We start from the raw sequence: 576,716 nt of genomic DNA on the forward strand, positions 1-576,716 counted from the left end.
CAACACCTTGTCCAGTTCTAGAAATGAATTGATTCACATTTTGGAGCCAGAAATTTTCTCAACAATAAAAAGTACACACTCATTTCAATTAAATTAAAAAAGTTGAAAAGTTGTACATTTTAAAATGTTAAATGTTTTATTTTAATTTGTGACATTTGAAAGTATTGCAAATTAAACAAAAAAGGGTAATCCTGCATCATGTTCTTACACTCTTAATGCTAAAATTACAGTAGCCAAAGTTTTTTTTTTTTTTTCCCAAACACATTCATCAAAAGAGATACAGGGCTACATGGGCTTACACAACTCCAAAGAAGAAAATTAAATATTGATATAAATAAATAAATGAATAAATAAATATTAAATAAAAAAAATTGTGTCCTGCATTGGTCATACAAACCGATAGTTCACCAATTGTTGCACCTGGATAAACTTCCACACTTATTTAGCACTGGATACAACATTCATCACCTGTGTCATCCTACGCTGTTTGAAAGCAATCTAAAAATCTATGGACAAGCTGAAACATAACACGTACTGAAGTCTGTAATCATCAGACTTCAAAAACAAATCTGAACAAACTTTTACAGAGCTTACACTTTGAGTTAAAAGTCAGCACTCTGAGTTTAACACACAACTTGTGAATTCATTTAGGTGCAAGTGTTTAACTTGTTTCTAAGATGTTTCTGTTACTTAGGCTAACTGTATCTTTAGGTCAGTTTTACCTCCAAAATTACCCCATACATAACATAAAGCCATTAAAAAACATTTTGTAATGCTCCATTCTTGCTTTCATCATATATATTTTTCTTGTTCAGTAAAATATACTAATCAAGTAATCTGATCAATAACAGAGTGGGAAGCACAATTTCAAATTTCTTCACTGAAGGCTACATTCCTGTGGGTGTGTAAGGAATCTGGGATATACTCGTGTTTATTTAGATCATTAATAAAGCACAGTATTTCAAATGGCAGCAGTTTAAAGCAAACATTGCTATTTTTTAATCATTTTTACTTAATAAAAATAACACATTTTACATACACTCATTTAATATAACTCAATAAAATAATTCTGGTATAATTAAAAAAAATGTAGGATACTTTCTAAAAATAAAGTAAGCTTCATGTTTAATTTTTTCTCTTTTTTTGCGAATGAATTTTTAAAAAAATCTACTCTAAGAATCAGTTATACATTTAAAAATAAAAATTTGATAGAAAATATTCAATTTTCATAATTACAGTTTTCGGTATACTGCTTACTTGAAAAAAAACTGAAATGATGAACTTTTATGAATTATTATGAACCGAAAGTTGATCACATGATCAGTTCTCGTGGATCATGTGACCGTGTGACGTAGCGTGTTGCAGTGCTGTGATCCTCTGCCTCCATGCTGCCTTTGCTTCCTGTCTGTTTTCATTCCTGTTTGGAGTTTGGACGCGGTCTGGAGGTTGTAAACTGGTTGTGTCTCACAGGAAAGCTTTGAGGTAAGAAGATAAAATGAATGTCATCGCCCAAAGCTTCCCCGTTAAAGCTGGAAGGGTCTGTGTGGAAAGATTAGCTTTAGCTTAGCACAGCTGCTAGCAGGGTTGCTGTCAGAGTTCATAACTTAGGGGAAGTTTGTCAGACTGTTAGCAGGCTTTCATGTAGCTTCACAAATTACCTGAGTGTAAAAGCGCCACTGGGCGAGGAGGAAAATCGACTCTCAAATGGCGACTTAGGTTTTTGTCCTGCCTTTGGTGTTTTTGTGGCACCCTTTACTACCCTCCAGTGACAAAAAACCTTAGTAGTTTCAAATAAAACAATAATAATGTCTTGCATTACATTTACATCGAGACAGGACAAGTCAAACTGTAGTTTTCCTGCTGCTGTTTTAAGTAAAATATGAAACTTGCACTCAACATTAAAGAAGAAATTGTTGTGAAAGAAAGTTTTTCACAATCTAATGGATATATAAATACAGACGCGTTTTATTTAATTCAATTAGGTCTGATCACGTCATTTAAATCTACAAAAAAATCTCAGCATTGTAATGTAGCAAAGTAGATGATGATGTGTGATACTGTTCCAACTCAAATTCTTTAGTCATAAAAAATAAAAATTGACAGGAAACACCTGAATGTTTGCATCATGCAATAACCTCATACACCTGATTTGAGTCCGCTTGTCCTCTACGAGTGAGAATCTAGCTTTATCCATAGGTGAAATATTACTATGGTGACAGATAGATGTGGTTTTTCCAGGACTAAAATACTTCCAGGAGTCTTACAAGGCTCTGAACAGTTACTGAATGAACTGATTGGTGCAAAAATAGAGTGAATCTGGTGGTGTTAACTTTTATGGAAGATGTCTATACCCACTGTGTTAACAAGCACCCTCACGGCTTACACTGAGAAACCAAGTATTTAAAACTTTTAGGAGACAGTGTTTCATGTCTGCAGTCTAAGTCTAAAGCAGCAAAAATAAAGATAACCCAACTTTTAGTTCAAGCTAATCAAGAAAAACTTTCCAACATTTCCCATAAGGCAACTGCAAAAAGAAACAAGACCTGTTTAATTCATTTACATGTATTTCTGAAACACATCTAGTGTTAACTCAGCAAAGCTGCTTGTTTGACAGATGAACAGTGAAAACTTCACCCTGAGTGAGAGGATAGTATCCTCATCCTACGTGCGGCAGGGCAGCCAGGCACGCCGAACCCATGAGCAGCTCATCAGACACTTACTGGAACAGGTAAGGTCAGCAGCTGCCTGCTTGTTTTTCTAAAACTCGCTTCACTTGCTGCAGATTCTTGAATTTTTTATGCTGTGTATGTTGCAGGGGAAGTGTCCTGAGGAGGGATGGAGTGAGAGCACCATAGAGCTCTTTCTTAATGAGCTGGCAGTGATGGACAGCAACAACTTCCTTGGAAACTGTGGTGTGGGAGAAAGGGAGGGCAGAGTGGCTTCCAGTCTTGTAGCGAGAAGACATTACAGGTTCTTTGTGATGTTGACCTTAAAGTGATACTCCGGGATGGAACAAGTTGGGTCCTATCACAAGGTTTAGGGCAGAAATTACCCCTACAGCAGTGTTTTTGTGCAGCAGAAGCCCAGAGCGCTCGCACCAAACACCCCCTCCCTGCTCCTCTGACGGTTTCCTCTGCACTCAGACGGGGCCATATTTTACTTGACCAAAAACACAAATAAACGGACTCCCACCGGAAAAATCTGATATCGGTCTGCATTCACACTTTATTTAGAGAATTTTCAGCGCGTTACTTTCACACAAAAACACTGCTAAATAAAGCTCTAGTTCTCATCGTGGCGTAAAACGGCGCTACCTCCGCTGCAGAGCCACAGCAAAACAACAAAACAATCAGACTTTATGACCTAATGCTGCAGCCAGTCAGCATGGGCTCTGGATATTTTGGCTTGTCTTTTGAGAAGGTGTCACGTCATCAATCCTTTCACTCAGTGTATGCATGTTATTTAAAGACCCTTCAGTTAGTGGTTTGACTGAAAAACAGAGTAACTCTGTATCATCTTGTGAGCTTTACAGTCATACATGGTTCCTGTTGTGATGTTCAGCTGTTTCGTGCAGGCTGATCCATGGCATCGGCCGATCAGGTGACATCGCTGCTATTCAGCCCAAAGCAGCAGGATCCAGTCTGCTGAACAAACTCACCAATTCAGTTGTACTGGACATCTTAAAGCTCTCAGGTATCATTGTCTTACTTTTAAACTACTTTTATATACTTAGTTTGAAAATTATCTTTTTTTTTTAAGTTTTTAAAGATTGGTAGAAAACACAACCTGTAAGACTCGATCTATGTACTGTTGAATCAAAGTGTTTGTAAAAATTGCTATAGGCTCATCGATGTCTCACAATCTGAGCATATTTTCTTGCATTCTAATTTTTTAAGAATTAAACGAAATATATTTTGGAAGGGCAAAATTCAAGGCCTACTCAAGCCGGGAAGGCAACAGTCGGAGGTAATTGTCATCTAGAAACATGATGGTCAAGAGAAAACAGTTTGTTGTATCTACAGTATGTTGTTCCTACTTAACTATCTCAAGTCTCCGAACTTTCCAGATTACAAAGTTTTTCTGACACGCTAATGGTTTCTAAAGCAGGCTTTGGGTATCAAATTATAAATCCTAATTCTAACTCCAATTATACCTATAAACGTATCAGGGTTGTGTTTTAAAACTTTCTTCTGAAGTTGCAAAGAGAAGACTCAGAACAGATGTTTTGATGCAGAGTAAATTCTGCTGTATGTGCCAAATACTAAGTTTTTTAAATGGATCAAAAACACTCCTCCTCTTTTTCTCTCTTGATACCAGGTGTCAGGAGTGTGGCGAGCTGCTTTGTAGTCCCCATGGCCACAGGAATGAGCTTGACCCTCTGTTTCCTGACCCTTCGTCACCGGAGACCCAAGGCTCGCTTCATCATATGGCCTCGCATCGACCAGAAGTCCTGTTTCAAAGCCATGATCACAGCAGGTGATAAAGACAAAACCTCTCACTCTTTTTGTTCAAGGACCAAATGTGCCAACATTCAGGGACTCTGTGATCTTAGACTTTGATGCTCAAAACCATCTATGAATCTTTTCTCAGGGTTTGAACCGGTGGTGGTTGAAAATGTTCTTGAAGGCGATGAGTTGCGGACAGATGTAGAAGCAGTTGAGCGCAAAATTACTGAGCTTGGTGCTGAGAATGTACTGTGTGTGCACTCCACAACGTCCTGCTTTGCCCCACGGGTCCCCGACAGGTACAAAAGAAAAACATCCTCCTTTACTTCCTTAAAAGTAAAGATATAAAATCTCTGATGAATTACTGTACATGTTTTACAGGCTTGAGGAGCTGGCCACTGTTTGTGCCAAATACAACATTCCACATATAGTGAACAATGCATACGGAGTACAGTCATCTAAATGTATGCACCTTATCCAGCAGGTGGGCACTGATCCTCTTATAATGTTTATTTTATGTTTAAACCAACATAAACAATCACTGCATCAGCTTATTTAACTCTTCAGATTTTCTACCTGGTCTGATGCAGTGTTCTTAATCTGGACTTTCTCATCAGGGAGCTCGAGTTGGGAGAATAGACGCCTTTGTACAAAGCTTGGACAAGAACTTCATGGTTCCAGTAGGTGGCGCCATAATCGCAGGCTTTGATGAGTCCTTCATACAGGAGATAAGCAAGATGTACCCAGGTAAGAAAAAACATCATATCTCATTAAATGGAGTCATGCAGGTGAAGTTTGTCTGCATATGAGTAGCATCAGTCCTGTTATTCATTATTTACCCAGTAGTAGATTTCTTTGTGGGATGAGAAAGCCATTTTGCTTTTATTTTTATTCTGCAACAATTACAACAATCGTGTTAAAATTTCCATTGTTTTGCATTGGAGAACTGTTTTTGAAAGTCTTTATTAAAGGCAAAGCTGTTCTAACCAGTGGCTCGTGTTGAGAATCAAATGAATGAAACTTCACATTATCAGCTGATCTGCAGCTAATTTAGCAAGCACTGGGGTTAAAATCTTTTTTTTTTGGAAGCGCAATATTCAGGAGCGCAGTTATAATGTTTTCTATCACAGTAGGAACGATGCTCATTGACTCAAGTATGGTGTCCCTAAGAGAACAAGGCAGTAAAATGAAGATAGCTGTAAGGGCTGTAAGGGTGTAACTGTTAGGGGTGGGAGAAAAAACTGATGCATTGAAAGATCAGGATTTTGTGTTTAGCGAATTAAAATTGTGATTTTTGTTCAATTTTTTTTTCTTCAGATTAAAATCCTTAATTTTAGTCTGTCTTTATGAGCTGAGCTGGAAAAAAGTTACGATGTAAGATCCCCTAAACAAATCCTAAAAACTGACTCACATGTGACATGCATTTTTGGGGAAAATATGGCTCCTAGTATAGTCTGTACACATCATCATCATCATCATCATTCAACTTATTTACATGGCCGCCTTTAAAAAACAAACTAAAAAAAAAAAAAATTGGAAATATCAAAGAATTTTAAATTAGGGATGCACGATATTATCGGCACAATATCGGTATCGGCTGATAAAAGCTTAAAAACACGTTTATCGGTATCGGCAGATATGAAAATTTCTGCCGATAAGCACAGCCGATAAGGTGCTATTCAGTTAGGGTTATTATTATTTTCAATCTGAAAAATAAGCTCCTTGAATAAAATGTAGCTCAGTGTCTGTCACCAGGTTGTTACAGTAGCTCTAAAATAATCAAAGGCAACTTGGTTATGTTTAAAAATGCATTGTACATTTAAAGTTCATGTGATCTAAAGAAATTATTTTTCTGTATTTCAATACTGAATGTCTTGAGTTTGAAAAAATAATAAATTTCTTATTTCTAGGAAAAAACTTTTTTTTTTGTCTTGTTTTATGTGTGTTTCTTAAACAAATAAGACTGTCACAATAAGAGTAACATATAAATTCCAGTACAGGATAGACTTAGCTTTCTTTACAGTGAAAAAAAAAACAAACAAACTTGTGATTATCGGTATCGGTATCGGCCAAAAGGGGTTTCGATATATCGGCATATCGGATATCGGCAAAAATCCAATATCGTGCATCCCTAATTTTATTGGTGCTTTTTTTTTATGTTGTGGACTGGGATTGACCTGAGACACACTGAAGGCCTTCCTAATATAAAATTACCTCACATTATGCAGCTGCATCGCTCAGTTTGTGGTTTGAAAAGCTGTTGATAGAGCAAATGCTGAGCTCAGTGACACATAGCACAAAGGGAAAACTGTAATAAGTTGATGTTTTTGATGCCACATTGTGAAAAATATACCTCATTGAACTTTTGCTTTTGATTATTTTTTGCAATCATAGAGAAGAGACACATTTGGCCCCAAATGGTAACACTTTGACTCATTTCTATCTGTTTTGGAAAGTCACCTCTTGCCCTCTTTCACTCCAGGTCGAGCATCAGCCTCCCCCTCCCTCGACGTCCTCATCACCCTTCTCACTCTGGGCGCCAGCGGCTACAAGAAACTCCTGTCAGAACGAAAGGTGAGCACTCGCATGCATCACTGTGGAAAGCTGAATATGGTAATGCATTAAAACACTGCAGCAAAGTCAGCCTGGGTATGTTCCTGTGCATGCTGTGTCGACATCTTTCCCCTGGAAGCCTAAAAAACCCATCTTACATAAGTCGTATTGGATTGCAGTGCATCACATGTCATGCCTGCGTGTGTTCAGCTCTTTGTTTACCTGCATTCTGACTGAGAGGTGCGCTCTGTGGAGGGGGGAGTAAGCTATAGCAAGATAAAATTGATCCAGAAGTTTCAGAAAGCCTCCCCTGGTGGCTCTTTGCTTTTAAAGCCGAGTTGCTCACAATGCAGCAGTACCCCTCTTCAAATGCTCAGCACTGCAGCATTCTCACACCTCACAACTGCTGTACTAAAGATGTACTGTTAATGTGCTGGAGTACATCACTGAAAAATGACTCTTTTTGAAGACTTTTTTTTTTAGAAAGGAGATAAATTAAACCTTTTTTGCTCTTAAACCTTGTAATGACTGATCTTACTGGACAATGCCATACGATACCCCAAATAACATTAGTGTAAAACCAACTTTAAAGCAGAACACACATTTTGGTGATTCCTCTGCCCTCTCACATGACCTGACGCCATCACTGAGTATTGATTTCTCTAGGTCCAAACGATGCATAATTCATGCCAAAGCCCAGTTTTCCATAATGTCTGCAGAACTGAGTGATTTCCTCACATCTCCCCAGGGGTCCAAAGCTTTAAATAATTCAGTCATTTCATCTGCGAAGATTCATTTACAGCCTGGCATCACCATTTCAGCTCACACTTAGAGAGAAGCAGCAGATGATGTGTGTGTTTTTTTTTTTTCTTGCACACACTCTTATTGTCCGCAGAGTTGTAGCCACGCACCCTCTCCACCGCTTGCACCCGTCCCTCTCCAAGAAAAAGAAGTCACCCATTGTTGTTGGAGAACAAGGGACACTTGGTGACATCATTGTAAGGCTGTTTGTGTTTGACTCATGACAGAAAGAAAAAAAAACATTATCCCTTTGAGATGTTTTTAGATTAGAAAAGTATGAGTCAGCAGCTTACACACCCCCACAGTTGCAGATCCTGTGAGATGCTTCACTGGGGGGCCAAGCAGAAACCTCAACATTGGGATTTGTATAGAGCTGAAACGATTCCTCGAATGATTCGAGGTACTCGATTACAAAAAATACTCGAGTAATTTTCTCCGCCTCGAGGAATCGTTTAATTCTAAAAAAGATCAAAGAGTGGTATTTCAAATAGAGCTGAGGCCATATTAAGAGAGTTTTCAGACCCCTCAAGCTACCTCTTATACAAAATAGCGACTAGCAACAAATCTAGCTTCTTTTCTGGAGTTTGGAGACTAATGGGTCATTCTACGAAACGGGTGCCATTTGGGTCCACAACATTTGATGAGATGTACAAGGCACAAAAAATGTGTCAAAGTGTGTTTACAAATTTTGGAGCTACCAAAGCAAGTGCTCTTATTGACATGCTGTATCAGAAAATTATATTTCTTAAAGAGAAAAATTTTCATTTGAAAAATAACTGCTCTTTAACTAAACAAAAATGTATTTTATCCGATTACTCGATAAATCGATGGGATTTTCAGTAGAATACTCGAATACTAAAATATTCGATAGCTGCAGCCCTAGATTTGTAGTTTCACTGTCTGTGTCTGGGCTTTACTTCGATGCACGTGCTGCTTTTAAACTCTGATCTAAACTCACTTTGTCAGCACATTTTAAACATGTAGATGTTTAAATCTAAGGATAAGAGCACATCTTCCTCCTCTCCTGTTTCTCTAATTGATCCCTGAGGTGGATGAGTTAAGATACTTGCCAGAGATGGAGGGGAAGTGAGCATCAACTTGTGCTTAAGGAAGGGAAGCACACTCATAGTGGGGAAAGCTCAGAAAGAAAGGGACGGGAGGGGTCTGCAAGCAGATAGATTTGCTTGATTAGCAATGAAAGCCAAAGCTGCTGCTTCTGCTGTTTCTAAAATAAGGCTGTGGCAGAATCTGAAAGAAGAGTTGTGTATCTATTTATAGCTCTATCGTATGGCCCCCACTCTCTCTAGATCCGTCTCTTCATGTTTTTTCTCTGTGTCTGCATGTCTTGCAGGAAATGTATTTGTTGCTGGCTCAGGAGCTGAAGAGTCTGGCCTCTGCACACGGGGAGAGATTGCTCCACACCCCACATAACCCCATTTCACTGGGTAAGCTCACAGGGCTAGTGGCTGTGGTTGGCAGTGATGCTTCAGGAGTGAAAGTAATAACAAGCGTCGTAGTTAAAGTAATAACAATGTGTCCCGGGCGTGGCCTTCCTCTCCCACAGCTATGTCTCTGGATGGTCTCCAGGCCGGGAGCGACAAGGCGGTGACTCAGCTGGGCTCCATGTTGTTCACTCGGCAAGTGTCAGGAGCCAGGTATGAGAAACTCAGAGAGAGAAAACAAGAGGATGTGGAGGTGGGAGTGAGTCTGCGTTTTAGGAAAAAAAAGAAAAACGTGTTAGTCTTTGTCCTTTAGCAATGACAGGATGAGCTGTGCACGGCCAAACAAAATGGCCAGTGAGAGTCAGCAATCAGCCTGATGGATCTGCTGAATATGGCAGAGCAGGAACTACTCTAGTTGATTAGTCTGCCGATCCTATCAGGGACGTCTCCTTGTTTATCTGGATGTTTCCATTAGGATACACAGAGCAATGTTGTGTCTACTGGGACAGCGTGGACCCACAAAACAATCCTGTTGTTTTTGTCATCTCTTAGCTTTAGGGAGCAGGATTTGCCAATTCTGCATTGTCTCAATAGCAGATCTTTGTACCAACAAAAACACAGAAATACATTTCTGGGAGCGCTTTTGTTTTTCCATTTTATCCTCCGATGATTTTTGACCAAATGTGGAAGCCATCTAAATATTTAAAATATCCCAAATGAATGATTTATCTGGGTCATTCTGTTGTGCCTGTTTGGTTTTGTTCCGATTTTAATGCACTCTTGGCTCAATCGCACTTTAAAGGATTTTTTTGTTTCTGTCACGAGCGTTCGTCCATGTCCAAAAGTCAGAGGTTAGGTAAACCATCTCCCTTCATACCTCAGAGGAGGTATGAAGGGAGATGGTTTCTGTAGCCCTAGACACCACACTAACAGTGATGTACTGTCTCATCAAGTAGAATAGATTAACAGAGACCTTCTTCTTATTCCAACGCATTTCTCTGTCTCCCTCCCAATGTTCTCTCTCGTACTCGAATCGCTGTCCAGTAATTGATTTCACATTAAAGGGAGTCTAAGCTGTGCTGACAGAGGTGAAACTCTGCCAAATAGTAGATGCATGTGTATTGTGTACAGCGTTGGAGACTTGAAACCACCCACAGATAAATACTTTTGCTGTTGATTCTTTCAAATATCTACCACTGAAACAAAAGGGTTCTTGTATGAACACACAGCACTGCTTTACATCTTCAGTTTGTACATTTTTAGAGAATTACAAGTTTGTAAAGGAGTTAAAGCTTTTTATTTTGAAAAGTGAGTACTTGATTTGGCCAGTTTTCAGGATAACGTCAATACGGGGACCTTGAAACAGGAATCACTGAATAGATGTATGTACTATGTACCACATGACATCTTAATGAGGTTAAATAAACTCATACTGACCAACTAGTGACTGCATTAAATTATCAACAATAGGAACACACTTCCATGTTGTAAGAAAGTGAAGCTATAAAACCTCTGTGGCAGATGCTGACATTTTGCTTCACTGTTTTGTTTTGGAGTCCCGCACCGTCAGCCATGCAAATCATACATTACCTTACAGATTATAACAAGCTCAATAAAAACAAACTAATCCCAGAGATCATGTTTGAGAAGAAATCTTTGTGTCAAGTATTCAAGTTATAAGGGTTATGTCCCATATGTCAACATGGAGCAGCAGGCTGTGGTTTTTCAGTGCAGCCCGTCAATTACCTTTAGAAATTGGTTGAGACCAAAAACAGAGCCAGAAAAAGCAAAACACCAGACTGTAATGCTTCTTTCTAAGAGTATAGTTTCAAATTAGGAAGATTGTTTTTAAATACACAAATCCCACTGAAATCATAAGATCAAAGTATTTCCCCTGAAGTGACATTTAGGGATGGGTAGCTTTTACATTTGAAATGATATGGTACCAATGCCCGGTACCTGGCAATTGGTATCAGTACTCAACGGTCCAATTTTCTGTACTGTTTTGTGTTTTTATGATAAAATATATCAATTTCTTTAACAATAAAATCTCAAAGTTTTTCAATTTAACATATTTATTTTGTAATATATAACCTTGCAATGCTGTGTTGATGTCCAGCATGGAAAATCACCCACTCTTCCACTCCCTCACAGTCACTAGTATGTGTTTAGATACCTAAACATGGTACCTTTTGATTTTACATAAATCGGTACCCGGTACTTTTGACAGAATTCGGTTGGTACCTATAAAAGTACCTAATTTAGTACTAGGGATAGACTGATTATCAGCCGTGCCGATTATTTGGGGTCGATATTTGGCATTTTGAAGCATATCGGCATCTGCCTTTTTTTTTTTATCCGTCAGCCGACTCTGATGCAGCCGCTCCGCTGTCTGCAGTCACTACTCAGTCCCCAGAACTGTCCCACCCACAGTACCATCTGATTGGTTACAAGCTGAGCCATGGCTTGGGAAACAGCCAATCAGCAGGGCAGTTATTACAGTTATTGCAGTTACATTGAAATTTTGGGAAACTTTATTTACTGTAGAAAACTTTGGCTATTTATTTTTTTTAGTTTTCATTTAACTTTATAAAACATGCTGCTAAGCCTGGGAGCTGTTTAATGAACATATGCTTAAAGGTATTTGAATGAAGTTAAGTGTTAGAGTTTGTATTTTTCAAAATTTTGACACCAATATTATCACTTTGACTGCAAATTAATATCCGCTTCAAACATCGGTCATTGGCCTCCTTGACTACACATAATCAGTATTGGCCTGGAAAAATCCATGTCGGTCTATCTCTAAACAGTACCCATCCCTAGTGGTATTATAAGTTCAAGCATTTTCCTGCATAAAGGCAACTCATCTCTGAAGAACTCCTGTACGTACAGTTTACAAGATTTCCATAACTATCTGGTTAAAGTGTCACGGGAGCTCATTTTGGTGGGTAATCTTTGAATATCACTCTGCAATATATTAAAGTTCATGTCAGGAATGTTTTGTTTGTGTCACTTTGGCACCCCTTGTGGACAAAGTGATACCTCTTAAATCTTGCAGGTCATTTCCTGTACAGTTTTAAACTTTAATCTGATGATAAAAATTGGAAAAGGTAAATTGTTCGTCTTTTTTTAATGGTTTAGTTTTCTAAAAACGGTCTCATAAAACAGTATCTGTCAGTTTCAGCCTGTTTTCAAAATCAAATCAGCTAAAAATTCCTCACAGGAAGAAAATATTATAAAGTGGAAATATTCTTAATACATGAGTGAGAGCCTTTAGCTTTAGCCAGATCATTGTAGTAATATCATACACTATAATTGTTTCCCTTAGTGTTACACCATTGTTATTGCTCTACACTTATGTTTCCAGGGTGATACCACTCGGCAAAGAGCAGACCATAAGTGGACACAAGTTCTGCGGCTTCATGTCTCACTCTGAAGCATACCCCTGTCCTTACCTCAACGCGGCCTCAGCTGTGGGGATCACTCGGGATGATGTGACTCTGTGCATCAAGAGGCTTGATAAGTGCCTGAAGACCTTAAAGAAAGAGGGGAGTGCTGTGAAAAGTAGTCCCCAAGACCTTCCATCTTGCCAGGAGGATGGAACTGGAGAAGCAGCTGAGCAACAATAAAGACATTTCTGCAGGCGAAGAGGAGAAATATGAGAAACGAGGAAATTTAAACAAGCTGTATAGAAGTGTGACATCAGAGTCAATTTCAATGTGAGCAATTTTAATTTGGCCCAAATTTTGGCCATTTAATTGTCTGTATATGCTGAAAATGCTGTCTTACATTATAGACTTTGAACTCTGGATGGTTGCGCTGACCTTTTCTTTCTGTTTGTGATTTTTCTTAACCAAAGCCTAAAGCCTCCAGACTGCTGCTACGGGGTGAAATATTCTATAAATTAGCTGGCCTGACTTGTGTCTTGGGAACACATTAGCATTTCCAACCATCGATTTATAGAGAGATGCTGCTTTATGAAGTCGAATGTTGTGCCATGTCTTCTGCAGTGTGTTGTAATGTGATACGAATGACGCTGAGCCATTAGCTCCCATTTGAACCCACTCTACTGGACATTTACTTTCCTCTGAAACGCATGGCCAGGATGAAAAGATCAATGATGCCAACTAAACACAGATCACTGTGTTTGGTAAAGGTATTTGTGCACTGTAAAAACCTGCTGCTTAAGTAGTATTAACAATTTAAGAGGTAGATACTCAAGTGTTAGTGTTGCACAGTTTGGTGTGTGTTCTACATTCAATCACAGCTTCATCTGGGAATCGATCTGTAATTACACAAATCTCCTCTATGTTTGCACATTCCAGAGGTTTTCCTACATGTTTCGTATTCCTGTCTGCTTTTCAGTCATTAAGACGCAGAGTGGCTCATACCCTGAGGCACAAAAATAGACTCCTACTAAAGCCTCACTGACTGATGACTAATCTATATTTCGATACCGCAAAGTCCAAGTTCTTCCTCTTCCTTTCCTTTTATCTACTGCAAATTACAGAGAATGACTGCTCTTTCAAAGCTTCAGGCCCTGTGAAGAAGATGCTGCAGTATGCTCTGGATGGGAAATGGTTATGTGTGGCTCACAACTTGAAACACCAGCTGTTGTGTTCTCTGTGCAAGGCCCAGGTGTGCAAGCGATGTACGTTCCCTCGGCGCATGCAGACTTTTTCACTGCAGTTTGAAGCAGCTCTGAATCCAACCCACACAGCAGCCTTTTGGAACTGGGCTGGAGTCGGACAGATATAGGTGCTGCGTCAGCACATATTTATTGTTCCCACGGTTCGGCTAGACTGAGCCATTTCCAAAATATAATGAAAGCACACTGCACTGTTAGTGCTGGATCAGTGCAGCAGGGTAATAGCAAAAGGAGGAGACACAGAGAGGCTTTTTCCCCTCGTATGGTTCATCTCAGTCAGGATCAAAACTAACCAGCTGCTTAATTTGACTGGCTGATTTTGCATATGGAGCGCCATTTTTCTGGTTAATGGTCCCATATTATGCTCATTGATGTCTTCATGAAATGGTAGTAACATGTTTTGGTCCAAAAAGCCAATAAATCAAGCACAGCTGCATTGTTTCCAGGCTCTCATAGCCCCTCTGTTCAGAACGCTCTGATTTAGTGGGCGTGACCTTCATATGTAAATGAGCCACCGCTGATACCGCCCAGCTCTTCCACATCACTGAGAGCGGCGCCACGAGCTCTGAGTGCACAATGTTAAGAAAAAAGCGAAGCTCGTTTATTGTAACATTACAGGCTAAAACAACAGGCTGACTGCAGCTAAATTTAGCATCCTGAAGCTAACTCAGAGACAGGGGGGGCACTGAAGAGGCTCTTACATCTGCTCCACAGCACACAGCATTTAAAATACTTACATTTTCAGGGTCTGAGGTTTGTTGTTTGGATGGTTGGTAATGCGCCTGGATTCAGGACCAGTCTATTCGCTAGCCCTCTGCAGTCGGCCACTCTAGCCACTTAGTCTTGTCTTCTCCCGAGATGGGAAGTTTGTGCATGGAACTATGTGGCTGTTTACAGCCAAAAACAGAGCAGTGATGGCTTTTCAACTTTGGCATTTTCCTCCCCGCTGCTGGAGAGATTTATCTCCAGCAGGGGGGAGAGGAGTGGGCGGGGAGGAGGTTCGGTGGTATTTGCTCTGGTGGACCAATCAGGTCAGACTTGCTCCTGATTGGTCAAAAAAGGGAATCGCTGACGTCAGCAAATCCCCAAAATCCATACAGCTCATTTTAGGTCAGGATTTTACATTCACAGGCACTACTAAGTACAGGTTTTATCATTAAATATCACATTTTTTGGGCTGGGAGGAAAGACAAAGACCCACAAATTGTACTAAAAGACTTAATAAAGAGATTTTTGCATAATATGGGCCCTTTAACATGCACAAAGCTTACCACCTCTTTATAGGACTGTTAAGCAAATTTTCTTTCTCCAGACAGGATTGGGAAAATGACAGTTTTACATGTTTCCTTCTCCTCTTTCCTTCCCCTGTCACCAGTTTGCACTGCTTTCCTATGTTCTGCTGAAGTTGCAAAGTTCCTACCAAAATTAAGAGTCAGACCACCTTTTATGAGCTGGCCAGCTTTTAAACCCCTTGTATTGATCAATCTGCTGCAGTGTATAAATCAGAAAAATGGCCAGCACTGAAAAACTTGCACCCAGCATCACCATCTGTTTTTATGCACTACAGCAGCTATTTAGGTAACATGGTATTGTCAGCCTTGCAAAAGAAAAAAAAGAAACAGCCCACACAATACAACTACACATTTTGACTATAATCTTGTAGCCTCTTGTTCTCAAAAAACCCAAATGATTGTTTACTGTCTTCTCTCCTCACCAAAATAGACTGCCTTTAAAAATACTCCCCCTGAATCTGCACGCAACCCACTCAATCATCAGCCCAAGTACCCCAAGGATGTTCCTGGATGACAAATGGCCCCTCGCTTTGAGCTCTCGGCAGCTGTCGGGTAAAGTTCAGCAATGATGGAGGGCTTCAGAGACACGAACAGAGGCAAAGATTAAAAGAAAGCCAAATACGGGGCTGAAGTTTACCAACAGGGTCGTGGATGGAACCACAATGGTTCCTGCAGGGAAATCACACGCCACAGGAACCAGCATGGCTCTGTAAGTGTCAGGGTTCCTCTACAGTGTTGACCTTTATCTCACAGGAAAGTCCAAACAACAGCAGAAAAGTTAACTCTTCTTGTCGTAGCTGAAACACTGTGAATAACACAAGTTAAAGGCCCCAAACTGCAACTCTCAACTCATTTATCTTGGAACCAAAGGCCATGACAAGTGAACCGAAGAACAAGGACCCTCATTTTTTCTCATACTCTTTTAGTATTGCAGATTTACAAACACTAAGGAGAAAGGAGCAGAAAGGAGGTTGCGCAGGTGTTTAGGTTTGGTTTCTGTGTCATGAAGGGATGAGAATAGTGCAAAGACAAAAGGTCAAAAGCTGTTGATTTCATATCTGATACTTGTATGAAATAGCTGTGACAGGGGCATGGGTAACATTTTATTGCATCATCTCTTCTTTTAGTCACAGTTTGTAATATTTTTTGACCAAGGAGGCCAGTTTCTAGGTTTTGAAACTGAAGAAGTGTCCCATTCTTTCTGACAGAGTTTTGTGACTCTTTTGGAGTAGTCTCTCTATCTTAACCCTGTGAAGCCCGACCCGTCAAAAAGTAACCAGGAAATTTGATTTTTTTGGAACTGAGATGTTTATTGACTCTTTTAACAAAATCCACAAAGAAATATTGCTATAACATGATGTTTATAGAATAGAATAGACTAGAATAGAATAGACCTTTATTGTCATTGTAACAAGTACAATGAAACTGAAGTCACAGCAGAAATCAAGAAAACAACAGAAAGTGCAAAAAAGGTCCATAAGAAAATAGATGATGACAGCTTGTCCATCGTTGTCCAGTTCAGCCAGCCTCCACCTCCACAGGGTCCAGGACTGAGCTTCTTCAGTCATGCTCCATCTCTGTCTCCTGGATCCTGTCTGCTCACAGCAGGTGAAGCTCTTCCAATGTGGCGTTGGTGTCTGATGTTAGCTCCATTAGCCATGTCTGTGAATAGCATGATGCTACTCTGCCCTCTGGTATTCCCTCTCATGCTGGGTTAGCACAGCTAGCTCTTCCATCTTATTGGAGATAGATCTTACGTTCCCAATAACGATGGATGGAAGGACAGGTCCATGTCGTCACTTCTTAGCTCACTCCTGAGAACCAGCACGTCGTCCTCACCTCCTTCTCCTCACCTTGTGGGAAGACATCAGGCCTTACACCACTTAGCATTGACATGCTACAGGCTGCTAACAGCTGAGCTCACATGTAAACAATGCAGCCATGGTTACATGTAGGATCTCCAGACAAACACAAGAGAAAAATGGCACTGAAGCCACAAAAAGTTTGGTGTCCATGACCAACAAATGAGCCAGACAAAGTAATGATCCACTCCAAAATCAAAGATTACAAAAAAGAGACGAAAAAATTACTAGAAACTGACAAAGAAGAGAGAGCTGCTGCAAAAGGCAGCCATAGCCAACAAGGCGGTGCCAAGCAAAACATTTATTATATATATTATGTATCATATTAAGCACAGTGGGTGATTTTGGCAACTATTTTGGTAAATATAAGTTCTGTAAATGCAGAAAATACTAAAAAATGAGTAATAATTTAGATGTTATTTTTACTGCAATAGCCTTTTTGATAAGGTCCAAACTACAACTTCAGCTGCCTGTAGTGGAATGATAATCTTCAAGGGGGTATGAAACATTTTTTGTTGTTGCTGTTGTTTTCAATTTGAACAGTTTTTCAAGAAAACTATTTATCATGTTGATGAGACAGAGGTCTTGAAGTATGATATGTTTGACAATATGGGGTTAAGTAATTTTCTTTGCACATTACAGATTAAACCTGTGTTTGTGGATGCAGAAACACACTATCAAAGACAGCATGTTCTGGAAGTGACTTTGAGCCCTGCAGTGACTTCCACTACAGAGTCTGTTTTTAATGCAGCTACCCCTAAAGATCACAGCCATTCAATATTGCTTTTTAGTTTTGTTCCTGCTGAACAGCAATTGCTTGACATTTTGTGAAACTTTTAATGATGGTTTCTTGCATTTTAGCTGGTTAAGCTAATCTGACAGTATCTCTAGGGAATTCATATGAACTCAAACAATTTTCCGATTTAATATTAGTCTTGTTTGTTTACAGTTTTTAGTATCTTTTTTTTTTTTTTAATTTCATTGTGGAAAACATAATGGAAAAAAGCTCTAAAACTAGATAATGTGAAGACAGGAGCGCTGTCCATGGTGCTGCAGTTCTGCGCCTGTGTATGGAGGAGGGGGCTGTAACTGTCCTATGCAACAATAAATCTATTACTGGCGACGCAACTTCAGAGAGACACGTCCATATTTTGCTCTCTTTAGGTGCCCAAACACGGCCGGAAAATTATGTAACAACCGTCAACAAACTGTTTTTAATTCTGACGTCATTTTTAATGTTATAGTTGGAAAATCATTAGCCCTACATGCTTGGTAGCCACTTAATTAGTAAAGCTTTATTACGTTGAATATAACGGAGGCCATGTTCTAAAATACTCATATTGCAAGTTTTTTCCTCTTTCTTTCTTTTTTTTTTTTTTTAAGTGACAGAAACATGAAAGGCTCAGGTTAGCAGGTCATGTGTGGCCTTGTTTTTCTCATTGTACGCTGCGTGGTTGTTTAACCAACAGTTCTGCGCGCGGAGCCGTGACTTAATAAATAATGAAAGCGGACGGAGGGGAGCTGCAGCTGATTTGCTGATGTCAGGGGGAGCCAGTGCAGCATTTCATGGTGCAGGGTGGAAACGCGCGCTGCCATCTGCCTCCATCGACGCTCTCAGCAAAGCTCACACATGCGAGCCCGGCAAGAAAGATGCTGCCAACTCTCAAGATTTGGGCATTGTTTTCTTTGTCGCTCTGCTTACTGTGTCAACCGGCTGATTTAAAGAAGGCTTTCCGATGTCCTTCAACATGCAGCTGCTCCAGGGAGTCCATCATTTGCGTCGGGTCCTCCTATGTCCCAAGGATTACCCCCAACGACGTCAATTCTTTGTGAGTAGCCTCTCTATACCATGTTTTGCTATGTAGTACACGCATATGCAGCAGTATTTGCCTTCTTAAATTACAATCTTGTTACCATACCTATTCAGGCTGTGCACCATCTTAACAACAAGGAGAGATGTTGCCAAGCAATGCAGATAAACCACCTCTGATTGATCACTTTTTGCATGTGACTTGCTTTTGGTTGCGTTGGTGATTTTTTTTTTTTTTTTGCTTCGTCCTCACAGGAGCATCGTCAATGGGACTTTTTCGGAGGTCAAAGAGGCAATGTTTTCTCACATGCCATCCCTCCAGCTACTGTAAGGATGCTACTACTACATGTCATTCCTCTGTACTGTAAGATTGTCTTTATTTATGGTGGAAAACCTCCCTTTTCCAGTCGAAACTATAGTAAATCATCATAAAAGTAATTGAGGATTAGATTTTACACATGTTTAACATTAGTTGTGCACATATAAAATGCACATGATAGTGAGCTGACAGTCAAAATCTAACTGATTAAAAAATTGTCTTTAGCCTCTTTAATAATAAACTTTGCATGTATCATATCATTTTGTATTAAGTAAAATTATGTTGTGAAGACAAAGTAACCACGCTTTTAGTACGTTTATATGCACACATGTTATCAGGAGGGTGTCACTGAGGCTTGAAAATTTTCACTTAAGATATTAAATGTCAGCTGTTATGTCACACAACACTCTGTTCATCAAAGGACACCCGCCATGTATGTTTCTGCCAGAGACAAAGCTTCGTTAACAGCACAAACAAAGGCGTGGCAGATAGGCCTATAGATGATTTAGCCAAAGTTCCGTCACACAAAGTGATTTACACCTAGAAGTATGTTGTTGTGAACAGTTACAGCCCAGAATTACCCTTGTTTTATCATCCCTTTGAAAATATCCACATAAAATCTGAATTTTATTGTAGTCAGAAAGGAGAGGTTGTATCGTAGCACAATATCTCTTTCTCTGTTTGGGTCTTGAATGAGAAGAAATGTTTTTTTGACTTTTCTGGTACAATAATGTTCTGAAATACTAAAGAGGCTATAAATTAAAGTGATTTATCTCCGGATTTCAAATGTGTTGACAGTTATGGAGTCAAACTGAGATTTGTCTATGTTTTTAACTGTTGTACCGACTTGCTTGAAACTCACAATTTGAAGCTCTGTTTTTTTTTGTTGTTGTTTGTTTTTGTTTTTGCAGTAAGTGGTCATTAAAGTCAATGTTTTTTGTTTTTTGCTATCTTTTCAGGCTTCTGAATTCTAACTCCCTCACTACAGTAAGGGATGATGCATTCTCAGGCCTTCCACATCTAGAGTATCTGTAAGTCCCTGTTTTTCTTTTTATCAGAGAGGCACATAGATTTACTAAATTTGTGCCATTACGTCGATGAAACAGAGTACACTGAATGAGATGTAACTGGACAAACCTGACCTCATAATCAAACAACACAAAATAGACTTCTGGGAAATGTTATCAGCATGAGGTTATGTGGTTAGATGCTTTTTTCCCCTAATGTGGAAGAGGCAAGAAGTATCATCCGCACACCCTCTAGTGGCTCAGTCTGAACAAGAAGAGAATTCTAATCATACCAATGCCTTTCCAATACCTTCAGTTTTTGTTGAGAAGACAGGAATGTAAGCAAATTATATTTTTGATTTAGTATTATATATTGTTATGCACATGAATTAATGTAGATGGGTGAAGTATTTATTCTGATGTGAGTTAATATCTGCATAAAGTTGACCCCATGTAGTTTAACGATAAACCACTGAGCATTTCTTTTTTAACATGTTCTTTTGTCTTCAACAGGTTCATCGAAAGTAATAAATTAGAGACTACATCCAAATATTCCTTCAGAGGACTCAGGGACTTGACTCACTTGTATGTTTCAACCTTAATAGTTTCTAATGATAAACTCTTGTTCTTTTCTTAAAATTTCCTTTTTATAGAGAGTGCATAAGGGCAGTTACTGTTTTCTTGGTATTTATCTAGCTATGTCATGCTCAAGTATTTTTAATGTTAGAGCAAACCAGATGATGTGTTGTCTGCTGTTTTATATATTTAAGGGAATGTTGTTGTTGTACACGTTCTTATTTGTTTCTGTTTTTTCCTGTATTAACTGTATGCTGTCATTCATAGGTCATTGGCAAACAACAACATTAAAGCCTTGCCCAGGGACATCTTCACAGACTTGGACTCTCTGATTGAGCTGTATGTTTATCAATCATTTAAAAAATTAATCATGTTTCTTCTTTTGCTTTTGACAAATTTAGTTTACCTTTAATGATTTACCTACTTGATTTTTTCCTCTTCTGCAGGGACCTTCGAGGCAATGCCTTTGAGTGCGACTGTCGTGCCAAGTGGCTGATGACTTGGCTGAAGAACACCAATGCCACAGTGTCGGATGTTGTGTGTGCCGGACCGGAGGACATGAAGGACAAGCGTCTCAACGATATGACCAGCCTGCACAATGAGTGCATCTCAACGGGTGAGAAACACCTGAGCCACTTGGCCTTGTGTTTGGTCTCATTGTCATCAATGTCAGGCAGCACAATGGAGTGATCCAACGAGTGGCAAAGAAAAAGGAGACTGTACTTCTTTTGATTCTCTTGTTCACATGCACTGCAATCGTTAAAGTATTGCTCAAGGGGTTCAAGAATAAATGTAAATGATTGGATCTGTTTATCACAACTTCAGCTCATTTTCCGAGAAAATTTCAGAAGCTGAAAGTCCTGAAACTGCTGAGAAATTCTAAGTCATTCATGTGCAAAAGAGACTTAAGTTTACTACTGTAACGCAGAATTGTTTTTACATTTATTCCCGCAGATTTCGTGCTCCATCAGTCCATCGCATCAGAGTCTCTGTCCGTTGACACGTTCAGCTATAAGAATGATGTCTATGTGACTATCGCTGCACCCAGCACAGACAGCTGTATGGTTTATCAATGGGACCACATAGAGATGAACTTCAGGACTTATGATAACATCACAGGTACAGCAATGACTACACCATTTGAGAATCACCTGGTTAATGTAAACGTGGTTGACCTCTTTCGTTACTTTGCCCTTTCCTTTCAGGTCAATCCATTGTTGGGTGCAAGTCAGTCGTCATTCTGGACCAAGTGTTTGTCATCGTGGCTCAGCTTTTTGGTGGTTCCCACATCTACAAGTTTGATGAAGACCAAAGCAGATTCAGCAAGTTCCAGGACATCGAGGTGTCCAAGATCTCCAAGCCCAATGATATCGAGGCTTTCCAGATTGGTTCTGACTGGTTCTTTGTGATTGCTGACAGCTCCAAAGCAGGCCTGTCCACCCTTTACAAGTGGAACGATAAGGGCTTTTATTCATACCAGTCGCTGCATGAATGGTATCGGGATACAGATGCAGAGTTCTTGGACTTGGACGGGAAAGCCCACCTTGTCTTGGCAAGCCGCTCACAGGTGCCAGTGATCTACCAGTGGAGCCGGAGCAACCAAAAGTTTGTTCTGCAAGGCGAGATCCCAAACATGGAGGATGTTGTAGCTGTGAAACACTTCCGGATCAAGGAAGAACTTTACTTGGCTATGACACGATACATTGGTGACTCCAAAGTTCTACGTTGGGGTGCTAAACAGTTTGCAGAGGTCCAAGCCTTGCCCTCCAGAGGGTCCATGATTCTTCAGCCGTTCTATTTCAAAGATCGCTACTACCTGGCCTTGGGAAGTGATTACACCTTCTCGCAAATCTACCTGTGGGATGATGAGGAGAAACTCTTTGAACGCTTCAAGGAGGTTTACATCCAGGCACCACGCTCCTTCACTGTGGTTTCCACTGACCGCAGAGACTTCATCTTCACGTCAAGCTTCAAGGGGAACACACAGATCTTTGAGCACATCATCATTGACTTGAGCTTGTGAGGGCTGCCTTACCTACCCTTCTGCAATCGAACGTCTTCCACTATAAAATACTTTTTCAAGGGGACAGAAAGGACCAGAGCTGACTTGATGATCTCTTATCTTTATGAGTTCTAGTAAGTGATTTGTAATGCATATGAGCTGGGTCTGTAGTGCTTTGAATCACTTTGTATAGTACCTATTCCTGAGAAATGGAAAGAGCTAAATTTTAATTTGATCTTTTTGGATGTACAGAATTTTATTGTGTTGATGGTTTGGTACCCCTAAAAGATACATCAGGAACTTAAAAAGAGACCCTTTTTCTTTCAAAGGTGTTGGAGGTATAGTTGCTCCTTGCCTCCTTATACCCTGTGGTAATGTACAGTATGTTGCCTTATCAGCACTGGGGATCTGTGTTCTGATGGGCCTGCAGTGCCTCCCACTGGCCACTATAAAGTATCACACCCCTTTGCTTTTCTGAAACAGGGAATATCTTGAAAGCACAAACCTTTAAGTATAGTTATAGCGAGACCCCAGACCTTAGAGTGTAGTTGTTTAGTGGAAATGTAACTGTAGGTGCTATAGATAACTGCATACAGTGAAAAAAGAATGGGGTTGTTGTGTTTGGAGAATAAAAGTTCAAAGCTAAGGCTAGTTCCAGAAATATATGATTAGAAACAACTCATCTACATGTAGTAAACCTTGTAGTTCAGAGTGCTGGGAAAGCAGGTAAAAGCTCTTTATTCATTCAGTGTTCAAGTGTTGTCAGGGAAATTAAAAACAACTCAAGTTTAAAAAGTAACCACAGTTGTTGGAACATAATTTAGCTTTCCTCAAACTTAAAAAGTCTCTTCTGAGCAAAAGTCATAGACTCAGATCTATAAAACTTGGCAGGATGTGAAAATTGTTCTGTTTAAAAAAAAAAAAAAAAAAAAAGCGGGAGAATATGAGGTTTGTGTAAATATATCCACTTGAGTTGACAGGAGTTCTTTGCTCTCTCATTTTGTTCTTTGAAAATACCGAATGTTAACTTTCAAGCTCCAAGATGTACATAAAACAAAGACTGCAATGCCACCTGTCACAAAAGAAGTCTGAACAGATCTTTGCACTTAATTTCAAATAGTTGAAATGTTACTGCAACTTGCAAGAGCATGACATACAAAAAGATGTTTGCCAAATTCATTTTCTAGATGAACCTATCAGACTCAGAGGTCTAAAAGTGCTTCTTTACTCTTTAAGTGAATGGTATTGCAACTAAAAAAATGTAATGGAATATGCAAGCTTTACCACATGCCGATTATTTTGTAAGAATTTGTTTAATGCATATTGAATGTTACTCTTAAAGTACACTGTAATTTTAGTCATTTGAGTATCAAAATAAATGTTTGAAGGTATGAGAGTAAAAAGTGTTTCATCATTTATTAAGCTTTAGGATTGGGGCACTGGAAGCTTTCTTCACACTCATGTTAAAGAAACTGAACATGGTCATTGTGTTGTCAGCTGTTGAGCCAGAAGTGAACACATCTGGGCAAGAAAGGAGCACTGGATATAAGCAAGGACACAAGGTGTTCTAAGCTAAAAAGTCAGTGCCAGTGATCGATTTATTAACCGTCCAGTGAAGTATTAAACCATCAAGTTTTCCACAGAACGGGCTCCAACAGTAGTGGTAGCTGTTGTGAGTCGTTCATTTCTCAGCCCAAAGACAATGATGTACGTGGAATGTAAGACTACAATGTTTGCTTGCCCAACTTACAATTTGTGAGACTACAACAGGAGGTCAATCTTTGGAGACAGTCACTTATAGTGTGTCAATATTTGTCCGATTTTTGCATTAAAAAGTGTCAATGAATGAATCATTGTTCAAGAAAATATGTCAGAGAGAAGTCCAGTTGGTGATTTCACTGCAGTTATATATAACAGATAACTAGCAATTACCCTAAATGACTATAACTGTGCTGAACACTCAGTCCTGACATGACTTTAGCAGGTTTTACATGAAAAAATGGTACCCAGTACAGTAATTAATGCAGAAAACTGCCAATGTGAAAGGGTTAGATTCCAGTCTTGTTTTGCTTTTTGTTACAGAGCTGCAGTTTTTATGCATGTACTTCTACATTGTCTACATTGTCAGCTTGAGTGGTAGCTTTTATTTTAACTCTTGCTCTTGAACAGCTTTTTGTCCCAAGGAGGAAAAAGAATTGTGATTGGGAAAACAATATGATAAAGAAACTGTTTTACTGCCAACATGAAGTATGATGGGATGTTAAAGCTGCCAATAATGGATGTGAAAATAAAAATGAAAATAATAATGTCAAAAACTTGTTTCCTCCACTGTACATGCAAAAGTCAGGGCTACCTATAGCCTGCAGGGAAAAAAGTGGGGCTAAAAAGTTCAACATTGCACATAAAACATTGGTGGCGAGGGCATACCAAATTGCTTTTGACTCAGATAGCAATTGGAAGACTGGACATCAAGGTGTATACCACTACAGACTTTAGAAACCAACTCAGCCATATCTTTTCAAACCTGGAGACAAGTAGTGAGAGGTAATGAAGCAGTCTGATGGACAGCAAAAGAGGAAGTCACACCACAGAGGAAACTACAACTTAGGTTTAGTAAAAATAATAATAATAATAATAGTAATAAAAAATGTGCAGTCTTCTGACAATTTAATTCAAAACATACTAAAATGTTTAAAATGTTGATTAGGAACCTGATGTGATGGTTTGCAAACCACTTATACATTGAATCTTGTCAAAAAAAATTATCAAACATTGAAACTGGGATATGGAAATGTTTACTGTTGGGTTGCATCATCTCGTTTTTGAAACAACACAAACAACACTCACTCTTAGCACCAGAGCTGGTATTTTGTCCTTGAGGCTAAGCTAGGGGCAGAAAGTTGTAACTTGTATGGAAAACATCAAACACAGTAGGTTGACACCCTGAGTCACTGCATCAACATTTTAATGAACTCTTTTGGATTGTGATTTGAAAATCCTGTGTGGGCAGGAAACTGCACAGACTTCACACTGAAAATAAACTTTGATAACCACACCCAAAGCTTGCCTTACCTGCCTTAACTTTACGGAAGAGGAACAAACAAGAAAGATTAGTTTCACTGACATACATTTAAGACAATGCTCAGCTCTGCGAAGGGATTTATCTGACATTCTTCTGCTGATACCACACCCCAAACGTGTAAGTTTCTTTTCTTATCCTGATTTATTGAACTATGCTGTAAATATAAACTGTATATAACACCATATTTTGCTCAGGTTACACAAGCTGCTTCTTTAATGAAGACCTTTGCTCAATCACTCCGGTGTGATAGTTATTTGACATTCTAATGATAAGGTGCGTCCATATTGTTAAAGTTGTTTGTAGTCAAGGACATTTATAGTTTTATTCATTTTTAAGGTTAATATTGTAAGTAAAAAGTCAAGGTGTGTCTCTCTTGGTGAGTTTGCAAGTCATAACAAGTATCATGACGTGCTAACACGAGCATTAGCATTCAAAAAATGTAGGTGAAGAACACTCCGATAGTTGTGTCCTAATAAACTTGCACTTGTTAACCTTAAATACTATGATAAACCATATAAAAATAAAGGATTGTTTTCAAGTAGAGTAATAAAATTAGTCATCTCACATGTACTCATCTGGTCAGGCGTGTTAAAAAACAGCTGTTTTATTTCCTGTTTACTTGCGCAGCACTATATATCCCTGGACACTAGATTAAATGCTGCCAGGCTCAAATGATCCCCCTTAACACGCTGTAAGGAAATATTATTTTCTTTCAAGGTCTGCAGGAATTTTTATTACTTGTTTGTAAACACAAATTTAAACCGGGCCCCTCCACCTTGGATCAGTGCCAGTGGCAGCACACACACACTGCCTTCAACCATGACTATGTCAACATTCTCACTAGTCCAGCAACCACCTCCAGCATGGTGTTTCTGTTTTGTTTTCACAGAACAAATGGTACAATGTTTTAACTAATAAAACCATTTTTGATCATAATTTTTTAATTGTTTTTTTTTTTACATAGGTTCTCTGAAGCAAAGACATGGATCCAAAGGTCAACCTCTTCCCACAGTTTCTATTCAAGTTAAATGTAAAAGAAACACATCCGATTATACAGTGTATCATTGACAACAACGCTGAGGAGCTGAAAAAATTGCTAAAAGACACCAACATTAATGAACTTTACCCATGCACCAAATACGATGACTATATAACACCACTGATCGCTTCTGTTGCAAACAACAAGAGGAATATTTGTGCCTTTCTTCTGAAGGAGGGTGCAGACCCAAATCTTTCTTCCAAAAGATGCCTCACACCTCTGCAGTATGCCTCAATGTTCAAAGCTCCCCTTCTTTTTGTGGAGAAACTGCTCAAAGCAAAAGCTGATCCAAATGGACACGAAATACACATCTCACCTCTGCAAATTGCTGCCATCAGTGATAGGGATGATGTTTTTAAGGCACTGATTTCTGCTGGGAGTCTGGTAACACCATTGCCTCCTGATTATCCTAATCATCGCACAGAGAATAAAAAAATAGTTCAGAAGATCCGTGGCCTTGCATCCAAAGGAGATGAGATATGCTCCAAAGTCAAACCTTTTCTGGATTTGCAACTTGCTGTGCAGGAGAATCCGCCTGAAGATGTGTTCAAGAAATTTCACAGCCTGATGTTGCAGGAGCATCCCCAGACTCATCTGACTGGGATTGAGACACTTTTTAATGTGACTGGACCAGATGAAGAAAAGTACCGCCAGGAAAGTATCAAATGGCTGAAGGACACTGGAAATGTGGACACCTACATTCAAAGTGTAGTCAGTCGCTTTTCAAACGTGCCCCATCGATATTTAAATATATCCATTTTAAGTTTACATGTTGTTTTGAATTCTGTTGAACAGGTACAAAATGACCAAGCATGCGTCCTTATCCCACGGCTACTGAAGCAGCTTGGCTCAGAACAGATACCTGCTACAGATGATCTCATTCTGCAAACTCTCTATGTGATAACACAGAAAATAAAAGACAAAAATGGATTTGATCCTGGCTTAACTGAGCAGCTATGTAAAAAAATAGCTCTTTTAACAGACAAGAAACATTCAACAGACACAAGAGTCTTCTCCTACGGCATATTTGGAAACTTGCTCTCATTCCAAAATGCAGTTGACTTCATCACATCAGCAGGGATAACGTCAGTGCCTGATGACATTCTTGCACACGTAGAAATGCTCATGCTGAAAGATCTTAAAGAAGTGATCAGACTACTGAGAAGTCATCTGAGCAAACCAAACACAGAGTGTGAAGATAAACCTGGATCCAAGAAAAAGAGGCAAAAGAAGAAAAAGAAAGGGAAACAAGGAGATCCAAATGACAAAGAAGCAACCTCAACACAACGCAGATGGCATCAAGTCAGTGAGAGGTGGAGAGAAAAACTAGAGAAGCTCCATGAAATGGGTGAAAGTGAAGTAACCAGAGTGGGGAGCATGATTTATATAGACAAAGATGAATTTCGCATCGCCCAGGGTAGTGATGGGACTGAAGTCTTTTTGGGGCTGAGAGATGATGGCACTGAAGTTGCTATTAAGAAAATGACTAAATTAAACTATCAGGTGCTGAAGAAGGAAAAGGAAATTTTACAAACTCCAAAGCTGAATCATCAATCCATCGTGCAGTATGTTGACTTTGCAGAGGAAGAGAAATTTGGATATCTGGGTCTCCAACTATGTGAATACACCCTGGAAGAACACATCAACACCAACAAAGATGGTGGTCTGCAGAAGAAGAAACTTGTCCATGAGGTCCTGGAGGGTTTAAGTGTGCTTCATCAAGATCCTCAAATTCTCCACCGAGACCTCAAACCACAAAATGTTTTGATTGGTAAGACAAGTTAGAGATACAGAGACAGTAAATGGTACCATGGAAAAGTAAACCATTTCCATTTGTTGTCACACGTGTCAATCTTTACTTATTTTTTTCCTGCAGATGTAACTGGGAGGGCAAGATTAGCTGATTTTGGCATCAGCAGACGGATAGACAAAGGCCAAAAGACACATCGCACTGTGACTGCTGGAACAAAGTGCTGGAAGGCTCGAGAGGCTATAAAGGCAAAAGTTAATGTGCCATACAAAGACAAAACTGATGTACAGGCAAGTTCTGTTTCACAGACTTCACTGGTTTCCTGAAAAATCACTTCTTTTGTTAATGCTTCTGTTAATTCTTAAGGTGGCAGGGATGCTGATTTATTACATCCTCTCTGGAACTCACCATCCATTTGGTGATGAAGATTACAAATGTGAGTACAACATTGCTGAAGGGAAGTACACTCTGGACCATGTTCAAGATGTGGTGGCAAAGGATCTCATTGAGTGGATGATCCATGAAGAACCAGTGAGGAGACCGACAGTTGGAGAATGTCTGAATCATCCTTTCTTCTGGAAACGGGACATGTAAGAAAAACACTGATGAACTGATAGAGCAGTCTTTTTAATACGTTGTTAAGCAGCTGATCATTTGTCTGACATTGCATGACAAATTCAGATGTTTGTTTGGTCTAAACATTTAGTCTAGAGTTACATATAAATTGGGGAAATACGTATTGAACGTGTCAACTTGTTTCTCATCACATTTATTTCCAAAGCTGCAATTTAAACGAAATTTCAACCAAACATTGGTTTTAACTCAAATAATCTATACATGAAAAGAAATCACAATGTTCAGGTCCATAAATAATGGTTATGAGGAATGAAGTACGATAACACAGGAAAAAAGTATTGAACACACCATGGAAAGGCTGTATACTTTGGCAAGGAAATGCACCACACACCTAAAATCTGTCAGTAATTATTACTTGAACTTCCAATTAGTGCAAACAAACATCAGCTGGGCTACAGCAAATTGATGGTCCTATAAAAAAGGTAGTTTTTTCACCAAGCAGTTAAATACCACACACCTCATGATGGGTAAAGACAAAGAGCTCTCTGAAGACATTCGTAACCTGATTGTTGCTCAGCATCAGAATGGAACTGGTTACAGACTTTTATCAAAGCACCTGAATATTCCAGTCAGCACCGTTGGGGCCATTATTAGCAAGTGGAAGAAGCACCACCTTATCATCAACAGGCCACACACAGGAGCTCCTTCAAGATTTCTGGCCAGGGATTCATAAGATAGTCAAAAGTGTACTCAATGAGCCAAGGACCACCCTGAAAGTGCTCCAGAAAGACTTGGAGGCAGCAGGTACAATTGTTACAGAGAAAACAATAGGCAATGCACTATGGCCTCTATGGATGCTCAGCCCACAAGACTCCATTCCTCAAGAAAAGGCATGTTGAAGCTCGTTTAAAGTTTGCTAAACAGCATCTTGACAAGCCTGTAGAACACTGGGAGATATTAGAATTCTGGGGATACTTTTGGGCTGTCATACTACAAACCATGTTTGGAGGAGAAATGGCACTGCAGATCAGCCAAAAAACACAACACCAACAGTGAAGTTTGGAGGTGGAAGCATCATGGCGTGGGGTTGTTTCTCATCTCATGGTATTGGCAAACTTCATATAATTGACAGAGCAATGAATGGAGCCATGTATGGGGAAATTCTTGATCTGAATCTGCTGCCATCCACCAGGATGATGAAGATGAGACGTGGCTGGACCTTCCAGCAGGACAACGATCCAAAGCACACTGCAAAGTTGACTCTCAAATGGTTTCAACAAAAGAAAATCAATCTGTTAGAATGGCCTAGTCCATCACCTGACTTAAATCCAACTGAACATTTGTGCAAAGAACTAAAGAAAAGGGTTCACCAGAGGGCACCAAAGAATATTCCAGATTTAAAGACAACCTGTGCAGAGGAATGGACCAAAATCACACCTGAGCAGTGTGGGCTATTAGTTAAAACATACAAGAAGCGTCTGGAAGCTGTCAATGCAAACAAAGGCTTCTCCACTTAGTATTAGATGAGTCTCAGTTGGCGCGTTCAATCCTTTGTCCTGTGTTATCGTACTTAATTCCACATGATCATTATTTATGGATCTGAATGTTTTGATTTCTTTTGTGTGTGGATTATCTGAGTTAAAACTAATGTCTGGTAGAAATTTCGTTGAATTGCATCTTTAGAAATAAATGTGATGAGGAAAAAGTTGACTCGTTCAATACTTATTTCCCCCACTGTATAATGTACTTGCTTTTTTTTTAAAATTTATTGATAAAAATGCCACAAAAATGGCAACCCTAAAAATATTAAAGTCATATCAAATTTCAACAAAATTGCCCCTTTTCAATGAATTTTGCAGTGTCAAATTTACAACCCCCATATTCCAGAATGTGTTCTCTTATAAGATTTCCAATTTAGGAGGTTGAATAATTTTGATACTGACAAAAGTGTCCTTGTTCTGCATCACTCACTTTAAAACACTCCCTCTGACTCACTACACACTTGTTGATACCAGCTGAAAAGTTCTGATGTCACTGAAGCTGAGCCTTAATGTAACACCATTGTCTATAAAAAGTCTGGATAGGATTAAGAACATGTTTGTTGTTCATGTATTTTTCAAACATTTTCAATTCCGCTCATTTAGGAGAGAAGAGTATTTGAGGAAGATTGGAAACCAAAAGGAAGTGGCAAAATATAAAGATGCTGATCCAGAATTACTTTCTTCTATGGAAAAATGTGCCATAGGGGAATCCTTCAGAGAGTGGAAAAATCAGGTGAGACGAGGGATGGATACCTTTTACATTTGAAACCATATGGTACTGATGCCCAGTATCTGGCAATTGTGTTTAGGTGGTAATAAATGTACATTTTTTAAATAACAAAATCTCAGTTTTTTCATTTAACATACTTAATCTTTATTGCAATGCTGTGTAAATGTCCAGCATGGAAAATTGCCTACTCTTCCCCTCCCTCACAGTTACAATGATGCGTTAAGGTACCTAAATCAATCAAAATGCAGCTCAATTGTATTTCTTAATTTCAAAATAAAAGCATAACTATAACTTCTTTTTTGTGTAACAGTTCCCACCAGAAGTGGTCCAGAAACTGGATGGCAAGAAGAACGTCTACTCTGACAACATTTTGGGACTGCTGCGCTTCATGAGAAACCTCCAGGAACACTAGTAAGAGCAAAGGAGTTAAAATTTCAGCCCTGTATTTTTACCACACTGATATCATTATGGTTTTCTATCCCATCTTCTTTTTCTTTATTAACCAGCATCAAACCTTTCAATAGCATGATTATTTTCCTCCACGTGTGCTGCTCCTCATTGTAGCCAAATACAAAGTTGTTATTATCTTTTTTCAGCAGATCTGATTTGGAAATACTGGCATAACCTTCTAATCTCGGATATTCTTTATGATATATTTCTTTATTTTCAGTGAAGAGGATGCCGCCAAACTTGACGTGATCTCAATGTTTCCTGCACTATTTGGATGTGTATATATTTTTGCCAAAAGTCAAGGGTGGAATTCGAGGCCAGTCCTGAAGAAAATGCTGAAAACAGAAGAGTTTTCAGGAGGAGACAACGCCACCGAAGCAGCATTGGAACCAACAGACTCTGAGGAACATGTTGATTTCCCAGTTCAAGAAACTTATCCAGTATCCACAACACCATATGGGAAGTAACCACCAGCTCACTGACTACGCCATTTGGTTTTGCAGCAAATCTTATTTCAATGTAAATGAAAATTTGCTGCCTCACGATGATTTAAATGACTGTTGGTTGTTTTTTTTAGGAGAGCAAATCCTAGATTCACCCACTGCTGTGGGAGTACAAGTACAAGTGTACTATGGTAGTGTATGATTCCCATGAAATGTTTCAGATAATTGTAACATCATGTCTCAGCTAATCCCCTCAGAACAAAAATCTGTAAGTCCAGGCTGTGGATGACTTTTTCTGGTTCTATTTTTTTAATTTTACCTCTTCTTTTTGTCATATTTTACATTTTGAAGAGAAATGCATTGTTCATAAGATACTGTTAATTACTCTTAACTGCCTATCCTTCAAAATCACCATAAAAAGACTTATAAGTGAAGACTTTTTAGTGAAATGGACTTAAAAATCTTACTTTTTTTTTTTTTACCTAACCTGTTGGCGGCTTGCTCTCAGTCAGCTCAGAACCAGAGGTGACCACATTTTGATGTGTGATTGGCTCTGGACTAGAGCAAGGGGTTGGCAGACAGCAAGTTCTCAAAGCTGACTGCTCTGAGCTCATATCAGCTTAACAATGAATCAGTTGACCATTGTGTTCCCCACAGATTTTTTGTTGTTGTTTTGAGACCAAAGGATCTAATAGAGTATTTTGAATGTTAAGAATATGCTGCTTACTTTAACGCCTTTCATCTCTGGACTTCAAAACTGGCCAACGCACTTGTGGGATGGTCCTAAATGCAAAGCAGGCTGTAGGATTTGTTGAATATGTGCATAAATATTTCTTACAAATGACAATATATATATATATATATATATATATATATGTATATATATATATAAACATATATATATATATATATATACATATATGCCAGTGAGGTCAAATGAAGCAACCATATATTTTGTTGTTACACCTCTCGGACAGCTATATACAAAAAAAAAAAAAAAAGATGTTGGTCTCAAAGGCCTATGAATGTTGTTTCAGATTCAGCCCTCAGTCAGAGTTTGTGGTGCTATCCACCCAACACCTACAGCTCCAACACCTTTACTGTTGTAGTCCAGGCTCCAACACTCAGAACATAGTTGTGACCATAATATTTTACTGAAAATTTTTTTTATTGTGTTTTCAGCTATTGAATATTACTCAGTGTTGCAAGTTTTTCTGTAAAGTGTTAAACATGTCGTTACATGCTTAATACTCTTTTTACGTTTTTTTTTTCTATAAATATTTACACTTTTAGCAAAAGGATGTATTTTCCTGTTTATATTTTTAAGTTCACTCTTGGGTGCATTTATCCTCCAGTGATCCTCTTGAAATATTTTTTGTATATCTGTTTTATGTAATGACTTTTTTGTTGTTTTGAAACTACTTTGATTTGTGTTTGTAGCCTTGTTAGAGCCTGAAATGTACAACAACAATGACCCAAAATGTAAAAAATGAAATAAAGCCTGAAATGTAATAACTGGCTGATTATGTAACAAATGTACTGAATCGGATATGTAATAAAAACAAAATGTAATGAAAACCTGAAACTTAATAACTGAGCCAAAATGTAACAAGTTGTTTAATTTTGGGCAGAAAGTTAGAGTTCAGAGTTTGAGTCACATTTTATTTTCTGTTTCTCTTTATATGAGGATATATTAGTCAAGAATGTTACTGTCTTCCTTTGACACAATGGATTCATTAAAAGTTAAACTGAGTTGACCAGAGAGTTGCTGAAAGTGAGAATTAACGCCACACCTGCAACTTTGTTTTGACACCGTAACTGCTCATGTTGATGTTGTTACACTGGATGGCGTCATGGCATCATTGAAAACTTTGATGGAGGAACATAGGGAAACCAACATCAGCCAGTGTCAACATGCACAGCAGAGGATTTGCTCAATGAAATACTCATGGTAGAGACAGCAACAGGGACCTTCAGTAGAGACCAACTGACACATTGTTGTGAAAATTCTGTTTTGTACATATTTCAGAGTGAAAATCTCCTGAGAAATGTAAATAAGGGAAAAAAGTCGATGTCTGGTTGCTTATCTAGATAAAAAGCTTCTCTAAATGCATATCTCCCCTGTCACAACACCTGAGGCCCACTCCAGTTCACACTGAGCTTGATTTGAATTTTAAACTACACTTCTTTTTCAGATTTACACATTTTAATCAAGTAGTAAAATGACAGATTGTCCTTTTTTGACTAGTTCTGTCATAAAGGTAATTTAACTTCTGCATTGATATACAAGCTTTTGTTCAATTTTAGTTACCATATAAATAGAGCTCTTGATGGAAGAGAAAGGATAAAAAAGAACTGTATTTTGCTTTTTATTCTCCTGGCATACTTACCTGTAGTAGGCTTAAGGAATAAACAATAATAATAAACCTACCTGATACTGACCTTTTTTTGAAACATCAATCCCAAATGATAATTTTAACCTAAGATCATTTTCTTTATCCACTCCATTTTTTAACATGCTTCATGGTCCCCCAAAGGATGTGTGACTTAACTGAATGAAAATGTGTTTGCATCCACAGCCGTATTAACTCCAAAGTTACGGCAGCCTGTATGTAGCCTGAGAAGCAGGAACATGGGGGAAAAGGCTTCAAAATACCTTGAAAACATTTTTATTGAATCGCTTTTGGCTCAGTTTGCAATCCATAAACAGGACAACAAAGTAATGTGGGCAGATTCAAATGAACAACCAGAGCACATGTGTGTAACTTTGAGGAGGAAGAGGAAGAGGAGGAAACAGATGAGGGAGTGTGAGTAAAAGAGAGATGCACACAGAGCAACAAGTTGGAAGGACAGCTGTAAGTTTGTTTTTAATTCACTTGGTCAATGCTAAAATTCAAAATCTATCCTAAAAACATTAAATGTATTAAGAAATAACAAGTTAGACTTTATAGTTTGTTTTGCTTGTAGTCAGACATGTGCCATCTTTGGGAGAATTCATTTACAGATTTGTTTTCTCACCCAACTCTTGTGTTAACTAGCAGCTACTTTAGGTTTTTGAAGTGGAAGAATGAAACTATTCACCTTAGTGTAATTGTGATCTTTGATGTGTTTTTGAAGATCAGTTATTTCCTGATGACTTGTTCTGAACAGGAGCCTTTTGTTTCCTGAATGAGTTTCCTTAAGATTGCATCACCTAAATGTCAGAGTATTTGTTAATTTGTTTGAGCTTCTTACTGTTTAAAAAGTTTTCAGTTGAAATAAAATGAAAAATTAGAAAATTCTGTGTGAGTAGGAAACCACACAGACTTTACACTTGACTTGACTTAACTTTGACAGCCACACCCAGAGCTTCCTGCACTTTTCAGAAGAGGAAGTAAAGAGTGAAGAAACAGTGGCATACGAATAAGACAAAGCTCAGCACAGAATTGAGATAGATCAACTCAGCTCAGTGTGGAGAACTATACTAAAAATATAAATGTATGTAAGAGCGTATTTTGTTCAGATAAGAGAAGCTTTAAAGGGATAGTTCAGTTTTTTTGAAGTGGGGTTGTATGAGCTCTATGTGACCACTAAGGACATTAAATACAGTAGAAAGTTGTCTCCTCTCCCTCAGTAAGACACAGACTGTAATCGATGGTGATGAGGAAATAGATGCTAACAGGGAAAGACCGTACCAGATTCAAAGGCTATTTTCTCTGCCTACAAGAACTAAAATCAAAAAGTAATACCACAGTTTAAGAGTACGCTACATAAAATATTTTTTAAGTGCATTGAGTCTTCGGAAATATAAACATTTATCCGGACCTAACTAACTGGCCATGTATCCTTCCGCGCAGCGCTAGTGTGCTCCGTCCCCCCTCCTCCTTTCAGCTGTAGGGAATGTAAACAAGCTATGCTTCGGCGCCAGTTGTAGCCTTGTGTAAGTTTGATCAAGTATCGTAATTCTTTTGTTTGTACTTTAAGGATTGTGAGGCAGCGTAGGAAATTCAAAATGAGTGACTGTGACAGCGACGATGAAGTTCCATTCACTTTGGAACCAAAAGGATACCTGTATGAACCGGAGCACACAGAGCTGCTACAGATGGCAACTGAAAGGAACACAGAGGAAACATCCGCGGACACTGGACATCAAGATAGAGTCGGAAATACTCAGTGGTGTAAATGTCTGAGCTGTGACTCAATGCCCACAGATGCTGAGTGTTACTGCTGTCACGAGTGGAACTTGGTTACAGACACTCTTCAGGATTTGTCTGAGGACACTGCTGGCTCTCAAGCCGTCTGTATAACTCATCACACAGATTTCCCTGCTCTTCTAAATTCTGGAGTGTCCAGCAACAACGACAACAGTCGTGGCAGCAGTAACACTCAGCATCTTGATGTCCAGTGTCCGTGGATGTTTCCTCTGTATTCCTTTCAGTCACCATCTGTAGCAGCTCTGTGTGCTCCGGTTCATTCAGGTATCCTTTTGGTTCCAAAGTGAATGGAACTTCATCGTCGCTGTCATAGTCACTCATTTTGAATTTCCTACGCTGCCTCACAATCCTTAGAGTACAAACAAAAGAATTACGATACTTGATCAAACTTACACAAGGCTACAACCGGCGTGAAGCATAGCTTGTTTAGATTCCCTACAGCTGAAAGGAGGAGGGGGGACGGAGCGCACTAGCGCTGCGCGGAAGGATAAATGACCAGTTAGTTAGGTCCGAATAAATGTTTATATTTCCGAAGACTTAATGCACTTAAAAAATATTTTATGTAGCGTACTCTTAAACTGTGGTATTACTTTATGATTTTAGTTCTTGTAGGCAGAGAAAATAGCCTTTGAATTTGGTACGGTCTTTCCCTGTTAGCGTCTATTTCCTCATCACCATCGATTACAGTCTGTGTCTTACTGAGGGAGAGGAGACAACTTTCTACTGTATCTAATGTCCTTAGTGGTCACATAGAGCTCATACAACCCCACTTCCAAAAAACTGAACTATCCCTTTAAGACATTTGCTTGACCACTACAGTGTAATAGTTATTTGATATTTCCATGTTTCATATGTGAATCCATATTGTTGAAAATTGTTTGTAGTCAAGGAAGTGAAGTTGTATTCAGTTGTATTCAGTATTCTCTAATACAAAGTGGAGGTGTGAGTTTGCAAGTCATGACCAGAATCCTGACATGCTAACATTAACGTTAGCATTCAAAAAATGTAGGCCCAGAGCCTGCAACCCTGGCTGTTTTGTCCTAATTGACTTGCAGCTAACTGGAAAATAAAAGACTGTGTATATGTAGTATAATAAAAGTAGTTGAATCACATATATTCATCAGGTTAGACGTGTTACAGAAACAGGTTTTTCTTTTCTTGTTTTTTTCATGCAGCACTGTAGCCTTCCGGTCTCTGAATGAAATGCTAACAGGTTCAAAATATCCTTCTAAATACATAGTTAGACAGCATAGTTTTGTTTAAGCTTCTCAATGCATTTATCATGTACACTTGAAGAAAATTATCAGAAGAAGCCTCTGACCAAGAGCAATGTTCTTTTTATAGTTGTTGTTGTTGTTGTTGTTGTTGTTGTTGTTGTTGTTGTTGTTGTTGTGTTTTTTTTTGTTTTGTTTCCTGTTTTTAATTTAAAACAACACAAAATGTTTTAACTAATTAAAACATTATTGGATTGGTTTTTTTTTACACAGGTTCTCTGAAGCAAAGAAATGGATCCAATGGACCAGCTCCTCCAGTTTCTATCTGAGCTCAGTGTAAAAGAAGAACATCCTATTATACAGTGTATCATAGACAACAACGTTGAGGAGTTGAAGAAATTACTGATAGACACCAACATTAATGAACTTTACCCGTGTACCAAGTATGATGACTGTATAACACCACTAATCACATCTGTTGCAAACCACAAGAGGGAGATTTGTGCCTTTCTTCTGAAGGAGGGTGCAGACCCAAATCTTTCTTCCCAAACAGGCCTCACACCTCTGCAGTATGCTTCAATGTTCAATGCTCCCCTTCTTTTTGTGGAGAAACTGCTTGAAGCAGAAGCTGATCCAAATGGACATAAAATACACATCTCACCTCTGCAAATTGCTGCTATTAACAACAGGGATGATGTTTTCAAGGCACTGATTTCTGCTGGGAGTCTGGTAACACCATTGCCTCCTGATTATCCCAATCATCGCACAGAGAATAAAAAACTAGTTCGGAAGATCTGTGACTTTGCATCCAAAGGAGATGAGTTATGCTCCAAAGTCAAACCTTTTCTGGATTTGGAACTTGCTGTGCGGGAGAATCGGCCTGAAGATGTGTTCAAGAAATTTCACTGCCTAATGTTGCAGGAGCATCCCCAGACTCATCTGACTGTGATTGAGACACTTTTTAATGTGACTGGACCACTCGCAGAAAAGTACCGCCAGGAAAGTATCAAATGGCTGTATGATACTGGAAATGGGGACACCTACATTCAAAGTGTAGTCAGTCGCTTTCCAAACATGCCCCATGGGTTTTTAAATCAAGCAGTTTTGAGTTTACATGTTGTTTTAAATTCTGTTGAACACATACAAAATGATCAAGCATGCGTCCTTATCCCACGGCTACTGAAGCAGCTTGGCTCAGAACAGATACCTCTTGTACGAACCGTTATTCTGCAAACTCTGTATGTGATAACGCAGAAAATAAAAGACAAAAACGGATTTGATCCTGTCTTGACTGAGCAGCTCAGCAGAAATATAGCTTCTTTTATGCATGAGAAACATTCTGCTCGCAGAAGAGTTTTCTCTTATGGCATATTTGGAAACTTGCTCTCATTTCCAAGTGCTGTTCACTTCATCACATCAGCAGGGATAACGTCAGTGCCTGATGACATTCTGGCACACGTAGAAATGCTCATGCTAAAAGATCTTAAAGAAGTGATCAGACAGCTGAGAAGTCATCTGAGCAAACCAAACACAGAGTGTGAAGATAAACCTGGATCCAAGAAAAAGAGGAAAAAGAAGAAAAAGAAAGGGAAACAAGGAGATCCAAATGACAAAGAAGCAACCTCAACACAACGCAGATGGCATCAAGTCAGTGAGTGGTGGAGAGAAAAACTAGAGAAGCTCCATGAAATGGGTGAAAGTGAAGTAACCAGAGTAGGGAGCATGATTTATATAGACAAGGATGAATTTCGCATCGCCCAGGGTAGTGATGGGACTGAAGTCTTTTTGGGGCTGAGAGATGATGGCACTGAAGTTGCTATTAAGAAAATGACTAAATTAAACTATCAGGTGCTGAAGAAGGAGGAAGAAATTTTACGAACTCCGAAGCTGAATCATCAATCCATCGTGCAGTATGTTGACTTTGCAGAGGAAGAGAAATTTGGATATCTTGTTCTCCAACTTTGTGAATACACCCTGGAAGAATACATCAAGGACAACAAGGATGGTGGTCCACAGAAGAAGAAACTTGTCCATGAGGTCCTGGAGGGTTTGAGTGTGCTTCATCAAGATCCTCAAATTCTCCACCGAGACCTCAAACCACAAAATGTTTTGATTGGTAAGACAAGTTAGAGATACAGAGACAGTAAATGGTACCATGGAAAAGTAAACCATTTCCATTTGTTGTCACGTGTCAATCTTTACTTATATTTTTCTGCAGATGTAACTGGGAGGGCAAGATTAGCTGATTTTGGCATCAGCAGACGGATAGACAAAGGCCAAAAGACACATCGCACTGTGACTGCTGGGACAAAGTGCTGGAAGGCTCGAGAGGCTATAAAGGCAAAAGTTAATGTGCCATACAAAGACAAAACTGATGTACAGGCAAGTTCTGTTTCACAGACTTCACTGATTTCCTGAAAAATCCCTTCTTTTGTTAATGCTTCTGTTAATTCTTAAGGTGGCAGGGATGCTGATTTATTACATCCTCTCTGGAGGTCACCATCCATTTGGTGATGAAGATTATGAATGTGAGTATAACATTGCTGAAGGGAAGTACACTCTGGACCATGTTCAAGATGTGGTGGCAAAGGATCTCATTGAGTGGATGATCCATGAAGAACCAGTGAGGAGACCGACAGTTGGAGAATGCCTGAATCATCCTTTCTTCTGGAGCCAAGAGAAGTAAGATGTGAATAATATTGAACTTAGAGATCAATTTATTTGATACCCCACCACCCTGTTTTTCTATATCTATTGAAAGGCGTTGTCAGGTTTTTGGATGGTCTGCAATCTTTTTTCCAGAGACAAACATCTCTAAATCTAGATATCTAAAGGGGCCAGTTGTTCAAAGTATTTAATCCGGATCAAAATGACCCAGATTTGGAAATCCCATTTCTTGCTAACCAGGATCAGGTAGTCCATCTCAGTTTTACACCATTTTTTCAAAGCAACATTGGATTGGATCACCCTGATCCGCATACACAGTTTTCAAGATTACCAAATCTGGATTAGCAGTGTTCTAAATGGGATAACATATCATAATGTGGGCCACCAGCTCTGTAAAGAATAACAGGTGGAAGAGCCAACATGGAGTCATTGTAGCTGTTTTTTTATTGAGAATAAAACAAAAACAAAAATAACATTAAAATCCACTTCTATTTTTAATTTCTTTATGACCCCTGAGCCACATCAACTGAATAACTGATAAACATAAAAAATTACAAAGTGGATATTTTGAAAATGTCTGAAATGTAAAAAAAAAAAAAAAAGGCTAAATTTCTAAAAGTTAGCGAAATAATAATCAAAAAAATGTCCACGGTTCTTCTTCATCTGTGAAGGAGAGTCCAGCGTCTTTAAGCTCTGCTGTCAGATGGCGGATTTAAAATTTTTCTCTAGTTTGCTGCAGTCTGGTCAGTTTGATTTGTTCCTCTGCCAGAAGTATCTGTGCTTCTGCTCTGTCAGTTTCTCTTTGTTTTTACTTTACTGTACTGAAAGGCTTCATTGGTAGCCTGAGTTAACTTTATTTACTTTATCACTGTAATGAGTAAACAAGTCAAGTGCAAAATACAAATAAAAGTTTCGACAACAAATTGTACAAACCAAAGGTCTGATTAAAACTATTGGATTACGTGATCTAAGAATTTCATTCAATATGATAACCAAAACTTGATTGGTTTACCTTTGAACAACTAAACTAAATGTGTCTTTAGTTTTAGCTCCCCTGCTCCCTGGCATACAAAAGATTTTTATGCCTTCATTCAAAGAGGGTGGGACAGTGGATAAAGTAAGAAACTGGGTTGGGGAGTAGGGAGGTGATATCCAGTTTAAGAGCAACAGGCTGGAATCAAACTCATGACTATATCCTCTTTAAATGCCTCTACTTCACCATGAGGCTATCCCATCACCCCATCAGTTTGGTTTTTCACTGTGTATCTATCGTTTGCCTTAAATGTCAAATTTCACTTTTTCAGCAGGGTAAATTATCTGAAAGAGATCGGAAACCTGGAATTTACAAAGCATCAAAATGCTGAAAATACTGATGAGAGATTGGATTCATGGGTGTACGATTGTACCCAGAAAGGGCTCTTCAGTGAGTGGAAAAGTCAGGTGTGAGCAATATAACTTTTTTTTTTTTTTTTCATTTTATCTGTTTTTTTTTCTTTTTTCAAAGCTGGACTGCTTTCTGAATAAAATTATCTTTCCCTGAGTACAACTAATAGCTCTTGTTTGTGTTAAGTTTTCATCAGAGTTGGTCGAGGACATGGAGAAATGGAGACGCCGTCCCTATGATGACCACATTCTGGATCTACTGCGCTTCATTCGAAACGCCATCGGTCACAGGTTAGTTTAAATTGTCCAAATGCTGAGAAATGCTGGCATAAAGAAGTCTACTTTAATGACACAGATACTTGTTGGTAACATAGTTTTACTTTTCTTTTTTTGTAGGCGTATAAAAGTAGCAGAACTTTATCAGATGAAGATGTTTCCTGCTCTGCTTGTACATGTATTCACATTTGCAAAAAAGGTAGGATGGAATTCAGATCCAGCCCTGAAGGGAATGTTTCAATGGGGACAGGTTCAAGAGGATGTGAGGCCTCCACAGCTACAGTGTCATCTACAAACTTAGATGAACATGTCATGATCCCAGTTCAAGAATCTCAAGGACCATCCACCAAACCAACTTGAAAAGCGACACCAGGCTTTAAGCCCCAGCCATCTGATTTAGTTGGGTTTTAATCAGAATCTTAATGAGGTCTGCTGTCACCAAGTGGATTAAAATTAACTGCAGCTGATATAAAACCCTTTGCTGTGTGGTTATCTGAACAGGGAATTCTACATTTATCTATTACTATAGAAGTACAAACATTAGGGGCCTGGTTCTTTGAAAATGAGTGAACAATTGTATATAATGAACACCAAAACATAGTATATGTGCTCTTAAGGCAGTCATATGAAGCAATCTAAAAACAAATTAAGAATAAAAGACTAAAGTCTGGTGAAGAGGTGGTAATGAATCAAGCCTAACAAGTTTACCAAGAGCATGAAAGAGGAACTCTAGAATGTAATTAATTTTTTCTGTGTTTTTTGTAGATCTCCTAATTTTACAGTTAAAAGACATTTAAAATATATGTAGGTTAGAGTATATTACACTAAAAGGTTGTATATCATTTTTAATAGCTTGTACTACAAAGTGCTTTGTTCTAGGTCAAGACCTCTCCTCTTCAGTAAAAGTGTGCGTTCATGTCTTGCCTAACTGCAATTTTTGAAATGTGAGTGCCTGGAGATACATGACGAATCACCCAGCCAGCTTCAAATGAGAGGGTGTGCCATCTGCTGATATGAATGTTAATGTGAATAATTTGTTGTCCTAAGTGGATACAATTATTGGGATTTTGCTTGTTTGTTTTATTTTTTTTCAACATATTATGCTATTTTAGAATTTTTTATATGCTACAAAGACACTGATAAATGTTACATGCAGTAAGAAATTGTTTTACAATCATTTTTCCAAGAAAATGCACAAGTGAATGTTTGAGAAATATAATAAAGCTTTTTTGTGGCACATATGACTGCGACTTCATTATTATAACATTTAGGGTTGCATTTGAAATTACTAAAAATTTATTTTAATTAAGATTGGATTTGAGCAAATTACTTTTCCTCATGTAGTAGTTGTAATATGCATCTTAGCTTATCGTCAAACGTTGTGCTTTTATTACGAAGGAACCTTTAACTACTTCCGTTTTGTTGTTAGACAGACAGTATTAAACGTTACCGACCTTTTTTTCTTATTTTTCACGAACACACTGATGCTTGGTGAATAAAATATAAGGCTGTTTTTATTCGCAGGCAACTGAGTAGTTGAATTGAAGATTTTGCTTAAGCTTGCGTTCAATAACGTAAAATTTGTATCTTTTATTTTTTTTATCTTTACCGGAAGTCATATCGCCTCTCGTCACGGGTGACTTGATAAACAGCTATAAAAGAAAAAAGTGACGTTGCAAGATAAACAAAAAGAGGAGAAGCATCCTGGACGGAGGCGGAGAGGCACCTTGTTGCACTCTGACATTTTTTATAGATATTTCGGACAATGCAGTCTTCCAAGAGAAGTGAGAGCGACTGGCAGGGGCTTGTTAGCGAGGTGAGTGAGAGTGAAGAGGACCGTTGACAGCTGTTGCGGACACGGACTGATTTTTCTCGTCGGCTCCGCCGTCCATATGGGAAGAGCACTGTGCTCTTTGGAGAGGTAGACTAAGGAGCTGTTCCACATCACTATGAAAAAGCGCGTATTATCTTGAACCTCTGTTAGAAAGGGTTGTTTCGTTGACGGTGTAAGCTAGCACGCAGGCCGACAGCATCCGAGCCTCTTGGGTTTGAAATGCGGGGACACTCCTTCTGCCCACCTCTTAAACACGCAAGGTGCCCTAACAGATAAAACCCACCTGTGGGGCTACATGCTATCGTTGCTAGCATCAATGTATACAATAAATTGACTGACTAGAGTGTAGTTTAGAGATGCTAAGGTACTGCATGTCTTTTTTTCTTTTCTTCAAATATATGTCACCCTGTAAGACAAAATTTAAAGAGGTGGGAATTGAAGGGTATCTCACATGCCTGAAACATTGCCCATGACAACGATATTATCGCGACGTAGCCCTTCTGCTTTACTTAAATAAATGGCAACCACCATGCAGGCTGTAACATATCTTATTATATGATGCTCTGAAGAAAATTAGATGCATGTAAAAAGGCAGGGTTTGTGTCAGTAGTGCCACCACATGTGTCATGAAGTAATGACGTGGCAAAATTAAAGATAATTGTGTACAGGACTGTATCATTGCACTGGTAATCTATTTGGTGCCAGTATTGCATGAGTAATGACAGCGAAATATATGCTCTACAGATTAAACAATATTTACAATGTTATTCCCTAGTTGGGGAAAAAAAAAGTTGATAGCTTTAATGAACTTTAAATGGCACCATATTAAATAAACTACTGCACTTTTAGCTTCATGGCAGTGGCAGCTGTTAAATTTGGTTATGAGCTGGTCTGCCAGCTATCAGGGTTTTCTCTTGTTCTTTCATCCAGTCTTATCTAAACTTTCAACACTCGGCTCCTGTGTGTTTTCCACCTGAAAGGAACTGGATGCCATAATTTGTACAGCTGAGTCATTTGACCATTTCAGCCTTTGCTGTCTGTTCTGTCTGTTTGTGACGCGTCCTGTAGTTCCTGGTGTGCAAACGCAAGCTGGAGAGCAAGAAAGAGGCTCTCCTCATTCTGTCCAAGGAGCTGGACACCTGTCAACAGGAAAGAGACCAGTACAAGCTGATGGCCAACCAGCTGAGGGAGCGCCATCAGGGACTGAAGAAAAAGTACAGGGAACTTATCGTGAGTGGTTCAGGCCTTTAATGATAACATCTTTCAGTGTTAAGTTAGCTAAACCAGTGGTTCCAAAAAGTGGGGGCCATGAAACAATGATAAGGGGGTCACAAAATGCTTTCCAAAGAAATTTTCCACTATGGTAAAAATATACACAAAGTAGAGCTTATTTTGCATCAAATTATGCAAATAGAAAAAAAAGGTTTTCTGCATTACTTTGTTGCCACTGGGAGAAAAGTTGTTTTATATGTCTAAAGGCTGAGAAATCTGTACACTATGCAGTCTACTTTAAAGACAGATACTTTTTGGGAAGAAAGTTTCACTTTTTCTGTTAATAGGGGCAGCCATATTTGCTCTGATGTCAGTGCAAAAAACATTATTCAATTATTTGTAATATTGGGCCAAAATTCTGGAAATTTTGTTGCTGTGACCCAGTGTTTAGCAGTGAGAAAAGGTTGTGTTGATTTTTTTGCCCAATATTTTCTTGTGTTTTCTTACCTTTAGACAAGCCAGTTAGTCTGAGTTTGCATGTAAATACTAATGAAACACCCCTTGTGCACAGAAATATCTAAAAATGTTTTTTTTTGTTGTAACTAAAGCACAGAAAGAATAATCCAACTGGTTTTATTTTTCAGGATGGAGACACGTCTTTGCCACCAGAAAAACGTAACCAAGTAAGTTTCAGTTTATGCCTGCTGCTTATGCCAGAAGTGCTTAGCATAATTTAAGTTTTGTTTTTGTTCTCTCTTATTTTGTTACACCAATTTAGTGTGGTTAGGATAACCAATTATTTATTACAAGATCTTTTGTGAACAAACATGTCTGTATACTTAAACAATACAGATCATATGCTTGCTTTATGGCACCAAGTCAAACAGTAATTTAGTGAGTTCTGTCTGTGACCTGGCAATTCTTTAATTACACACTGCAAAAAAAAAGCTGAAATCTTATCTAGTGTTTTTGTCTTATTTTCAGTAGAAAATGTCTGTTTAGACTTAATATGAGCCACGTTTACCTGACTGGTCCAGAAAAATGTCTTGTTTTAAGTTATTTAAGACAAAAATGAGGTCTGAATTGCTTGAAACAAGTAAAAAAAATCTGTCAATGGAACAAGAGAAAAGTACCTTGTATTAAGACATTATTCTAGTTTCAAGTAAATTTTCTAGTAAATTTTTCTTGTACCATTGGCAGATTTTTTTTACTCGTTGCAAGCAATGAAGACCTTGTTTTTGTCTTAAAATAACTTGAAACAAGACATTTTCCTGGACTGATCAATTAAATGTGGCTCATATTATTTTTACTTAAAATAAGACAAAACACTTGGTAAGAATTCAGTTTTTAGAAGTGCACAGGAAAAACAGCCATGACAAGTTGATGACCCTGTTGCTTTGATGACACAGAGCCACCAGTTTAAGAGTTTCCTGAATATATAGTGATTAAAAAAAACACATTTTCATTTTGAAGGACAGACTGGTGATGTCAACAACTTAAAAAAGTTCCTTCTCAACTGTTTCTCCATAGTTATAAATGCTTCTGAGCTGATTTTGGCTTTTGCTTAATGGCCCTATTTTGCTGCCACCAGCTGTTCCACAACTTTCCAATGTTTTGCTTCAGGCTGTCTGTCTGCTTCACCTCATTCTCTCCTCTCAACCTTCTCCTCAGGTGAACCTGGCTCAGCTGTTGAGAGACTCGCGGGATCGAGCAAAGCAGCTTGCTGAAGAGGTGAAGGAGCTGACACAGAGGCTGGCGGAGGCCCAGGGAGATAACAAGGTAAAGTCACTTGTAGCTGCATGCACACAAAGACACGTCAGTGTCATTCAAGGAGAAGCAGCCCAGTGTGTGATTTAATGTGTCTGAGAAAAGAAGCAAATTTACAATGTGATTTTTTTTTCTTCTACAGCTCTTGAGGATGACAATTACGAGACAGAGGCTAGGGGATGAAGAGGTTGGGGCACGCCATTTCCCTGCACATGAGCGAGAGGATCTTGTTCGCCAGCTTGAGAGTGCAGGACTCCAGGTTGGAACACATCCTTCTGTTCTTAAAACGGATCCTTAAAAAAAAGTATGCACAGAATGTTATTACAGCTCTTAGCTTTTCAGTGCCTAAGACTTAATAGATGTATTGAAACTGTTCCACGTCAAAGAAAAACTATCTTGATGTCAGATGAGACCATGTAAAGGGTCCATGAACCTAATTGAAAGTTAAAAACTATTTGACTATACTGCAAAAACTTGTCTTGATATTTGAAAAAACAAATATTGAGTATGTGAATCAGTTTTACTACTATGACAGAGCTTCTTTTGTCCTTCAAAGACTGTAGCTGCTGATGCTCTTGACCAAAGACTTACCTCAGATCTGCTCTAGTGAAGCCACTTTCTCAGCTGAAAACATTCACAGGACAGGTTTTATAATAGAAAGCCCTGAAGTTGCCGATTGTAGGAACAAGTGTTTGCACTCTCAGCTAACTCTACATTATGAAAGCAAAGCTCTAAAAAATCTCTTAAAGCTCACAAACATTTTGTTGCCTGGCTTGCTTTTTACAGATGGAGGAAATGGAGCACAACATGAAGGCTCTGACAGACGAGCTGCAGGATGTGAAAGCCGAGCGAAACGTGTTCAGGGAGAAGGCGTATAGAGTTAATGTGGAGCTCAACCACATTTTGGGCAACCATGAGGCACGCATTATCGATATAGATGCCCTCTGCATGGAGAACAGGTGAGTGGAACAAACTGTGATCTCATTTAAAGAACTTCCTCTGTGTCTAGTGGCAGTCTGTCTCTGGCTGTCCAATATTAAATGGTATGAATGTTTCCTACCAGCTGCAGCTTTCCAGAAAGTAAAAAAACACACGCATACTCAAAAATCCCTTCCTCTTTGAAAACTTAAATAAAGTAAATTAAGACAAAGAAAAACCCAAGTCAGATAGCCTTTTGCTGATTTCCTGCTAAAATGTTTCACGGCAAACAGAAAAACATGAGATAATGATGAATTGAACAAGTACAATTGACTAATTTTGAATACAGATAATCTATATCACATAAATTACCAATGACTGGGACTTGATTTTACTCTTCAAGATAGAAGCGTCAATGTTTGTGAAAAATTTATTCAACATTTAATTTCAGAGTTAGACCCAAGTTCCATCTGTTCCATCCATTTTTTCATACAGCCTCCCTACAGTCCCTCTTGTCTCTCACTGTGGCAAAGGTGTTTTTAGTCTTAAAGCTATGGTCTACGATCTGAAACCCAGTTTGGCTGATGAGACACATTTGAAAAACGCAGCCTCACTCATCCCGCCCGCCAGCTCATATCGCCCTTCTTCGCCTTCTAACAACACGCCCCCTCCAACAGAGCAAGAAGCTGGCGGGCAGAAAATGTAACAAACAAGACAGTCACCCTCTTTGTAACACACAGTGGTAGCTTCTTCAATTGGACCGGCGCAATCAAAACCATGAATTAGCCGGCGAAGCAGGTCTGGCGTTGCCACTGCCAGCTGATCAGAGCAGAGCCGACTGTGGGCTTTACCTTTCTCGGCGTGTCTTCACCAGCTCAGTTTACAAGGCTAAAGATGTGTGGCTAACTTGTGCTAAAATCTATTGACAGAGCCGACCCGTTCCGACCAGCAGCGTTCAGTCCTTAGCCAGTACAGGCACAGACTAACCAGAATTATTCAGCTGAAATCTCCCACTGTGGTAACCAAAGTCATCACCTGTTTAACAGAAACTCAGCTGTCTCAACGTCAGTCTTCAGTCCCAAATCCCTCTGTAGCTTTTTCCACCGGTCTTACATTTCTCCAATATTCAGTCTCTGTTGGCACCTGTATCGCTCATAATTCTTCCTTGCTTCAGCCTTTTCCTTAAAACTTTTTCGTTTTCTTCCCTTCCCTGTGGAGGGTAACAGTAACAGCTTCCTGGTTTCGGTCTTCTCTGGCTCTATGACGCTTCGGTAGCTGAGCAGCTAGCTGACGTGAGAGGGGTAGTGGGGATGGACGAGGTGGGACCATGGGCATGACGGTGCAAAGCGAGGGAGACAGGGGATTGGATGGACTCATGGACCAATCTGAACCACGCATGCCATGCGCAGTTCGGATTGGTCAACTAGTATGCAGCTTTGCAGCAGATATACTGAATGGATTTTTTTTCATTCTTTTTGGTCTTTATATTGTGTAGATTGGACCATAGGACCATAACAGCCCCTATAAACGGTGTTATTAAGATGTACAAAGCTTCCAAATTGTACACCATAGCTTTAATGGCGAGCAGATGATGGATGACTCTGTCATGCTTAATATCAACCCAGTAATATTAAGCTCCAGTTGATTATTTATGTTCCTCCTTGAAACAAAACCCTGTACTACGCCACTGGCTCTTTCAACATATTTTACTGTTACATCTTTCCTGGCAAAATTCAGAGTTTTCTTTCATTTCCCTTTGCTCTCTTCAGATCTACTGAGAAATTTCTGACAGCTTCTTCTGATTTGTGTTCAGTAAAAATTAAAAGTGCCATGGTGCTTTCACACCAAACCCAAATAAAATCAACGAGAGTAAATTTCATTTAAAACCATGTAAAGACACAAGGTCTTTTCTGACTGGGGGAGGATCAGACTGCCCTAAAGCCTCATCATCCAGAGGGTGACAGAAAAAAGGGATGTTTCGGTGCCTTTGCATTTTATCTACAGTTGTTAGATTTAAAATCATATTTATGACCACTGTGCCCCATCACACCACATGGCCTCTAACTCACAGATGGATCTGGAAGGTGGAACATTTTCTTTCATATTGCTCAGTGCATGATTGGCATTGAAAATCAAGCAATTTCACCTCCAAAGACCAAAATGAAATCTGAACTTTGTGTTTATCGTTTGTGTTTCATGACATAAACTTAAGTTCATTCAGCTCTTGAAATTCTTGTTCCGGTGTGCCCCAAAAACACTACACATATCTGCCTCTAAGATCACAAACTGCATCTGTATTATACATCTGTAATGTTTTGCAGCTCAACCTTGTTGGATGACAACAGACCAGAATGGAGTTTGAAGATCACCCTCCCCTCTCAAAAAGTTTGAGTTTTGTGTCACTTGATGATTTGCACAAATAACCTGCTTCATCACAGAGTGCCTAGAAGCAGTGGTGTGTTCGCACACTTAAAATTCTAGTGATGCAAGAGGAGCCAAAATAAAAACTGGTCATGAAGAATGCTTGAGCTTTAGGTGAAAATTAAACCATCAAACCTATCACAGAAAATACTCTCAATTTTATCTTCGCATTGTTCTTCATTCTCTCAGCGTCATATCAAAACTACAAATGTCTTACAGGTATTTGCACGAGCGTTTTGGCCAACTACAGGAGGAGGTGAACCTGCTGAAATCCAACATCATGAAGTACAAGGTAGAGATAAAAAGCTTCTACTCAGACACGGACAGATTGTGAATCTTGACTAAATTTGTATTCTTGTGCATGTGCTCTGAAAGAACAAGAGGTTCCTTTAATTTATATCGCACATCAAACACAGCTTTCTTTGGTCTCCCACAGACGGCTCTTGAGAGGAGGAAAAACTCCAGCACATATGGAAAATCAAACAGCAGCCCTCTCACTGGAGTCCTCTCAGCCAAACAAGGTGAAAATTCAAACCTTTTAAAGCAGAGCAGCTGTTCTGGAAAAGGTTGAAGGCCCCCTGAAATGTTCTTCCTCACCTCGTTTTTGATCACGTAAACTTTGTGTTTCAGTTTCCTTTCTTTGTCTCTCGCTGTCTTATTGCATTATTCAATAACTTTTGTCTTTTGCCAATCCCTCAAGCCAGTGCCTGGACTCCAGCTGTGCTACTAATTGTATTCTGAGTGGTGGAGAGCACCACTGGCAGGAAAATGAGCCTGCCATGATGACTGACAGTCGCTGGCAGAAGCAGCACAGTGGGCTACGGAGTTAAAGTTAGGAGAGTGTCACCTAGTAGACAGCTGTTTGTAATGCTCCATCTCTGTCTTCCTCATGTCATGCTGTTTTCCTACTCTGATGGTATATCACCCCTGTTGTAGCTCTAATCTATGTTTTAAGGCTAAATGTGAAAGTTTTATTACTAAATTATTTTGAAATTTAATGTTAGAACTTAATGTCTTCTTGCTAATTCTGCACAAAAAAAGAATCTTTACCAAATGGCCTCAATATTCAGCATAACAAGTGCCCTTATTTCCTTTTCGGAAAAGTTTGTAGCCCAAGTAGAAATGACCAATCACATTTCAGAAGACTTTGTGTATGCTGGAAAAAAATGTTTGTGTAGAGAGCAAAGCAGTGGAACGCAAACAACCAAGCCATCTGGTGCCCATCGGCAGTAAATCAGAGATGATTGATGCAACCTCTGTTCAATGAACATTTTAAAAGTTGTTTTTTTTCTCTTCTTAAGGACAGACTTGACAATTTTGCACATTTGTCACAGTTGTTATTTCAGCAAACTTGAGATGAGGAAATTAAAGTTAGTCTCAGAAACACAGGCTGTGTTTTCAGTTTCGTTGCTTAAAAAATAACCCTTAATTGTTCACCTGTGCATGTTCATTTCAGTTACTTGTTTCAAAATTACAGAATAAACAGTTAAGTGGGATAGTCTTGAGTTAACAAACATCGAGGTAGAAGGTTCAATTAATCATGATTTTGTTTTTTGCCATCATCGCCCAGCCCCACATGGAAAACAGCTAAGGAGAGAGTGTCCTTGCTGAATTTCATTTTTGTAACCAGTCTGTAATGTTTTCATGAGCTAACTTCTGCCGTACAAGCCAGAAAATGAAAGTGTTTCTTTGGTAATTTACTGGCATCTAACAGATCTTAAGTTGGTCAAATTAAGAAATTTATGATGCAGATTTGTAAAAAGCTAGTGTTACCTTTGTCGGGTGTGTCCTCAAGAGAGGAAGCAAGTTTCTTTAAAAATGCTTGTGTGATGGATCCTGGAAAATCAGTCATCATGGAGACTGGTTGCTTTTGTTGAAATTTCTGGTCAAGAACAGTTTTTTTTTATTGCAATTGCACGCAGAAACCTGTTTTTATGTATTAAAATGTATTAAGTTATTGGCATTGGATTAGTGACGATGGGAACCAGGCTTGCTTTCCACCTGCTTATTTCACCAAACCCTAGTAGTATTTGTCAATGCTGTTTGGATTAAAACACCACTAGTAATGGATTCTAAAACACTCCTCATCCTTAAATTCAGACCCCAGAGTACAGATGTGACTTTTATTTATGGAGACTGTAAACAGAGATCAGTTTCTGACAAATGCTCTTTATTGTGAACTATGGACTCTTTACCTATTTTCCCTTCCATCCTTTGTTTCCACTTTATTCCACTTTATGTTTAGTCCAAGAGATGCTTCTGGAAGAGCAGGGCTGCAGTCTTCCAGCCACGCCTCAGTCCATATCCGACCTCAAGTCCTTGGCCACGGCTCTGCTGGAGACCATTCATGAGAAGAACCTGGTCATCCAGCACCAGAGGCACACCAACAGGTGATCTCTTGCAGCTTGTAAAAAATAATTTCCTAATTTAACCCAGACTGACACTTAAAATATTTGCCCACCCATCCTGAGAATCCTGCTCCTCCACCCTCAAAGCAAACACTGTCACACAAATACACTCAAGCATTGCCATCATTTCCCTGCAAGCTGACACGTAGCGCTTGGTCCACAGGATCTTGGGAAACAGAGTTGCAGATTTGGAAAGGAAGCTGAAGACCTTGGAGGTTTCGGGACTCTGGAGTCTTCCAGGTAACCAACTGTGAAAGTCTCTATAGAAAATGAAACATTTAGGCTCTACAACATCAGTTTCCATGTTAAATCCTGAAACAACCTGTTTGCTAAATACAGAGAAGTTACAGTATTTTCAGGGTTTTTACAACTTTTATACAGACTTTGTGCACACAACAGATCTCTTTTATACTATTTTTTTGTCTTTTTAACCAGTGGTGCTTGGCTTCTACCCACTGATACAAAAATGCTAATAACCCCAACTATTAATAAATGTCAACCTCCATGAAAGGGGAGGTGGCTCCTATTGAAAAGCTCATTCGCAAAATTCACCAAAACAAAACAAAATGTTTATTTTCAAGTGACTACACAAACTTAATCATACTCTTGAAAACTGTATTCCATTTCTACTAATTCAGTTTTGCCAAATGCTGCTTCATACTGCATTTTAAAACGTGCCCCCTGCACAGAGGCTGTTGGACTGGTTGGACTCCTTGTCCCAACTCTTCTTCTGCATCTCTTCCCCAAATCTACTTTCCTTATTGTCTGTCTCCTGTTAGCTCTCTTGTCTGATACAACGGAACATGGCCCACTGACAAATCAAGGATTTTTTATCACTTTAATCAGATATTTTTATGTTTCCTTTATGATTCCATAAAGTATGAATATAAGTCATCTGTGAGGATGATGTAGCAGTCTTAACCTCCACTCTCACAACACCTTTTTGACTTCTCTGTTTATGATTTGACCTGGTTGGTACCTCTAACTGCTGCACGCCTTCTGCAAACATGACCTCATGATTAGAGGGGTGTTTGTGTTGGTGTGTTAGCAAGCCTGTCATTCCTGTCGTTTACAGTTAATGATTTACTAAAGACTGCATCTGAAAATAGAGCAAAGAAAAATGACAAAAGAATGACTGATTTTAAAAATATATGCAAATTGTAAACTGGATGCATGCAACACATTGCAAAACCGTCGGGAGATTGACATAAAAAGCACCTGCAGGAACATCTTTCAGTTAAAAAAGGTTAAAGGTAGGGTCTGCTGGAATTTTTCGTTACTTGTTAGTAAAAACAACATTCAAACTTGGCTCCTCCTCCTTGGCTCAGTGCCAGCAGCAGCGCACACCCACCCACACTGCCGTGACTTCGTGAACACACTCACTAGCCCAGCAACCACCAGTGGCATCGCATTTCTATGTGTGAGACTCAAGAGTCATACACCTGACTTGGCATGTTAGCACAAGCTAATCACTGGTTTATTTGACACATATCTGTTTATAGTGAAAAGCCAACCAAAAATTCTCTCCAAGCACTGGAAATCAGGTGAAAGCTGAGCCAAGCTTCGGCTCAACTGTTTAGGGTTTCTTTTTACTTTGATTGCGTTTTTCTTGCTCCATGCAACGTCAAGTATTGTAGCCACTTAGGGTAGCTTTTTCCACTTGCTAATCAACACACCAAGTTACTTGTACACTGGGCGTACTGTGATTGGCTGAGGTAACCATGCTTACTCCTAACACAACTAAAACATTAGCATACAGGCTGAGCAGAGGGTTTGAGGCGGACACAGACACTGACATATGTGTATAGAGGTTTAGAAGTGACGATTGAGCTGGATTATTCCTGTAAAAGTTCATGTTTTATCTTTAGGGAAAATCCTGTGGACTCCACTTTTAATTTGGAACAGGTTTATAACATGAATGAGTTTAATAAGAGCATTTCAGAGAGGCTGGGTATCACAGAAGTAAAGGTAAGAAGAGGTTCATCACTAGTTTTACAGTTTCACATTGATGATCCTCTAGTGATGATTTAAATCCGGATGGCTGTGATTTCCGGGCTGTCAGAGGGCTCTGGGTTTAAAACAGATATGAGTCAGCAGTGGAAACCTTTGAGCAGCTGAAGTCCAGTATCAGGAAAACATGGGATATCATTCAGCTTTTGAACAGGTCTCCTCAGCTCCCAAACATTTACAGATTGTTTCAAGAACAGGAGGTAAAACGTGACGGTGAACAGGCTATCGTCCCAAATTAGTGCGCATGTATGTTTCACATTTTTTTTTTCAGTTTCAACTTTTAATGCATTGTCGTTGCACTGAATTAAATATAGTGTTTGGAATTATGTTGGTTTCTCAAACTGATTTCACTCTGTTTTTAAATCTAAAAACATATGGTGACTTTTTCACTGATAATAATGTGTGTTTTCTCTCTTTGGCTGCATCTCAGGCTTGACCTACCACATATCTGTTGGAATTGGGAGTATGTATTCCTTCTACCCCACTTAGCCCATTCATGCCCTCCACTGTCTCATGCCAGGACAAATCTGGGCAGATACCCAGAAAATTTGTCACCTCAAACCTACCGTTCACTATGTGTCATCCCCATTAACCCATCTGCTCATGTGTCAGTCCATGAAACCAGTGATCCTCCTGATCAGTGGATGTCTCCCCATGTCAACACTTTTTTTAACTATCACGAGTTTTTCATTTATAAGGGTGAGAGAGACCTCATCTGTAAATACAATGGAGTAATATTTCCATCAACATGCCTCCTTTAAATGCTGTAAAACAGGTCTTGCGTACAACTTTTAAAACATTTACACTTTCAGACAATTGGTTATTTTAAAAAAGCATAGACTTGAAACTTTCATAAATGTTTTCTAAATTTGGTTTTCTGTCAAAAAAGAAGATCAAAATCCAACAAGACAACCTAACTGGCGAAAATGGTTTCGTGCTTTGTCCACTAGAGGGAGATGTTGTGCCATGTATAAACAACACTGCGATGTGGCAGTGCTGCAGCTGAATGGAGGTGCCCTGTCATGAGACCGTCATTCTCACCGCTATAAAACTGACAAGCATCCATTACTGAAAATGATTGCCCACATTACAAACACATTTAGGGGAATGTGCCGTTATTAGGGAATTTGTAGGCGAGGGGGGCCCAGATTGCCTGACGACCGCGCTGTCCACCACAGTTAGGGAGACAGAAATATAGAGAGAGATGTGAGCGCGTGCGGCCTTGATGTGATGTGAAGTTCGGCTGATGGATATTAGAGCTAAACAGGATAGGATGGAAGGCCTTGGCTGCCTACCTGAGGCCCCGAAAACACTTGAGGTGACTATGTTGTCTCCGGATGAGGGAGAGCCAAAAACAATAACAATGTCGTGGACGCAGTGAGTCAGATAAAGTTGTGATTGATAGATCCCTGCCAGCCCACCCTTCTGAATGAGTGCAACCCAGAACGTAACACAGCAATTGAAAGCCTGTCAGTGTGCATCAGCTATTGAAAAGACAGAGGTGGATACAGAGTGCAGCCATAAAAGTCTGTTTTGGTGGAGTTACAGACTTCTCCAAAGAAGAAGAAAGGTATTACCTTGTCACTCTGAAGCTAGCTTGTACACAGTGTAGAGTTCAAACATGGGACTGTTTGACAGACTTCTCTATAAAGCTTGTGATCTGGTATTTCAGTATCATATGATGCGGAACAGCCTGTTATCTTTGTGGCATATACATCTATAGTTTGTTGTAATTGCATGAGAGTGAAGAGAAGATAGAAACCTTCTGTGTCTGAGTGCTGCTTTGCTTTTGTAGATGCGTATCTCTGCAAAGTCTGGACTCTACAACCCAATAATCAAACCACTATCCAAGTATAGGCTTTGAAACAACAGAACTTCTTTATTACTCTTATTTCAAAACTTGAAGGTAACCTAGTCCTAAAGCTAACAGGTCAGCTAAGCTTCTTCAATTTCAGAGGCTTCTCTGAATCTTCACTGAACAAAAACGTAGAATTACAAATAAGATGGAAAATTTTATCCATATTCACTTCGTCTTACCCTCACACTGTAAGGAGTTTAAATCTTTCCTTGTACTGTGTTACACTGAATCTTTGGAGGACACAAACATAGAGATAAGTTATAGTGAGCAGGTGGTTCTGCAAAGTAGAATTCCTTAAAGCAGGGGTCAACAACGTGGTGCAGTGTTGTGGGCACCTGGGTGCTCGCAAGAACCACTTAAGATGCCTGCGAGGCATGTTCCAAAAAACAGCACTGGTCACAATTGAGCACCTTCCTACCATCATTGTTCCGTAAATCCATCCATTTTCTATACCGCTTATCCTGTTCAGGGTCGCGGGTGGCTAGAGTCTATCTCAGCTGTCATTGGGCGAGAGGTGGGGTATACCCTGGACTAGTCTCTAGTCAATCGCAGGGCTGACACATAGAGACAGACAACCATTCACTCACACACTCACACCAAGGGACAATTTAGAGTGAGCATGTGAGCATGTTTTTGGACTGTGGCAGGAAACCAGAGTACCTGGAGAGAACCCGCGCATGCACCGGGGAGAACATGCAAACTCCACACAGAAAGGCCCACCGGCCGAGGTGGGGATTAGAACCAGTGACCTTCACGCTGTGAGGCTGCAGCGCTAACTGTAACAACCATAAATCTGTAAATCATTGAAAATAATTTTACAATAATTAACATTGACCTGTTAGCAGTCTCTTCACATAGTTTTACCTCTTCTACTAATGTTATTAAAAAGTAGCCTTTTGTGTCACTCACTTCCCATGAGGTAGCCCTCGGTCTCAAAAAGGTTGGTGACCCCTGCCTTAAAGGTTGAACAAGCCTTTGATGCAAAGCAGAGGGACCCTACTCATTGTGCAATTAGCATAATTAATATAAACAAGTCAAATTATTGTTCCTGGGTTTGACCAATCAGAATTGAGAACAGATAGATAAGTAGTGTATTGTTTTTGTAGATTCCAGAGAATTTTATTTGATCTTGGACTTGAATTATTCCATCCATTGTAACAGTATCACCATTAAACACTTGCTAACAGCTGTTTAAATCTCATCATTTAGAGGAAACAGCGGTTACTGCGGGGTTGCAGAATGTTAAATGCCGAAGCGCAAAATGGACATTTAGGCAAGCATGAAAATCATTCAACAGTAGCCACGCCAGCAGGACTACCTTGTTGATTGTATGTTATCAGCTTGGTCAGTGCTGTTTATCTAGAAATAACCAAGCTGGTTTATCGTCCAGTGTATTTCAAGAAGCATCAAAGTCTGATGCTTATATCAATTGATACCACTCGAACATTTTTCAAAAGTGTCTTTAAGTTATAATTTTACTTTTAATTTTACATGAGATATTTGAAACTTTCCTTTTTAAGAGTAAGTTTTTATGAAACAAGATAACGAGTTACATTGTCTGTGCACATGTTCCAGCCTAATGCTAATGTTAGCTTTCTAATATGCTCAGAACCTATACTGTGAAAAAGGATGGATGACAAAACAGCTCCTCAATAGAGAAGCCATTAGATCTAGAGCTTTTCCTGGTGACTTGCTGCAGTTAAAGTTAAATCCACCTCCAGTATGGGAACAGATGGGAGATGAATCAAATTCACATCAAATGCAAGTTGTTGTTTTTTTAAGTTAGTCCTGAGCTCGCTGATCAAGGTCTAAAAATCCAATTTTCTTTTAAATTCAGTTTTAGTGGTTTGGCTAAGTTTTAGCCCAGGGTCCGGTTTCATTCTGCAGCTATTGCATCACTAGAATTATTGAATAAGCAGATAAGAAGAATGATGGGAGTTGTCAAAACAAACACTAAGACGAGAATCACTGAACTTATTGTCACTGTGAGCTCTGATTCAACACAAACAGCTGTTATGTCATGGACTGTACCAGCCTAAGAGGACTTTGCCATTTAAATGTTAAATAGCAAAACTTGAGTGCAAGTTGCATCAACACCAAATGCACAGGTTGTCAGCCCCCTGCTGGGCTATCTTGGCATCACTTTGGCAGTACTTCTACTTCCTCCCCCTGTGACAAAGAGTCCATCTTTATATTTTATCAGTCACTCAAATAACAATACTGGTATTTAGCATAATGTCTATCATATTAATATCTCTGTTTATAATGTAAGCATGCTAACATTTGCTAATGAGCAATAAACACAAGCTACAGCTCATGGTAATATCAGTAGCTTGGAGTGTACTCAGTGATAAACAAACCAAAGTAATTGATGAATTAAAAATTTGACATTTCACTCAAATTCACAAATGTCAACACTTTAAGTTGTGAGAAAGAAGTTTTTGAGAAACTTTTTTTTCTTGACACTCAGCCTCCAGCCCACCCTCCCACTCACTGCTCCCACATCAGTGTCAGCACTGAGCATCCATAACAATATGGACCACATTCATAACAATATGGTCTCCGTTCACCATTCATGATTCTCACGCATCGTGTCACCCAGCCATCCATTTTCCCATTCTTCTGTTTGTTTTTGAGCCTCACACTCGAATGGTCAGAAACAGGCCTATTCACAGGCTCTTTGTGAAAGAAAAGGCTGATGTGCACACTCAGAAACCCAAGCGTGCGCATGTGTGTGTGAAAACAGTCCCGTGTGTGTATGCGTGATGTCTGGTTTATAGTACAGAGTCTGCTATGAGTAGCATATGGTGTCAGCCTAAGAGGCGTGCAGCCATCACTAATGAAGACAGATGACAGGGAAGTGAAGCCACTTCCTGTGAGCTCTGCAAAGCATACGTGCGTGTGTGTGTGTGTGAGTGTGTTTGTAAGCTACCCGACATGCATGTGCTTGGATGAGCTCCATCCAATCTTCATACCTCTCTCTTACTTTGTGTTTTTGTCTCTGGTGGACTCACAGGTACACGAGAAATCCCGCTTAGTGAAAACCTGCAACCAGAGCTGCATCCAACACGTGTCACATCTCAGCCCCTAGTGCTGCCACCCAAAGGTGAGTTAATTGTGTGGAAGTGGCTTTCAAGAGCACCCAAAGCTAACGGCATAAACACGGCACACTGTAATTAGCCGCTACGTGCTAAATTCTCCTACTACCCTCCATGTTTAACCCGAGTCCTTCCCCATCCGGCCTGCACTCCTCTCTGCCTCTCATTGGTGCAAGCTGCCCAAATGCCATGGCATTTTGGAAATGTGAGGCAAATTCTCGCCCGCTGACATTCAGAAACTTCTGCCGTGTTCTCTTTGAAAGGAGGAAGGGGGGAGGGGGCCCCATAAATATGGATGCCAGCTCAAGTAGTGTTGCTTTCTTCCAGTGTCTTTTTGCATGCATGCATGGGTGTTTGTGAGTGTGTTTGTGTGTGGGTTTTGTGCGTGTTTGGGGAAAGGTGGCTGGGACTCCATGTGCAGTATTTAACCTTTTTGCCTGCACATCCACAAATATGGGTCAGTAATCCCCAAAGTGAGAGCATATTTTGGCAAAGAAGCAGAACTAAGCTGTTGCTGTCGTGAGATGCGGGGCGTCACACTCGTCTTGCGTCCCCTTGTCTGGGGCACTGCTGCTATATTTAGCCTGTTGCCATGGAAGCACTTCAGTCACATAAGTAATTGAAATAACTTTCTGTGTTGACACAGTGGTTGGACTTGAAAAGAGGAAAGTTTGTTTAGTGTTTTCTTTTGAATGTTCTCCCACTGGTTTGATGTTACAGCCCTGGTCTGTCAGAACTCTCTTTGTAAAAGTTGTTTTCTCCATTTTTTTCACACTGTCTATGCCCTTCATGAACAACCCTAAATCCAAATAAAGCTGAATAAAATGCTGATTAAAAAAATTGGAATTCAGATTAAAATTTAGCTTTTACTTAAAGAATGTCAAAATTAATTCTTCCAACCACATGATAGCTCCATGTCAGTCCATGTTGACTAAGTTCAGGCCCATAGAAGTTTTTTGTTTGATAATACCAAAATCAGGATTCTTTTTCAAAAATTGATTTTTTTTTTCTAATTCAAATTCTTCATTTCAGTCTTTGTTTATAAACTGGATTGGGAAAAAGTTACCACTTTTCTCCAGCAGAGGGTGAAATTTTTCTCTGACTCACATGATATGCATTTTATGGGAAAATATGGCTCCTGATATAGTCTGTAGACACACATGGTTTGCTGCTAAAAAAAAAAAAAAACTAAACCAAAAAAAAACAACTAAAAATCGGAAATATCCAAGAATCGTAATTTAAATCAAATCAGCACTCTAAAAATTTTAAAGGAATGAATGCATGTCCCTTTTCATTCCCAGCCATAATACTATGTGGATAATGTTCCCCTAGGTTTTTCATCATGAGCAAATATTTTTCCATTAGATAATGATAAGAGTCTTCTATATTTGATATGTTGTCTTTGCACTTTTACCAAATAATTATTGTGTTTAAAGGATTTGGAAACCATAATTTATTTAAATTATTTAAAAAAAAAACAACAACAACAAAAAAAAAACATTTTATCCAGTTCGCTTACTTTTGGGGAATGAGAGTGTAACTCTGAATAGTTCTTTAGTTCTGGTGCCCCCTTGTGGTCAGAGCTATACCTTGACGCAAAATTCTTCCTTTCTCCTAACTTTATTTTTTATCTTTGCAGTGTAAACTGAAATTACAAAAAAGGCCAAAATAATGGATATAAATACACTTTTTTAAAAGGTCAATAATCTTTGTATCTTGAATCAAATCTGGAGTCTTGTCCTTAAATGTATTATAGTGTGCTCTGAGACTGTTTTGTCCCTTCTTGAGACAGTCGGTGTTTAGTTTTGTAAGCATAAGCACAAAACAAACAAGAGATGGAATAGGAAAAGACAGAGGAGATGCACCAAGAAAAATTGGTATTTTATATTTTTAAATACAAATGCGTAGTAAATCAATAAAGTAATTAAATTCTGGCTTTTTTATATAAAGGAAAATAAGCAATTTAAAAATGTCAGCTCAGTGCACTTTGAAACTTTAATTGGCTTCCTTTAAACCAACTCTTAAAAAAAAAAATCATCAAACGATTCACCCACAGTGAAGGTATTAGTCAAGGGTATTTAAGATGCTGCTTTTGTTTTTCACAGTTAAGGCCATGGCCCCTTTAGAGGAACCAAAAAGGACAAAGATTCTTATTTTCTAGTGTTACTGTGGCTTCAGGTCAAGTGTGCAAAATGACCACTTGTCTCATCTCTCCTCTCTCAGCTGTGTCAGACAACAGAAGTTCCCATGAATCATTGTGGGAATGCCACACCGCTGGCATCCACCTTGGCACAGATGGTGTCAGCAGGGAAGACCCACCTGCACTTCTCAGCAGACTGCAGCCCCTCGTGGGTGTGGAGACGAATGGGATTGACAGCAGTTTTGGAGAAATCGTGACCCTAGCTGGGGATGGAGGCTCCTCGGAGCCGGAGGAAGGACGGAGTCCCGTGGAGGAGGCGGGGCATGAGGTAGAAGGAATTGAGGTCGAGGAACTGGGATCAACAGTGGAGGAAGGTGAGGAGGCAGCTCTGGCGTTGGGTGTGCCTAACACTGAATCTGACCTTCCTTGGCTTCAAATCAAAAATGACAGTGTGGATCATACAGAGGTGGTTCAGCAGCCCTGTGAATCCCAGGACAATGAAGCACCTGAACCAGCACCAGAATCAGAAAGCCAAACCACAGAGGTATCAAGCACAGGGGACTTGGACATTCACTGTCGATCTTCTGAGAAACACCTGTCATTGTGACCACTTGGCATCACTTAAAGACTTAAGAAGCTTATTTAAATCCCTCTCCTGCTTATTCTTATTGATAACTGCATTAATCACCCTTTGTACTTTTCTCACAATACACCTGCAGACACTGTTTTTGTCAGGAAAACAGAAAGCACTTTCCCAGCCACCATTCACAGAGCTGGAGTTGCACTTTTTTGTATCCAGACAGGCTTTTTTTTCTCTGCAACAGCCAATTCTGATATCAATGGAGTTGCAAACTTCATACCCTGAAGGACAAACTTAGCTTGAAAAATAATAAATATGGCAGCTTTAACCCTCTTTCCTCTGTGTTGAGATAATCCCCACTGTTTGCTTTTTCTTTTCTTTGGGGATGCCAGTAATGTCAGTGCTGCATTTTGTTATTAATCTCACAAGGGGGACAATTTGACTTAGAAAATCTTGTGATGAATGTGCTGTACATGTGTGTAAGTTCTTACTATTAATATTAGAGAGTCTATGGATATCTGTTTATCTGTACAAATGAATCTTACTAATCAGATGCTGTTTATTTTTCTCATGTAAACTAAATGTGCCTTGATATTTATTAATACAACTACATGCACCTGCTTTGTAGCTTTGAACATAGTCTTTTCATCCACTCACAAACACCTCACGTGTACAGAAAAAAATGTGAGGTGTTCTTGAGTAAAATTACATGCCAACCTTTATTTTTGTATCAGCAGAAAACAACACAAGCAGAATTGTCCAATCAAAACTTGAACTCCAGAAGCTGACTTTGTGAACTTGTTGCCATAATTGTTTGAGCTTTCACACACAAATTAGATGTGTCTGATAGTCATGTTCTGAACCGGAAAATGAGCCCGTATCGGCAGAAAATCACTCTGGATGATTTCTAAAGTTGGTCTCTCATTAATTCTCAATGCAGCAGCCTGAGTCTTTTGATTGTTTTACAGATTAGAGCAGCTTAACTTGATTCTCTTCTTCCCAGCATTGATGGAGAATTGATCAAGCGTGAAACTTTCATACTTGGTCGGGGTTAATCATAAAAACACTTATATTCTCTTTTGAGCTTAACTTTTGGAAAGATGTACTTTTGAATTGGCAGTATTTGTCTTTTTTGGGGTTTGATTGTGCTAAAACAGGGTCAACTTTAGGTTGTAGGGGATAAGTATCTTCAAAAACAATAACCTGTATGTCTCTTTTTTTATTGTATATCTTTATAATATAAGGTAAAGACACCATAGATTCTCAGCACTGTTAACTGTATGTGCGAACACGACCGTTCCATCTCTCAGCCAAAGCCCAGAGCTCACTGTGTGTTCAGAATCAGTGTTGAGGCCTACTCTTCCTGCATGCAGGTGACAGCTGGCCTCTCCAGGCAAACACAGCGTCAAAGCCAGAATCCATGAACTGCTTATTCTGCAGAAGGCCACTTGCTATTTTTAATCTCTGACATAAAATAAGAGGCGAAGGGAGAGAAAGGATTCGAGTTGGGAAGCTATGGTGAGCACCCAGTGTCGGAACTGTGCCAGGCAGCTGATTTGGCACGCTGTTGAAGGCCTTTTTTCTCCCTGAAGAGTTTAAAGTATATAAACCAGATGGAGTCTTAACTAATGAAATTTCAAAATGACACCAGCTTGCCTTCGAATTCCTTATAAAGTCTTTAAATAATTAATGTAATTAGCATGCCTATAGATGCTTTGTAAGCTTCCATCAGCATGCAAGAAAAAAGTTAGACGTAACTAGACATAATTGTAAAAGTGAGGTAGTACAAAACAGTAACACATTAAAATGGGTATGACTAAAATTGTTTCGGCAATACACAAGATGCTCTCCCAGACATCTTATTTCACGTTTTTGATGAGAATTTAAAATCTTACCAGTCTAAAAGTAAGAGGCATACGAGGCATAATCTGCCATCTGTACTGTTTACATCGGGGTAGTAGAGCTCTATACGTTATAGCAGGAGCCATTAACTTAAGTGAAAGCTCTAGTGAGTGGTGGGTGGGTTCACAGAGCTTAGACACTAGCATAGCCAGCATTTCAGGTCTACATTCATAAAAATGCTAATATTCAGTTCAACTGACTGGTATAACTGCCACATAAAAGCCTAAGTAACAATGTTTAATGGCTCTGCTCTATCACAGCTATGGATCAGATAGGTTTCTATTGAGGTCAGTCTGTCAACTTACACTGGATCTGCTTTGTTGTGGTCCAGCTTCATTGCAGTTGCTGGAGTTGTGACACACAAATTCACCATAGGGAAGATAGAGCAGGACAGGAAGTCAAGCACAGGAACTTTTTAAAACAGTCAGTGACTTTCAAAATAAATCAAACCATGTCAAAACCAGATTGTATGTAGCTTGACAGTGATTACAAACTGACATCACAAGTGGAGCCAGACAAGGAGTTACTAGGTTTGAAGCGCAAGAACTCCTCTGTCTCATAACTCCAGCTGTCTGTTTGACGTGCAGCTTGCTGGACTGAACGTGCAGTTGGTGTGAGTTGAACACAGTCAACACACAATGGAGTGGATCCAAACTGCAGACATATCTGGTGTATTAGAGACTCCAATGTGCACATCCCTAATCTACAAACAAACACACTTACAGTCGAAAGGAAATCAAGTACAAAAAAGGAACTGGCCCCCCAAATTTGTTGGTTGTAGCATTCCCATTATTACCTCCAGACAAATGTTCCTACAATGTAACTGACTGTTGTCCAGTCCCTTGTTATATCCCCAGCAAAAATGAGTGTCATGATAATCCCAATAAACATCAAACACCTTCTAAAATTATGGGGTCACTCCAACGAGTCCTTGATGTGTTACAAGCTCACCAGCTCACACCATAACCTAACCTGGGCCAAACATCAGGGCCCAAGAATCCTGTGAGTGGCAGAACCTGTCCTTAGAAACCGGAATACACCAGTCTTAGATAAGTCGCATACCATTGTTGGAACTGGCATGCCAGTTTAAAAACTGGACTTTGCCACTTGGGAATTGGCAGATTCTCCTCAGCCGCAAGTGGCATGCCGAATACCACTTTTCGTTCTCAGCCCTGCTGGGAGTCTGTAGTGCAGAGGTGGCCAACCAGTCAAAGACCAAGAGCCACAAATATTGCTGTGGTGCTACAGAAAGCCACATCATGCACGGGGTCTTACAAACACACTCACACAAAAACGAAACGACACAAAATTAAAACCAATGCATTTCCAATTTTCAAAGTGAGGTTTATTGTGTTTGTTAGTTTGTTTGAATTTGTACTAGAGAAGAGAAACTGAAACTTAAGTATCAGTGTGTGCACCCAAATATTGATCAACACGGATCCCAACGTTGGCATCAGTATATCAAAATTTTAGATTGATCAGCACATCACTACTCAGAACTCTATATATGTTTTCATGAGTGGCTTGCAAGCCGCAAGTTGGCCACACCTGCTGTAGTGTGAGCTTTAGAGATGCATTTATGTACCAGAAATAGAAAGATCTTTGCTGGAAGGTTTTTATGACATACTACAACTACATGAGCATTCTTACTTACTAAAGTTCAATCTCAGACTCCTGTCAGGATTTTATTGCCCAGTGTTTGATCTTGTCGCACAGCCGAAAGATTTAGCCCCCCTGCCCTCCGACAGAGAGCAAGAGAGGACTCCTTAGAGCTGATGTAGCCAATCATCACCGCTAGGGATAAAATGAACCAGCAACTAGCCTCTGCCAAAACTAATCTCAGCTCCTTATCTGTGACAGTGACATCCCTCATAGGGGGCAAGTATAAAAATGTGCTTCTAACGGCTGCGTTCTGCTTAAATCACTCAGGTGAGTGCTATACCGTATTGGTGCTTGAAAAAGAGATCATTGAAAGAATACTTTGTGCATGACTTTAGTGGTGATACTCTTTTATGTCTTAGGTTTGAGGATAGGTTGTACCGTATGATTTATATACCTCTAATCTTTCCACAGTGTCAACTTGTTTTGTTCTGATCCCCAGCCCTCCCCTCTCATCCTACCCTGGAGCTCGGATAGTGGGAGAGACCAGCCGTGTCACAGCAATGCTCACTGGCTCTAATAAGTGTGACCAGTGAGGGTTTGACATCCCATCATCCCTGGGCCCCTCTGAAGGTTTGAAGGATGGGGGTGGACAGGGGCATGTGGAGCCAGCAGTTTCCAAGCCAACCACTCAGCAGGGTTAATTACTATACCAACCAGACGCCCCTTCCAGTGATGGTCAGTGCACTTATGATCCGGGCTTCATTCACACACCTTGCTTTTTTACGCTTACCTGAGTTTTATCATGTGGTGCCTCGGAGATGCTAGCAGAGGCCCTGCAGGTTTGCTCCGCAGGGGCTCGTTCTGAAAAGTGTAACTTTCTGCTCTGTTGCTGACAAGACTGTTATTATCTGAGATAATAGAGGAGGAGAGAGAAGCAGCCAAAATATGTCAGTCGTCTTATTTCCTGCCTCTTACATGTTGTGTTAATAATTAATGCATAGTTGATACAATATGCATGGCTGCATTACCATCTCCATTTGCACTTATATACAGATTCTTTAACACTGCAAAATTCACATTATTAATTAACTGTCAAGAATTGATATGGAATAATGTGATGCAGATGGGTAAAATTTGTCAGCCTAAGTCTTTACCCCATCTTGTTAAGGCTAGGAAGTTGAGATATTAATTTTCACGTTTTCATTTCGATACTCAAAAGTTTAAAGAGAGCAAACAGCTCAACATTTTACAAAGTGCATCTGTTCAATAAATTGCTGACTGTCAGGTGAGAAAATTGACATATCACTTCCATATGTTTAAGGCAAAAATAAAAAAATTGCTAGTTAGCTTAGCATTTATTTTTTTTGACACTGAAAAAATGCTCATTTAGCACTGGAAACATAACAGTAAGCATTATTGGGGATGAGCAGTTGGAGTCTGAAAATTTTATTTTTTCCACAGGAACAAATGAAACCATATGCCATTTTAATGCTAAGCTAGCCCTACTGTCATTTGCCCCACATATACTTCAATTTTTCTTGACATGCTGTTTCCAGTGATTCATTGTACTGTCACAGTATCTTTCTAGAGGCTTGACTGAAACTGACAGCTAGAGCAACAACAACAACAAGGCTACCAAGGCTCTGCTGGAAAGCAAGGCTGACAAAGTCGCACAATGTTGTGAGGAGTGTGTGCTTGTGGACAGCCAATAAGCAGGAGGTCAGCTCAAAGCCACAGTACGAGAACAATCCTGCCTAAGGATCATTTATTAATCAGAGCCTAGTACTGGCCCACAGCCTTCTTAGGGTAGACAGTGTCGTATTCAATTTATAATGAGAGTAGTCAAAGTTAGCAGAGCTAGGACCACCAGCTTTTAGTCCCCGATGCAGGCTAATATGACACCCAAATGTCAGGGCTCATAATTTTTAATCTAATAAAGTAAACCAGAAAACCCCTGCGGATAGCTTTTTTTTTCCAGATTAAAATAATACAAAACTGTGCCATGCTGTGAGTTGAATCCTTGAGTACACCAAATGACCATGTTCTTAATTTTTAGTCTCTTTGTGATCTTTTTTTGTTCATTTATTGTTTTGTCGGTTGGTAGTTGCCTTTTTTGTAACTATTTTAGGTGTCTCTGTATTTGTTTAGTGAATATCAAACACTTAAGTTTCTCAATGTTTGGTGTTTCTCTTCAAAGTTGTGTTTTATTGATTTGTAATTCTAGCATCTCAGTAATTTAGTATTTTTGCAGTCATCTCTCTTTTCTATTTGTGAAAAATAGAAAAGTCTCTGGACCTCTTATTTTCATTTCAGGGCCATTGTTGCCTGACTTTGGCTTTTTGTTTTTTTTCTTTGCCTTATTTTTTTGTGTGGCTATTTTGTATCTTGATGTTGTTATTTATATTGTCTTAGTAGTTCTTTAGTTTAACTTTGGTTTGATGTTTCTTTGTGGTTGTTTTAAGCCTCTTTTGGAAAGGTTATTGCTACCCTCTGATCTATTTCATACTCTCTTCTATAAAGTTTAGGGTTGCTAGTGCAGCCACATTTGAGCTGAGTATCCCCATTATTGTCCAGGCTCTCACAACGATCCCTTCAGCTATGTTTGCCAGAGCTATTTCATACACAATTGAGCCGTTACTTAATAGTCTGTGAAAGAGAGATGGACAGAAATGTGGAAAATCCCCAGTATTTTAAATCATCCTTGTATGTTATAGCATTATGATGACTTTGTAGTAACGTTGACTTCTCCTTAACCATCACCATCAATCCCCCATAAGCAATGAGCCATTTGCCATTATGCAGCTTGTTAGCAATGTCCAGGCTGTGTAATTACCTGTGTCAATGGCAATGATTGTCTTCAGTGACACATTATTCATCACTTTATAATTGCAGGGGTTGAAGGAAAGGATTTCACATCTTCTAACTGCTGAGAAGTAAAGACTTTTGGGCTCATCACTTTTCAAAGTATCATCTAAGTAAAGAATAAAGACACTTCCTACCTTCTCAGGGTAGTAAATCCAAATCCATCACCACCCAGAAATTGATGAGGGAAAAGCCTGGTGGCCTAAATGTTTCGGGCTGATGATGAGTAATAGTATTAGTTAGGCTTATGAATTATTGGGTTACTGAATAACTTTGTATCATTGCGCAAACATACATTGTAATGGTCAAAGCTGGAAACAGGCCCTTATTCTGAGCTCACTATTCTGTTAACTCATGCAAACAACTGAATCCATATTGCTGGTCATTTATTTGCTTCTACATATGTTTGAACATGGATATGGGACAATGACGAATAAGGATTGCATGGTGTCCAAATCAAAAAATGTTTCTATAAACTTGTTGAAAAACCATGCCTATTTAAATGTATAATTTGTATTTCTGTTGTCATATTTCTATTGTTTATTGTTTTTTTTTATTTAATTGTTTTTTATAACAATTATAAATCAGTGCCATTAAATTGTCAAATGGTGTAACCACAAAAGCGTAGTATCAAATAATTTACTTTCATAGTAGTTATGTAGGTGTACTGATCTAGTAAGTTATTTGATTTTAAATCAAAAAAAGTTGTTTCATTTCTAAACTTGATTATACAGGTTTTATTGTACTGAGCAAGTCAGTGTGCCATAGACATCAATGATTTCTCCCTGTTATTAGGTACGTTGGTTTAAAAACATTTTGAATTTCATTTTTACAGTGTAATGGACTGCTAAAATCATATTCATAGTAACTTTTTGCCCAATATAAGATTTTTATGAGAACTATTGGTTGCACCAACTTGCCACATCTTTCACCCATAAAAAGTAGAAATGTTGGATGTTAGTACTAAAGGTGTACAAATTTTCAAAAATATTGTCATTGATAAACTTTGCCAGTTTGTAAAATGTAAAAATGTAGAAATCACAGGTAGTTTGTACTACATGGATTGGTCAGGTTGTCCATGACTACTGAGAAATAGAATTCAGAAATTAGAAAAAAACAATTTGGGCGCTGGTAATGTCATTTTGAATTGTGGTTCATGAAAAGGCAAATATATAAAAGTGATTACATTTTAAAAATGTAATTTTAATAAAGCCACCCCTGCAAGGCAAAATTGGGCCACCACAGTCGAGCAGTCTGGACGCGCCCCTGCTGTTTCTCGAAACGGACCAGGCGCCTGTGTGTACTGCAGCAAGCCTGGACATTTGAACTGAAGGAGGCGTGTCACTCGTTGGCCGGTCCAACTCAGAGGGTGCACACACCCCCAGCATCCTCCCCCTTATCCCTGAACCCCTGCATTCTGCTGGATGGAGATGTGTTAGGCTTTCATTCAGCATCATGTGGAGTACTCTGTAACTCTGGGACCTTTGTCCGCGAAGTGATCGCTTAGTCTTGCATCAGAAAACGCAGCTTTCAAATCATTTCTTGAAAGAATAATTATCATGAGGTAAGAGCCATATGGCTACCTTCTTCTAAGGGCTGCTCAAAATGTTTAGCAAGAAGTTGATGTCAAAGCGACCTCTTTTAGATGCGGGTTATGATGAATTTTCAGAGATAGGTTTTGTTCGCTGTGGGAGCATCAGCCCTGATACTGTAGCTCTGCTTGCTGCATGCTGCTCTGTTGTTATCCTGTTGCTAACAAGCTGAACGTGGATGATATTAGCTCCAAGCAAATTTAGCCAGAGGTTAACACTGACCAGGATGGAAACTGATCATTTAATAGTGTAGCAACTTGATAATATAATATAACTTGATAGTTTAATCAATACGAGGCATAAAAAGGCTTTGAGAGGCCAGTGCAGTTAATTAGACATGCAGCTAATGTGGCTAGTGTACCGCTTTTTAACCTAGCAAAGAGGCAAGAGCCAGCAGGCTAACGGGCAGGCTAACCTGTGATGGTTTAAGTGCTCTGTCACCTTATTACACAAGTTCATGACACAAAGTCCTCTTGTTTTATGTAACTCTTAATTATTATGGTTTGTGGCTGTAAAAAAGAACGAAGAAAGAGCGATGAAGCCTGACGAGGAGGGAGACATAAGGTAGCCTGATGCTAGTTTTCCACAACAGCCTTCATGTTGGTGTGTACAGGACTTCAGCAACAAAAACAAGGCTTGACAGCTGAGTGTCACAGGGTTTGACCTTACTCGAGAGATGAGGGATATTTGATACGACCTTGGGATGAATGATATGACATGCTAGAAAAGTTACAGTAGAGCAGAGCTGGCATGGTCTGACAGCACACTGCAGCTTCTTCACTGTCAAGGACATGGATGCAGGAGATGATGTAGACTAGCAGGGTGCCGGTGCTCTGTGTTTTTTGTCGCAATACCTTGTTGAAATCTTAACCTGACCTTTTTTCTTTTTCAGGCGTGACAGAGACAGAAATAGAGGCCACAACGAACAGTTGAGAGACAGAGATCATGACAGGGATCGAGACCGAGACAGGGACAGAAATGTGAAATCATTTGGTGGAGGCGTCCTCAGACAAAACCCCATACAGCAGCAGCAGATCAACCCCTTCACCAACCTGCCCCACACACCGCGCTACTATGAGATCCTGAAGAAGAGGCTGCAGCTGCCCGTCTGGGAGTACAGAGAGAGTTTCACTGACATCCTGATGCAGAACCAGTCTTTTGTGCTGGTGGGAGAGACAGGATCTGGAAAGACCACACAGGTGAAAAGCTGATTGTACAGCATCAATACATGGAAATGCGCAAAAGATGTAGCTTACTCACTTGACATTTTTTACAATAGCAACTGAATTAAATAATTCAGGGTACAAGAAAACTGTCAAGTGATAGACTTAGTATAACTGACTTTACACATTATCTGGAAGTAGACCTGAGCATGGCTTGCTCGGCAGAGCAGTTCTGTGCTACAATTACAAATTAGGGATGGGTACCTTTTACATATGAAACGATACGGTACCGATGCCAACCGGAACCGGTACTCAACGTTACCATTTTTCAGTACTTTTTTGTGCTTTGTGAAATTTCAAATATAAACACCTGAAACAGCAATGTGATACCAGTGCTATTTTGTCCATCAGCCAACCTGCTCCCCAATAATTACTTGTCTAAAAACTGATATCAGTTCACTACTGTTGATGATGCCAGGAGACACAGAAATAATACAAAGTCTTTATGAGAATAAAGTTGTGAATTTATGATAAAAGAACATAGTTTTAGGGTTTTTTTTAAAGAGGGTTATCAGGAAATTGGGGTCAGGGTCAGTTATTTATTTCTATGAAGTACAACTATTTCTTCCAGACACACAACTTTTTACTCACAACTTATGAAATAAAGTTTATTCTCCTACTTTTAGGAAAATTAAGCTTACACTCCTGCTTTTAGGATTACATTTTTGTAATCATACAACTTTATTCAAATTTTTAATTATACAACTGAATTCAGAAAAGTCTCTTTTTTATCCATATTGTGCTCTCAACCAGTCTAGTATAAAACATAACTTCCCATTGAAAAAAAATACTTGTTCTTTAATAAACAAGAATACAAAATTACATTCCCTTTGAATAAACTTAAAAGCTCCCTAAATTATAGTTAAAAGTTCACATCAGGTTTCTGGCAGCGCTCCCTTAAAAAATGTTCTTAATGCTCTAATCAGTCAGTATTTCAGCCATCACATCTCGGTGATTAGGGTTATGTCCTGTATTTACCACAAACAGATTTTAATACTAACTTTGGAATGATTATCACCTGCAAACCTGTCATCTGCATTTATTTGTTCCTCTGATTGGCTGACATTTTAGAATCTAAATCATCTCCACAGGGCAGTTATCCAATCCTCATGCCCAATGGTGTGGAAGTAAAACTCTCTATGTTGAGGCAGCTCTGAGCAAAGTGAAGAGCTTAAAGCTCTAAAGAAGAGCATGCTGTTGGTGAAAGTGCTGACAGGTATATACACAGATAAATCATCTGCAGGACTAGCCAACTGTACTTATCCCCTTTAAATACAAGTTACATCATTAAATCATGACTTCTTAATCGTGTTTAGAATTCCTCTCATGTTTTTAAACCCGACTCGCTCTCTCTATCCAGATTCCTCAGTGGTGTGTGGACATGGTGCGATCAATGCCGGGGCCGAAGAGAGCAGTGGCCTGCACCCAGCCCAGGAGAGTGGCAGCCATGAGCGTCGCCCAGAGAGTAGCTGATGAGATGGATGTCATGCTAGGCCAAGAGGTGGGCTACTCCATCAGGTTTGAGGACTGCAGCTCTGCCAAGACGGTACTCAAGTAAGACAGCTTTTTAAACATGTTTCTCTTGACTTCAAAACTTGTGGCTGAATTCAAAAATAAGATTTTAGCTGGAGCCTTTTAGCTTATCTGGAATCTTTTCAAGGAATAATTAAAACTTCTTATTCACAAACTTGGTGAGTCAAACACTGTTAGTACATAAGAGCCCTGCTGCGTTGAACCTGCTGAAAGCTCAGTGAAGTGAGCCAAGACCCTAACTTTAAAGCCAAATATTTTTACAAAGAGGGAGGTTATCACAGATACACATCACATCTAAATGTTAAAAAAATGTTGTTTGTCATGTTGAAATTTGAAAAATAAAATTTACACAATTCTGTAAGGTCATAAACCTTGATTCAGACTGTCCTGCTCCTAAAGAAGTCACACACAGTCTTTAGAATTCGTTCTGGCTTTTTGACTTTTTTTTCCAGCTGCAGCATTCAGGTTGTGCCATGTTTCCTGAGAATATCTTGTGTATTTAATTTTACAGGTACATGACAGATGGAATGCTGCTACGAGAGGCCATGAATGATCCTCTGCTAGAGCGCTATGGTGTGGTCATTCTGGACGAAGCGCATGAACGCACATTAGCCACAGATATCCTCATGGGGGTCCTGAAGGAGGTGGTCCGCCAGAGGCAAGATCTTAAGGTAAAAGCAGATCTAGAAAAGAGTTGAAGGAGGAGATTTTTAAAAAGTTTTTTTTTTTTTTTTTTAACTTGGTTTCAAAATAGGAAATTACCAGTCTGGCACTTTTTAATCTGCATGCAGTCTCAGAGACCAGTGTTAAGGCAAATTCTCAACTCTGGGCTTTCCTGTGGAGTCAGTACTTACCAATAAACAAATTTCAGCCATGAAATATGAGCTGCATGGTCTGCAGTCCATTTAGGATTCTAATGAATGCTTCACACACTAAGTCTGTAGTCAAAGTTTCTGCTGTCAGCCTGGTCTCCCCCTGTAAGTTTTACCCAAAATGGAGCCATATCTTGGCTTTGTCAGTATCATCAGGGTAGATTCTTTACAGGAAAAGGTGAAGAGCTGCTTGAGCTTCTGCAAATAATGTAAATGAAATGTAGAAAATTTTAAAAAATCTCAATTTGTTTGCAGACACACATGTACTCACTGGAGGGGAAAGGAGAGGTCATACTGGAATATATACCCCATAACCTTTGTGTGATTTTATTAGGGCTGCTGCTATTGAGTATTTTAGTATTCGAGTATTCTACTGATAATCCCATCAATGAATCGAGTAATCGGATAAAATACATTTTTGTTTAGTTAAAGAGCAGTTATTTTTCAAATGAAAATTTTTCTCTATAAGAAATGGAGTTTTCTTATACAGCATGTCAATAAGAGCACTTGCTTTGGTAGCTCCAAAATTTGTAAACACACTTTGACACATTTTTTGTGCCTTGTACATCTCATCAAATGTTGCGGACCCAAATGGCACCCGTTTCTTAGAATGACCCATTAGTCTCCAAACTCCAGAAAAGAAGCTAGATTTGTTGCTAGTTGCTATTTTGTATAAGAGTTAGCTTGAGGGGTCTGAAAACTCTCTTAATATGGCCTCAGCTCTATTTGAAATACCACTCTTTGATCTTTTTTAAAATCAAACGATTCCTCGAGGCGGAGAAAATTACTCGAGTAATTTTTGTAATCGAGTACCTCGAATTATTCGAGGAATCGTTTTAGCTCTAGATTTCATCAGTGAAATTTTGTTAACACAAAAGAAATCTCTCATTTTGTGGGTCATAGCATCTCCCAGAGTAGATTTTGTGAGTCTGTTTCTGGTGAGTCTCAGTTCCGCTGAGGCTTTACTCTGGATTGCTTGTACCAACTAAACCCAAACCTAAAGCAACTTTCTTAACATGGTCTTATGGTATATTTTAAAGATTACTAGGACTTAACTTTTTTAGGTATAGTTGTTGAAAATGTTCTGGCACTAGGTGCTAATCTAGAAAATTATTGGGATTCATTAAGAAATAAATCTCTAACCAATAACTAATAATACACTTAGTTTTACCCTCACATGTGACCAAATTACACTGCTCCCGCTCATCTGAGGGAACTCATCTCTTCGCTGTTGCAATTAGCTTGCTTTGCAATCATGTTCTACATGTAATGGTCGTGTCTAGCTATCCAGCTCTCTCCCTGCTCTTTGTGCCATCATGCCCACAGAGATGACTGGTGAAAATTACAGCTTGTCAGTCTTCTATTTCCTAACAGCAGCAGATTTGGCTGCAGAAACAGCGGATTGCGTTTTTGATGAGCTGTGGTGGAGTCTTGATTGTATCCTCTGCTCAGTTTCCCCAGGACTGGTTCACCTACTTGGCCCAAAAAGCTGAAAACTCAGCTTTGTCTGGCACCCAGAGACATACCCTCCACTGCACTGGGAATCTCATGTACCTGATTGAGTGGAAAAAAGTGTAATAAATGATAAAAGGAACCCAGAATTAAGAGACCATTTGAGATGATTTATTTTCAGATGCTGGAATTTCTTTGTCCTCTGAATTAGAGTCAGGGGAAGTATATATTGTTATAGCCATCTATGTTGCTCCATGTTGTGTTGTGACTGTTGTCATGTAGGGCTGCAGCTATCGAATATTTTAGTATTCTACTGAAAATCCCATTGATTAATCGAGTAATCAGATAAAATACATTTTTGTTTATTTAAAGAGCAGTTATTTTTCGAATGAAAATTTTTCTCTTTAAGAAATTGAATTTTCTGATACAGCATGTCAATAAGAGCACTTGCTTTGGTGGCTCCAAAATTTGTAAACACACTTTGACACAATTTTTTGTGCCTTGTACATCTCATCAAATGTTGCGGACCCAAATGGCACCCGTTTCGTAGAATGACCCATTAGTCTCCAAACTCCAGAAAAGAAGCTAGATTTGTTGCTAGTTGCTATTTTGTATAAGAGGTAGCTTGAGGGGTCTGAAAACTCTCTTAATATGGCCTCAGCTCTATTTGAAATACCACTCTTTGATCTTTTTTAAAATCAAACGATTCCTCGAGGCGGAGAAAATTACTCGAGTAATTTTTGTAATCAAGTACCTCGAATCATTCGAGGAATCGTTTCAGCTCTATTGTCATGGTTAGGTTGAATGACTCATGTCAATCATAACTACGCCCCCGCAGTCCTGATAACTGCTCTCAACTAGAAAGAGGCTGTAATTGAACAGAGTTTTCTCATGTTTTTCAATGTGTATGCGTAATGGCACATTGATTTCTATATTCTTTGGATTTTAATGCTCAGTCACATTCTTAGTCACTCGACGCAGGTATGTTTGGAGTAAAAGTCTGATTTATTTGCACAAACACGTCCCACTTAATGCTTACGAAACTCTGTTAAAGCTGTAAATATTTCCTCCCCTGGTGGATCGATTCAGTGACAGCTAGTGTGAATGTCCCTCTTCTGTCACTGCTTCATTTTGTCACATTTCTCCCGACAGTGTCCCCATGTTTGACAGCTGTGGATCTGCTCAGGGTGGAGAAATTGCTGCTGTTGATCTCAGAAATGCACATCTTTCTGCACCGAAGCACTCGGGGAGATTGTTCCCAGAGTCAGCCTCTTTTCAAGGCCGGGAGGGAGAGCCGCAACTCGTGGATGTGGATGGTCGTGTACAGGCAGGCAGAAATTTTACAGGCAGAGTGTGCCAGACATATTTCTCATAAAGCAGATGGATAATGACTAGTTGTTTGTCAGCGTGGAATCAAAGGTTAGATTGTTGTTCGCCGACTGTTAAATGAGGTCTAGGTTATTGGGAATGATCATCCACCCACACCCCTCTATCTCCTTCATCCCTATCCCCTTCCAAATTGGAAAGTTTAATTTGCCTTGATTAAGAGCAATTATGATGTCTCGCAGAGCGTAAAGCGAAATGCCGAGACACTGGCCCCTGAAAATGTTTGAGATTGAAAATGGGAGACGTGTTTCCCATCAGAATCCTAATGTGCTACATCTAATGGCTCCGGAGAGAACATTGTGTACCAAACATCAGGAACAAGGACTGTCATAGCTGCGTGTAGGTCAGCGACTCTGAGTCCAACGCCAGCTTTTACACTGTAAATGCCATCTTGGGTTAGTTCCAACGCCGTTATTCAAAATTCTGATTAGGAGCCTCATCGTTCTCTGGATAGCTTTCTGCACCCTCCATCTATTTTCTATGTAGCTGCACCCTTATCTGCTTCGTATATGTCCTTATCCCTAATTATCATCAAGCAATATAAAATGTTAACTCATCTTACGCCTGGGCGCTCACTTCGTTAATCACCGCTGTCATAGACACTCTGCTGTCTTCTACTTTTATCTCTCCTTTCACCTCTTTTATGAACACATCGTCCCTCAAAGACTTTGCTTTTAAATGCCTCCTCTCTCTACAGGTCATCGTCATGAGCGCCACGCTCGATGCTGGGAAGTTTCAGGTTTACTTTGACAGCTGCCCGCTGCTGACAATCCCTGGACGCACTCACCCCGTGGAGATTTTCTACACCCCAGAACCAGAGCGGGACTACCTGGAGGCGGCTATACGGACGGTGATACAGATCCACATGTGTGAGGCAGATGAAGGAGACGTTCTGCTCTTCCTCACCGGACAAGAGGTAAAACCAGTGAAATTCACCGAAGGGGTTTTATGGAGTTTTTTTTTTAAATTCTCTCACAGGACGGGGTATAGTGGTTATGGTCATTATTGATCAGCAACTTGGTACAGTCAGGAATCTTCACCTTGTAGCCTTTGGGTCAAATCTGGCCTTTCAGCAAACTCATTCCAGCTCTGCAGTTAGTTCAAGCGATTCATATTTAGAAAAGAAAATCCATACATTACACAAAAAGTAAGACAGCTTGTGTTTGATGGATAAGTTTTCTTTGTTGTCATAATTTTTCTTGGCAGTGAGTCTTGTACCGTTGTGAATCCTGTTTGTTTTCCTTTCAAAAGGTGCTACATAAAGAACGTGCATTTGTAAGATGAGCAGCAGCACTGAGTTTACTGGTTGTGCCTGACTCTAAACTTAAAGAAATAAGTACTTTGATGGTTGGGGGTAAAATTTATGCTTTGAAGATGATCTTTTTTAATTGCACTCCCTCGCCACCTTGTGGTTCGGAGTCTCTGCACACTGACGTATATTTCTTTTAGCGAGGTGTGTGTTTGTTTTAGAATTAAATGGAGATCGGATCAAAACAAATTTTCTTTGTTCAGGACAACTTTTTACTGGATACAACACGCCGAGGTAAGGTATTTATCATTACAATTATGTAGCAACACCGTTTGAAACGTGACATTGAACAAACGTTGTAGCCGCCGACATATCTGTAGGCTAACATGACAACAAGTAATCACTGTTAGTTTGGAAGTAGCTTAGTAGCCGTTTAGATTTAGCACAGCTGGCAGTCCAGAGCTCTAAGAAATGTCCATAATACCAAGCAGAGCTAATGTAACCTCACTCTTCATTTTATTGATAGACTCTCAAGTTTGAACAGACCACTGCAGAATAACTGCTGACTGTGGGTTGGAATGAACATTATCACAAACAGTTAAGCCCCTGTGTTGTAGAGTGATCCAGCCAGAGCTAAAGGCTAATTTGGCTTTCTTCTACCCTTCTGTCCTTTTTCTGTCAGACAGTTAGGCTTCTGTGTTCACCATCACTACAAAATTAATCACAGAAATCATTTTCAGCGAAGAATATCACAGATCCCTCTTCTCACTACTACACTTTGTCAACCAGCGGTGTTGTCATAGAGTCCTGGTCGACCCGCACTGGAAGCTAAGAAGTAGCAATTTAAAATAATAACAACAGCAATACTGGCGCTGATCATCTCATTTTAAAGTGTGAATTACGATCAGGCATATATCTAGATGGGAGACTTTTTCAAGATCACTTTCAAACTCCTCACAGCCCCTTTAAAGAGATAGTTCAGTTTTTTGTGTAGTTGTATGAGGTTCTTGTAGGAAGTGTATTTCTTGCAGTGGATGCAGGTCAGCTTGGTTTTGTTGTTGAAAAGGCGAGTGGAGAACATTTGGCTCTTAAAATGATCTGAAGCTGAGATGCACTGAAAAAAATCAGGTTGACATGACCATCACAAAGAACAGGGTTTCTTAACAAAAGGGTCAAGCACCTCACACAGCCCCACTGAAAAGTATCTGAACTAGCCCTTTAATGCTGTTAGCAGTGTCCTAAAAACGGTCATGGCAGAGACATTTCTAGAATCAAATGAAAAAGCAGAAATGCTAAAAGGTTCTTTGAGTCTGGCTGACACAGAGTTTAGAGTCTGACAGCCTCGTCCATTAACTGTGAAACAAACAAACGTTTGGTTTTTACTCAGTTTAAGAGAAAGCTTTTTTATGGCTCCCAGTAGCATGGAACTTAAAGGCTGCAGCACTTAGGGGGCCAGTTTAGCCCAGTGGTCAAAGCATGCAACCCATATACGGAGAGGACAGTGCTCGTCACAGCGCCACGAGTTTCATTCCTGTGCTGAAAATCATTCTCCACTCTCTGCTCCCAAACTTCTCTGCTTTACTCCTTCTGTCCCATCAAGTGAAATGCAACACAAAATCAAAATGGACACAAAATAACACTGAAAGAAGCAGGGTAAACGCTAACAGACAATACTTTATAATTGAAAGCACAAAAATCCTTTTTTCCCTATACCAAACTTTTATTGTAAGAGAACCATCAGCTTGGGAACAGGTTTATTAGCCTTTTAACACAGGAGCTAAGTTACAAAATTATGTTAAATGCTGCATTCAAATAAAAACACAGTTTATTTTTGAGACAAGAATATTGTTCCAACAATCACCTTTTCTTTGTTCTCCTAACTCAGCCACAACAGACACAGCTGCATATGAAATATCCATCTAAAAGACCTCCCACAGTGGACGGCATGGCATACACCAAGGTGTAGTGTAGGCCAGATTTTTACAGTAGTCCAGTTTTTCAGGAGCTAAATGAAATGCATAAAACTAAGTTGTACTTATCAATGCAAGAACATAAACAATGAAATAAAAATGTCTTTGTTTAGATTGAAAAGATGCACTAAGCTTCTTCACTTGACATTTTTCAAGGCCTCGGGACTTCTGAAGTGATCTTGAAATAGCATCACTTCAATATGCCTGTTCATAATCCACGATTTAAAATGAGATTATCAGCACCATAATTTGTTATTTCTGACTAATATTTCTGAGCATCCATGGTAAGGTAGAGCACAGATCCATCTACGGCACGTAGACTAAAATCCCCAATGACAACACTACATCAGCCAGCAAAGTTTAGCAGTGAGAAGTAAGATCCATCTTTTTATCGGAAGAAAAGTATTTTTCAGATCTATTTGGTAGAAATGTTGGACACTGTAGCTGGACTGGCAAAAAAAGCCACGTGCAGCAGTTATTCTGCAGTGGTCTGTTCAAACTTGAGTCTATCACTTAAATCAAGAGCCAGGTTAGAGTAGCTCTGCTTGGTGAGGTTGGAGTTGGTAGATGAGCAGTGGTACGACATAACCAGGATTCACATCACTGATACGTCTCAGAGCAACAGGCTAAGTAACACATAACAGTCTGTTCTCCTTCTGTGCACTCTACTACAAAACAAACTGAGGCCCCGTTTACACGGAGACTCCCGTAAAGATTCTTCCATTGCGTTTCCAAAAGCCACCCGCGTTTACATGAGGACGGCGTGAAAACGATCCGCGTTCATATGACTCCAGGAGGAGAAGTCTCTTCTTCTGTTCTTTCTTTTTCTGCCGTTTTGTTGTGTGAGACGGTCGGCAATCCAACCATGACGCGCATTACCGCCACCTACTGAGCCAGAATGGTTCAACTGGAAATGTGGCTGCGCGCGGAGCCTTCACCTGAAACTGCGAGTGCGCATGCCGTGACGTCAGCGTTTCACCCTGAAACGCTCTGCACTGTGTTTCCACGAGGCTGGATGGAGGAGCGGATTCAAATCTTTCCACTCTGGGGAGCGTTTTCAAAAGTTTGCGTTTTCACTGAAAACGCAACGTGGTCTCATCTAAACGGAAGGCCAAAACGCAACGAAATGTTTGCGGAATTGACCGTTTTCGGCATCATGTAAACAGGGCCTAAGTTTATAAAGTTTGCTTGTTTTCACGTTTTAACAATAGAGCTTCATAACTACATGTTAATAAATTACTTTGTCACCTTGCATCATGCAAAAAGTCTTCTTGAACAAAGAAAAGTAGCGTTAAAAAGAGAAGCTGCTCTCCATTTGTTTGCCTCCAAAACAAATGCACCCCTCAGCAAGAGTCACATCCTTACAACAGTGAGTGATAGTGCTCATGGGAAATGGTATCTTTACTCCTGATAGTCCTCAAAGCATCTTGAAGATAGTTATTCTAAATCAGGCCCTTCTAGGAAAGCAGCTGAAGTGGTCAGCATTAAAAAGTCAAAGATTGAACCAAATATTAGCCCACAAGTAAGTTTTCAAATTGCATATTCCAAAAAAAAAAATCTAGTCAGTGATGTCAGGCACATCCTCGGTTAGGACTGTGCATGTTATTCTTATTACGTTGCTGAGTTACCCACATACAGTGTTGTGAGCGCAGACACACAAATGCACTCTCTGCACAGAAAATGATTAATCCTCAGATGTTAGATGTTAATGCATGTGAGAGTGGCTGTCTGGGAAACCACCAGGAGTTGCACAACGTAGGGAGAGGAAAAAACACGAGGAGTGACCCAGATTCTGCCCTCCCCACGAATCTCTGAAATTAAGTCATTTATTATTTTTTTCCCTCCCTGCAAATGTTGTCCACTGATGTGTAATGGAGGGCAGGGTTCATGCCCAAAATGATGAATTTGGTCACAGTAGGGTGGACACACACACACACACACCCACACACACTGATTCAAACACACAGAAATGCTGCAATAAATGTTTCAGTGTCCGGATCGTTGGATGGGTGAGGCCTGTCAGAGCGCAGAGAGCCTGTGCTGGTGTGATTTTTCTCTCAGCACGCTAAAAAAAACAGTATTAGAGATCATGTGATCACCTGGGTTTGTGTAGATGTAACAAGTTGTTCTGTGAGCTTGAATAAGATGTTGGACTTTGATATTTTACACTAAAGTGGCAGAAAACCAATTTTCCATCTGGACCAGGAATCTTCAGAAGCGCTGGTGTGTCCTTGTTGTTTATTAGCTGTAATTATTTGTCACTCAACAGCAGCTCGACTGTGTTAGAGCACCTACGTCAGTTTTCATTTGCCAAAGCAGGATCAATATGCGGCTTGTTACAAAGGGGATAAAGTCATCGGAGGGCACGGTGTTTGAAGTGGGCTCCACCGCGAGCTGCTGATTGATTTTAGATTTAGCTGGATCCCAGCTGCTCACATGGCCAGAGACACCGATCGGCGCCGTTTTGAATGTGTAGGAGAGTGTGAGATATTTACATGCTATGTGTTAGGATTTTTTCTGTACTTAGATGTAATTTGTTGATTTATATTCCACCCCCCTGCACTGTGTCAAGCCAAGGCATTACCCAGAGCACTCCCACGGTGAGTTCATTATCGCCCCCTCCTAATTGGGTTAAAGAAGTTAATGTGTGGTAGGTCTGGCAGAGATGGGTGTTCAAAGAGTGCTGCAGCGCATCCCTGCAGCTCTCCTTAACCTCTTCAGTCTCCCAGCAACTTTGATGTAGACTAATGATCGGGAGGCAGATCCATGGCCGAGCCGCGGCTTGGACTTTTTCCTCATTTGTATCAGACCAAAGCAAAACGCACACGACCCTCTCTCCTCCCTCTTCAGTCTTTCTCTTTTTTTTCTGTGAGATATTTCACTTCCACAAACAAATAGAGCTGAAGCACCAGCTCCAAACAAGAAAGTCGAAACTTATCACAGCTGTTGAGCAAAGATAAGTCCTAATATTTAAGCTTCCCCCTCAGCTGCTAACATCAAAACACGGGGATTGGCAGGGGAGGGGTTGTTTGCTAGTCAAGAGGAGTGCCTAAATGTGTCGGTTATTAGCTTGGCTGTAGATTGTTGCTGCTGGGGTCGCAGGGAGAGCTGGTGGACAGGTTCCCAACACTGGCCAACTGCCCCTCTGTGTTTGCTCACACACACAGGCACACATGCAGACACACACAACCCTTCTCCCACACATGCACACTCTGTCTTGATGTCCCTAAGGGACAGACAGCCAGCTTGCTTGCAGCGCTTTGGCAAAGAGGTCCCCTTTTTTTCTCCCTCCATGGCAGCTGCTGCATCCAGAGGCTTGATAGGCTATTAATACCCCAGCTAATTTTACCAATCCATTCAGATTTACCGTTTTCCACTTGTCAGTGTGTTGATTAAGAGGCACATGGCCATCAGCGGGGTTTGACTTAATGCGATGAACGAGGGGACAAACGGGGCTAATAACACAGTCGCGGTCCAGAAGGAAAACAGGAAATGTCACCCCGGTGCTTTCTCATGTCGAGGCAAGTGTTCCTGGCTTTGGATTAAGTCACTTTCGATCAAGCTTGAGTCGTTAGGGCACAGAATGCTTCCAGAATAGGAAACAAAGCATCCATAATATTTTAACGGTTTGCTTTGTCTCCCTAATAATTAACAAGCATGCGTGTAGAGCTCTGATGGAGCCTGTTGTAAAGTTCAAACAGTGAGCAGCTGTGAAATAATTTTGTGATCCTGGTTATGACTGCTCTCGTTGTCTTTCCTCTGCATGAAAACCTGCTGCATTGCTCCCGTGGGCCTGCAGGTGGTGCAACAGTATAGGCTGTGATATGACTCTGTTAGTAAGTGCTGCTTTATGAGGATTAAATGATTGTTGTTAGCAGAAGAAAGACAATCACTCCAATCAGCAGGGGTTGAAAAGGAGGAAAAGTCTCTCAGTGGACGACAAAGCAGACCACAACAAAGTGTGATCATGAAATGTGTTGTGTGATAAAGGGGCGGGTAAAACAGAACAAGTTCTTTGTGTAAATGAGTTAAATTAGGGGGTACCTGTGGAATATGAAGGCGTATTTAGTACATTATCAGAACATTTCAATAAGCCTCCTGAGAATAGGCCATAGCACCATGCTCACTATCATGCTTTCTTATTCCTGGCGCTGCTCAGGTCCTCAGTCTGTCTGCCAGCCCAGCGGCTCTAGAACGTTCAGCTTCACTAAACTGATCTGCCATGATTTGCCGCTGGTTATGCATCAGCGCTGCAGTCTCATCTCACATTCCCCCTCTACAATACTGCACTGTGGAATAATGAACCCTGTTTGAGTCTGTCTGGCTCTGTGTGTGTGTGTGTGTGTGTGTGTCCATGTTTTCCATGATTGCTGCATTTGACAACAGAGCCACGGGGAGCTCAGCAAAGCATACTGCAGTCCAGGTTTAATTTCCTCTGTCAGATGGAGCGATAGTTAGAGAACAAATGTACTGTAGCAGGGAACCATGGTTTTCCCCGGCCACCTCCCGTCATCTCCACCTCCACTTCCACTTCCACAATCATCCAAATTCACAGCTATTGTCCGTCCAGGTGTTCTTCAGAACCTGTTTGATTTGCTCTTTGCAGGCAGCACCTGGATTTATCGTCGCTCTTTCTGTGTTGCAGGAAATCGACGAAGCTTGCAAGCGAATCAAGAGGGAGATCGACGACCTGGGCCATGAAGTCGGCGATATCAAAATCATCCCTCTGTACTCCACGCTGCCTCCACAGCAACAGCAAAGGATCTTTGAGCCGCCTCCACCCAATAAACCAAATGGTGCCATCGGAAGAAAGGTATGAATGTAGAAACACTCACCAGGGGGGAGGAGGCGGGAAACAGAGCGGGGTTGATGTAGAAAGGCCAGATGGGGAATAAGGTGTGAGAGCTGGAAGGTAGGGACTGCAACTTTTTTCTCTCCCCTCTTTCTCAGCTTTAGCGCAGAACTGACTCACACAACATATGCTGCTTTTGTCAGCATGCGATTCCCTGCTCTAAATTATAACTGGGGTATTACTCACGCCCTCTGAGCCTGAGGAAAGTACTGCATTCTCAGTCATTTTTATCTTTCCACTACATTTGCACAGGCCCTGCTGCTGCTCAGAAAGGAGTCCTCAGACTTCTGCCTGTCTGGAAACATGTGAACAGAACACATAATATGAACTGATCACAAACAAGTCACCTCTGGGTGTGCATAAAAACAGCCTCCTCCTTCCTCCCCAGTCACTTAATCTCAGAGGAGTGCATGATCCTCTTATTGATACAGACACAAGACAATCCCTCTCTTTCGTGTGACAGCTTCTATTCAGATGGGCTCATCACCGGAGCAGCAGCACCACCTGCGCTGCCACACTGTTGGCCAGGGATCTGACAGAGTATCAGAATATCATCACTGCCAGTGAGTGAGCAAACGTTCACCCCTAGCATCTGATAGGGGACGATGTTGATGAATGACTCAACAGAACAAGCCCTCTAATTGAGACAGATCAGACCGACATGTGAGCTGGGAAATCATTCAGGGGATGTCAGAGTTAAATACTCTACAGTGGCTCTAAAACAACCAAGAGAGTTTTGTAAAAGTAGAATTCTCCACAATCTGAATTCATGACTGAGGATTATCTGTTTGGCGTTAGTTGCAGTGACACCTTTAGCCAGAACCAGAAGTGTTTCTTTCTTGATGGTTTCTTTCTGTGGCAATGTTTCTCAAAGTGGGGTCCACAAACCTAACCTGACATGCCAGACGGACAGTTTCATATATCCGCCACGGAAATATTTCATCTGGGTAGCAGCTCTTCCGATTTGTTTTCAGAGGTGGAAAAATCCACAGCTGGTGATTGGACAACTGTTCTGATTAACACACTCACCACGGACCAATCCACATCAAGCCACGGTATGACGTAGCTTATGTGAGCCGATGCTTCTAAGAAACAATAGATGAACAACTACTGAATCACGAGAAACAGCTGTGAAAAAGGCGTTAGACGACAGCTTCTGTTTTTATAAACTTAACTTAAGAATCAAAGGAACGCTGACAAGTACAAAAGTCTGCTGACGTCACGTCTGCTCCCACAGCTCCCGCCTCTCTTCCCTGATTGGGCCGGTTAGAATTTAGCCGAGTGAATTCGTTGGTCAATGGAGCCTGGCAAGATGGACCTGCAGGTGTTCAGAAACTGAATCAGGCAGGTCCGTCTGCTCTGCAAGGTTACCACAAACCATAGATTGGGATAATTTAAAAACAATGGTAAAAGTGTGCTCAATCATTGGAAGAGCGCATCAACAAACTGGGATCTCTTGCAGCAATAAAGTCAGCTGTATTTTCCAGTACTCTCTCCCAGTTTAGTTTTTTTACCTTGATGCAGTGGCATGCACAGACTTTTTGAAGAGCAGGGGCAAAAAGAAGAAAAAAATGCACTCGGGACATGCATTTTTGTCACCCAAGAGGGCAGTTTATCCTATTTTAACCACCGGCAAGGGCAGTTAAGAGTGTTTTGCCAACCAGGAGGGCACTTTGGCACATGCTTTGGCTCCAAAGAAGGCACGTCAGCATGTGTTTTCACAAGCGGTAACCTCTGGTCTAAGAATATGAGACAATGCAGAAGTGCTAAAACCTGCTGTTTCTCAAGTGTTCGCTTGAGGCTGGCTCCGGAAGTACAAGAAGTCACATACACACCAAGCCAAAAAAAGCCGTTTTCAAAGCAGAAGTTAACCTTTTTACAGCCTGGTTCAAAAACGTCTCCTGTATTGCTAATTTCACTAACAGCACCCACTGTACGGGGGGTGAATTGTTTTCTAACTCAGCCGTTCAGAGGATATTAGGATTGCAAGCTCCCCAAATAAGAGGCACAGCTGAGGGTCATGTGACCAACAGGCGCCCTATAGCTGTAGGCGAAGCCCTTGCCACTACCAATATGGCCGCTTTAGCCAATGTGCTTCATTTTCCGTTTCAGAAAGAGACGGGTGACGTTGGCGAGGCTACGTCTATGTTCTTACAGTCTTTGGTTTTGCAACTATTGGGCCCTCCCTCTGTGCACACCACTGCCCCAAGTTGGAGTTTTCACGTTGGAGTCAAAATTTGTTCAAAGTTTACAAAATTAATTATTTGGAAAGTATAAACGTAAATTATATTTTTGCAAAATACATGATTGAATAGTATTGATATTATGTTAACCAATGTTACGATAATGAGGGGGTCACCGGAATAATGTCTAACCTGAAAGTGGTCCGTGGTCAAAAAAAGTTTGAGAACCCCTGACATATGGGAACAGTCAACCACTGTCACTAGGGCGTAACTTATGACAAGATGTGTTTGTTTTGGAAGCAAATGATTGGAGAGTAGATCTTCTTTTTAGTACTACTTCCCTTTGTTTAAGTCGACTTTTGACAAATGTCATTGTTGACAGCAAATTCTGATTTAGTCTTAGTGTTAGCCTTTTGAACAACACACCATTACTATTTAAATAATGTACGGGGGTTTCCAGGCAACATTGTGTTTTCTCTTACATTTTGCTGTACTCGTTACAGCCTCTCCAGCTGAAGTTTCTTTTCCATCCAGCAGCTCGTCTTGGTGAAGTGTTACTAAGTTTGGCACCTTTGTGACGTCAGACTCTAATGCTTTTCTTTTGTTATCTCTGGCTTTCTCAGCACCACCTTTGATCTTCTTACTGTCCATATTCTTGTGTTTGTACCAAAGACTGTGTAATGATCAATGTTTGTACCCGCTCTCATGATCATCTGACAAGCACAGCTGCAGCTGCGCATGCACAAACGTGTTGTCAAGGTAACGGGCAATTTGGTGTGTGCATGTGCAGGCAGTCCAGGGACAGTGTTGTCAGCTTCCTTGATACTTTTCAACCCGGTGCCACTCCAAGTTTTCATCAGTTTTTGACTTTTTATTTAGTTTTTGTTTAGTTTTCATACATTAAAAAGGTTCATTGAAAAATATTTTTCGTCATAGTAGCCAAGGAAATAAAGCAAGTTTATGTATTTATTTGTAGTTACATAGTGCTTGTCTTTAAAATATGACCTCAAGTAAACTTTGTAACCTCAGTTTGTGGCGTGAAATTGTGTCCAGAAGGTGAGCAGTTGGAAATCTTGTTGTGTTCTACCTGTGCTTACAACTTCAACAAGCAGAGCTAATGTAACCTCACTCTTCATTTAATTGATAGATTCAAGTTTGAACAGACTACTGCAGAATAACTGCTGACTGTGGGTTGGAATGAACATTATCACCAACAGCTTAAACCATGTTTTGACTCATGATCTGTCACTTTCCTGTTTAGGTTTCTTCTTCTCTTCTGTCCTTTTTCTTTTTACCAACCCAGCTTCAGTGTCCAACATTTCTAAAAAATTAATTCAGGTATCATTTTCTGCAAAGGAAAGGGAGGATATTGCTTCTCATTGCTAAACTTTGCTGGCCTGTGTAGTATCATCAAAAGGACTTTTGGTCTATCTCCCATAAATAGATTCATGTTTTTCTAGGAAATTCCAACCTGACCACGAATACTGAGGAGTAGCCTTTGGAAAAGACCAATTTTGGTGCTGATAAAATCAATTCAAGTCATGGATTATAAGCAGAAAACAGGCAAAAAGGAGAGTATTTTAAGATCACTTACAAAGTCCTCACAGGGCCTTTAAAACATGGCCCACTGGGAATGTTCTTAAAATCTGAACACTTTGCATCTAGGATCTAGTGAAGGCCTAGTTAATATCTTGATGGAAATTCCAGCCTGAGAAATTGTAACACCACAGGCATGCTTGTAATAGACCCTACGTGTTAACCAATGCTCTGGTCTCCTAAATCTTGATTCATTTCATTTGTCTGACGGTGACATTTTTAGATATTCAGAGGCCATGGTTGTTTGGCCCAACACGTATTACAAAAATCAAAGATGCCATGAGGAGGATCTGTTTTGATTGCACTCCTCGCCACCTTCTGGCCCGGAGTCTCACGCACTGTCGTAAGTTACTTTTAGCGAGATATGTTTTGGAATTAAATGGAGATTGGATCAAAACAAATTTTCTCTGTTCAAGATAGGCCTGTCGCAATAACAGATTTTGCTAGACGATAATTTCCAAAATATTATTGCCGATAAATGATATTATTGTCAATATTATTTTGATTTTTTCAATTTTTTCATTGATGTATTTATGATAAATGGGATAGTAAAGTGAGTACACCATATCAAAAGCATAAAACTTTAATGTCTTAAGAGTATTTAACTGTAATTAAAAGGTCAGGATCTTTTAAATAAAATAAATTAAACAAAAAATATAATAAATTTAACAAACAAGAAAGAGAAAAAAAAAACAGTGAAAATGAAATGGACTCTCTTTTAGAAAAAAATATATGTTAATGAAAATAATTAATACTAATCAAAAAAAATAAAACATAGACCCTGTCTCTAAAGACAAAAACGAAACTCCAAAAAAAAACAACAATAAAAACTATAGTCTAAAAGGGAGTTTATACAGTTCCTGAATTGTTTGTAACATGTCCTTTTTCCCAGTCAATCTGTACTGTCTGTCAAACATTTTTAACATTTCTGGCTTTCAACCGTATTGAAGCGCTGCATTTCTTTGGCAATGTATCTGTCTTTGAGCGCCCACCATTTGGTGCTTTTATTTCTATTTACTTTGCCGACCAAAGCCTCAGTAAGAGCGGATTGTCAAAGAACAAGGCTCCGCTGACCTCCCCCTCTTCTTCTTCGTCGCCACTATTTTCAAACAAATGCGACATATCAGCTCGTTGGTGTTCATGAGCTCACACTTTGTTCATTCTGATAAAAAACAAAGTATTCCCAAACTGGGACTGTGGCAGGCGGCTTAAGAACCATATCTTTGGTGCCATCACTCATATTAGAGTGTGTTTCCTCCTTACCCCTCAGGACGCTCGCTTCAGCTCTCTCCGTGTGTACGCGCTAGCAGCCCCGTCTTCACCCCATAGATCGCATTTTTGACAGATGCTCACGCCGCTATAAATCTGCTAAATCCGCTATAGAACCTATGCACCCCGATGTTAGGAAAGATAGACGTAGTGAGCCATCTTCTCATTCAGCCTCTTTGGTCTAAAGAGAGGAGGAAAACAAACATGCATGCACGTGTCAGTTTATCCAGGCTGGCAAACTTACTGAGGACGTTTTTATTTATTGTTCGGTTAATTGATTTATTGATTATGGTGACAGGCCTAGTTCAAGACAACTTTTTACTGGATGCAATATGCCGAGGTAAAGGACTCGTCAGCACAGTTTTGTAGCGCTAGGGTTTGAAAAGTGACATCAAGCAGATGCTGTGGTAGTCGGCTATATGTAGTGATATGGTGTTGTTTACTGACACTTGTTGTCATCAGAAGATAAATCTTGATAACCTCCTAAAGTTGGGCACACACTAAACACAAATTTAGGGCCTAACTCGCTTTTCCCAGTATCCAAATACGCTCCTTTCTTTCGTTTTTTGTTTCCCTTTTTTGTCTTGTTGTTTTGGCCAGCACCATCACGTGGCTTACCACTTGGTATGACATGGTGATTGTGTGGCCTAGAGCGGAGCCAGCAGGTTGGAGAAGCCGAGCAATGCTAGCCAGCTGGCCCTCTGGTGGTGGGGTGGGGTGGGGTGGGGTGTTGTGATTACCTGTCGGTCAATTTTTTTTATTTATTTTTTTTTGATCTCTTGCATGATCTTTGTCTGGCTTTGGGAGCTACACACAGAGCTCTTGCTCCTTTTAGCTCACTGGCTTACTACTTAAAAAGAGGAAAAAGACTTGGTATACAGAAAGTAAAGAGCCAGCCCTGATTGAGAATTCTGCATGTGAATAGTATGTCATCAGCCACAGGTAGGCTGGTACTGGAGTATGGAAACAAGAAAAATAAGGAAGGAGTTGTTGAGGCTTCATATTGAACAGCTGATCCCAGAGTTCTCTCTGCCCTAAGAGCACCATCTTCCTTGACAGTGATTTTATAGATTCATCTCTACCAGCTTTCTTTCAGACTAGTGTGTGCTGTGTGTGTGTGTGCAGCGCAGCGTTCTGAGTCGTGTGATTAGTCAGTGTTGGATAAGATCTTTTTCAAAAGTTAAAATATCACTCCCAGTGTTTGCCTCTGCTTTTCAAAGCGATGTAGCCATGAAAGCGGGTGATAGTTGTGCAGGGACAGGTTTAAATACCACTTGGCTTGTGCGGTGGAAGCAGCACGATACAGTAAGTTTGCATACATGAGTTTAGGAGGGAAAAAAGGATTTTCCACTGGAAGCAGACTTTCTGAATAACAGCGGATCCTCTACTTGGTAAACATCCTGCAGCAACTTCTCCCTGATTCCCCTGAGTTTAGTTACAGAGAATATAAAAGCCCGTATAGTGACACTGTGACCTCTGAACTGTCAACCCAGCTGCCACTTTTAGCACAGCCGATGCCCTTTTTCTTTTTTTTCCTCCACATCAATTTGTCAGGCGCTTGTTGAAATGGCGGAGCTGGCATCTGAAGCTGCTGCGCGTGAAGAAAATGTGCTTCTCCTCCATGACTGCCTTAGCGACTCATCAAGTGAAAAACGCAGCGATGTCATCCCAGCCAGCCCAGGAGAAAGTGGTGAAAAAGAATTAAGGGTTCGCCGCGTCTGCCGCCGCGCATGCTAATGACTGCATTAGGAACCCCTTGATTAACATAAAGCACTTGCTCGTCATCGCTCTATTTCTGCAGGAAAGCCACTGATCTTCTATTTTTGAACAGTATAGTCATTTAACGCCAAGGCAGCAATTGGCTAATTACAAACAAAGATTATAATCTCACTTTGCTTTGCAGGGCTTTGAAGTGCTGTGTTTGGTTTGTTTTTAGCATAGTCACGTTTTGAATATTCCTGCAAATGTCACTCCAAATCCGACACATCCCCATTTCGGTGAGCTTTAAATGTTGGTGCAGCTCAAAGCACGCTCTCCTTTTTTCCCAGCCAGGGAAAAGCTTTTATTTGTCAACACGGCTGCGTGTCCCAGCAGGGAGCGTGAAAGATGCTCAGCGTTAGCTGTAGTACTTGCTCCCCTGCAGGTAATAACCCAGAAATAACATGCAGAGATGATGCTCTAATGATATTACTGATGAAGAAGCCAGGATTATCCAGCGCTGCAACAGACTGGAAGGAGCCGGCCTATGTTTCGGCGTAATGGCCCCAGCCAGGATAATCCTTCAGAATCAATGCAGTCAATGAGGCCACCCATATGATGGTGAAATGTGAGAGGGTGTCGCATGTGGCATCTGCTGGAGCACCGACTGTGTCCCAACACGCAGGACAACCTCAGCTAGACCATTTTTCAGATGGACTTTGAAGCATTCCAAACCTTTCATTTCTCGCTGGGAAGGTGGTTTCTGGCATATAGTGTCTGTCACAAGACACCGTCTGATAGTCTGCTCTCTTTTTTTTTTCAGGCCACTTTAATTTCAGAGTGCCACAGTGTGACTAATTGGTTTCGTAAAGATGTGATTTCTCTTTAGCTCTGAGCCATTGATGGCCCTTCTCGACTGCAGGAACTTAACATCCTTTTACCTGGGGCTTCTTCTAAACCAAACTTTCAGAAACCTTTGATTCTTTACTAACTACGCTCTGTCTCATTTCCCTGTTTTTAAATCTGATGATTTGATTTTGCACAAAAATAACTGTTTGTGGCACCCCTGTACATGTACTCAGAAAATTATGTTTATAAATGTTGGCTTCGGAAGTATTTGCTGTGATGCCACCACATCGAGGCCTGTCACGATAATCAGTAAATCGATTAACCGAACAATAAATAAAAACGCCCTTGGTAAGTTTTCCAGTCTCGATAAACTGACACGTGCATGCATGTTTGTTTTCCTCCTCTCTTTCAACCAAAGAGGCTGGATTTATAGCAGAGTGAGCATCTGTCAAAAATGCGATCTTTGGCTCGCGCATACACACGGAGAGAGCTGAAGCAAGCGTCCTGAGGGGTAAGGAGGAAACACGCTAATATGAGTGATGGCACCAAAGATACGGTTCTTAAGCCGCCTGCCACAGTCCCAGTGTGGGAATATTTTGTTTTTTTTCTCAGAATGAACAAAGTGTAAGCTCATGAACACCAACGAGCTGATATGTCACATTTGTTTGAAAATGGTGGCGACGAAGAAGAAGAAGAAGGTGCAGCGGAGCTTTGTTCTTTGACAATCCGCTCTTACTGAGGCTTTTGGTCTGCAAAGTAAATGGAAATAAAAGCACCAAATGGTGGGCGCTCAAAGACAGCTACATTGCCAAAGAAATGCAGCCCTTCAATACAGTTGAAGGCAGAAATGTTAAAAATGTTTGACAGACAGTACGGATTGACTGGGAAAAAGTACATGTTACGAACAATTCAGGAACTTTATAAACTCCCTTTTATTTAGGCTATAGTTTTTATTGTTGTTTTTTTTTGGAGTTTTGTTTTTTCTTTAGAGACAGGGTCTATGTTTTATTGTTTTTGATTAATATTAATTGTTTTCATTGACATGTATTTTTTTTCTAAAAGAGAGTCCATTTCGTTTTCATTGTATTTTTTTCTCTTTCTTGTTTGTTAAATTTATTATATTTTTTGTTTAATTTATTTTATTTAAAAGATCCTGACCTTTTAATTACAGTTAAATACTCTTAAGAAATTAAAGTTTATTGCTTTTGATATGGTGTACTCACTTAATTATCCCATTTATCATAATTACATCAATGAAAAAATGGAAAAAAAATCAAAATAATATTGACAATAATATTGTTTATCGGCAATAATATTTTGGAAAATTATCGTCTAGCAAAATTTGTTATCGTGACAGGCCTAACCACATCAGTTGCACAGGTCAGCCAGGTGGCTAATTAGACACAAGATCAGGGCAAATAAAGGTGAGTATGTAGCAAGGGCTTCAGGTTATGCTATGTGTTGTTGTGCTTGTTGGTCTTGGTGCAACCTCACCAAGCAGGCTGCTATTTTCAGACGTCTGTCAAAATTAAGCAACTCAGATTTATCTTGGAGTCTCATGTCAATCAGAACTAGACCGCCATTCATCCAAGAAATTCATGAATAACAACCCAACCATACGCCACATCCTGCTGTTTGATCAGTTTCATACAGGCATTTATTGCCAGCTCTTCATTCCTCAGCTTGAATGCTAAGGGGAAAGTGTCCTTCCACAGGTGAATTACTCCAGGTCGAGGGCTGAGCGTAGGGGGGAAAAAAGGCCCTCCCTGGCATTAATAACTAAACAGTCAGGCATTCTCAGGCTGGAGAGAAATCCTCGCTTAAAAGGTGGGATTTAAAAGTCTGTAAGGCTCACAGCTTGAAGACAGCTGAAGAGGCAAGCTACAAAGAAAGTGTGTCAAGTGTGCAAAATTGGTTCTGTGGACCTGTATCAGCAAAGACTACAGAGAACTGTTTAGTTTTGTGCTTGGCATTTTATCATAAAGGCGACCGAGAAAGCTCACAGCTCTGGCCAAATGTCCACACAGGTCAGCCTGAGCCGTGTTCCCGTCTCTGTAGATGTTGAGCAAGTGAGTGAGGAAAAGATATTGAAGTGTGAAGGAGCATTTTTCCCCAGCACCCACTTGTATATTAAACTATGACGCTGGAGTGGCAGTTGCCAGTAAGAGTGGGCTGTGACCCGGCCACCGCAGTCTCAAGTGCTATGATGAATCTAAAGGGCTTCTCTGTCCAGTCTGTTTCAGCTGTTATATAAGGAGAACTCATCCTAGCGGCGGTCAAGGTTCGCATGAGAGCAGATGCAAATCTGTCTCCCCCTCCTCCCCCCTGGTTTGTGTATATTCTGACAGCAAGAGACCCATAGGGTGAAGTGACTCATTTGATATTTTATTTTGCTCTGAATCAGCTGTCATTTCTCATGAACTGCTCTGCTGTTTGGATAACTGTAATAGGAGAAGATCTGAGACTGGGAGAAACTCAGCTGTTTGACTACCAACTTCATTTCCAGAAACCATGCAGCATTTTTTTCAGTGGTTCATCCTCTGGTTGCATGAGAAAAATGTCCTGCTTGTAAAGAAATAAAACTTGCAACTGTCCTAAAGAAGGCGTCAAGGCACTCTGCAGTACTCATGTAGAATTAAATGCCTTCATTTGCAAGATTTTTGGTTAAAAACAAGAAAGCAATTTTTCATCCAGTCCCTATTTGTTCTTGAGTGTTAAGTCTACACTGTCCAGTGTGGAGCCAAAACAGTGATTCTAATGTTTGGTATTGAAAATAAAATTTTGCATTGAAATACATATTCTGAAACTGAAAAAAAGAACAATGGCATTAAAAAATGTGTATTATAAAATTGTAAAATGGCATTGATAATGTTTTAGTATACGCTATATAGTAAAACATTTGTTGCTGTGATTTGAACTTCAGCAAAATGTTATCAATGCCATTACTGATTTTGATGCCATCATAATTTTTTACGATACACATTTTTCAGTGCCAAATGTTATTGTTAGAGGTCCCATATTCTGCTCCTTTTCTGCAGTTTAATATGGATCATTGATGTCTTCATGAAATGGTAGCAACATGTTTTGGTCCTAAAAGCCAATAAATCAAGCACAGCAGCATTGTTTCCAGGCTCTCATAGCCCCTCTGTTCAGAACACTCTGATTTTATTTAAAACAGCCAAGCTTGTTTACGGTAACATTAAATGCTAAACCAACAGGCTAACGGCAGCTAAAGTTAGCATCCTGAAGCTAACACAGAGACATTTCCTTGGTAAATGAACTCTAGCCTCTTTGTCTTGTCTTTTTCAGAGATGGGAAGCTTGTGCATGGAACTATGTGGCTGTTTACAGCCAAAAACAAAGCAGTGAAGGCTCTTCAACTTTGGCATTCTGGAGAGAGTGGGCAGGGAGGAGGTTGGGGGGTATCTTCTCCGGTGAACCAATCAGGTCAGACTTGCTCCTGATTGGTCAAAAAAGGGAATCGCTGACGACGTCAAATCCCCAAAATCCAAACAGCTCGTTTTAGGTCAGGATTTTACATTCACAACTACTAAATACAGGTTTTGTCATTAATTATCTGATTTTGGGGGCTGGGAGGAAAACCAAAGACCCACAAATTTCACTAAAAGACTTAAAGTGATTTTTGCATAATATGTGACCTTTAAGACTCAGATGCAGGTGGACAGAGCAAGTAAGGAGAACCCAGATGAAAAGTAGCTGCTGTGGGCTGCTAGCTTAAGGTTTGGACACAGAACTTTTATGACTACAGAATAACAATAAGGAAATATATACAGAGAACACCACTTACTTTTAGTGGTTCAGATGCTCTGATAAGAAAGTTATCTTATCGTTATCTTAACGTGTGTTTCCAGGAAAGTGTCTCTTACTCCTAAAAACCATGATGTCTGCCATCACAACAATTGAGTAAGACTGTATGCATCCCCCACCATCTTTCTATATCACAAAGCAAATAATAAACTGTAAACACACTCACCATTGAGACTATAATTAGAGCACAATACAGCGTGATCACGTACAATACATCCAATTAGTGCAGTGCTGGTAGCAACAGGGGGAATCCACTGCCTCACTATGATCAGCCATCTAATCTATCAAGTATTAATCCAGCTTCATAATTGGCAGGACTTGCCATGACTTCATAACACCTGCACCCAAGGGTGAATGGATCATCTGCTTTGAGTTCAGTTGGTTTTCTGTGTTTTCATTCACAAATCCTTACAATAAGTAGATTTATTGTATAGTTACCAAATTATTAAAGGTTGGATGCATACAGATTGGGGTAGAAGTTTACTTCCCTAGCATCCATTAATCATTTAACCACTTATCAATATTCTGCTTGAGGTTGGCAACAGAAACACTGAAAACCACACGCACACCAAGCCAAAAGTCCATTTTGACTTGACTGACAGGCTACAGCTGTCTGCAGAGAGGCTAAGGGCTCTTCTCTGTGCCGCGTCCCAAGTTGAACAAAACTAGGTGTATCTCAGCCACCCTTGGCCACCTGCGAAGATAAGCTTTAAAACTCTGAAGCAAAAAATACAATAGTGATGTCATGGATGCTTGACTGGTCCATACTCAAATTTTCCAGTTTGTTACAAAAATGTTGTATAATATATTGCTAGCATTTTCTGCTTGATTTGCATCTAAGTTAGTCTCAAACTGTGGGTTCTTCATAATATAGTCTAGATTGACATTATCACATATACGCACACAAATTCAGCCAATAAACAGTTCTAGATCAGTAATTTGAAGTTAAGATAAATCTCTCCTATTCTGGATATCTGTTTCACTCTGTGAAGCCAAATCCTGTGAGTGTTGAGGTTTTCTGTGTCTTCTAAAAACATTGATCTATTTTGTAGTCCAAAATCAAGGGTTTGTAGTTTCTTTCCCTCAGGGCTGATGAAGATTTTAAATTTTCACAAAATCTGCATCATTCTGTTAATTCTGCCAATAAAAAAATTAGTCAAGACAAGAAAACAGTTTAGTTTTTTTGTCAGGTTTATACTGCACAAGTGAGCCAGAATGTAACCTCTGCTTGGCAGATTATCAGCAAAACAGCGCTCCCTCTACTGGAGGCTTCTTCTCTTGATCCAAACACATGTTTGCTTCTCACTGATTGAACTGTGCGAAGCATTGTGTAGAGACGCAAGAGTGCCGTCTTCACAGAAATGCGCTAACAGTTTCGCGTAATGTCATCAGATGCTAGCTTTGCGCTGAGTTCGAGCCAGTCGGGGGAAATAATACGCACAGTCTGCCCATTTGCACACAGCAGGGTTGCGGATTTCTGGTAGTAATGATGGATTCACAGGAGAAATCTTTTTGGCTCTAATGTTCAGTGGAAGAAAAGCAGGATGGATAAAAGCAGTGACCGTTGAAGAGCTCTCAATGTGTTTTTGAAAGCACAGGCCCCTTAAGAGGAACCATTACATCAACTCTCGCCTATGATTTCAGAAAAGATTCTGGGAACAGCTCTCCAACACAGGGAACCTGACATCTCAACAAAAGCGCATCATGCTGAGGACAGTGGGATAGAACCCCATCCCCCCAAACATCAGAGGCGCACACACAGAGACAGACACACACAGGCTGAGCACAAAGGGGCCAGAGGTAATGCATTTGGATGGGACGCTGAGCACCGAGCTAGCTCTCTCTCTGATAGCACATTGAAGTTGATTGCAGACACTGTTGTGGTACTCCCCTGTTGGGTTGCATTAGGCAGCGAGTGTACAGTGCACTGAAGTGACATCTCTACAAGCTTCTTCAGTCAACTGGCTCACATCAGGGAATATGTTTCAAGTTAAAGCAGAGCAGATATCTGCACTTGTTTTTCTCAGTTCTTACTCATGCTTAAGAATTAAAATGACTTTAACTCAACAAGACTGCAGGAACAAATTATATTTGCATGTTCTGATTGAAAAAAGCACATCTGTACATTTTAATAATGGACTCATGGACTTTATTTTCTAATAGTGCAACAGAGACATGACCCTCATTCCTAGAATGAATTTAAGATGTTGATTTGCAAGCATGTAAATGTTTGCATGAAGGGCTTCATTTACTACAATGATAAGAAGCTGTATCTTAGATTGACTTTGAACATTTCCTGTAAGGTTTTGTGAATGCCTTTAACCCTACAGGATGATCATGTCTTAACCCATCCGTTTTTATTTCCACAGGTCGTCGTGTCAACAAACATCGCAGAGACATCCCTGACCATCGACGGCGTCGTCTTTGTAATTGATCCTGGATTTGCCAAGCAAAAGGTTAGTTCCCCCCGACCAGTCCCTTCTCCCTCCACCTCTTATCTGCAGCGATCATCTGTGTCTGTTTCCCAAGAATCCCCAGATAAACACAAGCACTGCACACCTGACAGCAGCAAAGATGGAGAAGGCAGTTATTTATTCCTCTGACATTTCTCCAGCCTAGAGCCAAGTCATACACGTGGTGCTAAAAGGGATTATATATGCAGCATGGTGGATTGTGTCTATGTGTCATTGTACTATTTATTTATTTATAAGCTGCTTAAATGTATGGTTTACTAAGGTATGTGTGAGCTTAACTTTTTTCCTCGACGAAGTCAACCTATTTTGAGCTTTGTTTCGCACCTGAAATTCCTCCTTCCTGTTCCCATCAGGTGTATAACCCACGCATCAGAGTGGAATCCCTCTTGGTCACAGCCATCAGCAAGGCCTCAGCTCAGCAGAGGGCAGGCCGCGCTGGACGAACACGCCCAGGAAAGTGTTTCCGCCTTTACACTGAGAAAGCTTACAAAGCAGAAATGCAGGTAAGAAACAACGCAGTTAGGAAAATCTATGAGCTGTTTGATTCTCACATTCTTTTAACGCCAGCAGCACTTTGTATTCCCCTGAAGCAGCCCTCTAGCTGGAAAAAAAGCTCTCTATTATACAATATTTGCTCTTTGAACTCTATGATTCCCAGGTCAGCTGAATTATAATTCCAGGAGCTTGCTGCTTAACCACACTGCTTCCACCCTTCTTCTCCCAACCTGAAGAAACAGCTGCCTTGTGACAAATGAACCTGCTGAGGCCCAGTTCTCCTCTTTAACAGGCTAATTCTTTCACGTCACGCCGAGTGGCACAGGGAATTTTTTAAACAAGTTAAATAGCCCTTCAGATGCCCTCGACTGCCGGTCTCTGTTCAAGTTGACATATGAGCGATGCATGAGGAGATAATAAGTGCCCTGACTAATTCATTCTGAATTGTCCCTCTGGTTTCTCTGGCACCTCTTAACTGACTCAGGACAACACGTATCCAGAGATCCTCCGGTCCAATCTTGGCTCTGTGGTGCTGCAGCTGAAGAAACTGGGTATTGACGACTTGGTGCACTTTGACTTCATGGACCCACCAGGTGAGTGTCCTTTAAAGCTTGTGATAGCTTGTTGAAATGACAGATATTGTATTTGCAGAGTCTGCAACTAGTAAATAATTGTAAAAAAACAGAATCATTCCAGAATTTATTGTAAAGTCTACAAATCTTAAGAAATTGTGGAAATTACTCAGATCACAGGCCAGATCCTTTTTAATGTGACCACAATCTGAACAGCCAGGTTAGAATACATGTGACCAGAATCACAATTCTGTGCTGGGGGAGAAGTAAGTCACTCATAATCAGTAAGTTGTCATTAAATTGTCATCATGGTCTAAACGACTGAAATACAGCAGATGTGTCGTCAGTCAGATCAAACAGATCAAATAGGTTTCCATAAAAGTCAATGTGTCAACTTACTCTGGATCCGTTACCATTGCAGTCTATCTGCATGGCTGGTCCTATATGTTGCAGGTAATACGCAGCCATCCTACTTTTGCCAGATGCGGAAGAAAAGATCGTGCGGAACAGGAAGTCGTGACCAGAAACTACCTAAAAACACCCAGTGACTTTCAAAATAAAATAAATTCCTGTAAAAATCGGCACGTACTTAGCTTGACTACAACGATAAACGGGCATAATGAGTGAAGCCAGACCAGGAGTCAACAGGTTTGAGGTTTTATTATTATTAATTATTATCAATTAATTAATTAATTTTTATTTGTTTGATTAGGACAGTGCAACAATTTTGTTATACACATTGTAAATTTGCTGTAATTAGCACAATAGCTAAATTTCATCCATTGTCCTAAGGCATGTGATCAAACAGAAAAAAAATTAAAATAACACTTTCCACAAGACAGTAAACAAAAACATGCAATTTCAACAAACAAGATCGACACAATGTGTAAACAACGGATAACTCACAATTAGGGATGCACGATATTATCGGCACAATATCGGTATCGGCTGATAAAAGCTTAAAAACATGTTTATTGGTATCGGCAGATAGGAAAATTTCTGCCGATATGCACAGCCTATAAGGTGCTATTCAGTTAGGATTATTATTATTTTCCATCTGAAAAATAAGCTCACCCGGTCCGGACACGGAAATTATTGACAGACTAAAATGTAGCACTTCATTTATTTGCACGGCAGAGCTCTGTGTCTGTCACCAGGTTGTTACAGTAGCTAATAATCAAATGCAACTTGGTTATGTTTAAAAATGCATTGTACATTTAAAGTTGTGATCTAAAGAAATTATTTTTCTGTATTTCAATACTGAATGTCTTGAGTTTGAAAAAATAATTCATTTCTTATTTATGGTAAAATCAAATGTTTTTTGTCTTGTTTTATGTGTGTTTCTTAAACAAATAAGACCGTCACAATAAGAGTAACATCCAGTACAGGATAGACTTAGCTTTCTTTACTGTGAAAACAAACTTGTGATTATCTGTACCAGTATCGGTATCGGTATTGGCCAAAAGGGGTTTTGATTTATCGGCATATCGGATATCAGCAAAAATCCAATATTGTGCATCCCTACTCACAATTTATCTAAAAAACAGGAAACATCAAGCTCTCAGTAGCCGCATCAGCAGCAATGGAGGAGAACATTATGTATGATTACATGACTGGTTTGTTTTCAACCAATGTTTAACTTTGCTTTTAAATGTTAAATAGTTTTCACTGTCTCTGACTTGTGCTGGTAATCTGTTCAACGAATGTACTCCTTTAATAGACGCCACCCTCTGGCTAAACTCTGTCCTACGCCTTGGTATGTTGCAGTCTCCTCTGGTCTGTGCTCTGGTATTCATGCTGGTGTCCTTTTTCTGAATAAAATTATTCAATGGTGGGGGAGCAGGTCCGTTCAATACCTTAAAAATAAGACGAGTATATTTGGTAAGAGTCAAAATTCAAAATATTATACTTACTAATGGTATTACAATAATGGAAATGAAATGGTTTCCAGCCCAACATGAATGAAAAGAGGCTTACCAATGGAGTTGGAAGCACAGGAACTCCTCAGTCTCACGACTCCAGCTGTCTGTTAGTCATGCAGCTTGTTGGACTGAACATGCAGCCGGTGTGAGTTCACAAACCCAGTCAACATGCAACAAAACGGAGTCAGACTGCAGGTGTATCTGGTGTAACTAGGCGGAAGAGTCCAAAGTGACATTAAATGGCACACTGGCCTCTTTTGCTCCAACCACCTCTATATGTGGTGGTTGACATGACAAAGAAAGCAGCAAACTCTCACCTTAAGAGCTTGCGATGAATGTCAAGTCTGAGTTTAGCCCCAATCAAGACATACCTGCCAACATTAGATGCCCCCCAGCCGTGTCTCAACATTTCTTCTGTGGTTTGTGTATTTTCATATTTACCTCTGTGTGCTGTGCTGAATTCTGCACACGATTTTCACTGCCAATTTGGGTTGCCAGGTCTGACGTCATGTATCCTGCACAATACCCAGTCTGGAAATAAATGGCAATGCAGAAGTGATAAAATCTGCAGTTCGTCAAGTGTCTGCTGGCTCCAAAGTACTGAAAACCACAAACACACCAAGCCACAAAAACATTTTCACAGCAAAATGGGGTTACCAATTGTTACTCACTGTGAATAAATGCACCTGTAGCTCTTAAACAGTTTTTTCTGACAAAGTGTTTTCAGAAGTTTTGTATTACCCTTGCATCTGCTACAAAACCAAAAATAACTCAAATGGAAAACTCCTTCAATATATCAAATAAATTAAAGGTCTTCATTTGGATCAGTGTCGTCTAGATACACATGCAGTTTAAAGCTGTTATTGAAGCTACATTTAGTGGAACTGTGGTTGTTCACAGAACCAAATCTGGGTTGCCTGAGTCTCTTGGGAACTCAAGGAAAAAATGACAAACCAAAGATTGAATGATCATATCAAATACTGAATATTGGATATTTGGAGATGGTATGTAAGCACTCTGACAGACATGGTTGACACCAAAGTTAGTTGGAAATGCAGTTTTCATGAGCAGTCTATTTTAAGATGTGATTATTATTGTTCAAAGTGTGAAAAAAGTCGTGGCGTAGGAAGTTTAGATTCAGGCGGATAAATCATGTTTCCATCTATTTTTTATTCCTCGAACATCTGAGTCATGCCAGATCTAGGCCAAAAACAGATCTGGTTTCACTGAGGCATCAAGTTGTGGTGAGAGAGCCTTCCTACACCTTGCAGAAGAGACCACCCCTCCTTCCCCCAGCCTGAACCTCCTCCCTCCCTCCCCCTTTTTTTCTCACCATAATATAGTTTTCATCTCACCTCTGAGATTAAACCCATCTCTCCCCGTCCACTGTGGCAAACGCCATTTTGAGAATGAAATTGGTTACATCAATAGCAGCACTATCACCTTAGCTATTGCCTTCCCTTTATATTCCTCCAGTGAAACGTGACCGACCTCTGCCACCCACCCCCACATTTCTCACAAAACGAGAGGGTAAGCAGCAACATATGGGATTGGCCTTGTCTGCTGAGTCTAACTGGGAACAGTGAGGTGAAGGGAAAGAGGAGGATTACCTGTTATTTATTTGATCCACTCACAGCAGAAGGTTTCTCCTAACTAGCTGAGAGGGCGTGATGGAATCTGGAGCTAGTTCAGGGCAATGAAGGAGTCTATTAGAGCTCCTGGACTGCAGCTTTAAAGCTTCTACTGATATGCTGGATCAATTTTGATATTTGCTGTGTCACTGCCTCTTCTCAGAGTAAATTGACAGGTCAGAGAGGTGACTCAGGAGAACACTAAACAAAGAGTTTTTTTAGTCGTTACGCCCAGGTGGTTACCGTGGTGATCACAGGGACGTAACAAAATGTCCTTGAGTTTAAATCAGATGTGGAGCAAAGCTCAACCTTTTAGAAAAGTCTCTATCATCAATTCTTTGATTTTTTTTTGCATTACCAAGAGTAGTGCCAGTTCATCTGTTTCTGGTGAGTCTCAGTTTCACAGTTAAACTAAGTAAAACAAAGGCTTCACTCTGACGTTTTTAATTGGTATCAACTTGAAAAGGGAAAGAAGATTTTCTTGTGTTTTACTTTCATTTCCTGCTTCTTGCCTTTGCACCAGCTAATCCTGTTTCTGGTTAGTCTCAGTTTCACTGTTGACACTAAGGAACACAGAGGCTTCACTCCGGCTTTCTTTACAAGGACGAACTGGAAAAGGAAAACAATTTCCTTGTGACCTTGTGATTTCTATGGCTTGCATCTGGTCTTATGTTTCTGGTTAGTCTCAGCTTCACTGTAAATAGTCAGTAACAGAGGCTGTAATCTGGCTTATCTAAAAAAGTAAACAGATTTTCTTGTGATTTAGTCACAGACATGGGGTTTGTAGTTTGTTTGGTGCACTGCATGAGTTTGTTACCTTCACTTGCATCTGCTTTTATAATTAAGTCACTACTATCGATTGAGATGTGCCAGTTTTTCTCTCTGAAAGTAATTATTCATGTCAAAGCTCTCTGATGTATGATTGGTCAGTATCACTCAGAGTAGAATTATACAACAATTTGAAACCAGGACTCTTCTCATGTCTTCCTCTAAATGATACTCCACATATTCTTCACAGAGTTCAGGTCAGGCTTGTTTGGTGGCCAATCGAGCACAGTGATGTCATAATGAGCAAGCTGTTTGGTAGTTTTGGCACTGTGGGCAGGTGCTCAGTCTTGGTGTAAAAGGAAATTGGTGGAAGCAACCCTCCTAGGAGACGGCTGCTTGACTTTTGACTTGACCAACACCAGCAAATGACATGGCACCCCAAATCATCACAGATTCTCTCTTGGCCTCAAACATCTTGGATTCAGTGCCATCCCTCCACCATTCTTCTTACTCTAAGGCTTTTCCTGAAGACTTGCGTGTGTGCTGGTTCTTAATGTACTGGCACCAAGCGGTAACCTCTGGTCTAAGAATATGAGACAATGCGGAAGTGCTAAAATCTGCTGTTTCTCAAGTATTCGCTTGAGGCTGACTCTGGAAGTACCAAAAGTCACATACACACCAAGCCAAAAAAAGCTGTTTTCAAAGCAGAAATTAACCTATTTACAGTCTGGTTCATAAATGTCTCCTGTCTGAATCACCAATTTTACTATTGGCACACACTGTACAGGGGGGGAATTTTTTTCTAACGCGGCTGTTCAGAGGATATTAAGATCGCAAGCTCCCCCAATAAGAGGCACAGCTGAGGGTCACTTGACGGCCGGCGCCCTACGGCTGTAGGCGAAGCCCTTGCTACTACCAATATGGCCGCTATAGCCGATGTGCTTCATTTTCCGTTTCAGAAACAGACTGGTGTCGTCGGCGAGACTAAGTCCATGTCCTTACAGTCTATGACCAGCACCAGCTTCAGTCCGCTCCTTGTGGAGCTCTCCCAAGTTCCTGAATCAACTTAAAGCTTTTGATTATCGCAGAGCAAATCTTATTGGAACAGAAGTCATATTTCGATATTAAAATGTTTCTTTCAGAACAAATGTTGTGCCTCTTTAGGAGTTGCACTTCACTTCTTGACTTCTAATCTTTTACTTCACTTGTGTTTCTCATATGGTTATCAGGAGTTTAGGGTCATAAAAGGGCAAAATCACGGCTTTACAAAGAACAAGCAAGGACAATCCCGTTCTTAATTTAAAACTTAAGACAGAAACTTTAACTTATAAATCTTGATTATCTCCTTTTACACTGAAATGCTCACATATCCAGTCTGTTTCTCTCATCCTTCGCTTAACAGAAGCAGCATAAGCCAGCCAACCAAATGGAAAATCCAAAAGAAATCAGCAGTAATTTACACAGGGACTTGCCTGGGTGGGATTCATTTGCCTGGTGACATTTCCAAAGAAGAACCTTTCGAAGCCAATGTGGTTTAATGTACCTTTAGCCTTTTGTCTCATTGATTTGGCCCTCGGTTAATATATCGGATTCTTGTGTGTTGAGGCAGTCAATACTTACTTTCTGATGAGTTGCGTTGTATATAGATTGAATTTCCACACTGGTTCATCATGCTAGCAGTACTTGGAAATCAGATTTTCACCTTTTGTTTAGCCCCACACAAGCCGTTGGTGTGGTAAGTAATGTGGCCTGCTCTCACTTTGTGGAGAAAAAAAAAGAGTGTTGATGCCCCAAATCAATATTTGTTAATCATAAAAAAATGCCTCCCTGCTTTTTGAAATTGAATTCTTTTTTCTTTTGGAGCACTTGAGAGGACTGAAAGTGAACGAGCAGCGCAGCCAGAGCTTGAAGCTAATTTTCAGTTAACATGCAACTGGTCATTAGGCTTCAGCTCACGGGAGCCAAAGGTCAATAATTGCATCTGGAGGAAAAATCTTTTAACCAAACGGTGGAAGCCTTTTGTGTTGGAGCATTAAGTAGAAAGTTTCCCCTTGTAATTGCATTCGTTGTTAAGGATTGCTGAAGTGAGGGGATGAAAAACGAGCTCTGCCATGATCACTTCTCCACTAAGCTGCTGTCTGCTCTAACTCACATACAGAGAGCTGACCAAGAGAGCTGACCAAGAGAGCTGACCAAGAGAGCCTCTCGTTACGATTGATCCGAGTGCCACCAAACCACCAGACCTGTGTCTCTCTTTAACTCACATTTGTACATTATTAAAGGGTCATGCACTGCAGGCAATGCAGGTTTCGAGCATGCATGAGAAAATGTGAAGTGAGCAGGTAGTTATGAATGTTAGAATCCCAACAAGGTGAGCAAGACTTCAATACAAAGTAGAGTCTTCTTGTCTCACCCTGAATGGATTCTAATTAGTATAACATGCTGGCATATTAAACTGACACCAATTTAAAAAATGGTTTTGTTTGTACACCATGGCAACAGGTTACATGTGGGGCGAATTACTATTATTGACCTGAATTTTTTGATTTACGGTCAAGGTAAAACATTAGCCTGCTTAGTCATTCTCCTCCCTCTCTGAGCTTTACATGAATGAGGCTGTTAACACAACAACAGTTTCAGGGCGAACTGGAAAGTTTTGTCGCATTTTAGCTTCGCATTTACATGGAAACGGCGTTTCAGCAGACCTAATGCAAACTTTGAAAAACAGCCTCCAGAGTGGGATTTTTCTGATACCCTGCCGACACCGTTGCTGTGTAAACAGCAAGCCGGCATTTTCAGTGGAAACACTGACGTTACACTCCGCTTCGCGCAAGCACATACAACAGGGCAACAGTACAGTTGTTACGATCGTCGCAAACTACCTTGTTGTGCTTGTGCTGCTCTAGATGCTGTATCTGCTGACTGTCTTCATACAAAAAGTACATCTGTTGCTCCACTTTTGCACTTAGTATTCCCCAATACATCAGATAATTGGCTAAACTCTTCTCTAGTGGAGCTCTCCCAAAAGCTGCTTCTGGACAAGACTGTTATAGCACCACCTACAGGCCTGGCATGCTTACTACAGCGTTTTCACTCCTTCTGCATTTCCATTTTTTCACTGCATTTTAGGGTTTTCAAATGAAACATTGTCAAGTAAACGGGGCCTTAGTGTGACAACTTTTTAATTTTGTTGCAAATGTCACTACCATAGACTGTATAAAACATGGAAGCAGTCCTGCTGAGTCGCCTGTCACCTGTCTGTTTCTGAAACCGAAAATTAAGCACATTGGCTATAGCGGCCATATTGGTAGTGGCAAGGGCTTCGCCTACAGCCATAGGGCACCTGTCGGGTCACGTGACCCTCAGCTGTGCCTCTTATTGGGGGTGCTTGGGATCTTAATATCCTCTGAATGGCTGAGTTAGAAAAAAATTCACCCCCTGTACAGTGGGTGCTGATAGTAAAATTAGCGACTCAGACAGGAGACGTTTTATGAACCAGGCTGTAAATATGTTAATTTCTGCTTTGAAAACAGCTTTTTTTGGCTTGGTGTTCACGTGACCTCCGGTACTTCCAGAGCCAGCCTCAAGCGAACACTCGAGAAACAGCAGATTTTAGCACTTCCGCATTGTCTTATATTCTTAGACCGGAGGTTGCTGCTTGGTCACTACCAGTCTGGATGGCAGGACAAGATCTTTCTTTACTCTTCTCAATAAGAGAAAACTAGGGGTCGTGTAGCCCCCTCAGACTGCTCACACATTTTAGCTCAATAAATGCAAATATTTCTGTAGTCTTGAGACCAGCCTGGAACAGAAAGTAACTTTTTTGTCACAGAGTCAAGGGGGGACAGGGAGACATGGTCTAGCCTTTTTTTTTGCGAGTTGCAGAGTTTTGCTTCTGCTATAAAGATTTAAAAACCATCATCATGGGGTTTTGACCAATCAAAATTAATTTTATAATACAGCTGGGCCAACAACAACCTAAACCCTTTTTCTTCTCTTTTTTTAAAAATTTTATTCTATTTTCATTTTTTAACCATTTCAAAAAAGTGTTTTGGAGCGCAGATGGCCCAGTGGCTTAGTTCACACTCTATGGGGTTCACCTTGGCGTGGGGGACCTGCCTGTGGCCTCTTTCCCAAGTTACTCCCCACTCTAACACTGTTTGTCTTTTTTTAACGAATCAAGATAAGTAATGTGAGCTCTTCTTCACTTAAACACATACAGTACACTCACCGGCCATTCCTTTTAGGTATACCTTAGTAGTATTGGTTTGGACCCCTTTTGCATTCTGAAATGCCTTCATTCTTCATGGTATAGATCCCCCAGTGACTTTGCTCCATGTTGACATGACAGCATCACACAGTTGCTGCAGATTTGTCAGCTGAACATCCATGATGAGAATCTCGAGTTCCACCACATCCCAAAGGTGCTCTATTGGATTGAGATGTGGGGACTGTGGAGGACATTTGAGTACAGGGAACTCATTGTCATGTTGAAGAAACCAGTTTAAGACAATTTGGGCTTTGTGACACAGATTGTTTCTTGTATGAATAACTGCCATAAGAACTTGTTTTTGTGTTGTTTTTGGTGCCCCCTTTGGGCAAAATTTACCTCTCACATCTTTCCTGTTCTTTTCTTGTCTATTTTTAAGTCATATTGAAGCAGCATGCTATGGATACTTACCAAAGAAAAACTAATCAAAAAGAAAATAAGTTTTTTTCTTACTTTGTGGTACTTTCTTGATTATTCATGCAGGTCACAAAGAGGCTTTACTGATAATTCCTGTCTTTTATAACCTGCTAAAAACTTCTCACAGGAGCTCAAATCACGTTGAACTGAGGACAAAAACTGGATTTTTGACTATTTTCATCACACTACGAGCCAAATTAACCAAAACAGAATGTCTGCTCTGTTTGAAAAAACATATAAACAATACCACAAATGCTTCAAGAGTTGAAATCTGTGAAAAGATATTTGGTGGACCCCTACAGAGGCTGTGTGAATCAGCCTACAAAAAAAAAAAAAAAAATCACTTAAAGGCTGACTAGCAGCATCGTTTCAGACCTGACTTGTGCTTTCAGCACTAAATAGGAACTTGAGATACAGGATACCACATTTTCATAAGGTCAAACCGAAGCACTCTTTTGTACACTGGTTATTGTGATATTTCAGATCAGGCCAACATGAAAGGCCACTGAATTTAATAAGTTCTCAGTGTAGCTGCTGAAATCAGCCATTGGTTGGCATTTGTGTATAAAAAGTTACATAAAAGAGATTCATTTTTTGATCCACTGGGAATAGTTTTCTCCAGATTGATTAAAACTTTCAGATTAAGTTTAAATATGCAGCACGAGAGCATTAATCACTCCTGACACAGGTGTAAGAAAAGGCTCCAAATTGTTCGGATGTAAAAATGGCAGATTTGCTCTATCAGTGTTACCTCTGTGTGTTTTGCCCACGGGCTTGGAGCATAAACATTTACGACCCATCTCTTCGCATTTCTGTCTCCTCCAGCTCCAGAGACCCTGATGCGAGCCCTGGAGTTGCTGAACTACCTGGCGGCGCTCAATGACGACGGCGATCTGACCGAGCTGGGCTCCATGATGGCCGAGTTCCCTCTGGACCCCCAGCTGGCCAAGATGGTCATCGCCAGCTGTGAATTCAACTGTTCCAACGAAGTCCTGTCCATCACCGCCATGCTGTCAGGTAATTCTCAGGGCCAGTCTGCTGTGTGGGGGGCCAAGCTACTACTCTCCATTTTCTAAGCTGATGGGTGGTGGCTTTATATTTAATTCCAGATCTTCTGAGTGAAAAGGTCATATCACAAGAGTAAAATGATCATATGCTGTGATTTTCACTCAAAAACTTTCTTATTAACTCTTCATTTTTCTGCCATCCATTAGTGTACCCCAATTTTTGCACATAATGAAACTTAAATAAATGTAATTTGATTTTAATCCACAATAACAGTTTCATCAAACACAACAAAAACTTTCTCTTTTTGAAAAAAAATAATTTTGGGGGGGGCTTTTCATGCCTTAAATGTGATAAGAGAGGATAGTGGATAAAGTAGGAAAGGGGACAAGAGCGGGAAGGCTGCCTGTTGGAGGACTCACTTTCTGGGCCATGCAATCTAGACCGCTAGGCCACACCTCCTTCTGTCAATATGGAACAAAGTTGCTGAAATTGTTATTTAGAGGTCAATTAGTTTCAAATTAAGATGAATTAACCCCTTTTTCATATAAGCATGGTCCACAAATAAAAGGTTACATTCAGGTTACATGCTAAAACTTAACATTTGTTGACAGCCTCAATTCCAAATCCAGCCTGGTGGAGGAGATTTCATTGATCTGTGAAGGGTGAGTGCTGCAGGCAATTAAACTCCCAGACTCTGACTCCAGAGCCATGATGCTATAAGACACAAAGAATGAAGTTTGGCATTTTCTTGCTGAGATATGAAAGTTCTTAGATATCAGCACACATCGGCAAAAAAATTTGTGTGTCAAATTTTGTTTAGTCAGACAGCAGGTTTCCACGTAGTCCATCTAAAGTGGGCTCAGGTTAAGAGAAGTCGCCAATGTGTCATATTTATTAATGGGTTCCTCTTAAACTTGCATGGGCAAAATGTTTTGACAGAAAAAACGTCTTTGGCTCTGATTTTGAGCCCATGCAGCGATTCCCACTACAGAGTCACCTGTTTTTAATGCACATTCTGGGTAAGATTATTTCTAAGGTTGCTTTGTTTTATTTTCACAATTTGCCACCTTCTTCATTGTTTTTTTGTTCTTGTCCGAACCATAGACTGTATATAGAGTGGACAGTGGGGCTCTACCCCCGTCACAGGCGAAGCCATTGTAGCAGTTGTGCAGTCAGAGTCTGTGCAGTAGAGACGATGAGGGATTCTGGGAGAATCTGAGTGGAGCTGGGTGACAAATTAATATATATTTTTTTCTTTCGAGAGTCTAATCCATGCATGGGCAAACTACGGTTTAACGTTTTAATCTGGCCCGCCGAACTTGAAAAAATTAAATGAATAAGCCTTGTTAATGTTTTATTTTCCCTGCAATTCTGAAGTTTTCTCACTAGATGGCGCACTGTAGAGACATTGGCTTTGTTGAGGTGAAGCGTAGGCCTATTACTCCACGTTTGCACTTTACCCTCTGACCCATCAGCCCTTCTGTATGAGATGAACGAACCTAAGAAAAGGAAAGTGGACAAAACAAAACTCATTGAAACACATGGAAGTGCGCATATGCGCGCGGATAAGATGGAGTGGATCGTCAGCGATCTGTTACTTATTAAAAAAAAAAAAAAAAAAGCTCAGGAACATGTCTGTATAAACCTTCAACAATGACACAATCTTTTATTATTTTTTGTTTTTTCATTTTTAAAACCAGGACAGAAAAAAACGTGTTTTTCTGTAATTCCGTTTTTCCGTTTTGGTTTTAAAACAGAAAAACAAAAAAACAAGTCAATTTTTTCGTTTTTTTTTTTTTAATTTTTAATTTTGTTTTGAAACAGAATAATGAAAGAACAAGTCGTTATCCGTTTACCGATTTTGGATTCTAAAACGGATATGGAATGAACGAATGATACCCTGATAGTTACCAAAGCACTCCATCCATCTGCTCCTGGTTCGGCCCCTTTGTCAAATGTTAGAACCCATTGTGGCCCACGAATCAAAAAGTTTGCCCACCCCTGATCTAATCACTTCTTGACTCTACGCATGAGAACGGCAGCTGTCAATCATCGTTAAACCTTACGTGAAGCCTTGTTTTTAATCTCTTATAACTAATGAAAACAACATTTTTCAGAAAAAAGAGGACTTGAATACAAGGCAGCCAAATGATATCTTCAAACCACCACAACAACCGGACGTGAGAAACATTTCTATGAGGAGTATTAATTTTTCAAAGTTTGACCACAGCCCATCTGGAATGATCGGAGAGACAGATTTTTTAACCTATACTGCAGCCAGCCACCAGGAGGAGCACTCATAGTGGAGACCTCACTTCGAGCCGAGCAAGCGGACGTCCATTTTTGTTTACAGTCTATGGTCCGAACCTGTTATCAAACCTGTTGTGGTATCCAGTGCCCTAACATTTTTTAAAACTTAAAAAAAAAACCACAAAAGAAGTAATTAGAGGAGTTTTAGAAATGCTAAAATATATGGTAAACTCCTAAGAAATTTAATCAACGAGCTAAATCTGTGTTCCACCAAACAGGCCTTAAAAGTAGATCAGGTGAAGTTAAATATAAGGCGAGTTTGGGGTAAAGTCAGCAGTGTCAGCTCTTATTTGTATCAAAGGGGGTGAAATAAACATCTGTAACACGTATAGGAATCACAGCAGCATGCTACAGCAGTAATTGCACTTTGGGCTTGCCAAAGCAGAATGCTGCTCATTGAGATGAATCTTGGCGCCTTTGAAGGGAGTGCGAGGGGTCTTTGAGAGCGGGGAAATGGATTTAACTAGCTGTTTGAACGTGGCATGCACTTAAAGCAGGTGTTTCAGGATGGCAGCTTTTTGCTGAGTTGATTAGAGTAAGCAGCAGGAGCACACCTGAGTACTGTGCCGCCACTGCAACCAACCATGAGACTCAATAAACGCAGCTTTCAGCCATTACAGCCACAGCCGAGCAGGTTTGACGTTAAGCAATTCAGTTCACAGAGGAGATGGATGAGTAAACTCCACACCACTGTTTTATTTAGCTGCAGTATCAGGTCTGTAAGATAGGGCTCTTGTCTGGGCCATGTGTGCTGTGTCTTGTTAAAGTCATACTAGAACATTACAGGTCAGAAAATCCATCCTTTCACTCCTCTTTGACCCCTTTCCCACCACACACACTTCACACACAGTGTTCCCCGTGAAGTGCTCTGTGCCTCTCTTCAGCTGAGGCCTTGTTCCTCTCTGTGGGGTTTGCTTAACTTATCCCTATGGGCGGCTGTGTTGGGGCCTATACCAACCTTGTCTAGTCCCACAGTGCTTTGTCCGACCCACGGAGGCGAGGAAGATGGCGGATGAGTCCAAGCTGCGCTTTGCCCACGTGGATGGAGACCATTTGACGTTGCTCAACGTCTACCACGCTTTCAAACAGAGTGAGTGTCACATCCTGCACTAGTTTAGAGCTTAAAGCTTAAGAAAGTGTCCTCATGTCTCGATTGTCCTTGCCTCACACAGACCACGAGTCTACTCAATGGTGCTACGATAATTTCGTCAACTACCGATCGCTGATGTCAGCTGACAACGTGCGACAGCAGCTGTCCAGGATCATGGAGCGCTTCAACCTGCCGAGGCGGAGCACCGAGTTCAGCAGCAGAGATTATTACTTCAACATCCGCAGAGCACTGGTCACTGGATTCTTCATGCAGGTCAGTCGCAGCAGCATATTTTTTTCCTTTTATATTATTCTCTTCTTTAAGTTTCTTTAAATCCTTTAATTTAAAATACATCCTTCACATTAGGCTCCACTTCCTCTTGACGCTTTTTCAAATCAACCCCCATTTCGTTTGATCGTTTGAAAGAGAAGTGGTCACAGCCTAAATGTTTGTGGTAATGGATAACCACCTTCAAATTAAAAAACAGAGGCACTAACACACTCACACACACACAGGTTAGCGCACACAGAGCAGCTTTCTTTTGTTCAAACACAACATAAATACGAAATCGAGTCAATTTGCTTCTTGCTCAAGGAAACAAATGGCATTTTGCAAGAAGCCATTTTCGGGGCCACCTGAAAACAAGCAACCTGACAAGTTGAATTATGGTGTTAATATTTAAGTATTTGTCAACATTAACCTTTATCCCGGAGACAAATTTGCGGCCCATGTTGGGGCTTTCGCAGTGTTTGAAACCATGTCTTTACTGGGCTCTGAATTTATTGAGACTGATTGCGTTGGTTAATCACAACAGCCACTGCAGCTCTACCTGGTGCCGACAAAGAAAGGAGAAAAGTCTTGCTCTGCCTGATTACAAACAAGTTTGTTTTCAATTATTAATGCGAGTTGATGGATCAACATGTTTAAATTACAGGCAGAAATTGAATTACGCACCAACAGGGCTCTTTTCATGCCTGTGTTTTTCTTCTCTTTTTCTGCCTGAGTTGGAACTTCAGCTTTTATTTTTCATGCGCTGACCCTCTTTTCTCCTTCTGTGGTGTGAACAGATCGCTCACCTGGAGCGCACCGGACATTACCTGACCGTGAAGGACAACCAGGTGGTCCAGCTGCACCCATCCACTGTGCTGGACCACAAGCCGGAGTGGGTGCTTTACAACGAATTTGTGCTCACCAGCAAGAACTACATCCGCACGTGCACTGACATCAAACCAGAGTGGTGGGTTTCATTTGAAGCTATGCTTCGTCGTGATTATAAAACAAACTTTAAGGAAATAAGTGTGTGCATTAGATTAGGAGCTGTGTACATAGCTCCTCAAAGCTTTGTTCATAGCTCCAGGTGTTTCTCTCTGAACTGCTCTTGGTTTCATCCACAGCTCTTACATAGAAAGCTATTCAAGTCTACAGGTCAGCAAACACTGATGTTTCCAGCCTCTTTGGTGTCTCATTAAGATACATGAGGAACTTTGGGTGTGTTGCCGACAGACAGAGGAAGGAGTCACCTGGTCCCTTTGTGCTGCCTTTTAGCCTTGACCTACAGACTGCTAGCTGTGAGCCACAAAATCCATAACTACTGAAAGAAATGTGTTTCAGACTCAAGACCTAACCCACCCAACTAAAACATCTACATTTCACCCCACAGCCAAGGGAAACTCTGGTTGCTTAATTTTCACTTATTGCAGTCTACAGTTGCAGCTACTTTCTTTTATGGGTTCAGGCCCAGTTGCCAGTGTTTCTGGATCTTGTTTATTATGGTTTCTTCTTGATACAGTGTAAATAGTGATTTCTAAGGGTGATTTTGAGCCTATGCTGTGATTTCCACTATAGAGTCATACCTGTTTTTTTAAATCAATGTTGACTCACACACAGGAAAAACAGGGCCGTAGCCAGGATTTTGGAATAGGTGAGGTCATTTTGTCATGATGGCAGAAAACTTTTTGATGTTTATTTATTTATTTATTTTTATTTTATTTTATTTTATTATTTTTATTATGATTTCATTTTTTTAGTTTTTTTTAGCAATTTTTAAGCGAATCTTTCTTGTTACATTGGCACTTTTTTTTCCTGGCAAACAGTTTAGACCTCATTTGTGTTTTTAAATAACTTAAAACAAAACATTTTTCTGGACTGACCAGCTGAATGTGGCTCTTATCAAGTATAACAGGACAGTTTCAGGCGTGTTTTTGGGCTTATATCCTTTGTACTGAGATTTCTCCAGATTATCTGAAAACTTAAATTATATTTTGTCAAAGTTATTTGCAAACCTTCAAGTTTTATTTTTTTTTATTAACATTTTATACTCTTATGGCATATGGGCTGGAGAACACTAACCTGTTTGCACTAGAAGTGGGACGATATGCTATTCTCGCGATTTCATTCTATTACGTTTTTTGGGGTGCCAATTCGATTTTAATTGTGATTCTTAGAAGTTTATGATTTTTGCGATTTTTAGTTTGCTTTTTTAACACCAGATCATGAGAAAAAGTTAAATGATGATGATAATATTTACAGACTACATCAGGAGCCATATTTTCCATATTTTATCATGTGAGTCAGAGAGAAAAATTTCACCCCCTGCTGGAGAAAAGTGGTAACTTTTTTCAATCCAGTTTATAAACAAAGACTGAAATGAAGAATTTGAACTTCAAAAAAAGAATCAACTTTTTTTATACTGTCAAATAAAAAAATCCCAATACATCAAATTTTTTTTGGTCTTCCACCCCTTGTTTGCACACACTTGTTTCACCTGTGTTATGTCTCCCCTCTGACCTTGTACAATTAGGCATTAAGCCTGCTCTGGTAGTCAGCATGTGAACCTTGAAAAAGAGCACTCTCCCCCAAGTAAACACCAAAGACACTTTTTGTGACTAATGTTTACTCACTTTTCTTTCTAGGTTGCTGAAAATTGCCCCGCAGTACTATGAGATGAGTAACTTCCCCCAGTGTGAAGCAAAGAGACAGTTGGAGCGCATTATTGCAAAGGTCTCATCCAAGGAATACACTCAGTACTAAGAAGGATTTGCAAAGTGGAATCTGAACTCCATTTGATCTGCTGTTTTTTCTCTGTTTATTTGAATTCCAACAACTTTGTTCTGAATTTCTTTTTACTTTTCTGTATCTAATTTACTTTTCTGTGTCACTTTGTTACACAAGAGGGTTAAGCACTACTTGAAATGTCCGGTAAATGGTTGATTATCAGGTATTTCATCATTTACTCTGTTAAATGCATGATATTTTATGCAAATTTCAACATCCCTCCAAAGACGACCACACTGAGTCACAGCTTTGGATTTCTGGACATTTTTTGCTTCTGCAGAAGCGGCATTAGTTCACTGAGAGGAGCTGTTAAACAAACATCATTTATACTGTAGGCATAATGTATTGTTCCCCTGTCATGGAGATATGAAGCAGGACAGCCTGCCCACATTTCCTGTCACTGCTCAACTTAATAAAAATGACTTTGTAATAAAACATTTTCCCAGTGTCAGCATTAAAATAACAGGATAATCTGCACATAAACTTTTCACTTAACCCTCACACTCGCACACACAAATGCACTGAGCAATCACGTTTTGACCTGCTAAATCCAGCTCGTTTCCTGGCTCTTCAGGGAAGTTAAATCTTCTTACTGGGATATTGATAGCTTCAGAAACAGTCGGAGTGAGGGGGAATGTTAATTACAAATGTTTCGGAACAAGATCAGTGTGAAATCCCCGCTGTGCTGGAGCCTGTGCTGGCTGTTCTGCTTTGTATCAGTGCCTCTCAAATGTGGAAGGTAAAGCTTGCTGTTGGGAGAAGCATGAGTGCTAAGCTCCTCAGTGATCTAAATAACCAGAATAAATGTCAATGACATAACTTAATTATGTGTTTGGTTTGACTAACATCAAATCACAACTGTTGTTTTCAAAAAGAAATGTTTCATTTATGATCAAACTGGAAATTTTGAAGTATCTTAAAGCTCCTGTGAGGAGTTTTTTGGTTTTCATACAACAGACTGAAGTGTATATAGATGGTTCTTAATAATCTGCAAAGACCATTAGGATAAAAAATTTACTATTTTTTTTATAGTTGTGGTGTTTGTCGGAATCCACTGGCGGAGGGTAGGTGCCAGTTGTAGTGATTAGACTGAGGCCACGTGTACACAACGCCAAAAACCGTCAAATCCGATAATATTACGTTGTGTTTTGGCCTTGTGTTTAGATGAGACAGCGTTGCGTTTTGTCCGAAAACGGAAACTTTTGAAAACGCTCTCCAGAATGGAGAGTTTTCAAAACGCTCCTCCATCCATCCTGGTATAAACAAAGAGCAGAGCAGGGTGAAACGCTGACATCACCGCATGCGCACTCGCAGTTTCAGGTGAAAGTTGCGCGCATAGCCACAACTTCCTGCTAAGCCATTCCGGTCCGGTTTGTGGCAGTAATGCACCTCAAGGTTGGATTGCCAACCATCTCACACAATAAAATGGCAGAAAGAGAAAGAACAACCACAACAATGATGGCGATTTCCGGGTAGCACTTATACACACATATATCCACATCGCCAACTACTGGCCTGTCATGGCCACTACATTGTTGTGACTTATCCTCCTGGAGTCGTGTGAACACAGGTCGTTTTCATGCCGTTCGTATGTAAACGTGAGTGGCTTTTGGAAACGCGAAGGAAGAATCTTTGCGGGAGCCTCCGTGTAAACGTTGCCTGAAACTTTTGCATCGTGCAGATTCTTTGATAAGTGTTCTGGTGACAGTATTAGAAGTTTTGCTTCTGCCACAGGGGGCGCCATAATCAACATTAAAAAAAGTTCCTCACAAGAGCTTTACGTAAAACCGCCAGAGTATTAAATGAATTACTACCAAGAGATCTAAATGACAAATGATGAAGGCTCCATTCAAAAAAGTGGGGGAAACAAATCAAGGTTTCTTCTTCAAATTAAGGCCATTGGGACCCCAACTAAATAATTTTTGAAAGTCAAATCAAAAGGCAGCATCCTGCCAAAATCTTTAAAAACTCTGTTGATTCTGTTGAATAACAAAGTGATACATGTGCTCCTTTGTAACTCTTTAAATCAAGGGTTAATAAAATGTCAGAATTCATGTAAAACATGGAGGAAATCTGAGTGATGTCATCCATTGGTTTCTGAATAGAGGTTTTGAAATAGAACGGCAGCAGTCACCATATTGGAAATGCTTGTTCACCCTAAATGTCTGCAGACAAAAAAGTGGGGCTGAGGCAGGCCTGAAGTCTCCAGGTTAACAGCTGCAAAGCACCTGTCAGTCCACCCAGCCACGCCCTCTCAAGGACAATCAAGGAACAGCAAGTTATTGGAATTCCGAATTAAGATTCCTGCTTGGTCAGAGTATAGCAAAAAAAAAAAAAAAAAATGTTACAGTCTTCTCAAACAGCAGAAGATATGAAGTTTAATTTCAAATATGTCAAATTAAAAGTAATTTGAAACAATTTGAAAGTTAAAGAATTATGTATCACTGTTTCATATTCACTTTTTGGCAACTGACAGATCTGTGAACTGGTATAAACTTGTAGCACTTCTTGCTCTATCTCCAGCTGCATGGATTATACACAAGAGTTGGAGGCATGAAAAAGCAAGATTATTCTTTTATCAGCTAACTTTGAGCTATACCTTGTCTGGGCACAATGACAAATGCAAATCAAAGGCCCTATTCTGTTTTCATCTGTCTTCTCCATCGCTTTTTAAAAAAGCAATTTATTTAACTGCTTCTAATCCAAATTTCTTTTGTTCGGGGCAGCAGCCTTTATGATAGCGTAACCTTACCTTCCTCTGTTCTGCATCTCATATTAACATCAATTGTAAGGGAATATACATAACATTGACCTGAGGATAGAGGCAGAAATGAGGCAGTAAGCATTTTTCACAATCTCTGTAGTGTCTGGAGGTAGGCAGGCTGAGATACTGGACCTGCTAAGGGAGTTTTAAATTAAGCCTGCAGATTCTGTAAAATGCTAAGTCAGGAAATTAGCATGTGTGCTTTAATATTTTTTGGACTGTTGGGAGTCAAGTTTCTAGATTGGATGGCCTTTTGCTGGGGAACACACACAGAAGCACTGAATAGTGCCAGGGAGATTAGTCTCTCTGCAAAGTGAAGCCAATAGAAAACCCATTAGTTTGAGCTGATCTGGAAATTATATGGAATTGATCCTGAGGTAAGGACAGTTTTTCATGCTCAGTGCTGCCCATTGATTCACACTTCCATAATTACAAATGAAAATCATTATGTCTCCAAGTTGTATTTTGTTAGTGTCTGATGTGAGGGTACAAGACCATTGTATGCAGTTGTACTTCTTCTGCCTTTTATCCTGTTTTTTTTTCTACCAAAAGCACCAAGAACTTTTGGTCCCAAGGGCTTTAGGTGATGGCAGAAAGTTTTTTTCAGGCCCATTGTTATCCTCACTCACTGTAGTCTTTACAGCTGCTAATGCAGAAAGTTCTTATACGTTCTGAAAGCACAAAACCTTCAGCAGAGACCTTTGGGTTGTAAAATGAAGTCACTGAGAAATAGAGTTCCTGGGACATCTAGTCTGTGATCCCTGAGGGAGCATCATACGTACCTCTTTACCATCCAAAAAAACAGGTATTTGTGTATCGGTGCTAGTGCTTAGTTGGTTATAATCATGTTCTTCCTAAGAAACTATTTGGTTTTCCATCAGCAAGGCATACCTTACGGTTTACCCAAGGATGCTTGCGCCACACTGAAGCCCACAAAGCTCATTGTATGTTGATGCTTCAATCTTGCCTCTATTTCAAGTTTTGAATGAGAAAGGTCAACAAAACTAGACGACTGGTTTGGCAGCTTTATTTTAAAAAACGGCTGTGTCCCATCGCCAGTTGTTGGGTTAAATTTCTTTGTAGGAAACAAATTAATAAATTCCCTTCAAGGCCGGGAAGTATTGTATTCAAAGCTTAGGTAAAATGAGAAAATAAGATATTATTGCGGTGGAAATGCACTAGTACCCTAAAGTACCTTGTCTTTTGAATAAGTTCCTGTGGGGAAAAAACATCAGTACGGCCCCTTTTCAAGGACTACAATATTCCTTTGAGATGACTTTTTGGGAATAAAGTCTAGCACTTGAGACTTTATCTCAACCATGGTCCCTGTAGTGGAAAAGCTTTTTATAGTTTGAAAGTTGATCAGAAAAGCTCCAAGGTGATAAAGTCAGTAATTATCTGGAAATTTCCCTGCAATGGAGACAATCTACTATACTTTTGGAAAGCTCTACACTCCTAACAGGAACCTTTTGGGTGATAAAATTTAATCCCTGAAAAATACGGTACCTGGAACTTAATTAAGTTTTGTTACAATTTTTTAACAACATGAGCTTTTGGGAAGTTTATGGTGCAGTAACTAATCCAAACTTTCCACAGTCCAGAGCTTGCGGTGGCCCTGAAAGGCAATGGGAATGAATATTTCAAAAGCCCAAAATAAATTTCAGAAGCACTAATACATTTTACAAACCACAAATATATTTTAAAAAAAAGCACAAAAACAATTTGAAGAATGCAAATTAAAATCACGGATCACAAATTAAAGTAACTGATCACAAATAAATTTTAGGACCACAGAATAAATTTCACCCATCCTAAATTAAATTCACCGAGCACAAAATAAATTTCACCAATCACAAAATAAATGTTACCCATCAAAATATGAATTTCCCCCATCCTAAATTAAATTTCACTGATCACAAAATAAATTATACGAATCACAAAATAAATCTCTCTAATCACAAAATAAATTTCGCCAATCACAAAATAAATTTCAGCGATTACAAAATAAATTTCAGCGATCACAAAATAAATTTCATGAAACCGGAAAGGGTAGGACCATGCTACTTGTCTCTGATTGGCTAATCGAAGCATGTCAATTGCATCAGTCGTCTATCATTTCCTGTTAACATTGATCAGTGAAATTTATTTTGTGATTGGTAAAGTTTATTTTGTCATCAGTTACTTTAATTTGTGATCTGTGATTTTTATTTGCATTCTTCGAATTGTTTTTGTGTGTGTTTTTTTTTTTATATATTTGTGGTTTGTGAAATGTATAAGTGCTTCTGAAATGTATTTTGCACTTTTGAAATATTTATTCCCATTGCCCTTCAGGGCCACCGTATGAGCCCCTTGGAAAAGTTCCTGCCATGAAAAAGTAAAAAGTTCTTTCTAAAGTCTGTTGTCTTGGGAAAAGTTCCCAGGTCTATGCAGCCACACTGTAGTAGCTTTATTGTGTTGGACCAAGAAGTTTACCTTTTGTTTGGCTACTCAAGCTGAAAAGTTCTCAAAGGTCACGGATATACTGTACATTTCCTCCCACAGCTCTTCATAACACCCATCTTTGCAACCTGTGCTGCTGTAAGAGGCCATTTTATGTGGCTTTTTGACAGTAACTCACAAAAAGTAGCAAACACAAACAAATACCAGACAGGTATTGTTCAGCCTGTTTCCAAACAGTGTGAATCACCACCTCACTCCAGCTCAATCTCCCACCACCCACAGAGTCCGAGATGGTGCCTCATCATCATTTGAGACCGTGGGTAGGAAACTTTATTGCCGAACACCTCAGCATTTCAGGAAATCCATCCCCACACCCATTCCTCCTCCCATCCCACGCTGGTCCTTTCTCCCCCCCTAACCACCACCACCAAACGCCCCGCCACCAATCGGAGCCCAGACAGGTGTCTTATCTCCATCACACAGCACAAGCACAGCCAATCTTCCAGGAAGATGGCGACTGGAATGTGACAAATCCATCTGTCCTGGTTTGAATTTGTATGCTAATTTGAAGTAATAGCCCCTCTGGTGACAGTGCAAGGGAACAATTCAATCATGCCATCTATGACAGTTGCTTTCCAGCCTTCTCTGTGATAGGGGAGTATATGCACGTACCGCCGGGTTAGGCTTGATAAATTGGTTATGTAGGGGAGATGTAGCATGTAGACTGCATGTTTAAAATGGGCTGCCAGTTTGAAATGAACGACTACTCTGGGCACCTGTGCAGGAATGTTCTCTCCTACCTGTAGGGAAGGAGGAAGACAATATTTGCCTTGACCTATTTATTCCTCCACATCGGGAGCCGTCCTGAACTTTCACCCGATTTCACTGCTGCAGCTTCGATGATATGTGTGGGAATGATAGAAATACCCCCACATAAAATCACACTGACACAATTGTTTCATTGTCACACTGAATTATCTCAGGCTGTTGATTTGGTTCCGTGAAAAGCTTTCATGTTTCAGTGGGAAAAAGAAGAGGAAACAGATCAGAGGAACCAGCAGAAATAAACGAACAAGCTGAGCTGTGCTGTATATTCCAAAGCAAAGTGTGTGTACGATTTGTAATTCCTCTTCTGCCTTGGCACTTTCCTGCACCGTGCAAATGTATGGCACTCCATAATCTTTAAATTAATCTACAGCACAGGACAGATTATGATCGATGGTGACAGATAAGGCTAAAGAACAAACTGCTCTTCATTTTGCTTGCATCATTCTTTTTCTCAACCTCCAGAGCAGGGCCTGCTTTCCCTTTACTCAGTTTGTTCACCATATTTTCCCCCCAATCATGCATTTCCATTCAAATGAGAAACACACTAATAAAAAGGCATAAAATCACTCAAATCCATGCTCAAAAATGATGTATTTTATTCATATCCAAAGGAAACAAGGCCATAAATGTTTTCGATTTTCAGTTTTACATTGCTTTCAAGTCTTGTTAAGGGTGAATAGATATGTAGGTTATGCTGTAGTCATTCCTCTTCTGTCTTCCTTCAGTCTCACTACTGCAGTAAACTCTCCCCAGTTTTGCACAGTGCTCTGCCAATTGACCACACTTCAAACGGGTGCAGATCACGCGTGGCAAACTCATCTGATCAAACAAGAAGGCCAGCGAGGAAAAGTGATGAACAAAAAAAAAGACTCGTCTTGCCGCATGGCTCACATCACAGTAAAAAGTGTGCTAAAAGACAGGCGTCCAAATGAGCCCTGCTAGCGTGGCTGCTTGTACAGTTTCAGGGAATTGAAAGATACTCTGTGCTCAGCAAGGCTGCACATGGTGAATGAATTCTGTAGTACACTACTGCACTGGGTTTTCCAACAAGGGGAGGGTTTCTTAACACTTACTCTAATAGCTGACTTTCCTCTCATTTTCTTCAAAAGCAGCATGGATATAATGTACCCTTATTGCGTCAGGTTTTCCAAGATTAGACCATTAGATAGAGCTTGAAGAAAACATACTTAATTGTCTGTTGGAGCTGAATTGGTTTGAACAACAAATAAAAATGCATTTAAATGCCACATCAGATAAATTAAGAGAGCCACTATGTAAGTTTTGATGTGGCAAAAAAGGTTTGTGAAAAACACAAAATATTGTTGTCATCTGCAAATGTTTAATAATAGTTTCACATTTCTGAGCAGAATTTCCTATTATCAAAAATAAAACAAAATAAAATATTAAAAGCTAAATATGTGCACTTGAGTCAGTTTTTGTAAAGTAATTTTACTGCACAGGCCCCGGGACACTGAAGTTTAAATTAAAGTTAAAAACTAGTGATCAATCCATTTCAGTTAAACAGTATGGTAAGGGGACTTGAACGGGTTCAATGTTTTGCCCAAAGCCTGGAGGTGCTGGGATTGAACCCCTAACCTTCTGATAGAAAGAAGACTGACTCTACATTGAACCTGTTTATAATCCTGACGATTTAAGCTAAGAAGCTTTTGGCCATTGCCACTTTGGATTTTTTTTTAATTATTTAAATAAATAATAATTAAAAAAAATATATTAAAAAATACATATACTTTTTAAACCCACAGTTATTGGATATATGAAGGCAGAGGTGAACAATGACTTCCAGTTTATGCAACCCATTGAAAGTCCCACATCTTTGGAACATCTCCTTTTCCTACAGCAGTTGCTGTCCTGTCCGTAGCGAAGCGCTTTTTCCTATAAGAACCAGTCTGTAGCTAATAGCTAACCTCCAAAAACACTTATTTTAAAACTGTTTTAAGGCCAGACCACAGACTGTATAATATATGGATTTAGTCTCCCCTGCCTCCTCTCTGCTCCTGAACAGAAAGATGAAGCCAATTGTCAGCAGGGGCCATATTGGAAATGAGGCACTGGCACATAGGTTTCATTAAAAAAAATAAAATAAAATAATGGATGTTGCTCCTTGGGCCAGACCACTGTAAAAGCAACACTGTTGCACAAAACTACCATCTCCACTGTGGACACTTAGGCAGCCAGGAAACATTCAGCATTTTCCTGACAGTGCTAGCCCAAGTTGCAGCTGTTCTACAGAAATTAAAAGATGAAGCTTTTAAATAATGTTATGCAACTCTACCGCTCGTGGTACTTTGTACGTTGACTTTTATCAGTTATTAATTATGTGACGTTCTTTCTATCGTTCACTTCACAGGCTCCTAATTTGGGAATAACAAGATGCTAGTTAGCTTCAGGCTACATGTATCTGATGGAATGGTCTGTGTTATATTTTGTGTTGTTTAAAAATGAAGGTCAGTACAATGAAAGTGGGATGAAGACAAAGGCTACTTGTTTATTGATTAGACCTCTACTCTCTCTGAAATACATGCTTAAGAGAAACAAACAACAGGTGGGAAAAGAAAAAAAAACTGCTTCCTGTTTGTTTCAAGTCAGACAGAACTTCAAGTCAGAAATTGTGAACACTGACTGTCCAGCAAGCTGTGAAGGGAAATTACTGTTAAGCTCTCTCCATCGTGTCTGGGGGGCTTCTGAACCCACTTTGACACTTTTCATGCGGTCCGCGGTCCTCACTTTGGAAGCCATCACCCTCGGAAGCATCCCACTTTGTTTTTCTTTTTTTGGGGAGAAGACGCCCACGTGACGAAGGAAGCTGCAGCCAGCTCACCGCGCGCGCTGCTGGTTTGAGAGCTTGCACGGCGCCGGGCGGAGAAGGCACGCGGGGCAGAGCGAGACACACGCACGCACACACACCCACATATAGACAGACAGAGGCAGAGACACTCGTCGAGGGAAGACAAACAGAAGACACAAATCTCTGTTTGCAGCACAAGAGCTCCGCAGACTCCTCCGACCGAGACGGCTGGCACACACGATGGACGGTTATGCCCGGACCGAAGATGAGCTGTTCTCCTCGTGCCTCCTGAACCTCACCTGGGAGAACTGCTACGAGCAGGTAGGACACCAGACTCTCCAACGAAACTGTATCACTTTTGGGGAAAATGAGCGTGGCTGTGTCTGTGATGAACACACTGTGATAAAAATAGCCTGAGAAGTTTAGGGGTACACTCCTACATTTTTCGGCACGTGAAGTTGACATAAGAAACTTCAATTTAACTTATTTTTCACTCAATTAACGACCAGGAGCGTCCTGGAAAGTTCTAGTCTGCTTGCTTGTAATTCACCACCAACAACTAAGTTTTGCAGTTCGACATTACAGCAATAATGGGACGGAAAAGTAGCCGACAGAGTGTCTCCTGTCTACTTTTCTGAAAGGTTTCCTTCCCGAAACTTCTCTCTGTAAAGGCTCACACATCCTGCCCTTGGAATCAATAATGAATTAACCTGGTACACAAAATAAATCTAATGCCAGGAATTCCATAAATAAATAAAAGGCAAACACAAACTTAGCATTCCTTTGAAGAAAGTGAAGTGCGTCATGTTCAGTATTATATTACTTCAGTGAGTGATGTGAGTGATGCTTTTCACGCAGAGATCAGAAGACAGGAGTTCTTTCATTTTCCTGGATCCTGACACCCATGGGTTGCCAGGTCTGTGCTAAAATCAGGTAACTACAAACTTTGAGTTTGTAGTGGGGAACAGACTTGATGCTGAGCACTTTGATCCCTGAGTGTCAGGGCCTGTTCTTCTCACACAGCAGAGCGGCGGTGGCGTCTGCTCTGAGATAATTACCTAATTCCTCCCTCTCCCCTCAAGCTTAATCAGTTCTGCCTTTAAAACACACTTATCGTGCTGTATGAAATCCCTCTTAATTCTCACATTCCAATTTGTGTGAGGAATGTGTGCGGCTAAAGTCATCTGCCACAAGAATGCCAATGAAATCATTCACTATGAATGCTAAGAGGGCTCCCAGCTACTTAGCAATTTATGCTCAGTGATTGATGCCAAAATATTTGTACAGTGATTTTTATGGTAATTTACTTGAATGCCACCATGAGAGCTCAGGATATATATACAGGATATTTATTCCTGTTATCAGTATCCTGGTTGCAAAACAGTGAGGGAGGACATTCAAACAATAAATCTCCTGTGGTTTAGTGGGCTACCATTTTGAATTACAAGTAATCACAAATTAAAGAGGATTAGACTCTTAATGCTTGAGCCTGCGATTGGCACTGCTAAGAGTCATATTGTATGAGTTATTTAGGCACAGCAAACAAAAAAGCACCCCAAACATGATTCAGAATTGCAAAGTCATTGTGAATGGCTTTTTAAATGTGCAACAATTAAGCCTCAGCAGTTTCTGCTGCAAAATGGATTTTGGCTCATCAATTGGGAGCCGCACACTTACAAACTTAAGACAGTTAAATCCACAATGAAGAATTGACTAAGCAGCAGAGATTTTGGCTGCGTAGACAAACATCCCTTGTTTTCAACTCGAGGGTTTAAAAATAAAAGGTCATGGCTTTGCTTTGTGGTCCTTAAAGCCCCTGTTTGTGGACCCTGGAGCGTACCCCTCTAATCTTTCTTCTTATCGTGCCCTGTACATGTGTAAGTAGTGTTTCCTCATCCTGCTTTATGTATCCTGACATATCTACTGTGAATCTTGGCCATGGAAAGTGCCAATGATGGCTTTTGTTAGCCTTCTCTTCATCCTTGATCCAGATGTAGCTTTAAATGATAAGTCCGGTTTATACAGCTTTTACATTGTTTATAGAATGAAGTAGAACAAAATACACACCCAGAAGGCTTTCCTGATCCAAGCAGTGCTTCAGGAGATATTTAGATCCAAAATCGTGCAGCGGACGTCCGTATAATGGGATCCATCGGGGCATAGACAGCGCTGCTCCTAAAACTGCATTAATCGTCCAAAAACTCATGTTTTTCACCAATATTCCATCATGGTCCGCTCCGGGTAAGTCCACTGCTGCAGTCTGTGTCACTCCAGACAGCGTTGTGTGGCTGTAATGACCTCTGAACTGACGAAGACTTAGTTTATGTTTGCCCCTCAAAGAAAGGAGAAAGTGGAGTCAGCTCTCCAGAGAGTACTGCGCATACGCGGAGGGGCAAATGTAAACAAAGTCTTCGTCAGTTCAGAGGTCATTACAGCCACACAGTGCTGTCTGGAGTGACACAGTCTGCAGCAGAGGACTAACCCGGAGCGGACCATGATGGAATTTTGGTGAAAAACACGAGTTTTTGGACGATTAATGCAGTTTTAGGAGCGGCCCTGTCTATGCCCCGATGGATCCCATTATACGGACGATCTAGATATCTCCCAAAGCACTGCTTGGATCAGGAAAACCCTCTGGTTGAGTATATTGTTCTACTTCATTCTATAAACAATATAAAAGCTGTATAAACCGAACTTATCCTTTAAGTCAGACTCCGTAAACACTATCACCCTGGCTGCTTAGCGCAAGAATTACAACGCATTCAAAAAACTGATTTTATACTTTTATCATTTTTGGGCTAACAGTTGTCCTAAGTTGTGTCTAAGCTGTAGCACAGCTACTTCCCAAATCCCAGGGCTGTAGCTCCAGTTAATGACCACTATAAAGCTCTACTACCTGGATGTAAACAAGCACAGATGATGGATGCATCAAGCGATTCAGCAATATTTTGAAAAAAACAAAACAAAACCTTGTATGTAACCTGTGTGTGGTTGAATTAGCATGTTATCACTGCTCAGAGTAATGTGTTAGAGAATATGCTTATGGATGTTAACTTGTAGGGGCTGAAGGCTGGTGATGCCAACTCCTCTAACATTAGCGATATTTAGCTAACTGATTTGACATCAGTTACCTACAGACTAGAGATGGGTATTAATGACAATGAATTGACTTTACTGGTTTTTTGAGTTTATAAGTAAATACATATGACATAACACTCTTGGTATTTAACCCCATGTTGACGAATACTTGAACATGTTAGTGGTGTTGCCACCCTTTTTCATGATACTAAAGCACTGCACAACTGCACTTTGTGTTGTTTGTGTCCTTTTTGGTAAAGTGAAGCCAAGCTTTTGGTCACTTCGATCTCTTCATCAGTGTCTTGGAAGTTCTGCTGCTGACTGACGAGGGTGATTGATGTGTGGCAGGTCATGTGATGTCAACATAAGGTCCGGCCGCTGATTCTGATGTAAAGACTCAATAAAGGAATCGTTAAGCATAAAGGCTAATGATGTCGATGGATTGAACTATTTTTAATCTATTCTTATGGGGAACCGGTTATCAATACCCATCCATACAGCAGACTCTGTGATCCCATGTTTAGCTGTGTGATGAAATGGCTTTAGGTGCTTTCAAACATCTCTAACATTCAGAGATATGAAAGATTAAGATGAGTTTGTACTAGGGCTGAACGATTTTGGAAAATCTAATTGTGATTTTTTAGACCAATATTGCGATTTAGCTTACAATTTTTTGGGGGAAGGTTTATCTTCTTTATTGTTCACTTAACACAAGTTTTAAGTAATTTTATAGTATGAGTAACCAACAAAAGATACTGTTAGTACTTAAACAAGTCTTTTTTGCATTTCTTAATTGAAAAAGAAAAAGGAACACTGAAATTTTACTGACCTCCAGTTGTCAGTAAGAGTAACAAACCATAGAGAAAAAAAGTGATCAAGGGGTAAGGCTCTACGATCTACTGGATGGATCTTTGTAGCCCACAGGTTTTTTTGCCAGAAAAAAACAACATTTTGAACAAGCAAGGGAGAACAAGTACAAGTTACTATATTCCCCCTGCTCTGTGTACATGAAACTCTTTTTTTTTTTTTTAATTGCAGCCTTTGTGATTTGAAAATTGCATTCTATTACATTGCAATGGTTTAAAATCAATTAATTGTTCAGCCCTAGTTTGTACCTCTGAATGGTTCAGATTTGTCTTCTGAGAAGTCACTGTCACAGTATGATTTCTACAAATTTGAAGTTGGTTAGGCTTTAGTTCCTTTTGTCTACATAAGTCAGTATTAAACATAAAGGGATGACGTCCATCAGCTAGTTATTAGGCACATGAAGAACCAAATTCAACACTGACCTTTTCACCTTTGCAGCTTAAAGTAATATATTCTATTATAAACTGAACATTTGAAGCTTTGGAGTGAACTAAACGCCCACTCAGATTCAACTCCACGTTGCTTTCTCAGAACTTGTCAACAGTGAAGCACAATTCTGCCAATCCAGGATGCTGCTTCTGAAAAAGTACAAGAAGACACATGAAAACATGAGTTGTGAGAATGCGTGTGACTGCTTTTTTTTTTCTTTTGTTGCGATATCTTTTCAAGGCGACATTGCTGGAATAGCGAGGGAGGTTATTAGCTGTATTTTGATGTTATAAAGAAAGTCAGAGCTATATTCAGGTTTGCGAAACAACCCTTTCATCTCTGAAATTCACTTTGGTACAGTCCACACTCTTCCCTGTAGAAAACCTGGTACAGAATAAAAGTGGACCTCTTGAAAGCAGGTCATCTGCTCGACCAGCATGTTGTTAGCCATGCACATATCCTCCCTTGCCCTCCCTGAGTCCTACGGCAGGCGGGCGGGTAAATAAATAAATAAGGAAGTAAAGGGAAATGTTGACACAGCCTGTCCTTGTGGCCAGATTATCCACTCATGCTTGAGCGCTGGGTAAAGGCCCTGCATTATTCAGCCCGAGACACAGAGACGAGGGGAAAAACTGTGGAAAAGCTGGGTCTTGCCGCAGGAGTGTTTGGCGTGTTTGTGTGTCTGTTTGGGGAAAGGCGTCTCCACTTTTCAAAGAGCAGGCATGGGGATAGCTGAAACGCGTGGGGTGGGAAAGATGATGTCTTTGCTTAATTATCAAATGAACTCGCTGCCTCCCACTTCACTCCATCTCTCAGTGTTTTTTTTTTTCCACCCTCTGCCTCTCACACTCCACTCGTCAGGCTTCTCGGAGGCTGCTGCTGTCCGTGGTGCTGAAAGTTTCATCACACATTTTGTGCATGGTCTTTTTAGAATTCCAGTCTCCAATCCTCTTCCCCGGCCGTCGTCGCTCTTCAAAAGCAATGAATTCAGTTTGTCTGGACAAAAAGCGTGCCAGCACTCGGCAGTCTGGCTCAAAAAAGGGGCGAAGCCGATCATTCAAGACGTTTAAAAAAAAAAAAAAGCTGCAGGTAACACAGCGTGCCTCTCAGAAGCAGTAAGGTCTAATGCACTTTTTTATGTCTGCCTCTGCCTACAGCATGTTTCATCACAGCCCGGCTCAAGTTACGTTCGTCCTCACTCCGTGGCTCGGTTAAATGAAAGCTCCTTTGTGTGCGCTCTTATGTACAGTATTTGATCCATGCGAGTCACTTCTGCCTGTGTAATGAGTCTGTAGCCTGAGTGGATCCAGTGGAGGCACAAGGAAAATGCTAAAACATTGAAAATACTTGGTTTTGTGACTATTTGAGACTTCCTCCTCCAATAACACCCTCAGCAGAGAGGCAGATTCAGAGTAATTGATGAGAGATGTAAGTAAAGATTGATTTTTTTTTTCAGAAGCTATTTTAACACACTGTTCTCGTGAATTCAAGCAAAAGCTGCTTCTCTGTTTATAAGTTTTGGTGATACAACAATCTCAGGCATTTAAACGTGTTTCCCTGGACAAAGATGCTAACCGTGGGCAGCATGTTTCAGTGTTCTCTGGTGTTTTTTAAAAAGCCAGATAATAAACCAGTTGGAGAAATCAATGGTATGATTGATAGATGAGCACTTTCCTTTTGAATCCAGCCCTTCTGGCACACATCACTGCAGAGACCAACTTTCAGCTCCTGCGGTGCCACTTCAGTGCCACCACCAGCTTGGTCGGGTGCCACTTCACACACAGTTGGCAGCGTTTGTGAGGGAGAGAAGCCAGTAAGAGATCATGATTTCAACTCTTACTGGTTCACATAGGCCCCGTTCTGCGGGAGCACAAGATTCAGCGTGTGTCAGAGCTGAAACGATTCCTCGAATGATTCGAGGTACTCGATTACAAAAATTACTCGAGTAATTTTCTCTGCCTCGAGGAATCGTTTAATTTTAAAAAAAGATCAAAGAGAGGTATTTCAAATAGAGCTGAGGCCATATTAAGAGAGTTTTCAGACCCCTCAAGCTACCTCTTATACAAAATAGCAACTAGCGACAAATCTAGCTTCTTTTCTGGAGTCTGGAGACTAATGGGTCATTCTACGAAACGGGTGCCATTTGGGTCCGCAACATTTGACGAGATGTACAAGGCACAAAAAATGTGTCAAAGTGTGTTTATAGATTTTGAAAAATAACTACTCTTTAACTAAACAAAAATGTATTTTATCCGATTACTCGATTAATCGATGGGATTTTCAGTTGAATACTCGAATACTAAAATATTCGATAGCTGCAGCCCTATTATGTGTCATACACGGTGAATGAGAGATGCAGAGATGGACTGAGGGTTATACTGCTCCATATGTATCAGCAGGGACTCAGGGTCGTGTCTCAAAGCTGCACAGATGCAGTGATGAGCTGCTGCAGGTTCCAGGAAGCCTTTCACTCTGCTGTGCCATAGTTTCAGCTCGTAGTCTGCTCTGCACCCAGAACTACTCCCACCTTTTACAACAACCCCCAAAGGAGTGTATCCAATTTCCATGTTGGCACATCTTTTCTTTAATCAACAAGTGTGTATCTGCTCAACACCTTGCTTTTTGATAGCAGCCCACAGGAGCAGGGCCCGTTGGCAGTTTAATGAGAAGTGTGTTGTTCCCTTGCAGCATATTGCCAAGATATGGATGGGTAATTATCTAATCAAGACTTTGTGAAAGTGCTGCTCCTGACTCGCAGCTGACCTGCTAACCGTCTGCCAGAGTTTTAACTGCAGGATGTTTACACACTGAGTTTACTCATGCTCTTTACATACTTCTTCCTTCATAGAGCTGACAGTGCCCTGGGAGGACTCTGTGGAGGAGGCGTTTGAAAGGGAAGGGCTCAGATATGCAGAGTTGGCAGCACAAAGTGAACGGTGAGGATGGAAAGTTTGGGTTTGTCCAGTAGAAGTAGGATGCAGAGGGTTTGAAGAACGATGAACTAACTGATTAATGAGAGAATCAGGACATTTCTAATGAACTAAAAAAATGAGTAGACCTGGAGGAGGAGGAATACTGTCAATCGAGGGCTGAAACAATAGAAAGAGAAAAGTGTTGATCTTTTTTTGCCACTCTAATTCCTCCTCAGTGTTAACTGTTGTGTTTCACTCTGTGGTTTTTCTCTTTCTTTGTTTTTGTGTTTGGGTAAGAAAGGAGGTGAAAGCTAACTGTTCAGTGTCCCTGAGGTGTCGTGGGCTAAGCTTGATGAAACACCAGTTTAAGGGGAGGCTGCTTGATAATCTCAGGGAGGTACCAGCTGGCATTGTCCCATCTAACTTGTGTTGTAGAGCAGTGTTTTGGGGATGGTCATTTCAAGCAAAAGAGCTATTTGATATTCGATCGGAACTATTCAAAGATTGTCTCCGCCCACTCACATACATGTACCTGCCAACATTAGACTTTGACAAAGATGGAGAGGACTGTTATGCTCTACACGTCGATCATCGAACGTACTTCTTCTGACGAAGCTGAACACTGACTGTTGATCTGCAGACACTACCGCACTTTGTGCTGCATGCCTCGCTCTCACATGGCAGCGCAGTTGTTGACGACTTGTGATACAGGGTGTCCGCGGGGTCTTAAAAAGTATTAAAAGTTGATAAATCAGTTGTGGGAAAACTAAGGCCCTTAAAAAGTATTAAAAAGTCTTGATCGTAGTGTTATGAGGTACTAAATTTTATTGGTATTCAAGCTTTGACTCCAAATGTATCCATTAATATTTATTTTCCTCCTTGAAACTGTTACAAACTAATCTGACACGCCGGACGGACAGCTCCATATATCCGCCACAGAAATAGTCCACCTGGTTAGAAAATGTTTTCAGGGTCTGAACCTTCAAAAATAACCACGCCTGGTGATTGGACGATCATTTTGCTCGTCACACTCATCACAGACCAGCATGAGGATCTGGAAAAAGCTTTAGCGTCTCAAAATATTTCACTCTAGATCACAAGAGTTTCTCAAATCTCCTGAGAAAATTTCTCAAACTTTTGATGACCTGGGATTTTGGATTCTTACGATTTAGAGAAGGCTTCCCCTGATCTCAGTTGTTTTGGAACAAATTTTCTTTGTTCAAATCACCTTTTTACTGGATACTACGTGATGAGATAAGGTATTTATCAATACAGTTACGTAGCGCTATTGTTTGAGACGTGACAACAAGCAAAGTTGTAATTTTACGAGGCGTGGGCTATATGTAGCGCTAGCAGCCTAACATATCCGTAGGCTAATGTGACAACAAACTCAGTTCGTACAGTACTTTAGTAGCCGTCTGATGTATTTTCTGCAAGTTGGCCTTAAATAACTGTTACTTGTTGTGGTAATGGGAATGTCAATTAACCTGCCTTTGGTTTCATTTATACTTTCAAGCTTTATTCCTTCTCAGTTTACCTCATTTATGTTAAAATGCAAACTACAACTGTCAAAGATTGTTGCTAACAGCAGCTTAAAGTTGCAATAAGGTTTTTAAAAAAGTCTTAAAAAGGTATTGAATTTAACCTCAGGATTTCAGCCTATACCCTGTGATATGCTAGACTAACCTTGCAGAGTTTGCTCTGTTGGCTACCTCAATTCATTCATTTTATCGAAGGAGTTCCTGCACTTCCCAATCCATATTTGTACGTCTCCTCGTTCTTGTTTTGGCTATAAATCATCCAACCTGTTTACGTTAGGTCTAGCTCCATCATTATATCAGTTTATTGCCGTGGTCAAGTAAAATACAATCTGGTTTGGACACAGTTTGTTTCATTTTGAAAATCATTGGACATTTTAGATAGTTTCTGTGCACAACTTCCTGTCCAGCTCAACCTGCTTTTTGTGGCATTGACGTGTAACAGCTCCAGCATCCTGCATAAAACTGCAATCTGCCACAGACAGGACAAAGCGATCTTCACATGAACTATTTGATCTTTTTGATGTTAATGACTTTTTGAATATTCCAAAATCATTGCCCATCCTTAGTTTGTTTAGGGAACATTTGGGGAAAAAGAGGGCAAGCTTGCTGGGACTCACTCAGAACAAGATTCTTCCCATTGAGTTGGAGGTTTATGGGTAAGTAGGTCTACCTACATGAGCAGTAGCTGCAATGTTTATGATACAGCTGGTGTGTGTGGGGCTTTAGTCACTGACTGAGGAGTTCCTGCACTTTCTACCTCATTGATAAGCCTCTATTCATCTATGGCCGTAAAACCTCCAACCTGTCGACTCCTGGGCTGGTTTGTAAATGTCATTTCTTTGTTGTAATCAGGCTAAATCACTCTGGTTTTGATCATATACTTTAAAAAAATGGACATCATCTTGCTCGGGTCGAAGTGAGGTCGCCACAAAGACTGCTCCCCCTGGTGGCTGGCTGCAGTATAGGTCAAAAAATCTGTCTCTCCAGTCATTCCAGATGAGCTGTGGTCAAACTTTGAAAAATGAATACACCTCGTAGAAATGTTTCTCACTGACTGTTGTGGTGATATGAAGATATTGGGCTGCCTTTTATTCAAGTCCTCATTTTTCTGAAAAGTTTCCTTTTCATTAGTTATACAAGGTTAAAAACAAGGCTTTACATCATGTTTAACGATAGTTGACAGCTGCCGTTTTCGTGCATCTTTTTCCGGGATAGTAAAATATGTCAGGAGGTAGAGTCAAGAAGTGATTAGACTCTTGAAAGAAAAAAAATATATTATTTTTGTCACCCAGCTCCACTCAGATTCTCCCAGAATCCCTCACAGTCTCTTCTGCGCAGACTCTGGCTGCACAACTGCTACCAATGGCTACGGCTGTGACGGGGTATTTTGGCTTCAAGACTGTAGAATGGTAAATGGTGGGGCCACTCTATGGTTTTGACATGGTTTATTTCATTTTGAACTTATTTTTTCTTTTTAAGGTAGCTTCCATGCCCAACTTCCTGTCCTTCCTGAATAGATGCATCACAGCTTCTGCCGAAGCAAAAATAGGATTGTTGTGTGTCTGCTGCGACCTGCTGGAAATACCAGTTTGTTGTCTAAGCTGTTGTTGTTGATGGGCTATGTAGCTTGGTGGTCTCTGAGTTTTTTTTTGGGGGGGGGGATAAGTGGTCGTTGGTCTGAAACAATTTGAAAAAAAACTCTTGAAGAGGTCATCAGGAGTCAGGTTTCTTCGCTGAGTGCTCAGTTCCTCGTGTTTATTCAAACTCTAAAGGCTGCATTTTGCCTCTGCAGCATGTCGTCTGAACTTTGTTGAAGAGAACTGGACTCTACACAGTTTGTGCGCTGAGAAAGTAATTCAAAAGACAAACTTTTATCTTTTTAATATAGTTATTTTTTTGCAGTTGCTCAGGGTGGAAAATGTTTGTATTTCTGCACAGAGCTCAGACAGTTTTTAAATGATTTAAACAGCAGCGTCGCGCTTGGTACTTATTTATATACAGACATGCCGATGCCCAAGTGAGGATGTGATCCTCAGTCGTTGCTGTCTTGTCTCCGTGGTCATCTTTAAAGATTTAACAGAGCAGAGGGAGCACAAAGGAAGAAGACAGACTGGCTTTCCTAGCAGGGTATAAAAGAGGTGAACACATTATAAATACAAATCTACTCAAAGCACAGTTTACTTCAAAACCTCAGGGAAATATGAGCCACCAGAGGGAGCAACAAGCTTTGATTTCTTACAGAGCTGTAAAATTAGTCATGTCATTAGTTAAATGTAGTGTAAAGATTTTCTAAAGGAGGCTTTTAACTCCCCCATGACTGAAAACACACTGTGTTTCAGTGTTTTAGTCTTCAGAAACCTCCAAGAAAGGCTGAATGGAATATCTTTGAGCTTGGTTTTTAGTCCTCATTGTTTCCCTTTGAGGTGCTCATTTCAGGCTTGAATTAATGTAATCAGAGTATTAGCCTTCAGAGATATTCATCTTGTTTTCTAGCCTCCCCACACTGAGCTGTCTGAATCAACATCATAACAGAGGGAGCGCAGACACTCCAGACTGCATTCTTTGATTATGTGTGGGAAAACGTCTTCCTCGCCATTGACAATCTGTTGATACCTTGCAAAATCTGAGATGAAAGCGAACGCAGCTTAGACTGTGAAAAATCCTTGCCTGCTCACCGGGAGGTAAAAGTACTCTCACAAACATTGAATTGTACATCAGAAGTGTTATCAATTCCACCTGAAACGGAGGGGCCCCGGTGGCAGCGCCGAACCCCCCCTGCTTTTGATCGCACCAGCAGCGCCTGTAAACAAGTATTTTCCCATCTCCCTCTCTGTCTGTCTCTCTGCTTCCTCCTCTCTCCGTCTCTCCTTCTCTTTCTCTCTCTTCCTCCCCCACCAAGGTGTCTAGAGGGGGAGGTTCCTTTGATTATCTCCGCCGTGGATTAATTGCTTTTCTTAACCTCTGCACAGACGTGCTCCTACACCGCCCTGGAGCCCGCCGCACGCGCCCAGATGGACCCCTGCCAGGAGAAAAACAAACCACACCACGCTTCTATCTCCCCACCTCCTCTCAATTACTGACCTTCATCCTTTCATTTCGCCTTGGATGTTATCATCGGCATTATCAGTGTATTTACTTTGTTTGTTTAGCTGCTTACTTGGCGCACTGCAGCATCCTGGCTATATTTTAAGCAGACGGAGCACGTGTGAGAGGTGTATTAATTTCTGAGAAGAGTTACAGCAGTAGATGAGATGAGTGTGTGTTGTCAGGTAAAGTGTATTGTGTGTCATAAAGTGGCTGCGGGTCACCAAGGAAGGCGGAGGGGCAGTTTTTATGCAGGAATATTATTACACTGCTTCTTTTTGGACTGTCTCTACTCCATGATTAAGTAGATTTTGGCCTTGAGATGTGCTGGCCAAGCAATTTCAGTCACGTTTTTCCTTTTTTCTTTTTTTTTTCCCCGTCCAACCCTGAGTGCTCTTTTCCATCTCACTTTGCCTTTGACACGCATGTGCATCACATCTCTGAAAAGGTCCCAGCCCCTGCCTCCAAACACTATCATAAAGCGAAAACTCAGCTTGCCTCCTTCAGACCTTGGCCTTTTTTTTTTTTTTTTTTTTTTCCCTTTTCGGACATCCTGAAAGCCATCCATATGATTTATGCACTGTTTTCACATGCGGACCACCTCAGGTACCCTCACAGTTTGGAGGATGTTCTAAGGACAGTTCCCAGTGTGTGAACAGTGATTGCTACAGGAGTAAAGAAAAGTTTTAATCGATTTTTTTTCTTTTTCTCTTGTCGGTTGTGACTGAGAGTTCAATTTAGACATGAAGAAGTTTCTTCTCTAGCCCAGAGTTGTTGGCGAAAAAGTGTAAGTATATAACCTCTCTCATTTCTGTCAGCAATTTCATTATCCATAACTTACACTCTCTGGTCTTGGTCTCACTCCAGTGCATCATTTTTATCTCACTAAGTGAATCCAAACAACTCCTAACTTCAGTTTTGCATGACTGTTTATGACATTACTGTAAGTGGCTTTAGGCTTTTTTTTCAGTGTAGCCTAATTGGTTCAGGTGTTTGATACAGCGAGCACTGTGGGGCTCCAGTCACACCGAGATGAGCCAGCCCACACATACACACACACACACACAAGGATACACAAATGCAAAATCTGCATGTGAGACATGAGCAGACGCGTAATGCGCACACTGACTCCTTCATTCACTCTCTAACAGGCTCGACTCCCCGGACTGTGCGGTACAGTGTGCCGGTGCTGATTTTCCCCATCAGCAGAAAGCCGAGATGAGCTGAGCTAATTGAGCTGGGAGGCCCGGCGGGGGGAACGGGGTCCCTCTACGCACAGGCTCGTCACTTCCTTTCTTTATCCAACCACCACTGAGTCTAAAGTCCCACGTCACCAATCAGCGCTACACAAAGAAAACTGTGCTTATGCATGATTCAATACAGGGCTGCAGCTATCGAATATTTTAGTATTCGAGTATTCTACTGAAAATCCCATTGATTAATCGAGTAATTGGATAAAATACATTCTTGTTAAGTTAAAGAGCAGTTATTTTTCAAATGAAATTTTTTCTCTTTGAAAGGAACCCCGACTGTAAGGACTAATAGGCATAAAAATGCTTAAATGCTTGTCTCAAACAAGAATTTGTTGTTAAAAGACATAAAGTATTGTTTTTTCTTTAAAAAAAAAAACAGATAAAAACACCATTTCTATCCTTCAGGTGCAGCCATTGTTTTATTCTTGGTTGATGACGTAGATTGGCTGTTTGGTGCCGAGGGTCTGGATTTCGTCATTTACTCACTACTAGTTGTCGTAAGTCACTAGGTTTCAGGAGGGGAAAAAACTATTATAATGCCACATTGCGCTGCTTTTGGATGCACTTTTCAGTTGAAAGGAAACAAGGAGACTGATGTTAGTCTGCACAGCTTCCCAAAAGACAAGAAAAAAAGGAAGTTGTGGGAAATCGCTTGTGGGCGTAAACAACTTCTATTGGACAACATCAAGTCGTCGGTCATCCTCATGTAAAAAACACAACAGTGAAGGATTCTAGTGACTGAAATTATTTTTGATAGCATTAATTTATTTAAAGGACAGTTAGATATTATTACCTTGAACGGCTGATGATAGAAAGTGAACCTCCTTACGGCAGACGCTCTCCCTCTCTGTTGACATAGCTATGCAGCAGCCGCAAGCACACCAGCGACTTTGGCTGGCTCTCGCCTCTTCTTTGTTTGATTGTCTGTTTTCAGTATTATCATTTTCACTTACGTTTCTCTCCAGTTTAAACTGAAATGGTTGAACAGACGACATGACTTTGCATCGTGAGGTTAAATCTTATATGAGATTGAGACCGGTGCAACCATGACATCACTACCCAGATGTCATTGCAGCGTAAACAATGGCGACCTACGAGTGAAAATATTTTTTCAAAATTTATACAAACTAAGATATTTTGAGAGATTTTATTATCGTTCCTATGTAGCTGGTTAAAAAACTGATCATTTAGAAAAATGACGTTCTGGTAGCCAGGGTTCCCTTTAAGAAATAGAATTTTCTGATACAGATATACTGATAAGAGCACTTGCTTTGGTAGCTCCAAAATTTGTAAACACACTTTGACACATTTTTTGTGCCTTGTACATCTCATCAAATGTTGCGGACCCAAATGGCACCCGTTTCGTAGAATGACCCATTAGTCTCCAAACTCCAGAAAAGAAGCTAGATTTGTTGCTAGTTGCTATTTTGTATAAGAGGTAGCTTGAGGGGTCTGAAAACTCTCTTAATATGGCCTCAGCTCTATTTGAAATACCACTCTTTGATCTTTTTAAAATGAAACGATTCCTCGAGGCAGAGAAAATTACTCAAGTATTTTTTGTAATCGAGTACCTCGAATCATTCGAGGAATCGTTTCAGCTCTAATTCAATATTTCAATCATGCCTCATACACACTTGCATGATCTAAAATAGGATTTAAACGCACAGGCTTCATACTAAACACACAGTAGTGCAGGTTTGTATTGCCTTACTCATATCTACATCACCAGTCTGAATGGTTTCTGTATTAAACTACGCTTAGTACTATAAATACACCTTGCACCTGCACCAGCCTGCACATACATACTCATTGTGTTAGGATGTTGTTTTTCAGCACCGTGCTGGACCTAAACAGCATTACGAGCCCAAATGGATAAACTGCATTGTCTGCCTCACAGCGGACAAGCCGACAACAAAAGCAGATTACCTGTTCTATTTGAGGGATATTAAGATGTTACATGGCATCCGATGGGCCCTCGGAGGCCCGTCATAAAAGCCACAGCAAGCTGTTGAGACGCAGCCTCAGAGTTGTTTCCATCTTTTAGCTGCACTTGGGGACTGATTATGGTCAAGCAAACGGCCTTTACCTGGAAAGTCACTTTCACTTTCTCGTCCACCATTTGTTAGTATGGCTAATGTCTCATTAAGTCCCTCATAGGGGAAATGATGTGCTCTTTGGGTGAAGGTTAGGCTCCCGGCTTATCATGAGACAAAAGAGAGACTGATTATGGTGGCGCAGGCGTGTCTTAGCTTGTGTCTTTCACAACAAGTCCTATTTGTGTAACTGCAGGAGCTGCTTCATTACCCATAATCTATTAGCCCTCCCTCCACCTCCCTCCAATGAAAGTTAAAACATTTGGGCTAAATGATGAATGCTTGATCACTTTTGCGTGGTGCTCTGTGGAAAGGAGTGGACAAAAAAGGAGGTGGGGGGTAAATTTTACATTATCGAGGAGATAATTACAAAGCAATCATAAGCGGTTTCCGGTAAAGCGGTAAACAAGCCAAGGGCTTGTGCTCTTTTCCCAAGAATAATTAAAAGTCGCTTTGCATTCTCTGCATCAGTGTCCTCTACTCAGCGACCACCTCTTGGCAGAATTAAGCTGGCAGAGTTTCATTTTGAACAAGAGGTCATCTGATGTGGTTTAGTTTATTTTTGAATATTCTAGATCTGTCAGAAACTTCATCTTTAAACCACGTTCTGCTATTTTCTTTTATTTTTCTGCAGCAATCGAGCAATTCTGACCAGCTGTGACTGTCTGTGTCACAAAGCAGGAGTGTTTCCAGATATGGATGACTACTCCATACTTTTTCTTTCATCGCCCGAGTAACAAGTTCTTTCATTGATCGGCCTAGTCTGGAGAGGATGAGGGCTCGCCAGAGGAGGTGTAGGAATATTTGATGAGAAACCTCTCCTTTTGGCTGAATTCTCAACCATGGAAATAGCAATCAACTTTTACTTCAAGTGACACTAAGAAAAAGTGAATTCATATGCAGTGTGCATTCCAGTCAGGACTCAATACTGTAAAACAGCTCAAAGAGCAACGCAAACAAAATCATTTTATCCTGGGGCGCACTTTGTTTTAGTGAAGTTCTCTGAAACTTTCTCTCAATTCAGGTGTTTCCAATAAGTGTTTCCACTTCCTGCCACAGTCTTGCATGCTAAATCTGTTGCTGTATACTAAATTTGTGCAACGTTACAACAGCAATCCGAAATGAAGATAGATGTTTGAAATGTTGGCGAAATAGAATTTAAAGGTCTGTAATTTATACCCCGTATTTAATTGAAAATACTGAAACGACAACAAATCAAATCCTGAAACGACCAGCATTCATTTCAAACTTGTTGCGGTGTGTTTTCAAAGCAGCTGGGACAGGAACAACAAACAGTCTGAGAGCATCTGAAGCCAATTCTTTTATTGTTTTATGATTCTAAGTTGAGCCTCCTCACTGGAAGAAGCTGTTAGCACTACATGTTTCCATGAACGCTGAAATACTCCTCTAGAACACGAGTGCAGCGTGATCTGTATGATAGATGGATCGTCTATTTCCAGTCCCAGAAACGTACGAAAAAACAACAAAAGTTATTTTTTTCATGTATGACATCAGGATTTTAAAAAAAATTTTAAATAAGATTTTTCTGATGTTTTCTGCTTGGTTGTTTGACTGCAAGTTTTAATGTACTATGTCATCTTGAAGCTAATGCATGTAACCATGTATCATGTGGAGATTCTGAGAATTCTGGAAACACAGACAAAAAAAACAAGACTGAAGCTGCGTTTCGGAAAAGATACCTTTCACATCTGAAACGATATGATACCGATACCCGGTACCTGACAATTGGTACTGGTACTCAACTGTACCAATTTTCTGTACTTTTTTTGTGTTTATGTGGTAAACTATATCAATTTGTTTGATAATAAAACATATATTTTTTTCAAGTTATTTATTCACCAATATGTAATCTTGCAATGTTGTGTTCATGTCCAGCATGGAAAATCCCCTACTCCTCCACTCCCTCAGAGTCACAAGAAAGCATTTAGGTACCTAAACATGGTACCTTTTGATTTTACATGAATCGGTACGATATGCTATTTGCAATTCGATTCTGTAACAATTTTTGAGGCGCCTATTCAATTTAAATTGCAATATTTATGGATTTGCCATTTTTAGTTTGCTTGTTTTGCACCAGACCATGGGAAAAATTGCCCCATAAATTGCACATCATGTGAGTCAGAGTGAAACATTTCACCCTCTGCTGGAGAAAAGTGGTAACTTTTTCCAATTCAGTTTATAAACAAAGACTGAGATGAAGAATTTGAATTTGACATTTAATTTAACATGCCTCTGTCCCATCTTTTTAAAGGTGTGCTGCTTGCATCAGATTAATTTGTTTTTCATAAATTACACTATTTTAGTTTCAATGTTTTATAAGCCGTCATTGTTTTTAATAAAAAGGCTTTAAATGATTGGCGAACCTATAAATGCAGTTTGTGTATCAGCATGTGGACGACGTAAAAAGTCTCATGGAATCAGGGTTGTAATTTCCTGTGTCACTTAACGAGCTGTGTCTATAACTTAAGATGCCCGTGGGCCATGTCACATCTCAGCGCTGACAGGTAGTCGTTACTCAACTTCTAACAACACCAGAATCAGTCAATTATCTGTGGGATCGATCAACATAACCCCACCTTCACTCATTTCAAAGAGCCAATCAATCTGCATGAGCCTTTCTCTATTTTCATTGCTGTGTTACAAGCATTTGTGTGTGTGTGTGTGTTAGGCACCGTGATGGATCTACAGGAGTGACATCTTGTTGTCTGATTTATGATTGTTTGTTGCTGGAGAAAGGCTGGATTTGACCCTTTTCCACTTCCTGTGATGCCTGTAAAGCTGCACGTCGAGCTGCATGATTGCCCTGCTGACCAAGACGGTGTCAGGGTGTCGAGTTTGTGTCTTTGTGGACACCTTCACTTTAAGCATTTGTTCTCTTAACTTTGACTCACCTACTTCTACGTTGATATGTTGGTGTGTGCCGCCTGCACTCACCAACTCCTCGGTGAGTTCATTACTAAATGAAGCGGCCCATAATTCCACATTGCAGCGTGATAAATGCTTCTAGCGACAGTCTGCGAGGCAGCGAGGGTGGGATGGGGATAGGGGGACACTGCGTCCTCCCTACCTGATGACATGCAAGGTTTATCACGTCGAGCAGAGACATGGTCACCTTACCCCGGGCCTCATTGTGACAGCCAGCAAGTCACTGGAGAGCACCATTGGAAATCAATAAGCCCCTGCTCTTTAATTGTTAGAAAAAACGCTTCCCTGTTTACAGCAGCACATCATCAGTCAGGACAGCCTGACTTTCATTTCTTTTTGCCTTTTCCTGTCTTCCGCCTCCTCCTCTATTGCTCCTCTCCTCTGTGGGATGTGCTTGCCAGTTGATTGTTGGGGAGATTACGTAACAGGAGCCGGCTGGTTTTTATTTTGGGGAACCTGTTTGATATGTATACAGAGAGCTTTTCTGATTAACTTTAGGCCGCTTAAGGCATTTGTGTGTCTTATCTGGGAGAGTGTTTGCCTCCTCTGCTGTTTTCACACTAAGATGGGGCATGTGCTCGCTTCTGTCCTCTGTTGACTTCAAGGTGCAACTGCTCCACTGTGTGTTGAATATGCTGAGTGGGGGATCAGGTAACTTCTGTTGAACTTTCCACTCTGCAGTCTCTTAGAGCAGACGCTGAGTCTTACCCTTTGTACTCAGGTAAATTCTTATCCTGGTTTTTTCCACAGGATTCATTGTGTGTATCATTTGTCAAGCATTTCAACCAAATACTGGTGTACTTGTGTATTATGTTGTGTCTAAAGTCAAACTTGAAGGTTACATTTCTTATAAATCTAATATTTGTAAGTAGGCCTGTCACTATAATCAATAAATCAATTAACCGAACGATAAATAAAAGCGTCCTCGGTAAGTTTGCCAGCCTCGATAAACTGACACGTGCGTGCATGTTTGTTTTCCTCCTCTCTTTCGACCAAAGAGGCTAAATGAGAAGATGGCTCACTATGTCTATCTTTCCTAACATCGGGGTTCATAGGTTCTATAGCGGATTTATAGCAGAGTGAGCATCAGTCAAAAATGCGATCTTTGGCATCTTTTGCGACGGGGCTGCTCGCACCTACACACGGAGAGAGCTGAAGCGAGCGTCCTGAGGGGTAAGGAGGAAACACGCTAATATGAGTGATGACACGAAAGATACGGTTCTTAAGCTGCCTGCCACAGTCCCAGTGTGGGAATGTTTTGTTTTTTATCTTAATGTAGCTGTCTTTGACCATTTGACGCTTTTATTTCTATTTACTTTGCAGACCAAAAGCCTCAGTAAGAGCGGATTGTCAAAGAACAAGGCTCCGCTGCACCTCCCCTTCTTCTTCTTCGTCGCCACAGTTTTCAAACAAATGCGACATATCAGCTCGTTGGTGTTCATGAGCTCACACTTTGTTCATTCTGATAAGAAACAAAATATTCCCACTCTGGGACTGTGGCAGGCGGCTTTAGAACCGTATCTTTCGTGCCATCACTCATATTAGCGTGTGTTTCCTCCTTACCCCTCAGGACGCTCGCTTCAGCTCTCTCCGTGTACAGCCCCATCTTCACCCCAAAGATCGTATTTTTGACAGATGCTCACTCCACTATAAATCCGCTAAATCAGCTATAGAACCTATGTCCCCCGATGTTAGGAAAGATAGACGTAGTGAGCCATCTTCTCATTCAGCCTCTTTGGTCGAAAGAGAGGAGGAAAACAAACATGCATGCACGTGTCAGTTTATCAAGGCTGGCAAACTTACCCATTTCATGTTGTAAAATTCAGCTTTATCACCTGTTTTCTTGTAACTGTAGAAATTAAGAACTAATACTATAGATTTACTGATGCTAGTCATAAAACACATGCCAACAAAGCAAGAAGAGGAGCACTTTACCACTTGAGGAGCTGGTTTTACAAGTATCTGATATTTGTACTTGGCAGGACTCAGAGTCTTTTCCCACCGCTGTCGATAACTGCTACCTCAACTTGCTCTGCTCTGCCGGCATGAACACTGTCCAGCAGTGTTTTCTGATGTGCAGCAGGTGGTTGAAGCAGCTCCTGTCTGTCTGTGTTTATGCTCTGTGTGACTCTTTAGGTGTTAAAACAAGCTTCAAGTGAAAGAAAGTTTCAGCGACTGTCTTTTTACAAGACAAAGTTGTTTAAGCTGTAAGAAAAGCAGTGAGAACATTTAGTTAAATAATTTATTGACAATCTATTCTGTCTTAAACAATGTCCATATGTCTATTCATACATGAATGCCAGCTGCCAGTCACAATTAAAATCGGACAATGACAAAAACATTTCAGGAAAAAAGCACAAAGTAATAAATAAGATGTGAGAAAACACCATTGAAGCCTCTACATGCTAACATGAAGGGTTGCTTTCTAATACGTCTTAATATGCGTGCGCCCTGTGACCAGTAGGGGCGTTCATTTCAAAATGACCCTCTTTACTCTCAGGTCAAACCAGGTAATTATGGGATACTCATGACTTTCTTTTTGAGAAGCCCAAAGCCTGTAGTTACCATGTCTCCACACTCCTCCCTCCATCTGTGTCTCCACAAGCTTCTCCTATTAGTGTGTTACCTGGGGAGGACCACGGCTCCAAAACTCTGATTAGGCCCTCTCTGGCTAATTAACTGCTCGGGCCACAGTTGGCCATTTGCAGCGTTTAATGGAGGGACGACGGCGCAGCTGTCCTTCGTCTGTCATTCATCTGATTTGTGCCCTTTATGCCACAATTTGTGCCATAAAATTTATAAATAGCCAAAGCTAGCATAGCATTTATCACTCTCATTAAAGTGACAAAATATAGTGCATATTACATCTTTATGTAAGGAGTGAAGGCTGGTTCAATTATGAGAGACAGAGTCAAAGGCTTTTGTCCTAGTGGACGGGATTCCTGGTGGTTCCTTGAGAGGGAACCTAATAATGAAATGTTGTGGTGGTTTAAAATGCAGGAAGCTCGGCTCGTCACTGTGTCCTCCTTCTGGAGGATTTAATTCTACCAGTCTGTTAAAGGGGCTGTGAGGAGTTTCTAAGTGATCTTTAAAAAAGTCTCCCTTCTAGATGTACGCCTGATCGTAATCCCCACTTTAAAATGAGATTATCAGCGTCAATATTGCAGGTTACATGTTATTTTAAATGGCTTCTTCTTAGCTTCCAGTTCTGGTCGTCCAGAACCAGATTGATTTACGGTACATCTAGGTCTCTATGACAACACCACATAGACTGATGAAGTTTAGTAGTGAGAAGAGATAAACAACAGAGATCTGTTTTTTCCTCTGCTAGAAAGAATTTCTGTGATTAATTTTGTAGTGATGGTGGACACAGGAGCCAAACTGTCAGACAGAAAAAGGACAGATGTGCAGAAGAAAGCTAAACGTGAGAGTGACACAGCCCAAGCTAAAGGCTAATTAGCCTATAACACAGGGGCTAATCTGTTTATAATAATGTTGATTCCAACCCACAGTCAGCAGTTATTCTGCAGTGGTCTGTTCAAACTTGAGAGTCTATCAATAAAATGAAGAGTGAGGTTACGTTAGCTCTGCTTGGTAGATGACTGGCAGGACATAGCTAACCAGGATTTAACGTTACACATTACAGACATTTCTTAGAGCACCGGACTGTCAGCTGTGCTAAATATAGACAGCTTTTAAACTGCTTACAAACTGACAGTGATTACTTGTTGTCACGTTAGCATACAGATAGGTCGGATCTGATGGCTGCTACAACATTTACTTGATGTCTCAACTCAACTCAACTCAAACTTTATTTATAGAGCACATTTAAAACAACCGAAGTTGACCAAAGTGCTGTACAAACACAAACAACACATTTGGTTTAAACTATCTAAAACATAAGCAAAAGTCAGTATTCATTAAAATACATTAAAACACATAAAACACACAAAAATTAAATTTCAAACCGTAGTGCTACGTAACTGTACTGATAAGTCCCTTACCTTGGCTCATAGTATCCAATAAAAAGTTGTCAAGAACAAAGAAAATTTGTTTTGATCTGATCTCCATTTAATTCCAAAACAAATACATGCTCACTAAAAGCAACTTACGACAGTGTGCTGAGACTCCGGGCCACAAGGTGGCGAGGGAGTACAATCAAAACAGATCTTCCCAATCTCCCCTTTTATGATCAAAGCCTGCAAAGGCCAGATTGTCTGATGTCTGCAAATTACATTGTGAGTGATTTTCCCATAGTGTGGGGTGTGTAAGGGGCTTGGACGATATGCTCTTCTCAGGATTCCATTCTATTAAGATTTTTGGGGATCCTGATTTGATTTAAATTGCTATTCTTGATAATTACAATTTTTGCAATTTTTGCAATTTTTTTTGGCCAGACCATGTGAAAAAGTTAAATGATGGTGACAATTTCTACAGACGATATCATGAGCCATATTTTCCCATAAAATGCACATCACATGAGTCAGAGAGAAACATTTCTCCCTCTGCTGGAGAAAAGTGGTAACTTTTTTTCCAATCCAGTTTTCAAACAAAGACTGACATGAAGAATTTGAATTTGAAAAAAAATAAAAAAAGATTTTTTGACAAAGAATCCTGATTTGGATATTGCCAAACAAAACATCCTGATATATATCGTAAAATGAGTTTTTCTCCCACACCTAGTTGAAAGTGATTTTGTCCGGTCAGAGCCGCTCAGAAGGCCTCTGATTGAGAGATGTAATACTTGTTACGACTTTACTGACCTCCAACATGCATTGTTACTCATACAGCCCATATCCCCGTTGTCTCCACAACTTTTTCCAGAATTGTTTTTCTTCTTTTGTGTTTTTTTTTTTTTGTTTTGAAATTTTAGAGGTCGAAAACAATCATCATTGCTTTTTCCCGTTCGTCCATCATGTTTGTTCTGAAGTAACGTTTACTACACAAGATTTGGAATATTGAGTGTGCTGCTGAAGAATCGGTTCTTGCACACCACACACTTTAAGGTCAGAAGAGAGGTCTTGTGCGATCTGTCTTTTGTTATCAAGTGTGTGGTCTCCAGATGTGTGTAAGTTTGAAGAATCCTGTAATAGCACTGGCCTTAAGAGTTTAAAAATCAGTAAAGACTCTTCACATACACATCAGAGGAAAACTAATGTCCTCCTCTTCAGAGTTTACTTTGGACTTAAACTCTGAAACCCATCACTCTATCCAGTCAGACCGGTGCAGAAACAGAAGAATACAGCTGAAGTGATGGCTTCTTTTCTCTTCTAACTGCTTGCAACTTTGCATCAGCATCAACACACTCAGAATAAACCCTCTGAAGCTGCAGTCTGTGTTTATATTCACTTATCAACCCAGTTACTCACACAAGCCCCGGGCGCTTTAGCATCATCCAGTTGTTGTGTGTTCATTAAGCAGAGAGAGTGTTTGCCCACTCTGGCCTAATGTGTGCAAAGAAACGTCCAAATATTTTATGTTTTCTCAACAAGTGCTGCTGGATTATTTTGGACTTGTTTGGTTTCATTTCTTCTCGAGGCCATCTTTTACATTCCACCTGCGTAAAATTCTGCTAAAGCATGTTTGCAGAGCGAGTGTGTTTGAAGCGCTCATGCACAGATGAATTTTATATGGAAATGATGCTGCTCGTGGTCAAGTTTCAAACTCAGTCCTCATATTAGTTCATGTTTCAAGCATCTTCTCCCCTCCCATGCTGGATGTTTATTTCTAACATTGTTTTCTTGTGTCTGTGGCCAGCCTGCACTTTTTCTCCTGCGTCCCGAGGGGAAGCGGATAGCACATGTGAGCGGATCACTTCTGATTAGTGGGGCTGCTTTAAAAAGACGCCCGTAGTGTTTTTCTCCAGAAACAAACAGTGGTGTGGCCTCCCCAGGGAAGACTGCCATTTCCTCAGCACAGCACAGCCCCCGAGAAAAGTTGTTTTATCTCCCAAGTGCTGTTAACTTTGGGCTTTAAACTGTGTGCTTGCCTGTGCCTTGTTTTTCACATCACAAGATGATGATATCGCACAGAACGGCGACAGCTGATTAAAAAAAACAACTGTCGGATTCATCTCTCCTTCACAGCAGAGGATGGCTTTTTTAATTTCATAACAGCCTCACAACATAAACTCTCTGTCATTCAATTCTCACTGCAAATTTACATATAAAGTGTCTGATAAGCAGATTTGTGTGTCGCTGGTGCATATTTGCACTATTTGCAGAAAAACATAAAGGTTGAAAGAAATTTGACTTTGTTTTGAATAAATTTAACCCGTGTGGTGTTTTGTGTGAGAGGAAGCAGAGAGAGGGAGCACGGGGGAAGTAGGTAAATAGCACGGGCGGGTGGGGAGTAGGAGCAGGCGACTGATTCGCCTCCGTTCTGTCGAGAGGATTTACGGTGCGAGTGTGTTGAGCCATCAATCAATTGTGGCGCACTCCAAGGACAACTTTGTCTCTTTATGCAATTTGTAAGGCTGTCCAGTCAAATTGATTCCTTAACCAGGAGCCGTCCAGCGTACCCACCCTCCACCCCCCTTCATGAAAAGAACATCAACCTCAGTGTTTGCAGTAAAACAGGCAATAAATGATAGCACTGTTGACTATCGATGGCCAGAATCCAACTGCAAAACAAAGTGAGTGACAAAATAACAGGATTAGAAGTGATCGCAGGAGTGATTTGATTAAATGTGATTAAATGCGAACAAGTGATGCTGTCGAGTCCCTGTGACAAATTGTTCTGCCATTGTGATTGTTTTACTGTCAGTCCTTCATGGATTATCTACAGGACAAAAGCAAATTATGATTACAACCAAATATGGACGCTTAATCTGTTTAACAACCTGTACACATGAACAACTTGTTGTGCACATAGTATTAGCACAGGACGGTACTCTAAGGTTGAATAATGTCTGAATGAACATGCTGTGCATGTGCCGTGGTCATGTTATAGCTAGAAAACATAGGACATGGGGGGTGCTGATTTTTTTGACTGTTCTATTTTTATTTCCAGCCTGAAAAAAGAAAACTTGTTCCATTTATCCCCAAGAAGATTTGAAAATGAAAGTGATACTCTGGGATGGAACAAGTTGGGTCCTATCACAAGGTTTAGGGCAGAAATTACCCCTACAGCACTGTTTTTGTGCAGCAGAAGCCCAGGGCGCACGCACCAAACACCCCCTCCCTGCTCCTCTGCCGGTTTCCTCTGCACTCAGACGGGGCCAAAATTTACCTGACCAAAAACACAAATAAACGGACTCCCACCGAAAAAATCTGATATCGGTCTGCATCCACGCTTTATTTAGAGAATTTTCAGTGCTTTTCCCTACTACATAAGGCTCTAGTTCTCATCGTGTCGTAAAACGGCGCTACCTCCGCTGCAGAGCCACAGCTGGCTACGAGGCGCTCGCCGCTTAGTGTATCAGTCCGCGCATGTGGCGTTACAGATATAAACAAACGCAGGTAGTCTGCCAGGATGAAGAGACACGATGAGAACTAGAGCCTTATTTAGTGTGTTTTTGTGTGAAAGTAACTCGCTGAAAATTCTCTGAATAAAGCGTGAATCCAGACCGATATCATATTTTTTCGGTGGGAGTCTGTTTATTTGTGGGCCCAGTGTTACAGTCGGAATCACATTTGGGGATCCCATAGTGCTGCATCAATATTACCAGCAACTGTCCTCTGTTATTGATTTAACCTGGCTATGTTTTTTCTTCTATGTCATGAGCTTTCTTCTTTAATGTTTAATTTAGCTAGCTTACTTTTTTGCTACCGAATGAATTTTGCCTCTTCTTGACTATTTCATCTACAAGCAATCAGTCAATCGATCTTTATCTATATAGTGCCAAATCATAACAGACGTTATCTCACGACACTTTCCTAAAACCACTAACAGATCTAGACCTTTTCATGTGAATGAAATTCAATTTTATTTACAGAAACCAAACATTAGGACAGGATGAGAAGTCTGATTTAGTCTTAACCCACCATGAGCATAGCACTTTGCAGCATTCAGTAAGTTACGATGGCAAAAAAAACGTACCTGTAAGAGGCAGAAACCAGAAACCGGGCAGGACCAGACTTTCAATGAAAATATAATGCAGCTAGCTTTCTTCTTTTTGCTATCCTGTAGAGTTTGCTCACTTCTTTCTACCCCTTCCTCTTGTTATCTTATTTAGTTAGTGAACTTCTTTTTTGTCTTTTGCAGTTTGTGCACTTCTTCTTTGCCATCTGTGCAGTTTGCATTCAGTTTTTCTCCGTATTTGATAGTTATTAGCATTTTTTTTTTCATGTGTTCAGCAAACAGCTTTGAGTTGTGCCACAGCCATTGGTCTGGTGGTATTACTGATTTACAACCAGGCGCTGGTGCAAAAAAAAAGAGGAAAAATAAACATTGAACATGTGATAAATTTCCAGCCCTTTGATTTGTCTTGTTTATAACTTTTCAAAATTAGAACAATAGTGACCAATCCGTGGTAGCCACTAGAATGTAGACGTTTTGTTAATCAGACCAACTTCAAATGAAGAAAACTAAAAAGCGCATGACTGGTGCCAGAGGAAACCCCATCCCACCATTTCCTGCTGAGCACACAGCCGACCTCCCTCCGTGTGGACTCTGGTGATTTGGGACGTTTAGCGGACAATAGGGGAGCGATTACAGAAACAGGCTGTACACTTGAATAATTGATGCCGGAAATCATGCTCAGCTTTTCAGAATTCATAATGAGACTCACCCTTATTCTTTACCCTCACACACACAAACGCACACACACACACACGTGTATCACAGATATTCAATTTGTGTACAGACACCTACAACAAACTGCTGTGACTCACTTTCCTGGGTGCCCTGATTACATTAATGTAGAGATAATAAAAAAAATTCAACATTAATGGCATATGATGAATTACGCCACTGAGTGAATGTCTTAGCATTGCTTTAATATCGTCTTTAAGACTTCAGATTAGCATCCCCTCATTTTTCTACTGTGAAAATCAAATTCAAAGGAACATTTCCTTTCCATTTCACTGACTGAAATGACTCCAAACATAAATATAGAAACAAATTGAGTCAAAGATTATCTAATGGAGCATGCGTCAGTGCAGTTTGTCACAAGCTTTATATAAGAGTATTGCTCAATGGCTTCAGTTCTTTAACTACCAAAAACATTTTATTCACGGCGTAGCACAAGTTTAGAGCTGTTCCGGTGCACTTTATCATTCATTTAAGACATGAAACCATTCTGCCGCCAGTAAGCCTTGACAGCTGGCACAAGGCACACATCAAATCTATGTGAGGAGTGGCAGAATTTATGACAACAAATAGCCTCAAAATATAGTTCATTTCAGCTTGATCAAGAAAAAACCCTTCCATCTGAAGGCTGTCTGACAACCAGCACCATGACATGTCAACCTCGCTGCACATTTTGTGTGTGATAAGAAAAATCTAGAGGGAGGGAGATCTACTATTAACAACAGTGGCTTCCTTCACAAAAGAGATTTGAGAGACTTTCTGGTGTGACATCCCCAGCAGTTGTTGAAAGCTGAAGAATATCAGTGATATGCTTTCTTGCCATGGACAGAGATTGCTGCGGAAAGATCTCTAAATTTTATATGTAGTGATATCTGGGGAACACCATGTACGGATTTCACTTCATTTTGTCAGAAGCCAACTTTATCTTTTGTGGTTTTTGGTGAAAAAAGTTAGTTTTGAGTCAAAAATTGTTAAAACTCATGAAACTTTTACTGTTTTTAAAAAAATTGACTAAAAATCACAAAGACTGACATGAACTAACATGCAGTTTCAGTCCTGCCTATTTAGCCAGGAATAACACTTTTCAAACCCACCATACATAAATTATGGAACAAGATTCCTAACCTCTGACTTCAATTCCCTTTATAATAGTTCTTTACAATTATGATCAATTTAACAGAGGAAATGCCCGAACAGTATTATTTTTTACGTTTACACTTTTTAGTTCAAGCTCATCACATCACTCAACAGTTCAAAAACAGACAAATGAGGCAAGATACATCTTTATTTGTACCAAAACTGGATAATTTACAGATAACTAATTTACAATAAGAATATATCAAATTGAATAATATAATAAGAATAACTTATCTTTGTCCTGTCCACCCACAGTGGTAGAAATCCCCCTCATGTGTCATTAATGTCCAATGTTAGCGCCTTGTCTCTGTGAATAGCATGATACTCTCTCCCTGTATTCCTTCTGGTGCTGGGTTAGCACGATAGCCTGTTCATGTTATTGGATGTAGATCGTACATTCCCCATAACAATAGATGGAAGCACATGGTCCTCGCCTCCTTCCCCTCAGCTTGTAGGAAACATTGGGCACCGTTGGCATTAGCATGCTAGAGGCTGCTAGCAGCGGATCTTGTGTGTAAACAATACAACCTTGTTAACAGGTAGACACAAATTAACACAGACAGGAACAAACAAAGTAGGGATGCACGATATTGGATTTTTGCTGATATCCCATATGCCAATATATCAAAGCCCCTTTTGGCCGATACCGATACCGATAATCACAAGTTTGTTTGTTTTTTTCAGTGTACAGAAAGCTAAGTCTATCCTGTACTGGAATTTATATGTTACTCTAATTGTGACGTCTTATTTGTTTAAGAAACACACATCAAACAAGACAAAAAAACATTTGATTTTACCATTAATAAGAAATGTATTATTTTTTCAAACTCAAGACATTCAGTATTGAAATACAGAAAAATAATTTCTTTAGATCACATGAACTTTAAATGTACAATGCATTTTTAAACATAACCAAGTTGCATTTGATTATTTTAGAGCTACTGTAACAACCTGGTGACAGACACAGAGCTCTGCAGTGCAAATAAATGAAGTGCTACATTTTATTTAAGGAGCTTATTTTTCAGATGGAAAATAATAATAATCCTAACTGAATAGCACCTTATCGGCTGTGCATATCGGCAGAAATTTTCATATCTGCCGATACCGATAAACGTGTTTTTAAGCTTTTATCAGCCGATACCGATATTGTGCTGGTAACATACTGCATCCCTAAAACAAAGTAAAAACACCACTGCAGACGTAACCAGTTAGGTGTGAATGGAAAACAAATGAGCTTTAAAATGTTAGTACAGACTTGAAATGCAAAGATGATAATATATAAACAGAAAGTTTAAAAAAAGGACAATGCAGAGGGTGTGTGGCGAAGCTAGGCAAGTGGCGCTTAGCAACAAATCTCAGTCAGAGTTTGGAAGAGTAACATGTCATTTTGGCCCATTTTGCCCTAGCTCAGTTTAAAAAGAGCTGAATCTCAATTAAGCAGGTTTAAATGTGGCAAATAGGTCGCTCTTTGTTAATTTGCCATATTTGACAGGTTTGGAAGGGAACCTTTTCCATTAATGCGTCTGAACTCAGGTGGAGAGTTTTTCACAGTGAACAAACAAACATTCTTTTATTCTCTAATCTCAGTCAACAGCTCTGAACTCCGGCCCCAGGTAAAGGACAACAAAACAACCCATTCTGTTAAAAAATAAATCTTGCTTTAGTAATTCTGGAGTAGTTTTACCATTCAACACCAAAGCTGACGATTTGTCTGGACCTCCCCGCTCACAGAAGCTTTTTCTGCTTCCTGTCTGCAGCCCTGCACATCACAGCTGACTCCTGGCTCTATTAGGGAGCTGGTCTTTGTTCAACCCCGTCTCTCGCTGCTTATTTGACATTCTGCTCACCTGTGCAATTGCCAGCGAGACATTGTGTTGCTATTGATCAGCCAGGACCTGGTCAGTCAGGAAGAGTGTGTGCCCTCCAGGTTATCAGTGACATCACTCCTCGGAAAATCCGCGTTTGCCTCTCTTTTCTCTTATCGATAGTTAGGGGAGTGCATTAAGAGTGGCTGCTCAGTCTGATTTATTGAGACACGCCAGCGCCTCCCTGCACTGCCCCACAGGCCACTGGGTAACAACCCAGTCTCACTTCCTTTCCCTGCAAACAGTATTTATTTGCTCACTCTCAGGGAGGCAATGACGGCCGCTCCGACAGACAAACAATCTTATGATGCAGCCTTCATGTCAGGACTGGATTTCTTCTCTCTCCCACCATCCTCCCTCCCTTCACAATGTCTCAGTCAGTTGTCAGTCCTTTTCTCCCCAGCCATGGGCCCTGTTGACACGGGAATCCGTCACTCCTCGCACGAGGGAGAGCGGGACATGTTGGCGACCATTACTATTCATGAGGCGGTGTGATCCACTCTGTCACCCGTTGTCAGCAAGAGGTGTCTGTCTGCACTGCCGCTCCCTTTACTCTCTTTATCAGCCAGGGGTGGCTAATGAGAAGCACCAGGTTAATACCACCACTAGAACAGCAATGGCTTTAAACCTCTTAATTCATTTAGACACTGCTAATTGAAACCCATGTGAACTACACTCTGGACACCATCCATTTTCCTGCAAGCTACCCACTGAAAGTGGGATGTGATTTGATCTAATTTTTGAAACAGATCCCAGGATTAACTCCTTATGCCAGATCATTTCCTGTTTGAATTTGCATTTTCTCCTTTTCTGAGCTCGTCACAGTCCAGGACGTATTAGCCATCCAGTCAAAACAAAGTCTAGGTGGGAAATGTCAGGAGACAACCACAACCAAACAGACTCAGACCCAGCAGTGACATGCAACACCAAAATAACCAGCTTTACATAGTCAGAAAACATCGTAGTCCAATTACAGCGAGTAAAAACAGCAGCCATGACTAATACTAGACAACCTCCTGGATGTGGCAGAGAGTAAATTAAAAATTCACCCTGCAGTTGTCAGACATGACTTAGTCATCCTGCACTTGAGTGTTTAATCAGCATGCAGTGAACACTGTGCGCTCGTAGGCTAAAACCCGGAGTTCTCACTCTTCCTGCTTCCACCTCCTTCAGCCTTCATGCATATTTATCCTCGCGGCTTTTGTCAATGCTGCTGGAAATGAATATTGACAACAGTGAGAGGGCGTTTTCCAAATTCCATCCCACCACACGGTCAACTCGGTGCACCTGGCACCTCGAGGGCCTTCTTTTGCTCCCTGTGCTTCTGCCTGAGCACACAGCGAGCTGACGTCTTTCCCCTCACGTTTACTGCTGTCTTTGATGCATCTTTATTCTACACTGCAGGGCCGTGGCCTAATGATGGGAGATCATTCCACCTCCCTAAGATGCAGCTGTAAATATTCAAATGAGCCATCATGTGTCGACGGCGTGAGAGATAACGGGTCCATCTTTTACCTGCCCCTTCTTGTGTGCGACAGCCGGATATATTTAGTCGACTGCATCGTCGTCCCCAAAAGCGCTTGATTTGCCGGCATAAATTTCCGCAGACACGCATCCCTCCCCGCGCCCGCAGAGGCAAATGCTTATTCATTTACCCGTTTGTCATTTCAATAGTTATTTTATGGTGCTGCTGTATTAATTGAACTGCTTCTGCTGCACAACAATTCAAGGCCCAGTGAATCTATTACAAAGGGAGTGTGCAGGAAACATCGCTGAACGGGCTCACAAATCAGCCTAAGCTGAGAGGGGAACCTCACAATAATGTAACACAATCGCACTAATCTTTCATTTGCAATGTGCGCCTTCCTCAGCCATGCAGGGAAAATGTCTCGAAGCCCTAAGTGACTGCTGAGGAAAAACTAGATTGGTGTGCGGGAGTTCCACTGGATTGTTGTGGTTTTGTAGAAGTTGCGACTTTGTGGGAAGAAATATCCTAAAGGTTAAAGCAAAATTCATGAGAACTAACCTTCCAGGTTCATGTTGTTTGACGCTTTTAATTTTACATCAATTTCAAAGTGGCGGGGAATCTGCAACTAGAAATATTTTGACTCTTGTTGCCTTTCCTGTGCTAGCAAAAAACCTTAACCCCACCCCAAGTGCATGCAAGACCTCTACCTGTACACCTACCTTGTTAAGTCATGAATCACCAAAGAAACACACAAATAATGACTTATTTAGAAAATTCTAAAGACACACAAGAATATAAAAACAAATAACTATCAAAAAGTTGGGAAGACCCAACAGCTGGTATTACTTGTTATATGTAAACACAAGTAAATACTTTTAACAAACTAAGAGCCCCTTTAAAATAAATCAAAAACACATCAGAAAAACTGGACAAACTGGAGTAAGAAATTAGAAGTAGTTGAAATTGGGCGGGTGTTTATTGTGGTATTTAAGAGCAAAAAAACAATATTAACAATTACAGCTTGGCGCTCAAGAAGACACTCGATACAGATGCAAATTCTTGTCCTAAGTTCTTCAATAGAGCAGCCTAATTACACACTCTTGCCACCTACTGACCTGCTGTGCTTTTTCAAAATTTTCAAAAATACCTTTGTAAGAACAGCAGGGTGTTCATTAGTTTATTGATTAAAATCTTTTATTTTTGTCCTTTTGACTCTACTTAACAGAAATATTATTGCCGATAAACAATATTATTGTCAATATTATTATTTTTTTTTTCCATTTTTTCGTTGATGTAATTATGATAAATGGGAAAATAAAGTGAGTACACCATATCAAAAGCAAGAAACTTTAATTTCTTAAGAGTATTTAACTGTAATTAAAAGGTCAGGATCTTTTAGATAAAATAAATTAAACAAAAAATATAATACTTTTAACAAACAAGAAAGAGAAAAAAAATACATTATCAAAGAACAAGGCTCTGCTGCACCTCCCCTTCTTCTTCGTCGCCACTATTTTCAAACAAATGGGACATATCAGCTCGTTGGTGTTCATAAGCTCACACTTTGTTCATTCTGATAAAAAACAAATCTTTAAAAAGATTCATATCTGTGCAGATTTAACTGGCACTAATTGGGTTTGGATGTTATGGTTGCTGACGAGTGTTGACCTTTTGGTTGCTGCAAGTCATTCTGCAAAGAAGTGCATTATTTGAATTAAAAAAATGGCGAAGCATTCATGAGTGAATTTCTACACGCTTAGATGTATTCACTCTCCTTCCTTTCTCCTTTGTAAACTCAAACCTCCGGAGAAAATCTGGCCCCCTGGTAACACTTTCCTGGTAAAAGACCTCAGGGAAGTTTTACATGGCGGTGTTGTGCCTGTAATTCTCTGTGGAAAGTGACGCAGCATAAAAGCTAAAGTGCCGAAATGTAACTGTGTGAATGTCTCTTTAGATTCTTTGGAGGTTGTCAAGGTCCAACCCATCTATGGAGTCTCCAAGAACCACATTTCAAGCCTACTCTGCGACTAGGAGACTCTGCAGACTGATTAATTTTTGAAGCCTTTAGTGTGACAAAACTAATGTGCTCATAACCCCAATCACTCAGACTCTGTCAGAGTCCACATCATCAGTCTCCTGCCTGTTATCAGTGGCACTGCTGTGTAACCTGACATCACGTATTCAAGTCACTTCAAGCTTTTCCACACTACTGCCAAACTGAAAACCATTTGAAAGATGTGAATTTATCTTAAATATGAATTGAAGCTCAACAGTGTTTTGATTTCTCATTTTCTTAATAAAACTAGGAAGAAAAAAAAGAGATGGCAGCCTCCCGCTCACTTTGTCACTTTAATTCATCTGTTATCTCCTCAAAGACTTAATAATACTTCTGTGACTCAGCACTCGGTTCCCTAAAACAAACAACATGCTCCGGAGCTGATGGGGACATCCAATTTAACTGCCATCTTAATGGAATCTATAATAAGCACAGGGGCACAATAATGGCAAAGCACTGCATCTTCTGATAACACAGCGAGCATCAAACCCCCCTGTGATCACCAAACAAGTCCAGTTTCTTTCCCCCCTTCAGAAGAGCAAAGAACAAAATGTCTGGATGTCAGTGTCAAGTTGCTGGTAACGTATTCCCCGCGGGCTCCTCGCAGGGGGCTGCCTCCGCTCTCCAGTGGCCGCTACGCTGTATAGGAAATAATCTGTCCTGTCCAGCAGAAGAGCGTCTCTGCATTTCCTCAACGCAGTTCTGAAAACCTCCTGAGTTTCATTTCACGGGCACCTGTTCCCTCATGTGCTGAAGACTCTTTCATATGAGCGCTGAGAGGGAGAGAAGAGGAGAGATGCGTGCAATATGAAGAGCTTCTCTGCTGACACGTGGAGCCGTGTTCCACAAAGACGAATTTGCGCTGGTGTTTGTCATCTAAAGACGCCGCCTCAGCGCGTTAGCTTGACGTACAGCCATGACATGAAGATGATGAAGCAAGCAGGAGTATACGCCAAGCTTGAGCCTGCTGTGGGATTTCCAGGGGCTGCAAACAGCTTGCATGAAAGACTCTTCGAACATCCTTCTTAGATCTTGTGGAAGAAGCCAAAGGTGGACGAAAGCTCAAAGTTGGTTCAAAGTAAACAAAAAGATTGCGGTGACCATCAGATGGAACAGGGCAGACGCAAGCACCAAGCAACAGCGTGATGAAACGATAGCAACATTGGCGCCTCATCAAATATTCAAATGAGATTACATGAAAGCCAGAGGAATGACAGATGAATGGACACAAATCAGGTTTCATTTGTTTACTCCTCTGCAATTGTGTTAGACTCCCCCTTCTGGCTCCTGAGGTAATGATTGTGGTGGGACCAGCTCAAAGGCTGTAGTCAGCTGTTTAGTGGAGCTCTGCTAGCAGAGATTAGCTGCAGCTGCTTGGCGACAGACTTGTTCAGGAATGGAGAAAAACATCTCAACGGAGGGTTTCATTGTCTCAAACCAAAAGCACCTTGATGAGGAAGGATCTCAACAACAGGAGGCAGTATGAGCACAGAGGATTGGCAGGCTTTGTTTTCCCCAAATCACATCAAAACTCAGTCACCAGTCTGTTGTCTTCCCTCCCCCTTCCTTTTCTTCAGCTCTCCCTCCTTTCTTGGTGGCGCACGGATGGCGAGCTGTTGCAGATGTTTCCCGTAATGATGCAGACGGCTCATGGAGTCACACAGAACGGAAGCAGAGCTAGCTGAAATTAGTAAAAATTACTTTCTCATTACCTCCCTCATTGCTCCTGTAAGTAGTCTGAGTTTCCGCACGATTAGGAGAACGAGCCGCCGAGCACCGAGCCTGAACACACACAAGCCCGCAGACAAACACACACCCACTGTGGGGAATAAAAAGTAAGCCAGGTTGTTCTTACTTCAGCCATTTCTACACCCTGCCCTGATCACTCATCACCTCGCATCACCTTTGCTCTAATCGCTGAATAAGCACCGTGTCAGAGGCAGGAGACGATTAGGCTTCACGCGGCTGTGCCATGCTCAACACTTAGGTCTCACTCTCTGTTTTTTCCTCCCTCTTTATAACTTTAATGCGTCAACTACTCAACCAGCAACCTTTCTTGGGCCTGACGGGAGCTAATTATTGCATGAACATGAATGAATTCAGTGAAGCTATTTGTCCTTGTCTGGAAACAATCAGACTCTCTGTTGGCTCAGTTTTACAAAGCCTGAGGCCAAATACATCTGAATAAAATCACATGGTGAATGACCTGGATGTTTTAGGACTTTAAACGAGTGAGATTCATAAACCTGGGGTGCTCTAATAACGCTTCGATACTGAGACTTAAAGGAGAAGTTTGGTTTATACAGCTTTTATATTGTTTATAGAATGAAGTAGAACAAAATACTCACCCAGAAGGCTTTCCTGATCCAAGCAGTGCTTTGGGAGATATTTAGATCCTAAATCATGCAGCGGATGTCCGTATAATGGGATCCATCGGGGCATAGACAGCGCCGCTCCTAAAACTGCATTAATCATCCAAAAACTCGTGTTTTTCACCAATATTCCATCATGGTCCGCTCCGGGTTAGTCCTCTGCTGCAGTCTGTGTCACTCCAGACAGCGCTGTGTGGCTGTACTGACCTCTGAACTGACAAAGACTTTGTTTACAATTGCCCCTCAAAGAAAGGAGAAAGTGCAGTCAGCTCTCCATAGAGTACTGCGCATGCACGGAGGGACAAATGTAAACAAAGTCTTTGTCAGTTCAGAGGTCATTACAGCCACACAGCGCTGTCTGGAGTGGCACAGACTGCAGCAGAGGACTAACCCGGAGCGGACCATGATGGAATATTGGTGAAAAACATGAGTTTTTGCACGCTGTCTATGCCCCGATGGATCCCATTATACGGACGTCTGCTGCACGATTTTTGATCTGAATATCTCCTGAAGCACTGCTTGGATCAGGGAAGTCTTCTGGGTGTGTATTTTGTTCTACTTCATTCTATAAACAATGTAAAAGCCGTATAAACTGAACTTATCCTTTTAGACTTGTATTTTTACTTGGGAGCTTTAAGGACCTTTTTTTGCATGTGGTCTCTGTTGAAAGGACAAAAATCAGGATGAAATGTCCCATTGTGTTCCTCTTCTAAAACCTGCCAACCTGGAAGATCTAAAAAGGTGCAGCTGGCATGGCCGAGTAATGGATCACCCCGGAACAGCGATGTGCCAGGATCGCTTTACACGGAACCCAGGAACAGAGAAACTGCAAGGTCCGCACAAATCTGTGCAACAGGAAACCCCGGAAACTGTTCGCTTGTGAACCACAGACAAAACTCAATTTTTGCTTCTTTTTATAGGAACGACCACCTTCTTCTTCTTTTTTTTCTCCCTCCTCTCTTTGTTCTGAGTACATGACTGAAATGTGCAAGGTGTGCTGTGTGAATCTAGGACATGGCTTTACGCCCAGGAAGGCGCTGATAATGTAATGAGGCTCTCTGTGAAGACGATGTGCGCGCGAGTTAGAGAAATGTGTCCATCTGAATTTGCAATGTGTTCCTGAACGAGACTGTTCCATTTTTCAGTTAATGTGCGGTCATTTTATCCTGTTTTCTGCAAAAACACACGCTTTCATTTATTGGAATAATAAACTGGATGTGTGCAGGAGTTCTCTTATTTTAACGGTGGAGGAAGGTAATGAAATCATACTGTCAGGGACGGCTTTGGACGACTTCGTCATGTCACAAGCTGTAAAAAAGACCTGTTTTTTTTAGAAGCAGGGAACAATATTACACCCACAAAATTAGACTTGTTATCCGGCCAAAACCACCTCTGTGATTGTATGTAGGATACACACATTATAGCACCTGTCTCTGGCTGCAGGAACACGTACAGTGTCAGATGTGTCATTCCCCATTTCTTCCAACTGTGTGGTATTTCTTTCCGCTGTGCCTGGTGCCTTGTAAAGCATCCCCCAAAAATAACTTCTCCGCTGGAATGCAGGAATAGGAGGGAATTGTGTTCACCCAGTTAAAATTATCTCCAGTCACTCTCTTGGAACCCACGCACCCACATCCTAAAATACTCCCGCCTTGCGTCACGGCTGGACCTTAACATAGCTTCAGAGGGGGAAACTGTTGCCAGATCCAGCAAGCGCGTGAAGCTCCTGCAGCCCGTGCCAAGGTCTCATGGTGCAGGAACAGTGCCAGCTGACTCCCCACCATGTAATGAAAAGTGGCTGTGCTGATTTTTTTGGTTTGTCTTTGCAGGTCACGAGGTGGAGTCAGCTGAACTGCACTGTTGATCCCCTCTAGGAAAGCTGTTTCCTAAGCAGCCAACTGTACTTGTTGTGTCGTATAGAGCCATGTAGGGGCATTTGTGTCAGCGCTCTGTCATATGGTGATGTAATAGAGCCATGCTGCATCTTTGCAACACATTTCAGGCGAGTTACACTGTGACTTTGTTTTGTGACTTTCTGCCTGGCACAAGTTTAACCGATTATTACCTCCACCAAGGAAGACATGTTATTGGGAGAGTTTGTTTTTCTGTCTGTGAACAACATAACTCAAAAAGTAACAAATGGATCTTGATGAAATTTTCAGGAAATGTTCAAAATGGGATAAGGAAGAAGTTTTTAAATTTTGGAGGTGATCCAGATTAACCTTTATCATTGTGAGATAGGGCAATTTTCACTATATGTGAATATAACTCCACAATAAATGGTCGGGTTGCTTTGCAAAACAATACAATAATTTCTGACAGATGTAAAAGTATGATCCAGATCCTGGCAATATTCTGGATACTAAGATCTGAAATATGAAATGTGTACTGTGTCATCATCATTTTCAACACTGTCAGGTAACAAATTATGGTACAAACCTGCAGCTAACACCAAATTGTAGCAGACAGTCTGCTGAAGTATAACATTAAAGTAGGACTAAAGTGTTGCGTGACAATCACGATACGCTTGGCGGTGGTCTGCGCTCTCTGATTGCTTTTCTAGTTCAGAACCAATACCTTGTATAGGCACTCACCATCCATTTTACAAGTATACCTTGCTAGTGGTGCTGGTGTGGACCCCTTTGTCCATCAAAACTGCCCCAATTCTTTCAGGTATAGATTCAACAAAGTGTTGGAAACGTTCCCCACAAATTTTGCTCCATTTTGACAAGATCACTACATAATTTTGATTTTGTCAACTGAACATCCATGGTGAGAATCTCCTGCTTCACCAAATCCTAATGAAGCTCTTTTGGATTGAGATCTAGTGACTGTGGAGGCCATTGGATTACAGGGAACTCTTGTTCTTGAAGATGTCTCACCTCTCTTGTGGAAGGCTTCTTTAGTTCTAACTGACTGGTGGGTTTTTGCTGGTGGGCATTAGCAGAGTCTACCTAGTTCTGAAGCTGTAAGGGTTTTTGGTCATCTGAGTCATCCTAAGCAGAGCCTTATCTGACAATTGTTTGGAACATTTCGTCTTTTACAAAGCTAATCCGGTGGGTCCAGAACATTTTACGCAGGCACCCTTTTCGTATTTGAACATTTTGAAGGCGCCTCTTCCTCCAACCATACACATCAACACCAAAAAATATGTCCATGTCAATAACTGTGTAACACAGACAGAACACATCCGCACTTCTCACATTGAAACGTGAGGCTACAGTACAGCCATAATCCAGAAGCGATGGCTCTGAGACTACAAGGGAAGCTCAGCATCCCCTAAAATGACCCCCTGAAAAGTGTACATTTCATTGACAAAATATGCGCTAGAATTCCTTCATCTTTTGTTCAGAATCAGCTACCTATCACAGGTAACTGGCTCCACCTCCTTCTCATCCCCACAGCGTCTCAGTGCTTTAACACAGTCAGACACTGAGTGTCTTCTGACTTCAGCGGGGAAGTGTAGAGTGGATTGTTCCACTGTGGAAACTGGACGGTCATTGGATAAATGCTGGGTTTTGTCCCGCCCATCGGACGCTCAGTGTCTCTGGGGGTCTATGAGGCAGTGGGTTGGCCTGGAAGCTCGGCCTCTGCATGATGATTGGATGATCTGTCTGAGGCCGAATCCCTTTTAGATTGACAGTGAAATAAGCCAGTCAGGGATCTTGAAGTATAACCCTCCACCAGAGCATCTTTTCAGTTGATCTGGACTGATGCGGAGGCTTTATCGATCCCCAGCGAGTTTCCCCTTTCTTAAAAATGACGAGCACTGGTAAAATCCCTCGAAAAAAACACCTGGTTGGTATGACAGGGTCACAGATCATTTTGTTGAAAAGGAATGGAGGGTAGAATTTACGTTTAAATAAATAAACAAATTTATGATGTAGGCCGGAAAAAATGAGCTTCCCCTCCTTGACTGACCAGCAGCTGCCACTGCCTTAATCCATACTGAGACATGTATCAGCGGAGCTTGGGGACATCACACCTTCAAACCAAAACAGACATTAAACCAGGTGTTAAAACCTCAGAGATTGCTCAGATTGGTACTGTTCACAGCAGGGACTCTTATGTTAGAATTCAAAAATCCATAACAACCCTTGTCATATCTGATATCTACAGGAGCTTTGTCAAGCAAGCTTAACCAAAAAAAGCCTGGGCATGTTGCAATCCCTTCTTGGTATACTCCAATAATGTAATAAAACCAAGGAACACCAGTACTGTTCAAAATTGTGCCCAAAGGAACTCTGTATATCTGTTTTGTCAATCGTAAATCATTTAAAACTTTAATTATAATATTTGTATGAAAGATGCTTTGATTGCAAAGATGATTTTTTTGCTTTAAAACCAAAAGAGAATAATATGAAATCAGTAAAGACACATCTAGTTCATTATGCTTCTTATAATCCATATATTGCTTCATGAAAGACAAATCTGTTTTTCACCGCCCTTTGTTTTCATAAGAAATGCCCGTGCTGTTTAATACAGCCTGAATATGGACGCCTACAAAGATGCCTTGGCACCCGGCACCTTGCTTCAAGCAGTGACCAATAAATGATGGTCATTTTTTAATTTGCAGTGGCCCTTTCATTTGGCTCGCTGTGGGGGTATTGTAGAACAACTGATGATTTAAGACCATCTTTGATTACTCTGTTGCTCCCCCAGCATTCTCCACATTCACTCACACAGGACTAATTAATTTGGTATAGATCAGATTCTTTTTTCTTTTAATTAATGTAGCATTAAAATCTGAATTAGACTGCATTTCCAAATGATCTCAGTGGATGGATACGCTCGGATACTCACAGTGTGTTTAAGTGGGTGTTATCTTTACTATTTAAAGGCAGATGTACAATCACAGGGAATGAACACAATTATATAGGATGTTATCTAATCAAGATGGGAAAACAGTAGGGAGGAGGGTCTAGCAAATTACTTATGAACAATGAAGTTATAGAACACACAGATCACTCAGAGGGGGCAGTTTATTCAAGCAGTGCTGTAGGAATTTGTTTGGCTTTAGCACCGTATGTCGGCAAACTGCGACTCTGATGCTGATCAAATCTCAGTGACAGCTAGTGACATTTCAGCTGTGCTTTCAGGCACCACTGAACGAACCCTCACTCCTCTGAAGGCCTGGTCAAACTGATGAATCTGTGAAAGCACCTACAAGCGATTGATACTCAAACAATCTTAACCTTCAGGATTACCCAATCCTGTCTAAACAGAAAGTTATGTCAGAATTAATCTGCATTATGAGGTCACTCAAACAAGGTTGACATTTTGCCTGCCTGTATCGCCTCCCTGTCGCTTTGTGTTTGTGATACCAGCCTATGTAAATAAGGGAGCTCTGCTCTTCTGTTCCGCTTTGCCTCAGAATTTGTTTAGGATTAGAAATCTCATTTTGCCCCAAGCCCTGCTTGCTTTAGATCAGTCAGCTCATCTGCAGATCTCTGCGCAGATAAACACCGCCGTTCTCTGGGCCTCAGCGTTTTTTTTAACATTCTGCAATTTGCAGAGAACCAGTGTGCTCTGTTCCTGTCACATCACAAGCAGAATGGGAGAACAAGTGTGAGGGGGGGAGTTGGAAGATGAGGAGGCGGTGGCACACCTGCAGGTCGTGACAAGTGTGCGAGGCATGGCAGAAAGAGTAAGCGCTCCAGGGGTTATCTACCTAATTTCAAATCCATTCTGTGAGGAAAGCCCAGGCGCTACTCCCATCTTTACAGAAAGATTTAGAGCGAGTCAGTTGACAGGGCAAAAGGCAAGGACAGCCTTTGTGTGGGAGATGAGTGACAAAATGAGTCATGGCCATCAGTTGGGTTATGGACTGTGATGAGGAACAAAGAGACTGTAGACCTGTCAGAGAGCTAAGCTAACCGAGGAAATCTCCCCCCAGAACCTGGATGTTAGATTACGAGCTGACAAAGTAGTTTATCTCTAAAAAACTGGATATTTTTATAAATCGTTCCAATATGGGCTGAAATCTTAAAACAGGAAAAAAGTGAGACAAGATGCTGAAGTGATATCTCCTGCAGCTTTTGTTTTCTCACACCTCTCCGTTGCTGTCACCCATCTCTCCCCAGCTCTGTCCCAGGCTCACCGTGCTATTTCTGGGTGCAAAATGTGGATGTTACATAACTTTTTTTTCCTTCAAGTAACACAGGTTGCACTCGAGGGGGGCTTCACCTCACCACAATGCAGAAACCAAACTGGAAACGTCCTGGGGCAGAGCAGCACTGAATGTCCCCGCTTTGCGCGGCACACCAATCTGTTGGGGTTGAGTCAGAACGGCCACCCACGACCAACTTCCTCTGTGTCCAACCACACGCCGGCCACTCACTGTGAGACGTCAGCCGCTAATCTAGCATAGCGGGGACTGAAAATGAAGCGGACCAGAGAGTGTCGAGGTATTAGCATTTGAGCGTGGCGTGCGAGAAGGAAAAGCTTTTTACCAGCCCACTGCACCCATATGGCATTAGCACATAAAATGCTACTGTTGACATTTTGGAGGCTTGGTGCTTCTGTAAGTGCAGGGCATTGATATTAGAGTCATTAGAGAGGGTGCTTGATCCCATATTGATGGTGAAACAGTCAAGTGCCACCTAGCCAAAAGACTCCCAGCTCCTGCTGGTGCTTTCGGCTGATTTTCCATGCTGGGAAATTGATGCAGCGCTCCTAAGAGCCATGTTTCCCTGAGCTTTGAGTAATTAAATGGCAAGCTGAGATATCCAGCTTATATCTCTTTACCTCCACTTAGAGGAATTCTCATATTTATGTGGATTTTAAACGTGGCCGCTGCAGGATTATACCCCTGCAATCATTACTTAGCTGTTTGCTCCATGTCATCCTGCTGCAAATCCTACTCTTGATAGAAGCAACAAATTAAAGCTCCTTAAAGGTCACTTAAAGGTGGCAGGCTCTCATCAGCAGCTCCCTGGGTCTTCATAGGTATGCTTTTTATCGATTTGGTGTTTTTTTTACATCAGAAATGAACACATCTTCTGTTAGGTTTTGGTCTGGGAGGGCAGACACATTGATTAGGTCCAGAGTGTCTAATAGACACATGATGGTTCTTTTAAGTTTGTCAAAATGATGACGTGCAAAAGATTTCAAGTATCCTCTTTTTTAAGAGTTGAAGAATCACATAATAAGAGTTAGCTTAGCATAGCTACAAAAAAAACTTCCAGTCCAGAGCTGGACCGGTTTTGCACAGCCAACCAAATAAGTTCTTTCCCAGCTTTTTAATATCTTTACTTCATTTAACTAATTTATATTTCCAGTGTATCCTCTCAGCCCTATTTGTATAATACTATTGGCCATGGTTGACTTTAACTTAATATCTCCAAAGGTGGCATGACACAAGTCTGACTAAAACTAACTAAGGTATCATCAGTAACAGAAAGCATGTCTGAGGAAAATATATTTGATGCGTACTTTGATTTTCTACTTTCACCGTGTCCTATCCCCCAAAATTAAAGATCTGTACTGCAGCCAGTCACCAGGGGGAGCTCTAAATGTTATCTCTGCTGTTATACTGTCCATTTGAAACAGTCTACAGACTTTTATTAAAGGTCATCAGTGTGGACTGAATGGACCATAACTTAGTCACCAATCTGAATTGAGGATCATGGATTAAGTTGATTAATAGTTGTGTTTTCTTGAAATCTTGCGTTGTTATTTTCCCCTACCCTGTCAAAAAAAAGCCTGAATTTGATCCCAATTTTATTTTTTTTATTTATGATATGAAGTCAAATTTGCTTTATTTTTATGAATAAAGGCAGAATTAGACTGCGTTATATGTAAGAAAATGAAGTCAGACACACAACACAGTTTTACCTTTAAATTCAGCTTAACAAACAATAAGGATGCCTTGGATCTAGAGCTGCAGAGAATGATCAATAGATATCTATGGTTCTACAATTCTACAATTTCATTTAGCAGACTCTTTACCCAAAGCAACGTCCAATGCAAGCAGGAATCTAGACAGAAGAGAAAAATTTAATTTTCCCTTAACAATCAATTTTAAAAAATGTCAATGTGCAACTATTGTACCACTTAGTGTTCAGTTTATTTGTTTTCCTCATTTTTGTTGGATTATTTGGCAGTTGGCAACTTGCTGAAAGTGTGTTACCGTCACCTACTTGCCTGTAGCGTTGATTGTACAACTCGCTTGGCTGCGAGACTCTTTCCTCACATGTAAACAGATGAGCATGGCGGAGTAAAAGACAGAGAACACTGTTTAAATATTTCCAAAACTTGGGAGTATTTAATGCTAAATAAAAATACATGGCGTTTTTTTTTTTATTGGAAAATTTGCAAAAATTACCTGGCATGGCACGGCAGTATGACTGCAGTAACACAGCGCCTGAAACATAAACAAACTGGGCTCATCGGTAAAGAGGTGAGGAGCTTGACAGCGAGATGAGTCACTACATGATCCCACATCCGCTCCTTTAACAAACTTTGAAATGCATAGTGTGTCTCTCAGAACTTGTCTTGTTTTTGTTTCAGATTGTCAACCCATTTGACTACTCCAAAAAATTCATTAAACTGACGTTCGCATTACTGTTAGCTGCTACCGACTGTGGTAGAGGGAATGGGGTGTCCTCAGTGACCTGCAGGTAAAAGTATTGAGGACACATTTTCATTAAACTGCCTTTTGACTGACCTAGCTCTTAATCTGATGTCTCACCAGTATATTTTCTATTATTTTGCTAGTATTGTTGAAAATAGTTCATAATCCAGCTATTTATAATTTTTTACAATTTTGTCCTTTATTCCAAAAAATGTGAGCTATACAGATTTCTAAAATCAAAAATAATCATCAGAGTAATCAATTACTCAGATTACTGTTAGTTGCAGCCCTATTTGGACCTAACCATTTGGTTGTACTTTCTAAAGCAGTGTGTAAACTCCTTTACCTACCTCAACACTTCAGCACACCTTCGCTTGTGATGAACAATGCTAACACCTTAGCCTCTTCCCTTGCATCTCCCAACCTCTCCCCCACTAAATAATCTCCTGATAAGAAATAACACAGCTGATGATTAATTACAGTCATTGTGCTTGTGGACTGATATACTCCCTCCTCACATCCATCTTTAACCCCCCTGCTCCTCCACTCTCTGGCTCCTCCACGTGACCATTTGGCTGTGAGGATAGTTTTCACAGAGACATAAAAGGTAGTCAGCTGTAGAGCTAAATGAAAGTCGTTTTCTCTGCACATAGTCCACTAATGTAACATGCAGCTTTAGGGACTATTGGTCTTTCTGTAGTTATAAAGCAACTCATTCTTTAAGGCGCTGCTTCATAATTGAAAGTGATGGAAGGGAACAAAATTAGAATGGGCATAATTTAATGATCGAGTGTTCATTCCTCTTTTTCTCCTTCTCTCCATCCCTGCACTGTCTTATTCCTCTCCTCCTTTTCTGCCCTTTTCCAATTGAGAATCTCAGATAAATGGCGACAGTAATTTAGTTTTCCATTCGTGTATCGCTCTTCATTCAGCTTGTTTTTGGTGCTTGTTGGCAGCGTTTGTCAGCGCGCATTGTTTGTTTCGCTCAATTGATTAAAAAAAGATGTTGTCTCATGCATTGTGACGGAGTATTTCCTCCAGAGATTGCAGAGTTATTACAGAGCGGCGGTGTGGACACCCGTTGATGTATTGTGCTGGGCTTTGGGACAAGGCGAGGTGAGGAGGAGGAGGAGAAGCAGAGCACGGAGAGGACGGGAGGCCGCGCTCACTTAGGAGTTAAAGAAAAACAAGTTGCTCGCAGACGCACCAACTTCATCACACACCTCTCAAAATGACAGCGACTAGGGCTGCGTGTCTTTTGCCATGTTCCATCCCCTCAATCATCCTTCCATCAAACGCCCCCCCCCCACACTCATGTACACGTACACACACACACACACACACACTGCCTTCTTAACAGGTTGTCATAGCAGTGCCGCGTGGTTGTCAGTGTCAAGGAATCTCCGTATGTCTCGGATGGAGGATGTGGAGAGGATAGTTTGTGTTGTCACTGACAACACCTTGTCTGAGCTATCCTGAGACATGAGACCGGAAAATATTGCAGGAGCGAGAAGTCACAACACAACCCAGGTAGGATAATAATCAGTGTGATCTCAAAATGAGTGTTATATCACTCTTGGTAACCTCGATGAGCTCTTCACAAGTCTTTAATAAGAAGGCCTCTGTGGACCTCTTTTACTTTCCAAACTGTTTCTTTCCTGTTGTGTCTCCACCTCAGATTAGAGGTGGCAAAAACATAGTTTTCTTAGCAACTTGAGAATACTCCTAAAATGCAACTGGTGGTATGGCTACATTTTCAAAATGAGACACTACAGCCACCTTCAAGGCATCATATGGTGACATTTTATTAGCTAACGTTAAGTTACAACAATAGGATTTATTTCATTTTGAAATTGCGGTTAAAGAGAAGGAGAGAAATTTGACAAATTTCTGTACAACACAAGCGTATCAACAGTTGAAATACCAACAATGCATTGTGCCTGCAACACTGATTGGTCATATTAATGTCAATCACAGTCACTGCTCAGCCTGTTGCTGATGCAATTTCAAGACAAACAGCAAAGTTACAGCCCAAAACAAGACGCAGCAGACCAGGAAACAATTTTCAAATCTTCTATTGTTCAGTTTTAGTGAATGGGAACAAACTTTGGCCTCAGTTTCCTGTTCTTAACTGTCAAGAGTAGTACCCAGTGTGGTCTTCTGCTGCTGTAGCGCATCTGCTTCAAGTGTTGTGTGTTCAGTGATAGTTTTCTGCATACCTTGGTCATAACTAGTGATTATTTTGCCTTTCAAACCTGACCATCCATTTTTCTCTGACCTCTGGCATCAACAAGGCTTTTTCTCACTGAGAACTGGATATTTTCTCTCTTTTGGACTAGAGGTGTGATATTTCAACTCTTAATACTGATATTTTTGTTAGATGAAAATTCGGTAACACTTTGCTTTTTTAGAAGTCCACAAATTTCATTCCACTGAGGTAATAATTATTAAGAATCAATAATAATTAGACAAAGTTTTCTCTATCTTCTTTGAAATTACAACAAAACTTCTTTAAAATTAGCACACAACTTCTGTAAAATAATATCCAAATTTATTGTTGCAAGTCAGAATTGGTTGGTTACTTTTTTTTCCAGTTTCTTTGAAATTTACTCCAAATTGCAAGGTAAGAAGGTGAGGATTAGCAAGTAATTTATTTGAAATTAAATCACAACCCACCACAAAATGTTATTAGAAGTATCCCAACGTTTCTGCTATTTCCAGAGAAACAGGTGATAAATAGCTGCTTATTTCTTGAAAAAAGAGGTTAGCTTCATTGTTTCCTCTGATAATTACCTTTGAAATGTTCAGTGAATAATTAAATTTCCCAGTAAGCAGTTGATAGTTAGCTATTTGTTATTTAATTCCACCAAGTGCTTTAGTACCCAGTTTGTTAATATCCATAATTGAGATCACATGCAAAATGATAAACCTTTATGATTAGGCCTATTATGTTTTACATGATACAACTGAAGGCTTCAGATGTGATATTCACCAAGAGTGGGGTTGTAAATTGGTCTTACCTGATTGTGATAGACACTGTGAGTTCAGGCACTGCTAAACAGAATCTGGCCAAAAGTTATGTGCTAATTTTCACCAAATTCTCATAAAATTTCAGAGGTAGTTTCAAAGAAATAGTAACAAACTTTGTCTAAATATTACCTAAGTGCGATGAACTTTGCGGACCTCTAAAGTAAAGCGAAAATTCATATTATAGGTGAGTATTTAACATGAATACATCTTCTGTACATTCACTGCGGTGGACGGCGAAGAGCTACTCCACTGTGTGTTGCCCATATACTCTATAATAAATATGATCTTAAAGTATTTTGAAAATATTTTTTTTTCTAAACTAGATGATGTGGGTTTTGATGTTGTAAACAATTCTTCCTCTCTATTTTTGGGTCAGTCAGTCTAAAATCATTTTAAGTTTAATTTTATAGTGTACTAAAACTGATGAAATAATAATCAATCACATTTTGAGCAATATTAGATTTATTATGAGTAACATTGGTTACACCAAGTGACATGTATCAGTCTCCCCAACTGACCATAACTTTCACTCAATAATATTTTGGTACTATTAGTTTACTGTCACAGTATGTGACAGACTTGACACACTTTATGTTTTCAAGTTAAGTGTTTGTATGAAACACTGCATCTGACTCTCATTATTTCAAACACAATAAGATAGAAAAGTTGTTTTCAGTCAAATAGTTAACTACGTTGAATAACGCAGTATATTTCAATATTGTGATATTGTGATATTATCGTATCGTGACTCAAGCATCGTGATGCATGTCTTATTGTGATGGTTGTGTGTAAAATTCTCAGTAGATCAGTAGTTTCTGAAATACCCAGAACAGCCTGTCTTCCACCAGCAACTATTTTATGTCCGAAGTCTCCAAAATCTCTTTCTTAATAATAATATCTACTTAATAAATTATATCTAATTGTTAGATATTTTCTCTTTTAACAGTGTTTGTATGGAGTCTGTCAAAGAGCCACTTTCTTAAACTCAACTCTTGAAAAGCAGATTGTGCCAGAATCCAGGTGCTCAGGGAAAGCAGGAAATGCAGGTCAGTGGGCAGGCAGCTTGAGGTGCATTTGTTTTACTGGCTCTGTTTTCTGCTTCTGTGACTGCCTTGTAACAGTGTCTGTGTTTACTGCAGCCTAGTTTCTCCTACATACCCTTATGCTGGCACCACATGAAAGGTTTTCCAGGGCTGCCTTGGAAATGGTGTTTTTTGAAAAGTTGTGCACAGATTCGATTTGACAATGTATGATGTTGATTTTAAACCATTCACTTTATGAGATAGAAGCAAAATTGAAAGAGAGCTCAGATCATTTGAATTTTAAAGATGAAATATAATGGTTCCCAAATTAAGATGAAAAAAATTAAACTTGGTACACTGAAGATGGAAGACAGACTCAGGCATGGGTTTTATTGAAGACTCTTCATTGAAGGCAGTGTGTTTTGTGTGATATTGAATTTCTAAGAATCTGTCTCAGATTTTATAGCTAATGACAGTTCAAACTGAAGATCTGTAGAATTTGATTTGAGCATGAAATGCTTATTTCACAACACTGAATCTAAAAGGCTTTGGTGCTGACAGGTACAGTAAATCTCAATCAGTCTTTTTTGTTTAAAAGTGATGGAGAAATGAAAAGATTTCTCCTTTTTATACTCATCACATTTACCAGAACTGGCAGTCTTTTGTGATTCTTGTATTTGATTTCTTTCAACTTTCCATCTTTTTCAAAAAAGAGCCACTGCTTAATCTCACAACACCACATTTCATGTTTTACTGATTGTCTCATGTTCTATGTAAAATCGACTTATTGCTGTCAAAACATCTCCGAGCACAGAAATCATCTCCATTTAGATTTGCTGTTTGTTCCTGCATCTCATACATTTTAAAATGTGGTTTGAATAAATGACAACTCCTTCACAGACTGATGTAATACCTTCTGCTCAACATTTTTTTATCGTATGAAACAGTTCAGAAACATTTGCCGCACTACTCTGAGATGAAACGAGCCTCTTTGAGTCACACAGACCTGTGCTGCTGCTGCCACAGGGAGGCATAAGGACGGACACAGGCAATCAGGAAATTGAATCTCACATGTGCATGACAATGGGAAGTGTCCAGGTGACCTCCAGATGAACAGCCATCCATTCATCCCTGCCATCACCTTCTTAAGCCATAACTGATGCTAGTTTCATTAGACTCCGCCCCGGCGCCTCCTTCCTGTGCCTGTATCAGCAGCAGATGTTTGATCGGAGATAAGCATGCAGGTCAATGCCGACCTCATCACCACGGGGCCGCTTTCGCCCATCATGCCAATAACTGCCAGGCGATGGGTCCTCCCCTTTTGCTGCGCTCTGATTGACAGCTCTCCACTGACAAGGTTTATGGGGGTCAGGACCTTCCTCTCTGTCACCTCTAATTGGAGCACCGTGCCATTAGCGGGTGGACCCAGGCCTTGGCTGGCAGTGACTTGGACAGGTTATCCTCTTCAAGTGAAAGACCATGGAACCCCTCTGATGAACAGCACGGCCACGCTCGTCCTTTGAAGACCACTTTTTGAGCGATCAGCATCTCCTCTGTAAGCACAGGTGTGTGTTCAATCAATCGTTGAGGGGAAACTACCCTGCGTGGGCCGTTAGCAGAGCAAATACCCAAGTAAGTCAAGGCTAGCGTTGATAAAGCAGAAGCACTCAGCCCTAAACAAACAAATCAGCCCGAGTGATTGACCTTCAGGCTGCGTTACTCTGTTAACCCAACCTGCTGGGAGTTAAACCTCAACTGTGATTCCCCGCTTCCCCCGCTGTGGCGGTGATTCCACACTACACGCGTCACCTCACACACAAACACGGCAGGTGAGCGGAGGAAATTTGCATAAGTCCATGTAACCGTGTAAGTGTGCAACCCCTGCTAAGCAGAGGTGAGGAGAGTTCCCCTAAACCACCAAGTGAAGGGAATGCACAGCAGCTCAGTGTAAATGTACAGTGTTTCCTATAGCAGATTGTGGCTTTGTGCAGGATTACAGCTAAATCTTATAGTTAGCATGAAAGGCCAGTAGGGGGTGGAGACCAGGTGTAGAGAATGAATATGGGAATATGGACATGGGGCCTTACTTCCCCTTTATCCCCCTAGACATGCTTATTCCTCATCAGGCCCTTTGGCAGTGTAATTTGTGCTTGTCTGAAAAGTTTGTCTTCCAAATCGTTTTTTGGTTAAGGAAAAAGGAGAATCTTATTGAGAAAACAAATCTGACCCTGAAGAGAAGTTGATGGAGCATATTTGGTCATTTTCAAGCATGAAAAAAAAATCAGTCACAGAGAGTGGTCTGTTTTTGGCCATAGGTTTGGAGATTTGAAAGCTGGAATGAAGAAGAGTGAAAGCTTGAATCAAGACCTGAAAATACTTGAAACATAGAATCCATTAAAAAACTTTAGATACAACTCAGTCAAACCAGTTTAGACTCAACAGCTTCACCCTGTTTGGCCCATCTTTAGCTGTATTTACCTGACCTTGACCCTGTAGTGCCATGTGCTTGCCTTGTCCTACTATCAAAAAGCACATTGCATTATGCAGTATGTTTTGTATCATGGCAGAGTAAATTTGATATTATTGACCATTACTGACTGAAGGTAATGTATCATGGCCCATGTCGTCACCCATGAATTTTCAACAAATTATGCCTCATTACCTTTGTGTTACAAAAATTATCTCCTGGCTCGTGTGTCATGAAAAATATCACCCCATGTACTCTGGTGTTTCCTGTATCAGGGCCTATGTATCAAAGTATATTTGTATCATGGCTAACATGTAGATCCTGCACTATTGCCCATTCGTCATGATAGGTGATGTATTATTGCCCATTTATTATGTAATTGAGAGGGATAATATTTGCTGCTACTATCTTAAGAAACAAAGGTGTTGGTAGAAACATTGGTTCAATATTATTTTATTTATTTAAGATTATTTCTTTAAATGACTTCTCAGATAAATCAAGATTTTAAAACTGATTCTAGGGTAGTTAGCGTTTCACAATGGCAATGGATTCTGGCACAATTTTTAATGCCTTTTTTAAAATTTTCTCTGTAAAGACTGAGGCCTCGTTTACATGACAACGTTTCATCTGAAATTGCAGAGAAAACGCAGTGACAAAATCTGCGTTGATACAGAAACGCTGATGGACTGAAAACGCTGTAGTAAGCATGCCAGGCCTGTAGGTGGTGCTAAAACTGTCTTGTCCAGAAGCCGCTTTTGGGAGATCTCCGCTGAAGTAGAGTTGAGCTGGTCATCTGGTATACTAAGTTAAAAAGTGGAGCAACAGATGCACATTTTGTTGAAAGACAGTCAGCAGATACAGCAGATTGAGCAGCACAAGCACAATACGAGAGTCCTCAACAATACTGTTGTCCTGTTGTATGCGCGTGCGCGAGGCGGTGTATGACATCAGCGTTTCCACTGAAAACACTGGCTTACTGTTTAGACGGCAACGGTGTCGGGAGCGTTTCAGAAAAATCCCACTCTGGAGGCCTTTTTCAAAAGTTTGCGTTTTAGTTTGGCTGAAACGCCGTTTCCGTGTAAATGCGTGGCTGAAACCCAACAAAACTTTTGCGTTTCACCCTAAAACTGTTGTCCTGTAAATGGCCCCTGAAACCTACAGTTGCACTCTGCTGTCTTTGCTATGATTGCCAGAATAAGATTGCTCCAGTATAAGAATATCCATGTTGTTTAATGGGCCGAATTAGCATGCTAGCTAGCAATATGATGCTAACGGTCAAGTGTTGTGTAGAACACGCTGAGGTTGCTGAACTCATTTGTGCAGATTGATTTGACTTAATGTGGGACCAGTTAGCCTCTGGCGTTGCTCATGTCAGTGAAAGTCAATAGGAGTCATCAGGACATTTTGGCCAATCAGACTCAAGCATCTTACACAGCAGATACCCACTGCACTGTTACCCTTGTACCACATTACATATCACGGGAGGTTCATTCCGACCATTACCTGCTGTCATATAACTTGAAATTTTTGCATTCAGACGTGAAGCCCTAAATTGTCCTCCTGGTTTCTTTTTGCTCCTCCAGTAACACCACTGTGTCAGTCGTTGTATTGGTTACGTAAGGGAACACTCAGTCCCAGCAGCTACCAAGACAATTAGGCAGCAACTGTCCTACCCATGCAGCCTGTTATGAAAATTAACTTTGATCACTTTCTCTTAATTGACAGGATGCTAATTTAGCTGTTGATTTGAGGTTGGATCACAGCAGTCATTTGAGGGATTTGCAACCACGGATAATTGAGAGGAACAAAGATGCATGGGTTTGATGTAGATTCATGTTGTGTCATCTTTTGAGTAACGTGCTGTCCTACTTAGAGGTACTGATACGCAGTCAGGCTTTGTACGCCATTTCTGTCAGCGTCTCGGCTTTCTTAGGAGTTATTTATTTCAGTAATCACAGGAAATAACATACAGTGTAGTTCCTGGTGAAGTTTGTGATATCCCAGGTGTTTTTCAGAGATTTTTCAAATCAAGCATGCTGCATTAAAACTTTTAATTTGAAATTGGACTTTGCCTGGTTTGATAAATATTTATTCGCTCATGTTTGGTCATATCAAAGTTTTCCAGAGTTACGATAAACCTGAGGTGAAAATTAGCCGTGTAATCACAAATGGATTATGCAAATGAAAGATCAATTGCTTTCCCATGTTTTCCAGGAAATATAGAGACTTTGTTTGGGGGAAAAAAAGCCTTTTGGCCATCAAGGTGAGTTTGCAGAGAGCCAGCGGGGTTCCTCACCCCCTTCCAGCGGGTAACAAGCTTATTTTCCATACGTAGCCAGGTGCATGTTTTAAGATAGAGCCTTAACAGCGTGGCGTGGCGGTGAATTCCAATTGAGCCCGAGCCCAGGTACAATAACGCCGTTATGAATGCAGCGCGTGATGTTGATGGCATCCATATCACACTCTGAGGGACGAGGAGGGAAGGGAAAAAAAAGAGGCTGACATCTGTTTCAAGCACACTCCAGCCTTTACATCTCCCCACAAAGTCATGGGTTGGGAGGCACGCGTCTGGCTTTCCTAGATTAAAATGTGTCAACAAGCTTAACTGCAGGCTTTGAAACTTGCCTCTCTGCCTTTTGTAATTCCCTTGATGGTTGGTGAATTTCCATTTTCTTAAGCATATGGTTAACACAATGATACGCACAGCCTTTTACATGATAGCCCTGGCTGATTTCCAAAACCTCAACGTTGGTGATAGAGTCAAAAAGAAAACACCTTGATGTCACTTTTTAGTAACAACCTGATTCATGTGACTTTTGCTTCTCCTCAACACAATACCTCTTTATAGTAGTACAATAGCTGTGTTGAAAGTTGCTATTCAGGAAGATATTAAGTGATGTTCATTTCCATGTGTATGCTAATCCCACACAGTAGTCCTGAAGAAAGAAGCGCTGTTGTTTGCCATCATGCCAGTGCTTTGGCTACCTCATCCTGTTGGACTTTTTTTTTTTTGGTTTAGTTATGGGGATTACTCTTTTGGACGAGCTTTAAAGACTACAGTGGGAAGAGGAGAGGGAGAGGCAGCTGGGCTTAAGGATAGGATAAAACAGAGGGAAAAAATAAAAGATGAAGAAAGAGAAAGACAGAGGTGTTTGGTTGCTGAGGAAACATTCTCCTTCTCTGTGGCCCTCTCTTCTTTTCATGGTTGAAGGTCAGGATAAATAATCGATAGCATTAAAAAGAGCTCCCCTGTCCCTCTTGGTCTATTGTGCCTGAGACTCTGTCCCCTTTGACAATTAAAGGCCCCTGAGTCATTAATGTTCAAGTAGCCTGGAAACCCCTTAGCATTGTTCCTTCTGAATGAGAGGAAATCCAATGCAGGCTTGAGGTTTGCCACCGCTGGGTCGTGACATTGACTAGGGGGCGGAAAGGCTGGATGATTTTCTGCAACACTGTTTACTACCCCCCCCCCAAAAAAAAAAAAAAAAAAAAAAAGCACTAAAGAGAGGACGCCACCTTCTCAGACAGCCCCGCCTCACCCCGCTTGACTTTACAGTTATTTTTAAAACGGGTGAAAACGACTCCATCGGCCTCGCTAGACGGAGCACGAACGAGAGCGGCGGAGGCAGAGACGGAGGGAGCGCAAAACAAAATGTGAAGGCTGGCTCCTTCTCACTGGGCTGTGTCACTATCAATAGTGACACCTTGAACAATTCAGTCAGTGATATTGAAAGTGCTGTGTGTCAGCAACCCTCGCCTGTGACACTCCCAGAAGGCAGCGGCTCCCCCGGTGGCAGGTCACACTATAAAAAGAACAATCAGAGTGGCCTGATGGAACTAATTTCATCTGGCCTTTAATGTTCCTATCCCTCCCTTCTTTCCCTCACACATCCACACACACGTGCACACACATTTATGCCTCCTTGTCTTTCCTCAACTCCTCCTCATGCCTCCCCCTTTTTGTCTCCAAGTGTCTCTGTTTCTCTCCCGCCTGTCTCACCTCTCTGTACCCACCGTCCTCCTCCTCCTCCTCCTCTCTTGCTCCGTCTCATCTCCTCGCCCCTCTGTTCTTGTCAGGCTTTCCTTTTACCTTTTGCTTTGCAGTCACGTTTCATCTCTGTGCATGACTCATTCTGCTCAATAAGCTCCAAAGTAAGCAGATTTGTCCATCCTCCCCCCCTTCTCTCTGTCTCTCTTTCTCTCTTCTCCCCCTCCTCCCTAAGAAGGCTATTGTGATTCACGGAGGAAACCCTTCAGAGCAAATATTCTCCGGGCATTTCATGTATAAACATGCCTGACTTTCTATCACTGGAGGGAGGAAAAAAATAAAACTTGAAAAAAGAAAAAAGCTTTGTGTAACGCAGCGATTCAGTACGTAACAACCAACAAATGTTTTGATGCATTGGTCTGAGCCGACCGGTCGAGTTAATGCCAAGTGTGATAAATAGATTAGTCTCTAGATGGTGGCCTCAAACGAGTTTCCCCCATCGCTTAAGGCCGACTTGTCATTCCAGCTAATTTGTTAGGATTTTGCCTGCCAACAGTCCAACTGGTGATGAAAGAAGTCAGCCCCTTTAGCATTTAGACAGAAATAAACAAATTCATACTCTCTATTAATGTATATGTATCTTAACTGGATGTGAAATCCTCCCTGCGAGTGCCATTGTCAGGATTAAGGGTCAGAAAATGCAATCTGAGTTGAATTAAAGAAAGCAACCTCGGTGTCATACTCACAGAGAGCACGCTCTAAAAAAAAGTCAGCATTAACATTCACACATTTGCATAACACTCCTATATATAAATCAAGTGTTGTGGAGAGCTTTTGGAGTGACTAACATGTACAGAAACGCAGCAGGATGAGTGGGTTGATTCAAAGCAAAAAGGGGGTGTAATCATCCTGCAACATGGCAGAAACAGAAAACACAGGAAAGGTTTTTTTTTTTCACCTTTTTCATCCGTGTTTCATCAGCTGCCCGGCTCCTAAATTATAAGAGATGATTAGGAATGTCGACAGTACGATATAATACGACCCTGGCAGCGCCCTGCAGAAAGTGCCTCACTAAGCAATGCAAACAACAACTTCAATTATGCTTTTTTTTCCTCTGTCACACAGCCATTTATTGCCTCAGATGATGTACAGTACGCTGTGCTGGGACATGCATATGGAACAGCTTGAGGACTTTAGATTAAAATTGATTTTTCCTCCCCTTGGGAAGTGGAAAAAGTCAAAAATTGTTACATGCACATTTATGAAACAGATTTAGTCTGTTGACATTGAAGGCTATTTGATAAGTAATTAAATCGCCTTTACATAAGACAAGGTGACGGGTAAGTCTTTGTCATCCCCCCCTGTGTGGAGCCGCTCTGTAATGATGATATACAGCGCTGAGCGGCTTGTTTTGTGCCTCATACTGTAAAGGGAATACATCATATTTTGTGGTTGCAGCAGATGATTGCGTTACAGTTTGTCAGCTGTGGTCATTTGTGCCAATTATTGAAGCGTCTTGGGTTGAGATTGTGACAGAAGAGAGCAGGAAATATATGCATTCTGTCAATTAACATACAGTTTGTACTGCAGGCTGAAACACTTGGCGGCGGTTGCAGCTTCTGTTTGGCAGGGTCCGTTGATTAATGAGCTATCCCAGGCTCGAAGCCTCGGACGGGCAAGAGGCCACACATCTGTGTGTCACTCAGGTCTGACACCTTCTCCCAGCCCGGCTGCCAGCCGCTCGCCAAGGGATTCTCCAGATGTTCCAAGGTTTCTGTGCGCGGCACGAGGGCCACTGTCGCCGAATCACCACCCTACCCTGACATTGTGTTTGCATGTAACTCCTGCGAAGTTTAAAGTACATCAAAGCAGTTTTTGCTTCACTCAGAAACCCTTTTTTTTGTACCAGATGTTGACTTGACTTGCAGGTGGAAGTGATAGAAACAGCTGCCTGTGATTTCATGTTTCATTTGAGATTAATTGGTGTCGTTAGTTGGCTCAGTTTGTCAGCTTTCAGAGGAAGATGTAATTTCAGCTCCTTTTCCTCCATCCACGCAGCAGCTCAGTCTCACATGAAGCAGTCAGGCCCGGCTCAGAATAGGACCTGTGGGTATCAAGTATCAATAGCGTATGATAAAAGTTCAGCAAGCAAAGCTGATGCATTGTTTCCGTCCCCAAAGGGAGGGTGATTTATAAAACCATGTCCTCTGCTACCTTTTGTGAACATAGCGGCTTTTACACTGGAGCCACAGCTTCTAAGCAGCCACTGTATGTTGATGTCATTTTTATAATCTCACTTTTCCCTTATTTCCCACAAATAAAGGAGGGGAAAAACTCATAATGGAATTCAGCCAAGGCATTGGATTATAAATGAGGTCTGCGCCAGGCTTCATAACGTTATTTAGATTCCTGTGTACAGAGACCCGTGTTCCAACTCCCATCAGCACTGCGACAGAATCAAATGTGAATATAAGCTGATATAGGGAAATTGGTTTGTAATGTGCTGATGCTTTGGAGACCCTGTGCGGAGGCAGAAAAAGGAGGAAAACAGCAGTTCTTTGGCACATGCAGAGTGATGTTTTAATTACTTGAATTGGAATGATAACCAGCGCCCCTCCCATCCCTGAATGAAACAAATTAAAAGGCTAACACACAGAGTCACCTCATTCTTTAAGGAAAGCCTCACATTGGATATCTGCCTCAGCTCAATTTGTTTCAAACTCACTTTGAATGTTTGAAATTTCTACTTACATTAAGCAGTGAATTAAAAAGTGAGTGATATTCGACTCACTCTGTTTGCAGACAAAGAACATATGCGTGTCCCGCTCTGCGTCTCTCACTGTGCTTAATAATGAATACACGTCCAAACCTTTCTGTTCATTACCCAGCCTTTTAAGATTTTCCATTTGATGTTCAAAATGTTGCTCAGCTTTGATCATATACTGCCAGAAAAGTGATGTCCGTCTTTTTTTTTTTTTTTTTTAATTTCAGCGAGTGGTAGATTCAAGTTCTCAGTGGAAGTAAACAAAGTAGTGGAAGTTTATTAAAGTGCATGACTGGAAAACACTCTCCTTTGTCCTTGTTGGAAATTACTTATAACAGTATGTAACACATTCAAGCCTTTCTGAAATCCTAACATATTTAAAAGAGCTGCTTTATCAGGTGGCTTGACCAATTTACTATTGCTGTATCACAAAAGAAATGGGGACGATAGAAGAGTTAAGAAGAATTAAAGATATTGCATTTGTTTTTAATGTTTGCTCTGGGACTATAAAATAATTTTCTCTAACTTTTACTATGATTTAACTTAACTGACCTACATTCATGAAATATAGGTTGAAATTAAGCACGAAAGTCCTTTTCAGTGTGACATCACAATATCTGTTTGCCCTTGCCTTGACGGCAAAGACAATGTTACTCTTGTCTACAAATTCCCTGTGGTTACCCGTAATCTACATATTCAACCATGATAACCTCCTATTGTGCAGTGAAGTGTACAAATCTGTGAGACAAGGTGAATGTAACTTTCTATCCGCTGGGTATCGATAACTGTTTAAATCAATAAAGCTCCAGCATTTTGGTTTTGCTCATCAGAACCTGAAAGTAATATCAGTTTTTCAGGATTTAACCCCAATCAGAAATCTGCAGTGTACTTCAGTTTGTCTAATTGGTGCAGTGTTAGATTAAAGTACATCACATATGATGCAGCATGTCAACCAAAAAAAGATTATGACCATCCTAAACAGTTGCTCTGTGGTTTGGCTAAACTTTGCTAATAATTATTCCTACACTGCAAGGGAGAAAGTTTGAGGGAGGTCATCCATAGACTATAAAAAAATTTTGACGCCATCTTGCTCAGCTCGAAGTGAGGTCGCCACAAAAACTACTCAACCTGGTGGCTGGCATAGTATAGGTAAAAAAAAAATCAAGCTCACCATTCATTCCAGATGGGCTGTGGTCAAACTATGAAAAATGAATACATATGGTAGAAAAGTTTCTCATGTCCGATTGCTGTGGTGATTTGAAGATATTATTAGGCTGCCTTGTTTTCAAGTCTTCTTTTTTCTAAAAGGTTTCTTTTTTTTGACAGCTGTTGTTCTTGTGTATTTTTTCGTGGATTGTAAAATATGTCGGGAGGGAGAGCCAAGATTAGACCAGAGGTGGCCAACCTGTGGCTCGCGAGCCACATGTGGCTCTTTGCCTTTCAGTGTGTGGCTCTTCAATCCATTCATAAAAAAATACATATAGTTATGAGTAGTGGTGTGCCGATCAATCTAAACTATATATAAATATGGATGCAAACATTGGGATAAATTGGAATTGATACTTAAGTTTCAGTTTTTTTTCTCCAGTACGAATTTAAATACACTTAAAAACACAATCAACCTCGCTTTAAAAATTGGAAATCTATTGATATTTATTTTATGTCATTTTTTTTTACGTGTGAGAGGAAGTGTTTTTGTAAGACCCTGTGCGTGATGTGACTCTCTGTAGTAGCATGGTCATTTTTGTGGCTCTTGGTCTCTGACTGGTTGGCCACCACTGGATTAGACTCTGAAAAAAAAAAAAAATATATATATATATATATATATATATATATATATACACATATATTTGTCACCTGGCTCCACTCAGATTCTCTTCAATGCTAAATGGTGGAGCCACGCTGTGCACTCTATGTACAGTCTATGAGGTCTTTGATGCTGAGCGGTCTCCAGTTCATTAAAATGTCATTACCACAGCTGTTGTAAGGACTTATCTTAGAACAAAATGAACCACATCATTCACATTTATATGAAACAAACAAATCACACTTGCCACAACTGCTAAACTACAGAAACTGGAACCAGTAGGGCCTTATAAACAGGGCAACAACACCTGTCTAGGAAAGTTTCACACTCCACTACTTCTGTTGTCCCTTTGCCCTGTGTCGCTCTGCGTAAACACTATTTAACAGAAAAAAATCTGAATTGCAAACCCAATGTGGCTGAATTTATCGTAACAGAAAATGCTACATAATTTCATGAACACTGCATGTTGTGGACTTTGCTGGATGCATAGACATTTTCTCAACTAAAGCCTTTACCAAACCAAAAATGGTCTGTGCCTCTAATATTGGCAAGCCTTATATTCCCGATCGATGGTAGATCAGTGACATACTCAGCAGCTTAATAATGCTTTGTTGTCAACACTTTGAAATAATGAGTCCGTCTGAAGGTTATTAATTATGACGCACAAACTTTTCCATCAGGGCACACAGGATAAACAGAGGAGAATAACTTTTGACAGTATTGTGGGAAGATGAGACAGTCTTTCATCCTTCGGCACAAAAGGACTCATAACTTCAGCACTTTGGCAGCATTTCTTCTTTTTTTTTGGTATAATTCTCTTCAAGAATCTAAGAACATTGAAGCAGAGGAAAAGCAGTGTGACATGTCTGAGCTGTTGTGCAGAGATGCAAGACATTTAGTTTTTTCCACCTTACTTGCTGCCGGGTTAACTTTGGGGAATTTTGATGGAGGCAAACATCGCCTTGTTTTGGCAGCCAGACCTTGTACACCTCTGAGGCTTGTCCCGAGAAAAAAAAACAAGCAGTGTTTCCCTGCAGTTCCATCTCAGTTCACATGCTCAGCTGCATAACATGCAAACTGAATGGACTGGGTGTCTAATCCATCCATTAAATGTAATTGAGACTGAAACGCTGCATTAGAGCCAGTCTGTAGGATTGAGCTCAGAGACGAAAATTGCAGGGATTATAAAAATCTCAAATATATGTATATTCTTGTATTTTCCTCAGACTGCAGAGGTCTTTCAGTAGAGCAACTAAAATTACGTTGTCAATCGCTGAGCAGCTGCACACGAGTTTTCTGCTCGTCTCGCTGGCACACAAAGAAACAAGGGATGTAAAAGGGTCAAAACAAGCTCTGTTTGGATGGCTTTCAGGGCCATGTGTCTAATGGATGGGTTTTAATGAGAAGAGGCTGTGACGCCTGATTTAAAAACGCAGTGACAGCCCGTCAGAGGAAAAAGCAGCCCCCACAAACACCAGAAACTGCACCACCATCATTTGTTGTCACTATGCAGACAACGTTCCAACGAAAATAGCAGAAAAACTGCAAACAAAGTCAAGGCTCATCCATTTCTTTTTTTTTTTCCTAAAGTTGTCGGCTTTCTGTCAATGGTGTGCTTAAGACTTCTACTTACAAGCTTCTGCAAATGTAAATCTGAACCTCCAGTTGCCTGAGAGCTTTAGGGGATAACAAAAGAACAATTTGTCTGTACAGTACCTTCCCTCTGTGTTTTTTAATGTGGCAAAATTAGCACAGCAGAGGGAAAACGATGCAAAAAAAATTCAAGGCAATCCGCCGAATGATCACAGCGTAGTGATGAAATGAGATGGTATAAAGATAAATCATATTATGGATCTCCAGGGTAATACACATTGCAAATGGATAGCCTACTTTGATACTTACATTCCCCAGGAAACACAATCCTAATGTTGTACTGAGGGGGAAATGGGAATATCTTTTTTACTCTCTTCCACTGCAAAATGTCCGAATAGATTTACACATTTGTCTCGTCAACTTACATGCTCCCATACTTCTGTTCTAACTAAAGGTCCCACATTATGGTACATTTAGTGAGTTTACAACATGTCCAAGTCGTCTTTTAAGCTCATTCTTTAAAGCCAGTTGCAAATAAACCCCACAAATTTGACCTTTGATTTGCTGCTTTTTGGTTTCTGATCTCATTATCCATTCAGTGATCGAAGCAGACGGGATTTGATGATAATGAGGCACTGCGCTGTTTGGCTGACTGAATGTTGTCCGAGTGGAGAGAGTTCAGACTGATGCCAGTGGGTGCAGAGGTAGAAAAACACCAAAACAGACATGGCAAGCTCTTCAGAAGAGCTGACGCTGGTGTATTGAAGTGCTGCAGCTGCTTTAACAACAGCATGTTTCTAAGTGGTACTTTCAAGTTTGAGTGTTATTTCCACTTTCTTGTCTCTCCATGCAGTGTTTCCCCAAGGTTTATAGCCTTGGGGGGGGCAATGACATTGTCATCAGCAGGGGGTGGTGATGTTGTCGGCAGCGGGGCAAGAGACTGAGTGTTGCATCTTCACAGGGAAGGTGCTGGAAAATGTTTCTTGTGGTAGTTTTCCAGCTCTCTGTCCGCTATACAGAATGTGCTTGTCTGTGTGTGTAAATGAGCACACGCGTTTGTGTGTCTGTGAACACATTGGGGCGAAACTTCACCCTGCTCGAAATAGCGTGAGGGAAAATGTGACCGTGACAATGTACAAATGACATCCCCTCATGTAAACTACATGAACAACATAAGGCTATTTAGTCTGTTAAATTAAAGAAACTTGGTTTAGACCTGATTCATGAGAGGGGTAACTCTATATCACTTCTGCTGTGATCTGGCGCTAAATGAAAATAAAGTAACTTGACTTCCTGGGGGTGGGGTGCCTCTGTTAGGGGTGCGGGCCACCCCCCCAGACAATGGTAGGGGAAACACTGCTGAGTAACGACAACAAATTCATCTCTGGTTTGGTAGAATCAGATCTAGCTGGGTTTCCATTTAAATCAATGCATCAACTCACACTGCCTCTGCTGTGTTGTGTGCTAGCTGCATATCAGCTTCAGTATTAGCTACAAGTTAGATATGCAAGCCTTCTACTTTTGCTGGGTTCTGAGCATGTGTTTTAATTTGCATAAAGCAGACTGAGTGGGGGCAGTCTTTGCCCCAAGTGGAGGAGTTCAAGTACCTCGAGTTCTTGTTCAAGAGTGAAGGGAAAATGCAGCAAGAGATTGACAGACGGATCGGGGTGGTGTCGGCAGTGATGTGGACACTATACTAGGGCTGCACGATTATCGCAATCGCAATTGCAATGTCAGCACATGCAATTACGTAATCGCAAAAGAGGATATCGCAATCGCAATGTCAGCACATGCAATTCAGATTTTTCTCCATGATAACCAAGCAAGTCAGTAGACTCATCATGACACAACTTTTTTTATTAAATCGCAAGCACAATCGCAATCGCAATATTGTCCACCTAATCGCAAATCGCACCTTTTCCCCAAATCGTGCAGCACTACACTATACCAGTCCGTTATAGTGAATAGAGAGTTGAGCCAGAAGGCAAGGCTCTCATTTTACTGGTCAGTCTATGTTCCAACCCTCACCTATGACCACAAGCCATGGGCTGTGACCGAAAGCACAAGATTGCATATAAAAGCGGCTGAAGTGAGCTTTCTCTGCAGGGTGTCTGGGCCTAGCCTTAAAGACAGGGTTTTGGAGCTCTGGGGAGGCGTTTTGGGCATGTCCGGCTGGGAGGAGACCCAGTGGCAGACCCAGAACACGTTGGAGAGATTATATCTCTCGACTGGTCTGGGAACGCCTTGGTATCCCTTCAGAGGAGCTGGTGGAAGTGGCCAGGGTCAGAGGCCACTGGTCTGCTGCCATGACCCTGACCCGGATAAACAGTGGAAAATGAGATGTGATGAGATTGAGGAGGACAGGAAGCAGTCCTTTCAAACCCCTTGAAACATAGTTTGTTGTCAACTTTACCAAAACAACAAACTGACATTAAGAGTGGATCCAGACAGGTTTGAGGTTTCACAGCCAACATGAATGAGAGGCTCATTATTGCCATAAGAAGCACAGGAACTCCGTGGTTTCATGATTTCAGCTGTCTTGTTGTCCTTCTTCTTGTCGGACAGATGTTGGATGAGAGGGCACACTTTCAACATGCAACAGAGGAGACTGAATGGACACAGATCTAGAGTTCCCAGCGTAACTTCATTGCGCTCGCATGTCAGTAATGGTGGAGTGGTGGTGATTTTGTGATAATGTCTTTGCAACTGACTTCTGGCATTATGTCAGTACCAGCTGTTTCCCTAAAGGTTGGCTACAGAAACAATGTGGAGGCACGAGTTGGAAACAACTTACTTACATTAGTTGAATATCAACAAAACTGCTGTAAAATACTCACTCTGAAACTCTTAGATCAGCTGCAATTGATGCAAGTGAGCTCACCCCGGTGTGATTTTTTTGCTAAAGGCGACTGCAAGTATCATCAGCCCAAACTGTGATCTCATCAGACGGGGTCGCCACTGAGGAAAGGCAGCACAACCTCACCTATTTACCCGGAGGCAGTCCGTCCTTTTTATCTCATCATATATTTCAATCACAAGAGGCAGCTTTTAGAAACTGCGGCAAACGCTTGACCCTCATCAGCCTTCCATCTTCTTGGAAAGGCTGCGCCATCCACCTGATTGCTCAAATTGTGCTCATCAACAGGAGAAATGTACAAGAGCTGGATCAAAAAATACAGCACATTCTCTGCATTAGGACAGGCTGCCAACCAGAGCTCTATAATAACATGTTCGGCAGACTCCTGCAGAAGTGAAAGGGACATAATGGGGATCTCCTTCTCTATTTAGCACAAACATGCCACCCTGTTAGACGATCAAGTTCGGGGATGATCATTATTACAAGCCCAAACCCCCTTGGCCTGGCACACACACACACACACTTACATACCCATCCTGGATAAATACGCCATGGGTAATTATAGCGGGGAAGCGTGTCTTAGTGGAGCTGTCAGAACTGTAATTGCTAGAGGGATGGTGGGCTATCGAGAAGCAAAATCGCGCCGCAAGTGCAATGCTGGCAGTGGCGAGCGACTTTGATTATAAGGAAAAGGGGGTAAGAGATGGAGGTTATCACCAAACCTCTTCTCATATCTCACACACTATGAACGAGGCTGTCTATTCAACACAAGATAAGCTAAATGCTCAAGAAAAGTGGCACAGTAAATACTACACATGTATCACCTAGGCTGTGAAGTGACTTCCCTTTTTTTACCTCTGCTCCATCTCCTTTCCTCCGTCTCCTTCTCTAGAATATAGTCATGCCAAAGTATTTAGTCTAGAGGGATATTACAGAGCACTTGTCAGGGCTTAAAAAGGCAGCATCCATACCTGTATCACATCAAACATGAGACCAAGCACACCTCTCATCTTGTTTAAGAAAATTGCCACGGGTAAATGTGCGCACTTGTGTGCTCACTCAGCTCTGCCGTCATGAATTGGCCATTTCTGCGCCAGAAGCTTTAGGGGGGGAGAAGAAAAAGGGAAAAAGGGATTGAACTGGTGCCAAAAATGGGATTTTAATTTCTTAGAAATTCCCATCTGTTTGTGTATGCGTGTGCACGGGGGAGTAGGAGGACAGAGAGAGACTACCATACACCCAGGGTGAAGGAGAGAAGTGAAATCATGACTTTCAAATGAACAGCATGCTGCTTCTCATGGAGATTGCTTGTGAAAATTACAAGTCATAATGTCATCAGGAAATCAATGGGGACTATAAAGGTAATCATAACAGTGTGGTGTGTGTATGTGTGTGTGTGCTGGGGCCAAATTGCCACTCGCTTTGCCACTTCCCCCTCTGCAGATAATTGCACTGGACAACCTGAATCAAGTCTATTCATGCCGAAACACTTTACATATATCTCCCCGTGCCATGAAGCTAATTGCATTTCAAAAACTTATTGTGCCACAACACCAAATATTGATTGAATGCTAAACACGCAATCTGCAAGTGTAGGCAAATAGCTAATTTGATTCCAGTTGTCGTGGGCTAACCTCTCCTGTCAACACCGAGTTTGAATCAAGATATGAGACTCACTGCATGGTTAGCTTTAAAATCCCTCCAAATATCTCAATTGTGCACTTTTGCAAAGGAGAAAATGAGCTTAATTGAAAGTGGCACACAATTGGCCAGCTGTAATCTAGCGTGAAATTTGTCTTCAGCTATCCTGGGCAGGGTCGAGCGCCAACTTTGCCACATTATCTTCAGAGTGACTGGACGATTTGTAATTGGTTATGATCATTATGGCATGAGGTGGCTGCTCCCCAACACCCCAAAAATGTCAGCAACTAGAAATGAGAAGTTTTCAGATCAAAATAAAATCTCTAAGAACTAAGTCATTTATTAGTTAAAGAAGAAGCTCCTCTTTAATACATTTAGCATTAGCATTAGCATTAGCATTGGGCAGAGCACTCAAGAGAAAGGCTGTTTTTCAACTGACTTACAGCTTCTGTGAGTAGTTTTCAGTTTGTGTTGATTTTGGAGCGTTCCGTGGATGAGATAAACATTGAAACACTACTGAACCTCTTTTTTTTTTTTTTTTTTGCAAACAGCACCAACCCATTCACAGTAGTTACAGGAATTAAAATTAGAATTGAAGTGTTTTACCTATATAATCTACCTATTTATTGCTTTTTTACCTTGTCAGCCTTTGTAGGTCTATCTGCTTCTAGTTGAAATGTGACCTGGTTAGAGTAAAATCATTTTTAGTACCCATGTCTGCCCCATGTGGTGTGATTTGTTTTCACTTCTTTAAAAGGAAATACTTTAATATGGGTTTTGTAACTTTTACAGGAGACTTGAAAAAAGAAACTTTTAAATGTCTGTGGATATTTTCTAGAAACACACTTGTTCAGACAAGTTTCTGAAAAGTTTCTTGGTGTTCTGATAAGATTTGCTGCCTTGTTAAGAAAAGCCACCATAGCTGCTTGACCAATTTAGTACACTTTTGATGTAACCTTTATATTAATAAATAAATAAATAAATAAAAATAAAATAATAAAAGAAATGATGAAAAAAATAAAAGAAAAAAGTTTGATTTTTCTCTTCTTTTTTTACAGTGTGAACCACAAATTTGTAAAAAAAAAAAAATAAAGATAAAAAAAAAAAATTCCATTGCTTTGAATGCAAATAAAAATTGTAAATTCTGTGTAAATTAAGCAAACGGCACAGTTCCTTGGTGTTTTCGTACAGCTATTTACAATCATTTACAAAACCATTAGGCGTCAACAAGATTTCACAGAATAACTGTCAAAAATCACCTCATTGCTCTGACAAACAAAACAAAAAACTAGATGACACACTAAACTCACTACATTGCACTACACACCCTAAAATTCACCAATAGATCAAAACTCTATTTTGCGCATGTTGTTTCTCTCCCATTGTCGTAACTCCCAAAGCTTCCCCATTCTCTTAGCAACTATATAATTTTGTAATTGGCTGATGTGGTGCACTTTCGACCAATAGGAAAGCAGTGTTATGTTTTTTTGTTGTTTTTCTTGCTAACACTTTCCGCTCACTTGCACTCTCCAAAAACGTACCTGTTTTTAAGGTTTCATCCTGCACTAACTGCAACATCATTCAGTATAAAGCATGGCGTTTGTTATTTATCTTAGGCTTGGCTTATTAACACAATGCTGCTCTTGCCCTTGGTGCTTCTTCATCTGAAATCAGTCGCATCATTTGGATGGGACGAAATGTCCAGCTACTTAAGGGGGATTAATTGGCCCTGCTCAGTTATGTCCTGTGGTGAATTTACTTCATATCATCCTCCATTCTCTCTCACTCCAGTTGCATTGATGGAGTATGTAGAGCATCTTTTGACTGACATATCAAATGCAATGATCCAAAAGCATGTCCAGATATGAATGGAGCTGACTGGACGCACATCTTAGTGGGCAGCCCACAGTAATGGAACCAAACTACCAAACAAATGAAAAAAACGCTCCTCTTTAATGATTTCAAAGAGTTGAATCAGTGAGTCAACAACAAATGGTTTTATTTGGATTGAATGCTGATACCAGATTGTCTCATTTTGTGTTTACATAAACTGTGAGGTTGGACTCTCAGATATGGATGAAAGAAATGTTCCACATGCAAACATTACTACAGATTGCATCTTTATTTTGTGGCATGCAAAATAGAATATATGAGGATGGAAAGGGTTTACCTAGTCTTTACAATAAAAAAAAGTTTAGTTTGAAGTCTTGATGCGTACATCGGTTCATTTTTATTTGTTGGTAGAAGCAGAAACTTGTGAAATCTTCAAATGTTTGGAGCTTCTGTGAAGTGCTGATATGTTGGCCAAAGCATGGCATCGATCTTTCTCTCCTCTTTGCATCGTCTTGGACTGAAACTAATGCAAAAATAAGCATGCATGTATAAAATTCAAATGGTCTGAAAAAAAGTCATTTGCATCAAATAGAGGATCTCAGATGCTTTGAGTTAGCGTGAGCTCCATCCTGCTGTGCGTTTAGTATTTCATCACAGATAACTTTGTCTGTTTACTCAGGCTGCGCCGCTTTCTTTCTGCCACATGCCATCTTATTACTGGAGACACTTGTAGCAGCTCTCAACAAACATCATGTTGTCACACATGGACGCCAATAATTGTGAACTCCACAAAGCGTGGGGCCCTCACCAGAAACGCAGATGCCACCGCCTGCCGCCTCCTGCCACGCGGAAGAAGGAGTCTGTTTGTGCAGGGAGAGATGAAGGGGACGCCTCACTGTCACAGTAACCTAACCATCTCTGATTGCATTCTTCAAATAGTGTGTTTTCATATGCTGTTGTTTTGAACAGATGTGTTGTTCAGGGCAGATAAGAGCGAAAGTCTGATGTGAACATGTGTTACATCCTGCCTTCTAATGATCTCTCTGTATCTTCCTCCTTCCATGAGCTTGCTCCGGCAACAGGTAGCAGGCACGGCTCTGTTTACGCCGTAACGGCGGCATGCGAGATGAAGCCTTTGAAATGGAAACTTCACATGCTTTCTTTCTTCTAGGCTTCCTTGAAGTCGACTTTTGAATTCAATCTGGAGACCCCATTCTTGTTTCATGATAATCAAGTAATACACAAGACACTGCCTGCGTGATTTCCTCGACGGAGCTGCAGCACATAATCCAATGCACAGACTCTAACGGTGCTATAAATATTACACGTTCAACGAAGCTGGGCCACTGTGTAATGTACTCATGAGGGATTCGTCAGCAGCTTGACTGATGGATGGCACTGGAAGGTAAACAGGAGCAGAAATGGTAGCGTGGCGTACAGTTTCTCATGCGCTCGAAGTGCCATCTTCCCTGCGTGCACGCCACTCTTCATTTCTTACTCATTGGGACACCAGGCAGCGTTCAATCATCACAGGAACTGATGGTTGTAAATTGTATTTGCACAGCAAAAATACATAATCAACAGCAGCACTTCCCTCTTCATGATCTCCTCTGTTTGGTTGATGCATTCACTTTCTGTGTTCCTCGACTGAAGGGGCAGCAGGGCTTTATCCTCCACCCATCAACCCCCAGTTGTCTCTATTTGCAGCATTTTGGTGTTTATCAGTAATGTTTTGGTGTACAGTGCACTCTTTTTTTTCTTTGTAGATATCCCTCTGCTGCTTTGCCTGCAAAAGTCTGCACTGCTCAGCATGCTGGTTTGCATGTCCACGCTATGATTAGTGTGTGTTTGCAAGGCATGCCATGTTCAGAGTCTTCTTTTTATAGTGGTTGTCGCCTCACCACAGTTCACCTGGCTGAATCAGGGAAATGTTATATTCATGAGCCCGTGTGCACCAGTCTTTGTCGACAAATGGCCCTTGTGGCAGCATCGGGATTCAGATAGCGAAGGCTGCATGTGGACACGCGTGGCACCCTGCTGCGAGACATAAGAAGACTCCTCCTTTGGCCACAACAAACATTTTTGGAATATGTCAGAGTGAGATTTCTGTGTTGATGTGAAATTGAGTGCACTAACCGGGTCACAGTGGACCTATAAAAAAGTAAGATTAGGCATGCTTCTCTGCATACTGATTTACGCAAATTTGATTCTGATGCAAACGACTTGAGAAATACGCATATTGTGTATCTTCCATCTCACCAGTGACTCTTACCTTATACATTTTTATATTGCAGTTCATCTTGGCTTAAAGAAGACACTTTCCTAAAAACTCTTTAAAAAGACCTGACATTTTGTGCATTTTTCTCAAATATTATCTAACATACAGAATTATGCAGAACTACGGATGGGTACCGAATTAGGTACTTTTATAGGTACAGACCAAATATTATCATAAGTACCGGGTACCGGTTCATGTTAAATCAAAAGGTACCATGTTTAGGTACCTAAATGCATCCTTGTGACTGTGAGGGAGTGGAAGGGTAGCCAATTTTCCATGCTGGACATAAACACAGCATTGCAAGGGTATTTAATGAAGAATAAATATGTGTAGTCAAAAAAAAAAAAAAGTATTTTATTACTAAACAAATTGGTATTATTTACCGCAGAAATACAAAAAAGTACCGAAAATTGGTACCCCTGTGTACCGGGTACCGATTGCCAGGTACCGAGCATCGGTACCGTATGGTTTCAAATGTGAAAGGTACCCATCCCTATGCAGAACACGATTTTGCACTGAAATTGATCAGGCCATTCTCTCCATTTTGACTCATTGGATTAGATGCTTCCTGAGGAAAGACTGGCTGTAGTAGAAATTTCCATGCAAAGCAACAAGTGTCGTGTTAACTGCATTCAGGGGCTGATAGTTTTGTAAAGTAGGGATAGACTGATTATCGGCTGGGCCAATTAGCGGGGCCAATATTTGGCATTTTGGGGCATATCAGCATCTGCCTTCTTTTTAATCCAACAGCTGATTTGAAACAAATTCAAAACTGTGTTGTTTCCTGCACTGTGTTGGAGGTTGTAGTGTTCAAAATTTTTACGCCAATATTTTCACTTTGACTGCAAAGTAATACCGGCTTCAAATATCGGTTATCTGCCTCCTTGCCTTCTAATAATCGGTATTGGCCCCAAAAAATCCATATTGGTCTATCTCTATTGTAAAAGTAAAGGTATAAACAGACATAACAAAAGGATACGTTCCTGCCAGCTGTTATGTGAGGTAGGGATGCACTGATCCAACTTATCATGTCCGTATACCAATACTGATACCTGGGTTTTGGGTATCGACCAATACCGGTTCTGATTTGATACCAGTGTTAAATGATAAGCCGCATGCCCTGCTGTGGGAAAAGATAGAGGATGTTTTGAGTAAAAGACAAACATGTGTACGTATGGAATTACTGAAGTTGATATTTCCTTAACCTATAAGTGTTTAAATGTTAAACAGCAGTTTGGTTAAAATAGTGACTCAGAACTTACAACAACAACTATTTAATTGTAAATTTTTATACCCTGTATACTGAATCATAGTTTAGCCTTGGTGTCAAGTCTGGACCAATCCTTTCCCACTGATACGAGATCCAGCTTTTAGGGGGTGTATCTGGGCCGATACCCAATACCAGGATCGGATCCGTGCATCTCTAATGTGAGGCAGCGTTAGCATTTTACACCTTGGCATCAGACGTTCTGACATTTTCTTGGTATTTTCAGAACGTGCAGGTCCTGGGACTGGAAACTCAAAATACTCTGGTTCAGGTGGCCTGGTCAAAGCAGACTTCTTAACGGTGACTGTCCCTGTGCTGTGAATTTGGAAGTTTTTTGTACTACAGACTCAACAACAGGTGACAGCATCCTGGCAGCTTGTGAGAGTCTGAAGCAATGTGACAGAGACAGTGAGCAGCTATGGCTTTACAGAGTTGTGATACAGCTGTATAAAAGTCTTTGCTTGGAATTTTATGAATTTACAGTCTTACACATCTTACTTTAGTACATTTGCATGCTAGCAGTTAGCATGCTAATGGTGGACATTTGACGTGACAATGGCGCCGCTTTAGAGTTATTTGAGCAGCAAAGTGACCAATTGGCCAACTGCCAAATTGGCTCCCTGAGCTAAGCTAAAGCTAAAAAGCTAGAGATTGGTGTGTAGCTGAAGATACCAGAAGGAATTGTGTTAAACTAAAAGCCTGTCCGTCCTGACATTGGCACTAGAAGTGCTCTCTGCTGGGATTTGTGAGACAGAGGATCTTCGCTGTAGATGAGAGAAAAGGCCAGCTGTGGGCAGCTTGAAGTCTGTCTTGCAGTCTTTCCAGCTTTCTGTAAAGTCTCTAATCAGAGCCGTGAGTCGAACTGTCCTCATCACAGACCAATCCCGTCCTCCCTCGCTCTGTGCCCTCAGCTCTGCTGTCCTCTTGACCTCTTCTTCTTCCTGATAGATTTTGCTTTATATTTCCCTCCCCTGCTTTTATGGTCTTTTCCCTCTTCTCTCTGATTTCCCCCTTGGAGAGGTCATCCCTTCGCTCTTTGCCAGGCATTCACTCCTGAGATTACCTCTTCATTTACACACCCGTGTAGACACCCACCCACTATCCCACCCACTGACACACACGTACACAGAAACCTCTTTTCCCTTGAGCTGCAGCAGCATTTCGTCCTTCAAACCTGCATCTCATAATTCAACCCCCCATACACACATTTTTTACCCTCATACTGACCATGCTTCAATGTTAATAGTGTCAGTTTTGCTCTGCTTTAATTATAGTTGCCTCCAAAACCTTTAAATTGTAATTTGTTTCAGAATAACAAACTTTAGATTGGAAATAATGAAATACCTTTATGCTGTTTACTGTTCTAAAGTTTTTGAGTATTTGGGCTGTTGTGACTATTTAAGTGGAGGTTGATTAAAAGTGTGTGGAGTTCTCAAAACAAATTAGGTTTCTCATATGGTTACTTACTGAAGAGAAGTCGATGATTTTTCCTCAAATACTGGACAGGAAATGATATTTATGAGTTTGAAAATGGTTACATTTCTTGTAAAAATAATAAATCTCTGATAGAAGGTATAAAAAAAAAAAACCCAACTCAAAATACACAGGGTGTCTGATATCTTGACTGTTATATCTAAGTCTATTATTGTTGTGGACAAATTTGATCTCTGAAATCCCTTTCCTAGATTCTGATTGGTTCCTGGTAGTTAAATGACATTGACTCGTGCAGAAGTTTTCAAAACTCACTATTATTTTCAACTTAGAGCCTTGAGTGTAAGGTGTACAGTGCTGAAAACTGCATTGGTTTAGTGTAGATGACAGGAAAAAACTCCTTAATGGAAACAGGCCCTTACAGTTTTATGTTTCGAATTTAAACCTTTGACTTTACCACCTCTACGATATGATACAGAATATAAAAAACTCATGGTTAATCCTCCACTAGTGACTTTCAGAAACTTCTACCTCTCATTATTTATGCACAACCTTCTATTGTTTGTTTCAGGATAATCCCAGTCACAGTTCAGAAGTGTAAAACCCTCTTCTGCGCAAAAGTTTTGAAAACTTTGAACCAACCAGTCAACTCAGCTTCTCTTTCCATCTGCTGTGCTCAGACTTACTTCATTCTCCCGACATAACCCCAAGGGCAAATTATAAAGGCCTTAATGGTGCGCAAGGCTGAGAATGCAGGTTCAGACAGGTCTGCTCAACAACAGATTAAGTAGTGGATGCTCTCTCAAGAGAACAATAACAAATTCTGCATTCCCTAACAGCATGTTGTCTATTGTGTATTTAGGCTGCAGCTGTTAGAGACTTTGTTTTCTCTCTTCAGCTTTGAGTTATTTGCCTTGATGAGGCCTTACTTAACGGCTGAATCAATGAGAGATGGCTGCCAAACTTTTTAAATGAAAAGAACTACGGCTATAAATGACTGTTTTTTTCTCCCTTAGAAAACTATTGTTTTCTTAAGATGTTCATGAAAAAAAGAAATGTTAGTTTTAGGCTGGTTCACACTTAGGAATGCACTAATCTGATTGGATATCAGACTGTTATCAGCTCAAGTCAAGCTAATAGGGATGATGGGCCGATCTATCAGGATTCAGTGGATCATCTGTATTCTGGTGGCTTGTGTAGTTCGTGTGGCAGAGCAAACAAAGCAATTGGGAGTCTAAAGGTGTGGTTATAGTGGCCATCTGAAGCGTGCCGTACTCAAGCACGATAACCTCCCCAGCAGCGCCTTTCCCCCACTTTCCAGTACAGTCTGTGGTCACACTTCTCCAATATGAACCAGACTTCAGGTACACTCATGGCCGCCTACATGGGGAAGTCCAATGGGGAACGGAGAACAATGTGAAAACTTTAGTGACTTTTTGGCTTATGTTTGCTGAGCAGGGCACACTTGGAGTCACACTGGCCCAACAAACTGGACACTAGTTTTGACCTAATCTGACTCATATCAGAAGAAGAAGTAAATATAAAGTTCACCCAGTTCATAAGAGAAATATTCCAGCGATGGTAAGAGGAAAGTTCATGGATTAATTGTTTTGAATTAGCAATCCTTGCAAGTCAAAAAACAGGTAATTGTAGGGATGGGAATCAAAAACCAGTTCCTGTTGAGAATCGATAAGAAATGTTCCAATCCATCGATATCATTAGCCTTTGTGCTTGACGATTCCCTTATCTATTCTTTACATTGTGCCTGAGCCACTGGGCCTTACGTCGACTAGTCTGCTGCAGCTATCTTAGCTTAGCAGTTAGACAACTTTTCACAAGAAAACTCTGATTCAGAATTTTATCTTGAAGTTCTACTGAAGAACTGACTTCATAAAGAAATGTTCATTCCTCTCTCTCAGGAGATTCATATTCAGTCCATTCAAAATGGTATAAATTACCTTATTTACCAATATAACAAAATAGCGCAAGCTTGAAGCCAACGTGTATGGGAAACTGCATTGATATGCTAGCAGTTTGCATACATCAGTATAACTTCAGCTTCAGAATAGAATTTCAACTTTCATCACAGAAACATATCACATCAACTCTTCGTAAAAAATACTGAGAATGTCGAAAGCTAACAGGCAATTGAAAGGCTCATGGCTGACTTCATAACTACGGAAATCTTCAAAACAACTTAAACCATTGCTATAACCACTTTGAGACACTAGATGGCACATGTACATCAACGTCACATTGTGTGCAGTTTTTACCTGTTTCTGTATAATTGTGCCCAGAAATATCCAGACTCAGGGAGCAATTACATTTTATTCACTTACAGTTTAAACTCAATTAAATGTTGTTGACACAGAAAACCTGTAAAGCTACTTTTTGTACCAAAAAAATTCACCACAGGAATTGATAAGGGAATCGATAAAGAATCAGATCCAAAAGCAGAATCGATAAGGGCATCGATATTGACAAAATCTTTTCAATTCCCATCTCTAAGTAATTGTGCTGCCTGGTTGAAGAAAAACAGTTTAATTTACAGTTTAATGACAAACACAGTCATTTACATCTGTTTTGTCAGGACAAAAATTAAAAGTCAGTACATGCATAGCTCAAATTTGCAGTGTAAGTGAGTGTAGCTTTAACTTGTTAATACAGCACTTCAAAGAATGAATACAGAAATACAAATTGTAATATTTTGATAGTGTAGGGAACTTCTGTTTTCTTACACCCCTACATCAAATAATAGCAACATTTTGTCTTATAGCCCACTTTTAAAAAGAACATTACATTAACTGTCATTAAAATCTTGTCATAAATATTTTTTTATCACTTGAGTAAAATAGCAAAACATCCATGCTACAGCTGCTCAGATGTGGCAGGAAGGTTGACTGCAGTTTGGTTGAAACACTTTATGACACTGTATCAGTTTCCCCTGTGTGTGCACCTGGCTGGAGATACACTCAGGTCAATATATCATGCCTCATGAGATAGGTCAGAGCTTGGCTTTTATCTCTGCAGTTGTAGCTAAAAGCAGATTGTGGTGCAGGAAATATTTATATGTAAGGATCCAGCTCGGGCTGTCATTGGAGGGTATCACACCATACTGCAGCTACAGAGGAACAGTTTTAAGATCTAATGTGCGCTTATGACGGACAAATTTACAAAGACTGGATAGGTGACCTCAGGACCAGCTGTTTCCCCCTCATTGTACAACATGAGCACAAAGCAGAATGGCGGTAATTACTACCCTAGCTTCACCTCATTGAGCCATACTGCACAGTGTAGAACACACTGCTAATGTAATCACACTATGCGACACACTCTTATGGGCCAGGCTTAATGTCAAGTGTGTGTCATTTGAGAGCCTGGCTGTCACAGTAAGAGGTTCCGGCTGGTTTATAAAGGCACATGTTTATTGTATCATGCATTAGGGCCATTAGCCCCCGTGCTAGCCGAACCCAGCTGCTTCCCGGGGTCATTCCTCAATGTGAAACTGAACTGCATGACATGGCCAAAATTGACTCTCCTCAGAATACTCCACAGCTAATGGACATCTCTGTAATTGACATCAATACCTGGGAAAGAGCCGGTGCAGCGGAGTCAGCCCCTAACAGCGAGTCTATTTCTGTCCTCATATCTCATGTTTGATTTGTGTTTACATGTGAGGGCAGGAGGAAGATACTCGTTCTACTGGGTCATCATTTTCTTCAAAAGCAAATGAGTTTAAGCAGTGATCAAATAAAAGTAGCTGATGCTGAGCTGTACATCAAAAGTTTCAGTGGTGCAACAGTGTTTTCTTACACATAATCAATGATTCCTCTTTACTCATATAAAAAAGAGTGAGGAGGAAAACAGTCCTCCCAGCAGGGATTCAAAAGCTCTAGAGGCTTCGCCAAGCGGCCCATGATGCTGATGCGCTACAATATTAATGCTTATGGAGCCCATCAACTCTAATTACGCCTGCCTTCCTCAAATCCAACCAAGAGTACCACTGAATATTAATGTTAGGCAACTCCTAACAGCAACGTCACTTAATCAGTGAAATAACATCATTAACAGTGGTGAGCTCCTGAATAGTGATTGGTCTTGGGGTTTGGAGAGGTCCAAGGTTAGCTGAAGATGTGCATTTTGGGATTTCTCTTGGCTTTTCTATTAGATCAGAACAAGGGGGATTCACTGTCTTCGAGGTACACAACCATCATCCCAGCTCTTTCTCCTGACGGGCCAAATTTAATCAGTACTTGTATGTTTACCTTAATTTATCCTCACACAGAGGAAGCAGCACGCCATTATCATGCAGGGAAACATTTGTTGTCGCTTGATTACGCTAATGGGGGAAGCACACACGAATATAAAATGTTGAACGTTATTGAAATTAGGCTTAATTGCTGATGGCATCTCAGGTTAATTTGTATTCCCGCGGTATGAAATGTGTCTGTGCGGGGTGTTTGTTTTTGTGAGCTGAGCTGCGTCTAAGTGAGTGTACATGCACAATACGCTCAGAGTGAAATCACCAGGGTTTTTCCACTCTTAATAAAAATAAATAAATTAATTAAAGTTGTTTGGAGATGCTGTAAAAAAAAAAAAAGCCCTGAATATCATTAATGATAAATGCGCCCCCCTTATGGATCCTCTTGTTCAAGCTCTTCAGTCCGCCATGATGCCAGGTCATCAGGGTACACCGAAGGGTAGGCGGAGTCGGAAGGAAGCACGTTTAGCCGCCTCACCGGGGATAATGATTAAAAAGCACTTCAGTGCAGAGGCTCACACAATCCAGATGAGGTTTCCTCTCACTGAAGACCTCTTTATAACCAGCAAAGAAAAAAAAACAGCCCGATCATTTAAAGTGGCTTTTTAATCACTCCATTTGACTGTTATGCTTTTGTCTTTGGCTTCTTAATTATTGATGTTGATGCGTCTCACTTCCCGCCAAGCTCTCCATTAAAGACTTGTGTCTTAATAGTAGAGGTGGAAAAAAAAGATAAAAGAAATGCAATTTACTCCCAGCTTCAGTGAGGCACACCTGATGTGTGGTGTTGTAAATTAACTATGGAAATTTACCAGTGTAATAATGTACAAAGTTTCCTTTTGATGTTTGCGAAATAATGTCATGCTTTACTTCACTGATTGTTTTTTTTTTTTTCATAAAGTAAGATATACTTACCAAAAAAACATATTACTAATATTAAAATAATGAAGAAACATTAATGAAACAATGATACCTGACATGTAATACATGAGAAAAAGATATTAACTGAATAGATCGTTTGTTTCCTTTGTCACTTACTGTCCTTCTGGCAGTGAAACAACTTTAATTAGATGTTTTGTTACTTTGACGACAAATAATGGAAGTGAATTGGAAAATTGATTATGCATGTAGCATGTTATCGACATATGTACCATTAAATCAGTATACAAGATGCAGTGCATCACAGTATCCCAGCATTCTTTAAGCAGCAAAGTAAACAATTGCAGTGTGCAATGAACTGGGGTGAATTTTTCACCCCTTTTGTTCAGTTTTACAGAGTCGCACTCAGAGACTGTAAAAAAAATAGATGTAATCTTGTTCGACTCAAAATGAGGTCGCCACAAAAACTGCTCCCCCTGGTGGCTGGCTGCAGTATAGGTCAGAAAAATCTGGCTCTTCTGTCATTCCAGATGAGCTGTGGTCAAACTTTAAAAAATTAAAAAGCCTCATAGAAATGTTTCTCTCGTCTGATTGTTGTGGTAATTTGAAAATATTATTTGGCTTTCTTGTATCCAAGTCCTCTTTTTTTCTGAAAAGTTTCTTTTTTCAATAGTTAGTTAAGGTTAAAAATGAGGTTTTAAATTACATTTGATGATTGACAGCTGCTGTTCTTGTGTATCGTAAAATATGTCGGGAGGTAGAGTCAAGACGAGATTAGACTCTTGAAAGAAAAAGGTAATTATTATTTTCGTCATCAGGCTCCACTCAGATTCTTCCAGAATTTCTCACAGTCTCTACTGCACAGACTCTGGCTGCACAACCAATGGCTGTGCCTGTGACGAGGGTATTTTGGCTTCAAAACCGTACAGAAGTTAATGGTGGAGCCACGCTTTCCACTCTATATACAGTCTGTGCACTATTGTGAACGATTGAGCTAAACTACTGTGCTTGTAGCAAACAGGACAACAGGGCTCAGGCAGTGATAACAGATGGTACCAAGGCGCTGTCACACTGGCTGTCCATACTCAAGCACGATTGGTCCTCTGCAGCGCAGTTCCCCTCCTGGCCAGTTTGGCCCGTGGTCACACATTTTTCCAACATGACCCAGACAGAAGCCATTTGCCTCATGTACATGTCATCACGCTGTAATGCGACACAAGCATGGCCCACCTATGTTATCATGAAGCGTTTCTTTACAAGAAGGTCTCATCAGAGACACCACGATGGAAAACATAGAGAACATGGCTACGACTGTAGTTACCTCTGAGATTTTGTGCTTTATCCATTTGAATCTACCCTAACTTCCAATCATGTCCCTAACTCTGCATCGCACTACTCTGATTCCTTTGTCGACACTGTTTAAAATGATTGTTCAGATGAGTGGTTGCAGCGGTAATACATCATGTCCTTGTTGCATCTGCGTGCTTGGAGTGTACCGTGCTGAAGCACACCTCTTGAAGTGTGTCAAAGTCAAGGAAGTGTACCGTGCCTGTACAGTGTGTACAGTGCAAAGCGGTCACTCTGGCCAGACAAACTGTACTTTAGATTTGAAGCACGTTTTGGTCTTGTAGGTCTTGAGTAACTGATCATTAGATGTTGTTTTACTGCTCTTGCTGCTGAAATGACTTCACACACGTCTTTAAACAGCAGCAAGATGGCAAACAACAACAAGCAGAAGGAGATACTGTCACTGGTGTAGTCCATACCAAAGCCTTTACTCACATGCTTTTATGACTCCAGTGTAATGTGGCAATGGTACCCAACTATCAGCTAATAAAATACAGTGATCCACGACAATTATATGTGAACGTGGTTCTGTGCAGCCGCGTGGAAGAGAAAGCAGGGCTGAAATAAGCAGAAGGGGAGAATTTAGCCTATCTGTGTCAATTATCCAATGTGTGACAGGTCAGAAGGACGATAATGGCTCAGAGTTGTCATGCAGAACAGAGTCATAAATGTATGAATCAGTGAAGCAGGAGAAAATAAAGATTAGCCCTGTAAGATGAGAAGATGTTCTGAACAAAGAGTCAGCGTGCAACCATTATTCCTCCTCTTGTCTTGAAATAAAGGGTTCGTTTTTGTAAATCATCAAAAACATTGTTTGGGTCAATCCTATTATTTAGAGTTGAGCTCTTTGAAATGAGTTTGACTCCTTCCATCAAAACTAACACGTGAATCACAATAAGTTAGTCAGAACACGTTGGATTGCTGCTTCGCTTTTTAAAAGCAATTTCCTCCTGATTTCCCCACAGGGATGCACAGATGAAACAACTGCTTCATTAAAACTCCTTCTCTTCATCTTCTTCATCATCTTCATATTATTTCAGAACATTCTGGAAGCTTCAAATAAATGCAGCCCATGCTCGTGGAGCACACGTTACAGTTGAAGTTGACTTTTATTTTATGCTGAGCCATCTCTTGGGCGTGATGATAGAAACTCTGGGCTATCTTGTTGAACCTCCTGTCTGCTCTCCTCTGGTCCCAGCTGAGTGCCTTCATCATCTCAAGGAAGGCCTCTGAAAGGATGTTTACACATCCAGACTGTGTACATAGTCCTCAGTGCTTCTCTGTTCAAAGGATTCCTTTTCCCAGCTTGCACCGGGGTCTGGCCTGTGAGGGCAGATAGGCGTGCGGGCAGTGACCCGTCTGCCTCTCTGAAAAGTCCAGACTTCACTCGTCTGAAGCCGCAGGGAGGGCGACGGAGGGATGGACTCAGAGTGGGGAACAGGATGCTAAGTTCAAGCTTTAATTTATAAATCTTTGTGGATGTCTCTCAGTGTGTAGCTGTGGACGAGGAAAAAAGGATGTAAGGAAAAGGCAAGAGAGGGAGAGAGAAAATCACTTTCTTTGGCTTGGACAGACGCTTTCAGAACACCTGCTGGATTTGTCTGCCCTGTCTGGTCCAGGCGACTGGAGGACAACCTCAGAATAATTCATTTTACACCTCCTCCGCTGTGGCCTCTACTCTGATTCTCTCCTCCTTTTTTAAGGAAATACCTTGTTAGCTGTGCCTGAGAGGCAAGCGGATCACACTGAAAGTGGACTTATAACGCCTCCAACTCTAAAAGAAAATATTATATTGAAGGATCTGCCAGTGGGCAGCAATTGACAAATCATTCAAGACACTGTACCTGTGTGTGTAAGTCAAAACAAGCTGAACTTTTACCTTCTCTTCTTCTGTTTTAATGTTTTTTTGAAAAACAGACTAATCTGCATTGAAGCATCGTGAAAGTGATGCTGGCTCAAGAGATGTTTTCCCCGCTGATAAAGACAGTACTGCAGACAGAAAAAGCAAAGTATAGCCTGAGTTCTGGAAACAGGAGGGGGAGTGGAGAGAGAGTGTGGACTGAAAGCTCAACAATAACACAGTAATCTGCAACTCTGCCACTTTTTTGTGCCTCCCTTACTGGGAGACAGCTGCTCTACCTAGCTATTCCCTGGTGGTTTTGATGGATTCTTCGCCTCAGAAGAGGCAATGACTCCTTGGCTTTAACGCAGCGTGCAGCATGCTGAGGCCCAGCAGCGTTTACACAGGAATGAGTCTGGGAGATATACTATTGAAGCTAGAATACATTCAGCAGTCCTCCAGAAAAAAAAAAAAAAAAACTCTGTGCAACTGAAAAAAGTTTGATTTTTCTCAACAATATTTGAATATGTCTGAAATGCTGAACAAATTTGGAGCCAGGTCAGATGAAAAATACAGTTTTGGAGACTTTTGAAATTAACTTGGTTGAAAATTGAACTGGAAATTTCTTCCCGTTTACTTTTGTTGATTGAAAACATCGAAAAAGCAAAACCTGATCAAACATGGGCAGTTTTCACTTTGCCTCAGTCTATCTTAAACCAGCTTAAATCCTGAAAAGTTGCAGGATATTTAGGTGGATGTTTAGCCAAGGTTTTTTTTTTTTTTTTTTTGCACAAACTGCAGTTTACTGAAGCAGTTTTGCAGTGATTTCCACTACAGAGTCATGTTTGCAGAGAAGCTTGAGGGCCCAAAGGTTACAGCCATTCAAGAACGATTTTTAGTCTTGTCAGTTTTGTACAGAAATGTCTTCAGATTCTCTGAATCTTCTTATCGTTGAGCTGTTTGCTCACACAGTCTCTCACTGTGGCTTTTTCATCGTCTTGTCCCTGTTATGTTTTTTTAAACGTGTTTTTAACATCAGATTAAAAAGGAGCATATAATTTCAGTACAAAAATAAAATCTATGATCCAACTCTGGCACTTCGGAACAAAACCCCACTCATATCTAGTGTTTTGATAAAAAAAAAAGGAAACATCGGATTTCTAAGATTTTAGAACTCATTCTCACTTTCACACTTCTTCTTTTTTTAAATTTCAATTGTAATTTTTTTATTTTACTAAAATGAGAAACCAACTTTTCGAGGCCTATAAAGAGGGAAACAAACTAAACTAGAAAAGCACTCAGAGAGAGCGGACTCCGCCAAGCATATTGTGATTGTCACCAACACTTAAGTCCTACTTTAATGTTATACTCCCTTTCAGTAGACTGTCTGCTACAATTTGGTGTTAGTTGCAGATTTGTACTATAATTTGTTACCTGACAGTGTTGAAAATTATGATGACCCAGTACATATTTCATATTCCAGATCTTAGTATCCAGAATATTGCCAGGATCTGGATCAAACTTTTACATCTGTCATAAATTATGGTGACCTTGTCTTGTATTGATTTGCAAAGCAATCCGACCATTTATCATAGAGTTATATACACATATGGTGAAAATGGCCCTGTCTCACAATGATATAGAGCCCTTTAAAAAAGTCCTGGATCCAGACCGTGATCCAGATCACCTCCAAAACTTAATCACTTCTTTCTTATCCCATTTTGAACATTTCCTGAAAATCTCCCCAAGATCCGTTTGTTACTTTTTGAGTTATGTTGTTCACAAACAGACAAACAAACTCTCCCAGAAATATAACCTCCTTGGCCGAGGTAATTATTTACTTTGTCTTTGCAACATTGTACGGGAATCTGTGTAATTCAAAAGAAAATAGCCGGCTGCACCACAGCATTCCTGTAGAAGAACTCTCAAGTATTTGTTGAATAATGTATGCTACAGAATAAGACGGGCAGCTGCTGATACACAGGGTCTGAGACTTGAGATTACAGTGGACCGGATGACCTTTCCTTTCATGAAAAATTAAGCGGTGTGATATTGAGCAGATGAGGCTTTATTTAGCGCTAACCTCCTATGAAAACTGAGAAACAGTTGTTATCAACCTGTCTCTTTCTATCATAAAATCTGACCACTTTTCAGACCGTTTGTCTATTTAAAGCAGGAGTTGATTAGTGGCTGTTGTTCCATTAAGTTTCCTGCCTTTTGTCTTATTTGTCGAATACTGATGCACTATAAAGGTTCCCATGAGCCATTGTGTTTCCAGTCTCCACTGAGAGCTTGTCCACAGATGTATAATACAAAAAAGGCAGCTTGGTGAGTAAACAGCCTGCCAGTGCCAGCCTGTAGGTGCCAATCTGCCTGCCAGTTTGATGTTCGAAAACCCTAAGACATTCTCCAGTGCATCAGAATACTGTATCTCTCCCCCAAATCCAAAATTCGTTCCGCGTTCTCTATGCTTGTTTTCAAAGCGCCCAGTGCTTTTAAAAATTCCAAACTTCCTCCAACTAGTTCTGCTGCTCAGGCAGGTATAAAATCAGCAGCGCTTTGATGTCATAAAAAAGTTAGTCCCCCCTCTCGCCGTCATTTTCCTTTGCCAAATGAGTCACAGATGAAAAATACCATATTATACAGCGGGGCCGTCAAGCTGTCACTTAGGTAATGAAGTTGGTCCAAACCATTTGTCTTATTTTGTCACGCTTTTTCCCCATTAGTCATACCGCGCTAACCATTAGCTCCTCGGGAACCCCCTTCACCCAAGGACACTTAGACTCTCTCTCCCGGTACGGCTGAGGCCGGCTGATGCACCGTGGAAGATGACACAAGGGGGAGAAAAAAAAGAGGATGGAGGGAGTGAAGACTGACACCAGAAGAAGAGAAGAGCGGCAGAGCATGTTAGGGAGACTTGAGGCCTGTCTGCAAGTGAAGACAGGTTGATTAATCTGTCAGAGCTGACTGTTTATTTAAGTAAATGCTCATATTTTCAAATCAAAACTGCACCGTATGATATTTAAATTGTGGCTAAGCAGGATTTAAATGTGTGAGAAAAAAAAAAAAAATCCTGAGAAAGTTGTTCGGTTGGCTGCGGGGAGGGCGACAGGAACGGAGGAGATAAGTGAGACCAGACAGTAAAGGATGAACACAAAGAGAGTGGAACTGGGAAAAAAAGGAAGAATGGGAAGAGAGATGTAAAGAGACCTGACCAGGACTGAGTTCCTGAGCTCTATCTTCAGGGTACAGTGAGTGTGTTTGTCCTACGACAGGGTTATTACTCAGCCAAGTGTGGTAAACACTAACTGCTTTATGAAAGCCGCAGGCAGGGCCACACAAAGTGCAGTAAAAGTAAAGTGCTTTTGTTGTGTTATAGCATGTTTTACAGCATATCCATATTGAGGTATTGATGGTGCATGGCATACTTTCATTAGAGGACTTTTTTAAAGCCCTGCTGAGGAATTGGACTCCAGGGAGAGCAGTTTTTCTTCAGTTTTGTACAGTTTAATGTAGCAGTAGGAAATGTTCAGGCGCAAAATTGCATGTATACTGTGGCACACGCGATGTGGTCCTCCCACAGGAGGGACGACAGATGAAAGGGTTTGAAGACTGTGTCCCATACAGCGTCTTTTCAGAGGTCTTGGTCAAACTGTGTGAAAAGCAGATGAGAAAAGTAAGAGTTGTCGCACTTCAAGTGATTTTATATCATTTATCACACATCTGAAACCAGGTGTGTGTTTAACTGCAGGTGTGTGATTAAATAAAGCCTAATGCCTCTAACTGAGCCGCGTCCTGAGAGCTGGACGAGGGCCACGTGCACTGTTAGCCGCTGCTCCGACAGATGCCAGGGGGCGAGCACAAGGGAGGGGACTAATTACCGGACAGCTGCCCAGCAGACCCTCACCCTGCCCTGGGGACGGCCATCTATCTCACTCCCCTGTCCTCCAACCCTGGACCTGAGACCTGGCACCGATGTTGCCAATTCTGCTCCACCTCCGGGAGTTACGACGGTTCACCCTCGACTGTCAAACAGGGGCACCGGTTTACGCACATAATTTCTTATCCCCCAATCCCTTGATGAATAAAACAACCCCTGAATGAGGAAAAAAGTTGGAGTGAGTTCTCACTTTGTGCTGCCAAAGTCGACTTAGGATGCTACCTCAAAAGCTACAGGTTTGACTGAATGAACCCTGAAACCCAACACAGGAATTCAATTTATGTTTCAAATGCTGATTGGTTGCATCAGCCAATTTACCATTTGACCACTGCTTATTCCCAATATGGATATAAATATTTCATAGTTTGGTGCCACCGCAGACTAATAATATCTCAATTGCTGCTTTGAGTAGACTGCGTCCTTCACCCTTCACTGGGATGGGTAAGAAAGGTATTTGTAAGAAAATTGAGGTCAGCGCTGAGAGGAGGGCTGGCTGTAGGCCCAAAAAATATCGAGTGTTGGAGAGGTTCAGGCAGGCTCATTTTGTGGAATTGAGGGGCTACCGAGCAGACTGCTCATCTTGCTGTTGGCATAAGCGTGGGAAGAGGAGCTAAAGGTTGAAATTATGCACCCAGAAAGCATTTGGCTCGGGTGAGGAAAAAGTGCAATGCAATAATTAAGCGGCACAATAAAAATGATTAGAACTGCTTTTGACATTCTCGTTGCGAATAACTTGCGTTTAATTGCAATCACAAATTTTAAATGCCAGTTTTATGTTCCATGGCTATAAGCTGTTTAAAGTTCAATAGCTATATTCTTTAAATCTCCTTCCAATTTCTGCTGGGAGGCAGCAACATGGAATGGTTGCAGAGAAGAGGAGAGGAGACAAAGTATGTAAAATCAGTGTCTCAAAGGAAAGTAGAAGAATGAGGGGATATCTTTCACCATTAAGTGCTGGACGGTGCTGCTCGCCGGCCTGGAGGAGGACCTGTGCGGCTCGGCTCGAGGCTAGTTAACTATTCAGCCACAGCATCTGTTGCAGGCTAATGGATGTTATAACCTCATAAACGTCATGAAATTGGACATTATCCCTTAATTAAAAGAACAGAGATGCATTACAATGATTAGAGTGGCACTTCAGCGGACCTGCCACACGCTTTCAGTAATGTTTGTGGAGGACACACGGCTCGTGAGCAAGGTGTTGGCCTGAGAGGGGGGCATGTTGTAATGTGAACCAGTCGATTGCTGTTGGTCGCAAAAAAGATCCCGAGACATCATCTTGACCTTTTCCTCACCCATTTCCTGCTTGGGGAATGACTCCAAACTTGTCCATCTTGCATTTTTCTCATGTTTATTAGTATTTCAGGAGCTTCTGATGGTGATTCTTGTGCCTTTACGGTGATTATGTGCACAGAGTTAGCTCAGCAGAAACAGCTGTGCTATAAAGCAGGTATAAAAACAAAGCTTGATGCTTGTGTTCCACAGCACCTGGGCCATCAGTGCCCAATAAATAGCAGCAACCAATCAATCTGGCTGCCTGGCATGCTTAGGAGCTTAATGAAACCTTATGTGGGATACCAAGGATCTGGCCTATATAGGCTGCATGCGAAGATATGGGACGCATTAACCCTCAGTCTGGCCTTTATGTATAGCCAATCAAAGGCCAGCACTGTGGTAGAAATTCCTTGAGTGTATCTTTAAGAGCGCTTTAAAGGTCACAAGAGGCTCACACTTGTGTTTCCCATCAAGTGACCTCTGCATGAGAATGTTGCATTGTCTGAGAAAGCTGCGTGACGCACAGGTGTGTGTTGACCTCCTCTGCAAACCTTTGCAGCACATGATGCCATGTGTTCACGACGGTCCCCAGGGTACTGTAAACGCCTTTCTCTATTATCTGGTGTATGACTGGCAGGCATTGTGACAGCAACCCTGTATTGTGCAAAAAAAAAAAAAAAAAAAACCTTAATGTATCACTGCATGCATTTGGTTGAACCAATTACATGCTAACATTCACAAGACATGTCAGTGATATTGCAGGAGCTATGTGAGCGCAATCTTGATGCCACTCTCGGCTCGGCGGGAATCCACGTGAAAAGTAATTGCGGCTTTCTCATTTATGTGCAAGGCAGTCTGTCTTCGCTATGATCTATTCTCTATCGAGACAGACACAATAATATAACACCGAGCAAGGCCTGATAAAGAGTCTATTTCTGCTCAAAGCTCCCTCCCCTTGAATGAGAATGAATGTAGGCATGTTGCAGTGGTAATGTATCAACATAAAATATTGAAATAGCCCAACCAAGGGCAAACTGCATGTAATTGAAACTCTCTCTGTACTGAGAACAAGGAACCGGTGTGCTTGCATTTGAGATTTGGCAGAAGGGCTTTCAGAAGGCATTTGTTTCAGGTTACTCCTCTTCTCCCCCCTCCCTTCCCTGGAGTTAATTGCCCTTTTTGAGAAATTTGTATCGCAAGTGTTTGGTTTCTCCCGGCGTATTATTTATAACCCTTATTTTCTGACAAGAAGGGCACTTTTTCCCCCTCTTCTCGCTGCAACTAAGATGATTGATTTGTCCCGTTTAACCTTGATAAGAGAGGAAATAGAAAAACAAATTGCAGTATTGACACTGTGCTGTGATGGCTTGATGTTTGCGCAGGTGACCTGGAGGTGAGTCAGAGGTGAGTCGAAAGAGACAGGGCGGCTGAGCTGTGCTTTTCTGACTGACTCCTCTATTTAATTTCTGCTTTTTTTCTCCTGAATTTGTTTGAAATCTTGGCCTCTAATGATTACACTTGTGCCTAAACCAGCCATGACAATGCTCTGCTTTTTAGAATTTCCTTCATATTCAGACTGTGTCACACAGCTTTCGAATAATGAGGTATGGAATAGAAGTCAATCTCTTAAAATATGTTTTGAATTACCAGCAAGGTGTCATCAAAGCAAGGTGATTCATTATTTAAGGATTATTTTGCATATTCAAGAGATTTAGGTGTTGTTGCTCACGAAAACACCATTATTAGAACCTCTACACACCTTCAGCTAGTCATCCTTTGGTGTTTTTCCTCTCTTCGCTGTCATGTAATTCTTTGAAGAATCAACACCCCTGCCTGTGTCTGTCCCCTTGCTCCTTCGACGGCTGCTTTGTCCTCTCCCAGCTTCGTGAAGAGCACCATGGGCTGGTCACCCTCTCCAGAGTCCCTACATCTGGCAGCACCATTAATCTTCCGCAGCAGCTGTGCCCCTGTACCTGTCTCTCTTTGTGTAAAGGAGATGGAAAGTCATTTTCAGTCATTATCTTCCCCCTGGCATATGCTCATTTCGCTTATCGCACTTAACCTGCACTTTGACGTCCAGACTCAGCCGCTCACTTGGATTCACTCGCACTGAAGTTGACCCCTAAAATGTCCGGTGTGAAAGCTCTGCTGTTGCAGAGGTGAAGTCATAGAAGTTGTTCTCTTTCTGTGCCATAGATGATGTTTGTGAGTTCGACTTAAGAAGAGGGAGGCTGTCCTGGTCCTCAGGGGGGCAGCAGGCCTTTAAGAATCTCTAAAAGAAAGTGGACAGCTGAAGGACCACAACAGGGTCAAAGCCTGAGACATGGCAGACTGCCCTCCTCATAGTATCAGGTTCAACAGCGTGTTGCACTTGGAGGATAAACACATGGAAACCAAAGTAGCCATCTTGTTGCACTGCCTCTTTGATGTGCACTCATCTGTCTCTGGGCAGACTGTGTGTTCGCCTCTAATTAACTGCTGACACTGAGGAATGAGAAATACAGTGTTTGTGAAGTTTTGCACATACTTGGAGGCTGTTTGAACAAGCTGGGGTTAAAGAATGATTAAAACTGGGATATAATGTGGCTGGATTTATGCTAGCTCTTGCTGGCACCCTTAAAATTTTACCAGTGTATTTAATCAGTGTAACAACTTCAGTCTCAAAGAAAGATGCAGTCTCAGATCTTTAACATCATGATCCAACTGCTGACTGCCCTACCCACTGAGAACATTTACACCTTATTTTAGACACATTTCCTAAGTGAGCCAATCACAACTTATGTGAGGGATCTACCTGCCCTGTTTGGTTTAGTCTACACACATACACTCCAGTCTACATCAGAGACACAAGTTTAGTTTTATCTTATTGGAGATAGATCATATGTTCCCAATAACGATGGATGGAAGGACAGGTCCGTGTCGTCACTTCTTAGCTCGCACCTGAGAACCAGCACGTCGTCCTCACCTCCTTCTCCTCACCTTGTGGGAAGACATCAGGCCTTACACCAGTTAGCATTGACATGCTACAGGCTGCTAACAGCTGAGTTCACATGTAGACAATGCAGCCATGGTTCCATGTAGGATCTCCAGACAAACACAGGAGAAAAAGTAGTAAAAATATCACTGAAGCCACAAAAAGTTTGGTGTCCATGACCAATAAATGAGCCATACAAAGTAATGATCCACTCCAAATACAAAGATTACTAAAAAGAGACAAAAATTTACAAGAAACGGACAAAGAAGAGAGAGCTGCTGCAAAAGGCAGCCATAGCCAACAAGGCGGCGCCTAGCTTAATAATCCATAGGGATTATTGGTTCAATTTGGTAAGTAAATAGTATTAATATGTTTCTTGGCTCACTGAATCTTAACCTTTCTTACTCTAAGTTGTGTACACACTACGAAATTCAAAGATACAAAGATTTACTTTATAAGTAAAATCTGTAGCCTTATCATTATCAGCGAGATCAGCTGGTTTATAATTGGCATTTGCCAAAATTGTATCCATAACAAGCATCTGTTTTAATAATCAGGTTTTAATGATCAGTAGGATTGTGGAGCTAGTTGAGCCTGTTCCACACTTAAGCCCATTTGTCTTGTATTGTATTGTATTGATCCTGTTGTATCATGTCATATTGATCTTATCCTATTATATCATATGATATTGTACTGATTGTATTGTTTCGTAGCATATCTTATGATGTCATATCTTATTAGTAATATTTAATTGTATCATATCTGACATTGTATCATATATATATATATGTATATATATATATATATATATATATATTTTTTTTTTTTGTTATCCAAAAAAGGCAACAGTAGACTCATTGATAATCATTATGGCAGTATGGTCACTGTCTTGTCTAGAACCTCTCAGATGGTCATTGGTAATACTTTTTTTTTTTAACCTGTTTTTTAATTTTCCTTTTATGTTTCAAAATATGTCAATACTTAGTTTAGTTTAGTTTATTTTGGTCACTTTAATATAAAAACCTATATGCACAGTGAAGTGAAAATGAAAACATGTTGGGCTAATGCTATTTCTGCATCATCACCAAAAAGTCAACAATAACAACAACAAAAAAGGAAATCAACAAAGCATAAACGTGTTTTAAGAATATGCAAATATTGTACATGCAAAAAAACAAAAAAAAACAAGGATAAAATCCCACCTTAAACTTAAGCAGTCAGAAGGAGGACATCTTTTGATCAAGTATTGACAAAAATACCTGGAAAGTTGGCTCATTGAGACAGAGGGCTAGACAGAGCAGACATCATTCACAACAATGCAGTGCAGTGATTATACAGGTGTGTCAAAGAAGAACATTGGTAGGTAGAACACAGATCCCTTCCTCCTTATTTGAATTAATGTTAACAAAAAATCCAGTCTGGAGTGGAGTCACACTGGTATCACATTGAGGCTCGTAAAGATAACAGAGGAATTCTTTTGCACGAACCCATGAGACGCAGAGATTCAGTTTCCTTTCACAAATGGTCGTAAAAGACACATTTGGAGATGTCTTAAAGGCTGAAGAGAACAGCTGTACATAAGACTGTCCACTTGTCATTGGGTTACTTAAGACGCATGTTTACACCAGGTGTTAACAACCCCTCAGTTGTCAATCAAATCGGACATCCACGGAAGAAGAAATCATTAACTGATGATGGATCTGTTGGCTTCTACTTCTCCTATACTGAGCCTTTGAACTGCTCCCTTCCCACGCTTCATCATCACGCCTGACTTTCATGTGCTGTGTGTGCACATGCCTGCGTTCTTGTGCATGCATGTATATGCAAGTGGCTTTCAAAGGGGTGTCCACTCAAAGCACAATCCATCACCATATCCAAAGGGGTCAGCTGTAATCAATGCACAAAGTTTAGGTGGCGGCTTACCTTCTGGCCTCTGCTGCCCAGCTGGCTGCTGTTGGTGGCTTTCCAGGTGGCCGTGGGGATTACCCAGGTTGTGTTAGTTTTGTCTGCAGCTAATTAGATCAGGGAGGGAAAGGTTCCTGTGGCTAAACCCTCAAAGACTGGAGGTTTATTGACATTGCCACAACAGCAATATCTGCTAATGCCAATCCAATCTTACTAACTACAAACAGGAACACAGTGGTACTGTAGCAGTCTTGAGCAATACAGCTGAGCTGTGAAGACTTTACTGTAAGGGCTTTTTATCCAGCTCTACATCTCTGAAAAGAATTCATGAAGAGGATTGTATTTTGAAGGAAACTGTAAAGAAATCCTATTTCAGACTTTCAATGAGAGCAACAAACAACAGTATTCAACAGGAGAAAGTTGGAGAAAGTTTATTTTCTGCCTTGCTGGGAGCATGGCTCTAAACATATTGCTGTAAAGTGGTTCATTTACTGCCTGAGTGTGTCTGAAAATATACAAAAAACTATAGCTATAAAGTGATAGCTAACCCCAAAGATTAATCACAGAGAGGGAATTCTCTGGTGATTCCAGAGGTGATTGTCAATCGTAGTTGTAGTATCTGAAAGGATCCTGGCCAGTTCAGGCCCTGTTAAGAAATTGGTAGGAAAAATTACATAGAAGCTAGGTTAACATCTTATTGAGATGAGGTCAGCTGTACCATGAAATTTAGATAGCTTTAAGAAACTCAAACCTAAACACGAATGTTTGTGCAAGTTAATGCTATTATTGGAAATGTTCAACCCTTTCTGTCAAAAATCCTCGTTAAGCTGACCAAGATCTCTTGTGGTTAATGCACTTAATATTAAAAAGTACTGTGAAACCCCAATTGAAGAATGTCAGATCTGCACTTTCAAGTGTTCATAGCTTCATAGCAAACTGTTAATTTAGCATTCTTTAATGTTGTTATTATGGGTAATGTGACTTTTTGGCAGGAACACAGCACTGTGGCACTAGACAGCACCTGCACTGGAGAAGGCAGGGGTCTATATGTTAGTAGAAAAGCACTAGGCTTGAGTACTAGCTGTAGTTCATCCTATTGGTATGATGAAGACTGAAGAGTCGTTTGGAAGCTTAAAGGGATAGTTCAGTTTTTTTGAAGTGGGGTTGTATGAGCTCTATGTGACCACTAAGAACATTAGATACAGTAGAAAGTTGTCTCCTCTCCCTCAGTAAGACACAGACTGTAATCGATGGTGACGAGGGAATAGGCGCTAACAGGGAGAGACCGTACCAAATTCAAAGGCTATTTTACTTGATGTCCAGTGTCCGTGGATGTTTCCTCTGTATTCCTTTCAGTCGCCATCTGTAGCAGCTCTTCTTCTGTGTACTCCGGTTCATACAGGTATCCTTTTGGTTCCAAAGTGAATGGAACTTCATCGTCACTGTCATAGTCACTCATATTGAATTTCCTACGCTGCCTCACAATCCTTAGAGTACAAACAAAAGAATTACGATACTTGATCAAACTTACACGAGGCTACAACCGGCGCCCGAAGCATAGCTTGTTTACATTCCCTACAGCTGAAAGGAAGAGAGGGGACAGAGCGCACTAGCGCTGCGCGGAAGGATACATGACTAGTCAGCTAGGTCCGGATAAATGTTTATATTTCCGAAGACTTGATGCACTTAAAAATATTTTATGTAGCGTACTCTTAAACTGTGGTATTACTTTTTGATTTTAGTTCTTGTAGGCAGAGAAAATAGCCTTTGAATTTGGTACCGTCTCTTCCTGTTAGCGCCTATTTCCTCGTAACCATCGATTACAGTCTGTGTCTTACTGAGGGAGAGGAGACAACTTTCTACTGTATCTAATGTCCTTAGTGGTCACATAGAGCTCATACAACCCCACTTCAAAAAAACTGAACTATCCCTTTAAAGAGTCAGTTCTTGCTGAGCCAAATTATCTAGAGCAATTAAAAAAGCTGGTACTCCCAAAAAGAAGGACCCAAACCCTGCGTATTTTAGATTTGATGTAATCTGCAGTTGTTTATGGATCTAGTCGAATTTGAATTAAAAATTTTACTAGACTTAGATTATGTACTCTTTCAGTGCCAGCTGTTGATTTTTTTAACATAAATGTTTATTTCCTGCCTCTTGCCCAATGACAGCTGGGATAGGCTCCAGCCACCTGCGACCCTGAACAGGATAAGCGGTTAAGAAAATGAATGAATGAAGTGTTAACTTACCAGAATTTTGAATGGAATTAAAACATTAACTGTCATTTCAACTAAATTCTTAGTTATCAGATTATCAATTGACATGGTTAAATTTTGATAAATCTACCCACCCCCACAGATTTCCATCCATTATTGGTACAGACTTAAATATTAGTAAGTAACAAATATATGAATATATTTTCTAATTCAGAAATCTTGATGCACCCCTGAGCTTTGTGGTCAGTTTTTCCAAAAGTTTTTTTTTACATAGTTGTTGTCTCTACTACATCTGTTTACCAGGGCATCTTGTGTAATTAAGAACCCACATCAGATGACAGTAGTGTGAACCAATCCGTCAACATGCAGCGCTATATTTTTATGTTGTTGGCTCTGAGGAGGCACTTAACATCAACACCTTTGCTCCTGTTGGACATGTTGTTATTTTACCTCTAAAATACTGATGCTACCACAGACCTGGGTGCTTTGTGAGGAGGCTGGGTATGTCCTCAGTGTGACGTAAATGGAATTTATGATGTTGTCTTCATGAAAAATATCAAACTACTCAGGCCACCTTGGAGGGAATCCCATTAGATTTGACAAGACAGCTTCAGAAACAGCTGTAAAAATTGGGAATTTAATATATTTTTTGTTGAGGATCTACAAGGTTAAGTTCAAATTATGCAACATTTAATAAGTCTGTTTTGGGATACCTGAAAAACAATCTAATGATCACAGGTGATCTGTGAAGATTCTCGCTCGCTTTGGAAACCACTCTCACAGCAAAGCTTAAAACCCTGATTCAAGAACAATCCCGCTGAACCTCCCAAAGCTGTTTTAGCTCATCAGCATTTAATGTTGTTGTCCACTTGGATGAATGCCATGTGTAACATTGCTGTCATCAGATAAACAAAGCTCCAGTTCTCTTAGTGACGAGGTCAGAGGGTTCACCCAAGGCGCCAATGGGAGGCCCAGCCACCAGGAGTCTGGAGGTTATGCATCCATCGCCTGCTCTGTCAGCCGATGCCACCTGATAGCGTCTAATGAGAAAACACGATGGTGCTGTCTCCATTCACTTGGCTCCCAAGCCATCCGACAAGCCTGCAATCTGATCTTGTTGTCTGACCGGTCTGATACTGACGCTCCTCTTACTTGAGTCAGACTGTTATCAGATCGCAACTTCCAGTGTAAAAACGATGGTTTTATAGCTGCATTCCTTGAAGTGTGTGGCTGCTGCAATGCTATATTTACATGGCGCCTCTTCAAACTAGACTTCACAAAGTGCTTTGCGACAGAAAAGAAAAGCTGGGTGCTGAACAAAAATACCAGAAACCCAAACAATAGGCATAAAGACAAGCTGAATAAAGTCAATGTGCTGTGAAGATAAAGTTAAAGCAGGATGACAGGCTCAAAAACAGGGTAAAAGATGACTGGGTACAGTAAAAGAAATACAAGAAATACTCAAACGTGAACAATAATCCAACATAAATTACATGAACTAACATTCTCATCTAGAAGCAGCCACTGATTCTGTGAGCCTTATTTCCTCCAGCAAAAACCAACTGATCCTGATGGCAAAAGTATGGTGGCCTGAAGATTTAAGCCTCAACTTTGTAACACCCATGAGGAGGATCTAAGGCTGCACGCTGGCTGTGGTGGCAACATGTTTGCTTTGTAGCTTTGGGCTGGGCCCAGAAGTGCTTTGAAAGTGACCAGCAGAATCTTAAATCAAGGCTTAATCTGACAGGAAGCCAATAGAGGAAACATGGATTTGGGACCAGAAAGAACCCGGGTTGCTGAAAAGAAGTGGGAGTTTAGATATTTTCAAACAGAAGGGGGTTAAGGTAGCTGTGCACTGTGTGTTTGACATATTTTAGAAAGCTTCAGTTGGATTCTGGTGGGAGTTTGTGGTTAAGGGAAGTGTAATGACTACTTTCTGGTCACCATGATGCAAAGGTTGCATTTGAATTTGGTATTTGGTAATACCGCCTAATTTTGGCCATGGGTATCAAATTAGCAGATAAGGCTTCAAAGCCAGTTTTGATGGTAGTGTTGCTGTTTGGGGTTCAAAAAGACTCCTGATTTTGTTTTGGGTTTGAGAAAATTATGTGACAGAAGTTGACAAAAAGCTTGGTTTGGCTATTTATTCAGCTGGAAGCAGGATAGGAAGGCATTTGCAATGCATCAAGTAAAGTTTTGTGTATAATAAGTGGGTTGACCAGGCAGATTATGAGGGGCTGGTGTTTAACATTATCTGCAACTTTTGCTACTTTTACTTAAGACTTAGAATAAAAAAAAAAAAAAAAAAAAAAAAAAAACACTTTTATGACTAACACATACATGAGCAGGGAAAGATGTCATTAACATTAGCGTGTTATTTTTAATGATATGTCCAAATTGTACATATAACAAACAGATGTGTACCGTAAATGACTGAAAGCTGATGTTACTGATTGAAAAACTATGTACTTGCTGTTGACACATCTTTAAACATACATGAGTCAAATGTCAAAGGTTTTTAGCATTACGTTTTTATCACTGCCACTTCTGGTTGTCGTTACAAAGGATCAGCAACTGGGAGATAATCGTACAAGTAAGTTTCCAACTCAGAAAAGCTTGCATTGGAATTTTTTTTTTTTTTTTTTTTGCAACAGTGTTTAACAATGTGAGGAATTCTGAAGGACACTAACATTTTGCTCGTGTCAGCATGCAGTGGTTAAAGTTTCAGGACAGTGAATTGGTTTGATCTGACGGGTGTGAATCAAGCAGCAACCTTCAGTCTGAAACAGTAAAGCATGTGGAATTGCTGAAACCTGCAGTTCCTTGAGTGTCCACTTGAGACTGGCTCTGGAAGTACCAGAAACACATTTTCACAGCAGTTTACTGCAGAAATTTTTCTAACTCAGCAGTTTTGAAGATATTAAGAATACAAGTTTGTCAAATCAGAGGCAGAACTCAGCTAATTGACAGGCAGGAGCCCTGAGTTTTGATTATTTGTTTCAAAACTCAGTTTCAGAAACAGATGGGTGACTTTACAAAGATTATGTCCATTTGTTGTAGAGTCTAAGCTGGTGCTGAACACACTGGCTCTTTCCCAAACCTCCTACTACGTACTATATATGAATGTAGTATGTAGTACGTACACCAAAAGTTATATTGTTTACTAAATAAATAAATCTGGAAGGGATTTTGTATTTTTACAGCCGTTGGAAAAATCACTTTCATAAATCTGAATTGGTGGTTTAAATAGGCTTTAATGAATTGTGAGAAGTAAATTTCTCTTTTTTAACTGGAAGTTACAAGATTGACTTGTCTTTCTTTCGCATCACTTTAATTCTGTCTTGCGGACTGCAACGTTAGTGCTGTTGTATTGTAGTTATAATGCTGACTCATTCCAGTAGATGGCAGTAATTCACCAAAACCTGCCAACTGCGTTGTAGGAAACAGTATGCCAGGTAGACTGGCCTAGTGCATACTGAGAAATTTTCCTGGATCAGTAGGACATCAGGGGATTTTTCGTTTAACAGCAGATTTTGCAATTTTTGCGTACTGACGACTACATACTGAGTTAAGGCCAAAACAGTAGGCACTACTTGTGTAGTAGGTGGTGTGAAAAATGGCCACTGTCTCTTGAACCACTTTAGTTGTTAAGGATTAAGATCAGTAAGATCCAAGTATTTAGCACACCAAATTCAAGAGAAGTATCTTGCATTTGAGTGTACATTGGCACAACACTTTGAACGGAAACTTCTTTGTTCCTGAGGGAAAGAACCTCTCACTGGAGTCCTCTTTTAGCTACCAAACAGCAGTCAGCCTTACACTTTCCTTCTCCAAGAGATGATGCTCACACATCCACTTGATGAACACAGGCCTTGGAACTCATCATCCTTATCAATCCCTCTCTCCTTCCTCAAGGTTCCCATTATAATCAAACCTCTGAAACACGCCAGGGCTCAACTCAACTTGTATTCCCCCCTTCAGGTCGATAAATCAGACTTGTCGCCTTGGTCAGTGGTCACTTAAAGGCAGCTTGTAGACGAGGAGAAGAAAGCAAGCGGTGCGGTGTGTGTTGTATCCTGTGGACCATTCAGCCGGAGTGTGGTGCCTGAGCTGTGAAGTGTGGCAAGCGACACACTCAAGGAGTTGGATCTCCTCCTTGCAAAAGTGGAGAAAAAGCAGCTGTAAACACACTTGTCTGGAAAAGGTGAAGAAAAGAGTTCTGAAACACTGAAAGGAGAGCTGAAAGATGGAGAAAGAGTGGACTTGATGGCAAAGTTAAACAGGAGAAGGTGTGGGATCGTTTCCAGCAGGCCGAGTATTAATTAAAAGAGCAGGGGAAGTCAAACAGGGGAAGTTTGTTTTGTTACATCCAACGACTTCAGTGGTTTTAAAAACAGCCGAGAGGTGAGGCAGTTACACAGCATGCATCTGTTCTGTCTGTGCTCAATCTCCTCATGAGCTCAAACACACACAAAGTTCTCTTTATGAGGTCGCTGAGTGAGAGGCACCCATTGTCTCTGTATGAGGCTGATTCAAAATGGCCGCCCTCAGCACTCAAATTGATCATAATTGTATTCCCGAACTCTTGCTCAGCAGGGCATTACATTTTGTGTTATTGACTTTAAAAACACATTCAGCGATTCTAGTTGCAATTTCATTACACCGCTGTCAATTACCGCCCTGTGAACAAAAGCATGCCCCGCAAATAAAATGTATGAGGTAATTTTCCAAATGCCACTTAGGAGGTGCCGCCGTCTGAGCGATGGGCATGTTTAATTTGCGCACTTGCTTACTGCAAATCTGGTTATGCATATGCAGGCGTGCACATTTCATTAAAACAACACAGGAGGCTCAGGGTGATTGCCCCTGTGTTTTCACATCAATACATAAACCGCCGGCCAGACCCAGGTAATTAAGCATTATACCCGTTTGGAAAAAGGAAATTCTTTATCCTTCTTTTTTCTGTGTGTGTGTGTGTGTGTTCAGAGGGAATAAGCACAGAATTTATGAATCATAAATCACACTAACTAGAACAATTACCTTGCACATCCGCTTTCTTGCTCCTCCGGGAAGTGTTTGTTGGTGTTTCCTCTCTGGGGTGTCCTCCGCTCTGCCTTAAAAGGGAAATAAACGGTGCCAGAGTGGCTGATTTTGCAACCTCAGTGTCACGCTTTTCTTTCTTACCTTACCTTACTTTGGTTTAAACTAGGGCTGGGCAACGATTAAAACTTTTAATTGTAATTAATCACATGATTTCCCTGATTAATCATAATTAATTGCATTATAAATTCAAAATCTAATGATGAATTCAAAAGCAGTGTATAGTGCACTTTTATTGGAATGTTCTGCCATATGAACGAAAGTGCCATAACATCTGTAATGCAGACACTAAATCAGTACTTGTTTTACAGTAATAGTTAAATCACATATTTAGTGCAAATCAAATTTACAAAATGTAAATACAAAATTAAAGCTTATTGCCACTGTCAGGGCATTAAAGTGATACTCCGGGATGGAACAAGTTGGGTCCTATCACAAGGTTTAGGGCAGAAATTACCCCTACAGCAGTGTTTTTGTGCAGCAGAAGCCCAGGGCGCTCTCACCAAACACCCCCTCCCTGCTCCTCTGACGGTTTCCTCTGCACTCAGACGGGGCCATATTTTATTTGACCAAAAACACAAATAAACGGACTCCCACCAAAAAACTCTGATATCAGTCTGCATTCACGCTTTATTCAGAGAATTTTCAGCGTGTTACTTTCACACAAAAACACCGCTAAATAAGGCTCAAGTTCTCATCGTGTCTCTTCGTCCTGGCAGACTACCTGTGTTTGTTTATACCTGGCACGCCTTGCGCGGACTGATACACTAAGCGGCGAGCGCCTTTAAGTTCCGTGGCGTTGCCCCTCTTCTCCATGCTTGTTTTGGTTACTCATCATGTTTTTCTGCCAATTTCACTTCCGGTTCCACCGCGGTCAGCAACAAACATTTACAAAATAAAAGCATGTGAGCAACATGCACTAATGTGCGATTGCCCAGCACTAGCTTAAACCTATCCTCCTTTTCTGGTGAGTGTGTGTGTGTGTCGGTGTGTGTGTGTGTGTGTGTGTGTGTGTGTGTGTACATATACTTCTCTTCTTGCAGAGATATTTGCTCATATCTGTAAAATACAGAGGTCATGTGTGAGTTGATGACAGGGTTTGAGGGCATGGAGGTGCTGGAGGTCGCTGATAAGCGCTCAGGGAAGGAGTATCCACCTCTTCTGGAGAAAGAAGAAACCAGAAGACGTGTCTCTTACATACAGTCGAACGTGACTTCTAGCTGTATCCACTGGCAGCCCCTGTGATTACTCCGGTGTGTGTGTGTGAGTGCTTTCTGTCTGCACATCTGATGACTTTGACGGATAGTGTGTTCGTCTGTGTGTAGTCTTCATAAAGGAGAGCGCAGGGGACGAGGGCTTTCTGTTTCTGAGCCCGGCGAAAAGTGCTGAAATGGGCCGTATTGATCGCCGGCGAGGGGAGTCAAAACAATCACCATGAATTAAACTCCTCAAGGTCTTAGGCAAAAGGGGATTAACAAAATTATCTGGCCTCTATTCTGGCCATTTATTGTGTTGACAAAAGCTCAGGGAGGAAAAAAAAAGGCAGTGAAAGCAGTCACGGATGGAGGTGGGAGGAGGGAGCACTGTAATGAGGGAAGCGTTCTTGATGAGAAACTAACAACAATGTAAACACAGCAGATAAGTGCTTTCTTGGCCTGGCAGTATTGATCATGAATAGGCTTGATGCTCAACTTTCCAGGGTGAATTGTATTTTCCTGCTGGGTTTTGATAGCCAGCTGTTAACACAGTGCAATTACAGGCTGCAAAAACTGCTTTTTTTTGTTTCTGTTTGTTGTGATGAGAGGAGGGAGGCTACGGTTAAATGTGCAGCCTCATTACAAAATGCGTGTAAGTGGATGTGAAGCGCAATTAAAAAGTGAAGCAAAGCCTTTGTCTCAAATCATCAGCAATGAAACCCGGAATTATCATCAGCGCCACGGGTGTGTTTGGTTGCAGAAACATTCTTGAATCATCTGCTTTTGCGTCTGTCTTTGGTCCTGTGGCCTTTTTTCCTTCTCCCTCTCTCCTCTTACCCGTGGACTCGACTCGCAGCTAATTAATTTGCAAATTTTATTCTCAATAAAGTGCTTACAAAAAGATAATTGTGAGTTTATTAACAGTTTCTTGGGCAGCAGATGGTGTTCTGCAGGCCTGCCATGTTGAATTAGTGATGACGCTGTCGTTTTATGCGCTCTCTACTGTGGCAACCCATAAAACTCCTAATTAAGGCGACAAATTAATACTACTTCTTCCTAACATTATACCAAGTCATTTCACCCTACATTTGAGTAAACAAATGCAAATAAACAGGTAAGCCTGCTATTAATATGCACCTCTTCATTGTTTACAGTAGCTGCATTGATGTAAGGAATCCCTGGTATTATAACCATTTGTTCTATATTAAGGGCAATTAAATGCCTATTAAAGATGCCAAAGCGTTTGTTGGCGTGTTTGTGCTCAGCGTTTACAAGACGTGCACTTCCTTGGAGCCAAATCTCAGTAAACTCCATCGACTTAATCCCTCAGATGTTTTATTAAAAACAAATTATGTCCGACTCCACCGCCGGTAATCCAGCGCATCAAGTATTGGTAACCGCCTGAAGGAGAAGTGCTTGCATTTTAATTAAGAGCCCAAGTAACGAGGCAGCAAAGTGTGCGGATTAGTGTGTTTACTTGGGAAGAGCAGAAGACAAAAAAAAAGATCATTTCATTTTTTAATCTGGGCTTGGATCAGCTCCAAGTGTACAGTGACTTGACATATTTCAGGGATTGAGACAGTGATCTTGTTTGGCAGAGAACAGAGACCTGCTAGGTGTTGGAACATTTTATAAATTTGTCTGTTTTGAAAGCCCAGGCTCTTATTAATGGCACTTTCCATTCAGACTTGTTCGTATAATGTGAAATACTTAACATAAATACATTTCTTAAACTAATGAACTCTTCACACTTGACAAATTTAAAACACATTTGTGTTTTCCTTTAAACTTGTCGCATATGATGTACTGGGGACTCTTTGGCACTGCTGGAATTTGAAACTCTACTCTGGCTTTTATTTTGAAGGACTCCTTTTTTTCGCAACCATGGCTTGAATGACATATGTATCTGTCAAAAATCACCCAAACTCTCAACATACATATGGGTTTGAATTAGGGATATACGATATTGGATTTTTGCTGATATCCCATATGCCGATATATCGAAACCCCTTTTGGCCAATACCAATACCGATAATCACAAGTTTGTTTTTTTCACTGTAAAGAAAGCTAAGTCTTTCCTGTACTGGAATTTATATGTTACTCTTATTGTGACGGTCTTATTTGTTTAAGAAACACACATAAAACAAGACAAAAAACAATTGATTTTACCATAAATAAGAAATGTATTATTTTTTCAAACTCAAGACATTCAGTATTGAAATACAGAAAAATAATTTCTTTAGATCACATGAACTTTAAATGTACAATGCATTTTTAAACATAACCAAGTTGCATTTGATTATTTTAGAGCTACTGTAACAACCTGGTGACAGACACAGAGCTCTGCAGTGCAAATAAATGAAGTGCTTCATTTTATTTAAGGAGCTTATTTTTCAGATGGAAAATAATAATAATCCTAACTGAATAGCACCTTATCGGCTGTGCATATCGGCAGAAATTTTCATATCTGCCGATACCGATAAACATGTTTTTAAGCTTTTATCAGCCGATACCAATATTGCGCCGATAATATCGTGCATCCCTAATTTGAATGATAGTCAAAGCTTCTGTGAGGAGTTTTGTTTGTGTAAGTTTTAGTGCCCCCTGTGACCAAAACGATACCTCTTACATAACTGACAAAAAAATCTCATCCTGCTGTACACTATTCAAAAAGTTGGTACACAAACTAAATGATGTGTCAGATGTTTTCAATGGCCAGGTTAGTGCCTGTACTTTTTTGTTTTGCCATGAGGTTGTAACTGATGCAGAATGTGGATTGGTATTGCCTGCTGTTACAGGCATCATCTGAATGACAGCTGCCCATAAACCTGTTTCTGTTATTCAGTACTCCATTGTTGACTCGGCATCCCTGATTATCAAAAACAGTGTTCATTTGTCGTACCACTCAATACAAACTGTGTTTGTAAACAGTTTTTCAGTTATGATTTTAGGCACATGCAGGGACTTCCACTGCAGAGTCATGTTTGTTTTAGTGTAGTGGCAGCTGAGGGCTGGAAGATCACAGCTTTCACAGCTGTCACTCACTGGCCATTGTCCCTTTTGCTCAGAGATTCCTCCAGATTATTTGAATCTTTTGATGGTTTTATGTGCCTTAAATAGTGAAATCTACAATACCCTTGCAATTTTCTGCTGAGGAGCTTTAGTTTGAAATTGTTGAAACTTGCTCAGACAGTAAGTCACCTCTTTATATCACAGCCTCTCTGGCCATTTCGCCCTTTTATTCTCTTAGTATGTTGCTTATCGGTTGCATATAGTGATTCGTATTGAATAAGGTTATTTTATTTTCCATGCTGGACATGAGCACAGCATTGCAGGTTGATGTACTGAGAAATAAATATGTTAAATTGAAAATCTTTGAGATTTTATTATTAAACAAATTAATATTTATTACTACATTAACACATACTAGTTAGCGAAAATTGGTACCTTTGAGTACCAACACCGATTTCCAGGTACTGGGCATTGGTACCGTTTCGTTTCAAATGTGAAAGGTACCTATCCCGAGTTGCATAGAACAATTTTAAGTATTTTGTTGTCTTACTCTCGACTTTTTTGATGGTGTTGCTTGCATCTGATTGAAAATTAACTGTAACTGTAACTGTAACTGTAAAATCCTTTATTTTTCATATATTTTACTCAGCATCCCACCTTTTTTTTTTTTTTTCTGGGGAATTGTGGTTGTTTATGTGCCATGAGCTGTAAACATTTGCTATAGAGGTAAACCAGTGTTTTTCTTCACTTTGCTTTAAATTGCGTCCTCTGATACCTGGCTCCCTTGAAGCAGTGACATCAAAAAACACAGTCTTAAACACTGATGGTCATTTTGCAGTTTGTCTGTTTTGCGTTTTTAGGACTATGCAGAGGCATCACTGTTATTTTCAGTCTATTTTATAAACTGTAATCTGTTGTACTATAAACTAATTAAAACTCTTTGCAGGAAATGTAATCCTTGTTAAGGCCAGGAACTTAATGCTTTATACTGCACCTTGTGTTTGGTTCAACATATTCAGGGGACAATCTAGAATTGGCACCAAGTCTTTGTCTTCCTACAGGAGTGTATCCAACTTCTCATTACAAGAGCAGTAAAGTGGATCCAATACAAATGAAACTCAATCAGTACAGCTATATATGATCCATTATACATCATACTCCTAATTTAGTGCCAAGGGGTTGTCACTGTGGCATTATCATCTCAAATGTTCATATAAAGCTATAAAATGCTATAAATCAATGCTATAATGTTTTGTTATTTATGGAGTTCTTTTGGCACAAGCTCAGCAGAACCTTCTGTTTCCGAGCCAAGGTGGGATCAGAAAGCTGCAGAGATTGGCAGATCCTACCCTCGAGTAGCTCTGCGTACATACCATAATTGACATACTCAGACATAATCCCTTGTGGGACTTCCACACTGTTCCCAGACTTCAGTGGGAGATTGCTGCTTCTTGAAGAAGTCATGACCACTGTTTGATCAAAGGGGCTCTGCTCCCAACGCCCACTGCTTTCTGCCAGTGCTTGATCTGGATCGATGCAGGGGTTAGTGTACAAAATCCCCAGCTTCCTCCAGCTCTGCAAACCCACTTTTACCATTCAGAAACAGGAAGTCATGTTAAGTTCATGTGCACACAGGTTCCAGTGTGTTTCTGAGGCTGACTGGTATTTTTGTTTGTCTGTGGCTTTGCAGCTTTGTTTAAGAAAAGCATCAGAAGTCAGAGAAATGTAATTTTTTTTCAGAGCAAAGCAAGACTCTGTTTCAAATGTAGATTATTTACATCAAGTGACTCTAATAGGCCAAAAATATTGGCCTAATGAATCAATCACATTCCTCCATGAATGCAGCAGTTTATTCCACCCCCAGCTGCAGGATGTTTGATACCACTGTATATGAGCTTCTGCCTGCAATTACAATCCAGAAGAGTTCTAACAGGCAGTTTTATTGTTTGTCTTAACTTTTCTAATAGCAGGCACAAAGCCAGGCTTTGACTCCGTATAAATGCTTCCTATTACCGTTAAAAATCTGTCTTTAGCCCAAGAAACGCCAAACCAGCTCAGCTCGTTCCTTTATCAGCTTACAACCAGAGTTCTCTGGGTGCTTATAAATCCAGTGAATATTGTTCATTGTGAGTTTCTCCGTCTTACCAAACAAGAATAACAAGAAAAGACCCATAATTACAGAATTTACTGCAGTTTGAGAACCGCACCAAAAAACTTTTCTGTTCCCATTAATGGAAAATATGGTAATTAGTTTTTCATATTCCCTCATACATATGAGGTTGATATAACTTATTCATGACAGTGAAAACAAGAATTGCAGTGTGCTGTCCGTTTTCCTTTAGCAGTGCACTTTGGAGCTTTTTGCCTCTGTCCTTTTTTTTGTTGTAAGATACCAACCAGATATAAATCAACAGCATCATTAAGCTGGGCTTTGTTTCATCAGAGCATGAGTCAAGCTCAAAAGACTCTGAAGGGAACATAATCAGTTTGAGGGACCGAGGTTTATTTATTGCAAACAAAATGAAATTACTCTGCCTCCTGAGTGACATTTATGTGTGCTGCTACCTGCTGACATGTTTACAAAGTGACTAAGTAAATAAAAAAAAAAAAAAAAAAAAGAAGAAGCATGCTCCAGTTTGTTCCTTAGATTTTGGAGATATACTGAACACTGTCATTTAAAATACAAGGCTTACAATAATCTGCTTTTATCTTTTATTGTCAACAAATGCCAAAACAGACCAGGGCTAAAAACACAAACTTGGAAGCTCTTTACATCTAAGCTCCATAACAGTCTTAAAACTACATCTTTGTACTGATAGACCTTCATTTGTCAAAATTAAACCTTTGAAATCATGATGTGTCTTGCACATAAAGTGAAATGTTGCCTTGATGCATTTACTCTTAAGAGGAAACTTATAAAAATCTTACTGAGCAAACTGAACTTTACAGTACAGACAGAGGATCTGCCAATTAGACCAGCTTTTTGTCCAGTGATCACTTATATGAATATTTATGAGAAAGTTTTACTGAGCCACGTTACTCATTCACACAAACTTTAGCCTCAGCAGGTGGGTTGAAGAGGCTCGGCTTCTTCTCATTGCTTACCTGGTTCCCAAAAGGAGGATAGAATATGTCCTGCTTTAATCCAGGACTAGTTGGGACAGGCTCTCTCTTCAGGAAACCTGTTGCTCAGCTTGGCTGTCCTTTGGTTTGTAAATCTTTCCAGCTCGCATCAATCCCAGAAAATTCACTGTTAATCCATTCTTCAGTTAGGAGGATTTATGATCCTTTTTCGGAGAGTAGCAAGCTCATTGTTTTCTTAACTTTCCTTTTCTTGGCAAATCCTGCACACTTCTCAATTATCCACCCTTTGTTGTCCAACCATCCAGCAGGCTGTTTATTAGAAGTCTCAATCCAAGTCTTTTGCTGTTTCAACCACAGGACCTTTACCCCTGAATGATGTGCTAATCAACCTGACAAGCTAGAGTCTAAATGCATTTCTGTAGTAATAAATTTAACCTTGAAAGTGGCTCCATCTGGGGGGTAGTACTTCACAGATGTACAGGAACTAGCTCTATCCAATAGTGCTTGTTGTATTTCATGTGTCAACAAATCAGTCTGCAGTGCAATAAAGCACAATTGAAGCCAGCATATGCTGAATATCCACCATGCTTACATGGCTAACTGTGGTGCTACACAGTGTGGTATAGGAGCAAGAGTCAGGTAATGTGAAATGTCATAGGGTTAAATGACGATTCTCCACGTCCATGTAACGTTATTAGAAAAAAAAGTAATGCTAATATTTTCTTCTAACAATTAATTGATCGAAAGATGCATCTAGTTTTGCATATGCTTTTGTCATCGTTTCCACGTACGCAGAGACTACAACAGAAGAAAAATAAGGAGAAAGCCAAAATAAGAAATACGTTTTTTTTTTGTTGTTTTCAGAGAAATTCTTGTGTCAACAGTCATTGTTAGTATCTGATATTGGCTGGCAGTCCTCTCAGCTATTTACACTTCATGTTAGATCCTAAAAAATCTTCTTCATTGCCTGTCTTCTGTAATTGTCCAACTAAAGAAGCTCTGCCCTTGATGGTAATGTAAGTTTAGACCATATGCACATTTCTGGAGACTAAGCCTCATCAGCAGTCTGTTCAGTCTCTGTCTCCTGGATCCTGTCTGCTCACAGCAGGTGAAGTTCCTCCAATGTGGCTTTCGTTTCCAGTGTTAGCTCCGTTAGCCATGTCTGTGAATAGCATGATGCTACTCTGCCTTCTGGTATTCCCTCTGTTGCTTGGTTAGCACGGCTCACCGCCTTCCCCTCACCTTGTGGGTAAACATCAGGCCTTGCACCAGTTAGCATTGACATGCTACGGGCTGCTAACAGCTGATTTCACATGTAAACAATGCAGCCATGGTTACATGTAGGATCTCATGACAAACACAGGAGCAAAAATAATAACCATGACCAACAAATGAGCCATACAAAGTAATGATCCACTCCAAATACAAAGATTACGAAAAAGAGACGAAAAAATTACAGGAAACAGACAAAGAAGAGAGAGCAGCCACAACCAACAGGGCGGCAACAAGCAACCTACTACCTAAACTACCTACAACTACCTTAAGCTGTTATCTTGGCCAGGACTCCCTTGTAAAAGAGATCTTACATCTCAATGGGATCATTCTTGGTAAAATAAAGGTTGGTTAAATAAATAAATAAATAGATAAATAAAAAAGTAGATAAATAAATAAACAGATAAATAAATACATACTCCTGCTGTGATCTGGCACTGGTGGACCTCTAGCGGACTACACTTTGAAAAACACTGGTCTGGACAACAACCTTCACTTCTGTCGTTTCTTGCTTTCATTAATCTGCTGCTTCTCATATCCCCTTCTCCCATCTTGATGACCCAGCTCCAAGTAAATTGTGTCACGTTGTTTGCCGACAATTGCTCATTATCTACCACTCCCCTGATTCCTCTTCTTGGGGATTATTCCCTCAATTAAGTGTTATTTCGCCTCCTCCTGGAGGTGACGTGGCCCTGGTTTGAACCTGCTCACAGCGCCAGAGGACAAGCCAATGACCCCAGTGAATGAGAGGGGAAAAAAAGAAAAAATCAGTATGTTTGGCCTCCTCAGCATAAAAAATGACTGTTTCATGAAGTGTGCATGGTTAGATATGTCTCTATTAGGAATGGAGAAGCAGTGGTTGCATAAAGGCCTCGGATATTGTGGCTTCCTAACTAATGAAGAGGTGGGTAAGAGTTGGACGTGCGGGTGACATAGCAGAGCGAACAATGTGCCATTGTCGCCGCTAAGGCTGGGCTGTCACACGCTGCTCTGATCATTACTTACCCACAGACGTCCAATGTCACGCACAATATCCCCAGGTTTGCCCTTCATAGGTTGTTGTGCATCCTCCATCGCTCCAGTTCGCTTAATGATAACAGGCAGCAATTACACTCACATGCCTCCACACACACACACATACACACACATGCTTGCTCACAGTACTGTACTGCAGGAAAACAAACACTTCCCCTCTTGCTTCCTTACCTTATCCCTTGGCCTTTTTGTGTAGGAAGGAAGATAAATATCCTCATAATAGAAAAACCCTTCCCCTGATGCATTTTCAACAGTCCACCGCTTCAATACATGTATTTACTTACAAGTCTGGATTTATTCTCTGCCCGCCGCAGTCCGATTTGTTTTGAATGGTAAATGAAAAGATCTGCGCTTCTATTGTGGCAATATTTAACGCTCTGCCTCGCCGGCACACCTACCAATGAACTTTATGTGCTGGATTTGTTTGATAAATCAACAAGGAGGGGGCGAGGCAGTACAGGCAGGTGGCTCTGGTGCAACTACAGTGCGCTACAATGAAAAGACCAGTTTATAAACTGCCTGAAAGACCCCTTCAATACGGGGGGATTAGAGGCGAGGCCGGGATATTACTCACCCATGGTGTGTGAGTCCACACTGTACTGCAGGAGTGTGTTAAAGCAGTCACACCACTGCTTCCCCGACTGGAAATGTTGGCAGTATGCAAAGCCATCTTTTTTCACCGCAGTTAGATTTCATGGGACTGTGGGCATATAATATCAGAGTGTGGATATCAGGGGACACGACTGAGCTGGTGTGCTGGTAGGGTGGCACGCTTATTGAGATCATGATTATAGCTGTGTCTAAACTCCGGTCCCTTTGTGACAGAGCCATTAGCAGGCTGTCACACTCTTCAGCGCGCTCTATGTATGTGACCGCTAATGCTAATACACTGACTACAGCTCACATTCACAAACTAGATTATGCCCAACACTGCTGCTGACCCAGGACACTTAGACATTTTAAGAGGACATTAAAGCATCATCAAAACCATTTTTTGCCAAATTAGCTGCCATTTTTAGCATGTGTTTTGTTTCTCCAATGTCATACACACCCTGGTAAGCCGTCCACCATGTCTCCACATGCTTTCTATGGCTCCAAACCCTGGGTTTATACAAGCAGGACCAAGCAATGCAAGCCTGCAAAGTCACATTGCCAAATTGATTGCCCATTTAAAAGGATTGTGGCTTTTACAAGGTTTGGCCTCCTCCAGTCGAGTGCAAATCGAGTGCCACTATATTAAGTGGTAAGACCAGGGCGCTGATAGATTACCTTCGGCCACTCTGTTTAATTGTTGGACTTTGTTGGCAAACCTGTTCAAAGAAAAAAAAAAAAGAAGAGAGGGAAAAAAGGGCAGAGCTAAATCGAGAATGTTAAATATTGAAGCGCTTGCCGGAGGGCTAATGAAATTAACAATGCAAGTAAACAGCCCCTTGGAAGTGCCAGTGCCACATCCTCCTCCTCCTCCTACCCCCTCCTTCTTCCTCGCTCCATCCCTCGCCCTCATTGGCTTATCATGAGGAGGGCTTCAGGGCTGAGTGTGTGTGTGTGTGTGTTTGTGCTCACAGGTAGCCATGCATGCAGGTTTAAAGCGGGTGATCCAAGGTCAGAAAGTCCACCAGATCTCCACTGTGCTGCATCAGCTCTATTATACTGTCACCCATAATCCCCTTCTCTGCCTTTACCTCTGGTCAAACAGCATAACTGAGCTTCAAAGGGTCATAACAAAGCTAAATTGATGCTTTATCTCTGATTTGACTGCCAGTCGTCACTTTTACTGATTGTTTCTCTTAAAGATGAGGAGCTGAGCACTTCTTTGCTGTACATTTTACCAAAATTGTGACTTGAAACGACTTTGACCATGACTGTTTTTCCTCTAATTTGTTGTCGCAGAGAGATGGAGCACAGCCGTGTTTTCTTATCTTTGTGAAGGCTGTGATTGAGCAGTGGGAGAGCTTTGACAATCGCGTTTCAACTTGAAATGGCTCAGTGTGACATAATTATGTCAGCACCGGCTTACTGCTGCTGCTTTCTCATATGAGGCTGTTAGCTGTTGGGCAGCTAGCTGTGGCCCTGGTTTGAATGCGTTTTTGTTTGTGGATTTTTTTTTTCTTTTAGTTTAACCAGGCCACACACATGCATGCATGTAGTCACAGTAACACACACACACATACGCACACATACATACACAAACCTGGAACAGATCTGCAGTAAAGCCCCGAGAAGCCAGGAGAAGGAGCTTATCCACATTACACATTCTTCCTGAAGGCAGCCCTGGACAGCTGGCACCTCGACTGCACAGTGAACACTGACAAATGCACAGACGGACATGAATCCACATGCATACGCTCATACATTGTCTCACACCTGTGCAGACTTAATCTACACAGAAACCACATTTATGAACACACACACAAACACACACACACTAGAGATGTGAAAAAATATACATACAGCAAAATATTGTGATAATTTGACCTGTGATAGAATATAAGTATTTCAACTCTCAATATCAATAATTTTATTAAAACAAAAATTCATATTTTAGGTTGTTTTGAAGTACAAAACATCTTTCACACTTCGATCTACTGTGGTAGATGGTGAAGAGCTACTTCGCTGTATGTTGTCCATTAACTGTATAAAAAAAATAACCTCAAAGTATATTCAAAATATTTTATTCCTAAACTTGATGATGTGGGTTTTGAAGTGGTAAACATGAACTCTTTCTCTCTATACTTGGGTCAGTTAGTTTAAAATCATTTTAAGTTTAATTTCTACAGTGTAGTAGACTGATAAATAGGGATTTTCTGTACTTTTTTATGTTTGTGTGCTTAAAAATATCAAATTTTTATCATAAAATATGCATTTTTTACACATTTATTCTTCAATATACAATAAATATATAAATTTGCAATGTCGAGTTCATGTCCAGCATGGAAAATTGCCTACTCTTTCAGTCCCTTATAGTCACAAGGATGTGGCACCTAAACATGGTACCTTTTGATGTTATGTGAATCGGTACTCGGTACTTTTGACAGAATTTGGTCGGTACCTATAAAAGTACCTAATTCGGTACCCATCCTTTCTGATATAATAATAATAATCATAGTCATGTGTTGTGCAATATAGATATTTGAAGTATAGATATTTTTTGAGTAACATTGGTTACACCCATAGACTGTAAAAAAAAAGAAAAAAAAAGAATGTCATCTTGTTCGGCTCGAAGTGAGGTTGCCACAAAATCTGCTCCCCCTGGTGGCTGGCTGCTGTATAGGTAAAAAAAATCTGTCTCTCCAGTCATTCCAGATGAGCTGTGGCCACTTTAAAAAATTAATACACCTGGTAGAAATGTTTCACATGTCCGATTGTTGTGGTGATTTGAAGATGTCATTGGGCTGCCTTGTATTCAAGTCTTCGTTTCCATTAGTTATGAGAGGTTAAAAAACAAGGCTTTAAGTCACGTTTGATAATAAATGACAGCTGCAAAATATGTCAGGAGAGAGTCAAGAAGAGAAAAGACTCTCAAAAGAAAAAATATGATTATCATTTTTGTCACCCAGCTCTACTCAGATTCTCCCAGAATCCCTCACAGTCTCTACTGCGCAGACTCTGGCTGCACAACTGCTACCAATGGCTGCGCCTGTGACGGGGGAATTTGGCTTCAAAACCATACAATGGTAAATGGTGGAGCCACGCTGTCCACTCTATATACAGTCTGTGGTTACATCAGGTTCATCAGTGTCACCAACTGACCACGTCTTTCAACCAATAATTATTTTGTAACATTAGTTCAGTTCCAGAGTTGGAGGGTCCCCCCTGACCTGAAGAGGACAGGCTCACAGCTGATGTGCATCTCTGGGGCTTGATCTGAAATCCTGTTCGACGGCTCCCACCCGTGAAAAGAGAGAAGCTTAACAAATCAATTCCTCACAGATTAATCAGCTTTGGGATTCTTTTGTCATTCTCACTCTTGCTGTTGTCTTTCAGTTCACATTAAGAAGCAGAAACCCTGGGCTGATGATAATGGAAGCAGGAACAGTTTATCTTTTATTAATCATCAGCTAACAAGTGGTTCTTCTACTTCTTATCAACAGTTGAATAGTTGTAATAATTTACCAGCACAGCCTGCAGGGTTCAAAGTTAATAGTTAGATGGTGATCAGTGTTTAATAATCAATTTAGAGATCTTTAAAGCTCCTGGGAGGAGTTTTGTAACTGTTCATGAAACAGACTGAAATTAACAGTGATGTGTCTTTGTGACTTAGAAAAGTAAACTAGATTATTATTAGATTTGTTTATTTATTTATTTTATAATATATTTTTAAAATTTAATTTAGTTTCATATTTTTATGCCTTTTATGATGTGAGGGGGGTAGGAGTCAGATGAAGTGAATCAGCACAATGAAGAAAAACTCTTTTCTACTATTGCCAAAGCAAACATCCACAGTGAATGATCCTTTTTGTCTTTTAATGCCTTTATTCAGAGAGGACAGGACAGTGGAGGTAGCAGGATAAAAGTGGGAAGTGACATGCAGGAAAGAGGTCACAGGTTGGATCAAAACTCCGTCCACCTGGGCGAAGGCCAGCCTCATGGGGCGTGTAACCTAACTACAAGTCCATAACGGCACCTATTGGAACATCTTTGCTTTTTTTCTGATAGAATTCCCGATCCGCTCTCGTTAAAAATCAGATGTAAGACATCTCTTTTACAACAGGGGGCCTCACTAAGTTCCCTACAGGATAATAACTTCCCCCTGACTTTTTGTTTTCTTGTTCCAAACAATCAATCTATGTGAAAAAAGAATTTGACACACCAAAAAATACAATTCTGTAGTAATTGTTTTAAGTAAACGTAAAGCCACAAAACACAAACTGAGTGATCAAAGAAAGCCTGGGCTCAACCAATCAATGCAATTTGGCAGCAGTTACAGCCCAACGTTTTTTGTGGATTTAGAACAATGTTGCTCCACTCTGCCTATGATACTCTGAAATTAAGCAATAAAACCATTGCTTTCAGTCAACCCTGTATGGAAGCCTAAGTTGGACAACCATCCTCAATTTTCTTTTCTCAGTTTTGCTGAACAATGAATAATTTGAGGTCAGGACTACAGGGAGCAACAATTGGAGAATTGCAAATTTTCTTTCTTTTTTTCTTTCTTTTCTTTCCTTTTTTCTTTCTTTTCTCTTCTTTTTTTCTTTTCTTTTCTTTTTTTTCTTTTTTTCTTTTTTCCTTTTTTTCCTTTCTTTCTTTTTTCCTTTTTTTCCTTTCTTTCTTTTTTCCTTTTTTTCCTTTCTTTCTTTTTTCCTTTTTTTCCTTTCTTTCTTTTTTCATTTTTTTCCTTTTTCTTTTTTCTTTCTTTCTTTCATTCTTTCTTTCTTTTCTTTTCTTTTCTTTCTTTTTTCTTTCTTTCTTTCTTTCTTTCTTTCTTTCTTTCTTTCTTTCTTTCTTTCATTTTCTTTCTTTCTTTCTTTCTTTCTTTCTTTCTTTCTTTCTTTCTTTCTTTCTTTCTTTCTTTCTTTTTAAATCACCATATAATGTTACTGTGATTACCAGAAAACAAACACTACCCTGATAAATAAGAGAGAAAGCTAGATATGTTTTAATTTTGAGAACACAACTAAAAATATGTTATAGGACAAAAAAGAAAGTGAAATTTCTCCATAGAGCCTCTGTAACTCAGTAAGTATGATTCTTAAATTATTTAGAAATAAGGGCAAAAATTTGATATATCTTTTTGCAAAACATTACCCCTATCTTTATGTATAGCCTATAAAGTCACAGTAAAACTGGCAGCTTTAAAACCTTCTTTTTCTGTTTTCTTCACGCTTAAGGACATAAAATTCACACTTCGGGACATAAAAATTTATCACCTCAGGGCCTCAATTAACAGCCATCTCACATGGAGGCTTTTCTCTGACCCGCTGTCGCTGCTTCAGCACGGAGCTCAGCTTATGTTTGAGAGGTAAACAGCATTTCAGAAACACTGTTTCTTGAAGCCAGCCTTTTTAGCATCATTCCCACCACTGGTGGCAACCATCTTAGCAGGCTGGGATCCAAAGCCCCCTCCAGAGAGCGCACTCTTTTCTCGAACACGAGCATGGGATTTGGTTTCACTAACAAAGCCTTTTTCACAGTTTGTTGTGGTACACATGAATATTCATGCAGGAGTGCTTGGCTCACTAGGTCCTCATGAAACACACAATAGTTTTTACTCCGTCTCTCCTTCCTCTTATTCCATTATTTCATGAGCAGTTTTGTGGGCATGTGGAGAGACAGTTGTTCAGGGTTGACAGTGAGAGGATTTTACTTCCCAAATAATAATTTCCTATGCTTGAATTTTCTTGGACTATTTTCTGAGGTGAGAAAAAAATGTGTGAATACTTTTATCAATTTTTAGCACAGCATTGGCTCCAAATATACACAGCTAAAAAGAGCCTTATACACAGCCGTTAACATTGGTGGTTCAGACCAAGTGCTTCATTTAAAGTCATCACCTTTCACAACTAAATATCACAAATGGTGCACTTAGAAGTTTTTATCTTCAACTTTAAAACAAAAAAAAGTCCATATCTGTCTTTTAATGTTCCATGAGGAACATTAAAACTTTAAGGCCAAACTTGAACACAAGGATCAGTCATTAACTTATTTCCATTTTGAAAAGTCTCCCTGCTCATTTTTTTTTTTTTTTTAAAAAGAACTTCTGAAACCAAATCTAGCTCAATCTTGAAACTAGTCAGCCATCAATTCAAATTCATCAGTCTAAAAACAAACTTACCTTGAGGTGCATCACTTTGTTGGGATGTCATAGATTTTTAGTTATAGAAATGTATATATAGATAGGATTGATCATGAACAGTTCCAAAAACATTGAAAACTCTTTGTTGCACATTACAGTGTAACAAACTAGTTTCTGTTTTTGTTTCTTGTTTTTTGTTTTTTTTGTCAGGTAGTTGTTGGTTCATTCAGGATTCTGAGTAAATGCAGCGAGAAAGAGATGATTGCTGGTGATGCTAGCTCTGCTAGTGTTAGCTACACTCTGCAAACCAATTTGACATTGTTTTTGATCGGGGTGGGGGAAAAACTGTTGTATCATAGTATCAGGATTTTTTTAACATTTTCTTTTTAACACTTTTTTTTTTTTTTTTTTAAACCCAAATCCTTCTTTTTGGTCTTTGTTTAAAAGCTGGGTTGGGAAAAAGTGAAGATGTCGGATCTCCTTTTTTGGAAAATATGGCTCCTGATATTTATATGTATATTTATGATATTATAGTATGTAGAAATCATCATCATCATCATCCAACTTTTTCACAAGGTCTGGTGTTAAGAAGCAAACTAAAAATCTCAAAAATTGTAAATATCAAAAAATTGCAATTTAGATCAAATTGGCACTGCAAAAATTGTACCAGAATCGAATCGGGAGGAAATCATAATGTCACAGCCCCACTTAATGACTGTGTTTGTTTTCTGGTTGTTTTCACTCTTAGACTACTTTATTTGTTAGAATTGAAACACCTGTTAACACTAACACAAAATCTCCACAATATACTGTATATATAAAACATAGTCAAAACTTTTCTTAAAGGAAGGTTACAAAATATGTTTGGTTCTTGCTTCTGATTATAATTCTTTAAAGAATTATCTAATTGGCCAGAATAAAATCAGCCTCTACTAAATCAAAACTCAGAATCAGGATGTCTCTTTATTTGAGATGATTCAGGCTCAAAGGCATTGGTTTTAAAATAAAAGCTAATTTAGTCACACTCAGCATTTCATCACAAGTTGGACAGTGATGCATCTATTTCTAATGTAAACATGTAAAGACCATATTGTTCAGCAGAGGTAGTAGTAGACAACTGTGCATCAAATTAATCCATCCAAAATTTGGTTATTAAACTATGCACTGAAAGCAGAGGTTGAAATTGCATTAATGTTTCTAAAAACTCCTCTCTTTCAAAGGGATAAGATCAAGCCTTGATTTCTTGTCTTTTGAGAGAAAAAATGGTGTTTGATAGTTGCATCTTAAGACTGTGTCCCTGCTACAAACCTCGCCTGTCCCCTTTCTTCATTATTTCGAGAGCCGTCGAGAGCGCTGCTTGAAGTTGGTGATTGATTTCTCAGCCCCTGCTGTGTTTGGAGCTCCCATGTCACACTATCTGTCTTCTCTTTGTAGAAGTTGTTTTTGAACTGACAGTGGTCAGGGAAAGGCAACACACCTCAAAGCTGTGGCCTTGTAAGAAAACAAAACCCATCTACTGATGGCGACAGGGGTTTTGGATGCTCCGTCTTGCTCTAATTTCATCGGTGCTTGGCAGTTTTAATTGCATGTTTACACTGAATTTTCCTTTAGTTTCTCATTCTACAGTCTAGAAAACTGTGTGACCTCTTTTGTGTTGTCATTTCAATCTTGAGGATGTTTTATAAAATACTTTTCATCCTTTGGAAAAGTCTCTAAGCTCTCGAACTTCACACCCACAAAGTGAAAAGCTGTATTCTGATTACTTCTGAGTGATCAGAGAAAGCATTTGACTTCATGATGCATTATCAAACCAACATTTTACATCTCATTTTCAGTGAGACTGTGCGGGGTAACAAGCATGAAGCCTCGTTTGACTCTAAAGCACAGCAGAAAATATTCCACCGACTTACTGAAAGACTTCACAGAGATGTTTCCTCTGTTTTATGCACACCCTGTAACCCCCAATTTCCCCTTTCTCACTCACCTCCTCTGCTAGCTATCTAGCTCTGCATTACCTTCAGCTGTTTTTAGTCGGGGATTAACATAGCATTAACAGCTTACATCGTTTTCCTCTGTTGGTCTCTCACTCTTTGTTTTTTTCCCTCCTTCCTCCATCTCCCAAAACCTTTTACTTTTCCGAGTTAAAATAGAGGATTTGATTTTTCATGCACAAATCAGAGCAGAGCCAAAATGAAGATGCCAGTTACATTAGGACAGATTCCACAGGGGGCTGGAGGCGAAGTGCGCTTCTGTGAGTAAGAAACACTGAGGCTCGGCACGGCGCCCCCAGAGGACCTGCCTAGTGTCTGATGTTGATTTAGCTGTAGAGTGCAGGTTATTCCTGCACGCCACCGAATCCAGTTGTGATTGTGTTGAATTAATTTGGCAGGCCTCTGAAGGAAACACAACAGAGGAGTAAAAAATGAGTTTTATTTCAATTGAGGTAGAGGATTAAAGAGAGAGGCCGTCAAAATTAGATTAAAACAGGTTTTTTTTAGTTGTGTGCAGAGGCGTAGCAAAGTATTCAGGGGCCCTGTGGGCTGGCCATCTCTGTCAGCCCCCCTCTGGCCCCCCTACTAATTTACGAGTCTGTCCAAGCCTTTTTTTTTTTTTATTACCAAGGACCTCCTTTCCTAGGATTGAGAATGGTATCCTGGTTAACCCCTTTTGTAGTTCATCTCCTACTTTTCTACTGAGATTGTACTCCCAGAATATTCCATACCTGCTTGCTGCATGGCACAGCGAACACGTTTTATTTTAACCATATTAGCAAGAAACTGCCCTCATGTCATGCTAGAAAAAAAAGGAATGAAGCTTCTTTGTTTCACATTTGCACGAAAGAGGCAAGGGCGGACTGGCGTACGGGGATACCGGGGATTTCCCTGATGGACCGGTGGGCCGCAGCCGCAACATGAGAGAGAGGGGGCAGGGCGGATCAGGCTGTGGCAGAGTCGCGTGTCAACCACACTTCTCGAATGGGGGACAGTGCCAGACAGTGTTGTTGGAGGATTTGAAGATTGCGTAATCTGCAGGGACAAGGTGGCTATTGGCCTTTGCCCGAACGGCCGGTCTTTTCCAGACCCTAACCGGCCAGTTATTTTTTAATTTGACGTCAGGGGCAGACCGGTCATCTTGATGTTCTGGAGAATACCAGAACGGCCGGTGCTGCCAGTCGGTCAATGGCAAATGTGTCCCGTTGTTGTGGGCTGGGCCGAGTCAAAGTCCCAGGCTGTTTTTCAGTCCTATCCACCACTGGAAAGAGGTCTTTGGTTTTTTACACCTAGTCAAGTTTTCTCATGCCTATCACCTTCCTTCAAGGTAGCTCCGTATTTTTATAAAAGTTTTTTATTTGTCTGTTTTGTACACATATACATTTTGAGTGTTCAGCAGGAATGCAGTTGTAAGATATGAGTGGCAGTATAATGCAGATCTGGTCTGTTGTCAGATACTGGTGCCTGTTCTCTATAGATGCACAGATGCCCTTCACTTGTTTCCACATAAAACATACGACTATTTTTACTCCATAATGCTCACTCAATTCTCAATTTGGTCCAATTCCTGCCTGTGACACTTTAGTTCTCCTCATCCATCCTGTTCTTTCAGGTTGCTTGCTTGTGCATGAGCCTTTTTTCTTTTTTTTTACAGCCTGTTTGCGCTGCTGAACTCCAACATAAGCCGTGTTTAATTGCTCTTGATGCACAGCGGGCGAGGATCCCCCGGGCCAGGGCCTGTATGCATGGGTGCCCAGGAAAGACATCTGCCCCATCAACCACCTCAATGCCACCAAACACACACTCACACACACCTTCGTTTGCAACCACACAGAGGGCTCCTGTGGATCATCATTACATGTGTTAGGGTTCCCTACAGAATCCCGCCTCTGTCACACTCAAGTTAAGTACTTGAGTTATAGAACCTGGGAGTTTATGCAGTGATTAAGTTCAATTATAAGGTGTAATTAATGGTGTTGAACTGATAACTGTATGCCAAACGCTTCCTTTTAGTGTTCCTAATAATAGTTTTCAGCAGATTTACGCGTGAAGGCGTCTCCTCCTTTTTCGATTTACTCTTGCTGGTACCTGTGCAGGTAAAGAACTCACATGTACTGCAGCAGCATTCATTGTACTGTAGGCAGAATTCAACAGCAATAGTGGCTCCTCTGTGGAAACCTCCCATGACTTCCTGAGCCGGGGACAGAGGTCACCAGCTCTCATGGTCCTCGACAAGCGGCAGCTGATTGCCCTTGTTTCCCTGAGGAGAGCTGAATGCCACAAACACAGCTTCCCCATGTGAAAACAAATTGGCCGCTCAGTGACTCCTGTCATTTTGAACACTCCTTAAAAGCCTGAATCACTGACTGAACCTATACGGACGCGAGTTCCTGCTCCCTGAGCTGGAGGGCGATTCCAGTAGTGCACTGGGAAATGAATTGAGATGCATTCATCACTCAGGATTGAGCAGAGGTTTGTCAGATAAGAGAGAAAATGGGAGAGATACGGTGTATGTGTGTGTGTATGTGCCTGTGAGTAAGAGTTTGAAAACATGGCATGAAATGAAACATCTGTCTTTCTCCCTGCATTGCCCCAGGGCCTAAGGAGACATTTATAGCAAGCAGCAAAGCAACGGTTTCGTTTGTCATGTAAGTTACCAGAACCGCACGATAAAGTCATTACTCCAGGGCGCCCCCCTCCCTCTCACCCCCTTTCTTGTCAAAAGCTACACAGTGTCCCTCTAAGCACAGTGGTACTTTATGGCATATACAAGAAATAAAGCGCAATCATCACACCAGCAACACACCCGACAGGAACAGGCTGCAGATTCATTATGACAGGATGAAGCCGTATGCCTTTTTTCTCTCCTCCTACGTCTCCGTGTTGAAACGGTAAGTCAATTTGTTGGCTTTGTCAATCCCAGGGGACCTTTTTGAATGTGTCACATCAGCGTTAATTGCCATAGACGTATGAAACAGCAGCACCCCTCTTTCTGCTCTGGAGCTCGACAGCCCCCTCCCCAGCGGCAATGACATTAAGTGCACCCCTGTGTTCCTCCCCGCACGGCTCCTCTGACGATGTATTCTAAACAGGCTTTGACAAGGCGACTTATGTTTGACTATGATGATTGCTTCCTTCCTTAGTTGACAAGCAAGACATTTTGCCAGTAAACAAAGTAGAGAGAAAAAGTCTCCCAGCATTATCTGATCCTTTTAGAGATCGGTTTATTACAGAGAAACTGAAAGACGGACAGTTTCCTTGTCGAAAGCATGAATGTCAAGGAAAGTTTTCAGTCTTTGCAAAACTGCCTAAAGTGGAGGGAACTGCATAGACACAAGCCGGATCTACGGAAGACGCTTTTTTTTGGAGGGTTGGCAGGGACAGAATCCTGTACCACAGCTATCATCACAAGACAGAGGACTTTCTTCACCTTTTAATTAAACATGGAGGAAACAGAGTGGCGCCAGAGGCCCAATGCCCTTAATCAAGCGCTGTAAGGTCAATGCAGAATGCTGGACCACTGCTAAAAAGGAGTCTGTCTAGATGGTCGACAAAGTGAGAATGAATGAGCAAGGGAGGAATGTGCAGGGCTTTTAAGGGCTCAGATTTCAGCGGGTCGCTCCTGGAAACGGCTGCATCCAGCACACGGCGGCACAGTGTGGAGGAAACCACGATGCAGGGAAAGAAGGCGAGTGTTAAGGATGAAAAATTTGAGGGTCATTTGTCTGAAGTAAAAGAGAAGTTTCCTGAAAGACTTCAACCACATCATGAAAAGGAGAGCATGTAGTAGCAGTAAGGGTGAATGTTGGGCGAGGTCTGTTCATGGATTAATTGTTAAGTAAGACCCACCACCCACCACCATGAGCCTGGTGCAGATAGGACCGGGCGCGCAGCTTGTATAGACAGCAAAAGAGATTGCACTCTGATGAAAAAATGGGTGAACTATCCTGCCATAAAACATAAAGAGATGCTATCTAGCATGGTGTACAAGAATAGGCTGATGGTGCCGGCCGGTGTGTGACTGCGAGTCTGTGTAAGGGAGGGGTCCACTGTGATTTATTACCACTGTGGGGCTCAGCAACAAGTCAGCTGTTGGTGTTTTGACCAGGTGGCCAGGGACAAAAAGGGCATTCCCCCTCAAGAATCGGCAAGGATTCACACTGCGTGCATGCCTGTGTATGCAAATCTGTCTAATTTAGCTGTCTCTGCAAGGACACGTGGATTCAAGCTGCTCTTTCGCAGCCTTCAGCGACAATTGCACCACAGTGTTGTGCATACGTTAGAAACGGCATGCGGCGGCCATTTCCTCTAAACGTGTCAACAGGATGCTGTTCTCACACTGTGCCTCCCAGAAGATTGATAATGAACGATTGGCTCATTAACAGGGACTATTAGCCATGTCCACATGTGCAGTCCCATGAGTGGGTAGAACTCTCGCTGAATGGACACACTACAATATGAAGACTAATTGCCTTTGAAGACAGAGAGTGTATTTTCTCCTCTAATTCTCAACGGGCCCACAGGCAGGCCTTAAGTCTGCAATAATTGCTGCAATTTTCAGTGTCATTTACCCATTTCATCAGTGACACGAGCATTCCAAGACTTGTTCTTGTGCAACATGTCGGGCCGATACTCAGATGAACCCAAGTCTAGATCAAAGACAATAGCACCTGGAGATAAATCCAAAGAATGCCAAAGAAAACCATCTATGTGAAGTCAGAAAGCTTTTGAGATTTTTAAATAACCTTGTCAGATCAGATCTAAAACAGTGTAAGGACTCTAAAAGCACTTTTTCAGACATTATCTCTGCAACAAATCTAATCAAAACTAAAGAAAAGATGTAGTACAGTTGACCTGGACATCCTCCATCCCCTTTCTCAGGTAAACCACACCTTTGTTGTGTTGCTGCCAAGCTTGTGTGCATTCGACCCCTGACTCAGCTGACCCCGTGGAGTCAGATACTGAAATGCTGACAGGCGAGCAGCATCAGGAGGTTTCACAGAGAAAAAAAAAAACAGTGGGAGAGGGAGAGTGAGACAGAGGAAGATCTGTCAGCTTCAGGCTTTGTTTGTGGGTAGCGAGTATTGCCATAACAACATATGGCCGCCAAGCTGTAGATTCACTGAGCTTGGATGTGCACTTGGTTGGTCAATATTGCCTCAGATGACATTGGCAGGTTTATTGTGTGAGGAATTAACCAATTTGTAGAGCTGAAAATCAGGCTGTTGCGCAGTTGTTTGCTGTAATGTATCAGTACAGAAACAGTTTGAGAGGTTTGAACAGGTGCTGTGTTCTGGATCGCCTCAGTCTGGACTATACTGGGAAAGAGTGAAAATCTTCAGTTCTAGTGTGTGGACTAATTTCAAGCACAAGGAGATAGAGTTAAATTTAATGTGGCATTACAGTTTTACGTACAGTTTATCCTGTATGAGCTGGGACATACTGACTTAAAACTGAATTGATTTGTCCCAATGGGGTACCACTAGTCCTACAGTCTGACCTTACTCTAAAGCAGGGGGAGGCAACCTAGGGCATAGGTGCTGTAGCTGGCACGTGAGGCTATTCATGTGGCACGCAGAGAATAAATACAAGGAGGCAGATGAAAAAATAAATAAAAAAATAATAAAAATATTGTGTTGTATTCTGTTTAACATGCCACTACAGATTGAGCACACTATAAATGTTCTTACATGAAAATTTTACAAATAATGTTAAATGATAAACTTAGATCAATTAGTGTGTGAATGTGTCTTGCAAGTGCATCACCGCAAATCTCTTGAGAGTTCAGTCTGCTCGCTCGCAATCGTATCCATTTAGCAGTGTAATCAAGGCAAAACAAAAACAAGTTCCAGTCGTTCTTCCCGACATAGTTGGACAAAGGAGTATGGATTTATTGCCAGAGGAGATTATGCAATATGCACCCTTTGCTATGAAACTGGTACGTAGGACAGGGGTGGTCAACTTATAGCTCGTGAGCCACATGTGGCTCTTTGCCTTTCGATCCATTCATAAAAAAATATATATGGTTATGAGTAGTGGTGTGCTGTTCAATCTAAACTGTGTGTATATATATATATATATATATATATATATAGAGAGAGAGAGAGAGAGAGAGAGAGAGAGAGACAGAGACAGTGACAGAGAGAGAGAGAGGTTTGAACAGGTGCTGCTTATGGATTAATACTTAAGTTTCAGTTTCTCTTCTGTAGTACGAATTGAAACACACCAACACAGTGCATCTCGTTTTAAAAATTGGAAATGTATTAATTTTTATTTTATGTCATTTTGTTTATGTGTGAGAGGAAGTGTGTTTGTTTGCAAGACCACGTGTGTTGCGTGGCTCTCCGTAGTACCACGGTAATTTTTGTGACTCTTGGTCTCTGACGGGTTGGCCACCCTTGACGTAGGACATCAGGTGCGCATTGTCTTTTAGGGACCAACAGGAAAACAGTGTTAGCAATACTGTTCTACCATTTCTCACTGCACAGTGAAGCATGGAAAACCATTTAAGGAGACTTTCCTTTCAACTGTCAATGATTTTATGAAAGAAGTAAGTATTGGTACTTTGGGCATGAGTGTGCTTTAAAGTGGCTTGAGTCATGGAAAAGATTGCCTACCCTTGCTCTAAAGTGACTCTGTAGTCACACCTAAAAAGTTTTGTTCATGTTGCTCTGTTGCCTTCTCATGCACAGTTCTTTGGTAAATGTGGATAAACTGGTGAAAAAGAAATGACTTTGCTACTACAACAAGAAAATAAGACATGGGTGAAGACGTGGCATTTTATTCCATCTGCAAATGCCATTAAACCATAAAGGTGGTTACATCTTGTTTGCTAACTTCAGTATATTGAAAGGTCATTCAAAAATTAGCACCAATTTGTAGCATACACTGAACATACGAACAGTCAAGTATAACTACTGTGTTCATGAACTTACCAAGGATCCCTTAAGAAAGGACTCAAGAAAGACAATAGGAAACATCTAGGACCAGTTTGGGATCAGGTCCAAAATTCACACCCATTGGAAACAGTCTTGCGGTTATGGATGACTGTTCTTGAGCAAAGCCTGCATCTCCCTCCCTCCCTTCCCTTCCCCTTGGTCCCAGGACAGTAAAGTGTAGAAACAGGACTTGCATCTCTTTTTTTTTTTCCATTGTGACAGGTATGATAAATAACAAGCCATGTCTTGCCAGTATGATATCAGGTCTTTGGAGAAAAAAGGGCATTTCCTCCTTTCTTGTCGGGAAATGACTGAGAGTTGGAAAAGGCAACTCTGATTTTCTGTCCAAATTCCCAGTGACGGCTTGGACACATGAAAAGACATCTTGCTGCGTGAGTGCAAGAGTGAGACGAGACCTTGTCGTCTCAAAGCCCCCCTGTGGTAATTTATGACGTCCGTTCGGGGCCTGTCATTACCTCTCTGCCAATGCTTTCTTCCACTGTCCACGAAGAGAGACGGTGAGATAATTAATGCATTTGTGAGTCCTCGCACTACCCTGACACACTTGACTCCGTTTAATAAATGATGTCCCATATTTTCCCATTCATTATAATGTCATTAAGACATATTAATTCCCCCTGCTGCTTTAACCTTTTAGCCCGCGTTACCACAGTCGCCCCTCTCCGTAGCTAGCCCCAGTCCCTTGTTCTACACCTCTCACATGTTGTACCACTTAAATCACAGAGCCCTCAATGGGCAGTTATGCAATAAGCCCATTTAGACACAAACGAGGACAACACTCAGTGGCGGACGCAAGCACTCACACAGAAAGCGAGCATTTTCAGATGTTTTACAGAGTGCATGAAAGTCAAACTTCACAGAACGTGTTAAGTGCTTTCAGCCTGCAGGTACAAGGAGAGACTCCTTGACAGGAAAAAGCGCAGCTACAGTCTGTTGACCTAATTCAAAGCCCACTTTTCATGTAGCAGATGTAAGAGATGCTCTTTTTAAACACTGGAATGTACAGTGTTAAGATGCCTTTGGCAACACTGGGTTGGTTAGTTATGAAGAACACAGATTTGTGATTCATTACCCAGAACAAGGACAAGTCTACACAAAAACGTCAGAGTCATTTATAACTACTTAAGCTCTTTGAGTTGTCAGGGTGGTTGTATGTGTAATAGAGCAGATCTGTTCAAACCCTGCAGTGATAAATGACCTTTTTGGATTCCCTTTTGGGTTGACTTCGTACACAGGTCAGTCATTGGACATCATTTGGCCTTGTAACACACCTAGCACAGCAACACCTTGCAAACACTAACTGCTAAAGAGAGGGTGTAAATCCAACACAGGTGGGGCGGCTTCAAAAGAGAGAAGGGGAAGAGTGTGATGGTGTGTGTGTGTAACTGCTTGTGCCCTTGAATTGGTGCGGGACCACCAACGCTTGACTTGTTTAACTGCTCATTTATAACAGGTGGGCAGTATTAAACACTGCAGGTCCAAAGTCTGTTCTCCCATTCCATTTTCATGCCTTAATCATAGCCGACTAAAAACCCTAATCTGTCTCCAGATCAGTGGCCAGGGACTCATTTTATCTAGCCCCGCTAAACATATTGTGCAAAAACCCATTTGCTTTAAATTGCAGCTATTAATCGTCAACTCAAACAGGCACCTGCATTGTCGGCTGTTTGGGTAGAATAAATTATAGACATATCTCAGTTATAAAGCCCTTACCACCAATAAGACTAAAAGTGTAAAAGTATTAATCACACAACTTCAATTTTGTAACCAGAGTTAAAAGATTTCCTCAGCCTTATCAGGCTCTTTTCTCATGTACACCGACCACTGACAAGTGAATGAAATAACACTGATTATCTCTCAATAATAGCTCATGTCTGTGGGTGGGATACATTCAGAAGACGGGAACATTTTTCCCTGAAGCTGACATGTTGGCAGGCCTTGATTTCACTGTTACAGCATTTTCAAAACTGCAGTTCTTCTGAGGTGTTCTCCATCTCCAGTGGTCACCTGCTGAAAGTGGTCCGAGAAACAAAACCGGTGAACTTGGGACAGAGTAGTGGGTGGCTAAAGCTCATTGGTGAGAGTAGAGAGTGAAAGTAGCTGTGGTGCAATCCAACAAAAGAGCCACTGGAGCTCAACTTGCTGAAACAGGTGTGTTAGAATAGACTGTGAAATACATGTTGCATTTGGGGTTCCATTATAGCTGCAGTCGGCTGCAGGAAAGTGCCGACAATCAGCACTTTAGCATCAGAACTGGACCATGGAGCATTGTTAGAAAGTGGGCTGAAAGAACACAACATGTTCAAGGTGTTGACCTGGTCACCTCTTTCCCCAAAACTCAAACCAGCATCTACGGGATGCACTTTCCATCAAGTTTTTTTGCCAAACTCTAGGACTCTGAGGATTTGCAGTTAATGTCTTGGTGTCAGGTACCACAACACAGGCTGTGTCAAGTGCATGTCTCATTACTGACGTCATCTTCAGGGGCCTTTGCAGGGCTCCTTATTGAAGACAATGCTACGTTAGAGCATGTCAGAGCTTATGTTAGAGAAATCAGTGCGAACCATAGGATAAATCAACTTTTTAACCAGTGAAAGAGTTGTCAACACCTAAAAAAATACAAAACGAAAAAAAGAAAACAGCTAAGGATCTGATAAACTTTTCATCAACAAGTGCTGCACAGTTACCTGTCTCTGTCTCTGAGGTCTCCTGCAGCGTTTTTGGATCAAACCATCTAAGAGAGAGAGGGGTGGCTGGTTTTTGAGTATTCAACTATAACGTCCAAGTACAGGACTTGCTCTGACTTTGAAAAACATTAGAGATCACAGGAGTATACTTAAAGTTGGGGGCTAATCAGAAAATATCACAAGCCAGTAGAACAGCTGGAGAAAGGGTTAAAAAATGAGAGACTCCCTCCATATTCAGGAGTATTGGCAGCCTGTCAGTACTCTTGATTGGTAAAAGTAACAAATTTTTGTATGATACAGATTGACAAAGACTATAACTATAGACATTTTCTCTATCGTTTTAGTTTATTTTTGTAAGTTTTGTAAACTCACTGAATAATTTAAGTTTCTGTTTTAGGAAAAACCTTGTTTTTATTTTTTATTTCAGTGAAAATGTTTTAACTAAAATAACTAACATGTTGACACATGCATGTCTGTAGTTATTCTTTGCTTTCATTTAAGAAGCACTTTTGTTGTCTTCCTTTTTAAGTTGAATAAAATAAATAATCTGTTTTGTCAACTAGTGCTTGTTGCAAACTTCATATTTACAATTAAATAGTAAGCAAAATCATAGCTACAGTTACTGCCCCCCCCCCCCCCCCCCCCCAAAAAAAAAAAAAAAAGAAAAAATTAATTAATCAAGCAATTAATTAATTAATTAATTAATGCATGTGCTGGTGCGACCAACTAAAAAAGTTGGTCGCACCAGTGCTAGGAGTGAAAAAGTTAGTGTAGAGCCCTGCTTTGTCAGTCAGATGTCATAGTATTATGGTTGATAGGTATATATCCCCAGGTTTGTACATTTAGAAAAGATACAGTTGTGTTTTTCCCTTGATACATTTAAAACTGCCCACTCATGGGCTGTTCTTTTTGCATGTGAACTCTAAAGACGTCAACAAGATACAATCATTCCTCCTTTACCGCAAAGGAGTCGTCCCAGTACGACAAATTACAACTTTTTCTTTTGTTGTATAAGAAGAATAGAAACCTGCCCATGGACAGCTTCAATTAGGATCAAGCCATAATATTTCTCCAACTCATAACTCATTCTGTGTTAGATATAGTGCCAAATCTCATTTTACACTGTCTGATAGAGTGCTGCGGGATTTGAATATCGTCTTCCTCTTGTGTTCTGGCACTACCTCAGTTTCCTCTGAAGGCACTAACATGAATTTTCATCTGCAGTCTTTGCCCCAAATAGACACTCTGTACTGTATGCCTACCTTGTTTTCTTCTTCTTTAGTCCCCTATATCATAGTGTAACCACAAGCATCTTGATACAGCTTGAGAATAGAGCTGTTTCTTTATTGTACCACTCTGAGAGATTTTGCATGAAAGTTTAATTGCATGATGAAGAGTTTAACAAAAGTTGGGGTTGTACAGACTGAAGTCCTTCCAAACTTGATGAATGTTAAAATGGTGAAACTTTTTTTTTCAAGTTATGTAACTCAGCTGTCAAATTTGAAGACTGCAGATTCACGACTTTTTGATTTTTTCTTTTCAAGAGCTGTTACTCAGTCGCCCTTTAAAGTGGCGAATGGACCCTTCCACTTCCATTGAGTGCCACTGAAAATCTTAACATGAAGAGTATTTGAAGCATTCCAACAAGTCTTCTTCAAACATGTTGATTCACTGACTTTAAAAGACAAAAAAAAATACATTTGAAAGTAAAAAGTTAGCAAACTTCTTGTGCTCAAGCATACTTAAATTACATAGGAGACTCGTTTCACATCAGCTTTTCTTAAATGTTTAAATGCCTTGTCAGTATACAGCTGTGAATTTAAAAGGGCTGAGTCTGTATCATCCTAGAAAAAGAAAACAGTATTTCTTCCTCGACTGGAAATGTGCTTCATGTTTCTTGCAATGCTTTTCACTCAAGCTTTTGACAAAATGGCACCCCTTGTGACCTACTTTCAATAGACTTCCTCATCACACTCCATACACTCCTTTCACTTCAAAACACCTCAACAGTTTTCGCCGCTGGAAGTACTCCTCCGCTCTACTGCCTGTAATTTCTTATTTTGCCATTCCCTTGGTGTTTTTTTTTTTTTTGGTTTGTTTGTTTGTACTGAGAAATCTGCACACAATGGCAGAGCATGATTTCAAATCTGTCCCCTGCTTACTCAGAATAACCCCATATGTCACATGCATTGTGTGGAATCGCCAAGGTGGCATTTGGACCCAAACTGCTTTTGGCCCCGGTTTTGGGAATCTGCTTCAGCCAGTTTTGAGAGAGTGGGGCAGTATATTACCCTCTGAGGTGACTCACTGCATTTTATGCCTTGCTGTCCATATGGGGATGTGACACAGTATTTGGTTTCAACCCCACTGTATAATTTATCCGAAGCAAACTGGCGCCATACATCACCACATGTATTATTCATGGCTAATATGTTCCACATAAATGACGGTAAATATACTGCTGGGTCTGAGGAACGGTTTCACCAACTGCCGCACACTTGCCACCATTTCTGCCCCCCCCTTCCTTTCTTATTCTCTTCTTTTGCGGCTGTTTCCTGATAGACAGCTGGACAATCCCTGGATTCTCTGTCACTCAACACACACCTCACTGCTGCCTTTTTTTCCTCTCCTTTTACTCATTGTAACAGTGACTGCATCATCAAGCTACACACGCTTGCAATCTCACGTTACAAGTGAGTCAGACATGAGCAAGCGGAGGTTCCTTTTGGTATCTAGCACAAGCTTTGTGCCACCTTCACCCTGAATGTCCCCCACCCCTGTGTGTGTGTGTGTGTGTGTGTGTGTGTGTGTGTGTGTGTGTGTGTACGCACATGTGCATTCAGTTTCAGAGGATCCTTGACATTATCACGCAGCCAATAAAAGACCACCTGTTCCAGTGTGCTAATCTAATCTGGCCTCGCACAGACTAGACGCTATTTCTTCCAGCGTCACGTTCCATCGGGGGGCCCCCTCCGCCACTCCTTGGCAAAAGCTGGGCTGAGTTGTTAACAGAGCACCTCTGACACACAATGTGACAATTTCACGCCGGGCCCCTAATCCAGCTGACACGGCTATCGACGCTTCTTTAATTGCCCTGTAAGTTTTTTTGCTTTTTTGTACACATTCAGGAATAGAAAGCGCCGTCAAATCTGTTCCCGTGTGCCTCTGCTTGTCTGTCAGACTGCCTGTCACCTTGTTATGATTAATGTATTCCCAGGCATGCACGTTTTTATTCCAGGGAAAACACACCTTTCTCCAGACGGGGGAAAAGGGCTGCTGTGAAGTCCTATCACGTTTTCCTCTCGCCGAGGACGAGCCCCCCTCCCCGATATTGCACATGGCAAATACATATTTCAGAAACAACTACTTAAATTCATCTTTCAGGGTGTTGAATCAGCTTGTCTCAGTTTAATTCAGTTTTCTCTCAGGGCACTTTTGGAGTGGAGTTGAAGTGTACCAAATTGAGATATAGATTTTTCTGTCTCTTTGAGCAGAGAAATAAGATCACTTGAAGAGTTTGGGAGAGGCGGGTTAGGGATCATATGTGTTAAGTTGGAGATTGGATTTTGTCGACTTTCCACACAGTCAGACATGAACGTAGAGCCACACAAATACACCGCAGAAATAAAACATAAATGACACAAATGAGCCAGAATTCTGCAGAATATCCTATCTGCAACTCAAATTCTTTCTGCAAATGAAACTTTATACTAGGACTGGGCTGATAACAAATTTTGCTGGACAATGTATTGTCCCACAGTTATTGATGATAAACAATATTATTGAGAATATTATTTTTAAACCAAATTAACCACTAATATGAAAATAATATTCCATAATAATGCAAAACACCCTTTTGAATGCAATAAACTTTTATTTCTCGTGAGGTTTTTTTGACTATAGTAATTGGGATATCAATAACTTTTGAATTACCTAAAAAAGTAAATAAACAAATTAGGCTCTCAGTCAAAAATTGCACATGAATAAAAAACTGTATTAAAGGGCAGCATTTCTTTTGTGATGTAGAGAACTACACTTTCTGTGTCCACCTAAATTCTCACTCATCCAGGTCCGAGTCATTCTGAAAGCACCAAACCGAGGCAACTAGACCATCCGTCCATCTAACGCCTCAATAAGTGTTGGCTGTCGGGATGAGACTTTGCATCTGCAGGTGCAGTTCTCCCCCAGCTGAGAAAACTGGGTTGGGTGGTTGTGTTTCAGGTGGACATGTGAGTTTGTTGTGTTGCCTTTTTTTGTTGCTGCGCACTGGCTAATCCGTGTTGACGGGCTCACCTTGCTAATTTGGTTTGAAGCTGAAATATTTCTTTACTGGGGCTTTTGTTCTCTTAATTTCTACCATAGACTGTATGTAGAGTGGGCAGTGTGGCTCCGCTTTTTACCATTGTACGGTTTTGAAGCCAAAATACCCCCATCACTGGCGCAGCCATTGGTAGCAGTTGTGTAATGTGCCCAGTAGAGATTGTGAGGGATTCTGGAAAATCTGAGTGGAGCTGGGTGACAAAAATGTTGATTATTTTTTTCTTTCGAGGGTCCAATCACTTCTTGACTCTACCTCCCGACATATTTTTACAAAAAACTACACAAGAACAGTGGCTGTCAATCATTGCAAAACGTTACGTAAAATCTCGTTTTTAACCTCGTATAACAAATGAAAACAAATCTTTTCAGAAAAAAAGTGGACTTAGATCCAAGGTAGCCAAATGATATCTTGAAATCACCACAACAATCCGATGTGAGAAACATTCCTACAAGGTGTATTGATTTTTTAAAGTTTGACCACAGCCCATCTGGAATGACTGGAGAGCCTGATTTTTTGACCTATACTGCAGCCAGCCACCAGGGGGAGCAGTTGTTGTGGCGATCTCACTTTGAGCCAAGCAAGATGATGTCCATTTTTTTTGCAGTCTATGATTTCTACTACGTTAACCTGCTAGCCCCTGATGAGCTTGCGAGAATCACTAAATGCCCTCTGTGTGTTTATACTAGCCTGATGCTAGCGGCTCCGCCTCTCCCCAGAGACAAAGATTTTGAATGACTGTCAAGAGGGTTCACTCCGTTCATTATGCTATGGACCAAACAGGTCGAGAGAGACGAGCAAAACAAACACACATGCACATGATGATATATTGAGGCTGGCAAACTTGTCAAGTTCATTTCATTTAACATTCTATTAATTGTTTTATTGACTATCATCCAAGGCCTACTTTATACTAACTTCATGTTCATGCAGATTTACTTAACTACAAAGCCATGCAGTGAGAACCTAGCTAATTGAAGTTACATCAGGAATTCTTCAGCATGTATTAAATGCTAAATGAGGATTTAATCAGGATGTTGACATGCTAAAAAAAATACGCCTTCCCGTACAGCAACCAGTAGCCACATTGATGCAGGTAAATATGATCACAAGATGGAAAATACTGCATGTGTCAGACCATTTCAGTGGCATTCATTTCACATCCGCTCACAGATGGGGAAAAAAAACCCTACCCATTTGAAATGAAGCCTGTATGGAGCGAAACAAGAAACAGAACCTCAGATGGCTTCACCAATCTCTTTCTCACTGGGGGTCTTACAGGGGCGACTAGCTACTCCTCCCCAAGCCTGCTGGCAGATCAATACCAGGAATCAGGCCATTACGCTCCTTTGAAAACGCTACGTGCACAATCAATATGTTATTATTTTTCATCTGCTGGCTGTATTTAATACCCTCATTATTATTTCCCCTCACTGAAAAAGGGAGGAAGCTATTCCCGTCCCAACTTGGATTTTTTTCTTTCCTTTGGCTTTCTGGGATTGGTCCTCATTTACATGATTGTGGAGGAATGTGTTGTGGAATGATCCCTGTGCATATTTATTTGAGTTTTGTTTGGATTCCTATAGGATTGCATTTTGGTTGTTAGAAAAAGAGTGTGCTCTCTTTGGATTAGGGTGAATGTTTTGCTTCATCTTCAAGAGTACACCCTGAAGAATCTGAGGGTTTTAGGATGACAAAGGGAGAAAAGTTAGTTTAAAACTTTATGATCTGCTTTATCGGCTTTCTGATTTGCTCCAAGCCAAACGTAGTGATTGTCATCGGCAGTGGGAGATGACTGACAGCTCAGAGCAGAGGTTAACTGATGAAATAAGACAGACCATAAACGGCCCTTAAGTGCTCCCCGTTTAATTCAGCACATAATGTCCCATGTTCTCTTACACTTATCGTGTTTGCAAGAGCACTATAGAATCATGAAATACGACTTACGCTCTGTTTTTCTTTAATCTTAACAGGAAAATTGCTGCAGTATCAATCGCGAATTAACTCTTCTGCAATAAAGCACTTGATGTATGCCAAGGCCGCCATGAAACCAGGTGTGATCTGAAGCTCATGCATGACACACGCTGTGTCCAAAATGTATGGAGCGAATTAACCGGTAATTCTCATTTTAATATAAATGAGCTCTCATAATGATGTGAAGGTTCCCTCAACACAGCGGGAGAGCGGCGTGGGGAGAGAGAACGGACGGGCCCAGTTAGCGAACGACAGTTTGGTGATAAATCATCTGTAATTAAACACTTTGGAAGTATACGGACCACAGCAGAGGGTGTGGGGGCGGGGGGGCTGTTTGACGGTAGGTGGGTGGCATGGTTGCCCATCCTGGCGGTGTGTTAATGAATGAGAAGTAGGTGATTGGAGGAGTTTGCTGTTGGATCTTCCTGATCAGATAGCCTGGAGCTAAGCCGTCTTGTTCATTAATCAGAGGCTCGTTCTGATAGATGTCTCCTGTTCCACCTATTAAAACCTGGATTCTAGATGTTTAAAATGCTTCTGTGTCCAAGCCCGGGCCTTTACGTGTTACTCTCTCCTGGTGTAAGATTAATTGCTCTTGATCAAAGTCGTAAAGCAGAAGCCGCACCGAGCGTAATAGCCTCGACTGAGAATGGCTTTCTTTATATGGGGAGAGGAGGGAGCTCCAGGCTTCTATTATCTTGTCTTTCTTGTTCCTGGTGCAGGAAATTTAATTCTTTACCATGCTTTTTTACTTTCTGCTGGTTTGGAGAACAAGCCTTCAATGTCAAGCGGCTGCACGGACGAAGGCTGAACATGGAGCGCTATCACAAAGTAGCAATTGAAGCGGAGGCCGTAGACTGGCTTATTGGGAAGGAGTATAAATCAGAGAGGACAAGTGACAGAGATTAATGCCAGCCAAGCCCATGGAATAACCCTTCCATCCCACTCCAGCCTCCACCTACAACAACTTCCTGATAAAGCCACCAATGTGACACTACACAAGGTGCAATAATAGAAATGCATTACTCAAAAGTCCTTTGAGACATGTAGATAGGAGGACGGTGCCAGAGGAGAGATGAAGACGACTACCTGGGCAAAATAATGTTTTTATGTCCTTCACAGGACAAATGGTGTTCCTTCAGACAGTAAGAATGAGTTTAGAGGGTTTATGGCCCCTATCACAGTCACTCTCCGAGCGGATGTTCATTATGTGGTCATATTTATGACGTCCCTTAGAAGCAGCCAATTTATGTGATATATTTTTAAGTATCTGAGGTAGTTAGGCTTTAAGCATTAGAGAGCTGTGTTCTTTAAAGGGAACTTCCACCATTCAATCCATTTGTTAATTTAGAAAGAGGACGCAGCCCAGTGGATTAATGACGCGTGTTACTACTTGTTTTTCAAGCCCTTAAAGATACTTGAAACATTTTGGTATAGATGTAATCAAAACGTTTCCAGTTTCAAAATGGTTTGGACAAGGTAACATGCTGTGTGGTTATACATGACAGATTGCAGATTTAAGAAAATGGCCTGGTGAGTCCCGAAAGTTTGCTTTCCTTGAGCAAAAACCGCTTTATTGCTGCAGTGTTCGAACTTATACAAAAGATAAGATGTTTCACAACTAGAGACCAACAAAGCTCTAACTGCTAACAATGCTGTTAAGAAGCGTGACAGCTAAACCAGATTATTGGAACAGTTATATGATAACAAGCAAACTAAGACATTGAGTGATGCAGAGTAACATTTAAGTAGTAAGCCTGTTTAAGTTTGTAAATGTGCTGGAACACCTGCCTAAAAAATCAGTTTAATAAAAACTAAGCATGCGATGAAGGACACTATGTTTGAGAAAAATTCATTTGACGTGTTAAGATTTTCTTTTTTGATCAATGTCCCATCTGGTGAAGGTGTGGGATTTAGGAGCTGTTCTGCAGCCCATCATCATCACAGAGATTTGGAAGTTTTGACTCCAGTCAATACAGCTGTTGTGCTGTCTGTGGTTTGTCCAAGTCAATAAATTTACCCACTAAAATACAAACAGAAATTCTCTAACAACTAGACCTGTAAGTGAAGTCAACTTTATTCAATTCTGCTCGACATGATGATAAAAATATGATTTAATCCAGCGGTACTCAGCTTGTTTTTGCAACTCAGACTGGTTTCATGTAAGATGTAATTTTACCGACCAAGAGGAAGGGGTGAGTTAAGAATAAAATGATACACAGAGCAAATTTAACATAAAGTGCATAAAAATACCACCCACCTATAATGTAAAATCAGTGGGAACCCTGAGACCTCTGTAACAGGTTGGTCCTATCTCAGAGTGATGGAAGACAATGACACAAGAAGTTTTATGTTCAGTCTGCTCCGTAACTTTGTTTTGGTAGCATGTGAGCAAAGCGTGAGTGTGTAGGGAGCAGAGCGGTCACATTTTTGAAGAAAAAAAATAAAAAGCTTTTTTTTTTTTTTTCTGAATAGGGTGGTGGAGGGGGGCACCGTCCTGCTCAATTTTAGCTTCTTTCCACTCACAACAAGGGTTACAAATCTGCTGAGCAGTAATGGAGCAGTAACACCATGCGCCTGCCTCGGGTAACGAGGAGTAGAAATTCTCGCCACTCCACTCCACTCACATGCTCTGGTTGCCATCACTGCAGACAAACCCGCTTTGGAACTTTGGACTTTGGAAAATGAAGCAGTTTTTCTTGCTTTAGTGGAAACTTCTGGATAAACTGCCTTGATGTTAATCTGGAAAGCTTGCAAGTTTAAAGTTGACTCAAATGTAATTTCAAGGCCACCAGCGTTTGTTATCTCCAGCAGCTGATCCTCTTCCTGCATGGACATGTTTGATGCACCAGCCATGTTTACAAAAGGGTCACAGATCCACTTTTCACATTACGTGGATCATTTGTGGTTGGGTTAATGCTGAGTCAACACACGGAAGTTATTAAAGAGCATTCAGCTTTTCAAAATAAAACATCTTTCAGTGTAAAATGGAAATAAAAAAAATATTTATTATTTCTGTGCTGCCCGGTAGCAAATGACGAATGGACCAGTACTGGTTGGGAACCATTGATTTAAACCATCCGCTTGCTAAGCTCGAAGTGAGGTCTCCACAAAAACTGTTCCCCTAGTGGCCAGCTGCAGTATAGGTTGAAAAATCCAGCTTTCCAGTCATTCCAGATGGGCTGTGGTCAAACTCCAAAGAATTAATGCTCCTTGTAGAAATGCTTCTCACGTCCGATTGTTGTGGTGATTTGAAGATATCATTTGGCTGCCTTGTATTCAAGTCCTCTTTTTTCTGAAAAGTTTTGTTTTTATTAGTTATACGAGGTTAAAAACGAGGCTTTACGTAAGGTTTAACAATGATTGACAGCTGCCGTTGATTAGACTCTCTGAAGTCTATGGTATGGTTTAAACTATACAAACAAACCTAACACAACATGAGTAAAGCAGATTATACTCAGGGGAAACACACAGGAAATAAAACTGGTATTAAGCCAAACTAAATTAACAGACATATTAACTTTACCTGAATGTGCTCCTGACTTTAGAGCAGCTCCTAACGAGTGAGCTCCAGCATAAGAGAGTCCAAATCTTTGGCCATGCCTTTGACTTTAACAAGGAATCAACACCCTCCTTTAGCAGGATAATCTAACACTAAGATGTTCCTACGAAATTTAAATTATGTAGGATAAAAACTATAAACATACTCTAAATGCGCAAGTTGTTTTTCGTTGGTTCATTTAAAATGAGTAGATTAGAGTGTCAGAAAAGGCGTTGATACCTTCATCACTGTTTCTGAACAACACCTTTAATACAGACCGAATGTACCTCAGTGAAAGCCGTGTCCTTAAACTTGTTGAAGTTGTACATCTTAGCCCAGATTGTAATCTATCTTTTTATGCACATGAACTTAAATGCTCCCTATTTTGTAACAAAGCATTGCAACCCTTTCAAATCTCCTTTGAGCTTTTCTGATGGTACTTTTTAGCATCCTTATGCTAATATTTCTGTGGGTTAGTATTCTGTGATTAACATATTTCCCTCGACTTGTGCTGGATTTAGACAAATGCCCTGAGAAAGCCTGCTCGATTGTTTACTCCTCGGTAAAAATGTAATGTGTAGGCAAGGGCCTCTCCTCCCTCCTCTGTAGTCTCACCGCTTTTGGGCTTCTGCTTCAAAGTCCCCTCGGCTTTGTATTTTTGTATCATTCCCATGAATCTCGCCTGATCGTAATCTGATTTTGCGGCTGATTTATTTGTAGCAGAAAAGGAGAGGAAGTGAGTGGAGGGTTTTCACCGAGAAGCCTGGCAGCGGGTGCCGCCACCGGGCAGCATGCAATCAGCTCGAAAATGAAGTGCCATGTACTCTTCCTGTGCTCAACACACACAAACACACACGCACAAACTCTTCCCCAATGAAATAAGACAATACTGCAATTTGATCTAGCAAACCTCTGAGCTTACCTTCTCTTTCAACTCTCTTCCCGTTCTCTTTTATTTACAGGGGCTGCCTACTTCCCCTGACAATCAAGATCCATCCATTATGTTCTCCCACTCTTTAATTTGGTGGGCAAATTTAATTTCCAAATGAATACCGTGCCGTTTTAATGCAAGCCACAGAAGATAAATGTGCTTTTGTGCTGTGCGTGTTTGATTGCTGACTTTGAAGAAGCAGCCTCTTTGTGTTGAGACGCTCAGAGACTGACCCAGCAGGCCTGAGCTGCAGTGAGATGTGAGCTATCATAGGTGTTACCGCTCACAATTGTGCCTGGATAAATCCCAGGCATCTTGTCCTTCTTTTCCAGCAGCTTTCATACTTCTCTCTGTTTTGTGTATCTCTGAATCACGCCCATAGCCGTTAGGAGAGTTTTCAAGATTGAAAGCATTGTTTCTTTCTTCTTGTTCACTCAAGACAGTCGACAAAAAAAAAATGCATAGAAAATAGCAAATGCAAGGCAGGCTGAGGTCTACACTGTATGCCTGCTGCTTATATATGAATAAGTTTGCTAAACTGCCTCACAGTCATTCACAGTTAACCCCTTACTTTTTAAACTTTTTGGGGGTCTTTACCTTAACCTTATTATTGTTGTTTCTTTTTTTTTCCGGCCATTGAATAAGTTTTCAACTCTTTTTTTTGCAGCCGAAATGTCCCAGTCTGTTTGTTGCATTAGACGTTTCTGGCACCAATACATTGTGACATAGTGGATCTGATACGATCTTTGGTTTTTGTAGAATCTGAATAAATAGGTAAAAATGAGACCTTGCATCAAGACCTGACAGGGTATGTTACAAATTTGCGACAACAGGCATTAAGGGGTTAAAAAAGCTGAATGGGACCAATTCAGTTTTGCCTTGGAAATTTAACTTACCACAAGCCAGCTAAGAAATTATTGTGAAAAACAAAGCAAAACAAAACAACAACAACGAAAAATGTACCTTCATAGCTTGAAAATGAATTTAAAGTTTAAAGATCTAGACAGTGAACATGATTCGCCACTGTGAATCCTTTAAAAATCCTCTGAGATATGACATCACAATATGCCAAAAAATAAACATTATTTACACTTTAGACCAGTGGCGATTGCTCTAAGACTGCAGGGAAGCTCAGCTTCCCCTAAAATCTCCCCCCAAAAAGTGGTGATATGTTCTGCTGTGTGTACATTTCATTGACAAAATTTGCGCTGGAATTCCTTCATCTTTTGTTCAGAATCAGCTACCTATCACAGGTAACTGGCTCCACCTCCTTCTCATTCATCTCCGCAGCGTCTCAGCACTTTAACACAGTCGGACGCTGAGCGTCTTCTGACTTCAGCAGGGAAGCATAGAGTGGGTTGTTCCACTGTGGAAACTGGACAGTCATTGGGTAAACGCTGGGCTTTGTCCCGCCCATCGGACGCTCAGCGTCTCTGGGGGTCTATGAGGCAGTGGGCTGGCCTGGACGCTGGGCTTCTGCATGATGATTGGATGATCTGTCTGAGGCCGAATCCCTTTTTGATTGACAGTGAAATGAGCCAGTCAGCAATCTTGAAGTAGTTACTCTGAGATAACTGTCTGGTTCTAATTTGCAACACCAGCAGCTGGTGAAAAAGACGCTAAACTGAACATCCCCACTGCAGATACTCACAGTAAAGGCAGATGGAGCAAAGGCAACACTTTGTATGATGACATTTTTACCTTCACTAGCCTTTCTCCTTCACAGGACTTTGTAGTTCATACAACTTAAAACAGAAGAGACAAATGTCAGGACTTTTAACGTAACACATTGTGCTTCTTGGAAATAAATCATTGACTGATGGGTTTAAATGAATTGCTCATTGTTAAATTGCCAATTAGTCTTGTTTCCTCAGTCTTAGATGGACAAAAAAATAAATAAACAACAGCGAACAAGAGTCAATTGGAGAATTTGCTGTATGGCTTTCACAGAGAAGATTTGGCAACATTTTCATAAGTACAAGATTGAATGTTAATGTTAATGTGAATGTGCGTGACTGGTTGTCAGTCTCTACTTGTTAGCCCTGTGATAAGGTGGCAGCCTGTCCAGGGAAAGGCTCTGGTGGTGGAGATTATAGATGGTTGTGATGGATGGATGAATAGATGGACTATCACCTATGGTTTAAGTAGCTTTAAAGCAATCATAAGCTTAGTGGACCAGCTCTGGGGCTGTAACCTGGATTGCAGGACAGGAATTGCTTTTCTTGTCCACAATCAGAGATGGTTCAGACTCAGTAACTCCTCAGGCTGCTCTCACATTTGCATGTACTGACATTACTTCTGGGTATCTCAACAAGCCCAGGACATAATAAACGCATTAAGGATGCTTTTGGCAACATTGCTTTTGTCAACAGGCAGTGGGAAAATGGACTGTTCCCTTTCAATAGATTGATTTGATATGACGTGTGTGATCAGGTTTTGTCATTTTTGTGTGATTGTATTGCTGTTAAAAATAAACCACCATTGTTGTTGCTGGGTTTACAACTTTTACAGTGTGTAGAAAAGATACTCTTTATGTTTTTATATCAAGGCTATAAAATAGATCCAGTGTGGTAACTCGGACATTACAATTGGAAAATAAATGTAGGAAGTTGTGAGCTCTGCTGAAGAGCCCAGAGGCTTTTAAATTTGGACTCCTGATGATCACTTTACTATTTCATGCCATTATCACTATTTAAACAGAGGATGTGCCAACGTCCCTGAAAACTCACCCAGAGCAAATTGGCATTTATATTTGAATGGTGAATCAGACACTGTTATGTCAAATTTATGGACTGACTTGTCAAGGATCACAGAAGTAGCATGAGCCTTTATATGGGTACCGTTTTAGACCTGTTTTTTTTTTTTTTCCTTCCCCCTCTGAGTGATCTGGGCTTGTCGCCAGTGTGCCAGTGAGATTAATTCATCTTGTTTGATGAACTGCAATTGTTGATTGAGTGGAAAGTGGAAAACGGTTTAAAAAATCTCCAAGGTGTAACTTTCTAAGAGTGTTCTAACAAAGCGAGCTGAACAGAGGCGTGCGGGAGGCCCAGCGCGCTCTGATCATGTTGGCGTCGGCAGGATTGTGAAAAAGGCATTAATTAGGGAGCATCAGGTTATCAGGCGGAGGAAAAAATCTTCAGAGAAGTAATCAAACCTTGATGAATTAAAGGAATGTGCTAAGCCCTCGTGTCCGCCGGTGATAGAACTGACCCTCAAGCTTGGCTGATAGCTTTATTCTGATAAAGAATTGAACAAAAAACAACACAAATCCTGGTTTTATCGGCATCAGCATATTAAGCATCGTCAGAGGAGGATAAAAATGCCAAAAATGGAACAGGAAAGTTGAGTGGAATGAAAATGTAATCACTCAAACACTCAAAAGGTTTTGGAGAGGATGCTTGTGTAGCCCACATGCTGATCTTCTTTTGGTAAATGATGTTTGTCAGACTTAAAACATCTTAGTGGTTGATTTGAAGGCTTGATTGACTCCATGAAAACACAACAGTCTGTGATAATGAGAATCGACAATATTTTGGGAAGTATGTCCCTCCAGGGCAGAAGAGATTTCCATCTAATTTGTCTTTGTGCTGATGCTGATTGATCACTTCACTTGTATCAAGTCGTCGACTTCATACAGCTGGCGTGTGAATTTAAATGCAGAATACTGAATTAACAGATTTATTGGTCAGCTTTTCTGCACTGGCACAAGTTTTGGCAAACTGTTGCTGGGGTAGAAAGAAGTGGACTTATTGCACAATTTTGGTTGTCAATCTCAGATATTTTTCAGAATAACTCTCAATGGCAGTGCCCGACATTGCTGCCCAGTCAGTGAGTATTGTTGGTACAGGATGCAACTTGCATTTTTTTCCACTTGAGTTAGGTCAACATATTGAAATATAGTGTAAACACTGCCCCTTCAGTCTGTGCCTATTTCTTCTAAACTAGAGTGAGCTTCAGGTGCAGTAACAACATGATTCTCAAAGTGAGGACACCTGTTGTCCATCCAAACACTCGAGAGAGAAGTAACACTGTGTTGCTTAAAGGTCTTTTTGCAGGTGTCTGAAAGGACCGCCTTTAGAAGTGGGAATTGCTGGTTGACTCCCAATACCAAACCATAGAACAGTCCACCCCAAACAACACAAAAACTATATGATACAATATGATATATGACAAGACAAAGCACAAAATAATACAAAGCTTTGTGATGTGATATATACAGTAAGTTAGCAAGTTAGCAGTCGTGATGCGATATGAAACAATATGACACAATACAATAGGATACAAAGCAAAAGGACATGAAGCCATGGTAAAATGATTATTATTATCATCATTATTATTATTATTATTATTACTAAACCTTTATTTAACCTGGAAAAAGACTCATTGAGATTAAAAATCTCTTTTCCAAGAGTGTCCTGGCCAAAACAAGCAGCAGCAAAGTTACATTTCCACCACAGACACAAATACACACTCTATACAGATAAGGTGCAATACAACACAAAAAGATAAAGCTTGATAATCGAGGCAGATGTCTTTCTACATGAGTCTGGTACTGTCCAAGGTTTCTGCCTGTTAAGGGGGAAGTTTTTCCTTGCCATTGTAACTTGCTAAATGCTGCAAAGTCCTGTTCTCATGGTGGATTAAGATAAGATAAGACTCTGTATCTTGTCTTGATGTTGGGTTTCTGCTAATAAAATTGTATTTACATTAACGGGTCTAGACCTGTTAACGTTTGTTATGATTTGGCGCTATACAAATAAAGACTGATTGATTGATTGACAGGTTGATTGACTGATGTTAAAACAAGAAATAAACAATCTAATCTGATGAGTTATGTCTATAGACTATAAAACATATGGATGTAGTGTCCCTGACAGCACCCCTCTGTTTACAACAGAGCTTTAAAGCAAATCATCAACAGGGGCCAAACTGGAAATGAGGTGGGCTCTGAGCCTCCACACTAACGGCTATACCGCCTGTCAATCAGCTGAGCCGTGCCTTTGATTTGGGTGTGTTCTTGATATCTTCTTAACTACCACGATAGAAAAAAATTCACCCCTGGTACAGTGTGTGTCATTAGAAAAATAAGAGAGTTAGATGGCAGACGTTTTTGGACCGGGCTGTAAAAATGTTTGTTTCTGCTGTGAAAATGGCTTTTTATTTTGGCTTTGTGTGTAAGTGGTCAGCTTCAGGCAGACACTCCAGAAACTGCAGATTCTAACACTTCCGCATTGACTCATTTTTTTAAAACCAGAATTTGCCGCTTGGGAATGACTGGTCTTTTTTTCTTACTCAGCGTCCATTCCTCTGTAGCCTTAAGTGGAACTTCTGCAGACACAAGTGCATCTTTCACCTTTACCATTGTATCTGCATGAATTGTGAAAATGATTTTTCTTTTGTCGTTTTGCATCCTTTTACTTCTTTCATTACTGTTTAATGGTGGAAAGGTTTTTTTTTCCGATATCAGTTGGCTTCAGCATAATCACATTGTTGTATCAATACTTTGTCCCACTACTAGCATTCATATATATGGAATAAGTTATCACAAACTTCTTATGCCTGAGGGGGGATGTATAGTTGAATTACTTGCCTCTGATGTAGATAGAAAATATCTTTGTTTCTTCTGCGGTGTCCTCAGTGACTTTTTCCAACATGTACTATGACATCAGTTGAGCACTTTTTTAATCACAGGTATTGTAAAACTCTTAAGCAGGGAAACCAAGGGTGATGAGATGGGAGGTCAGAATAAAAAGTAAGTGCTATCGAGAAGGTCATGTTGTTATTTTTGTTGACGCTTCTGTATAACCTTTTTGTTCAGTATGGTCTGATGAGGTTTTTGGCCATGCCCGAAGCACGGCAGTCAAGGATTGACCCTGGCATGTGCCTGTTTTCTTCACCTGTACACTTCTTTAGACATAAACCTGTTTTTAATTGGCTGTAAAATTTAATTGAAATGGTTCAGAGGTCATGATGTACAAGGAGAAAGACCAGGCCCTCTTCTTTCTGCTCTCTCATTTTCTGTAACTCTTGAACCTTTCCTTATCATACCTATTCAATTATTCAGTCAATCATGCTTTTTAGTTTGCATCAAGTACACACTTCTTGTTGCACGCTACAGAGCCACAAAATCAAACAACATACCCATATCTGTTTTTGCATCTTTAATATGTTGGGAAACCTTGGGATTTGCATATTGTTTTCCTCTTGAGTTATTTTTTATTTGGCTTCGCTAATGCTAGCGACTGTTGAAAGTATGTCTTATTATTAGCCTTATCTTTCCACCACATGTGTTTGAGCATGAAGAAAGGCAGTGAAGGACATCAGGCTGCCAAAATCATCTTTTTTTTTAATCTAATCTCTTTATCCAATCTACTCACCGAGATGCCAAAACCACTGGAAGCAGCGTTTAATCTAAAAACAAATGTGCCAGTACATATGTTTGCTATCTCTGGAAGATCTTGTCATGTTTACAGTTTTTTTCAGGAACTTAACCAAGATGTAAGGCTTTTTCTCTTTCCTATAAAAGGCTGGAAAAGGTTGGAAGGAGGTGGTGAGCAGGCGGAGAGAAGGAGGGACTAAGTGAGGGAGTTCTTGCTGAGCAGGCCTGATATCATTAAGGACTCTCCATGCGTTCTGCCTTCCCTGAGCTCAAAGGCCACGTTAGCCCCAGGTTCACCAGCTAGCTATTGTGTGGGGTTGGCTGAGAAAGGGCTGAGCGAGTGGCTGAGGAGGAGGAGAAGTCGGAGGAAGAAGGTGTGTAGCGAGGGGGGGGTGCACTGGCTGTGTTTCCCATTTAGCAGCAGGGAGGGGGGTACACAAACAATTCAGCCCACTTCCACACACATGTGGACGCTCGCCTTTTTCTCTCTTTCCTTCCCAGTCTTTAACTCCCCCTTGCAGTTTAACACTCAGTACATTTCTGTCACCCACTCAATATCTTCCTCTTTCTCACTCCACTCCCTTTTCTTTCTTTCCTCCTGAAACTGTTTACCCCCTCTAAACAACTCCCCCTTCCTCCCTCCCTTCCACTCCTCCCCTGTGCCGGCTCCCCGCCTCTTGTGCCGTGTCTCCGTCCCCCTGATTAGATTTGGACCCGACGCTATCTCATTTGGCGGTATGCTGCCTTGCTTTGCAGAGTATCCTGGGAAGACTCTGGGTCTGTGTCGCTGCAGCTGTAACCACGTTAGCCATGCTTAGGATGTCACTGATGGTTTGCCCTACAGACATGCACTCGCCTGGGACCACTCTCAGTCCTGTAGCAGACTAATAGCAACAACAACACAATGGCTTACACAAAGACATGGATACATTTCAACATGAAGAAGGTATTATGGGTTTGGAGTTATTATTTGAGTAATTAGAGGATGAAGAATGCCACTGGATGGGTCTTAAAATAAAATCCTTCCTTTAAGAGAGACATGAGCCAATTATTCTTTTTAATATTTTAAGCTTTAAGCTGCAAACACCTCTCATTATTTTAATTGTCAATCAATATGAAAGTACTTTGTAAGATTAAGAATACATAAAGCATCAGAAATATGTCAAAGTAAAATTTACTTTAGATTTGTGAAGTACAAAATGATTCTTTTCATTTCTTTAAGTTATACTTTCAGGCTCAGAGAGAGAGGGGGATTGACATGTAGGACAGGTGCTGCAGGTTGGACTGGATCCCTAAACCCCTTCTGTTGCCTGGACTGTGGAACTGGGGATGTGGACTTTAATGAGTCAGTTCTGCAGTTTGTTATATTAGTTTGAATTTGTTTTTTTTTACTTGTTTAAACAATACAAACCTCAAGTTTTTGATCTTTATGCCTGATACTAGACGTTTATCCACACCTGATATATGATTGTGGCTTAAAGTAAGTCTAAAGTGGTATTTCTGACTCGGAGAAAATAAAAAACTGCTCTTCAGAAGATTGAAATTTCTTTATGTTTGAATGAATTAAAATAAGAAAAAAAGCTGAAAAATATTGACCAAGAAATCCCAGACATGAAACGTTGAACTTTTTTGTAATTTACTTGAGGACACAGAAATAAATACGCTGCAAAAAACTGAAATCTTATCAAGTGTTTTTGTCTTATTTTCAGTTGAAAATGTCCTTTTAGACTTTATGTGAGCCACATTCACCTAAATAGTCCAAAACAGGGATAGACCGAGGCCAATTATCGGGGCCGATATTTGGCATTTTGAAGCATATCGGCATCTGCCTTTTTTTTTAACCCAACGATCGATAAGAAACAAATTCAAAACTGGGTTGTTGCAGCTCTGATGCAGCCGCTCCGCTGTCTGCAGTCACTACTCAGTCCCCAGCACTGTCCCACCCACTGTACCATCTGATTGGTTACAAGCAGAGCCATGGCTCAACGGCCAATCAGCAGTGCAGTTATTACAGTTATTGCAGTAACAGTGAAATTTTGGAAAACGTTATTTTCTGAAGAAAACTTTAGCTATTTATTTTTTAAAGTTTTAATTTAACTTTATAAAACACGCCTGGGAGCTGTTTAATAAACTAATGCTTAAAGGTATTTGAACAAAGTTAAGTGTTGGAGTTTGTATTGCTCAAAATTTTGACGCCAATATTTGCATTTTAACTGCAAATTAATATTGGCATCAAATATTGGTTATTGGCCTACATATTGACTACAAATAATCAGTATCAGCCCCAAAAAATCCATATCGGTCTATCTCTAGTCTAGAATAATGTCTGTAACAAGTTTTAAAAAAAATCTGCCAGTAGAACAAGAGAAAAGTTACTTGTATTAAGATATTATTCTAGTTTTATTTTTTTTTGTTCCATAGGCAGAAACAAGACATTTTTCTGGACTGATAAGTTGAATGTGGCTCATGTCAAGTACAATAAGACAATTCTTACTTAGAATAAGACAAAATACACTTGATAAGGTTTCAGTTTTTGCAGTGTACCATTTATTTCTACTTTATCTGCACGAAATGTATCCATCCGTGTATTTTCTCACTTACTAAATTGCTATTTAGATAACTAAATCAACCTACATTGTCAGTCATGAGTGTATCTTTCGCAGCATTCTCTAACAAGCTTTTTAGAAAAATACTTTATCTATCCCCCAGGGGAAATTCAGGAAAGATAGTTAGGAAAGATAGTTTTAAGATAGTCTTTCATTTGGTCTTTCCATCTTTGGACTTTACACCCTGACGTCATATTTCTCAGATGTTGACAGTCGTTTGGTGTCTCTGCTCGATGAACTTGTCCTACTTTGAAGCAACTTTGTTCACTGTGTCTCAATCTTTCACCCTCGTATCACTGCTGGCATTAAGGAAGAAATATTGGCATATTGTTTTTTCCAGAAACTTTTTTCCTATACCTGAAATTTCTGTCACTCTGTTGCAGTTTTTGATCGACTTCTCATTTCACCACCACTTGGGTCTTGCTGGAACGTTCACATGAGTTACTAAGTGCGTGTGCAGATTGAACTGAAACATGTCATGTCTGCTTTTTTTAGTCTTGAGATTGCGTCAGTAATTAAAGCACCACCTGAGGTAGCGCACTGCTGATTTGATGAGGGTTGCCAAAGATGAAGAGAATGGGCTTGATACAGCAAAAAAGACCATTATATCACCAGCTTATTGCACTATTGTGCATTCCTCCTATGGGAGCTAGGCTTGTGTTTTTCCTCCCTTTATCACACTCTCACCTCTATCTCTCCCTTCTACTTTTTTCTATCTCTCTGTTTCATACTCGTTCACTCCCTCTTTTTCTCTTCTACCCCCTTCCCACCTCCTCTCCTGCAATCCAGCCTGTCAGCGTTTTTTACACTCTTTCTTGTCCCTTTGTTTTCTCTCTGTAACAGCGCTTTCTTTTTCTTTTCTTTCTCTACAGAACAGCTGAAATGTGTAGTAACCTTACAACAATTGGCTGGAGCTAATTTATGTCTTTTTTTGGTCTTTGGCAGAAGTACAGTGTGATGAGGGTGTTTTGTGTTAGCGCTCTTGTCTTTGTTTGAGAGCTGTAGACTGTATTTGAATGCCCTGACTTCAGTTGTTTAAACTTAGCTTTTCTCTGTAGGTATAATTAAACATGCATCACCAGTCCATCAGACAACATATACTTTAAGACTGACTTAAAACTCACTTTCACACTCTGCCCACTCATTTGAAACCTGCCTTATTTTCTACCTGAGGTCACCTTTTTCTCCATCATTTCTTTGTCAAATGGATATCTTCCTCCTCTCTTCTGCTGTTGTGTTACTGTCTTCCTGATCTTTCACCTCCCCTCCCATGTCAACCACACCTCTGCCAAACCCATCATTTCAGCTTCCTCCTCCTCCTCCTCTTCTCTGTCCTCTGCTGCTCTCCCTTTCCCTGCAAGCCACATTTTGCCTTTCTAATTCTCATCTCGCGTCCCTCTCTGTCTCTGTTTCCTCTGTCAGCTCTTCCTCCATCCCTGCTTGGCTTCTCTCCTTCTATCTGCGGTGGTGTGTATGTCCTGGCCACAGCTTCTGTGGATATTAAGCTGTAACAGGCAGTGCTCTGCGTTGGTCTCTGATGTATGTATGACCTGCTTTCCGCCAGACTCAATCTCCAGCAGCCAGCCTGCTAGCCTGGATGCCCGCTTGTGTTTTCTGGGTTAGCCCCTGCCAAGAGAAGCAGTATTCCTAGCCTGCACCCTGCAAATAACCCTGAACAGACGGCTTTTATCTCACCACTAGTATGTCTTTATAAGAAATGTTACTTGTCAGTCACAATGACTACTGATACTGAATTAAGAGTGAAAATGAACAGGAAATGGAAGCCTCCATTGCAACCAACAGTGCACACCTCACATTTCGCACCCTTCAGAGAGGGATACTGACCAATAAAGACCTAGATAAACTATATGTGACACACTCAACGAAGAGTACAATACGCCACATGTCACACAGATAAAGAATAGTGTGATAATGCACATGCAGCACACTCAGAGAAGCATGCAGTGCACCGCATGTAGTATCTCAGCCAAGTAAAATAAAGCACAGAACCACATGTGTCACGCGTAATGAAAATGCAATAAACCGTAGGTATCACAGTCAAAGAAGAGTGCATTCAATCAAGTGTAAAGCATCTAACAATAAGTGCAGTGAACCGAGAAGGATCTGTGACAGAGAGGTGGATCCCGTACCACTGTATAAGTGGGTGTATACAGTGCTGGTTGGTGGGCGGGTTCTGTTTCTGTTGAAATCACACGGAACCACGTGAGAGTTCTGAGCGATGCTTTGGAAATTGAAGGCATTTCAGTGAGCGCTGTATTTATTAGTTCTTAATTTGGTCATTTTTTGTCTTTCATTTGTGTTATCCCTCTGCTAGATCAGGATGGGTATCAATAATCGGGTCCTGTCAGAATCATTTAAAAATGGTTCAGTCCAGTGTTATCATTAGCCTTTATGCTCAATGATTCCCTTGTAGATTGTTCACATTACACTGGAGTGGCCGGACCTTACATTAGCCACGGTTACATGAGGAGTTTTTCGTCTTTCCGAATGATATCTTTTTAAATGACTTTTTTGAAAACAATAGTATACATGGAAAGGAATATTCCAATCTCTAGTCCACATGCGCCGCTATAATCAAACAGAATAGGCATGCTCAAACAAACGTAAACAAACTGGGGAACGTCTCTTGTTGTGTCTTAAGTCATATCTGAAAGAATGCACCCTGACAACTTTCCGTTTGAGAGGATACACAATACGTCAATCGGTTGAGGGAAAGGAATATTCCACCCCTGTGAAACCGATCAAATTTCCATCCAGATTGGCACTTTTCTTTAGGAATGAGGTGTATACAAAGGTTAAATTCTTTCCGTTTGAGCAAATAAACCGAATGCAAGCAGAATATTTGGGTCCATGTATACGTGGCTAGATGGATAACAGTTTCCCTAGAGATTGATTCAGGATTTTCCGCTTGAAGTATTTCATCCAACATGTTATAGCTGCATCTAGGGATGGCTACCAAATAAGGCACTTTTATAGGTACCGGTACTACCGACCAAATTCTGTCAAAAGTACCAGGTAACGATTCAAGAAAAATCAAAAGATACCATGTTTAGGTACCTAAATTCATCCTTGTGACTGTGAGGGAGTGGAAGAGTAGGCAGTTTTCACTACAGTGTGTGTTGACTTTAAGCTACTTTGTTATGGTTAGTGGGAGAATGTGCAAAATGTATGCCTATTGCGAAAGGCCGCACATTTCAGCTAAGTGCCAGATGTAAACTAGCTGTAAAAGTTTTAATGTAAGAATTTGATGGACTGTTTCAAGCAATCAAATAGACCACAGGCAATATGGTTCTCGAATGTGAATAGCCCTTTCATGAAATTCAGCCTTAACAATGGCTGCGTTCACATGCAGTCAGTAACTCTTTCATATTTGGGATACTAGCAATTATCCGGTTGCCCACAGCCATATAAACACCAATAACTCTTTTGATAAAATGAAATATTCTCATATTTCAGTTTTTAAAAACCCCCAAAACACCCCAGGGTACTCCTTTTCTAACCCAAATATTTGGTCATGTGTCTATTGGGATATCCCCATTGAAAGGAACATGAATTTGTGTTCTACACATGTTCTGTTCCCAAGGAATCTTGGTCTTTTGAGTGCAGGAAGTCCACCGTGCTGCTGCTGTCGCTATGGATACAGGAAGACAAAGCGGAAATTATGTGCATTGTATCATGACCTTCTTTGCGCGTAAATTTGAGGTCTGTGAGTCGCTGTTTTTATCAGTGTACCATTTAAAAAGGAATAACCCTGTTTGCTCAAGCATGTAAACAGGTTATTCTGAAAGTTACTGCATGTAAACAGAGTCAATGAAGACTTGTCAACTCATCAGACTTTAATTTCAAGAGTTGTTTTGTATAATTTAGTCCGTAATAAGGCCCTGCTTCCTCTTTTTTCAGTTTGTTGGTTATATCTTCTAACCTTTGTTTGTGTTAAAGGAAAAGAAACTTCTTCCTGGGCCTTGCCAATGTTGTTGTTGTTGACATACATGTGTTCAAAGCGTTCCCATGCACTCTTAGTCTCAGCTCTGAGCTTCATAGTTTACAGAATGTGTCTGTAATAAAAATTGGGGCAGAAGAAGCACGTAGAAAGAAATGCTCCCATATTGCACAGTGTGTTCATTATTTTGGGCAGAATAGAAAATTGCCTTAAGCATGTGTACACATACAAGGGGTTTCTTCTGCTCACGATCTTTTTTTCTCAAAGCTAGATAAGCTATAGGACCTCCCATGACCTCTTCTTACTGTCTGCCAGTGGGGGACACATGATGAAGACGCCCCACAGCTACCCCAGCAGAGGGTCACCCGCTGTACCATAAATCCCGTGGGATCATATGTGGAGTTCCTTATCGCCGTCTCTCTCAGATCAGCTCAAGCCTGCCCATGATTTCACCTCCCTGTTGTTCCTCCTGCGTCCCACCCTGCTCGCATTGTTGTGCTACAGAAAACAACGTGATCACCCGCAGGCTGTACACGGCTTTTGTTGATCATTGAAGCACACAGAACTTTTCTGAAGAGGAGTGCACTCAAGAGCATGTTGTGTTGGGAGTAGGGGACAGATCATTATTTTTGTGGGTATTATAAAGCTTATAGAATACATACTGTCTGAAAGTCATTGAGATAAACAGTGTCATTAAACCACTTTTTCACATTTCCCCCTGGGAATGTGGAAGAAGTTCTGTGACGTAGATTTGAAGAGTACTGATGATGATCAAGCAGCTTTATTTGGTTTGGTGCATGTTTCATATAAAGTGAAAGTAGCCATCATGGTATCACTTTTTGTTTGTAGACTGATTCTAGGGTCAAGAGTTAAGTATTTATACTAATATATATAAAATATAATGTTCTAACCTTATTTATTAAAAATTATTGAATAATACCTGTGAGTAGGGGTGCACCGATCACAATTTTCTGGCCGACCACTGATCTTTAAAACGCCTGACCTGCCAATACTGATTTGGGCCGATATTGATTTTTATTTTTATTTTTTTTTAACTGACAGCATATACCTTCAATGTTCCAATCTTATTTTATTGAAAATCATTGAACAATACCTGTGAACCAATAAAATGTTTATGTTTTAACTTGAACAACCAATAAAGTGTCCTGAGTTTTAGGTCTCAGAGCAAATAGCAACAAGGGCTGGCTGTTAGACTTTCCCGGAGGATGGGCTGGTCACCCATCACCCATTCCTGAACCTTGATTACCAATCCCCGATCCTCCAAAATTAAGGAAATTAGTACCGAATGATCGGCCGGCCAATCAAAATCCCTAAAAGCACTTTCAGATATCAAGAATTACAAGTAAATAATGATCAGTCTGGTTGCTGATGGTCTTCTGTTTCTGAATTAGTTAAAACTCCTCATGGTGCCTTTAGTACAGTTTCAACTGCTGAGGCCCGTAGCAACAGAAACCCTTAGATTTTGTCTTTTATAGATGAATATGACATTAAAACTTCTGCTAGTTTTTGTACAAAGTCATGAACATGTCTTTGTCTCCTTGAATATTTGGGCTTTCCATTATCGAGCTTAATGGAGATTGACTCATTTTGTTCCTAGCCTCTGGTGGCCACTAGATGAACTGTACTTCTTGGCACTTCTTGGACTTAATTTCGAAAGGCCGAAACTGAAGCTCCAAATAAAAATGTCTAACTTGGAAGAGTCTAAAGTGTGCTCTCTACTACGGGCAGGTCATATAGCCCTATAGAGCTTAGGTACCTGTTGATACCTGGTATCTAAACCATCAGACTTCAGCACCAGCCCATGCTGATCTTCAAATGCTACGCGTAACTTGATTTTCTTTGATCATAATTCCAGCCATCTGTGTTTTGCCAAAATAAAACACCAACCAATTCAGAGATTCATGGGCTCAGGGAGCACCGAGTCCCTGTGCTTACTGAGCCCACTGGGAACCAAAACATATGTCACTGAGGCTGCTTTAATTTCTGTTCTTTTCTGTTTGCCACATTCACACATCCCTGTAGAGGAGAAGACACGAGTGCCTCCACTAAATGTGACGCCTCTTTTTACTTAGAATAAAATGTTGTTTTTCTCAGCGTTTTTTTGGTGACATGCAATTTAGTTTTTTAATTCCATTTAATTGCTCATCATTGCTTTTGAGGACAATCCTACCCTTCATTGAGAATATCATGTGTGCAGTATTTTTCCTACAGGCTATTTCATTCATCTTGTTGCATAGTTGTTTCTTGCATGCCTGATGTGCAGTCAGTACCTGGTAGCAGCCTCAACGTGCATCTCAGATGTTCCACTGTCAGCTACAACACGCCTCCGCTGTGTTTTTCATATGACAGTTGTGACTCATAGCTCTGCTGACCTCTCCCTCTAGGGGGAGGGGAGGACAGCTAACATGATCTGCTCATCCCATTCCCAGGTCCTGATGGATTTGTTGCTAACTTGTTCGGCGGCACAGGTGGGTGGTGGGAATGAGGGGGTGTGGTCCAAACAACAGACGCTCCCATGGGCCTGGGCCCGTATGGAGGAGGGCCGGCTGGGCTGCTTCATAGCAAACCTTTGGAGCGCTGTGGAAGCAACACATCAGCGTTATTTATGGTGTACAGGAAGATCATTATGGCTGCTTCAATCTTAGCCTGATGGATGTCTCTAAGTGCCTCCTCTCTTGATCTTTAATGGTACCTCGTAATCAATGGAATACCTGACCCCCACTGCCCCCCTCAACTTAATCCTCCTGCCATCTTATTTTTTTCTTGCACAGGGTCCACGTGGATTGAGTTTTAAAAGGAGGTAATTAAACCAGTGGCAGCTGAGAACTTATTATGCCGGTGAAAGAGGAGCTGCCTATATGTTGGCCCACTGATCGTTCAGAAGTTATCTTTAATCCCCCATAACATTAGAGGCTGGCCATTCATCAAGTCACAGGGCAGCTTTGTGCTCTGAAAGGCTCCTGTCGCCGCCTTTTTTTTTTTCCTCCAACATAATTGAAAAATTTTCCCCTTTCTCTTTCAGCCGCACTCTCCTGAGCACTTCACCTCCAATCGAAAACAAACTGGTATCAATAAATTAAAGCTACATCTCAGGATACAATGAATTAACTATTGCTCTGGGGCCTTATTCCAAACCCCTTTCCTCTGCCCTTACAAAATAAAACTGCAAACACTAAACCTCATTCTTCTTAGGGTGAGTTGCAGGCCCAGTGGACACATTTATCCGACTCATCGTAATTATAATTTTGTAATTAAAATAGCGGTCAAGTTGGGAGATCATGCAGAGGTTGCTGCTGTTGTTTAGCTGCATTTCTGCTGGCACACAATCATAGCTTCAGCGCCAACGGCCACTAAAAGGATGTTTTCATGCTTTAAATTAGAATATTCATAAGCAGTGCAAATGGGTGGGATTGAAGAGCATTGTGCTCTCTAATATGAGGATAAAGGGCATCGTTTTATCGCTGTGTTTTGCTGTGAAGCTTAAACAAAAGCGAGAGCTGTATATGATAATTATTTGAATTGTTTGTTTGGCGACCTTGATGACTAAAAAGTGCAAGCTTTGGCCCTTTCTCAGTTTTTTGTTCTTGATTAAAAGGTGATATTTCAAATATGCGTCTCCCAGCTCTCATACTTTTCAGTGTTTTTGACCCGGCAACCCACCATTTCCCATCAAGCATGCAGCATGGTGTCACCATTATCACTGTTATTTATTCACATGAGAATGCTAATGTGGGAGACAGATCTGGATCAGTCGAGGTCTGGTAGAGCATGACTACCCTGCAGCTATATCTCCAGTCTGAGGGGGATTGGGACTGGGGAGTTCTGCCATGTTCCCTTTGTAGTGTCGTAACAAATGTCTCTGCTACTGATGTGGTAAAAGCTTTTCCTCCTTTGTCACCTTCGCTCTCGGTTGAGCCCTGGCATCCCGGCGCTCCATCACGATACAGTTTGGCCTGGGAACCGGTGACCCGTGTTATTGGTTGGCAAGGCTTCTTCTTCTCTTCAGATGGGGTGTGGGCCCCTTTCCAGCCTCCTCCTCTTCTAATCCGGCTGCCTTTTTCTTCTGTGTTTATCAGCGACTCTCAATGAAAAAAAGAGACCCATAGGTATCGGCGAACTGTAGGTGTTGTTGAAGACAGAGCTTGATGTATTGTGAAAGCTGCCTCTTCCTCTCAGTCTTTTTTGTATTCTCCCCCACTTGCCAAAAAGTTTTAGACAACATGCTCTTTCACTCTTCATCAAAGCGGAGCCGGGCCAGAGAGGAAGGGGGGGAGTGAGGGAGCGCGCGGCAAAGAGAGACAGAGTGTTAAGTGAGAGAAGTTTGGCGGCTGAGCAGCCATGAAATACAGCCCTCCAACGGTTATTGCTGCAGTAAAGGCAGATACATAAAATACAAAACAGAGACTGGCGTGTCTATTTATGGACCAGATTATCGGTGCATTAATCAGGCGCGCTATTTGGCACACGCACCCAAGATGCCTGGGTTCCCAAAGTCTGAGGCTGCTTTATGGACTGTGTCAGATCGATGGGCGATTCACTCACACACCAACATCCAGATTACTTATGGGTAAACTTTCCTGAACCACAAAACTCTAACAACACTCCTAACATGATGTAGTCCAGCGGGGACAGACCTGTTGTTCTTTAACGGGGATTGGAACAGTCTGGACCATATTCTTTGAAATTAGAGTTAGCATGAACTAAAGTTTTCCCATCTTTGGCAGAATTTTAGATTTGAGCAATGGGGGAGAAATTTGGTGTTTGTTTGATTGCCTTGATTGATGATGGTAGAGTCTGACCACTGTGCAAAGCCTTCTCCAGCACATCCCAAAGATTCTCAACTGGGTTAAGGTCTGGACTCTGTGGTGGCCAATCCATGTGTGAAAATGATGTCTCATGCTCCCAGAACCACTCTTTCACAATCTGAGCCTGATGAATCCTGGCATTGTCATCTTGGAATATGGCCGTGCCATCAGGGAAGAAGAAATCGAATGATGGAATAACCTGGTCAATCAGTATGTTCAGGTAGTCAGCTGACCTCATTCTTTGAGCACAGACTGTTGCTGAACCTAGACTTGACCAACTGCAGCAACCCCAGATCACAGCACTGCCCCCACAGGCTTGGACTGTAGGCACTAGGCATGATGGGTGATCACTTTATCCGCCTCTCTTCTTACCCTGATGGCCCATCACTCTGGGCTCATCAGACCACATGACCTTTCATTGCTCCAGAGTCCAATCTTTATGCTCCCTAGCAAAATGAAGCCTTCTTTTCAGTTAGCTTCACTAATTGCTGACTGACAGCGGACAAACTACCATCGTCAATGTAAGATCTAGGTGAAAAATTAATTCTGCACAAGACAAGACAAGCCTGGTTGTCCTGGCAGGAAGTCTATTAATTAGCTGACAGATCACAACATCACATTTCTGTTCTGGGGGAGACTACAGGAAATTTGGAGTCCAAACAAATTGGTAGGGCGAAATCACAGTGGTTTAGTCACAAGCCTCACAGGAGGCAGGACCTGTTGTAGAAAGGGCACTATGGTAGTGCAAAAAACAACAGTTACAGTCTAAGTTGAATAAATGCTTCACTGTTGCAGCACCAAATATCATCTCAAGGTGGTTCCTGCTTTTTTGTTTTGGTGTAGGGATAAAGATTTTGTGTGATCTAACTAAAGGAAGTTCTAAAATTGTATGGTTTGTGAATAGAGCTGTGGATAACTCTACGGTGTGGAAACCCCCACTCCCCACCTCTTGACAAGTATGACTGAAATCACCAGATCCGTCTTGAATCTGTATCAGCTACGTCACGGCACCGGATCAGATATGTTTCCATTGAAGTCATGTGTGTCAACTTACACTGGATCTGCTTCACTGTAGTCCTGCTGTGAGGCTGGTCCGGCAGGTTGCAGGTATACGCAGCCATCCTATGTTTGCCAGACACTGAAGTAGTGCATGAAAACCACTAAAAAACACCAAGTAACTCTTAAAATAAAACAAACTGTGTCAAAACCAGATTGTTTTTAGCTTGACTACAACAAAAAAACAGACGTAATAAGCAGAGCCAGACCAGGAGTCAACAGGTTTGAGGTTTTACAGCCCAACGTGAATGAAGAGAGGCTTGTCTTTATTGAGCTTTGTCTTTGACTCCAGTTGTCTGTCAGTCATGGGGCTTGCAGGACTGAACATCCAGTTGGTGTGAGTTGACAAACACAGTCAACATGCAACAGAGTGGAGCCAGGCTGGAGAGGTATGGTATGTTTGAGGCGTTAGACCAGGACTTTTATGATCCGCCAAATGTTACAAGCTCTCCTTACCTATACAGACCATGTTCCATGATGTTGACAGGTTTTTTTTTTGCCTCATTACATCATAAATAAGTGTGTGGAAAGGAACATGCTGCTTTGCAGTATGACACAGCTCCATTATGCACATGAGGATCACACCAGCCCCACTGCCACCTACTCATGCATGATGAGTTTTCCTTTCTTATACCCTCTGTGTTCTTATATCTGCTTCCCCAGCTTCCCCTAGTTAGTGTGTAAACACAGCTTGAAACAAAAAAACCTCCATTCACTAAAATGATGTAACATGTTGAATCCTGGTTTGAAGTCAGAGTGTATCTGCTTTATGTGAAAGAAGCTTAAAACAGCTGATACTAATGATTTGTGGTAAATCTGTTATTCTTGATTTTAGAATTTTGGTCAAAACTGTGGAAAGCAGGCCTGAAAGTGAAACAGATTTAGAGCGTTTGTTGCAGATAATAGAAGGTTTGAGTAAATAGGCGTTAAGAACTGAAGAAGTTAATGTCCTTCCCACACCAGCTCTGAGGCCTTGTCCATTATGTGTCATTGTTTAGCCTCACAACAGTTCCCTCTGTCTCCCCCTCTCTGTGCTCTCTCCCAGCCTCTATAATATTATCTCTCTCACTGAGGCTTTAGGCTCTATCTCTACTAATTAGAATTTAATGGACCAAAAGTGATTGGTGTACTTCCAGAAATAAAGTGGCCTATTCATATGTAAAGCAAACAAACAGTATTTGGTATAGAAGTATTGTTTGGGTGCGTCTCTTGCTGGAGTCACAATGACGCAGAGACTAGGGATTATACTGGGCTAAGAAGCATATTTAAATGCATGAGTTTTTTTCTCCTCTTTTATCGCACTTATTAGGAGCAAACACATAATCTCTGCAATTGAATGTCCTGTAATTTTTCTTCAGCATATATTTTACTTCCTTCCATGTTTGCTTGACTTTACCCTTTCTCTTTTCTTTTGCTTAGGCCCCTGAGTGGGTGCCCATTCCTTGGACCTTGAGTAATCATCATTATAAAATGATAAGAGCGCTACCCTGACTGCTCCCTGTGGAATGAAGCATTAGAGACATTTGTTCTTAAGGCCTGCCCACACAGTGGTCTCACTGTCTCACACACTCATTAACACCATCTTCCTCACCCTGGTTTGTATTTTCTCTCCTCTTCTCCCTTCCTGTAACATCCCCCTGCTGCTCCCTGCTCCTTGTTTCACATGCTAGCATAACTGATGGCTCTAATTTGTGTACTTTAAAGGGCCAATTCATAGAAGGTACTTAGGCTCGATAAGGAAATTGAAATGAATGACGGCGGCCTTATCAAACCCCCCACCCCTTCCACTCATCCTTAGGCAAGTAAGAGGTTTCATTGCATTAGATGAACACCATCACAGCCAGAATGTAAATGCAAATCTAAATGCCTCGACGCTATTGAAGGGCCCTCTTTATAGAATCAATAATCATATGCAGACCTGGAGCAGAGAGACGAAGAATTACTACAGGGAATTGATATACACACGGTTGTTTACACGTTGCTATCAGGAGAGGTTTGCACACACAGGGACCGCAGAACAAGACTGCTTACACACTACAGCATCCAAAAGATGTGCATGAACATAATTTTGTAAAAAGGCTATGCAGAAAATATAGATTGACACTCGCTTTAATTCAGCCATTAACAAGATCCAGCTTGCTTGTTCTCAGAGCGTAAATGATGCTGTCCAATTTTCCATTAGCTTGAGTACATGAAGCAAGATGCACGTACTGAAGAGTGCTCATGATGCATAGGCATTTTGAATGATCTGCACTGCAAAAAATGTATTTAAAAAAAGTGAAAGTGTTCCATGCTCCTCTGTGATGAAAGGCATTTAAGGCACTTATTAAGGGCCTGTGTCCACTGACAGCAGTTTTTGAGCTCTAGGTTACAGCAGTTGACTGGTGATGCTTCTACTGTAATAGTGATGTTAATTTGTGTTTCTCTCTCCCATTGTTATTCATAAAGCTGACACTCAATGTACCACCCATACTCGTTTTGATTGGGTAGTGATTACAGGTGTAAAAAAAAAAATACCAATACAGCAATAACATGATACTTTGATTTCCGATACAAGAGTGATATTCCAACTCTTAATGTCAGTATTTTTGGAAAATTAAAAATTTGTATTTTAGCCATGTTGGAAGTAAAATATGACTTTGGCACTTCCACTGTGGTAGATGGCGCCGAAGAGCTACTACACTGTATGTTACCAATAGATTGTATTATTAATATCACCTCAAAGTACATTAAATTATATATATTATTATATCACACCATATAGACCTGCAGATTTCCTGTTTGCTTTATGGTAACACAAGTCTCTGCTCTGGGTCTGTGTCTCAGATTGTTAGCATTTAATATTGTTGAAGGTTTCATCAGGGAATCTTTGACTTTCCAAAAGGAAACCTTAAAAATACCAGTACCTCTTGACTGCTAAATTTAGCACTATGATGTGATTAGCGCTACACTAATACAGTCCGCATAGTCAGAAACACAATTTCATAGCAAGATGGACTCACCTGTTCTTAAGCAAGACAAAAAGCACTTGTCTGGACTTGTTTTGAGCTGATCCTCGAGAAGAGCAAAGCCATCTTGTTTTTTCTTATTAAATGTTTGCGGTATTAGTATGACAACCATGTTATCCATTTTTCCGACACATTTCTCATCAGCTCTAAATTAAAGATAGATTATCTGAGATTATTAGTCACTGAGACAGATCAAGATCAGTTACCTTGAAAGTGATTTAATAACCTCATGCAAATGATGCTTGACAAAATTATTTACCCTTGATGTGAAAGACAAGATTTTTTCTACCTTTAACAGTGATATTACACTTTCCTAAATTTCCTTTTTTCCAGTGGATATGTAGATAACGCCATGTGCAAAACTGGATGTCTCTGTTCATCAAGTAAATTATCAAGTAACCCCTTAATGTCGGGTGGTGTCGCTAAATTTAGCAAAGCATTGTCAGAGCGTATAGGTCTCAGCACATATCTTTATACAGCAGTGTCCAGTGAAGTGCAACGGCATGTTTTGACGCCTCGGCCCGGCTCAGCACGGCCCAGTGCCCAGTAATCACTCCACTATTGGAGGGCTGGCATCAGCGGCTGCGCCCTCCTCACCCCACAGCCCCCCACCCACAGCACAAACAGCAGTCAGAGAGCTCTTGACAAATTGGAGCGAGTTAGCCAGTCCTCAGTTCATTGCACAGCCCTGCACGCTGGCGAAACAACAACAAAATATAAAGGCACATAAAAGAAAGCACCGTCAGTTTCTGTCTCTGCTGGCTGTCTCTCCTCCTCCTTTCTTCTTCCCCCACTCCCTTGTTCTTGATCCCGCTAACCCTCCACTGTACCTCGCACATTCACAGTCTTCAGCAGGAGTGTTTTTTTTTTTTTCCTTTTTGCGCTACAGCTCGGCTTGCTCGCTGTGTCATGCTCAGAAATCAATCAGGGGTTAAGCTCACACCTTCTAACGAGCTCTTCTCTGAGGAACGCCTCAGCCGTGTGCTCGGGGCGGCCTCATCCAAAGGTACAAATGCCCAAGAAACACAGAGCGGTCTCGCTAAGATGTGAAGAAAGAGAAAGAAAAAACAGAGCACGATGAAGTCTGATGGATATGGAAACCGAAAGCGTTTGTTCAGGCAGAACAAAAGAAAGAAGGGATGGAGACAGATGGAAAAGAGGGGAAACAAGGGTGAGGGCATTAGTCAAGGTGCTGGGCCCCCTGCCTCCTTCCTGCAGCACACAGGTGTGTGGTTCACCAGCAACTCATTAGCTATGCACCCGGGCCCTAATGGTGGAAGGTGTCAAGATGAACTAGGGCAGCATGGGCGCAGGGAACACCTTCACCTACGAAAAGAAAAATCTATTTCCGCACGCAAGAGGCAGCCATTTTGTTCTGGAATCACTCCCCGCACCAAGAAAGTAGTCCCCGTCTCTCCTGCGGTTTATTTCCTTGTAATTCGTTTTATCGTTGTTGTTGTGCACCTCAGCCCAGCTGTTCTCATTGAGTCTGGCAATTAATGTAATTTATTCGTTTGTGGGTTTAATGGCCTTAGGTGAGACTGAGAAAACAACAGCAGAATGAAAAATGTTGGCTGCTTGACAAAGGAGTCTTTTCTGGGGCCGGGGCTGAGGAGATTCTCTGACAAATACCGAGCCCTGGGAACCTTCAACTCACAGTTGGAAAAGAGCTCTCCCGGTTTTGTTCTTCCACATAAATAAGGTAGGAAGGATTAAAGGTGAAACACAGGTAACACCTAAGGCAGCACAGTTTGAGTCCATGGGTTTCTTCCGCTTAACCTTTCCTTCTTCCTCTCCACTTGAGTCACTTTCTGCTTTCTTCCTCCGTCTCTTTCATTTTTATTTTCATCCATAGATGAGTGACTAAAGCTGTCAGCATTTAGACCCGGCTAAATATTTGACACACAAAGAAAATCACTCCTTCAAACTTCAACCATTTCTTCCTCGACAGCACAGTGTTGAACAGTTCCTTTCCCACTCTTGGGCACTTTCAAAAGAAGCCTTGCCGTAGCAGCCATGGGAGAAATATTGATCCTGACAGCCTCAGATGGCATACAGTATGGTGTCACTGAACTGTATAACTATTGACAGTGATCACATGATCATCCAATCACTGTCATGCTCCTCAAAGCTGTTGTCTTACCGTAATTGCTGCCTGGATGATGGCTCCACCGTCACCCTGAAAGAGACCCGTCCTATCAACCACCAAATGCATCATGGGATGAAAGTGATTGCTCTGAATTGTAAGTGATTAGAGTTTGTCTAGACGAGTCGGGGAGTGATTGGATTGATTTGATGCCAGCGAGTAGACCGGACGCTGGCACTGAATCACTTTGAACTCTTCCTTTTGTCTCTGTCTTGGATTGATATTGCTGATAGGGCTGATTTCTCGCTGTCTTAAATTTTGTACACACAGATATTTCTCTACCTAACGGCAACATTTAAGTGTTTGTTTTTATTGTAAGGATGAGTTGGAGCTGAGGCTGAAGCAGTGAGATCATATCAACCTGGCACTTTTCACTGACAGTATACAGTAGCTTGACTTTTTAACACCATCTGTTCTTGCATCCTCAGTTTAAAGACTCTAAACAGTCAGGAGTCCTTATTGGCTAATTGCTACATTGGTAGCCATAAAAGTTGTCTGTTGCTCTCCAAAGCTATAAATCTTCATCAGATGATGCCAGTTAGCTAGCTTCAGGAGATGATTAAGATTAAATTTTGGGCCAGAATTAAGTATGGATTTACCCTGTCATCAACCTGTTGATGGAGGAAGGTCACTACTATAAAAAAATGATTTCTGTAACATCACCTGTCAGTTTCTAAAGAAACATTTTGAAGTCCAACAATGGCAGACTCCATGTTTAAAGTGCTGAACCAACCACAGGCCAAGTCAACATGTAGACAGGTATTTTTATAAACATAGATTTGCTAAACATAGATTAGCCAAGTAGTTGGAAGAACATTGTGTGCATGTCTTCTTCTTGCGAACATTTTTCCTAAAGCTTCACAGACACAGTGATGGGAAACTATCAACACAATGACAAAGAACCAGAAGTCTCTCTAGTAAACATGAAGTTCAAACAAATACCAGCCAATGTGACAGTGTTCCACCAACATATACATAAACAACAATTGCCATGTCCAAATTGAGATTATGGTGCATATTCAAAAACTTTTGTTTTTGCCTGTTCTTTAAGTGACCTGAAACCCCAATGACTGTGCCCCCAATTATGCTAATCAATGTACAACTTTTGGTAAAAGCTTTGATGAAACCAAAGATTTTATATTTAAGGATTTCTATGGGAAAAATCAGATAAGTCACATGAAAACAATAAAAACTGATATTATCCAGAGATGTTATGGGAATTTAAATGGACGCTGGAGGAACTACAGTTTTTTTTGTTGTACATTTTGGCTCTTAGCAGTGACTCACTCCATGTTACAAACATATCCATCTAAGCAGCATGCACAACTAATCCAAAAAGAAGAGATGTGATGAAATACTTAAATGATTTGGAAAGAACACCAAGAAAACCTAACCAATTAACAACTTTCTATCTATTCCAACCTTCCATTTTTTCTATCAAATTTGAGGAATTAAAAATAGAAATTCAGTATTGTACAACAATTTTAAACCTAAATGGATGGAGTAAGCGCTGGGACGTTGTGCTATTGTCGCGATTTGATTCTATTGCGATTTTTGGGGTGCCAATTCAATTTAAATCTGATTCTTTGATATGTAAAATATTTTGTGATTTTTAGTTTGCTTTTTAACACCAGACCATGTGAAAAAGTTGAATGATGATGATAATGTCTACAAACTATATCAAGAGCCATATTTCCCCATGAAATGCACAAGAGAAACATTTCACCCTCTGCTGGAGAAAAGTGGTAACATTTTCCCATTCTTGTTTATAAACAAAGACTGAAATGAAGAATTTGAATTTGAAAAAAAAAAAAACCCAACAAATTTTGGACAAAAAACCCCAACAATTTTTGGTATTGCCAAACTAAAAATTCCGATATTGATTTTTGATTTTAACCACCCCCAGTTAAAGAAGCTCAGTTTCTCTGTTGTTGATGGACATGCTGGCCTGATTACTAACTTTAAGCTGCTGGAGGAATGGAGGGATAATGATCAGGAAAATGACATTATGGTACTTTAACAGATGTGAAGTACAAGAAAACTGGTGGTTAAAAAGAAGCAAACAAATGGGTTGCAGTAAACACTTGATGTTGTGGGTCAGTAAACAAGGAAAATGTCATGTTTCTTTCAATTATATTGGCCTTGAGCTGGTCTTTAATGAATGGCTACGCTATTCATAACAATATTGTTGTTTGCTAATGGGTCCATGTCCTGCACAGACTTGACAAAGTGCCCTTGGTGTGTCCGAATTAATGGTTCAAGCGCCTATAAGATAGTGTCTGGAGAGTGGAAGAGAAGGCTGCCAAGTGGCTCCCATCCAGCGGCTCCAAGACGTTGGGCGTCATAAAGTGTGCCACACTTTAAGTTGAAGCACCTCAAAACAGGTCGTTTAACTATCGCAATTATCATTAAAATGATTCTCTGGCACTTCTGACACCGTGTTCAGAAATGAATTAGAATGTAGCCGACATCCTTTTATAGGTTAAAAGGGATAATTTACCTGATGCACACATCAGAGGACTCTATTAGGCTACTTGTAAATCCATTCATCTGTTTGGGGATGACTCATTTCCTCTCCTGTGCAGCCATTACTCTCCCTACTTGCCAATCAAGCACATGTTCCACTTTAGCAGACGTGTAGCTCTCATTTTGCTATACATCACATTTTGCGATTTCTCCAGAAGGAAACCAGGGCTGTTTGATTCTTCCAAATGTTCTAATCAAGTTTGTCAAATCGCTTTTTAGCGTGAGGGAGTGATTACAGCGAAATCTGTAAAACAAGGCAAAATCTGCATGAGGGGAAAAAATGGGATGTTTTCTTCCACTCAGCTCATTTGTCATGCATGGAACAAAAGCAGAGAGGGGTTTCAAGGACGAGGTTTTAGACACGTCTGCTCTATTGATTGGTTAACGAGCCTGCATTCAGACCACTTCCACATCGAGGGGTGAGAGCCGCACAGACACAATGGAGCATATTTCCCCTGCTCACAATGCGGGCATGCAGCGGTCGGCTGCCTGCTGAGGAAACAGGCCCACACTCAGGCCCTCTGCCAGTGGGGGGTGTGGGGGGCACTGCCAGAGGAGGGGATGGAAGGAGAGGGAGAGGAGGAAGCATTGAAGGAAACACAGAGAGACAGAGAGGAGGTGTGGGAGAAGGATGGATCAAAGCAGAGGGAAGAGAGTCGAAAGGAGAGGGATGCATAAAGTGTGGTGGAGGGAAGTGGTCGTAAAGGAGGAAGAAAAGTGTGTTAATATTTTTAACAAGGAGGCCTGCAGGGTTTAAGAGGACTGGAATGAAATGAAGAAAGACCCAGCTGGATTTGGAGTATAAAAAGAAGAACTGACAAAGAGGAATCAGACAAAACAAGGAAAGAGGAGCTATAATGTTTAGGAACCCGGCATGTGTGTGTGTTTTTGTTGAAATTGGTTTGGAGAGACAGAAAAACTATCAAAGATAGGACAAAAGCTGTCAAGGTGCAGGGATTTAAACAGCACCACATGTTGGAATGAGACAAACTAAATGATGCAAACAATGAAAATGTTCAAAGTAGAGTAGGGAAGATGAAGTCAATGTAAGAAAAAATCAAACATTCTGTGTTTCCTGTGTTTAATATCATAACAAACTCCATGTCTTTGGGTTTCAGCCTGCTTTCCATCAGAACATGCTCGCAGTCATGTCACTGTTTAGTTATTGGTGGCAAATCAAACTGTTGACTTTGTCCTGACCAGTTAGGATACAGTTTCCTGATGGCTTAAAGTCAGTTACTCCTACTTTTGAAAATTTGACTTAATGCGTCCTCTTTCTGACATGAGCTCTGCACTTTAAGTAATTCTGCCTTACTTGAAAAGAAAATAGTCAAACTGTTCATATCACTTGTTTTGTTTTTTTTGGTGTTAATTGTTGGGTTCATTCTGCCATTGTGCTGTTTAAGTTGTGTAGGCTGTTTGATCAGAGCAATGTGCATCCAGCACAGGGAGGTGGATGCTCACCTGCATGGGGGACCTGGTGTGAGCTCTGCTCATGTTGGGCTGACTTAATGAATCAATTTGACTTGTTTACCTTCTGCGAGCCAATGTTTAACTGTGTTTTGCATTTAATTTGTTGTGCTCAGTCTGATTTAGTCATGTTAAAAATCTTGTTTCCTCTAAAGACAGTTACACTTAACTGAAACAACAGATTTCTAATGAGCACTGCTCTATCCAATAGAGTTGAGCATCAGGGCTCTGATTTGGATCTTGAGCTCTAATTGGCAGTAGATTTAAAACCAGATAAGACAAAAACAATCATTTTATTCCATAAAAAATCGAGGGAGTTCCACTTTTGTACTGCCTTTTTAACATGTCTTGGCGAGCTGTTTCCGTCCACTAATGTGTTGGCTATGGAAGCCCATTTCTGCCAGGATAAAAAAAGACAAAAAAAGTCAAAATTATGAGTTAATAAAGTCATGATTATGAGATTAAAAGTGAAAATTATTGAATCAAAAGTTGAAATTATGAGATAAAAATTTAAAATTGTGACATAAAAATTTGAAATTATTAGTTTCATATGCTCCTGCTTGCAATGTAGGCTCTGCATCACCTCACTCTTAGTGTATTACAGCAGTAACGTAATGTGCTAAGTTCTAAAGACACCAGATTAAAAGACACAACAGTTAATCGTGCTAATATTTATCTTTCTATTCATTTGGTAGCATACATTTGCATATAACAATATAGTATAATATAACATTATATAATTTAATATAAAAATGTAATAAAATATGATATAAAAATGAAATATAATATAATACACTATAATACACTATAATACGATATAATATAATACAATTTAATATAATATAATATAATATGATATAATATAATATAATATTATATTATATTATATTATATTATATTATATTATATTATATTATATTATATTATATTATATTATATTATATTATATTATATTATATAGTACAATATAATATAATATTATATAATATAATATAATATTATATAATATGTTATAATAATATATAACATACAGTCTGAAGTTTAACAACAAAAACACAACGATCCAGATCAGGGTTTCATATATCACTTCCTATGCTGATTACATGTCATCATGCTTTTGAAATTTACATTTTTGATACAGCCATGACATTTCTTTACCTGGAAAATGTGTGTGAAATTTTATTTTTAATGGTTTATTGAAAGCTTTAGCTATTAATTTATTTAGTCTGGAGATAATATAGTCCATCAAAGTTTCGGATATAAGGCATGTTTTAATGTAAGCAAAAATTTTAGGCAAAAATGACAAACCTGGTAGACTTGGTATGGTCAGCCATAAAGGGTTGAATGCATTTGGCTGGATTTAAGTTTATTGATATTTAGCAGCCTTAGGCGTTTTTATCCACTTAAACATGCTGCACAGCATACTGGTCCCTTACTAAAGATTTACATTATGTCACCACAAATGCTGTTGTTGTGCCACCAAACCTCAAGTCTGAGTCGCCAAAGTAGAATCTAAAATGTCATGTTCTGTGTAATGAGCAGCTCATATGTTTGGTATTAAAATTTCAACATGGAGAAAGCCAAAAGCTCAAGATGTTGAATAAATGCAGTGGAGTGCAAAATACTCCTGATATACCGAGAAGCAGACACTTAAGTCACATAAAATCAAAGAGCCTACCTGACTGAGGGAAGGGAATGGTAAAATTTTAATAGAAATATTTTGTTCGGCCCCTTTCTCTCCAGCTTTGTTATCTTCACCCTGAACCCATCGTAGCCCCACACTACCTGCTGTCCCCTCAACTCTTTAAAAATACAGTCCGTCTTGTGCGCTTGCCTTCATCACATGTGACACACTCCTGTTTCACACACTCGCTGGTGAGCTGCACTGTGTCCTCCCTAGGCTTGAACTGTCTGCCCTCTTTGCTGTCTGTCTGCCTGTCTTAATCTGTATGTACCATCATCTTCGTCTGAAGCTCTGCCTTTCCCAGCCTGCCTCTGACGCTCTGTTTCTATTGTCTGTCACTTCTGTCTCGTCTTTCCTGGATCGTCTTTTTTCTTGAATCATTTCTGGACGAACCAAAAACCAGCACCCATCAGCCTCTACAGGCGAAAAATGGCAAAAGTCCTAATAGATTGCTGTCTACCAATGGCTCTGGCTCTGCATCAAGTTTAATGTTTGTTCTGTTGCCATGTGTTCATTGTTCCCTTTTTGTTGAATTAACCTTGGTTTGACATGAATCAGAAGTAATTTTTTCAATTCCAAGAGTAATGTGTAGAATCACTGAAAACCTTTTTTACTTGAGTTAAACAATTTCTATATAAAAACATCTGATGAAATTGGATCTTAACCAGTCTACATATCCTGATCCTCTTGGTGGCAGTATACAATCTGCCATGTTGTAACAAGTGCAGCTAAAACCAGCCAATAAAAGTTAGACTGGCACTTCATGGGAAAGTAACATGATTGTAACTTGAAAAATGCGTGTCTAGAACTTTACGTCTGAACACCAAGTCTTTAGGTTACGTCATTGGTTGACAACCGCAAAAGTTAACCAGGGGAAAACACGAAATGACCCATCTTTTTCTGAGGTAGCAGCTACTCTACTAACAGATCCTGACCCCCACCCAGGACACACACACTTCTTCCTCACATTCATGTTCAACATCTGATCCACGATATCATTAGTGAAGTAACTTATACCACGCTCTACAGTCTTCGGGCATATCTAACATAAATAACAATGGGAGTTTCGATTGACTTTGATTATATATAATGTATATGCAATCTGGCTACCTAATTCTTGGCCTTTCTTATCCTTAATGTGCCGTAACTTCACATTTTTAAATGTTTTTTATTTATTTATTTATGGCACATATAGAAAGATAAAAAAGTAACAATACATAATTAATGGAACAGAAAAAAAAACAAAAAAAAAAAACAAAAAAAACAAAACAGTAACTTCAAGAAAAAAAATGTGCAGGAGGGCCCATTGAGGGCTTGTCGAGTGGCCCTCCAAAAGACAAGCACAAGAATGTTATTTAAGCATATACATACACAAAGATACACATACCAATGTATACAATTACATACACATGCATACATATTTAACTTCACACATGCTTAAATCCATAAAACCTATTCTAGCAGGGGAACTAACAATAATTAATACTGGTTAGATATGAACTAAAAAATAAATCCACACAGAGCATCCTTGAATGAAATTAAAATAAAATCTTGCTGTTTTCACTCACACTTAAATGAAACACAACTGACTTTTATTTTTGCCCGCCTGTGTCTAGCTACTTTCTTCTATCTTATTTGCTGTCTTGTTTTATGACTTTGACTTTTTGTTCAGATTTTTCTTTTTTCTTTTTGTGTGTAGTTTTGGTACGAACTATAGAGTGTAAAAAAATGGACGTCATCTTGCTCGGCTCCAAGTGAGGTAGCCACATAAACTGCTCCCCCTGGTGGCTAGCTAAAGTATAGGTCAAAAAAGTCCATCTCCCAAATCAATCCAGATGGGCTGTGGTGAATCTTAAAAAAAAAAAAAAATACCTCGTTGAAATTTTTCTCACACTGTTGTGGTGATTTGAAGATATAATTGGGCTGCCTTATTTTCAAGTCCTATTTTTTATCTAAAAAAAATGTTTTCATTAGTTATAAGAGGTTAAAAACAAGGTTTTTACGTCACATTTAATGATGATTGACAGCTGCTGTTCTTGTGTAATTTTTGGGGGATTGTAAAATATGTCAGAAGGTAGAATCAAGAAGTGATTAGACTCTTGAAAAAAAAAAGTATTATTTTTGTCACCCGGCTCCACTCAGAGTCCCCCAGAATCCCTCACAGTCTGTACAGCGCAGACTCTGGCTGCACAACTGCTGCCTATGGCTGCGCCTATAACAGGAGTATTTTGACTTCAAAACCGTACAATGGTGAATGGTGGAGCCTTGAGGTAAAAACGTAAAAAATGTATTCCTGTCAGCTGTTTTGATCTGTAGTTCTCATTTTCAGGAGATGAAGCATTAAAAGGTCATCAAACTGTTACCCTAAATACCAAGTTTCGTCTTGTAAAGTCAACATAGTTGGACATAGTTGAAGTAACAGCATTGAATCTGCAAACCCCCAGTCCGTTCATGAAACAGACAGAGAGGAGAGCAAGTGGGGTGAGACAGAGAGAACAGGCAACCCCGCAAGACTTGATTTGTTGTCCTCTCTTCCTCCTACGCTGCCGGCTCACTGTGTACTTCAGTCCAGGGGACAGGGTCATGAGCTCAACTCAACACTCAGCGGCTGACCTCTTTTTCCCCCCAATGTCTGGCGGTTTGGTGCGTGTGTACGGACCACACAGCGAGCTCTCAGCGCCCCCCATCCTCGCTCCTGTACTCAGATCTCATTTTCGTGGGCCGTAAAACATTGAGTTGTTAAATTTCTTTATGCGTCCTGCTCCCCTCGCCGCCCCGAGGGCTCCCGGTGCGTTTTAAATTGAATGATTGCCTGCAGCTCTCGGATTGTTTAACCTCTGTGGTGGCACTGGCTCCTCTGTAGGACTGTATTTTTAGAAGTTTTGCTCACGTTTCCCCCTCTCTCCACCTGAGGTAACACGAGGAAAAAAAGACTGTCCGTTTCTGGGGAGGTCCTCTGTCACACTGGCGCGCGTGTGCATGTGTGTGTGTGTGTTGCGAGGGGGAAAAATGTGCCTAGAGCTGTGTATGCATGAGAGACTGTGCAAGTGTGTGTGCGTGCATGGGACAACGACTACTGCTTTCCTTATTTATGACCCTCACCTCCGTCCACGCCGCCAATTTGTTGGAGAAGCGGAGGGAGGGGAAGAAAAAAAGCAATCGGGCGATTCCGAGGTGAGCGCTGTTCCAGGCCCGTTAGCTTTTATGGCCCACTAAAGAAGAAGAGGGAAAGAATGAACATCCTTCCTGTCTTGATTGACTTCTTTTCCTCCTCGGCTCCTTCCACAAGCTCCTTTTCTGCACTCTCTTAAGGAGCAATAACGGACATTCTCATATCTACCCTGGAAGCGTTTCCGAAAGGCAGCGTGAAAACCGGCAAAAATAAGTGGGACAAATTACCCCATAATCATACCTGCTCTGTGAGCTTATTATTGCAGATTTAAGCAGCTAAACTTTGATGTCACACATGGTGAGACGGCCTCTTGGGTCTTATCAGGGAAACCAGATATGTAATAAAGAGCAAGTAAGTGGTAATTACACACTGATAACTTTGGCAAGGACACAAAGAGGTTTAGATGTGAAGTTGTAAATGTGACATGGCGGTCATGTCCTGCAGCACCAGTGTCAGCTTGTAAACCCTCTGCAACCCTTTCTTTGTTTGGTCACACTTTTGTTAAGCTTTGTTGGTCGTGTTGGAGTTTCTCATGTTGTGATGCAGATCACTGTGGTAGAAAATGTGACTGTGATCTCCTTCTCGTGCAATTTGCGTGTCTGTTGTTTTGTTTTCATACTGCTTTAATTTGTATGTCCTTTCAAAATTTATTCCTAACATCCCTAACCACTGCCGAGTTGTATTTGTCCTCTACTCTTTTGACGGCATCTGGTGTTTTCTTCAGCTCAAGTGAGTTCACCATGCCATCCATTCCTAGTGAACATGCAATATACGTATGAGAGTGCAGGAGGGGGGAAAGAGCCCGGGACCACGCTTGTGATTCAATGTGCACACCCCCATGGACCGAGGCTTCAGGGAGGGCGTGTGCTGATGAAAAAGTAATGTACTGTGTCTGCAAGGTACCGCTGGCTTTTCCCTCTCGCTTCTTCGACTCCAAAACCTCGTTTCCCATACCGACCTGGGACCTCTTCAGCTAAAAACAGCCTCCTAAAATGCTTTCCTGTCGCTTTGTTGTTGTCTCTTTATCTGTTTTCTGGTGTGTTCTGAGGAAGAATCCTGTTTAAGATATGGATATTTCTACTACTGTTGTATCACAGGGACGTGCGTGAGCAAACGTAGTATTTTTAAACTGCAGGGAAAATGAGTAGAGACTGCAGATCATGCAATGCACAATAAATAATCCATGAGTGCATGTAAAACTTGCCTAAAATCAACCCCCATTTCCACTTTCTAAATTTATTTTTATTGCTTAATCTCTTTGTCTGAAAATAACAGTTCTATACTTGAGATAAAATTTCACCTTTCTGAGCAATTTCGCAACTGTGCTCTGAAATATAAACTTTTGGTTTCATCAATGCCTCAACAACCAACCTCCTGCATAATGTACCAGTGTGTGTACACTGCTCTGCTTGTTTAAGGGTTTTGCTTTTTTTTTTTTTTTTTTTGTACCTCCTTTAAAATGTTTGGATAGGCAACAAAATAATAACATACCACTACAAAGTTTTTCAAAAGTCATCAGGATGGCATGATATTTGTGTTGAATATGTTTCTAAATCTGTGTTAGTTCCAGGTAGAGCATTCTTTCACAACTTGAATAAAATAGAATATAATAGAGCTTTATTATCATTCTACTTCTAAGCTCACGCCTGAGAACCAACACGTCATCCTCACCTCCTTCTCCTCACCTTGTGGGAAGACATCAGGCCTTGCACCAGTTAGCATTGACATGCTACAGGCTACTAACAGCTGAGTTCACATGTAAACAGTACAGCCATGGTTACATGTAGGATCTCCAGACAAACACAGGAGAAAAAGTAGGAAAAAAATGCTGAAGCCACAAAAAGTTTGGTGTCCATGACCAACAAATGAATGAACAAAGTAATGATCCACTCCAAATACAAAGATTTCGAAAAAGAGACAAAAAAATTACAAGAAATGGACAAAGAAGAGAGAGCCATAGCCAACAGGGCGGCGCCTAGCAACCTTACCATTGGATGTTAGCAACTTTTCTCTTTCTTGATCTCCTTTTGATCATGTTTCCTCTTTTATTCATGAAATAATCATCAGTCTGATTTGTGTGTTTGAAAGGGTCAGTTCTTTTATAGCACTTCTGATACAAGTGAATGCTGACAACTTTATCCACACTGTTTGTCTTTCACTTCCACTCACTGCCACACACACTTCCTCTAAGAGCCCCAGTGAGGGGAAACAGTACCTGCACCTGAGAGTGCCACAAGTGAGTCACTTAAAGTAACAGCAGCCCTGTGATTGATGTCCTCTGTGGGACCTCTGTGTGTTTATGTGTGTATGAGTGTGTGTGTGTGTTGGAGGTGAGGAAGGGGGTTGTAGGGGGCAGACGAGGGATTGATATCGCACCAGAGAGCGGTGGACCAGGTGAAAGAGGAGAGGAGGAGAGAGGAAAGGAGGAGTAAGGTGGTAGCGAGGGACTTGTCCTGCAGAGAGTAAAATCTATCTTCTTCACTTCTTCTTCGGCCACGGCTCCTCTGTCCTTGGACGCAGAGTGCTGACTCGGCAGGGTTTGTCTTTGTCCCCTTCCAAAAAGTACCAAGACTGCAACCTTATTACAAAAGTTTACTCAAGGGCTCAGTGCTTACAAGAAACTTTTTTTTTATTTAGACTCAAACAAAGCTGGAGAAACATTAAGGGAAAATGCAGATTGAACAATCAGGAACCAAACGACAGAGGAGATCAATCAATTCTTACATGTTCTGATTGAGAACCAATAAAGGGAAAGGGGAAAACAACCAGGTGATATTGATCATACACACCTAAGTCTTCAGTGGTTGTTCTGGCTGTTTCATCTGTCCCCATTTAATCCTAGCATCAGTTAATCTGCATTGTTCTGTTAACACGATCCTCTCCCAACAAACCATTTCAGCTCACTTCCCCAACTCGCTTGCCAATTTCCTTAAGCATACAACAGTGTGGAGCAGTCTTGAATTCATATGCTTTGCGATGTATATTCAGCATGGCGCTGCCTCCGCGGGGGAGCCAAAACCCATTTGCTGGCAGGACTTGTTTGGCAGCCGCGGCCTCGACACATACAGAACAGCACATTAGCATAAAATCAGGGCACATGTGTGTGGCAAAGGCAGCCAAAAAAAAGAGAGACGTAATTGCTATTGACAGAATTAACAAACACATTAAATCCCCACATTAATTAGAAAGTCAAATGTAAAAACTGTCAGGAGTGGCGGACAGCTGTCATCCATCATCCCTCTCATTGGAGTTTCAGGGTGATTCCTTCTCTGACGACTCATTTGCTTCTTTTTGCAGCTGACGTATAGCACAGCGTGTTTTAATCACTGCTTGGTCACTTTCAGAGCTGTTGGTGCTGCGGTCAGGTCCTGTGTTGACCAATCAAATTAGCTTGTCAAGGCAGTTTAGCCCGCAGACGGCTGATTGATTGATTATTTCTGCTTATTAAAGGAATGATTAGTTGAATAATTAGGGATAAAACGGACATCATTAACAAAGCAAATAAATGTCTGTTTGAATCAATGGTAAGCAAATTGAACAAAGTGATTCCTCACATTTCTTTTTGACGTGGCATGTATTCTCTTAATTATCACCTGTCAAATGTCCTCTACCATTGCTTTCTTAATTATTGCTTTTTAAAAAGTATTTTGTCCCCTCTCTTCTCCTTTCATGTTCCTGTTTCCTGCTGGATGTGGACGTTGAAACACCTTCCTGTCTCTTCTCAGGTATTTAAATTTTCTGTTTTCATTCCTGCTTTGAAACTCTGTGATAAAGTTCCCAAACCTTTGTCTTAAAAGTGTAAAAAGTTGCTAAAATCAGCTGTTTACACCACAATACTGTTTTTTATTCACATTCTGAATGTGACCCATCAGTAATGCATGCAGCCCAGCCTTTTGAGAGTTGTAGTCCTGCTTGTTTTACTCCCAAAACAGTGAGACGTGCACCTCAAATGAGGATATGTTCACATGTAGCTGGGTATCTGGGAAGCAACATTTACATTTTTATACATTTACGCCTGTCATCCACACAAAACCGCAATTTTACGTCACTAAAAATAATGTTTTCTGAACTCTCCAGCCAAAGGAAGATTTTGGAAAACTCTTGTTTCATAGTTTCCTGTAGAGGCTGGTTATTGTAGTTTACTGGTTCTCAAACGTAACAGCTGAATGACAGGGGCTCATTCTGATTGGCTAGCATGAGTTTTAGGTCTGGAAAGCACAGCCAAATAAGTGTTTGGTGTGCCTTGAGCCACACTTATCAGCAGATTTGCCAGCTGTGTGTGGCGAAAGTATTTTTAAAAATGAATGATGGGGGGATTTTCATTTTTGAAAATGCTAAAGGTCTTTGCAAGATATGGGAAATAATAAGATTTTGTTAACACCGATCCCCTTATCGTTCTGCTTATCAATCCTATTCTTTATCGATTCCCTTATCAATTCCTGTGGTGAATTTTCTTGGTACAAAAAGTAGCTTTACAGGTTTTCTGCGTCAACAACATTTAATTGAGTTTAAACTGTAAGTGAATAAAATGTAATTGGTCCCTGAGTCTGGATATTTCTTGGCATAATTAAACAGAAACAGGTAAAAATTGCACACAATGTGACGTTGATGTACTGTGTTGTAATATATTGATAATTGAAATAGGCCATCTACTGTCTCAAAGTGGTTATAGCAATGTTTAAAGTTGTTTGGAAGCTTTCCGTAGTTATGAAGTCAGCCATGAGCCTTTCATTAGCCTGTTAGCTTTTGACATGTGAAATTCTCAGTATTTTTTACTAAGTGTTGATGTGATATGTTTCTGTGATCAAAGTTGAAATTCTATTCTGAAGCTGAAGTTATACTGATGTATGCTAACTGCTAGCATATCAGTGCAGCATCAAGCATCAAGCTTGCACTATTTTGTTGTTTTGGTAAATAAGGTGATTTAAACCATTTGGAATGTACTGAATATGAAAATCCTGAGAGAGAGAGTGATGTACATTTCTTTATGAAGTCAGTTCTTCAGTGAAACTTCAGGCTGAAAATCCTGAATCAGAGTTTTCTTGGGAAATGTTATCTAACTGCTAAGCTAAGATAGCTGCAGCAGACTAGTCGACGTAAGGCCCGGCGGCTCCGGCACAATGTAAAGAATTGATAGAGGAATCGTTAAGCACAAAGGCTAATGATATTAATGGACTGAAACATTTCTTATCGAGAAAAATGGGATGGAAATGGAAATATCAAGCAGTGATCAAGCAACTGATCTTGAGCAGCGGGTGTCAGTATGATTTGAGGTATGTGCGCACGGGCTCACACACACACAGGCACAGGTGCAGGCACACAGACACACTGTCACACACATGAACACAAGTCTTTATCATTTAAACATTGACAAAAATGATCCTGAGCAGCAGCCATCAGTATACGCAGCGTGCACAAGTTTCATTCATCATCTAAACTTCACCCAAAATGTGTAGAGAAAATATGTCAGAAAATGTGATGTAGTCACAAGAAGTTTGAGTAGTCAAACTTCCCAGGAAATGAGCTTTGCAGATGCGAAAAAACGCAAAAAACGAACCCGTTCCGGAAAAAAATAATGACGGATAAAAGTTTTGGATCAAGTGTGGAAGCATGATTGACATATCATGGGATTTAATTTATTTTTTAATGTGTGTAAATTACTGACAAAAAAAAAGGACAGTCTGCAAAGGCCTTAAGGCTCTTTTGGCTCCTTTGCCCACACAGAGGGGAGTGACTCCTCTTGACCTTTGACCTCCTCCCAAACATCCTAAAGCTTAGCTAACAGTTAAAGGCAGCATAAGGTGTAGGTGTGTGTATTGGATCTAGTGTGTATGATGGTTATTCATGCTTTTGTTTACCCTCACGTCAGCATTTGTTTACGGTGTGTATGTTTGTTTGGACTCCCATGTTCTGGAAGTGTCCCCTGAGGTCGACTGCTCCTTTGTCACACAGCTGATTCCCTACACAGTCTTTCTGCTCCCTTTCATTATCTCCCCAAAATCTTTCGCTCTCTGTTTCTCTCCCTCTTACCTCCGTCTGTGCACAGTCAAGAATCTGCAGTCGGCGCATTGATCCCTTTGTACACAGGGCATTGTGTCACACCACACATACAGCGCACTCCGCTTGTCAAGGAGGTTAGGATCACGTTTGTCGCGTCTGAACTCTGGCACAAGGCTCCGCTGAGGAACACGTGCTTGGCGCCAGGGCTGACCTCCGACAACACGCCTGTTAGCCCCGCGGAAAGCTGAGGTGTCAATCATGAAAGGCATTGTTTGATGATATAAATACGCACGGCAGATATTATTTGTCAGTGTTCAGAAAATAGAGCAGCAGAAATGAGTTGAAATCTGCTTGTTTGATTCTTTCTTGGCTGGCGTGGCTTCTTTGGTGAACACACAGGAACGTGCAAAGCAAAGAAAGAGAGAAGAGGCATTAAAACGCCAAAAAAGGATGCTCCTGGGATACAGTGGTGGGAGCTTGATGAGTATTCGAGCTGCTAATCAAACTCAAGAGACCAAATGTGGGATGTAGAAACCCTGTTATTACATTGTGCAAATACCCCTCTGTTCTTCTCTTTCCATATTAAACGCCAGCATGATTGATTCAGCCTGTGTAAAACTCCTATTGGTCGCTGCCAATGATAAAGTGACCGTATTTCTCATTTGAGGACTCCCCAGACATTCGCCCTTTGAGAGAAAAGGTGAAGAAAAAAATCCTTCTCCCTGACTTCCCCTCCTTTCCCTTCATCCCCTCTCTCTTTCTCTTTACATGTCCAATCGTTTATCTATCCGCCCGCCAAATTCATTTCAATTAGAGCTCGTGCCAGCTTGCTGGCTCTCCTCATCGATCGCTGCCCCCAGCATCTTTGGGGCACGGGCGCTTCAAGACCGCTGCTGCTATTATCAGCGCGAACACACGAGCATAGAAAGCATGTGTGAATGTGTTTGTGTGTATGTGTGTGTTGTTTACAAGCTTCACCCTGGACTCGGCCACAGCGGGCACCTTCGCCACCGCGATCAACAATAAATATGAGCAGTGGCAAACAATTACCCCCTTAACGAGGGATTAATTGTGTCAAGATGGAGTGAGGTCAGCACAGAGGTCGGTTAGCGCCGTACATTCCTAATGTGTTTATTTTCATTCGTTAGGAGCATTAGTCTTTCTTTTAGTAGCAGCACTGTCCATTGATTCCAGCCTGTATGAGAGCGCGTGCCGCCGTGTATGTATTTATGCGCCTGCAAGTGTGCACACTGCTCAAAGTAATATTATGAGTGCCTGAGCATAGAGCCGGCTATTGACTCCTGCAGGATCAATATTATAAATGCCTTTAACGGAGGCAGTTAAACTCATTTGTCATTTATTGGTGCTGGTAGCGGGATGCAGAGGGGGTGTCAGTGCTCTGAGAAGCGACAAATGTATCAATCTATCCCGCCGCTAACTTCCCCTCGCTGGCCTCTCTAAGTGTGTCATCATCCAGGAGTCATAACTTGAGGCAAAGCTCTGTCATGTTCCTCGACGACAAGTGATTAGGTGGGGACGCTGTGGCGGCGGGGCGTGGAAACGAAAGGACTGGTCATTTGTTTCGTGGTGGTAAAAGTGAGGCGGCGCAGGCTCACGCAGAGCTGCCGCCGCCTGTCCCCTGTGGCTGATGGAGACACGCCGTCTGCATGTTTACATTTGATTTGTGTACATGTTTGAGAGAGGGACAGGGAGCGAGGAAGAAAGCCAGCAGAGGAGAGCAAAGCAGGTCTTAAATTGAATCACTTTCTGGTGGCTGCAGCTGACATTGTTTAGGCTTCGTCGCTGACAGCGTGTTGTAAAGCTACAGTGGGGCAGGATGGATGCTGGCCCTCCAGGCCTGTAATGTACTGCATGCTGGGTAATTTGCTGCTGTTGTTTGTTGTGACAGAAAAGAGGCCAGTCAAGATAGAACTTAGAGTTTGCTTTCATTACACTTTCAACGCATTTAAATATTGATCTGGTTAAACAGAGTTCCAGGAGGCAGTAAAAGCTTTTTTTCAGCTCTTACAGTTGTCATAAAAAGCTCTCTACACACCAAAAAACTTACATTTTAGTTTCACTTTTCTTTTTTGTTTCTGTTGAAAAATTTCTCTTTCAGAGTAGAATATCAGGTCTAAAACTATAAATTCAACTTCGCAAAGAAGAGGAAAAAATATAGCTGTGCTTATGTTCAAAATCTGAACAGCTGCATGCTATCATCACACTGAGCAAGGATAACATGGACTATGTCAAAGATCAGAAAAAGAACTGGACGTCACAATAACTTGAGTGGCATGGATAGAAAGTAAGGTCATCTGTTGGAAAAACCTGCAACACTTCTTCAAAATTCAAAAACAAAGTTGCACCCGTCTCCTGTGTTGGAAGGAATGTGGAGCAGAGATGGCTGACCGCTCATATTTTCTGGACTTGTCCCCTTATTAAACCTTTTTGGGAGGAGGTGGGAACAAATATCTAAAAAAAAAACCTCGGCTTCGTGATAAGCAGAACATTCATAGCTCTTCACTTCGGACATAGAAGAGAAAATAGAAAATACTTTAGTTACATATACATATACTGAATAGACATATACTGGATGGACTGGTAAAAATGACACCTATCTCCTAAAGATCTTGCTGGCATCAAGTAAAAGTAAAAAGACAACAATTAAATCTATTGGAGCAAATTATTTTTTTTACAAAACTTCAAAAGAACTGGGAAAAAAACAATGGGAGGAATGGGGTATTTATTTTGGAAGTACATCCTTGTACTTAGGAACCCATGACCTCTTGTTCTGGCATTTTTTGTGTATGAATGTATCTGTTTGTATAAACACAAGTTAGTTCAAAAAAAAAGAGAGAAAAAAAATCCAAAACTGAATCTTTCCCTCCTTAAGATAAAGGACAAGAATGATGTGGTGAGCAGTTTTCTAGGTTCAGAAATCTTTTCATCTGACAAGTTCTCTCACAGTATAGAAACATGGCAGATAACAGGAGCTACCTGTATTCACTGCTAAGCTTCCTGTTACATTGATGTGTGTCAGCAATTTTTCTTCAGTTCTTTTCCCTGTCAGTTAGCCTGTGGTCTGATTTCCTGAACATGTCATGAAATCACTTGTATCATCTTAAAATCAACAAGTGGGATCTTTGTTTCTGGTGCCCATCTCAGTTTATGCATTTTGATCACTTTTGTTGCATTGGCTGCTTTTGTCCTTCCTTCCATCAGTGAGCGTGCATCCTGATTGGCTATCATTTCAGTTTGACGAATCCCAGAGTCCATACCAAGCGGCAACCTCCGGTCTGAGAATATGAGACAATGTGGAAGTGCTAAAATCTGCTGTTTCTCGAGTGTTCGCTTGAGGCTGGCTCCAAAGTACTGGAAGTCACATACACACCAAGCCAAAAAAAGCCATTTTCAAACAGAAATTAACCTATTTACAGCCAGGTTCATAACACGTCTCCTGTAAGAGTCGCTAATTTTACTATCCACACCCACTGTACAGGGGGTGAATTTTTTTCTAACTCGGCCGTTCAGAGGATATTAAGATCACGAGCTCCCCCAATAAGAGACACCACTGAGGGTCATGAGACTGACAGGCGCCCTATGGCTGTAGGCGAAGCCCTTGCCACTACCAATATGACCGCTATAGCCGATGTGCTTCATTTTCTGTTTCAGAAACAGACGGGTGACGTCAGGGAGACTACGTCCATGTTTTGTACAGTCTATGGTCCATACTCGTCTGTCCTTCCGACACAACAGCATTCCTCATCCTAAGTATTAAACATGTTTAATATTTATGATTATTAGTCAGGCAGACTGGGTGAAGAAAAAAGAAGACTTTTCATAAGAGTATTGAAGCAAAACAAAGTAGTTACTTTCATACTGCAGTAACTCAGTCAAACTCTTCCTTAATACATACTTTTTTTTCGGGATCTGTGACAACGGTTAGAATTTACACTTTCATGCCCAGAAATACAGAAGGGTATGAAGGAAAAGGAGGAGGAAATAAAGCGAGGGGAGGAAGATTTTATTTTTTCAAGGTGCACTTATGGACGCTTTATCAGAGGACATATCTAAGCTCCCTGCTCAGTTTACAAAGTTTACAAACTGAAGGAAAATTACATGTAACATGTTTGTGAATGACTGTAATGAGTCCTAATGACCATACTTCCACACTTTGATCATGTATTTGTCTTTCATTAACAAGTAGACTGTCACAGGAGAGATTAAGTGTTTACTACCCAGTGAAGGAAGATTTGGACTCAGAAACAGTTTTACGTAGAAGTGTGAATTCATGCAGCTTTAGTCACAAAATTGTTTTTCCTGTTTTTCCACATGATTCAAGAAAAATCAACATTTTTTCTTGAACTTGCAACTTTTTTTCTTAAAGTGAATCATGAAAAAACCTCTTCCTCCTTTAATTAGTGCTCCTCTCATCCCTGGCTCTCATATTGTTTTGTAGAAAATAGCGTTATTCAAGAGTGCAGTGCTTTGAAACAGTTTGAAGTTAAATTGATGAAAGCCACATCTACAGCTCCTTTATATAGACATAAAACCTCCACCATCACACTGCATTGTGTCTCTAACTGCAGCATGTTGATGATTATAGCGTGTACTGCTGCTGTTTCTCACTTTGCCTTCCATTCACACTCTTGTTGCTCCTACACGGCTATAAGGAACCTGACCTCTTTAGTGAGCAGCATGCCCCAGGCACCTGAAGTACCCTCCATCCACACCCATCTCCTCCTGTTTGTGTGTGTGTGTGTGTTCATGTCCCTGAGCAAAATCTTGTCGTTTTGGTAAAAATGTAAACATTTTGAAGTCTCTGCCAACATCATTTGGCAGCCAAACTTTTTCTTTCGTGTGTTATTGTTGTAATTGCACATGTGTGTATGTATGTGTGTTCCGATGAGGACAAAATATCATCTCCAGGGATCTTATTTCTCCCCATCCTCCTCCTCTCCTCCTCCTCTTGGCACTCTCTTCGTTTCCCCCTAAAGCTGTTGCTAGCTATTTATAGTGAGAAGAAGGGAGAGACCATCAAAGCCAGTTCCATATATCAAAGCCGATCCGATCATCTCCACTCCTCTTCCTCCGCCATGTCCTCCTTCGCAGCTCTGCCGTTCTAAAACGGGATGCAAGGGAAAGACCCAGAAGAAATTCTGCTCCCCTCCTTCTGCCCACCAGAGACCCACCAGTGGGAAAAAAGCTCTAGAGGAGGGGAGGAGTGTGGGAATGTGTGAGCGAGAGTGAGAAAACTCAGCGAGTATGTGTGTGTGTGTGTGTGTGTGTGTGTTTCAGTGTTTACGCATGCATGTGCATAAATGTAAGCCTTTTTGCTTGCGTGTGCTGGCTCGTGGGTATTGGCGGCCTGGGGGTTTGATGTGTTGATGCGACGCGATGCTCATTGTCGCCGCGGCAGCTAATGAAATTACAATGAGGTCTGGGAGGCCCTCAGTGGGCAGGCCCGCGAGGCTCCATCGCCTGAATCCATATTGAACGAACTGTTTCCTTCCAGCGCCCACCGCCTCTTCTGTTCGTCCTCACACAAACACACAACGGAGGAGAAAACAAGAGCAGGCAACTCATGTTGACGTTCTAATGTGGCTTTAACAGGAGTGCAGCCTGAGTTCATTCACAAACGATCCTGAGGTGACTGCACACTGTGCTGAGTGCTTCTCTTCCTTTTTTTGTAGCCTGATGCTATCGACATCCTGACTTCCGAGTGATACATCCAGAGTGGATTCCTCTTTAAATGTTTCAGTTTAGTGCCCAATGAATGTTGCTTTCAAAGGAGAGTGCATGACAGATGCATCTTTTATACTTTTATTTTGGGAAAGGCTTGGAGATTTCTTTTGGAAGCACCCCAAAGATAGCTTTTGTTCGCCTTTCGTAGATGTTAGAATAAGGGTTTATTGCTTTGTTTAGATTGCTTGCAATCAAGAGACTGAGGATTGGAGCCTCAGTGAGTGTGTTCATTAAAACTACAATATGCTTTATGCGTGTATATTATCATTTCACAAGCAATCAGTATTCATATCACCCTCTGCTTCTTAATCCTACACACAGATTAAAGATCTTAATTTTCTGCATTCCTTACATTACATTTCACAGGCAGCTAATAGTGTTGCTCCAAAAACTTTTAATCAACTTCTCCCTCCACTGCAGAATACTTAAAAGATCAGATGATAGCAACAAGACAGTTCTTTGTTCATTCTTTTTTTTGTGTATATATTTGGCGGGGTCAAAAAAGCATGAGCGTGAAAGTGACAGTGGCCTTCATTTATCAAAAGCGTGTAAAACCGAAGAAACTTTGGAGTACACAAGTTTCATGTTAGTGGAGAGCACAGTGCAGTGAAGGAAATTCATCCGTGGTGCTTTCCTCCCTCATGTAATCATAAAAGTGCAAAGCATTTTCTGATTTTAAAGATTAATGTTTAGAAAGTTGAATAAGATATAACACCAAAACTGTATCTGACATTTGCTTCTCTTCTGCCAATCTGTAAAATACATCGCATGAGCTCTCAGCTGATTTCTCCATAATACAAATGCATGTTTCCTTGATTGATTTACTTTAAAACTGGAGAGGTCGTTACGAGTTATTAACCGGATCAAACTTTTAGCATTTTTTTAAAGGAATTTTCATGAAGATGATTATTTCACTCCTTATAGTAATGTCATACAAACCTGAACTGTGAGTGAAAAAAATGACTATTTCATAACAAAAGATGTTCATTTACACAAGATTTCACTGATTGCACATGAGCAACATACCGAACACAGGCACCAAAATGACCACAAATAGAGTTAACGATATAAGTTTTAGGTTAACTAGTTTGCAATCCTGCATATTGAAAATGTTTTATCTTCATCTGACACGGTGCAGGTTTGACCGTCCCTTCGTCACTCCTACCTGTAAGACTATTTTGAGAGTCTTTAATTTATTTGTGCAATGGCAGACAGAAACAACAGTGGACAGCATGTGGTGCTGAAACCGTGGCAAACATGATGACTATAATCACCATATTTTTGGCCGCACCAGGCATTCAAACAGGACTATCAGTCATAGTGTACTATTATCAAAAGGCCCATTTGGCCGTAGTGTTGGTGGTCTGCATGACTGCCAAATTAAGTCAATAAACATTTTGCATCATGAAAGCAAGACATGTGCAAAACGCCATATGTTTGGGGAACTTTCTGGAAAACCCCTGTCTAAGGAAGTTAAACTGTACATGTGTACTTCAGATAAACAATAACAAACATGGTAAGCTTAGCCACTCTAACTGAAATAGAGCAAAAAAAAGCTTTTTTTGCAGAAAACATTGACATTTTTTGAATGATATTGGCTAAATAAGCAGCTGTATTTTTTTCTTTCCATATTTTGTCTTGACACTATGGTCTACAATTTGGAAGCTTGGCAACTTTAAATAACACCGTACATGAGGCCGTTATGGTCCAATCTACGCAATATAAAAACCAACAGAACGAAAAAACAAACCATTCAGTTCATCTTCTGCAAAACGGCATAATAATTGACCAACCCGATATGCGTTCCCCTCATTTCGGATTTGTGCGTGAGTCCATCCAATCCCCTGTCTCCCCCTGCCTCCATGGTCGCGTCTCGTTCTTCCCCACTACCCCTCTCACGTCAGCTAACTGCTCAGCTACTGAAGCATCATGTAGCTGGAGAAGACTGAAACCAGGAAGCTGTTACTGTTACCCTCCACAGCGAAGGGGAGAAAACGAAAAAGTTTCAAGGAAAAGTCTGAGGCAAGAAAGAATTGTGATCAATACAGGTCCTGACAGACGGACTGAATATTGGAGAAATGTATGACTGGTGCGTTTTTTCAAATGTGTCTCATCAGCCAAACTGGGTTTCAGATTGTAGACCATAGCTTCAAATGGTGAAGCATGAGCATGACACCTGCCATCTTAAAAACAGCCTAACAGGTTCAGTAATCCCGCGGTTAAAACCTGTAATGGTGAGGTGTACATTAAATTTCAGTTTCTAATCCACCTGATTTACAAACAAGTATTTCATTTAATCTGTGTTTTTGATTGTTGAACTCATCACCATAGTTTTGTTTGTCTTCCTCAAACTGAAACCAGTATGAACTTAAGTTCTCAAACTATTAAATGTGAGCCATTCCGAGAGCAGTGACATTCTGCTTTGAATAGAACAAAACCAGAAGAGAAGATTTAAAAAAAAAAAAAAAAAAAAAACTGAATAGAAGATACAGAAATCATTATTTTTAGTCCATTGTTGTGTGTACAAAGATGTCTGGAATATAATGTATAGTGAGTGATACAGGTGTGTGGATATGACTGTGTGTGTTTGGCTTATGTTCTATGCAGTAGCCTACAGTAATTACATTGTCTGTTTATCTCACATTGTAGCTGTACCTGTCTTTGTTGTACCTCAGCTTCCTGAGAATGCCAGGAACACCACCGTGGCTTTCACTGTCTTCTGACAGAAAGAGATATATTCCAACACAATGAGCTCCATTTCTTTGGGTCCAAAAATGGGCTACTGGCTTTAGTTTGGATACAGTATGCTTGCATTGTGTGCTATAAAATAAATAAACCCAATCTCATGAGACCGAGCTTGGCTTTTTGGAGATGCACGTCACTGAATTAAACTAGTTTCAGTTTCCTTTGTGGAAATCATACCAACATTACCATTCTGCTCTATGAGCCTGTCTCCTGTCTAGCTGACACACTTTTTTAGCTGCCGGGCTGGAGTCTGGTCTTGCATCATAGTATGCTGGCATCTTTATTATACTGATTATTTTTTTCATTATTCACCAGCTGCTTAAAGTTGATCAAAGCAGGCCGCTGGTTTACAACCTAAAATTGTTAATCCCAGCCTGACTGATTCTGATTCTTACATGTTTATTTAAGTATTTACAACGGCGGCTTTTATTTAGTTGTTCTGTGTCATGTTTGTGACACTGTTAGCAAGAGGCACAATTTCTCATTGGTACAATTTTTGGTCTTAATGTTTAGCTTTATTTGGTGTCTTGCAGTCATGCTTTGTAGAAGAAAGTCACATGGTCATAATGCATAGGGAAATTTTAAATGTCCCATATAATGCTCCTTTTCTGCAGTTTAATATGGATCATTGATGTCTTCATGCAATGGTAGTAACATGTTTTGGTCCAAAAAGCCAATAAATCAAGCACAGTAGCATTGTTTCCAGGCTCTCATAGCCCCTCTGTTCAGAACGCTCTGATTTAGTGGGCGTGTCCTTCATATGTAAATGAGCCACCGCTGAGGAAAAGCTCTTACATCTGCTCCACAGCACACAGCATTTAAAATACTCACATTTCCAGGTCCAAGGTTTGTTGGTGGATGGTTGGTAATGCGCCTGGATTCAGGACCAGTCTATTCGCTAGCCCTCTGTTGTACTGTCCAAAGTTGGAAAAGCAGTCGGCCGTGAAGTGACTAGCACACACATGCACAGTTTAACTGAGTGTAGCTGGCACATTTCCTTCATTCATGAACTCTAGCCACTTAGTCTTGTCTTCTTCCGAGATGGGAAGCTTGTGCATGGAACTATGTGGCTGTTTACAGCCAAAAACAGAGCAGTGATGGCTCTTCAACTTCATCATTCTCCTCCTCGCTGCTGGAGCGAGTTCACTCCAGCAGCGAGGAGGGGGTTCAGGGGTATCTGTCCCGGTGGACCAATCAGGTTAGACTTGCTCCTGGTTGGTCAAAAAATGGAATCGCTGACATGGGCAAATTCCCAAAATCCAAACAGCTCATTTTAGGTCAGGATTTTACATTCACAGGCACTACTAAGTACAGGTTTTGTCATTAAGTATCACATTTTGTGGGCTGGGAGGGAAGCCAAAGACCCACAAATTTCACTAAAAGACTTAAAAAAGTGATTTTTGCATAATATGGGACCTTTGAAAAGAAGCATTACATTTTGACATCGAAGAATGCATAAACTAGAGATAATTGGTTTTTAAATCTCCTGTGAGGAACATTTTTAGTGACCGTTATGGTGCCCTCCTGTGGAGGAAGTGATAGTGAAAGTGACTCCTATTGTTCTGCAGAAACGTTTAAGTTATGATTTCAAACAAGATCTCACCCTGCTTTCGTTGAGCAGTGTGATGTACCACTTCTTATTAGCATTTGCTTTGGAAAATGTTTAAAAAATACTTTTTTTTCCACTGTTCTTTACACCTACTTCCTCTGCACTTACAGGCATTAAAATATACAAGCTCAGCTAGTGTAGCTCATACAAACTCACCGTGAATTGACTGAGGCATTAATTAATTTTGGTCTATGAATTGATCAGTTTAAAGTGCTCACTGGAGCTGTAAGCACAGTACATGTGATAGGGTTTTGGACAGTATAGCTTTGTTAAATATTGGGCTTTTTCTCATTACTGGACTCCTGAATTAAACGCTTTTTCTGAACACACTGAGCTTGCTTTGTTTATCTCAGTTGTGAGCTAGTTTCTGTGCCCTCACATTGACGTGTTGTCCCCATGCCCAGCTTAGTGTGTATCTGTGAAATTTGGACATCTTTCAGGGTCAAAAACCTTCACTAAAACAAAAATCTGTCAAAATCTACATGGTATTTTTAGATGCAGGGCCACTTGGTGTTGTTTTTCAGGTTAGGATTAATTATCACATTTTAATGCAAGTCATTACTCGAATGTCCTTGCTAACTAAAAGCCCAGGACCATGTAGGTGTGCCACCATGTGCAAAAAAAAAGCAGCTGCATCATGGACCCTGAATGCAATTAGGAATCTGTCAAGCTGGTGTCAAAGGTGCACACAAAAACCCACCCATGCAACACACACATGACCAAACAAACACATCCACACAAATGCACCTGACTCCTGCAGAGTGATGACGATGTTCTCCTGCTGGATTGTGTGCGTGTCGCTGCATGTGCGCGTCCAGCCTCACACGTGTTGAAATATGGCCCCCATATTTCACTGCGCTCATAGCATTTGTAAATGCCAACTGCTTTCCTGCCTCCACTCCACCCCATCCCTCTCCTGCGATTGGACCATCCCATGGAGGCTTTGGCTTTTAACAAATTGAAGGAATAATCCACCAGGAATGGGCGGGGGGAAGTGCTTTGAAATGGCTGCGACACAGAAACCCCCTGCCTCTAAATATCAGTAAACAAAGACAGATGCTCCAGTAAACTGCACAAAACAATGGTCATTTTTTTTCCAGTGTGAAGATCTTCTTTTTTTAGGCTTGTATAGAGGCCTGAATTGCTTATACCGAGACAGCAGCTATTTGTAGGTTTTAAAGGTTTTATGTCGGGTGCAAGGAGGGGCTTGTGTGTGTTGGTGGCACCCATAAAAGCACTTTTATCACAAGGGATGATGGGAGACAAAGATCAGAGCGAAGCTAGAGGAGTATCCAAGAGATACTCCTCTAGCTTCATCTCCGTCTCAGTTTTTTCTCTCTCAATCCCCAGAACCGTCACAGTAAATGGCTATCCTGGAGTAAATTTATAACTGCCACTTCAGCTGACAATCAAATGCTATCACTAGATTCTCACTGTCTATCACTTTGGCCTCTGCGAGCAGGGCGGAGAGAGAAGTGGGGAGGAGACGGAGGGCAAAAGGAGGCATGAGAGGAGGTAGCCGATCCCCACCGTCCCCGATCGATGGGAGGTTGTAAGGAGCGCACTTTCTCCGCCCTCCTCCTCCCCTCCACCTGCCCTACCTCATTATGCCGCACGCTCTTTTCTTTCTCTTCCTCTCCTCTTGTTTTCCTGACAGAGGTTTTTTACAATCCTTCCCCTCCCTCTGTGTCTGATGCTCTCCTCCTTCTGTTTTTCTATCTATCCCCCTGCCACCCTGCTTCCCAGCCTCTCCCTCCCTGTGTGGGCCGGCCCATGTCAAGGCCTCTGTCTCTGGCCCTCGTTTGACATGCCGCTCATAATGGTCAGATGGGGGAATACCACTCTCTGCATGTCTCCCTCCATCTCCTCTCTCCTCTATTCTTCTGCTCAGCCTCTTCCCTGTCAGAATGTCATGGTATTGCAAAATGGAGAAAATCAATCGAACGTGAGACCTCTGAAGGCTGTCTGTACAGATACAGTGAGCAGATTTTTCAGGCAAAGATGGGTGTATACATCTAGACCCGTTTGTGTGTGATGGGTGTTGTGTGCATACATGTGAAGGGAGGGAGAAGGAGAGGAGAGGGGGGGGGGGTCACTGACAGACTCAAGCTGGGGACGTTTGTCGCCACTCGTCACTTTTCCCGTCAGCCAGCAGACATGACAGCCAAGGCGGGTGAGAGGCGAGTGGCGGGCTCTCAGGACCCGAGCAGGACTGAGCACAGAGTGACAGATGGCTCCTTCATGCTCAGGCCATCATGATGGGAGTGGGAGAAGAGCGAGCACAGCGATGGACAAAGAAGAATGGCGGAAAGGGGAAGGAAGAGATGTCTTGTGACAGTATCAAAACCCAGCAGACATTGTAGACACTCTGCTCCAGTCTGAGTGTCAGCTTTTCTTAACAGGGTTTGCCACATGCTTGTAATGGTGGCAGCAACAGCTAAAACATGGACTGACTCTGATAAACATTGTTGAAAGCAAACTGACAGAGCTGATCAGACCTTATAAAGGTGTACCTCTAAGTCCTCTATTGGTTTTATGGAAAACAATGTCAAATTGGTACAGCTGGAAATCTTCACGTTTCAATTAAACATTTAAATATCAAGGTTGAGAATTCCAGTTCCTGACGCGATAGCTGCCTTTCAGAGCTGAGTCTTCCCTACCTTATTGATTAGACAGTCCAACTTCTGTTTACATGGATACCAAGGACCTGTTTGCACCAGAACATTCATTCATTTATTTCCCGAACCGCTTATCCTGTTCAGGGTCATATGTGGCTGGAGCCTATTCCAGCTGTCTTTGGGCGAGAGGCGGGGTACACCCTGGACTGGACGCCAGTCAATCACAGGCTGTTTACCAAACGGCCTACTACACTCGCAGTGCCTACTATTTTGGCTGTAATTCAGTATGTAGTAGGTAGTACGCAAAAACGTGCAAAACCTGCATTATACTACAAATCCCCGGATGTCCGACTGATCCAGGAAAATTTCTCAGTATGTAACAGACCAGTCTACCTGGTATACTGTTTCCTACAATGCTAGGTGCTAACGCTGTTTGTCTATGCTGCGACAGGTTTTGGTGAATTACCGCCATCTACTGGAATTATTCAGCACTATAACTACAACACAACGCTAGGGTTAGACCATTCATGAGATAGGAGTGAAGTGATACGAAGAAACACCTGTAAATCTAAAGAGGTGTTTACTTCTACAAATTCATTAGCCCATATAAATCACTAATTCACTTTTTAAACCATACAAGGATTATGCAGAAGTAGTTTTTACATCAGCTGTAAAAAATAAAAATTCCTTTCAGATTTATTTTCAGTAAACAATATAAGTTTTGGTGTAAGATTAGAAATCAAGAATGATGATTCTACTACGATATGATTAACAAAATAACTAAATGCAGAGATCTGCCTATTGCTTGTTTTGTATATTTATATCAAAGGCAAAATCCCAACATCATCCATAGCTCCACCAAACGAGACTGGAAACCGGAGTAGTATGCTACAAAACATACCCAACAGATCAGTCATACTACATACTACAAGCAAAAGCAGTAAGTAGTATGTAGGGCCTACTACATATTCACAGAAAGGCATAGAAAGGCCCACCGGCCAAGTTGGGAATCGAACCGGTGACCTTCTTGCTGTGAGGCTGCACCAGTACATTTTCAATAAAATACAGTAAACTTTTCTTGTATTTTGGTCATTTTTCTTTTGGGTCTTTTTTGTATAAATAAGACGTCAGTAGAGTGATCATATTCAGACATACATATAATCAAAACCACTTCGACATGCAGTGGACCCATGTGTGTAATGGGTCGACAGCAGCCGAAAAAGAAACTGCCTTGATTGGCCCTTTGCTACATGTTATCTCTCACTTTTTCATACCCACATTTTCTATTTTCAGCTACCAAGATACCATACAGGTGAAAAATAGATTAAGATAATAATAATATAAAAAATAAAAGCTTCAAGCATAAATATTTTGAGCTACAAATAAGTGTGTTTATGACCATGTTTAAATTAAAGAAAAAGAAAATTCAAGAAAAGACAAAAGACAAAACTTTGCAGTAGGAGCTTAACCCCAACCAGAAAGGAACGATCAGATCAAATGTTTCCTTGGATATTCATCTGAATAGCTAATGGCATCAACGGCTCATTCAGATCAAATCGAGAGTTCTCTTTGGTTGGACTGGATTGGACTAGGCTCCCTTGGCTGATGTTCTGATCACTCTGTCTTCATCAGATTTCTTGCTGGTTATTCATGTTCAGCCTCTGACATTAGGAACCCAGTGCTCAACATGCCACTCTATCCACCTCAAACTTTTTTGACTTTCATCATGACACTGCTTCTGTCCATTGCTACTGACAGCAGAAACTCATTTTTATGGACAGGTTTCGAGAACAAAGTCTTAGCGTCTAAATAAATTATCTGTGTTGTTGTTTTTTGGTAAGGACATTCAAATGGATGGTTGCCCAAACATCCATTGAAACTCCAGTTGCTGCATAATTCAACATTCTGGTGTCCTTGTATCACAAACTCAGTTGACTCCCTCAGTGATTCCCCAAAACATGGCTAAAATCAATGCTGTCCTGTTGTGGTTTCCCCAAAGTTTGGCTTTAACAAGCCATTTTCCAAAGTGTTAAGTAAAATAACGAAGTGACAATCTGCTGTGATGCAGATTTATCAGGGTGTTGATATCAAATATCTCTCTAACACGTTTTTTTGGAGGTGTTATACACTCATACTAAAAAAGGCCATCAGAATGTCTTTGGGCCTGATTGAGAGTTCAAATTAATTGAGATAAAGACTACGAAATAGACTCTGACAGTTGCCTTTGAGGATCACTCACCCCTTCTATCACTCTCAATTATGAGTGGGGGAGGACAAACGGAGAGGACATGTTCTTAAACTGGGCGCTAAGCCACATGTTTGAGCCGTTGGCAGGAGACAGAAAGCGAGCTGTTGGTGATGTTGCAAACTAACACCCTCAGTGCATTTATACCCTTCGTTTTATGATTCTTCAACTCGCAATCTATCACTTTGCTTGGGAAAAACAGACGGTTTGTCTTTGAATAGATTGTGTCCATGCATTTGAATGCAGAATGAGTCATCCAAAAAGTTTAGTGTCTTTACAGGTGGGGGAACAGATGGGGTGTGAATTTGAAGAATTTGACATGATGATAAATTGCAGAATAATACATCCATGGAGAGAAGTTAAACAGCTGAGGGAAACAGATTTTCTGACTGAGCTGGAGAGATCTGTTGAATTAGACGGGCAGGATGTTTTGATCAAACCAGGTAAGTACTAACCTAAAACAGTGTTTTAATCATTAGTGGCACAAATGTGAAGCTATAACCACAAATACCACCCATGGAGAAACGAATTTCCAACACTATTGAGCAAAGAGGCTAGAACTTAAGATAAAAGACACACCATGAAAGCCTCTTTTCTATTTTGATTCAGGTCACTGAAGGGGAAGCCGAAACAAAGCAGACACACACAACCTTGTAAGACAAATAGGTTTTGTCATCCCCACAGAAGGCTCCCTTTTTCGTCAAAGAACCCAGAGGCTGCTCCTACGATGAATTGTGACATAGCCTAATTCCTTTGGAATTGCAGTACAGTCGATAAAGGAGCAAACGGTCTGGCAATGACCTCCAGGATAGTGTTATTGACCTATTTTGCATACACACTGGGTGCTAGAATGGACAGGCGCTTTATTTGTGCCGTTATTTATTGGCCCGCAACATGACTGTAATGCCTGTCCAGGGACTCGGCTGGAGTGCAGTTATAGATTATCATGATTGCTAGTTATTAGCGTGTGGGAGTGTGTGCTTGTGTGTGAGGCACACACACACACACACACACAGATTATTCAGAGGTGCTTTCTGTTTGAATAAAGAAGACAGAGGCAGTCTTGAGCAAATTGTTATTGAAATAGTTTAATGCTGCTTCAACTTAACTCCAAGGACAAAAATGAGCCTGAGTCTTTGGAAGCTAATATGTAGATAGAATGTGAATGTAAGCACCGTGTCCGTACTGTCAGGAGACACAATTACAAAATGAAAAGTGGCAAACATTTACCTTGACATTCAGTTCGTAGTGTGAATCAATATTTTGCAAGGGCTCAATAAGACTGGAATACACACACATGTACACACAGTGCTCTTTTCTTTTTTCTCTGTGTCCTGTAAAGAGACACAAAACCAGGGTTGGAGAACCATTTCTTCAGCTACATGTCACAGTGCCAGACACTTAAGCCATGCACTTGTTGTCTGTGGCTGTGAGATGAACCCTTTTCTCTCACATCGCAAAAAAGAGCAAAAAAAGACAAGGGCCATCCCTTTCCATCTCATCTCTTTTTCATCTCCTCCGAATCAGCATCAGAGTCAAACACTTTCTGGCAGCAGCTCAAGGTCCTTTTCGCCTCTTTCGGCCACAGAAAGTGGCCCCCATAGTGGGCAATGGAATTTACGTTGGCAGTGGTACTGACTGTTTGAAACAGGCTGATGAGTGGCAAATAATAAATAAGACTTCCAGGAGCCTTGCAGCCCTGCACTACAATACATTACAATTAGACCCTTTGAGAATGAAAAGGCTAAAGTCTTCCACAAGCAATTAGCAGGAGCTTTCATAGGGGGAATGTGATGACAGAGACTGTTGTCTTGGTGCAGTAGTGATTCTGTTTCATTGTTTTAAGTTTGACATGTTCACTGTATCAAGGAAATCTAAATGTCTCCAAACTCTGACAATAAGAAAGTTAAAGTGGTAATATGCTTCCTCCTCTCCTCTGTTCGTCCCCCGTCTTCCATCTAGGTTTTTGCAGGTACATGGTATCTCCGTGGGATTAATTGCTCATTTAGCAACTCTTTTCCATATTTCACGGTTGAGAGAATATCCAAATTAGCTTTGCCATCAGAGTTCACTTCTTCCACTGGGCTTTGAATGACCATACTATAGGACAGCACAGGGAGCCAATCAGGGTACGTGGTACTCATCAGCTAGGCGGGACAGTAACTAAAGACAATGTCCACATCCTGGCTCTCTGTTTGTGAATCCCATTGGAATGAACTGTTTTGTAGGCAGATTCATTGAGATTGAGGCATTTAGGCCCTTGTTATTACAGAGACCATTTATTTCTTTGTAAATTAGAGATTGGCTGGAAGCGTCACAGGGTACCAAATGGACCCAGTCCATGCTGGTCTGGTGGACTGAGGGAAGGGGCAGCAGGGTGGTGGGGTTGCGACTGAGCAGCAGTTATTATTCAGACATGGAAGGCGCAGTGGCGGGTGTGCTGGAATCGACCTAATGGGGTGGGAAGGCGCAGTCGATGGCTTTCTCTGACGCTCGGCTGCACTGATATCTCTCCTGCTTTTCTCTTCTTTCAACCCCCAGCCCCCCCTCGCTCCACCATCCATCCACACTGACGTTTTCTGATGACTCGTGTCATTAAAGCTAACGTCCGCTGAGGAGGTAATTAGCCAAAGTATGACATTAATCAGCAGCTAGAGCCCCGTGCGCCTGCCGGGGTGTCTGGGACGTGCTTTCTGAAGCCACGTTGGCCTCCTGCGGCCCCCTGTTCCACACATGGTGGGCATTAACCTTCGGAGGCTTGGCCATTTGTCTATGACGAGCTTGTGCTCTCTTGTTCACAAGCTTTCTGTCTGTGCTTCTACAACTGGATGGACTCTTTATGTGCTGGATGGTCACTGGTAGCGAGGGTGACATCGGAAAACACACAGAAGAATCTATCACAGAGTAATTTAACTCTGTCTCAAGGTTTCTTATGACTATTTTCGACATACTACAAAGAATGTTCACTCTTATTTTATAATCTAACAAAAGACTCTCACCTGTTGCAGCATAAGGGGATGATACAGAAGCTTGAACAGGTGCAAAGGAAACGGGTGTCATGTCTAAAGCTGGTACGATTTGGAAGCCCTCTGTTGGAGTAACCAAACAAAGTCTGTTTAGTGTTGACCGATGGGTCATTCCTCCATCCTCCTGCTCATCAGTGTCCTCCCAGGCAAACAAATCACTGCTGCTTTGCCAAAACAAAATGGCCTCCATCAGTGTGCGCACACAGTGACATCTCCATCTGCTGTCAGACAAACCATTAAAAGTGCAGGGCAAAATTTCAGCCCTGTCAGTGCATATAAAGTCTCTCATTTCTCTCCATCAGCACAGTCTACCAGTTCGGCACAGCAGAGATAGACTCAATCTAAAAACGGACTCCCATACTGAACATTTTGATTTCATTACCACCCGCCACTGAATATTCATACCCTTTTTTTTACTGCTGTGTCAAGTCACACCTGGAAGCAGCAGGGCGTCATACATTATTCATTAGTAAAAGGCAATGGGGTGTGGTCTAATAGAGTTTACCAGGGTGCCGACAAGCTCAGTCTCCACTTCCTGATTCATTAATGATGCAGCTTCTCCCACCAGTGGTGTCGAGCTAACCTCCCGCCCATGCGACAAGGCCCAAGGGTGCTAGAGAAACTGCTCAGCTCTCCTCATTTAATTGTTCTCGTGCTGACCCGACCAGGAGATTAGCGAAAGGAACACGAGGCAGGGAGGGAATACTACCAGCCCCTGATTTCACTTTTCCCAACCTCAGACAGTCCAGGGAGTGGTACACTGACAGGGATGTATGTCCAGATCAAACAAGCCATCTGTCTAGTGACATCCGCAAGATTTTTGCTCAGATACACTAACAGCATAAGGACCACTAAGAAAGATAAAAAAGAAGAATGAAAACAGAGCACGCAGTCAAAGCTTTAGACATGCTGATTAACTTTGAACCGTTGTCCGATGTCATCAATCAAGTGGAGCCAAAGACTCTCCTATGCTTGACTCCCTCCATATAAATCCACTCAAAAGTTTTTATAGTCTTGACCAAAATACAAAATGGAATTTGACTTCAAGAAATTATAACAGGACACTAAATCAATGGGAGTCTTCAGAGTATAATTCTAATTTCCCAAGATGCTGGGACATTGGGTTAAATGTTGATGATCTTCAAATCATAATGAAGACAATGACAAACGTTGAAACTGATCATTTTTATTGAAAAGTTTATGCTCAGAAAAAATAGTTTTTAAAACAGTTGAGACAGGAACTTAACACTGAAAAAGTTGGGTCACTAGAAGAACCACTCTCACAACGGATAAGGTTAATTTGCAACAAGTAATGTTACTACACAAAAAGTACTGAATCTCCTAGAAATAAAGATGGGCAAATGCTCACCGCTTTGTGAGAGACTGTGTGAGCAAGTAGTTCTTCAATTGAAGATAAATGTGAAGAAATTACCATAAAAAATAATGAGGCTGATCAGTGATCATGGGTGACCCTGATCTTCTGGGTCTTTGAGGACATTCCACTGTAAACCTGACTCTTTAGTGGAAATTATTATTTAAAATATGGGCCCAAAAGTCACAGGACATCCAGAAAAAATGGCACACTGGGCTGTGCCCATTTTTGTAAGACCAAGGTGAATTGTTCCATGGTCTGTCCAATCATAATTTGGCATCCTGTTGGGGGTGGGTTTTTTTTGTTGTTGTTGTTTTTTTTAGGTTTTGGGAAAATTTTTAAAAAAGGGAAACACAATGGTTAACCTTTCCCAGCTTTTTTTAAGATATGTTGCTGGTATTATAGAACAAGTATTAATTTAGCATAAAACAACATTGTTTTGATATGTCCTCCTGACACTACTTTAATTATAGGCTGTAATTTGTAAACTATTCACTTTTTATATCTTTTTTTTAATTATTTATTTATTTAATGTGTGTATGTGTGTGTATTTCCAGCATTTTAAATACTATCCCAAATTTTTGAGGCTAAGGCTTTTACTTTCACTTGAGAAGAAAGTTTGAACTCTTTAAACCAATTAAGCATGAAATACTGAAAGAGCTGCCACCTGATATTAAATGAAATAAGAATTCTGCCACTGCTGGAGATTGAAAACAGAACAGTCTACCAGTGTTGACAAAGGAAATTAGAATAAATAACAGGGGGATCAGCCAGCTGTTTGAAACCGCTAAATATTCTCAGTAGGACTGCGTATACAGAGCAAAGCCATTGATATGATTTGGGTGACTCCAAACTTTCTTGGTGAATTAGTACCTTCCATTGCTTTTCTTTTATGCCTGCCAGGCAGTGATCTTAAACTTTGCAACTCATTAGCGTTAACTATGCTATAATTCTGCTTTAGTAGCAGACACTTTAATTGGCCGAGGCATGTGAGGCTTGACACATTTGTCTTGGAAAATTCCTTGGCTCAGATTTTGTTACCTTTTGGCCCATTGCTTTGCTTCAGTCTACACTGTTCCACCACTGGGGAGAGCAATTCCCCCAGGCCTTAAAAGCAGAAGACACCAGTATTATCTCTTATTGCGTAACTGTCACAGACACGGCCACCCTTCTCAGTTGTAGCCATGTGACACTTGGAGCTTCTGACACTGAGGGTCCAGGACACAATATTTTGACTGGAAACACTGCATCAAAAGGGTGATCAGGGATCACCTGCCGTCATATGTCATGAGCTCTGGGTCCTGACCTTTTAGCCCCTTAGGGACAAAGGTGACGCTCTTTATTGATCCCATGAGTATTAAGGCTTTGCTCAGCGTCCCGTCGGTATGTTGGACGGGAAACCACAGCTGGGTGGAAGAGACAGTGCTGAAGTGCAAAGAGGAGCATTTCTTGTTCAAGATTTTGATTCTGATCTGTTTAAGAAGTCAACTTTTCTTTCTTGTCGTGCTTGTTTACTGCACTGACTGGCTGTGCGCTGGGACAAAACGTAGTGGAGCAATGAATCAGAGCATCTGTAATACTTTAATTGCATGTGAGTCTGACTTTATTGTATTTGAGTCTGCCTTTACTGTTGCAGAGTCCAAGTTTCTTATTATTAAAGCTCACATTATATTATTTTTTATAATTTATGCTCATATTATTTTTATGTAATTTATGTTACATTTTTTATATAATTTATGTATATATGTTTTATATTAAGTTTATATTATTTTCATGTGTTTAAGGCAGCAGCCAACAGTTCTGTATCAGCATTGACTGAGCAGTGAGCACTATGTTGGACTTGAAATAAACAGTATGACAAAATATTTACTCTGACCTTTTTGAATCCTGCACCTGGTTAATAAGGTATGAAAAAACTAAAACTAAACTGAAACTAAGCCTTGTTGCAAAAATCAAAACTAAATAAAAACTAGAATGCCTGCTCTAAAACTAATTAAAACTAAACTATAATGAGAAAAAAAAAGTGTCAAAACTAACTAAAACTAAACTATAATGACAAATCCAAAACTATTATAACCTTGGACTGTACACTAGTTCACTTCCAAAGAGCCGGGTTGTATGAAATGGGAGGGGATTGTCTGTCATATCATTATTATGTGTCATGATTGTTTCCACTGACTGTATGGCCTGAAGAGCAGTAAAAATGACCCTTTTCTTATATGTCAGCTTTTAGTTAAGTTGAAGACCCCCCACCCCTTTTTTTCCATTTTTGTTTTTCTGGTCAAAAAGTCTGACCTTTTCATCTTTTCATCACAACTGACTGATCACATTGAGAAATTGGTTTAAGTGTGCTAGGACCATAGACGAGACAAATCATCAAAGTAGTCACAGTGGCACCACTCATTGGTTTCTGAAGGACCATTCAGCCCAGTGTTGGTGATTGCCATATTAGAAATGTTGACCCATCCTAACTTTTGGTCAACCACAAGAAAAGAAAAATAACAAGCAGAGAGGTGGAGCTGAGGCAGGCTTTTAACCTCTTAGCAAACAGCTCCATGACACCACTCTGAGTCTGAACATGTTCCAAACCAGGCTGTAAACTTGTTTTACTTTGCTGTTAAAATGAGCACTTTCTCAGCCTGATTCAAGCGTATACGTAAGTAACAGAAGCTTGTGCTCCTCTGTGTTGACTTGTCTTGGATCAGAGATTTAATGACCGAATTGAATAAGTTTGTGGGTTTTGTGTTTATGGGTGTCGTCTCTACCAGTTGCCTGCCCATCTAACTCGAGCTCAGACCTCCTACCCTACTTCACTGTCACATTGCTTTCTAGGGTTTGCAAGACACCAGCTAACTGCAAAGCCATGTTTAACTTCTCGAATTCATTCAAAAAAATTCAAATCAAAAATTGTTTTTCTTCCAGGAAATTCAAAACTTTTAAAAGTTATTCGACTGTACCTCATCTCCCTGTACGTGTGATTCAATTTGGTGAAAAAGAAACCATCTGCGCACATGTGGAAAAGTTAACTTACATTTTTCTTTCTATGTTTGCCAGACCTGTCCCTGACACTCCAGAGTGATTGTCCTTTGCTCCCCCATCTGCCCTAACTCCCTCTTTTCTATCTTCGAGAGAAGTGGAGAGGCATGTGCAGGCACCCATGGGGGGCTGCGGTGCTAACTTTGTGCCTGTCCTCTGAACCCTCAGAGACTGGGCTTTGTTTGAGCAGCGGCTGGCTACTCAATCAAACGCTGACCTTTTCTTTCCGTGGACATGCAGTGCACCAAATGCACTTTTTTCTCTCTCTATTAGCCACAGTGTTTGTGCTGTATGTTGTATCACATATTCACTCATTTTGGGAACAGCTCTGCTGCGTCTCCACGGAGGAGGAAGAGTAAAATATGGCTTTCCATTATTGTGGCATTGTATGAGAAAGAAGGACTGTCTCTGCGCTTTTGACAGCAAGCTTTTTTTCAGCCACGAGTATAGAGAACCCATGAAAGAAATGAATAGATGAATGGATAGAGGGGGAGGGGCGATATTGATCATGTTTTATGAGCTCGGCGGTCTGAGTGGCGAGGCTTCGGCGAGGAGCTGCCACTTGTGCTATTTTTTTGTCCACAGATCCTCCATCATAACACTCATGTCCAAGGTAACAATCAATCTATCAATAAAAAGCAAAACAAACAAAAGGCAGAAAATGATGCATCACTCTAACGCCGCTCCCTCTCTTTGTGGTCGCCACAAACAAAAACAATGACAACCAAATAGATCTGAGCGAAGCACACACAGGCCCTACTGCAAACAAGGGTTGGGGGGGTGGGGGTGTTGGTGGGTTGGTGGTGCTAAACACAATTCAGCCTTATCGCGTCTCGTAGGCTTCCCTCCCTGAAATGATTGTTTCACTCAAATAAACAGATTGAATATATCATGCATCCTTGGTGTAGATAGAAATAAATCTTTCAAATCTGCTTCCTCCTTTTTTTTTTCAACAAAGCAATTTCTTAGCCCGCGTCGCTCTGACTGAGGAGGCCGTCTCTCATAAATTTACTCCGGCAAGTGCATAAATCTCCCTTACAGATAGCATCAGGTGTGGATTGACGAGAGCTTGAGAGCAGCAGGGACATGGTGGAGTCTTTGCATGTTTGCACTGCAGGCATGAGGCTTTCTGCAAATTCTCAAAGCACCTGAGTCTATTGACTGTGCGTGTAGTTTTGTTGCAAGGTTTTATAGGTGCATCTGCTGCCTGTCATTTATTTTCTATATTATACACGTGTTTGCAGGCTGTGTGGGTGATTTATATGATTGATTTTAACGGGTGATTATCCACCTGCCATCATGCAAACGATCTGTCCTAATTTCTCAGCGGACAGATCGGCCTCATCTGCACCCGTTTTAGTTCAGTTGTGATGAGAGACGATTCATCCTGGTAAAAATTATGACTGAAAATTTTCGTCAGCGAACCTTTATCATGTGACAGAAATGGTATGATGAAAACAAAAATCTATTGTTGAATTTGTTGAAGAATAAAAACAAGACTAAATGTGGTTTACAAAAGAAAAACTCTGTTGAAATATCTCATATGTTTATCATTATTCTGCAAAATTACTGTCTCCTGAGTCCCAGTTCAGGGGTAGTATCAGGTTGCACAGGTTACAGCACAGGCGGCGTAACTTTCTCATGCTTGTTTTTTTGTGTGGCATCATTTAGAAGATGTACACTTTTATTACATAGAAGCAGATAAGAAAACCAAATGTGTTGTGGAAAAAGATGGGGAGAAATGGGGCCATGAAATCGCAGGAAAGAAAAAAACATGAAAAAAAACATGAATCTAAGCGACATCTTAAGACATTCTGACTGAGAGAAAAGTGTGTGTTTTGTGTGCGTTTGTTTTTGTGTTTAAAGAAATACAATACTAAATAATAAACTCAATGTAATGAAACAATTTTATTTAAATTTATATTTGTGTGTACTTTTTCAATGTTTGGCAGTTAAAATGAACATGTTGTAAATTTAAATAAGGGCATCTGGAATTCAATTTATTTTTTAAGTAAGGTAATAAAACAATAAGATAACATTGTTTGACTTGTGAAACGAGTGACTTTAGGAAAATTTTGGTTTTGTCTTTTCTTTACAAGGCACTTGTGCTACATTAAATGGGTTGAAAAGAACTGGACCATTAAAAAGAGCCCTAAAGTACATTTTCCATAGACTAAAACTAGACTAAAATGTCACCAGTTTTCGTTGGCAAAAGCAAGATAAAAATAGCCGTGGATAATTCTGACTTGGCAGTCCTGAAAAACTAGCATGAATTTGAATGTAGCATCTTGTCAGGACTCCACCTAGGCCCTCCTCTCCCTCCCCTTGGAGCTCCACCAAAGCAACGCCCTAGCTCACAGGCACGAGCATGATTCGCACATCATTTTATGTTTTGCACTACATCGAGTCATGTCTCATTTGGAGGTAAGGAAACACCCAAACGTTCAAAGGTAAAGCTAAAACACAAATAAACAAACACGACTTTTGTTAGTACTCCCAACTGTCATGCTAGCATTATCCACTTTTACCTGTGACACGATATCAGGAGTAAAGCTATAATACAAATAGTACATGTACAATTTCTCAAGGACATCCAAAAAAAATTTTGCTTGTCAGAGCCCCTGTGGTGAGAGTTTATTAGACTCTGATCCAGACTACAGCCCAGAGCTAAGTACCTCATTGGGTCAGAGAAAGAAAGAAAAGAAAGCCTCCATCTTTCTGTTCTTGCTCTGTTTAGTTGTTGCCAGTAATCGGGGTATGGGTAGTTTCTCTACCATTCTTACCATTGAGTGCGAACCTGTACACCGCTAAACTCAGGAACACGCATTGAGTCAGGGGCAGTGAACGCCGGTAAAATGTACGTGCAGGAAGAGGGCAAAACAGCAGGACGTAATTTGATTGGTTTAACAGATTGGACCCTAATTGATGTAATTGGCTGATGTTTTCCTGGGTTTTCTCCTGCTTTAGAGAGTGGAAATTATTCACTTTTATTTAAGAACACATTATGTATTGCTTGCCATCGACATGAATCATTTTAACCAGTATAACAAAAAGTGTATCTAAAATCAAACTACCAATTTTACCTTTAAATTAGACTAAAATGCTCCAACTTTCAGGTGACTTAGACTTGACTAGACTTAACAGAGTAGAGACTAAAATGACAGTTTGACACAAAATCTAGACTAACACTCAAGTTAAAACAGGCTACTTAAAACAACACAACCTGGTAATAAATCCTACTTTGTCCAGGATTGTCCTGGCCCATTTCTCTTTTTAATCCCCATCATTTCTCCCACACTCTCATCCTTTTGTCTCTCCTCTTCCTCACTTCCCCCACTTTACTTCCCCCTTGCCCCCTCCTCTCCTTTCGTCTCACTCTCTGCCACCATGCAGCCCCTGCGGTTACTCTCTGACTTGTGTGCAGTTTAATAATCATTAGGACAGAGCCCCTAATGAATAAAGTCACTCGGACTAATTGCTCGCAGTGTTTCAAGATACGAGAGAGCATGGAAGGGGATGAAAAAAAATGAGAATGTGGACGTTTAATAGCTTGTTGGCAGAATTTTAAAGAGGTAATTAGAAGCACTTACAGTAGGATGGCCGCACACCGCTTGTTTGTTTTTGTGCAGGACATGATAAATCTTTTGGTTGATGGAGTGAGACGGCGATAAGCCTCGGGAAAACAGTGTTGTTGAAAACAGAGAGAAAAGAATTTCATGATCATTCTGGTTGAAAATTAGACCACCAGAGACGAGCGGAAAATCCATTTATTTCTATGATGAGGAGGTTTTACAGGGTTTAGCACAATCGCCACTTGTAGATATGCGTGTTAGATGAATCCACATCCACAAAAACAAATCAAATGTGTGCTTTAGTTAAGTGAACGCTAAGTCTCCATTATTGTTATTGAGGCAAATTCCAACCTAGAAACACAATACTGTTACCTCATCCCCTTGAGAGTGATTTGTCAAGAAGCTCTAATGCTAATATCAATTATGTTCTAACCAAATGCATCTGGGGATTACACGCTGAAGTCCTGCACTCGCATACCAACACCCCATCCACACACAATTACTTCAACACTAGCTAAACACCAGTTAAAACGAGAATTGGAAGTTTTGTCCAAACATCAGCTCCCGTAAGTGTTGTGAGGTGAGGACCTTGTCAGTCTTGATCAAACAAATAAGGAGCCACTGAAGTGCAGGTGGACAGATGTAGCGAAGCCTGAGGCAACACCTTGTCCTGAGGAACTGCATGCTAGCAGAGCACTGTGTATATGTGCACGACTGTGTGTGTGTGTAGCTTCAAACACCCTCAAAGGAAAACAGTGGTGTATTGATTTTCAGCACCAGCCATGAAGGGGAGCTGGATATTGGCATTAAACCCTTTTGACATGTTGCTCCCAATGAACACAACATTGTACACTTGATGTGACACACAAGCAAGGGACTTGTGCACAAGCAGCTGTCTGGATATCTTCAAGCATGTGCAGCACAGGAACACTGAAGATGTTTCTGCACGTGTAGTAGTGGAAATGTCTGTGTGAGCCTAAACATGAACACAACAGCTGCTCAAATTCATCCAAAGACAAAATCACAGCCAGTGAAATAAAAATACATGCACCAAAGCATTTTTTTTTATCACACCTGCACATTGTGCGCAGGCATACCTCTGCACTGATAAGGAAAGCATGCAAAATGGGCTTCCTCTTCATGCTAAAACATAGCCTACAGCTGGTTCCAATTCTCTCTGTTGCTTTCTTTCTGTACTCTTCTTTTTTTATCTATCAAGCCGTTACCAACCTGAGGAAACTGTTTCCTCTTGCTTCATATCCTGGTTAAGTTTCTTCATCCTTTGATGCCTCCTTGAATGGCACACTTGTCTTTTTGTTGCAAACTATCACGCTGACAAATATGTACAGATTAATCAGAGGATCCTGGTTTCACTCCATGACCAATGAAAAAACTGCCTTTGAGCCTGACAGGGTGTGAGAGTGGGGTTACAGCCAGGGTCCAGTGTCCATCAGGGAAATGATGGGATAGGTTGATTGAGTGAGGAGGGTGGGGTTGATGGCTTTGGCCATGGACAGCGTTCATTTAAGCTTCTAGCCAAGAGAAACAGTGTTCCATTCAAACCACCCAACAAAGCTTTGTTAAATCTTCAACCTGGTTTAAAGAGTCTTAAAAGGTTTGATTCAAAATAGTTCCCAACTTACTCTTCTTTTTAGCAAACAGCTTTGATTTCACAGAGTAGGGGAGCTTTGTACGGAGCCAGTTCTCTTTTCTTGGTAGATTACAGTGACAGACTGTGTTTACAGATACCCCTTTTCAAACAAAATTATGTAAGTGCCACTTCCAGGCCAGTGCCTTACTTAGCACTGGCTCTGCGCTCAAAACTGGTGCTCAGCAAGCACAAAGTCTTTGATGGGCCGGAGCAAAGTACCAAACACATCAGGGACCAGGTGCGGGGCTACTGTGAGGATCAGTGGTGAATAATTGTCATTCTTATAAAGGAAAGCTGCCGAATGAGTTGGAGGCAAAAATTAAGCAACAATGCATTATCTCTTATAGATCAGGTCTGTACCAGTGCCAGCTGCTTGTCAGTCAAGGAGGGGAAGCTCCTTTTTTTCCGGCCTACATCATAAATTTGTTTATTTATTTAAACGTAAATTCTACCCTCTGTTCCTTTTCAAGAAAATTATCTGTGACCCTGTCGTACGAACCAGGTGTTTTTCCCAGGGATTTTAACAGTGTTCTCTCGACGCTCCGCATTTTTAAGAAAGGTAAACTCGCTGGGGTTCAATAAAGCCTCCGGATCAGTCCAGAATAACTGAGAAGATGCCCCAGTGGAGGGTTTTACTTCAAGATCGCTGACTGGCTTATTTCACTGTCAATCAAAAAGGGATTCGGCCTCAGACAGATCATCCAATCATCATGCAGAAGCCCAGTGTCCAGGCCAGCCCACTGCCTCATAGACCCCTAGAGACGCTGAGCATCCGAGGGGCGGGACAGAGCCCAGCGTTTGTCCAATGACAGTCTAGTTTCCACAGTGGAACAACCCACTCTACGCTTCCCCGCTGAAGTCAGAAGACGCTCAGCGTCCGACTGTGTTAAAGCGCTGAGACGCTGCGTGGATGAATGAGAAGGAGGTGGAGCCAGTTACCTGTGATAGGTAGCTGATTCTGAACAAAAGATGAAGGAATTCTTGCGCATATTTTGTCAATGAAATGTACACACAGCAGTACATATCACCACTTTTTTGGGGACATTTTAGGGGAAGCTGCGCTTCCCTTGCAGTCTTGGAGCAATCGCCACTGGTCTGTACCTTATTAATTTATCGACACGGGGACATGGCTCTGACTTGACTCCTTGCTGATGAAAAATCAAACCAGTTCTTAGGAAGAACATGATTAAAACCATCTAAGCACTCGTACCAGCACTGGTGGGAAGGGAGTTAGAGAGCCCTGTCAGTGGTTTCCATGACAGAGTCATATCTATTTTTAATGCACTGAATGACCATGGCCATCTAGTATTGGTTTTTGGACATGTCCAGGAGCTCTTCAACCGCCCAAGTAGATTCATTCACTTGTATTGGCCAGATTTTTGGAACAGAAAGCACAAATCCAAAAATAAATAAATAAATAAATAAAATACCAAAAAATACCAAAACACTGATTGGAATTATGTAGCTAACTTAATTGTTGCACTCGTAATTTTCTGTTGTCTTCAAAGTATCAAGTGGTTCACAAAAACACAACACTTGAACAAGCCTTGTGTCAAAGCCACTAATTCTGTGTTTTTACATAACCCATCTCACTTTTCCAAGACATTCATTCTGGCTTCTTTAAAGCCCCCTGAAAAAAAACTACAACACCATATGTACAAACATTAGGGCAGTTGTTTAAGCTTCCATGCTTAGCCAAAGAAACAAGGATGCAGATCATACGGATGAAACCAACCAACCTGGGCTGTGTTCCCTTTTAATTGTTCTGCATGGGGGGCACCGTGATTCAACGAGAGCCAGATGTCAAGAGAGGCAGACTCCCTCAAATACAGATGGGTGTTTGTGTACCAGATAATCATTTGTTTGAGTTTCAGCAAGTGATACCAGATTAAAGATTTGTTTTGGGATATTGATCCATTAACTACAAAGTTGGGAGATAAGCTCTGCTGATTTGTTTACATTATCAAAGCTGGTAGCAGGTGGCGACAAAAAGACCTCCAGTCAACTGATGGTATAATATGTCTGTGGGTGAAGGTTTGTGTCCTCTCACCCTGGTTTGGTCATGTGGGTGACCTTGCATACTCAGGCTAAACTTGCCCAAAGATCAAGGACGGAAAGGGATGTTTGCCTTGTCAGTTATGCCAAACCTTCTGTGTCCTCTTGCTCGTATGCATTCTGGGTGTATGAGGGTGAACTGGCATTGTGACCCAACAGACCTTTCAATCTGCTGTGCCACTTGGAATGAATTCCAGAGGGTTTCAAACTTTAGAGGAAAATCAACAAGTTGGGTTTTTTAATCTTTTAGTGGTTGTCTTAAAAATCAAGTAACAGGGGCGCAATTGATGCCCAGCATTTTTAAGGGTGGAAAGCAGTCAACAGGTGTTCTGCCAAAGGGTGAACCCAGCGTGTGATTGGTTGCAACAACTAAAAGCCATAACATCTGATCTTGTTTGAGCAGTTGTATTGCTTTAATTCCATTGCCCTGAACACTGGTTGATAGATTGAGCAGGTTGCCTTAGAGACAAGTGGCCATAAAAGAAGAAGGAAGAAGGAAGGAAGGCCGCCTGTGAGAGTCAAGAAATAAAAACAACCCTTTTCTTTGTTGATATCAATTACCAGGTGACTGTTAATCAATCGCAGTGACGGCATAATGATTTGTTGTCAGATGTTTGAAGAATGAGCAATGGCGGCTGGGCTTGATTTTTCTCCCTTTCTCCTTTTCCTTTCTTCCCCCTTTTTTGGCTTCTGGTTGACATTTCCCTATCAAGACAAAGGCGTAGCAAGGTAAACAGTCTCCTTCTGGGTTTGGTTTCATCTCCATTCGGATCCCCCCCCTCCCCACTGTTGTTGGGTGACTCTTTCTTTTAAGTAACAGAGGAGAAGCTGATTGTTCTTTTTGGTCTGTAATTTTCCACTGATGGGCTCTGCCAGCTCCGTCTGCAGCCACAAAAGCCTGCTTGACATCTCGACAATTACCGCCACTCAATCGGGATAGAAATGCTTCTGCTTGTCGCCGTTGCGTTGCTTTTCCAGCCTTCCAAATCAAACATTAAATGCTTCACAGTGGATGCAGATCGGAATGCAATTCAGCATACTGTTTTCTAAAAATTGCCTTATGCTACTCTGATTGATTGCTTCATCGGAGCATGATAATCACTGGGGTAAAAACGCAGCTCAGAAATTCATCTTTGTGGGATGTAACAAAGACCCAAAGTTGGAAAAATCTTCTGTTGCTGATTCATTTGCAGAGCAGTTTACTCCATTTCCTGCTCCATCATACAGGGATAAAGAGTCTTATTTTATGCTTAGTTAGCTTTGATTAAGAAATAATGAGGGTATGTGGCGTGATAAAGTAAAAACAGTTGATCAGCCACACATATCACTCATGCTAGTCAAAGCTCAGCTTTTATGCTGCTGCTAAATAAACAACTTGATTGCCATTATCATTCCGAAACACACATGTATTACTTTTGAAAGTGCTGTACCAGTCGTTTTCCCCATGATAGACCTCAAGTTTGACTGGTCCTCCTCCCGCACGCTGTTCTATTATGCTGCTGTCTCCAGAGCAGGAGCATAGTTCTATTTGGAGCCCGGCAAAGCTCTCTGCTAATGCCCCCAGGGATGCAGCATCATATCTGGCCAGGAGCGATGCAGAGACGTCTAGTGGTGGAGGCTTTGTGGCTTGCCTTTTACCAGCACATCTGGCTCCAGAAGATTAGTGTGCTACTGGACCCCAGGAAAATACACATCACGTGTACTTAAAGGAGCACAAAAACAACAAGCCTTGGAAAAATGCTTTCCGGAGCGGTTTGCCTGGGAAAGAAATAAAGCCCTGCCATAAACAGATTTGAGTCTGTCAGAAAATGAATGCAAATGTAAATGTAAATATGCAGAAATTAGATTTCGCAGAGAAGAGGGAGTTAATCAAGTGGAAGTTGCTTTTAAAACATGCCATCAGTCGCTCGGGGTTCCTCTATCGTCTCGCTTGCCCTCTAATGTCTCTCAGCACTTTAGGCTTTTAATGTGCGTCTTTGAAAAATGCTCGTCTGACCAGCACATCCATTTTTCCTTTCCTCCTTAATGACAATTGTGTATTTATCTGTCCCTGGTTTGCGGCTGCGTTGGTAAATAATACACTCCAGAATGATGAACAATCCATCGTCGGACATGTTACGGCAGCCTCGTAATGAACTGAAGTCATTTGTGTGGCAGTAATTACACACTCCTCTGATTAAAGATGGCTGTGCTGGATAGTATTTGGGTAATTATTCCCTTTTGCTCTATGTGATAAGCTCATAATGTCCAGTCAGGGGAGGCACAGGGACGAGGAGGAAGTTAATGACATGCTAAGGCTGGTTGGAGTGAGCATCCAGTCGCTTTCCCTCAATCACTCACTCCCTCGGCCTCTGTCGCCCCTGCAGCACCAGCCACTATCTTTATGTGTAGTGTCCCAGCGTGTCAGCACTAGCCAGGCTAAAGTAATTGCTACCAAAATGGCCTGGTTGCACTGAGACCTCGTTATGTGAATGCTAATGACAGCTAGCCTTAGCTCTCAGGGGTTAATACAAACACGTGACTGCCTCGCCAACAATGCTAATTACAGTCCATTTTTTTACCCTCTTCTTCGTCTAATTCCATGCTCCATGGTTGACCTAATCCCTCTCCTTATCCCTACTTGCTGTTTGTAATTAAGACTTGCCTTCCTCATCTCTCTGTTTAGCCAATCTGTCAGCTTTCCCTTCTTTCTCCTTAGCCCAGAGCCTGTCTCTGCTCCTTGATCTTCCTCCCAGAGTGGCATTCTCTCATCTCGCCAGAGGTTATATTTTCCTCAGCCCAGCCACACCCCCTGCAACTACCGCTATCCATCACACACACGCACACACTAACATCCATTCTGTCTGACCCCAAAGACACAGTCGAGGCACATGGGAGTTGAGCCAGTGATGTTTGTGATCACTCAGCTTTTTTTCTAAAATTTCTGCCACTCAGGACTCAGAGCCGAGTAGAGTTGGCATGTTAGCCGTTATAGCTGCTTCAGTGTTCACATCAAAGATCAAAAGCTCCCAGTAGCAGGTACTAGAGTCTGCACGGCCAATCTTATTCTTATCTCAATTACAATTTAGGCTTTCTACAATCAAAGAAACATGATAAATGGCAGCTATTGATATTTGAAATGTGTAATCTGCCCTCAGAAAGCTCTACAGGTATGTTGTCATTGATTGAAAATAGTATTTGAAGCTCTACAAACCTCGCACACAGGGGCATCTACTGCCCAGCTGTCTTTATTTTGTTTAGCTGTGTATGTTTTTTCTGTTGACAGAAGTGATTAGCAGTTTGTTTTGAAAAAGTCATCCAGATAGCACAACTTGTGGCTCAGAAAATTTCCCTCATGGTGTCATTGAAACAACAAATGATCAGCATGTTGTCGAGGCTTAGTGAAAAAACAAGGAGTGCCACCAAAAACTTAAGATGGCGTAAAACTCTAGTGAGTGTTACACGTATCATCTAAAAATGCTAAAATGCAGTGAAAAAAACCTGCGTTTGCACATAAATGCAGGGGGGCTGAAAATGCTGTAGTAAGCATGACAGGCCTGTAGGTGGCGCTATACCTGTCTTGTTCAGAAGCAGCTTTTGATAGGGTTGGGCTAACCGTCTGTGTGGTGGTGGTGAATTGGTGAATACAGAGTACAGAAGTGGAGCAACAGATGTACATTCCATTGAAAGGCAGTCAATAGATTTAGCAGCACAGTAGTAGTCCATGACGATCGTAGGACCAGTACTGTTGTCCTGTTGTATGCGCTTGCGCAAAGCCAAGTGTGATGTCAGCATTTCCACTGAAAACACCGGCTTACTGTTCACATGGCAGCATTTCAGAAAAATTCCACTTTGGAGGCCGTTTTCAAAAGATTGTGTTTAAGGTCAGCTAAAGGCTGAAATGCAATAAAACTTTTGTGTTTCACCCTTAAACCATTGTCATGTAGAAAGCCCCTTAGTGAAGCAGTGAGCAGGGAGAGTGAGGATACAACAAATTACTTAACTGACCTGTTGCTCAGCATTATAACGCCATAGTAATAAATTCTTCCAATTGAAAAGCTGGGAGACCAAAGACTGTTAAGTTACCTTTAAACTAATTAAAGTCCTGATAATTTAACTACAACTGTAAAAATGCTCAGAGTAATGCTTTAACCATTAAGATTGACACAGCTCTTTATAATAACAGTTGTGATACTACCTGATAATACTTGACCCAATAAACTAAATAATAAAAAATAACAAAAGGACATTTTGTGTCAGGTCGAACACATGTTCATCAACTTCATCTTCCACACTGTGGTTGAGCTCAGGCTTGGCATGTTGACAATGAAGAATCTTAGTCAGCCAGGCGCGAAATGAGAGAAAGAAGGTGGCCACTGCTCCCCAGCAACCCAACAGGCATTACATCACAGCCTTAGACCCTAACATTTCCAAACCCAGAGCCACTGAGTCGTTCGCTCACCTGAAGGCAAAATATGCAGAGATACATCAAACCAAATTAGGTACTTCACATGAAATCAACATCCAGTGTCTTTTGGTCTTATTCTCTATTAGAACACCTCCTGTTAGACTGGCCAAAGTCTTATTCCCTCACAAATACATACTGTTTTATCAGAGCTGGACATGGAAAACCTTTTTAAGAACTGTGATTCCTTGCTGAGCAAATTGTTTGTCTACCTCTGGCTTAAGAAGTTGGGTGTTGATTGTATTTTTCTTTTTTTGTTTTAACTGAACAGTCAAGGTGTGTACCAAAGCCACTGAAAACAGGTTCAAAAGCAGTTTCATAAGGTTGCCCTTTAAGACTTGGAACAGTGACAACCTGGGCTGTTTTAACTTCCATGAAAAAAGAAGAATACAACAGAAAAAAGAGTCAGAGTAAAGACCAAGACAGAGACAGAATCCTGCCAACAGACCAGAGCCCAATGCCCACAGAGGGGTGCTGTGGGGCGCCATCTCAGGCATACAGCGGCACAGGGAAAAGCAGAAGAAAGCAAAGCAAATGGGCAGTAAGAGGTGGCCCCGGTTTATCGGTGGCGGCAGGCTTGGCCCGGCTCCCCAACGCTCTGGGGGGAGCCCAGTGCTACCGTTTTAATGAATGTAAACGAGGACGGAGGGGACTTCCGTTAATGCTTAGCAGCACCGTCAGAAGATGCCAGAAACCAGGGGCTCCACAAGCCATGGCGGACCTCGCAGCAGCCGTGGCACACGCCCAGGAGAAGGGCGCCAGGAGCCGTTTGTTTGACAAGGCCCAGAGATGGAGCTCATGCTAAGAACAGAGGGGCTTTGTAGTCAGGGCCAGATATGGTGGAGCACACAAGAGGACACATTCACTCATATAGGGAAAACACACGAGCATACATGTGAAGACTTACTGTACAAATATTATGCATGTTTTTCTGATCTTTGTATGAACATGAAATGGCCTGATGTGCTCCCAAGCAGTCATATCACACTAAGTGAGGACAAAATAGTCAAAAACAAACTTCACAGACAAGACCACATGCACAAACACGGTTACAAACACAAACCTCTTCAGGCTGCAGTCATTTTCCTGTCATAATTTAAACAGTTGTTCCAAGGCCTCTTCCAGCCACCCATGCACCACCGCTTCCCAGCCCCTTCCCCCAGCCTTCTTCATCTTCTCCTTCTCCTTCTCCTCTCTGTTTCTCTCTCATCTCACCCAGAACGAAAGTGACATTTTTGAGCCCGCATCCCTCAACTTGCACTCCACCGCCGCGCTCCGCCTTGACAGCGGCACATTCAAGGCGGTGTCAGGCTGAAATTATACTGTCTGTGAAGCTCAGTAACGAGGCAAGGCGTACACACGCGCCGAAGAACAAGCACACCCTGGAGCTGTGAGAGTCAACCTTCGCTCTTTGAAGAGTGATGAGGAGTAGTGGGAAGAATCAAGTGGATGAATGAGGAGGAGTGTTTGTTTTTATGTCGCAGTTTATGGAGTCTGTTTCATCTGATATTTGAATATGGGGGGTTCAAATGCGCGCTGTGTTCTTATTTACTACAAGTGCAATTTTCCTTTGGTGGTTGATTAATATGAATTACTGGCTGGCGATTTAATATCACTGTTGCACAAATACCATTATCATTTCAAAGGCAGAGATACTAAAAACAGATGTTCTGAGTACTTAATACGTGCTTGACACATACAGTCTCCTGGAGAACTGCTCTGCTAAGTATGTAAATGAGCCAAGGGATGACATCACAGTTAACAAAAGGTCACAATGCTCCTGTGAGCCTCCAGCTGACACTGACTCGTCCCTCCAACAGCAGCAGGACTGCTTCGTCAGTGTTCATGCACCAGGGATATGTTGTCAAATGTGGTGTTCACAACTCAATCTGACCTCATCTTGATCAGTTTAGGATTTTAAAAGTAGCACAAAGTACACGACTGATGACAAGGCAGCTGTTGAGAATAAAAAAGTAAACTGAAAAAAAAGAGAAACTAGGTCTTCACTCTGAGTAGCAGTAGCAGTATCATCCTAAGGAGGTGCTGCATATGTGGCTCTTCCTTATCTGGCAGTGAATGTGGTGTTGAGTCACTCCCTTCTACTCTGACTCAAATCATGTGTTACATACTGCAGGCTAACCTTAATGGAAGATTCTTCCCCAATCCTCCGCCCATGACGAGCGCTCTCCCCAGCCAAACTGCAACTGCTACTGACACAACTCGTGACACAGCCTGAGAGGGAGCCAAATGTAGGCATAGAGAAGGAGAGGGAAAGAGGGAGGGGGCAGTTAGATGCCATGTCTCCTGAGCCCTTCTGAAAAAACAAAAACAAAAAAGGGTCAGTGGCATATTTCTGCCACCATGGAAACGTACCTTGTGACAGCACCTGCCCCCCCCTTTTTGCGCAAGCTGCCCCAGCGGTGACCTGTGGAATTCTGCGTCAGGCTTGAAGCAGCAGGGGGAACAAGTTAGATTAGACGTCGACGGGGAGAGACAGGAACATGAGAGAGATTACGCACCCTGGGATGAAGCTAGAGTTACAGTCAGCTGGATCAGGGTTAGAGGGCTGTGATGGGAAAGTGAGCTCAGTTGGACTTTAACTACATATGAAGTCTTATATGTGAGGAGTGTGGGGGACACTTGGGTGTAAAGTTTCCATGAGTGAATTAGTCAGCTTGTGTAAGGCTGTGTTAATGTTCAACATTAAAATCTGTACAATGTTTAAACTGTTACTGGGAACACGACTTCAGCAGAATCACGTGTTGCTCTGCAGGTTGAGACCTTGCAGATGCACCTACCCACACAGGTGCCAACCTACTTCGGTGGTCTTAGTAAAGTTATTCCTCAAACATTTCAGCTCTTACTTTTATTTTCATCATTTGAGCTTCATTCCCATTCTGTTCATTTCCCCTAAAAGTAAGAAAGACCCATAGTTTTTTTGCTGCATTTACACTGAGCTTTGCAATTAGCTCAAGACTTATGAATCTGCTGAGTGTAAATGAGGCCTGTGATGTATGTGCCCCCCACCCAGGCCCCACCACTTGAAACAGATTGTTCAGTCGCTACTTTCCAGAGAGCGGATGGAGTTTCAGTCCCATGACTGAGCCGCTAGTGCAGAATTGGAAAGCCAGCTAACACTGGCCGAGTTGTTCCGAACTGCAGCCCCTCTCTTGCTTGCACATTTGCCTTTGTGGGGGGTATCAGTTTCCCCTCTGACCTAAATGTAGGCATGATGCATTTGCCTCTCTCTCCTTCTCCCACAAACGCACATGCAGGCACACGTCACCCCTGTCTGCTTTCTAATGATATGTCCCACGCTGCCCCTGCAAAGCGAGACCATGAATGGGATGGAAAAGTTGGGGCCCCGCAGAAGTGTGTCGCCCAGTGACAGGAGGAAACTTGAATGGGGCAGTTGCATCGGAGCTAAAACAATTCAGAAATTTAGCTTATTCTTAAAACCACTTTAACAGATTCTTGAATGAGACAGGCCAAACTGGAAACAGGCTTGTACAGAATTTTTGACTTGGATGACCCAGTAGGGGTACTCTCTTATGCAGGTAGCTACAGCATAGCAGCTATCATAAATATTCTATGCTTGTTAGTGAAAATGTGTCTTATAAAAGGTGCAATTCAAAAAAAGCCTTTTTAAAAAGTTCCAACAATTTTAGCCTCAGAACTGCTAGACTTTGAATTTGAGTCTAGTTCAGTCCAGTCCAGTCTGCCTCACCAGGCAGATGGCCAGTTGTTGTTGGGTTCTTTAGGATGCGATCACTCTGGCAAACCGTAACATGCTTAAGCACGCTTCAGCCCTAATGCACGTTTGGAATGGCCAGTGTGACCGCAACCGTGCCGTGCTTGAGCACGATTCACTTCTCTGCTTTGGCAAGCTTGGGAGAGGTGGGCTTCAGCATGGTTTACTTCATACACGAGAACAAGCATGTAGACAGCCCATGTGATCCATGAATTATGATCAGCGAGCGCACCTCTCTACAATTATTTTAGAGTGTTAGAGGGCTGTGTGGGAGCAAAACGACATACCATAAGTCAAAAAGTCTCTAAAGTTGTAGCAGTGCTCGCTGTGTCTTACTGTGCTGACCCTGATGAGATTGTGCTTCAGGATGACAGAGGCGGGCCATGGGTGTGTGTGATACCGGCTAAAGTCTGGTTCATATTGGTGTAGTGTGACCCCTGGCTGTACTCTCCAGCTGGGGAATAGCCCTGGGGGGGGGGGCAATCAAGCTCAGACGTGTTTGGATGGTCAGTGTGACCACGCCCTTAGAGTAGCACTTTTGGTGGCCAATAAGATATAAGGGGCGGAGGCACCCCAGGCCAGAGCCTTGAGACACCCCTGCTGTTGGGAGCATTTCAACTGAATTTAACTAAGAAATATTTAAGTGCTTTAATTATTCAGCATTTCCATACAAAACCTCCTGTGTGTTTCAGAGTGCTTTAATTGATTGTAACTTTCAGTTGCTCATACGTTAGTGTCAAACCGATGCTCAATGGGAAACAAAGCCAACATGCTCAATCAGTGCGTCCCTGGGATCGACATTGAAATGTGGTTCGCTCCATTGTTTCCGACAGAGCATTTCCTCACAGCAGCACAGGTCCACAGAGTTGGAGCTGGAGAAGCTCCTGCAGTAGCGTCAGGGTTCTGCCCTTGCCCTTGGTGGACGTGTGTTTAAGACAGGCGGGCAGCTGTTGGTGCCGGCTGGAGGAGCTGCTTTAGAGGCAGGGGTCCATCCCGTAAATGGAGCCGTGCGGTTCTGATGGATAAGCACATCAGTTCCCCTCCTGCAGGGTCAAACAAATGGAGGGTAGCACTGAGACTGTATCACTCATGATGAAGGGCGCAGGGGAGGGAGGGGTTGAGAGGACTAAGATAAAGAGATATTTCTTTTATTTTTATATTTAATGATCTACGTTTGAAGACAAAAGTCATTCCAAGAATTTTAAAGAGAAACTTTTAGATGTGAATCAAAGAACAGGGTGACTTTAATGTTGATTATATTACTGAATGCTGTCGCAATATAGAAATTCATCATCAGGAAATATTTGAACCTCCTGCTCAACACAGTATATCAGCTTGTCAATGATTATGTTATTGCAGTTAAACTTTATATAAAGGAATCATTAGCCCTTGTGGACTTTGGATCTGGTTAATATACAGTGTAGATTCATACAGCCATACTGTAGTGCTGCAGGAGAAAGCAAGATTTTGTTGAATTTTATGACACACCTGTTAAATATTATCTTCTTCTGTGAGTTTAATAAATCTCCATCCAGGAGCTGAATTATAAAGAGATACTAAATGACATGTAAGCATGTCATGTGGGTTAATATTCCTAGAAAGAAACACAAACACTACACATCTGCACACTCAGTAAAAAAGTCTCTGGGACTGTTTTATTATTATTATTATTATTATTATTATTATTATTATTATTATTATTATTATTATTATTATTATTACTATTTTATTTTTTTTAAGACTTTCTGTATATTTTTTTCTTTTCTTTTTTTTTCTTTTTTCATTTTTTTTTTTACAATATTTGTGATTATAGTAACTAGTTCTAATCCCAGTTTAAAGACTTCAAGTTGTCCGTTTGTGACAGAACAGGATGACCCCACACATGGCAATACACTGCTGAATTTTTAAAAACAGACTTACTCCAAATTTAACTGATTTAGACAATGTCTGTTGAGTCAAGTGCAGGTTTTCCAGGTCCACTATATGTCCATTATGTACAAATACAATATACAGACATCAGGTTTTGACGTCATTATCATCCACCTTTTTTTCTTTTGATGGTGAAGATATTTAAAAAATATATATTAGAGGGAATTGATATAAATCCAGTGGTAATTTTTTCAAATTGGTGAAACACAGCATGGTAAGAACCAACTGCTGTGACAGGACACACATTGAGAAAAAGACAATAAATGTATAATTTGATTCTATAGTTAGGGCTGCCCCATATAGCCTAAAACCAATATCTCAATATTTTTAATTTTTTTCACGATACACGATATGCATCTTGATATTCTTATCTCTCCTCTGAAGCAGTCTTTGAATTTTAAATTCAGCCCTTTGATGCATAAAATAACGCCAGTATATCGATTCAAGCACATCTTTCAGTTGGATTTTAAAAATTTGTATTTGCAAATCCCAAACCTGTGATTGACAAGATATGTAAGCAACTTTTTTTCCTTCCTGTCCTAATACAAAAACACACACGTGCAGGAGAGTTTTCAGGGAGGGTAGAGGAGTGAGCTGCTTGCTGTGGGAGAAGCACAAGCAGAAAGTGAAGGAAGTGAAATTCAAAAGCGACTTAATGATCCTGATACAGTCATTTCATACATATAATGTGCAAAAAAAACCCGATACATCGAATATATTCCCCCACCTCTACCATGCTCCTCCTGTAAACATTTAGGAGATGGTTAAAGGACCGCTGCAACCAGTCACCAGAGGAAGCTTGAAAGTTTTGGCTTTGCTAAGGGTAGCATGTGTGCCGCCATTATTTTTAAATAGTTTTAGGCTGTTTTGAAATGAAGAATAAAAATTAAGGAATGTGGTTTTGAATGTATCATGATACAGTTTAAGACTTTGAAAAACTCAGCATCTTTATCTTCTACTTTGTGTTCCCCTGATGCTGACAGTGAGATCCTAATAAAGAGGCTACATCCTTCCTCTTCAGCCCATCCCCCACTTTACCGCTTCATTTGTCCCTCCATTTCTCCACCCCTGTGTTCTAACCAGCCAGTAATTCATATTGCATCATTGGGCTCCTGTCCATATAAATCAAGGGCCCCATCTATGAAGCATATCTTTTTGATAAGTCTGCATCTTCATCAAGGTCTCTTGACGCTCAGTTACCGGCCATATTGATTTGTCCTCCGATTATTTTCATCCACACAGGAGTCTCATTTTTTTTATTTCCTCCATTTTTTGTTTTTGTTTTTAAAGCATGACAGAAATGGATCTATGGTAATCATATTCCATCTGTGACACTGCACTCCCTCCATAACTATACACTATCCTTGCTTAACCCTGAGGTTTTCTCCCTCCCCCTGCTTCTCTCCAGCCGTACCTTAATTGTGCTGTTAGGGAAGCAGAATCTAATTCTGAAAAAGCATCTACATGCTACCCCCTCCCTACTATCTTTCTTTCCATTCTCCATTCTCCAGCACACACACACACACATACACACACACACACACACACACACACACACACACAAACTTTGGTCTAAGGCAACTCCTAGACAGCAAACAGGCCTTTGGCTGGAGGAGCCAGATAGGAGCTGGTTTGCTCCCACCAATCCTTTATCTGAGCCACGCTGCACATCAATAACACAAACACCACCGTCCCCCTGATTCCTCCTCCTTTCCCTCCCTCCATGCTGTCACCCAGCGCCCTCTCCTCCTCCTCCTCCTCCTTCTCCTTTCCCTCCAGCTTGTACTCCTCCTCTTTTAATCTTTCAAAACAAAACGGCATTGCCCCCTAAGAGGAAACTGCATCAAGCTGAGAAAGTGATAAAACAGTATTTTTTTTTTCTTGTTTGTAAGAGGTGCTGCTGGAATTATTCCTGCATTTAAATATGCTTTTTTTAGCCACCTTTCCCAGGCTTATGCTAATAACCTGTTGATCTGTGCTTCTGCTCCATGTGGCTCCTGTCACAGGCACAACGCTGGGCAGACAGGCATAAACAAGCAGCCCCAACATCAGTCACGCAAATACTTTTTAAATGCCATCGTGTTTCCCAGGCGGGCGCTTTTGTAGCGCTGTGTGATTCGGGCTTTGATTGTACTTTTTTTGTGTCCAGGTCTGCCTTTTATGATGATAAAAACTGTTGTCGTTTTTCATCCTTCAAAAATAAAAGGGTGATAACAGCACGTATTCGCCCTGAAATCATCTGGATGCAGCTCTAATTGCTTTCAGGTTGTTTGATCTCTGTACTCTGTTTCAAGTGAAACTCTTGTTACCTGATAGAACGTAACCATGGGAGAATTTTGTGTTCGTCCAAACACACAGATGCTTCTCTGATTTTCTCTTTTGTTTATTTATCTTCACTTTTAATGCACCTGTACACACTCCAAACCTTGCTAATCCTCTAGCTTAATCACACTCTAGCCTGCAACCTTAAATATCCTAATACACACTCAACACATCTTTTTTTTCTCAGTTAAAGTGATATTTCCTTAAAATGGTGTGTGCCAGTGCATGTTCTCATAGCCTTGGGGTGTTTGCCTAAGGGGGGATAAACACTACAAGGCTTCCTACAGACTCTTTGCACTTACGTAAAGGCTCGTCCCAGCCAAATGTGAAACTATCTCTGAGAAAGCCTCTGGGCAAAAAACCTGGAATTCCCCTTAAAATTGTGTTGCATAAAATTGTGCATCAAAGAAATATCTGTGCATTTTCTACAGCGCCTTAAAAGACGGCGGCGTGCAACTTATGAGCACAAGGTCTCGCTCTGACTCTGCTGAATCAATAGTGCAAGCAAAATGGCACACTAATCAACATTCCATTATTGCTATTTGCATATTTGATCCAGGATTTGTTCAATGGATTATACATATTACCTGCATGATGTTTAATTGCCTTTTTAATAGACTCTGTGATTAAACAAGGAAGTCTGGGGTAGTGCCAGTGGAAGAGACAAAATAGGAAAATGGGAAAAAAAAAAGGTGCAGAAAAAATTTTTGTTGGATCAACTTGCTCGCATCTTTCAGGGGGAAAAGTGTGTGAAGGTGCTGGAATGAAATAAAGCAGAGATCCACCTTGTGATAGATGCAGCAGCGGCTGATCAAAATTCATTCATTTGCCTGGTATTTGTTTAAGGAGATTGAAGAGGAGGCTGCTTGTTTCCGTCACAGCAGAGTTTTTATATCTTATCATGTTTTGACAGATGAGGGGTTTGAGGCACTAGAATGCACACGCTAGGAGTATTGTTGCATTGTGGGTGTGCGGATGAATCAAACTTTGACTTACAGGAAACCTTTTCTGGGACTTTGAAGTGACTTGAGGAAAAAGCAATAGAGATATTTCAATATTATTTTGTCCTTCTTTATACAGATCCTGCTGTCTAGGCTTGAGTTTTACTGATAAAAAGTGCTCCTATGATGCTAGTGTTATAAAATCACATATTTACTACAAGCGGAAAGCCAATGGTGGCTAGTATAAAGCTAAGGAGGCCAAGGAGGCTGTGTTTTTGGAAGCATTTGTCTGTGAACAACATAACTCAAAACTAACAAACAAATCTTGATGAAATTTTCAGGAAATGTTCAAAATGGGATAAGGAAGAAATGATTACATTTTGGTGGTGATCTGGATCACCGTCTGGATCCAGGAGTTTTTTCAAAGGATTCTTTGTCACTGTGAGATAGGGCTGTTTTCACCATATGTGTATATAACTCCACGATAAATGGTCAGACTGCTTTGCAAAACAATACAAGACAAGGTCACCATAATTTCTGACAGATGCAAAAGTACGATCCAGATCCTGGCAATATTCTGGATACTAAGATCTGGAATATGAAATATGTACTGGGACATCATCATTTTCAACACTGTCAGGAAACAAATTATAGTACAAACCTGCAACTAACACCAAATTGTAGCAGACAGTCTGCTGAAAGGGAGTATAATATTAAAGTAAGACTAAAGTTTTGGTGACAATCACAATATGCTTGATGGAGGTCTGCGCTCTCTGAGTGCTTTTCTAGTTGATCATGGTATCCCATTGGTGCATTGAATACCTGCGGTGACCTCATACCCTTCCCAGACCCTTCCATATTCCCCATACCCATACACTACATCCTAAACCCCATACCAATTACCCTGCACCCATACCCCCTAATCCGTATCCCAGTACCAACAACCTATACCCTACTAATCATACCTACCATACCCCAACACCCCAACACCTTTTCTCCAAATCCCTTACCCCATACCTCATATTCCATATCCCAATACCCCACATCTTAATCCCATCTCCCGCTCGACACCACATACCAGATACCCTGCACCTATACCCCTTACCTCATACCCCATAGGCAGTGGCGTGCACACACTTTTTAAAGGGCAGGAGTGAAGAGAAAACAAAGGCATATACAAAGGGCCCTACAGGGAAACAAGTTTTCGAGGGTATTTTAGAACATGTTTTTGCCTCCTAAGACAACACCTTAATGTGTTTTAAAACTGCAGATAACTTAGGCTGATAGCAATTTCTGTGTTTGTCTCAAAACAACTCTTGAACAACAGGGGGACTTTAAATTAAGCTTACCTGGTACAAAACCATCATGACCCCATAAGTGTTGTTTGGTAATTATGCTGCCGTGAATTAGTTGTCTCAGTTCTATTTACTCGGCATTTATCCATCTTTTTAACTTTAGGCAATAACTGAGGAACAGATGGGAACATTGAAACAGTTCACATCCTGTCCCTAATTTAGAGAAGTGATGCAAGAGCCAGGCTTGAAAAATTAACCCTCCATAATAAAAAATCAACTATTTATTCTTCACTACTATGAACACTGTGCTGTGAGTAACCCAAGTACTGGAAAGGGTTTCCAAGTAGGTTAAGGGTCTTATTTGAGGAGCGTCTGAGGTCATGTTCAGGGATGTATTTCATCACGTGTCTCAAATAGGTATGCATTCTCTGGCATCGGGCAGATGAGTCCAGAGTACATTCAGTCTGATCCTCTTCGTGGTCTTAAAAGTCAGGAAGATAAACGAGCATTAACTTGTTTGTGTGACGGCCAAAGATACACAGGCAGAGTCACATAGTGTACATAGAAGCACACAGTAAAACAGATACATCAAAAGCGCATAGCTACATTTTCAGGACATGATTGCACATTGTGATCTGGCATTTTTTTAACAAGGGAAAGTTAAAAAAAAAGTGTGTTAGGTCACCCTCTCCTACAGTTAGCGGCCAGTCACCTGCTCTCATTAATAAGGAAATTAATGTTGCATTCCGTTTCAATTAACCTTGCCCGGCTACAGGAGCACGACTGGGAGGGAGGCCCAGGCACCCGCCGAGGTCAACATAATTGAATCAGAGGTACAACAATGACAAGGCCAAAGAGTTGTTGCCATGGTGTTGGGGGCAATTGTTACCCCGTCATTAGGGTGGAGGTTGAGACCACTGTGTGTCAGGTTCTGTTGTTGTATCGCAGAGATGTGACAGTCATGATCAGTGACGGCAGCCTTTGTTGAATACCAGGAGGCGAATTAGGCAATCGTCAGGCTTGAATGTTGGCAGCGATAAATCTGCATAATGTCTGAAGGCAGTCCATACAATGCACAAAGTGTTAATCAGCAAGAATGACAGAATGAGCATGGGACGAAAACACAGTTCTGGGATTTTTTTACTGTCTTCTTTTTGTAAGTCACATAAGACTGGACAGAACCAAATCTAGAGCCTGATTTTCTTTCTTTATTGACTGTTTGTGTCAGAGTTTTTGCGCTACATTATCTAGAGAATTATGAATAACTGGAGGAGTGCATCAAGTCTTAACTCTTGGTCCCAACTCTGAAGGTAGTATGCACTGTATGTGATGAGTTACAAACTGAAGTCCTGAGGTCAGGGTCGTGAGTGTGTTTAGAGAAAGTCAGTGCAGACTCATGCTTCAGAAAGGAGCTTGCATTCTGAAAAAAACTTTTGTCTTAACTAAACCTAATCATGACTTTTTGACGACTTCTGCTTCCTACAATTCTCTAACCATTGTTAGTAAACTCTTTAGCTTTAATGCTAATGTTGCTAAGGGCTGCCCTGTTGGCTTTGGCTGCCTTTTGCAGCAGCTCTCTCTGCTTTGTCCGTTTCTTGTAATTTTTTCATCTCTTTTTTGAAATCTTTGTATTCGGAGTGGATCATTACTTTGTATGGCTCATTTGTTGGTTATGGACACCAAACTTTATGTGGCTTCAGTGATATTTTTACTACTTTTTCTCCTGTGTTTGTCTGGAGATCCTACTCAGCTGTTAGCAGCCTGTAGTATGTCAATGCTAACTGGTGTAAGGCCAGATGTCTTCCCACAAGGTGAGGAGAAGGAGGTGAGAACGACGTGCTGGTTCTCAGGTGTGAGCTAAGAAGTGACGACATGGACCTGTCCTTCCATCCATCGTTATGGGGTATGTAAGATCTATCTCCAATAAGATGGATGAGCTAGCCAACGGGAGGGTCCCAAAAAGTGGGGCGGTTTGTCTTGGTTATTTGGGGATCTGGCCCATGATTAGTCAGTGGAACTGCCACAAAATGCGGGCCGTACCAGGACAAAATGAACTGAACCGCTTGGTGGCAACAAGGCTATAGTTTTCTGAGTGTTCCACTTTGTGGATATCATCTCTGAGTTGTTTTGGGGAAAAAAAATATCCAATTAGCCACCCAATTTCATGATAAACATCACATGATAAAACAAAAGTTAGAAAAGAGTTATTTCCAGCTTATTTGTAAATGGTTCACTCATTCTCTTTTACACAAAATACATGTGTAACATGCAGTCTTCTGTTCAGAGGACACTGTTCAGGAGCCAAAGCTCAGTTTGTTACTGTAAGATTTTCCTCCTCTCTCCACCTCTCTGTTCCTCTGTCTCCTCTGGGGTGTCTCCAATGATGGTTGTCTGCTCCTCGAATGCGCTGCTGAGCATTGGCCAACAGTAAAACACACCTGGGTGTGTCCAACCATCTGATGAATGACCCTGCGGCTGGCGGTCGGATCGATACCACGAGTGTGTGTTAGTGCGTGCACGAGCCTGAACATGTTGGGGGGTGTGAGAGGAGTGGGCGCATTCTGCTGAGCTGGAAATCCCATTAAATCCCTACCACCACACACACACACACACACACACACACACACACACACACACACACACACACACACACACACACTTACTTTAACACACTTCCTCTGCTAACACACATTAGTAAACACACCCACCAGCTATCTATGTCTTTACTGACACACACCAGCCCACACAGAGCACCTTTACACACAGCCGAGGCTCTACTTTGTTGGAAGAGCCCGGCTATAACTCACTGCTCTCCTGTACTGTACCAACTAGAGCGATGCAAAGCTGCAGCGCTCCTCTCGCACCCTTAACACAGCCAGGCAGAACCCTCACATCTTCTCCTCTTTGTCAGGAAAATGTCAAAATGCCTGTAAGAGTGGAGCCCAAGCAGCACACGATGTTTGTTTGTATGTGCTGTGGCGTAGTGATATGGATACTATGACTCATGTCTCTGCAGGCACACAGCAGGTCTTTTTGGCAACATGTATTCCTAGGTGAGTGTGTGCGTGTGTGTGTTGTGCAAGCAGCCACTTGCCGCCTTTATTCTTGCGTCGAGAGTGTGTGCAGCATTGGCATTCGAAATAATCTCTTTCTATCTGTCTCCGTGTGTGCTTATCCCCCCCTCACTTGATCCCTCCTTTCCATCCTTGTCTCTCTTTCTGCCTAACACCTTCAATCCACCTGTTTCCCGTCCATCCTCCTTTTGTGTAGCGCTCTTTTGTCGATCTCGCTTCATCTGTCACCCCCCCTCCTCTTTCATCCCTCTCTCCATCCGGGGGCCTCTGGCGTGACATTCTATCTCTGACACATCATGCATGTCCTGCTCCGATGATGCCAGCGCACTGACAGATCAGCCACAATGTGTGTCATCTGGCTAGAGAAGAGACAGAGAAAGAAAGGGAGGGGCTGGAGGTAGAGATAGACGAGGATGATCACCCACTTTTTCCATCGCTGAAAACTGGAAAGTCAAATAACACGTGGAAAAAGTAGCTTATAGTCGCAAGGAGCACTTCTGAATATGATGTCATGCATATCTTTTTTTCAAGTAATCATTAATTTGCACAAAGATCGCTAAAAAGTGAAAGTTAAAGAAGGGAAACAGGTTGTACTGGATAATGGCTGTACATCATTGGCTCTTCTTATTGGTTATTTGTGTCTCTTATTATCTGGAATTAATACTCGCCACTCCCATCAATATTTCCATTCCAACATTACACATCTAGCCTACATAGAAATGCTTCAAAGTAACACTTCTCTTAAACCTACAGGTCTCTAAAAATAGAGAAGTGATGCGTTACATCTCTTTGGCAAAAGAAAAGCATCACTGTACACACATTAAAAGTTCCCTCAAGCCTGCAAATGTTCCTCACTACCAACTACACTAATTTGTCAGATGGACTACACAAAAGTTTATTTCTTTTTTGTTTGCGTTTTGAGCAGGAGGAAATAAATGCAAAGGCCACTTGTTTGCAGATTTTTCAAAAATCTCTGCCAGTGGTTAAGAAATATGAAGTTAGAGTGATGAAAACCCCCAAGATTGACGCAAAATGGCTTATTATCTGTTGAAAAATCCTTCATGTTAGATGTAATTTAGCTTTTTTTGCCTTGATTTCCTTTACTTTTAAGGGGAAGGATAGTGGACAAAGATGGATAGATCAGGGAACAGGCAGAGAGTGGGAGTGGCATTGCTTGCTTAAATGCTAGCCTCATGGAGCATACAACCTCGACTGCCAGGCTATACTGGCACCCTGTTAGTTATTGGGGTTTGTTTTTTTGTCACTTTGGGTTTTAAAGAAAATGCATGAGTTCATTCCTTACCTTTTTTCATTTCTAAGTTATTAAACATACAAGAACAACCCATATGAGTTGATTTGACCCTCAGAGCTTATTAATCTAGTCTTGAGCTGCAGCGTGGCTGATAGGGTCAAGCTCATCTTTAACCTCTTGATCTGTTCCTGGTTCAAACTTCATTTAAACAGCCGTTAGTTTAAGCAAGCCTATCAGTTATGTCATGTCCGGGCCAGGACCTCAAAGACCCCCTAGTCCCACTCTACTCCTGTCCTGTCAGTGAGCCACCTAGCTTAGCGTAATTTACAGATTCCCCAACAGGGATCCTGGGACAACTAAGCATTACTCTATTACTCCCTTGTGTTTTATCCACTGGTCTGTTGTGATGTCCACATTTCAGAACAATACTCTGCTGGCATTTGTGATGCTGTTGCCTGCTGCTATCTGTCTGATATACTACGCCTGCATGCTTAGCTCATAGGTGGTTGTTTTAATTTAACGCACTTTGGGGATAATCTGATGCAACTGGACACAAAGTTTGTATAACTTTAAATGATATGTGTCTTTTAACACTATAAGCCATTCAAATGTGCAAAGGAGTCATTGCTCTCCATTGCAGTGGTAGCAGGAAACTGGAAGACATTGCAGCAGCTTAACTAGAATGTCTCAAAAAGGAACAAGAAAATTGGACTGCTACATATTAGTTTAGGACTTTAAAACAGGATCGTTGGAAAGTTTGAGCTGTACTTTGAACCTCAAAAAAAATGAAACATGACCTTAAAGCGGCATGCCTGGTACTCTTTATCAATACTTTTGACTGTTAGGTATTTTAAACGATAGTCTACTTTTTTTGAGGGGACAACAAAGATTGGCATTTAGTTCAAACAGGTGAAGAGACACACAGCTGTAGCTTGTCATTGCACATACACCAAAAGACTTACCATCCCAGACACAACCCTACCATCTTCTTCAAAACTCTATGGTGCAAAACTTGAATTTCTTAATCTTTGTGCAAAGGCACATCCAAAAATCCATCTTTTTTAGGGTTGAATACAGCACTTTGACCGTGGCCTGAAGTGACTGCTTTTTTCTCTTTCCTTCTTTCCGCCTCTCCTTCTGCCCTCTCTCGCTATCTGTCTCACTCACTCTCTTCCCCCGGAGCTTGTTCAGTAGTAGCCCGGACCCCTTCGCTCTTTTTAAGCCGACTGGATTTGTGCCTCCATAATGAACTCAGTCAGTGCAAGAGAATGAGCAGGATTAATCCAGCCAACGGCAACGAAGGGATTTCATGATGTCATCCGTATGAATGAACCAGTTAGCGGATTATTCCCTCCAAGGTGGAAGCGATCCAAATAAATGAATGTGAACGACAGGGCAAAGGGCACAGGAGTATGAGGGGGAATATTGAAAAGGCTGATGTGGATTTTGCTCTGGAAACACAAAGGTGGACGAAATGAAGAAAGAAACCAGGAAAAAAAAGATAGTAGGGCAGGATAGCAGAGAGAGGATAGAGACACAAAGTGAATAAATGAGGTTGAAAATGATTGATGGAAGAGTCAAGGGAGACAGAAGAAAGGACAAATCAGTGGAAGAAGATATAGGATGGTTCCAAACCTCAGTCTTTCCATCTGTCAGGACAAATGGCATCGTGAGAGGTTGGTTCGGGCAGACAGTGCTTAGTGGGAGGTGTCAGCTTTGAGCTATGGGAGCGCTGGAGGAATCTGTACCGGAGGCCCCAGCTGTGGCAATCACTGCTCAGTGGGCCGCTGGGCCAGAGCAATCAGGCCACCAGCAAGCCATCAGCTGAGCTCTTTCCCTCCTGGCCGCGTCACCCACCTCTGCCATCATCCTGATCACAGACACGTAATCCTGGAACTGTGCAGCAGAGCAGGTGAATTACACACCTGGCATCTTAATGCAAGTCCAGTAAAAATTCTGTTTACAAAAACAAATTGCCCAACAAATTACCTTCTCAAAGGTGTGCCTCTAAAAGTCAACTCAAGTGAATGCTAAGCATTGTTGCCATTGAAGATCAGTGACTCATATTAAGATGTAATCAAATGAATATATAAGAAAGCTAGGTTAACTCTTGTACATGTAAGGGTGTTGAGGCCAAGGAGTGATAAATAATCATGAATCTACTGGAAGTACTAGTTGAACAAATCCCAGAATAGTAATGGATCCTCCTGAGACAAGACATGTGTCATCAAATGTCTGACTGACTAGTTCAAGGGTGGCCAACCAGTCAGAGACCAAGAGCCACAAAAATGACCATGGTACTACGGAGAGCCACATCACCCATGTGGTCTTACAGCACACTTCCTCTCACACATAAACGAAATGACATAAAATGAAAATCAATACATTTCCGATTTTTAAAGCGAGATTTATGGTGTTTGTTTGTCTGTTTAAATTCTGGCTAGAGAAGAGAAACTGAAACTTAAGTATCAATCCCAACTGATCCCAACGTTGGCATCCATATATATATAGTTTAGATTGATCAGCACACCACTCATAACTATATATATATTTTTTTATGAATGGATTGAAGAGCCACACACCGAAAGGCAAAGAGCCACATGCAGCTCGCGAACCACAGGTTGGCCACCCCTGGACTAGTCCAATGGTCAAAAACAAAACGAAACAAAACAAGAAAAAAAAAGCTGAAACAAATTGTGTGAGGTGCTGAGGCTCCTTATAACCTCCGCATCTATGCTGGTTTTGCATTGCTGCATTACATGTACCACTTCAAAGACAGTACTAATATACAATTTAATCTTCATTATCTGCATAATCAAACTGCCAAAGTGTGTCATGTAGACCTTTTCACACCTGAATACTAGTGCAAGAAAGCATTACAGCAGTACCACAACTAAACACACCATATGATCTCTATTTCAGCCCAACAGTTGTTAAAATATTAATAACCAGCTCAATGGACAGGTGGAGGGCAAGTAGTGCTCACAAGTGAAGGTGTTTATGTTTAATTGATTTGTCAACTTAATGTGCACATCCCAAGCTGGGACACCCAGAGTGGTGGTGGTCTAGGTGCAAAAGTAAAGCCCTACATATCATAAAAAGCTACATGGCTCACTTCATGTTCCCAAATGAACAAGCTTGAATTTTAAATTCAGGGAGAAAAGACTGCACTTAAACCCACCATTTGAGCTCATTTAAAAGTGGGCTAAAACTCTAAAAGAAAGATCTAAAAGAGTCTGATATACAGATACATATTAAGAATGCTTTTCTGCTCTTTCCTGCTCCCTCTCCTGTCCCCCCCCCCCCCCCCCCCCCCCCCCCCCCCCCCTTCATAAAGGTCCTAATGAGTTGTCGGCGGAGCTGAGGCAAGACATCCGTAATGTGCCATGAAATATGTAAGCTAGGCCTTTCGGAAAGTGTCTGTTTCATGCACCCACTCCTCGATCTCTCTCCCTCACTAGGAGAAGGAGAGGAGGTTTCTCTTCTCTGATTAATGTCCATGGCGATGGCAGCAGGGGCAGGTATGGGGGCGCGGCACAGCCCAATGTATGAATCCATCCCGACACTCTTCCTTTCCCCCTAATTAGATTATTGGACTGATGAGGTAGCACCACAGATTAAGTCCTTCATCAGTTCTGAGAGGGGAGGGAGGGAGGAAAGTCTTGGGGGAGGTGCACCATCCACTCTTGGTCCCCACTACATCCATCCGCCCACTCATTCCCTTGGTGCATCTCAGAACTGTAAATCTGGAAAGCAATCGCAAGTGACCAGTGACAAAGTGCAAGGCTGCAATCATGAGTTAGATCTTTATTAATCCACCAACCAATTGGGTGTCTTTTGCAGAAAGCCATTGTCCACTCAGTAGATTCAAACTCAGATGACTGTGATCATCAAATAAATGTTTGAATGCATTTTATTCTCATTCCTCTCTTCACACTGGCAAGAGACTCCAACAATGAGGGGTCACTGAACACCCAGCACAGAAGGGTCTAGCTCTCTCATGCACTTCTTCGGCATGTACCCCTTGGCCTTAATTTACGGGCTAGACCTTTCTGGTTCTTTTTATATGCGCCCCATATTCATTCACCTTCTGCAAACGGACATAAATCCCCTGCCCCCAACCCCCTCCCCAGGGCCTCTGGTATTTTCGGGCCTTGTTTTCGAAGTTGGAGTAGCATAGGGCCAGGGAGTCGGCTCTTGAGCTTTCATGTTTTATGACTTAAGGGTATATTTTTTCCATGTCTCAGCTTTTGCTTGATGTTGATGATTAGTTTCCAAGTGATTGGACTGAATGCGTAGAAGCTTTATATAAAGAGTCCTGATGAGATCAACAAGAATGTACCAAGCGCAGAAGGTCTTATTTATGACAGGAAGTGTTTGTTGCGTTTGCCCGGTCCATCATCTGTCAACTCTACAGTAACCAAGCAGGCTTTGAATTACCAATGGATGTTTCATTGGCTGAAGGATGACTGAAGGATTTTTGGCTGGTGGCCACAATCTTGTGCAATGCATTCACCTCCATGTGCCGATATGCCACCTCAAAGGGGGAGACACTGCCCTGTCTTCCGATTGCAGGTTTACGCTGCATCCCTTTAATAGGTTGTTGGAGCTTGGGTACAGCAACTGCTTCTTCTTCTGGTGCATATTTTCTACCAGACTTCAAGGGGGCTTTTAAATGTGCTTGAACGTTATCCGTCTCCATGAGACTATCTTTAAATATTAACATACCAGCATATATGTAACGGAAGTGGCATGTGAGCATGTGTCAGACAGACGTTGTCTGTAGGTTTGCCCTTTGTCTGTTTTCCATGTGGCCGTGCCACAGCAGGACTTTGACCAGCACTGCTTTTCCTTAAATATCTTTAGAAAAATGACTCATGATGTGCCCTGTGAAAATAAGACCCTTGATGTGTTGTCGCACCTCAAACTTGATTGCAGTGTCACCATTTTATGAGTGTCTATTTCTATAGAATGTTGCAGTTGGTGTGCAGTTGCTGGCAAAACCTCAGATGACAAGTTGGGCAATGTCCTTGGCTCACACAGCTGAAACAAAAGGTCTTATTGCTCGTGACACAAGTCATATTTTACGTTGTCAGCAGACCTCATGTGTAGGTGTTTTTGAAATGCACGTTACATGCTGCACTTGTCCCAATTTCTAAGGCTTAGATAATTGAAGCATCAAGATTAGGGTTAGGATAAGGCTTGACAGCTCATATCCTTATAGCCTTTAAAACAACTGATATTAAATCAACAACAGTGAAGTCTGAGTCAAATGTGGGTCATATTACACTCTCTTAGGTAAGAGTGTGTAATATGAGGTTGCAACGTATGCATGACTCATGTCAACAAAGGTAAAGTATTTTCGTATGAGAGTTGTCCAGTTGACAAAGAAGAGTCACATGAACTTCTTGGATTATTTCCAGGGAAGTTTGCAGGTGTGTGCTACTGTATGTACAGTATGTGTGTACACATGTGTGACTGTATCCTCTTTATTGAGGCAAAGGCTGTCTTTAGATGCAGGACATCCAACCAACAGGTTAACTGAGCTCAATGATGGTGCACTGTTTAAATAGGGATGGGCCTTTAATGTTGAAATGTTAGTATGTACACAGGTTGTCGACATAATGGGCACACTGTACTGTAGAAGGTAAAAGTTCAATTTGTCCACATTACCAGGGCTGTGAGACTATTTTTGTTTTGACTGGGCTTTTATTCTGAGGTTGTGTTCAGGACAGTTTATTGGCAAAGGCAGGATTTTGTACAGATCTTTATACAAGTGTCTACTTAACTTTCATTAGATACAAGGTGGCTTAAATCATATTGGCTGTAAGAAAGCATTTGTAATTGCTGTGACAAAGTCATTTTCTCATGTTCAGGTCTTCCTCTTCTATTTTTCTTAATACATTTTTTAAAATATTTTATTATATTTTTTTTATCTTATTTTTATTTTATTTTATTTTATTTTATTTATTTTTTTATTTTATTTATTTTTTTATTTCATTCTAATTTTTTATTTTTATTTTATTTTTATTTTATTTTATTTTATTTTTGCCCTCAAACTGTCCATTATAGCTTCTAGTAATCAAATTGAAATTTAGGACTTTTTCCTCAAAATAGATCCTGAAATCAATCCTGTGCAGATAATATAAGCAACCTATCTATGAAAAACTGATTGATATTTCATTTTAATAACTTCTATTAATTTATCACTGTACACCACACACCTCCTCATCATTTCCCGTAGTGACTGGATCCAGATGACTTTTAACACTTTAATATTACCTAGTTTATGACATTACTCTGTGTAAAAACTTGAAGGAGATTCAAAACAGTGTACTTGCAACTTGCATGTTGCTAAACATTTGCTAGCAGGTGTTATGCAGCCAAAAGCATCCAGTCTGAACATGGTGTTAGTGAAAATATAGTTATATAGGCACCTGTCTGTTATTTCCAGAGGTGTTGTCAAAAAGCTTCAGACGATTTTGACTCAAATTCCTGTGGCTACAAAGTCTTTCTTCTAGTTTTGTTTGAATAATTTCTGTGTGGCTCACGAGTTCTTAAAATATTAAATAAGTGAAACCTTAACAATGTAACTGTTGAAAAGAAGCTTTAAAAATAATCAGATTATTAAGTTATCAGTAGATTGAAGTACAATTCTCTCAGCTCCATCACTTACTGAATCTTCTGCAAATATGATGTGTTTGTTGGTGGCACTGTGTCTATTTTTGTAGGCTGTTGGGTCTGGGATAGACAACCATAACTTCCCTGGAAGATTTCCAGGTGTGTGTTTGTGCACACGCACGGCTGCTCCTCTGCCTGTCAAGTGCTAAGTTGATTTAAGAGTAGTGCTGATCTTTTTTCTGAATTTTCTTTAAAACTTGTTCTTTTATTGATCACACTGCATGCATGCAGCAGCCAGTTTACATAAAACACACGAGCAACTTAAACAGAGGGGTAATCCTATACGGGTTCCAAGGCTCCGTCTGGTTGTGCGTTTGAAGCATCTTGGATGTCATCGCACAGGGCCATGAGTTATTATGTGGTGACAATGTTACAACACCTCGCCTGTAGCAGGCAGTACTGCATCCTGATAAGGCCAGGGTCATGTAAACCCAGGCTAGAAGCTCACCATGGCCAAACTGAAATAGTACAGAGGCACAATTTGTCCCGTAGAAAAGAACACAGTGTAAAATGGATTAAGAGACAGAATCAAAGGGCAGTTGAGCTCATAGCAAAGATGTAACGTGTGCAGGAACGTAAAGTATCAATTCCCTCGTAACTCAGTGCACCGCTTAGCTTCAGGACGTTTGGATTTAGTCTTGATTACAGCAATGTTTGTTTCTTTGACATTACTTTGAATTAATTGAAAAAAATATATACATGTATATGGGTTTTACCATCTCAATGTTGTGATTGGTGCAAATACAGCACATGAGATAGCTGATTCAATCTAAGGTGGTCCTACATTTCACACTGAACAGTGATGAACCATTTATTTTCCTAATAAATAGTTCTGGACGATTTGCATTTACTTCCTGGGCGTTCTTACTCCATGCAACGTTCACATTTGTCATTTAAAGGACCAGATAATACTTTTATTTAAATTGACAAAGTTTTGTTTTCATAAGCCGATCTGCAACCCCTCAGTTCAAACCTCATTATCCATGCAATGATCTGAGTGGACAGGGATGCTACGATGATGAGGCACTGTAGTGATTGGTCGCCTGAGAGTTGTCTGGGGGGGAGGGTGCAATACTGTTGCAGACCAATGCAGATGGATGCAGACGTGGTAAAACACCAAAATAAACATACAGTGACTCTACACATATGACCCACACTTATACCCAGCACACTTTTGCAAGTTTTGCAGCCACAGTAGCACTGACCTGTCTCTGAATGGCATGTTAAAGTTTGAGCCTAATTCCTACTTACTCTCTCTTTGTGTGTTATTTGACTCTGTAACACCAAAGCATGACCATGTCACCACAGGGGGCAGTTCAAATGGGCTTGCAAAAGCTATGGCTTCTTAGTAAATTAGCTACAAAACAGTACAACTGAGCAGAGGCTTCCACATTCTCAGGGTTGCAAAGTGAGACAACAACAATAGTATAATTAACAGGTGACGACAAACATGTTTCCAATTCTATATATACATATTTTTTAATATGTATACTATATAATATAAAAATACTTAAATTACACTCTTACCCAAGCCTTGGTAATGCTCCCACTGCAAGCTACTTGCTGCCTCCTTAGGAAACAATGTGACTTGACTTGTGTCCTCAAATAACCCAGCCTCTTCAGCTTCTTAGTGTTTCCCTCAACAATCCAGACAGTGCACGTTCTGCTTGTGATCAGCGTGACACAGTAGGAAGGTGCTCAACAGAGGATCTTGGATTGGCAGAAACAGTGGCACACACCAAACACAGACTGAGCTTTTCAAGAGCAAAAAAAAACCTTTATATTTCATGCAAATCCATATCTTATGTCACTCATTCATAGGTCCTGACTGTGTGTTTTGTAGTGTATTGGCACAACATGAAACGTGTGAAAAGAGGTAAGAGTGCTTTCCCCTCCGGCTGTGTCTCTTGGGGGAAACGTGCTGCCTAGATCCATGGTGAAAATAAAGGAGTACAGGGAGTGTGTTTTTTCCATTTACCCCCCCCATCTCTCCTCCCCACCCCCTCCACTTCCGTCTCCTGTTCTCCCCAGGGTTTCAATTACTGTCTCCCTTCACCTCTCATTAGCACAAAGCAGGCCGCTCATTCTTAATGCTCACGCACACATACATGCACAGACACACATAAACACAGAACGAAGCACACATTTAAACTCAGATAGAGCATACCCGAGTGAACCACACACCAACACGCACACACATACACACACACACTGCTAATCCTCATATGTTCCATGTCGAGCTGTGTAAACACAGCGCTGCAGTTTCCCCAGTGCCTGCAACTTGTGCAAAAGGTGTTGCTGATAAACACAAGTTCCCTTCCATCATTCATATTCATCATTTTCAATCAAACTCAGAGCTCCTTACCTGGAACCACAGAGCATCTTGCATGATTGATGGTGTTAATTATCACAAGCTGATGTTTCACTTTCTTTCTCAAGGCTGATAAAGTTCTGGCAAAATGATGAAAGTTATACTATTGCCATCATTTTAGCCATAAAATTTAGAGTTATGTCAGCATCGCTGAGTAACCAATCTCATTATTTCACTGATTTCTAATTTTTGGCTCAGAAAAAGCCATTTTTCCCCCACATAAAAGACTTTATGAGTGCTTGTCAGTTCTCGTTTTTAAGATTTGATTAGATAACTTGACTCTATTTCTTATCACTTTTCATACATGTTGGAATTAAAAACTGCTAAAATAGTAACACCCTAATTTTAATTAGAGGAACTTATGTGATTTCTTAACATTATGCAGGATTTTATCCACTATTGCCAGTTAGGGTGACTAATCCCAGTTGAGATCTTTTTTGTTAATACACTACCTTCACATGCACTGGAGCAAGGCCAGCTAAAAAAGTTCTACTAAAAGGTATCATCTGACCACCGTCATCTATCTAGTCTTGTCTGTGTTTACGTACAGAAAAGTGAAACAGACTTCTGGCTGAAAATGTCTTTGATAGACAGCTCTGTGTCCTTTGATAAGCCAACCTGCGTGTGTATCAACTAGTGTGTGTTTGTTGTGTTGGAGCACAGTGACCATATTTATCACAGTCATCTACTTCCTCTTCCACTTCAGAGTGAAATTTGCTTGTGCTGAAAGCTGAGGAGTACCAAAACCAGCCGAGTCCTGCCCAATCCAACCACAGTCTGATAAAAATCACATTATCTACAAGTGTTAAGTCAAGCTATGCTCAGTCCGTGCTCAGTCTGAGTCATCTACGTGCATTCAGTGGTCCGATCTTGTGAGGGTTTTTTGCCTCTGCTCTCCCTGATTTGGCTTTTCATGTATGCATATGACAGAGAGACAGGTGTGCTCACCCCACCTCAGACTTTGGCATTTCACACAAGTCAACTTTTTTTTCAGATGTGTTTTAAAGAAAAAAAAGTGATCCTATATTAAAAAAAATAAATAAATAAATAAAAAAAAAGAAAAAAAAAGAGTGAAGTTTTATAAATGAATTTAAACACAACAGCATATAAAGTTCACTTTATAGCAAGAACAGGAATAAAGGTGTTGAAAAACAAATATCCAATTGAGACCCAAAGTTGTAATTTCTTACAATCTGAGTAAAAACGTGGAGACAGTTTGGTGAATTTAACCACTAAAGGCTTATGTGAAGCCCACAATGCTCTAGCCCGTCTGCATTACTGGAGACGACCCTTCACCCCTTCCCCAAACAGCTGTCAGTGCTCCTGCTTCCCTACATCACTCTCCTGGACGAGGCAAAGGGCCCCACTGCTTGAGACATCTGAGTTAGCCAGCAGGCTAATTCTGCTAATACAGATTAGCTCCCTCGGGGACTGCTGTATTGATTGGACAACAAAGGCTTGGAGAAAAACGCTCCAACATTCAATTATCCACACCGATAGACATAATGCCATTCTACTCCTCCCTCTTTTCCTCCCTTCCCCCGTCTTTCTCTCCCTCTCTCCCTCTCCTTATCCTTACTCTTTTACTGAGAGAATCACTGAAGTCAGAGGAGGGGAGCAGACAAACAGGCAGGTGTGTGTGTGTATGTGTGTGTATGTGTGTGCTATCTGATTGTGATTCTATCTTTAAGGGAGAGCAGGGGAGTGTTTGGGTGTTTTTTTGTCTTCAGTTATCTCTGTTTGTCTCTGAATATGTGAATAAAAAGTAAGCGATACTTTGTGTATCTTAACATTAGAAATGTGTTTTCTAAATTGCGTTAGCTCTACTGCTATGCATCAAGTAATGATAAGGATATAATGCCACTATGTGACATATGCAGTCTTTTGAAATGGCCCGATTTCCCATGAGGACAGAGTTGTAATGGATTGTTTGTGTGTCTGTATGCGCATACAGAAACGTTAAACGGGATACTGAGGGGATTATTACATTGGAATCACTCAGATATCACAGGATGGACCAGTACACACGATTAAAAACATTTTAAATATATTATAGGAATACGTCCAAGGCATTTTGGTTGCTATGCCTTTCCAGCATGCATATATGCAATGCATCAAAATCAACTGAGCATGCCTACATTTCCATAGCTCGGCATCCTCTTTACACATTCCCAGCACTAGCCCCTCTCTCATTAGCTCCCACCGTTAAAGCTAACAGTGATTGCCCCCTGGTAAGAGCGAGCGTTATTCAGCGCCTTTTCCTTGGGATGGGAGGCTGAGAGGCGAATGCTTCTCATTTCCCGCAGCCAATGACACGTGAAGGCGGCGCAGGTAACAGATGCATCCGCGAAGTATGTATAATCACGGGCACGCAAACACACACACACACACACACACACAAAAGTTTTAGTCCCACGCGCACACCCAGGTCATCACCATTAGACGAGCGTGGCGGTGCTTGAGCGAGTGAAGTAAACGACTCATGATCTGAGAGAATTATTAGCTAATGGCTAGAGCATGTGGACTGGGTGATCTCTCAGAGGGCGAGGCGAAAAAAGGAGAGAAAGAGGGAGAAATGGGAAGGAGTGAAACAGCCAGGCGGCTAAAGGAGCATCATCAAAAGAATACTTGCACACTCGGATCAGCATCATTGGCTTATATTCATGTCTGTCAGCTAATGTGAGACTTGATTGGTGAGCTAAAGGGCTCTCTTTTCTGAAATGTCAAGGCTTATGAACAGGTGAGAGAACAGTCTTATAACAGAGCTTGCCATATTGCTAGGGCCTAATTTATTTCCCATTAGAGAAAATGTTAACAAAGCATTAATGAGCTGCTGACTACATCATCCTAACTTTAAAGAACTCTGTCGAGGGAACATCCAGCCTCACTCTGTATGCCATTGTAGTCTTCTGAGTAATAATGTGCTGTGCAGCAAGATTTTCTCAGACTCTAGTTTCACCCAACACCTGATATGGTTGTGGCTGCAGGACAAGTTCTCCCAGTCTTCCAAGGTTCATGTTACTTTTCAGATGTTTCACAGCCATTGCAATGAAGATGACCACCACTTTTCAGGCAGGTGGTATGTACAGATGAAAAAGTCTCATCAACTATTGGATTTTTTGATGGGGAAATTTGTGCAGACAATAGATCTCTCTTGAGAACTGAGCCTACTGACCTCAGTGACATCCTGACATTTGATGAACAGTGGTGAACATGGGTGAACACAACTGTTGGTGCAGACATTCATGTAATAGACAACAAGATCGTCCGGTGATAGAAAAATATTTGGTTACTGTAGTGAAATGAATCTGATTATACATAGACTGTAAAATTAACGGACATAGTTTCTCCGACATCACCCGTCTGTTTCTGAAACAGATTTTTAATGCAAATCGGGTATAGCGGCCATATTGGAAGTGGCGGGGGCTTTGAGTACAGCTATAAGGTACCTGTCTGTACAGTGTGTGCTGATATTGAAATTAGCGACTCAGACAGGGGATGTTTTTTGAACCAGGCTGTAAACGGGTTAATTTCTGCTGTAAAAACAGCTTTTTTTTAACTTGGTGTGTATGTAATTTTTTGTACTTCCGGAGCAAGCCTCAAGCTGGCACTCAAGAAACAGCAGATTTTAGCACTTCCCTCTGCACTGTCTCATATGTTTAGACCAGAGGTTGGTGCTTGATCTAGAAATAAAGTTGGCAAAATGCACACATTCATCCAGCCTCACTGTTGTCAATTCTTTTTTAGTGCTTATTGTACCCATAAACTGTAAAAAAAAAAAAAAAAATGGACGTCCGCTTGCTCAGCTCTAAGTGAGGTCTCCACAAAAGCTGCTTCCCCTGGTGGCTGGCTACAGTATAGGTTAAAAAATCCATCTTTCCAGTCATTCCAGATGGGCTGTGGTCAAACTTTATAAATTAATACTCCTCGTAGAAATGTTTCTCATGTTCAATTGTTGTGGTGATTTGAAAAGATATCATTTGGCTGTCTTGTATTCTAGTCCTCTTTTGTCTGAAAAATTTCGTTTTCATTAGGTATACAAGGTTAAAAACAAGGCTTTATGTAACATTTAACGATGATTGACAGCTGCTGTTCTTGTGTATTTTTTCAGAAATTGTAAAATATGTCAGGAGGTAGAGTCAAGAAGTGATTAGACTCTCGAAAGAAAAAAAAAACATTATTTTTGTCACCCAGCTCCACTTGGATTCTCCCAGAATACCTCACAGTTTCTGCTGCGCAGACTCTGGCTGCACAACTGTCACAATGGCTGTGTCTGTGACGGAGGTATTTTGGTTTCAAAACTGTACAATGGTAAATGGTGGAGCCACATTGTCCCAGCACTTACTACTACTTTCATTGTAAAAAATAACCTTAGTGGTAGTTAATGTTAATCTTTGGGTCACTGGAGGGTGAAAAAATGGTTTGTTCAGTTATGAGTTTACGTTCTTTGAGCTGATAGTGTCATTTGAAGGAAATGATGATAATAATAAACTGTGATTTTTTTTTTCATATCCTGGTAATTTAATCAAATGGCTTTGTAAATTTGAGGCTGTAGATTAAATAGGTTGGTTAATGGCAAGTTGTCAGAAAGGCATATAATCAACATCGAGGCAAACATAATAGCCCATAGGAGTTACTGAGAGTGGCATTAAAGTAAGGGAAGACAGTGTAAAAATGTTGGACAATATTTCAAAGAGGATCAAAAAGAAGGAAGAAGAAAACAATTAGCCTTCTATGCTATTTATGCTACTATGGAAAAGATGGTGAAGGCTTCCCAGACAGTGGGGAGCATATCAGTTATCCAGTTTGGTGGCTGTTGACATTTTCGTGCAAACGAAAAAAGACCAGAGTGTATTTGAAGACGTATCTTTTATATCGTATTATATCTTTTATTACCATTGTTATTACAGTGGCTTTAAAATTAGCCATGACACAGCAGCCTGTTGAATTGGGATCAGTGTGTTTTGACTGTTGGCATTTTCATCATCAGTCTTGAGACCTGTCAGGATTGGTCTCAGCCAAACACAACCACTTCCACTTGATGTTGGTGTCAGTCCAGCGCCAAAAGACACTATCGTATCACATCACCGCATCATCCCTTTTACAGCCACCCCAAAGTAATTTCAGGGTTAGGGCAAAGGAGCCAAGTTGTCCAAATGAAAAGGCCCTCGATGAAGAGAGGAGGCCATTTTCCCGAGAAGCCGAATTGACTGTTGCAAACAAGAGGCATGACCGAGATGAAATTGGCTCACCTGAATCCATTCCTGGAAGGGGAGGGGGGGATGGAGAGATGAGCGGATGGGGGTAAAGCGTGACAGAGACTGGCAGAGAGAGACGCAAGAAGACAAATGAGACCATGAAAGAGAGAAAGGAACGGGTGTGTGAGCGGGTTCAGGGCCAGCAGAGAGAGGAATAGAGATGACAGGGGAGTAAAAGAGAGGAAGAGTTGATATAATATAGGTAGAGGATGGAAGACTGAACTTTCTCTGCTTGTTGTTCATGGTCTTCTCTTAACTGTAGAGGAAAACCTTCAGTGAGAGTAATATCCATTTAACCACATTGTGTATGGCCTGAAACCTCTTCATCATAAATTATAAAACCTCTTCCTGGAAATCAAAATGAAATATTTACAGCTCTTCTGCTGTGTATAAGCTATGAATGATTGAACTTGACTGGATAGTTATATCAATAATACTCATGTATACTGAAATTTTTGCTTATGCAGATCCAAAAAAAATGTTGTCTTGACAGAAAGCTCCGTACACCACACCCTGAATTCATGTGCAGATGCAACTATTGTGTCTTTCCCATCACTTTCCATCTTTAAAGCTGCATATTTGATCTGGTAGTAGCCTTGATTTGACCAGAGATAAAAGATGGTGTAACTATGATGCAACTCCTTCCTTCATCTCCAGATCATAATTGCACATCATGTTTCTCAAATGAATTTCCAATCCAGAGTCTCTCCTCAGCAACTTGGAAACTCGGTGAAAGTTTCTGCTCGGCCAGTATCAGACTTTTATAGCCCAGCATAATTGGGACCATAAACCTGGTCTGAGCCTCATTCAATAATGATTCCCTGCGCCGAATACCTGCTGGCCTTTAGCAGAATATTACTTATTAAGCACTCCAAAAGCTAGCGGAAGTATTATCCGTAAGGTCAAGCGTGGAGAATCTTTCAGAGAGGCGAGGCTTTATGAGCTGGGCTTCTCTCACATCTGCGCATTGCGGTTGGCATGCTAATGGACACCAGCTGCCATTTGCAGACTGTTTGTCCTCTGAAAGATGCTTCTGATTGCAAAAAAATATACATTTTCTGTCCTTAAACACCTGAAGGCATTGTCCATTCTTGCTAATCCACCAGCTGAAGTATGGTGACGAAAAAACGCTCCTTATCAATGCTACTGTTGCCCGTGACAGAAGCCAACTGGTCTGAAATTTGTCCTTAAATTTTAGAATAGAGTAGAACTTTATTGTCATTGTAACAAGTACAACAAAGTTGAAGTCACAGCAGCAATCAAGAAAACAAAAGTAAGAAAGTGTATAGAAAGTACAAAAAGGTCCATAAGAAAATAGATGATGACAGCTTGTCCATCATTCTCCAGTTCAGCCAGCCTCCACCTCCACAGGGTCCAGGACTGAGCTTTTTCAGTCATGCTCCATCTCTATCTCCTAGATCCTGTCTGCTCTTCTGTCTCTGAAGCTCTTCCAACATGGTGTTAGTGTCTGATGTTAGCTCTGTTAGCCATGTCTGTGAATAGCATGATACTACTCTGCCCTCTGGTATTCCCTCTGTTGCTGGGTTAGCACAGCTAGCTTGTCCATCTTATTGGCGATAGATCTTACGTTCCCAATAACGATGGATGGAAGGACAGGTCCATGTCGTCACTTCTTAGCTCACACCTGAGAACCAGCACGTCGTCCTCACCTCCTTCTCCTCACCTTGTGGGAAGACATCAGGCCTTGCACCAGTTAGCATTGACATGCTACAGGCTGCTAACAGATGAGTTCACATGTAAACAATGCAGCCATGGTTACATGTAGGATCTCGAGACAAACACAGGAGAAAAAGGAGTAAAAATATCACTGAAGCCACAAAAAGTTTGGTGTCCATGACCAACAAATGAGCCATACAAAGTAATGATCCACTCCAAAATCAAAGATTACGAAAAAGAGACGAAAAAATCACAAGAAACGGACAAAGAAGAGAGAGCTGCTGCAAAAGGCAGCCATAGCCAACAGGCGGCGCCTAGCAAGTTTCAATTCAAACTCTCATTTTTTTTTCTGGTATTTTAGCACTTCTGGATCAATGTTCTTAAAAATTCAAACACACATGTCTTTTACCAAATTATACGTTATCTCCACTGGCAGATGGCAAAATTTCAAACTTCCGCTTTGTTGCAAGCTAAATCATCCATTAATTCAAATATATAAAAGTATCAGACGAGACCCAGTTTTGCGATAAGTATTTCCAGTGTTGTTATGTACACATTTAGAAATAAAGCAGAAAAAATAGACTCTAGTAAAATCAATGTCTTTGCTTTTTGAGCTGCTTTGTTCAGTATTTCTGATCATCCTCACAGGAAGCTGTGTGTGGACAGCTGCTTCTAGGGTCAGTGACAGCTGAATGGAGGATGAAATCAGTGTGAATTGAGCGTTTGGTTGCTTCGCTTGGCGTGTGGACTCCCATAAATGTTTAACCACTGAAGTCTTTGCACACTTTTATTTTTAAAGGCATCATCCCTTTTAGAGCCCCCAGCTCTGTATTCCTTACAGAGAAGAGGAAACTGGAGCTTGCATCCAAGAAATTCAAGGCTTCTCCTTGTTTAAATCCAATTCCTTTCAGTTTGTTTAATATCCTTGATGCATTTTATTTGTTTGAAACAGGAGTACAAACAGACACACACACACGCACTCAGATCCAATTCACTAAAGAAATGTTTGAGATAAATCATCCCTGTTGGAAGCAAGGTTTCGTGTTCAGGGGGGTAATGCATGTTGGTCCGCTTTGTAACCGTTCTACTATTTCCCTGATTGCCTCATGCTCTAAACATAGTCATTTGACATTGTTGTGTTGTATCCCTATCTCAAGCAGAGCGACGCTGGATTTGCTTGATTTCTTTAAGACAAGAGTTCAATCATCCCTGCAATCCCACAGTGTCACATCAGATTTTATCACACAGGATATTCAAGGGTATGCTGTGTGATTATCCCCTGACAATACAGATAAAAGCTCTCCCTCTCCCTCCTCTCTCTGTTTCCCAAACACATTGTTCAAAGACACACACACAAACCCACAATACACAGGCTTGAAGGCTCCCGTGTGCTTGTGTATACACACACACATACTCAATGAAACCAAACCTTTAACGGTGTACAAACCACCCCCCCTGGGTCAACAGACAACACAGGGAGCCCATGGAGGGGCAATTGTTTCAATGCAGGACCCGTGGTGTACCCATTGTGAGCCAAGGCCACCATCATCAGAGAGACAGAGGAGGGAATCATCCTCTGAAAGAATGCCACAGATCGCTTCCCCTCCCTCGGCCTCCTTTCCCGAGAGACTGGCAAAGAACAAGGCGAATCCATCCGATCGAATGTCACGCAAATACACAGCCCCCACGTCCAGCAGTCCTGTGATTGCTGTCGGTATACCCTGGTTATTGACCCGTGCTGTGTGTGATGTGTGAGTTTCCGAGACTGTGTATGTTCAGGGGCTCTGTTTTCGTATACGTGTGTGTATGTGTGTGAATTGTTTGTATCAGAGACGGATTGGAAGGCCATCATGCGCTGAGCTGACCCTATCTCCAAGGCTCGGAGGCTGCATGGAGAGATCAGAGCGAAAGCCAAGCCCACTGTCTCCTACTGTGATGGAGGAAGGATCTGTGTGTATGTGTGTGTGTGTGTGTGCGAGTGTGAGTGTTTAGAGACAAGATGACATAGCCCAGAGCCCCTCTGCAGCCGAGTCCAAAAGATAAGAGAGAAAGAGAGATGGGCAGCTCCACAGATGGTGGAGGGCTGTGGTGAAACTGTTGGCGTGTTTATACGTGTGAAGGATGACACTTGCTTACATGTATATGCATATTTAAACACATAAATTTTGACAGAAACTTAAAGTCAAATGCAAAACAGGACGTCTCAGTACTTAAAGTTGACTTTAAGGCAAGGTGATTTGACCTGGTATTTAAATCATTAGAAGACTTTGGGCCAACTTTACAGTATATTTTTATAAATGTCATCAAATCCCAATGAGCAGGCCAAATCCAACAATGCTTTGTGTGTCTCCCAACACTTTCTGACTACCCCGCTGTGTCTTTGGCACTTAGCTCCAAACCTATTAGTTCCTTGCTAGGAGCTAAAACCTTAAAAAGCAGGTCACAAATATGAGTCACAGTCTAAAGTATTTTCCTAAAATAGCATGGCTCCGTATCTCCAGTGTTACCAAATGGAAGAAAGTGTTGCAATCTTTGGAGGGAAATGTTTAGGCACAGACTTGTGAATTGGCACGGCATATGAAAAGATATATCTGTGTATTTAACAAAAAAAAGAACAACACTGCTTTAGTGAAAGGTTTTGTGCCATTGCTAGATTCTGTTCATCCACAAGAATTGACCCCAGAAGAAAAAAAAGCAAATAAATCAAGCACAGCATTGTTTCCAGGCTCTCATAGCCCCTCTAGTGGGTGTGATCTTCATATGTAAATGAGCCACCACTGATACTACCCCGCTTTTCCGCATCACCGTGAGCTGTACCATGTAAACATGACTACCGAGCTCAGGGTGCACAATGTTTAGAAAACAGCGAAACTCATTAACTGTAACACTACAGGCTAAAACAACAGGCTAACTGCAGCTAAAGTTAGCATCCTGAAGCTAACACAGAGACAGGGGGGACACTGAGGAAAAGCTCTTACATCTGCTCCACAGCACACAGCATTTAAAATACTCACATTTCCAGGGTCTGAGGTTTGTTGGTGGATGGTTGGTAATGTGCCTGGATTCAGGACCAGTCTATTCGCTAGCCCTCTGTTGTACTGTCCAAAGTTGGAAAAGCAGTCGGCTGTGGAGTGACTAGCACACACATGCACAGTTTTACTGAGTGTAGCTGGCACATTTCCTTGATAAATGAACTCTAGCCACTTAGTCTTGTCTTCTTCCGAGATGGGAAGCTTGTGCATGGAACTATGTGGCTGTTTACAGCCAAAAACAGAGCAGTGATGGCTCTTCAACTTAGGCATTCTCCTCCAGGGGAGAGGAGTGGGCTGGTAGGGAGTTCAGGTGTATCTGCTCCAGTGGACCAATCAGGTCAGACTTGCTCCTGATGGGTCAAAAAAGGGAATCGCTGACGTCGGCAAATCCCCCAAATCCAAACAGCTCGTTTTAGGTTAGGATTTTACATTCACGAGCACTACTAGGTACAGGTTTTTGTCATTAAATATCACATTTTGTGGGCTGGGAGGAAAACCAAAGACCCACAAATTTGACTTTAACACTTAATAAAGCGATTTTTTCATAATATGGGACCTTAAAACGCACACACACACAAACACCATATGAGCTTGCTACTTCTGAGTCCAAATTGGCCGAGGGTATTTTGTTTGTATGTGTATGCCCTGCATACATGCAAGACTCAGACAGTGGTCCTTTAGTACAACAGTACAAATATCATATTCTATGGTACAATATGAAACTTTACAGTGCGATGTAACAGTATAATACAAGAGGGCTTAATATGGTACAATAATTTCAGTAATCATTAAGACAGGTTACAGCACAATAAGTTATGATGTGATGCAGTGTGGTTAAATAAGGTACATTATGAAATGATAAAATGCAGTAAAATACAACATACTCAATTGTCCTTTGAGTGAAATTTGTCTTGAACTCCAGTGCTGCAAACATTTTGCAGAAATAACCCATGATGTTCAATGAAAGATTTGGTTTTACCCTGTTAAATCCAGCAGTAAGGCATTCTAATCCTTCCCCCTGCATGATGCATATGTACAAATACCTTACACTGTAAAACTGTATTTTATCCCTGGACCAAATTGTACACACACAAACATCTTGCAGTAAAAGTGACTGGCACCCTGGGCAGCCAGCTGCTGCAGGCCTGAGGCTCCCCTCACAGCGCTGTCTAATCCTTATGCAGGTTAATCCAACTCTGACCTCCTCTAGTCCTCACTGACCGATCATATCTCCAACTCTTCCTCTCTCTCCCCCACACACTCTGCTCATACAGTCATTTTCAGCCACCCTTGTCTCCCATCTCTCACAATCTATCCCTCATATAGCTCTTATCTTTCTCTCTCCTTCTCTCTTCTACTTTTGACCCCACCTTGCTGTCTCCCTTCCTCTCCCCACCTTAGAGTTGCCTTAAGGAGATTTCAAAGCCCATTCGGCAGCAGTTCTAACTGCCAAACTGATGGCCAGATAAAGTCCCCATTTACCTTGTCCTCAGTTTCCCATTAAAGCCCATTTTTGGGAACCGTAACTTTAGAGGAAATGGGAAGGAGCGTGAAGAAAAAAAAATCAGCCACTCGGCCACCCTTAAGCCCTTTCTGCTGTTTATTTGCAGCAGCATGAAGGAGGAAGGGAAGTTTTTTTAGGGAGGGGGGAGTTGAAATAGGACTGGAAAAGGTGACTTGAAGTGTCAGTGGCCCTGTCCCCATAGGAAGGTAATGCAGTGCGGAGCTACACCCTCGGGCAAGGTAGCTTCATAGGCAGCAGAGATGGATGATCCGGAACACTGTACACTGTGTGCGTATAGAGTTACAGTCATTTTGCCTGTGCAAGGACATAAGGAGTCTAAGTAGCTCAATTAAAATGTATATTTTCCTCATTTACTGCCCTCCTGGGTGAGCCGGAGAGATGACAGTGAGGTTTTCTAAAGGTTGCACAGGCCGTTGTGCATGAGGGCATTTTGGCAGGTGAGCGCATTTAAAGGGGCATATTTTAGGGCAAAGGCAGGGGGTGGGTTCCCTTGTTGGCACAGATATATAACCGTGCATTGGTGCATGCCACATTCAGTCCCCTGAGAGGGTGGGCAGGGTGCCAGGCCAAGTTGGAACTGTCACCTTCAATGACTTGGGTATCACTGTCTCAATGGGGCGCCTCCTTTTTTGCTTCTTATTTGCCCCCTGGGGATTGGTGAGTTGAAGTAATTAGGTGTTATAGCTGCCCATTAAGAAATGGGATTTACATATAGTATGAAAACTGATAACCTGAAAGAATTGCTGAAACTTTATTAATTCTCTCTCCCCTGGAATGCAGCTCACCTTCACTGTATTTTAATTAACCCATGCAGACAAGGCCTTGTACACGGTGCATTACGCTCCTGCAATGCAACCTCACAGCTACCTTGTGTGTTCTTCACCCTGGAGTAATTAGCCTACATTACTTGTTTAAATAATAGCATGGCCTGAAGCTACAAGCCTTCCCAATGAAGTCCTTGTTGAAAACATCTCTTCCCTGTCCCCAAAGTTTACATGAGCCCAAGCTTACAGCTAATCCAGAACCATAACCTGTTGCCGTATGTACGGCATGCTAATGATCATATGTGAGCCTTTGCACTCCATGTCTTTATAAACTGACGGAGGCTTGCCATTCTAGCTGTCAAGATGGATGCGAGATAGGCAGCTGAGGGTGGTTGTAAATATATCTGTGGACGCCGCGAGTTCTCCTGCTGAAAGTGTCCCCAATCAGCTGGTGTTGTAGAAGTTTCTTTTTTTAGAGATCAAAAACATAATGGCTTACTTTAAAGGAGGGTGCTTCTGCATAATCATGATTTGGCAAGTTTGGGAGTTGAGTCCGAAATCCTTTGGCTTGACATTTTTCTCAGATCTTCACATCCGCAAATGACTGTAAGGGGCCAATGAAGTAGTCCTTTTTGGTTGGGAACTTAGTGAAACAGCGAGGAAGTGTTAGAGTTTCAGCCATTATAGGAGCTTCATTGCTTCCTTAATCATCCCCTTCAGCACAGGATACACTAGACCATCCTCTGTGAAAGGAGAGAAGGTAAAATGACCCACAGTTCATCATGAACTTCTTGGCCATGCATGACTACAAGCAAATGACAGCAGTTCATTTGAACCCATTATCACTGGATTTAACAACTATTTTCACATGATCACTCTTAATATTCATGTCTCACCTCGAGTAACTGATATTACTTCTCATTGAGTTCAACCTCCACTTAATCAATCAATCAAAAAATTCACAGAGTATATGTGCCCTGGCGTTTATATTGTCCAAATTAGTGCAGTTAAAGTTAAGATGACGTGTAGTTTCTACTATTTTTAAGACATGTAACCTGCCACACATGAATTTTTGTGTTTCAAAATTATTTCTAAACATATAATCATTTGTGGCAGCTGCCACAGTGAATAAGACTTCACTTCAGATTCAAAGATGTATATTCAAAAAATAGCAACCAAACAAACTTCCTTTATTACCATTTATTTAATCAATGTTTGAATCCAATATAACTTTAAGTTCATAAATTCATTATTATATCCAGTAGACACTAAGAGTACAGTGCTATGTTCTATTTTTTTCCATCAAAAACTGCTTTGTGCTTGTCAGGGGGTACTTGGCAGAAAAAAAAACAACAACATATCATAGGGGTACTTCACTGAAGAAAGTTTGAGAACCACTGGTGTAGACAACACTAATACTCCAATTAGAAATTGCAGGCTAACTAAATTAAAAGAGAACGGTTTTGATAAGCTTATATTAAAACTGACAACAAAACAAGAGGATTTTGCCACTTGCATGCAACAAATAATGGCTTCAAAATTAGCCAAAGTTTATATCAAGACATCCTTAATGGTGTCATAAATATCACTTTAAGATGTTTGAAACTACACAATAAGAATTATCCATGCTATTTGGAGTCCATGGTGGAAATTTGGTTGTAGCTTTTGTGCAGTAGATTCTGATGATATAGATAACCTGTTGAGTGTAGGCAGGGTGAGATCCAGGCAGTGGATACATTTTCTGATGAAATCTAAAGAAGGAAATCCAATTCCCAGTCCTAAATCCTCAATTGATTGGCTATTTGCCTTGACAGAGCTGATACTTGACTTTTGGCAAGCATAATTTCTTTTATCTAAAAATCCAAGATAAAGATACAATAATTGAAACACTGTTGACCTGTTGCGTTACTTTTATGGGTAACCACAAAAAGGTAAACAGGACTCTTACATCCTCTGAATACTTTCTAACTTCTTCCAACCCCTGAAAAAGTCCATGCCCAAGTTTGGCCGCACAAGTCAAAAAGAATCTGTCTCTTCCTCTGAGTGTATGCTTCATGCTCTTTCTTGATACCTTTCCTTGACCCTGTGACATTTTCCATTAAGGTCAAGGAAAGGTGGTTAGGTAAAGGTTCGGGTGATTTTATGGCCTATTTGAGGAGACCCTAAACCTTAATGGAGCAATAACGAGACTCAAGGCCTACAACACGCGTTGAGGCCAATATGATATTTTCACCCTGAATGTTGATGTCTATAAAGATGACAAACAGGCCTTAACAGGAGCCTGAAACACTTTTTTAAAACAATAATAATTTGATTTTTCTCTCACACACCCCCTCTCAAGTCAGACAATTCTTATTCTTTGTATAAACCATGGTGGGTGGGTTGTATTCCAGCATATCAGGATGGGTCTCATATTTGTACACCAGGTTTCCAGCAGGTGAAAGACAAAAATCTTTGCTCTAAGTATGTGCATGCTCTTTTATGTGAAATCAAAGCCTTCTTGATCTGTGGGCTCAAGGTCCTCAGACCTTATTATTCAGTGAGAGTTTTCAAGATGGCCAGAAATCAGGTGTGAGTGAAAACACAACTCCCCACAAACAGAAATATCAATCATCTCTTCACACCATCTTTTTCTGTTTCCTTCCTTCTCCTCATGTATGCACATATCGTATGTAGTCATTCCCACAAATATAAATCGCAGCCGAGTCCCTTGGTATCAAAGGAAGACTATATTTGTCCCCCTGGGCTGTTTTTCTGCGCTGTGCAGCAATCAAGGGCCAGAGAACTGCCTGTTAGTCCAGGATTAAAGCTGGCCCTCTCCACATCCATCAGGGGATAAGGCTACACGCAGCCCTGCTACTCAGGGCAAGACTGACTCTACCTTCGTCTCTGGACCCAGATTGATCCTCCCCAGCAATTTTATAGATTGTGGGCAGCAGAGAATCAGCTTTTTTGAAGGAGTGCTACCTCTGTTTCTCTGTTAAGTTAAAGAATAGAGACAAATTCTCCACATGAAGCACAGGCCATTTGCAAGTCTCGAGGGGTGAGGTAACAGAGCCAAAAAGCACGATGACATTCTGTTTCAAGGGACTTTACTACTTATATATCTAATAAATTAACAGCTTATAACTTACGCTTCAACAAAAATCCTGCGTTTGTCAAGAATACTTAGATTGATTTGACTTTTTGGCCTTATTTACGAAACTGAAATGCATCCCTAAACTAAAGTATTCATGTGGAAAACATTCCCTACACCAGGTCAGCCCATTTATCTACAGCTATCTTTCTTTGAACGCCACTTTTTTCTCCCTTTCACCGTCTTTCTTTACGCAATCCCTCTCTCCTCTCCAGGCCTCGGAAAGAAGAATTACCGCTTGTTGTCGCCAAGCGCCCTTCGCACACCTAAACCAAGCTTGCATTATGATAGACCTCCCCTTTTTGCTTTCTTTCTCTGCATGCTGCCACATTGCCCCTTTCAAATGGAGGGCAAACCAAGCAGATAGCCCGGCCTTATCTTATGCTCATTCCTTTTTGTCTTCTGACAAGACGAAAGAGGAACAAGGCAGTGTGTTAGGGGAGGGAGGGGGGGAGTGTCTGACGCCTTAACGCTGTCCTGGGGTAGCTGAGGCTCAATGCGTGCACTGGTTGCGTGTGAGCACTTCTAATTGCACACTGGGTCCGATGCATAATGCATTGTGTGCATAGATAGCTGGAGCCTTTAAATATAGGAACCTTATAAACTTGCACGCGCATGGCGCATCATGACCATTCCATGTTACATCTCTCCCACATGCAAGAGCCAGCTCTTGTTGAGCGATCTGCGCCTCAGGGTGCTCAAAGGCGAGAAGGCCTCTCTTCCCCTCACTACTCCTCTCTCTGTTATCCCACTCTTCCCTTGACTTTCCTGTGATACATGATTGATCTGTGCGTTGCTGGACTCAGGTGGGCTGTTTTTATGCGAAGCATTTCTCAAAGAAGACTTGTGCTTTAAATGATTTATTGCTGCGTGCTCTTTGAGTGCCGGTTTCACTATGTGCATTTGTGCGCGCTGGCATGGCTGCATGCGTGTTAACTGGCATGTTTGCAGCACTTTTGCATCATGAAGCATCTGAAATATGTAATGGTAACCAACACGAACACAACAGGCTTCAGAAGCAAAGATTGCTCTTGGAAATAAAAATGCAAAGTAGAATCAAAGTAGTATCACACTGGACACTAGTTGAGAATACGTACTACTACCAGAGGGAAAGGTCAACAGTATGAGTGCAGGGCTTGAAGGAAATGTAAGGAATACATGGAGTCCCCCAAGGCCCAATTCTAGGCTCAGTCACAGTCAAAAAGAATCCAATCCCAGACTAATAACAGGAATTTCCCTCGTCTTGACAGGCAATGTCCACCAAGCTTAAGGTTCACAGAGCTGCTAGGATATAGTGCAAAGGTCCTGATCCACATAGCACACTCCCATCCATTAAAAACCTTGTCAAAAGACCACTTGAGTCCCAACAGAGCTAGCCAAAGTAGGGCATGATTCTCACTTATACTGACCACCCGCTTTTTGACAATCTGCCAGGGAGAGAGTGAGAGACCCTTTAATGTAACCCCCCAAGCCCTGTGAATGAGGTCAATCCATTTCCAAGGTGTGTGTGTGTATGTGTGTGTGTGTGGAGTGATGGAGGGAGGAGTGAATGTGGGAGGGTTTCCCCATAAGTGCCAATTAGTGGCTAAAGGAGTAAGCATCAGTCACAGGAGAACAGGTGATTTTGCGGATGTCTGGGCTAGATTTGTGATACACATCTTTAGTATTTCAGTGAATTCCAAGCTCATGAGTATCCATAACTATTTGATGACCTTTTTTAGGATTATTTTTATGGCGCTTCAGCTTTATTGGGCAGTACCGTAAAGCTGTAGCAAACAGGGAAGAGTCAAGTAATGGCTTCTCTCTCAGAATGATAGTGAGGCTTTAACTTAAGGTGCCAAACTTGGACTCATAACTGAGCTATATTACCCTTTTATCCAGTGCGGCATGAAGTTTTCCTGTTGTGAAGAGTCCCTAGTCCCTCTATATTTTGTCATATTGCACTGTCTTTGTGACTCCCTTCTTTTCCATCTGTTTTTACATGCTGTGTGGAACATGGAGTATCACTTACAGATCAGTCCTCCTTTTCAATCGTTTACTCTGTCATAGTTCCTTTTTTACTTTCTTCCCTCTCTCCTTGTCTCTACTTGTCACCAAAGTCTAAAGCCTGAAAACACCGACAGGTCCAAATGCACCACAAATAAGTGCGGTGTGAGTGTGCTGGGAGAAAGTAGGAGAGGAAGAAACCAGGCATGACGAGGAGAGAACACTACGACCAAATAGACACTAAAGACGGAGACACCCACTCCACTACATTCCAAGTAAATGTCAGCCTCTTTGATATTCTGATGGTTCACCCTGATTTCTCTAAGTAGATGATGCGTGGCCACTGCAAATGAGAATAAGTAGCTAACTTTTTTTCTCTTGTATGTCCTGTTAATTTGTCTACGAGAGAACACAGAGCCAGGCAGGTCACTTGGCAGGCAGACTTGTGGGACCTGTGCGAAGTTCAAAGTAGAAACAGTTGCAGTAAAGAGAAATATGCGATCCACTAGGCTGTGTAGATCAGGGAGGAGTTCAGATGTGAGAAACTATCATTAAAGAGACTCACTGAGAGAAGGAGAGTCAAATTCGGAGATACTGCTCTACAAAAACTGTCTAATTACATTTATATCACAAACAAGATGATTTTCGTTGATCATCAGTTCACATTATTGTCAATGTACACTGCAAAAACTCAAATCCTAAGGCATTTGTCAAAAATATTTAATTGATTTCAGTCACATTCTTGTGACAAGTCAAGATAAATAATAATGTGAATAATAAATTTCTAGATATTTTTCACAAAGTGGGCTTTAATAGCCATAAAGAACAGTTAAAGCACAATTGTTCAATAAAGCAAGGTGATAAGGCCATCACTACTTGTGCAGGATCACTTAATTTGTTCTGAAGTTTGAAAACAAGGATGGGCTCTGAGTTTAAAGGACCCATTTAGATTGCTTGAATCATTTCTAGAGCTGTTTATGTTTTCTATAAAAAAACTCAAAGTCAGTGGTCATTAAATGCTTGCATTATTTTTTCTTGCCGTGCAATAATTTGATCTAAATCAAGAGCATTTTTGTCTTCATCCTCGGGTCAGAAAAAACTCTTTGTCTCAATAAGAGCACTGATTTAGTAATATGGATATGCACTCAATGTAAAAAAAGCATAACTCTCAGTTTTGGGAGTTTTGAGGGGGGGCAGAATAATTTAGAGATCTGCCATCTATTTATATGAACCCTACTTCCATTTCTAATCCTCAGGCCAACTCGTGTTTACACATTTTCTAGTCCAATAACACAACCAAACAATAGAGCACCCCCCAAACCAAAAGTGACAGGAATTGCATTATACTGTCAATTGTTCACATGACCCCCGTTGGCATCCTAGACAGCAGTTATTCGTCCCCTCATGGATCTGCAGCAGTGTCTGAGTTGATCTTGTGGAACTGCTGCCCATTCTTCCACCGGTGCCGCCCTCAGCTGCTGCTGAGTGTCGGGAGGATCTTCATGTTGGCAGACATGCAAACTGAGCAGATCCCAGACATTTTCAATAGGATTTAAGTCTGGACTGATGGCTGGCCAAGGCAGGATATAGACGTCATTCTCCAGGAAGTTGGTGCACACACGGTCCACATGGGGTCGCGCATTGTCGTGGTAGAACAGAGCTCCCGCCTCAACTTGGTCAAGAAAAGGTAGCACCACAGGCCTCAGGATCTCATCCCGATAACGTAGACCATTGAGGTTTCCTTTGATAAAAACCAGGTCTGCCCGGTGATTTGCCGATATGGCTGCCCAAACCATGACATTGGGGCCACCCCACCGGTTCACTTAACGCACACAAGGTTCGGTATACCTCTCCCAACGTGTTCTGTACACCCGATCTTGGCCATCTGCTGAACACGACTTGGGACCACATCTGCAAAGTCCAATGAAGATGTGAAGTGCACCGTTCAACCTGAGCCTGGCAATGTTGGGGGGTAGGTACTGATCCAACACAAGGCCTACATGGTTGGATACCATCAGCGCGGAGGCGATTATGGATTCTTCTGGCCGACACTGGCCTGTGGTGTGTTCCAATGGTGTCGGCTGCAGACCTGGTGGTGGGCCAGGACAGCAAGACAACCCCATCCAGCTCGGAGCATGCCAATAGCTCGATCCCTCTCTGGTTGCAACAATCGTTGCTTCGTGAAGAAGTGTGTTTTTGGCTTCATTCTGGTGCCCTTATATAGAGAAGGCTTGAGCACAGTTAACCAGTGGTAAAACTCAACTCTGAGTTCCAAACATGAGTTAGTGTGCATAAACAATCCTGAAATGCACTCTTAATTGTCCTCACAATGAGTCAAGCAGAACCAAGAAATCTGTTCACCTGTCTTCAGCCTAATTTGGAGTGAAATCATGATGCTAAGCCATTTTTCCAAATGCATCCGTATTTCTTAGGAATTTTCGAATACTCAAAGCTTACCTTTCCTTTTTCCTTGAGTGTACACAAATTAAATGCATAATATTTAGAATTTAATTTTTTCACAGTGAATGCAACATTTATTCAAATTTGCTATCAATTAACACTCTGAGAAAAATGGTTTTTGATCTCAGAGTGTGTCGAGAAAAAGATCAGTGTGAACTTTGAGAGGCAGAAAAGAATCGCAGCAGGCAGCTGATAATGCCATTGGAACTTGTGCTTCCCTTTGCCCTGGTAGACTCTGCCAGACTCTGCTCCGCACCCCCTCCACCCGTCTCTTCGTCCCCTGCCAGTGTGTCACATCACTCACTCTGTATGTTGCCAAATATTTTGGTGCGTGTGTGTGAGCGCACGAGGAGACCAGGGTAGGGGGTATTAATTCCAGCGCTACGAGACAGTCCTTTCGCTGCCTTTTTCTTTCCTCCACCTCTCATCTCCGTCTGGGCTGACTCTGCTGAGCTCAAGTGAGCCAAAGTTCAGCTGAAGGGCAAACTGACTTTACAGTAGTAGGTAGGAGAGTCATGTGTCTCCCTGGTGCTGGCGGGCTATACTCCTAATTGACCCCCCCCTTCTTCTTACACACACACACACACACACACACACACACACACACACACACACACACACACACACACACACACACACACACACACACAGTGATTCTTTTTTTTTTATCTGATTCCATTCCACCAAAGCTGGTGTTGACAGCACAGAGCGCTTTATGGGAACAGCACGTCCATTCTTCCTAACGCCTCCTAATCACTGGCACTCCTCCTCCTCTGCTAAATCTGCGAGGGGAGAAATGAGGAGAGACAGAGGGGGAGAACCAAGGAGTATGGAATGAGATAAAAAGAAAGGGGAAAGAGACAGGGAATACCTGCAAAGGAGAGAACGGAGGAGATAAAGAGGACAGGAAATGAACATGTCCTATTTGTTTGTTGTTTCTTCACAGAGGGGGTGTACAATGTGGAGGAATATTTAGGTGTGTGTGTGTGTGTGTGCATGCATGTGTGTGGGAGGGGTGATCAAGACCTTGTCTGTCTCTGTTATCTTTCCCCCTCTCTGCTTCCCCATTCCCTGTGCTGAAGCCAAGAGGTAAAGCCAAACCACCAGTCAATCTGAGCAGATACAATAGCTGCAGGCCAAAACAATGCACAGAGGAAAACCAAAAACAGAGCCGTCTGTAAGTAGGCACAGATTGGGACAATGCGCGAGGGAGGCAGCGCTGAATTGCAAATGCGGGTTTGGATGCTGATTTGCACGTGCGTCTCTTAAACACACAAACTTGCACACAGTGAGCTACACTCACTGAAGCAAGGCTCTGTGTGTGAATGTGTGTGTGTATGCCTGTAGATTCATGTGACTATGCTTTATGTCATGTATATGCATAAAAACATATGCACAGTTGTCTCTCACTCTCACATAAAAAAAACCCTAAATGCTGAGACTGAAGCGCTTCAAATGGGGAGCTAATTAGTTAAGCATCTAAACTTTGTTAAGTGATCAACTGACTGTGAGTACAGATGGACATGCTTTACTCATAGACTGTTGAATTAATGGACGTAGTTTTCCTGACGTCACCTGTCTGTTTCTGAAACTGATTTTTGAAGCATATCGGCTACCACGGCCATATTGGAGGTAACCGATATGCTTCAAGTACAGCTATAGGCTAGAGTAAGATGAGCTGTGCCTCTGATTGGGGAGCTTAATATCCTCCAAACTGCTGAGTTAGAAAATACAGATTGTGAAAAAAACCATTCAGACAGGAGACGTTTTTTGAACCAGGCTGTAAATAGGTTAATTTTTGCTTTGAAAACTGCTTTTTTTGGCTTGGTGTGTATGTGACTCCCAGAACTTCCAGAGCCAGCCTCAAGCAGGCACTTGAGGAACAGTAGATTTTAGCACTTCCTCTTTGTTGCATATTCATAGACCGTAGGTTGCAAGCAAACACCAAATCATTGTTTAGGATGTTTGGCTGGCCAATAAGGTTTAAGAGGGGCCATGGCCACCCCAAATCCTAAAGAATGATTGGGTATTTGCTGTGTCAAAGGCAGTTCATGAACCTGACAGACATTTTGGAATTTACTTTTGTTTTGTTCCTGTGTTAGTCCAGATAGTAACCATGGTTGTATTGTTTACATAGGAGAACAGCTGTTAGCAGCCTATAGCATTTCACTGCTGGTGCTAGACTTGATGTTTCCAGCAAGCTAGGGAGAAGGATGCAAAGACGATGTGCTGCCACTGTGACACATCGACCTGTCCTTTCATCCATAGTTATGTGATTGTAAGATCAATCTCCAGTAAGATGAGCAAGTTAGCAGTGCAAACCCAGCACCAAAGAGAATACCAGCAGAGTAGCATTATTGTATTTGCAGATGTGGCTAACGGAGCTAACACCAGACATAAATGCCACATTGAAGGATTCCACCTGCAGTGAGTGGACAGGATACAGGAGAGTGAGACTGAACAAGCTGGTGAAGAAGGTCAGCACAGTCCTGGACCCTGTGGAGGCGGTGACTCACAGGAGAATTATGGCTAAGCTGTCATCTCTGATTGACATTTTTGCACTATTTTGTTTGCTGCTGTGACTCCTGAATTCTTCTTTGGGAATTAAAAAAGTACATTTTATTCCATTCTATTTTATTGTATTCTACTTTAAATATATATAACATATTTAGGATGAGCATCTTTGAACAGCCAAACACACATCAACAAATCATTTTTAGAAAATTAAAACAAAACCTTGAATGCCTTGGCCTCTTAATTTAAAAAGAACAGGAAAATGAAAGTAAATAAAAAGTTACAACCATAAAAATCCTCACCTGTAGTTGGTAGAAATTAAAACTTGATTCTAATATTTGACCCAGTCTTTAAGTCCATCGCACATGGACACGTTTTGCCAATCTGCACACTTTCGGATTACCAGAGGGAGAACTGTACCATGCCGTGATTCCATATTGCATTTTACTATATATAAATAGCAATCTGTGATGGAATATAAGAAAACATAAGGACAAAAAAAGAGCATGTAAGGTCGTGTGAGTCGAAAGAGGCATCTGACCTTAAACACAGATGCTCATAGTTTTGTTTCCAGAAAACCTTTCCGGCCACCTTTAACTAAGTGACGGATTCATTAGGCGGTATACATGCACACTGATCTCACGCTGACGCCATGGCACGCAATACAATGGTTTGCCATCGCTAATCTGGCATTAGAAGCCAGGCAGCATATTTTGCAGCCCTGCAACGCAGCTTATGTTCTCTCTACAGGGAGTCGTGAGGTTCTGGCTGTGCTTCCTCTCTGATTCCCTACATCCCTCCCTCTCTCTCTCTTTCTTTCTCTCTATCTCTTTTTCTTTCTTTTCTCGATATGTCTCTCTCTGAGTAGCACCAAAACAAACCAAGGCCAGAAAATACTGCAGTGTTGCATTGTTTCTCTGGCTAATTACAAGGCGATGCGTGCTCAACCTCCCATTTATTAGCGACAAAAATAACCACCAAGATAGAGAATCACAGCACTCATTTGGAAAAACATGGCGAGACAAAGGGGAGTTAATTAGGACATGAGAAAAAAGGAAATGGAGAAAAAGTAAATGAAACAAAAAGGCACTCATCAGAACTATCCCCTCTCTTGACTGTGCAGCATGAAAAGGGCATGTCAGGGAATGAAGCGTGGTGGGAAAAAAAAACAAGTGTTGACTGATTTTGACAGTTTTGACTGGCTGATCATCCTTTGTTAAATATGAGCGCTTTTTTTTTACAGCTCATGATTCTCAAAGAGTAAGGATCTGAAAAGTGAGCATGTCATTAATGAAGCCTGTATTAACAAGAAAAGAGCCGAAGAGAATCTCATCTTCTCCTCCCTAACAAGCTGCAGTTAATTTGACCGCTATCTCCCCAATTTAATCTCCATTTGCTTGTATCTTCACTCATTTCTATACGTCTCTTAATTGATTAGTTGGACTAATGGTACATACATGGGTGTTTTTAGATGTTAATCTGATGTAGCTAATTTTAAATTCATAACATCACATGCAATCGAACATGAAAATGATGTGCGTAGGGCTTTGAAAATGAGGGGCATGCCTGCATGTAAATGTGAGTCAGAGTGCCAGGGTGTTTGCTAGTGTGACCATTCCCTGTATCAATTATTCAAACTGACAAATGGCCACGGGCCGCCTGGTGTTTTGGCCAATTACAAACGGGCATACTGCGGGGCTAAACAGGGCCAGTTTCTGCCTGGAGCATTTCTCCTGACGCCTCTCACACGGTGTGACAAGTCAGGACCCAAAACAGAGCTATCGCCACAGGTGGGGTTGCTGCCTGAAGTCGACCAAAACAATCCCCAAATGTCAAAAACGCGTGCGTGTGCTCGTGCGTGCAAGGCCGTGTGTTTGTGTGTCACGCTGCGGTGCAAAAGCAAACTATGGGCCATTTCCAGGTGATTTAGTTTGTGTGTGTTTGTGTCCACCATCCTCGTGTTGTGACAGACAGAAGGCACTCGCTCTCGTCTTTCCTTTCACAACTGGTATTTTCGCCATATCATGACATTTTCCCGAGCATACCTCAAGGCCTGTATTTATGCTACAGAGCAGCTGCTTGGTGTGGGCAACAAGACATATGCACATTGACATTCTGATGCACAAAAACAAAGAAAATGCAAGTTTTATCCAAGAAAAGGAAGATAGTATTTTGTGCTGATAGTCCCAATCTAATCTGATCGGCTGGTCACGTCTGAAGCTGTTGTAAAATGTCCAATAAACACACACCTTTGACCACATAATAGATGATTTAAATATTAATGCAGGAATCATCTCTTATGTCTGAACTATAACACACTGTAATAATAGTCCATACAAATATTGCACATCAAATCTAAAAGATAATGTTCTTTTTATGTGACAGCGCATTACCTTTTGTTACTTTTGTTTTATGGAAGCTGTAAGCCACAAGAGGCCACGCGTGAAATTTATTTTAGGACTCTTTCTCACGGCTTATTGCTTGATTTTGATGTAAACTCTTAACCAAGCCAGGGAGAAAAAAAAACACAGGAAAAGAAAGGAAAAAATGATCTTTTCTCTCTCGCAGCGTCTTCACTTAGTCTGCATTAAGCACCTCTTTCCAGCCCACCAGCTCCAGTCAGGTTTCACAGTTGGTCCCTTCAATCCATAACGCATGGATTTGCAAATGAGCGAGAGGGTGGGGTGAGGTGGGAGGAAGGTGGGGGTGGGGAGGGGGGGGGATCACTGATCTCATTTGCATAAAGACCCCTTCTGCGTGGTGTCACTCTCATCACCCTCGGACCCTGCGAGAGGAAGAAGGAGAGACGGAGACGGAGGGGAGAGAAAGAGAGGAGGGAGAAAATCCATCAGTCGTTCCGTGAGGCGTGGGAGTTGTGTGTGTGTGTGTGTGTGTGTGTGTGTGTGTGTGTGTGTGTGTGTGTGTGTGTCATAAAACACCTCACATTCCACATCACAATGGAGTGATAGGTGCAAAACAGCTGGCCCTATGATCAGTATTGATCTCCTGTCCCCCTGGCTGTGTGTATGTGTGTGAGACAAGATGATATTTCTGATGTGTGTGTGTGTGTGTGGAGTGTGAGAGACAGATAAGTGAGTGAGTAGGCGGAGGAGTGTGAATGATTCTCCTTCCTCTCATGTCTAGTGCGATTGTGGGATTGTGTAATTGGTTAGTGTTACTCCACCTCCGTGTGTGTGCACGCGCGACTGTACGTCTGTGAGTCCACGGTGTGCTGTGCTCCACTATGATGTTTGCATAAGCTCAGGAGCAGTGACGTCTGTGGGAGGTTAGCTCTCAAAGCCAAACAGCCAGTTAGCCAATAATTCAGACGGACTAAAACCACTGTGGACTTTTACCTCTGAGACGCTCAACCCCTGACCACCCACTAGCTCGCACACATGACTTTGCATAAATGAGGAGAACAACTCCCAAACCTCCACTACATGTCCTACTTTTTTCCCTTCTTCACTATTTGTCTGATTTCTTTTACAGAAATACCTCGGGATTATTAAAAAACAGCACTTATTCTTGGATTATGCAGCTCTTTAACGTCCCGCAGTGCATCAAACTGCTACAAACTCCTTCAAATAGGCCCCACTTGTTTATTAGTTCATGCTAACGTGAGTTTAGCATTGCTGTGTGTCTGTGGAAATGATAAACAGCTGATTGCTAATTCCCTTACAGTCCATATAATGGCTTCCTATGGATTCGATTGACACTCGACTAGTCGCAGTCTGCTGGCTGCTAAAAACACAATCCCCTCCTGACACACACACACACACACACACACACACATAGATGCGGTAATGAGTAACCTCTGGTGGTGAAGGGGTCAAGAGCCTTGTGTGTGTTGAAGATAAATTCAACATGCGGGTTAATGACTGCTGGAGAGACAGGAAAAGAACAGCAACAAAAGAACATTCACCACACAAAACAAATGTTTTAATGCCTCGTTGGAGTGTGTGTATGTGTGTGTGTGTGTGTGTCAAAGCTGTTGCCTTTACAGCCAGTTTAAAAAACAACTTTGCTCTGCTTGTCTTCTTCCTCATGCCTAATTGATAAAACTGACTAATTCATTACAATGTTCTGCAAGTGATCTTACACCAAGAGTTTTGTTGTTGTCAGATCCCTGGAAGGACAGCAGGGCTGGTGTAAAGAATAGCTGCCTTAATTATGGCTGAGGTGGGGGATGCGAAGTGTGTGTTTTGGCTGGAGATGATCAGAGGCTCCTGTGTGTGTTTTTTTTTCTCCAGGAAGCAAAAGAAAGAGAGAGACAGAGAGGGAGGGAGAGGTGGAGGAACATCAGCACCGAGTCCAGAAATAAGGCTGAGACCACCTGCCCTCCCTCAGGCGACAGATGAACCAACATTGCAAGAAAATGTCTCTCCTGTGCTCCAAAAAAAAAAAAGAGAGAAAAATCCTAAACTCTGGCAGCAGCTTCAGAATTATCAGTGTGATGCTGATGCAAAATTCTGCCCTTAAAAGTTCAAGAATATGAAGCATATCTAATAGGATTACACTGTGTAGGTTCTTAAATCATTCTCCATGCCCAAGCAGGAGGGGTGTACTGTACATTCCCTTAATACATCAAACACAGAAATATGTATTCTTTGGGACTACAAAGAGAACAATGCTATCGCTGCCACATCTAATAATAGCTCAATTACCATATCCTTCAGGGCTGTATCTATGGGGAGATGTGTGCTGGCGGGTGCACTGAGATATAACATGAAGCATTGCTCAGCGTCATTTGAAAAGCAGACGTCTAAATAACACCAGTACAAACACAGCTATGATACTTAAGCTGTCCCACACACCCCCTTCCCCGGCCTCCTCACATGTGTTTGTGTGTGTGTGCAGTTTTTGCGACAATGGATGTGCTGTTCAGCGGAGCGCATGACTACAAGTTGAAGCCAACGCAGTCCGAGCATGAGAAGGAAAAAAAAAACTCCTTTGATGTGGCCACCAAAATGTGAGAAAGAAAGAAAGACAGAGGAGGCAGAATGAGCGGCACTGTTTGTGAGTCTTGTCAACTTGCGTTTGATGAGTTTGTCTTTGTTTTGCTCCCTCGCAGCAAACTGTGCGGCGTTTATCGGATCAAACGGGCTCAATCTGAGCTTATCTCCACGGCCGCTGAACAGCTTTGTCACATTTCAAGATGCCCCGTCCTGATGGAGTACTTTTCTCACCCGCTCCTCCAATTTTTCTCCCCCCTCCCTCTTCAAACAAATCAATACCCCCATAGTTTAGCCTTTCATAGGAAAGATTACAGAGAAATGGCTATTAAGGGCTTAGCCTCTATCACTTCTACCATCTCAAAGCCACTTAAAGACTCTGGCAGTCTTGGGTTGGGATCCGGGACCTGGTGCCCCTGTCACACTGCAGGGGTAGTGAGAGAACCCAGGGATCTGACTGACTTCATACTGTGTGTGTGTGTGTTTGTGTTCTCGACTAACTTTGACAGGACATTCTCTGAGGAAACAGATGAAACCTTCAAGGGAAAGAAAAGAAATATTACAGAAATTGGCTTTTAACCATTATTGAAGTTTTTCCCTGAGTCACAAGACACTTTTCTTTCCACTGATATCAACCACTCCTTCAAAATGGCCTCCTCCTCCTCCTCCACCTCCTCCTCCTCCTCTATCAGGTCCAGTGTGAGTGTGTGACTGGAATGAGCAGTAGGCAACCAGAGAATCAAAATAGCCACCACAATCAGTGCAAATATGAAAGGCAGCCCCATGCGACTGCTGGCCTTTAAAAGGAAGCACCCCAGGTGATTGAAACAAGCAGGCACCCTGTGTTCGTTTATAGCAACTGAAGTACGACAGAAGAACTGCTAAAGAGCTACAGGAGCACTAATGCTAAATGCAGGCCAAGCCTCTGAATGCTTATGCTGAATTTGACTTTATTTTTCAACACACAGCAATAGCCTCAGAGAGTTACTCATGCATTGGCAGCCTGCGCTGTTGCTCACACAATTAGCTCGCAGTAAAACGGCTACATCAGCTCTCGTTTTCTTGCAAAGTGATGAGAGAGAACATGAATAGCATATAATTAGGGATGTTGGCATTGCTTCCTTGTCTTCTAACTCTGTTTGTTCTATAGTCTTTCTTTCTTTCTCGCGAGCCTGAAAAACCACAACGTTCATTTGAACAAAAAAGAACAAGATTTGTGTTGTTTTGGAATAAATTGCTGTGGCTTATTTGCTCAGTATTTCTGGCACTTGTGATTGGAATAGTATTGTGATTTCTCTCCCCCTCTCTCACACTCTTACACACTTAATCCTCATGATTTAAAGTGCAGCAAATAGGTTTTTCTCCCTCTTTTTCTCATTTTCTCACATAGAAAATGTCTTGTCAGAAATGAAGCATAAATGATCACCACCAGAAAGCAGTGAGGGGTAAAATGAAGCTACTGAACCACACTCATGGGCGGGATTAGCATGCAGTCAATCATTCACTGATATAGTCCAATGAGCACTCCTCAATCAATAAATGGCCCCGCTCCCTCTAGGTAAAACTTTTAGGGCAACCGCCTCTGGTGACCTCAGCACCCATTTAAAGGAGAGTCTCTCTCTGAAACCAGCACTTTAAACCTAATATGAGGCATTCAGCACAGGCAGCACCAACACACCAGCCACTAACACCTAACCCTTCTTTTATTCAGAGATTAAGAATTAAATCCTCAAAACTCTCATCAGGTAACCTGTGATTCGTGATGTTTGCTCAGTGTGTTAATATGTGTATAACTTAATTTTGCTGTATTAGTTGCAAAAGTATGCATAGTTAAGTTTACAACAGCCTATGGTGACCAAAATCACTCATGGGTTGATTGGCATGTGTACCTCATTTAGGTGGCGCAGTAGTGTGATCGACCTATCGATGCATTAAATTTCCCATATAAAATTATATTTCCTCATCATTTTTTACTGATTAAGTGTTGCAAGTGCAAAATTGCATTTAGGTTAAAGAAAATGATCATAAATGTGAACGATTTTATACGGTTTTCTAGGTATGCAACAAATAACTTGAGGAGATTGTTGGGTAAAAATGAAGATACAGCCCAAGTTGACCAAGTTGGTAGAGTTTGGATTGTGATCTCACATCATTATGATGCTATAGCCTATGCTTTAGCTTTGTGTTGCCCTTTATCAACATAGACTCTACATATATAGCCTGACATGCATCTCCTCAAAAATATAACTATGCATCAAGCAATTTCCCATGAAAGATCTGTGGTTGGTTCGCCAGGCAGCAAGGTTTTCTCTGCATGTACAATATTTGTCAGTTCCTAAACACTGGTTGTACCATGCTTCTCCTCCAAGCAGCAACCTCTGGTCTAAGAATATGAGACAATGCTGAAGTGCAAAAATCTGCTGTTCCTTGAGTGTCCACTTGAGGCTGGCTCCAGAAGTAGCAGAAGTTACATACACACCAAGCCAAAAAGAGACGTTTTCAAAGCAGAAATTAACATATTTACAGCCTGGTTCAAAAAACGTCTCCTGTCTAAGTCGCTAATTTTACTATCAACACAGTGTACGGGGGATGATTTTTTTTCTAACTCTGCCGTTTAGAGGATATTAAGATTGCAAGCTTGCCCAATCAGAGGCACAGCTGAGGGTCATGTGACCGACAGACACCCAATAGCTGCATGAGAAGCCCTTGCCACCACCAATATGGCCACTATAGCTGATGTGCTTCATTGACTATTTCAGAAACAGACGGGTGACGTTGGGGAGACTACAGACTACGTCCACGTTTTATACCAGGGGTGGCCAACCTGGGGCTCGGGAGCCGCATGTGGCTCTTTGCCTTTCAGTGTGGGGCTCTTCGATCCATTCATAAAAATATATATATTTATATGATCATTCTTAAATATTGATATATTATTATATTGATGCCAACGTTGGGGTCAGTATTGATCAATACTTGGGTGATGAGACTGATTCTTAAGTTTCAGTTTCTCTTCTTTGTATGTTCTCCTCTCAATCACGCATGTGCTCATTGATAGATAGATAGATAGATAGATAGATAGATAGATAGATAGATAGATAGATAGATAGATAGATAGATAGATAGATAGATAGATAGATAGATAGATAGATAGATAGATAGATAGAACTTTGTCCCTTCTGCAGTAAAAACAGAAATTTGTCTTTGAAACAACTTCAAGTACAAATTTAAACACACTTAGAAACACAGTAAATCCCGCTTTGAAAATTGGATATGTATTGATTTTTACTTTATGTCATTTCGTTTATGTGTGACAGGAAGTGCGTTTGTCAGACCACGTGTGGGATGTGGCTCTTTGTAGTACCACGGTAATTTTTGTGGCCCTCTTTCTCGGACTGGTTGGCCACCCCTGTTTTATACAGTCTATGATCTCGTCCTACCTCTTCTCTCTATGTGATAAATGCTGAATTATAATCACGGAACGGCAGTACCCGCTACTCATCAAGCAGAGTATGATGCTTTCAAGTCAGAATCCCCAAACTTCAGAAAAAGCTAGTAAATTTTTAACTTGTTGCCGTTTTGGCTCATTCAACATACAAACTTTTAGGTGAGGTATAACAAAGTGACAAAGAGTCAAATACAGTTAAAAGCAAAACAGTTCCTCTGGTTTTATGGTCAGTAATGTTTCCATGGTAATGGAGTCTTATCAAGGTTTACAGTTTTATATTTCTGCCACAGTGTCAACAGGCAGGACTCTTTTTTTGCAGATTGATTTGATACCATCTGTAACCAGGTCTTGTTGTGTCTTTTGTTGTTTAAAGTTTATCACCATCATTCTGGGGTTTTGACCAATAAGAATCAAATATTTTACTTAGCCCAATGCAAAAAGTGTAAGCTGTAACTAATGGGGCCTTATTATCATCGTAAATGTGTCAAGCATTTTTTTTATTTTTCATGAAAAAGCAATATATAACAAGCAAACTAGCTAGCTGATGAGTAAAGCAGAGCCAACTCAGCCATTAAATGCTAAGATAGCTAAATGTGTGGCTTGGAAATGACAAATGTACTAATGTTTACTCCAAGCTCTTGGTAAAAAAACAAAGAAACACATTTAAGTATATCTTTGAGCATCAAAAGCTGACACAGACCACAGACAGAAATCTGAGTTTTGACTTTTGGTACAGTGTGTTTGAAAGTGAGTCTGCATTTGCCCCAGAGGTGGACACATTCCTCTATTCTGTGAGGGTATGATTTAAATAGATTAAAATTACAGCCAGCTTCCTCCGTAATCTTAAAGGACATGCATTTTGAAAAAATTATACTTCTTTATGCAGCCCGTATCTCAATTGAAATAACGATAGCGACCTTTTTTGGTAATCACATGCTAATCAGCTCATTGTCTTTCTCCTCTTGTCATTGGCATTTTAGATAGAAGACAGTATACACCTGCAAGGTTTCTGCAGACATGTGAATTTAAAGCCATGAATGTACCCTCTCTGTGACATGAATACTATAACTGACTGAACCCAAACCCCTTTCTATCATTATTTCAACAATATATTCCTACTTTCCAGCTGAAGCCATACCATTTTGATCCAGCTCTTTTAGACACCAATATAGAGCACGTCTATGGAAAATTGTGCCCCAGAGCAGTACACCACACTAGTGTTATGGCACCCGCATTTAAGATTGGTGTTTGGGTGAGGGTGGGGGAGGGTTTTATGGGCAGTTTCACAGAGAAAGTGAGAGGATATCTTACTTTGGACAGTTTTTAGAGTGAGAAGGGCAATGTCACAGAGTGGTTGGAAGCTGGGCCTGAGTTGTTGTGATCCATGATATTGCCAGATTTAACGCTATTTCCAAGATGCTTAGGTCACTGTTTCTCTGGCGTTTTTGCAATCCTTGCTCAGCTCAACCCCTGAAATGTGTGAGCATGAGATTGTGAGAGAAAAAGCAAGTCTGAGAGTCTAACTTTTCGAGACTCAACTGTAAACCGACACACATTTAAACACACTTTTAATAAGGTTTTGTTTGAACACGTTCAATCCCTTCTTTTATTTCTGTCTTTTCTTTCTGTCTTTGGCACCCTTCCTCTTTCTCTCTCCATATCCCCCTCTCTAGCTGCCTGTGGCTCTCTCTGGCCGGGGGTAGCCAGGAACACGGGTGCTGTGATATGGACAGCTGGTCGCTCTGTCTCTCAGGGCCCCAGAAGGTGTGAAATCTGGGATACCTTTCATAGCACATTACCCTCATTTTGGCAAAATGTATAAAATGGAAGGGACTGAACAAAGCCAGGAGAGCAAAACAAGAAGGGAGGTGGTTATTTGTACTGGAGTGAAATCTCTCACTTCTTTAGGGGACCCTGGATCTTGGGTCCTGTCATCGATAGTACCTCATTGACTGGTTTTCTTAATTGATTGAGGAAAAAGAGAGCTAATATTTGTCATTTTGACACATCCATTACGGTAGAGGAGCCTTGTCCACTGGAGCTTCAGATGTGTCAATAAATGAGATGAATTGCAAGAGAGAGCAAGCTTTTGGTTGACAAGCATCTGAGGACCCATCATACCACTGAGGATGTTAGATTTGGTGAAACTGATCAATTTGATATTATCACTCTAAGTGGTCTCTACCTGAACTGCTAGTCTCTCGAAATATATTTTTTTAATCATTAGCATCAAATGCAGGTCGTAGACAGCTAGCTACTACCAACTGTAGCTACAGCTACACAACACTGTGATGCTGAAATACCTGGATATAAACTAGTGTTTCACAATAGCATTAGAAGAGCCTCTGACCCGATCACCCAGGTGTAATGATCCCTGAGACTCTGTAAATGTGCACTGCTGCAGTTTGATTTGGCTTTGACGACCTTTGACTGTCTCTGTGTCTTCCTACGCCAAGGCCTCTACTGACATGCATTCATCATACTTTTCTCTGTATCTCAGGTGTTGATACAAGTTGTGACTACACAGCATCCTGACTCAAATATTTAATAGTAATTTTGACCAAACAAACATGCTGCATCTGAACTCGCACTAATTGAGCAGCTGACGGGCGTCACTAAACAAACCCCGAAACAAGAGGTTGTATGTTTACAGACTCATGCACATTATTTCTGCTGCTGTGTGACAAGACATTAGCATGGTTTATTGTACACAGTTTATGGAACAGTTTGGCAGTTATATTTTCTAGAAAATGGAGTTCAAGTTTATTTATTTATTTATTTACTGCCGTTTCTGGTGTAACTGGTGTAAAATGTCTCAACTGGGGCAATGCTAGGCCAGCACAGGCATGCTGAAATGAACTCCCATGAAGGGCTGCATGCTGGTGATGCTAGCTCTGCTAATGTAAGCCCCGTTCTGCAAGCCATTATGGCTTGCAGCCTGGTGGCTGGCTTTAGTATAGGTCAAAAAATCAGTCACTCCAGTCATTCCAGATGGGCTGTGGTCAAACTTTAAAAAACTTAATACACTTCATGGAGATGTTCCTTACGTGTGATTGTTGTGGTGGTTTGAAGATATCATTTGGCTGCCTTATATTCAAGTCCTCTTTTTTCTGGAAAGTTTCGTTTTCATTAGTTATACGAGGTTAAAAACAAGGTTTTACGTCACATTAAACGATGATTGATAGCTGCCGTTCTCGTGTATTTTTTCGGGGATTGTAAAATATGTCGGGAGGTAGAGTCAAGAAGTGAGGATTTTTAATTTAGGGTGATTTTTTTTCATATGCTGTGCTCCATTCTTCAGTTGTTCCAGTGTTTCCTTGCCTTAACAACATGTATGCAACTTGACTTTCAGTTAAAGCAATTTGGAACTAGTCTCTGCTTTCACCACATTTGCTGTTGTATTTCAGTATTATGGGGAATTATCCTTACAAATACTTGCCTTTATTGAACATGAAATTACTCTTTATCAAAATTTTGTGACAAATTTTGACAAATGTTTGTTTTTGTTGTATGACCTTTTGAATAATTAAGTCATTAAAATCCCTCACACCAAGTCCAAAATGATGGACATGTGAAGTTATTTATTGGAAAGCTATTTTAAGAATAGGAATTCTCCAAGTTCAACAAGTGCCCAGGTCATCTTCTATTTTAAAAGCACTCATTAGCACTGTCAGCTGAAGAGGACATCCATTGGCTGTCAGACTTTGGCTACACTGAAAAAATACAGAAATCAAAAACAGAATTTGCTTTCTGTGTTTTGCAAGCCCAGACCAAATCTATATCACAAAGTGCTTTTCCCTCCTAGTATATCAACCTCTGCCGAGAAGAAGGAATATATGGTGTAATACACCTGAGCCAGTGGAGAGGGGAAATGCAATCCCATTGTGAGCAAATAGATGAAGATGGCTTGACCTTCCTTCAGAGCTGGCTCATTACAAAAAAAAAAGATATCAGAAGCACTGTTGGTGGCAGAAAAAGCCAAAAGGGGAAAGAAAAAAAGGACCAAAGTTTGCCGACGTGTGAAAGCAGATAAAGTCTTAAGTAGCGTTGCAACTTCCTCTTATCTGATGGCGGACCTTTCTAAATGTATCTGGCGCTGGCTCGGCTCAGCGGCCACCCAGCTCCAAAGAAACTGCCCAAAGATTCTCCCGTCGATACGGTCAGTCGTCATTCGATTAGCGCGGCCCTCATCCTCCTGCTGTATTCGGATTAGTGGTTGGGCCGGAGCGGATGTCGCACATGTACCAGGGCTTCTTCGTGTTCCATCCGCAGCTTGTCAGTATGCGCAGGACACCGTGGATCAGTGTTTATTGAATCATTTTCCAAATAGGGGAAACGATAATTACAAGAAGTGGCGGCTCTGCACATTATGCAAGTGCTGTGCCATGACTTTGGAGCCAAACGGGCCGTCTTATTAAAGACGGCCGGGCCAGCGAAGCTCCTAATCTATTTCCAGGATTTCCGAAGCTTCAGCAATCCAGGGATTAGACGTTTTCTCACAGATTTAGACCCCTCCCCTCCACCCCAACCTCTCCCTCTCCCCTTTTCTGCTCAGGCCCCCCTTCTCACCCGCCTCTCACTCTTGTAGTGTTGGCGTCTGCAGTTTGTCAACTCAAACCTTTTTTTATTCTAACGCATTCACACACAAACACAGACGTATCCTTTAAATATGGAACACACACTCTCACATGCCTGCCGCAGTGTGTGTGTGGAGTCATGTGGGCAAACAAATATGGACTTTGTGATAACAGTATCACAGTCACAAAATGCTAACCTGCCTCCTGACACTGGCTTATGTTGCTGAACATATACACATACAGTTAAGCATCACGTGTGCATGCTGGGGGTTGGATCCTGAATCCAGTTTATCATATCCACCTTCCACAAACGTTTTGTTGACATCCTTTTTACCACCTGTTTTTATCATCAATTACTGTTAAATAAAGTTATCTGGATTCAACATTGCTGGTGAGGCAGTTTGAGAGACACTTGTAGGTAGATTAATTTACCTTTGAACAACACCAGGCTAGCATTTTTGTAGTCATTATCAAAAAAAAAAATCAAGTTTCCTTATCAAACCATTAAAAAAAGTCCAGTTTTCCTCAAATTTCAACCCACGTTACTGTTTTATATTCTGTTGTAAGACATCTGAGCAACTTTGTCATTTGAATCGACATTTTACTAATGCAAAGTCTCCTGGCAAAAAACAGCTTTAGAGTAAAATCAGACACGCTGGCGCCTTCACTGTTTTCACACATGACGAAGAACTCCAGAAAACTTCCTGAGATCTTCAGCATGTGTGAACACAAACTGCTAAAATTTTCACATTGACATTTAGCTGCGAGCTCTCTTCTAAAGTTAATTGGAGAGTAGTAAAAACCTACTGGAATTCAGGGTGAGAGTGCCAGGAAGATGACGTTTATATCCTGCTACCGGTAAGGACCCTAAAGAAGGACACATGACAGTAGAGACAAAATAGAAGGCTGACAAAATAGAAGTCCTCCAGAAAAAATAGCAGCAAACACTTGTGTATATCTGTCTAACAACAACCCAAACCTGCCTTGATATGAATTTCAATTTTTAAAACTTTCAGGAGTGCATTTTTTAAAAAGGCTCCATAATGATTCACCAGTCAGGCTCTTTTTATGTTTTTAAGGAGAATAAGGAGTAAGGAAATAAAAAGAGAAAATACTTTTATAACAAACAATCTTTCATAGTAAAGTGGCTTTGTGTGTTAGTAGCCTTTAGGGGTGTTGAGGTCCTTTGTTTTCCTCAGTTTAATCAGGGCTGTTAGGGAACAACTCACTGGGATGCTTCTTTACATCTGAAGCTATCACACAAACCCTGTTCTCACTTCAAATGCTAAAAAAGATGCAAAGAAAGACTCTGGGAATAAACGGACAACCTTGATTTCTTTTTTAAGACAGCCGTAACCATCATATTTTGAACAAAGTGACTAAAAAGCCTACTGTTTGACGTTTATGTATTGTTATGCTTAAAAAGTGAGTTTTTTCCTCCCAAACTGTGTTTGTGATTTAAGACGAAGACTGACAACACAGACTGCACAGCAGTGGTTTATGGTTTACGAGGCAGACTGCTGTACTCAGAGGGTCAGGGTCAAACCAGGGGGTCACAAAATGTGACACATGGGGGACTCTGGCCTTGTGTTGGTTACCAAGGGGAGAAACAGGTTTAGCACCAGTTGTAATCAGCTGCAGCCGGATGTCACAGTGACACTGGTGAATATAAATACAAAGACACAAATATGAGCACACGTGCTTACACACAGACACGCAACATGTGACATAGATAGACTCCCGCACAGTCTTACTTCTAGAGGTACACGTGTTACATGTTCATCTGAACTGGTGTAAAATAATATAAATAAACGAAAAAGCAGGGCTACTGATGCATGCATGAAATCTTACACCTCAGACTTCCCTCTTTTTCTTTCCTTTTCCACCCAGGGGTCATGAGTCACTGCTGTCAGAAGGGTCGGGCTCTTCAAAGTGGCCTCAGGCCTTAAAGTTGGGGAGCTAGGGTTGCGGGGATGGACAATTCCCCCTCCAGCTGCTCTCTGAGCTAATCATGGAAATGCTAATCATGGAAATGCTAACCTGTGCAGCTTGAATCAGGGCTTGACAAAAAGCTTGCAGAACTTCCAAAATGAGGTCTGGGAGAGTTATGTGCTGCTGGAAAGGTTCTCCTTCTGCTGACATATTCACATCAAAGGCTACAAAGGTGGAAAGTCTAAATGAAGAAGGTACACAGTTTATTAAAAGAGGGGGTGGAGACCGAAAAATGTTGAATAAAGATGAGAAAAAGTGGAAATAGGAGGAAAACGGGAAATTGAGCTGCAGCTGTAAGCCTGTGGGGTGATAAGCTTATCTTGGTTTGAACCGTTTTAATTTAACCATCCAAGCAAACAAAAAGGATATTTGATAAAATATTGCAGAGGTAGGCTGACCACTTTGGATGAAGGAGACTTCATATAACAAGCGCCCAGGATGCAATCAGATGAGACAGTTATATACACTCAGAGTCCAACCTCCTGCATGGCGCTCAGGTGGGACGTGGCCTCGGACGAGACATGTCATGACTCGCCTGATGGGATCCACGGAGCGGAATAACCAGGTCCGACAAACAGTCCCCCACCTCTGCCTGCCCATTTTCCTACCCCTCCTCTTTTCTCCCTATGCAGCCCAGACTGGACCAGCTCTGGGACTTCAGGGGGAGACCGGGGAGGGGGGGGAGAAGTTTGGATTAGACCTGATCCCTTCAGCTTTCAGCACGAGCCGGAGGAAGGCTGGAAAAAAAGAGGCATTCTATCAGCGAATTAAACTAAGATTCATCCAGGGCTTATGTGATTAAAAGGGGAAGAGGACAGCATCAATTAACAAAATCCCTCCCAAACATTTTCGCCAATATTTGTTTGAGGACGTGCTGTCTGCGATGTAAGCCCTTTTTGATGCCATGCACAAATATTTGGAGTTTATTTCACTGGCGTTTCATTGGGGAAAATAAGCCTTTTAATGGGCATGTGAGTTTAAAAGAACACTTATTTCTGCATGTTGAGAGGCTGACATGTTTACGCCAAGATTAAACTCACTAGAAATAGCTACAAAGGAGGCGTATTGTGCCAGTAAACTTGACAATGCTGTTTCCCTATCAGAGTAACATTCAGAAATCTCTCTGTAGCTTTTTCTTCAAAGGGAAAACCCGAGCTTTCATTCTTTAGGAGGCAGGTTAACTCGGAGGACCTCGCCTTTGTGTGTCACCTCAGTATGACCCCTGAGGAAATGTCACCGCGAGCGCAGGCTGAGCCATCACACAGAAAGGATTTTACAACACCTTTGTGTACAGTGTGTCGCCATCTCATTAGACCTACAATATGGTGATCTGACATCCCCGAGGGCTCTCACCGCTCCCCCAGACGTTTGTAATCTCGGTTGACACTGCCCCCCCACCTCTCCGTTCATTGTTCCTGGCACCATTGTTCACCCGCCACATCCCCGACTAGATAAACCACGGACATGTCAGTTACAATTGGCTTCCTTTGATTAGCTGAGATGACAAACAGAGAAATCATCACCAAGCGTGCATACTGGCATTTATAAAAATCACACTCAGAAGTCAAACAAGTGGAATCTCATAACCGTGGCCTTATTGCTGTACAAGTGCATCCTTAAAAGTTGCCTCTTCCACTATTAAGCCTAATTAATGGGCCTGGTGTGGAGGGGCGATAACCGCTAAACAGCGATTATCGGCCAGCGTGACACTCAATAAAGAGCCACTCTGCACACAAAGGCCTTTGCTGTGTGGTGGCAGAGAGGGAAAGAGGAAGGCGACAGGAAAGTGGGAGGAGGAGCAGTAAAGAAGGAGTTAAAATGAGTGATGGAGGCAGGCAGTTGTTGAAACAGATGTGGCCAGGGTGATGATGGGGAAAGGGGAAGCGAAGAGAGGAGGGTTGAGAAGAGAAAAGGGTCCTTTATCCCCAATCCCCAGAGTGTGGACTAGAGTGTGAACAGCCAGATCAGAGGGCTCTGGCAGCCATCAGGGGGTTCACGCTAGCGTGGCTGCAAAGCACAGCCTTCTAAGACACACCGAAGTGGCCCCTGGGTACATGCTGGAAATAAGATGTTACAAACAGGTTTTGGGTTGGGCTGTGAAAGCCCTGAGCCCCAGCCAGTGACGACTTTGTCAATCTATCTTGTTTTGCTGACACGCCCCAGCTTCTGTTTCTTCTGCTGTGTATTGAAGTACGGACAGTTTCTATTTAATGGTTCTGTTTTTTATCACTTTTTGTCTCCAGTACATACTCTCTCCTGGTAACTGGGCCACATTCTCAGACAAATCCCGGCGCTACCGTAGCAATTCCAAATTCATTTGAGTTCGATCAGTCTGCCCATTTGTTGTAGTGGAAGAGGTGTCAATATTGGCTGTTTTTAGAAGTGACTGTGTGAAGGTGTTGAGTCTTGATAGAGGTGGATGGAAACAGAAACAAGAAATAAAACTGAATCTTCAAAAGAATTCCATTTCCATCAAGAGGTGACTGGCACTGAATTTCATATTTCCCCGCAGACTTCAGACACCAAGTTATGCACTCTTTTACTGTAACTCTAATAATAATGCACCACTCTTTTTGAAATATTTGTTGTTTTTATCATATAATTGATTTTTATGGTGAACAAAACAGCCACTGTTGACGGTTGCTGTTACTGTGTAACAGTCACCTAATTTACATGGTTTTCTAACATGTAGTGTAAAAGAACTTTTATGACAAAAAGGGTTAATGTGATGCAGTAACCATAATGTTGGTCTGATTGGCTGTCCCTGTTTGCATCATTCATGGCTTCAATGTACCTGATTGATATGAAAATCAAAGTTTGGCACATAGACTATATAAAACATGGACATAGTCTCCCAGAGTCACCTGTCTGTTTCTGAAATGGAAAATGAAGCAGATCGGCTATAGCGGCTATATTGGTAGTGGCAAGTGCTTAGGGTACAGCTACATCTTAATATCCTCTAAACGGCCGAGTGAGAAAAAAATTCACCCCTGTACAGTTGGTAGTATTTTTTACAGTAAAATTAGTGACTCAGACAGGAGACATTTTTTGAACCAGGCCTTAAATAAGATCATTTCTGCTTTGCAAACAGCTTTTTTTTTTTTGGCTTGGTGTGTATGTCTCATATTCTAACACCAGAGGTTGCGGCTTGGTTTGAAATTAAATGTATTAAGTTGTGAGTTTTCTTGTTTTTTTGTTTGTTTGTTTTTTGGTTTTTTTTGTTGTTTTAAGTGAGACCCTTCCATTCAAAAACACTGTTGTGTGAGAGCTTTTCATCACAGCAGCAGGAAAGGGGTAGTGAAGAGATCCTTGGGTGGAAATTGCTTTTTAATTACAGCTTCTTCAAAAAGTGTTCAAAACAGAAAGTACAAAATATGAAATTATAAGATATCAGAAATTACAAAATATACAAATACAAGAAAGTATGAAATTATAAAATATAAGACATTGCAAAATATAGAAATAAAACAAAGTACAAAATGGAAACATAAGAGTAACATGAAATCGAATATAGGGATGGCCTGATACCAATACCAGGTATAGGTATCTGGCCGATACCAACCTTTTTTCAAGGTACTCGAGAATGCTGCAGATACTAGCAGCAAAAAAGTCTTACATTGAGCAAATCCTCCTTGCCAATGAATGCTGCTAATTGCTGCGGTTTAACACCACCGCAAATGTGCGCCAGGTCCTTTTCAGACAATATGAATGAACCAGGAAGAGTTAACAGTTAAACGTTTTTATTTTGCACTTTAGTTTACTTTAAAAAATACTTCAACTCTGACAGTTAGTTTTATTGTGCACTTTTAATATATATAAAATTTTAATATTGATCAAAAAAGTTCTAAACTCAGAAATAGTTGTTTGTGTTTTATTTTGGACTTAATGTCAGAGTGACTGTGCTGTCTTTGATCAAAATGATCTGTCACTGTTAATTGAAATTTTATGTATCAAAAGTGCTAGTAGTATCAAATAGCATTTGATTAGTAATATGTGTTAAATTTAAGACTGTAATTGCATTGTTATCCAATCAGTAACGCTGAAAGCCTCAATTCTCTTTGAATACAGAGCCAAAATGCTGAAAATGTTAAAGGTTTTACTTAAAAGTGTGTGTTCTCATAGTGTTAGAGTCAGTGCAACAAATAGGGGGGAAGCTTTTGTGGTTTTCCCCCTCCCTTTTTTCTTCCTAGAAAACTATCTATTGGAGCTACACTAATGAGTGAATACCAAACGCTGTTATCTTTGTTTCATTACAGCTTTGTAACCTCTGAACAAACGCTAACACATCTCCTTTTAATCCACTATAACTTGAGGCGGTTTTACGTTGCTGCTAATATTAGAAGCAGGTATATTTGCATAGCCAGATCAATGTAAATGCATAGCTATAACCACAATAAAGACAAACCTTGTCTGATCTATGAATAAACCTTGGGTATACCATGTTCCTGTCAACATGGTCACTCATAGGAACCAAATTAAACCCTGCTGTACTGTCATTTGTAGTCAATTCACAAGTCTCAGCAGATCATCTCCTGCTTGTTTGTTGGGGACGTGGGAGTTGTTGTCAGTTCATTGATGTCAAAGAACTGGCAACACTGCTGTAAAGTAATCACTGGCAGATGTCGTGCTCAACACAGTGGCAATGGCTGCTCATTACCGAGGCTGTTACTGAATGCATGGAAAACAAGAGTCTCATGGATTATCATTACCGCCAACAACAAAAACACATAAAGGAACATTCCCTCTGATTACTTTACATGCACAGTAGATGTCAGCATAGAGAATGCGGTACCTGATTTATACACTATTTCTGCTTGCTGCTCCCTTGCAGCTAAATATATCCATGAATGACTTATATCTGAAACATACTCAAATAGAAAAGTATCTCTAAATATGTACGTTTAGAGGAAACAGTAAAGCATGGTTACATGGAGCTTCTTGAAGTGCTGATGTGTAATTGTGATGGGATTTTGCCTAAAGCTATTGGCTCCAGTGGCCTTTGCCCTAAAATATCAACACCTTTCAACAAGTTGCAGATTCTACTTGCAAAGCAGAAGTATTGCAGTATCAAACATACCTGTATTACTGTGGACGTGACATTAAGGTGCCTAATGTGTGAAAATTACCTAATGTGTGAGGGCAGGGGCAACACTTCAAATGTGCTGGCTGAGGGAGACTAGTTTGCATATGAGAGGGTCATTAGCCCAAGTGAGGGTTCGTTCCTTGCAGGATGTCACACTCCATCAACAAGCCGAGGTGTCGCCTCGGTATTCACAGGAGCTCCTCAAACCACATACATGGCATGGAGGTTTTTTTTCCTGGGACATATGGACCTTTCATCACCCTTGTTACAGCGGTTTTAGAGAGTTTTCACAGCTCAGAGTTAGACCACCTTGAAACTGATGGAAGTTAAAGGAGGATAGGAACTGTGTGTTGAGGCACACAGGAGTAGGCTGCTTTCATTTAAAAACACACAGCAGAGAAATGCAGGAGTGTGTGCCTTTGTATTCGTTGGTGTTGGTGCAGCTACATTTTTAATGGTTGCACTCACACTCACACAAACACGCAGTCATGTTTGATCAGTCAACCAAAAGAATTGAGATGGATTATTGTGAATGAAACAAATGTGCTCTCTCAAGTCAAGCAGAGCTAGCCTATAATGCTAACCAAATGCAGCTGTAACAAAAGACTTGCTCATCTATTATTTAATCACAACACCAGATGACATTTGCTGGTCTAGGTCTGTAATCGCGTGCGCCTTCAGTGCATGTCTGGGTATTTGCTGGTGGGTGTGGGGGTGATGTTGAACAAGCCCAATGCCTCATAGCTCCTGGATTCATTTCCCAGTTTGCGATTACATCTTCATCGCAGTCCAAAGCGCTAACCCACACGTGATGTGCTCTTTGACTCGGGGGTGGCCAGTTTGGCAGTTACCCCCAGTCTCGCCGTGCCAGGCAAAGCCACTTTTCCCCAGGCTTCATATTTATTAGCCCTGATGTCTGTGAGCTGGCGTGCAGCAAGAGCAGCCGAGCGAGAGTGCAGCGGACGCAAACCATGCTTGACATGGCCATCTCATGTGGAAGGCGAGAGTAAATAAGATTCCAACAGGGAGGAAAATGCACAATCATTGCCTGGGAACTGGGGCTCCCATCATGACATCCATGCAAGCCTACGCAGGCTTCAGCAGGGACTCGTCTCTGAGGCGGAGTTGAAGTTTTCACCAAGTTAACCATTCTTTGTTGGTTAAGAATTGACTGAAGGAATGTGCCTGGTCCCCTGCAGATGCTAGCTTAGGCTAGATCTATGTGCATTAGCTTACAACACCTTAGGTTGGGCTTGAGATCCACCACCATCCTCCCCCTTCCATTTCTAAATGTCAATCTCCACAATATCCTCCCAGTACAGAAATGCTGCCCTTCAGCATGACTGAATTCTCTCAGGGAGATATGTGAAAAGACACAAGGAAATTCACTGCTATCAATAGAAGAGTGTCCTGTGTTATTGCAACACTGTGTGTGCACTCAAGTACGAGCTATAACTTAATCTTCGTGAGGAAATGGTGTTGGGTTCTGGGAAAGAAAGGTAATTTGCAAGTCAGAATAGTCGCTTTAATAGAGGACTTGAAACGAGGTTACTTGATATCGAACAAGTCAAAAAATCTGGTTTCCCAGCTATCTCGTATGAAGACCAGGCTTTACTTAAAATAGCCAGCAGAAGGGCCAATCATAATACTTTATTTTGAGAATGTAATTTTCTCATGCCTTGCCAGTAATTAACCTCCACACAATAAGGTATTGGAAGCACCACAGACACAATTCCAGCCCCACAGTTTGTTTAAAAGACCAGGCTATATGATAGGCTGTGTGTGACAGGGGAATGGAGGGAGAGGGAAAAAAGGAGCCAAGATTCGACTTTATCTTCTGCAGGGAGTCTTTTCTTTTGCATTCTCTGCCTGGTTTTATTCAAAACTGCTGTTTCTTCACTTCTGCTGAATTGGGTTTTGTTCCTGGCTAATTCCAGCACCGTCTCAGTCCAAGGCTCGTGGGAACTGCAGCGATCGCTTACAATCACTTCAGTCAAACACCTGGGAGATAATTGACTGGGCTTCGGTCAAACTTGTTTTTTTCTCCCTTCTCCCTCTCTCTCTTTCCCTGAGTCTTCACAATGGAGACAAAGAGCATGGGCACAAAAAAAAAGATCAGAATCACTAAATCCATTCCCAGACAAGGCACTGCAAAGATGGTCCGAGAGCCAAATTGCCTTGCCCCAGTCTGGGCCAAGTGAATGTGAAAATGGTGGAGGAACAGTTGTGGTTTGAGCTTGGCCGTCCCCAAGGAGATGCAGTGTTGGAGAACATTACAGATAGAAAAATGTATTATCTTTTCATACCTTTACAAATGTTTCCAGACCTCGATTCACAAACCCAAAAACTGTGGCATAGAATTGTGTACAATAATTGCAAATTTAGCATCCTGGCTGGGTGATTGCATAGCTGTCTGAGATATGAGAACATTAAAGGTTTGTCCTCTATGCAGGCGACTATGGCTTGCTAAACAACAGGTAATTGTCAATTTATTTTGGAAACTTCCCAACTGCTCTTTGGCTCTCCTGCATTTTAAGGTCATACACAGATTGGCCTTTTCTTAAAAAACACTCCACAGTACTTGAAATTTAAGTTCTTTCCAAGTTCTACAAATATTCTTTTTCTGCAGATACATTGAAGTTCAAATGTTCATTGTTACAGAAGGTGAGCAGAAGTCACTGTGGATACACCCTCTGAATGCAGAAAGATGGAGATGAGTGGCAGTGTTGAGTGGCTTAAATACTGCCAAAACTTGAGAACAGTATCAAAAAAAATGAGGAAACGCCGTTGTTCGATTGGTTGTAGAAACAGAAACAACTGGAACTGAAATGTTTGTAAAGCAAGACTTACAAATAGAATTAAAAGTTCGCAAACTCTAAGAGTTTCTTTATTGGAATGTATTTAGTTTTGACACAACTGTCAAGTCAGTCTGGATATGGTTATGTCTTACTGTCCAACCTTAAACATGAAAACAGTGTGGGGTAATAAGCCAAGAAGATAACACTTAAAGCACTCAAAAGCAGTTGTGCCCCAAATTTTTTCAGAGAAGGGCCAAAAACGAATCTGGGTGGAGGGTTGCGGGCCAAAACTAAACATTCATGTTGCAATGCATGACATGAAATATGCCTGTAGCAAAATTGTGCAAAATAAATACTGAAACAAGTAATATTGAAAATGAAAACTCTTTTCTTTCCTGTATTTCACAGCATGAAATTCCTGAACATCCATATGGCACAAATACTAGGTCTATGTCTTCAAAGACATTTAGTGCAATATAACCTAAACTACATGGGACACAGCATGCTTTTATGAAACCAAGGCAGTGCATTTTCCACCCTTTTAAAATAAGGAATAGTAATAAAACTGGACACTTGCTTCAATTTTTTTCCCTATAAATGACTACTGTGTCTACCTTAAATGACATAGATTATACTCTTTTAAAACAGTGACTGTCGTAGTAGGTATACTGCTGTGGGGTCAATTTCTGTAAAAAAGTACTCATGTTCCCAACTAATTTTTAAACTTCCTCTTATCAGAGTCTCATACACTCCATCCCAGCCATGACCCTGCATCTTCTCACTCTCTGGTCATGGACTTCCAGAATGAGCTGACAGGGCTAGCCCCACCCTGCTCCCAATGTAACACAGTGTTAATTTGTGTAATTTGTGGTTAGCAGAGGAGGTGCAACAATAAGTCAATAATGAGTGAGAAATTCAGGTTGCTGGCAGTTGGGAAAAAAAAATGATAATATATACATATATATATGAAATAAAAAATCTAAAATTGGCAGCAGCCTGAAAAAAAAGTAGTAATTTAGGCTTTTTCAAAAACGCTCAGTTTTTACCTCATACAGTAATACAAAGATGGGACTTAAAAGTGCAACTTGAGCTTTATATGTTCTCTGTTGGCAAAGCGTCACTTAAGCATTAATATCAGCTAAATACAATCAGTAATATCATTTCCAAAGTGAAGGTTTTGTATTGTGTGTTTTCCTGGCATTTATGTTTGTGGACCACTTGTTCTTTGGTAGCTTGTACACATCAATGTTGGGTCTCATTGCCCTTCATCTCATGTCATGTTCCACATACTTCCCAGTCTCGCTGTGTTTACTGCAACACCCGCAATGTTGAGTGAGTTCACTTTGTCACTCAATGAATTCCCAAACTGTTGAGTGTAAAATGGTTTTAATAAAACAACACACATTTTAATGGTATTCAAAGCATTTGAACGCATTTTTAATTGAAAATATTGCAAAGGAACAAGCTCCAAAAGTTAAAACAGGAACAGCAAACATGCAGAGAAAAAGTTGTACAATGCTAACAAAAACACCAGGAGGAACATCTTACAACTTATTTTCAGGTTAATTTGTAAAAAGTTAGTAGCTTTGATGATGAACTGAGGCAAAGTGAAAAATTTTGAAAATAATCATGAATGCCTTATTCTCTGCTTCACCCGGCTTCTTATCGTCACATACAGTAGTTCAGTAGCCAGCATCCTGATGCATACTGTGGGTGCTTATGGCATGGAGGGCTTTCACATCTGTGAAGGCGCCATTAATACTTAACTACAGAGTATGTTCAGATTATGGAGCAGCATATGCTGTCGTTTGAGTAATTCCTTTTTCGAAAAGGACCTTGCATATTTTAACAAGACAATGTCAAACCATGACGTGTACATATTAAAGCAGCATGGCTCCGCTTTTGGTTCTTAAATGTTACAGTATAAGTCAAAGGAGAGGTGATGCAATAAAATGGTACATGTCTCTGTTGCTGTTGCTGGCATGAAATTCACCATATTTTTCAGAGAATTATCCATTTTTATTTAATTCCAGCTTGGATGTGTTGTTTGTTACTAGATTCAATCGAGGGTTTAAAAGACCAACAAAAATCAGTTATTACCCACATTTAATTCAGTGTCCCAGCTTTTTTGGAAGTGAGGGCTGTGAAACTGTAAGAGGCTCTGAAGTGTGTCTCACTTTTGATTCCTGAAAACATTTGAAATTTAATTTCTGATTTAAGCTTTTCAAGCAGTTAAATTGTCCGTTTTTTATGTTAGCACTCAAAGTAATTTAATAGCTGAAAGCAGATGAACTGTCAGTTGATGTCTGAGCTGTGAAAGCATTTAAAATGTCACCTGATAATAAGTCAGGGGCTGTACAGACATCAACAGTATCTCCTAGAGTATCTATAACATCAGTGCTAGTGTGCCACTTCAATTATCCTCCAGCACTATCACGCTCACTGCTCCCAGATTTGATGGCACACATTTCTGTTCAAGAAAGAAAAGGGAACTAAGTAATCATTTTTGAATTAGTGCATGGCAGCAGCAGGAGCAGCCATTAAAATCACACTGCTATTAGTCACCATACAGTGCTGAGCCTTTACAGCCTAACTGTTAAACATAATCATGTCCTCGTCTCATTATCCATGGGGAGTATTTATAATGAAACAATTCTGCAGCATATTCTTATCAGTGATTGCAACTTAGTGAATTTGTGTTATTGACTCGCTAATCTTATTCAAGGTCATGATCCGCTATAAATAAAACCCATAAAACAGAACCTTGTAAACAACAGTGGACTGAGTTGACTTCTTATCTTTACACTCAGCAGCACAGTGGTCTCATACATATAGAAACTGATTTATCTTCCGTACCATGTGGCCACCTCCTGATGAGAAATCACACTGTAGCATGGAGGTGGTTAAAACCCCGGCCTGTTTACTCCAGCTGCCTGCAGGGCAGAGGGTAAATTGAGGGTAATTATTATTAGGATATGGAAATGTTGACAGCTTTACATGGCCAAAAACTGCCCTCCTTGCAGACTGCCCCACCAGAACACACAGCAACACAGCCACTCGCACCTGTTTGTATGGGAGTCACTCCAGCGTGGACTCAGAGTCTCTGGAGTGATTTCATGTTATTTGGGATCTGTCTTCCTCCTGCATCTGTTCTTTCTCATCTTTGGCCTGTTATTCTACTTTGTGGGCGATGTGTCCTTTCATTACAAGCTTGGCCTCATTATCCATTTATGTGGCTAATGCTGTTATCCCTGGTGGCTTGGCATGCACATTAAAAAATAATAGCTTACAAGAAATTCTGATACTCAGGCTTAGATGCTACAGCAACGCATGGCCAATCTTCTGTAGGGGGAAAATGTACCATGAGATGACACACTGAAAAAGTTAGAGCCAATTGAATCTAAACACACAAAAAAACATGTTTGACTTATGATTCAAGTCCTCTTTGAGGGCGTCAGCTTTACAGAGAGATAAAGTTGTTGCTATGGGATGGGACAATGCGAGCTATTCCATCCATCCCTTTGAGCAATCATCAAAGTCTTGAAGGGTCCAAACATGTGATCTGCCACGTTGTAACCTACTCAGGTTGCAGCTAAAGGCACGTGTCAATGGCTTGTATCTTAGCACTTCTCCTTGAACCCCCTGCTTTAAGAAGTTCATGCAGCAGTCGTAATGATGTCATGACAGACGGCGTTATCAAATGCCCTCCACCTTGTACTGTATTAGCTACAAACTCAAAATAGGTAACAGGTTATGTGTGGGTCGAACAGTCTGGAGGAAACTTAACCATGGACATTAGCGTGGCTGCTTTCTACCCCTTGTAACATAGTGGTATCATGTCAGGTTAAAGTTTCTACCACCATGTCCTTAAACCTCATTTTCTAGTCTGTATTAGGATTACTGCTGTCTTGAAATAGACACCTCACAGATGATTATCTGCAACCATACAGATAGAACATTAACAGATTTTCTTTCCATTATCAGGCAGGATCCAGATTAAATCATGTCATCTTCTAGCTCCATATCTATCTTAGCGCTATAGACTGCATCCCGGCTGCTCTCATATGGAGAATATATTGGCTGCTGAAGGAGTTTTTCCCATTTCTGGCCCATTACGCTCGGCTGGGCCTTGATGAAGCCAAAAGTACCTGCTTTAATTGCAGTGTTTTATAGACTGTACACAAGGCTACCCTCACTAAATACAGCATGCTTAGATTAATGGGAGCGTTCAGCGTTGGTGCATTTTTAATGAGGACTGGAGGGTGCCAGACTACTTTTCTATATGATGAGGCACACTTTCCCCTTCGTTTGTGACGCTGGCACGATACGTTGTGGCGCCCCAGTGCCCGCCAGCTGGTATCCAGTGTGGAAGCCAGGAGAAAGTACATCCCACCCAGCAGTGACAAGCAAACAACAGGGCTTCTCTTTTAGGTGCATTTTTTTTCGGCAGGCAGTGCAGCTTGAAATGCGCCGTCTGAGATGTAAATACTCGAATTCACCGACACACCCTACCTAACAAATACACACATATACAGAGAAAGCCCAATACACATGGATGGTTTGGTATTTTTTCACGCACCAGAGTGCACCTGTTGTTGCATCACACACACACACACCAAACACACAGCGCATACACACATATACAGGGCTTATCAAAGAAAAACAAGAGTTTACAGCCTGATATGTTACGGGATACAGGGTGTGACCCTGATTTACATTTGCATGCGGAGTGCAATGGAGTACAGAGAATAGAAATGGCAGTCGGCAGAGAAGATAACCCCAAACATTCACTCTAAATTTATGCCAGGATCCTATTCCCTCTCACTGAATTAATGCTTTAATCTCTCCCTCTTTGTTGCATGTGTACTTGGGCTCAGGGTGTGTGTGTTTGTGTGTGTATGAGTCGGGCATCGGGAGGTTGGGGCAGGGGGATTATATTTCTCAGCAGCTACTGTTTTAGTACTTTCTTTTTGGAATGAAAGCCACCCAAGTCCGGTGCCTGAGAAATTGCACCTTTTGCCATCTTAGTCTTTCCTCTATTCAAAGTCACAGCAATAGTCCCCATCGGTTCTGCTGTCTTTGCATTTCTCCCCCACAAAGAAATAGCTAGTATTCTTTAATGGAAGATTACCTTCAAATGCAAGCTTAAAAGATTATGTGCTTTCATATATGTCTTTGAGGTCCATTATTCGATGTCATTTCCTGAAAATTTGGTCCTCTCCCTCACTTTCCCATCTCTACTTCCCCTTTGGTTCTTCCTGCATTTATCTGTGTATCTTTAATTCCAAACTTTATCTATTCAAATAGTATCTACTTGCTCTTTTTGTGCTCTGGAACTTTCTCAGACACCTATGCCAAATCTGTGCCTTAACACGCTGCATGTTTGATCCCGCAGCTCACTCTGCATGCAGTACCACCAACACGTCTGCTGACAGACTGTATTTATAATTTATTCCATTCTGAAATGAAAAATCAAACGTATGCTGGGGAATATTCATTTTTCCCTGCTGTCGTCCTGCCACCTGACTCCTCACTTTATGAATTATTTTGACTATTGGTAATGATGTCCTGTGTTGGTAGGCCATTACAGGAGAGGAACTTAATTCGCCCATTGTTAATTAATTGCTTCATTCTTAGCGGGAGTAATAAAAATGCTATTAAGTAAAATACCTCTATCATTAACCTAACTTTGTTAATATGGGTATCAGTGGGGCTCAATAAACAAAAGCTGTAGTACCTACCGCCACACAGGGGTAATTAAAAATGCACCATCATTAATTATACTGGATGGAAGATTGTCCAATGAGTTGGAGTCTTGTTGACTATTCCCCTGCCAAGCGAGAGCTCCATCAGGCGCTCAGTGAGAGTTTTTATTAGGCCTGGACTTCCTGCAGTTTATCTGCAGTGCAGAAGTCTGTACATATACAACAAACACATCCTGTACTTAACACAAACTTTAGCACTCCATGTACTTTTTAACTGATTTGTCATCGCAACAGCCTGTTTATAATTACACAACTCACATGGATGCCTTCCTCTTGAGTCATGACGCTGCGTAACACTTGTTTTCTTAAACTCTGATGAAAGTCAAGAAGTATGCAAACTGCTGTAAAATCTGTTTGGTTTAGGAGTTGTAAAGTAATTGTAAAGTTAAAGAACTACAATCTTGTGCAAACAGACATGTTTGCACCATAGATAGGAACTTATGATAGCCACAACACCTTTTATCAGTAAACGTAAGTTTTCAGGGGGAATCTGGTAGTTTTCCTTTGAGGTATGACATAAAGGTGAACTGTCAGTGAGAATATAACAGTGGAAGTCAAAGCAGCTTTAGTTGTAGTACTCTTGCAGGGCTGTGTCTGGACTTGGGTGTCTAGGGTGGCCCTGTCAGGGCTAGGGATGGATACTTTCTACATTTGAAACGATACAGTACCAATGCCCGGTACCTGGCACCGGTACTCAACGGTACCAATATGGTGCTTGTTTGTGTTTACGTGGTAAACAATATCATTTTGTTTTATAATAAAGTATATTTTTTCAATTTAACAATTTAACATATTGCTGTGTTCATGTACAGTTTTGAAAATCCCATACTCTTCCACTCCCTCACAGTCGCTAGGGTGCATTTAGGTACCTAATGCATGGTAACATGGTACCTTTTTATTCTATGTGAATTGGTACCTGGTACTCTTGACAGAGTTCAGTCGATACCTGTAAAAGTACCTAATTTGGTACCATCCCTAGTCAGGGCACTAACTAAAGCATGTAGAGGCATCAAGTTTGTAAAAAAAACTTTTCTATGAACAGCTTTTGCTAAATATTTCTTATCTAATCACACCAACTTTCACTTCTGGGTTAGGCTCTTTTTTCAAATGCTAATGGCCTGGAGTCACACTTGAGGGTACAAACAAACAAAATTATGCCAGTTTACAGGGGTAGAACTTTAAAGTTTAATCTCTTTAAGTGGGGTTGGATGACAAACTTGTAAAAAGGAAGTGATTTACCAAAAGACTGTATAAAACATGGGCATAGTCTCTGTGACATCACCCATTTGTTTCTGATACAGAGTTTTTAAGCGTATTGTCTGAAGATGTTATATTAACTAATAGAGCTCCACTCATCCTAACTTTGTTTGAGTCAGAATGAGGTAAGGAGGCCAGAAGACCTAAGCCCCTGGTATGGAGATGGTCATCCTTAAAGAAGGGGGTTTACTGTCTAACCTTTGGCCCATGACCTCATGTCATGTCCAACTCTCTCTCCCTTGTTTCTTACTTTTTCATCATCATCAAACTCAAAAATCAACTCAAAAATGTAAATACTGTGGGAAAACTGACCCCCATGCATGGGAATTAATAGCTTAGCTTACGAACACGTTCTCTGGCCTGTGTCCCAACCAAAGGGCCCAGTTGACCAGGATCCTCTTTACTTTTAACTACAACCCCACTTGAAGAATGAATAAAGATTTAAAAAGTAAACTTTCTCTTTACTATCAGCCTGTTGAAACATCCAAAATGTAAATGTCAATGCAAGTCTTGCCTCCAGATTGATAATCATAGAATTTTGGGGTGGCCGCTGATTTTGGAGGAGCAGCCACCCCATGGCATTCACCTGAATACGCCCCTGTGCTCAACTAATCCACTTTGGGATTATCTTAAGTTTCTGTGCTGGAAAACATAACCCAACAGTGACTTATTAAGTGTGTGGCTCTGAAAGTATTCACTAACAGTCTTGGTTCAGTTTTCTTCGTTATTTTTTTTATAAAGAAATATTTGTCTTCCTTTAACTCTCTGTGAACCTAGCAGAAAGAGTGAAACTAAATTGCCCAAAGAACTTCTTTGTTGCATCACTAAATTGAGAAGTGGTTGAGCAACGTTGTCAGTAAAGATATTAGCCCTTGCGATATTCTCATTTGTTTGTTCACGAGACAGCTTTGACAGCAATCACTGGCAGCAGGAGCAGGCCTCCAGATTAACACAGCCAGCTTTATGTATCTCACAGCTCTTTGTTTTCTTCCTCACTATCTCCCTTATCCTCTCTTCCTCCTTTTTCTTCATTTTTTCCTCCCTAGTCTCCATCTTGTCACATTTCTGAAAAAAAGAGAAAAAACTGGCGGCATAGGCGTGAAATTGATGTGATGAAAAACAACTGGGATATCTCTATGAGCCATTTGCTTTGCCGTTATGGCCACCCTCTCTCTCCCCTCAGCGTGGCTCTGGGCTTTCTGTTGCGATTGGGGGCATACTGCAAATTAGCCAGCAGCTATCTGAGGTTACCAGCCAAGTGCATCGCTGACCTCCCTCCCCTGCCAGGCTCACCCCTCCTGGAGGCGGCTCAAACTTTGTTTCAGAGCTGCTGGGCTCACTTTGGTTTGTTTTCTGCATTTGGATCTCTTTCTGAAACATGTATGCTTCATAATAACTATTTGCTTTGGCACATCTTTAATATTCCTGAGCAAATTGAATTTAAAGAGAAGAAGCAGCATAAGTTTTGCGTACGTAATGGTCCTTCTTAAGGTAATGCAATTCAATTTTGCATTTACACTGACAAATGGCCACAGATAATCTAAGTAACTATGAAAAAGTAATAAATAGGGATGCGTCTTTGCTATATGTGCCTAGATTAAGCACCCCCTAAAGCCTGCAGTGAATTTCTTTCTTTTCTTTTTTTTACTGACTGCCCTAACAACCAAGGATATATAAGGTGCAAGGGCATATAAGAAAACTCTCCCCTCGGTTATGCTCATCCTAACATCTCCCCCATGAGCCATGAAATCGGGCTCTGACTTATCCGGTAGCTTCACGTTTACAAGGAGAGATAAGAGTTAGTTCAGACCTATTGTTGCAGCCAGCGTGACCCTAAACATAAAAGGGCATCTTGGCCATCTCCCATTGTGTGCAGCTACAGTATATATTGAGCTGCATAAACCCATCCTTTTGTGCCAAGTGAAAAGAGAGGGGCCTCTTAATTAAGCCGGCGAGAACATAAGTGACTTCCTACGTGCATAAATGAATACTCAAGAAAGTAACTGTGTCATCCTGGATGTAGATAAATGAATAAGTTGCTGAATGCAAGCGGTGGTAAGTGGGTTAGCATGTAAATAAGTGAATAAGTTAGCAAATTAGCGTTTAAGTGTGTTAGCATGTAAATAAATGAATAGGCGAGTGAATTACAATGCGAGGGGAGCAAAGACATTAAGGAAGTGAGAGTGTCAGCACCGCAAAGGAAGTTATCTCCAAACAAAAAAAAAAAAATAGCTGTGAGGACATAGTTGTTCCTGCATCGCTTGTTGCCGGGCGGAGTGAGTACATCTGGCTAGCGCGTGTCATATTTCCTCATGTACAGATGACATGCCAATTACTTCTTAATTACATGCGTCATCTGGACCAAAGTGCCCAATGCCAGAGCTGATTAATCCTGTTTATTGTGGCAGCGATGACAGTCCCAGTGGAAACAGAGCACCACAAAAAAAACACACACACACACACACACTACAGGGGATTATGGGAGAGACTTGGAGGAGGCTGTACAGGGATGGAAGAGCCAGGGCAAGGGTTGACTGATTGAATGACTGTCTGACAGATAATCTCACTCTTGATTTCTACCACTGATGATCTGATAGCCTAAAAATAAACGATGGAAATCATTTGTTTCCAGGAACTCAAAAATGACCTGAGGCAAAACATCTGACTGGAAAATGAGAAAGAAAAAAATGTTCAGTTTCCAAAAACACTGACGTTGCCTACTCACAAGGAAAAAGCTAGAATTATTGCTCAGCACAATCCACAATCTGCTTACACACATTTTTATGTTGACGGACTGCTGCCAAGTCATTTGAATGCTGTGTCCGGTTGAAATCAAGATTTTACACACATCAAAACCAATTACTTTGTCATCTTTGCTTCTGTGTGTCATTACTTCCTCTAATTTTAATACCCTTGACAAAGGAGGGAGCAACTCAACTTTGTTTCCCAGAAGTTCATAGTGAGGAGGGGTAACTGAGGTCATTTCAGGAGTGGAAAATCCAGGCATTCCTGTAAATGAATACGTAGCATATGTGAGTCAGATTCTCATCGTAAGCAAGAAGATCTCAGATTGTGGCCAGACTATGCGGGGGAAGGGGAGGGGAAGGTGATATCCATTAGATTAACACTGAGATAGCAGGAGCAGCACCAGGAGTTCACCAGTCCAGGCCTGTTGGTTATTCTTGATGAAGCATCCTCTGTGCATTGTGAGGTCTGTTCCCTTGCCTCCTATCCACCTGACCCTTTCTTGAATTCCTCATTTCCTCTTTGCACTTCCATCTTCCTTCCCCTCCCTCCACATCGGCCTCCAATTTACACCCTGTCTTTGTCCAAATCTTTCTATCACTCCCTCTTGCTTTTGTTATTCCCTGTCACACTCCTTTTCACCATTAGCTCCATCTCCATCCATCTGCTCCTTTTGTCTCTTTGCTCTTTTTTCCGCTGGGAAGCCTTGGCAAAAACGGCTATTGACTGTGACTTCTCTTTCTCTACATTCTTGCTCTGCATTCCCTTTTTTCCCCACCATCACTGTATACTCCTGTACTACATGCTTCCTTTAGGTGGAGATGTGAGGAGTAGTAGAAATGCACCCTGTAAGGGGAAAAAAAGGTGATGATACAATCAGTTTTATTGTGCCGTAAGGATTTTTTTCAGGCTTGTGGTTATACACCCCGTATGCAGGCTGTATGAAAGAACTGCATCTCGCATGCATTTTTTTCTCCCTCTCATTCCTCCTTTTTTTCCCATCTCTTTTCATTGCTCAAAATAATTAGACTGCAGTCTGGACTCAGGGGTGTAACGTTTCAGCTCACATTTCCATGATACAAGAGTTAAAAAAAAAAAAAAAACTGGTTGTGCTGCTCCAGAAATTTCTACCTGTGTGTCGTCGTCCCCCCGCTGCCACCATCTCTCCTCCACGTCTTTCCTCCTCTCCCCCCTGATGCTGTTTTAACGTGGAGTTCCACAAGGCACGGTGCACTCCAGCTGACCCAGTTCTTCCCTGGCGCTCTTCCAGTGCTAAGAGTACATAGACTGCGCTGTCAAGGTATTCAGGTCTGCCTCTCTATTATTTGAGAAATCAAGCAACATCTGTTGTGCTGTGGGCCCTCCTCATAACTAGCAGGAGGGTTTCGCGGTTTGCAGAGATGTGCGATAATTCGCCTGTAGCCTCTGATGAGATCTCATCAATGTTTTCACATTCTGCTCATTTCAGTTCCTGGTGATGTTTAGTTTTTCAGGCAACAGATATTTAAATGTAAACATAACGACCATGCAGTAACACAGACTCTAACCATTGTCGTTAACATTAGTACAAGCCATGGCTTGTGACTCACAAGGTGTACTTTAAAATTCAGAAACTGCCTTATTCTCATATTCAACATGACAGAAAGCACAATTTTCATATGCCCTTTCAGAAGAAAAGACTTCTCTGTGTCTCCCCCCACACAAGCGCATCTCATTTCCTCCAGTTACATTGCCGGGCATGTGGCATCTGTTGGAATTTTACAGCAATTTCAAAGTTTGGGTTTGTAGCATTTTAAGCACAGGGAGTGCGCCAGTCTTGTTTATGCATGTGTGTTTGCAACCCAAAACCCTCATGGTCCATAAATTTTAATATTCCTTGTGAGTGCTATACCCAAGCAAAACACAAAGTGCCTCAGAAGTCCCTGCCCAGAGCGCTAGTTTAGCACAGTTCTCCACCAAGACGCATTACACACCAGGCCTGCACTCACAGTACCCCCCCACCCCCACCCCCTCTCTGCCGCCACTTTCTGCATGCATCTTGCATGACTTGCTGGTGATTTTAAACAAGCCCAATAACAGCCTGACAACACACAGCTCCAATCGGGAGACTCCGACTTCCATCACCACGTGACCGTGATATTATTCGTCTGCGAATTCGTCGTCTGGGGGGGGCAAGGCTGTCATTTTTCCTCTGTTTTCTGCTCTGAAACAGAGCTGGAGTAAGGAGGGGTGAGGGTGGGAATGTCCTGTGTGACGCCCCAGGCTCCTTTTTTGTGTTTACCTGCCCTGCGTGGGACTGATGCTATTTTCAGTCAGCCACGGCTAACTGGCCCTTGCCTCTTCATGCCATTTGCCTTAATAATGTGGGCTGGACTCTCTGCGGGGAGAGTAGCCGCCATCCTGAGAGTGGCTAAATGACACAGTGGAGTTCATTGATGGAAAGGATTACACGCCTGCACGCGGGGCGGTGAGGCGACGGGTTCTCTGAAGGGCACTACAAAGAGAGGCGATGTAAAAATCTTCTCAGGGAGAGAATGTACTGGCTTACTGTATGTCAGAGGGTGGGGGTTGCCATAATTCATGGCGTCACACTGTTTATCTTGTTGCACATAAGGCATGGAAGCTATAGAGGCAGGTAAATGTACAGATAGAGAGGTTATCTTGCTGTTTCCTACTGACAGTATCAGGAAGGAATTAAAATATGCTTTTGTACTGCAATGTTTAGAAAAATGCAGCCTTTGAGAAAGAAAATAGGTCAAAAAAAAGTGATTGAATAGGATTTCAAGTACAGTTTCAGCCAGTTTCAATTTTTATGGCCAAAACTAATTTTGCAGACCAGAGTTAATTTATTTTTTATGCTATCACATGTAGATGGCAGTATAAAAAAAATACACACTGAGACATATTTGTAAGTGCAGAGGAAAAGTTTTATCACACATGTGTATTCTGAGGCAGTTTGGACTTTGTTACAGCAAGCTTCTGTTTCACAGTGGGACATTTTTGGGTTTTGTACAAAAGCCAAAGAGCTTCATTCAGGTCTTTCCTAATCCTGTGCCACTTATTTTGAGAATCAGATAAGCCACCTTTTAGGAGAAAGCCCAAGTTTGATCACTGGAAACAGCTTGAAAAATCCACAGATGTTGAGGGCCCCTGAGCGGGTGGCCCGGTTTGAGTCTGGCCTGTGTCACTCCCCTCTTTCACCCTGTTTCCCACCTTATACACTTTCCTGTCCTCTCTGGTTTAAGGCATAAAAAACCCCACTGGTTTTACCGAGTAACCCAAGCCATGTCATTTACGTTTGGTTAAAGATGTTGGTACATTTTTACGTTTTGAGTGTCATTTAGCCATGCAGCAAATTTAAATTGGTGCTAAAACCCTGGGACTAGAGCTACTGTCTCTGTTACAACTAGAGATAATAAGGTACACACTGAGAGGATACCCTGATAAGTTCACAAAAGTATGGTCTCCTGTTGTCGAATTTATATAAAAAAAAGTCTCTTTGATGTCAATGTTAACCTGTTGCTGCAATAGATTAATACAATAAAATGAATCCCTGTTTCATATTAGTTTCAGTTTTGTTTCTGTTTTTATTTACTTGTGAATTTTACATATTCAACCTTTGTAACCTGTTTTGTGCTTATTTAGTTTTATGTTTATTTATTAACAAATGTCAATTAACACCTCGACTCAACTGTATTGATCATCTTTGGCTAGGGTTGTGCTCTTGGTCATTGGGGGTTCATGAGGATTTATGGATGGGTTTGAAGTTTTTATTGTCTGTACAAGTTCAGTATGTGCAGTATGTTATTATGTATGCATATCTGTTTGTATATATGTTACATAACCTAAAAACCTTAAAATAAAGTTATATATTTATATATTTAAAAAAAATACACCTGGCACTAGTTAACCCATGAAGGATCCTTGAAAAAGCTAAATTTAGCAAGTCAAGAAGTTTTTATTTCAACCAAAATTTGGTTTGAATTATTTGGTCTTCTATTGTGTTTCCAGTGTTTCTCAAAGAGTTATTTGTTGTTCAAGTCATAGCTCATAAGCCTGTCAAATTACATGTTTCTGGGTTAAATATGCTGCAGGGGCTGATTTTTTTTAAATGTGTAGTGTTATTGTGGGTCAATTTTTAAAGCTTAACACTAGCAATGTACAACTTTATGTGTTATAGCTTGAGTTCTTTAAGGTTTTTATGTTTAACACCACATTTGAGGCAAATATTAACACTTCTAATTACATTTCTTCCTGTTGGTTTTATCCATGGCGCGACTTTCCATGTTGAGCAATTGACTTTTATAGAATGTGACTGATTCCTCCACTGTCCCCTAATAAGGAGAAAACAATACAAGTTGTCAAAGACAAAAAATCCCCCAAGCGCCAAAGTACTGAAGCCACATACAATGACAAGCTGGAGGAACAAAGCGGGAGCTGTCTTTTAACAGTCGGGAACAATAAATGAATAGATGTAGCGCTCCATTTTACCTCTGCCCTCAATTAATTCATATGAATCCAGCCACCATGTATTAAACTGGCCAGATGCTAGGATAGATTCTGTTGGGAGCAATGACATGCAACAAAGTGATATGAATCATCCCCCCACACTGTGCAGAAGCAGAAGCAGAAGCAGCAGCAGCAGCAGCACACTCTCTGAGGGCCACTGACACAATTTATGGAAAAAGGAAAACAAGACGCGGCCACTTGAGTATGGATGGACTGTCAAAAATGACACTGTTAAAAAAAGGCTGTCTGAGTGAATTAAATTTAAACAAGCACATTTTTCACATCAGGATCAATACAACCTGAATTCTTTTGTATGTAAAAGTTAAAACTGAGATTTTTCGCTATGATTCAGGCAATACTGAATAATTAAGCAAAGATAATGATGTGGATTACCAGCTTTTGGCCTCAATCGCTGCACTTGTCAGCTGACTTCCTAGAGAAAGTCTGTCATTATCAAGACCTTTTTTGCTTTCTGGGGACAATCATTAACAAAATCTTTAATTTCCACTAAGTCTGGCTGAAGTTTTCCTGCTGCACAAAGTGGTTTTATTCTCTTTGCAAACAGAAAAGTTGTCACGTTTTGTCATTATTTTTGACTTGCTGGGTTTTTAACATTTACTTCCAAAGTGTATTTAGTGCTTTACTCTGCAGATTGTCCTCAAGGCCTTAAAGAGAAGTTAGGTGCATCACATAGCAGCATGCTATGCATCAATGGGTGTGAACAACTTTTCACACCCCACCCTATAGGTTCAACCTCCCGGGAGAAGTGATATCTATAAGAGCGGCTAAATGCAGGGACAGTGTGAAAGCAACACCCCGGGTCAAATCTGAGGAGCAAAATGATCTTAAACAAAGTGATGCGCCTGAAACACCCTCTTTGTTTCTATTGCTGCAGCAAACTCCCCTCACTTACTCCATCATTAGCAGCTCTGTGCAGCTAAAGCAGAAGAGTTTCAAAGATTACCTGTACCTAAGGATGTAAAAACTCTTTTTCTTTTCTGAAATGATTCTGGTATCTATAAATCTCTCCTGCTGCATACATAAATACGCAGCCTCTAGCAAAGAATGTGTTTAGAGGGGAAAAAAGAGAATCAAAGGCCATTCAAGAAAGGAAATCATAACATTATATCTATATTTAGCTTGCGTTGTCTTAATTGGCATGAAGAGTACAATCAGATAAGCCTTTCGACTGTGACTCACATGCCGCTTCAGGAGAGGGAGAAATAACATTTACCAGCACATATCTCCTGCCAAGAAAGAAGAATCTGTCTCTTTCTTCTTCTTCTTCTTTTTTTTTTTTTTTGTTAAATCTGCAAACATTTTGTTGCTTTGACTCACGCTATAGTGAACCTGCATCTGTTGGACACCACATAAACACAGAGGAGTTACTTACAACTGTTTTTCTCTTCCACAGCCACAAAACCAGCAACCATCAAGCTCCATTTCACTCCCATGTTGCCCCCCTATATAACAGTCTCCGTGGTACTGGTCCATCTGGGCTCTGTGAGGTCACTGCACACGCCACCTGCTCTGATCGGGTTTCGCCGTGGCTTCTGGGTAGCATCTCTGGGCACGCTCTGAGAAGCAGATGTATAGATTTAGTGGTACAAACGCCCTCAGATACCCATAAGCACAGCACAGACACGTATAGTGTGTTAAACTGCACACACAGTACACACACAGTCTGCAATGTACATGTCAAGTCCCTGAACCTGTTTATAGAGGTTTCTGTGCAGCTTTGTGTTTAATGAGACCTGCATGTGGATCACTAATTTAGGAAGACAATTGCTTCTTGCATGCTCAGGTGGACTTAATAGCTTACAAGGCTAAAAATTGGATCAGGGTTAGCTTCTTATTACAGAAATTTATAGTCAAAAGTTAACTTGGTGTCCTGGAAAGTAAAAGAACTGTGGAAGCTGTCTCCTTTTACGTTGACGGGGTGGTTTTCGAATCATTCATGAGCCCCACCAAAAAAGGTGACTAACTCCTAGAATTTGCATATAAAATGATGTCGGTTAAAGATGTAATCTAAGGAAGACAATGCAGAGAATTGCTCCTGCATTATCCTAGCAGTCTGCCTAACAGAAAAGCCACTTTGTTTGACATGTCCACAAAGCCTCTGTTTTTATTTTCCTCAGGTAGTGTTGCCTATACACGTCCTGTTGACACTGTATACATGCTTGATACTGCCACCTGTCCTTTTTTATTGCTTCTCAGTGGACAAAGAAACACTTTTAAAAAGGCTAAATTACCTTGCTTGATACTCTATACGACCAGGCAGGCGTTTTAGGTCACGGTTAAAGCAGGAATGAAGGAAACGGTGTGTGATTTGATCTCGCGAGTGTATGGTTTGATTTGTTTTAAACGTGATTAAAGCTAAAACTTTAAAAATGATAGATTTTCTTTCCTTTAAACTGATTCTGACTTACTTTAAGACTTTAATTCTCTTTTTCTCGGTGAGATGAATCTCCCATCTTAAAGCGCGTTGGGTTTGTTTCACTCACTTTCTGAAGAACTAAAGATCCAGACTCTCTCTGGAGATTCACGCCGTGGAAAGCAAAAAGAGATGAGTGACGATGCTCATTTCCCTTTGATGGACATCTTCATACATATTTTCTCTATTTGACTCTCAACATTTACGATCCAGCTACAAAATACACGCCGAATCCTGCCATCCGTTCTTTAAAACCTTTTCCACTTATGATAATAAAATATATGCCCCAGCTCTTTTGGATTTCTGCATACTTCTCCAAATATTCACTTTACCGATGAGGCTTTTGAACGCTGCTTGTATATTCAACCTGCAGAAACAGAATCAATCTCACTTTTCTACGTATCCACATCCAGTTGTACATACATGTATGTTTTTTAATCTCTAATTTATTGATTCTTTAACAAGAATGCCTAATTTGCCTAACTACGCCGAAGGATCTGCGCTCCAGCTGCAAAAAATACGCCGAATCTTTTAGTTTTGTTCCTCAAACATTTTAAACACAGCTAAGAGACCATGTGCTGCCAGCTCTGCAGGAAATCTATATTCCTATTTTATGATATATATTCCCAGTAAGGGTTCTGAATTGATTACGCGATCACCCTGTTCGCCAGGTCTGACTGCAGCAACGATCGTCTTCACTGTTTTCCACTCTCACTTTTTTTCTGACACAAACACAACCTACTGTATATACAGATCGATGGCTCATGATATGGTTTTCAGATGGACATTTTTTGCAGTGCACGGAGAGGCTTTTACTATGTGCGCAGCCAGACCCCGCCTGCTCCCCGCGCGTCACTGGCGAGTAGTGTGGACGCGGAGTCACTCCCCTGCCTACTTTTAATAGCTTTGTCATGTGATGGAAAGCAGTTGTAAGACAGGTGCCCTCGGTTCATTCTCGGCGAGGGGCAGCAGTTGCCTGTGTGAGAGCGAGTGGGAAGCGTGTGTGGATTTCTTTTTTACTTGATTTCTTTCTTTTTTCTTTTTTTTTTCTTTTCTTTTTTTTATTTTTTTTTATAATTTTCCGGGACCGTCATTCAGTGGCTGGATGGCGTGGGACAGGTGTAACCAGGACTCGGTGTGGAGAGAATTAGAGGTGAGCGCATGCAAAAAAAAATCCGACTTGTTTCATCTTTGTAGCCCTCTGGAGTTTCTTTTTTTCACCCTGGATGGACAACGCTGACTGTCTGAGGCAGTGATTTGCACATATACTCTTCTTCACTGGTGCTGCTGCTGCTGCTGCTGCTGGCAGTGCATGCCGGTGTAGTGCGCGTCTGGACACAGTTTGAGGATGCGGGGGATATACAAGACGGGAATCTATAACACAAGTGGAGGAATTGTGCGGAATCTCCCTTTTTTTCTCATTTAAAGATGTAGATATATTGCTTCCTTCGTAGGATCACTGTTCAGTCGGATATCGGACTACACGCGCTCCGCTGCCGGAGAAGCTTTTCATGCCGAAATGACCGAAATGTCTCAAAGTCAGGTATTTCGCTGACGCATGAAATCCACCGATGATAACAATCCCTTTGATGTGCTGCGTCCGGATAGCGCAGGTTATTTTCAGGAGCAAAGGTTGTCCACACAGAGGGACCGATAATCTGGCATTGCGCAGGCAGAAGCATCATAATAGTAACGAAGCTGGCCACGTCTGTGTGCCAACATCCCGGCCGGAGGAGCGTAGCACCGGCTGGAGATTAACATCCACCATACTTGTTCTTTCCATATTTGTGCAAATTCCATCTCATCTCCTGCGTAATTCCACCCATTAACGCGAATAATTACCTCAAATTCGCGTCATGCATCGTTTAAATCTCGTTTGCATCCCTCACTGTTATGATTAAAGTGCTTTTAGATAACAGGGCACATCAAAGGGATACTTATTCGTCACCTTTTTTCTAATTTAGCGAGCCCGTCCAGCTTCTCATGCACATTAGATCTACCTGGCTGCGCACAGGAGCTCAGGGATGCTTCAGGAAGGTTTTAACATGATGCTGTTGCAGTGTTGCTGCACATTTATGGTTATCTAGGCTGTTTGATGTAAACAGAAAGCAAAGAGTAAATAAGATGTGTTATTTCGGCTTGATATAGGTTTCTTTGCGCGTATTTTCACTCCTGTCACTTGAGCCAGGTAGGCTTCACGCGGGAGTCTTCGTCACCGTTTCTGCAAATTTACCGGAAACATACGCGTTTTTTGAGCTCCCTTCGACTAATTCCATGATGCATGTAGACTCAGTGCCGTGTAATAAGTCAGTGAGAGAACTGTCATGCAGGATCTCTCTGATATTCCTCCCCTTGCAGGTGCTTTTATGTGCGAAGCGTGCGTAAATCACAGGAGTGCTTTTGTGCGCACTGATTGTCTGTCTGGCGGCGCTATTTCATTAGTCCACCAAGAGGTCCATAAGATAGGCTAATTGAGCAGAGCTCGTCCAGTTTGAATGCCCAAACATCTCTGCTACATTTTTTTCTCATTTCGTGCCTTGTCAGATTGGATCATCACAGGGGGGAAGCCTAAGACGCAGTGAATCTGTCCTCTTTGCAACATAACGGATTTGTCTCATCGTAGTCGAAGTCATCATGTGTTCATGTTGGTGCGAATCCGACGACGAATGAACTGTGACACCGGTGTCTGGGCGGTTTTTCCCTCCTTGGCACAGCATCCGTCTCCCTGCTTTGCCCTGAGCCGAACTCGACTCTCATCCTTCCTCGCTCTGCGGGCCAAATACCTCCCGGCTGCGCCTGAGGATATCGATAATATATCTGTCTTTAGGCCATCCTGTAGCTATCACACATCTGCAAACGTGTTGTCAATAATATTAGGAGTGTGTTTTCTATTAGACAGTGGGCACAAAGCTGTTTTTTAAAGCTTGGGCTGCATGTGCGCAGTAGCAGTGTAAACACATCTGGAGCCTGGTGTGCTTTTGCCTTTAAATGCATCTCAAAGTTTGCATTTGGCACAGAGAAAGGTCTGCTGACTGCTGGTTCCCTGCCCCGGGGCTGCATACTGAAATTAATATCACCCATAATGATTGGTATAAATCTGCAAAGCCAAAACAGAAGCCTTACTTCTACTAATGCTTATCTTTGCTGCAAATCAGCTCTGTAAACCTGTTGCCTCCTTCTTCAAACACCCTCTTTAAAAAGAAAGAAAGGAAAACACAAAATCCCTGCTGGATTCCACTTCCATTGCTGCTCACTTGCAGCCAGAGCAGAGCAGCTGATCTGCGGTGGTGAGGAAGCAGGAGGAGCAGCTGCCACATACAGCACACATTGTCTAGATTACATAAAAGTGGCTGGTGAATAACAGAATGTCAACAGGCATCAGTTAGTAGCAGGGAGGCCAGAGCCAATTGCAGAGCTCGGGGAGGGATGGTGGGAGGACACAGGGGCTGGATGGACGTGAGGGGGAAACAGGTGAAAGGTTTGCATGAGAGACAGACGACATTTTCAAAATACATTTTTACAAGCAGAAATTGTAGCTTAGGTCAGGATGACATGGGTTGATTATTTGTGTGCTATGTAAATGTATGAATTACTCTGTTCTTGCAAGTTTTTGAGCACTGTCCAGATTTTGATTCCATCATTGTTTCCAAACTTGGCTGAAAGAATTCACCGCCTGAAACATCTTCTCTTCTCTTTCTAGTGTGCTGCCTTGGTTGGTGAAGACCAGCCCCTCTGCCCAGACCTCCCTGAACTTGACCTCTCAGAGCTGGATGTCAGTGACTTAGATGCAGACAGCTTCCTGGGGGGCCTCAAATGGTACAGCGACCAATCAGAGATCATTTCCACTCAGTATGGCAATGAGGCGTCAAATCTTTTTGAGGTAAGAGAGCACCTGTTTTTTTATTCTTTCCTGTGCTTTCTCTGGAACATCTTTGCATCCACAGTGATTTCATTATATGATCTCCCAGGGGTGCAGGCGTAAGCTGGAATAATAACCCAGCAACCACACAACACGCCTTCATGAGTCCTGAATGAGAGCCAAACAAAATGTATTACAGTCACCGGTTTACAAACACGCTTTAACATCGCTCCGAAGTACAAAAAAAAGGAGATAACGTGAAGAACCGATAAGCCCAAGAGGACCTTTGTCCCCTTGTTTGGATCCTGGCCGCCACGGTAGGCTTCCTTATCAAAACTTTGAGCGTTTATTCCTGCTCAGAGTCAGTAATGCGGCAGAGATCTGACAGAACAGTCTGGTAGTAAACTCTGGACACAGCGGCTGTGTTGCAAAACACTTCTCAAAGGTTGGAGTGTAAAACTTTAATCTTTGCTTCCTCCCTCTTTGTCTCTCTCACCTCTTTTTCCATCTGACAGTCTCTTTTCTGTTCTCACCCGGTGACAAACGAAGTCCACAGGGGGTGATGATCTGGCCGGGGCCATAAAGCCATCGGTCTTGGGACTGAGTTCAATCAATCAATCAATCAATCTTTATTTATATAGCGCCAAATCATAACAAATGTTATTTCAAGACACTTTACAAAAACATTTACAGGTCTAGACCCGTAAATGTTAATAAAATTTTATTAGCAGAAACCCAACATCAAGACAAGATAAGAAGTCTTATCTTATCTTAATCCACCATGAGTACAGGACTTTGCAGCATTTAGCAAGTTACAATGGCAAGGAAAAACTTCCCTTTAACGGGCAGAAACCTCGGACAGAACCAGACTCATGTTAGACAGACATCTGTCTCGACTGTGTTGGGGTTAGAGAGAGACAGATAGAGGAGAGAGAGTGGGAGAGAGAGGGGGGGGGGGGGGGAGAAAAAAGGAGGGGGGGGGGGGTAGGGATACACACACACGCACACAGACACACACACAGACACACATACACACACACACACACACACACACAGAAAGGGAGAGAGAGAGAAACAGACGGAGTCTGAAGTTTGGCGCTGTGGCGACAGTTAAGGTGAAACCAGCAGGCCAAATCCAAAGCTGTAGCAGCTGGTGTCGGACAGGAGCACAGCAGCAGGCCGTCTTCTTCACCGATCCCCAGGAACCTACAAGACAAACTCAGACCCTCCCAGAGAGGTGTATGGTCAGTAACTATAACAGGACAGTAAGACTAGAAGTTAGACTGACAGTAAAAGAGGGAAACAGGAGCCCTGTGTGTCAGTTCCCCCCAGCAGTCTAAACCTATAGCAGCATGACTAAGAGCTGGTTCAGATCTGATCCAGCTCTAACTGTAAGCTTTATCAAAAAGGAAAGTTTTAAGTCTACTCTTAAAGGTTGAGACCGTGTCTGCTCCCCGGACCTCAACCGGTAAGTTATTCCAAAGAAGAGGAGCCTGATAACTAAAGGCTCGACCTCCCATACTACTTTTAGAGACCCTAGGTACAACGAGCAGACCAGCATGTTGAGAACGCAAAGACCTAGACGGATTATACGGAACAATTAAGTCTTTAAGATACGATGGCCCGATGCCATTAAGCGCTTTGTAAGTCAAAAGAAGAATTTTAAACTCTATCCTAGATTTTATAGGTAACCAGTGTAGAGACGCTAACACTGGAGAGATGTGCTCTCTCCTCCCAGTCCAAGTCAGTACCCGAGCAGCAGCATTCTGAACCAGCTGAAGAGTCCTAATAGACTTATTAGGACAGCCGGATAAAAGAGAGTTACAGTAGTCCAGCCTAGAAGAAACGAAAGCATGGACCAGTTTCTCAGCGTCGCTCCGAGACAAGATGTGTCTAATTCTCTTGATATTGCGAAGATGAAAAAATGCCGTCCTTGAGACCTGTTGGATGTGAGAGTTAAAGGACAGGTCCTGATCCAAAAGAACTCCCAGGTTCCTGACAGTGGTGCTGGAAGCCAAGCTGATGTCGTCAGAGGCGGCGATGTTGTTCAAGAAAGCTTCTCTGAGATGTTTGGGTCCAAGAACAATGACTTCAGTCTTCTCTGAGTTCAGCAGTAAGAAGTTTCTGCTCATCCAGGACCTTACGTCTTTAAGGCATGCTTCAAGTTTAGATAAGCGGTTGGTTTCTTCAGGCTTCATTGACAAGTAAAGCTGAGTGTCATCTGCATAGCAGTGAAAGTTTATGGAGTGTTTCCTCAATATAGTGCCGAGAGGAAGCATATACAAGATGAAAAGAATCGGTCCGAGCACTGAACCTTGAGGAACTCCATATTGCACCCTGGTGTGAGAAGAAGAGACGTTGTTCACATGAACAAACTGATGTCGATCCGAAAGATACGATCGAAGCCAGGCTAAAGCGGTTCCTGAGATACCAAGAAGACTCTCTAATCTCCTCAGAAGAATGCAATGATCAATCGTGTCGAAAGCGGCACTAAGATCAAGCAAGACAAGCACAGAAAGAAGACCACTGTCCGAAGCCAAAAGTAGATCGTTGGTTACTTTCAGCAGCGCAGTCTCAGTGCTGTGGTGGGCTCTGAACCCAGACTGAAAGACCTCAAAAAGACTGTTGCTATGAAGAAAATCACAGAGCCGACTCGCAACAACTTTCTCCAAGATCTTAGAAACGAAAGAGAGGTTAGATATCGGTCTGTAGTTGACAAAAGAGCCTGAATCAAGTGTAGGCTTTTTAAGAAGAGGCTTAATAACAGCAACTTTAAAAAGTTGGGGCACGTAGCCCGACAGTAAAGACGCATTAATCATCCTTAGTAAAGAAGATCCGACCAAGGGAAAGACTTCCTTTAACAGCCAAGCTGGGATGGGATCCAGAAGACAAGTTGATGGTTTGGCTGAAGTGACAGTTGAATCCAGCTCTGACAGGTCCACAGGCGAGAAGCAGTCCAGGAGTATATTAGCTCTAAGCGACGTTTCCGCAAATTCGCCATCGATCGAAGGTTCTATCGCGGTTGCATGTAACACGCTACTAATTTTATCTCTAATTTTTAATATCTTATTGTTAAAAAAGCTCATAAAGCCCTCACTGCTAAGCGATAGAGGAACGCATGGTTCAGTAGAGCTATGACTGTTTGTCAGCCTGGCTACAGTGCTGAAAAGGAATCTAGGATTGTTTTTATTCTCTTCTATAAGAGTCGAGTAGTAAGTTGCACGCGCAAGTCGCAAAGCCTTTCTATATTCATTTAGACTATTTTTCCAACGCGAGCAGGATTCGGTTGTTTTAGTCGAACGCCATATTCTTTCTAATTTCCTCGATTGTTGTTTGAGCTCACGAGTTTGAGCGTTGTACCACGGAGCGGAACGATGTCGTCTGAGAGTCCTCTGTCTGAGCGGAGCAATTGAATCGAGGACGGCTTGAAGAGAACCCGTGGTATCCGCAACAAGTTGATCAAGCTGAGAGGGAGCACAAGAGCTCTCTGCAAAAGTAGAGCAAGAATTCAAGGCAGCAGGAATAGCTTCCTTGAAAATGTCTACAGCTCTGTCAGACAAGTTCCTGGACAAGATGATTTTGTTCGCAGGTGAGAAATCCGACAGCAAGAATTCAAAAGTAATGAAGAAATGATCCGACAGAAGAGGATTCTGCGGCAAGACAGCCAAGTTGACAGGTTCCACGCCATAAGCAAGAACAAGATCCAAGGTGTGGTTAAAGCGATGAGTAGGATGGTTCACAGACTGTGTGAAACCAAAAGAATCCAGTAAAGACATGAAGGCAATACAAAGACTATTGTCAACGACGTCCACCTGAATATTAAAGTCCCCAGTTCATTATAAGCCTTTATCAGCGCCAGAGATAGACAAGAAAGACTGAGATTGGATGCTTTAGCCTCGCCTCAGGAGGAAAAACCCTGTCTGAGAAGCCTTCAATGTGTGTGATTGTGTGTTTGTGTATATATGTGTGTGTGTGTGTATAGCCCTGCCATGTAGTCACGTTTTCAGGGTCTGTGTCATGTGTGTGCTTTTGCAGCGGTCGTGCAGGCAACAGTTGATAACAGGCGAAATTCTTTCCACGTTTGACCTCTTCCCTACCACTGCCACCTTTTTCAGAGTCCTTTTATATCACCTCACATTCTACCTCTGTGGACCACCCCAGCACACACACACACACACACACAAGAAAAGAAGGAGGGGGGGCCCTTAAGTACTCGCTGGTGTGACCGTGGCTCCTCTGTCGTCTGAGTGATATGGCTTGCAGCCACAGAGCGGCCCTGGGGATGGATAAAAATACCAATGAGAGTATGCATGTGCAAGTGTGAGTGTGTGTGATTTTAAAACACAAAGGAACTTAGCACCAACACTGATGAGGGAAGACACCGAGCAAGAAGCTGTGTGTGACTTTCTACATAGGAAAAACCATGCTCCTGCAACACAGCACACGCTTGCATCCACAACAGATCCATCCATCGCAGATGATTGGTTCATACTCTTAATCATGCTGCGCTAAGAATATGTTGAGGCTTCAAATCAAGCTGTGAAATTTCTAGTTTTCTCAGGAAAAAAAAAAACACATTTCCCTGACCAGGGATTTTTTTTTCCATCTTTGGAAAGTTTCAAGTCACCATATGAAGTGCTCAGTTCATCATACAGCAGGACTCAGCTAATCCTACTTAATCTGACAGGGGAAAGTTTGCCGCTCGGCTAGGATCAGAAAGCTTGGGCTGCAGCTGCACTTCCTGCAACCCCCTCCCCTCCTCAGTGGCCTCTAACAAGGCAGAGGAGCATCCAATCAAATGTGTCTACACCGACATACGTTAATTAGTGCTAACTCTTCACCCTGTATCCTGTGTTTTAATGCATAAGCATTCCTTTAAAAATCAGCTTGTGTGTGTTTTCTGAGAAAGCTTTTTTTTTTTCCAAGATGCCCTGAGTAACATGTGTGACAGCTGCATGCAGCTGTCACACAGAGGCCCCTCTTCTAAACGTCCCCATCAAACAACAAACTGCCTGGAAGTTTGAACCCGCTTAGTTCAAGTCAGCTGTTGAAAGATTTGTAGTTCTGACAGAAAGGCAAACACCGTCTGTTTTTCTTGCACTGGGGCTTTTATTGAGGCTGCAGGTCCAGTGTAAGACGGTAGCAAATGAGTAAACACATTCTTACATGGCAGTTAAAAACACATCAGAGTCTTATTTGATGATTAAAGGGACAGTAGAGTTTGTTTACACGCGGTATGAGCAGTAAAAGTGTGTGTATGAATGTGAATAAGCCGGTGTTTCTATCTCTGTATGTGTGTGTTCTGTTCCCCCAGCAGCATGCGGTCTGAGATCACAAGCTGTCCCCTGGCTGGACTTTTGCTCTATTCCCTGCCACTGTCCCAACTGTCCCTGACACGATATGTGGAGAATGATACACCACAACACCCCCCTCTCTCCTGCATAACACACACACACACACACACACAACACACATAACAGCGCTGGCTCCTGGCACAGCATGTTTGACACCTCTTCAAAACGGGCCGACCGTGAAAGTCCACAGTCTATTTCGGGCTGCAGTTGTTAAGGGGTGGTTACTCCAATAAGTTCCCGATGTACTGCCAAAGATAACAGCACAGAAGTGTGACCGATGTCTTTTTAACTGCAAGACGCCACTTAAATTTCATGTACAGGCCTTAACTGTCTGATTGATGAAAACTTGTCGTGTTTGTTTGGGCTTCTTCGCATTCCAATGTTGACGTCCCCAATGGGGGTCACAGCAGGATGCTGCACGGTCAGGTCACATGGATATAAATGACATCACTCAGAGTAGGCTGAGTTAGTCTGGATTATGGAGAGCTGGTCCTAAATTAGCCTTCTTTTATGAGATACTGCGCTTTTCAAAAGTGTTTTGCCATGAAATTGTAAAGCTTAAGAAGATAAGTGGGACACCAAATAAAAATATGAAAAAGCCCTGAGTGCTGCTGAACCCAAACTTCTATTCAAATCAGAGACTGACTCAGAGTCAGGTTTTTTTTTTTTTTTTCAGAAGGTTTATGCATACAATAATTTTTTCTGTGTGTTTTGTAGACATGCACCGATCGATTAGTTGGCTGATCAATCGGTGCCGATTTTCTTAATTTTTGGGGATTGCGGATCTGTGATCGGCCCATCCTTACTTTGAAAACTGATCTTATATACCACCAGGAAGGTCTGACAGCCATTGTTGCTTTTTGCTCTGAGACCTAAAACTCAGGACACTTTATTGGTTGTTTCAGTAAAAGCATAAAGATTTTATTGTTTCACAGGTATTGTTCTATGATTTTTAATAAAATAAGATTGGAACATTGAAGGTATATGCTGTCAGTTATAAAAAATAAAAAGTAAGAATCAGTATCGGCAGGTCAGACTCTTTAAAGATCTGTGATCGGCCAGAAAATTGTGATTGGTGCACCCCTAGTGTTTTGGTGACAATAAGTGAAGGCAGAGTTAAAAAAGGACTATAAATCTTTAAGTCAGCATTTTTCTGGGGCATCTGAGAGGGATCATAGATAAGAATAAATTAGATGAAACAAAGATGAATTGAAATATAGAATAAAGTTATGCCTGTCAAACAGTAAGGTATAAAATTTGCAATTAATTGCTGAACTATTAAATTTTCTTGCAATAGTTCCCCACAGCGGTAAAATATGTGACTCCCTTGCTTACATCAGCGTTTCTCAAACAGTGGTCCATGGACCACCAGTGGTCAACTATGATTTTTTTTTTTTTATGGAACATTTGGAGAGAAAAAAAAAGAAATAAAATAAAAGTTTGGCAGGACTCACCAAAGCTTTCCCAACAACCTCCCCCCTTTTAGTGGGGGGTGGGGGGGGTGTTAGTGGTCCTTGGGGTGGCCAACCAGTCAGAGAACCATGAGCCACAAAAGTGACCGTGGTACTACAGATTGTCACGTCACACATGTGGTCAAAGCGAGGTTTATTGTGTTCATGTTTTTAGATTCGTACTAGTGAAGAGAAACTGAAACTTCAGTATCAATCCCAACTGATCCCAGCGTTGGCATCCATATATATATATAATTTAGATTGATAGGCACACCACAACTCATAACTATATATATTTTTTATGAATGGATTGAAGAGCCACACACCAAGCCACAAGTTGGCCACCCCTGCCTAAGACCCACGTCTTTCACAGAGCTGACTTGCCTGCAGTCGGCTGCCACCATTTACCAGGCACTGTTAACTTCTTTGGGTTTCATCTACAGGTCTGTGGTGTGCGGCTTATGTGATGTAGTTTCTTGCACCTGTATGCTTGGCTCATTGCTGGTAACTGGATACGTACTTTTGTGATACTTTATTTCATTTTTTGGCAAAGTGCAGATTACTTTACAAAAACTGGTTGAAACGGACTGCCATATGCATCCATGCTTGCTTCTCTTCTCTTCTCTCTCATTACACGATAAAACAGTGGAATGCATAGATTCTTGAGTCATTTTGTGAGATTGTCAAGTTGAAACTTTTTAAGGGGTGAGTACTTGTGCAAGAGGATGTATGGAGGCTGAAGGCAGGGACGTGTACAGGTAGAGAGAAGTGAAGGCACAGGAGACGGAGAGACAGCAAAGACACACACACACAGTGACAGATGGGAAGTGAAGGGGACAAACATATAGACATGTGGAAGCTGGGACTCGTGCCAGCTAAAATCAGACCCCGTGGATTGGATATAAAAGGTTGTGGGCTTTGCAGGTAGTAAAATAAGATGCCAAGGCTTAAAGCATTACTCACATGATGCATGGGAAGATGGACGCACATATGTGTTCCCTGTTGGTTATTTAAAGTCTCTTCCATCACTCAAGCAGGATATGTCGTGTGTGTGTGAATGCACCAGATTTTGCGGAGGCATTATGCCGCTTTGTCTTGCTTGTTTGCGACTTTTTTGGACAGATGCTCGGGCGCTTATTCTTAAGCAAAGGCAGATTACATTGATTGGGTCATCTTTAGAAAGGCTTTGATGAAACATGCTGCACCGAAACGTTTTCCTCAAGCAGCCCCCTTCCTTCCCTGCAAACACGTGTAAGCCTAGATTAGCTCACACACACACACACACATACGCACATACACACGCACTTGTTGGGCGATAGGCGCTCCTGTGAGCTGAAACAAGTCACAGACCCTCTAAGAGGAATTGTCACGCCCACCCATACAAACACACACACACATACAGACAGCAGAGACCCTTATTGTCACTGTTCCTACTCCCTGCTGAATGCCGGTTGCGTTTATTTTGCAAATTTATGCTGACATTTGAGAGTACACCGCCCGTACCAGTTCACTGCTCCAGTAAAGGGTGTATGAATTATCATACCCCACTGTATAATATGATTTCCTCAAGTGAGTCTTATTAGGATACACCATACTGTCCTCATCTCCAGTTCCCCCTTCAGTTTTTACTGCCCTGATACATTGTTTGCACTGTCTGATGGAAGAAATCCTTCATTACTGTCCAACTCAAGGCAAAGCATGCCCCTCACACCCGCGGCTGTTGCTGTTTCAAGATACACAAATGAGAGCGAGCGCAGACAAGTAGGCGCAGACGTATTGTACAGGGATGCAGACTTGGGCTGTCCAAGCCTGTGTCATCTCGAAGCGTCTGTCAGATCCACTCCACAACAAGAGCTCTCAACCCTGCCCGCCTGCCCTGCAACACTCTCTGCCATCCCTTTCCCTTCCTCCCTCCCTTCCTCCTTCTGTCTTTTTTTTTTTTTTTCATTTTTTGCTCCCAAGGCAAAGCATTTGTTCCTGGCTGATGGGGGAAGTTGGGGCTGCAGCAGCAAAACAAATATATTCTGGCCTCCAACAATCGCTTCTGGAAAGGAGGAAGGGAGGGAGTGAGTGGGGAGGAAACACAGAAGGTGGCTATGGCCAAAAAAATAGTCCCCTCAGGGAGTGTTTGGAAAAAGAGCAAGAGAACATCTTTTGGTTGTGGTGGTGGCTGCTTGGCTGCCTGTCTACCTCGCTCCCACTCACACACACACACACACACACTAACACACACACACACACTCCACCCTGTGTTCCCAGTGGGATGCTGCTGCTGATTGAGGCATGGTTTAGTGTTTCTCCCCCAGCTGATCCTCTGGATGGATCTCTCTCATCACTCTGGAGCCACACGTCATGTGTGTGTTTGTGCGTGTGTGTCTTTTACGTAATTGAGAGACTCCATACAAAGATCAGATAGAGGCATTTTCTGGCTAGACACAACACTTTTATCGCTTTTTTTATTACGCTCGTATGTGTATTGGGCAGGAATGTCTATTTTTAGTACGTGGGGTAATCTCCACTAAGAGCCTTTCAGGGCTGTTTCACTTAAACCTGGCCAAAACACTAAGCCAATAATCCCCCCACCCCATCCCATCCCCCTGCCCAACTCCTACTTTCACACACACACAAACACACACACACAGCTACATGTTGCAATGAAGCCACATGATAACGCCAAGCCTCCTGCTATTATTTAATAATGTACACTTTGTAGTGGGAGGAAGGTGTAAACATCGGATCCTGAGCATGCTTTCATTGTCCTGGACTTATGCAACAAAAAGAGGCTCAGGAGCAGCGAGATGGTGTTTGCATGGAGATGAGAAGAATTGATCAAAGAGTGACAGGGAGAAGGGAACAAAGGGAAGAGTAAAAGTGATCGCCAGAAGTGAGAAAACAGTTTGAATAAAAGACAAAAGGGGGAAACCTCGACAGAAAGAGAAAGCAGGAGGGAGGTGATGGAGAGAAGCCTTCAATCAGTGGGGGCCGTGATTCATGCTGAAGCGCTATCAGTCTTGGGCGATAGTCTGCTTCCCCTCTCCAGGAAAGGCCAATCGATCCCAAGTGTGTCTGTGTCAGTTTGTGTGTGTGTGTCAGTGTGTGTTCTGTGCCAACATGTCCAGTTGTGGCAGAGGTCTTGGCGGTAGCCAGTAGCTTTGGTGGTTTGCCAAATTCTGTCAATCTGTGAGTTTGTAGCCCAGCTTCTCGAGGGCTGAGTTGGTTTTTAACAAAATTACCAGAATAAAAAGCGTGTTTTAGCTTTTGTTAGAAAAGAAAATTGTGCAGTTTTGGATGTAGGTTGCTGTTCTTAGGTCACATAAGGTCAGGAAAATAAACAAGCGTGTCAATGTGTTATTTGCTTGAAACACTTCCATATTTTGATACCTCGATCCAGGAAGTATTTTAAGTCATTACTTCAGGTGTACATCTTATTTTTTTAAGCCTTTCAAAAATTTAGTAAAGACGTTTTAACTGTTCTCGATAGGGATGGGTACTTTTCACATTTGAAATGATATGGTACAGATGCCTGGTACCTGGCAATTGGTATCGGTACTCAACGGTACTAATTTTTGGTATTTTTTTGTGTTTACCTGGAAAAAATATAAATTTTTTAAAAATTAAATATATATTTTTTTCAACTTAACATATTCATTCTTCAATATTCTCTACCTCACAGTCACAAAGATGCGTTTAGGTACCTAAACATGGTACCTTTTGATTTTACACAAATCAATACCCAGTACTTTTGACAGAATTTGGTCTGTACCTATAAAAGTACCTAATTCGGTACCCACATCTAGTTCTCACTCTGTTGTGTGACTCTTTGAGGTGTAAAAACCTTGCAATATAACATTTCTTAGAACCTGTTTGCACGACAGTTCAACCCAAAATACAAAAATGCAATGAAGAAAAAAAAATGCGTTACGTATTAACGCTGAGGGACCGAAAAAGCTGTAGTAAGTACGCCAGGCCTGTAGTCGGTGCTATAACTGTCTTGCCCAGAGGTGGCTTTGGAATTAGTCATTGAAAACTTCAGCTTGCTTTTTAAACGGCAGTGGTGATTGCAGCATTTTAGAAAAAATATACTTGTTTTAGAATTTACCATATAGGTCGGCTGAAATGCCGTCCCATGTAAATAAGAGGCCGAAACGCAACAATACTTTTTGTTTCGTCCAACAACCAAACACCAGAAGCAGAGACTGTACGCTAGCACGGTAAGAATTAAACGTTATTAGATCAGCTGGTGTAAACTTGCTCACACAAGCTATGCTAGCCTGTCATTAAATCAATCATACCTTTAAATTTCTTCAGGGAGTTCAGAATTAGGACAGTAAGGGTCTAAAATACAGGTGTAGATTTGCTTTTACTTTGCTAACTGTTAGCTGTGCATGAACCTTAGCAAAGAAAAGTTTGAGTAGGAGACATTTTTTTCTTCATGGACTTCAGTATGCTTTTTTAATCACAGAAAAGAGCCATTTAAGTACGTCTGCTTTCAAAGTTCCCCTTTTGAGTGTCTTTAATTTGTGGATGCTTCATAATTTAGTTCATTTGGTTTTAACACATCTTTGACCGTGTGCACTGCAGACTCTTACGGTACATGTGAAGGACCAGTTTCCCCCAGTCCTTTTAAGAGCTTTGTCAACCATGCAGAAAAAAACCCTCCCCATTCTACCTAAGCTTTATGATGTGCACTGCATGCTTATAGCTCCAGCTTATTTCCCCCCTGAAGCATTTAAGTCTGCACAGGCCTCAAATAGTTCAAGAGGCTCTCCGAGGCTCTGCTGATGCATGAGTGACTGGATGCTTGGATGACTCACTTGCTCCCCAATCAGCAGCTCCCGAGTTTAAACTGGAAGCAGAAGCTTTTACAGACACTTGGACAGTGCAGATAGAGAACATGGCTTTACTCTCCTTTTTCTAAAAACAAAACTTCTTTAAATTTATTATATGTTGTAGAATATGACTCGAGGGAGCGTCTGTCTGAGAGAAATGGAAGTGTCATTAATATGGATGGAAGATAGGCTCAAAAAAGCCACTTACAGCGCTCTTTTTTTTCTAATTTGAGGATGCTAAGGACGCTAAATTTACATACTGTGAGTACAAGGATGCTGTATCTTGCTCTGTTATTCTGCCATCATTGTGCTGTTGACTTGTGGATGTGGCTTACAGAAGCTCTTTTCATGTAGCCGTTAGCATTTTTGTGTAACTATCATGTTAGGGGAAGTGTTGGACTGTAAATGAAGCTAACCACCAGAAAAACGCAGCTAGCAAAGCTACAGCAGAACAGCAGCTAATAATATGAATGCTAATCTCCTTTTTGCTGTACTATCATATTACATATTGGTGAATATGCACATTTTAAGCAAAATAACCACTTTTGAGATTTTATGATTGCTTATACTACACAACAAGCGTAGTTTGCCCTGTAGCATTTGGCTAACGTCCCTCATTGATGCCATGTAGAAAATCAACTTATCATGTCAGTTTAATCTTTAGCTAGATGACTAACAGTTTTATATGTTGGCAAATCACCTACTGCAACATTCATCTTGATAAATTTGCTCTTACTGCTCATTTAGCTGATAAGCTAAGATGTTTCTTTAGCAACAAAAAGCATTGCTCAACACTGGTCATTCTGCCTTTGATAGACATTTTACTGTCCAGTGGTGTAGGTAGTGGAAATGCTAAGCTAAGTGTAAGCTTATTTAAAGTAAGAGCAACATGCTCTGTATTCCCCGAAGAATACATTTTAGATCGAGTTGAAAATCAGCTCAACATTGGATGATGATGCTACAAAGAAACACTTTCATCCTCTTGTCTTTTTGGCCTCACATCAGCAGTGAGACCTGTATCGACTCAAAGGCCGACTCCTTTGATGTGTTTTCATTTATTTACTTGTAAAGATAGGCGCATCCCTCACAAGACATGCAACGGCTTGTGAAGCTCTGCATGTTTGACCAGCGCTGCTGCACGTGCTGTCCATACACAAATGCAAGAAAAAAAAACTGCCCGATAAGACTCACACAAAGTCAAGACATGGATAAGGAATTCACACTGCAGTCACTTCCTCCAACCTGGATCCAGGAGCGTCACTGCACACACACTCGCGCACGCAGCAAAAGTCAAGGTAAAAGATAATGCGTTTATTTAGTAATCAGCAAATAGCTTTTATGCAGCGGGTAAGTGGCGAAGCCTGTGAGGCCTTGATAAGATCGTTTGCTTTCAGGTGTTTCCCTGTCGCACCCTGTTCGCCATCGAGTGCAAATTGAATAGGGTGACCTTTTTTGCCGCAGAATCAAATTGACTGCGTTTCCGCCAAAAGATTCTGCCATTTCAATTACCATATATTTGTGTTATTGCATCACCCAGTTGTACGCGCTAACACATGCACACAGAGATGTAGAATAGGACAATGACACAGGAGCACACCTTTTGTTTGAAACACTGTAGACCACTGTATCTTGTCCACTGTAACCTGGCTCTCCTTGTGCTGGCATCTTTCCGAGGAAGACATTACTGTGACAAATGAAACGCCACAAAACCCTCGATGGGCTTGGCAGGGCCTGAAAGGTCAGGAGCTGCATTTTTGTGCAGGTGTATGTGTGTGTGGTTGTAATGTGTGTAAAGGTGGTTTCATCAGCAGATAATAACATTGAGTCCTCTGTGCAAAGAAAAAGAAGTTCTGCTCCATTCTGCTCCCCTTGCAAATCTATGTAAATGTCAAAAATGTCAAAACACAGCCTCCTGTGTGTGTTATTGTTTTATGGATAGCTTCTCATGAGCGCTGATGACAGACTCGCATTCCAGGCAGGCAATGTAGCTCTGTCCAGTGAAGAAACAAGAACATGGGAAACTGTCACTGTGTTCCTTTTTTCTGCCTCCCTCTGCACGTGCTCAGTCCCCCTCCCTGTGTTCCTCCAGCACATTATCAACCGTGTAACAGCATGTTCAAAGGCCCCTTGCTTAGTGGTGCACATTCAGAGCTGCCGACTTAAGCAAATAGCTATTTGCATGCCATTAGGCGAAAAAAAGCAGAGGGAAGCACCATTCCTCACCCCATCTCTGCATCTAGCTGAACATTCCTTATTTTGAGGTTCCAAATCTCTGCTCCCCCCTCCTGCTGTGACCGTCAAAGTCAGAGAAATCACAGCAATCAGTGCCTCCTCGTGCCAAGCCGATTGGGAAGGAGCTGCCAAAACAAAAGAGTGAGTGTCCAATCATTATGATGGCGTGTGATTCCGTGGTGTTAGCAAACGCTTGCTAGGACCATCTGTTGGACGGCTGAAGAAGGAAAACAACAGCAGCTTGGGGCCGGACTGAAGATGGGGAGGCTCCACCAAGGGCCACGATAACCCCCCTGATTCTGCGAGGTGTTACAGTAGCTGTGAAAGAAGACTCCAGAAATAATATGAAAAAGCTGGAGAAGTGAATTGATTAGCTGAGTAAATGATTAATCGAGTAAATGATTAATCGTGTAAATGATTAATCGAGTAAATGATTAATCAGAAGTTGATTAAACATCAATTACATTGACAGACCATGAAATTTTGAGACATTTTAGAGCAAAATATTAAAAACTTCAAAGGTCCCTGCTTTTTAAATTTTTAGAGTTGATGGTGGGTTTTAATTTTAACCCTGTGTAAACGTCAATTAATCAAGTAAAATTGGATTAATCGGAAAGTATTTGACCTTTTTTTATTGCGATGATCCTTTATTAATCTGACCAATTTATCAGTTAATCAGTAATGAACCAGATTGTTAGTTGCTGCCTGCAGTTTGGATGGAGCATTTGAGATTTATTTCCTGATCCTCATCAATGGAGATTTTTTTTTTTTTTTTACTTTTTACCAGTTTGACCCTCAGGTTAAATTTCATATCTGTCTGGTTCCTTTTTATGTGAGGCACAATCCTGGTTGTGAGATATTTGACCCTAAGTTAGACAAAAAAGGGCCTTGTAGGTCTGTAGTCATAAGACAGCCTGAGCTGATCTCAGCAGAAGTGCGACGGAGTTCAGGTGGTTAGTTTCAGCACCAGCAGCAGCCGTGGGGTCACCACTCAAAGGATTTTTTTCCACAGAGATCCAGAAAGAACAACAGAGCTCACATCCCAAGGGAACGTGTCTCAATCGGATCTGGCCTGTGTCAGGATGTGTAACAACACTTCTCTCTCCCTCTTTGGCTGGCTCTCAAACACATAGATATCTCCTCTCCTCACTTCCCCTTTTCCCTTTCTCTCTCCCGCTCTCACATCAGCTCATCTGATAGTGCTCTAACAGTCTCAAATAGTTCCCAGGAGATGCATCATCTCTGCACATAGACATCCTGGTCCTCGCCGATGGGTCGAACCACTTCCTCATTGATGTATAACTCATGCAGCCTTCCAAAGTGAGGTAGACATGGAGCATGCAAAGTGTCGGTTTGTGAAATAAGGCTGCTTCTTCTTCATTCAGAGGGGTCGCCATTTTTGTTTTAACAGAGGCACCAAATAGTGAATTCCTGAGTGGGTGGATTAGCACAAGGCCAGTTGTAGTATTATAGCTAAGTAGGATGGAGAAGCCTAAAATCAGCTTGACTGGACAAACTTGTCTGCATTTAGAGGGTGAAGATGTATCATTTGCAGCGCAAAGTAACAAGATGAAGCAGAAAATGTAGCACATTCTGAGTGGGGGGCTGAAGATTTGATTGGTAGGAAGACTCACTGCTGTTATTTTGTATCAGAGAGTGTCAACCTCCACCAAAGAGGTCATGATTTTGGGTGTTTGTCTGTTTGTCTGTGAACAACATAACTCAAAAAGTAATGAACAGATCTTGATGGAATTTTCAGGAAATGTTCCGAATGGGATAAGGAAGAAGTGATTAAAATTTGGAGGTGATCAGGATCACGGTCTGGATCCAGGATTTTTTTAAAGGATTCTGTATCATTGTGAGATAGGGTCGTTTTTACCATATGTGTTTATAACTCCACGATAAATGGTTCGATTGTTTTGGAAAACAATACAAGACAAGGTCACCATCATTTCTGACAGATGTAAAAGTACGATCCAGATCCTGGCAATATTTTGGATACTAAGATCCAGAATATGAAATATGTACTGGGTCATCATCATTTTCAACACTGTCAGGTATAACATTAAAGTCGGACAAAAGTGTTACTTGACAATCGCAATATGCTTGATGGAGGTCTGCGCTCTCTGAGTGCTTTTCTAGTAATTGATGTTAGTTTCTGATTCTGATCCTGCATTCTTGGATCAACTCAACTCTGAAAAGTGTCAATGCAAAAGCTCCAGCAGCTTCCCCTCAGCCTTTTTGTGTTCAGCAACCAATCACAGCCCTGATCACCGACGAGGTTTAAAATCTAGTTTTATGACTTAAAGCACCATCATATAGTTTCATTCTTGGCTCTCACACACACAGACACACACACACACACGGACTTAACAGTGTTATGTATGGTCTCATCTCTCTGTATAGGCTATAATCACCCTCTCTCCATCTCACTAAGCTCATGCTAAATGACCAGACGTCTCTGGCGGCTGCCATGATTTGTCTCTTTGCCGTGCATCGCGCCTTACCTTCACCCTCCCTGCCTCTTTTCTTCCCTCCCTCCCTCCTTGCTCCCATATGTTGTGCCTGTGTGACCGGCCGACGTGTCAGGCCTGACTAACGCCTTAACGGCAAGCCTGACGTTGATTTATTTCCTCTGAAATCTTGGGGCCGGGGGTAATAACACAGAATGACATTATTTGTTTATCAAATCCAAGGCTGCTTTTCTTGGCAGAGACGAGATGTGACGACTTGATACTAACCCCCCCCACACACACAAACCACCCCCACCCCCCCACCACCACCACCACCATTTCTGATTGTGCCATGATTAGGAGGTCTGGCTACTCGCTTAACCTCATCCAAGGGAATGTTTTTGAAATCTGACAGAGCAGAGAGCAGAGAGGGGGAGAAAAAGATTGAGATGAAGCAATGCAATTAAATTGTCAAGGCACAGATTTAACCCCGCCACGCAATTTGGCGCTCAATTTATTAAGAATGTTTTCTGTCTGAAGTAAGTGGATGCTATTTCTCTATCTGCAGAAGGAGAAAAGGAACGAGTGAGCAGAAAGAGACAGTGAGAATAAACAGTACTTTAAATACCAGATGACCCATTTAATGGGAGATATTTTATCATCCCACATCCAGAGAGGCTGCCACATGTTCTGCTTCTCATTTGAAGATAACAGCGGCGGCTGTTTAGTCTGTTGAAACTTCATCTTATTCAGTGATCAGGTCTATCATTCTGGCTCTTTCACAACACATTGGCTTCCTTTTAACATGTAAATGATGCATTGCCCTGAAAAGTTCATTAAAATTTGATCCCTGGCAAATTTGCTCAGGAGCGTGGAATCCTCAAGAAGCAATTAGCAGATTTAATTTGGCTATTTGCCCCAGTGTGCAGAAGTGGGTGTTTGTTTAAAATAGCACCTTCACCTTCCGTTATCAGCTGTGTGAATAGTATCTCCTGGAACACAATGCTGCGCCGTGGAACTCAATAAAAAAGTTAAAGGCAAGGACAACCTCAAAGACAGCGTGCCTGATAACAAAAGGGCCTCACCTAATAATGAACAGCCAGAGTCGGCTTTCTTTTCTCCAACTTGGGGAGAGCTGGGGTGAAGGAGGGGCGAGAGAAGCTGTGCCAGCACTTGCCAGCATGTTTTATGGCTAATTGAAGCATTTGGAATAAAACAGCCACAAAATGGCACCCTTTAGAATTGAAGCGGGGTTAATATATTGTGATCCCACAATTAGCCCAGGATTGTTAAGATCTCTTTAATTCGGTGAGGTCCATTAAGCGGGATGGGCGAGGAAGTGCTCCCACAGAGACAATTTTTCTCCCCTCGCTTTGTTCTTCCTGCCCTCTTTTTTCCTCCCAGCAGCTGCTGTAGTAATCAATATAAGTGGACATGTCCGTCAGCAGGTTGCCAGGTTATCCAGGCGTCACCTCCTTTGGGTGCTATAGCTCTTGAAGTCCACCCACACGGAGAGGGTTTTTGTTTATACATAAACAAGTGAGTCAGTTGTAGTAGATCGCCTTTGGTGCAGATACTCTGCAAAGTGTGGTCATTAAACTGGCATCGAAGAGCTCGCCCTCGTGGACAGGGGTATTAGATCACACTCTCTCCGGGGTGGAAATGATCACTGAGCTCTGCTCCTTACCCTAGTTTCTCAAATCTCCACTTGGCCCGAGAGTGCCTCCTCTAGAGCCGCAGCAGCGTCTGCTGCCTGATCGGCACGGCTCAGGGTTTTACAAGTGTCTCTTTCAGAATAAGAGAGCCCCTTCTGGGTTATCTTCGGGGGATACTGTGTGCCTGTGGGAGCTTGCCAGTTGGTGGAGGTTTTGGAAACAGGATTGAAGTTTTCATGTTTGAGCTTTTCACAGCCTCAAATCATTTTTCAAACCATGAGAAAATGAAGCTTGAGAAGCTCTGATGATTACCAGTGCAACTAGTGTCACGGTGGCATAATCTGCAATTTTAAAAGGAATATAAAGGTTTAAACATAATCTTAAGAGGTAAATAGAGCGTCTGTATGTGCAGCAGAGCTGGGATAGTAGTGAGGATGAACCCAGACAGATGGTTGACTCATTAAAGACTCATTTGTGATAATCTAAAATGATCCCACTTTCAATTTCTCGAGCGAGGATGTATGTTTGGCCTAAGAAAGGGCTCTGGATTAATACCTACCTGCTTAGCGCTTGGGTAATAACTCGGGAAGCTGGAAAACGGTTAATATTTCTGGTGTTCCAGCGCAGTGGATTTGAAGCTCCTTTCAAGTAATTAAACAGCATGCCACCTCATACAGAGCAATTTCCTGCGAGGCGTTTGCCTGCCGGTGCGGCATGGCCTCAGTCTACGTCGTGTTATCTCTGTGAAATATGTCTCCTTTATCATTTTTTAATAATGACTGAGTGCTCTTGTGTTGTTGGGAGAAAAATCTACTCAATGAACATCAGATTAACATTTCCTCACTGTTAGCTAGCTGGATGCTATCTGGATGTCCGAGATTAGAAATTCAAATTGGAACGGGGGAAGAATGAAAGGGGCCACTTTTGCAATGGTAAAATCAAAGCTCCTCCAGTGCCAGGCGTGGTGGGTGGGCACATTTTCTGCATGTTGGAATTTTGACTCTTGGGAGGTGTTGTTTTGGTTTCTGAGAGCTCGGTGGCCCCCTTTGGCATAATGATGGCACCACGCCAGTGCCAAGCGATAATAATCCTGCCATGTGCATAAAGGGATTTGTTCTTGTTGGGCTGGAGAATATCCCGGGGTGACGACGGTGTTATCTCTCTGCTGTCTTAAAGCGCCCTGAGCTTGCATGGCTCTGGAACCAATGCTTTCTGCTGCCACTTTTTCATCAAATGACACAAAACATACCCTTCTATAAAGCAAGCTGCACTCCTCATAGTCAGAACACCTATTTACCTTCATACTGTTGTGTTTTTCTCCTGTTGATTCCTCTCCCCTCCTGTTCCTTCGCTGTAAATTCACACCTCAGTCTCTTTACACATACTTCTAATCTCCACCATTAGACAACCAGCTGCATCAAGCACACAACTCCTCTGGAACATCAAAGAGCAGCTGAGTGGCAAGAACACACTTTATTTTTCATGCAATGTTGATGCTAACTTCCCTCCCGCTGCAAACATCAGCTGTCATGCCAACAGTTTAAATATATCACATTTATTTAGCTTCGGCGGGCGGTAATTCGCCTTATCTGAGGATTGCTTGCAAACATCTTGTCGGTGAGCCCATCATCTCTCAATTCTGCGGGGGAAGAGAGAGTGCAGTCAACTTTTGCTCATTGTTTCCTTTACCCCCACAAACAGCTCCATACCGCAACACACCCCAACCCGTCCCCGCCTTCCCTGGAAACTTGCTACTTGTCAGCCCTGGTAATGGGTTTCTTGGGGGAGATATTATTTTGGTCCAGTAAGCTGCATGCTTAAAATATGAGTGACAGGCTTGACTCACTTGTGCAGGGAGAGAATTTTGTTTTTAAAAAGGCTGCCAAAATAGAGCCAGCTCTGCGGCTGCGGAGAAATTGAGAAAAAAAAATCTTCCCACTCTATTAACAATGAAAGCCTGCATGCAACCACCCACCACCTTTACTTCCCTCAAAGAAAAAAAAGCAACTTTTTCCTCACTAAAATGTCCTATTTTCTCCGTCTCTCTATTTTCCTGTTTCTGTCTTCCCCCCCTGTTCCCCCCTCCTAAGAAGATAGATGAAGAAAATGAGGCCAACTTGCTGGCAGTGCTTACAGAGACACTGGACAGCATCCCGGTGGATGAGGACGGATTGCCTTCGTTCGAGGCCCTGGCAGATGGGGACGTGACCAATGCCAGTGACCGGAGCTGTCCCTCCTCCCCTGACGGCTCGCCGCGCACCCCAGAGCCTGAGGAGCCTTCCCTGGTGAGCCCTTCTTGCTTTAATTTATCCAGTCAACACCAGTCCAGGGTCAAGCTGTTGTTCCTGAGACAGAACTTTCACCCTCTCAAACACCATGCTCTCGAATCCTAACATAAACTCATTCAGTTTATTTCTTACTGGAAGCAAAGGCTCAGTTACAAGACTGGGCACAGGAAGTGGCCGTTTGTCTATTAGACTTCTGTTTTAAGCATTGCCATATTTGCAACAATTTGTTCACAATATGTTTGGTAAAATTGTGCAGAGTTACAGCTGCATGGAGGAGGGAAGGAACTGGAATGGATCAATGCGTTAGCTGCTCAGCGCTAATTACATAACAGTGCTACTGTGGCGCCAATTCAATGATACCAACATCGTGTTAGGGCCAACTACGGTTGACACAGTGCCACAAGCCCCGAAATCAAGCCTGCAAGTAATGAAAGTACACAGAAAAGAGAAATCCATCTCATTTTGTCTTCTCTCAGTGGGTCCCAACTAATCCCCCTGTGCCCGAGTCATCTTTTTGGCAAAAAGACAGGCCCCATGATGAGAAGTCAGCTTACCTTTGTGCTGTTATTTTTACACATAACCACGCCATCTGGGCCCTTTCTTTTGGCTTAAAGGCTTTGACCCAAAATGTTATGTTATGTTCAGTTATAGTCCATTTTATTCCATGCCGGTCCTTTCCAGATGACCTTTAGCCACATGCCTGTGTGTGTTTATTCAATCACAGTGGAGAAGCCTGGCTTTGTGTACACGAAAACACCTGCACAGAAGGAAAAGCTTGTCCTGTCTTTTGCTATCAGACCAAGAACTCCAAACAGTTCCACAGTTTTATCCTTCCACGCTGCAGTTTCTGTGTCTGGTTCTGCATTTACAAAGCATAGGATGTCTAATTGAAAGACAATGGTAATTTGCATAACTCACACTCTTCCCCCCTCCCTCCCTTCTCTTGATTTTCCCTTGTTCTGTTTGGGTCCGTCTGCAGCTGAAGAAGCTCCTTCTGGCACCCGCAAACTCCCAGCTCAGCTATAATCAATACACAGGTGGCAAGGCACAGAACCATGCAGCCAGCAGCAACCACCGGATCAGACCACCACCTGCCGTCGTCAAGGTAGGGACACACACAGACACATACAAAAACATGCACTTGCACTGGCTTGCTGCTTATTCAACTCGTGTACACACATTTTTTGTTACTGTTTGTTTATTCCCTGTCTTGTTTTTGGCTCTTTCTCCCTCCCCTCTCACACTTTTCTTGTTTTGGTGGCCGCCTTTAGAAGATGTTAGGCTGCTGCTCTAGTCGACTATCCCAGGGGGCCCTCTCGTAATGAAAACAGGCTGATTGCTGTTGGGCTTTCCAGGCGAGGCTTCGGCACCGTTGTCTCATTAGCTCCACCACTTATCCGCCTTGGTATGGTGCCTGTTGAAAAAAAGCAGGAAAAAAAGAAAGCAGCGACAGGCAGTCTTGCGGCAAGATTGATGCCTTGAGACGACTAGATCAAAATATCAGACTTGATGTTCTCATTAGATGGCTCTCAAAAGGATTTTTTCTGAAGGGGTGGGGTTGATTGAGATTAATGTTATTGAGCGTAAGTATCATAGGTTTATGAATATCTGTTTGCATCTGATGTCAGAATGTGACATGTTCTGTGTCACAACCAGTTTGGGAAAACTGTCAGAAAATCTCTTCTTTGAGCTCCCCCTGATCATAAAAGTCATCTATATGTTTGAAAAAAACAACACATATGTGATCAACCTGTGTGCTTTACACAACAGACACAGATTCGTGTGTTTAGTGTGTACAATGTTTGCACATGCAGCGTGTCAACCTTCCTCACACAGTCTATTTTCATACCGTGCCTTTGAGTCATCCATTTCTGGAGCACAGCGAATGAGGACTCCCGGAGGACATGGTGCACATACAGAGTGGCACGCTGGTGCTCGGAGGGGCCACGCAATTAAGATGATGGGCGGACCGCACTCCCTCCATCGCCTCCCAGACTGCTCTGCAACAGCTGTACTCAGGCAGTCTGAGGCGCTCTCTTAGCCTCCCTCTCTGGCTCCATCTCTTTCAACTTTTATTTATGCACTTAACATTTCTCAAAAGTGGATCAGCCGCACTTTACTAACACAGAACAAAACTTTTTATTGAGGCAGCTAAATTTTTTCTCTGTGTCTCGTTTTGCACAGACGGAGAGCCCCTGGAACGGCAAAGCAAGAGGGGGCTCCAGTCAACAGAACCGCCCGGTGAGGCGGCCGTGCACTGAGCTGCTGAAATACCTAACAGCCACCGATGACATCCTGCTCCACACCAAAGCCAGCGACGCCAAGAGCACCTGGGGAGGTGCCAGTAGCAGGGACAAGAGTGGCCTGGGTCTGGGCGCCTCGTCCTCCTCCTCTTCGCCATCCTCGTCCTCCACCTCCTCGTTCTCCTCCCTCTCCTCCACCTCCTCCTCCTCCTCCACCACCTCCAAGAAGAAGTCCGTCGTATCATCTCAACAGCAGCAGCAGCAGCAGCAGCCGCAGCAGCATCACCAGCGAGGTGAGAGCCGGGCTGCAGGCGAGTGTAGTGTGGCTGGTGTTGGGGCTGGGAAGTGGCAGCGTTGCACTCACGATGACCGGGTGGAGGAGTCAGAGGGTGCTTCTATCCCTGTCGGCCACAGAACCTCCACCTGCGGCCATGCCCGCCTCAAACTGGAGCACGGGCCGCCCAGTGAAGAAGGAAGGCCGCCAGGCGATGCGGGCCGCCTGGCCGCCGCTAGGTTTATTAGGTATATGCATTCTTATTCCCTCCCTCCCCGAGAGGTGAGTCACAGCTGTGAGCATTGCCGAGAGGCTGCAGGCGCCACTCAGGCTAGCGAGGGCTTTGGCAGGCAAGGCCGTAGTAACAGTAGCAGTGCCCGCCGTGCGCCGCATAGGCACATCACAGTGACTATCAGGAAAAGAGACGGGAAGTCGGGGCACCCCTTACTTAGCCAGCTGCTCACCTCCAAACAGAGGCCCGCTGAGTACCGAGCCCACTTACCCCCACTTAAGATCAGCCCTTTACCCAGCACCCAAAGCAAATCAGCAGGTAAGAGGTCTGAGAGCCCCGTCCAGGCTGATGCACAGGTGGAGGAGGAAGAGTTTGAAGGGGCTCTTGATAGTAAAGACCAGGCTGTAAGTCCAGATGAGCAGCCTGACTCAGGGTCCCTGTTGTCACCTCTCACTTTCGACTTAGAGAGCTGGGTCAGCCAGCCAGACTCAGGGCTGGGCATGGGGTTCGAACTAGATCTCGGATGGCTTAACCATGGGGAGGATGCTGACCATAATGCTGATGATGATGATGATGGTGTTGATGATGATGATGATGATGACCATGTCACGGGCAGCCCTGCTGCGGAGCTCTCACAGAGCCCACCAAGCCCACTCTTCCCAGATACTAGAATTGCAGAGCCCGCCCCTCCCTGCATCATACAAGGGCAAGGGCACCCACACAGGCAGGCACTCAGCGAGCACCCCGACGACCAGGGCCACCCGTTGTTAGGTAATCATGACTGCATCCCCCCACTGGCCTTATCTCTTGCTCTCTTTTTCTCCCTCTCCTGCTTTAACCACTTCCCAGTTTGACTTCACAACTAACCCTTATTCTAATACGAATCTAACAGTCATTCTGAGGGCGAAAACAAACAGCCTGCTAGACGATGCTTTCTGCTAGTCCTGGAGGCATTTTTTTAAAAGTCTAAATAAAGTGAAATGTTGAAAAAAGGAGGGGGTGGGAAAGGGGGTGAGCCTTGTCTTGCTTCTATCCGCCTTGTATCTAAAAGTCGACCCTTGAACGATCTTTTGGCTGATTGAGCTGAGTGTGCTGAATCCGTACATTTTAGTCTCAGAGCCCGGGTGCTGCTCTTTTTAGCGTCGTGCTACTAAAAGCCACGTTTCCACAAGCCGGCCAGAGCCTCGGGCAACTGCACAAGCTTCCTTGACTCTCCTTTCTTCCTTCTTTTTTCCCCCTCCTCTGCTGTTGGTGCATGCGAATACAAACTTTATTGTCTAGGGAGGGGCTCACCCACAGTCATGTGTCTTGTTTGTGGCATCGTCTCTATGTGTATTTATTCCATTTTCGATCAATCTGTTGTCTTGAGCAGAGTATGTTTGTGTCTAGATACCTGTGAATTACACACCATCACTCCATCCTGCCTCACAGAGTGAACAGTCTATCCTCAGAGAGTAAATTGTTAAAATGGGGTCAAACTAAAATATGCAGATATGCTTTGTGCAATAGTTAGATTTTCTAATGGTTGTTTTTGTAGTAATATTTGCATTTAATGGGCAAATTTAAGATTAACTGTTGCAGAATGTGGACCTGTTCTCTTCTGCTTTGAGTGTCATACCTAGATCAATAATTACCCATGCTCCTTTGTGTTCTGCAGCCAAACCAACCACCTTGCCACTTCCTTTGACCCCAGAGTCTCCAAAGTAAGTGTGAGAAGTTTTTCCACATTATTCCAGGCAGAAAGCAGCAACAAAACTACAGAAAACTAACACAAACAGAGCAAAAAGAAAAAAAAGACAGAAACTATATAGACTAGAATCCAAGTCGAGGCATTTTTGTGACTCATTTCCATTTCTTAGATCACAAAAGCTTTTTATTTTTACCCGTGGAGTGAAATGTTGCACCTTTCTTTTTGTCTTCCAGTGACCACAAGGGATCACCGTTTGAGAACAAAACCATTGAACGCACATTAAGTGTGGAGATTGCTGGAACCCCAGGTAAGCTCTTGAGTTATTCTTTTTTTTTTTTAAAGCACCCCTCACATCTTGGTGTAGCTAATAAAGGGTTAACTGGCTCCACCATCTTGATAGTTCCTTCACAGTTCAGGGTTCAAGGTGAAGGCGCAGGAGGACTCTTTTATGCGCCCGGCTATTGATTAGGCTTTCAAATCTCCTCAGGGTTTATTAGCAAAGCCCTCCCCACTTCCCCACCTCCCCTGAAGAGTTAATATGCTCCTCCTTTTCCTCTATCAGATCCTAATGCTCTCTGACTGCTGGTATACTTAGCCTACACATCATAGGAAGAAGTGAAACAGCAGTGTTACCTCAATGATCTGTGCTTTTATTTTGAAGGCCCTTTACTTGTGGGAAACCAGATCAGCTGATCATCATTTATCATTTTTGTCCTCTCACTGTGAAAAAAATGGGAACTAAACCTTTATTTAGTTCTTTTTCTTCAAGATAAATATCATAAGCATACACAGACTTCCCAGCCCTTTAAAACCTCTGCTGTTGCTCTTGGACTTATTCACCAGCAGAGGAAACAGTCCCTTCAGTCCTCCTACATGCCTCCAGTCACTTCAGGGGGATGGAAATCTGAGGCACATCAAACCCCAAGAGGGTCTCCCTGCATCCCTCTGACCCCGGTCCAAGTGCCGTTTAACCCTTTTGTGTTGATAAGCTTCTCAGGGTCAAAGGGGACACCCACTGAGACCAAAATGTACGGAAAGAGCCGCGCTGCTAAAGCTCTGGAGCAATCAAGTGAGGTTAATATTTCTTCCTGTTTTACAGCATGTGGGTGAGCCTGTTGACCTGTGGCCAAATCTTAGCGTCCGTTCCATTTAATGGCCCCCTGTCAAAGAAAGCCCTTCACCTGACTTCACAAATTTTGGATTGAATATTAGCAGAAAAAGTCATTAGTCCAGGAAGCTCCGGGTTACTGAGCCCCTTTAACTTCTTAGGGATTAGCTTTTGAGTCTCGTGCTGCATGAGACAGACGGATATAGACCCCTTTAAGCAGGGGTAAGGGCTATTAGGTCCATAGCTACATGTCCTTTGCAGATTTAGAGTAACATTCCACTACAATGGAGATTATGGCAGCGTTACTGATAACCAGATGGAAGTTAGCCAGGAGGGCAGCTCCACCCTCCACCTTACAGGCAGATCACTGATGGAACTTTCCACGAATCCCTGCCAGTGACATTATTTATGACTTTATATGGAGTTGTAGTAGTAGTGGTTACTGTGTAACAGAATGATTTATTAGGTGGAAATAAACCTGAACATTTTGTACTCACTTAATTCATTACTCAGTACTTAAAGCTCCTGTGAGGAGAAATTTCCTGGTTATGAAACACACAAAAATGATGATGGTGACTCATGAAATAAGGTCTGAGAGCAAACAAGGCCATATGCAAAAAGATTTGGTAGCTTCTGGTTGTCATTTATGATGCCTGAAATTCCTGCCAACAGAAAAGGTTCTCTAAGATTTATATTATTAAAGCTTATTATACAACAGGGGATAAATTAGAGACGTACAGACATGAAAGTCCAATTTTTGATAATTAAATTGTCATGTCATGGGAATAAATAAAAAAAAAATCTATGGGACAATTTTTATGATTTTGCAAGAATAAAGCTGATTATTAACATAGATAAACCCATACTTTAAAAAAAAAAAAAAAAAAGAAAAGAAAAAAAGATTCATTTTTGAATGTTATAGATTTTTTTGTATTTTTTGTGGTTAGAAACTCTTGAGAACAAAGTATTAGGACAAAAAGGGTCACACATTTACAAGAACAAATGTTTAAATTTAAGAGAATGATATTGTGCATTTGATAATTAAGGTGATTGACTTATTACTTAATTAACTAACTTAATTAATTTAGATAATTAACTTATTAACATTGCAGAAATAACATGTGAAGCCAAATTAAGAGCAAAGTACAGCTGGTGCTAAAATGAAAACCTGGAGTGTCTTGTGAAGTTGCACTTCACTAACATTTCACAAGCATTAAAATACTTTAAGCACTTAAGCAGAACACTATTATAAGAATCAGGACTGTGATAGGGTGTAAGACATAGCTCTCACAAGTTGATTCCCTGTCTTTTAAATGCTCAGAAACATCTGTTGTGTAAAAGAAAGCATGATCTGATTAAAAAAAAAAAAGTATTATATTTATACCAGGCGATAAAAGGAGCGTCTTTGTCCAGAGGGGGCGCCAAAATCAACACTTCCCTCACAGAAGCTTTAAAAGACTTTGTTGGCTCTATTAGCTGAATGCTTTCTTGACACCTCTTAGAAAGGTTCACTGAAGCCAACAACAGACAGCAAAGCCCCCCTGGGATCCACGTAATCTCAGCCAAGCTAATAGATTTACCCTGTGCTGCCGTGTTGTCTTTAATTACTGTATCTCATGACACCGAGGTGGTCTGTGTGGAGATATTTGCATGGCTTACCCTCGGATCAACTCTTAAAGCACCTAGTGGTTATTCACTCCTTGCAATTTGCATCCAGACAAAACAAAAATCTTCCTCGTTTTCACTCTGGTGGCTACATGATTGGTGTGAGCCAGAAGATCATCCATCACTTGCAGGTTTGACTGAGAGGCACATATTTATCTAATTCTGATTTATTTCACCCCCATCGCTAATGGCTCTTAGTTTATGACCCTACGCGCACATTGTTTTGGACAGATGGTGCTTCGTTGGTGAAAGAGAAGCTCCTCGGGCAATGTGTAACAACCCTCTCCTGTTCATACAGTACACGTCTGTATCCCTATCAGAGCTAGAAAGATGGAAGAAAGAAGGCGATTAAAGGGAAATGGGTGCTTGCTTTCCTCCTTACAGACACATCCCGTTAATAAGTGGGATGCTAAGCCTTGGATCAGGCATTCCAAACACAGCGAGCGCTTTCAGAAACTTGCATATTTATGTATCAGGCTCCCTTTTTTGCTCCTGTCTTCCCTGTGCACACTCTAACACTGGATTTGATACTAATAGCTGTCATTTGGTGCAATTCACCAGTGAGGGGAAGAATGATGTGCATTATAAGAAAGGCAAAGAAGAGGGGAGAGCGTAGGTGTTTCAAAGTGCCTGAGTTTGACTCCAGTGAGAGACTGTTAGCGACGCGTATGTGTGTGTGCATGTGTGTGTGTGTGGGCACATTTGTTCTGTGGTAGACAGAGACAGGATAGGATGTCGAGAAAAGGGAGAAGGAGAGATTGATCCAGGGAACAGGAAGAGAGAGTAAAAAGGGGGAGAATACAAGAGTGAAGGAGAGGGGGAATGAGAGAATGAGAGTAATGGCGGCTGCTGTTTGTGTGAGTGCATTAACAATGCTATAAAGTGGGCTCATCTCAGGACTTCCCATATAACTGCCATCTGTCTGGTTGTAAATCTGTAGGAGGCGGGGAGGAAAGATGGGGGGGCACACGCAGTAGGGACATGCCATCAGAGAAGAATGACAACCCATTCGACAGTACTTCCTGTTCTGCCATGAAAAAGCAGACATCTCAGCGTGGCGACATCACCCGACAGGCGGATCTCAACTTTAAAAGAAGCGACATTGTTCGCTAAATGTAAATGCTGCAGGTTAATCTTGGAACATGCCAGCGCCATGTCACCGATGTGTCTTTGTCGACTGATAAAAAGGTCTTTGGTTTTATTCAGATGAATTGGCGGCTGTCCAGTGCAGACGTTTATGCGAAGCAGGCAGAGATATGATACACCTACTATAAGTCTTTCCATCGGATGCATTACGTTCGCCTTCTGTAGGGTGTGTTGTTTTTTTCACATGAAAAGGATCTTTCCAAGGTCAGAGAGGAAGGGGGTGGCAAGTCATCCGTATTACAGCACCATCATATTAAGTTACACCAAGCATTACATTAATCTGTCAAGATTGCAATAAAATAGAGATCAGGATTAGGCTGAGGGAAAGTGAATATTTTAATCAGGCATGTATCTGTGTCCACTGTCCATAAACTGACCCGGGAGTTTATAGATTAAAGGATGGTGGGGGAAGTGGGGGTTTACATTATGATTCCATTTTCATTTTATTGACACCGCGCTTCTCTCTTCTTCCTCTGCAGGTCTGACACCACCTACCACGCCCCCACACAAAGCCAGTCAAGAGAATCCTTTTAAAGCATCGCTCAAAACCAAGTTGTCTTCATGTTCCTCCTCGGCCTTGGCGTGCAAAAGGGCCAGGCTGAGCGAGTTGGGCCCCGGCTCTCTGGCCCCGGCTCCAGGTGCCTCAGGCGGGGGCCCCACCAGGAAGGGTCCTGAACAGACTGAGCTCTATGCACAGCTGAGCAAAGCGTCCCCCACCCTCCCTTACACCCAACACACAGCGGGGGGTGGCCGTGAGGAGCATCGTGGCGCTAGCATAAATAAGCGAGCGGTGCCGCGTGGCTACAGTGACCATGACTATTGCCAGGCATTGGCTAGCGCTAAGAAGGATGGCGGCACAGCCACTGTTACCATGAACCCAGCAGCGGAAATAACCGCTGCTGCTCATTTGCCTCTTTCAGGCAAAGTGGAGGACAGGCATGTCGAATGTAAGGACTCAGCCATGCCAGCGTCCTCCTCATCATCCTCATCTCCATCATCTCCATTGTCAGCTCCATGTGGTCCTCTGGATAAGCAGAAGATTTTTGCCTCAGTGGATGGAAAAGAAGCAGTCCAGGTCCAGGAGTCAGGAAAGGAGATCCCCTCACAAGAAGTGATAGACGGAGACCAATCACAAGTCTCTTCCATCAGCCGGAAGCTTCTGCGCGACCAGGAAATCAGAGCAGAACTCAACAAGCACTTTGGCCCCCCCTTAAAAGCCCTTTACAGTCTGGGCGACAAGGAGAGAGAACCAGGCAGCAAACCCAACAAAGCTGTGGCCCCTCAAACCCCTGAGGAGGGAGAGGATGGCTGTGACTCCCAAAGGCTGCCTGGCTCCACCTACCTGCACCCCGGATTCCTCCCCTTCCACGAAGAGCTGGAGCTTGGCGAGGGTCGCGAGAGTCGCTTCCTGTACCCGTGGGAGGGCACTCCTCTGGACCTACTCTTCGACTGCCCCCCCTGCTCTCCCTCCTGCTCCCCACCATCCAGCTGCTCCCCCTCGAGAGGCTCCGTGTCCCCTCCATCCTCCCTCCTCCTCTCGCCCACCAGGCCGTTCTACTGGGCCAGCAGCGGCTCCCGCTCCCGTTCCCGTTCCCACTCCGGCTCGCGCAGCTCCTCTCCACACTGCCGGAGGCGTTCGCTCTCCAGTTCACCTGACAGACGCCCCTCCTCCTGGTAAGAAGCGTCTCTCACCCTTTTGGCTGCTTCCCACCCGTGCAGTTCAAACAGGTCTTTGAGCTGGCAGGGGATCTATCCTCCGAGTGTTAAACAGGCCTGATCTGTCGTCAGAGCTGGTGTCAGACAGGACGGACCCTGGAGACTCTTAGCATGGGTTCCTGACCTCCTGCTAGTGTTCTACCTTGCCTGGACTAGACCCAGAGTAAATTTGGCAAGTCTAACAAAAAGCTTTAAAATGAAGACTTTGTGCAGTTGCTATAGAAACTTAATTCCACTTAATGAGGGAATGGATGGCACTAATGTTGCGATCTCCCTTGAAAAAATTGTGAAGAAGAGAAAAACCCAGAACTTGAAAGGTGCCAGAGGCAGTGGACGTTTGAACAGTATCAGTTTTAATCTCCAGGCAGGGAGTTTTATTTGAGTGTCTTTCTAACAAACCCCCACCCCCGTTCACTTGCTCCTGTTTTCTGTTTGATGCCGGGGCTATTGTTTTAAGCGGCAGCTGTTGTTTTTACTGAGTGGCAAACCCTCCTCCTTTACATCCCCAGAGATGAAAGCTGAATCCAGGCTGTGGGAATGTAGTCTTGAAACCCCTCTCAAAAGAGACTCCTATCATCATCATAGCGCTGTGTGAGAACTACATTTCCCATGCTTCCCTTTGATCAGAGCCGAGGGTTTTTTTTCACTTCTTTTTTTGTTTCCAGCTGAAGAACAGAGGCGAAGTGTAGTTACTGTGAAAGATGTGGGTAAATTCACTTTGTCAGTAGAGGTTCATTGAGTGTGGGACTCCTCGGCAGTTTGTTTGCTTGATTACTTAAAGGTCAGTTTACTCCACCGAGCCAATAGAATCACTTGATTCCACTCGAGCCCTTGTTCTCTGCTCCACGCTAACTCGCTCACAAATTATACAATAATAGTCTCAAGGTGCTCGATCAGAATTTGACAAGCTTTCTGAAAACACTCGGCAGGGATCTGAGTTTTTCCAAACAATAGAACAAGAAGCTTGGAAAGATAAATAGAATTTGAGCAGAATAATTCTCCAAATCCCTCCTCTGTGTTTCAAGTTTCCACAGCGTAAGATCCTCGATCCTTTGCAAACTGTCGGTGCTTTGCTTCTGTGAGCTTCCCAAACTTCTCCCCCCTCCATTATTCAGGTCTTCCTTCTTCAGCAACACTTCAATAATTAAGCATCAGAAGCTGGAGGAGTGCAGGGGTACAAGCTCCACAGTCGGGCCACCAGGGCCCGCGGTATTGACCATTTCCCTCATACAACATAGATAGCAGGTGCGTGTGTATGCTAGCTCAGGTGTGTAGGAAAGTTCTGAGGGAAATTATGCTCACTTTCCTCCGCCAGGGGTTACATTAGGACAAGAGAAGGAGGATACAGGAGGCTTTCATCTGGAATTAACCTAGTTTCTAACACCTGAATGAGCCTGGGGAATATCAAAGAGGGTGATTTTGCACAAGAACAAATTAATCAGGGTGTCACAGGTATGCATGAATCCACATTATGTCATGTGACTTTCTGTTTTAGCTGGAGATGATCAGCTTTCGCCGCTTCTTTTTCTGCGTTTTTAAAACATGATTCCGACTCATTTTTTTATTCTTCACATAGGTCTCGCCACAACACAGATTCAAGCACTTTCCGTTCCAGGACTCACAAAAGCCCCCACTCTCAGTCTCGATCTCCTCTGAGCCGCAGGCCAAGGTGAGTGGAATTCATGACACTGGATTTGTTTGTCTTGTATGTTCGCATGGAAATTCTACGAATCAGTCGATCGGTTCATAAATTCTATCTTCTATTGGAGCACTTTGCGGATTTTTTGCAAGTTGCAGCCACAAAAAAAAAAAAAAAAATTCAAACTTTGGCCACACTGATGGGGAGACTAAGAGAGATGTAAAAAAGTCTCAAAGCCCCAACACAATAGGCTTCATGAAAAAGGAAAGTTTAAAGCCTACTTTTAAAAAACTGTTTACCAGGGGTCCCCAAACTTTTTCCCATCAGGGCCGAACAACTTTTCCCTTCTCTGATGGGGGGCCAGGGTCAGTTTGTAAGAAAAAGTGTGACGGTTGCAGAGGTGTCCAAACGTAAATATTTATTGTTTCCCAGATATATTGATATATGTTAACCAAATACTAATAATCTTTTTTCAGAAAATAAATAATAACACTATTAATGAAATCTATAACACTATTTATGAAATAAATAGCTAAATAACCCTTTTCAGAACCCCTAACCCTCACTGTAAAAACCAGAAAGCAAGCAGGCTAAGAAACTGAACTAAGTGATACAACATGTACCAGCACAATACATTTCACTACCAGTATGAATGTACAACAGGATTTTTATTTATTTATTTATTTATTTATTTTAGGGCTGGGCAACGATTAAAACTTTTAATTGTAATTAATCGCATGATTTCCCTGATTAATCATAATTAATCGCATTGTGAAAGTGCCATAACATCTGTCATGCAAACACTAAATCAGTACTTGTTATACAGTAATAGTTAAATCACATGTTTAGTGCAAATCAAATTTACAAAATGTAAATACAAAATTAAAGCTTATTGTCACTGTCAGGGCATTAAGGTGATACTCTGGGATGGAACAAGTTGGGTCCTATCACAAGGTTTAGGGCAGAAATTACCCCTACAGCAGTGTTTTTGTGCAGCAGAAGCCCAGGGCGCTCGCACCAAACACCCCCTCCCTGCTCCTCTGTCGGTTTCCTCTGCACTCAGACGGGACCATATTTTACTTGACCAAAATCACAAATAAACAGACTCCCACTGAAAAACTCTGATATCGGTCTGCATTCACGCTTTATTCAGAGAATTTTCAGCTCGTTACTTTCACACAAAAACACCGCTAAATAAGGCTCTAGTTCTCATTGTGTCTCTTCGTCCTGGCAGACTACGTTTGTTTATATCTGGCACGCCGCGCGCGCGCGGACTGATACACTAAGCTGCGAGCGCCTTTAAGTTCCTTGGCGTTGCCCCTCTTCTCCATGCTTGTTTTGGTTACTCATCGTGTTTTTCCGCCAATTTCACTTCTGGTTCCACCGCGGTCAGCAACAGACATTTACAAAATAAAAGCATGTGAGCAACATGCACTAATGTGCGATAAAATATTCAACAGCGTTAATAGATTGACGGGTTAACGCAAAAATTACATGTTAACTTGCCCAGCACTAATTTTTTTTAATGGAGGGGTTTCAGATAGGGTACAAACTGCAGGAGGGTGGAATGGAAAGTTACATTCTATGCATGTGTAAGTCTCGATCATGTGGCCAGACTGAAAAAAAAAGAAAAATCATAATGCGCCGCTGGTGTTGTTAGGTGGGCCGGGCAAAATGTGGAGGCGGGCCGTATCTGGCCCCCAGACCATAGTTTGGGGACCACTGTTGTATACAGTGTCTGCCTCCCAGACCTGGTTTGGTAAATGATTCCAAAGGAGAAGGTCCTGAAGAAGTTGATGCTAGCTTTGTTTAGGTCAATGCAGTGCCCTGCAAGAACCACTTCAGGCACCCCCAAGGCATGTTCCAAAAAACAGCTCTGGTCACTATGAAGCTCCTTCCAGAAATACTTCCTACCATTGTTGTTGTGTGAATTATTAATGATAATTGTGGAATAAACGGCGTTGTCATGTGAGCAGTCTCTCCACATAGCATTATATCTACCACTATTATTATAGTTATCAAAAAGTGATCAAGGCGATGTTGTTCAGGAAGTTTGTATCAAACAAGCAGCCCTCCATACCACTCATTTTCCTTGAGGTAGCCCTCAGTCTACAAAAGGTTGATGACCCCTGGTTTAGGTTTTCCCAGGATTGTTGTCATCTTAGTCACTTTAGACAAACCTGGGAGTAACACTTCTCTTCTTACATTTGTAGCAAATGTGCTAAATTGATCATGTTTAATTGGACCAGTGATGTAAGATTCCCCAAATCTTACTCACACACACTACAACTGCACTTTCTAGTCAACACTCCCAGCTGTATAATGACGCTTATTCAACTTAGCGCCTCTGTAGTTTTCCATGAGCTGCTTCATATGCAGAGAAGTACTGGCAAAGTGAAGAAAAAGAGAGCGTGAGGGAGAAAGCGAGAGGCTGACACCATCCCAGCGCTCCAAGCTGATTTGGCACCCACAGGCCCTAATGACACCAGACAAGCCAGAGAGTCGCTCATCAGTCGAAAACTTAACGGACACGTCTTGTGCCAGTTTGGAGCCGCGGTGGTGGCGGGGAGAAAAGTAGTTGCACTTTCCCTCTTGATGAAGCCCTAAGTAAGCAGAAAGTAATGACATGTGAAGTTGTGCTGACAGTTGCAGCTGCCCGGCTCCCCGACCGCGCTGCTCGCCGGCTCTCCCGTGGGCCTTTTCCTGCGGGCGTCGTAATCACAGCAACGATGGAGAGACATCTTATTAACATGTCTATTTTCCTCTTCCTTTGCAACCCCCTTCTCAACCATCAGTGGAGAGGGGAACAGTGGATATGAGCCGTTGTTCTTTTCTTTCTTCTTTATTTAAAGAAGAGCGAGCTAGGACGCTAATATCACGCCTCTCCTCTTTTTCTCTGCAGGTATGACAGCTATGAGGAGTACCAGCACGAGAGGCTGAAGAGGGAGGAGTACCGGCGGGACTATGAGAAGCGGGAGTTTGAGCGGGCTGAGCAGAGAGAGAGGCAACGGCAAAAAGCAATTGTGAGTCAACCTATGATGAAAATTATTTAAGAAAACAGAAACAAGTGAAGTCACTGCTGTGGTGAAAATCTTGCAAGCACACACTTGATGACACAGCCCAAAGCATTGTGCCATGTGCCACTGCATCTCCAAACTAGAAGAATTCATACAAAGTGAGTTCCTGAATGATTCAGGCGACAGGAGCTTCCTCTTTATCTCCGGGTAGTGTATTTTTAACATCTCTGTGGTCTGGAAACACTGTCGACTCTTATTAATCACTCCACAGGGGTAATATGTTAAAATAATCCAAAACAGAAACAAGCCAGGAAAGGCCAAACACACTGAAACAGACCCTGATTCTCTTAAAGTCTTTCGACTGTTCTGAATCAAAATTCAGCCGCATTCCCCTCATATCTCCACTCTCCACGTCTCGGTGTGAAATCACTCAGGTTTCCTGCAGGGTAACGCCACCGCCACCCGTTGATAAAGCACACATTAAATGATGCAGGATTGCAAACCTGGCTTGGCGTGCATACATATTCAGAGATGGAAAGACAAACAATTATGAGCAGCGGAGCTCAAGCTGTCAAACACGGTTTGGGAGGCGAGGCATGTGAACGCATCCTCCTTCTGTCTGTCTGTCTCTCACTCACACACCCACACAAACACACACACACACACAGACAGGCAGCCCTTAGGGTGCCATCAACGAAAGGCCGCTTATTTATCACTTGTCAGCATCTAAACCCCCTAATTCAGCAAATCCTTTTTTTGTCTCGAGCGTTACAGAGAGAGAAAGGCAGAAAAACAGTCATCTGTAGTTAATATGTATCGCTCTCTGCTGCTCTGCACAAGTCGAACAGGGCAAAGGTGAACTTTGACTTTAGGAACAGGCAACTGATTTACATACATGCCACCAACACTACCCTCAAGACAGCTTTTAAAATTCCAACAAGCCTCAGTGGACCTGCCTTTGTAACTGCAAGTAAATGAAAGAATAAATAAATAATACTGGTGGTACACTGCAGCCCCAGGCCTGTGCTTTATTATATGATTAGCAGATGCAATTAAACTACTCAAAAGCTGTAATTGCAGCCGGGTGCAGCTTGTTCCTAAATTATTCCACTATGACCCCTATCGTCCTCTGAGGTTCAAGGAAATGCATGATTTTTGCCCTGTGGCTCACAACGCTCCCCCTCTCTCTTAGAAATGAATAGCCGTGTAATATTAACAGACTTTTCATTAAGCAACAATGCTCGTGTGTTGCGAGTTTGACTCCAAAGTTCCAGGACACAAAGACAGACAGGAGGGAAAAAAGGCTTTTGTGATGTATGGCTGAGTCACTCCACGGCTTTATTTTTAGACTTCACTAAAAGAAGAAGCAAACTTAAGACATGGCATCATTTGATAAAAATCACTCTGCCTCCGGTTGATGAGTTGCAGAGAGAGGAGGAGGAGGGGGGAAAAAAGGAATTGTGGTGCCGAGGCAGACTGAGGACGCTCTATCTGCAACTCTATCAGATAACAGGAAAGCAAGTTGAACCAATCACAGAGAAACACTGACGGACAAAAAGAGAAAGGGGGACAAGGAGAAGAGAGGAAAAAAAAACAGGGGGTCTGGAGTCAGCTGGAGTATCCACAGGAGTGATCAAGACCAATTCATTAAGGCCGGGTGAAGACAGGGAGAGACGGGAAACAGGGGAAAAAACAGGCTCCCCCTTTTAATCTCCCTCTGTCTTTCCTCTTTAACGAGCAGGAGGAGAGACGGGTGGTGTACGTGGGGCGACTAAGGTCCGACTGCACCCGGACGGAGTTGAAGCGCCGCTTTGAAGTCTTCGGCGAGATTGAAGAATGTGCAGTGAACTTGAGGGACGATGGGTGAGTGAAAAGCCCCGGGACAAGCTCCATTTTTTTTTGCATCTATACATTAGTTTTTTATGTAAAGGCAACTTCTGTGAAGTAAAGTGTTGAAGGTCTAAAACAAAGACAGAGCTTGTGCAGTCTAAGAGCATCTCCTGATCCATCTACGCCGCCCCAAAGATACACTTTTATTGATTCTCCTTTGCATATAAATAGCGTGATCGCCATCTAAGACAAGGCCCCTCTGTGTTCACTTATTGTTTGTTGCCCCCCGCAGCATCACTCTGACGTATTCTCTATTCCTGATCCAGGGACAATTTTGGCTTCATCACGTACCGCTACACTTGTGACGCCTTTGCCGCCCTTGAGAACGGACACACCTTACGCAGGTCAAACGAGCCTCAGTTCGAGCTGTGCTTTGGCGGGCAAAAGCAGTTCTGCAAATCACATTACACAGACTTGGGTAAGTGCAGGTTTTTTTTTTTTTTTTCTTTTTTCTTTTTTTCTTTTCTTTTTTGTATTCTCCATCACCTCCCCCCCTGCAGTCATGCAGTGTGTTTTGCAAAAGAAGTGTCGGTGAAAAGAGGATAAAAAAAGAGGGCTTGGAAAAAAAAGCTGGAGTGATGCATCTAGATCAAAAGAGACCCATCTTTGACTTCCTTCTGAATTTGTCCAGCAGGCGTTTCAGACTCGAAAGGGCAAATAAAGTTCAAAGGTCACAAAGAATAACACTCCATTTTCTACAAGCTTGTCAGAAAATATAGTTTGCTCCATTACTCTTAAAACACAATGCATTAGAAAAAAAAATAGTCCTTAAAATCACATGGACAAAGGATGTACTTTTATCTGCTATGTGTGAATCACTTTATCAGCATGAGAGGAAAGGGGAAAAAAGAAGGTGAAGGGGGAGTAAAAGATGAAATTACAAGAGAAGAAAGGAAAAGAGATGAGGTGAGGAAGAGGAAGGTGGGAGCAAGGTTAAGTCCCAGCCATCCCTCCCTCCCTCCTTGGAAAACAAGCTTCCATCTGTTGCCAGCTGTTGCCGCTTGCCTACATCCAGGGAGGGGCCGCGGTAAAGCATGTACGCTTATGGATACTTGCTTACTTTGAGGATGGAGGAAGACTGCAGTGTAGCCGGAATCATCCAACATAAGTGATCCCTTTGAGTAAACATGGATGTATGTACATAGCACCTATATTGATCAGAAATGTATATAACAGGCAGGATCCTGCTCACAAATGGATGCAGCGGAGGGTGGAATGACGCATATGATAAATAATGCACGATATCAATGAAATCCAGGCTTTTCTCCTCTGGCAAGATGCCCCACTTCTGACATGTAAAGAAAAAAAAGCTTCAGTTAAAGTGGAGATATTTTTTTTTAAGCCAAAGATGTCCCATTATCTCCACGCACAAAATCATCTCCATTCAAAAGAGAGGCATAAGAAAACATTGACTTGACATTTATTTTCCAGTAGAAGTGAGGTCAGCGATGTATCATACACCTCAACAAGAAGGTCAACAGGTCAGCCGTAGAGAAAAAGAGCACTTTCCTCTTTAAATGAAGCGGTTACTATACATTTCTAAAGCACATGCTCCAAGCCATCGGGTTTTCAGGAGAGGACATGATGAGAAATTGACACACACAGAAACAGTTGCTAATCCCAAAGCCTTGAGGACAGACATTATGTTGAGATTGACTAATCAGTCCACTGAAATGGAAAGGGCCTTCATTCGACCGCCTCTTTGTCAGGAGCAGGCTATTTTGGTCATCCCCACGCTGATAGCACAGGATGAAGCAATTGAGAGGGAATAGTGGGTATCCAAACCCCCCTTCCCCCTGTCTTTGCCTCTCTTTTTTTTGTTTTCGGAGACACTGTCCATTAGTTTAAAGTAGAGCACCGGGGTATTTTTCATTAGATCACGACTGGCGTCTTCCAGCTGCCATGGTCACTCCCATTTCTCAAAGCTGCGGCGGTGTGCTGCTGGGCCCGTTGGGGGCCCCATTTGTGAAGCTGTCTGTTGGGAGAGATAAGATGCTCTTTATGTATTATCAGCTGATCGGAAAAACAGGACGTATGAGGGATGTGATTTCATGACTGCTGTGGATGGGAAAGAAAATCCACTTTGTTCTCAAACCTAACAATTGAATCGAGTATCAGCCAATAGAGTTCTTTGTCAACTTTTTATGTCAACTCGTGTGAAAAAGTGTCTGGCTTGCTCATACAATACACAGGACATTGAGTCATATGATCAGTGATCAAAACCTGCATGATGAAGCTGTATTTAGTTCTGGGTGCAGGGGCGTGTCAAAGGAAGCGGTCAGGGGTGGCTTTTACCTGTCTTATTGGCCACCACAGTCAGCTGCTGCCTCAAAATTAAAAACTATGACTGGCTATTTGGCCTTCCAGAGGCAGGACTTCAGCTCCTCTTGCATCATTTCTCAATCCAAATGTTGAGTGGAAACAGAAATTATAGATATATTCATGCCACCTCTGCAGGAGTCAGTCTCTTAGTCGGGCCATTCATGTCAGCAAAGCCTGTATGAAGACACTCCTGTATTTTTTATGGTTTCAAGTCGCTCTTTTCTATTTAACTAAGTTTGGAATCAATGTTACTTTGGTTGGGGAAACTTTTGCTCTCCAAAGCATTTTAACTGTCAGATTAACACTGAGCCACATTTGACTGAGCAATAATGATGTAAAGACAGGATATTCTGTGAGCCTGCAATCATTCAGATTTTTTGAGAGTACAAAGGTGAACACTCTTGTTTCATCTGCACTTTCAAAGAAACCGACACCAAAACAATCCTTTGTTGTCTCTTTCAGACTCCCATTCGGACGACTTTGATCCAGCCTCCACAAAAAGCAAGTATGACTCCATTGATTTCGACAGCTTGCTGAGGGAGGCCCAGCGCAGCCTGAGAAGGTAACCAGTTCAGCGGCGCCTGCTGTCTGTCACAAAGAGGGACTTCTGATACCTCAATGTTTGTTTCTCGCTCCTTTGACGACGAGACTACCACAAGTTTTACGCTCTATGTCATAGAGTACAGAAGAACACGTCTATAGACCTATATCAATATAAATGAATATATCAAAAATGAAGTTTACATGAACATAGCTGCTGGAGAGACGGGAAGAGACGACGCATTGTGGGAAAAGCCAGTGAACCCTCAGACCCTGGTGCACAGGTGTGGTGCACTCTACTGCTGTACTACCATGAGTGAAAGAAGAAAAGAAAAACTTATTGATTTTTTTTTTCTCCAAGCACTACAATACCCACAATTCTTTGGGAGAGAAAACTTGCAGCTTGTTCGGCCAGATTTCTTTTCTTTTGCTGTTTTGATTCTTCTTTTCATTTCTTTGAAATCTGGTGTTTGGATTTAGTGTTACATTACAAACCAGAGTATAGGGGATTGTATCTTGAAGGTAAAATTCTCAAGGTAACATTGTTGTCTACATTTTAAGGAGAAATGTAGCCGTGTATTTACAAATACTATAAAAAGGAATATTTTTATTTTATGTACATATCGGATAAAGTTCTTTATTTGTTACAGCTATGCACTGTAAAATGCAGCCTTTTTTTAAAATGAAGAGAAAATTTCTTAATTCAGAATGTCGATCTGTAGTAATTACAATACTGTTAAACATGTTGTACACCTACATGATGTTTAGAAGACATGACATGATTGTAAAAAAAAAAGTCAAAAAAGATGCGTCCGATTGCTCATTTTTGAGGGAGCATGTGAACAAACGTCTTTTTTAAGTTATTTTGTTGGGGAAAAAAACAGTCTACCATGTATAGTTTTATCTGTTTATAAAGTTTTTCTCAATCAGTGTTTTTGCTTATACAACAGGTGTAAAATGCATTTTTAACGTGTTTTTCATGATTGTAAAAATAGTACCCCATTTTTTATTAATTATTTCGGAAGCAATCAGTCTATATATGTGGATATGTATCTATATCTTCATATATATAACCTCAGTTTGATTTTTATTGCTTTGTGTGATTACTGACAGAGAACACTGCATTCAGATATTTTTAATCAGTACCAACACATATTTATCTATTTATTTTAATATTTGAATCAAAACTATTTATGGGCTCCATTGAACATGGCGTACCTCATGAAATTTTATTTTTCTGTTCATGTTGTCTTTCGATTTGTGTTATTTAACTTTCAATCACTAGACAGGGTGTACAATAAACGCTTTGGTGGGGATGATAATATTACCTTCTATGCCTTTCCAGAAAATCAAAACATTCAGCTAATCACTCCAGACGTCAACCCCTCATCATTTTTCTGTCCCCACGGTAACCTCTGGTTTTTCTTTTTCCACTCAGAACATGAAGCAATAAAATGATTTTGCGGGATTTTTATTTTTTTATACCACTTGTCGTCATCGCTCCACTCACGCTTGATTATGTGAATGCCAAACGAAAAGTTTACAATTTCCTTTTTTTCCTGACTTTTTTAAAGATCTTGTATTTGATGTACAATATAAATATATATATGATGATACTACTAATATTATTCACAACAATTACAAGATGATTAATAACAATAACAATGATAATAATATAAATGAAAGAAAAAAAACTATATAAAAAGCAATAAATTATTTTTCAGAGTTGTATTTTAGCTCCTACTGTTGTGTGATTTTTGGACTTGACCCATTACCCAGCCGCTGCTAGCTAGCTCGGATGACTCCATTCCACGTATGTTGGCATTACATCACCGTGACATCACCATATGCGGTGAAAGAAAAAAACAAAAACCGTTGATTGTCCTCAATCTCACTTCCTGGTCTTCCCTTTAAGATGTAATAGAGTCTATGTGATTGTAATGCACGCATTACCTTGTGACATCTGTGAAAAACGTGACTCTTAACTCCACCCTGTGTGTGTACAAACGTGTCAAGTTGAATCTGTGTGTTGTGTAGTGCATGGCTATTCCAGGATGACAGTCGGTGACATGTACTCCACTTTGGATATCTGCCTCTCAGCTGTCTTAACTGGCAGATTTTAAATGACATTCTGTAAGCCTAGAGAAAACTACTCAACGATGTATCGCATGCCGCACCACTTCTCCATCACACACACACACACACACTCGCTCACACACTCAAAGTCCAGATATCACAGCCGCCGCTGCCGCCACAGCTGCTGCTGCCGACATGACATAAAAGGTAACCTTGCGGTTTCTGGTTCAATTAATATCCCGTTTCTTGCGCGCGCCAAGTAATGAGAGAACCAGCTTCCATCACAGGAAGGGGGAAAAAAATCTTTGTATGAAAGCTTTTGCTGATCACAGGCTTCCTTTCATGGAGTTGACAAGAAAACGGCTAATTTTTATGATGCAAAGAGACAAAAATTGGTCGAGGGAAGGATGAAAAAACCCTTTACCTGTGTTTTATGAAGACATTGACTTTTTTTTTTTTTGCTGTCTGTATAGCGTTTGGGTAATGGTGTCGTGTCCCATTTGATAGATGTGGCTTTAATCATTGTAATAAAAAAATGCTTTGTAAATTGCCTAGAGTAGCAATATATTATAACACCTTATGGTTCAAATTTCAACTGTGGCAGACTTTTTAATAATGTGACCTACTATGGAGGACTTTGCCACTGCTTTGTTGGGTAATCATGTTTCTTTTGGAAGGACAATATATATGTTTGAATGTATGTGTGTGATTTTAGGGACGTGTGCGCGTGTGTTTCTGAACATGTGTGTGAATGAGGGGAAAGGGGAAGGGGGGGTCGCTGTGGGTTGTTACCTGTTTGTGTCCTATCCACGTTGCCTTCTGCCAAGTCCTTACCAATGCCTTTGTGGTTCTACCTATTGTACGACTTTCTTGTGAATTTTATTTTTTATGTGCAATTCTCATCAGCCTCACCATGCCAATAAAGGGAAATGTGTTTGAAAAAAACCCCTCCTTTCTCTCCCGATTATCTTCCTTTCTTCCTGTGATGAATGTCCCATCATCAAGCACTGCTGTACTGCTCTGAGTCGACGCTGAGGGATGATTATGATTTGTCTGATTGCTATCAAGGAGACACCCTTGAATGTTTTTTAAAGAGGGAGATTTAAAAACAATGCACACTGCAAACACTGATTCCCAAATAAATCCCTGCTCTCTCCCTCCTCCTCCTCTTCCTCGGCTGTGCCTATAAATCAAAGTGTTGAATGAAAGCTGACTGAAGTGACACAAGGCCATCCTCAGCACATCTGTCTCCCTCTGAAGTTTCCCTCCTAATAAAGAATCTCCGCTTAATTCAGAGCAACTTCCCTCTTTGATATTCATATCACCTGGGAGAGAACACTGTAGTCTTTGTCTGTGTCCACAACTTGACTCCACACCATGCGTCTGCGAGTTAATTAAAAAGTTGGGGGGAACAATTTCATTAACACGATAGAGAGAGCTATAGTAAGTTGATGGTGCGCTTGATATTCAATAGGGCTTCATTATGGCTCCAACACCCCCTCCCCCTTTCCTTCCCCTGCTTTTTTTCCTTCCACACATCTTCGCCTGGGAGCTGGGATCACACTGGGAGCTTCCACCATGTCCGTTTTTTAAGAGAAATATGGGAAGAATGTGCATTAAACTTTAAGGTTGGGGGTCTGATTGTGTTTTTTATTAAGGCCGCTGTTTAGCCCCGGAGAAGAGAGCCGGCCGGCTTTCATTTCGGCTCGGCTGCCGCATTACAGCGGGAGGTCTCCTTCTGCTTGCCCTTTCCACAGAATGAAACTGTCCCTGGAAATCTCCTCCTCGCTCCCTGTCGCCTTTTCTCTCCTCCTCTCTCCCTCACCTCTCTCTTTCCATCACGATAGGATGGCTTTTTTATCTGTTATGTGTCTTTTTTATTATTAACCACTAGATAAGCAGCTATCTCTACTCCGGTTGGAGGTAAGTGGTAGCCTTGGAGATAATGGGGTTTGATGGGGCTGCGGCTCTCTGTGGGACAAACACTGAGATGTTTTCCGCTGAGTTGTGTAGCTCAGTATTTTATTTGGCATAGAGCTTCGGCTGCTGAGTCGGATATTGTTGAAGATCCTGAAAATGGTACTTGCTATTTCGTTTTGGTTTTCAGATATGCCACAAGAAAGTGAAAGTTATATTTATTTCAGTGCCCAAGCTACAAACTCTGCCCAAAACAGAGCCCCCTCTTTAAGGGTATCATAGTTCCTACATAAGCAGGTTAGTGTGTGGAAACAGACAGTGGTGGTTAATAAGATTGGACTGCCTGAGACTAGTTAATTAAAGCCTGTGGGGTGGAACATGACTGATCCAACCATTAATATACCTTCAAGAACACTTCTTTTTAATTGTCAGGTGAGCATGAGCTTCATCATGGGCGCAGATTTCACCAGTGTATTGCTGCAGACAGTAAAGCTACAGTAATTTTCTTTGTTTCTGTCACATTGATTAAAGGTCCCATATTACGCAAAAATCACTTAATTAAGTCTTGTAGTGAAATTTTTGGGTCTTTGGCTTTCCTCCTAGCCCACAAAATGTGATATTTAACGATTGACCAATCAGGAGCAAGTCTGACCTGATTGGTCCACCGGAGCAGATACCCCCAAACCCCCTTCCCGCCAACTCCCCTCCCCGCTGCTGCTCCAGCAACCATCACTGCTTTGTTTTTGGCTGTAAACAGCCACATAGTTCCATGCACAAGCTTCCCATCTCAGAAGAAGACAAGACTAAGTGGCTAGAGTTCATTTATGAGGGAAATGTTCCAGCTACACTCAGTAAAACTGTGCATGTGTGTGCTAGTCACTTCATGGCCGACTGCTTTTCCAACTTTGGACAGTACAACAGAGGGCTAGCTAATAGACTGGTCCTGAATCCAGGCGCATTACCAACCATCCGCCTGTGTGCTGTGGAGCAGATGTAAGAGCTTTTCCTCAGTGTCCCCCCCATCTTTGTGTTAGCTTCAGGATGCTAACTTTAGCTGCGGTTAGCCTGTTGTTTTAGACTGTAATGTTACGGTAAACGAGCTTCGCTGTTTTCTAAACATTGTGCACTCAGAGCTCATGGCGCCACTCTCAGTGATGCAGAAGAGCGGGATCATTTACATATGAAGGCCACGCCCACTAAATCAGAGTGTTCTGAACAGAGGGGCTATGAGAGCCTGGAAACAATGCTGCTGTGATTGATTTATTGGCTTTTTGGACCAAAACATGTTACTACCATTTCATGAAGACTTCAATGATCCATATTAAACTGCAGAAAAGGAGCACAATATGGGACCTGTGAAGACAACACTGGATATCTCTAAATCCACAGCTGGCAGAAAAAATAAAAACAAGTCTACCAAAAACCCCAGATTAGCCTCAATTTACCAAACTCCTCTGCACTCTCACCTCCTTATAGTCACCAGATTTTGAAGTCAAATAAACAGTTACCAAGCAGAGTTCAACGACCCCCCCACACACTGATATTTCATAAGTGAGACGAAATCAACAAGACTTTACCAAATGTGGCGGAAGAAGACAAATCTTGAAACATCATGATATCATAATGCCATTAGCTGCCGGCGAGAGCCTGCTCTTCCGATCAGATTGCATGATGTACTAACACTGGATGATTGGTTAAGCCATGCTGCCTGTGGTGATCTCTAGCTGTGGTCATGTGACCCCTTGGCTCACATCAGATCATGAGAAAAAGAAACATTTCCTGTAGGCCCATCTTTTGAAATGAAACCGAGCATTTTGTTCCCATCGTCTGCGAAAGCGTTCTTTGATGAATCAACAGATTAAACCACTAGATGTTGCTTGGCTCCCATTTATTGAAACACTTCTGTTTCTTTTCCAGACAAGCTTTCCGTCGTATGCCACCTTATGGGAGGAGATAATGACTTTGCTATTAAAACCGCAATCTCCCTATTCGGCATTCTAGTTTCAGCACTTTCTGCTGTTAAAGAGTAATGAGGAACAGAAGGACAGTATTCTTCTTCCCCCCCAAACTATCAACTTTGGGGACTGAATGTATTCTTCGCTAGATAATTAATGGCTACAGACAAATGGTGGTTGATTGAGCGACTCATCCCTCTATTTTCAATCACCATCTGCTGTGTGTTGCTGGCAAAAAACAATGTTAATTACCTCAAGTGTGCCCAAGACGTGGCGTATTAATTAGGACAACAAAAAAGGGAAACCTAGAAGATTCCAGTCCTTTAAGCATCTGATATGATGTGTTTCTGTGTGTGTGTGGCTTGTGTGGACTTAGTTGTCGGATTAGCTTAAGAATCTGATTCAGAAGGAAATCATTCAGAAATAATTTGGTTTCTGGATAAGTTGCTAATGTAGATACGTTGCTACCTTTACCTGCTTCTTGTACACTGATTCATGCCTGGTCTTTTTGGACCCTGGGGCTGGCCGCTCTTTAGCTCACACATAAGGGGCATCAGCAGACATACAGATCTCGACAGGGGCTGCGGGGACAGCCAGCTGACGGGAAGCATTATGGCGACAGATGCAGACATGCAAGCTCCTTCCGTGCGTGCAGCACTTGCCTGTAAAGGAAAAGAAAGGAGAACACAGAGGGAATGATGTGATGTTCGGCCTGCAACACTTCCCACGGAGGCCTTAGACTGTTTTTGTGTCAATCCTGATCGGTTTGATGCTGAGGCACTGTTGCTAATGAGCTGATTATGAGAACGACATGCAAATGTGTTGATGTGAGCGGCATATCATCGGTTATTATTTAGCAATCAGGGAGTAGCATCAATAACGATTAGCACAATTTCCTTGACTTCCGCACTTAATTACTTGATTCAAAATAATGACAAATCAAGTATGCTCATTTCCTAAATGGGTCTCGTATCGTCTGGGACAGACTGGATTGAAAATATTAGGTAACTGAACAAAAAAGGGTAAGACCTGACTCTAAAAAGACTTAGGCTAAAGTTAAGCAGATACAGTGGGGAAAATAAGTATTGAATGCATCAACTTTTTTCTCATTACATTTATTTCCAAAGCTGCAAATCAAACAAAACTTCTACCAGACATTGGTATTAAGTCAAATAATCCACAGATGAAAAAAAATCATGACATTCTAGTCTATAAATAATGATTATGTGGAATTAAGTACGATAACACAGGAAAAAAGTATTAGCACACCATGGAAAGGCTGTATACTTTGGCAAAGAAATGCACCATACCACCTGAAATCAGTCAGTAATTATTACTTGAACTTCCAATTAGTGCAAACAAACATCAGCTGGGCTAGAGCAAATTGATATTCCTATAAAAAAGGTCGTTTTTTCACCAAGCAGTTAAATATGACACACCTCATGATGGGTAAAGGCAAAGAGCTCTCTGAAGACATTCGTAACCTGATTGTTGCTCAGCATCAGAATGGAACTGGTTACAGACTTTTATCAAAGCACCTGAATATTCCAGTCAGCACCGTTGGGGCCATTATTAGCAAGTGGAAGAAGCACCACCTTACCATCAACAGGCCACGCACAGGAGTTCCTTCAAGATTTCTGACCATGGAGTCAGAAAGATAGTCAGAAGAGTACTCAATGAGCCAAGGACCACCCTGAAAGTGCTCCAGACAGACTTGGAGGCAGCAGGTACAATTGTTACAGAGAAAACAATAGGCAATGCACTCCACCGCCATGGCCTCTATGGACGCTCAGCCCACAAGACTCCATTCCTCAAGAAAAGGCATGCTGAAGCTGGTTTAAAGTTTGCTAAACAGCATCTTGACAAGTCTGTAGAATACTGGGAGAATGTTGTCTGGTCAGATGAGACCAAAATGAGCTTTTGGGCTGTCATACTACATACCATGTTTGGAGGAGAAATGGCTCTGCACATCAGCCAAAAAACACTACACCAACAGTGAAGTTTGGAGGTGGAAGCATCATGGCATGGGGTTGTTTCTCATCTCATGGTATTGGCAAACTTCATATAATTGACAGAACAATGAATGGAACCATGTATGGGGAAATTCTTGATATGAATCTGCTGCAATTCACCGTGGCTGGACCTTCCAGCAGGACAACAGTCCAAAGCACATAGCAAAGATGGCTCTCAAATGGTTTCAAAAAAGAAAATCAATCTGTTAGAATGGCCTAGTCAGTCACCTGACTTAAATCCAATTGAACATTTGTGCAAAGAACTAAAGAAAAGGGTTCACCAGAGGGCACCAAAGAATATTCAAGATTTAAAGACAATCTGTGCAGAGGAATGGACCAAAATCACACCTGAGCAGTGTGGGCCATGAGTTAAAACATACAAGAAGCGTCTGGAAGCTGTCATTGCAAACAAAGGCTTCTCCACTAAGTATTAGATGAGCCTCAGTTAGCGTGTTCAATCCTTTGTCCTGTGTTATCGCACTTAATTCCACATAATCATTATTTATGGACCTGAACATTGTGATTTCTTTTCATGTGTGGATTATTTGAGTAAATGCTAATGTCTGGTAGAAGTTTTGTTTGAATTGCATCTTTGGAAATAAATGTTCAATACTTATTCCCCCCACTTCTTTGGATCAGTGAGTGTTGCACTGATCCACTGATCTAGCACCAAAGATTTTGGACATTGAGCCGCACGATATTTTACACAGATGTTTGAAAAGTGAAACAAAAAAGATGGGATTTTGACTACAGAACTTCAATTTTTCATGGTTTCCACCTAAGAAATGATATCACAGTCTTTTAAATATAGCTCACCAGCACTCAAAAAGCTCCCATCCCCCAGTTTGGAAACATTTGCTTTGAAGAGTACAAAGCATGCTATCTAGTTTTTATCCTTGCTATTTAAACTGTCCCATACCAGTTGGATCTCGGCTTCATAATGGCTCCATTCAAGCATTCTTGACGAGATGGCTCGGAAAGAAAGAAAAAGCTGAGTGCTCTCTCCCTCTCTCTGTATTCTCCCCTCCACTGTCTCTCTCTTATCTCCTGCTTGTATTTTTTGCAGAGTGGTCCTGTCGGAACGCCGAGTTGTGTCTAAATCCAGTTCCCAGCTACTTAGCCCCCTCCCAACCCACTCACTTCGACACAAGGGCCAAAGAGAGCATCTCCCCCTCTCTCCCAGACCCCAGCTTGAACCCATGTATCACACAGCTAGCGATCACAATACAGTAGAATGGCCACATGGACAGTTATTGTTTGTTGGCACTATTTATGTCAATGTACAGTCTGCAGCAAATGGCTCAGTAATGCAATCATTCATCCTAGCCATCCTGCGCTCCCGTCCATTAGGCTAATGATATTCTGTCCTGGGTTCCCTGGCTGTTGAAATCATGGATGTGAGAAGTAGGAGAAAGTAGGAGGACCGCAGCTTAATTGGGGGACCATGATCAAATTTGAGTGTCTGGAAACATATGCCCTGTAGTGCCCTTGAGCAACATACGGAATTCCCAGCAGCTCCAAAGAGGCTGCTGGATAGCTGTTCTCTTGATCCAACCAACATATGGAGCAAAGAGAGTAGCCACATGAGATCAACATGGTTTCAAAGAAAAAGCGCCTGCGCTCCAAACACACTTTTAGTCACATGAATTCTAAATTTAAGACCCCACTTTTTCTGCAGATAGCCCATGAAGAAACTAAAACCTGTCCTCTGAAGGAACTCAACCAGCACAGAGGAGTTAACAAGGCCAAGAGTTTACAAGCCTCTGGTACCATGAGGCTTAACTTATATCCTCCTCTACAGATCATTATTACTTACAACAACGTGCTGCATTGGGCCAATGGCATTAGTCCAATGTACCTACTCGTCAAAATGTTGAGCATTCACGATGTGTCATGTCTGTGACTAGCATGATGCTACGCTGCCTTCTGCTATTCTCTCTGTTGCTGGGTTAGCACAGCTAGCTTGTCCATCTCATTGTAGATAGATGTTACGTTCCCAATAACGATGGATGGAAGGACAGGTCGGTGTCCTCACTTCTCAGCTCACACCTGAGAACCAGCTCGTCGTCCTCACCTCCTTCTCCTCACCTTGTAGGAAACATCAGGCCTTGCACCAGATATATCTGTATTGTGTTGGAGTGAAGGCAGAATAACACTTTAGTTACTGCTTAACCTGCTCACAAATGTCTCACAGTGAATGCTAACTTTTCTCGCATGTGGTAAAGCTAGTAGAAATTATCTTGGTTTGACACCAACACTTTTTGAGTATATATTTGAAAAACTATCTAAGTCACAAGTGACAGCAAGAAAATATTTCAGCTAAACGTTAACTTATTTTTCAGCTAAAAAGTATGCACTATCTTAACATTTAAGATTAATGCTCATAAATATATAACCAAAGTGTTGACATTTCTCAAAAGTTAATAGGCTGTTTACAATGTGCTGTTATTTTAGCGCATTGGTGTGGCAACATTTAACACAAAATGCACTCAAAAACTTTTTTGGCATGCTGACATTTCTGGGGTAAAGTATTTAGAGTTTCACCCATTGTGGTCAAGAGTGATAACAAGATAACATTTAAGCTAAATGCCAACATGCTCACAAATAATCAACTGGAATGATGGTGCTTTCCAGCAGAAATATTGTTCACTGTCTTAATTTGGCATGACCACAAGGAAGCAAAATGCAAACATAATCATTAGTGTTTCTGAGTTGCAGTTTCTGAAGGATAATAATTGCAGGATGGCTTCTAATCACAATGTTTAGCTGAGCCAAAAGTTTCTCAGACATTTGGTCACAAACAAAGCTGTACCAAGGTATTCATGGAACCATAAATTTCTGACCATTAGTTCCAAAAGTCGTGCAATTCATCCATCATAGAAGCATTTCTGTGTGGGTTAAAGCCGAGAACTGACCAAGTAACAAACCAACATTCTCATCCATAGACATGCCACTGTCACAGGCTCGTATTTTAAAGGGGACATATCACGCTGATCCCTGATGTAATACTTACATATAATATGATACATTTGAAAACAAGACCTTTCACCCCCTGAATTTTCAAAAAATGAGATATTGTATTTTTTCTGATATCCTAGAACGAGATTTGATGCCTCTGAAAATAGGTCATTGACATTTGGCAGCGAGATTTCGACCGTCGTGACAACACGAGGTACCTTTCTTTTTATTGGAGTCAGTTAGTCACACAACCGCCACCGAGGGATACACCCACCAAGAGCCGAGTATAAACGTATAAACTATACATGTTACAGTACCGGTTTGACTCACCACACTGAAGCATTCCTGAGATGATTTGTGTCCAGGTGGATTTTCTTCCTCCTGAGCTGCAGAACCGTCCGGGTCTGACTCGGGGTCCAATACAAAAGGACGTATCCTACACTCTGCCATTTTATTAGTGCTATCAATGCCTTACGGTGAAGTTTTGGCAAACAGCAAACTCGCTCAGTCTGCTCCATTCAGTGTGTTGATTTTGTAAATACTGCCATGCTGCTAAAACCGCCCCCTGGCTCTACCCCCTCCGCCCCTCTGATAGAACTGGCCAATCAGAGCACAAAGGGCTGTGACGTTGCGAGGTTACTGGAGGTCATTCTCGAAACAGAGCGTTTCAACGAGATCTTCAGAATGGCCTAAAACGAGGATATTGAGAACGCTATTGTGGGGCAATGAAGGAACTAAATGACTTGTACTGAGGGCAGAAATGCTTTACAGGCATTTTTTGGTAGAGCTAAAGTAAAACAAGTTTTGACAGCTGACCTACAATCAGGATATAAATTAAACCACAACAGTGTGTTGACTGCCTTTGATTTAAACTCATCTGATTCTCCGCTCTGATACATAAATAGCATGAAATCAAGGCAATATCCTGTCAAATTAATAACTCATTATCACCATGTATCCTTTTAATCCTTATTTTGTGAGCACCATTACAGCTCAAATGCCAGTTGCTATCCAAAAGCCTCACAGATATGTTTTGTAATGGAACCTCCCTCTGTTTGGACTGTCAAAAATCTCTGCCCAAAACGTCCACACTGGAGTGCATTAAAATGCACGGGCAGCCAGGCTATAATTACTGGGAAAAAATTCCCCATGCCTTAATCCACATGGTAATAATGCAATAAAAGTGGTGTTTCTTGGACTTGGTAATCTTCTGTGACAAGGCTTACAATTCAATTAACCCCGTTTTAACACTTTGTTTCAACTTCCTGTGAGGCTAATTTGCTTTAAACTTACTTCTGTTGCTATAATTATGCCTTAAGAAAAGTCCAATTTATGAATTATCAGCTGTTTATGTCAGTGAGATGCTGATTTTCAGTGGACTGTTGTGCTCTCCATCAGGAGGCCTGACAGGGAGTTTCTTTACTCTGGCTTCTTTCAGGCTGATAGCTTTGTCATGTTAAAAAAAAATGTTGCATCGTCTTAAGTCATCAGTACGGAAGTCCAAGACTTGTTGCATTCACAGTGAAAGCCAGAAGCAGGCAGAATTTCTGCCTCAGAGGTGAACTATTTTAGGTTTTAGCAACAGTCTTCCTTTTGGGGGGATTCTCTGCTACGTAAAGTTTGATGCATCCATAATGAGAGTTTCAGCCTGATACAATTTGGGATAATCTCATAGTACAACTGGAGTTGCACTCCTCCTGACATCTATCAAAGCCAGCCACGGATCCAACCCATTTAATCACTCCTTTCTTGTTCTCTTTCTAAGCTCATGCTGGCTGTGACATATTGAGCCGGCAAACTTTCCATGTTCTCCCAGAGAAGGTCATTGGGCCAGGCCCAATCTAGCCTCTGAAACTGAGCCAAGATTTCCACTGCTGTCGTTCAGATTAGTATTAGACGTGAGCGCCTTTCCTAAGCAAATCAGACAGTGTGAAGGACGGAAGCGTTCTTCCATTCAAGCACGCCTGCTTCTTGTTAAGGAGAGACAGGGCAATAAGTTGTAGGACAAAGGGAAGTTTGTGGGAAGTCTTCACATTTCGTGAATGCTTATTTCTCAGTGTCATCTAAGGTGAGGAATAGTTGTGAGGCGTTGAGTAAAGCTGCAGCTGCTGTCAGTTCGGGAAAAGCTGCAGTACGTCGCAGCATTCTTAAAGCTGTGTGTGGTTTGTATTTTTAGTTTATAGAGAAAGCTTTTATTTGTACGTCTGGTCACATGCTTGTTCTAAGAAGTGAATTTCAGAGCATCATAATCGCTCGCTACACCAAGTATAATCGCATGCAGGACTGTTTCTGGGCGACGTTAGTGAAGCTGGGCACACACTGTGTTGAATGCTGACACATGATACAAGGGCAACAGGATCTAACATTCACTCCTAAAGGACAACGCAGGACACACAGTGCACACCACAGATATGTGAGCACAGCTTGCTATGTCTGCGCTCTGAATGTGACACCGTTCGGATGTTAGAAAAAAAAAAAAGAAGGAAAAACCGGGCACACTGTAATTCAAGAGTTTTGTCTTGAGCATGAACAAATCTGGCGGGGGAATTGGTATCGATTCAGCTCTGTAGCACTTGGAAGGACAAACTTGCACCTGGACTCAATCAACGTTGATTGGAGAGTGGCAACATGCCCACAAGCACACAGCACACAGCTGATAGGACACACTGTGCAGTGCTGCACAGGAGAAGTTCAAAATCAAACTTCCACACTCGTAAATAAAGCTGTTCCCTTCACCATTTCAGATTTCACTTGCAAATATCCACAAGCATGATATATCACATTTCACACACCAGTTAAGAGCAGGAAGCCCCAAAGGGATCAGGACTTTGAGGTAAGTCCTGCATTTATTTTGAGATAAAAATGCTCAGTACTGTTCAGTCTGTTTTTCTGTCTCTCCTTGCCCTTTAATCAAGTCTCGTGTTGCTTTATTTGTCTTGAATTAAAGCTGTTTCTCTTGATTTAACTGATTTTCCTGATTTAATTAAAAGTTTTGCTTTTATTTCTCCAATGCCGTCCTAATGTTTGCTCTTGCATAATAGTACCTTTACCTCGTAATTGGGCTGTAAGAAGACTAGTAAAACACAATTCATTTGTGTTGCTTGAGCTTTGGTTATTGAACATTTCTACAATGAGAAGATATCAGGAGAAGAATGACTAATTTCAGCTTGTAAACTTTGAAAACTTTCTCACAATGTTGATTAATTAATGTCCGACCAAGAGCTTCAAACAGACAATTATAGCTTCTCTGTTTGTCTGCCTGCGTGATGCAGACTCCTGTTATAGATCCCTCGTCTGCAGCCTTGTTGGCATGCCGACCGGATGGCTCAGTTTTGGGATTATGTCAACGCCTTCAGCAGATGCTATTGCATTACATAAAGAGATATGGCATGCTGGAGAGCTTCCCCTCACTTCTAATGTGAGCATTCTGGCCACAGGCAACAACTTCACATCCAGTTCTATCACTGACATGGCAACCAAGGATTCTGGGAGCGTTCCCAAAGCTGTGTTGCATCAGTTGTCAAAGGTGTATTCTGCCTGAGTTACTTGAAGTTGTATTAAGCGATCTGTGACAACTGGGGGGCAGAAAGGTTTTTAAACAAACTCTAAGAAACAAGCTTTGATATAGATCACCTTATCGGGTGCTTAGGGCTAACACGTTAAAAAGATGTCTTAAATGTTCTTATTGCATGTCAAATTTTTGGAACTTTCTGTTCAAAGTTAAAGCGCTGTTATCCTTTATGCGTGCCTGTACTGCAGATCCAGTTGAGAATCTGACAGCCAGTGACAGGAGAATGCCAAAATACCTCTTTTCTAATCAATTAGGGCCATTTTTCTTCAAAATTTCACAAATCAACAACAATACCAACTTAATACTATAATGCAAAGTTCAGAAATGTGTAGTAAATTTACTTGTGTGAACATGTAAATAATAACATGACATGTGAACAAAGATAATTGTTGGTAGCAATGTACAACTGGCATGCAAATGTGCTGTGTGGGAATACTGTACTCCTCTCATTCTGGATGTCCAGTGAGGTCCTAAAGATGAAACTGCTGTAGAAATATATATATATATATATATATATATATATATATATATATATATATATATATATATATATATATATATACATACAAATTAAAAGCACAGCTCATGTCGGGATAAATTGTTTAAAAAATTAAAAAAAAAAAAATCAAATCTGCATTTTTGCAAATGTGACTGTCCACTATCCTATCCTCCCATTAACCAATAAACAAACTTGGAAAAAAAAAAAAAAAAAACAGCTCTTAAACCCGCAGCATGATCCAGCCCTTTATTTTAATATAGGGTTTTTTTTTGTTTTTGTTTTTTTTTAATAATAATTTTGTGATGATTCCTTCTTGAGTTTGCTCTTTGTTGATTTCTGGGTTTAAGTTTCTTTATGTGTTAGTCTTCTAGTGTTTCTTTGTAATTGTTCTTTGTGATTCTTGTCTAGTGACTCTGAGCTACCTGTGTTAACCTTATTTATTCATTTTTTGTGTTATTTGTGTTTTCCAGACACTTTGCCGTTCCCCGTGTTTGGTTCAGTTCTCCTTGTGTCTCCCTCCTGGTTAATTGCTCCTCATGTGTTTCACCTGTGTTCTTTTTCACACCTGTGCTTGATTACTTCCTCCTCTGAATACTCTGTTTCTTGAGTTTCTTTGTCAGTTCATTGGATTGTGTTTGCTTTTGTGTCCTCGTGCCTCCTGTGCTTCTCTGTTTCAGTGAGTTTTCTAGTGTGTTTTTGTTTCTTTTGTTTTAGTTTTTGAAATTTTGAGTTTAGTTAAAATAAAGTTTTTGTTATATCTGTAACTGAGTCTTCCTGTCTTGTTTTTCCTCTAGAGTTCCTGACAAGTTTTTGTATTTCATTTTCCTGGTGCTGATGTTAAATATAAGTACAGTGAATACCCAAACTTTCAAAGTGATGAAATATTATTAATAATAAAAAAATCATCATTTATTCCCATATTGATCTGCCAGTATGTTGTCAAAGGACAACATGAGTTTTCATGTTAAGCTAATCAGTTTCTGACCAAGGTACACAAAATTTCTTGCTAATAAATGCTGACTTCATTCATTTTCATGCAAACTTTAAGTAGGTAATTATAGAGCTCTGTAAGTTTTTTTATTGCTTTAAAAACAAAGTGTTTGTGATAGGAACAATTCACCAACTGCTAATGTAGCAGGATAGATGCTAACTGCTAACCTCATGTTTCTAGCAGGCAGGACGGAGGAAGAGGGCTGTCTGAACAAGCTGCACTAAACACAGTAAAGTAAGTAAATACGTTTGTTGAAGCCTTAACTTATTATTACCTATAACAATTAGCTTAAAATGATCTTGTGTGGGTATTTTTTGATGACTCATTTGCTGCTTTCTGTGGCTTGAGTGTAAACAGCTAACAGGTTAGGCTAGCTAGCAGGAGCTGTGTATGTTTTGTTTAAGGGTTATTTTAAGGGAGTTTATGACAACGTATTTTTTTTAATATTACAATATATTACAACATATTATTCAAGAATTGTGCCTATCTTGAATTAAAGATAAAGGATATTTTAATACAAATGAGGGATGTAAACACTGTCCTGCTTCTGAATCTCTCATTTTAAATCAAATTGAAGGTTTTGGCATTTGATACGTTTATAACAGTTTCTATGTCTGAAAATTATAAATCTAATGTTCACACATCAAAACTCAAAGTTCTCTCAAATATTATATTTGATGACACATTACAAGCATTTCTCTCAATAAAGACCGATTTCTCCCAGGTCTGTTCTCCCCGTGGAGCCCAGCAGGTTGTGTGACGGCCGAGTGGAACAAGGTGGAGCGGCTATTTTTACCTGAAACCCAGGAGTGAGCTCAACACAGAAGGTGAGGCAGGAGGAGGGTGGAATTTGGGCAACGTTTGGGAATGTGAATCGGGTAACGTTAATCATCTGGACAGCAGAGACATTAACTGTGCATGAAGCGAGGTCTCTGGACATTGCATGTACTGTTCCAATACTGACAGAGGGTGTGTGTGTGTGTAAGTGTGTGTGTGTGTGTAAAAGGGAGAGGGAGAAGGCAAAATGGAAGGGCATGGTGTGTCGCTGTGGATCTGGGAGTGAGGGAGGACATAGTGCGGTGTAATTGTGTGTGTTTGTGTGTCAGGACGGTGTGCCTGTGCTGCGGTGATATACAGTGCCCTGACTTACTCTTGTAGATGAAGTGCACTTTGCTCAAAGCTACACACCCCCAAAGGAATAGACTGTGTTTTCAAACTCACTTTTCGGGTTGGGAAAACACACTGATGAAAAAGGATGAGGCTATAGCAGCACACTCTGTCTTCGCTGCAGCCCCCCGTCACACACTAACATCATTACAATTTCAACTCCAGTGCCTTCTAACAAAACTCTGCATATTTACAATGTGTGTGTGGATCCGCTATTGTCTTGTTAAAATTTTTACAATGGCTGCTGAGCGCCTTCGCACGCTGAATGCAATATTGTGGGTTAATATGTCCCAGTATAATGCCTGCAGATTTGGAGAGTGCTGATAGGGCAAATTTTGCAGCGGAAGCATCCGAGTCGCACCAAAGCGGAGCGTTCACCCCTGAGAGAGCATGGGGGCTCACCTTTTGTTATTATTTTCAGAGGCGACGATTCACGCTGACCTACTTTGGGAGCAGAGATTGTTGAGGCGCGGAGCACCAATGCAAATGAAATCTGTTGCTTCCCGCCTGTTGGATTTCAAGGATTTCCTGACACGTGATGCAACTGGGGAGAAAGTGACTAGATGTCACATACTGCAGTCTCATACATACTGTCATCTCTTTATCTCTTTTCTGTATATTTTCTACAGCATTTGTTTTCTTGGGGGCTTATTGAACTAGTGGCCTCACATCAGTTGGTATTTTGGCAGCAGCTTGCTTGGTTTACCTTTAACACCTTACATAAACCTGCTCAGCATTGCAAATGACAGTGATCACACTGTGACTTGAGTGTGACACTCCACCTGCATGACAGGTAGCTGTCAAAAACACCTGTCATTCTGTCAGCTGCACAGTCTAGCCACTAACATCACCTCCATGCTTTTTACAAGGAAGACTGTGTTACAGTCTTCTAAATCGATGCCATTTTTATTCACCATCATTGAGAATCTAAGAGACAGGAACTATCAATATGAGGCTGTAGGAGTATCATATTCTAAAAGCCACTTGACTTTTCAGCAGTGCTGTACACAGTGGGGGGAAGCCTACTTGGGAGCCAAAATGTGTGCTAAACTGCACACTTGGGAGCCCAATTAAAGCCCACATGCTAAGCAGCCTTCACTTTGGCTCTTGACCAGTGGCGATTGCTCCAAGACTGCAAGGGAAACTCAGCTTCCCCTAAAATGTCCACAAAAAAGTTGTGATATGTTCTGCTGTGTGTAGATTTCATTGACAAAGTGTGCGCTAGAATTCCTTCATCTTTTGTTCAGAATCAGCTACCTATCTCAGGTAACTGGCTCCACCTCCTTCTCATTCATCCCCGCAGCGTCTCAGCGCTTTAACACAGTCGGACACTGAGTGTCTTCTGACTTCAGCGGGGAAGTGTAGAGTGGGTTGTTCCACTGTGGAAACTGGATGGTCATTGGATAAACGCTGGGCTTTGTCCTGCCCATCAGACGCTCAGCGTCTCTGGGGGTCTATGAGACAGTGGGCTGGCCTGGACGCTGGGCTTTTGCATGATGAGTCTGAGGCCGAATCCCTTTTTGATTGACAGTGAAATGACCTAGTCAGCGATCTTGAAGTATAAACCTCCACCGGAGCATCTTCTGAGTAGTTCTGAACTGATCCAGAGGCTTTATCGATCCCCAGCGAGTTTACCTTTCTTAAAAACGACGAGCACTGGTAAAATCCCTGGAAAAAAAACACGTGGTTGATACGACAGGGTCACAGATCATTTTCTGAAAAAGGAACGGAAAAGGATGAGCTTCCCCTCCTAGACTGACCAGCAGCTGCCACTGCTCTTGTGAGCCAAAATATGCTAAAGTGCTTTCATTGGAACTGATACACTTGCTCAAGTGTCCTCCTGAGGCCCAAAATTCAAAGTAAAGTGCGCTCTGGGGAGCCAAATGTGCACTAAAGTTCCCTTTTAGGACCAAAATGCCTAGTAAAATCCCCTCGAAAGAGACAAAACTACTAAAGTATACTTAAGTTCCTTCTTTGGAGCAAAAATGTGCAGAAAATGGGCACCAAACTTGCACTTAAGTGCCTGTTAGGGAGCCTAAATGTGGGCCTTGGTGCTCTCCTGGGAGCCAAAATGTGCGCTAGAGTGCCTGCTTAGGAGCAAAATTGCCAGCTAAAGTGCTTTCATGCAAACCGAAACACTTTAAGTGTCCTCATGGGAACCAAAATGTGTGCCTTAGTGCTTAAAACATTCAGTGTCAGATAAGAGCTCAACCACAACTCACACTTCCATCTGTGTCATGAAAAGAACCATTCAGATTAACTGTGAGAGACTTTCTGAATCACAGTGAGTCAGGAAACATTTTTCAATGTAAGTGCACTAAGCTTACTCACTTGGCATGGCTGGTTTATGCCTCTATCAGAGCATAAACTGTATACACCATAAGGCTATGCAGTACAGTAATGTGATATTCATTTTTAGAATAATATACAGATTTGCATGCTGCTTGTATTGTTGGTTAAATGGATCAAAAATGTCTCCAAGTTTTCCTTAAATTCTTGCAACCACATCTACCTCTGTGTTTGTAGCTGTTACCTGTGTTGTGACAGGCTCCATGAGCTGAAAGCTGCATTGAGCCAGAGAGGAGAGAGTGCCCTGAAACTGAGACACAAGACTTTATTTTCTGATTGTTTTAAAGTGGTTACACTCTCCAGAATTTTAAAACACTTCCACATCTCTGCACAGATTTGAAGAAGGAAGCGGGATTTTGTTTGTAAGCAAACTGCTCTTCATCCTTCCTGGCGTGTGCTACTCTGCACCTTCCTCTACAGCCACAATACAGACTGTTAAAACTCTCAGGTTGACTCTAGAAATTTTTTAAAAAGCCCTTTGATGTCTTATTTAGATGCACAGGCATCTTGCATCTGTTTCAGAGAGCTGAGACGAGGGACAGTTTTCGTTTCTTGAAGTCCTGACCTGTGGGCTGTTGGCTCTGAGCTCCACAGCACTGCACAATGGATTGTGGAAATGTCCCCCCAAGACAGTCCAGCTGCAGACCTCCACTCTTAGCCAATTCTCTGGGAAGCTCCACTCCTCCATGGTCAGAAGGAAGGAAGGAAGGAGGAAAGGAAGGAAGGAAGGGATGTCAGGATATGAAGTAAAAATTTCAAAATAAAAGTTGCTTTCGAAGTTATGTTGGGTATTTTTACTTTAGAACTCAACACAAAGGAGACGTACATTACTATCTCCCACCAAATTCCTATTCAATATGTTCTACATATTATACATCTCCTAATATATAAAAAGCAATATGGAAAAAAATAGCGCTAGCTTAATGCTAACGTATACTTAATAATATAAATTTCTTTTATATGCTAGTAGCATGTTTCAATATAACTTCAGTTTTAAACCAAAATTTCAAATTTTCCCTTTCATAAACATATCACAGTGTCTGTTACCTAAAACTGTTAATGTCAAAATACTAATAGACAAATGTTTTCAAACAGGAAAATAAATTAAAACTTACATGCAGGCTAATGCTCAAATTATTGCTATTACCACTCCAAGACACTAGATGGCCTACTTCAGTCAACAAACAATAAACAAAACAATAAAATCGATGTCAGGTGATTATGTATAGAGATATCCAAACCCACTGACCAATTTCAAAATTTATTTAATTGTAAAACTCTTCGTTACCTCAATAAAATACTTTTCTTTTCTTTTTTTTTTTCTTAGCTTCACGTCCTTATGTAACTTCCTTCTGACAGTGGAGCCTCCAAGAAAGTCGGCTGAGAGTGGAGGTCTGAAGCTAGACCCCTCTCAAATGTCCTGAACAGCCACATGGACATGAAAAACACTGAGCTGGTATTTGGTGCAGATACAAACACTTTTATAAACTTTCCTGACTGAGGTTTGAAGCTTGTGACATTTAAAACGTAGCGTGAGATCCTTGAAAGTACCAAGCCATGGTGTATGAGACATTTTTTCCACATGTTATAGCTAATGTGCCACCTTTGTATTTGACTCATTTAGTGTGTTTTATCACTATTGCCATATTTGGTGACATTATAAAGACATTTTTCACATGAGAGTATGATGTGCTCTGCAGAAGTAAGGAAAACTAAGTTCAGGCTGGTTTTCCCCACAGTATATGTAACCTGGACTGCTCTGACTTTAAACCCTCTTCTATTACCTTTTATATACATGCAAATGGAGTTCTCTTTGAATTCGTAACAGCTCCCTCATGTAAAAAGGCACTTGTAGCTTGACAATATCTTTTATTACACACTGTAAATGTAGACACACGGTTAGCAAGCGGTCATTTTTTGGTTAGAAGAGAGAATCAGAACCCAAGAGTGCCGTAGCTGTCCCTGCGGGCAGTGGAGTGCTCTAAATGCGGTGTGGCCTTTGTAGCCACATGTGAAATATGATTTGGCGAAGGATGTCATTTGAAGGGGGCCCCAGTTCTGCAGTTATGACAGCCCCCGAGCGCTCTCTTACACAGTCTCACTGTCTTTTTCCCGCCGCCTCCGTATCTCTGCATCTCTGTGAGATATCTTATCTCTCCTTCACACATTCTCTCACGCCTTTTCCCTTGCTCACTCCTCTCTTCCCAGTGGGTCTTTTATTGGGCTGTTCTAGAGCCAGATGTTTCTGTAAGGTGAGGTTGAGGAGGGGGGATAGGTGGGGGTGGGGCAGCCACTGACTTCTTCAGAGTCACTCATTCTGACTCTCCAAGCTCTGCCTATTCCTCATTTTACATCTCTTCAGTTTGCTCTGTATTGGATTTGCCTCCCAGCATCCTGCCCACATTGTACACTCAAAAACACGTCATATACACAAACGGACTTCCTCGACCTCCCTCCTGCCTCATGTGGCCGAGCTCTCCTTGATCCGACCATTTGATTTGGACGTAAGCTGTGGCTGTGATTCAGGCCACATGCAGCACATGAGAGGCGTGATCGCAGGGGGCTAAATAATACTCTGTGAAATCAGCTACCTGCACTGGCACAGCTGGCCCCTGCAATTGTCTTCACTTGAACTGCTGTGGATTTCTCCCACAGTGAACTTTTTCACAGCGTAGAGGAATGAATAATTCTATTCTTATAATCGCAAACTCTGGCACAACGCTCCTTTTTTCATGCGGCAGAATTTCCAAGTTGAAAATGTCAATTTGCTCCGTCCTTTCTCTCCCCTCGACTATAATCAACGACAGCTCCTATTTTTGCAGATTATACAGACATCGGTGTAAAGAGAGGAATAAAAATTGCCGCCATGCTGAGTTTACGCCTGACAAACAACATCCACGCAGAGATCTGACACTGCAATTTGCACTTACACACAGAGGCAAATCCTAGCCTTATTCAGATACATTTCCAGTACAGGCCTATTTTGCAAATCAATCATGCAGCACAAAATAGTGGCGCAGAGACTGATATTTTCCCACTGCCCTGAGTTGGAAAGCTGGGGGAAAAAAACGAGCTGTGGCAGGGTGTTTATGGAGAATATGAATGAAGGTAGCATGCAGCTTTTATGCCTCCTAATAAGCCCCCAAGGCTGGGGAACATTACGACTCTACAGTTTTACAACCACTGATGGTCTGCTCGGAGATGTGCATTGTGCTTTTGTGTGTGTGTGTGTGAGTGTGTTAGGTGGTTGGGGGGTGGATCAGACCCATAGCTGTCTACTAAAATGATCCCCATGAATATCTGGCCATGAATCAGCCTGCCAGACATCCTCTAACATGATACTTCTCACAAATGAAATGCTTGATAAATACAAAAACCTGTGCATGTGTGTGTGTGTGTGTGTGTGTTCATGTGTGCGCTTTTGGTGTTCATTACAGCAAATGGATTGTCATCTGACAGGCATTCCAATGAGCCCCTGCAACTGCGTGATGAAATCATTACCCCTCACTAAAATTGTGCTCGCATTAAGAAGATGTCTCACTGTGGGTGTATGTGTGTGCAAATGTGAGCTTTAATCGTGTCACGTCTGAGCCTCGCGTGGCATTTTTGTTGTGTGTGTGTGTAGGTGTGGTTGTACAAGCGTGCGTGCCTGGCGTGGTGAGGGTGCAGTCCATCAGCAAGCCAACGAGGGAGAACTGACACAAGTGCATGAGAAAAGGGTGGAGAAGTGATTCTTCTGACAGAGATCTGAGATGAGGTTTTGCAGCGATAACCAGGCAGAGCTGTGGAAGCTAATGCAGAGTTATCGGCATGTTCGTGGCTTCTATCGTCTGCTCCAACAAAACGGTTCAATCCTGCATTTAATGCACAAAGACCTCAGCCTACTTCAGATCACATAACTGTCATGTGTTTGGATGACACGCCATTGAACTGTTGGTTTATTGTTGTAATATAGACCCTTTCATCAATATCTAGCAGGTATGTGGTCGAAGTAAGCAGACTTAGAAATGGCAACAAAACAGGTGTTAAAAATATTCCATCCTGGGTTCAGAGAAATCCTTATCTGAACAGCTTTGTACAGCTAGCTCACTTCAAAGATGCTGAATACATTAGTTTTCAGGGGTTTTATTCAAATTTGTTGATCCCTTTTAGCCATTCATAAGCATATTAATAGTATTTTGTCACACAAATGGCCTGTGGTCATTGAGGCATAATCAAACAATGGGTTGCAGTGTGGCACCATAAACGTTTAAAGCCCTGACAAAACAATATAATATTTATGTTTCAGAGCCATTGTTCTGTGTTGCTTTACACTATATGCCATTCTTCACTCTGTTTGGCTTATATAAATGCTTCAAACTGACTTTTAATGACTGATCTGCTACATTAATTTCTGAGGCAGAACAAAATTATGGAATTTCTTTCCTTTTGTTTTTCAAACTTTAGTCTTATGTAATAGTTCCAGTTACCCGCTATGGAGGCATCTACATTTTTTTCTTCACAGCAAACACTTTGATGTTTTAATACTCATGGAATATGAACTACTTTGGCTTTAGGTACAAACCTCGCCTGGAGTATGATTAGCCGCAGCAACGCATATCTCACAAGATATCTATGAATCTGCACACAGCAGTTTTCCACAAAGATTAACCACAACACAACACATTTTATGGTATCAGTAGAATCTAAGCAGTTAGAACCTGAGCACTGCAGCTTCAGTGCAACCAGGAAGTGAATCCATGATGTATTAATTTTAATGTTGGGTACTGATAATTTTCTGTTTTAATAATAAGTAGGGCTGGGCAACGATTACAACTTTTAATTGTAATTAATTGCATGATTTCCCTGATTAATCATAATTAATCGCATTGTGAAAGTGCCATAACATCTGTCATGCAAACACTAAATCAGTACTTGTTATACAGTAATAGTTAAATCACATATTTAGTGCAAATCAAATTTACAAAATGTAAATACAAAATTAAAGCTTATTGCCACTGTCAGGGCATTAAAGTGATACTCAGGGATGGAACAAGTTAGGTCCTATCTCAAGGTTTAGGGCAGAAATTACCCCTACAGCAGTGTTTTTGTGCAGCAGAAGCCCAGAGCGCACACACCAAACACCCCCCCCCCCCCCCCCCTGCTCCTCTGCAGGTTTCCTCTGCACTCAGACGGGGCCATTTTTTACTTGACCAAAAACACAAATAAACAGACTCCAACCAAAAAATTCTGATATCGGTCTGCATTCACGCTTTATTTAGAGAATTTTCAGCGCTTTACTTTCACACAGAAACACCGCTAAATAAGGCTCTAGTTCTCACCGTATCTCTTCGTCCTGGCAGACTACCTGTGTTTGTTTATATCTGGCACGCCGTGCGCGCGAACTGATACACTAAGCGGCGAGCGCCTTTAAGTTCCGTGGCGTTGCCCCTCTTCTCCATGCTTGTTTTGGTTACTCATCGTGTTTTTCCGCCAATTTCACTTCCGGTTCCGCCGCGGTCAGCAACAGACATTTACAAAATAAAAGCATGTGAGCAACATGCACTAATGTGCAATAAAATATTCAACGGCGAAAATAACACGTTAACTTGCCCAGCACTAATAATAAGACAATAGATTAACTGCACCAGGTGATCATTTTCTCAAAGCATCCATTTGGAGTGTCTAAAAAAAAATGTAGGTGTTGTTGATGCTGTTAGTGTGCAAATGTGGACAAACCCACTCAACTAGTGGTTTAAGTTAAACTGTTCTTTAAAATAGCTGAAGAAATAAACAAGGAGAAGGGTTTTTTCTCTTATTTGTATGTATTTGATGCTGCCTGTCTTGCCCGGGTCTCCCTTAAAAGAGAGGTTTTTAATCTCACTGGAACCAACGTGGTTAAATAGAGGTCAAATTTTTTTTATGTTAAAGGTTTTTTGGCGGCTTTTCATGCCTTTAATGATAGAGGAGACGACTGTGGATAGAGTAGGAAGGGGGTGAGAGTAGGGAGCGACATGAAGGAAACAGGCCGCGGGCTGGACTTGAACCTGGGTTATCTGCCCGAGGGCAAACATAAAAGGGCGCGACCTCAACCACTAGGCCATCTGCACCCCATAGAGGTCCAAATTTTTGGTAAATTTTATAACATTTTATTTATTTATTTATTTATTTATTTATTTTTTGGAAGAAAATTGTATTCTCTGACTAGAAGAAGTTGAGCTTGACAGCTCTGATGACTTCCATCATTACAGGCAAGACAAGGAGATCCCACTGGAGATGTTTTCTGCGCGGCGCAGTGGAGGGGGTGCCATCGTGATCTGGGGTACTTATTTCTTCAGGTTGTGCAGGGGTGTTAAACACTGGCTGGCTGTGTGGATTAGTTGTAGGGGGCCTCCTTCATGACTGAGGGCTCTGATCTGTGTGGTAATGACAGGATAACGCTGCAGTTCACACAGTACACCTGACAAAGGACTTCTACCAGAGGACTAACCTCCATCTTGTTTGTTCCCCTGATCTAAATTAAGAAATTTGGGGATGGATGAAGAGGGAAGTTTACAGAAATGGACATCAGTTCCAGACAGTGGATGCTCTTTATGACACCATCTTTACCTTGTGGAGGTACGTTTCCTCTGGCCTCCTGGAAAAAACTCGCATCAAGAGTGATGAAACAAATTTTAGAAGTGATCAACAAGAACAGTGGTGTTAGTCATTACTGAGTCCTTTTTTCAAACTTTTATTTTTATTTTAGGAGGTTTTCTGGATTTTTTGAGCCAAAGTCTTATACTTTTGATCTGCTGATGAGCGGCCTACTTCTGGCTTAAGTTGTTGTGGTCTGACACAGCCCTCTAACACAGGGTATATGCTGAAACCCAGAGGTTAATTTCAGTACCTTTTTAAGACCTTTGAAAACCTTTCAAAAAGTTTTAAGACCTCATCGCAACTTTAAGCTGTTGGTAGCAAACCATCTTTAACAGTTGTGGTTTGAATTTTAACAGAAATGAGGTAAGCTGCAAAGGAATAAAGCTTGAAAGACTAAATGAAACTATTGACACTCCTATTCTTGTTCCCATACAAGAAGTAACAGCAATTATTCAAGGCCGACTAGCTGAAAAAACAAGAACTTATTCCATCATTATCAAAATTTAGGAAATGTGCCTGAGACTGTGTGATTTGCTTTCCATCAGCTTCTTGTGTCCACCATCGGCCCGTCATTGATGACATGTGAGCAGGCGGCTCTGAGGCGATCTAGATGGACTTGCACGGTTCATTGTCTGAAATATTGCAATCTGACAACTTAAATGAATAAATAAAATTTAATACCTCAAGACACCATAATTAAGACTTTTTAATACTTTTTAAGGGCCTTAATTTTCCCACAATTTTTTTCTGAAAGTTTCTGAAAATTCACTGGAAAGTTTTCACCCCTTTGCAACTCCAGGGTAGATGCATTAGGAATGTTTCTTGAGGCAGTCACAGTAAATTAAGTTCAATACTACCAATTCGATATAACATTCAAAAACTCAACATGCAGCTTAGTTCACAAAAAAGTAAAGTCTGCACCACTGTTTCTAGGTTTTTAAAGAAAGGATATTTATTATTTAAAATAGCTTTTAAAAAGCCTTCAAAGAAGGTAAAATGTAAGTTCTTGCCATCTCTATGATTCATGTGTCCTGTAGCTCAGACACTGCAATTCACATACTGAATCACTGGAGGTGTACAGGACAGTCTGTGTTTGAAAAACAAGAAGAATTCTGTGACAAACAAGGGCTCTGATTTTCACAGTCAGTGGATCTCCTCTCTTGTTTTTCGTCAATGATAGGCAGCCCTTGCTCTAAGTAAAGATATGGATGTAGTGAGTTCAGTCTTTTCTACTGGACTGCTTCAGTGCCATTCAAATCAATGGATACTATACTATCACTAAGGTGAACTCATGATGATTTAATCTCTACATTATGAAGGTGCAGGTTTGTTTTTGTAAGATGTATAGGAATCCCTGACTAAGTAGCAGATTGATTGTGTGCTGTTTTGTATTTTGTGCTTTGTTTAGGATATTTATTGTGGCTTCAGCTGATTCATTCAAGCATCACACAGACATTTATCGTGTATATTCACTAATGTGTAAACACTCAGATACAGTCACATTTCCCTGTTAATGCTTCCCAGAACATCCCGGCCAATATAATCAATACCTTTCTAAAAATATTTAGACCAGAGAAGATCAATGTGAGAGATCATTCCCATTCTGCTCTGATATGTATACACAAATAGACCATTGATGGTATTGAGTGCCCTCAGGGCTCTATGCTTAGGTTGCCTCGCTGTCGAGGTGATGCCGCTGCCGGAGTCAGTGTGTGTAGCCACTAATACTATATCTGGCTCTTCTTTCCTCACGCACACACAGCTTTTTTACATTTCATAATGCAAGGTTGAGCTTGTCTCGCAGAATATAAAACCTCAGGCTTAGAATAATGCCGGTGAAAGGCGGCGCGTGCCCTGTCAGAGACACTTTACTCTGCAATGTGATTATGTTGGGAGATTTTCCTCTGCAGCAACGTTCAATGGGGATGAATTCCTCTTTCTGCTCTCTTTTGAAAGAAAGAAAAAAAAAGGAAAACAACAACTTTATAACCCAGCTGTTCTCAAGTTGTTTGTGTTAGGATTTCTGGTGAAGCTATTTGATCGCTCTCTCTGTTTCATGGCACAGAGGGTTGCTGCAGCAGTCTTCACACTGTCAGCTGTGGTGTTTTGGTGGCAAAGTTAATGACCTGGCTTTTACTTGTTGTGATTGCTTTTCTCTCTGTTCACTAGACCCCAACCACAATAACCATCTGTGTTTTTCAAGCTGGACAGTCCTGATACTTTATCATGCACCATCATGGATGCAACAGGTACTCTTTGATGTCCATATTGGACAAACCAAGGTCTCAAATGTGTTCTCTGTTAAACTATTTAAGGCCAGTCATCTACCATCTGAGTAAATGGACTTTGATCAACTTTATTGTCATTTTAATAAGTACAATGAAATTGAAGTCACAGCAGCAATCAAGAAAACAAAAGTAAGAAAGTGTATAGAAAGTACAAAAAGCTCCATAAGAAAATAGATGCTTACAGCTTGTCCATCATTGTCCAGTTCAGCCAGCCTCCACCTCCACAGGGTCCAGGACTGAGCTTCTTCAGTCATGCTCCATCTCTGTCTCCTGGATCCTGTCTGCTCACAGCAGGTGATACTCTTTCAGTGTGGCGTTGGTGTCTGATGTTTGCTCCGTTAGCCATGTCTGTGAACAGCATGATGCTACTCTGCCCTCTGGTATTCCCTCTGTTGCTGGGATAGCACAGCTAGCTTGTACATCTTATTGGAGGTGGATCTCACGTTCCCAATAAGGATGGATAGAAGGACAGGTCCATGTCGTCACTTCTGAGCTCACACCTGAGAACCAGCACATTATCCTCACCTCCTTCTCCTCACCTTGTAGGAAGACATCAGGCCTTGCACTAGTTAGCATTGACATGCTACAGGCTGCTAACAGCTGAGTTCGCATGTAAACAATGCAGCCATGGTTACATGTAGGATCTCCAGACAAATACAGGAGAAAAAGTTGTAAAAATATCACTGAAGCCACAAAAAGTTTGGTGTCCATGACCAACAAATAAACCATACAAAGTAATGATCCACTCCAAATACAAAGATTACGAAAAAGAGACTAAAAAATTACAAGAAACAGACAAAGAAGAGAGAGCTGCTGCAAAAGCGTCCATGGCCAACAGGGTGGCGCCTGGCAACAAAAATGTCTGGTTATTCAGTGGTTGATTGTCAAGAATGATTGTCATATCTGTGGAACATATCCAGTATCACTACAGTCATTCAAAGGACTCACTAATTAATCAATTGGGCTCTGTGTAACCATGAGAAGAATTTTTATGAATACCCATGCTAATTTTCCCTTATGCAACATAGTTTAACAGGAAAATATAATTGGTAAATCTATTCCAGCTTAATCCATCCAAAACATTGACACCATGATGGAAGTTAAGCTTTCTATTACCCTGACATTGCCCCAGTGTTGAAGCTCTGCTGTCAGATTAGAACAGCAGGCAGAGGCTGGATGTCATAGAGACTGGCATGTTTGTTGTTGTTAAAGGTAAACAGCAGGTTTACCTCAACGGTTTCCTTCTGTTTGATGTATATGTACCAGTTACATTGAACGGTCTTTTCCTTTAGATTAAAGAATTTCAAACACAACACAAAGGATTCTCTGGCTTAAGTAATTTCTATTATTATTATTTTTTTATTTTATTTTAGTTTTAGTTTTTTCACGGCCATGCTCGGACCAAGATATTTCTTTATTCCAGAAAAAAAAGCCTGATCACCAGATGTCGTGAAGCATCAATGTCCTTGAGCTTGACATTTTGGCTGTTGTCATCTTTTTTTTTTTAATTCAGGAGTTACACATTTTAAATAACAGAAAAAGAGTCATTGTAACATTCTTTTGCTGCCCCCTTTTATAGTTAAACCTTGAAGGAAATCCCTGAAACATTTTGTATTCACCGGCTAACTCTTTTCTGCCGATCCATGAGGTGCTGAGCTCAAATGGATGCAAAGGTTAGTTTGGCAGTGTTCCTCTGCTCATGTGATGCTCTGGATCAAATCTGAACAAACTTGACACAGGCCGTTTCTGGAGCTCACGAAGCCCCCGGCAGAGATGCGCAGCATCTGAATGAATGTGAGCAGTGGAAATAAACATTCTAAATTCACATAAATCTAAATACTGATGCAGGAGGAGGTGGATGAAGTTGAATTTTCTGTGATGAAGCAGCAGTGCCGGGTGCTTGTTCTTGTACTTAGAATGAAAATCAAATTGTACAAAGTTTACCGTGGACCACATGATTCCATATGTGGTTTATGATTATGAGACTTCCACGTCTGCCTGAAGAGGGTATGGACTTCACTGATCTCCTATATCTTCATCACCTCATCCTCATCCCTCCTTAGAGGATTTGTTCAGCAGTCTTACTCAAATGTGCTCTGATCAGCAAGTTGGGAACATGAACACGTTGTCTGTTGACAAGGAATGGGATTGGATATATATATATATATATATATATATATATATATATATATATATATATATATATTTTTTTTTTTTTTTTTTTTTGAGGCTCTTACAGTATGGAATTAAGCAGCTCCACTACACTGCTTATGACAAGCCCGCAATCAGGGCGCGCTGCTCGGGCCCAGCCATCCTCCCGTGGAGCTCCTCCAGAGAGAAACCTCTTTATTCATCCGTGCCCTCCTGACCCCCTTCTTTCCCCTCTCTGCCTCCTAAAGGGATGCTGCTGTTACTAGGCAACAAGAAGAGGAGGGGCTGGAGGCCAGTTGTCCTGCAACTCTGTGAGCTATATACATGATGTAAAGTCTATAAAGTCCTGTCTATAACTTTTAAGAGCGTCAGTCGAGGAATAATGTAATCGAGTTATACCCCTCTTTAATATTTCTACCATATCGTCAGAGAATAACAATAGTTCAATATTGCTTTAGTGGAGGGTTATCCCAAAGTGCATGTTTTTGTGAAAAAGCATTAAATAAAAATTATGTTTTGGCACACCCCATTGCTCCATTTGCTTCCCCCATTAAATTCACTCAAATTCACTCATGTAGGACAAGATTTCTAATTGCCATATTTAATGTGTTAATGATTTAATTATTCTTTTAATTAATTTGTTACGACTAAATGATTGACTTAATTCAAGGGCTTTTGGTTTGTCTTTTTGGGGAGGGCGGGAGCAAAGGGCTCAGCAGATTACTTACTGATGCTTTTCCACAGCAGAGGAGGAAAAACACAAGTGATGCAACAAATGAGCGTGTGCATTTTTCTTAAGCAGCAAAGTTAATGGGCCACATATTTTTTCTGTGTAAGATGAAGTCTTTGGTGGTAAGTTTGCTAAACAGTTCTGTTCATAACAAAAGTGACAGAAAAAGCAACTCCCATTCCCCCTCCCCAGTGAGAAATGACCGTGGGCCTAATCTGAAGTAAACAGGCTCTTAAGGCCTCTTGAGGGGGGCGTTGTGGCTTCTCAAGCGCATCAACCACCCATGCCTCAGCATCAAAGGGATCGCCATTTTTAATTGAAACGCCTTTTAATGTATAATGTAGTTCATTTATTTAATTTAGATTCGATAGCCACGGAAAAGGAATTGAGCTGGAAAGGTCAGACAAACTATAAGCATTCCGCAGCACACCAGCTCTATTAGTTTTTCAAACAAATCTACCTTCACAGACGATGAAAATGTGGCGTGAACTTTTTTTGGCGGCTGCAAATTGCCTCAAAGTTTTATTGATGATGGAGTAAAACCCTCAGTCGATGGATAAAGGAGCTGCTGTTCAGTATGCGAGGGATACAGCGCACTGTCGAAGGGATGCTTTTATCTCTCCCAATGCAGCTGAGACACTACGTTTTCTTTATATGTGCCATGTGCAGGTTGTCAGCACATGTAAATCAGTGTTTTACTGTCAATCCACAATACTGATTATCTACTCATTTTTAGCCAAAGTGCGTGCCATTTGCATGATAAATGACGCACTTATATTACCATGATTACTGGTGCATTTCTGTGGAACTGTGAGGGTTAACAAGCAGGGTTATAGATGGTCTTGATGTATCTTGAGGTAATATAATCAAGATCTTTAAAGAAGTACAAAGGCAGGTAGTCAGCATATTATATGACTGCACATAGGGTACAGAGTGGAAGCTGCTGACAGTAGCCTTGGCTCATGCTTTAGGTCAAAATGAGCTCTATTATTTGAAGTCGCCCTTTTAAATGTTATATTTTGTTGTCAAGTGCAAGCATAGACAGTTATGTAAACAAGAATGGTTGCTGTTTTAGAGGAAGTTGGAACAGCTATGTGCAAGGCACCGCCCTGTTGGCTATGGCTGCCTTTTGCAGCAGCTATTTCTTCTTTGTCCATTTCTTGTCATTCTTTCATCTCTTTTTCATAATCTTTGTATTTGGAGTGGATCATTACTTTGTATGGCTCAATTGTTGGTCATGGACACCAAACTTTTTGTGGCTTCAGTGATATTTTTACTACTTTTTCTCCTGTGTTTGTCTGTAGATCCTAAATGTAACTATTGCTGCACTGTTTACATGTGAACTCAGCTGTTAGCAGCCTGTAGCATGTCAATGCTAACTGGTGCAAGGCCTGATGTCTTCCCACAAGGTGAGGAGAAGGAGGTGAGGACGATGTGCTGGTTCTCAGGTGTGAGCTAAGAAGTGACGACATGGACCTGTCCTTCCATCCATCCTTATTGGGAACGCAAGATCTATCTCCAATAAGATGGACAAGCTAGCTGTGCTAACCTAGTTGCCTCCATCTTAAGCTAATTCACAGTAAGTGTCAACAGGGATTTTAACAATGAAATTTGGTGAAGCAGAGTGACAGCCAGTGTAACTCAAGGGTGGGACAAAGTATCAATCTAGACAAGTTATGGATATGCAGGGGCTCGATTTCAGTATCTTAATTAAAAATCATAGACTTATCTGCGACCCATTTATGGGTCCATATGGTATTTATAGACCATAGACATGGAGATTGTTCAATCTCAGTGAAACCAAAGTGCAAATAAAAAATACATTAATCCTGCACTTTGCCTTTTTAAGGTCATTTTGCATTCTTCAGCACATCAGCTGTCTTATATATACATATATATAATTGTTATATTTCTATTTATATGTCTATATATTGCTGTTTATGTTGCTAGGCAATGCCCAAGTAGCTGCCTGTTGCAGTAGCTCTCTCTTCTTTGTCTGTTTCTTGTAATTTTTCGACTCTTTTTCATCATCTTTGTATTTGGAGTGGATTATTACTTTGTATGGTTCATTGTTGGTCATGGACACCAAACTTTTTGTGGCTTCAGTGATATTTTCAGTGACATTTTTGCAGTATTGCCCTATCCTAAAAGTAAATAAAAGTATCATATATCAAATTGAATTATATTGGGGGTCATCCAGCACTGCCCAACATTCAGGACTGTAATTTCAACCAATTTCCAGGGAGCTAATAAAAAGTTGTGACATCATTATTTAAAAGATAGCTCAGGTTCACTGTAATGCGAACAGTTTGAAGTGAAAGTGCTCTTAGATGCTGAAACTAGTTGATTGATATCAAACAGATTTAACGTTTTATTACTTCTGACGAGGCTTAGTTTTAGCGCCAAATGCACCCGACCTGTTTGTATTTTTGTACTTTTTGCAGTGGACACTGTGATACACTGCTCATTGATCCAGCCATTTCAGCTTGTGCCTGAAAGTTACTGTTTACATGTGTGCGGTGGGTCTTGTGACAGAAGCAGGTTTGATTTGGTGAAAAACTTTAATTTTTTAACTCGATTTGAGCTTAATTTCAGCATTGCCTATTATTTTTAACAATCATTCAACAAGGACTGGGTCACCTTACACAGGATTATTCACAGACATGACATTTGTATGTAGTGCCAGCTTCAGCCTATTCTTTATTTGTTCACCCAGTTCATGTTCCTCTCAAAGTATTTGAGGCTCCTTTTGCTCCCACTCAGGAGTTTCTTGTGTGGAAGAAAAGCCCTTTTCTTGGGACGGAGGATTTCTAATAAAGCATTACTTGCAATACAATTACTTGCAAACCACCTTGCAACCCAAGACCACTGGAGTGTGCCTGTATTGGCTCTGTATTTCAGTATTTCTTCCAACGTAGTGAGCCTTTCTGCACACTGTAGCTAACGCGCTTGATGGAGAGGCACAGGATGTAATCTGGGATTAATTACTGGAATTCAGTGCACCGCACTGCGCCTCTCTTCTCCTGGCGGCTCTGAGGCATCTGGTGGTGTCCAGGCTAATCTGGATGACAGTGGGTTTGGGTGGCATCTGGAGGACACAGGTATCACTTAGTGTATGCAGCACCGTTCTGAACTCAAGAATGCGTGTGTGCATCAAGCTTTGTGGTATAATTGTAGCAGGTTTTGTGTGTGCACTTCTATGCATGTGTGTGTGTCCTTTATGTGTGGTTTTGTATTCATGCAAACACATTTTCAGTCACATGAGAATGTAGGTGAGTAAGTAGCAAGTGGAAAAGGCTGACAGGAGGCCCACGCAGGCTGTCGAGCCATGGGTGTTTACAGTTAAAATATTTGCCTGTCTAGGGGATCTGAGAAGCAGGAGATAAGGCAGCGACAGGCCCTGTCATGAACAGAACTGTCTGTCTTCCTCCCACCCAAGTCCTCTTTATTAAAAGAACATTGATTTCTCTTAGCCTTTGATAATCCCCCCCACCGGAGTCTAATCAAAACACATCAAATGTTTGCCACCAAGGACAACCACGTCAAAAAAATTCCTCGCTGGCTGGCTGCGTTGTTTTGCAGCATTGCTTTACTGCGCTGCATGTTGATGTGATGCGAGGAATAGTGCAAGAAAGTTATTTTTTGTTTTATGGAATCGCCTTAAGTGACAGTCAAATCAGCAGTCTTGTCTTGAGACTCAATTTTTCTAAAGAGTTTGCATCTCAGGAAAACTTTACAGGTCCAATCATTCCTGCATAAGTTTAAAACGTCTGTTTCTTTGTTTCTGTTCGTCTGCACACTTGTTTGTAAATGTATTTCTTCCTCCACAGGTTTTATTATTTCACTGTTGCGATTGGGTGGTCCACATCAGGAGAGTGGGGTGGGTTACATCTGTAGCCCAAGCAGACATCTGGGCTTGTCTCCCAGTTGCCGGGTTGGGCCCCTCCTGGGCCCTGCGATGAGCGAAATTATTTTTAATGGATCTTCATAAAACCATCTGTATGAGCGCACCTGCACACTGGAAGCCTATCGACAAAATGATTATGACCGCAGGACCCAGAAATTGCTCTAAAATGTGTAATCATTTTGTTTGCTGTATCCACTGCCTCCCTTCTCTTTCATGCGTCTGTATTCTTTGGGCTCAGTTCAACAAAGTAAGGTGATTTTCTTCCAGTCGCGTCTACGGCCTGCACGATTTCCATTTAGATTTGAGGCTGTAGTTTTTAACGTACACCAGGTCCCTGCGCTGCATTCAGGGATGCTTTATATTAAACACCATGCAAATGGGTTGCCTGACCTGGCCAGAGGTGCATTGTCCACAATAAATGAAGGTTAATCATTGATGTTAATTTTCACAGATTGCAGATATAACGAAGCTAATTTGCCATCCAGTATTTTCACATCACTCAAAGCAGTGTTGACAGTCATTGGCAGGCACTCTGGCAGCCTGATAAATTCTCCACTGTTAAGTGTTGAACAAAAAATGTGTTTGCCTTCTTTGTTAGGGGTAATAGGAACTGCTGGGATGCAAATCGAAATCATCTTAGAAGAATTGTCTTAGATTTGCAATCATGCATATTTAAAATCTTCATCATTCCTTTTAATCCTCTGCAAAATCACACATCGGTCCAACACAATGCCACTTTAACATCATAATTTCAAATGCAAGAGGGAGCCGAAACAGTCTTAACTGACAGGTTCGCTGTCTGCACCACACATCCCCCTGTTACCTCTCATCAAATGTGATTTGTATGAAGCTATAGCTGATGTTTTATTTATTCCTGCCCTCTGAGGCCACCCGCAGGTACCCTCTGGGTGTCATGATTTATACACACCGAACAAAAAAAACAAAAAAAGAGCCACTGTCCTTGCACCTGCTGGCGTATACTTTAATGAAATTCAATGAGATGAAATTTAGCACAACCTCTATTGGGGTTGGCCGCATCATTTTGAAGTGCTTCATTACGGCAGTGGTGGTGGCCTGTGGGATATCTTCATTTGGGATGTGGCAGGCCTCATTCATCAATATGAGACGAAGAACCAAGGGCTCCTCTTCAGCTGCAGCACGAGCTACAGTTTGCTTTTTAAGTTGCACCATTTGCAAACTTTTTGGTTCCGCATTTGATAAAAATTAAAGTAAACGTTAACAGAGCTGCACTAAATCAAATCTTAAAGCTCCGACTGATGCAGAATCAGTAAGATCATCACCATGTGGGTTAAAACAATAATGTGCCGTTACAGCTGTGCTTGAGTGTGTGTGCAGACTCCCATGGGTCCCCTTTTAGATATCTCGCTGCTGCTAGTGTGCTCGCATGTGTGTCACATCTATGAATGCCCTGCTAGATTATTATTCTTTAGAGCCAGATGTTCCTCTGATTGGATGATGAGGAAAGAGCGTTGAAGAGGAGAGACAACCAAATAATGAGGTTCGCTGCATCAGAGCAAGTCGTTCTCTACAGCTATGTCGCTCTTTTTCCAGTTCAGTGCACACACTTCTGGAAGTTTCTTCTGTTTTTCTAACTCCGCCGTGCCTCTTATCTTCCAGATTTATCTGTTTTCTCTCTCCTCTGTTTTCCTACATGCTCTCTCTTTCTCTCTGTCTCCATCTTCTTCTCCTCAGTGTCTCCCCCAGCTCCCCCTCCCCTTCCCTCTCACTATTACTGATGTGGAGGCAGATGCTCCGGGCCCCCAGAAGGAGAGCGTCTCTGATATAAAAAGGCCTAATGAATGGGAGCCGCCTGTTTGTGTGCCCGCCGCCAAGTAGTGCAGCTGCACAAGCGCTGGATGGCACAAACAAAAGCCTCCTCCTCCTCCACCTCCTCCTTCTCCTCTCCCCCTTCCCTGCAAATCGGCTGCAAACACCAGAATGTTGCACGTGTGCGGCCTCAGATTGAGGCAAATGAGTTAATCCATAACAAGACCTAACACAAAAACAAACAAGTGAGCTTTACTCATTTATAACTGCGGTCCAAAGGGCTTTGTCCCAACATAAGGTGAAGTTATTGATGAGATCATGCCGCTGCATTATTTCCACAACCTCTGTGTCTGTAACCTCACGCTGGGGTTGCTTCTCTGTGCTGAATTATTTCACTTTTCCCACCTGTGTTCAGTAGCTATTTTCGGTTAATTACTCCTAATGAATTTGTGTATCCTTATTGTCCTCCAGAGCACTGAAGAGTGGTCTCCTGTCAGCCAGAGAAAAAAAATAATACCAAAGCTATTATGTCAGTCTCTAATCAATCTCTCAGGTTTGATTGATGCCTGGTCTTCTTTTTCTCTTCTTTTGTCTTTGGCAAGGGAAGTATTGTTTTTTCCCCGCTTTTGTTTATTCCATTATCTTAAAGCTTTGTTGGGGGTGTAATGGAAGCTTAGAGGAACAGGTGATGGGGCTAATTAGTCATTAGCGAAGAGATTAGGGTCCCAAATGACAAGTGCATGCTTTACAAGGTCATAATTTGATTAAAGTTGCTGCCAGTTGATGGAAGAAGCTACTATGATTAACTTGTCCCCCCATTCGTCTGTCTCTTCCTCTTCACATGCCACGAGGATGATCTCTAATTTTATCATGCATAAATCGAAGCAAGTTTGTCAGTCCATGTGTGACAGGCTGATGGATCAGAGACCAAGACTCTGTGTGTTTGTCTGGCTCAAGTGTCCTGCTCCCTCTTTGTTTAGGGTCACCATTGACTCGGTGTAAACACTGAGCGTTGGGCAAAGTTTCTAAAGGTTATCTAAACAAATTCGAGCTGTAGGATATGATCAAGTTTGAAACAGGTTTAGAAGAATATAAAGACTAAAAATATGAGGCTATCTCTGGCTATCTGGTCTTGCTGGGGTTTTTTTTATTTCTATTTATTTATTTATTTATTTAGTACGGAAGCGTATTGCATTCACTTGAAGAAAAAAAAACAGATCAGGTTTCTCAGAGTAATTTGTTCTTCGGTTTGTTTTTTTGTGGTAATTAATTTTGTTTTTCTGATTAATATTTTTTATTGGTTTGTTTTTTGTTATAATTCTTTTTTTATGACTAATTTTTTGTGGTAATTCATTTTTGTTTTTCTGATTAATATTTTTTATTGGTTTGTTTTTTGTTAGAATTTTTTCTGTTTTTCGTGGTAATTTTTTCCTCCTGTTTTTCTGATTAATATTTTTTTCCTGAAGTATCAAGCTACTTCGAAATCCCGCGAGAACCTCCAACCTGATGTTTTTTTGTGGTAATTTTTTCCTCCTGTTTTTAGGAGTAATTTTTTTGCTGAAGTATCGAGCTACTTCGAAATCCCGTGAGAACCTCCAACCTGCAGACAATTCCCGTGGATGTGTGGTGGCTCCTATACTGCAGACAGCCACCAGAGGGAGCAGTCTTTGTGGCAACCTCACTTTGAGCCAAGCAAGATGGCATCTGTTTTTATTCAGTCAATGGCTGCACCTGTATGATTCATTTGTTGTTAGTAGTTCCCACTCAGAGAACTTAAGTGATAAGTGAAACATGCTAATCAGAAGTAGAGCCGTGCTGATTCCCATCCATGCAGCAGTAGTACGCACAAAGATGCTGCTACAGGTTTGCTGTCTTGGCTTTTCCTTTCTTTAATTTTTCCTTGCTGTTGGTGAATGAAACCAGATATGTGAACCCCTCTGCTTAACTCTCCACAATGACGTGTTTGATGATGTAGAGAATGAGAGTTTACTCTGAAGACAATCAGGTGCTGTGACAGGCATAATAAGCCTCTGCTGCATTGCCATTACAGTCATGCCTTTGATGTAAGGTTTTGACATGTGGATGAAGAAAACTGCAAATAACTGCAAGTAATACTGTAATCCAGAGCACAGTGGCTTATTGAAGCAAACAGCTTTTGCATTCACTCATAAAGAAATATGACATCATCAATTATGCTTGGGTCATGGGGTCAGAGCAGCCTGGAGGCACCGCACTCCAGTCGGGAGAGAAACCTTGGTGTTTTAAAGCTCTCGGCCAACAAGCAAACAGATCCATCCATAGACACACTGAACATGTTTTTTTTATTTTTCTTAAAAGGACCAAACTGTGACACATGTCCCATCGATTGGCTGCTGGACAGAGAATCACAGGGAATGTCTTTTTTGTGACCCCCCTCATTTTTATTTCATGGCAACCAATACTTTCTGAGCTCTGAACTGTCAGAGGTGCATCATGCTTGACTGCTGAAAAGCATGAAATAAAAAATTCCAAGTTCTTTCCAATTCTTTTGGCTTCTTTCATATGCCCTGCCCTTCACCTTTCCCCTGAATAACCTTCACGTTCCATTGTTTACTAGTTGCTGTTCTCAGTGATCAATTATTGATAGAGGTCAGTAGCAGAGCAAAGTCACCCCATCTCAATTTTTAATGTATAATATAGTATCGCAAATGGGGTTTCCTCCACTTTAATGCTTTCCAAGGCAAATACTCCCCTACCAGTCCCATTGGTTCAAGATTCAGTTTATAAATATGTTCCCCCCAGGTCCATTGAAAGCCACACCGCAGCTTCATATGTAGTGAACCATGCCACTGGTGAATTAGAAAATACACTCAAACTGCCTTCAAAAATCGAAGGGAGGCAACGTATTTCCACAGTGCATCCTAAGTGGCCCTTTGGAGAAAGTAATAACTTTGAATATTCTTTAAAAAGGGTTTTAAAAAAAACAGAAGTGACAGCAGGAATAGGCTGGGGAGGCTTTGAAACAAAGGTTGAGTTGGTGAGCTAAGTGTCAAAGAAGCCATGAGTGAGATATTGAGTCCCTCTCATTTATGTTTTATACACACATGGTTGAGGAGTCAAATTGGAGATGTGGGTTCAGTTAGAGCAGGTCACTGAGCACTGGAGACAAGAAGAATAAACCGCAAAAAGAAAGAGTGTGTTTGTTGTAGCTGTGTCTTTGCATGCACATGCGATTGAACAGATTTACAGGATCGTCTGTTTTCTCCTCAGACGATCTTTGAATTTCCTTATCCACATTATTTTGTTCCTGTTTGCTTTTAGGGTTCTTTCCTTTACATTCATACATGACAGCAGTATATCTTTAGGAATGCACCAGTGACAGGTCTATGTGTCTTTTTTCTTTGTTTTTTTTTTTCTGCTCTCCTCTCTTTATGCTCTGGCAGGGCCTCGTTTATTTCGCTGCCCCCTTCGGTGAGGAAGCAATGGCTCCTTGAGGCTGTTAGTCGCCACAGCTTCAACAAACGAGCAGATCTGGAATGAGCTTGGGGAACGAAAACACTCAGACAGATGTTTAAGATTTTTAATTTTCTTCTACTTCCTTTCTTCTCTCTACACATATGTAGATGCATGCAAACTGAAACTGTTCTTTACTCCTTTGCACGTTTTATAAAGTCAAAGGTTTTCAATAACTAGTTACTCCCTTACAGTTGTTATTAACCAACCAATCATTTAAAACACAACAATCCAGCTGGTGTCATGGTTGCCAGGTGTGCGGTTTCCTGTGGAATTCGGCATCTTTTTAGGCACTGCTGCGGGTAGGGTTTTTTTTTTTTGTTGATGTGCTTTTTTGCAATTGTTATCATACAAACCTGGCAATATTGGCTAGCATAAAAGATAGAGTAGTACACCAAGCAGCAACCTCCAGTCATAAAATATGAGAAAACACAGAAGTTTTATAATTGGATGTTTCTCAGGTTGCAGATAGCCTAGCAGTTTAGGTCACGCCCCATGAGGTTTGCCCTTGAGTGGGTGGACCGGGTTTGAGTCCAGCCTGTGGCCTGTTTCCAGCAAGTCACTCCCACTTTTCCCCCCTTTCCTTTTCTATCAACTGTGCTCTTTTGTCCCATTAAAGGCAAAGCCCAACAAAATTAGCTTAAAAAAAAAAAAAAAAATCTGCTGTTCCTCGAGTGTCCACTTGAGGCTGCCTCCGGAAGTACTGGAAGTTGCATACACACCAAGCCAAAAAAAGCTGTTTTCACAGCAGAAATAGACATATTTACATCCTGGTACAAAAAAATGTTTACCATCTGACTCATTGATTCATTTGGGGGCAATTATTTTTTTCCAACTTGGTAGTTTAGAAGATATTGAGATTGTGAGTTCGCCCAATCAGAGGCACAGCTCAGCACCTCTTCCAATGTGGCTTCACCAGCCGATTTTCTTTTAAAATCCATTTCGGAAACAGATGGGTGATGTCAGGGAGACTACGTCCATTGATTATGCAGTCTTTACATTCAGCTGCTGTAAATATGCCCATTACTTCAGTTTGTTGATGGGAAGAATGACAGAAAGACCAGATATGCAGACTCATAGAAACTAAGTATGAAGTAAGTATGGAAGAGATCCACTGTCAGGAAAACATTGATCATGTAAAACAAACACTTCACCGTTCTACAAAATTAGTTCTCTAACAATTTCTATATATTTGTCCAGCTATTTGTTTTTGTAATTCATTTTTTTAATTGTAAAGAGACTTTATGGACACCGTGTACATCTCTTTGTCCCCCTTGCTGAAAAATCTAGAATCTACAAATAAATAAAAAAGAAATATTGTTGTTTCCCAAAGTTTAACTTTTCCTGAACACAAGAAAAGTCATCTCCACTGAAGTGTGAGTTGTCTGTTCTCTCTCAGTGAACTCAGTCTTACCTTTTAAAAGCCTCTCTATGGTGGTATCACTGTGAAGAGATCACCAAGAGGCCTCAGGTCTCCTGTGGCCTCCCGAAGGTAATACCAGGATTGCTTATTTTAGACGCGGCGTGCCTCTACAGCACAAAGCGGGGTCACTTTACATGAAGGGCCGAATCATGAAACTCTATCGGGGCACTCATGAAATAAGAATGCAGTGAAGTGGACTGGCGGTCTCTTGCCTCCTTTTGCCTGAAAGTGGCCTTTGAAAGGGTTAGTGATTGTGCCCTCGAAGAAAGCGCTTGACATGATGCGCTGCAGAGGGGAAGGGTTAAACACAACACAGGGCTTTTAGACAAGGGTCATGATCCATGTTCATGTCTCTTAAATCATGCATGCCTGAATGCTTGAGCGACACGTTTTCCTCACTGAGCTTCCCAGAAAGAGCAAAGTCTATCAAGCAGATTAAGTTATTGGCTCCAACAAATTGTGTGTTGAGGTTTATTGATTGGAAGAACACAATCAAGATAAACTTGTTTCGATACACTTGAGGCAAGACACAAGATGTATAGAAAGTTAGGGAGGATGCCAATACAGCAATTGCTAGTTAAAATACCTACTTTTGAATCATGGTTTAGAAGTTACTTAATCTGTTAAATTGACATTTGATGAGCTCTTTTCTAATCTGCTGCTAAATGCTTCATTAGACGGAGAAGACGACTCAGTGCAAAACAAGCCGATGAGCACTGCCAATGAAGTGAGAGAATTTGTTTTTGTTTTCCTCCACAAAAACAACATAATGTGATAAAGAAAAGAAGAAGGTTTAAGCCAACGGCACAAACTGGATTTGGAACTGCAGAGAAATCATGTAACACTCAAAGATTTGGGTCCTTGTGTTGGCGGGATGAACAAAGAGCTGCATTGAGAGATGACAAGAAAATGAAGAAAGAACAACTGAAATAGTTTGACTCTCCCCATTTCAACCATTTCTCGTGAGAAAATAGAATCGGAAAAAACAACCTCTATTTCTATCTATCGGACCAGCCAAAGACACATCAACTATTTTTTCTCCTCTCTCCCCATCTTCACTGAAAGCAATCATTTTAGAATTGATTTTCATGGCTCAGAGAGAAATAATGGGAATTCTTTCTAATGTAGAAATGTATGTGTTCCTTTTGGTTAACCAGAATAGACCATATTTCAAGCTTGTCAGTTAGAGGAGTAAAAATACCTCTCATATTTTGCTCAACTTTTTCTCCCCCCTTAGTCCCACTGTGTAACGTGACAACTCATTATCTCTACAAATCAATCACATTTTTTAATGTTCTTAAGCTGTTGGGAAAAAAATGGGAGATGTAGGGGCTTTTTATCACATTCATCTGTTTTGAAAGAGATAAAATGGCATGCCAACTTGCAAATCATTCCTCATTGGTGGCAGAAGGGAGCGATAAGGGGTGGCTGTTGCCTTCACGTGCCCCAGTTAGCACTCACCCGGTGAATTCTCATTCATCCTGAAGTGGAATCTACATGTCCATCCACTGCACCCACCATCCACTCTGAAAAGCTCTCTCTCGCACACCCTCTTCCATTCTCCAGCAATTGTTCGGGGCCCTTTTCACCCACTTCAGCTCACAAATTCAGAGTCAATCCAAAAGCAGCAGCTCCTCTCCCCTGGATGAGCCCAAATCCATTTACCTAGGGTTTATCCATCAGCAGCTGTCGAGTGCGTAACACCCTGCCCAGGTGCCATTACTGTACCATTACATACCAGATTCCCCCAGTTTATTACCACTATAGGAGCGTGTCAGCTATTATTAATGATAGCTCAACCCCTGCCGATGAAAGAGACTATTGATTGACAGAGGAGGTTAGGAGGTTGAGGATTGCCCAGACATTACCTGAATTTTTTTTTTTTCTGGATTCAAAGATGCTGTAGCTCTTTGCCTGCGCTCTCCAAACTGGGACAAAGTGTACTCTATATCATACTCAGCTGCTGCTGTTTCAAAAAGTAAATTTGCAGCCGAGATTCAGGTCAGCAGCATCTCACACAAGGCTTTTCAAAAGTCTCAAAAGTAAGACGATATAAATGTGAAAGCAGGTTAGAAAACCATATCCAGACGATTCATTATAGTGGTAAATTTAAACAGATACAAACATAAACACAGGGCTCGCTGCCAGTCACTTAATCTATTTCTGTAACACTGCACAATCAACTGCTAATTGTCATTTTAGAGGGCCATTCCAGTGATTTAGTATTGATCTTTTATAAACTTGGCAGGCTTACAAGGGAGGGATCGAAGCTGCAAGTTATTCTGAACATAAGTCCAATACACAAACCAAGTGCCTATCCTACAGTTCCCACAATGCAACTGAATTATGCACTTCTTTGACTTCATGTGCTACAAAAATAAAACTTATTTTGTCCCCACACCATTTTAGAGCACCAGGCCCACACTTGGTCATCAAAGACTGGCCAACAGCTCTTAGGCCGTTTTCCCCACTGTGAACTTCTATGAGTGTGAAAACCCATGATCTCTGTACTTTGGTGGTCCACTTTTTGATGCAAACGGGTGCTTTAGAACAGTATATGGTTGGCACATGCTAAGATACCAGTGTCATCAGCAGCAGCTGTATTCATGTGCACAAAACCTGTAAACCCAAAGACACAAACAGCTGAATGCAAATGCTAACTTAAGGCTCCTTCAGTCTTTTCCATGAGGTAGAGCCAATCACAATTCTCGATCAGAGGGGGGGAAAAGATTTTTGGACATATTTGGGAGTTTTTTAGCACTGGGTCCTAGGGAAGTCACTTGAGCCGCGTTTCCACTAAGCAGTACGGTTTGGCACGGTTTAGTTCACTTGAGCTTGATCCCGTTTGTGTTTCCACAGCAAAACTGTGCCCTCTCGTGGTAGGCACCGTGTAAGCCGGATGCTGAAAGCCGCAGCTCTTAAATAGTAGCATGATGCCATAGCAGTGCGACACAGTTTACCCTACTAATAAATCAAAAGAAGAAGAAAAACACAACACAGTAAACAAAGAGCACAGATGGAAGACATGCAGCATTTTGTCCTCTTTGTGATTGGCATGTAGCTCTTTGATACAAAGTGCAATCAAGCTTTGTTTCAGAGGAGACGGGTTCGGTTCAGAGGATTGGTTCAGTCTGGCACCCATACCAAAGGGTCCCAAAAAGTGGGACGGCTTGTCTCGGTTATTTGGGAATCTGTCCTGGGATAAGTCAGTGGAAACGCCACAAAATGCGTGTCGTACTGAGAAGAACCAAACCGGTCTGCTTGGTGGAAATGCGGCTTTGCTTTTGGCACCAGCCCTTCATTGCCAACTTGAAGGAACTATAGCTGCAGGTACATATTTTCAGCAGGTGGTGCTAACATAAAAAAAGCAGGTGGGGAGGGTTACATTTATGACTGTGCATAGCCCATATGACTTAAATAAAATGAATAAATTACTAAAACATGAAGTAAGTTACTGCTGTGGAACAACGCACTCTGTACACACACAAGCCACGCTCACACACACAAGCACACATATGTATAAACATACGCAAGCGTTGCCAGGCCTACAGTTACACTATCTGTTAGGGTGCTTTTGCGCTGACTGTGGTGCTAACCATCAACACTTATGTTTGCATGATGCATTCAATTTACCACGCAAATACAAACTGCTTGGTGGCAACACAAAAAAAAAAAAACATGTAATGACAACGTCTCCGGCTCAGGGTCAGGCGTCAGTCTCTTTTGGGACGTGTCTCAAGGTTGAAAAACTTCACCCTCGGTGAAAATTCCGATAAATTCAATTTAATCTATTTCCTAGTTTTAAGCACAGTGTATTTCATTTTAGGAATAAATATACCAGTGGAAATTACATGACTCAATTTGTTCATTAAAATAAATCAATTGAAGCAACGTTATTTTAAATAATGGGAGTTTGGGCTTCATTTCGCTAGGGGGTGCTGCAGCACCCCCAGCACCCCTAGTTCCCGCTGCTCTGCCGGAAACTGCAATTTTTGACGATTAACAACACTTCCAGGTCCTGATTGTGCAAATTAATGCTAAACTGAATTGAAAGCTAAATATGGGGTGTGTCCCTTTCAATTATTAACCCGTGCATGTTAGATTGTCCTCACCTTTCATTTGGTTTACATGATTGTGCACTTGTTTGTGACAATGTTACACTTTGATCACTGGGAAAGGAGGGTTTGAAGAGATAACAAGCTGCTGTGACACTTTCACAATAAACCAAGTTGTCACAATCAGTTTACAGCAGATATGATGGGAGAGGGGGGGCTCATCCGGACTCATAAGCCTTTTCATCAGAGCCATGCTTTGTTAAATTATCATCAGGCGGTGTCAGGAGCAATCTGCAAGCGGCCACTCCCAAGTCCTGATGGGCAAAAAAAGTCTATTGGTCGTCATGTTGACCAACAGAATATCAATGAGCACTTAACAACCCAAAGTGGATGAAAGTGGAAGAAAGAGTAAATGGAGTACAGAGAAGAGCAAAGAAAATACCCAGGAGGTTTCTCCTGAGAGCGTTTGCATTTCCTTTTCCCTGACAGAGAAGAGAGATGACTGAAAAAGTAAACAGACTTTGTCTCGCAGCAGCGAGAGAAGTTTGGTGACAACTCTGGCCTTTATCTGACAAGCAAAGCCTTAAAAAAATCCTCTTTCGATAAGGAATAGAGGTAGTTATTAAATTGTAAAAGCAGGAGAAAAGCATAGCGCTGAGGACAGCAAAGAGCGAAAAAGTACCATTTCTCCATTAAAGGGACACGAGATGGAGAATGTGCCATTTCTATCCTGTTGTCTCCATTTTCCTTATTTGCTGTTTTGGAGGATCAATGATAGCGTGCAGGCGTAACCCGGCAAGGTTATTTCCTCAGTATTACTGTCTTATCAAACTGAATGAAAACTTGTTGGTTCTCTTTGCAAGCTCAGCCGAGCACTGGGCTTATGAATGCTGACGACTGTGATTGCTGGTCCGTCGAGAGGTCATCTGGCAACACAGGGAACATTTAGTCCTTGAATAGAACACGTCTTGTGCAATCAAAACTGTTGCCAGCAACTCAAGTAGATGCACAGTAGCTTTAAAAAACAGAAATATTACTGCCATTGTCATGTATTTTTTCTTTTAGAAGCTCTGTTTATAAGCAGGAGCACAGTTTCAGTCAGACTGGGGAGCGGCCTTCATAGCTTGTATAAGAGAAACAAGTTGTTACAGGAAAGTTTTTGTCACATTTCAGTAAAACTTAAATTCAAATCACCAAACCCCTGCAGCTTATGAGTCAGGGATAGAAATAAGACCCTTTGATCAAATTAGATTGTGAGGCTTTAAAAGAAGCTCAGTGTACGGTGGCCGGTAGGTGTCAGACAATTTGCAAAAGCAACAACGTGAATGTAAACACCACAACACAACGGTGACGGTTTTCTTTTTTAACTTAAGTAATGACAAATAATGTTACAAAGCTTATGTTGTGATGTGACTGAAAAATAAAGAAAAATACAAGATGGATCACAATATAGAAATATAAGTACTATGAAGGATATCATGAGGTGAGACCCCTTCAAAGCTTTATTTATCATAGCTAAAGTTAAAAAAGAAAACAGTGATTTACTTTCTTTACAACTTTTCTGTGAATGTTGGGATAACTAACCTCCTTTAACTTGTGTTGTGTTGTGTGTTTAACTTGTTGCACTTGGGATTAATTAACTACACCGCAAATCCATGCATTATAAAAATGAACGCAAGATTAACTCATTTTCTGCCAGCCATTGTCAGAGCATATTGACTCTTTCAAACCCAAACAATTTTGATTTTATGACAATGTAAACATCAAAACTACCTGAGAAGAGTGGACTCTCTTCTTATATGTCTCTCTTCCTGCTTTTGGTCAAAAAAAAAAAAACCTGTGATAAAACACACTTTATTTTATCTCGTTCGTCTCCGTCGTCCCATCCTCTGATTTTGTCCACGATCTGCGCCGTCTCTTCTCATGATCACACTCCTCAGTTAGAGTGCGTGCTGCCTGAACTTTTCTGACCTGCAGCATTTCACTGTTTTTTTCATCTTAAATCTTCTCCTCATATCCATGCTGATCTCTCATCTAAAGAGCGCACCGCTTTCACCCACAGTAGTTTATAAGCATGATTTTGATTGACAAGCTCCACCAGACCCTGCCTCTATAGACTCCAATGGCAGCAAACATCAACATTTTGATAATGGCCTGTTGAAGGATCCGTAGATGGCAGTTGCATGTCACTTCACACATACTCCACTAATCAAACCAAACAAAGCCGAGGTGACAACAGGAATGGACATGATGGTTGTGAGTAAGGCTAGCAAGGGCCTTTGAATGACAGGTTTATTTACAGAAAAAAAAAGGAAGACGGGACAGTCAACAAAAGCACGATTATTCTTGTTGTAGGGTTTTATTGTAAAGCACCTCGTAACCTTTTTTGAAAGGTGCTATACAAATAAAGTTGAATTGGAATTGTAGCTTATATAAAAAAAAGAAAAAGTCCTTATCACCTAAGCTGCTCCAGTCTGACATTTCATTATACAATACAGAACTTTTTGGACAAGATGCCTTGAAAAAAATTGTGGATTTACGATTCTTCTCTTTTTCGTGTATTCATTTGATTAGTCATGCTCTACAATTTTGTAATGTCCTATAACTCAAATTATTCATTTGGGGACTCTAAGCAGATATGAGATTGAAATGCGATCAGTGAGATTAATCAATTACAAATCCTGTAATTAGATTTTTTTTTTTTAATTGCCTGACAGCACTAGTTTTGGCATTTGTGTCGTTCAGTTTCCATTCATGTTCTGGCTTTTGCCAATTGTCTGACACCAGCCATCTTATTTAAGGATCTTAAATCCCACATCAAACAGAATGTAAATACAGACATTAAGAAGGTACACACAACCCTTGTATCACTAGTGTTTATACATTTTAAAGGCAGTCTAGATAAAGGGCGTGACAAAAAAATTGGGTAATATCAGATTGTGAAAGCACTTCATGTCAAAACAGGCAATAGTTTAGAGTGTATTTTAAATGAGAGATGTTCCAAAGCCACTGATTTGAATTACATTGCATGGATAGACAGCAAGAAAAAATCCCTTTGTATGGTGAGTTTTGCCTTCCTCTGTAACTTTATTCCTTCGCTTTACAACTCTGTTTAAGAAAAATAAAGAGTACATGGAGCAGAGTTTCTGCAGCACCTTTTAAAGGAGATGGCTTACAAGGAATAATCCTGATCGAATGTGCGACTACGAAGATAAATGTGTGCACTACACAAGCCCAGCTCGAGGAACGCCTGGGCAAATACAAGGCCTCAGTTATTTCAAAAGCATTTCTCTTTCATTGTTAAAAAAAAGCAGCCTGCCAAGTGGCACAGGGGGCTTGGCTGCTGTGCTGACATGGAGTTGTACTGTCACCCTCCACTGGGGTTGTGTTCAAGCTTCCTGTAGTATTACTTAAACATACATCTTTGCCCTGACAGGCTTTTTGTTGTGCCAAGGCCTCCATGCGGGAGTATGCTGGCAGCCTGATCTGAATTTCAAAACAGAATCAATTATTCATTTATGACTAATGCTGACTAATTGTGGCCTTTTTCTCTGTCCTATTAACAAAGTGTGAAAGGATGAGAAAAGAGCACCATTGAATTTCTCTCAGAGTAAAGGTGCCACCTATCCACTCGCTGTTTCCTGTCAAAAACAGAGGATGTTTTATCTCAGGTTGACATTTTTCATCAAAAAATTTGTCTCACCATCACATCGACTTGGCTTATGGTGCTTTGTACCTGACAGTGAGGCCTAATTTGAAGTGAGTTTTAACAGTGGTGTTCATCAGCTGATCTCAAGGCTTGACATTTTGTGCAGAAAGAAGAACAGGTGTTTTACTAATGGCCTGTCATTCAACAGTTGGCTTCTATGGCATCAGCTTCCCATCAAGTTAAATGCCACTCATTGTGCTCGGTATTTTTAGGGCTGATCTGCCTTCAGTACACCCAACAATGTGTTATGGTGAAAATGAAAGCCAGGGTAGCCATTGAGGTATTAAATTATTTACTGGAAATAAGTATATGGGTTTGATATGATTCTAGATTTGACTAATTGGCTTCATTCTGTCTTTTTTTCATGGAAATAGATCCGTTTAATTGGTATTTTTGTCAGTGGCGATTAAGTTTCTAAATGTTCCCATGATTCAAATGCTCCAAGCTGTTGAGTGGAGGCATTTCAAAGTGCATGTCATTTAAAATGCTGGAGTCACATTTGAACTGCATGACAGATGTTTGAACGGCATGCTCCTGCCCGAATGGAAGGATTAAAGCAGTTGTTTTTGGAGAAGTGCCATTCAAGACCAGTTGGGATGCAATAACTGGAGTGAATCTGAAAAAAAGGGAAGAAAATTGAATACAATTGGATACAGTGAATTAAGTATAAGAGCTCAATCAGTTCAACCACAAACTTCTTTTGTGTTAAACGTTTTCTGCAATTTATGATGCATTTAAAAGACTGACAAAAATAAGGAGTTACAAAAAGTAAGGAGTACAAAAATAAGTTTTAAATTGAATAAAACAAATTTGGTGGCACTGGGTTGAAAAGTGGATGGATGGATTGGTTGGAAAATGGATTTAACAAAAGACGCCTTCAGTCAAGGGAAAGAATCTTTTGGTATTAGAGGTGTTCTGATCCAGTTTAGGGGTTGCGGTTACACATTAACTTTTAGTCTGAGCAGTTATCAATGCCGGTGGAAAAGTTTGGCCGTTATGCAATCCCAAAAACCATTACCCATGCATCTCACCTAGCTGACTGCAAACAGTTAAAATGTTAAATAGAAAAAAAAAACCTGGGCATTTGTTGCTTTTCCAATAACTGCTGGCCACACAGAAAGTTTAGTAAGTCACGCCTCGAATACATCAGATACGGCTCCACTCTTCGCAACTCACATTGGCTGCATGTTCAGTCCAGCAAACTGCACAACTGACAGACAGCTGGAGTCGCAAGACTAAGGAAGTCCTGTGCTTCACACTCCTTAATAAGCCTATCTTCATTCATGTTGGGCTGTAAAACCTCAAACCTGTTGACTCCTGGTCTGGCTCAGTTCATTATGTTCGTTTGCTGTTGTGGTCGAGCTAAATACGATCTGGTTTTGACACAGTTTGTTTTATTTTGACAGTCAGTGAGTGTTTTTTTGGTAGTTTCCGTGCATGACTTATTGTCCCGCTCAAGCTTCCTGAACTGAATTTATGCATCACAGCTCCACTCCCAGGCAAAAATAGGATGTCTATGTATTACCTGCAACCATAGACTGTACAGAGAGTGGACAGCCTGGCTCCTCCATTTACCATTGTGTATGGTTTTGAAGCCAAAATTCCCCGTCACAGGCGCAGCCATTGGCAAAGAGACTGTGAGGGATTCTGGGAGAATCTGAGTGGAGCCGGGTGACAAAAATTTTCTTTTGAGAGTCTAATCTCTTCTTGACTCTGTCTTCCGACGTATTTTACAATCCCGAAAAAACATACACAAGGACGGCAGCTGTCAATCATCGTTAAATGTGACGTAAAACCTTGTTTTTAACCTTGTATAACTAATGAAAACAAACTTTTCAGAAAAAAGAGGAATACTAGGCAATCAGATGATATCTTCAAACCACCACAACAATTGGACGTAAGAAACATTTCTACGAGGTGTATTAATTTTTTAAAGTTTGACCACAGCCCATCTGGAATGAGTGGAGCGCTTTTTTTTGTGGTCACCTGATTTCGAGCTGAGCAAGATAACGCCTTTTTTTTTTTTTTTTTTTTTTCCCAAGTCTATGCCTGAGACCTACCGAATCCGCCACACAGCTGTACTTCAACGGAGCAGATCCAGTGTAAGTTGACAGATTGTCTTGCATTGGAACCTATCTGATCCGGTGCTGTGACGGGGCAAGCCGGACCAGAGATGCATCTGGTGTATCTTAGCTCTGTGGTTCCACAGCAAGCCTGTGTCACAGTCACTCAGCACCATGTCACTCATGGCACTCCGACAGCTCGTATGCTGGCTCACTGGAACCATGTGTGAAGCCAAGTGTCAGCTCAAAGCAGCTGGACTTGAGGGATCATTAAATCAAGCAAGAACTCACCCAGAGTATGTAGGAGTATCTAGATCATGTTGGCTTAAAAAAGGACTGAGTGTTTTGTCTTGTTTCCATATCTCCCTCAGAGAGACACTTCTTGGAACAGTCTGAGATGCACCACAGCGATTCCTGTGGGTATTAAGGCTTAGGAACACCAGAGACCATATTGTCAGTGGCCGATAGCCAAAATACAAATTGTTCTCTGATTGGTAGAGCAAAAAATTGTTAGATTTCTATAATACTTGTACTTCAACTTCTATTTTCTTGTTCTTTTGTCATTTTTAATTTACCCACTGTTTTTCTTTTCAAAAGCAGCATTGGTACAATTCAAGTGTTCCCAGGAGACAGATGGCTGAATTGGATGCAGAGTGATGCTTCAAAATGCCTTGGCAGGGGCTGGGAATAGTGGAAACTATTGGTTAGGGGGCACTTGTGTTGCACAGGAGGAACAAAGGGCAGCACCCTGTGGACTACAGCCATTATTTCAGAGCTAATGAGGAAAGAGGTGGTCATCTCCCTGTGGCCTGTGTGCCCCAAGTGGATGGGCACATGGGTCGTGTATGATATTGGCACTGTGGGATTGAGCCCTACGGCAGTCCTTTTGTGCTCTTGTGGTCACAGTCGAGAAAGCAAGTATATCTGAGGAACTTGTTTCCTTTTATGTTTCCGATCCGCAGCCTTGTGACTTTCGAGTTTCTAAGAAATGGATGACTAAGTAACCATACAAAGTCCTTGACTGCCAACTTTGGCCTGCCCAGGATGCATGCTGACCCAAGAGCGTGTGCACTCACATTGTATGTCAAGAGGTATGGGCAGTGTGTGTGTGTGTGTGTGTGTGTGTGTGTGTGTGTGTGTGTGTGTGTGTGTGTGTGTGTACCAGTGTGTGGTTGCATGCCGCCTCCGTGCGTCAAACAGCTCTATTTGAGGTGGCAGGCACAGGTGCGCTAACGGCATGGCAGGCTCCAGCAGGTTATTGGCCAACAGATGGAGCGGAAGGCGGGGTGTGCTGTGGGGGACAGGGGCGACTGTGGGGTGGGAGTTGGAGGAGGGGAGGGGGGGAGTATATGGCCACTGTGGGGTGGGGAACTGTCAGGAGTGGTAAAACTGGCTAAGCTTTTCATACAGAGTGCATGACCTGAGCTCTGTCACTTTAAATTCAAGTCTGTTCTTTCGGTCAGCACCCAAACTTCAGAAACAACAACAATGATTTTTAAGGGGTTTGCAACCTCAGTGTAATCATTCTCCTTTCTTCCTCTTCTTGTGGCTTTAAAGTCAAATTTAAAAACAGATTAGATAACTTTGATATATTTGAAAAGTTAGTTCGTCCAGTGCTTTAAATTCAATGATTTTGTTCAAATTTTCTTTTGGCTTGTCTCTGGTAAACATTTAGCATTTCTAAAATGGTCATTACCTCACTTTCCATTATTGATGCTAATGTTTTGAATGCTTCATTTTTTTATGCTGCAGTGTTGACTGGCCAGGTGACTTAAGATTCATTATGTAAAAGTGTTTACCTCTTTTGAAACATTGATAAGCATTTGTACAAGTGACATCATCTTTACTCTCTTGCCAGCGTGTTGCAGCTCCACTTGTTCTTCTCTCCGTGTAGTTGCAAATTACACACTGCCATCTACTCTGGTGTAATCTGTTTACCAATACCAACTTGTGCAGCAGTGTTTTCATTCAGAAAAAAAAGAAAAGTGAAAAAAAAAAAGTCAGCATTGACTTAGTTTTACATTTTTGATAACCAACTCAATGACAAAAAACTCACAAGTTAAACTGTTGCCATGTCAAGTCAAATTGCTAGCAATGTGGATTGAGCAGTCAAGTTTCTTTTTGGAGGTATTGCATCCTGTGTTTGCGTACAGATGTGAGAGAAAAATTGATAATGTCATGATCCAATCAATGGTGTCAGGCACAGAGTAAGGATTCAAGCAGCAGAGACAGTAGGTGGTCTCAAAAGGGTAGTCTTTAATCCAAAGCAGGTTCAGTACACTCACAAAATAAATCAACCAGAGGGTAGAGGTACAAAAGAAGCAAAAAATCAGGAACAAGAACAAACAGGGGAAGTTAAAACATGAGGAGTAAGAACTACACAGAAGGCTGGGCGAATCAACATGGGGGTTTGTTATAATCTGTCAGGGAAGCGATGGAACACCAGGGTTTAAGAAGGAAAAAGGTTTGAGCGTACTAAGACACAGGTGCAACACATCAAGGAGGGGCCCAGTGATCACTGTTGAAGGAGGCAGCTTGACAGGAATTGAAAGGACAAGAGACAAGAGTTAACAAAATAAAACAGGAAATTGGAAATATCTAATTAACCTGATAGATCTGACAAATACCATTTAATGAAGTCAGAGCAGCTCAGTATTTAGAGAGTATTTGTCTATGTCATCTGCTTCAGAAACTCTTTGTGAATAACTTTTGTCTTTTTAAAGTCTGAAGTTAAAGGAAACATTTTTAAAAAACACTTTAACGTTAGGATTTTTCACAGATAGTTGACTTTTGTTTGAGGAGTTTTTGCCACACTGGTACACAAGACACAGTCTGTTTTTGTTGGTCTTCAGAGTGAATAATGTATCCGTCTTCCAATGTGTCAACCTCCATATTTCCAATCAGCAAATTTCATTCCTTGTGCAGCTTTGTCTCTTTATTTTACAACTGTTTGCCGTGTGAAGTGAGCCATCATACTTGTAGAGGCTAAGAAGGAGAGATACCACTCACCCGACTTTATCATGAAGCATCATCAGCATTTCAAAATGTTAAGTTATGGAATTACATTTGCTGAAATTGTCCTCCATGATAAGAAAGTTCAGTCCCCAGCTGACAATTAATCCTGTCCATGCCAATCATAGCAGAGACGGCTGGCTGACTCACAAACCTCCACAATCTTAAAACACTGTGCCCTCGAAATAAAAAAAAAAGTGTGATCATTAATATTAATTCAGAAAAAAGGAGAAATAGGGTGTGGGAAAACAGGGATGTCGGAGGTTGGGCAAATCAGCTCTTATCGAGTTTAATACTATGGCCCCTCTGTAGGGCTCATATTTTCCATTAATCTGCACCGCATGAATACTAATAGCCCTGGTAGCTTAATGGCCCTGCCCAAATCCCTGTATTTGATTTCCACTCCTCAAAGTGACCTTTTCCCCATGCTAATGGGCTTACCTGTGCTAGATCATGTTGGAGCATGAGAAGGGATGGCTCGTTTTCAGCTCATTCTGTTTAAAGAAGATGTCCACATTTAAGCCTGACAGTCAAGTGACCGGACTGACAAACACGCACACACACACACACGAGGGGACACACAACCAGGACTGACACTGAGTAACGGGGCGCCCCACCTTTTCATCTCATTTAGCAGTATATTATGAAAGCCAGGAAGCAGCCAAGCCAATAATGACCTGCTTTATTCCATTTCTGGCTAGCTGGCCAGGAAAGTCATTGGATAGAAGTCAATCCCTTAGATGGAAATTATCACCTTGTGAGGAAAGCTTTCAGTTAATTTCAAGTTTGGGTTTCACATGCACAACAAATATTTAGAAAAGATGAATTCTTGTTGAATGACAGGTCTTTCTTTTTCATTCTTGATTGTTCTTTTTCCCCGGTGGTTTTTAAATTAAGACACATTTGATAGCAGTAATAAAATAATGAATCCTCTCTTTTTTTCAACCTGCCTGTATTTTTCTCTTCACATTGATTTTACTGCCATATTTTGGCTGAATGCCTTCAACTAGCAGTCCTGATGGACACTGTTTATCATTTGCTTTTGATAAATTGCTCACGATGAATCCTACTTTGTTTCTTGTGTTTGTGTTTGCCACTGATATACCGCTGTTCCTTGCATTTTGAATGAGCTGATTTATTTGTGCAGCACACAGACACGCAATGCCTTACAAGGTTATGTGCAAACAAGCTCTGGTTGCTCTTTACAATGCTAATTAGATTTTTCTCTTCCAAAACCATACATTGAGAAACAAACTTGCACTTGACCAACATTATAATTGTCACAGTTTCTTCAAATATTGTTAAAACTGCATTTTATATTTTTACTTACATAAAATGATGATTTTATTCCTCCTAATGCCAACAGTAGCCCATGCTGCTCTATATCAGTGCATATGAGTTTGATATATAATGTAAAACACTGGGTTATTCAACTTGATAATTTAATCTCAAGATGCCATTGACAGCTTGCTCTCATTGACAACGATGTTGAGAGTATATAAAACAGTAATTGCAAGACATAAGTAAAGAGAAACAAACCAAAATGCATAAATGTACTTGAAAATATGCATTATCCAGTCTCTTGACCAAGCTTGATAGTGGCTAGTGGACACATTCAATAAGACGGTGAGATACTATTGGAGATGTCTAGACAGACTTAGCTTTATAAATGAAAAGTAGCCAATGCCTGTCTCACCTTACTAATAATGAGGGCCAGCTCATCAGAAATTGTCACCATCTTAGTGCGGAATGGTAGACTGACCCCAGTGGTTTAAGCAAGCTATCAGTGAATGATACAAAATCAAAAGAACATTACTTCACAGTATGTACATTAAAAAAATGCACAAAGGACTCAATTCTTTCTCTAAATGAGACATGTTACAGTCTCAGCCTTGCTCACAACAAATGCATTATGAATTGTTGAAAAAAAAAACATGTCTTGGTGTTGTTATATGTCAAAAACACCTACATGTAACCATCTCTTGACTGGATCAAATCATTTTTTTTTTTTACATTTTCTTCCCATCAATCCTATTTTTGACCCTTTGCACCTGTCTTGGAGCTTTGGGACTCGGGGCTTGTTATGGAGGTCTGTCACCAGGAAGCTACTCTTGCCCTCCTCCGTCTCTCGTTGTCACATCGCGGAGCTGTGCAGGTGTCAGGACCCCAGGGCTCTGTCAGTGACAGAGCTATTCAAGCCCCTGCAGTCCCTACAGGCTTCAAGATGGGTGAAGGGGTCAGAAAGCTTCCAGTGGCCTGCTCCCCTCCTCTCTAAATGGATCCCCTTTAGGGTCTCTCAGGGGGATCCTTCCTTTCCTTGCCTGGTAATAGAATGTAAGTAGGTTGTTGGATGGATGGGCTTCGTTGTTGACAGGATGAGATGTTGACGTACTCATGATGTTCGTGGATTCCACAAGCTCTTGGAATTCTCCATTCAGCATTAATGGGTACGATGCTGTTGGAAGTAAATATATAGAAGTGAGTCAAACAGATATTCCCTTTTAATATTGAAAAGTCCTTTTGTTCATTTTGCAGATTAAATAATATTTTTAATGTTCAATCACTGTCGTCACAAGAGAAGATGTGTTTCTTTATTTGTATATCTGTGTCCACATCTCTTTTGTCTTGATTTCATTTCCAACCTAAGTATTAGATAATTTTCACTGTCTTAGTGGATACTTTTACTTGAAGAATGTGTGCAAATCAGGACAGACTGTGTGTTATAGACACAAAGACGGCTCTCCAGAGCTGGCCATGACCAGAATGCAGCATGGGTAAAATAAAGAGCTGTTTGATGACAGCAAGATCTGTACAAGAGAAAATAACAGAAATGAGGGAGAACACAGAACATTTTGGGGCATAGTGAGAACCTTGTTGGAGGGAATGGCTAGTTAGCTGACAAGTTGAAAGGGAGACTAGCAGGTGAATGCTCTTTCTGAGACCATGAAGAAACATATCAGCAACTGCACACAAGGAAAATAAACCAAAATCTGATCAGGGATGGAGCAGAAGGCCAAGGTTTGGTGGACTCAGTAGGGAGAAAAGCACAGCTTGGACCCTCTGGCAGAGCGTCTTGAAGTTGATCAAAAAGGCAGAGGTGCTCTAGAGGGTTGCTCAGATAGATAGAGCTATGACGAAGACTGAAAGGGATGGACCAGAAGACTATGGTTGTTTGTGTGAGCAGACAGTAGTACAGTAAAGGGGTAGATCCACTCAAGATGATGGGCACAAGGTTCACCAGAGGAGTTATGCTGCTCTAGCTTTCCTGCCAGAGGTCAACCAGAAATTCAGAGTGATTAAGGAGGTCTACCAGGCGTTCAGTGCTTGCATAAGGCAACAGAGGCAGGACCACCCTTGTAGACCTTGGTGAAGCTGAAATTGCCATAAGTGGGCCAAATGCCAAACAGAGTGCCTTCAATAGGAAGGGCTTTGCATGACAAATAACTGCAAGGATGCTGGACATATTACAGGTGGCTGGGACACCAAAATTTTCACTGCAACACAGCAGAAACTGGACTGGAACTACAATTAGGGAACTTTCCTTCTGAGCTCCTTGGAATCAAGAGCCTACACCCTTAACAACCAGTGCTGGACTGCTGACAGGGAACCACTAGGACAGGTACCAAGGTACAACTGTCATTTAAAGTTGGTTGGAGCCAGGGTCAGCTTGGTTGAGGACTTAAGCACAGGAACCCTGTGGATGTGTATGTTGTAGACCCATCCAGTCTCAAACAAGTCTACAGAGTGCGCCATAGCATAGATCCCAACTGATCTTGCCTTGTTCATCACAAAGCTTGGGGACCAAGAATTAAGACTGGATCCTTTAATTGCTGTTAGATAGAAACAGGTGGGGTGGTGCACATATCTCCTACACTCTGACTCAAATAGATCAAAATTAATGAGCCCCCACCCCACCCTTCCCCCAAAAAGTGGAAATGAAACATAACCGGACTGGAAAACACATCAATTGTGTGTCGTGGTCTTGTGGACCAGTAAAAGGCATATTATTTTTTTTTGTACACCTCAGCCTGGAAAGACAAGCAGCCTTCCCAAGCCCAATTCCCCCCATTGCCTGGTGTTGGATCAGCCCAGGTCTTGTTCCCAGGCACAGCCCTAGGCACAGGGTGAGGTCAGTACAACCCCTAGCCTTAAAAGCAAAGCCCTCAGGCCTACACCCGTCATTATCTTCACCCACTCATCTTCCTGTTATCCCTTGTCTTGCTCTCTTTGTCTCTTCCATCTTTCACTGTTTTCTCAATTTCTGTCCTCCTTTTGAGGTACCCTATATCCCTGTTTTTTCTTCCCCAACACACACAAATACCTCTCACACTTACTTTCTGCCCTCCAAGGCCAGACTTCATCACGGCCCCTCTCACAACCCACTCACCCATAGGGCCCATCCATCACCATCATGCAGAAGGAATATAAAGGGAGGAGAGTCGACACATGGGCAAGGAGATGAAGGGAAAGAGATGCACAGCATCCTCAAAGGTGAAAAGTCAGATGTTAGCATCTGATGGGAGGATGCTGTAAGTCAGGCAACAAATGTAGAGATCATTGCATAAAAAGAGGAGGAGGGAGGGCTATAGAAAGAGGCAACCAAGAAAGGTTTCACAAAACTGGAAGTATAAGTCAAGATGGATTAGTGAGGGAAAAGTTCCTTAGAAGATTCCCCTTTGGAGTATTATTTTAGAAAGTGTCTGATAAAGTGTTACAGGTGTATTCGTGTCATTTGTAAGTCTTGCTCTGTCTCCTTGTTTGCGCTCCAGGCTAACATTTTGACAGGGGCCTCCCCCTTTTGTCAAACATGCCATTGGCAAGGCCAGCAACGTCAGCCCAACAACAAGAGCGATAAAGATGTTTAATCCATTGGTAGACTTTCGGAAAGACATACAATTATTTCAAAATACTCCTACCTTGAAATTCATCAAAGCTGGATGATGGGCAAAAAAAAAGAGACAAATGTCAGGAAAGGTTGAGCAAGTTGGTTGGGTTGGAATCAAAGCCAGGAATGGGTTCCAGCTCCTTCCTCCAGCTATGCCCGGAGGCTGAAATGTCTAGCTGACAATGTCTATATCCATCAGTCAGAAAATAATGGGCTTCAGAAATCGACCCCTGTGCTTGGAAACCTCAATCAGGGAAGAAGAATGTATTCAATTTGACAAAAATTGATCAGTATATCAGTAGTCAGTCAGCCTTGGTCCTTAAATCTGAATTTAAAATGAGGTAAAATGGTGGGTAAGTGCGACATCAAGGGTGGAGGAAAAAAAAGACAATTCAAGAGGAATCTAAATCATGATTTTATGGTAATACAGTTGTGTTAAGAGGAAAACAGAAGTAAGTCAGAATCAAAGTATAAAATTTTGCAATATTAAGTTTAACATTTACAAATATGTTTTCAAAAGGGAAAAAGTGCTGTGAATTTGCGAGAATAATCATAAATTTTCAGGTTTACAATTGTACATAACCAAAAAAAAATCTGTCAAAAATCAATCAATTTATCAAATTAATTTTAGAGTAATCTTGCTCTCTTAAATACAGATCTGTTTTTCTTCTTTTGTATAGGCATATCCCATACACAGATTTATTTCATAAAACATCCAAGCATATTACGAGTTACAATGGGAAGATAGGTTTATGATACCTTTTGGTGTGCCTGAAATCTTAATGCTACTGCTGCCATGTTTTTATTTTAGTGGTCATAAAAATGTCAATAACACAAAGCTATCTTGATAACGTGATGAATTACAGTGTAATCAGCATGTTTATTAAAAAATGCCATATGCCTGTTGGTCTGTGGCAGCCTCTCTATCTCAGTGTAACCCCCTTTCTCTGTTTTTGTCTTCCTGTTTTCAATCTCTTCTTCTCTCACCACCACAAATATAATTAATGGCAGAGCGCAAGGAAGCATGTTACTGGTTTATGGATTTTTGATGGTAATCTTCTGGATTAATTATGTGATATATGTGCCTTGTTAAGGTAATCGGGCTCGGGTAAATACAATGCATGAACTTTGATAGCAAACTGGCAGGCGTTTCTCCCCTGCCTCCCTAAATCAATTTGCGCCGTTCCCCGAGTCATCGCTGCATCGCTTCACACAGAGATACTGCCAGGTATGAAGGTTGCACGTTTACTGAAATGGCCAAAAGGGGGTCAAATGATTACAGTGATTACAATAATAATGGCATGGTAAAACCCGTGCAATCACTCATCAGCTGTAATATAATAGGCACCTCGCACACCAGTGTGTTTAGATGCATTTATACAGTAAATTCACAGTTTCATCAACATGGAAATTGGATACAGGGGTGGGATAGATATCATGCACGTGTGGAACAGCCAATTCCTTTGGATGAAAATAGGCTGTAGTGTGGGTTTGTGTGTATGTGGGACACACAGTGAAACCATAAGTATTTGCATATGTGTATGTAAGCTCACAGATGAGTACACAAATGGCATCTGTGTGTTTCAGCTCGTGAGGTGAGCTGGTATGAAATGGGAGGTGAGCAAGCTGGCAGAGATAGTAAAGAATGCATGGGGACTGTGGACGCCCAACCAGCGCCGGCAGACAGTCAATCTTCCTTGCTGCATCACTGAAAATGCCACTCAGCTACCAAGGTTGTTTAGCAAGTAAACAAGCCTCTGGCTACCATGCATTCAAACGCGTATATTTCCTGAGGAATAATGGCCAAGCAGAGCAGGAGAAGGTGAATCGTGCATCCTCCTGATCTCCCACATAGCTGGCTGATAGTTTTTTCGCCCATCTTTTTCACACTTTTCTCACACCTACACACACATGCACAGCTATATGCACTCACACCATCCTGTCTCCACACACACACACACAGGTCATGGAGAGAAGGAAAAGCAAGAAGATATTTTTTGATTCCCCCCTTCCTCCAGGGTCCCCCGTTGACAGCTTTGATTTGAGTGCTGTGGTGGCAGAGGTACTCCCAGGGCCTCATCTGTACCAGTAAATCACCACACCACACGTGTAGGTATGTGTGCATGTGTCTGCACGCATGCAGGACATTTCGCCATGTGGATGAGCTAGTGTGTTTACAGTTGAGTGTGTGAGTTGTCCACAGACTGGTGTTTTTTTGTTTTGTTTTTTTTACTTCTTATATGATCTTGCAGAAAACAAAAGAACTCACGACATCAGTGCCTCTGTGTTCAGTTGTGTGTATTAATTTATCACACATGCAGATTTTGCAGAATTTGCACTCACGCCTGTGATAAAAATGATTTATTCCTTTCCTTTTAACCAAATTAAGAAAAGACAAAAGTGTCAGTAAAATGTCCTCCTCTGATAGCAACACGGTGCTACATGAAATGGATTGAAGTGACAAATCCTCTTTGGGCTGAAGCAAGCTTTTGCTGATGACTGAGCATGGCTACATGGTCTTTGTCATGGAGCAAAAAAAAGGGCCATAAATAATCACATAATGATAAAACTAATGCAGGCCATGAGAAATTGAGTTGTGTGTTGTGCTTTTTTTTAATTTTGTGGATTACACGTGCTCAGTGTTCCTGGTAGCTATTGATCATAAGTTTTTCTTTTCTATGATCCAAGAAGAGATTATAGGAGACCAATGAAGAAAAGAGTGCCATATTTTTAAGCTTCACTTTGTGAAAATTTTAACAAACTCTGTAAATAATGTACAAAAGTATATGATAAACAATACTGAATATTTTGGGCAAAAAACAACTGATAATTACCTTCTCAGGTTGACAAACACTGATAATATGACAGATGCTTTTTAATGCAAAGACTGACATACTGGTATTTTGATAATATATACTTAGACATTTTAGCTCACTAAAATCTACTATTGACATACTCTATAATGAACTCAGAATAACATCCACTGGAAATTTTACTGTAATTTCCACTCAAGAGCTTAGACAGTGAGTAAAGATTTCAAAGGGGTCTAATCCAACCATTGCTAGTCTCTCAAGCCACGTTTCCACCAAGCAGTCCGGTTCAGTACGGTTTGGCTCGGTTTGATACAGTTAAGCTCGATCCCGTTTGCATTTCCACACCAAATTGTGCCCTCTCGTGGTAGGCGGCGTGTAAGACATGCAGCATTTCATCCTCTCTGTGATTGGCATGTAGCTCTTTGATACAAAGCGCAATCGAGCTTTGTTTCAGAGAAGTCTGTGTGCCGCCAGGAGAAATACAGCCACTGTCGCAGGGTAAGTGATGATTCTTTTGACCAATCAACAGTCTGCAGTGTGTTGCTCCACCTTCCGAGAGCGAGGATTAGTTAAGTCTGGCACCCATATGAAAGGGTCCCAAAAAGTGGGACGGCTCGTCTCGGTTATTTGGGGATCTGTCCCAGGATAAGTCAGTAGAAACACCAGAAAATGCGTGCCGTACCGAGACGAACCGAACCAGTCTGCTTGGTGGAAATGTGGCCTAAGACAGTTTTTTGACAGACTTGGTGCTACTGCTAGTTCCAGGCTTGGGCCTGAGTAAGCATTGGTTCTTTGTTTCCACTGACAAGCACCAATTCCATCCTGAGCCTGAAATGGAGGTGAAATTGGAGCAGAAGTACCTGCATATGAGATCCTCCATCTATGCTCTATTGGTTTCCATTTGCTTTCAGTTTCCAAACAGCTTATGTTTCCATTTTAATTTCACTCAGCTGACTGTTTTAACATCCACTAACAACTATCTCAAATGATCCTGATTTGCTCAGCACAGTGTGTGACTGAGGCTGTACACATGCTGAACGAGAGCTCTGACACTGATCACTCACTGACTGACTGGGAGGGAGAGAGGGGCTCCTGCTCACTTTGTTCACTCATTGAAGGAACTGAAACTGAAACAAAATTTTGTTACCAGAGTTTTCCCATTATCCACAGGTAACTTCTTAGTTATATGTCTAAGACTAAAGTGCATATCTAAAAGTTCCATCAGTTTCACCTTAATTTCTCTGAACACATTTAATTCTTTACCCTTATTGTTCAATCTTGGATTTTAATCACAGATCATGCCAGTTAAAAGAAAGGACATACTGTTGGGTTCATGCTTGCCCCCAAATCTTGAGCATCTAATTTGTTTTTATGAAAAATGCCCCCAAACCATGAAAAAGCAGATCTTTTGTCCACTTTTGCCAGCTGAACAGCTGCATTGTTAGTGGTGGACCTTGTTTTTCTCCTGCCTTTCTTTCTGTCTCTTTGGTCTGATAGTCAGTTATTGGGACTTCTGGGGTTGAAAACAGCCCTAGCTCAGAAACACACACACAGACACACACGCACGCACATGAAGCATCCACTTGCCCCAGTGGAGTCCAAGGCCATTCACACAGCCACTGGGCATGCTAGAGACTCCGATATGGCCTAGTGGTGTGAGCCACACGTGGCTAGCACTATTGTCCCATATTAATACACTATCGACCCGCCCAGACATGCTTTGTCAATGGAAGGTGCCGCCACACCAGATTTTCTCTGGGTTGTATTGATGCCGGGGCACCAGAGGAAAGCAGTAATGGATACATAGTCGGCAATAAGAACCCCAGCCAAGCTTGGAGAACAGACGGAGAGGCTATTTTTTTGTTTTCTTTCTCATCCCGTAATCTTTGAGCAGCTCAAGGGTCCTATAGAAAGCAACCATGCTGTCCTGTTCTCAGGCCAGAAGACACCGCCTGGGATGTCCACTGAGGTTTAGGGTTGCTATTTCAGTTTCTGGGAATGATGGATTATTTCTTCCCATCTCCCCCTCCTGATGGCAGCCATGCATCTCAGCAGCCACACCGATTTAGCAAATATGAATGTATATGTTTATATTTATGGGGTTCGGATATAAAAATGGGTGGGGGTGAGGGGAAGTTTATCTCAGCACTTTGGCGTCCCCTGACACCTTCTCTATCTGTAAATATCTCGAGACAGCAGTGTCAGGGATTTATGTGAAGGTGACAATGCCAGAACAAGCTGTCCCGCTGTTTCCGTCAGCTTCATATCAGAGCTGTGTGGACAAATATTACATGCAAAACACAAATTTTGAAAATAAAGCCTTCTGTTTAAAATTACAGCTACAGTGATGTATCATGTATCCTGAAAAATAAAAAGTATTTGGTTGAAATACAAGTCACTATAACACAGTATGTTAACAAAGTGCTTATTGTTGCAGAATACTATTGAATTAAGATGGCGTCTGTGGGTGAACCAGTGCTTAACTAGCTAAGAAATACAAGTGACATTGTCTCTTATCTACCATCAGTGGCGCAGGTTTGATTATGGACACTGGTGTTTGGTAAATCAAAGCTAAGTATGTAGGTTGCACCCATGAACATTTTGCCAGATCTTCTCCACTAATGCCAAAAAGTTTAGTGTTCCCTCCCCTCACTAGAATAAAGGATAAGTTGTCCATGATTTCCAAGAAGAGAGTCAGATTTTTAATTCATCATACCACAGTACAAATTTCCACTACCTCCATCTATCCTGATAAGTTGGTTAGCTGGTTGCACCCTCTCCTTTCCAAAGTGGAGGATGTGATGTTCATGATTTCCAGAAGGAATGTCAAATTTAGTCTGTCCTCAACCGTTTAAAAATACTCTTTGGTAGCACCTCTTGTAAAAGCAGTCAGCTGTGGCAAATTGAAGCAAGATTCATAGAAAAAGGTGAGATTTTAAAAATGCCGTTGAAGAAACAGATCGCACTCTGTTTCTCTTTGTTGGTAATTAGGATTTTTTTCAAAAAAAAAATCACATTCACCAAAAAAGGAAATGTGTTTTGTTTTTAGATTGGTCCTCTGCTCCCGTGTGGCAAAAACTCAATTAACCATGATTTAATTACAAATACCTCAAGTAAATGTAGCTTGATTTATTTTTGTTTTATTGTCTGGGCTTTTTTTAAACATTGACAATATGACTCATTCAAACATTGTGTTTGGATATTTGACTGTTGTGTTTTCTGGATTTTTTGTATTCAAAACTCTTTGGGACAATCTGTGTGACCCTTAATGTGGCTTTTATCCTCCACAAGTGAGAAGAAAAACAACAACAGCTGAGCAAACTGGGATGTAGCTCTGAAAGCCAAGCAACAATGTTTCTATATGGAAACATGTACCAGAAAGTCGCTGAATGCATGCACAAGCAGAGACATGGCTGTCCAGCATATGACAGCCCCTTGCTGACAAAGAGAGGTCAGCTGTTCTTCCAGGTTAAGCGAGTCACAGTCTTGGGGGATGCAAGGTAAAATCCCATGTGAGCTGACCTAAAAGCTTCAGGTGGGCTCACATTCCCAACCACGCTTTCTCTGCTGCTGGAGGATGGATCACTAGATGGATGGATAGGGGGACGCAGCGGAAAGAGACGACAATTTCATTTCCCATCTGCCGCGTTAGTGCAGCATCAGCAAGCGTTTCATTCCCTAACCTATTTTAGGCTCCAACTTTTTTTCCTCCACTGGGTATCCCACATATCAGCATGTTTCAATCACAGCAAACAGAGGTTAGCCAGGTTTTGGAGACCAAGCAGGCAGGTGCTGTTTAGCCCCCATGCGGCGTCACCCACCTCGACCTTTCTCTTAATCTGAAAGACCAAGTGATGAGTCAGCATGAGCAGTTTAAGGTGTTGGACAGAGAGGTCCGGCTTATCGCGGTGTCAGCCGGCAGCTGGAGCCTCCATGCTGAGAGAGAACCTCGCTGGCGTCTGAAAAAAGGATCGGCTTCATTAAATCATCCCTGGGATTGGGTGACATCACTGGTTCAGCTGATAAACCAGCTGAGACCAACTGTGGTGATGTGATAAATCTCCTATACATCAACTTTAGAGCAAAGGGTGGTCTCTTTGGAGATTGGAGATGGAGGATGAGAAGGATGGTTGGTTGTAGTTTATTCCAAAAAATCAGAATGAATCATTCTGGTTGTGCTGCACAACTTTCCTCTTCCCAATCACTTTAATGCAATAATTTCCAGAACAGAAGCATCATTACCGTGAACACAGATTGATGCACTGTCCAGGCAAAGTGATGAGAGATACTGGGGAATAAAGTCCCCCAAACAGACAGCTCATTAATTTCCTCCGCCTGTTCTCAGGCCCAGCGACCTGAGTTTTTTCATGCTGCGTGTGGAAATTTACTGCTTTGACAGACCAACCAAGCGCGCTTCTCCTAATTTGTATCCGCTCACATTTGTTTTTGTTTTGGCGTCATCTTTATTTTTTATTGCAAATTACAGAGTGCCCCGAGTAATCTGGTGGGTCCGCTGCATGCTAATGAGCCCCGCGCAGGACTTACTGTTCGGGGAATACAAGCCGGATGTTTATGATTATTGGGACTTTTCCTCTCCATCAATGTTTTTTTTTCCTTTTCTTTCTCCCTCTCTCTTCCCCTTGCTTGTTCCTGATGAGCTTCCTGATCATCATAAATCTTGAGACAGTTGTGTCCCCTGAGCAGAACCACTGATCTCGTAATCTTGTGTACCTCCCATGCAGCCAGTTTTTGGTGTAAAATGGGGAAAGCTTCTTTGGAGGGAGTCAAAGAAAGGTCAGAATTTTTCCGGTGGAGACAAATCTGCGGCAAAAATAGGTACAAACCGTCTTTTTAGGATTGCTGCCTCTAGAGTAGGCATAAAAACCCTTCTTCAACATCAATCCACCTGGATCTGAGCATAACCACGGAGGAGACAGTGTCGGTAAAGCTGGTTTTAAAAAAAGGATCACTAATGTCATTAAATCACCAGACCAAGTTTAAGTGGTGGCGACTAATCAAATGATTCCAAAAACTTGTCAAGGTTACGCAGACAGATGCAACGCTAAATTAAATTTCACAGTGTCTGCTTGAAGGAAGATTGAAAAGCACTAAATAGAGTTCAGCTCACATGCAGCTGGTACAATTATAGCAGCTCATGCAGGAAGTAAGTCAAGTTGATGGTTGATTTGCCACTTTCGATATTCTATTAATCTGGTGAAGTTGATAACCCTATTTATAAAACCATACATGGTGCCAGTAATCTAATTTCACCATTGAAGTAGTCTGTAGTAGCTGAAAACTGCTATCATGATACATTAGGACTCCTTCATTGCAACCAATCATTGACTGATCTGATAATGACATACAGAAGTACTGAACTGTTTTTATTGAGCTGTCACCAATAAAGGTGAAATTTCTCTCGATGGACTTTAAGTTTAAAGAGATTGTAAATATTGATCTATACGGCAGCTGTTTCCTTTTTTTCAGTGTTTCTCTGAGTGTTTTGGTTCACTCAGCTTGGTTAGCAAGCTTCAGCCTAACACAAGATTCTTAAAAACATCCAATGAATCCAATAAAAACACAGCTCTGACAAAGACGTCTTCATCTTCTCATTGTTCTACCTTGGGTTGCTAAACCGACCACTAGATAAATTAGGTTAATTTGGTGATACGGATTGTTAATCTTTTGTGATATTGATTCCATTAACGGGACTCCCTAACAATATGAGTCTTCATCAAGTCCACTTTCAAGATTACTTTGTTATGTGGTGGAAAGACAAGAGAAATAAATCAATGTCTTTGAATATTTGATTAGAAAACCTTAGTATGGGTGGTTTCAGTTGTGGATGTGAAGCTGTTGGAGCTCATGTTGAGGTTAAACAGGATGTTAGTCCATGTGACATCTACTTTATGTTGCTGAGGAAAATACCTCTTCCAAACAACAAAATTGTTAATGTTTCTCACCAAAGTGTTTATTTATTCTTTGCTGCTTTTTTTTTTTTTTTTTTTTTTTTTTTTTTTGCGAACCAAAAGATTCCAACCTCTTTTTTTTTTCCTATAAAGTTTAGGTTTGATTACCATGTTGGAGAATGACTGTCCAGCACCACAACCAGCTGCAGCAGAACAGCAACACAGCAGCAACTAAGTGTTGCAGAGTTTTTTCACCTCAAGACAGTCAAAAGTACTGCTTTAAGCCAAGCTTTACACCATTTGTACACCACTCAACAAAGCAACTGCCATAATTCATCTTTGTGCAACATGATGCCTGCTAGCTAGGAGTTAAATTGTATTCACAAACTTTGTTGGACAGTTGTTGTATGGTTGTGCACCTGTCCCACTGCACAATGTGACGTTGAAATGACTCATATTTAACGTAATTTTCAACGTCCAAATCAAGTCTCCCGATGGTGCAGAATGAAGGTTTTTATTATATCTTTTTCGGACAATGTATGGAGGTCAGATTAACGTCTGTATGTTTGGATCCATTTTGAACGTCTCATTGACGTCTAGATTTGGTCAAATGACGTCCAAATGCTGAACGTCAATACAACGTCTAAAAAAAGTCCGATTTAGATGTCAAAATTTGTACCTATTTTGCACGTTGCACTGACATCTAGATATGGTCTTCAACTGACCGACCCAATGCTGACATGATCTGCATGTCTCTCCAACGTCCAATGTGTGGAGGGGTGGTCTGATCTACTTGACTTGAAGAGAGACTAGAGAAAAAAACAGTCATTGGTTGTTGATGATGTATACAGACGTCAATTACGTTTTTCAATGAGGCAGGCTGGGTTTGGCTGAGCTTGTCTATCATTATCAGGCTTGTAAACTACACTGTAAAACCCGATAAGTTAACTGAACTAAAAAATTTTGTTGAAACTGATTACATAAAAAATTTTAAGTTATGCTAACTCAGGTTTGTAAGTTAAAGTAACAAGGCTATTCTGAGTGATACTAACTTAATTTAACAAGTAGGGATAACTTTTTTTATTGAGTAACTTTGTATGTTTTATTTGAGTTTAGATAACAAAGAGGGTTTAAGTACTATCAACTTAAATGTTTTGTTTAGCTTCACCACACTTGTTTATGTAAATCCAACTTAATTTTTTTAATTTTAATTAACCTATGCTAACTCACCTATAGTTAAAAGATTTCAGTCAGTTAAAATCAAAAAAGCATGTGCAGTGCTTAAAAATTTCTTTGAAACTGATTACATAAAAATTTTTAAGTTGCTGTAACTCAAAACACACCTCACTTACACAAACTGTGAGTGAACACAAAAAGCTCAAATGCAAGTCACTTTATTAAATGACTGAAACATTACCAACCAACACTTCTGAAAAAAAATGTTCAGCAAACCAGTCAGTTACTTCAAAACTTCAAGTTTTTTTTAAATCACACAACCTCACTTACACTTACACTTACAGGCAAAAAAAACAAACATTTTAACTTAAAAAACACTAGTCCAGTAATTACAGGACACACAGTTAATCAAAAAATAGAACTGCATAATGACCCATGGGCACTTTTAACACTAAAGAAGTAGCAACTTCTGCAAAATCATTGAGCTCATTTTGCTTCATATCTTGACTCAACAAACACGCCTAAAACAGTAAGGAGTTCAACTTAAAATTGAACAGCAATATTTTCAAACCACATAATAAAGATTTAGTACACAGTTTTCTGGGGAATATCAGTCAAATTTGTTGAACTTTCGTGGTTCAAATTGAAATCAATTAGTTGACAAAAGGTCACTATTAGGGCTCAAGACCCCAGGCTTTGACTCTCCATCCTCCAAGTCCATCAAGAATTTGTTTCAAGTCAGATGTATGGGTGAAGTCCGTTGTGTATCTCAGAGCAGTACATATATCAGTCCAAAAAGCACAACGTACCCTTCAGCCAGTCTCGGAAAGTGGCAGCTATGTTCTCAAGCACAGCAGCAACCTTATCAGGGCAGAAGACCTCAGTATCTGTTGAACTGGAAGTGACTGAGAGGAGCCTCACTGGTATGTCATCGACCTGTGGTCCATCTGGCTGTGACACCTAGAGAAAATAACAGAACTGTTATAAAATGAACACCAAAGAAACATAACATGGTTGCCTGAGAGCAAAAGTGTACCCCTAACAAACATTGAATCCAGAAACATAAATCCAGAGTACTCTTAATACAGCTATGTAGGAAGGGCATGGGGGACAGCAGCATGTTGAGCATTGACATCAACTTGTTCTGGGGCAAAGAGAAAGCATCCTTAGGTTTAGATTCTTGATATGGAAGGCATACAGCTACTGATCAAAGGAAATACCTCACAATGGTTGCAGTCCAGCTGGGTGATGCTTACCAATTTTCACATGACAAAGTGAAGAGTAATAAAACAATGTTGGCCAACAATTGTGTCATCATTCAGCCCTGCTGTAGTATAAAGTCATAGGATCTCCAACAGAGGTTCATCAAAACTCAAAGTTCCACTGTCAACATGCATTAAGTACAAAAAAACCCTCACCTGGAGGTCATAGGAGCTGGAGAGCCGATCTAAGACTCCTGCCTCTTCTCTTTGCAAGCAGCTTTCTTCCCCCACTAACTCTGAAGACGAAGAGCTGCAGTCTTCAGATTGATGTTTGTGATTCTGTGACACACTGAATAAATCAAAATAAATAGAAAAAAAACATATGTAGCTGTAAAGAAAGGATAACTTACAATGTAAAAAGCACAATGTGACATAAAATGGACATTCCATCATCTCATGTTGTTTTTAATGTATTCTTAAATTACTGGATACAATTTTGACTTTTTACTCATTTTCACTAGTCACAACTATTTCGGTGTGTAAATTTGTTTCATAAGTTTTCAACAAATTTAGTCACTGACATGTACTGTGGCCAGTAGGTGTCAATTTGCAAACTCCACAACATGACTGCCCACAGAACAACACGAATTCAAGCGCCACAACACAACGGAAGTACAGCCACAACAGAAGTTAAGGAGAGGTCAGTTATCCCAACAGACACAGAAGCTGTGAAAGCAAGTAAATGATTGTTTTCTTCTCCAGTTATGATAAATGTAGCTATAAGGCTAAAATCATGACATGACAGATTCATAATGCTAAATATAAGATGACACACTACTGGTTAATATAGAAATATAAGTGCCACGAAGCAGATCACAAGGTGGGACCCCTACAGGCTACATTTATTAGCTGAAGTTAAAAAAGAAAACAATGCTTTACTTATTGTTCTGTGTCCATTGGAAAAACTGATCTCTTTTAACTTCATTTGTGGCTGCACTTCCGTTGTGTTGTGGCGCTTGCTATTAGAACTCTAAACACAGGGGCATAGCAATTCTGACTTACAAAGTTTGGAATTACATGTCAGTAAACATGATTTGGATTAAATTCGCTGCAGCACATTAGATTTCAAATGACAGCCACTGTGCAAAAAGGGATATTTTACACACTCTATAGACATAATGAACTCAATACCTGACTGGAGACTCCTTGCATCAGTCTGTTGCTTCCATTTGAAACTATACAACAAAAGAATTGTAAAATTAGAAAGCAGTTAAATTTGAAAAAAATAAAAAATAAATAAAAAAAGTCCCAAAAAATGTGTGTTCAGAGAAGGTGTTCATTGCAAATGAGAGTTAAAAATAAGTCAAAAACCTGAAGTATGTTTGGAGAAAATCATCTCTCGGGGCGGAAAAATGTCCCAGCTTGCTCTTTTTAAAATCTTAACTGTTTAAATTCATTGAATGGACAACTATAATATACACTGAGGGGCTCTTTAAACTCTGGGCTTAAAAAACTGTTGCTTCTAAACCAGGCATATTTTGGCATACTAGTTATATTTAAAACTGTTCATTAACACCTGTTAGATTTGGTAAGCCTCACTGCGCACAGTGTCATGGCGAATATATTACCACACAGTCTGCTTCTTTTTACTCACCATCTGAAAATGCAGCACAAATAAAACAAGGAGACAAACCCCTGGAAAAACCTTGTGATAACCGTTGATGTTGTCTGCATCAGAACCTTTCCTGAGAGACACGCTAAGGACAACGGTAGCGCCGGTCATTAACCCTTAAGTGTCTGGAAATGAATTAGTGGCCTGATTCAAACCTAACATTTTAAAACTAAGTAAAGATTTACCCCTTTATGTGTCAAAAAAAAAAATTAAATCTCAATTCCCCGAGCAGCTGTTTAAAATGTTCTGACATGTATGGGGCAAACATTAAGAGAGGAAAGTAATCAAATTGGTATGAAAATGCTTTTTTGTTCACACACGAAGTAACTTCAGACATATGAGATGTACCTAATGCAGGAAATACATAAAATAGTGTTGAATTGTTGAAAAAGGAGATTTTACTTACCAGAAAAGCCCGCCTTTGGACAACATTAAGGCAGCAGCGGCCAGTGTGACAGCACAGCAGAGACGGATAACGAGAATTATCTCTCATACCTGCGCAGGAAATCTAACTCGCAGCCTTTTTAAGGTCCAACAAACGACAAAAACTACAACGGCGAAAAAAAATATAATAATTTATCTACCAACAACGTTCTCAAGTTCATTCCGCGAGTTTCTAACGATCTAGCTCTCTGATGCGAGGAGCAAAGATGGCGGATTTCTCAGACGGTTCATTGAGAGCACGTTCGTGCGTGACCGTGACGTCACCGAAAGTGAAAGTTAGATGAAATAAATAATTTGAGTACATTGACCAAAAATACTTTAAGTGATTAAGTAATATTTACTCAAAAATAAAATCTCGTTCTAGCAACTCAAACAAATAGAGGTCAAATAGCCTTTTTGAAAATATGAGTTGATGGAACTCAACTTTTTTATCAAGCTTTTACTGTTGGGTCTTACAGTGTAGTGAACTGACAAACTGACCCCTTTAGGTAGCAGCAGTGCTCTCTTTGGATGAGTGGTCAGCATAGGTAGAGGGCAATGAGAGATGACAGAGAGGCAGTGGTGAAACGCTGCGAGTTGGACAAGTTCACCAAGCTCCCACTCAAAGAGAAAGTGTCCCAATCAGGAGAAAAGACAACAGAGATCATGGAGAGGTTTAAAGGATGGAGCTTCAGAGATGAGCGCTGAAAACTTACTGAAGCTTGCTTTCTCTGTTCAGGAGAATAGAGGAAACAAGACAAAGATTCCTCTAAAACTCCTCCTTCTCAGGAATTTGGAGGAATCTGCTTTTTCTTTTGGTACTATCGTTGTTTAAATTGTCAAAGAATACAATATTCTGTGGGCTTTGTAAGATCTGTTGATCAAAATGCCCTAAAACGGCTGGCAGCCAATTAGTTAATGTTTTGGATTTTGAAAAAACCTGACTTGTGTCCTCAAGACACCCAAGTTTTGATCCCCATCCCTGTTTGGTATATCATTAGTGGTCAAAGTTGCTGAGAGGTCATGTAGTTACAGCAGGAGGTTCCTGGTGTGATGTTACTCTGAGGAAGTCCCTGAAATAGTTTGGTCCAAACTTTGATCCCTTTAAGCTTGAGCTTCTAAAGCTAAATCATAAGAGATCAGCAGACCTTATTAAAATTGTAACTGCTATTGTATATTTATAGAATACCATTCACCAGTAAGTCAGCTTAGCTCCCTCAAAATCCATCTAAGAATACCTCTTTCCACGGACGACATTTTGACATGTCACAGTTGGAAAAGTTTCACTTTCTGTATCCTGGTTTATTGTACATGCTGGATTAGTGTCATCCTTTCATGGCTTACTGGGACACCTGAGTATAATGGAGTTAATGTTATTAGTAACACCTGTGCCACAAGAAGTCAAAATCCTCGCCATGAAAAGAAAGTCAGCGCACAAAGCGTCGTTTCTGTTATAAATAGAGTTAGCTGATTCTATATCATGAGGAGACTGTGGCTCTTTGCTCTGTTTGTATCGCTCTGTTGATCTTTACACTCCTCCACTGCAGTAAAGTCAGATCAGCACTGAAACTTTAAACGGGCCGGTGGGTGTGAAGCTTAAAACCAAATCCTCCCTAAGGCTTGTTTTAGCCGGTAATACTTTATTTGTTGTGTTCACAAAGTAAAAAAAGGTATAGCTTATCACACACTCGGGGTGACATCACCAAACCAAGCAGGTGACACAAGCTCAGATTCCTCTTTGAGATTACGCGTCTCTGGAATGTTAATCTGCGGAAAAACAAACAAGTGTCACCCGGTTTGCCCTGTATCATCCTGATGGTAATCCAGAGCTTGTTTGGAAGAGATACAAAAGTCCTTATGATTTCACGTGATGTGTAAGTGTGCAGATTTTTGTTCATGTGTCACCGCACTTGCGTACGTCATTAGCATGCACAGGGATGTGACTGATGACTTTCATTAACAGGGGTGAACAAGGATTAGGCCCCCTTCAGTGTTGCCGGCTTTCACCTTTACTTTACTCTAATGATTTTTTCCCTGTATCCTTTCCTCAAGGTTGACCCTGTCACTCCACTTTTTTTTCCTTTTCCTTCCTCCCTCTGTTCCTTCCGTATGCACTCACCTAAACCTACAACTTCCCTAACTTACACCTCCACAGATGCAGCTGCACGGTACAGCGTGCATGCACATTTAGCAGGGATCCAGATACGGCATGCTGTTTATGTGTGTGTATGTGTGTGCTTTGTTCGGTAAACAAAGCAGGGCTCCTTTTATTATCAATGAAGCATGACCAAATCAATTTATAAACAGCCTTATCTGCTCACAGGAACGCGGGTAGCCCAGAAGTGATTAACTCCAACAGCCGTTAACTCTTTGCATACGAAACTAGCATCGCTGAGCTATTTAGGCGATAGGGAAACGTAGAGGGGGCGTGGGTTGAACTTCATTGGTCCTCCCAAGTGTATATATGTGCATGATAATCTGTGTGAGTGTATGTGTGTGTGAATTTGTTGGGGGAAAAGGCTCTGATGGCACGTAGGTAAATGCAGGGAAAGAAGGGAAGAGGAAGAGTGAGCAAGAGTGGGGGAGGGGTTGCAGGGAGAGTTGGGGAGTGAATTTCAACATGTCATTTCTGAAATTGAGTTTTGATAACTGACAATTTGTTCAGCTAGTGAAATGTCAAGAGTCCAAAAAGATTGATGAAGTGCATAATAGATGTCTCAGATTGACTCTCCGCTGTGGGCTTGAGTCCCACGCGCGCATCAGACCACCGAAACGATACAGAAATGAGATCTCAAACACACACGCACACACAAACACAAACAGATACACACACTCGCACACTTGACTGCTGGAGAGCACCTCTGATATGGAAAACTGGTCCGCGTCAATTTAGTCGGGGTGGATGTGATTTCTGCCTGAACACGGGAGTGTCATTCAAATGATGGTGGCTGCCGTCGGAGGGCTTGTAGATTTATTAGGAGGCTGAGATGCTGTAATGCCATATAGTGTGTATATGAGATCACATTAAGGTAAGCTGTATTTTACCCCGAACGTTGTGTGCATAATTTTCATGCACTCAAGCACAGATCTGCCAACAGCTGACAACTTACACTGGCTGCTGCTGCTATCACTGTAACATGTACAGAGGTGTGTGCATAAGTCAGAGTATTGGGATCATTTTTCTCTGTAAAATACTTCAGTTTCTTTTCAGCAAAAAAAAAAAAAAAACACCCTTCAGTTGAGTTCTCCAACTGACAGTGCAGACATTTGCTGTAACAACACACACAGACTCTGTGTGTACAGAGTGTCTTCATACTGTGTGGGTGACAACTCAGACTGATCTCCAAACATATAAGAACTCCTGCAGTTTCTCTTATTTGCGTTCAGCTATTTGCTCCTGTTTTCTGTCTCTTCATAATGAAACTGAGACTTCTAACTTCTGAATTTATGCTTATTTTATGACATATACATCAGTAAGATGGTGTCTGGTTTCAATATGAGCTGTCTCTATATTGGATCAGTTTGCAAACATGATGCATTATCTTTGTACAGTGTATGTGTGCATTTTAACTCATATAACGTAGAGGAAGCCATACATGTCTGTTGGCAGCATTTAGGATAAACTGCAGTGAGAGGAAAAGTTCTGTTAACCCTAGTTAAGACCTTCACATGCAATGCATTCTGGGATGTTGCAACATTGTAATAAAGCTACCCCCAGGGAAAAACCCAGAGGAGATCAAATCTACTAATTGACGTGTACTGTATCTATATATATATTCAGGATTCATCTTATGTAGTTTTGGTTTCAAATTAATGGAGGTTGGTGGTGAAACTTACATGAAATTAATGCCTTGAAAATCTGTTTCAGTGAAACCAAGGAGGCAGCCATGGTGGAAGTGGCACAGCTCTGCCAATTGGTGGGAAACTGTTTGTTGCTAATGCACAACTAAGTTCTGCAGTGGTACCTCTGAGAAAAAAAAAGACTCATAAAATGTGGATGTGGGGTAATTAGGTAACTAGCAATTAGCTGTTGCAAATCTGCAGCGTCTGCCTTGAGAGGGTTAAGGAGACTTCCTGGAAGGGAGGGTGTCATCTGCAAAAGGATAACATTTAACATTGATTGCAATACCAAGACCTGTAACCTGGTTACTCCAGATACAATGTGATACAATATGATTCCTGTCCTGTGATAACAATAGTGTCGGGATATAACAATTCTTCAATAATTGATACACTGCAAGACAATCATATGATTGTATTTTGTGATATCTGATTAGTTATTGAGTACAAAATGCTGCAAAAAATGCAGGATTGATGTTTTCATTTACTTCAATCTGTTGTCACTGAGATGAAACAATGTACCTGTTTTTGGTTCAACAATTAAATTAACAAAACTATATAGCATAATTTATAAATGACTATAAATTAGTGTAAAATATATCCAGATCTGAGCACACATTTAAAATTTAAAACAACTTATCTGTGATTAAATATAGGAAGCAGCTTGAACAAATACAATTGCTCCTCTTTTTTCTTTAACTTGTTCTGTCCAGCATCACAACAACAGAATTATGGTCACAGAACACATTTACTTTTCCAGGGGGAGCCATTTGTGTATAAGGCTCCCCTTGAGTTTTAAAATGATACTCTTTATTTGTGTTTTGTTGTATATTTTTTCCCCATGTATTGCCAAGTTTGAAGATTACTTGCTCATTTTTATGTTACCATTTATGACTGTATGTCAGTCACATAGACTGTATAATGCATGAATGCTGTGACGTAATCTGTGGGTTTCTGGAGTTCAGTTTTGAAACTATCACTAGGTGAAGCCATAGTGAAAACACTGACACAATTTAACTTTAGGTCAACCAAGCCAAAGATAAAGAAGCAGAGTTGAGGCGTGCTCTTAACTTTCCTGCTGAATGCTACATTGTGCCCATATGTCAATCAAGGGAACAATTTATTACCTAAAACTTTAAAACCTTCAAAAATAATGAGACTGAATCCCCTGAAAAATGTGTGCTGGTGGCAAACTACTGGATCAGACATTGTAGATTTGTGTAGCCCTCACTTTGTTAAAACCTATGATGTAAACCTAGCCAGGTAAAAAATAAAAAATACAGAGCCACCGTTTTTTTTTCACCAAGCACTCTGGTTTATATAAGTACAGTTTTGGTAGGAATTGGACCGGTCAAGCCTGGTCTTGTTTGCATTTCCACAGCAAACTGTGCTCTCTCATGGTAGACGGTGTGTAAGACAGATGCCAGTAGCCGCGTCAGTTATGTATTAGCGTGATGTCGCCGTGCAACACCCCGCTAATAAATCAAACAAAGAAGATAAACATGACACAGTAAACAAAGATCAAGGATGGGAGACATCCAACAATTTGTCTCTTTTTGATTCCCATGTGGCTCTTTGTTACTACCTGCAATCAAGCCAGGGGAGATACAGCTGCCATCACACTGTAAGTGATGATTCTTTCGACCAATCAATGGTCTGCAGTGTTTTAGCTCCACCTTACGAGATCGGATCTGTTTAGTCCGGCACCCCTACAGAAGGTTCCCAAAAAGTGAGACGGTTTGTCTCGGTTATTAGGGGATCTGTCTCAAGATTTGTCAGAGGAAACGCGACCACCTGTACCAAGACGAACTGAACTGAACCACTTGGTGGAAATGGGGCTTATCATATCAAAAGATCCCATTTTCCCTTAAGATCATACTTCTTGGCACGCCAATCAGCATCTATGTATTTTGCATTTTTGCTGCAATTGTGCATTCAGCTGCACGGTGGCGCAATGGTTAGCACTGCAGGCTCACAGCAAGAAGGTCACCAGTTCGATTACCAGCTTAGCTGGTGGGAGTCTGCACGTTTGCATGCTCCTGTGCATGTGTGGGTTCTCTCCGGGTACACCGGCTTTCCCCCACAATCCAAAAACATGCTCATCAGGTTAATTGAACACTCTAATTAATTGATCACACACTCACTCCCGTACCTGTGAGTGTGTGCGTGAAAGGTTGTCTGTCTTTGTCTGTGTCAGCTCTGTGATTGACTGGCAACCAGTCCAATGACAGCTGGGATAGGCTCCAGACACCCGTGACCCTGATCAGGGTAAGCAGTTCAGAGAATGAATGGATGAATTCTGCATTCATCCTAAATGCTAAATGCTAACACTAATTGTGACTCTTATTGGCTTTGACTGCAGTGACTCTACCGTCTGTAACATATCATATTTCACTCATTGTAATAGGATATCTACATGCTCAGAGGTTGTTTTCTGATTCCAGCATGTGAACACACAAACTGAGCCAGTTCAGGGAGAAATAAAGAAGATAGTGAAGGAACCACAGAGAAAACACAATTGACAGCATGTATTTAAACCTTTTCATGATAAAAGCATTCCATGCTCACACAAGAACACAGTATATTATGTGATCAAAGGATGCTTGCACTAAGATGATGCATCAGAGCAAAGGCCAATGGCTCTCCTACATTGCTGTCATAAACCTACAGCATATTTCAAAGCAACCTTAAATGATTATTCAAAGTGATGACTGAGAACTCCTCATGAAGTTTTCTGACATTTCATTTCAGGTGGACCAGAGCGTGAAGACAAAAAGCTGCTGTAGTAAATTCTGAACACAGCATCTCAGAGTTAGTCTGTATTTGTCTAGCCCAGGGGTGTGGCTCAAAAAGGTCATGCATGTCATTAAAATAAAGGCGTGAATGGATGAGGTATTTTCTCAAAGGTGAGACTCTTTCGTTCCAGGGTAATTAGCCTCATTTTTATAGCGAGCAGGTCACTTAAAAGTCAATTCAAATGATCATGACAATGAATCTTAACACCAGGTGATATAAACCTGAGATGCTGTGGGTATGAATCTCCACTTCACAGCACTGCTAGCCTCAGTAATACCTGAGTTTAGGAAGAGGTCCAACTTTTCCTGTAATCTTTGGGTGTCCTCTGTGAGTTATGTGGATGCAGCTCGCCAATAAGCCTTTAGGATATTGGGAGCAATCCAAGAAATATATCTGACATAACAAAGAAGTTTTGAAGAGCACGAGCATGTGGCCTTGACAGCAATGGAGACATAACTTCTTCAGTTCATTTTAGCATTTGTAAGAGTTATTCTGAAAGTCACAAGTTATCCAAGCTTATATTAAACTCTTATTGAACGCTGTTCTACGAGCACACCATAATCAATACATAAAAGTATGTCAAAAGGTTATAATTGACTTTGTTTTGTACAAATAGTCATTTTTTGACATAATTCATGGCAAAGTTTTTTTATATCACTCTTAACAAAATCTTATTAAAAAAAAACTTCATTGTCATTGACCGTTGTTACGATCGTCCTGAACTACCGTGTTGTGCTTGTGCTGCTCAATCTGCTGAATCTTCTGACTGTCTTCATACAAAATGTGCATCTGTTGCTCCACTTTTAAACTTAGTATTCCCCAATACACCAGATGATCGGCTTTACTCTACTTCGGTGGAGATCTCCCAAAAGCGGCTTCTGGATAATACCGTTAAAGCGACCACTACAGGCCTGGCATGCTCACTACTGCATTTTCAGTCCCTCAGTGTTTCCGTGTAAACACGTTATTTTTTCGCTGCGTTTCAGTGTTTTCAGATGACACCTTATCGTGTAAATAGGGCCTTAGTGTTTGGATTTAAAAAACATAAAAAGAAAGTAGTTTCGCCCCTTTGGGTGGACCATATAAATCTTAGACGCCAGCCATGCAAACATGCCCTATTTTTTCAGTCTTTCATTCCTTTTAATAATTGTACATTAAATGTAAATTTGCAATTTAATCATCAAACCTTAAACACAGTTTCCTTGGAAAGAGACCAAAAGGGCCTCAAAGCACAGAGCTACATTCAGCTTAGGGCCGAGATTTGTTCTCCTGTATGCAGAGTACATCTCCTGCTAAAACACACTATTAGAGTTTAGAGCACAGGGGCTTGTGCAGCTCTTCTTATCTGCCAAGGATGCCTCTGATGGCTCCTGATTGAAATGCCAGCTCTGAAGTTCTGTGCTCAGCCACACGTGTAAACACCGCAACAGAATGTAACTTATTCCCTCAAAGCGCTTGTTTTCTCTCCCCAGGCTACTGGAGATTAGTTAGTTCAAATTCTGGACGGGTGCTTTTTGAAGAAAGCCGTTTTTTCGGGGAGATGCGCATGGAAAATTGGCAAGCAAGCATTAATATGTATAATTAATTTTGTTGTTATCCACATATTTGAGCAATGAAGGAAGAGGAGCTGACTGAATTCATAGGAACCCAGGGACAGCGTGTGGATCATTTTTAGCATTTACATTCCAATTCAATTTGCTCAACTGGAATTATCTGGCTCCCCTTCTTGGTGGAGATTAATTCAGTTTCCTTGTTGTTCATTTCTAAGTTTAATAACATAACCCAAAGGTATTTCTTTTTCTAGGGAACACAGAAAATTTTGCAAGCCTCCTCTGTTTTGTTATTTCTTTTGCCTTGAAGATTTAAAATTTCACTCCCCCTGTACATGAATACATTATAAACATGCTCAAATCTTGGCTGGTGGCTACGTTTTGACATGATAATAAGTCGACAAGGGAGGGAAAACACAGGGCAAATAACCAACAACATCCAGTGCATCTCTTCTTCCTTGTCGTCTCAATCAGGATCAATCTGACACCTGCTCGTCGCTCCGCGTTGCCACAAAGGAATTCACAGACACGCACAGGCCCAGTTGTCAGGTGTCCCAGGTGTCTTAAGGCCTCAGCACCAGCAGCCATTTGTTTCCTCGGTGGCTTTAAGCACTCCGGGGTCGCTTGGCCCCCGTCTCTGCCTCCCCCTCATCAGGATAATTAAGCTTCCTCAGCCTGCTGCACACATACGGGGGATTTCGCCAGCCCCTCCAAGTTGCAGAGATAGTTTGCAAATTGCCTCTGATTCACCACCTGATTGTGCTATGATTATGTTGTCACTGGATGCTGTGATTATGATGGCCTGTAATTGCTGGTGTGCATTAGCTGCTGAAGAACGCCCCCCCGATCACTCTGCCTACCTGTCAGCGCATCTATCGACCTGCTCTGTCTGTTAGTCTGGCCTTTTCTCTTTCTGTGTCACCAATTTTTGTCGATTCCTTTCCTTTTCTTCACTGATACAACAAACACGCTTATCTCAATGCAAAAACATGTTTTTTCAGATAGATTTTCTGTGTCTTTAAGTTACTTAGAAATATGGCCACCTCTTAGAAGTAATTATTTCTTTTTATTCGACCTTAAAAAACCTATTTGTTCAATATTTTTGAGGTGTCTTGAAAGCAAGGATTCCACAGTCACCCTCACACAGCATCTTCCTGAGACATCTGGGTTATTTAACCATTCAGCCAAAGTGTGTGTGTGTGTGTGTGTGTGTGTGTGTGTGTGTGTGTGTGTGTGTGTGTGTGTGTGTGTGTGTGTGTGTGTGTGTGTGTGTGTGTGTGTTCCTGTGATGAGATGGCAGTGGGGGTATTGTCTTACAAGATGTACAAACACACTCGTCCAACATGCATGCATGCAAAGCGTCTCCTCATGGCAAAGTAATCTCATTTTCGTGAATGGCACTGAGTCACCTGTGGCAAGCCAGCAGCAGAATGTGCGGCGGCGTCTTGGCGCGAGGGAAGCCATTTGTTTGGGTGTTAAAACAGAGAGGTGTTTATTTGGGGCTTGTTGGACTGACGGTGTCCCCTGTCAAAGCGATGCTTCAGCTGTCAGCATTTGAACAAATGGGGGCTAATTTGCATCTCATTAATCTCACCTCTCTGCTGTGCTTCCAGGACAAATTCTACTTTTTCTCCTCCTCCTTTCGAAATTCCGTCCTTGCTTAGTGTCACTTTAGTGTCTTAAACCAGGCTCATTAGAAGACTTTTCTGAGTTAAGCATCAGTCTTGCTGTTGTCTGGCTGATAGACATGTGTTCCCCCTTCTTTCCAGGTCTGGAGAGCTTGATTAAAAAGGCAGGACTTGGACCCTTGATGAGCATATGGATTAAAAGTGCTCAGTGATTGCCTGGCCATTCCTCCCCCCACTCTAATTGAAAGCCTAATGTGCACCAACTGCATATTAATTAAAACCAGAGGTTAGAGGCCCTTGGGGCGCACCATTTAGGTCTCTCATTAAAAATTAATAACCTCAATTAATTATTATTATCGTGTTGTGACTCACGTCAGCAAATAAATAAGACAATGAGGCTATCCATAGAACAGACCAAGTGTTATGTAGGAGGGGGGTAAACACAATCCTCAGCAGTTTTCAATCGGACTGTTGTTTTTTTATTGTGGTCACAATGCATTTGGCTTGCAATTAGTGATGATGACCATGTTTATGTGCTGCTTAAGGTGGGAAGCTCAAATGCTGTCTCAATGCTTTGTTTCAGACTATAAGTCACACCAAAACTTATTCTACTGCTTTTTGAATGATGACATTTGTAAGACACTGGAATCTGATAATATGAAGAGGCATCTTGTCACATTATAGGTTGAAAAGCACATTTGTTAACCCAATGGTCAACTGAAGAAAGAAGCTCATGTTAGCCTTAAATAACACCACACTTAATAGCTATGTATAAGTCCAAACACAGTCACCTTATAAAACACATGTGAACATAAATACAAACAGTGTCACCTCAGGCTTGTTCTAAGCTCAAAAGCAGGGTAAATATGTAGAAGATGGGTTTTCGAACCAGGATCTACTTTTTAAGTTGTCAGTGTGCAGAGGTCTACTTCAATTTTATGAACACACAGAGGTTCTGGTCCGCAGTGGCAGCTTTCCTCAATATTTATTATACACAAAACAGAAACTGAAGTAAACAACATAAAGGTCAAATAAGGAGTACTTTTAGAAGTTGGAAAGGCAAAAATACATGTTTACTTTAGTGGGATCGGTGGAACTGAGAGGAGGCAGCTAGCTTTCATAAGCTGAGCACTAGGGGCAGGTTGCAAGCATAGACTGTATAATTGATGGACGTAGTCTCCCTGACGTCACACGTCTGTTTCTGAATCAGATATTTAAAGCATCTACTACCATGGCCATATTGGGAGTGAGAGGGGCTTTGAGGGCGCCCGTCATTCAGTATGTGCCCACAGTGATATTGGCAAATCAAACAGGAGATGTAAACATGTTTATTACCACTGCCAAGGAGGTTATGTTTTTGGGAGAGTCTGTCTGTGAACATAACTCAAAAAGTAACGAACATATCTCGATGAAATGTTCAGGAAATGTTCAAAATGGGATAAGAAAGCAGTGATTACATTTTTGAGGTGATCTGGATCACCATCTGGATCCAGGATGTTTTTAAAGGATTCTCTATCAGTGTGAGATTGGGTTGTTTTCACCAGATGTGTATATAACTCCACGATAGGTGCTGGATTGCTTTGTAAAACAGTACAAGACAAGGCCACCATCATTTCTGACAGATGTAAAAGTACGATCCAGATCCTGGCAATATCCTGGATACTAAGATCTGGAATATGGAATATGTACTGGGTCACCATAACTTTCGACACTGTCAAGTAACAAATTATCGTACAAACCTGCAACTAACACCAAATTGTAGCAGACAGCCTGCTGAAAGGGAGTATAACATTAAAGTAGGACTAAAGTGTTGGTGACAATCGCAATATGCTTGGGGGGGGGGGGGGGGGGGGGGGGGGGGGGGGTCTACGTGCTCTGAGTGCTTTTCTAGTTTCTGCCGTGAAATCAGCTTTTTTTGGCTTGGTGAGTAGGTGAATTTGGGTACTTTCCAAGTCAGACACTTGAGAAAGAGTAGGTTTCAGCCCTTTTGCATTGCCTCATATTCTTAGACCGGACATTGCCACTTGGTTGCAAGGCAGAGGCCGGCTGAAAGTAGCTTCCAAAACTTTCCATCCATGCTGTGTGTTGCTCAGCTCACACACTTTCTGGCTATATAGAGCTGTTCTAGCTGGGAAGTCCATTTCATAACACTTGTGCACCATCTTAAAATACCGCTCCAAGTTCCCCTTCTCCGGCAAGGCCGCACTTGCTTTGAAGATGAGGCAAATGGACTTTGAATTCGAGAAACAAAAAAAGATAATTTTCCCATAGTTCCTCCCTAGCCAATAGCAAAACAATGCGTTGAAGTCAGTATTTTTTTCTGTGATATGTTCAGGTGTTTAATGATGTTTGGAACAAAGTGGCACAAAAACACCACTTGATGCCACGTGTTTGGATGGGGACAAAGTCTTTCCAGCCTCTCGCGATCAACAGGATATCAGTCTAAGATGGACGGGTTGATTGCAATTGACTGGTTGGGCACCTCTGATTGAGAACCAATTTTCCTGTTTCCTGTTGTAGCTGGTTTTTGAGGTAGAGGCCTGCTGCTGCCAGCTGTGTTCATGAGGTGTCATCAAATCTATCTTTTAGTTTGAACTTTGACACTGTCTATTTTCTTTGTAGCTGCTTTATTATCTGGAAACAGTAATATATATATTTATTAGACTTTTCTACATGTATGTGTCTTACAAACTGGACAAAAAGCAGCTTGTTGTGACTAATTGAGCCCAATCCTGAGCAAAACCGTGCAGTTGTACCCCTATCTTTGGGGATGGGATTTTGGGCCCTGCTAAATGTCATCAAGCCAAGTGTCCAGCCTTTTACATTTTTTCTCAACAAGACCAAATGATTTCCAGTAAGAAATAAAACGTGAATGACGGAATAGAGAATGATCGGAAGTTTAAGCATCAATGAAAAAGCAACCCATCAATAATAGAATAGTGGAGGAAAATGGTTGCACGTGCAAACATTGAAGCTAAGTGTTTTGCTTTTTGAATTGATGGGCTGTCAAAGAGTTATAAGCATTGTTTCCCCTGCTTTTACATTCTGAGAGTCTGTATGTTATAGGGAAACAACATGACATTAAGCGGAGCCATGTTTCCGAGTCCATTATATTTGGACACCTGTGGGTTTTAATGTCTCTTAATCCACATCCACCGTCCATCAAAACAAGAAGATGCTATGTCAGGATTCGTAAAGCAGAGGAAGCTTCAATCCTATCCATCCTGGCTGATGTTTAAATACCTTTGTTCACTGGTGATTGTGAGAACCACAGGTCCCAGATTTCTGGGAGCAGCAAACACTCATTTAGAAGTCGCTTTGCCTGAATATGAAAACAGAAGAGCAACTAGGGTATCGCTTTACAGTGCAGCCAAACAGACTCAGGTTGTTTATTAAAGCACTCAGTCAATAACCAGCCTTTTTTTCCCCATCATGCAGTAAGCAAAGGGAGGCTGATATAGAATACATGATATTACCCAGGGTTACATGCATGCATCAGTTCCTGTGAATCCCCAGTGCATGTGAAGGCAATTTGAATCCAGCGCATGAGCTCTGAGCGACAGAATTACTGAATATATGCATTTGAAGGGTAAAGCCGAAGAAATGCAGGCCATAAATTGTATCAAAAACGGGGAACATTTCCGGAAATCTCTGGGATTATGGCTCCAAATGCCTGAAGATATTGTTTAAATTAGCTTGCCAGTCAGAACAGACAGTGATGCAAAGTATAGCTGCTGCTCTGTGAAAAGGCTTTAAGGTCGTCAAATAAGTTGTGAGTCAGGTAAAATCCTTTCCACGCCTCTCTTTCTTAAACCTGAAACTTCTAACTGAAAACATTAGCATATGCTTTCACTGAGTTCACTCTCATTTTGTCTCTCCGGTGGCTTCTGTGTGGTTCTTCAGAAGTTGAGACGATCTTTTTCAAAGGCACGTGTGTGGTTTTCCAAAGTGAAACCAAGTTGCAGTCTTTCCCCAGAACTCCCGAAACTCATTATTCATCTCTTACAGGTTATTCCAAAAGATCAATGCACATAAAGCGTGCACTCCTACAGTAGGTTTGACACCATGAAGACCCCTGAGACTGGCTTTAGGTGGTGTTTTCCCCTCTTGCTCTTAACACATGAATGCTGTTTTCTGAATGTGGTTTTGCCATTTTAGACGGACAGTGTTGTTTTTCACTACTACATCTTTTGCGATCAATCAGGAGTATTAGCCACTCATGAAACATGATTGCGCCATGTGGGAGACATAATACAAATATGTCTTATCCAAAACTTTAGTATTCTTTACCTGCCTTAGCTCTGCATTGTAATTCTGAGAACCGACTCAAATAGATCAATTTTCCCATATCACTGAGCATTGATATTTTATTAATGTAGGCTGGATTTACGTCAGAGCGGGTCTTCTTTTTTAATTCTGTGGGAATTGCATTGGATCTTAGTGGAAAAAGCCTCTTTCACCCCAGTTATTTTATTCCTTGCCACCTGAGCGTAACCTATGGCGGGGCGCCTAGATGATTTCCATGCATATATATTTGATTAATGGCATGCCAGCATCACTGTCAAGTCCAATGCCATTCAGCACTGACGGCTACAAAAGAGTGCCATCACCTTGCAACAGATAATAGAAGGGAGAGGAAGAGGGAGGCTGTTAGTCGTGCTTCATAAAGTGATATAGTGCATTGTTTTTATAGTTGTTAATTCCCCCTTTGAAGTGAGTAATGATCACCTTCCTTTATAACATTATCATCATCATCGCTGTCAGCCTTTTTGCAGCCTAAGATGTGCAGAATGAGCAAACGCAAAGCATCTGCTTACATTGTTTACATCAGGGGATCAAAGACGCCCCGACTGCAAACAAGTTCGGCAGATGACTCAAGGTGCCAAATGTTTCCTCATCATCAGATGGCTTCTCCCGCCATCCATATTGCATTCTGGGCCAAACCTCCCAAACACCATCACAAGTATTTCCCCTGAGGGTCCTCCGCTCTCCATTCAGAGTCGAGGAACATCCACAGGCCGGAGGCGCCACATGAAGTTAAATGATTTTGAAGAATTCCAATCATAACATCTGAGTTTTGTGCAACAGCAATCCAAGAGAGGAGATCGAAGAATGGGCCAAAGCGGAGTACAAAAAAGTATGATGGAGGGAGAAACGAAGACGATGCGAAATAATGGCACAAGGGCGGGGCTGCTGTTTGATTCCTCATAAGAATTATTCAGGGAGAAATGGCACCTGGCCTGGGGGAAATCAGCACTGCCCTCAGCCGGATTACTCCTGGCACAATCCGGACACAGTCTTGTTTGATGTCCCCCACCCATCCGTCTTGTATGTAGTCTTTTATCTCACTCTAAAGTAATATAGTCTTCACTGCAATTCAATAATGGCCCAGCCGAGCCTGTCAGGCTGCGTTTGCCCGTTATCTCACAAAGGCCTGTCCACTCCAGCTACAAGCCACCTGATATTTGTGTGTTTGTGTGTGTGTATGTGCGTGTGAGTAAGTGATTTCATCCCCAAGGGAGGGACTTCATGCTTATGTGTGTGTTTGTGTGTATAAAAGAGGGAGAGACAGGAAGAGAGATGCCGAATCAATTGATGTGTGTCTGCACCATGTGGCAGACAGACGCTCTATTTATCCTTCAGTGTGTTTGTATGTGTGTTTTGACCGGTTATCCTGCTTCAGATCTAAATTAAGAAATGGCGCGGTTGATGGGGCAGATGCCACGGCCAGCACCTGTGTGTGTGTTGTGCTCGTGTGTCAGCTTGTCCCAGTACAAGTGAAGGGTTTTAACTCATTTTCTAATTGGATGAAAGGGGGCAGCTCGAGCTCAGTCTGACCCGAGCCTTGCAGCAGGACAGTGGGGAGCCCAGTAATTTACCCACAGAGTGACAGCCACAGTGATGCGTTCAGGTTGCTCTGCTGGAATCAGGACAACAGGTCAGCTTTTATGCATAACCCAAACTAGACGGGAGCTACTTCAGAAGATTTACTGACTTCTCCGAAAAGAAAAGACTTCAAGACGATTGTTTTGTAGCCTGAAAGGTGAGAATGGATGGAGAGAAGGTTTGATGGGCGAATCATAAAAACACCAATTCTGCAGGTATCTACATGGCTCCACATCTCTGCATAATGTTGGAGGCTATTTTCAGTTCATGTCAGGCTGTAAACGCATCTGCATAAGCAAGCAGCTTTCATTTACCTCGCAGTCACGGGGCATCATGTCCCACAGCTCATTCAGCGCATGCTAATATATGGCTGCACAGGCCTCCCCATCATAATCACCCATAACACTAAAACGAGACGCACGACAGTAAATAGCAGTCAAGCCTTACAAAGACTATTTGGCATGGGAATGATTTTTGTTGCTAGCAAACACTTCAGGTGCCAATAAATCAGACAGATTTTTGATATATTAAGCTGCTTCTTTTATTGTCGTACCTCAGTGCAGTCTGTGCATGCAAATTAAGAGATAGATTTACAGTACATATGGAGAGGGACGAGAGAGAAAGGGAAGGCGAGGGAGATATAGTTTCCAGAGTCAGATTGTAAATGGAGAGTGATTTGTTTTTCAATCAAAAAAGAAAATTTGATTCAGGACCTGTAAGTGAACAAAGCACCCTTTTTGTCATGCAAACACCCAAAACCAGAAAAATGAGCACGCACAACATTTCTATGAGATGTTCTTCATAATATCACCCTGCTTCACATTCTCATGCACACTGCAAAGCCCCGACACAAACCCTAACAGCTTTATTTGTCATACGCATGGTCAATTTAGTCTCGGTCTCCTGCTGCCTTAATGTTGTCTCCTAAAACATGTCAGCATTATTAAACATGCCAAACACGGAGCAGCCATATGTGCACAGTGTGTGATGGTAGCCAGGGATTGCACATAGAACACGCCGGCGTTAGCATCTGCATGGAGGACCACGACGGAAACACCCCGCTGATGCAGGGGGCTCTGAGGGGTCAGCTAGACTTAATTGCACTGAGGGAACATGTGTGCTAGTCCAAGCTGGTGGAGCAGCTCCACGAGGGGGCCGGCCATCTGCCACCCTGTACCTCTGAAGCCTGAGGACCAATTTGGGTTTAGTAAAGGAAGCGACAACACTGTCAAAGGACACTATTTCAGAACATGACTGGTCCTTGGAGGCTGTAGTGCTTATGCAGGCAGTGGGGAATACATTTCCTGGATGTAGAATACAACTTGCTGTCTACTTTAAAGTGAGATTTACAAGTGGACAGCATTTGTCCCAGTTAACTAAGACATATGCTATTCAGTTAACTTTAAAACTACGCAGTTTGATTTAACTCTTATATTCTATTTAGTGTAAGGCTTTTAGTTTTTTCCGAGATATGGGAGTTGGCTGTATAGAAACAGGCAACAACTTAAAACCATGTTTGAGTTTCATCCTTGAGACTAAAATTCTCTGGCTTGGTCTATTTTCTCTTTGTCAAAATGCTGTTTTTCCATTAAAAAGCAATTATTATTAAGCTCCCTTGTGGAGTTCTTTGTAAACAAGTATTTTGAAACCAACTGGCCACCAACTGTTGACCAGTGCATCAGCCTGTAATTGGCATCCGTAAAGTGTATTTCCTACCATGCATGTGTCGCTTCCAACTCAGAAAATATGGTAGCTCAGCCAGGGGTCCAACATTACACAGTGGTTGGCGCTCTTCTGTCATTTTTAATTTGTAAGGCCCAATGGTCAGGTTAGTGACAAGGGAAAACATCATCAAACTAGAATTTATAAAGTGTGCATTTAATTCTTCAAAATGTATCACAGCAAAAATGTAACGGACACTTGGATTTTTCAACATTAGTATAACCAACAAAAGCATCTAAAGCTTAAATGCCACAAAGTTGGTGGTTTTCAGACTATGGCCTATCAGAGTCAAGAATTAAGCACACAAAGTGTCATGTTATCAACTCACTTCCTGTCTTTCTTTTCTTGCCTACAAATGTCTGATTTTTTAGGAATATTCACCAGCAACAAATTTCACTAAGATGTCCAATAACACAACTTGAAAACATTTCACTCAATATGGCATCACCCCAAGTGAAATACATATGACCAGTGCTTGTTAATACAGTGGTGTTATCAATGAAGTAGTATTTGTGATGTCATCCATTTGTTTGTAAGAGCAAGTTTTGAAGCCGATCATCAGCAGATATTAAATTGCAAAGGCTGTTTCAACCTAACTTTGTTTGATTTAAGAGGAGGTAAAGAGGTGGAGTTGAGACAGGCCTTAAGCCAAAGCTTCTGAGTTTAACACTGCAAAATGAGCAAATTATAAAAGAAACACATTCCCTGGACAGTGTATGAAAGAGTTCCTTCATCCAAACCTGTTTTTAGACAGGAGGTGAACAATTATTATTTATTTTATTTTATTCTATTTTTTTTGTAGAGATTGTCTTTTTTGTATTGGTGTGTATGTGGTTTCTGGCTCTTTTGCAGCCAGCCTCAAGTGGACGCTTATTGAACTGCAGTTTTTTAACACTTCCACTTATGATTTATATTTTAAGACTGGATGTTGCATCTTAGGCATTTTGCATTTAAAACAAAAATAGGATCATGATGTAATATGAACTAATATTGCTATTAATCTGAAACAGACAGGTCATGCAGAGCATGTGTTGCATGCTGATGGTATTTTGGTGGTCAGATTTTTTTCTTTCTTCCATCCATTACCCTTACTGCTAGTTAAAGCAAGCCCAGGCTTTATTCCCACTGTACCCCCTGATTAAACAGCACATCAAAAAATAGGCTTGGCATCAACATCCAGAATGGCATGCGACAAACAAACCTTCATTGTTGTATCTTGGTGCATTTGGCCCACAGTTATAGCTTCTGTATTTTTAAAACTGACGTGAAGCTGTGCCGAGCTGAGTTGAGGGAGATGCAGACCAATCTAAAACCTGCTCACAAAAAGTCCCTGCCCTACAGCACTGCATCACACGGTCATTTTGCTTTCACAACTTCTTCAGTACAAAGTGAGGTCAACATAGATAATAAAAATCGATACTGTATCTGCTCATTGGTGCACTTCACCATGGTTTGTTTGAGTTTTTGAGATTATTATTTTTAATTTCACATCCTTGAAGAGTGAATTTAAATTTTCTGCATCCCAGTCTGTTAGCACAGAATTCATTCTCTGAAGGGACAGAGCTAAATCCACTGTCTCACAGCTTGAGAGTAAATCAGGTATAAGCTTTGACCTAACAAACCAAGCCAATAGGTTTGAATAAATCATCATCACAAAGCTTGAAACTGCCCAAAACATAAAAGTCCCAAACTTTACTCTTGATGTCCTCCTGGACTTTTGTTTGTCATTGTGCATGCAGCAAAAATAACCATCAGCAAACTAAAGATAACTGTTCAGGACAGCTATGTGGACTGATAATAAGGGACTAGAGTTGCCAAGTGCCAATGCTACTGTTGCCCATGAACACTTGCATTCTGACTGCGTGTCTTTGTGTCTATTTTTACACTGCACCCTATTCATTAAGGCTGATGACTGATAGGCTACTTTGTTGGCAGCCAGCGTCCATAGCGTGATGCAATGACCTTGGTTCTAAACCAGAGAGACAGGGCTCTAAATAAAGAGCAGTAACCACCACGCCAAAGCTCCTGTTCTAAGGGACTGAAGCAACTGTGTTAAGTAGACAACACACAGATTGAGTACACAAGCAGTTTACAGGTGTTTGTATGGAGGGGGGCAACCCTGATTGATGTGAATTAAACTGCTTTGACTTTACATGCTGAGGAAAGTGCTATGAAAGCACACCTAGTGATACATACAACAGGTATCTGCATGTAATGTGATTTTTTTTAGTATCCTTAACAGCTAAATCTTTAGAATGAAAGAAAAGGACAAATGTTGTTTCACTTCCCAAGTGAGGTCACTGGAGCATTTGTGAACTTCAATTAGGAAGCTGTATGATGTGAATTTTGGATGTCAGCATCATGTAGTGATAATATGTGGTACGTGGTTTGCATATTACCACACTTGTACCTTGGTTTGAATTACCATGGAAGTAAAGTGTTGATTACAGGTGGTGACCTCCTGAAACTTATCCAGCTTGATCTTTATTTACTCTTAAGCTATTTGGAGACTTCTGGTTTGAGCAGTGTTATGTAAGAACGCCCATTTCTGAACTCCTTGCTAGAGCTGAGGATTGGTGTTGTTGACAACCTCTTATTACTCCCCCAACAGATGATTCTGCAGTTGTGGATGTTCTTTATTCACTCATTTATTAGGGATGAGAGAAAAACAGCAGCTCAGCTAAAGACAAAGAGGTGAAGTTGTATCCAGCTAGAACAACAGCAACCAGCGACACTAAATGTTTACAAGGGATACACACTTTCAGGGATGACCTTGTGGAAAAGATCACTCACAATGCTGATAAAAACAACGATCGCATTTGAAGCTTTGAACTCCCTTACTGGCTTTCATTTTGAACTTTTTTTCACACAATTTTCCAAGTTGCTCATTTGAACATTTCCCTCACAACTCAAGTCTTCCCAGTTATGGATGAGTCTTATTTGAACATGATAGTGTGATATTTACAACTAGTCCCTTGATGCCTGTTGTCACAAATTTGTGTCATACCCTGTCTGGTCTTGAGGCAGCTGAAATGACCTTTGTATCTCATTTTTACCTATTGATTCATATTCACATACCAAAGATCGTATCAGATCAAAAACATAAAAAAAAAACTATTTTTTTTAAGTTTTAATTAATTCAGGCGATAAGGCAGGGGTGGCCAACCTGTGGCTCGCGAGCCACATGTGGCTCTTAGGTCCATTCCTCTATCGTTGGGATCAGTATTGATCAATATTTGGGTGATGAGACTGAAACTTAGATAGATAGATAGATAGATAGATAGATAGATAGATAGATAGATAGATAGATAGATAGATAGATAGATAGATAGATGACAAGACAATAAATCTTGGTTTGAAAATTGGAAATGTATTGATTTTCATTTTATGACATTTCAAGACCACGTGTGTGATGTGGCTCTTTGAAGTACCACGGTAATTTTTGTGGCTCTTGGTCTCTGACTGGTTGGCCACCCCTGCAATAAGGGGTTAATTGTGTCATTAAACCAGATTCTTAAATGTTTAACGTTACTTAATGCGTTACAAGCAGAAGTCATTGGTACTGATACCTGTTTTGATACAACAGATGCAAAGAACAGAAGCAGATGTAATTCCCTGGAGCCCACGATTGGGTATATTTTATTTGTTCGTTATCACAGAATCATAACATTTCTTGTCCAGGAAAGTTCATTGAAGATAAATAAAAATTTGACAGATTGGTAAAAGCGCATTTGTTTTCATCAGCAAGCTCACTCTGTTTTCTTCTTTTCTAGGTAACCAAACAACTGCTGCTCTTTCTATCACTCCCAGCACTTAGAAGTTAAAGACATGACCTCAGATATGTGTTTTTCATCATCTTTGGTATTTTTCTATCCTATCAGATAAACATAGTTTATATTGTTTCAATGCATGCACTGTTGAGTATAAAAGTAAAACAAATTTTTGCTGGTCGACTTGATTTCAACTACGTTTTCTGTATCTCTTTACTGTCCACATTTCCTGTCTCTTTAGCTGTCCGTCCCAACAAAAGCAAAACTGCCCTCAAATTTAACTCCTAAAAAAAGATTTCATAGATTTTAACAACCTTGCTGACAACATTTAGGCTGACGAAGCAACAGAGACTTTCACTTTCATGACACTTTTTGCATGCCTCTCAATGCTACACACAGCAAGAGAGAAGAGCTTTATCAGGTTTGCAATAGCAATACAAATGTCGTCACCCTTGCCCACTCACCCATTTATTTTGGGCCACCCTCTTACATCAGCTTCCTGCAAATTCTTGGGGAAATTTCGCTGTGAAGCTTGCCTACAAAACAGAAGTCAAGTAAAGATTTTGTTCTGTTTGTGTTGTCACGTGCACCCTACCCTGAAAATTACAGAAACTTTTCAGGAAGTAGCCTTCTCTCTTTTTTTCCAGGCTTGGGTCATTTTTAAAACCTCCTCCTGGTGTTTTCTTTTGTTGGCCAGCACAATTCCACCGCTTCATATGGTGTTTACACCAGCTGCAGTGATCTGAAATGCTCGTTATTTTAATATAATCCCATTATAAGCTTGCCTCTAAATGCTCTGAATGCCACTTATACTCTGGCTTAACTCATCTTTGTGAACTTTGCAGTTTTTATGTCCTGTAATCAGGTACAAAATCTTGCACGACTGCACACAATGGACTCAGAGAGAGGGGAGCTTTAACCAATGGGACCCTTTTGTGTTAATGTCTGTTTTGAACTGGGAGGCAAGACTCTGAATGAAGGCCTTCACTTATATCACATCACTGCCCTCCTGCTTCCCCATTTCCACTCATATTTCCCTGACGGTCCATAAAGAGACAGCCATTTGAGAGGGTGCATTGATTTCTGGGCATATCTGGTGATAAAACGCGCTTCTCCGCCCGCAGCTCCTTTAACTACCCAATTTGAAGGCCCCTGATTTGGCAGGGCCATGCAGGAACTGTAAATAGAGCTGTGAATCAGAGGGGAGTAGGCAGGAAGTGGGAAAAGCGTCTTTATTAAAGACACATACAGAGGGTAGGGGCACACATCAAGCCAAAGAGGGTTCCCTGCACAGATTTCAAGCCTGGTCGCTGTTAAGGGGAAGATAACATGTCCACAGAAAGACAAAGACGAGGCAGTACACTGGCTGTATTACTCAGCTACATGTTAGCTGTTTTAGTCTTTCAGGCTGCAAATAGATGGTACATTCCCCCAGCATGAGTAAAAGTTTTCTTTTTTCTGCCCTTCACCTGTGTTTGCTTCATTTTCCCAAGTTGAAGGCGTTCTTATTGAGGTGCAGATGAGAAAAAGGGTGTTAACTTCAGAAACACTCCCAACCTATGTCCCTTTTTGGCCATTAATGAAGCATTGTCCTGGTCGCACCACTTTATCATGATCTATGAATCTTTGATTTTGATGCAATAGAAAACCAATCACTTGCAGCGAGTCTCTGGGCAAAGCATTAGTCATCATGTCTTTGACACCACCTTAGAATTGGGTCATTCTTTTAAATTAAAAGCCCTCATTTGTAAATATACACTTGCAGGATAAAAGAAAGACACACTCGTCTTATTTTGATGTATGGAAGAATAAAGAAAGAGTGCTCAGGTGAATTAATGCTTGGCTCCAGCGCTGGGGCAACCTTGTGCTGCACCTGCTAGAGGAAAGTAAAGGGGGGGATGCAGATGATTGAGCACTATTGCTTGAATCTGACATTTGCAAATTTGTATACTTTATGGGATTATTTGTCTGAGCCAGTGCACCCTATTCAACATGTCAAGCACACATTAATAGCCAGACACTGTGAGATGCCAATAAGTTGCCAATGTATCCTCTATTTTCATTCTTCTTTATTTTATTTCTCATTAAACCCCTCTCCTCAACATTATGCAGGTATATATCTTTGTTCTCAGCTGGAGAGGGTTGAGTCAAGAAACTTAATCTGTGTTGCTCAATAGAGAGCTCCTGTTGTCTGATGGGGTTTGGCGGTTATTGAACACCTGGGGTGTATTCAATAAGCCTAAAGTTTGTTCCTGCTTTAGTCCAATAAAGAAGCACTCTGTATCAATTTGCCCTCGAGCTGTATGTCTGACATGAATGACACTGAGATCCCACATGCTGAAGCTGTCCAATGTGTATAAATCTGGACGATGCTGACATATCAAACTGGGGGAGCCAAGACATCACCGAGTGCAACCTGGCAGGTGGAGCCACTGGAGTGATGTCACACTCATTCTGCAAACCAAAACACACATTTTTATTTCCTCAATGAACAGTGACGATCCCTTATTTTGGGATAGTCCACAGCAGAAACCTTGTTTTGCTGTGAAGTGGACACTCAGTGACGAATAACAAGAAAGACAATGACAGCAAAAATCCACAAGACAAGAAACATCAAGGAAGACCTTTTTCTTTATGGGAGACAACACGTAAAATAGGTCCAATACTTTTGGCCTCAGGGAGAGCCAGGCTAGGGGGGCCCGTTCAGTTCACAATAATTCTCTTTACAGATAAAATAGTAAAAGCAACAGTGAGTTGTACGGATCATTGGAAGATGCATACGTAAAAGCATTGAGTAAAATGGACATCCATCAACATGTGTAAAACAAACACTTAATTGGATTACCTGCATCCAGAATTTCCTACCATTACAACGACAGTTAGTGCGTAAGTGAGCCAATCCACCACCACAACTGTAACCAATGTGGTTTAATATGTACTCTACATCGTTGCCACAGTTACCTTGAAAAAGTAATCTGATAACTGATTACTCCTTTAAAAAGTAACTAAGTTACTTCACTGATTACACAATTTTAAAAGTAACTTAGTTACTTTACTGATTACATGGTGTTAAAAGTAACTAAGTTAGAATACAAGTTACTTTACTAGTTACATTCAGAAGCTGCCAAAAACACCTGCAGGTGCATGATTTGGCAAAATTCTGCAATTGTGATTAAAATGAATAATAATATGAGTCTACAGGTTTTGTTTTAAAGGAATACGCAGATGTTGGTAGTTGTAAAATGTTGACTGTACAATTAAAAACAAAAATATTCATTTTATACATTTTACATTTCCATATACAACTAAAGAAAGCGTAAACAGTACTATTTTGGTGCACTACAGCACTGTTCAGTTCAATTTTGCATTCTATTTTTTTTTTTTTAACACTTTGTTTAAGGCTAGTTTGATTTTTATCAGTGTCTTTTTTTCTGTTAAAGCTGTAGTCTGTTGATCCTGTTTTTATAATACAATAAGCAAAAATAAATGTCACTTAAATGTGGGCTCACATTACTCCCAATACTTATGTATGTATATATATATTATTTTATTTTATTTTATTTTCACCCTTATTGATTTTTAATTTTGGCAGTTTTGGTCCTCCATATACTCAGGCACCTAGGTCCAAACTGTCTGGGCACACCCCTGCTTGTCAGAGGGTGCCTCGTTGTCGTCTGCTCCTTAACAGATGGATGTATGATAAACAGAGGGTTCATCTCTTGGAATAGAGGGAGTTACAGTGAAAGACAGGACTCACCTTTCCCCAGGTAAAAGTCAAAAAACTTCTCAAGCATTAATGGCCGCAGTGCGCTGATCTCTCTTGAATAGATTCCTAAATGCTATCTTGGATCTTAAGCAAATTGGCAGCACAGGGTGTACAACAAACCTTAATACTGTCATCTTTAGCTGACAAACTCAAAACACTGTCTGTATTTCCAGCTAGAAAACACTCTCCTCCCCCCTCTGTTGTTCACGTTTGTGTCGCTGGCTGCTACACGCGAGTTGTACATACGCTGAAAACGTGATGAATATGCAACTCCCGTCACTCCCTGAGACGCAAGAAAAAAGCAGATAATTTCTTTTTACAAGAAAAATTAAAAGAACAGTAACGCACAGTGACTTGGATGAGTAACTTTAATCTGGCTACTGATTTGGAAATAGTAACACATTAGATTAGTTGTTACAGAAAATAAGTGTTCAAATCACAGTAACACGTTACTAAGCGTGTCACTGGTACTCTATGTATCATCTTTATTGAGATTATTTTAATCTTGTTAATAAAGGCAACAGCCAAAAGGCTTTAACTTCAAAAGATGGGGTGACACCAAATGGTGTTACCATGATTGCCTGGTCAACGCCTTTGATACAGTCTGTAGTTTAAGTAAAGAAACCATAAATCCCAGCCCAGACTTCAGTAGGAAATCCCCTTTTTGTTTTGGCAACAGCTGCCGAAACCAAATCTGAAGCTCTGAACTCTCATTTATCGTCCAACATCTTGTTCAGTTTTTCTTGAACCCAGTTTGGCAGCTTACCCCGAGTATCAGGCCATATGAAGGATTAATCAGGTTATTTCTCTCTGATCAGTTTCTGCGGTCGGCTTGGCACATCTATCGTTTGGCTGTCTCATTAAGTGAAGCAAAGTACCAATCCTAGAGAGGCAAGTGATGGGCTTAGTGCCAGTGCGCTTGCCAGATTTTTAAAGACTGTTACAAGTTCAGGCCCTGTTGAGAACTTTTGTCCCTGGGATGCGCAAACAGTCACCACAGTCACACTAAGAAAATCTTGGATTCAGAAGTTGGAGGCAAAAAGACCAATTCGTCTTGCAGTGAGTTATTCTTACTCGCAGGGCACTTAACTCAATCCAAAAGCGCTGCTCAGGGTTAGCTGTGAGTGAGTTTTACAGTGATATCTTCAGAGCTCATTATTGGAATGTGGAGAAGCAGGAATGACTGTCTGAGTTAAAATGAGGCAATGGAAAAAGAAAACGAGAGGACGGCAGAAGGAGACGTTTACCGTTTTGCCGCCGTACAGTATGAGGGAGTTAGGGAGTTAGCGGCGGAATGCTAATCGGCCTCTGGGGCGCTGAGCCGAAGCAAATCAACTCCTCAGAGCGGATCATGGCCCGGGCTGACATTAGACCTCAGCTCCCCAATCTTCCCCCCAAACACATTCTCATCTTACTACTCACACTCAGGATAGATGAGGAGGTGAAGGAGAAAGGGAGGTGAATGGAGGACAAAGTGTGATTATGAGTTGTGTGTAAGTTTGTGTGACTCGGATCCAAAGATAGAGTTTACAGAAGATAGATAGGGTAAGATAGTCGGACAGGGAGGCAGAGGAGAAGAACGATACAAACAAGAAAAGCAGGCCAAGAGGGATTAGGGAAAAGTTAAAGTTCTAAAAAACTTTTTTGACATCTTTCCAATGGCCTTTATAACCTTAAAGTCCTGCACCTTCTTTTACTTCTGCTAGTTCTGAAAAGCTTTCACTTTTTCACTGCAGTCTGCTGTAATTATTGGGGCTGATTAACTTACATTTTCTCTCATTTCTGTACTGTGGATCAGACAGTTGGTTAAAAGTAGGTTTCTCATTCCTGGCTGGTGGCAGGTGAATAAAGCAAGCAACTTTGAGGTTTAGCTAGCTTGATGAGTACAACAAGGCCTCTGTTAAATGTTTTCGGGATACATTTGATGGGTACAAACCTGTGTGGACTGACAAAGAGAGGAAAGGGCAATATATCTCAAACTTACAAGTTGATTTGTGTTGAGAAAACGTATTGAGAAAAAAGTGAGTCCTGTATGAGATTTAAAGTGTGGGGGAATTTCAGTGTAAAAACACTAGCATTAGCAACCAGGAGCTGTTGCTAACCAAACAGTTAATTTTCAGGCCAACAGCCAGTCTTCATTCAAAAAGCCAAGACCTTTTTAAAACAGATTTAAAAGTGCAGCAGCTCCATCAATAAGAATGACAGCCAGAATGATTCTCTGCCGTGCCACTATCCAGAGCAGGAAGTGTTACAGAACCTATAGTTTCTAAAACACACACATAAATGCACACACAGTTCCCGACCATCAAAGACAATGACACACAAACAAATTACTTTGCTCCGCCCTGAACGTGCTTGCATCAGCATGCTGAGCCCACAGCATCCCCTCACACCTGGGAGCTGTGTTGGACCACTGAGGTGTGGTAAGATACTCCACGCTCCAGGGCACTCATGACCTTTGAGTTATGGTCATCAGAAAGTGTAGGTGTTTATGTGTGAGTGTGTGCGTGGAAGAGGGAGAGAATCACAAAAGGGCAGGGAGAGGATGGAAGGAGCATGAGGTGTGTGTGCTTTTGATTCCACTGACAGTGTAGTTTTACAAATGACTTTTTCCTCTAACGAGCATGAGAATCAGTTTTTGTTTATTGCTGCATCTACAGTGTGACTGCCCTTACCTGTAAGGAGGCTCTGTGCCCTTTTCCCCAACCATAATCATATGCGTACGCCCTGTGCTGTTCCCATTTACATTCAGGCCTCTGAGGAATACACAATTGTGATGGCTGAGCATCTCTTCATAGCATTCAAGTGCTTGAAGATTAATGATATGAGGACATTATTAGATTCAGCAAATATGGAATGACTCTTAAAGCAGGTCTACTGTCTTTGCAAACTATCATGTTATGGAACTGTTAGGTCTTTTAAAGGATAAGTTTGGTTTATACAGCTTTTACATGGTTTATAGAATGAAGTAGAACAAAATACTCACCCAGAAGGCTTTCCTGACCCAAGCAGTGCTTCGGGAGATATTTAGATCCAAAATCGTGCAGCAGACGTCCGTATAAAGGGATCCATCGGGGTATAGACAGCGCCGCTCCTAAAACTGCATTAATCGTCCAAAAACTTGTGTTTTTCACCAATATTCCATCATGGTCCGCTCAAGGTTAGTCCTCTGCTGCAGTCTGTGTCACTCCAGACAGCACTGTGTGGCTGTACTGACCTCTGAACTGACGAAGACTTGGTTTACGATTGCTCCTCTGCGCATGTGCAGTACTCTCTGGAGAGCTGACTCCACCTCCTCCACCTTTCTTTGGGGGGCAATCGTAAACCAAGTCTTCGTCAGTTCAGAGGTCAGTACAGCCACACAGCGCTGTCTGGAGTGACACAGACTGCAGCAGAGGACTAACTCGGAGCGGACCATGACGGAATATTGGTGAAAAACATGAGTTTTTGGACGATTAATGCAGTTTTAGGAGCGGCGCTGTCTATGCCCCGATGGATCCCATTATACAGACGTCTGCTGCACGATTTTGGATCTAAATATCTCCCGAAGCACTGCTTGGATCGGGAAAGCCTTCTGGGTTAGTATTTTGTTCGACTTCATTCGATAAACAATGTAAAAGCTGTATAAACTGAACTTATAGATAGGAAACTGGGCCAACCACAATCCTGTGACGGCCACCTGAGGTGGGCCTTGGATAAAAAGTAACCCTAAAGTGGCAACCTTCTGTGTTGAAAAAATGAAGTCTGAAAAAGAGGTTATTTTAGTGCGCTTTGAGGCTAACTTCAAAAGCCCAGGTGCCCCATTAACACCCATGGTAAATGCCCAGACATGCAGCAGGATTAAACATGTTGTACCCTGGATCTAAAACAGTGTTGAGTGTGAAGTTCATTAATCATAAACACTGTATAGCTGGTAAACTCAAGTCATTATAATTTAAATTTAAAGAGTAATAACTAAATTTACTAAATTGCAGAATTCTCAACTGATGTACATGAAAGCGTATCGCAAGCCTGAGCAACAGTCTCAGTAGGTGGTCTGTGCATTGGGTAGTTGTCAGATTTTCCAAACCTTTAAAGACAGATCCCGCTTTGAAACACAAAACCAGTCAGTGCAGAACCAGAATTTGCTGATCAGACAGTTTAAGTACTAGTTCAAGTCCATGTTAAGACAAACAGTCACTCTGCACAGGACACCAGTCCTTATGAGAAGCAGAAGGGGTTGAATGTAATCCACCGTAAAGCAAATCCCAGATGCCAACAGCAGTTATTTTACAGCAGTTCAGTTTTAATTACTGTCTTGGCCCAGCAAAGATGGGCTTTCTGTTTTCATTTCAGCCTTTATTCCCATCTTAAAAGCTGGCCCCCATCACTCACTGGTGCATAAATTTCTTACTCACACTACAAGGGACTCTGCCTTTAATTGGGACAGGCTTTTATTGGAAGTTTTACGGTTTACTTTTCTCTACAGAGAAGATGGCAGACCACAATGAATGGAGGACAGGTTAATTTATTTTACCTGGTTTGTTTTGTTCATCTCCCACTCCCCTAAAGGAATATGTTGCTGAACAAGTGAGAGTCTGCTGTTTTTTCTGTGAGAGGTTTTATGGTCTTTTACATTTGGTGCTTGTCAAGAAAAATATGATCTTTGACCAAAGACTGTATAAAACATGGATGTAGTCTCCCCGACGTCACCAATCTGTTTCTGAAACAGAAAATGAAGCACATCGGCTATAGCCGCCATATTGGTAGTGGCAAGGGCTTTGCATACAGCTATGGGGCGCCTGTCTGTCATGTGACCCTGAGCTGTGCCTCTGATTGGGCAAGTTAGAAAAAAAATCACCCCTGTACAGTGGGTGCAGATAGTGAAATTAGTGATTCAGACAGGAGACGTTTTTTGAACCAGACTATAAATCGGTTAATTTCTGCTTTGAAAACGGCTTTTTTTGACTTGGTGTGTATGTGACTTCTGGTACTTCCAGTGCCAGCCTCAAGTGGACACTTGAGGAACAGCAGATTTCATCACTTCTGCATTGTCTCGTATTCTTGGACCTGAGGTTGCTGTTTGATGACTGACTGATATAACCAGCTAATGACTTAACCATGGGGATAGAATGTACAGCATTTAGCTCCACCCTCTTCTTCAAACATGGTGATGGTGTTAAAACTTGCCAACTGGGAGTGGTAGATGATGTACTCGCTGTTTTGTATGGATTTCTGAATTTTATTTTATTTTTTTTTTCAAACAACTCTTAAGCTGTGTTAAAAGATTTAAAAAAAAAAAAAAAAAAAAAAAACGGTGGTAAAGCTTGTATAAAACCTCTGTGTTTTTCTGATCTCTTCTGTTAATATTCAAATTTCTAATGTTGTCTCATATGATCTCAAAAATCTCAATTTAAGAAGTTGGAATAAACAGAAATGTACCTTTAATCACTTTGACAGAAGCATTCCAAAACATTATGTTCCGTGTATTTTTACACCTTTAATGTCATGTACCTCAGACACATTACCTTGTAACGTTTGAGAATTCACCTCAGCAGGAAAACGAATCTAAAAAATATCTTCGCCAAGTCTGGAGCTTGTTTTGAGTATATGAACAAGGTAAATAAATGTCTTCTGCACAGCATCATCAGTACGACTCTGACTGCTGTGGAAACATGAATCTGTGTTATTCCTTTGATTTTTCTCTTTGGTGTAAAGAGGCAGTGTAGTACGGCTCTACAGGCTCCCTGAAAATAGTTTATGTTTTGTAACTCCCACGCTCACAGGAGCTGCGACCGTCTCCCATAAGATGGAAAGCAATCTGATATCTCTGCAAGCCTGCTTCATTTAAAATATGGTAAAGCCTCTTGCTTTGCCTCTGAGAGATTCTCTCTGTCTCATGTGTGTGTGTGTGTGTTTGTTTGTGTGTGTGTGTGTGTGTGTGTGTGTGTGTGTGTGTGTGTGTGTGTGTGTGTGTGTGTGTGTGTTTGTGTGTGTGTGTGTGTGTGTGTGTGTGCTCCTAAGACTCAGAGATGATGCATAGACTCTGACACTTTGACAGATGAACAGATTTAGAGTGCTCGAAGGACTGGCCTGTTCAATAGAGGCAGGAGTGAGAGTGCAAGTGTGTGCGTGTGTATGTGTGCGTGTGTATGTGTGTGTCTGTGTATGTGTGTCCACTTGTTTATGTGTGACTGCCTAGATTTGTTAAATGTACAGTTTCATGCCACTTTTACTTTCTCCTCATTGACACATAAGGAAGTGTAATGGGTTGGGATATATGGGTGTGTCAGTCATGTTTACCGCCCTGATTGAGCCAACGGATATGTTCTTGAGAGAAAGGACGGCTGTCTGTGAGCTGATGGAGCATGAGTTGAGAATAACCTCTGCTATTACGAGAAACTCAAATGTAACTCAAATGTTCAACCCATAGATTATTTTTTTGTTTGTGGCCTTTTGCAACCTCAGTGAATTCTCCAGGAACAAAACTTTTTCCAAGAACTTCAGCTCACTTGACACCCTGAAAGTCAAATTTACTTCCATTTTTTTGAATTGGTGAGTTTTCCCTACTGCCTAAAACAGGGGTGGCCAACCAGTCAGAGACCAAGAGCCACAAAAATAACCGTGGTACTACAAAGAGCCACATTACACACGTGGTCTTACAAACGTACTTCCTCTCACACATATATAAAATGACGTAAAATGAAAATCAATATGTTTCTAATTTTCAAACCAAGATTTATTGTGTTTGTAAGTGTGTTTAAATTCGTACTTGGAGCCGTGTCAAAGACAAATGTCTGTTCCATCTATCTATCTATCTATCTATCTATCTATCTATCTATCTATCTATCTATCTATCTATCTATCTATCTATCTATCTATCTATCTATCCTCTCATTGCTATCTATCTATCTATCTATCTATCTATCTATCTATCTATCTATCTATCTATCTATCTATCTTCTCATTGCTATCTATCTATCTATCTATCTATCTATCTATCTATCTATCTATCTATCTATCATCTATCTGATAGATTGAGAGATTTGAGTACATGAGCTGTGAAAAGGAGCACATGTAGAGAAAAGAAAGTGAAACTTAAGGATCAGTCTCATCACGCAAGTATTGATCAATACTGATCCCAACTTTGGCATCAGTATATCAATATTTTAAAATGATCGGCACACAGTTACTCATATATAGTGGATAGAAGAGCCGCATATCAAAAGGCAAAGAGCCACATGTGGCTCACGAGCCGCAGGTTGGCCACCACTGGCCTAAAAGATTCTGCTCTAGAGAAGTTGGAATTTGGATCTGAAATGGGTGTAATCTTTCACACTAATATGCCTAATCATAACATTTAATTTTACCCAGTGCAGCTTTGACTTTAAAAATGTTACCTTTATATTTTCTTGCGCTGATATGTTTTGTCACACTATCTTGTCGTATGCATGTCCTGCGGTTCTAAATCCTTTTGCACTTTTGAATTTGGGTCATGATATGTAGGTGTTTGGGTGCAGGCTCATGTGTGAATCTTCTTTGGCAAGTTTGTGTGTGCAGGTATGACTCACTGGGTGCTACACTGTAAATATGTGTTGAATATGTGTTTGAGTTTGTGTCCTAGATACTCTTCTCTCTGCTTGAAAGACACAGCCTGGATTATTGAGCGAACCCAAGCCTAATAATCTACACTTGTCATTGTTGAGCAGTGGGAAAAGCGCTGTATATATTAAGGATACAATTACTGTCTGCCTCAACTTTCCCCAGATTCAGAAAATTCACATTTTCTCAGAACATTTCTCCATGAATCTTGACAAGTCATAAGGGATCAAATCACAGCCTCACAGTGGCTGACTGCTGCTCAAGACATAGATGGTTAATTAGAGTCTTCCAAAGACCACATGGCTCCAAATTCCCAAATCCAATCGAAGGTGACACGGTGCCCCAGCACATATACTCGCTCATATCCTCACACACATCCACTGCAAAAGAGGAATTAAAAAAAAAACTCTTACATCAATGAATCGTCATCCCTATTTTCTCCCCCGGCTATCATGCTCCAGTCCCCGTGCCCTCATCCGGACACAATGTTCTCCTGTCGAAAACTGCCGAACACAGACAAAACGCACACTTTGTCTGCCTAAGCAAATAATTACTCCGATTAATTAGGCATGCTGTGGATAGCTGGAGGCAAACACTCCATTAAAAAGAGGTAAAACACAGCAGAAAATAGCTGTAACGTTGCCACTGGAGGGTGCCACTTTAGTGACCTTCTCTGACAAGGCCTGGGAAGGCAGATGATATATAGGAAAAGCAGATTTGGACGGAAAGCACTTTGCATGCAGTTTCATATGACTTGTTGCCTCATTTACTTCAAAACACAGCTCATTTTATGGACAAAGTAGAGCACAGAAGAACACACAGTTGTCCCAAAAGTAGTTATATGATAAATAAATGAACAGTAAAAGTTTCTCTTTTTTAAGAATTTGTTAGTGGTCATGGTGTTGCAGCAAAAAATAACAGTTCTTTATGTTAGTTCAGAAGCAAGTTACTGTGTACTTTTTAGAACAAAAATTCAATTTCTGACTAACCAACCACTTAAAAGGTAAGAATGCACTCAGAAAGAAATCAGAAGTGAGCACAGTTTTTCAACATCCCTGAAATGCCAGTCTACAAATGAAGTTTGTCAAATTAGTTTTTACAGTGTGGCTAATGTTAGCAGAGCTAGCACACCGACCCATAGTAGGGGAGGGTAGAAATATAAATATGTCAGTGTATCACTGTCCTGACCTGACCAAAATAAGTGGTGATACGCCAAGGCTTAACTAGTCTTTATATCAAAGAAAGTATATATAAATAAATGAGATGCCTTAAATACATCTTCCTGCCAATTTTGCCACTGTGTCCGATTTTTGAAGATTTACAAACATTTAGGCTAACCAAGTTTTGCTATTTGGTCAGACTGGTGACTGTTCAAGGTAAATGGTACCGAACACCCTAAAGCAGTGGTTCACAAACTATGGCTCGGGGGCCGGATACGGCCCGCCTCCACAATTTGCCCGGCTCCATGAACAATACCAGAGGCGCATCATGATTTTTTTTTTTTTTTTCAGTCTGGCCCCGTGATCGAGATTTACACATGCATAGAATGTAACTTTCTATTGCACCCTTCTGCAGTTTGTGCCCTATCTGAAACCCATCCTTAAAAAAAAAAATCCTGTTATACTGGGAGTTATACTATTTCATGGTCTCTTTTTCTGGGAAAAACCTGAAAAGGGTTATTTAGTTATTACTAATTTCATTAATAGTGTTATATATTTCATTAGTAATATTATTTATTTTCTGATTTTTTTTTCCTGTCAAAATCCCAGAAAGGGTTATTAATATTTCGTTATGTGTGGCTTTCTGGGAAACAATAAATATTTATGTTTGGACACCTCTGCGATCATCACACTTTTTTTTTTTTACAAACTGACCCTTGCCCCCCATCAGGGAAAGGAGCAGTTGTTTGGCCCTGAAAGTTTTTTTTTCTTGAATTTTTCCCATAAATGAAGATATACCAATGACCTAGTTGTACAGTTGACTTAGGAATACAAAGTATAATGGTGAGTAAACATTTTTGAACCTTATCTTTTTTATCCCATAAAAAAACAGTGGATTGACATAACTTTTTGGCCTCTTTTAGCACATTGTTTCACTTTCTTTCAATTCTTTTCCCACTGTAAGCAGCTTTTTTTGCTGAGCAGTTCTGATAAACCAAGACAGGGTACCTGACAGCCTGGTTAGAAGCAAGCAAATGGAGCAGTTTGTGTCTTAAGAGTAAGATCTTCCTCCAAAAAAGGTGGTTGAGACCTTTTTTTTGTACAGTTTACCAAAGGTTAGCTCCTTCCTGTTTGGGTCTTGTTGGAGGAAAAATATTTCAAACCCAAGCAAAACAGGATTTTTTTTCTCCAATATTACCAATCTGTGCCTTCTGTACAGGCTTGGCAAATTTGCTGTTATTCATTTAATTTTTTTGGGTTTTATTTTTTCCTTTTTGTTGCCCAAGTTAATACACCTTAAATCAGCTAGTGAGTGTGAAGCATCAGTGTCATGCCTCATTGTTTATAGCTTGTGTTTGTACTTGTTTTGTGTGTAAAAAGTTAAAACTCTTCTCCCTCTCATTCTTTCTACCTGCCCTTGTGGTTTTTCCAGCACCGTCTGGCACCATTACCCACTGAGTGACTAATGAGTCTTACAAATGTGTATTATTTGCATCAAAAGACGGGGACAGATTTCTGTGGCACGACGCACAAACACCTTAGCAATGAGAGGCGCTTACAGGTAGGGCCTGTTAATCTGCCATCAGAGAGGAGGGATGAAAGAGAAGAAGAAGAATGGTTTTGTTTGTTCTGTGCTGCAACAATCATTCATATGTGAAAGTTCTCTCACTTCTTTTTACAATGAATACTATTGTGCACACATTTTGCTTTTGTTGTATCTGCTACAACATTTCAGTGTACCGATCTACAAAACACATTTACAAATATATATTTTTTGCTGTTTATTCTTTTGAGTATTGTTTCCATAAGTGCTTCATGCAGTCATTCCTGCATCATTCCTCTGGTTTTCCTTGCTGCCGTCCATTTCCACTTTTTCTCTTAAATACTGGAGCTGGATACAGATGAAAAATGACAAACTTCAAAATTGCTGTAAGGTCTAAAATCAATGAAAACTGAGGATTCTCACTGAGGGGACTTCAATCCATGGCTTTTGGACTGAAAACGACCACTCCCCCTAGTGGATCCTGGTGGAATATTATCTCTTTTCAGTTACCAAGATGGGGATGTAGATCTGTTTGGTCATAGTGTTTTCTGAAATGTGGAGATACTGGATTTGTTTTGTTGTATGTATATCAGCATGTCTTCCATTGAGGTATGCCAAGTCTCAGCCAGCATCATCTTCTTTCTCTATTCCAAAAAAAAGTTGGGATTCTTTGAGAAATTTTAACGAAAACTGATTTTTATGATCTGCAAATCATTTAAACCCTTAGTTTGGTGAAAAAGTATGCAAATAACATGTTTAGTGTTGATACTAAAAATGTATTGTGATGTAAACTTCTAATTTGTGAATTTGTAACAGATTTCAAAAAGCTCTGACAGGAGCATGTTTAACTTTGTGTTGCATCACCTCTTCTTTAACAGTATCCTATAAATATTTGAAAAATTTGGAGATGAGTTTTGCTTCAACACGTGTATCAGTTGTTCAGCATCAGTAGCGTCCCCCCCAGTGTGTGAGCTACCCTTAACATGGGCACCCATGCATCCCCATACTACCACAAATGCTGGATTTCTGGACTGTGCACTTATAACAAGCTAGGTGGCCTCTCTGGCATCCTTTAGAAACAACAATAAGAAATGTCGGTAACACTTTACATCAACTACACCCTGTTTAGCATTAGTTAAGCATTAGTTAACACTTAACTCATCATCTGTAAAGCATTGTTCATGCATTAATTCTCATTCAAATGTCATGTACAAACACAGTTATAAATGTTTTATTACTGATTAATATGACCCTCTGTAATGTGCTAACTAACTCTTTGTTCTTACTGAATAAATAATGGATTCAACAATTGCTCTGTAGTTAGGTGTAGTCACGAAATGATAGAATCCCAATCTGTGAATGGTTAATAACTGGTTCATAATGACCGTAATAGCTCATTTGCAATTGTTGAATCCATTATTTTTTCAGTATGAACAAAGAGTTCGTTAACACATTCCAGAGGGTCATATTAATCAGTAATAGGGATGTCCCGATCTGATCATGTAATGGGAATCAGGGCTGATCACGTCATTTTTTAACGATCGGAGATCGGGGTAAGGGGAATCAGAAAAAGCCTGGGGCCTTAGTTCTTGTTTTTAATTAAAATGTGTATAATAGCACATCATCATTCATTTTAGAATAGAACTTTATTTGTCATTATAACAAGTACAATGAAATTGCAAACAAGAAACTGCAACCTTATTGTCACACATATACAAGGTTATCTTGTGGTGCACCACTGAGAAGCTTTATTTTTATTTTGTTGATCCAATGCTGCACTAAGTGGAGAAAAAAAAAGCTATATCCATGTTGGATAGAATGATACCTTCATTTAAATAAAAAAAAACTCAAAGGACAACTTGTAGGAGTTTGTTTTTTTTTTTTTTTCGTAATACAGTGCTGAAAGATCGGATTGGGAAATATCAGGATCGGCAAATACTCAAAAAAAAGTGATCGGGACATCCCTAATCAGTAATAATCACACTGATTCATGGTTAAGATCTAACCTGTGGTTGTGGATGCAGGGATAAAATGAGTTTCAGAGACGTCGATTTTAGAAAGTACTTTTGAGCCCATGCAGTGAGTTCCATTACAGAGTCAGATCTGTTTAACCACAGTGGCACCAGTTTATTTGTTGTCAGCTTTGATCCTTTTGTTAAAAGATTTCTGCCATTTCTCTAAATCTTTTACTGAATGAATTACAGTTTATGAAACTTGCAATTTGTTGCTCAGGAACATTATTCAGATGTTGTCAAACTATTTGCCTGCACAGTCTCTCACAAATTGGTGAAGTTCCTCCAATTGTCACAGCACTTTGATTAATTTTGCAGTTTTACTAATCTAGAGATGTTCCTTCCGGTGTTTTTGATTTGTGAAGTTGTTTGTTTGTGGTGGCATTGAACAACTTTTCTGTCACAACTGTCAAATGATTTGCAAGCCATCATAACCAGCTTTTGTCACTGTTTTTCCACAGCATCCCAGTGTTTTCTGTGACTGGAAACTTTTGCTTGTCAACATTCACAAAAAAGTCTTAACTCTTGGGAGCATGTGTGATTGCTGTAATGCACTTCAGATTGAGTCTCCTGCTAATTCAGCAGAGAAATTCCTGAGAAAATTATAGATTCTCCTTTTGTGTGGGCAGAATGGGAAAATGGTCCCATTTGAGCAAGTGGCTGCAGTAATTTCATCTCTTTTTCCAAATGAGCTTTCTCTTATGTTTCATTTTGCACATTTTCTAAGTGCTTTGTTGCTGCTTCATTTTCTTATTATTGTTCATTAAAATGGCTCAGACATTTTCTAGATTTAATACGGTGCATTCTGTCCCCTCAATTTCACCTTTTGCACATTCACCGATTGTCCAGAAGCAATGAAAATTCCATCTGCATCCTCTGGTGGAGTGCTGATATTTCGGCTTTCCTATTTCAATAGATAGTCACAGCCTCTAACAGAGGTTATATGTCAATCATTCTCATGGTGGACATAGATGGCTGCGTCCATCCTCACATGGGGTCAGGCGTGTTTGTTTGATAAGATTACATACCCAGGAGTCCAGGAGTCCTCCTTGGTGCCCCTCAATGGGTGGTTGGGTAATGTAAGCAAATATATTCGCTACAGTGAGATGCTCGACAACGCTCGCCATGGTTGTGGCAAAGGTAATTTAGAGCTCTAACAGGTATGACAGAGCAAGAAGATGTGTGTATATGTGTGTATTACCAACGGAAAGGTTAGACTTCCCTCAAATAATGAACCATGGAGCTCCACCTGGGTTTGTATAGGTCATATTCATGTGTGATCCCTGCACAGGTGTCCATTTCTTCTATCTCAATGTTTATCTGCGATTTTAAGACCAAACTTACCTTGTGATTGGCTCTCCAAGTTTGGATTGCACCAGGGATAGAATTACTCTCTCAACCCATGTGAAGGGACCTTGTGAAAAGTAGATAGGGGCCAACCCCGACACCCCCAGCTCCCTCCCCTTCCTCTCCCCTCCCCTTCTCCAGCTTCTGTCGATCCATTAGATGGAGCGCTTCTTACACCCGCAGGAAGCAGCAGAGGCCGTCTCGATAGCATCCGCCATCTATTTTATTTTTTCTTATTCTTATTTTTCAATTTGGTGGCTGGGGAAAGGTCAGGATTAGTTATCGACGTGGCTGTGTCTAAGCCAGAGACAGGGAACCACAGCCTGCTGTCATGGGTCCCCTAAAGCCATTTTCCTTAGTCCCAGCAGCAGCCTAATCTGTGTGCAGGTGTGTGCATGTGCAAGAGCCTGGATGTGCATGTGTGTGGGTACACAGCGCATGTGTAAGTGTGTTTTTTTCTTCAGGGAGAGAAAACACTTGTTTGTGTGTGGCTATGAGTGTACCTCGGTGTGTTTGTGCTTGTGTATATTTTTCGTCCAACACAATGTTTCTTAGAGGATGAGTCCCCACATCGTCTGCTATGTATATGCATTCCCTCACAGAGTTTTATTTGCATGCATTTGCAAAGAAAGTGAGGGAAACCGCCAGGCGTCTCACTTGGCAACTTAGCATTCCAAGTGCATTCCCATTCAAGTGCTTTTCAAACGCTGTTGTGTACAATTTCAATCAGCCTGTCAACTCTCTCACTAGCTTTAGTCCGTGCTTCCTTAAGTGTCAGAGTCTAGTCCACCGAACTGATTGCTTTCCACCTTTTGTGTAGCATCCTACTATTCTTCTTTTACCATCGCCCATCCATTCCCAAACCGGCGGTGATCCCCGCTGTGAGAGGCTGCTGTCTCGCAGCCCCGGACCTGTGAAATGATGATAGAGGAGCACAAGCCCCTCACCCATCAGTCTTTATCTGCCCTCCTCCTTTCCCCACCAGCCTCCAATATGCAAGATGGAGCCCTGGTTGTGGTCAGCCTGACGGTGACAGATGTTCCCAGGCAGACAGGGCTGTAGACCCCCCCTAAAGTCATCTCAGCGCTGGCCTCAACCTGCTGGCCTGGTCCCCCAGCAAGGCCTCTACAGGTTAAAGGTCAGAGAGTGATGGAATGAACTGTTATTTAAAGTAAAAGAAGGAAAGAGAGTTAAAGTAGAAGGAAAAGTTTACCAAGCCCTCCTCCAATGCTCTTAA

At 41.2% G+C, this 576,716-nt stretch overlaps 7 protein-coding genes and 3 long non-coding RNA genes across 17 annotated transcripts in view; 9 read left to right on the top strand and 1 right to left on the bottom strand.

The window, feature by feature from the left end:
* Window positions 1-1,340: 1,340 nt before the first annotated feature.
* On the top strand, window positions 1,341-13,050 carry sepsecs (Sep (O-phosphoserine) tRNA:Sec (selenocysteine) tRNA synthase). The gene is made up of 12 exons (XM_074698856.1): window positions 1,341-1,482; window positions 2,615-2,728; window positions 2,816-2,970; window positions 3,575-3,693; window positions 4,318-4,476; window positions 4,591-4,744; window positions 4,827-4,929; window positions 5,063-5,192; window positions 6,928-7,019; window positions 9,151-9,244; window positions 9,364-9,454; window positions 12,609-13,050. The coding sequence occupies exons 2-12, from the start codon at window positions 2,615-2,617 to the stop codon at window positions 12,868-12,870; spliced, it is 1,473 nt and encodes a 490-aa protein (XP_074554957.1). The 5' UTR covers window positions 1,341-1,482; the 3' UTR covers window positions 12,871-13,050.
* A 5,568-nt stretch (window positions 13,051-18,618) lies between these two features.
* lgi2a (leucine-rich repeat LGI family, member 2a) lies at window positions 18,619-25,343 on the top strand. Its single transcript, XM_074662065.1, has 8 exons — window positions 18,619-18,872; window positions 19,109-19,180; window positions 20,132-20,203; window positions 20,693-20,764; window positions 21,023-21,094; window positions 21,202-21,371; window positions 21,710-21,874; window positions 21,961-25,343. Exons 1-8 carry the CDS (start codon window positions 18,694-18,696, stop codon window positions 22,776-22,778), a joined length of 1,620 nt encoding a protein of 539 aa, XP_074518166.1. The 5' UTR covers window positions 18,619-18,693; the 3' UTR covers window positions 22,779-25,343.
* Window positions 25,344-27,112: 1,769 nt separating this feature from the next.
* On the top strand, window positions 27,113-33,188 carry LOC141784501 (uncharacterized). The gene is made up of 6 exons (XM_074662339.1): window positions 27,113-28,649; window positions 28,755-28,918; window positions 28,995-29,218; window positions 31,349-31,478; window positions 31,786-31,886; window positions 32,146-33,188. Exons 1-6 carry the CDS (start codon window positions 27,113-27,115, stop codon window positions 32,390-32,392), a joined length of 2,403 nt encoding a protein of 800 aa, XP_074518440.1. The 3' UTR covers window positions 32,393-33,188.
* Window positions 33,189-35,169: 1,981 nt separating this feature from the next.
* Window positions 35,170-40,152, top strand: LOC141784304 (uncharacterized). Its single transcript, XR_012597430.1, has 3 exons — window positions 35,170-35,223; window positions 38,049-39,891; window positions 39,994-40,152. It is a non-coding gene; the product is annotated as an uncharacterized LOC141784304 (long non-coding RNA).
* Window positions 40,153-40,237: 85 nt separating this feature from the next.
* LOC141784322 (uncharacterized) lies at window positions 40,238-43,289 on the top strand. The gene is made up of 4 exons (XR_012597433.1): window positions 40,238-40,457; window positions 41,747-41,882; window positions 42,013-42,116; window positions 42,222-43,289. It is a non-coding gene; the product is annotated as an uncharacterized LOC141784322 (long non-coding RNA).
* A 465-nt stretch (window positions 43,290-43,754) lies between these two features.
* On the top strand, window positions 43,755-63,535 carry ccdc149a (coiled-coil domain containing 149a). Of its 2 annotated transcripts, XM_074661819.1 has the most exons (13): window positions 43,755-43,917; window positions 45,004-45,165; window positions 45,792-45,830; window positions 46,819-46,926; window positions 47,057-47,173; window positions 47,701-47,873; window positions 50,473-50,545; window positions 50,690-50,774; window positions 52,499-52,643; window positions 52,825-52,901; window positions 55,102-55,134; window positions 59,546-59,635; window positions 61,851-63,535. In XM_074661819.1, the coding sequence occupies exons 1-13, from the start codon at window positions 43,867-43,869 to the stop codon at window positions 62,372-62,374; spliced, it is 1,677 nt and encodes a 558-aa protein (XP_074517920.1). In that variant the 5' UTR covers window positions 43,755-43,866; the 3' UTR covers window positions 62,375-63,535. The 2 variants fall into 2 exon arrangements, with proteins under 2 accessions (XP_074517920.1, XP_074517921.1); XM_074661820.1 differs by lacking the exon at window positions 55,102-55,134 and having other exon boundaries at window positions 61,851-63,534.
* A 6,486-nt stretch (window positions 63,536-70,021) lies between these two features.
* Window positions 70,022-118,316, top strand: dhx15 (DEAH (Asp-Glu-Ala-His) box helicase 15). Its single transcript, XM_074699340.1, has 14 exons — window positions 70,022-70,277; window positions 71,198-71,504; window positions 72,889-73,082; window positions 73,573-73,732; window positions 77,469-77,687; window positions 84,636-84,803; window positions 98,634-98,720; window positions 99,092-99,241; window positions 99,718-99,826; window positions 109,639-109,830; window positions 113,099-113,221; window positions 113,304-113,494; window positions 114,289-114,458; window positions 116,134-118,316. The coding sequence occupies exons 1-14, from the start codon at window positions 70,273-70,275 to the stop codon at window positions 116,249-116,251; spliced, it is 2,193 nt and encodes a 730-aa protein (XP_074555441.1). The 5' UTR covers window positions 70,022-70,272; the 3' UTR covers window positions 116,252-118,316.
* Window positions 118,317-125,006: 6,690 nt separating this feature from the next.
* On the top strand, window positions 125,007-465,803 carry ppargc1a (peroxisome proliferator-activated receptor gamma, coactivator 1 alpha). Of its 6 annotated transcripts, none has more exons than XM_074699385.1 (13): window positions 125,007-125,433; window positions 424,165-424,344; window positions 444,388-444,582; window positions 445,565-445,690; window positions 446,770-448,105; window positions 448,992-449,037; window positions 449,258-449,331; window positions 453,423-454,617; window positions 456,236-456,328; window positions 459,201-459,321; window positions 461,057-461,178; window positions 461,472-461,623; window positions 463,990-465,803. In XM_074699385.1, the coding sequence occupies exons 1-13, from the start codon at window positions 125,353-125,355 to the stop codon at window positions 464,091-464,093; spliced, it is 3,825 nt and encodes a 1,274-aa protein (XP_074555486.1). In that variant the 5' UTR covers window positions 125,007-125,352; the 3' UTR covers window positions 464,094-465,803. The 6 variants fall into 6 exon arrangements, with proteins under 6 accessions (XP_074555486.1, XP_074555488.1, XP_074555487.1 ...); XM_074699387.1 differs by having other exon boundaries at window positions 125,014-125,433; window positions 444,391-444,582; window positions 446,770-447,121; XM_074699386.1 differs by having other exon boundaries at window positions 125,015-125,433; window positions 446,770-447,121.
* Window positions 465,804-479,652: 13,849 nt separating this feature from the next.
* adgra3 (adhesion G protein-coupled receptor A3) overlaps window positions 479,653-576,716 on the top strand; it is a 167,794-nt gene continuing 70,730 nt past the window's right edge. For both annotated transcript variants that reach the window (XM_074661902.1, XM_074661903.1), the window contains exons 1-3: window positions 479,653-479,731; window positions 480,227-480,280; window positions 480,771-480,873. The gene's annotated coding sequence lies outside the window, so the exon portion shown is untranslated. The remainder of the gene's footprint in view (window positions 479,732-480,226; window positions 480,281-480,770; window positions 480,874-576,716) is intronic.
* On the bottom strand, window positions 533,911-537,062 carry LOC141784375 (uncharacterized). The gene is made up of 4 exons (XR_012597436.1): window positions 536,862-537,062; window positions 535,975-536,018; window positions 535,000-535,132; window positions 533,911-534,541 (listed from the first exon to the last, which is right to left on the bottom strand). It is a non-coding gene; the product is annotated as an uncharacterized LOC141784375 (long non-coding RNA).

This window comes from Halichoeres trimaculatus, unplaced genomic scaffold, assembly GCF_033239565.1.
Source record: "Halichoeres trimaculatus isolate MK-OKI-2021-1 unplaced genomic scaffold, fHalTri1.1 fHalTri1_scaffold_22, whole genome shotgun sequence".
In the NCBI taxonomy this organism is placed as follows: Eukaryota; Metazoa; Chordata; class Actinopteri; order Labriformes; family Labridae; genus Halichoeres; species Halichoeres trimaculatus.

Excerpts from the sequence above, each read along its gene's own strand:
- sepsecs (XM_074698856.1), top strand. The coding sequence starts at position 2,615 with ATGAACAGTGAAAACTTCACCCTGAGTGAGAGGATAGTATCCTCATCC. Across the intron at positions 2,729-2,815 it reads TCAGACACTTACTGGAACAG|GGGAAGTGTCCTGAGGAGGG; the intron begins GTAAGGTCAGCA and ends TGTATGTTGCAG. Across the intron at positions 3,694-4,317 it reads GGACATCTTAAAGCTCTCAG|GTGTCAGGAGTGTGGCGAGC; the intron begins GTATCATTGTCT and ends TCTTGATACCAG.
- lgi2a (XM_074662065.1), top strand. The coding sequence starts at position 18,694 with ATGCTGCCAACTCTCAAGATTTGGGCATTGTTTTCTTTGTCGCTCTGC. Across the intron at positions 21,372-21,709 it reads CAATGAGTGCATCTCAACGG|ATTTCGTGCTCCATCAGTCC; the intron begins GTGAGAAACACC and ends TTATTCCCGCAG. Across the intron at positions 21,875-21,960 it reads GACTTATGATAACATCACAG|GTCAATCCATTGTTGGGTGC; the intron begins GTACAGCAATGA and ends CTTTCCTTTCAG.
- LOC141784501 (XM_074662339.1), top strand. The coding sequence starts at position 27,113 with ATGTTCAAAGCTCCCCTTCTTTTTGTGGAGAAACTGCTCAAAGCAAAA. Across the intron at positions 29,219-31,348 it reads TTCTTCTGGAAACGGGACAT|GAGAGAAGAGTATTTGAGGA; the intron begins GTAAGAAAAACA and ends CCGCTCATTTAG. Across the intron at positions 31,479-31,785 it reads TCAGAGAGTGGAAAAATCAG|TTCCCACCAGAAGTGGTCCA; the intron begins GTGAGACGAGGG and ends TTTGTGTAACAG.
- ccdc149a (XM_074661819.1), top strand. The coding sequence starts at position 43,867 with ATGCAGTCTTCCAAGAGAAGTGAGAGCGACTGGCAGGGGCTTGTTAGC. Across the intron at positions 50,546-50,689 it reads CCAACATCATGAAGTACAAG|ACGGCTCTTGAGAGGAGGAA; the intron begins GTAGAGATAAAA and ends GGTCTCCCACAG. Across the intron at positions 55,135-59,545 it reads CATATCTGTTGGAATTGGGA|GTACACGAGAAATCCCGCTT; the intron begins GTATGTATTCCT and ends GTGGACTCACAG.
- dhx15 (XM_074699340.1), top strand. Across the intron at positions 98,721-99,091 it reads CTGGATTTGCCAAGCAAAAG|GTGTATAACCCACGCATCAG; the intron begins GTTAGTTCCCCC and ends TGTTCCCATCAG. Across the intron at positions 113,222-113,303 it reads CTACCACGCTTTCAAACAGA|ACCACGAGTCTACTCAATGG; the intron begins GTGAGTGTCACA and ends TGCCTCACACAG.
- ppargc1a (XM_074699385.1), top strand. The coding sequence starts at position 125,353 with ATGGACGGTTATGCCCGGACCGAAGATGAGCTGTTCTCCTCGTGCCTC. Across the intron at positions 445,691-446,769 it reads CACCACCTGCCGTCGTCAAG|ACGGAGAGCCCCTGGAACGG; the intron begins GTAGGGACACAC and ends CGTTTTGCACAG. Across the intron at positions 448,106-448,991 it reads CCAGGGCCACCCGTTGTTAG|CCAAACCAACCACCTTGCCA; the intron begins GTAATCATGACT and ends TGTGTTCTGCAG.